The following is a 576,716-nucleotide window of genomic DNA, read 5'->3' as shown; positions in this document are numbered from 1 at the left end:
GGCTGTAGAGTGCAGGCTCAGTAGTTGTGGTGCACGGGCTTAGCTGCTTCACAGCATGTGGGATCTTCCTGGATGAGGGATGGAACCCGTGTCCCCTGATTGGCAGGTGGATTCTTAACCACTGTGCCATCAGGGAAGTCCCTGGTTCTAGTCTTATTTTGCCAAGAAAATACATTTGGAGAACAGTAAAGCTAGGAGTACAATCCTTAACCACACGTATTTCCCAAGGTCAAGGGTACCTTGGGTGCTCTCTTGGCACTCAGGTAACTGAGCCTTTACTAGGGATATTTCTGTGTACTGCTTGCCCTGATCATTGGATGAGCATCTTGTCCAACTCTCTCATTTTATAGATGGATAATAAGGCATACATCACAATATGGCTGTGGTTTCCACCCTCTGCACTTGGCATCATTGAGAGTTAGCTATCTGGAAGCTGAAAACATATTTTAAAAACTTTTTATTTTGAAATAATTTTGGATTTACAGAAGAGTTGCAAAGTTAATACTGAAATCCTCTGCACCCAGCTTCCCTTAGTGTCAACATAACCATGGTACATTTATCAAAACTAAGAGGTACAGGGGACTTCCCTTGTGGCACAGTGGTTAAGAATCTGCCTGCCAATGCAGGGGACACAGGTTTGAGCCCTGGTCTGCAAAGATCCCACAAGCTGTGGAGCAGCTAAGCCCACGAGCCACAACTACTGAGCCCACGTGCCACAACTACTGAGCCCGCATGCCACAACTACTGAAGCCCGTGCACCTAGAGCCTGTGCTCTGCAACGAGAAGCCACCGCAATGAGAAGCCTGTGCACCGCAATGAAGAGTAGCCCCTGCTCGCAGCAACTAGAGAAAGCCCACACGCAGCAATGAAGACCCAACGCAGACAAAAATAAAACAAACAAACAAACAAACCTAAGAGGTACAATACTAACTAAACTACACACTGTATTAAGATTTCCATGGCTTTTCCCGCTAGTGTCCTTTTTTGGTTCCGGGATGCAAGCCAAGATCCCACATTGCAGTTAGTTGCCATGTTTCCTTTGTTGCCTTAAACAGTTTTTCTGTCTTTACCTGTCTTTCATGACTTAGACACTTTTGAAGAATAGTGATCAGGTGTTTTGTAAAATGTTCTTCAATTTGAGTTTGTTTAATGTTTCCTCAAGTTTAGATGGAGGTTACAGATTTTGCGGAAGAATAGCACAGAGGTGAAGAGCCCTTCTCATCATGTCATATTAGGGGTGCATGCTGTCACTGAAGATGTTAATCTCCATCACTTGGTTAAGATGATGTCTGTTGGGTTTCTCCACTGCAAATGTAAGCTGTATCTGGTGCTCACTAAGTCTAACTTACAGTCAAGGAGAGGGGACTTAACTCCACCTTCTGAAGGGAGGACTACCAAAGAACTTGTGGACATATGTTAAAACCACCACAGTGATTTATAAATTTGGGGTGGAGATACTTTGAGTAATGCAATATCCTGTTTCTCCTTAAAGTTTCACCCACTCATTTTAGCACTCATCAGTAGATCTTGCCTGCAGCAATGATTACTGTGGTGTTCTAATGGTAATTTCCTGTTTTCCTCATTCCTTTCATGTTTATTTGCAAACAAGGTTGTAAATGGATATCTATTTGTACCCCAGTGTGTTTTGTGACCTGGTGTCTTTTTATCTGGCTTCTCAATTTGGTCAACTTGGATAAGTCCTTCTCTTGAAGATATCTTTTCTTCTAGAAGACAGATTCACAAGTTTCTTTTCCCCTTCCTTTTGTAGTCATCAGATTTTCTACAAGTTTTGGCATTAAAAAAAAAAAGCATACAGCATTGTTGGCTTTCCAACAAAAGGTCAAACGAGTTAATTATATCTCAATTTTTAAGAAGTCAAACATGAGATTTTTGTTACCTTAATCTCCCTTATGAAGATGTTTTTACTCTTTACGTGTGTTGGGGTACCTCATATCATCTCCTTTACTTTCTCATCGACTGTCCAACTAAAAACTAACAATGTAAGCAGACACATTTTGCTGTGTATCAGTTTAAGTACTTTTAGGCAGCTTCCTATAGTTGAATGTTTCAAGGGCTTAGAATATTTTCTCTATGAATGGATGATTTCAATATTAAAAAAGTAGAGAGGATAGTATCATAAACCCTCATCTCCCCATCACCCAGCTTCAACAGTTATAAAGGTATAGTCAACCTTTTTTCATCTATAACCTGCTGCCCTCCCCTCACATTCTCTCCCTGACCTTGCTGCTCCCCATTCTTGTTTATTTTGAAGCTAATCCCAGATATTATTTTATCCGAAAGTCTTTAGTAGGTATTAGAATTTTTTTTTGGTGTCAACTAGAAATGATAATCGTTAACTAATTTACTCATTGACTTATTTATTAAATGGCACTGAGCTATATTCAGGAGAACCTGATTAAAAAACATGAATGCATTCCTACTCTCTTGGAGTCTGTATTCAACTGCACATTGAAGTTATAATCTGAGCCACCTTAGTAAATTTCTTAGTTACCTAACTTCTCTTTGTCTCAGTTTCTTGATATGTAAAAGAGACAGTGATGTTACCTTACTTAGATGATTGTTGTGAAAAGAAAATGGATAATGTATGAAAATTCTAGCATCAAAAATTATTGATTGTAGCTAATTGAAATGGATTGAATAACTGAAAACCCGTGTGTCCGTAATAATACTTAAAGAAGTCAGAAAAAAGGAATCTGTTCCCAGTTGAGATGACTATCAAACCATCATTTTATTTTGAAAGTTAATAAATGAAGGGGAAGGACTAAGCATTTATCCACTTTTAGCATAGAAACTGTATTTGGGGGCAATAGCCCCTGTTGTTGAAGGAAATCTCTAATTTACAGAAGAATTGTTAGCTAGTAAATGTAGAAAGTAACATGTAATTAGAAAATCATTATTTTGCTTGCCCTAAGGAAAGTATTGATTCAGGAAAAGATAAAATCATTAAACCATTAGGTCATGGTGGATAGGTAGGGTGACCATTTGTTCAATTTTGCTGGAGATGGTCTTGGTTTATGACTGTTGTCCAAAAGTAATCATTAATAGTGCAGATAACATTCTGATTACAATGTAAGGATTGAGCTGTCATAACCTTAACCCAATGTCAGTGATTAAGGGTGGGAAATTTAGATATTCATGTGTCTCCTGGTATGATGTAACTGAAATACACAGTACTACTTATGAAGTCCTCTTGATAAAAATGTTCAATTTATATCTGATCAAGTCTTCAGATCTAACTTCTAACTTATAAAAAATACAAGGGTTAGAGGAATCAATCAGACAGATCCAAAAGGTGGAACTGGTCTGGGATCTTCAGCAAGTCAGTGTCATGAAAAAACGGACTGTTCTAGGTTAAAAGGGTCTTAAGTGACAATAGCAACCAGATGCATTGTATGGTTCTGAATTGGATCCTGATTGGATCAGAACAAACCAGTTGAAAAGGACATTTTAGCGACAGTTGGGGAAATTTGAATATGGATTTGGTATTACTGCTAATTATGTTAGAAGTGAAAATGTTATTTTTGATCTGTAGAAAACTATGGGATTTTTAAAAAGAGATAAATACTGATGTATTGAAGGATGGAATGTCATGATGTTTATAATTTACTTTAAAATACTTCAGAATTAAAAACAATAAAGTGAGTTGACAGGAAAAGAAATAAGGTAAAATATGTAAAACACATTATACCCATAATGCTCAATGTTACAATAGGTAGTAACAAGTGCTTGGAATGTTACAAAGGCATCTTGTGTGCTATAGGAGAATATGATAGGGGAAATTACCTAGATGGGGGTGGCTAGCGGTCAGATTTTCTCTCTGAAGAATGCTTCCTGGAGGAAGTAATTGTGTAAGTTGAGACCTGAAAGGAAGTGTGGTAGGTGAGATGGCCCCCAGTGATCCCACCTCCTGGTATTCAGCTCTTGTGCAATCCGCTCCCCTTAAGTGTGGGCTGGATGTACTGACTTGCTTTAATGAATAGAGTATGGGCAGAAGTGATGGAATTTCACTCTAATATTAGGTTACAAAATGTCTGTGGCTTCCATCTTGGGTATTCTCCCTCTGTCTCTCTCTCTTCCTCTCTTTCTTAGATTGCTCATGCTGGGAGAAGCAAACTGCCATGTTGTCATCAGCCCCATGAAGAGACCCATGTGGTATGTCCTCAGTCTAACAACCCACGAGGAAGTGACATATGCCAACAATCATGTGAGTGAACTCAGAAGCAGATTCTATCAATACAACCTTGGGTGAGTCTTACCCCTGAGGCTCAGTGTCCCCATATGTAAAATGGGGACAGTATGCCTGCCCTGCAGGGGATTAAAAATAGTGTATGCAAAGTACCTACCATGGGCTTAAGGTAAGTGTTCAAAAATGGTAGTTATTAAGAAAAAAAAAACTGACTCAGCGTTGGAAACACTTCTCAAGAGTCACTTCTGAAGAGTGACTTCATAACAAAGACTTAGAGCCCTGATGATATTAATCAGTTTTGAGCCAACACTGCCTCTTCAGTTCACTTTGATATACTAAATGTTAGGATCTATAACTCAGTTGCTGCCAATTGGGCAAAGATGGTATTTGATTTTCTGTTCTGTACAGCTATGCCCATCTGTAGTATCTTAAGAGTTATCAAGCTTTGACTACAGGAAGTCTATTTGGTTTCTTAAAAGATTCACTGAATTTCTTTAATTCTTTTTTTACATTGATTTAATCAAATGGTTCACTGAAGACACAGCTCATATTTGCATTATGTTTTTAATAACTATTGAGTGTAAAATACCTGAATTTCAAGGACATGTTTATGTGAGTAAACTATAGTAGTGAAGCAATGAAATGATTTTATATCTATCTATATCTATCTAATTATATTTATCGAATTATATCTATCTCTATCTCTATATCTAATACGTGTGATACGTCTACATATGTATATATGTCTGCCCCACAAGGCATTCTTCTATCCATTCAAACTGACAGTTTGTTGTCATCTTTTATAATGTGCCAGTGACTATCTTTCTGTAAGGTATCCATTTTGAGGTGGGTTTTCTTTGTTTCGTTTTGTTTTCCAGCAGTGGGGATTAGTCTGTCTTGAGCCATCTATATAAGTATTATTTTTGGAATAGTTTGCCAGGACTTGGAGATACATGCTGGTGTTGAAAAAGGGATCTAACCATCACTCTCATTCAAGCTCCAGTTTGTTCAAATGTTACGTATTTAGTGAAATTTTAACCATACTTTCCTTTTTCCAAACGATCATGGTCAGAACTGTGTTCAGCCTTTATCACATTTTATCATACTTCGTTGATTTTGAATATTTAACTGGCATTCAGTATAGCATGGTACTTATTGAAGTACTGTAATTCACATACAATAAAATTCACTCTTTAAAGTGTACCATTCAACAGGTTTTAGTATAGTCACCAAATTGTGCAATCATCACCGCTATCTAATTTTAGAATATTTTTATCATCCAAAAAGAAATCCCATACCCATTAGCAGTCACTCCCCACCCCCATCCTGGAAATCTACTTTCCATCTCTATGGACTTGCCTATTCTGGCTACTTCATTAAATGGAATCATATTGAGGCAGGAGGTAGATGGGCCCCCCCCAGGGTTAGCAATTGGAGTTCGTTCCCTGTGAACAGAAACTCCAAAATATCAACAGCAGGACAATTCAGAGAGGAGGCTGGGCCCTGCCCAGATAAAAGATAAGAGACCACATATTTCTCATTTTTGAAGTCAAGGAGACCTTCTCGACTAGAAAGCTCCTTGGAGGTCAAAAGGGGAATGATATCAAGTATACCCATAGGCCTCTTTGCTGGAATCCATCTTGACTGAGAGATGCACGCACACACATGGGAAGATCCTGAGATATACCAATTACGGACTCTGAACCAGGCAAGTCAAAATGATTGGCCAAAGAAAACCCGGAAGAAATACCCCACATAAGTGATTGTAAACTACCACGAGGGCACAACTCTATCAGCCAAGATTGAGGCAGGACATAGTTGGCCACCCACCCTGCCCAGGGTAAGCAACTGGAGTTCGTTCCCTGTGGACAGAAACTTCAGTTGTTTACCCTGCAGGGGGGCCCACCTATCTCTTGCCTCAATATGATATGTAGCCTTTGGTGTCTGGCTTCTTTCACCTAGCATAACGTTTTCAAAGTTCATCCATGTTGTAGCATGTATCAGTACTTAATTATTTTTTATGGCTGAATAATATCCCTTTGTATAAATATACCATATTTTTAAATCGATTCACCAATTGTTTGGACATTTTAGCTATTATGAATAATGCTGCTATGAATATTTTTGTACAAGTTTTTGTGTACATGTATGTTTTCAGTTTTTCTTGGATCACGGTGTTTAGCAATGGAGATTTGCTGATATACTGTCTCAGGTTTAAGGCCAGGCTCTGCCATTTATTAGCTGTGTAAACTTGGCCAAGTTACTTAACTTCTCTCTGCCTCAGTCTCATCTATAAACTGTGGCTATTCATAGTACTCACCTCTTATAAGGCCTTTTTATGAGGCCTAAAACAGATAATACATGGAAAGTAATTAGGACAGTGCTTGGTATATATGCTTAGGTCTGAGTAAAATATATCTATTATTAGTTTAATATTTCGAGTTCCTTAATGGTAGAATTCATCTTCATCATGACTTTGAAACTCCAGTGCCTAAAGTTTTGTTTTGTTTTGTTTTTTTAATAAAAAGACAAATAAATATTCAGAATTCCTTCTGGGTATCAGGGTATGCTAATTTCAGACAAGTGTATTTTGAAATTGAAGGACAGATGGTTTAAACTGTAAATTGCCTGAGGCTTGCCTCCTGCAACTTACTTAATACAGCAACTTACAACACTTCTTAGCCTGCGACTAATTATTTAATACAATTTGAGGTATTCTTGTAGTTAGTAATATATTATTTAATAACACGGGTATAATCCAGTGGTGCCTTAAGACTCCTGATTCTGAAAAGCTGGGAAATGGCTCATTTCCACAGCAACTCTGTGATTGGTTTACCGGCGACCCAGGTCGATTTTTGATTGGCTCACGCAATGGAAATGGTCTCCACCCGAGCCAATATGTCCAGTATGAGGCCAATATGGCTCCACAACTGACTTTTCTGGAAGCCGGCAGACACGTGGCTACCGCAGGCCGAGGAGTACGTGGGAGGACCCAGTTTCACTTACCGCGAGAGGGCGCCGGCAGTTCCCCCTTGCTGAAGTCTCGTTTACCATAAAGCCTCCGAGCGACCAATCAACTGGCTGTCTCCATACCGCTTTCAAAGTCGGCGGGCCCTTTCACCAATAATAAGGCAGATACCATCCTCAGCTCGAGGATTGATAGACAGTCTGACCAGTCATTTCACAGATCTCTGCTATCTCCGCCTCTCTCGCGCGAGATTGACGATCCGCCCGGCCAATAGGGAACGCTGAGGCGGCGGGTGGAAGAACGCGGCCCTCTGTAATGGCGGAGCGTGGCGGGGACGGGGGGGACGGTGAGCGATTCAACCCGGGGGAGCTCAGGTAAGGGCGCTGCTCTACCTTACATCTTGGCGCTCCGGCGTCCCAGGGGCTCGGCCCGCCGCGCGGAGGGCCGGGGTGGAGGGTGGGCCGAAGACGCGCGGCGGCTGGGGGTCAGGACCGCATGGGATTGGAGAAGGGGGAAGGGAAGGCGGCTTGAATGAGGGAGCCGGGCCGGGACTGGGTCGCGGCCTCCTGCACGTTCTTGGGGCGCTTCCTGCGGTTTTCGCGGGGCCCCGGCGCCCTTCGCGGCCTGCGGCCCTTGGGCCGGACCCGGCGTTCCCGCTTTGGGGCCCCGCCTCAGGCGCGGGCCGCCTCAGCCTTGCTCCCGGCGCGACGCCGGCGGGGGCCCAGTTTTCCTCCCGGAAGCCTTCCACGCCTCAGCCAACTCCCCGGCTCGGTCTTCTCCACGCCCTCCGCCGCCCTTTGGAGTCCCCACGTCTGCCCTGTTCCTTCTTCCCCACGTTGCTTGCTTTTCATTAACTTCGTGCGGCCTTCCTTTCTCGTATCCTTTGGTTTCTTACCCCGTATTTGTGAGTAGTAACAATAGCAGCAGCCGTTTGTTAGGTGCTTCCAGGGGCCAGAGGACCCTTTCCTTAGACTCGTTTCTTGTGATCCTCACACCCATCCTTTGGAGTAGTTGCTGTTCTTATTTTGCAGGCCCCAGTGCAAGAGCCATCTTCAGTTAAGTGACTTGCCCATCTTACAGGTGAGGAAACTGAGCCTCGTAGAGGTTGGGGAAGTAGAACCGGCTCGGTTTGGTGGAATCGTGGCTCCAGGAAGTGGCTTGAACCCAGGCAGCCAGACTCGGTGCACTCTTCCATTCCTCTTCCTTCTGTTTGTCTGCTCACGCCATCGCCCTAAGGATGGCAGTGACCTTTCTTGCCTTGGTTTTTCCCTGCCTCTGGAATTTGTAATTAAGTGTCTTGGAGAGAAAAATCTTTAGTCAGTGGTTTTTAAGGAAAACGAGGTACTAAGCTTTGCGTGTATTTGATACTTTTTTTTTTTTTTTTTAATGTTTCTGGGTGGGAAAAATGTCATGTCAGATGTTCAGCTCCCATTCTGAATTGTGCCACTGTCAGTCTTTGAGAATGAAAAAGCGCAGAATAAGTTATGAGGACTCTAGTATTGTCTAGAGCACCAGATGAAATTGTATAAGGAAAACGGGTATTGTTACTTAAGTTTTCAGGGAAAAAGAAAAAGTCATGTTTTTTAGATTCTGAATGGTCACAAAAATTCTTACTCTGGTAGGAATGAAGTCTTATTTCAGGGATGTATCTCAAATCCTTTAAACCCCACGTGTACACTTCAGTAATGAGTGATCAAAGTGCATTGCCAGGGTCGTTCAGTTTTCGTGATGAAAGGTTCATTCCTGATTCTGACCTTAAGAGAAGGTTACTAGTCTTACAGGTTTATTTGGGAACATTACTTTGCGTTTTAGAGAGTATTTTTCTTCAGTTTTACAATGAGTAGCCTTTTAGACTTTAATAGTAGTCTAGACATTGTTGCAAAACTGATTTGAATAGGACTTTAAATTAGGTGTTCTGTTGGAAATGTTTTATACCTTAGCCTGTTGGGTTGGAAGTTCCTTCCAGAGCATATTGTAGACTTTTATTTTAACATTTGTCATGGTTTAAGAGAAATTAGTTGTTTTTTGGCCTCTGATGGCAGAAATTGGGGCTTAATTTTTGTATTTGTATTCTGAACGCATGTCATGGTGTGTCACTATCATAGTGCCTGAAGAATAAGGTGTTCAGTGTATATATATTGTAAATAAATGAATAGAGGAGATTTAGAGATGGTCCGTGTAGTGGACCCACATTAATTAAGTGTGTGCAGTGTGAGAGTCACTGACCTAGGTGCTGGCAGTAGAGTCTTGAACCAGACTAAAAACCTTTTTCCTCAGGGACCTTCCATGCTAATTAAGATTGATCTAAATTCCAAACTAACCACATCAAATGAGGAAATCAGCCTGCAAATGTGAAGAGACTTACATAGGGTCACCGAGGTATTGGCAGGGTCTGGATTAAAACCTAGGTCTCCTCACTTAGTCTTCCTTTTAATTTGCCTGCCATATATCAGCATTTAAAAAATTTTTGCTCTTCCTGTTATATTAAAGTATTTGCAGACTTGTCTTCACCATTGGGAAGATTGCATATCTGGATTTAGTACTTCTAGGGAAATACATTTGTTCTTGTAAAAAAATTTTTTGGGTTTCTGTTCATGCAAGTAGGCTTCTGTTTTCCTAAAGATTGAAAGTGGTAGGAATGCAAATAACCTACAATAGACAGAATTTATTTGGAGTTCCAAATGCCTTTCTATTCCTTTGTGGTTGAGGGCCATTAAGATTTAGAGTTATATTTGTATAGATCCTTTACCCAAGGCCTATATTTACTTATTAATGCTTTATGACTTATGATAAGGTACTTGGCAGTCTAAATTTCCTCAGCTGTATAATGGGAATAAGAATATGTTGGTGTTACCACTGACTAACTACCATAAACAAGTTCTTTTTCTGTGCCATAGTTTCCTCTGTAAAAATGGTGCCAAACTTATCTTATTGGGTTGTTGTTAGGATTGAAAGACTTAGTACAAATAATGTCCCTATAACCGTACCAGGTATATAGGAAGTACCCAGGGTTCACTATCATTATTAAAACAATAATTGAACACTACCATCCTGGACACTGAGATGCATCACTATAATAAGGAGAAACTATGTACTAGTGGGTAGAGATAATACAAAAGTAAACAAATAAGTGAGATGTTTTTTCATAGCATTTACCATAATTGTAAACTCAAATTGGGTAATGAAATAGAGAGGGGCTGGGAGAGACTAGGGTGAGAAAGGAGTTTAAGGTGAACTTTGAGCTGAGACTGAAGAGTGAGTCAGTTATATAAAGATCTGGGGAAAAGCATGCCAGGCAGAGGGAACAACTGCAGAGGCTTCAGGGTAATCAGGTAGTTAATCAGAAAGACTAGAGTCTGTAGAGAGGTCAGCAAGGGCCAGGTTATGTAGAGCCTGCTAATGATAATTATAGTAATAGTTAACACTACTAATATTAAAACCGTTTAACAGTAATTTTAGTATTTTACTAAATTATTAGTATTTTACTAATACTCTTACTATACTGATGTTACAGCAACAGCAATAATAGCTAATACTTAACGTGCTGGGTGCTGTTCCAAGTTCTTTATTAGCTCATTTAATCCTCAGTGCAGGTCTGGTGAGGTTGTTGTGATGAAGCAGTGTATATAAAGAGGTCAGCACGTGTGCTATACATATCTGACATCAGAAAATGGCAACTTGAGGCTGTCGATAGAGGAAATTATGTGAATTTTGCCACCATTTTCATGGCAGACTTTGAAAGCCATGTAGTCAAATTGGCCACCAAGTGCTTTTCAGGTAGAGCACTATGCTAGGTTTGTGGGGGAATGAAAGTAATGATAGTTAAAATAGTTTACTGTGTACCAGGTACTATCCTAAATGTTTCATGGGGATTATCTCATTGAACAGAGAGGTTTTATTTCTATTCCCCCCCCCACCCCTCGCTCATTTACATGTGAGTATATTCAGGCTCAGAAAAAATGTGAGCAGCCTGATAGCAAAAGGCAGAGCCCTGATTTGACTCTTCATGCTTTTAGAACCTAAAATGCTTAACTTCAAGTTATAACTAGGAAGTGTGAAATTCTAAAGAGAGAAATAGTATAGATTTTTTGAAAAGGAAGAGGCAGATTCAGGAAATCTTAGATTAAGATACATTGTTAACTGAAGGCTGAAATGGAATATCTTTTCTTGGTGGTTAAGTTTTTTCCTGCCCTAAAGGTTAAGACATTGCTTCAATACAGTGACCATCTGTCTTTTGGGAGTGCATATAATTTGAAAAAGACTGATTATTCTTTTTGCACTCACTTTTAAACTCATATTTTCTAACATTGAGTGTAGGATCATTTGCAGATTTGGTGAAATATATTTGGTATGGTAGTTCTGGATGTGTTTACAATCCTAGTGCTCTCCTAGAAGGCAAATTGGTTCTTTATTAGGATTTTTTGTGTCAGAATTGAATTACGATGTGGAAAACTTAGAGAACATTGAAACGGGGGTAGTCTTAAGCATAGGATTGAAAAGTGTAGGAAAGTTGGAAGAGCCTGGTGAGGAGAGAGTATAAGAATGATTACCATCAAATGTACATGAGGAATATAATTGTTAATCTTCTCTTGAGCACTGAAATGTAAATTTCATGTATAGTGGAGAGATTTATCATAGCTACTGGGAAGACTGTGATAGGTGCTCAGTAAATTGACTGGCAAATTATAGTAAAGATTTTTTTAACATTCTATATACCCTATTTGTAAGATACAGTATTACCTAGGTGTTCAATGGTACATTCAGCAAATACTTATTGAGCCTTACTATGGGCAGGCATAACTATGTGCTGGGGGTATAAAGGTGAACAGGACAGACAATTGTTGCTCAAAAGGGGCTTAGATAGAAAGCATGGTATAGCATTTAAGAGCCATTCACCTGTGTTTGAATTCTGACTTTACCACTGAACCAGCTGTGTGGCCTTGGGCAAGTTATCTTACTTTTGTGCACCTTAATCTGTAAAATGAGTTTGATAAAATCTATCTCAGGGTTGCTGTGATGATTAAATAACTTAAAAAGAGCTTATGATTACTGCCTGGCACATAGTAAGCACTTGTTAGAGTTAATAATTTTTTTAAAAAAGCACTTATGAGAGGAGATAGATAATGCCATCTTACGTGATATTGCTTATGTGCTTGAGTGCCATGGAGAAAATAGGGTGTTTAGCTAGAGATTGAAGGGTGGGGTGGGGTGCAGTGTACAGAGGGCTTTCCCTTTAGTTAGAGAATACTAATGATCTCTTAAGCTGCTCCTCTCCCCTGCTATAAAAACCTTGTATTTGGAAGTAATTTCAAACTTCCAAAAAGTTGCAAAAACAAATAGTATGCTTAGTGTTAATATTTTACCTGTTCTGCTTTATTACTTGTCACATACATGCTCTCTGTTTCTCTGAGCCATTTGAGGGTAAGATACACACACACACACACCATGGCCCTTTACCCCTAAATACACACACAGACACACACACACACACAGACACACACACACACACAGACACACACACACACACACACACACGGCTCTTTACCCCTAAATACTTGAGTATTTATTTTCTGAGGGTAGAGATCTTTTCTTACTTAACTACAGCACAGGCATCAATGTAAATTTGCGTTGATAAAATACTTTAATCTGTTGTCTGTATTCCAGTGTTGTCTATTAATCCATTATGTCCTTTATAGCATTTCTTCTCTCTAGTTTAGGATCCTGTCTAGAGTTGGTATTGTGTTGTCATGTCTCTTTGGCCTCTTTAATCTGGAACATTTCCACAGCCTTCCTTTGTCTTTTTTGTATAACATCAACATTTCTGAAGAGTATACTCCCTGCTGCCCCCTTTCTAATAGAACATTCTTCATTTTGTGTTTGTCGAATAGCTCCTTATTAGATTGAGGTTATGCATTCTTGCCTGGAATAGGTGATGTTGTGTCCCTCTCAGTCACATTAGGTCAGTTTCTCTATTGCATAGGTGTTTTGTTCATCCTTCTTTGCAACTGTAAGAAACATGTGGGAAGATACTTTAAGACTATCCAAATAACCTCCCTCATCTAAATTTCCTCCTAGATTTGGTGTCCATTGATCATTCTTACTGATGCACTCTATTGCAGTGTACAATATGACTTTCCAACTCTACTTGCTCTTAAGGGCTTTAAAAATTTGATGTAATTAGAGATTAGTAGCTACATTTTTGTTACGTTGAGAAAGAAAAATTTATTCATGGCTTTCCCACACAGGATGGCTCAACAGCAGGCCTTGAGGTTCCGAGGCCCAGCTCCCCCACCAAATGCAGTGATGCGAGGCCCACCACCTCTCATGCGACCTCCTCCACCTTTTGGTATGATGCGAGGCCCTCCTCCACCACCTCGGCCCCCATTTGGACGTCCTCCTTTTGATCCTAATATGCCACCAATGCCTCCCCCAGGAGGGATTCCTCCACCTATGGGCCCTCCACACCTCCAGGTAAAGAATATAGAGGTAGCTGTTTCTTTGTTGGCATTAGTGTCAATATTATATATGGGTTTTGCCTTTAAAACCTGTGTTCTTGGTTTTATAGGAAAATGGGAACTAAAGAGAACATCCTTATATTAATGTGTTGCTCTAAAAGCACTGGTAACAATAATTAGTATGGAAATTCAGACTGGAAATGTATATGGTGATAGAAAAATGTGTTAAGTTAGGATTGAATAGGGTAGTTCTAACCTGCCTTAGTCTCTGAAAATTGTCTTTAGTAATCCATCTTCTTTATGGGAAATGAAGTTTGAAATCTTATGTATAGAGTAGGGGAAATTTGTTTTCAGTGATACATATTGCAGGTAAACTTAAATATATATGTATGTATATTCCTGAGCAGTTCTCCCCAGAAATGATGCCTAGTATAGAATCTAGAAAGTGACAACAAACACATTTTGTAAGCACAATATTTGGATTTTATTCCTTCCCCAGAAAAAAAATACAGTTATCTTACAATTTTAGAAATAGAATTGTTATGGGATTTCTTTAAATAAAAACTTTTGTGGTGTTTTAACCTGAGGCATATATCCCTCTTTAGTGTAGATAGACCCAGTTATTGTCTGAAATGAGGTTATGAAGGTATCAACTCTCAAAAATATCTACTTTTGAGATTATATTCTTTTTGACTGAGTATGTTTCTATGTTTTCTTAGTTTATTCAGCCTGTACCATTCTGAAACGAAATAAATACAGTAGTATCATCTCCCTTCTGTTAGCTTGGATAATCAAGAATGAACTTACTAAAAATAGAAAGAGATAATGAGCTACTGTTTAAATGATGTTAACTCTGTTTCAATAGGGTTATATTTATGGAAGAAACACCAGGTTTTAATACTTTGCTTAGTAATTTTGTTGCCTTCCTAGTAATGAGCAGCCCCCCTTTCCCCCACCCCCTTAAACAAATTGTTAAATGGTTTTATGTTTTCTTCAGGATTAGAATAGGAAGTAACTTTTTGACCTACTGACTGGTATAACTTGTTACATGTGAATTTATTCTACTTTGTGCCTTTAATAGTTAAAGTCCTTGCAGAATATTATAAAATGTAATGGATTAATGTAACCCTCTAATGGAAGTATATCAGATGTTACAATGGGATACTTTCTAATGTTGTGATGCTTTTCTTGGTCTTGATGGATGATTGTGTGGTTTTACAGTAAATCCAAGTGATTTCCAGCTCCTGGTGCATGAGATATATTTGGGGTAGATATTTTATAGAACATGGGCCTGTGTGCTGATGCTTGAAAGACAGCAAGCTGAATCCAGAAAGACTGGAGTATGGAAAAGAAAACATTTTTAGGAAAATGAAATACAGTTGCACATTATTAGCATAATGTCAATTCTATTATCCAGATTAAGATGCTTTGGATAATTGAATTCTAATGTTACTTGTAGATTATAGAGGAAATCTTTTAATCCCTGTTCAAAATCTGTTTTCAAAATGGCAGACCTCTTTTCTGGTTTGGTGAGTAAGATATAGCAGTTACAGTTAAATTGTTTGGTTCAGGATCTTGGCTTGGGTCAGCAGTCGTTGAAGGAATTATCAGATAGTGTTGAATCAGTAATGAATGGTTCCAGGAGTTGTTTTTTTTTTTAAACTATAATATATACCATTTAAATTCTCATTTAAATTAGCCATTTTCCTGGCTAATTTTTTTTTTTTTTCTTGTAGGAAAAGAGAACAAAGGGTTAGGTATATCTGGTTTTTCCTTTTTAGTTATTGCTATGTTATTTGTAAATAAGAATCAGTTTTTTTCTTTTGAAAGTAATCTAGTACCCAATGTATGAAATAGGCAGTTAGGGTATAAAGAACAAAGCAAAACTCACCCATAATGCTATAACCCAGAGATGACTATTGTTAGTACTTTTTTGTTTTTTTGGTTTTTTTTTTGCGGTACGTGGGCCTCTCACTGCTGTGGCCTCTCCCGTAGCGGAGCACAGGCTCCGGACACGCAGGCTCAGCGGCCATGGCTCACGGGCCCAGCTGCTCCACGGCTGTGGGATCTTCCCGGACCGGGGCACAAACTCGTGTCCCCTGCATCAGCAGGCGGACTCTCAACCACTGCGCCACCAGGGAAGCCCTATTAGTATTTTGATGTACTTCTTTCTAGTCTGTTTAGTAATCATTTTTATTACAGAGAAACTTCTCTTACATAACCTAGATAAATGTATCTGAATTGACTATAAAACTAGTTTCTCTTACAGTGCTTTACTTTTGGGTAGAATTTAGTAATAATTTGAAGGAAAAAAGATAAACACAAGTGACATTACTTCTTGTGAATTAACAGAGACCACCTTTCATGCCTCCACCCATGGGAACCATGCCTCCTCCACCGGGTATGATGTTTCCACCAGGAATGCCTCCTGTGACTGCTCCTGGTACTCCAGCGCTGCCTCCTACTGAGGAGATATGGGTTGAAAATAAAACTCCAGATGGGAAGGTAAATTATAAAATGTATTTAGGTTGTTAGCTTCTTAGTAACAGAAGAGTAAAACAGGAGTTCTGGCAGATTGAGATCAGTGACTATATCTTTGCCAATTAGGAATGAGCCTTGGGTAAGCCAGGGTGGGGCAGGAGTCCTGGAAAGCCTCACTGGATTGGACTTATGCACAGACATAAGGTGGCCTGGAGCACTTACATAGGTTTGCCTATGATTCTGGAAGCCTGTATTTTAAGTATGTGCCTTGGGTCCCCAAAACAGCCCTCAGGTTTAGTGTTTGCTAGGAGAACTCACAAGACTCAGCACGTAGTTGTATTTGCAGCTAAGACTAATTACAGAGAAAAGATACAAAGCAAAACCAGCAAAGAGAAGGAGGTGCATGGGCTGCAGTCTGGAGCAACCACGCACAAGCTTTCCGGAGTCGTTTCAGTGGAATCGTATAGAATGTGTTTAATTCCTGCGACTTGGCATTGTGAACACACAGGTGAAGTGTTGTCTGCTGGGAAAGCTCTCCTGAGCTGAGGAGTCGAGGGTTTTCATTGGGGACTGGTCCTATATCTGGCAACATCTGCCCAGCACATACCACATTCCAGACTCCCAGAAGGAAGGCATGTATTCAGCATAAACTGCATTGTTTGCATAAACAGTTTAAACATAATGAGCCATTCTTATCAGTTAGGGAATGATGGGAACCCTCCTGAAATCTAAGTTTCCAGATGCCAGCCAAGGACCAACATTGTGGGCGGGGCTTTCTAAGGATAGCAGTCTCAGGCCCGCTGTGTTAACTTTGTGCACAAAATATAACCTTGGTTCTCCTTTTTTGGTGTGTGTTAAAAATATAGTGTGCTCATTATAGAAAACTGGGGGGGGAAGGAAAAAAGGAGTGAAAAAGTACCTTTAGTCTCATCATATACAAACAGCCAATTTTGGTGTACTTTCTGTTTTGTAAGGTTTTTTTAAATACTGTTTAAGACAAAATATAGTTGTATTATTGTTTATAAATGATAGTTGACAGATTCGTTGATACTGATGATTTTGCTTTCTCTGCAGGTTTATTATTACAATGCTCGGACACGTGAATCTGCATGGACCAAGCCAGATGGAGTTAAGGTCATTCAGCAGTCAGAACTGACACCTATGCTTGCAGCCCAGGCCCAGGTTCAGGCCCAGGCCCAGGCCCAGGCCCAGGCGCAGGCACAGGCACAGGCACAGGCACAGGCACAAGCTCAAGCTCAAGCTCAAGCTCAAGCTCAAGCGCAGGCCCAGGCACAAGCGCAGGCGCAGGCGCAGGCACAGGCACAGGCTCAGGCTCAGGCTCAGGCCCAGGCCCAGGCCCAGGCCCAGGTGCAGGCGCAAGTGCAAGCACAAGCAGTGGGAGCTTCCACCCCTACGACCAGTAGCCCAGCACCTGCGGTATCCACTTCAACGTCATCATCAACCCCATCCTCTACCACTTCTACCACAACAACTGCCTCTTCAGTTTCGCAGACAGTATCAAGTGAGTACTAGTCAGCATGTGTTTTCATTTAGGGGCTAGAGAAATGGACAAGTGGGAATGCATTCCAAAATGATCCTAGTGTTTTAGGTATTATCCTTGATGTTATTTAAAATATGTTTTTGACATTAAGACTTTTGGCTAAAAAGAACAGAAATTTACATTAGTAGAAGAAATTATTTGCCCAGTTGAAATTCATGAAGCTAAACTGGGGAAGTGTAGAGTTAGCTATTCAACTTGGCCAACAGTAATGCTGGGTGATGTGGGGTTTGCAGAATAAGTGTAAGTCTTGGCCCCTGCCCCTATCTTGCAGAGTTTCCAGTTTTTCTAATTGAGGAGGCAAGAATAATGCATGTGAAACAATTAGAGAATAGCGTGCAAAGTTATGCAGCGAAAATAGAAGATATAAGAATTCAAGAAAACGGAGAGACAAGTGAGTGGACTACATGGGTATTGAGGTTTATCATAAAGGATGTGTGATAGGATTTGAATAGGTTCAAAGTTTCAGAGAGGTGTTTCAGGTAGTGGGAAACGTAGGTCAGGAAATGAGGATAAATGTAGTTTATGAATTGTTAGGTGGGAGGATTTATATTGGTTAATATATTGAATAAGAGACCAGGTTATGAAGAGTTTTAAGAACAAGGCAAATGGATGAGGCAGGCAGGCACTAGGCGGTCTATATGAATGCAGTATTCTGGAAGATTTTTATGGCACTCGTTCTCTGGGTAGTGTTGAAATCAGGGAAACTTGGGAACTTTTCAGTAACCTTGTTTAGAGGTAGATGGGTCCCAGAATGGGATGCAGGCAGATGAAATGTGGAATTGTGTTAGAAGCAGTTCGAAAGGTAAGAGAATTTTCAGGTATGAAGACACAGAGACCCAAAGGTTACATCTTTTTTATAAAGATGAGAGACAATTAATAGATTTCAGGGATGAGGAGAGAAGAATATTAATTTGCTTGAAAGATTGTCATTAATATTTATGCTACTAGTTCTGGATTTTATTTGGTTCTTTTTTTTTTTTGATATAAGTATGCTGCTGCTTTTTCTACAGGCTGAGATTGAGCCCCCAAATATTTACATAATTTTATTTATTGGATTATTTATTATGATACTGGCATGAAGATACATAATTATCCCTACAAGGCGATTATAATTTAGATTATTTTGCTACCTGGATAATGGGAGAGAATTAAAAAAAAAAAAAACTGTCTCTCTTCTCTCCCCCAGTAGCTTCAGGGACTAGGGAATTATTAGTGTATATTACCTTGTAAGAAATATGTACATGAGAGAAATTTAGTCATCCTACTGAATTTAAATTCAAATTTGATTTTATTTTACTGATGTGCGTAGTAACCGAAGAAGTAAGGTACATGTGATATGGAGACAGTTTTTTTAAAGGCCCTGTTTGATATTTTTTAGAGGGCTTGGGAGAAAATGTACTTAATAGAAAGATGTAAATAATGCTTTACCAGGTCTCTTGTAGCTAAGTTGAATTCTGAAAATACAGATTAACAGTGATACTAGCTAGTTGGTTGAAGGTCTTTGCCTTTTTATAGGCAAATGCTTCTAAAACCTGTGGGGCAAGGCAGAAAACAGTCAGTTTTTATGGGGTACTTGTGGTGATGGGAGAAGGAGATTAATTAAAAGCAGTGTGGTTCTATGTGGAGGCTCTGTGTTGCTTCTGTTTTATTCCCTGCCTCTTCGGAAGGAAAAATAGTAGTACTTTGTTTTAAGGGAGGTGGGTAGCCAAAAACTTTTAACTGTTCTCTTTGTATTTCATTTCCATATCGGAGTGGTCTATCAGTAGGCCCATAGGTATCTTGTCCATTACCAACCATTCTATTCAGAATTCCTGTTTTTCATTTTTTGTACTACCCTTCAGTGATAGGGAGGCCTTTATTCTAAGAACAGAATAGCAAAATCTTGTTCTTTTTACAGCTTTTAAACATCAATTTTGATGTTGTCTTTCTGAGTATTCCTGATAGCTGTTTTTATTTCGCTTGATTGAGTGTCAAGAAGTGTTATCAGTCTTAATATTTCTCCATCTCTTAGAGATAGTCACTTGTCTTTTTTAGTTAAGATCTGAGGCTGGATTAGTAGTATATTTTGAGATCAAGTGTTACACTAGTTATTTTAGCAAATGGAGTTAGTAGGAATTTACCTGCTCTAAAGTCCTAGCTACCATTCTCCCAGCTTCCCAGTTAATTCTTTTGTTGCCTTTGTCCCTTTTCTCTCATGACGCATGGCAACTAATCAAATTCAGAAAATCCTGTGTCAGCAAGAGGAATAGGTTGAGTGAATACTTTTTGCCATCTCCATTTCGTGTTCCTTTCCCCCTGAAATTTGATGCCTTTGTAACTCATTTTATTTTCCTGACTCAGTACTTTGTATTGTGAGTTTAGCAAATATTACTAAATACTATTACCATGATTTTTTAAAAAATGTAATTCTGTGAACTGCAGTATAAACCTGTGGGTAAATTGAACTAAAAATTAAGGAATTTATATTTTAACCTCAGTTGAGCATAAACTCATTTTATCCTATGCAAGTTTTGTGAAAAATGCTGATGAAATCCTCCTCCTCAGGGAAGTTGGGAAGAATAACTTGATATATATTCAGCCATTGCAGTAGATTACAAATGCTAAATGGTATATGTATGGGACTGGGCAAATGTTGCATGTAATTTGTATTTTTCATACTGTTATAAAATTATATTAATATGATACTGTACCCTAAGGCTAGGTCTATGCTAGACCACCAATTCATTCCTGGGCCCCTGAAGATACTTGTTTGGCCCTGCTGTCTATTTAGCCAAGGTGAGTCCCTCATTAACAAGTATGAAATTGCTGACATCTTCCCAGCCTAAGTGAGTTTTTCATTGTTAGGAGCTGAAGGAAAGACAGTGAGAAATTTTTTCAGTTGGATTATTGGGTGGTTTGCATTAAACAGTGTGCTTTCCCTTAGAATAAAATTGGCATAAAGATTAGGAAAGCACTGCTTTATTTAATTTGATAAATTTCATTCTTATTCCAGTATAGGTAAAGTTTGGCATTTTTCTTTATATCAAGATAAAGATGAAGTATTAGTTACCAATGAATTATGAAAATGAATTTTGTTTTGGAACTAGATGGGTTGTGAATAAATAACAAAAAATGTTTTGTAATATTTGAGAACTGAAACTTAAAAAAAGGAAATATGAATTTTATATATTTTGGGGGTCACAAAGTGTGATTACTAGGGATAAAATGTTTTATTTTTGATATTTAAAAATAACATATTAGCAGAACCAAATTATCCTGAATTTCACATTTTGCTGGTCTCTCACACTGGAAACCTGAGTTATTTTTTTTTCTTTTTTTACCTTTTTATTTTGAAATAATTATAGAGAAACCCAAGTCGTTTTTGACTCCATTTGTTCATATCCAGTCAGTCATTAGTTATTGCATACCTTTTTCTCTCTGTTCTTCCTTGCTTGGACAACTCCAGATATGTTGAAATTGATTTTCCCACCTCTGTTCTTCCTTTTCTTCCTATGCATCCGCCAGGTTAATTCATCAAATGAACAGTGATTGTTACTCTTCCATACAGAAGCCTTCATTCTACCTCCCCCACATCCCTTTTACATTCATGAAGTCACATAAATAACGTGTGAATGCATTCTTATAAAAAAAATCAAACTCTAACGAAGCATGTGTAGTAAAAAGTAAAAGGTGTACACATACGTTTTGGTGTTCATTCTTTTAGATCATTTCTCTACGTTTACATAAGTTCTTCCCTTTCCCTACCCAGTCAAGTGCTGACTCCTTAGTCGTCTGTTCAAGGCCTCCCACTTTATGCCTCTGGCCTGCCTTTCCAGCTGTAACTCACTGGTTCTGTTGGTATGCCTAGTGTTTTACTAGTTGACTGCTTGTCTTCTGTTTTCTAAACAATACCTTGTTGTCCCCTACTCTTTGCTTTTACTCACTTTTCTCACCACTTGCTTATTTACTCCTTTCACTTTGTCATTTTCCTTGTTGAAATCCTAATCTTTCAAGGCCTATCACCACAGTATAAAATTTTCTGTACTGTCTCACAGTAAGAAATGGTCTTTGGGTCTTGAGTTACACTCCTATACATTTATCCCATTTCACTTTGTGTTTTAGTTATTGTTTATGTTTCATTTAACTATTTTCAAGCTTCTTGGAAGACAGAGACCTTGTTATAAATTCCTTGCAGTGCATGGAATGGGCCCTAAATACTTACATACTGAATGAGTGAATGATGAATGAATATAGTAAAATGGTTTATGAAGGAGTGATACATATTTCTGTTTTATCTTTTATCAGCACCCACAACACAAGATCAGACCCCAAGTTCTGCTGTTTCAGTTGCCACGCCTACAGTTAGTGTTTCAACTCCTGCTCCTACAGCCACACCTGTGCAAACTGTTCCTCAGCCACACCCCCAGGCGTTACCTCCTGCCGTTCCTCATTCAGTACCTCAGCCAGCAGCAGCAATACCTGCTTTTCCACCAGTAATGGTACCTCCATTTCGTGTTCCCCTTCCTGGCATGCCAATTCCACTTCCAGGTAAACCAATAGATAATAATAGTTTTTCCAGCTATGTTTTCATATTGTCAGTTAGTTTGTTCTCATGTGTCTGTTGCATTTGAAATTTGCCTTGAATCTCACTTGTTTGAAACATTTTTGAAAGATTCATGGCTAACTGCAGTATTTTTCTCTTCAGTTTTGGTAAATGTCCTTTTCTGTTGTTGTTTACATGTCTTAAAATTAGAGCCACATTTAAAGCTACACTCATTTTGGATAATGGCCCCAATGAATTAAAAATGATCATCTTTTTGTGTAAATATGTTCTAAATGCAATATTTTAAGGGACTGAGTGTATGAAGTTAAGAAATCACAGGTCACAATAGGTAAAACAAGTTAAGTGATTTCTATATCATGCATTGGTCTAAGCACTTTACATGGAACAATTCGTTTAGTTTTCACAACCGTCTTATGAGGTAGATACACACACAGGTTAAGTTACTTGCCCGTGGTCACATAGCTAATAAGTGATGGTGTTGGGGTTTGAGTCTGGGCACTCCAGATCCAAAAATCATGCTCGTAATAATTACGTTATACTGAGAAGAAAATGTGAGTCACTTAACTTAAAAAAATTCATCTAAAACAGAAAGCATAAGTTTCCCTTGTAACAATTGTGAAGTATAACAGGCACCATTTTAACGTTTAATTATGGTGAGTTCATGTGTTTTTTTTTTTTAGGGGAAATCATTTCAACTAGAGAAGGAATTAAAAGATTGTGGAGTAGAATTTTTCCCACAGGGATTGAACAGTGGTAGTGTTTGGCATTGTAATTTGAGCGTGTTTGCTGTTGTCAAACATATTTACTCCTTAATCCATGGTCCGTTCTCCTAGAATTATAGTTGAAAATGTTGACGCCTTAGAGAGGTCAAGCTCACAAGGCTAGTTTGTAGCAAAGATGAATAGAACCTAGGCCTCTTGTCTTCTAATTTCACACTCCTTTCACTATGGTTGCTGCTTTATTGTACTAGTTTTTGTGTAAGAATAGGGTTGTGATACAGCTATTTCTTATATTTGCACACATTTTAATTATCACACTATTTCCTTGTAACTACTTCGAAAAGAACACTTTCATATATTACACCTTAGCAAGAAAAAAACCAAAAATTTAAGAATTAGTGGGTTTTTTGGAAAACCTTTTTACATGTTGTCGATGTAGTGTTAGATAATTAAATGACCAGTATGTGATGTTTAAGAAACCGAAATCACTTAAAAGTAAGAAGAAAATAAAAAATGTTGTCTCTGATACTAGGGATTACCCTTTTTCAAAATTAAATTTAAGATTAAGCAGCTGATACTTTCCTCTTTGGATATACTCTTTGTAGAAAATTAAATGATGAATGGATAAAAGCTTGATATTCGTCATAACCTCTTGCAATCTTGGTCTGCTTTAGGGTCAGGGACAGTGTTAAGACCAGATCCTGGATTCTGAGCGATCGTAAGGAGCTGAGATTGTTAATTCTGTAGAGAGAAGATTGAGAGGTAGCATAATAACATATATGAGGTATTGGAAAGGCTGTTGTCTAAAAGAACTTTGGTTTTGCTTTAGAGGTTCTTAATAGGACCAGTGGGTGAAAGAGTAGCAAAATTTATTTCTGTAGAAAGTGGAATTTTGTCACAGTAAAATCCCTTCAGTTATAGCTGTCTTTGGATGTCTTGGTCTTCTCTGGTCCTCATCCCACCGTTAAATTTTAGAACAGGTGGTAACCGTTTGTGTTACCAGATGAGGTAGTACCTATGAAGTTTGGCAGTAAAAGGCATTTAATAAATGGGAGCCACTAATAATACTTTGTAGGTCAGTTGGAAGAGAACCTGAGTTAGATAATCTGTAAAATTTTATGCAAGATACCAGAGATTCTTTGGAGAGGGAACTAATGTTTTATAGAAAGTAATATTTGTTTTATATAGTAAGGCATCTTAGAATTCGTTCATTTTCTCATTTCCCCTTTTAATTCAGTCATCTAAGGTACTTTAGTTAAAAAAAAAAAGAATGGAAAAGAAGACTTGTTTTTCTCCTCCCCAAATCTTTGGTTTTATGTATAATGCCATCTATCTCTGTTTTTCCTTTTTTATATCAATTCAACAGTAAGGTAAAGCAGGAGGAATTTGGATGTAATTTATCTTGGAGCCTTATATTCTATTTGAAATAGCAATGTATGGTGCTAATGAGGATGATTAAAGAAGGGATAGTGAAGATGAAGAAAAGGAGTGGAAGAGTTAGGTAAAATATAGGAGTAAGAGGTGGAGTTGGGGATAGTGAATTGGATTAGGATTACAGGATTTCTACTTCTTAGTCTGTAAAATCTTATTTGGAATTTTAAGAAGCTTATGGTCAGTGACATCAGGATTATCCAGAATACTAAATGGAATTTTCTAATTTCCTGGTAGAATATAATTTGAGGGTAGAGTTGTAGGAAAATTGAACAAATGCTCCTTTTTAAAAGAAGGTTAAAAATTTAGATGTTTGGTTATTTTGTGAGTCTTCATGATATGCATATAGTCACCCTTAGAAAACCTTAAGTTGGTCTTTTTAACATGAGAAGAAACAAATATGTCCTTTTATTATGGCCTATAATGTTGATAGTCAAATACAAGAGTTCTGTGTTGGCCCAGCTGATATTTAGCAATGGCAGTTAGGCCTGAATATGAGTATATTTGACTTTCTTTTGTTTAAGTTGTATAGTTGAAATTACTTATTAGGAGATGGTTTTGGAGAACAGTCTTTGAGAGTAAAGTTCAGAGTCTAAGAATTGAATTTCTAGTGCTGACTTAGTAGGCTCAGTGATCCTGCAGATAGCAGTATTTATACTAATTTAAACCTAATATATGCTGTAACTTCCTTAATCAAATGAATTTTTCCATTGCTTTCTTTAAACATTATGGAAAATAAAACTATACATAAACTTTATTCAGCATACTTTTTTGATCCAGTGCATTTTAGTTTCATTGTTAATAGAAAGTTTAGCTTTAATATTTTTATTTAAAATAGTAATTAAGAAATTAAGGCACTTTTCAAATATTGGCAGTATTTTGTGTGTGTGTGCGCGTGAACATAGGTATGTTATTTACAAATGCAGGGGTTTAATTTAATTTTTGTCTCTGAATTAGGAAAAATTTATTTTTATGTACTTTAGTGGGGAAAAGAATTTATTACTTTTAATTTTTATCGGTACCAAAATAGGTTTAGTGTTTTTTTTTAGCCAAAACAAATAAAAAATAAAATTTAACTTCCCAACCCTTTGCCTTCAGCCTTTTCCTTTAAAAGTTTTTAAAAACTCTTAATTTTGATTTTCCTCAATTAATCAGTCTTAGTTTTCCAGCTTTTCGTTTCATTCCCTTTTTATCACCATTGTAATGCATCATGATGAGTCTTCATTCTTCTAAGAACTGTACGTAATTTCCATTCTTTAATACAAGTGCTACTCCTTTAGCTGGCTTAAACGATTGAGGTTTCTAAAGTAATCAGCCCAGGTAGTCATTAATGATACTAAAGGGGCTGTCTTCTTCTTAATTTGTTAGCCTGCCCCCACAGTGTTCCAAGCCCGTGGCATTCCATACAGCAGGCACTACACATGGATATTTTGTCAGTTGAATGCTACCCTCCTCTTCATCTTTGCCCTTTTATTTAAAGTATTATTTGCAGTGGTATATTGGGATCTATCTTATACTTTATTTTCTTCCTTTTCCTCCCACCCCTCTTTGTCCTATCTTACTCTTTTTCTACTTCTGCATGGTTATGCTCCATGCCTCTGCTTTTGCATGTAGTTCCCACTTAGCAGCAGCACAGAGAAAGTGTCTTGTTAGTGTCATGCTGCGTCTGCCTTTCACTGGTGTCTTAAGCAGCATGGGTTTGATGTCCTGTGGGAAAATGTCCCACATGAAAACATGAAAACTTGTTATGCATACGTAATGAAGGGGCTTTCCTTTGTTGAATTTAAACTCTTGAGACTCCTTCAAATATTATCAGCTGGTTTGATAAAAAGGTAATTGATGCTATAATTTAGAATTAGTTCTCATTGGATTTGGCACCACTTCCCACAAAATGTCAAACAAAAAGAAATTCTACTCCATCCTTGGTCTTTTTCATTGGAAATAACATTCTAAATTGTAGTGGTAAATTATTTCCCTGAATCCCAGTGGTAGCCGACATACAATGGCAGCTTTCCAACGTATGCTTGCTTATCCATTTTACAGGTGTAGCAATGATGCAAATAGTCAGCTGCCCGTATGTAAAGACAGTCGCTACCACCAAGACCGGTAATTTTTAAAACCATCTTAGTTTGTTTTGTCTGTAAGTTGGCATGGTAGTGAATGTTGTTGTTTATCCTTTTATTTATTTATTTTGCCCAAGTGAGTGGATTTTTTTATATTTTTCTTTTTAATGAGCAGTATAAATGCAGTTGTCATATTTGGCCAACACTTAATTTTCCCAATTGCCTGTAGTATTAGCTTCGTTGGTTCACAAAAGCAAATAAGGTCAAATCACTTTATATCTTAATTTTTGTAATAAGTGTAAACAACTTCATTCTCATATTCATAACATTTAATTTTATTTTTTGACGTGTGTTTTTAAGTTAAATATAAAAAAATCATTTCCATGTGTAAAGTGATGTGATTATGCTTGCATGCTAGTGAGTATATGTGTGTGAATATTTGTGTGTATAGTATAAATTTGCATTTTAAAGTTACTGAAGTTATCTACCTGAAACTTAAATTCTGGTATAGGATTTGAGTTTTTTTGTTTTTTCAATTTTGATTCACGTTTTTGATTATTTATAATACCAGCTTGTTTAGTTGTCTGGTGAAAAATATAGATCTTGGCTTATCTTTTAAAAAAAAAAAAAAAGAAACATTGCTCTCTTTCCGGAAAAGAATAAATTGTCAAAGAGTTTACAGGGATATCTCACTTAATCACTTAGTATATTAAAGTTGATTTGATAGTAAACTCAGTCATTTACTTTATTTTTACTTATTTATTTTTTCAATCATTTACCTTAAAATAGAATTTTATTCATATCCTTTTTAGGTACCTTAGAACAAGAAAACAATTTTGCCTCAGGAAATATGCTTAGTAAATGTGCTTGTTGCCTTGATTTCATTAGAATTTGAGGAAATTCTTTTTTTTTTTCCAAATAAATTTTATTTATTTATTTTTGGCTGTGCTGGGTCTTTGTTGCTGTGCACAGGCTTTCTCTAGTTGCACGAGCGGGGGCCCCTCTTTCGCTGCAGTGCACGGGCTTCTCACTGTGGCGGGCCCTTCCTTGCGGAGCACAGGCTCCAGGCACACGGGCCTCAGCATTTGTGGCATGCGGTCTCAGTAGTTGCGGCGCATGGGCCCAGCTGCTCCTCGGCATCTGGGGTCCTCCCAGACCAGGGATCGAACCCGTATCCCCTGCATTGGCAGGCGGATTCCTAACCACTGCGCCACCAGGGAAGCCCAGGAAATTCTTTATAAAAATATATTTCTATTAATAAGTAGAGAATGTACCATTATTTTTATAATTTATTATGTTATATTTTATTAAGATTTCACTTATAGGTGTGACCCAAATTTCTGACTGTTCTTAAGGTACTTCTTGGGTTCAATTTCTGAATCTAATTGAATTTAGGCATTAGAAGTAAACCAGGGATATAGATTTAAGTAATTAAATCATAATTTATATGATTTTTTTTGTTTCAACTGGCTCATTCATTATTAATGTTTAGTAGAAAGATTTAGCTCATATTTCAAAGTTTTATATCACAATTTGATACTTGGATCTAATTTTTTTATTCTTTTTCTTCTAGGTGTATTGCCAGGAATGGCCCCTCCTATTGTACCCATGATACACCCCCAGGTTGCTATTGCAGCTTCACCTGCTACCTTAGCTGGAGCAACAGCAGTTTCTGAGTGGACTGAATATAAAACAGCAGATGGGAAGACATATTATTATAATAATAGAACATTAGAATCAACCTGGGAAAAACCCCAAGAGCTAAAGGAAAAAGGTATAGTTTTAATGACTTGGTGGGACATAGTATAAATAGAAATGCTATTTGAAATTCTGAGTTAATTCCTTTTTTAAAACGTTTGAGGGATTTTTTAGTTACATAGTGTTGGATTATTTATTTCCTCTGAATTGTTAAATATGTATTCATTTAAAAAGCCAGTTCTTCTACTTACATGTTTGTCCATCACTTTACCATCTGGAGAAGTTAAATTATATGTACACACTAATATATATTTTTTACTCTGGTCAGGAATTGCATAATTATTCTACTGAATAATTATCGTTATCCTTATTGAGATTGATAGTAATGGTCAGGAAGGAATGTGTTTATTGTATGTGTTCTGAAGAAAAACTTTAGGCTGTTGGAATCTTGGAGGAAGAGGACTCATAATTTTCTATTTCACAAGTCCCTGTTTGTGTTTTTTAGTATGTTATCACTTTCAGCAAAATGAATGATTGCTACAAATGATATATGAATGACCTGAAAGACTTTATGTCCCTCTGAAATCAGTAGTTCTTTTCTACTGACAGTTTCCTGATTGGTATAGCAAGGTATTTGAAGTTGAACATTATATTAGATGCAAATCAATGATACTACAAGGAAGAACATTTTATTTTTGTGGTTAATAACTAGAAATGGAATATCTTAACTGCCTAGTCTCTGAAAGTTCATCAGAAGTTACTTCAGAACCACTGTGTGACGTTATCTCAATTTTTAATAGAAAAATTAGAGGAGAAGATTAAAGAGCCAATTAAAGAACCTTCTGAAGAACCTCTGCCAATGGAAACGGAGGAGGAGGATCCTAAAGAAGAGCCAATAAAGGAAATAAAAGAGGTAAAGGGCCATTACCTGTTTACCTGGGAGCCACCATTGATTGTTGGGTACAGTTTACTTGTAACTGAAAATCCATTTGCTGTAGTTTTATTTTTTACAAATTTATTTTATTTTTGGCTGCATTTGGTCTTCTTTGCTGTGCGCAGGCTTTCTCTAGTTGAGGCGAGTGGCAGCTACTCTTCACTGCGGTGCGCAGGCTTCTCATTGCAGTGGCTTCTATTGTTCCGGAGCACGGGCCCTAGGTGCACAGGCTTCAGTAGTTGCAGCATGCATGGTCAGTAGTTGTGGCTCGCGGGCTCTAGAGCGCAGGCTCAGTAGTTGTGGCACACGGGCTTAGTTGCTCCGCAGCATGTGAGATCTTCCCGGACCAGGGCTCGAACCTGAGTCCCCTGCAGTGGCAGGCGGATTCTTAACCACTGTGCCACCAGGGAAACCCATTTGCTGTAGTTTTAGATAATTGCTGAAAATCTGACCTCTGCAATTTTAGGGTTCTTTGAAATTTCTAATTCAGTTTTTCCTTTGAAAGTTTCATTAAATTACTTCTTATACTAAACCAAGACCCCCTTAGAAAGAAAGGACCTTGGACCAGAGCTGATGTCCCCTCCTGACTTACAGACTGGTACATGTTATAATTAGAAGTACAACTTCATATTGGGGAATGATCGTTGTATTTTATTTGTCCTCTCGTGGCATGGAATAATCTCTGTACAGCACTAAAAGAGCTCTGCTTTTTGGAAGCTTTTTTTATTCAATGAGGGACCAATGGTAGTCTTGTCTTATCAGTAAGGAATTTCGCAGAAAAAAGAAACAACCTTAGATGAAGTGGTCTCCTGTCATCTTCTATACCCTTCTCCTTATTTCTACTCTTAAACAGATGGTTAGTGAGTCTGTAAGATAGGACCTGCTGCTGATGGGGTCTACTGTTGTGCAATTCGGCTCTGTCTAGGGGGCGAGGATTGAGAACTTATTTAGAAATTCTGACTCAGAGTCTCTTCTCTGTATGCTAGCAACACACCTTATGTTGGTTGTACTTTAAGGTATTTGCAATCTTTCTTGTATTTGTGGGATATTCAGGTATAGTTTTGTAATATTAATTTAATGGGAGTAATATCATTTCCCATAGGAGCCCAAAGAAGAGGAGATGACTGAGGAAGAAAAGGCTGCCCAGAAGGCAAAACCAGTGGCTACTACTCCTATTCCTGGTACTCCATGGTATGTACTTGACTTAAGCTGTTTGATTGATTGCCATGCTTGATTATTACATTATTATCCAATCGGAAGAAAAAGTACTTTAAAAAAGCATGTGTCAAATACCTGTTTGCTTATTTATTTATTTATTTTGGCTGCGTTGGGTCTTCTTTGCTGTGCATGGGCTTTCTCTCTAGTTGTGGTGAGCAGGGGCCACTCTTCGCTGCGGTGTGCGGGCCTCTCATTGCGGTGGCTTCTCTTGTTGCTGAGCACAGGCTCTAGGCGTGCGGGCTTCAGTAGTTGTGGCACGTGGGCTCAGCAGTTGTGGCTTGCGGGCTCTAGAGCGCAGGCTGAGTAGTTGTGACGCATGGGCTTAGTGTCTCTGCGGCATGTGGGATCTTCCCGGACCAGGGCTCGAACCCATGTCCCCTGCATTGGCAGGTGGATTCTTAACCACTGCGCCACCAGGGAAATCCTCAAATACCTGTTTTTATCTACTGAATATTTTTTGATTCTTGTTCATTGTATTTTGGGTGCTCAAAATTCAACTGCTGCAGTGTCTTCCTCCCTTCATGGAACTCTCCATTAATATTTATTGTTTAAAATTATAGATTTGAACCACTAAGATCCTGAATCTACTTTTTTATTGTTTAAAATGTTTTAAAATTGCTTTTGTATATATCTCCTCATATGTGATTATGTTTACAGAACTTTGTAAAATTATGTCTTTTTATCTTAGCATTGAATAGTCTATTTTTTTTCTTTTCTTCTTATGTTTGGTTTTCCCTTTTCTTCCTCTCCCCACATGAGGGTTTTCTCTCCTGTTCCTATTCTAACTTATTTAATCCGTGTACAGTCTACACATGGCAATGAGTTGGCTTGTTTCTTAAGTCTTATAATCTACAGATTCCCCTCCAACTTGTTTTCCTTGCTTTTTCCTCCTTGTTTTTATATTGAAAAAAATAAATGTGTGTGTTCTGTAGAGTCCCACAGTCTGGATTTTATTATTGCATTCTCATGGTACTCTTTAATAGAATCCTCCATTCCTGAATTTCCTGCAAGTTAGCAGGCAGTTACAGAGATGTGCCGGATTCATGTGTGATCTTTATCTCATATATTTCCTATTTCAGACCTAGATTCAGCCATTTTCCAAGGAGCCCTGGTTTCTTTTTGTGAGAAGTGGCATTTTTACACCATGTGGGATCTAGGGATAGTTGTTACTACTGAATTAGTCATTATTTTTAGACCTCTTTGGTAGACAGAGGTGGAAGAGACATACGTTTAAAGATACATCTTAAGTTCACACCATTACTTGCAGTTCAAGTCTACTACAAGATTTTTACTGACTCTCATCATCTATCTTAATTCAGTACCTCCTTTTCTTCTGAAAACCATCTTTGAGTGATAGCAACATAATTATTCATTTGCTTTTCTCACAGGCAAGACCAGTACTATCACCAACAGTGTGATTACTGAAGACAGTTTAAGCTTTTTTTTTCCAGTTATTTTTATGTTTAGGGTATATTACTCTAGGGATGTATAGTCAAATCATTGTGTTTTAAAAGCATTTTGGAATAGTTGTTTTTTTTGTTTTGTTTTTTGCGGTACGCGGGCCTCTCACTGCCGTGGCCTCTCCCGTTGCGGAGCACAGGCTCCGGACGCGCAGGCTCAGCGGCCATGGCTCACGGGCCCAGCCGCTCCGTGGCATGCGGAATCCTCCCAGACCGGGGCACGAACCCGCATCCCCTGCATTGGCAGGCGGACTCTCAACCACTGCGCCACCAGGGAAGCCCTGGAATAGTTGCTTTTTATGTAGTTATTCTACCAACTTGGTACACAGGTTCCCTTTCAAAAATAATTGTGCAAAATATTTACCCAGTTCTAGAATCAAAGTTATGAAAACAATTTGTTTAAAAGAATGCATTTTTTGGGCTTCCCTGGTGGCGCAGTGGTTGAGAGTCCGCCTGCCGATGCAGGGGACACGGGTTCGTGCCCCGGTCCGGGAAGATCCCACGTGCCGTGGAGCGGCTGGGCCCGTGAGCTGTGGCCGCTGAGCCTGCGCGTCCAGAGCCTGTGCTCCGCAATGGGAGAGGCCACAACAGTGAGAGACCCGCGTACTGCAAAAAACCCCACAAAAAAACACACTTATTAGAATGACTAAAAGTTTTGAAAACTGGGCATGCCAAATGTTTTAGAGGATGGTGAGCAGCTGAAATTCTCATACACTGCTGATGGGAATTTCAAAATGGTAGGACCACTTTGCAGAGCAGTTGGGCAGTTTCCTAGGAAGAATATATAATAAATAATTCAGCCATTCCACTTCTATTTATTCGAGAGAAACAAAAACATATGTCTGTACTTTTACAGGAATGTTCGTAACAGTTTTATTTGTAATTTATTTGGGCTGTTTCCAATTTGTGGCTATTACAAATAAGCAAGTATCTAGGAGTGGAAAAATAGAAAACTAGAAACACCCCAAATGTGCATCAACAGGTGTATGGATAAACAAATTGTGGCATGCTACTCAGCAATAAAAAGGAACAACTATAGATGCACTCAACAACATAGATGAATATCGAAGTCATTATTGCTAGGTGAAATCTTTTGTGGAAATTATTTTTGTCATGGAATCCAACCAAAAACTAGGGCTTACTGGTCCTAGGGAATACAAAATACTTCTAGTTTTGATCTTTCTTTATAATTAATTTAAAGGCAGGAGTTGGGGGGGATGAGTGTAATGCATTTTCATCCAATTATTCAGTGCAGAATCCTCTTCAAGAATTTCCATTAGAACCATCCTGAGACACTTAAGCGATCTTGTTAGATGTTTAACTTTATTGGGAAAAAACTAAGCCTGAATTTTCAATACCAATTTCTGAAACACTGTTTGATCCATATTAATAGCAATAACTACTTTGAGGTGGAGGTGCTATTCTACTAACTCATGTTGGCTTCAAAATACCTAGGTGTGCTAATACAGCTCCAGTGGTATTAGCGGTAAATGTGAAGTGAGAAGCTGTCAGGACATTTCAGCATTAATAGAAAAACTATGGACAAAGAATTCTTGTGTCGCAAAACTACCCTGTGCTAATAATATGTATGTTAAAGTGATTAGGGGTGAAGTGTACTGATAATCTGCATTTTTTAATGTATCAAGAAAAGTAAGACTGGCAGATGCATTGATGGAAGGATAGATAAGTGATAAAGCATATATGATAAAATGTTAAATGTAAAATCTAGGTGGTCAGTATCTAGTATTCATTGTTCTAGAAACATTCTTTCGATATTTCTGTATGTTTCAATTTTTTCATAATATTGGGGGTAAAAAACTATGGAAACAAAAGAAACCCTAGAAAAGCAGCAGTTGATTGATATAAATGTATATATAAATAAAAATAAAGTCCCTGTGCCACTATAGGTAAATACAAAAATTTAAATACTATAAGTTCAAAGATAAATTTTTCATAAGTTAAAACCCAACACAGATTACAGACAAATAAAACATGGCAAATACAGGCAGCCCTCAATTTGCACTTTGTACGGGACTGTAAAAAATTTATGGCAGGCTAAATCTTTGTGATGCAATCTTAGTAAGCAATGGAAAAAGTTACAGTTCTCAATGACCTTAAAAATTTTTGTCAAAACATTAAAAACTCTCTTAGAACCAGAAACTAAAGCTTACTGATCTAGGAAATATAAAATGCTTCTAATTTTGACCTCTCTTTATTCTTAAAACAACAACAACAAAAAGTCAGATTGATGCTCTGAAATACCAGGAAAAGAATTCTAGTATAGTTAAGGAAAACATGGAACTTCATGTTTTTTACATTTAGCTTCTTATCTCTAAAGAAATAATAATTTGAAGAGCAACATCTAAAGATATCAAAAAAATAAACTAATAAAGTGTGATTATCCAAATGAAGTAGCATACTTGCTTAGCTGAACAATTTGTTTAACTTAGAGTTAGCACTTACCCATCTTATAAGAAATAGAAAATAAATTAGGGAATTAAGGTTACACTGATAGTACATTCCTTCATCGACAGAACTTGGAAGATAATTTGGACAAGTGGTTATCTTTCGTGTATTCAGATGGACTGTAAAAACACTAGGACCATGTAGTTGCATGTTTGGAGAAGGAATGGGGTGCTTCCTAAGGCACAACCTAGAAGCTGTAAATAAAAAGATAAATAAATTTGACCTCATAAAAATATAAAATTTATATGTGATATGGTTTCATATATTAATTTTGTAGACTTGACTCTTGCTAAATGCATTTATTACTGTTTTGTAGATTCTCTGGGATTTTCTACATAAATAATCGTATCACCTGCAGATGGGAGCACATTTATTTCTTATTCTCTGATCTTTAATGCCACTTATTTTTCTCTTCTTATTGCTAGGACTATCATATCAGAGCAATGCTAAATAAAAGAGGTGAACATCCCTGCCTTATTCGCCATGTAGAATGAGAAAATTCAATCTTTTTTAAAATTTTATTTTAATATAAATTTATTTATTTTTGGCTGTGTTGGGTCTTCGTTGCTGCATGTGAGCTTTCTCTAGTTGCGGTGAGCGGGGCTACTCTTCATTGTGGTGCACGTGCTTCTCATTGCAGTGGCTTCTCTTGCTGCAGAGCATGGGCTCTAGGCTCGCGGGCTTCAGTAGTTGTGGTACACGGGCTCAGTAGTTGTGGCTCGCGAGCTCCAGAGCACAGGCTCAGTAGTTGCGGCACACGGGCTTAGTTGCTCTGTGGCATGTGGGATCTTCCCGGACCAGGGTTCAAACCCATGTCTCCTGCATATTGGCAGGCGGATTCTTAACCACTGCACCACCAGGGAATTCCGAAAATTCAGTCTTTTACATCAGATATAATACTAGCTATATGGTTTCTTTTTTAATTTGCTACTGTTTTTATCATAAATCTGCATCTTTCAAAATGAGTTTTTCTCCTTCATTCTTTTAATATGGTGAATTACACTGAGTTTTGAATGTTAAACTAGCTTTGCATTTCTGGAATAAACCTTGTCATGGTAGATTAATCTTTTTAGTATATTGTTGGAATTGATTTGCTAATGTTTGATTAAGTATGTTTGCATCTATACTCCTGTGGGATATGGATCTGTAAGTTTCTTTTGTAATGTTTTTGTTAGGTTTTGGTATTAGGCTTATGCTGGTTTCATAAAAATGAGTTGGGTGGTGATTGGTGATTTCCATTTCTCTGTTTACTGAAAGTTTATAAGATGATAGTACTTTTTCCTTAAGGTTTTATAGAATTAACAAGTAAACCATCTGGGATCAGAGTTTTTTTGGAGGGGAAGGTTTTTGATAACAAATTAAACTTCTTTAATAGTTATAGGACTATTCAGTTATTTTTGTTGTTTCTTCTGTCAGCTTTGGTAAGTTTTTCAAGAAATTTGCTTATTTTATCTAGGTTGAATTTGTTCTAATTATTCTCTTAATATCCTTTATTTTTAAAAATATTTTCTTTATTTTTTCTTTTGGCTGCATTGGGTCTTCCTTGTGGCACATGGGCTTCTCTCTAGTTGTGGCTAGCAGGTTTTCTCTCTGTAGTTGCACCATGCAGGCTCAGTTGCCCCACAGCATGTGGGATCTTAGTTCCCCGACCAGGGATCCATCTTGTGTCCCCTGCATTGGAAGGCAGATTCTTTACCACTGGACTATCAGGGAAGTCCCCTCTTAATATCCTTTAAATGTCTTTGTTCTTAATTATTCTCTTAATATCCTTTAATGTCTATGATCTGTGATGATAACGCCTTTTTCTTTCCACATAGTGGTGATGTGTTCTTTTTTTTGGATCAGTCAAACCAGAGGTTTGCCAATTTTGTGGTCTTTCGTAAAGACCACCAGCTTTGGGGTGGTTGGGCCCCTCCCCCCTTTTCCCGCTCTTATTTCCTTTTTTGTAATTACTTTGGGTTTACTTTATGCTTTTTCTAGCTTCTTATGATGTCCTCTTAGGTCATTAGTATTAGTTCTTTTCTAATATAATCATTTAAAGCTTAACATAGTTTCCTTTTAAGCACTACTTTAGCACCAGTCTACAGATTTTGATATGTTGTATTTTCGTTACCATTCAGTTCTTACTATTATGAAATTTACTTTTTGATTTTGTCTTTGACTCATGTATTATTTAGAAGTCTGTCATTTCATTTCCTTAATTTGGGGTTTTTCTAGATATTTCACTGTTACTGATTTAATTGTGATCAAAGAATGCATTTTCTTTGGTTTTGATACTTTAAAATTCACTGTCTTTTTTTTTTATTGTTCAGCAGATGGCCTTTAGTACTCTTAGTTTTGGGGTTTGGTTTGTCTGTCAGTTGTTGAGAGAGAGTTCTATTAATCTTTTACAATAGTGGGATTGCGTATTCCTCTCTAATTGGTCCGTTCTTCATCTATTTTTAAGCTCTGTAAATAGGCTTATATACATTTTACAGTTGTTATGTGTTCCTGATTGTCTTTTTTTTATCATTATGAAATGACCCTATTTATCTCATAATACCCTTTGTCTTCATCTGTTATTAAAATAGCCATGCCTGCCTTAATGTTGTGTGCATCTTTTTCCATCCATTTACTTTCACCCTTTCTATGATTTTATGTTTAAAGTTTGTCTCTTAAGACAGCTTATAGTAGTGTCTTGTGTTTTTATTCACTGTCAATTCTGATGCAATTCATGAAATAAATGAAAGAGAAATATGAAATCAGAAATAACAGAATATAATAACAGAAATTAAAGCCACATTAGAAATAGTAAAAAGGTGAACAGGCTCTGCTTGGTACATAGTCAAGAACAAGAAGAAACATTTGAGAAGGCTGAGAAAAATAAACAGAAAGAACAACCACATGAATGTAACTTTTGGTTGGATTTAGATCTATTATTTTTTCTGTCTTCTTTATTTTTGTTCCTCTGTTCCCCCTTTACTACTTGCATTTGAATTATTTGAACATTTTCCAACATTCCATTTAATAATTTATCTGTTGGCTTTCTGGTGATATCTCTTTGCATTAACTTTTGTTGTTCTAGGGATTACAGTATACATACCTAACCATTATAGCCTACTTAGAGTTATTATTGTACCACTTCACATAAAATATGGAAACCTTGCTACCATATAGGTTCGTTTTGAGTAATTTTTCATACATATTTTGAAGAACTTAAGAGGAAAAAATATCTTTGATATTTACCATTTCTGTTGTTTTCCCTTCATTACTAAAGATCCAGGGGTTGTTTTTTTTTTTTTTGAAGAATCATTTCCTTTCAGAAAAACTTTCTTATAGGGCAATTCTGATGGAGATGAAATCTCTTAGTTTCCCTTCATTGGGGAATGTCTTCTTTTCCCTTGTTCCTGAAGGATATTTTTGCTGTATATGGAGTTCTAGGTTTGCATTTCCTTTTTCCAGGGCTTTAAGGATGTTGTTTTACTGTATTTTTGCCTCTGATTTCTGGTAATTAATTCACGATCATTGGACTTGTTTCCCTGTTTGTTTTGTGCCATATTTTTCTTAGCTGCTATCAAGGATTTTTCTATTTGATTTTCACCTGTTTGATTATGTGTGTCTAAAAATGATTTTCTGGAAGTTTATCCTGTTTGGGGTTCACTGAGCTTCCTTAGTATTTATGTCTTTTACCAAATTTGGAGATTTTGGGGAGCCATTTTGTCTTCAAATTTTTTCTGCCCCAATAGTTTCTTCTGGGATCCCAAAGACGTGTCTGTTAGGCATTTTGATATAGTCCCATAGGTTTCTGAGACACTCCTCATTCTTTTTTTTCCGCAGTTTCTCTGCTGAGAACTTCTGTCTTCATTCATTTCAAGTTTTTGCTTATCTTTGTTTTTGTTTTTCTAACTGCTGCTGTAAAGTCTTTGATTATTTCAACAATAGAAGCTTTGTTTGATAATTTCAACATCTAGGTCACCTTGATGGCAGCTGTGGATTAACTTTTGATTATCTGGTCATAAAGACCTGGTTTCTCTTAGAGTTTTAGCTGCCTGTGCTACTATCACTGTGCAACTAGGGGCCACCTCAGGGCAGAGGTTTGAGAGAGGAGGGGAAATTTATACCCTTGCTTCTCTAAATTTGGACTCCATATGTCTGTTTATTTTTTTAAAAAAACCTTACAGAGTTCTCACGTACTTGTCTTTTCTACGTTGTTGCTGAGTTTCTAGTTGTAATTAATAGGAACAGTGGGCTGTAGTGGGCTACAGTGCCATACACGATAGGGACTTCTCTTTATTTTTTAATATTTGATATAGTCAGATATTAAAGCCTTCATAAATGATTGCATTTGAGTTTGTAATCTGGTTTGGTAAGAAACATTAAGAAGTATTATGTAATACGTAGGGTGCCATGGTCTGTTCTTTAGCTTCAGAACTGCTTAATAGCATTATTTTTTGCTAGTAAATTCATCTTTTGTGATAGGTTAAAATTGAGTGTGCCAGACTTAAGTTCCTGAGCACTCTAAATTCTGATCACAAATTGCTTTGCTTTTCCTGGTTTTCTCCATAAGTATGTTGAGCTGCTATTTTACCCATAGCCAGTCAGCTCTGTTCTGTTCTAAAAATCATATTTTGCTCTCTATAAGTAACTAATAATATGAGTGTGTCCTTCCCCACCACCACCTCCGCTTTTGGTTGGATGGTAGTAAAAGACCTAACTATAAAATAATGTTCCATAACATAAGAAAATAATGTTTGAATCAATTCATAGGTGTGTTGTTTGGACTGGTGATGAGAGGGTCTTCTTTTATAATCCTACCACCCGTCTTTCTATGTGGGACCGACCTGATGATCTGATTGGAAGGGCGGATGTTGACAAAATTATTCAGGAGCCCCCTCATAAAAAAGGAATGGAAGAAGTGAAGAAACTAAGTAAGTTTTAAATTAGGAGTTACCCTCTAATTTTAATATTCTTTTAATATTTTTATGGAAAATGTGAGGCAATTTAGAAATCCTCTCTGTTTTCAAGGAATATAAGAAAAGGAATATTTGAGAAATGGAAAATAGACTGCTCTTCTAGGTTGAGTTCAATAATTTAAAAAGTAGAGAATTTGGGTAAAATTATGTTTTGTAAAATATTATATATATATTTTTAACTTCTTGTCCTTTTCAGGGTTGTCAGTCCAAGATATGTAGGTACTGCTCATGCTTGCTCCATGCTTATTGAAATGCTCCTCAGTGAGCCTTTTAGCACCTTTTGTGATTAGTAATATATATTTTGAAATAATCAAACTGTACAGAGTATTTTTAAAATAAAGTTTACTAAAGTTTTGTAAAATAAAAATGCAAAGGTCTTTTAAACTTGATGAAATATAGGGAAGGTAAGCCTTATTCCTGAGACTAGGGAGACTCCTGCACCTTATTAAGAGATAATCTTTTAATCTACTTTATGTTCAGATAGCATTTCAGTATATATGATATATAATAAATAGAAATATTTGTACATATTTTTATTGCATGTGTTTTATTGGTAATTTGCCATTGTATTGATATGGTTGTGTTTTTAAAGAACCCCCTTGTGTAGTATAGAAGCATGATAAATGAATCATTTAATAATTCAATTGAAACAAATCCTGGTATGTCATTTAATAATAATTGAGAAATCTTCGTAGATTATGTATACGTGGTACTAACATTTTCTGCTTACTAGTGATTTCCAAATTAGTGAAACTTCATCTACCCGGTGCAGAAGATACAAGGATTTGATTCATTTATTTGATAAATACATGTGTTAATAAAGATTTCAAAATGAATCAAAGATTTAATGTAAAGGGAAGATGAATAGAGGAGGTTTAGAATTATCATGCTTTGTTTAATGTTTTATAAAGAAGTGTTATGAGATAGATATATAAACAGTAATTTTTTAAAAGAAAAGATTGTGTACCATGTGCATATACTATTCATAATATTTGAAATGTTTTTTTTTGCCAGGGCACCCAACCCCGACAATGCTGTCCATCCAAAAGTGGCAGTTCTCTATGAGCGCAAGTGAGTGAACTATAAGTTGCAGCTTTAAAAAAATGCTGCTAACACCAGTGTTCCAGTAGTGGTTAGTGAAAGGATTCATACCTAAATATTTAAATTTTTGCTTACTGATTTTATTTTATTTTATTTTTTGCGGCACGCGGGCCTCTCACTGCTGTGGCCTCTCCCGTTGCGGAGCACAGGCTCCGGACACGCAGACTCAGTGGCCATGGCTTACGGGCCCAGCCGCTCCGTGGCATATGGGATCCTCCCGGACCAGGGCACGAACCCGTATCCCCTGCATCGGCAGGTGGACTCTCAACCACTGCGCCACCAGGGAAGCCCCTGCTTGCTTATTTTTATTCTGATAGTTTAATTAAATTTTCTTATAGTTAAAGAAGAACAAGAATTAATGGAAGAAATGAATGAAGATGAACCTGTTAAAGCCAAAAAACGGAAGTAAGTAATACTTACTGTTTATGTAATTTAGGTAGATTTTTACCTTTTAAAAGCTGTGATTAGGTGCAGTCAGTTCATGATTGGGACAGGTAATGTGTGTGTTAGGAGACAGAAGTCATGATTGCTCTCTTTAGGCCTGTTATTAAAAAGCTTTGCTTCAGGATGTAGAAATGGTGTCCCTTCTGTTGCTAGATGTGCAAAAGATTTGGTTATTTAAATATGTATTATGAAGTCAAATGACATTTTAGGAGTTAGTTGATAAATTATTTTCAGACATTCATTATGCCTGAATTTTATAAAAATGTTACCTCCTTAATGTAGACCCCAACAGACACCATTCCAAAAATCTGATAAATGTAGACCCAGATTTCTCTCTCTTTTTATATACTGGTCACTTCACTAGTCCTTGTGTCCGTGGTCATTACTTGGAGGGAACCCATAAGCTTATTAGAAAGTGCTCTGAGAGAAAGAGAGTGGTATAAGTGGAAGTATTAGCTTGACCAGTGCTTGGTAAAATGAATGTTACTAACTATGGAGGGTGAAAAGGTGGGGTAGAAGGTGTTTGTGTATGGGCCGGGGAGGCATGGGACCATTATTTAGCAGCAAAAAGGAAAGTTTGAAGACATTACTATGGACTGGTTTATCATAGTCCTTATCTGAAAAGGACAGATTGAATGCAGCCAAATTACGGCAAAGAAATCAGTAAGACAACCCCTGTCAAGGGTGGTTCTTTTTTAAAAAATTTTCTTTATTGGCAACAATGTTAAAGAAAGTAAGATATTAAAGAGTCACTCATAATTGACCACAGTAACAACAGCTGTTTGAATTTTTACAGTTGACTTTTTTAGTTCTTGACCAAATGTATAAGTATTTTTATTGGTTGTAATCAACTGAATTTGTGTTCTTTTTTTAAAAAATGTAGAATAAGATGTTTGTTTTCTTAATTATTATAAATGACTGTATTCATTCTGTTTATGTACCATAATTTTGGATGTTCCTACAATGTTAAACTTTTAGGTTGTTTTTAATTGTTTGTTCTTATAGACAACTCTGTAAGGTTTTTAACTGCTTTTATCAGGAGAATGTCAAAGAAGTCCTTTATGTGGATTGCCCGAGCTTCTCTATTTAGGTACAAAGCTAAAAGCCTATTTTTCCTGGCTTAGTTTTCTTTATTTCTTTTATTGAGATAGATAGTGATAGTTTGTATTGTGACATTTTCATTTAGTATAATTCTATAAAGGTTATTTGTTTTCATTAGTTGTATTTCTTGGATGTCTTTTAACTCTTTATTTAAATAGTTCTTAAGTGAATTATTATAAGAGGGTATATTGTTTGGCAAATTGCTTTTACCTGTTTGTTTTGTGCATATCTTAGGTCACAGACTATCTCGCTAAGTTCCTGCAGGTCACGGACTATATCTTCTATTTTTGATTCATTCCCTAAATTGCCAGTTACCTCTCACTATATTTGTGGGCTGGCCTTATTAGTTCCATTCATCTCCTGGGCTACCTTCATTTTCCTATATAGCATGCTTTTGAATTTCCTGATGTTCTGTTTTCCTAATTCTCTTAAGTTTATGCAGGAAATATGAACCAATTTTATTTTTATACTTAGCAGATCGAATTTAAGAAGGAAGATCTGCTTAAACACACCTGAATGTTACTGAATTACTTTTTTTGATTATTCACATGAATGGTCCTTCTTCATAGGGCAGAGGTTTGAGAGTTGACTCAATTTCATGTTTACAATCTCACTTGAGTACCGTACAGCAGCAGGGTTGCCCTTAGCCCTGAGGTGCATTTTTGGAGAAACAAGAAGTAGTTTAGTCATTGATGAACAGTTCTAATTCCACCTAACTACTCCGGGGCCTATGTTGCTCTCTGGGACCTGTCCTTCAACTTAAATCTCAACTTATCACCCAGAAAGTGAGTAAAAAAAATGTCAGGTAGGTAAGGTATATATCTCACATATCCACTTGGCCAGGCTTGCAGATATTTTATTTTCAAAATAAATATTTGAGATTACTAAGACTTATACCAATTTTTATTAGATTAAAAATTGTATGCATTTATAATGTAAAACATTTTGGAAAATATTGTTTTTCCTATATCATTTCAAGAACTAAAAACTATATTCTGTGCTGTTTGATTCTAACACATAGAGTTTTAATGCAATATTAGATAAGTTTTTTGTTTTTGTTTTTAAGTAAGGTAGTTCATTTTGTGTATCAGCTAGTGTCAGGGAGAGACAGCACATTAAAGGTATTTTTCATTCCTAACAATGCAGCCACTGTAACATCATTAGAAGCTCATTGTAACTTTATTATTATTATTTTAGTGAAAGTTGCTTATCCCTTAGAGTTTATTTGAAACCCTCAATATAATTCTTTTTTGCCAAAAATATGCTGCTCAGTAGTGAGTCTTGGATATTCCAGTGATTTTAAGATTTTAATAAGATTCCTTATTAATATTTTGTCAGTTGATGCCTATATTTTCTTTTTTATAGGAGAGACGATAATAAAGACATTGATTCAGAGAAAGAAGCTGCCATGGAAGCTGAAATTAAAGCTGCCCGAGAAAGGGCCATTGTCCCTCTGGAGGCCCGAATGAAGCAGTTCAAGGACATGCTGCTAGAGAGAGGGGTCAGAAAACAATCTTTGGGGGAGATATTTCTGTTTTGTATAAGTAATATAAATATGTCTTGCTAAAAGGTCAAATCTAAGGTTAGTGCTCATGTTGTGGGGGGCGGATAAGGGAAGCCTGTCAAATCACTGTACTCTTTCAAACAGCCTTTTTCCTGGCTAATGATATCATGTTTAACTAGATGCCATTTTACTGTCCTTTTAAGTACAAATAACATTTAACATTTATTGGGTCATTAAATTTTGGTGAGTAATATAAGACGAATATTAACATTACAGAATGGCGGACTACACGGAATAGGTAAGGTGTATGTGATTCTTTTAATATCTACAGAATGGCTTTTGGTTAAAGGAGAACTGGTACTTTATGATATTACTGTTAATGAAGCTTAATTGAGAAGGGATTTCAACCTTTTGATTATATTCACAGATTCATTTGAGTAAGTAAAATTGTTCAACTTTAAATCCCAACATTGTTCACAAGGTTGGAGCAAGCTTGGGAAATCAAAATGCAAATCTTCAAGGCTTTTTCTGATGTACTGATTTTTAAAATGTCACACAGTAGTGGTTATTTTAATGAGTAATTAAGTGTGTGTTATTTCTATATAATATAGAAATGTTCAGAGCCAATTAGTGTGGAAGTGTGCTATTGCTAGCCTCCCACTGCTTGTCATTTATTAGTGATGGAAATGGCAGTATGGCTTTTATTATGTGTCCTTTTTAAGCAGATGTCCTGTAGATTTCAAGCAAAATTATATGACCTTTCTGTTTTTAGAGCCAACTTAATTATGAGGCAATACATTTTTTTATTTTAAAGGTGTCTGCTTTTTCAACATGGGAGAAGGAGTTACACAAGATAGTTTTTGATCCTCGGTACTTATTGCTTAATCCAAAAGAGAGAAAACAGGTAAAAGGAAAATAACAGTATTTAAGTAATGTATATCCCTTGCCAGCACAATTTTTTAAATTAATTAATTAATATAAATTTATTTATTTATTTATGGCTGTTTTGGGTCTTTGTTGCGGTGCACCGGCTTCTCATTGTGGTGGCTTCTCTTGTTGTGGAGCATGTGCTCTAGGCACGCAGGCTCAGTAGTTGTGGCACGTGGGCTCTAGAGCACAGGCTCAGTAGTTGTGGCGCATGGGCCTCGGTGCTCTGTGGCATGTGGGATCTTCCCGGACCAGGGCTCAAACCCGTGTCCCCTGCATTGGCAGGCGGATTCTTAACCACTGCGCCACCAGGGAAGTCCCCAGTATAATTTTTAAATTGTAAGGAATAAAGTACGATCCTTTATTTTTCTAACATAGTACTTTAAGAACAGTTTCATACCTTAGAACATAGTGATCCTTTGTGTGGACATTTCTGCCTCAGAAATACTTGGATTCTTTTGCCATTGTGGACATGGCTTTGCCTCATGCACATTTTGTCCTTATGCTTCATACATACTGATGTTATACCAAGGTTTCAGGGTCATTTCACATGCATTTATTAACAGTTTTTACTGGTCAAATGATGCAAATTTAATGTAGAAAAATAGCAAAATACAGATGAGTAAAAAGGAATAAAACCTACCTCCAATCATTTCCAGCTGATAGGCCCATTGTTGAACACTTGACCCTTCCCAACTGTTATGTGCTAATATACATATACATATATATGTATCTGTATTGTAGATAGACAAGACTCAGCGTGTTTTTATCTCACACATGCCACCCACACAAATTCCACATCTATTAAGTGGCAACTGTTAAAATGTCTTTTCATCGTAAACTTAGAGTAATAATGGACGCTTCAAGGTCTCTACTGAACTAATAAGAATTATAAGAACTAGAGCTAACTTGTTACTGAGCTGCCATTTATTTCCACGATGATTCAGTGACACATACCATCTCATAGTGATTGCTGCTTCCTCTAAAGTGTTGCACACTTCCAACTTAAATAATTCCTGAATTACCTGAACCACCCTGACAGTCATTTCTGTAAAATGGTGAGTATGTCGAACCACTTGCTATAGTGCTGTTGAGCTACACAATTTCATTTGGTAGAAGTAGTGTCCATCTTCCATATTTATAGTTTAATGGTTGTAATAATTCTCTGCACAGTTTGTACCATTATGCATGTAGGTCTAATCATAGACATTTTATGAAGAGATGAAATTTACAGTGTATCAAACATGTATTTTAGACTCATAATAGGAAGACATGACTTTCCATATGTATTTGCATCTGTGTTTCATGCACTGTAGTCTTTTTTATTTTAAACTATTTGTGTGTGATGGTCTCATTTTCACCTCAGTTGATGGCCCTATCAAAACCTATAAATTAGCTTGATTCTTTACTTTTCCCCACTGTGCATTTCAAGTCTTATCAGCAAAATCTACCTCCAAAACCTTTTCTAAATTATTTACCATTTATTTACCTCTTATTTACCATTTCCCTTGCTATACCCTAATTCAAGGTACCATGGTCATCTGTGTGGCCCCTAATTGATCTCCTTGCCTCCTTCCATTCTTGCTCTCCTCTGTAGTCAAGTTCTTTTTCCACACAGCAGCCAGACTAATTTTAAAGTTTGACAAATTAAGGCACTGTTCCCTTGCTTAAAAAATGTGCATTGCATACTATTTCATTTAGGATAAAATTGAAACTCTTTTTCGTGACCTATAAGATTCTACATACACTCATGTCTGCATACTTCTCAAGCCTCTTTTTTTATGTTCATTTATTCTAGCCACGCTGGCCTTGATATGCCTTGGCCAATACAGGCATATTCTGGTACTTATTAGTCCCTTTTCCTGGAATGTTCTTCCCCTAGGTGTTTGCATAGCTGACTAAATCATTACATTCAGATACTTGACCAGGTGCCTTCTGATTAACCTGTCTCTTTGCCTTCTTTACTTTCTTTGTAGCACTCAGAATTCTATCTAAAATTATCTTAACCATCTGTCTTTTCCTACCACAGAGGGCAGGAACTTTGTTTTGTTGATTGCTCTGTATGTGGTGCCTGGAACAGTGCTTTAACCTGAATATCCCTGAAGACTTAACTTTAAAACTTTTATGACTTTTACTCTTCATGGCACTGAGTGTTGCAGTTTCTGAGTTAAATTACAAGTGCATATTGAGAACTAAAATTCTTTTTTAATTTTGAGGGCATTTTATAAGCTGGTGGTATTATTAACTCCTTAATAGAGTTACAGTTAAAAAGAGAAAAAGTATCAAGCATTATTCTGTTTTAAATAAAAACTCAAAGGTTCTCATACTTTTTGAGTAGAAATCTTTTTTTAAAACTGGAGTGTAAGGAATGAGGGAACGTAAAGCCGATTGTATTGGGAGGCATGGCACAAATAATTAGGAGAAACTTGGAAGCATACCAGAATTTCTAATTTTCTATGAGATGTTCATCTCAGAGAGTGAATCCTAACCTTGGTGTGGGATATCCTAGAGGAGAGGATATGAAGTTTTTTCCAGCTTCTGAAAGGAAACTTAATATAAATTCACTTGGCTTTTATTTATAATTTAGTACTTTTACAAGTAAGAACTATATACTGAGATAGGAGAGGGGTTGGAAACAACACTCTTCCCCACTTCTGTTAGCCTGCAGATACTTTCATGAGCTACTACAGTGCTATATTTAGAAGGTTTTGAAAATGACCTACATGCCTAGCAGGGGACTGCTGAGATAATTGTATATATTTCTATACAGCTTTTAAAGACTTGTGGATATATATGAACTTACCTGGAAAGAGGTCTGAAGTGTTTAAGTATTTATTTATTTATTTGTTTGTTTGGTTGCGCTGGGTCTTTGTTGTGGCAGGGAGGCTCCTTAGTTGTGGCATGCGTGTGGGATCTAGTTCCCTGATCAGGGATCGAACCCAAGGTCTTAAGTATTAAAAAAAAAAAAAAACTTCTTCTGTTTTACCTTTTTCCAAGACGTGCATGCACATTTTTAAGGAGCCACAGAGTTCTTTAAGATATGTTTGGAAAAATATTAGAGTGTTTTATCTTCCAGAAGACATTTCTTTCAGAGCCTTCTGACTTTCTTCAGTCTGGACTGGTTGCCCTCAACACCTGATGTACAGCTGTCATTTTTGAGGATGACAGCTCTTGATCATCATCCTGGGGATTTCCTTCATCTCTCTTTTTTTGTGGAGGGGGACGTTTACCTGTCTCCTGCATTGTATGTCGTTTCTTTCTTGGTTTACTCTCTTTTAATGCATTCTATCTCTGTAGTAGCTTCCTGAGAGAATGTGCATGGGAAATAAATTTTTGAGGCCTTATATATTTGAAAACACTTTTATTGTACCCTTATTTGGAATTGTTTGGCTTGCTAAGGAATTTGAAGTTGGAAATCTTGTTCCTTCAGGATTTTGAAGGCATTGCTCTGCATATAGTTTTCACTGTTATTTTTGGAACTTCTGTTTATTACTTGTTCCCTTGTATGTGGACCTTCTTATTTTTTCTGTAACATTTAGGATCTTCTCTTAGTCTTCAGTGTTCTGAAATTTCATGGTGATTGTGTATGGCTGGTGGAAGGGCCCTTTGTGCTAGGCACTTGGTGGCCCTTCCAATGTAGAAACTTTTATCTTTCAGTTCTTAGATTTTCTTGCATTGCTTTTTTGATTTCCTTCCAGCTGCTTTATTTTTCCATTCTGGGCCAGAGCATTTGTGCTCTGGGCTGGTCCTCAGAGTTTCGTATCTTTTCTCTCTTGTTTTCTATCTCTGTCTTTTTAAAAAACTTTCTGGATGATTTTCTCAACTTTATTGTCTAATAACCCTTCAGTTAGATTTTTTATTTTCTTTGTCATGCTTTAGGAGTTCTTTTTTTGTTGAGTTTTCTTGTTTCATGGTTGCAATGTCTTAATTTTATGATATAGTTTAGGATTTTTTTCTTATTTTTCATTTTCCTGTATAGTCTCTCTTTCCCCTAAGTTTTTTCTGTCTTGGTCTCTTTTTTTCATGTTGGAGAGTATTCTTAGATGTTTTTGTGGACCCTAACTGCTGATGATTAAGAACAAGGCACTAAGGTGCTACTTGGGCACTCTTAGCATCTGGTGGGCTCTCATGATTGTTGGCTTTACTGTAGAACAGTGGTTCTCAACCAGGGCATTTTTGCCCTAGGGGACATTTTTGTTTGTCACAACTGAGGGAGTGCTGCTGGCATCTTTTGGCCAGCGATGCTGCTGAACATGATCTGGTCCAAAATGTCAAAAGTGCTGAGGTTGAACCCCCCCGCCCCCCCACAGCCACCCTGCTGTAAGGTGATTTAGGCTAGTTTGTTGCGATCCTGCAGAGCAAGTAATTTTTAGGCTGGTTAGATCCTGGATAAGGACTTTTAGTCTCCTTGCTCTTGCTGCATTGGTTCTGAAAGAACTGTGTCTTGATATGTGGTAAGTAACTGCTTAATTCCCTGTTTTCTCAATCTGGTACGCCTCATTCTTAATTTATGTTCCCCCTGACCAGAGAGAGTGTTTTGCCTTTTAGAACAAGGGTCAGCAAATTTTTAACATAAAGGGTTAGATAATAAATATTTTAGGTTTTGTGGGCCACGTGGTCTCCGTCATGATTGTGTAACTCTACTGTTGTAGTGTGAGAACACCCACAGATTTATGTAAAGGAATGAGCATGACTGTGTTCAAATAAAGCTTTATGGACACTGAAATTTAAATTTCATTTAATTTTCGTGTATCATGAAGTTTTCTCTTACTTTCCCCAACCATATAAAAATATCAAAACTATTCTTGTGCTGTAAAGAAAGAGGCAACAGGCCAGATTTGGCTAGCAGATTGCGATTTGGTAACCCTTACTCTAGAGAATAACCCCTTGCCTTACTGAGTTTCAGGAGTGGCAGTGCCCCAGATACATAAAGTTGGCAACGAGGATCTAGTGGTTAAACTGCTTCTTAAAAAGCTTTATTGTAGCATTACCCTATCCTCACTTCATGGGTATCTGGTGCTATCAATTCTGGAGCTGTTTGAGGATTCTCTAATTTACAAAATTGGTTACTTTGTTTTCTTGACTGCTGGTTTAGGGCCAGCTTTCTTGTGTCTGCCAAATCCTTTATCACCTCTCCATGTGCTTTTCAGCTTCCAGAGTTGCTGTTTCTTTTTTCCACATTTCTCTGTTCTCACTGGTTTGTGACTTCAAAAGTTCATCATCTTGACTATACATTGTTAAGTGGGAAAAAATATATAGAATATGTGTAAAGCAAGATTACATTCTGGGTGAAAATAATTATGTCTTAAAGAGAAGCGGGGGCTTCCCTGGTGGCGCAGTGGTTGGGAATCTGCCTGCCGATGCAGGGGGCGCGGGTTCGTGCCCTGATCCGGGAGGATCCCACATGCTGCGGAGCGGCTGGGCCTGTGGCCCGTGTGGCCACTGAGCCTGCGTGTCCGGAGCCTGTGCTCTGCAGCGGGAGGGGCCACAGTGGTGAGAGGCCCGCATACCGCAAAAAAAAAAAAAAAAAAAGAGAAACAAAGATTCTACATTTTGGTATTTAGATTACCTATATGAAAGACTAACTTGTCAAATTGGTTTATTTTTGTAATAGGTATTTGATCAGTATGTAAAGACCAGGGCAGAGGAAGAACGCAGGGAAAAGAAAAACAAAATAATGCAAGCCAAGGAAGATTTCAAAAAAATGATGGAAGAAGCAAAATTTAATCCAAGGTATATGGTTTATTACTATCAAATATCGAAGTATGTATATATTTTCTCCTAGATCAGTTGAATATATATATGTGTGTGTACATACATGCGCACACACACACACACACATCTTTTGGACTTCTGGACATGAAGAACTTCTTGTTTCATTATTGGTTTCTGCCTTTCTAAGAATCTTCGTTCTTTGGAGGGAATCCCTGGTGCTCTGTGAGGCATTGGTTTTCAAGAAAGGGTACCTTTGTTTTAAAAGCTTCCCTCTGAGAATAAGTTTCCTTCTCTGGAAACTGGTAAATGATTAAAAATCTGTCCCTGTCTTCTTTAAGTTTTACACATAATGAATTGCAGAGTGGGAACATTATTTTGATTGAATTGAAGTGGTGAAGGACCTTTCATTTCAAAAATTTCGAAGTGTCTAGATTATTGTCTTGTCTGACATTTTCATTTAATTGTTAATATATATTGAATATATGTAAAGGGCTAAAGAAAAGGAGACATTTTAAACTTATGTGCTTAGCATTATAATAATAATGGCATCAGTTATTGGATATTTTAGATAGATGTATGAACTTACACATATATGCAGTTAAAGTACATGCATATGTGTATGTATATTATCTCATTCAGTCTTCAAAACAACCAGTGTGATTCAGGTGCTCATATCCTACCTATTTTACAGATAAGGAAAGTAAGATATATGCAAATTAGGTAACTTCCCTGAGTGAATGGGATTTCAGCTGGGTTCCAGTATTACACAGAATAGTCAAGACAGGGAGAATCACTTTCTTGTAGAGATATTAAGTTGCTTTGAGTATACAAGAACATGGAGAATCTCTAAAACTATGGGGTAGAATCATGGAGTCTCTGGGTTAAATGGCACTTTTTATAAAAGTTTATCTTGTTTAAACAGTTACTTTTGTCAGTGGAGACAGGGAAGAGTATTGTTGTTTGGAAAAGTGTATTTGGTACAGTTTTTCAGAAGTGTATATTTGAAAAATGAAGGGAAACTTAATGGTGTTATTAATACAGATTTCATAAAAGCAAGCTGAGTATTTGTGACCATAAAGAATGTAATATTCTTCAGAGGTTAACAGAGTTTCAGACTTTCCAGGGGGTCTTGGGCTTTTTCTTAATCAAAAGGGTAAGTTCATGGGTCAATGCAATTGCGACTGGGTTATAAAAGACGTTTTGGAAGGCAGTTGAGGAAATTGGAACATGAATTGGTATTATATAATATTAGAGATTAGTAATTTTCTTGGATATTGTGGTTATGGAAGAAAAAGTATTTAGCCTCAGGAGATGTATGCTGAAACGTTTATAGATGGAGTCTCATGATGTCTACAGGTTATTTTCAAATGATTCAGCAAAATATATCTATAAAAACCCTTTATGGGTCTGGGAATAATTGAGACTCCAATGAGATTTCTCTTTTGTGGATTTGACAAATTAAGTCTTGCTGTATCACAGTACCCTACTGATATTCTTATGGGGCAGATAGAATTGTTGAAGTGATCTTTACTATGCAGGTTATTTCAGAAAGTAAAACCATCAGGCACATAACTGGAAGTCTTAGCACTTGGGGCATTGTGCTGTATTGCTAAGTTGATGCATTTAGTACAGTTCATAGATATAAAGCACTGGAGTTTATTCCAAGGGAAGGAATGGCTGGGGAGAATTACCTAACTTTAGTGCCTGTTTCTTCTATGTCTTTTTTCTTTTCTAATGGAAATTTCAGGTATACCTCCTATGGTCAACTGCGAGTCACTATACTCTTTCCCATCCCCTACCACCAACCAACTATCCACCTCACTTTTTTCCTGCAAAAGATTCTCTACCTTGTCGTTATAAAATAGCATTTTTGGAATTAAAAGATGAGTCATATGAAAACATCTGTATGGGAATCTAATGCTAAAACTTCATTTTAGTCTCTTCTGGTAAAAAAAATACATACATTTTACATATTTTTTAACCTATTCTAAATAATATAAGTATGTATAAAATAATTGAATTCTCACTTTTATACATTGATTTTACATTTTAAAAAGTTTATTTAATCATAGTAATAATTGCTTTTTTTGTCTTAAAATTATAAAGCAAGGTATACTTAATTTATCATGAAAAGAAAATAGGTTTAATGGACTACATATTATCCCTTTTCTGGGGTATGCATTTTTATTTTACCATATAATTTTATATCCATTGTATGTATATGTATGGTTACATACCCAGTTTTGCAATGTATCCTTTTGTTAAAAATGTTGAATTAATGAAGTTAGATATTTTGAGTAATACCAGTTGCATATAAAAAGATTGTTAGAATCTGGCTTTGGTTGGCAAAGCTTAAAAATAGCAAATGTTAGGGCTTCCCTGGTGGCGCTGTGGTTGAGAGTCCACCTGCTAGTGCAGGGGACACGGGTTCGAGCCCTGGTCCGGGAGGATTCCACATGCTGCGGAGCAGCTGGACCCGTGTGCCACAACTGCTGAGCCTGCGCTCTGGAGCCCGCGGGCCACAACTACTGAGCCCACGTGCCGCAACTACTGAGGCCCGTGTGCCTAGAGCCTGTGCTCCGCAGTAGGAAGCCCGTGCACCGCAACGAAGAGTAGCCCCCCTGCTTGCCACAACTAGAGAAAGCCCGCGCACAGCAGCCAACACAGCCAAAAATAAATAAGTAAAATAAATTTATAAAAAAAAAAATAGCAAATGTTAGCAGTGAGTAGTACGCCTATTCTTCAGTTGATGTTTTAAACTCCAAATTCTAAAGTTAACCAGCCAGTTTTTTCTTGATAATTAAAGTAGTAATTTAATCTTTGTGTTAATACCTAAGCGGAGGTGTTTTATTTTTGAATTGAGATAAGTAGTTTTATAGGGGAAAGTAAGCTTTATTTTTCACCTCTAAAAATGTGCTAAATATGGGAGTGTTTATTATAAGAGTGAATTCTTATTATGTAAGGTGAAATATATTCAAATATATGAAAGCATTATAAATGCCTTTTATTCATGAAGAAATTTTTTAATACTTAGTTTCATTAGCCCTCATAGACCTTAATTTTCCATATCTCTGCTGGAACTCCCTAATTGTTCATCCATTAAGATCATGTCTTTGAACATATTTTTTAATTCTTCCAATATAATTATAATAGTTTTTTTTTTTTTTTTTTTGCGGTACACGGGCCTCTCACTGTTGTGGCCTCTCCCATTGCGGAGCACAGGCTCCGGACGCGCAGGCTCAGCGGCCATGGCTCACGGGCCCAGCCGCTCCGCGGCATGTGGGATCCTCCCGGACCAGGGGCACGAACCTGTGTCCCCTGCATCGGCAGGTGGACTCTCAACCACTGCGCCACCAGGGAAGCCCAATTATAATAGTTTTAAAGGATTTGTCTGTACCTAAAACAACATCTGGGCATCCTGGGATAATTTCTATTGGCTTAAAAATAATTTTTCGTATGGATCCCATGTTTCTTTGTATGTTTAGTGATTTTTAATTGAATATTGGAAATTGTGGATAATAGGTAGAGACTTGAATCTGTTATCTTTCTCTCAAGAGTGTGTATTCTTATTTTAGCAGGCCAGTCACTTTAATTTTAGGTTTGAGTTTCTGCTTTGTTAGTATGGATCTCAGAAAATGGAAGGAGTTTTTGTCAAACTTCCGACTTTGTCTCCCTTGTGGATCTTTTGTGGGCTTTGTTGTCTTAATATTGTTCTTTTTCCAGCACTATTCAGTGTCTGGTATCTCTTTTTTGCTCTTAAGCATGTAGCAGTTTAGTACCGGGAGTGGTCTTTTTGCTGTTTTATAGCTTGGCCTTGGCTATCTACTTATTCATGAGAGATTTTGAAATGGTATTCTTCTGGGGTAGTACCCTCTTTCTATAGCTTATTCCTCTGCCATTTTAGCACCAAAACTCTGATCTCTGCTGCTTCTAGCTCATTGGGACCGTACTCTGCTTGGACTCTACCTCTTTGCATTTTGGGAAATTGTCCTGAGGCACAGTGCCACGGGGCTTCTTACCTCAGTCTTACTCTACCTGTTGTCCACTGCTTGAAATCAGTTGCCTCATATATTTTGTCTGGATTTATAGTTGCTTATGGAAGGAGAGCTAATTCAATAAGAGTTACTCCACCATGGATGGAAGCAAGAATTCAGCCTCATCTTAGGGTGGAAATAGATGGACTCTTTAAGTCTCTTGAAGTACACAGATTCTTTGCTCTCAGATGTCTATCCCCCTAACACTATGCTGATAGTGTACAGATCTCTAACCACATTTTCACTCTTTAGCCCTTTCACTCCTTTCTGTAGGCAGATTTGGGACTCATTGTCTTGTTGGCACATATTCTTACTGGGAAGATGGTATCGTCTGCTATACCTTTCTACAAGTAGAAAAAGCTCTACCAAAGTTAGCACACTTGCCATTTTGTTACAGAGCTACTTTTAGTGAATTTGCAGCCAAGCATGCTAAAGATTCAAGATTTAAAGCAATTGAAAAGATGAAAGATCGAGAAGCCTTGTTTAATGAATTTGTGGCAGCTGCAAGGAAAAAAGAGAAAGAAGATTCGAAGACCAGAGGTGAGAAGGTAAGATGGTTTTAGTTCCAGTGGTGTGATTGATGGGAGTGTGAATGGGAAGGGACTGAACTGGGGCTGCGTTTCTAATCTCATTCATGGGCATACATAACAGGACCCACATTTATTGTTTAGCTTTTTAAGTTAACTTTTACAGTTGTTTATATTATCACTTCACTTCAATAATGCATACATTTTAGTAGTGTCACTAAGCTGCATAGATTTTCTTTAAATTTTATTAATACTAGGATGCCCAATAAACCCAGAAGTGGTTATTAGGCCTATCTATTCACTGGTGCCTACCTGCTAAGATTTCAAGGTTCTTTATAGGTAGTAACATTTAAGTTTTTCAAAAAGCTTCTTTATATTTTTTGCCCTCTAAAAGATAGCATTTTGGTGACTTTCTAATCTTTTAGTTAACATAGCTTACATATGAATTATTGCTTATCAGAATTAAAGGTCAGCTGTTAAAGATTAATGAATTCCAAATGTCATTTGACAGTGGTGTCAGGAGTGGAGAGGAGCTCACCACTGAGGAGGCAGACTGGTAGGGAGGTGGCACCAGTGGTGCGTAAACCATCAAAACATGCAGCCACTGTCCTTAGTGACCCTGTGTGCTTTGTGAATAGAGAAAAAGAACCTCTGAAGCTTTATCATTCTTGACATTTAAAATTGCCTCTTATTCTAGAAAGTTAAAATATTACAGATTCTATTAAGAAATGTTGTTATGGAAGTAACACCAATCTTATTGGGAGGAAGCCTCTTTCATTGAAAATAGCAACAGTATTAGGTGAAATAACTTTTGTCAGAAATAACTGAAATTTCCTGATTATCTGATTTATTATGCTTCAAGGTAGATTTTTCGAGAATTATTTCACTGTTGACTGTCTTTGGTAAATGATTATGCTTCTCAGAGGAAATGTGCAAGGTTGAGCTCTGCATAAACATTTTGACTGTTGAATTAGAATCATGTCAATGAATTGTTTGCTACTTTTGACTTTTAGTAAGAACCTATTTTTTTTAAAGAAAACCAAGTAAATAAATGATTGATACTGTATGATTGCTTTTAAACAAACTGAATGTTTTTCTCTTTGCATTTGTAACTAATGTTCTTTTTCTGAACACTTTTTTTGGTAATTATTTTATGTATTCTGTTTTATAACAAGTGGGTAGACTTTACAGTTTTGTGCTGTGTGGCCTGTCAATCAGTTTGGTTTGACAGCTGTCAGTCACTGCTATGCAAAGTATTATGGGATTCTCTAGTGAGGAAAGAATTGATATCTCTCTGTGTGGTCACTTTAGCCTCCCACAGTTCCGGTACATTACATTTTTTTTAGTCTTTTTCCTTATGAAGTAATGAGAGTTGTGCCCAGGATGTGTTAATTAAAATAAGAAATTAAATAGACATTACATCTAAATGAACTTAATATATTCAGCTTTACTTTCTTTTGATTGTAAAATTTGAATTCTCTAAATTAAAGGTTTATCTTTGTACTATTACATTGAAAAAAAAGGAAATTACCGAAGTAAAACTTTCTCAGCCAGTTTAAAGAATACAAAATCAATTACTAACTAGCTTATGAAAGCAGAAATCTTTATAAAGGTTTAAATGTACTTTTTATACTTACATTTTGAGAAGTATCTGGTTAGTGAAGTTTTATCATTTCATGACTTTCACTGTGTATTTATTCTTATGAAGTATATTGGCAGTACGTTTTTTAAAAATGGCATTTTAGCTGTGTGTAATTGAATAATAAACTGGTATATTGGAGTTTCTTTGTTCTTAAGATTCCTAACTGGTCTTTGTAACATTGAGAGAGTTGAATCAATAGCTGAATTGTAAAAATTTAAAGGTAATTACTTGCTGAGTCAAAAACCTGTGAAGGGCATTGACTTTCGGTGAAATCCTTTTTTCCCTTTAGTAGGCATTTTCAAGCTAAAGGGTGCAATCATCATTTTCATGTAGCTTTTCACTGGTAGTTTTATAAAAAATGCCCCCAAAGCTGTTTTACTGGATTATTTTGTTTACCAAAGTAGCTACCCTCTAGTTTTTGTTTATTTGATTATAATTTATTATTATAACCAATTTTTATTAACTTGTGTTTCAAATAATTTATTTTTTGGAACAACAGATTTGAAGTTGCATATAATGGAGTTAATCCTCTTATGAAGTTGGCATTTTTCTCTCTTCCCTCTCTTTTGAATTAGCTGCTGAGCAATTTTTGTTTCAGTACATTTGGCTGAGGAAACTATTTCTCCCTTTTTAACTAAACAGCTTAGTTGGTAAGGTACTTCCATTTTTGGAGAGAAGAAAATATGGACAGTAGGACCTTGAATTGTTGCTAATGGAAATTGACATTTATGCAGTTGTTAAATAATTCTTCTCATATAAAAAGCAGCTTCAAAAAAAAAAAAGCTTCAGTAAGCCATTTGTAGCCTGTCATGGTAATATCCACAGTGAAAGAAGTTAAATTTTATTTAAAGTTCACTTTGTTTATACATCATATATTTTTTAAACTATATGATAATTATTTATAGGCTTCATGTCTAATGTTTGAAATATTTTTAAGTTAATGTGAATTCTTATGGCTTAGAAAGATTCCTATTTGATGCAGCTTACATGTTTTATTTAACGTAAATTTTGCCTTCTAGTTATCCCATGCACCTGGGAATTTGGTGTTCATTGTGTCAGATACAAAGTTAGACAGATGAACAGAAAAGTTGTGTTACATCGCTACCTCAAGTATAGTTTCTTTATTGCCATCTAGAAATATTGGGCTTATGAGTTATTTCTCATTAATCCTAACAGTCAAGAGCCAAGTTAGGTGAGTGAAGAAATCCACAGCTGAATAGCTCATATTTTAAAAAGTTCTCTAATGCAGAAGCTCTGTTTTTTATAACCTTACAAGTGTTTTCTAGAAAGGACATCTACCTCCCTTTTAATCCTCTATTAGGAGAAATGAGGTTACAGCGAGAAGTGAGAGAGTTGGAATAGGCAGAAGGAATGATTCATTTATTTTGTGCCCACACAGAAATTCTGATTCCATTTCTAATTTCTCATTCCCTTGGTCAGGTAGGAAGGCAGCATGTTTAATTCCTATGGGGAGGAGAGGTTCTTGACCTGGTCAGAATCCTCTGTTGAAATGACTTTAGCTACCTCGGATGTCTTCCCTGGTAGCAGTACATAATAATTTAAATGAGACTGAATTTTAGAAGAGGTCCTCAAAGTGCATAAAGACAAATGCCTTGTTTATTCTTATAAAAATATTATTAAAGTAAAATTTTTCTCTTATTAAAGTAAAATTTTTAACAATTCTAACAAATTTTTCCAGTTTTAAGAATTTGGAAGAGACGTTCTAAGTATTGTATACGTTGACACTAAAAGGTTAATATTATTTAATACCTTTAGTATAATGTTACTAGCTTGGTACTTGATTTGTTAAGAACGTTAATTTCATTGACACATATTCTGGTGAAGTCATACATGTTTAATGGCTAAAGAGCACAGGAAATCTGAATATAGTGTTTTTTTTAGAAATGACTAATTATGACCATAGAAATTCTATAATTTTCTTATATATAAAGGTAAAAACATTGCTCTTTTTTAAAACCAAAATATAAAAGTTTATTTTTTGTTTTTACACATTTGACAGTATAGTTTCAGATTTGTAATGAATAAAACTTGCTCTTTGTGCTCAACTGTTTCTAAATTCCCCTGTTAATTTTAACAAACAGTTTTATTCATCTGCTTTTTAAAATATTCTTGCTATCTTGATGTTAAAGTATTTTTGCCATTAGTTCATAAGCCTGAATCTTATGGCAAATTCATATTCTTCATAAAAACATGACAGTTCTGAGATCAGAAGTTATAAACAACCTAAAAAAGTTATTTCTATATTTGAATAATTTCATTGAAGGATATGATTTATTTTGAATTTGGTAGATTTTAAATGAGAGCCTATATGTGTATTGATTTTTATATTTCTCATAAAAGAGCAATTCTGATATTCTTTTTTACTAAAATTCTGCTCTAACTGCATTAAAAAAGTTATTCTCATCTTTAAGGTAAGTGAACTTTTTTTCTAGTTGTAAACATTTATATATGAGGAATTTCTTACGGCATATTGTTTTCCTCCCACCTCACACCTGTTTTGAAATACAGATAAAATCAGATTTCTTTGAACTATTATCTAATCATCACTTGGACAGTCAGTCTCGATGGAGCAAAGTAAAAGACAAAGTAGAAAGTGATCCACGTTACAAAGCAGTGGATAGTTCATCAATGAGAGAAGACCTTTTCAAACAGTACATTGAAAAAATAGCCAAGGTAACCATTGTGTTTACTCATATAGTAACCATGGAATAGTAAAGTTCTTAATTGCAGTGTAAAGCCATTTGCTACTGTTTTGGGTTTAGAATTTTTCTCGTTGGTATTCCTAATACTCTCTAGTAGTTGACTTTTAAATGAGTATTTAGGTATATTGGTTAAAAACTAGGTTTGAAATTTTGTATTTGGCCAACTAGTTATTCTGTGGAGGCATATTTTGATGGAGTTAGTAAGAAGGTTAATGTAATTTCACTTTTACAGAATTTAGACTCAGAAAAAGAAAAGGAGCTTGAAAGGCAAGCCCGCATTGAGGCAAGCCTCCGAGAAAGAGAAAGAGAGGTGCAGAAGGCTCGTTCAGAACAAACAAAAGAAATAGATCGAGAGAGAGAACAGCACAAACGAGAAGAAGCTATCCAGAATTTCAAGGCTCTTCTGTCTGATATGGTATTACTCTTTTGCTTTTTTCTCTGAAGTACTGGATGTTAGAAATCTATTACATTACCTTATTAGTGGACATTTTAATATTCTTTAAATTGACTCAGAGATATAATTTAGTAAGTTACCTATGAAGTATTTTAAAATTGAGTACTTGGTATTAACACCATTAGAATAGGAAAACCCTAGTTATTTAAAATTTTCAGAGGTTTGATGTTTTGTATAAAAATTCATGGTCTTTTAGTCTCAAAGCTTTTTAAAAAATTATCCTTGATGAAGTCATCTTAAATCATCACACACTTGCATGTCATAGTAATAAAGTGTGCTGAACATGAGTTCATCTTTAGATGATTTGGGTCATCATTGTGATGATCAGTTATTGTACATGTAGATGGTATGGAATGTAGGACTGGAGGTTTACTGACCCCTGGGATTTTTTTGAAAATCCTTCTGTATTATCCAGGGTTGTTGAGGTAGGTAGGGTTTTTTGTCCCTACACCGAATGCCCCCAGACCACTCTGCTGTTCTATTTGTTTTTTCTTCTTCTCTTCGTCACTGTCTCTCCTCCTGTTTCTTTTCTTTCTTTCAAGAAAGCTCTTCTCATCACTCCTGTTGCTTCTTCTGATTTCTTCCCTTGCTTCTGCTGATCTGTTTTCAATGACTTTTTTCTGTTCTCTGGGCAATTACAGTTGTTTCTTGTTTTCTGTCTCTGCCTCTGCTTCCCCCAAATTCATCCTCTTTATTGCAATCACAGAAGTCTTTGTAAAAAGCAAATCTGATGATTTTGTCACTCTCCCTGTTACTTGAAGAAGGTAAAGGTCCTCCCTACTTCTGGAAGTTCCCTACATTTCAAATTCAGTCTCCTTAGCATAATATAAGAAACTGTTCATTCCTTGACTCCCTACCTTCATATTACCTTATCCTCTGGTTTCCTCTCTTGCCCCCTAAGCTGTAGCCTTGCTGAACTTACCTTTAATGAACCATACTTAGTTTAATGAATGCTACCATTACACATGCCAATCCCTCCACCTATAATGTTTTTATTTTTTTATTATTATTATTATTTTTTGCGGTACGCGGGCCTCTCACTGTTGTGGCCTCTCCTGTTGCGGAGCACAGGCTCTGGATGCGCAGGCTCAGCGGCCATGGCTCACGGGCCCAGCTGCTCCGTGGCATGTGGGATCTTCCTGGACCGGGGCACAAACCCGTGTCTCCTGCATCAGCAGGCGGACTCTCAACCACTGCGCCACCAGGGAAGCCCTATAATGCTTTTAAATTTCCCACCACAGTGGCAAACTTTGTCATTCTTGAGGAGCACACTCAAGTATCTCTCTGTAAGGCTGATCCTGACCCATCTGGGCAGATTTGATCTCACTGTTGTCATTTACCAAACTTGTGCTCAGCATATGCCTTTGCAGCACTTATTACATGTTAGTGCAGTTCTTTATCTTCCCTACAAAAAGTAAGCCCTTTGAAGGAAGACATAACTGTGTTATTTATTTAGTATTCCCAGTGCCAAGTTCAGTGTTCACCTGACATGGTTTTAGGTGCTTGATAAATGTTGTTAAGTCCCAGATTGAGCTCAAGAAAAAATTTATCTGGTGAGCTGCTTGTGCTGTGAGATGGTATATTTCCTCTTTTATTTATATCCATTTCTACTACTAACAGAAGTTGGTAAGATGTTCAGTAGGTACCTAGGTACTTAAAGTTCTTAGGGACCATGGTTGATGGGAGATATCTTCTCTTCATCCTTGCCACCTCTAAACCCATACTACATAACTTAGGTGAGCTCTGGGAGGTGAGATTTCTGGCTTAAAGAAGTAGATGTTCAGTGACTGCTTGACTAAGATGGAGTCATCAGAAACTTCTTTTATTATTATTTAAATAAATGAGTCTTTTATTGATGAAATAATGAAAAGGTAAGTCTGTTTGGTGATATATACCATTCTCTATTTTTAGGTACGTTCTTCAGATGTGTCCTGGTCTGATACTCGGAGGACTCTTCGGAAAGATCACCGCTGGGAATCTGGATCCTTGTTGGAAAGAGAGGAGAAAGAGAAGCTTTTTAATGAACACATTGAAGCACTTACCAAAAAGAAGAGGGAGCACTTTAGGCAACTTTTGGATGAAACTTCTGCAGTAAGCAGCTCTTACTTTTCTACTTTAATCTAGGTGAATCTTTGTTAATAATTCCCAAAGTAAAACATTGATATGACTTTTAATGTCATTCTCTTTAGACCCATTACTGGAGTTCATGGGTTTTATGACACTTTCTTCTCTGATTTTTTTGTTTGTTTGCTTAAGTAAAATGTTGATGGTACTTTCACTGTTTAGAAGTTACTTCCTTTTGCAGTTTTTAAGTTCGTATATGCTCCCTTAGTAATTCCATATGTCCTTAGCTGTGTGTGATCATTGATGCTTCCTGATGATAGAGTTAATAGATTCCTTCTTTTGCTCCATTTTCAATTTGGTACCGTGGCCCTCTTGTTTGGCAGTTTGTACCCTCTGTTCAGGTTTTGCTCCTATTATCTGATCTCTCTTTGGTGATGGTTTCTTCAGAAGTTACGATGTTGCCCATGGAGATACAGGGTTTGCAGGTGATTGTCTTAGGTCATCTTGAAAGTATGGCCATGAACATAACTCTTGTGGCAAGCCAACAAAAAGAAATTGCATTAAAGCTGCTTCCCTGTCCCTAACTTAGTCCAGTTATGCTTGGGCATTACAAGAGATTGCAGGTCAGTGTAATGTTATGTACCATATGTGCTGCAGTTTGATCCCCTCGATAAAAGTGAGTTCTATTTATGTTTTTTATTCACTTGTCTTTCAAAGATTACCTTAACATCCACGTGGAAAGAAGTAAAAAAAATCATTAAGGAAGATCCTCGGTGCATTAAGTTCTCCTCCAGTGACAGGGTAAGAAAATTTTGTCTGAGATTTGCTTTCAGTTTATAAATATTAATTGGGTGCTTAATCAGCAGCATTAATATCTTGACTGAAATGAAGTTGATGGTTTTAAGTGAATAACTTTTAAGTGTATGAGAAATAAATCTGAATTTCAAGTTTATATTTTCTTTCTTGTACAGTATATTAACAAGACAGCACAAGAGGAACTTTAAAAATGTAATCCTTGGGGTTAAGCCTGTGTTTTGGGATCTTCTAAGAGACTAATGAAGCTATAGTTTTTATTTACTGTATAGTCAGGTCCCACTAGATAGATATTATTCAGCCTTGCAGTTGGTACCAGGCTATCAAAGTGCTTGACTCTTACAGCCACGCTAGCAGAAAAACATAACATGATCTCTAGTTCTTATATGCTCCAGAGACTTTGGAGTAGGGGAACCTCAGATGTGTGAGGTTTGTAGAAGCTGAGCTCTCTTCTGGTGCACTCTGGCTCCTGTGTAGGAGAAGAACTCACCAAGGGTCTGAAATAGTGAATGATGTCAAGGAAAGTGTAGCTTATTCCAGTCCATTTTGTCCCTCAGCCTTCATATGTTTCTTCTTCCCATCATTCTGTCCTGGTTGGTTTCTCTAGGTCTAGAGTCCAAATAGCCCATGATCTAATATTTTTCCCCCTCCAACTCCATTAGGTGGAATTTTAGATATGTGGACCACAAAATATACGTGGTTGGAAAAGAGTGGTAGATGGATAGCTGAGAGAACCAGTCTCAGTCTCTAACTTTTCTGATTTTTAGAATTGATAATAAGGTCTTTTTTTTTTTTTTAAAGCTCAGAGTTTATACTTTGCTATTCCCTTACCAAGCTCCCTTACTGAGCTAAACGCTCAGTTGAACTTTAAAGTTCTGAGCATTATCTTATAAATTATGCCACATTATTTTTGTGCTTGAAGATATAAATACAGTCTTTAGGAATGCACATTTAACTCTTAATTTCCTTATTTTTAAGAGTGTCTACCCCTTGAGGTTGTTATGAAGGGTAAAGGAGATATCTTATAAAACCCTCAGCACAGTGTAGCACATAGCAAGCCCTGAAGTTTTAGCTACTACTAATATATTATATGGTTTCTCATTCTTGCTTTTTCCCTTAAAAATGTACACTGCAGATTTTCCTTTTTAATGAATGTTACATGGATAAAACATACCTTATTTCTTTTCTCTTTTGAATTATTTTATGTCGTGACTTACAGGTTACTTGTTTAATAAATAATTGATACTAATTTTGGAATTAGTAGAATTTTCCCCCCTAATCTTATTGTCTTTTTGCAGAAAAAACAAAGAGAGTTTGAAGAATACATCAGAGACAAATACATCACAGCCAAAGCTGACTTCAGGACGCTTTTGAAAGAGACCAAATTTATAACATATAGGTGTGTGCAATGAAATGTTTCATATCAGCAGTCATTGTCTTTACTAGTCCTTACTCTGATGGCCAAAGCATACTTTGCATTCACACACATGTTGACATTATTAATTTTTAGGAATAAGAAGAAGGCAACTTTATCAAAGATTGAATACAGCCCATATCTACCCTTACCTTTTTTCTTTCTTTTTTCTCTTTTTTTTCAAAGAAAGGGCCCAGATGTTAATTCTTATTTTGTGTTACCCACCCATCCAGTTTTTAAACATACTTTTGTTTTCACTTCACTGCTTTTTTAGAAGTATTTCCAAATATATAAGAATTGTATTTCATGAAGAGACTTAAAAAAAAAAATCTTTCACTATCAATTATCTTTGCCTCCTCTGAAGACTATTCAGTGTTCATTCTAAAGCTTGAAATCATCTTATTTGAGCTCAGCAAAAACATTTTTTCTCAGAGGAAAGCAGTTTGCTGGATACTTTTAAATTAAAACTTTAAATTATAAAATCAGAGCTTTAAAACAAATTTTCTCTGTAACATACCCAGTAGTTCCCCACCCCCAGCAAGTTGTCATCGGGAGAACAATTTTACATTGCTTAGCAATCAGTGTGCAGGAAACCATTTTTGTTTCATGCTCCAGCTTTTCTTCTTTTAAGAGAAAAATTTGAAATATCTTAATGAAGGGTATGTGCACGGGAGGATAGATAGTGCTGAGGGTGTGGTTTTTAGGTATTTTGTGATTGGATTTTTTGGTCAGGATCCTTAATGTTTTGCATCAGCTTGGGCTTTTAAATTAGATGTGAAGTAAGACTTCTTTCTACATTTTTATAGTTAATTTAGTGAAAGATGTGAAAGTGAAAGCTTGTGAAAGATGCTGGGATTGGCAGCCCCGCAGACTGAAGTCCTCTGTTCATCCACAGAACAGGTACAGCACGGGCAAGATTTACCCACCCACCCTCAGCCCTGATCTGGAGGGACCACCAGTAGGGGTGGGAGGGTAATTCAGCTTCTGAGGCCCTTTCACTCCTTGGAGTCTTTGCTGAGGCGACTTACAAAGGTGACCACTGCAGTGAATTTTTCTTAAAAAAAAAAAAAAAAAAAAAAATGGAAACACAATTAGGAACTAGATGGACATTTCCAGCTCATTTCTGAAAGACCTATGAACAGCAGTCAGTAATGCTTGGACTTCTTTTCTTATTTCAGATCCAAAAAGCTAATCCAGGAATCTGATCAGCACCTGAAAGATGTAGAAAAAATTTTGCAGAATGACAAACGGTATCTAGTACTAGACTGTGTGCCAGAGGAGAGGCGCAAACTGATTGTGGCATATGTGGATGACCTGGATCGCCGGGGTCCACCCCCACCTCCCACAGCATCAGAGCCCACAAGACGATCAACAAAATAATTCTGAATACTCTTCCACAGGGGTGTCTGTTAATTCAAAACGCTTGCATGAGCCAATTTTCAGGTTTTTACATGTATGTGCATTAGTCAAACTATTGCAAAACCATCTGATGAACAGAAGGAGAAGCATCCGTGAACAGTTTCTGAACAGAGAACACTTTGGAAATATTTATGCTTTTCTTTGTGTGGCATGACTGACTTGCATACTCAAATATAGGCTGTCTCTAGTAAATCTAAAATCTTGAAGCTAAAAAATTATCCTTTTATGAGGTGTGGAAGTCAGTGACTTTTGGTGACGTTCTTTCTAGCAGTGTTATAATACATGCAAGACGTAAGAGCATTTGTGGTTTGAACTTGCAAGATGCAGATACCACAGACTCCAAAAAAACCTAAGTTGGGGTTTGTTTTGTTTTGATTTTGTTTTTTAAAGCGGGTAAAAGACAAAACACTGAAAATTGAATTCTTATCTTCCAGAGGCTAAGATTATTATAATGGACATACTTTTACCTTTGTCTCTAAAGAACACTTTAGTTTTATTTGTTCACTTATGTGCTTTGATTATCCCCTTTGAATTATAGGCCAAGTCTTGTTGTTTAGCCTAAGAGAAGATTTATTTAGTAATTTCTTCTCAGGTATGGAACCACGGTCATAACTAACATGTTGACCAGACTAGGACTGCTGGTTAAAAACATTTTATTCACCATTAAGTGATCTTTATCAATATTCTGGATTAGACAACAAATTACCTTTCTTGGGTGTTCCCTGTAAACTGTACTCCTATTTGAATGTTAAATTTTTGTTTCTAAAGTTTAATTTTAAGATGTTTGAATGTTCAGTTTATGTATTTGAACTACAATAAACCAACCCTTTTTATATACATGGATTGTATATGATTATTGTTATATAATTTATAAATACTTCTTTTAAACCTGTTCTTAAAAGCAGCAGCAAATGTAATTTGGCAAAAAGAAAGTTTAAAGTTTGAAAATCCCATCATTTTAAAAGGCTTGAATATAATAAATTGCCTGCATCATAAAAGGGAAGGAGTTTGAAGAACCATTTTGGTGCTCAGTCTCTTAGCAGTATCTTATTGCTTCATAGCAAGAAGATGCTGATTTTTGTCTGTTTTCTTGTTTTTGTCTTTTATATTAACATATTGATGATGAATGCCTTTTTGGACTCCTTTCAATGTGTCATGCACATCATACCGTGAAACTTACCTTTGATTCCCAAGTGCTCTTTCTAGCTTTACCTCCCCAGTTTAAAAAGATCCCTCTATTTCATTCCTTCATAGATTTCTAGTTTGAGTTACCACATAAATAAATGTTTAAGAAAAATATATGTTAACAGGATAAATTGTTTTCCCTGTTACCTCACACCTGCTATGATTGCAACAAAACCTAAAAAAAGCGACAACGGTATTTGTATTTGTTGTATGCGTACGGACCCAGACATGCATCACACACATACAAAAATACAGTCATATCTCTGTGACTTAGTGCTTAGCTTAAATATATGATGAAGCACCACAGAGATGATGTGAGTTCTATATGTAGAAACCTGGAGTGGGTTATCTGACTGAAGTCTAACCTATAAAATTGGTAATTAACAGGATTTTTTTTTAATAAATCCATTGAGTGATTTTGAAGCTTGTCAGAAGTGAAACAAAATGCGTGCCCAAAGGAACACAACTAATATAGAATAGGACTGTCCTACAAAGGTGAAGTTTCTAGAATGCTTTATTTTGTTATTCTGAATTCCACATATATTGTTTGCATACTCACTATGTTCCATTTCTCACCATAGAAAAGTGTGAAGAAAATGGTTTGGTGATACCTATTTTAATTTCCTACTTTTGCTGTAAAGTATTTGGGATTAATGTTTCACGTAAGGTGTAAATCAAACTTTTCTATGCAGATTTCTTAAAGGGAGTGAGGACTTTGTATATTAGGTTCTTTTTTTTTTACTTGAAGTATAGTTGATTTACAGTGTCATGTTAGTTTCAGGTAACAGCAGAGTGGTTCAGTTATACATATGTATATACTTTTTCAGGTTCTTTTCCCTTATTTAACCTTATAAGATATTGAGTATAGTTTCCTGTGCTATACAGTAGGCCCTTGTTGTTTATCTGTTTTATATACAGTAGTGTGTGTATATTAATCCCAAACTCCTAGTTTATCCCCCCTAACCCCCATTAGGTTCTTAATGACAGGGTCATTGTAATTACATTGTGTTTCAATATCTTCATTTTGATCTGGAGCTTATCAGCAAGCTCTTTAAAAATACATGGTTTGTTGGCGTACTGATACCTGTGCAAGTGTTAAGGTCTGACCTCCCTGTAAAGCCCCCTTGTGCAATGATGATTTCAAAAGCAGCATTCAAAACAAAGACAGCTTTAAGTCTCCAAAACTATCTGAAGTAAAACATAATTGTTTTTATTTGTTTACAAGTTAAAATGTCACACAGTGAAAGCTTACATCGTGCATTTACTATAGATAATGAACATAGAAATCTTTAATTCAAATAGTTCATCACAGTTTTAAAGGTAATCCAATTACATAACTATTGTCTCACAAGACAGTATTTTAGGTACTTGGATTAACTGTATGTGCTCTTGTGAGCCTTAAAATGAAATATGTTATGAACCAAGGCAAAAAGCCTTACCTTCTGTGTTAAAAGAGCAAATCATGACCATTTATAAAGAATAAACCAAAAAACCCACAGACTATACATTAAAAAATATTCCATCCACAGCATATTTTTATATTTTCTCCACTGCTTGCCCTAAATGCAGTTTTTTTGTTTTTTTTCAGAGAGAACCCCTCAGTGAAAATATCCCAGAATTCCATTAGAGTAACCAAGAATCATGGATAAATGTCTTTATTATATTTAATAGGGGAAGAAATGTTATCATCATCATTGCTTTATTGGGTATGCTTTACCATGCTGTAAATTGAACAGTTATTGCTTGTTATTCAAATTATACTGGTAATACGTTTTGGAACACAGAATTTAATTTTATTGCTTTTTCTGCATTGCCTTGTTTTCTATTACCCAGATTCTCTGTCTTGTGTCCATTGAATTTTCTCTTTTCCATGCTAACTCTCTTTCTCTCTTCCTCCCTCCCTTTCTTCCTCTCTCTCTTGTCCCCCACTCCCTACCCCCACCCCACCTTGGGTTACTCTTGATAGTCTTTGTAACTTAAAAACCCGGAGGTATTTTAAAAGTTGGGCACAGTTCATGTTCAGTGTTAGGGCTATGTTTAATGCTCATTTAACAAAAAAGATGATCATCTTTATATTTGAGGGTTACATTCACCAATTAATACCTTTATCATTAACCATAATGGTATGGTTAACCATAACATAGCTTATAGTTTATCTTGAGAGAAAGAAGATTTTGGGAGAAACACTGATTTCAGCTTGTAGAAGATTGTCTCCTGCTACTCTTTGGAAGAGGAGTTAATTGGGAAGAGAATTAAGGGTGGTTATTAAGTTCTTTCTCAAAATCAGAATATAGAATATCATGATAGGCTGCTAATATCCCCAGACTTAGAAACTGAAGACTCACAGAGGTGCTTTAAAAAGATCAGTGAAGCAGATTTTAGTATAAGGCAAAGTCTGAATTTACTTAAACTTAGCCAAAATAAGCCATGGTTTGAAATTAGCCCAGAATTGGAATAAGGTGATGTTCCTTATTCTTCAACCTTCAGTCATGGAAATTCTGTGTGGATTTTCATCAAGTAAATGAACATTTCTTAAGCAAATGAAGATAACTCATTAAAATTTATGTGTTAAAAATCTCAAGTAGAAGTAGATTTTGAGCTCTGGTTATGTGCAGTAAGGTTTGATAGGTGAAGTTAGAGTCAGCAGGTTCAGGAAGAAACTAAACGTAAAGAGATTGAACCTTTGACAGATAAGCTCCACTCCAGCCAGTACATGGCTGGTCCTAAGGACTACCCATTAAAACAGCCATTGTGGACAAGTGACAAAACAGCTGGCCTTTCTAATCACTTGTGACAGAAACATCTTCAAACAACACAGTTAGTTCTTTGGATAACCAGGTTATAACATAGTTACTCTAATACGGTGTCCTACTTACCAAATTGCACATTTTGGAAATGCAGACTGTGAAGCATTTTTGTAATTCCTAATGGTAATTTTGTTATGTTATGGCAAAGTCAACAATACTGATTAGCAGCATTACAAATAAATAACAGTAATCGCAATTTGTTTTGCTTTGAAACTATTTATCACCATCTCCTGTCTCTTGATCTTCGTGTTCCCAGGGGATAGGGTCATTGTCCTGTACACAAGGGACTGTGTCTCTCTCATGCCAAAACTGCTCTACATCAGGGAGAATGGGAATCTCTGCCTTCTCAGCCTTCTCTTTGCTGGATGAGGGAGAGCCAGTTTTCTCTCTCTCTGGGATGGATGATGGGGATTCTGGAGATGGAACATTGTCACGAAGGACCTGTGAGTTACCAGCGGGTGTTTCCTGAGACTCTGAAGCAGTTGGATGTTTTTTTGTTATCATCCATTTCCATAACCCTTTTAAGCCTTCCTTGAACTCCTCTGACATCACTAGAAAAATGAGAGGATTTGCTGAAGAGATGGAAAACATTAGGACTTGAGACAGGGCTATAAAACCTTGCGGTGGGGCCGGGCCTCCGGCCTTCAGATGCCACATCCACAGCCACGCTATCCATTCAGGGAGCCACAGAATAGCAGAGGTGATGGCAATGCTCAGCAACATCACTGTGAGTTGCTTTGAGTGCATCTGGCTTCGAAGATTTTGAGTCTTAGTTCCTCGTTTCTGACATTGGCCATAAGCTCTCCAGAAATAAAAGCCAGCAAAGAGTAACGGAAAGCAAAATACCAGGAGAGGGTAGAGCTTACCAAACGTTGACATGAACTCTTCGGCCATAGCGGGTACATCCATGAGGCACATTTCCACACCTGCGTGATGCCTGGTGGTGCTAAAGAACCATTCTGGCAGGGGTAGCAGGCTAGCCACAGCCCAGATGGCTGCCAGCACCAACCAGATGGTGCAGTTGTGGATATTTTCTTGCTTGGCTGGGTCACAAGCATACATGAAGCATACTTTGGCCACTGCAACGATTGTCAGGCTCTTGGCTGCCATGCATGTGTGGATGAACCAGTCAGAGGACTTGCAGACAAACCAGCCTAGATCCCAAACACCTTTGGAGTATGCTGTAGCTCGGACAGGTGCAGAAAACATCAGGAGAGAGAGATCAGCCAGGCTGAGATTCAGAATCAGGGAGTGGATCATGGATGGCTTTCCTTTCCAAGCACTGTGGAGGAGGATGCCAATCACACACAGATTCCCCACGAAGCCCACCAGGCAGACAGCCACCAAGAGAGCTGGGACTATGGTCCTCCAGTCCTTGGAGTCAGAGGGCAGGTACCCACCGGCAAAGTGGAGGTGAGCAAAGGACCCGTTCATGGTGCTGGAGTTGGAGTCTGCCAAGGCAGCTGTCAGCATACGGTACCTTTCCATCCAGCTCCTACTTGCAGACGTTAGCTTCTATTTGTCTTTCTGCCTTGGCTCTTTTGTGTAGGAAGTAAATACGTCATCGTCAGTGTCAACTGACACCTCTGGACCCTCCTCTTGCTTATTTCCTGAGAGCGGACTGTGGAAGAAGTTTGACTCTTCTCTGCTCTTTGCTGCGTGTGCTATTTCTTGCCTGCCCTGAGTGACAAGCAGCAGGAGAGCGTGGTTGCTGCTCATTAGCAAGTCTAATATCAGGTTGTCAGCTCTTTGGAGTAAAAAACTCCCCAATATACCCATCAATGATAAATGCGGAGAACATACATGTAAGTGAGTTATGTTCCTGGGGGGTCACTAGAGCCAGTTAAGGCAATTATTTTCAACTAGCTGTTTCTGAAGCTAGACCTCCGTCTGTAATACAGCAAACACCACATCTGAATAACCAAGTCCTTTACACTTAGGCACGTATTAGAATCACCTGCGTGGCTTGAGCCAGCGGGTCTGGGGAAGGGCCCTAAAATTTGCATTTCTAACAAGTTCCCAGGGGATGATGATGATGCGGGTTGGGGGAACCACATTTTTAAAGGAAGAACCAACACTGCTTTTCCCCTCCCCTCTGCAGGGATGAGCTTCCTCCTCTTTTACCAAACCCTCACCACCACTTCAGCCCCATCAACGGCTGGCTGAGGTCAAACACACAGAGCTAGATAATGAAAAAAAGCTACTGGTGAGAAGTCCTATTAAAAAAATCTAATTATGGATTACTCTAAGTTTAGTCTATTGCGAATTTCTTAGAGGTATTTCGGAGCACTGCATTAGAACGAGTTTACATACTAATAAGACTTAAACAAGTGATGGTGATTAAAGCAACCAAATGATGAATTAGGCTTCTTTTCAGAGAGAATTCCTAAAGGATTTACTGACAAGTGAAATAAAAGGAAAATAATTTCTATGCAGAAGACATTTATGAGATTTTAAAGAAAATGACATTTTAAAGTTGGGAAAAGAAAATCTTCTTGGATAAAATGATTCTAGAACCAGTCTTGAAATTTTATAATGGGCAGTAGAAGGATACTCTGGAGGAGGTCAGAGGAGCTGGAATTGTTCAGGGAAAAGGGTTTGTGGAATTGAAAGGATTTTGTGTCCTACTCCGTGCTGAATCAGAAATGCTTAGTGTCATATAATGGAAAGTGTGCTGAGCTCAGAGTCTGACGACTGAGCTCTGGTTCTAACTCCTTTCACCAGTTTTTCTCTGGAAACTAAGGATTACATTTAAAATCTCCCCAAAGACCCGGAACTCAACAAATAAGTATTGACTCAATAAAAACGTAGTGAATATTAGGAAAGCTGTCCGTGGTGCTGGGTTACCTTTTCTGTTTTCTTTCCCTTTCCCTGTAGGAAGTAGCTGTATCTATGAAACAGTAAACGGGGGTAATGTCTTGTCCCAGCAATTCATGGTAACCCCCAGTTAGTGCTGTGGACAATGAAATATCCTTAAGCCTCAATAGAACCACTTTTGAGGGTGAAGAGGCCCACACCATCTTCTAGGAAGGCAAACGGTGTGGGGGGGGGGGCAGTATGCAGAGAAACACGTTGAGTACTACTTAGAGCACATGAATGTTTTGTGAATTATAGGCTACAGCAGAGCCAGTCTTACCTGATGTATGTGGAAGAGATGAGTTCAGGACCAGAAAACAAATACTACTTTACATTAGGGCTTATAAACTTGGCATGCTCAAGGCTCCTGAAGATACAGAAGACAAAAAGCTAAATGATTCAAGGAGGTTTTAACAGCATGAAAGTTTGATTCTAACTTTTTGTTTTGAAATAATTGCAAACTTATAGGGGAAAAAAAAGCAAGAATAGTACAAAGAATTATCCTATACACTTCATTCTGATTTTCTAATTATTAACAGTTTGTGTGCACACTGTACACACACACACACACTTACTTGCATATATATACACACACAAACATACGTATTGTTTTCTGAACCATTTGAGAACTGGAAATGAATTTTTGAGTTTTCTTCCTGGATTATCATTAGATATAAAAATCAAAATGAGACTATGTGCTTGTAGCAAAAAGGAATTCTCTCCTTTGGCAACCCTCAATTAACCAATTAACCAATTGGCCAACCCTCATTAACCAATCCAAGTTTCTGTTTGTCTTTTGATATATCAGCACTTGTGCGTCTAGGTATTTGACAAACGTAATATGTAGCTTGTATCTGCTCTTTGTTTTAACATCGTTTCCATTTAAAGGATAAGTGTAACTTAGCCAACCTAAAAGAAGAATTACATCATATGAATTTTTGTTATTTACATTATGAATTCAAGTTATTTTGATCTTTCTTGATAGCATATTCATTTAAAATACAGGATTAAATTATATGCGTGGTGGACATTTGTTAGGTTTCCTTACTTTTTTTTAATTTGGGGAGTTGCCTCTTTCTTATTTGATAGAAGGGATCCTGGGGAAAAATGATACAGGTGAGGTGGATGGAGAAGTACAATACAGAAAAAAGACTGAGAGTGTTGGGATGAAAACTGGAAACAGCCCCTTACCCTCACCCCAAAATGCTGGAAAGAACTCAACTATCCACCAGTTGGTGAATGGATAAAGAAACGGATGTATTCATACAATGGACTACTATTTAGCAATATAAAGGAATAAATACTACAACATGGAGGAACCTCACAAATACTATGCCAGTGGAAAGAAGCCAGACACAAAGATGACATATTGTGAGATTCCATTTATATGAAATGCCCAGAAAAGGCAAATCTATAGAGATGGAAAGTAGAATAGTGGTTCCCTGGAGCTAGGGGTGGGAAATGGGAGTGACTGCAAATGGGCACAAAGGATCTTTTTTGGGGTGAGGAAAATGTTCTCAATTGGGATCGTGGGGATGGTTATAGAACTCTGTAAATGTACTGAAAACCTTGAATTGTACACTGAAAACGAATGATTTTTATGGTATGTAAATCATACCTCAATAAAACTGTTGGGTTTTTTTTTTTAAGTTATTTGGGACGGAGAAAAGGTAAAGAACAGATGTTTTTGCTCTTAGAATGCTGAGTAGCCTCCAGTATGAGGGGATATTCCATTCTGAAACGGTGATTAATATATATATATGGAGCCAGGGAGAGATTGTGACCTAAAAGGACCAAGCCAAAGGACAGTACTAGGTGGGAAAGGGCAGTGGGGAGAAGGGAGACCCAGAATGCTGGGATTCAGAACTTGCTGCCCCTGTTGCCTGGCTCCCCCAGCTTGGACATGGGCTTTCATCATAGCCTTCCCCCTCTGCTTCCACACTCCTGCCAAGACACTAGCAGCAGGGCAGCTGTCACATCCAAATACCTCAGCTGGGTTCCAGGCTACTTTTCCTTTCCCTGACAGGGACGCCACCCACAGTGATGATGCCAAGAGGTAACCCTTGGAAACTGAGAAACAGTAACAAAACAATGGAAAATCTGAGCCTTTTTTTTTTTTTTTAAATTTTAAGTTACAAGGGACCTCAGACAACTTAATCCTCAAAAGAACCCAGGCAAAGCAAATGAGTGGCCAAGATTGTTAAGTGGCTTCTGATTAAAAGCAGAACTAGGTGTGAGCTCTTAAACTAGAGTAAACTAGTTTACTTAAACTAGAGTAAAGTAGGTAAAGTTTATCCTATAGCTCAGTTCCAGGGAAGGGGAGATAATGAAAACAATCATTTATTGAGTGAGTCCTCAGTGCCAACTTCTGTGCTAAGCTTTCTATGCCCTGAGTCTTCACGATAGCTCCTGGAGATACTATTACTATCCCCTTCTTACAGATGATGACCCTGGGGCATAAAGAGGTGAATGTAGGTCACACAGCTAGTAGATGAGAGAGTTGGTATAGAGACCCCCATGGGTCTGAACCCCAAGTCGGGGTTCCAGAGCTGGTGTTTGTAAGCTGTGTGCTGTCCTGCCCCACTAAGGACGTTGTGGGATACTCACTGTTCTCTAAGCATTGCGATTATGAAATTGGTCACTTCAACAAGCATGTATTGAGCCCTTTGGCACTGGGAATATAAAGTCCACGTATTTTTCTTTTCTGCTTTTCTGGGGACCTGGCATTGTGAGTCTAGGCCAGGAGCTGGGGACCTGATATACCTTGGTCTAGGCAGTAAGTTGGGAACCTGGAACACCCTGGGTCTAAGAGGAGCTGGGTGCTTCTGACACTTGGGTCCAAGAGAGGATCCCAGCTACATAGGTATATGGGATTCCTGGGTCTAGAGTGGGAGCTGGCTGTCTGGGATCCCTCGGTCCTGTAGGGTGAATGGGTACATTGGGTCCCCCAGTCCTGAATGGGAATTGGAAGCCTGGATGATGCCTGGCTCCAGGAGAGAAGCTGAGGGCCTAGGATCAGAGCTTGGACCTTATGTGAAGCAGGTGTGGGGTGTGGAATTAGAGTCTGGGGTCCCTTGGTCCTAGGAGGGGAGATGTTCCATGAGTCCTGGAAGAGAAATAGGGGCTCTAAATCCATCAGTGGAGAGAGAAGAAGGGGATCCCTGGGTTTCCTCTCGCTCTCGGGCCACCCCACCCCTGGAAGCACCTGTCTCCAATGCCTCAAGCAGGCATGTGCCTGGCTCACCCACCCAGGCTCCTGGGGCACTAACCCAGATCTCGTGTATTTTTCTTTCAGTGAATGTTTGCTGAGCCACTTCCCCTGGGCCAAACACAATGCCAACCCCTGGGAACCCACTGTGGTAGAAGGGTCCCTTTTCTAGAGGAGTTACCATGTAGTTGGAGAGGTGAACAAGCAAGAAGTTGCAATGACTGCGCTACAAGATACCAGCTGATGATGCCTGCACGAGGGGCGCCTGGAGCGAACACACCAGTAAACAGCTGCTTCTCATCAGAGAAGTTATTTAGCATGGCTGGCTTTCGGGTTCTAAGAGTAACCTCCTTCCACCTGTGGATTTTCAGGTTCTGAAGGTTGCAGGCGGAGCTCAGGGAGGAGCAGAGTGGGTCAGGTGGGGCTTCTTGACCAGCGGCACTTTGTTGGCTTGTAGAGCATGCTCAGTTCCGTCTCCGTGGGCAGTAGAGAACGGAGCTCTCAGATGTGCACGCACTTTGCCACCCTGCGCTCCCACTCCCAAGGTCAGTAATACACAGTTGGTGGTTCCTTCCTGGACAACAGTCTTGCTTTGCTGAAGCTTCCTTTCTCCAGTCCTCTGACGGTGCTCCTTTCTGGACCACAGTTCCTTGTTTTTGTGGAGTATCTTTTGCTGTGCGGCCTTCCTGAGTGACCTGTCCCAGTATTTCGTGTCCGGCGTCTTGGAGTGTCGTTCCAGGCTGCGGGTGCAAAGCTGAGTGACGCTCCATCTCTAAGGAAAGTGTTGGGTAAGTCTGGCTGGGTCTGAGTGGCCACTCCTACAAGACAGCCCCTTCCCTCTCCCTCCTGCTTCTGCTGTTGGTTAGGTAGCTCTTAAGTCCACTGTGGGAAGATGATGGAAGTAGATGTATTGTGCTGTTAGTTACAAAGCGGGCAAGTCTGGAAACATAGATCATTATCTTGTCATGTTATTTAACATCAGTAACCATTTATTATGTGTTAGCACACGTTTCCACACTGGATGGCCTGTCTATTTCACATTCCACAGACTGGGAGTCAGGAGATCTGAACCCTTCCTTACAAAATGAGACTGTTAGATCTGCAAGGGACCCTTTTGGATTGTTTGTGTCACAACTTCATTTTCCAGATTGGGAGACAGAGGCTCAGAAAGTGTTAAGTGACCTGTTCTAGGTCACTTGGTTCCTTGGTAGCTGGGCAACTGCTGGGATCCAGGAATCTCAGCTGCTAGGTGGATGCCTTTTGTTCTTCATACTGTCTTGGACTTTTTCCTGCTGGGTTTTTTGCCTTTGCTAATAACTTGTGTTTTGACTTTATGGAGGATAAAATTTGGATGTAGATGTGAAGCCCCTTTGGAAAGCAAGAAGATGGTGAGAACATAAGGTGGTTGCATTGCACCAGCTTCTGTAGAACTTAAACTTTCGTTTCTTGAAAAAAACAAATTTCTTGTCCTATCAAAACACAGCTGTGGTTAATATGATGATGTATTTTCTTTTAAGTTTTTTTTTTGGTTCCAAGAGTTTGTTTGCTTTTTACATTGTTAGAATGCAAATTGTAATTGAAGCTCTGATTTTTGTTGTAATGAGAGGCACCGATTATCCAAAATGACCCTAGAGAGAACCGACTCAGGGTTGATTTCACCACAGTGAAGATGACAGTCTGCTTTTTGTAGAGGCCATAGTCCTAGGAGAACAGCAAGTAAAGGATTAACATATATATATGGGCCCAGAATAGTTAAAATCATGCTTTGGTTGCATGTTTTTTCAGGGTACAGTTTGCTGTGTGTTCTTACTGAACGACGTGTCCCGTCATTTAGAGGAAAATCTAGTTGTTAAAAAAAAACCCCAAAATTTGGGCTTCCCTGGTGGAGCAGTGGTCTAGAGTCTGCCTGCCGATGCAGGGGACACGGGTTTGTGCCCCGGTCCAGGAAGATCCCACATGCCGCGGAGCGGCTGGGCCTGTGAGCCATGGCCGCTGAGCCCGCGCGTCCGGAGCCTGTGCTCCGCAACGGGAGAGGCCACAACAGTGAGAGGCCCGTATTACCGCAAAACAAACCAAAAAACAAAAATTTATTGCTATATCCACCTTGTACAGTGAATTTTTTTCACACTTTTTTTTAAAAAAAGAGCTTTATTGACATATAATTCACATACCATACGCTTCACCTATTGAATGTACAATTCAGTGGTTTTTGGTATTTTACTCTTTTCACATTGTTGCCCATCCTAAGTGGCTAGTGTAGATGTGATGCTGTCTTCAGCACTGCCTAGAGTTGTTTCCATGACTACTGAATCCAGCAGGTGGTGTGGCATCGTTGCACACGTCTCAGACATCCCAGGACTAGATGGGCTGGGGAGGGAATGCGCTGTGTTCAGAGATCTCACGCTAACGCAGTTTCCCGGGGGCCTATTAGAAAGGAGAGTACACCACCATCCCCAAGTCCCCGACTTTGCCCTCCTTTTTAAAATGGGAGAGGCAGCTCTTGTGTCTGTAAGTCTTGCCCTTCATGTTTACTCTTGGGAGGAAAAAAAGTAAAAAAAATTTTTTTAAATAATCCTCAATAATATCATATTCCAAATCCTGGAAAGAAGAAATGTTTGGATGGAAAGGAAGGAGGGGTTGAATTTGATTTCAAATGTTTCAACCTGGGTACGAAACACTGTCAATCAGCTTTTCTGCTCAGTGCATTAAAACAAAACCTTTTAACACTTTTCAGTCCCTCACAAATCCTTGTTGAAAGTTCGGGAAATTCTTCTAAAAGTTTAAAACTTTCCACTGTATGCATTATTTTAGCCCTTATTCAGTAGTTGTAATTGAGAAGTTGAGATATGGAAGTTTGATTTATTCTTGTAACGTCTATAATGTTTACCTTCATAAAAATTTTTAATATTAGGTAAAAGAGGTGATAATGTTAACATTTTGTAGAAGAAACTGAAGCACCCCAGAGGTTTTGACTTTCTGGTAGTTACAAAACTTGTTAGTTACTGAACTGAGAGAGACCCTGGATTCCTGATTCTAGTTCCAGTTCTTCCCACCAGATCAGGCTCCCAACGGGACATCAGTATATTGAAAGATGTTTTCAGGTGTTCTGTTTTAGTTTCTTGTTGCTGCTACTGAAATTACCATGAATTTACCACCTTGAAACAACACATGCAATAGTCCTGGAGATTGAGAGTCCTAAAATAAAGGTCACAGCTGGCCTGCATTCTTTCAGGAGGCTTTAGGGGAGTCTTTTCCAGCTTCTAGAGGTCACCCACAGTTCCTGGCTCCTCACCCTTTCCTTCATCTGCAAAGCCAGCAGCATATCATCTTCATCTTTCTCTCTCTCTTTCTCTAACTTCTGTTTTTGTCGCATATCCTTCTCTGACTCTGGCTTCTGACCCTACCACTTCCTCCTTATATAAAGGACCTTTGTGATTACACTGGGCCCACTGCATAATCCAGGATAATTTCTCCATCTCCAAATCCTTACCTTAATCATATCTGCAAAGTTCCTTTGGTCAGGTAAGGTGAATATTCACAGGTTCCTGGGATTAGGAACAGATGTCTTTTGGGAAGTTATTTTTCTCTGCTCCATGTATTCTAAAAAAGTTTGGTGGTAGTAAATTTGGTATATGCTGTGTTAAATAGGACTTCTTGCACTTTAAAAAATATATAGCCAAATAAAAAATAATAACCAAAGCTTACATTTGTTGAGACGTTACTATTTGTGAAGCACTTTGCTAAATTTTACATGTATTATCTCATTTCATTCTCATGACAATACTAAGGAGTTCTGTTCCCATTTATCAAATGAAGAAACTAGGGTTGGACGAATTGAGAGATTAGGATTTTGACACATATACACTACCCTGTGCAAAATAGGTAGCTAGTGAGAACCTGCTGTATAGCATAGGTTGCTCAGCTGGGTGCTCTGTGATGACCTAGAGGGGTGGGATGGGGGGATGGGAGGGAGGTCCAAGAGGGAGGAGATACATGTATGCATATAGCTGATTCACTTCCTTGTACAGCAGATATTAACACAGCATTGTAAAGCAGATATACTCCAAGAAAACAAACAAACAAACAAAAAAAGTGAAGGAACTTGCTCAAGTTCACATTGCTAAATCAGTGGCACAGCTGGGATTCAAACTCAGATCTATTTCATGCTAGAGCATGAGTCTTGGAGTTTTCTTTTTTTTTTTTAAACATCTTTATTGGAGTATAATTGCTTTACAATGGTATGTTAGTTTCTGCTGTATAACAAAGTGAATCAGCTATACATATAGGTATATCCCCATATTTCCCCCCTCTTGCATCTCCCTCCCACCCTCCCTATCCCACCCCTCTAGGTGGTCACAAAGCACCGAGCTGATCTCCCTGTGCTATGCAGCTGCTTCCCACTAGCTATCTATTTTATATTTAGTTGTGTATATATGTCCATGCCACTCTCTCACTTCATCGCAGCTTACCCTTCCCCCTTCCCATGTCCTCAAGTCCATTCTCTGTGTCTGCATCTTTATTCTTGTCCTGCCCCTAGGTTCTTCAGAACCTTTTTTTTTTTTTTTAGATTCCATATATATGTGTTAGCATACGGTGTTTGTTTGCCTCTTTCTGACTTACTTCACTCTGTATGACAGACTCTAGATCCATCCACCTCACTACATATAACTCAATTTCGTTTCTTTTTATGGCTGAGTAATATTCCATTGTATATATGTACCACATCTTCTTTATCCATTCATCTGTCGATGGACACTTAGGTTGCTTCCATGTCCTGGCTATTGTAAATAGAGCTGCAATGAACACTGTGGTACATGACTCTTTTTGAATTATGGTTTTCTCAGGGTATATGCCCAGTAGTGGGGTTGCCGGGTCGTATGGTAGTTCTATTTTTAGTTTTTTAGGGAACCTCCATACTGTTCTCCATAGTGACTGTATCAACTTACATTCCCACCAACGATGCAAGAGGGTTCCCTTTTCTCCACACCCTCTCCAGCATTTATTGTTTGTAGATTTTTTGATGATGGCCATTCTGACTGGTGTGAAGTGATTCCCCATTGTAGTTATGATTTGCATTTCTCTAATAATTAGTGAAGTTGATCATCCTTTCATGTGTTTGTTGTCAGTCTTCATATATTCTCTGGAGAAATGACAGTTTAGGTCTTCTGCCCATTTTTTGGATTGGGTTTGTTCTTCTGATGTTGAGCTGCATGAGCTGCTTGTATATTTTGGAGATTAATGCTTTGTCAGTTGCTTCGTTTGCAAATATTTTCTCCCATTCTGAAGGTTGTCTTTTCGTCTTGTTTATGTTTTCCTTTGCTCTGCAAAAGCTTTTAAGTTTCATTAAGTCCCATTTGTTTATTTTTGTTTTTATCTCCATTTCTCTAGGAGGTGGGTCTAAAAAGATCTTGCTGTGATTTATGTCATAGAGTGTCGTGCCTATGTTTTCCTCTAAGAGTTTTATAGTGCCTGGCCTTACATTTAGGTCTTTAATCCATTTTTAGTTTGTTTTTGTGTATGGTGTTAGGGAGTGTTCTAATTTCATTCTTTTACATGTAGCTGTTCAGTTTTCCCAGCACTACTTATTGAAGGGGCTGTCTTTTCTCCACTGTATATTCTTGCCTCCTTTATCAAAGATAAGGTGACCATATGTGTGTGGGTTTATCTCTGGGCTTTCTATCCTGTTCCATTGATCTATATTTCTGTTTTTGTGACAGTACCATACTATCTTGCTTACTGTAGCTTTGTAGTATAGTCTGAAGTCAGGGGGTCAGATTCCTCCAGTTCCATTTTTCTTTCTCAAGATTGCTTTAGCTATTCAGGGTCTGTTGTTTTTCCACACAAACTGAAAACTTTTGTTCTAGTTCTGTGAAAAATGCCACTGGTAGTTTGATAGTGATTGCACTGAATCTGTAGAGATAGCTTTGGGTAGTTTAGTAATTTTCACAGTGTTGATTCTTCCAATCCAAGAACATGGTATACCTCTCCATCTATTTGTATCATCCTTAATTTCTTCCATCAGTGTCTTATAGTTTTCTGCATATAGGTCTATTTTCTCCTTAGGTAGGTTTATTCCTAGAAATTTTATTATTTTTGTTGCAATGGTAAATGGGAGTGTTTCCTTAATTTCTCTTTCATATTTTTCATCATTAGTATATAGTAATGCAAGAGATTTCTGTGTATTAATTTTGTATGCTGCTACTTTACCAAATTCATTGATTAGCTCTAGTAGTTTTCTGGTAGCATCTTTACGCTTCCCTATGTATAGTATCATGTCATCTGCAAACAGTGACAGCTTTACTTCTTCTTTTCTGATTTGGATTCCTTTTATTCCTTTTTCATCTCTGATTGCTGTGGCTAAAACTTCCAAAACTATGTTGAATAATAGTGGTGAGAGTGGGCAACCTTGTCTTGTTCCTGATCTTAGTGGAAATAGTTTCAGTTTTTCACCATTGAGAATGATGTTGGCTGTGGGTTTGTTATATATGACCTTTATTATGTTGAGGTAAATTCCCTGTATGCCTACTTTCTGGAGGGTTTTTATCATAAATGGGTGTTGAATTTTGTTGAAAGCTTTCTCTGCATCTATTGAGATGATCATATGATTTTTCTCCTTCTGTTTGTTAATATGGTGTATCACATTGATTGATTTGCGTATATTAAAGAATACTTGCATTCCTGGGGTAAACCCCACTTGATCATGGTGTATGATCTTTTTAATGTGCTGTTGGATTCTGTTTGCTAGTATTTTGTTGAGGATCTTTGCATCTATGTTCATCAGTGATATTGGCATGTAGTTTTCTTTCTTTGTGATATCTTTGTCTGGTTTTGGCATCAGGGTAATTAATGGTGACCTCGTAGAATGAGTTTGGGAGTGTTCTTCCCTCTGCTACATTTTGGAAGAGTTTGAGAAGGATAGGTGTTAGCTCTTCTCTAAATGTTTGATAGAATTCACCTGTGAAGCCATCTGGTCCTGGGCTTTTGTTTGTTGGAAGATTTTTAATCACAGTTTCAATTTCAGTGCTTGTGATTGGTCTGTTCATATTTTCTATTTCTTCCTGATTCAGTCTCAGCAGGTTGTGCATTTCTAAGAATTTTTCCATTTCTTCCAGGTTGTCCATTTTATTGGCATAGAGTCGCTTGTAGTAATCTCTCACGATCCTTTGTATTTCTGCAGTGTCAGTTTTTACTTCTCCCTTTTCATTTCTAATTCTATTGATTTGAGTCTTCTCCCTTTTTTTCTTGATGAGTCTGGCTAATGGTTTATCAATTTTGTTTATCTTTTCAAAGAAACAGCTTTTAGTTTTATTGATCTTTGCTATCGTTTCCTTCATTTCTTTTTTATTTATTTCTGATCTGATCTTTATGATTTCTTTCCTTCTGCTAACTTTGGCGTTTTTTTGGTTCTCTTTCTCTAATTGCTTTAGGTGTAAGGTTAGGTTGTTTATTTGAGATGTTTCTTGTTTCTTAAGGTAGGATGTATTGCTATAAACTTCCCTCTTAGAACTGCTTTTGCTGCATCCCATAGGTTTTGGGTCGTCGTGTTTTCATTGTCATTTGTTTCTAGGTATTTTTTGATTTCCTCTTTGATTTCTTCAGTGATCTCTTGGTTATTAAGTAATGTGTTGTTTAGCCTCCATGTGTGTGTATTTTTTACAGATTTTTTCCTGTAATTGATATCTAGTCTCATAACATTGTGGTCGTAAAAGATACTTAATATGATTTCAATTTTCTTAAATGTACCAAGGCTTGGTTTGTCACCCAAGATATGATCTATCCTGCAGAATGTTCCATGAGAACTTGAGAAGAAAGTGTATTCTGTTGTTTTTGGTTGGAATGTCCTATAAATATCAATTAAATCCATCTTGTTTAATGTGTCATTTAAAGCTTGTGTTTCCTTATTTATTTTCATTTTGGATGATCTGTCCATTGGTGAAAGTGGGGTGTTAAAGTCTCCTACTATGATTGTGTTACTATTTCCCCTTTTATGGCTGTTAGGATTTGCCTTATGTTTATAAATATTTATAAATATAAACATTTACAATTGTTATATCTTCTTCTTGGACTGATCCCTGGATCATTATATAGTGTCCTTCTTTGTCTCTTATAATAGTCTTTATTTTAAAGCCTATTTTGTTTGATATAAGAATTGCTACTCCAGCTTTCTTTTGATTTCCATTTGCATGGAATATCTTTTTCCATTCCCTCACTTTCAGTCTGTATGTGTCCCTAGGCCTGAAGTGGGTTTCTTGTAGACAGCATATATAAGGATCTTGTTTTTGTATCCATTCAGCCAGCCTATGTCTTTTGGTTGGAGCATTTAATCCATTTACATATAAGGTAATTATTGATATGTATACTCCTATTACCATTTTCTTAATTGTTTTGGGTTTGTTTTTGTGGGTCTTTTTCTTCTCTTGTGTTTCCCACCTAGAGAAGTTTCTGTAGCATTTGTTGTAAAGCTGGTTTGGTGGTGCTGACTTCTCTTAGCTTTTGCTTCTCTTTAAAGATTTTAATTTCTCTGTCGAATCTGAATGAGATCCTTGCCGGGTACAGTAATCTTGCTTGTAGCGTTTTCCATTTCATCACTTTAAATAAGTCCTGCACTGCCTTTTGGCTTGCACAATTTCTGCTGCAAGATCAGCTGTTAACCTTATGGGAATTTCCTTGTATGTTATTTGTTGCTTTTCCCTTGTTGCTTTTAATATTTTTTCTTTGTATCTAATTTTTGATAGTTTGATTAATATGTGTTTTGGAGTGTTTCTCCTTGGTTTTATCCTTTATGGTACTCTCTGTTCTTCCTGGATTTGACTATTTCCTTTCCCATATTAGGGAAGTTTTCAACTATAATCTCTCCAAATATTTTCTCAGTTCCTTTCTTTTTCTCTTCTTCTTCTGGGACCTCTATAATTTGAATGTTGCTGCGTTTAATATTGTCCCAGACGTCTCTGAGGCTGTCCTCAATTCTTTTCATTCTTTTTTCTTTATTATGCTCTGCAGTAGTTATTTCCACTATTTTATCTTCCAGGTCGCTTATCCAGTCTTCTGCTTCAGTTATCCTGCTATTGATTCCTTCTAGAGAATTTTTAATTTCATTTATTGTGTTGTTCATCATTGTTTGTTTGCTCTTTAGTTCTTCTAGGTCCTTGTTAAACATTTCTTGTATTTTCTCCATTCTATTTCCAAGATTTTGGATCACCTTTACTATCATTACTCTGAATTCTTTTTCAGGTAGACTGCCTATTTCCTCTTCATTTGTTTGGTCTGGTGGGTTTTTACTTTGCTCCTTCATCTGCTGCATATTTCTGTGTCTTCTCATTTTGCTTAACTTACTGTTTTTGGGGTCTCCTTTTCACAGGCTGCAGGTTCGTAGTTCCTGTTGTTTTTGGTGTCTGCCCCCAGTGGGTAAGGTTGGTTCAGTGGGTTGTGTAGGCTTCCTGGTGGAGGGGACTGGTGCCTGTGTTCTGGTGGATGAGGCTGGATCTTGTGTTTCTGGTGGTAGGAGTGCGTCTGGTGGTGTGTTTTGGTTTGTCTGTGAACTTATTATGATCTTAGGCAGACTCTCTGCTAATGGGTGGGGTTGTGTTCCTGTCTTGCTAGTTGTTTGGCATGGGGTGTCTAGCACTGGAGCTTGCTGGTCGTTGAGTGGAGCTGGGTCTTAGTGCTGAGACAGAGGTCTCTGGGAGAGCTCTCACCGATTGATATTATGTGGGGCTGGGACGTCTCTGGTGGTCCAATGTCCTGAACTCGGCTCTCCCACCTCAGAGGCTCAGGCCTGACACCTGGCCAGAGCACCAAGACCCTGTCAGCCACATGGCTTACATGTAAATGGGTTAAATTCTCCAATCCAAAGGCACAGGGTGGCCAGCCTTCTGTGCTCTGTGCAGTCCTCCAGCTGGACAGTCCTCTGGGCCTGGTCGATATGGAAAGCCTGTTTTGGATCCAGGTCCAGCTGCCTTCTCTAGCATCTAAAAGAAGTAGCCGACACCCTCATCCTCCCTTATCCCTGCTGTAACTCGTCACGATCCTGGAGTGCCCCAGTCTTGGAGTTTTATAATATTAATATTGTAATATGTAAAGCAAGGGGTTTAGGATGCAGAAATTTCCAGATTAATTTACCCAGAGCCATGGTATCTTACCAGGCTAGTGTTCTTCAGAACACTTTACGAAACGTTAAGCTTGTTGGCCTTTATATCAATGCTGTCCTATAGAACTTTGTGTGATGATGGAAATGTTCTGTATCTGCGTTGTCAAGTATGGGAGCCACTAGCCACATGTGGCTGTTCAACACTTGAAATGTGGTTAGGACAACTGAGGGACTGAATTTTAAATTTTATTTGATTTAAATTATTTAAGTAGAAATAATCACATGTTGCTAATGGTTTCCAAATTGGACAGCCCCGCTCTTTATTCTTCTGTATCTGATGTTTAAGTTTAGCCAGGCCCATGTAGTTACTTTACTTTTGAGCATAATATTGTATTTGGTAATTCCTTGGTATCAAATGTCATTTGAAGAATGGTTGTTGATAGCTTCAGGAAATGCTTCTGAAAAGGAGGTGCCTTTGGGTTGGGAGATAATAGTAAGACAGGATTTCAGGTGTCATGGGCAGAGCCAGTGGAGATTTGTAGACCACTGAGTCCTAGTCTTTGATGGAACTTTGTGGGGTGTTGGTTAGTTGACAGTCTCCCCTAAAGATGGATGTCCTAGTGAAAGAACTCTTCAATCATTCAACAAAAGGTATGAAGATAGTCTAGAAATTGTGGGAGAATCAAGGAAGTAGGAAGGGCCTGTCAAATCTTTGAAGAAATTCTGGGGAAACAACATGCACTTTGGTGAAAAGATCATCTGTAATGTTATATAAGACTATATCATTGGAAACGTTGTAAAGAAAGTACCATGTTAATGTTACGGCCAATGATTTTCACACTTACTTTAGCTGTGGAAAACATTTTTTCAGATGAAATCGTAGGTAGAAGTCCAATAACTGTGACGGATGAAAGGGGAGCTGTCCTGTGTGAAGCAAGTGTTGGGTGGAATCGTGGTCCTATTTTCCGAGGCCCCCTCTTTTACTGCTGTAGCCTTTGAGGTACCTCCCTGAAACTCTAGGGGGTATAAGTCACTGACAAAGTCCAGAAAAGGGTTTAAAAGCTAAGAGGCAGGAGTGTTCCTGGGTTTCTGAGGGAAGACTGCATGGAAAGGAGAGACATGATACTTCCCAGATATCTCTATATGCATACTTTCAAATACATTTTGTACACATATATAATTTTGAAAGGATACCATTAGATGCTATTGTAAATTTGCTTTTTCTTCTTCTATTATGTCATAAGTAACTCTCTGTTATCACCTGATCTGCATCTTTAAAATGGTGCTTGAGGGTTCTCTTTTATTCTTGTATGGGACAGGGCATAGGTTGGGGAGAAAGGGGAATCCTTAGGATTTCACATCACTGACCTAAGCCAGGCCCTTCCCAAGATCCTTGGGTATATTCTTTACTCAGAACCAGCCAATTATTTTTTAGAAAGAGCTATTCCTGTGCATAAATGCCAAATGACACTGGAGATCAGTGAATTGGCTTTAAATCTTGCTACCGTCGTTTGCATTGCCTGTGTTATGTGGGCACAGGAATTACATGGATAATTGAATCAGGTTGAGGCTTTGAGTTCTTCATGTCATCTATTTCAAGGTCTTGTCCCACCCAATCTTGAGCATTCCACTGCATGAAGTAATGGATTCAAGTTTACATGGCTAGTGAGTGATAGGCCTAAAATTTGAACCCAGGTAGTCTGGCTTTGGCATTTGAACTCCAACTCATTAACCCATCTCCAAAATAGGCTTTCTTTCCAATAATGGTAACAGTAGATAATGAGTTATCAAAGGGAGGCCCCTGGTGAATAGGACAAATGTAATAAACACTGTCTCTCTTTCTCATATGAAGTCGTTATTCCTCCCATCATATTGACCAGAACCTAGATATCTCCTCCATGGGGTCCCCTCTCAACAGCAGCCCTGCTTTACTGTAAAAATAACTCAGTGGTTTGGTGAACACCCTTCCATATATGTCTTTATCCAAATTTACAAATAAACTATATACATGTGTGTGATTTAAAATGGCATCCTACTAGATTCCATCATACAGGAATACACTCTTTCTTACTGTGTGCTATGTGCAATACCATTGCTTTAGAGACTTTTTTGCCAGAGGTGTGTGTGGAGGTGACCTATGATGAGACAGAGCTCTGTTCAAGGTGCAATTAATAAATATTATAAATTACCCAATAATAACTTGGCTTTAGAATTAATATTCAATCTGTTTCTTGGAATCAGACAAGGTCTTAATTTTCTTGTTTTTCATAAACACAGCTGATTGTCATGAAGCCTCTACTAAGGCCAAAGAGTTTTCATTTTTATTTCATTTTGGCCTACTTAATCATGGCTATTGCTGGATCACTTGTGCTCTGTTTGAGACTTATGCTTCTGGTCACCACCTGCAATTTAATTCTTCCAATTCCCATCTATTTTTAATAATATGTTCATGTAATCATGCAGTTCCACAGCTCTACCAACGCTGCTTGCCTAACCTGAACTACTGATGGGCAGGCAGTGCCCCTTGTGGGCAGCTCAAAACACTAGTTCAGCTGATGGAGAAAAGAATGATTGTGGTGTTTGTTCTAAAGGTAGTTTTTTTGTTTTTTTTTCCCATTTGCAGCAAAATGGATAGACCTAGAGATTATCATACTAACTGAAGTAGGCCAAAGACAAATATATGATATCACTTATATGTGGAATCTAAAAAAAAAAGAGATACAAATGAACTTATTTACAAAACAGAAATAGACCCACAGATATAGAATACAAACATGATTACCAAAGGGGAAAGGAGGAGAGGTATAAATGAGGAGTTTGGGGTTAACATAGACACACTACTGTATATAAAACAGATAACCAACAAGGACCTACTGTATAGCTCAGGGAACTCTATATTTTGTAATAACCTATAAGGGAAAAGAATCTGAAAAAGAATAGATATATATCTGAATCACTTTGCTGACACTAACACAACATTGTAAATCAACTATATACTTCAACAACAACAAAAAAGCTAGTTTCTGGGCATCAGTGACTAACATACAAAATAAAAGTTGAATGAAGGTCAGGGACGTTTGTTGAATGGGATGCGGATGAAAAGTACTTTTAGGATAAGCATGTTTGAGTATAGACGGAGGAAAATGAACACAGAAATAAGAAATGGTTAAAGATGCCCATGAGAGGAGGTGTGCAATCTTCTTCTAAACTGTGGAAGGAGGACCAGCAACGTGGGTACTGCTTGGGAGCTTGTTAGAAATGCAGAATCCCAGGTCCCACTCCAGACCCTCGAATCGGAATCTGCATTTAACAAGGACTGCAGATGATTCACCTGCATGGTTAAGTGTGAGAAACGCTGGTGTACAGCATGGCAGAAGTGCTTGGCCCGTGGACTTAAGACTTAGGTAGAATTGGGTTGGAATGCCAATTCTGCCACTTACTACCGGGGTGAACTTGAGCAGGTAACATTTCTGTGCCTCAGTTTCCTCATCTGTAAACGAGGAATAATACCAGTACATCCCTCACAGGATTATTGTTAGGCAACAGTCACCACCACCATCACCACCATCACCAGCATCATCGCTAATGTTTAATGAGGGCTCACCACACTCCAGGCACTGTCCTAAGCACTTTTTAAGAATTCATGAATGGGATGGGGAAGGCTACATGCCGGGCAAATGGTAAGCCTCATCAAATCTTAAAAAATGATGGGCTGTGATTATTATAATCACTCTAAAGCATGGCCTTTAGCAAGTGGGATGGAATGGAATTCCTCAGCTGAAGAAGTGAAGACTGTAGGTTTGGTGAGTGGACGTGGATCCTGGGACGGCTGGAGCCTTGAAGCGCTGAACTCTGAACACTTGACCCACACTTTTCATCAGTGATGCAAAAAGGATTGTTTAAGGTCAAACCAGTTTTCTGAGAGTTTGCTTAATCTAGGAAGCAGCAGGAAAACTGTTTAAATCAGTGGTTCTCAAACTTTTTCGTCTTAGAGGACCCCTTTACCATTATTGAGGATCCCACAGAGCTTTTTGTTTATGTGATTATATCTATCGAAATTGACCCTATTCGAAACTAAAGCTGAGAACATTTTAAAATATTAATTTAAAAGAAATAATAACCCACTGCATGTTAATATTAAGCAATACTTTTATAAGAAATAACTATACTTTCTAAAACAAAAAAATTTAGTTCCCTGATGGCCTAGTTGTTAGGATTCTAGGCTTTCACTGCCTGGGCCTGGGTTCAACGGGAACTGAGATCCTGCAAGCCGCGTGGTGTGGCCAAAAAGAGAAAAGAAAAAATTAGTGAGAAGAGTGGTATTTTTCCACGTTTTTGCAAATCTCCTTAAAGCCTGGCTTCATAGAATAGAGCTGGATTCTCTTGGTCTGCTTCTGCATTCAGTATGTGGACGTATCACTCATCATGTGGCCTCTAGAAGAGTCCACTGTATACATACAGGAGCAAATGAGAGTGAAAAAGGCACATAATATTTTAGTATTACTAAGAATTGGGTTTGATCTTGTAGACCCCCTGAAAATGTCTCAGGGACTCCCAGGAAACTGGGGATTTAAAAGATGAAAGTACATTCATTGCAAGCAAATATATGTAGTTGAAGTATTTATTTTCTACATTAATTAATTGCTTAATAGGGCAAAGCTCTGCTGGGATCCCACGCTGTACTTGAAATGCATGAAACAGAATTTCTGTAAGAATGATAACTCTCCATTTTTGCTAATTCGGATTGGTCATACACACCTGTGGGTTTTATCATATTTCCATGGGAGTCTTTGATTGGGTGCCCTTAGCAATTACCCCTAGACTTCCAATTCAGCTGCAAAAATTGTAACTTTTTGTATTCTTTGGCTGTTCCTGCTGCTAGTTAGGAATTGGTGATTAACTTACAGGGTATGATCAAAGCATTGCTTTCTTGTCATATTTTATCTTTTAGAGAGAAGAGAATAGTGGTAAAAAGTAGAGTAGGAATCTCTTTAATTGAATGTATGACTTTCCAAATAGAACTGTTGAAGTACATCAAATTGCAGTGGGCTATAAAGTCTCTGCACGCAGACTGGGGATGCCCTGTGAGGCGGTGATTTCCCCTGCTTGGAGGGTTGCATTTGGCAGCAGCTCAGTGACAAAGAGCCTCTTGTTTTGTTTTGACCCCTGTGATGGCTACTGTGAGCACTGAGTTGTGACATTAGTTTAGCATCACAATCTCTGGGATGATTAAGTGCAGTGTAGCTCACGGAAACTTCGGGATGAAATTAATGTGCCTTAATCATGTTCAGGAATATAGTGGGAAATGATTGCATACGCTATTTTTGGAAAAAATTAAAGCTTTGTTATGTAAATGAAGTAATTCTGAATTCTCTTCACAAATAAATCCAAACTGAAATAAGTGATTTGTATTTGATGAATGCACAGGCATTCCTGTGCACCTTTCAAATGGTGCTCTGTGAAAAAACCAAATTCAGTTTGCATTTTTTGAATACGTATCATCTGATGTTGGGAGGAGGTCAGGAATTTTTGTTTTGGTTTTGGTAAAGAATTTTGTTTTTTTAGTGGCTGACCTACCGAATTATGCCAATCAACAGGCTGGAATAATTTGGTAGTTTTGTGCAGCTGCATGGAATCGTCAGCAGAGGGCGAGAGACTAACATACCTTGCCGATGCTAACACCAAGGAGGTGTAGCGTGTATGAATTCAGACGCCTAGATGGTACGGGTGGTGGAGACTTTAGTGAGCTGGAGAGGGGTTCCAGGTCTGAAAACACAGAATTGCACTCAGTTCTCTAATGGTTGTCTTGTGAAAGAAAGCCCTCGTGTTGCCAGGTCTGATTTTTCAGGAGAGAAAACATTTCAGATTTCTCTCTGAAATTTTCTGATTTAAAAAGATTGCTTAATTTATTTTAAAGCATCATTCAGGGCAAAAAAAAAAAAAAAAAAAAAAAAATCTGTAGGATCCCAGGATTATAAATGGCCCAGTCTTGTTTGTCTCTTTTTCTAAAAGGACATTTCCATAGTATTTCTTTAAAAGGGGGGAGAGTGAAGTCTAGACAAGAAAGGTAGAGTGACTTTAATATTTCAGGAGGAAGTTGTGCAGTCTCAACTGGATTAAAATTTCAAGACGACAAGAAGCTTTTGTTTTGGAATCCTGATAGGAATTGACCTGCTTGTTAGACAAGAATTCTCCTTCCAGTAATAAATTACTCTGAGTATCTATAATAAAAATATTTTAAATAAGTATTTATAGTAAGCCTACTGCTGTAGGAATGACCACACACTCCAGGTTTTGTGGGATTGTTGGACTTCTAAATATTCTGCCTTGTTTCCCTATAACTATTTCCACACTTGTGAGGATGGTGTCTTACTTTTAATTTGAAAGACGGAGTACTCTCTGGCTGGTGACCCACAGCCCGCCCTCAAGTTCTACTATGAGAGAGAGCCTCCTAAGAGGTCTGTCTGCATTTTTCTGGTCTTCATCCCTGTTCTTGTAATTTTTCTCCTCAAGGCTACCAGAGTCATCTTTTGAAAACTCCAATTTGATTAAGTTTTTCCTGCTTCCGCATTCTTCCTTTACTTTTTTTTTTAAAACATCTTTATTGGAGTATAATTGCTTTACAATGGTGTGTTAGGTTCTGCTTTATAACAAAGTGAATCAGTTATGCATATACATATATCTCCATATCCCTTCCCTCTTGCGTCTCCCTCCCACCCTCCCTGTCCTACCCCTCTAGGTGGTCACAAAGCACCAAGCTGATCTCCCTGAGCTATGCCGCTGCTTCCCACTAGCTATCTATTTTACATCTGGTAGTGTATATATGTCCATGCCACTCTCTCACTTCATCCCAGCTTACCCTTCCCCCTCCCCGTGTCCTCAAGTCCATTCTCTACGTCTGCATCTTTATTCCTGTCCTGCCCCTAGGTTCTTCAGAACAATTTTTTTTTTTTTTTTTTTTTAGTTTCCATTTATATGTGTTAGCATACGGTATTTGTTTTTCTCTTTCTGACTTACTTCACTCTGTATGACAGATTCTAGGTCCATCCACTTCACTACAAATAACTCAATTTTGTTTCTTTTTATGACTGAGTAATATTCCATTGTATATATGTGCCACATCTTTTTTTTTCTTTTTTTTGTGATGCCATTTATTTTATTTTACTTTCTTAAACATCTTTATTGGGGTATAATTGCTTTACAATGGTGTGTTAGTTTCTGCTGTATAACAAGGTGAATCCATTATACATATACATATGTCCCCATATCTCTTCCCTCTTGCGTCTCCCTCCCTCCCTCCCACCCTCCCTATCCCACCCCTCTAGGTGCTCACAAAGCAACATGCTGATCTCCCTGTGCTATGTGGCTGCTTCCCACTAGCTATCTATTTTACATTTGGTAGTGTATATATGTCCATGCCACTCTCTCACTTTGTCCCAGCTTACCCTTCCCTGTCCCCATATCCTCAAGTCCATTCCCTAGTACATCTGCGTCTTTATTCCCGTATTGCCCCTAGGTTCTTCAGAACCTTTTTTTTTTTTTAGATTCCATACATATGTGTTAGCATATGGTATTTGTTTTTCTCTTTCTGACTTACTTCACACTGTATGACAGACTCTAGGTCCATCCACCTCACTATAAATAACTCAATTTCGTTTCTTTTTATGGCTGAGTAATATTCCATTGTATATATGTGCCACATCTTCTTGATCCATTCATCTGTTGATGGACACTTAGGTTGCTTCCGTGTCTTGGCTATTGTAAATAGTGCTGCAATGAACATTTTGGTACATGACTCTTTTTGAATTATGGTTTTCTTAGGGTATATGCCAGTAGTGGGATTGCTGGGTCATACGGTTGTTCTATTTTTAGTTTTTTAAGGAAACTCCATACTATTCTCCATGGTGGCTGTATCAATTTACATTGCCACCAACAGTGCAAGAGGGTTCCCTTTCCTCCACACCCTCTCCATCATTTATTGTTTGTAGATTTTTTGATGATGGCCATTCTGACTGGTGTGAGATGATATCTCATTGTAGTTTTGATGTGCATTTCTCTAATGATTAATGATGTTGAGCATTCTTTCATGTGTTTGTTGGTGATCTGTATATCTTCTTTGGAGAAAGGTCTATTTAGGTCTTCTGCCCATTGTTGGATTGGGTTGTTTGTTTGTTTTTATATTGAGCTGCATGAGCTGCTTGTAAATTTTGGAGATTAATCCTTTGTCAGTTGCTTCGTTTGCAAATATTTTCTCCCATTCTGAAGGTTGTCTTTTCGTCTTGTTTATGTTTTCCTTTGCTCTGCGAAAGCTTTTAAGTTTCATGAGGTCCCATTTGTTTATTTTTGTTTTTACTTCCATTTCTATAGGAGATGGGTCAAAAAGGATCTTGCTGTGATTTATGTCATAGAATGTTCTGCCTATGTTTTCCTCTAAGCGTTTGATAGTGTCTGGCCTTACATTAGGTCTTTAATCCATTTTGAGTTTATTTTTGTGTATGGTGTTAGGGATTGTTCTAATTTCATTCTTTTACATGTAGCTGTCCAGTTTTCCCAGCACCACTTATTGAAGAGGCTGTCTTTTCTCCACTGTATATTCTTGCCTCCTTTATCAAAGATAAGGTGACCATATGTGCATGGGTTTATCTCTGGACTTTCTATCCTCTTCCCTTGATCTATGTTTCTATTTTTGTGCCAGTACCATACTGTCTTGATTACTCTAGCTTTGTAGTATAGTCTGAGGTCAGGGAGGCTGATTCCTCCAGCTCCGTTTTTCTTTCTCAAGATTGCTTTGGCTATTTTGGGTCTTTTGTGTTTCCAAACAAATTGTGCAATTTTTTGTTCTAGTTCTGTGAAAAATGCCAGTGATAGTTTGATAGGGATTGCATTGAATCTGTAGATTGCTTTGGGTAGTAGAGTCATTTTCACAATGTTGATCCTTCCAATCCAAGAACATGGTATATCTCTCCATCTATTTGTATCCTCCTTAATTTCTTTCATCAGTGTCTTATAATTTTCTGCCTACAGGTCTTTTATCTCCTTAGGTAGGTTTATTCCTAGATATTTTATTCTTTTTGTTGCAATGGTAAATGGGAGTGTTCTCTTAATTTCACTTTCATATTTTTCATCATAAATGTATAGGAATGCAAGAGATTTCTGTACATTAATTTTGTATCCTGCTACTTTACCAGATTCATTGATTAGCTCTAGTAGTTTTCTGGTAGCATCTTTAGGATTCTCTATGTATAGTATCATGTCATCTGCAAACAGTGACAGCTTTACTTCTTCTTTTCCGATTTGGATTCCTTTTATTTCTTTTTCATCTCTGATTGCTGTGGCTAAAACTTCCATAACTAAGTTGAATAATAGTGGTGAGAGTGGGCAACCTTGTCTTGTTCCTGATCTTAGTGGAAATGGTTTCAGTTTTTCACCATTCAGGATGATGTTGGCTGTGGGTTTTTCATATATGGCCTTTACTATATTGAGGAAAGTTCCCTCTATGCCTACTTTCTGGAGGGTTTTTATCATAAATGGGTGTTGAATTTTGTTGAAAGCTTTCTCTGCATCTATTGAGATGACCATATGGTTTTTCTCCTTTTATTTGTTAATATGGTGTAGCACATTGATTGATTTGTGTATATTAAAGAATACTTGCATTCCTGGGGTAAACCCCACTTGATCATGGTGTATGATCCTTTTACTGTGCTGTTGGATTCTGTTTGCTAGTATTTTGTTGAGGATTTTTGCATCTATGTTCATCAGTGATATTGGCATGTAGTTTTCTTTCTTTGTGACATCTTTTTCTGGTTTGGGTATCAGGGTGATGGTGGCCTCGTAGAATGAGTTTGGGAGTGTTCCTCCCTCTGCTATATTTTAGAAGAGTTTGAGAAGGATGGGTGTTATCTCTTCTCTAAATGTTTGATAGAATTAGCCTGTGATACCATCTGGTCCTGGGTTTTTGTTTGTTGGAAGATTTTAAATCACAGTTTCAATTTCAGTGCTTGTGATTGGTCTGTTCATATTTTCTATTTCTTCCTGATTCAGTCTCGGCAGGATGTGCATTTCTAAGAATTTTTCCATTTCTTCCAGGTTGTCTATTTTATTGGCATAGAGTTGCTTGTAGTAATCTCTCATGATCCTTTGTATTTCTGCAGGTTCAGTAGTTACTTCTCCCTTTTCATTTCTAATTCTGTTGATTTGAGTCTTCTCCCTTTTTTCTTGATGAGTCTGGCTAATGGTTTATCAATTTTGTTTATCTTTCCAAAGAAACAGCTTTTAGTTTTATTGATCTTTGCTATCGTTTCCCTCATTTCTTTTTCATTTATTTCTGATCTGATCTTTATGATTTCTTTCCTTCTGCTAACTTTGGCGTTTTTTGGTTCTCTTTCTCTAATTGCTTTAGGTGTAAGGTTAGGTTGTTTATTTGAGGTGTTTCTTGTTTCCTAAGGTAGGATGTATTGCTATAAACTTCCCTCTTAGAACTGCTTTTGCTGCATCCCATAGGTTTTGGGTCGTCGTGTTTTCATTGTCATTTGTTTCTAGGTATTTTTTGATTTCCTCTTTGATTTCTTCAGTGATCTCTTGGTTATTAAGTAGTGTGTTGTTTAGCCTCCATATATGTGTATTTTTTACAGATTTTTTCCTGTAATTGATATCTAGTCTCATAGCATTGTGGTCGGAAAAGATACTTGATACAATTTCAATTTTCTTAAATGTACCAAGGCTTGCTTTGTGACCCAAGATATGATCTATCCTGGAGAATGTTCCATGAGCACTTGAGAGGAAAGTGTATTCTGTTGTTTTTGGTTGGAATGTCCTATAAATATCAATTAAATCCACCTTGTTTAATGTGTCATTTAAAGCTTGTGTTTCCTAATTTATTTTCATTTTGGATGATCTGTCCATTGGTGAAAGTGGGGTGTTAAAGTCCCCTACTACAATTGTGTTACTGTCGATTTCCCATTTTATGGCTGTTAGCATTTGCCTTATGTATTGAAGTGCTCCTATGTTGGGTGCATAAATAGTTACAATTGTTATATGTTCTTCTTGTGATGATCCCTGGATCATTATGTAGTGTCCTCTTTGTCTCTTGTAATAGTCTTTGTTTTAAAGTCTATTTTGTCTGATATGAGAATTGCTACTCCAGCTTTCTTTTGATTTCCATTTGCATGGAATATCTTTTTCCATCCCCTCACTTTCAGTCTGTATGTTTCCCTAGGTCTGAAGTGGGTCTCTCATACACAGCATATATACAGGTCTTGTTTTTGTACCCATGTGGCCAGTCTATTTCTTTTGGTTGCAGCGTTTAATCCATTTATATTTAAGGTAATTATCAATATGTGTGTTCCTATTAGCATTTTCTTAATTGTTTTGGGTTTGTTATTGTAGGTCTTTTCCTTCTCTTGTGTTTCCTGCCTAGGGAAGTTCCTTTAGCATTTGTTGTAAAGCTGGTTTTGTGGTGCTGAATTCTCTTAGCTTTTACTCATCTGTAAAGATTTTAATTTCTCTGTCGAATCTGAATGAGATCCTTGCTGGGTAGAGTAATCTTGGTTGTAGGTTTTTCTCCTTCATCACTTTAAATATGTCCTGTCACTCCCTTCTGGCTTGCAGAGTTTCTGCTGAAAGATCAGCTGTTAACCTCATGGGGATTCCCTTGTGTGTTATTTGTCTCTTTTCCCTTGCTGCTTTTAACATTTTTTCTTTGTATTTAATTTTTGATAGTTTGACTAATATGTGTCTTGGCATGTTTCTCCTTGGATTTATCCTGTATGGTATTCTCTGTGCTTCCTGGACTTGATTAACTATTTCCTTTCCCATGTTAGGGAAGTTTTCAACTATAATCTCTTCAAATATTTTCTCAATCCCTTTCTTTTTCTCTTCTTTTTCTAGGACCCCTATAATTCGAATGTTGGTGCATTTAATATTGTCCCAGAGGTCTCTGAGACTGTCCTCAGTTCTTTTCATTCTTTTTTCTTTATTCTGCTCTGCAGTAGTTATTTCCATTATTTTATCTTCCAGGTCACTTATCCGTTCTTCTGCCATTGATCCCTTCTAGAGAATTTTTAATTTCATTTATTGCTTTTTTCATCACTGTTTGTTTACTCTTTCGTTCTTCTAGGTCCTTGTTAAACGTTTCTTGTATTTTCTCCATTCTATTTCCAAGATTTTGGATCATCTTTACTCTCATTATTCTGAATTCTTTTTCAGGTAGAGTGCCTAGTTCCTCTTCATTTTGTTAGTTCTGGTGGGTTTTTGCCCTGCTCCTTCATCTGTTGTGTGTTTCTCTGTCTTCTCATTTTACTTAACTTACTGTGTTTGGGGTCTCCTTTTTGCAGGCTGCAGGTTTGTAGTTCCCATTGTTTTTGGTGTCTATCCCCAGTGGCTAAGATTGGTTCAGTGGGTTGTGTAGGCTTCCTGGTGGAGGGGACTGGTGCCTGTGTTCTGGTGAATGAGGCTGGATCTTGTCTTTCTGGTGGGCAGGTCCACGTCTGGTGGTGTGTTTTGGGGTGTCTGTGGCCTTATTATGATTTTAGGCAACCTCTGTGCTAATGCATGAGGTTGTGTTCCTGTGTTGCTAGTTGTTTGGCATAGGGTATCCAGCACTGTAGCTTGCTGGTCATTGAATGGAGCTGGGTGTTGGTGTTGAGATGGAGATCTCTGGGAGATTTTCGCCGTTTGATACTATGTGGAGCTGGGAGGTCTCTTGTGGACAGTGTCCTGAACTTGGCTCTCCCACCTCAGAGGCACAGCCCTGAGGCCTGGCTGGAGCACCAAGACCCTGTCATCCACACGGCTTGTGATCAGTGTGGTCAATCTTGTGACATCACTGTTGAGAAATCTTTACTTTTGAACTGAGATTTGCAGTGGATGGGATTTTTGCCTTCCCCAAATTGTTGAAGGTTACAATTTTTGTTTTTGGAAACCCCACCACCTCCTCAGTTCTATTATTATTTTTGCAAGAAAAGTATAAAGAGAGTTGGAGTGGAGGTGAGATTTGTGATTGGGAAAGCCCTGGGCACCCTCCTTCTCTGTCTTCCTCCTCTTTCTCTCTGATTAGTTCCTATCCAGCAGCAGCCACATCTTCTTTATCCATTCATCTGTCGATGGACACTTAGGTTGCTTCTACATCCTGGCTATTGTAAATAGAGCTAAAGTGAACATTGTAGTACGTGACTCTTCTTGAATTATGGTTTTCTCAGGGTATATCCCCAGTAGTGGGATTACTGGGTCGTATGGTAGTTCTATTTTTAGTTTTTTAGGGAACCTCCATACTGTTCTCCGTAGTGGCCGTATCAATTTACATTCCCACCAACCGTGCAAGAAGGTTCCCTTTTTTCCACACCCTCTCCAGCATTTATTGTTTGTAGAGTTTTTGCTGATGGCCATTCTGACTGGTATGAGGTGATACCTCACTGTAGTTTTGATTTGCATTTCCCTAATGATTAGTGATGTTGAGCATCCTTTCATGTGTGTGTTGGCAATCTGTGTATCTTCTTTGGAGAAATGTCTATTTAGGTCTTCTGCCCATTTTTGGATTGGGTTGTTTTTTTTTTTTTTTTTTTTGATATTGAGCTACATGAGCTGCTTGTAAATTTTGGAGATTAATGCTTCATCAGTTCCTTCATTTGCATTCTGAGTGTTGTCTTTTTGTCTTGTTTTTGTTTTCCTTTGCTGTGCAAAAGCTTTTAAGTTTCATTAGGTCCCACTTGTTTATTTTTGTTTTTATTTCCATTTCTCTAGGAGGTCTTCCTTGTACTCTTATAATCCTCCAGGGGCCTCTTAGTGTTCCTTATGTTAAAGATAGACCTCTCCATGCCTGTTTCTCCCAATTTATCTCAACCATCTCCTCCTCTTTGCACTCTAGGCACCCTGGCCTTGCAGTTACCATGTTCCTTCACCTCACAGCTTTGGAACAAATCTATTTTAAACCTCCCAAGAGAGCTTTACTTAAAGTTATAGTTGAAATCACAGGCAACAAGTTCTGTGGAACCGGATGAGAAGCACTGAGTAAAGGTGGTGTAGACATAAGAGTTTCGAGTTATGGTTATTCTTTATCTTTTATTTAGAGACCTAAAGGAAAAGAATAGGGAATATTAACAAACTGGGAACCATAAAATTTGAGTTAAATATGTACTGATTATCTTATCTGTAAAAAGTTGCATTTCTAAGTGTTTACTTAAAAAGGGCAAAGAAACTTCCCAGTAATATTCAGTGATTGGGTTGAATAGTTATCTTCCAAGGATTGTAGACCTGTAACTTTGAAGCTGCTTATAAGTAAAACAGCATTTGTTAACATGTTTGTTGAAGAATATTGTTCACCAAATTTGTAATATTAACCACAGATCATTAGTTTACTGATCTTCTATAATTAATCCAAAAAATATATTTACAAATAAAATCAAACAGAACCCCAAACTCCTATTCACCTCCCTGCTTCCAGTGGTTTAGATCAGCAAGGTCCAATAGCCCTTTGTATGGTGATGGAAATGTTCTCTCTTTGTACTGTCCAATATGAAATGTGGCTGGTGAAACTGAGGAACTGGATAGTTCATTTTATTTAATTTTAGTTAAAATTGCCACATGTGGATATTGGCTACTGCTATGGTCTGAGTGTTTGTGTTCCTCCAAAATTCATATGTTGAAATCTTAACCCCCAAGGTGACGGTGTTAGGAGGTGGAGCATTTGGGAGGTGATTAGGTCATGAGGGCAGAGCCCTCATTCATGGAATTAGCACCCTTCTCAAGGAGACCCCACAGAGCTCCCTAGCCCCATCTGCCATGTGGGGGTCAAATGAGAAGTTTGTGACCAGGAAGAGGGCTCTCACCTGACAATGCTGGCACCCTGATCTTGGACTTCTAGCCTCCAGAACTGTTAGAAGCACATTTCTGTTTTTTATAAGCCACCCAGTCTGTGGGATTTTGTTATAGCAGCCCGAATGGATCAAGACAGCTAACAGATATAGATTACTTGGTGGTTATATATCTGGAAGACTATCCTTCTTCAGAATTTATATTTGCAAATAAAAATACCTGGGTGATTCTAACAGTTGAATTTCAAAGTACCATGTGAACTCTTTGTTTTTTCATAGGATCTATGAAAACGCAGGGTCCCACTGCCTGGGATATTATTTTTTCCCTTTTTTCCCAGTTAACTCCTTCTCATTCTTCAGATCTTGTTCAACAACTGCTTCCTCTGGGAAACCTTCCTGATATTTCTCATGCCTCCTTCTAACAGCACTGGTCCCTGTTCTTCACTAGAGCCAACGTGTGTGTTGGAGAGAATGATGCAGAGGTGAAAGAGAGACTGATCACTCCAGACACACTGAAACAGCCCAAGGAGTGGCAACTGCTTTGGGAAGTCGGGAGGCAGGGGATCCAGATCCCGTGTTGGGGACTGGCCTTAAATAGGAGGAGGGCAGTTAGTTGTCTGCTGTGGAAGAGGGCAGGTGGCAGATGGGTGCAGACACAGGGAGCATTTGCTGTTTGGAAGTGGCCACTCCTGTTTTCTTGATAGCAGCCAGTAAATAGCAGGGGACAGAGTGTGGAAGGTTTGAGAATTAGGACAAATTAAGGCCTGTTACTCTGAAACAGCAGAATTGGTGAGTCTGCCCAGGCCAGGCTTCACAGGTGTGGGCATAGAGGAAGCTGATGGTTGGGCTCTTCAGGGTTGTGCTTTGGCCAAGTCTGCAGGTAAATGAGGACAGATCTGTCGAAATCAGGGAGGGTCGCTCTCCATTCGTGCCCCACTGTGATACATCTGGGAGTCCTTGCTGATGTTGCTAAAAATGTGAAGCTGGTGAATGTGAATTGAATATGGACTTAAAATCTTAGTGACGTGCCCCATGTCCTCCTACACCTGGCTAATTAGCTTCCCGTCCCTCTGTTATTTGGGGACCAGCAGAATTTGTAAGTCAGCCTTTTATCCTGGACTCTTTGCTGACACAGGATGGAGTCGTATGGCGTCACTCTTATCACACGGGAGAATGCCAAAACAGCATCATCTCTGTCACTTCCGTACAGCTCCCTCCCAACTTATAAATACTGATCTCGAAAGAGAAAACAATTCTCCGACAGGGAAGGTGATTGAACCTAACCCTTGCCTCTGGAGTCTGATGATTCAGTGACTACAGAGCCCCACAAATATCTCATCTGGTGTTTGTTTTTATTGGGAGGGAACCAGGCTTATGGCCTGCTGGAGGGTTTGGGGCGGTCATTCCACAGGTGAAATGTCTCTGATGGGGGTGCCCAGGTAAGAGTCCTCTGGTGGGGTGGTTGCTATGATGACCCAGCCCTTCTGGGGCTGCAGCAGGCTAGCCTGGTAAAAAGCAGCTCTGGAGCAGCTGAGGCCCTGGGCTCTGCCAGCTGCTGCTTCCTCAGACTCTTTCTCTTTTTAATTTAACATGGATGTTTCCCCCTTATTTAAAAATCAGTTTTTAGGTGTACAAACACACATGAATGAATTCTAAAGAATCAAGTATGAACAAGCCCTGTTTTCCTTGGACTTCTCTCTGTAACTGCACTCCTTTCCTCCTCTCCCCTGAGATGAATAACTGAAATTAGTTTAGTGCGTATCTTTGCAGACAGTTGGATTTGCCTACTCTCTGACTTAGGATTAGATTTGGCTGTGTATGATAGGGAAACCTCAAATAAGAATAGCTTAAAATAAAACAGAAGTTTCTTTCTCACATGCCAGGGTTGGCATGGTGGCGCCAGGTTGTTCTCAGGGATCCAGGCGCCAGTCTGCCCTCCTCTTTCCATTGTCTCCATCCTCAAGGTCACCTCCTGGTCCATGATGGTGGCAAAGCACTAACCATTCTGTCCACATCCCAGGCCAGACATAGAAGGAAGGAGGTCTTTCACTTCTGAGTACATCTCATTGACCAGAATTTAGTCATAATGCTATGCTTAGATGCAAGAGATCCTGGGAACTGTAGTCTTTTGGCTGAATTAATTGCTACAAACCAATAAAATCATGGTTCTATTATTAAATAGCAAGTAGACTGGGCAACTAGCAATCTCTGTCGTGCAAACGTGTATATAAAATTACATGGCATTATTTTTACATCTTCCCCACATATAATATTTCAACTTGTTTTTTTCCCCAGTATAATATGTTTTAGAGATCTTAGCATGCTAGTACATATCTACTGCATTTCAGTCACCGCTGCATAATATTCCATATTGTGAAAATATTGTAATTTGTTCAGCTACTTCTCCACGGGTAATCATTTAAGTTATTTCCAGCTTTTCACTTACAAACAGTACCGTGATGGATACCCTTGGACAGTGTTTCTTGTGCACACTTGGCTGCTATCTTAGTCTGTTCAGGCTACTGTAATAAAATACCACAGACTGGGTGGCTTATAAACAACAGAAATGTCTCTCACACAGTTCTGGAGTCTGGAAGTCCAAGATCTGGGTGCCAGCATGACCATGTGAGGGCTCTCTTCCAGGTTTGCAGACTGATAACTTCTTGCTGTGTCCTCACAGGCTGGAAGGGGGCTAGGGAGCTCCATGCGTCTATATTATAAGACCACTAATCCAATTCTTGAGGACTCCACCCTCATGACCTAATCACCCCCAAAGGCCCCACCACTTAATACCATCACATTGAATGTTAGAATTCCAACGTGAATTATTTTGGGGGGTACTTAAACCTTCAGACCATAGCAGGTGTCATATTCCAGAAGAGATATTCGAGAAGTGAAACTGGTGGGTTGAAGTTTATGCTCATTCAAAATGTATCAGATATGGCCAAATTTGCCTCTAAACTGGCTCTATGATTTTATACCCTTTCCATCTGTGGATGAGGGTTCTGTCTCTCCTAACTTTGCCTATATTGACGTTCTATTACTGTAAAATTTTGAGCACCTTATATTGGATCCAAAGAGATGCCTGCTGAGACTAATGAGTTTGCCACTAATTTGATTCATAAATTAGTTTTTATCTAAAACTTCAAAAGTCCTGTCTATTAAGTAATTTTACCACCAACTTTGTTTCTCATTTTGAATGGAACTATTTTACGGCCATATGTTGGCCATCAGAGGAACAGGATTTGTGTCAATCAGAGAGAAGACCTTTGTGTACTAGGGGCCTATTACTAAGAGCTGACATTGACTGAGCACTGACTGACTATATGCTTGACACACTTATGTCCAAAGATCTTCCCATTATTGATCTTCTCCTGACACATGAAGAAGGTTAAGTAAATTGTCCAGGATTGTACACACAGAAGGTGGTAGAGTTGGGATTCAGACCGGGCTAAGATCTCTTATTCATTCTGAAATATTGCACATGCCTGTGGTAGATTAATATTTTAAACACATGATCGTTATTGAGTCCCTCCACATGCAAAGCACTCTGATAACGAGCAGTGTGGATGTTGGGAGTAGGGAGAGGGACAGGAGAGTGAATGGAGAAAGCTTAGGAAGATCTTATGTACAGCCCCGTCATCACCTTCAAGGCCCAGCTCCAGGCCAGAGGGAGAGCGTGTAAGACTCCACTAGTTGTTGCTGTAACCCTTCTGTCAGTCATGACCTTGTATTTTGTGATGAACACGATGTGCTATGTGAGTTTCTGGGGTGGGGAGGATGCCTTTGCATAGGAAGAGGTAGGTTGGGCAATCTATGACAAACCCTAGTTGAAGCCACTGTCTTCCAGACCTTTCTTCTCATCTCCGTCCTTCTGCCTTTGTCCCACATGGCACACAGAGTGATCTTTTAGAAATGAAAATCAGATAGTATCACTGTGCTCTAACCACACTGATCTTCTTGCTGGAATATGCCAGAACACTTTCCCACTTGAACATCTTGACACTTGCTTTTTTCTCTGGAATGCTCTTCCTGGAGATCTTCTCTTGGCAGGCTTCTGTTCTCCTGCAGGTGTTGGCTTATTTGTCCTCTCAGGGAAGCGCTCCCTCACTTGCTCTGTGATCCCGGTGGGAGCCACCCAGTCCCTCCCCCGCTGTACTCTAGTCTCTAAGGGCACTCCCTGGGAAGTTCTTGTGCCTCACAAGGAGCCCGGGTGAGACCTCCACCAGGCAGAGCCCTTGTCACACTGCATCCCCGCCTGGAACAGCATCTGGCACGATAGATGGCCATTTTGTGAAGGATGAAAGCTGGGGCTCCGGCAGATCAATGTTTAGTTTACCTGTAAGTTGGTTCCTTTTTGGAATCTGCCTTTTCCTTTACCATGTACAGGGAAATGAATATGTAATAAGCAAATGTTATGTGGCACACATCCTGCTAACTACTTGACTTACAGGATCTAGATCTGTTCCTCTAAAGCTCATGCCCTTCTCACTGCCCAAGAACTCGATGTTGCTAGCAGTTTTTTTTTTGTTTTTTTTCCCCCCGGGACATAACACAGTTGGGTTCTTTAAAGATCCATAAGCAATTAAGTCTGTCAGCTATTTTTACCTTTTAAAGTCAAAGCAAGCAAAGCAGTCACATGTTTTCTCGGTATTGTCAGACTGGGCCGCCCAGCATCTGCCCTGCTCAGCTCCCAGTCTGTCCCATTTCACCACTAAATAAATTTTCCTAGGCTGGCTTGGCGGGAGATCACACATGTGATGTCGTTGTATTTAAAAAGTGGGTAATTCATTTGTTAAATGAATACAGCAATTATTAATTTCAATTTATCCTGTTTATTGGGAACAGCTGTTCATTAACATTTATTTAACTGCTAATTTTAGAGCCGAGCTAATTGCCTCAAACACACAGCGCTGTGGTATCCTGTACGGAGACGTGCTCTCACTGCCCTGCGTGCCAGCATATAAAAATAGCGAGCTCTCCAGGGTGTTGTTTTTCAGGTGGCCAGGTGAGGGCTCTCCTCAATTGGAGTTCAGACCTTATGCCACTGTGCTGATCTCAGGGCCTAAACGCTACCACCTGCTCTAATGCCAGAGAAGCAAATTGTTTGGGGGGTTGGGAGGGGCGGTGGTGAGGTTGGCCATAAAAAGGATGAAATGGGAAGGTCTAAGACCTCACACAGCCTCACTGGTCTATATTTGCTTCTGTGCTTTTGATCAACGTAGAGTTACTAGAAAACTTTCTTTTTTCTGTTCTATCTATCTAGATATATTCTTCTTCATATTCTTTTCCATTATGGTTTATTCCAGGACACTGAATATAGTTCCCCATGCTTTACAGCAAGACCTTGTTGTCCATCTATTCTCTATGTGATAGTTTGCATCTGCTAACCCCAAGCTCCCAGTCCATCCCTCGCCCAGCCCCCTCCCCCTTGGCAACCACAAGTCTGTTCTCTATGTCTGTGAGTCTGTTTCTGCTCGAGAAATCTTTCTTTATGGTAAAAAAGACTATTTCAAGCATGGTGATAAGGGCCATCGACCCTCAGCCTGAAATTCCAGGAGACAGTAGGGAAGGGTGGAGATTGTAGTAAAGTAGAGGGGTCGGCATCTGCTTCCTAGAGGAGCCAGCTGTCAGTTGGGGATGTGGTCTTCAAATGGTTAGTTCTTCTACTTTTTCAAAAGAAACCAGATATATAGATTTTTACATGAAATCTCCCAAATTTTAGAGGTTAGCTCAAATGTTAAAAGAATGCACAGTGTATAATATCAATAAAAGAATACAGCTGTGGCTTGAGGGCTACCCATTTGTAACTTCTGCATTCAGGGTTTCCTGGGATCTGTGGGTAATACTCAGGTGGCTGGTGAATAGACTTGCCTTCTGAGGTTAAATCTAATTTATTTGGTTTTCAGTCATTTCTTTGGTCCACAAAATTCTGTCTCACTGAAAGTATTTTAAGGAAAATTCTTAACCTGTCTGTGCTTCATTTTCCTAGTTTTTAAAATGAAGGTGTTGGGTTTTATTTTCTGTGAAGTCTAAATCTAACTTTTATGATTTGCAACTTTAATGTGATTTAAAACTATGCAAGAAACACGAGCTTTATAGGGGGCATTAAAATATTAAAACAATTTTCACATAGGAGCCATTTTGCTTTGAATCTTTTTCTTCCCACCTCTCCCATCACGTTTATAGGTAAATTCCTTTTGCTATAAACCAGAGGATCTCAATCTTTAGTGTGTGTTGAAGGATTCTTGAGGTCCTTTTTAAAATGCAGATGCCCAGAGATTCTGAGTGTATATGTTTGCCATCTGGTGGTAGGCACCCCCAACAGTTCTGAGGCAGAGGTTCCCTGGAGCACACTTTGAGAATTTGTGCTACATGTTGTGTCTTGGCACTCAGCATCTGTTTCCATCACCCTCTGTGTCCCCATACCCCTCATCACAGGGGCTAGAAGGCTAAGAACCACATTCTCCTGACTCTTTGGCCACTAGGATTCTGGGTGCAGTTTAGATTTTGGTAAGGAGACGCCCTTGCGATCTTGAAGGTAGAAGAGAGGCAAAGACCATCCTTTTCCTTTTTTTTCTTTCCCCTTGAGATTTTGTGCTGCTGATATATGTGAATGTTGGCAGTAGCTGGACTTCTCAGTCACTGTTTACCTAGCTTCACCTTCTGGAGAAGCTGTGGCTTCAGCAGTGGTGGGAGCTGCGGAAACAGCCATAGCCTGACACCTCACTGGCAGCAATAGTCCCTGTCCTCTGGATCACGGCTATGGGGGTTATAATTTTGAAGTCAGAACCCGTTTCAGTCAGCGTAGGCGCGGTGCTGCTGTGGTAACAAACAACCTCGAAATCTTAAGTGTTTTGTTTTTTTTTCCTTACAATCAAGCTTTATTTCTTGTTTCTGCTATGTGCTGGCTGTGGATTGCTGAGGGGCTGTGCCTCGTGTCTCCTCATGCTAGGATCCACACTGATGCAGCAGCTATCAGCTCTATCTTTGCTGGGTACTGGGGCAGAGGGGTGGTAAGGTGTAGGGATATTGTGCTAGCAATTAAATGCTCTGACCCGGAAGCAGTACATGTCACTTACTCTCAAAATCCAATGGTCATAACTAGTCACAAGTCCCACCTAACCACAGAGGGGCTAGGAAGTGTTCCGAGAAGGTGGAAAGCTGGAAAGACTAGGTGAACAGTTCTTATACTCCTACAGGAACATAGAGGCAACCTTTTGAATTCCATTCAGCTAACACTTCCGCCGATTTTGCAAGCATCTAATCCCAGATTTAAATCTCATGCTTCTCAAGATATCTAGAGTGGTTTTTGCTTCCTGCACTAAACTCCGACCAGTAAATAAATATTGCCTTAGACATTCTCCCTCCTTCCCCACCCCGTGTGTATGTATGTATGTGTGATATATATATAGTCAATCACAATCTTGAATTTGTATTTAATACACTATATTAAATTATGTTCTTTGAAAATGTCTATTCGTATGGTGTTCTTACCCGTGGAGGCCCTACCTTAACTTTCTCTATTAGTTAAATGCTATTCTCTGTGTTCTTACAACTGTGGGGTATATGCAATCCGTCAAAACTCTGCATTTCCAGAGACCCTCCTCTCTGTCCCTGACACCTTCAGCAACCTGTGAGGTCAACCTTCCCACATCACTCTACAGAGATGCTTCAGTCTGTGGCCAGCCAGCATAGTATTCTAGTTAGAGGATGGCCTCTGGAGCTAGGCTGACTAGGTTTGAATCCCAGCTCAACCATTTCCTGGTAGTATGACCCAGGGAAATTTCTTAACCTCACATCCCATTTTTTTTCTCATATATAAACTGGAGTTGTTTGGAATATAAAGCTTTTAATATGGTGACTGGTCCAGGTTCAGTAAAACTTAGCCAATTATGCATTGTCCAATGTTTCAAAGATTTGAGACTTACATGGTCTGATAGATGGGTTTGGGGGGGCACACAGACCTAACATAGGTAACGTTTAACTCACACAGGTATACGTTCTTTCAATTCTTTTTTAAAGACTTTTTTGATGTGGACCATTTTTAAAGTCTTTTTTTTTTAAATTTGTCACAATACTGCTCCTGTTTTTTTTTTTTTTCAGTACGCGGAGCACAGGCTCCGGACGCGCAGGCTCAGTGGCCATGGCTCACGGGCCCAGCCGCTCCGCGGCATGTGGGATCTTCCCGGACTGGGGCACGAACCCCTGTCCCCTGCATTGGCAAGCGGACTCTCAACCACTGCGCCACCAGGGAAGCCCCACTGCTCCTGTTTTATGTTTTGGTTTTTTGGCCTTGGGGCATGTGGGATCTTAGCTGCCCGACCAGGGATTGAACCCGCACCCCCTGTATTGGAAGGCAACATCTCAACCACTGGACCACCAGGGAAGTCCCTCTATTTCAATTCTTCTTTCATCTTTCAAGGACAACTTCTTGGTTATTTGCTAGTATGTCTATTACCACCTCTTTTACACTCATTAACAGGAATGATATGAATGAATGTAGTTTGAAAAACCCTGATCCAGTCCATTAGCAGACTTCTGCATTCACTCATTTCGCTACATGGTTTCCATGATTATGTAGCCTCTTAAATGAAGAGCTTATTCATACCTATCCAAAGTAGCCAGACTTTGTGGTTTTCTCTAGCAAAGAGGGCTCAAGAGAGTGAATATTGATCAAGAAGCATCTTTCTGAGGCTGATTCCCAGGTTAATAGGTCTTGCTGAATTTTACTAGTTTGCTCCTAGACACAACCTTACCAACAAATTAAATTAGCCCTTTGCATTTCCCTCCAAGCTCAGCTCTCTTTCTTCTCTCCCCTGTTTCTGTTAATGGTGCCACAATTTTGCTGGATAAGTTTCATATTTCAACTTATCAGGAGTGGCTGCCTGGAAAGAAAGATTCCTGAAATCTAAGAAGAGTGGAATGGACATCAGTTATTATTTTCTGCCTTGGGTACAGAGTGGGCAGAGTTGGCCAACTTGATCAACTACTCAGCTACAACTAAACTGGGCATTTTGTCCCTTTTCTCTGACTTTATTTCCTCCATTACATCTCCCTGGGCTATATTTCTTTCTTTCTTTTTTTTTTTAACATCTTTATTGGAGTATAACTGCTTTACAATGGTGTGTTAGTTTCTGCTGTATAACAAAGTGAATCCACTATACATATACATATACATACATCCCCATATCCCCTCCCTCTTGCATCTCCCTCCCACCCTCCCTATCCCACCCCTCTAAGTGGTCACAAAGCACCAAGCTGATCTCCCTGTGCTATGCGGCTGCCTCCCACTAGCTATCTATTTTACATTTGGTAGTGTATATATGTCCACGCCACTCTCTCACTTCGTCCCAGCTTACCCCTCCCCCTCCCCGTGTCCTCAAGTCCATTCTCTACGTCTGCATCTTTATTCCTGTCCTGCCCCTAGGTTCTTCAGAACCTTTTTTTTTTTTTTTAAGATTCCATATATATGTGTTAGCATACAGTATTTGTTTTTCTCTTTCTGACTTACTTCACTCTGTATGACAGTCTCTATGTCCATCCACCTCGCTACAAATAACTCAGTTCCGTTTCTTTTTATGGCTGAGTAATGTTCCATTGTATACATGTGCCACATCTTCTTTATCCATTCATCTGTCGATGGACACTTAGGTTGCTTCCATGTCCTGGCTATTGTAAATAGAGCTGCAATGAACACTGTGGTACATGACTCTTTTTGAATTATGGTTTTCTCAGGGTCTATGCCCAGTAGTGGGGTTGCCGGGTCGTATGGTAGCTCTATTTTTAGTTTTTTAAGGAACCTCCATACTGTTCTCCATAGTGGCTGTACCAATTCACATTCCCACCAACAGTACAAGAGGGTTCTCCCTGGGCTATATTTCTTCATTTTCCCACCAATCCAATTTGTCCTCTCTCTGAAGATGCAGTGAAAACCCTATTTTCTCTCTTCCATAAAGACTGTGTTTTAGAGCTGTTTTAGGTGTACAAATGTATAATGCCGTGTATCTGTCATTATATCATTCAGAGTATTTTCACTGCGCTAAAAATCCTGTGCTCTGCCTATTCACACACCCCGCCTTCCCCACAGCCACTGTTATTTTTATTGTCTCCATAGTTTTGCTTTCTTTTCAGAGCTTTGCCTTTTTTATGTAGTTAGAATTATATAGTCTGATTTTCAAAGAAGTGACCTTTTCAGATTGGCTTGTTTCATTTAGCAATATGCATTGAAGATTTCTCCACATCTTTTCATGGCCTGGTGACTCATTACTATTAGTGCCAAATAATATTTCATTGTCTGGATAACCCACAGTTTATTTAACCATTCACCTACTGAAGGTTATCTTGGTTGCTTCCAAGTGCTGGCAATTATGAATAAAGCTGCTGTAAATATCCATGTGCAGATTTTGTGTGGATATAAGTTTTCAGCTTCTTTGGGTAAATACCAAGGTGCATGATAACTGGGTCATATGGTAAGAGTATGTTTAGTTTTGTAAGAAACTGTTTTCTTAGGAAGCTGTCTTCCACAGTAGCTGTACCATTTTGCATCCTCTCCAACAATGTATGAGAGTTCCTGTTGCTCCGTATCCTCATCAGCATTTGGTGCTGTCCGTGTTCTGGGTTTTGGCTATTTTGATAGGTATGTGGTGAACCTTATCTTTCTTGACCCAGATAATGTGTCTCAGTCATTTTTGTTTTCTACGCAATGTTGAGTCCATAATAGTTGCTGAATAAATACTTGCTGAATGAATAAAAGACTACACCTTCTGTTGTTGCATTGAACAACCTACATGTTTTTTCTTAACTATTTATGAATTTCTATTGGCTTCAAAACTAGAATGGGTACTATGGAGGGCAGGGATGAACCAGACCTTATTCTCATTTGTGTAATCTTCATTGACCTGTTCATAGAGACTTGAACAATAGTGTTTGATTTGAGAATTTTGTCCTTCAGGTTGTTGCCATTCCATGGCTGGGTCTAGGGGCATATACTTTCCAGCCTGTAAATGACGATGTTCAGAGACCTTTGAATTTCTGAGGGAGGGGTGAGGATAAGGCAAGGTGGATGACTGCCTGACTAAATATCCTCCTCTCCACCTACCCCCATCCACTCTTTACCTTGGTACCAGCTCATATCCTTTGGGTATCAACTTATTGGCCACACTTCCTCAGAGAAGTCCTTGTCTTATCTGGGTAGCTTATCCCTCTGATAGTACTGGCAACTTTTACTACTTTGTGTTTCTTTATACAATCACTAGCTTTTTTTTTTTTTTAAACATTTTATTGGATGTTATAATTGCTTTACAATGGTGTGTTACTTTCTGCTGTATAACAGAGTGAGTCAGCTATACGTATACATATATCCCCATATCCCCTCCCTCTTGCGTCTCCCTCCCACCTTCCCTATTTCACCCCTCTAGGTGGACACAAAGCACCGAGCTGATCTCCCTGTGCTATGCGGCTGCTTCCCACTAGCTATCTATTTTACATTTGGTTGTGTATATACGTCCATGCCACTCTCACTTTGTCCCAGCTTACCCTTCCCCCTCCCCGTGTCCTCAAGTCCATTCTCTACATCTGCATCTTTATACAATCACTAGCTTTTTCGTCCACTAGCCTGGGAACTCCCTGAGGTGCCTGACTACCTTTGTTCTTCATTGTGGCCCCAAACTCTGTATGATTCCTGGAAGATAGCAGACGTTGTGTCGAGATTGTTTGGATGAAGGAATGACTACCCAGTACATTAACTTTTAATTGCATTTTGATTAATTACCATCATTTAGCATTATCACTATCACAACTTGAATTACAACTTTAATATATTAGGATGGGTGAAAGATTTGGCATGGTGGGAGGTGGAGTATGGTTTCTCTAAATAATTACATATTCTAGATTACACTAACCTTACACCCAATACTAAATTTTCTTTTAACTTCACTAAAGTTTACCCGATAATGAACATGCTTTGTTGCTTTTTTTCTTTTCCTTTTTTTTAAAAATTTCTTATTGGAGTATAGTTGATTTACAATGTTGTGTTAGTTTCAGGTGTACAGAAAAGTGAATCAGTTATACATATACATATTCTTTTTTCTTTTTAAAAACTGTGATGGCCCTTCTGAGCCTTTCAAGGCCTCAGATTCATCACGTACATACCATCATATACCCTGGCTGTGAGGAAGGACCAAGCAATACACGGTCAGCTTAAGACTGTCAGAGGAAACTCAAACCACACATATTTAAGAGAACAATTCTCTTCTTCTGCAATATCAGAATGACTTCAGGACCATGGTTTCCAAGGTAGCATTTCACTTTGAAGTTTAGCTCTAAGCCACTGACAAATAGGACTTGAATCCATGGTAAGAACTCTGCCCTTAGAGAAAAAAAAATCCCCATTGTAGACAGCAGAGGGATGCAAAGAATGAATTGCCATGTCAGGCTTCATTTTCTGCATAGTTACACTGGGCTAATCTTTAGACTTCAGCCAAGTGTGCAAGCATACCTGTGTCCTTTTTTTTTTTTTTTTAATTTATTTTTGGCTGCGTTGGGTCTTCGTTTCTGTGCGAGGGCTTTCTCTAGTTGTGGCAAGCGGGGGCCACTCTTCATCGCGGTGAGCGGGCCTCTCACTGTCGCGGCCTCTGTTGTCACGGAGCACGGGCTCCAGACGCGCAGGCTCAGTAGTTGTGGCGCACGGGTCCAGTTGCTCCACGGCATGTGGGATCCACCCAGACTAGGGCTTGAACCCGTATCCCCTGCATTGGCAGGCAGATTCTCAACCACTGCGCCACGAGGGAAGCCCCCTGTGTCCTTTTTAAATGGGAAGGTTGGCGCCTACTCGTGAGCCCCATGAGGACCTCAGATTTCTCTTTTCCACACATGGGACTTGAGGCAAGTCATTAAAATGGAAGAACCCTCACGTGCCGAGCTGAGGAGCCCGCCTGTGGCACGGTGGAATCTGGAAAATGCAAAGGAGGCCCTGGCATCACAGCACCAGTTTAGCGGCAGAGCAGACGATGGTCCCTGGGTGGCCAGGCTAACAGTGATGTCAAGAGTAGTACACAAGTGGCCTTGATGTTCTCAGGTGTCAGAGGCACTGGCCTATCTATATGTTGAGTGTCTATAGTTCTACCCTTTCCCCATGACTCTCATCATGGATACATCTAAAATGAGTCTATTTCTATCATCTGCCTGGATCACCCCCAGTGGCCAGAGCAGTAGTTGCTGAAAATAATGCTAATTGTAGCACTAATAATAATAGCTGCCATTTATTGGCCATCTGCTAGGTTCTGGTAAGTTGCTAAGGGCTTTCCGTGCATTATCTTGTTTATTCTCCACGGCCATCCTATTGTCGTAGGCATTTCTTCTGGGGGAGCGCTGCCGTTGTGCATGTCTTTATGTGATTCTCCCTTGTGTGGGGGAATCCAGGCAGGGCTCTACCTCCATGGATGCCTCCTCATCTTCCCTCTCCCTGCCGCCAGCCGACAGGTCAGCCAGCAGACACTCATGTTGGATTCTTTGAATGTGAGCCTGAGCTCAAAGGTGAGAGGGCAGAGACAGGATGGCAGAATCTGTGCTGCTGTAGCAGCGTTCTAGACGATGCGCTGCCCGGTGGCTCCGGACGCGCAGGCTCAGCGGCCGTGGCTCACGGGCACAGCCGCTCCGCGGCATGTGGGATCCTCCCGGACCGGGGCACGAACCCGTGTCCCCTGCATCGGCAGGCAGACTCTCAACCACTGCGCCACCAGGGAAGCCCTACTTCTGTGGATTCTAATACATTCTTCTTGCTTGCAACCGAGTACCCTGTCATATCTACGGATCGAGTGCTGTTATTCTTCCTATTTTACGGGAGAGGAGACTGAAACTCATGTAAGATAAATAACTTGACCGAGGTTGTGTGTGAGCATGTTGCAGGGCTGGGACTCAATCTCACAGACATCAGATACTAGAATCGTCCCTTCCATTGGCCGATTAAACGGACCCTTACCTCTGCTTGCCTGGTCTGTTAGATGGGGTTGCAGCATCTGAGAAAAACAACAGAATGGCCTATTCTTCAGAAAAGACACATGACTAGGTATTTCCTCCCTTTAGCAAGATAAGAGCCACCTTGATTTTCGTTACCCAGTTGATCTCTTCAATTCCCAACCCCCCCAACCAATTTGTTCACCCCTCTTTTCCCCCTTTTAATGCACCAAAGGATTGCAAACCCATGAGTGATTTAAATTAAACACTATTTTTTTTTGTTTCCTGAAATGTAAAGCTCCAATTAAAAGAAAAATAAACAAACCCACAACTGCATAAAACTTTATCACTTGAGCCCCAAGACAGGAAGCAGCCATAAAACAGTGACAGGCTGGAAACAAATTACATGCATTTATCGGTAAATGGGGCTGTGTATGCTAATGGGCTTCGGCTTGGGAACAGGAGGCCTGGCTGCATCAGGCTGGTTAAAAGCACAATTCATTACCAGGAGCCAGTGAAGGATAAGACTTGCAGTGGTTAGTGCCTGCTGCCAGTCCCACAGAAGCAGCTGCATTTACCTTTGGGATGAATTCTGCAGAGCTGTAGTTGTGAAGGGGCTGGGATTGAGTGGAGACTTCCAGGAAAACACAACCACGCTGGGCCAGCCAAGGCAGGGGAACCTCAGACCAGCACTTGTCAAGCTCCTGGGATGTGTCAATTACTATACTAGGAGCTTTAATTATTTATTTATTTTCGTCATTTAATCCTCAAGGTAACTTCGGGGTACAGGCAGTAGTTACCCCATTTAAAAGGGGAAGAAATTAGGGATTCAGAAAGGTCAATTGCTGAAGGTCACATAGGGAGGAATAAGTAGGACTTGAACCCAATTTTTACTCCAGAGCTCTATCTTATGACCTTGGCAGTTGGTTTATCTCACAGGACCTGTTTCTGAGGTAGAGGATCTCCAACAGTCAAAGGATGGGCTTTGATATTGGGCCGACCTGGTTTCAAGCCTCTTTCTCTAACTACCTGTATGACATCTGACAAATAACCTCTCTGAGCATCCGTTTCTCTGTTTGTTACGTGGAGTTTTAGTTAGTTATCAAGACATAAGATCGCACCAATATATGGCATAGTTAGTGTAGGACATGTTTGACAATCGATGGTCGTTGATATTGCTCTTCCTATTTTTTAACTTATTTTGCCTCTGAGGGCTATACATTCTTTGTATTTATTTCCCCGTGGGCTTCCTTTTCCTAGCTCTAGATTCTTCTGTCATCCCAATGCATGGGCATTGATATAGAGCCCTCATGTTAATGCTGTGAGGCTGGGTGCTGCCAGGAATGCAGTTGAGAATGGAACTGTATCCCATCCTCCTTCTCCTCTTCTTTTTCTGCAACAGGCCATCAGTCTTTTACATTAAAAAAATGTCTGAGCTCTTTCTCTTCCTCATACGTGATCTTGGTGGGGGCAAAGTAAAATAGTGTTGAGATTTCAAGGAGACCAGCATTTAAGACTATGCACTAGAACTGCTTTGCAACGTTTTTCCTTTTCTAGTAAAGTTTGAAAAAATCAAGATACTATCTTGAGTTATTCATAAAGCTGAATTTATTATTTTAAAGGATTAAAAAAAAATCCTGAGACTATGTTCTTCCTACCTTTTTTTTTTCTGGAGGTACGCGGGCCTCTCACTGTTGTGGCCCCTCCCGTTGCGGAGCACAGGCTCCGGACGCGCAGGCTCAGCGGCCATGGCTCACGGCCCCAGCCGCTCTGCGGCATGCGGGACCCTCCCGGACCGGGGCACGAACCCGTGTCCCCCGCCTCGGCAGGCGGACTCCCAACCACTGCGCCATCAAGGAAGCCCTCTTCCTACCTTTTATCTTTCTTTCATATACTATAGTAAAGGTAGGGAACAATCCTTTCTTTTTTTAAGGCAAAAAGGCAAAAAACCAAAACCCCCAAAACGTGTGTCTCCATTTTGTGGGTAGGTGGGTAAATTTCACGAAATTTGAAGGTCTAAAATAGGAGAGGGGGCTCTGCATTTTTTAGGTTATATATCACTTTTTATACAAAATTTTGAGCAGGAAATCTTAGTTTATATATATCTATTTATAAATTATGTCTGTTATTGATTCAACATAGGTTAAATATTAGTAAAGTATAAATGTTTATTTTTTGATTAAAACAATAAATATTTCCATACTTCAGTGGACAAATTTGCATTTTACAGGCCTTTGGTTTGGTTTAGAAAATAAAAAACCTCTGAGCTTTGAACAAAGAGTCTCAGAAAACATCTCTCCAGGGCTACCTACCCTGGCTTCTATGGATGGTCTTTAGATCATTTTCATCCCCATGGGATCCTATGCAAAATGGTGTATTTATAGTAATTTTTCTGGAGCTTTGCTTCATTGCTTGAATCAGATTCTCAAAGATTAAAATCTAAAGACAAACCCACTAATCTAGTCCAGCTGCTCCACAAGACGGAAAAGAGAGCAAATTACCAGGGTGAAGGCAGTAAATTCAGTACTGAGATGGGATTTGCATTTACTGAGTTCCTATTCATTGCTTTTAGGATTGCAGAGATTTCTGTTTCAGTCTCATTTTTGGGAATTAGGTATTCACGAACAAAACTGTATAACACATCCCCTCAATCGTAAGGTAGATTTTTCACATTTTTAAATGCTAACAATACTTTATTAAGGAATAGTTTACATAGAGTAAAATGCACAGATTTTAAACACGCAACTTGATGAGTTTTGACAAACACACACATGTGTGTAGCCATCACCCAGATTAAGATACGGAAGTTTTCCACCACCTCTGAATCTTCCTTTGCTCCCTGTTGCAGTCAACCCTTCCTTACCACTGGAGGCAATCACTATTACAGTTTCTACCACTGGTGGTTATATGGGCTAGTTTTGAATTTCATGTAAATTGAATCATTTGGTGTTCATTCTTTTTTTTGGTGACTGATTTCTTTCATTCAGCCTAATGTTTTTGGCATTCATCCAAGTTGTTGCTTGTAGTAGTCTATTCTAACTGCTGAGAAATATTCAATGATATGGATATACCACAGTTCATCCATTCTCCTGATAATGAATATTTAGGTCATTTCTGTCTTATGTTAGTATAAATAATGATGCTATGGACATTGATGTAGATGCATTTTTGTGGACATATGCACTCACTTCTCTTAGGAATATAGGAGTGAAATTTATGGGTCATATGGTAGAAAAGTGCCAAACTGTTTTTGAAAGTGATTGTACCCTTTTTCATTTCTATCAGAAGTATGTGACTGTTCCAAGTGCTCTGTATCCTTGTCCACACTTAGTATTGTCTTTTAAAATTTAGCCATGCTAGTGGATATGCTCTTATCCTCCCTGCTCTTCATCTTAACATTAAAAAAAAATTTTGTTTCTTAACACTTTTGAAGTTAAGATGTTTTTTGAGTTAATATCAAAAGAAATTTACCAGGCAGAGGAATAAGTAGTGACAGGTCAGAGATTGTCTTTGACTGTTCAAATTCAAACTTAGAGTTCATAGATGGACTCTGTCCACTGATTATTACCTTGCCTGAGAGATTTTTTTGGTAGCACCTTTCAAAGTAAATCTAAAATTAAATGTGGATATCTCGTTGCTGGTTAAAGTATCTTCAAAAAGATCATACTGTCATGCAACATAGAAACAAAATTATTGTAAATATACATTGCCACAGTTGCAACTAAATGCAGTAATGTTTTCTAAATGTCTTAGAATAGTTGATAGAGTTTTCTAAGCTCTAAGAGGCTGGTATGACAATTCATGTGCTTGAACTTCCTATGATTGACTTTAGAAAGAAGCTATTTAACTTCCAGTTGCATATATTTCAGTTAAGGAAAACAGAAATGATGAGTTTAACCAAACAGGAAATGAAGGTGAAGTCTTGTTATACTTTGAGTTGTCTTGAAAGTATTTAAAAAATTATACCTTTACATGATTGCAAATTCAAGAGTTATAAAAGTGAACAGTTAAGTGTCTCCCTCTTACCCTGTTCTCCCTGGAAGCAGCCAGTGTTTGTTTCTTGTGTGAAATTTATATGAAAATAAGCAAATATGATTATCTTCTCTTGCTGCTACCTCATCCTCTTCCTCTTTTTAAAAAACCAAATTAAACAAAAAACTCCCAAAGCGAAACAAACAAAACAAAGAGACGCATACAAAGCATGTTGTTCAATACTCAGCTTTTTTCATTTAACAGTATGCTTTGATTTACTTCAATATTTTTCTCCTACTCCTGAAGTAGTGTCATAAAGGTCAAGATCACAAATGTGAGTTAGGGAAAGCTAAGCATTGCTACAATGCCAACAAGACTGCCCAAGGCCAAAAGCAATTCAGAAGAATCTTTGCATTCTGAAGGCTGTCTCAGATACTGCTTGAGAGGACTCAGGAAGAAAGAGTTATGTTGTTATATGCGTAAGGGTATACAGTTATTAGTAAAGTTAAAAATCGTGTACCTTTAACAGAATTTATTTTTTAATTCCTTGAAATGTTGGTATTTTGTTTGTGGGCACCTCTGTCATTTCGAGGAAGATGAAATTTATAGGAATTTTTCTCTTGGTGCAGTATCTAAATACTGTCTGTCTCTAGTGTAGTGGTCCTGTAGCCCTTTGAAAAACTGGTCGAAGCTGTGAAATTTCATCCCAGAAAAATCCATGTAGATACAGATAAATTTAACTTTAACTTTAGGGGGTTCACAGATTACCTGAAGACATTGGTGGCAAATACCTTTAAGCAAAAGTCAGTTCTGATCTGCCTGGGGAATAGGTACACAAACAAATGTAATTTGTGTTCTGTTGGTTGACGGTCTCTTGGGATTATTAGCATGGAACCTGTCATTTTTATGATTTCAGGAACTGTAGTAAATAAAAAAGATGACTGCAACTTTTTGAGGGGCCCATGTGTAAGCTTCCAAATGATTTCCTTCCACCATTTCCCCGCAGAATAATGTGTTTGAATTTGGCCACTTAGAAATAGTATACATACAATAATGTAGTTGTTAAGAGCGTGGGCTTTATATAAGTCAGATCTTGAGGACGGGGAGCAAGATCCAAACTCTGTTCTGCCACTTACCTAGCACAGGACAGTTGAATCTTTCTTAGCCTCACTTTTTTTAATCTGTAAAGTAGGGTTAACAGTGAATTTTATGGCATGGTGTGAGGATTACATGAGATAATGAATGAAAAGCTATATGTATACAGTAAGTCCCCTACATACGAACCTCCAAGCTGCGAACTTTCAAAGATGTGAACGTGCATCTGGTTCCAGCAAGGAACCAGAACCTGTGCCATCAGCGTCAGGCATGAGTGAAACTGCAGCTCGCCCTCCATCTCCTATTGCTGATGATCCTTCAGCTCTACCATCTCCCACCTCCTCTCCCTCCTCCAGTCAGTAACTCCTCTGGCCTATTCACTTGATACCAGCCCCTGTATGCCATCTGTTGTACTACTGTACTTTTCAAGGTACTGTACTGTAGATTAAAAATGTTTTATTTTTTATGTTTGTTTGCTTTTTATGTATTACTTGTGTGAAAAGTATTATAAACGTATTACAGTATTATATAGCCGATGGTATTAGTTGGGTACCTAGGCTAACTTTGTTGGACTTACAAACAAATTGGACTTATGAACACACTCTCAGAAAGGAACTCGTTCGTATGGAGGGAACTTACTGTAGTGTCTGGCATGAATAAGAATTCAGTTAATAATATCTGTCAATTCTTCCCTGATGTTTGAGATTCTTAATATTTTGGAATTGTATCAGATGGATCTATATCATCTTCATCATTATTTTAAGTTATGTAATCACCTTGAGACTAGTTGAGAAGTTCAAGACCATGGATTGCCAAGTGGCAAAATTGTAGTTAAAACATATGGTTGGAGTACTTTGGGGAACTTGGAGAAATGGGTTTTATAGGGATGCTAGAAATGTTAAATAAAGTTTATGGAACAGAATAATTATTGTAACAGTAACTTCAACATCTTGTATTCATACATATTGGTCTTCTCACTGCTAGGAAGACTTTTATTATCACCACTGTTAAACAAGTAGGTTAAATGGGATCCCATCCACAAAAGCAAGCTGAGAAACTTCTTAAAATTACAACATATTTTTGTCCTTGAATTGGTCGCATGATTCTTGAGAATTAAAAGGAGGCTTACGAATATTTGAAGGAATTTATTGAAGGAATTTATTCATATTCACAGAAGGTTTATTGAAAATACCAGGTTTCCCAAATTTGGGAGATTCTCCCTATCTTTTTTAATTCCAAAGACAAAACTCACCCTGCAGTCAATTATTTACTTATTTTTTTAAACCCAAGCAGGGAGCATCCTAGCCGGCTATCTGAAAACTAAGCAGGCTTTTGCCAAACTCAGGTTGTGTGTGTGTGTGTGTGTGTGTGTGTGTGTATGTATGTATTTCTGTGTACATGTATCCAGTGTGTATGCGTGTATCTGTGTGTGTGTATCTCTCTATGTATGTATCTGTGTATGTTCATGTTTCTGCATCTATATTCTTTCCCAGTCATCTTATGACTGAGAAGAGAAAAGACACTGAGAAATAAAGGCATGAGAAGACTATTCATCACTGGGGTCTGCCTCTCAGTCTGACTAGTAGCTCCCCAGGGAGTCTTAACAAGGTACGGCTGAGTCCAAATTCTTCTCCCCACACCCACAGAATCCCAGGGACACTATAATTTGAGGCTGTTCTATCACCTTCACCCTCAGCCTCTGCAGGACCCCCCCCCCCATTCATCTCTGGGCCCATCAGGGATGTGGGCAAAGGGAGCATTGCATTAATATGGGTGGATTGATAACCTTGGGATCACATTGATCTTCATACATGTTGAATGTTATGTCAATTATTCATCACTCAGAGATATCATTGCAGGGAAAACATCACATTAAGAGGAGCCAGGAAAACTAGAGGTTATAAATTCTAACCCCGGCATAGTTACTGGCAGCTCTGGAATTCAGTGCCATCTCCTTTGTGGTCTCATTGGAATGCAGGAGTCTCAGACCTTCTTTTAGAAATGTTTTCTCTCCTGTCTTGCCTTCCACTGAGCAGAGAATCAACCTATCCAGAAGTGAAAAAAAGCTGCTAAATCTGTAAACACAATGCTCCTAAGTTTCCTTTGAATTCTGACATCACCTCCAGTTGGCTGTCTAAAAAATGCAACTTTCTCTCAGTTGACTCAAGGAAGCATTTTCTGCAGGGCTAGATGATACCAAAAATGAGTGTCTGAGAAGATGGAAAATGCCACAATGTAAATATAACTCAACCCAGCATACAGAGTTGTTGACAGAGAGAGAGTGGGAGTGTAAGAACTCTGCCACCAGGCAATGACTCAACCTTTCTAAACCTGTATTTCCTCATCCTGTGAGTTTAGGGATCCTGCCAATTCCAGTGGGTGGTTGTGAGGATTAAATTAGGTAACCTAAATCACATAATTCTGAGTCCCCCAACCTTATGGAGCTGCTATTACTTTATACCACACTTTGTGGGAGGGCCACCAAGTTGTTCTTCAGAGTCTCTGAAGGTTCCCATGGTGAAGCTTAGGTGTCTTCAGTGCTGTGATGTCTTCTCTTGGACGGCTGGTCCTGCAGACACTACTCTCCCTCCCCAGCCTCCTTTTCACAACTAAATGTGACTCTTATTTCATTCCATCAAAGAAACACCAATACAGGGACCATCTATCTATCCATTCATGTGGTAGCTTCTTGAGCTCCTACTATGTGCTATGCAGCAGCAGTTTTAAACAGGATGAAAGGTCCCCCTCTCTAGGAGCCTATATTCCAGTCTGAATGACCAAAAATGAGTCCACAGCAGGCGCACCAGCCAATTCAGGTGGTAACGGATGCTTTGAAGGTGATAATACCAGGTGATGTGATGCAGAGTGTGAGGTCAGGGAAGGCATTATCAGGAGATGACAATGAAGCCATCACCTGAAGGGTAGAAGGGGGCCAGTTATGTGAAGACCTCAGGAAAGAGTGTTCCAGGCAAAGGGAGCTGCAAGTTCGAGTCTGATATGGGCGGAGATGAGGTCATTTTAGTAGCAGAAAGGAGAACAACATGACAGGAAAGTGTGGTCTGAGATGATCAGAGGGATGGGCAGAGCTTGAGAGGCCATAATAAGGAATCTGGATTGTATTCTTGTACAACTAGATGATTTTCAGCAGATGCATGACACATTTTGATTCGTGGTTCATGTGGGGAGGTCGCTTTAGCTGTCTTGGACAGAATAGGTGGTGGAGGGAAGAATGGGAGTGGGAAGAGCAGGTAGAGGTTCTGCGGTTGTTAAGTCCAAGCTGGTGGTGACTTGGACTAGGGTAGTATCAGTGGAAAGATGTAAATAAATGACAGGGCTCAGGAGCTGTTGTGGAAGCTTTGGAATTCGGTGCTAATTCCTGTGTACTGAGAGAATGTAGCAATGGATTGGATGTGGGCGAGGGTGGAGGGAGGGAAAGAGAGGATGGCTCCTAGGTATTTTGTAAGCTTTGGCTACCCCCAAATGTAGAAAAAAAGGGCAAATGTGGCTCACGAAATGTATCAGTTTTTCCCTGCCCTGGGAATTTTCTCACTGGCTATGCATCTCCATAGGCTCTGGTCTCCTGTCCCCTCTGTCTGTTTTCCATGGCTTTCTCCTCTTCTGTGTGTGCTCTGTTCTGAGGGCTGGATATTTTTAAACAGAGGGTGACATTATTCAGAGCTTTTTTTTTTTTAATTTAATTTTATTTCTTTTTTTAAACAGTAGGTTCTTATTAGTTATCCATGTTAGTGTATACATGTCAATCCCAATCTTCCAATTCATCACACCACCACCACCACCCCACCACTTTCCCCCTTGGTGTCCATACATTTGTTCTCTACATCTGTGTCTCAATTTCTGCCCTGCAAACCGGTTCACCTGTACCATTTTTCTAGGTTCCACATCTATGCGTTAATATATGATATTTGTTTTTCTCTTTATGACTTACTTCATTCTGTATGAGGGTCTCTAGGTCCACCCACGTCTCTACAAATGACTCAGTTTCGTTCCTTTTTATGGCTGAGTAATATTCCATTGTATATATGTACCACATCTTCTTTATCCAGTCATCTGTCGATGGGCATTTAGGTTGCTTCCATGACCTGGCTATTGTAAATAGTGCTGCGATGAACATTGGGGTGCATGTGTCTTTTTGAATTATGGTTTTCTCTGGGTATATGCCCAGTAATGGGATTGCTGGGTCATATGGTAGTTCTATTTTTAGTTTTTTAAGGAACCTCCATACTGTTCTCCATAGTGGTTGTATCAATTTACATTCCCACCAACAGTGCAAGAGGGTTCCCTTTTCTCCACACCTTGTCCAGCATTTGTTGTTTGTAAATTCTCTGATGATGCCCGTTTTAACTGGTGCGAGGTGATACCTCACTGAAGTTTTGATTTGCATTTCTCTAATCATTAGAGATGTTGAGCAGCTTTTCATGTGCTTCTTGGCCATCTGTATGTCTTCTTTGGAAAAATGTCTATTTAGGTCTTCTGCCCATTTTTTGATTGGGTTGTTTGTTTTTTTAATAATGAGATGCATGAGCTGTTTATATATTTTGGAGATTAATCCTTTGTCTGTTGATTCATTTGCAAATATTTTTTCCCATTCTGAGGGTTGTCTTTTCATCTTGTTTGTAGTTTCCTTTGTTTTGGAAAAGCTTTTAAGTTTCATTAGATCCCATTTGTTTATTTTTGTTTTTATTTCCATTACTCTAGGAGGTGGATCAAAAAAGATCATGCTGTGATTTATGTCAAAGAGTGTTCTGCCTATGTTTTCCTCTAACTTTTAGAGTGTCTGGTCTTACATTTAGGCCTCTAATCCATTTTGAGTTTATTTTTGTGTATGGTGTTAGGGAGTGTTCTAATTTCATTCTTTTACATGTAGCTGTCCAGTTTTCCCAGCACCACTTATTGAAGAGACTATCTTTTCTCCATTGTATATCCTTGCCTCCTTTGTCATAGATTAGTTGACCATAGGTGCATGGGTTTACCTCTGGGCTTTCTATCCTGTTCCATTGATCTATATTTCTGTTTTTGTGCCAGTACCATATTGTCTTGATCACTGTAGCTTTGTAGTATAGTCTGAAGTCAGGGAGTCTGATTCCTCCAGCTCTGTGTTTTCCCCTCAAGACTGCTTTGGCTATTCGGGGTCTTTTGTGTCTCCATACTAATTTTAAGATTTTTTCTTCTAGTTCTGTAAAAAAATGCCATTGGTAATTTGATAGGGATTGCATTGAATCTGTAGATTGCTTTGAATCTGTAGCTTGCTTTGGGTAGTAGAGTCATTTTCACGATATTGATTCTTCCAATCCAAGAACATGGTATATCTCTCCATCTGTTGGTATCATCCTTAATTTCTTTCATCAGTGTCTTATAGTTTTCTGCATACAGGTCTTTGGTCTCCGTAGGTAGGTTTATTCCTAGGTGTTTTATTCTTTTTGTTGCAATGGTAAATGGGAGTGTTTCCTTAATTTCTCTTTCAGATTTTTCATCATTAGTGTATAGGAATGCAAGAGATTTCTGTGCATTAATTTTGTATCCTTCTATTTTACCAAATTCATTGATTACCTGTAGTAGTTTTCTGGTGGCATCTTTAGGATTCTCTATGTATAGTATCACGTCATCTGCAAACAGTGATAGTTTTAATTCCTCTTTTCCAATTTGTATTCATTTTATTTCTTTTTCTTCTCTGATTTCTGTGGCTAGGACTTCCAAAACTATGTTGAATAATAGTGGTGAGAGTGGACATCCCTGTCTTTTCCTTATCTTAGAGGAAATGCTTTCAGTTTTTCACCATTGAGAACGATGTTTGCTGTGGGTTTGTCATATATGGCCTTTATTATGTTGAGGTAGGTTCCCTCTTTGCCCACTTTCTGGACAGTTTTTATCATAAATGTGTGTTGAATTTTCTCAAAAGCTTTTTTTGCATCTATCGAGATGATCATATGGTTTTTCTTCTTCAATTCGTTAATATGATTTATCACATTGATTGATTTACGTATATTGAAGAATCCTTGCATCCCTGGGATAAATCCCACTTGATCATGGTGTATGATCCTTTTAATGTGTTGTTGGATTCTGTTTGCTAGTATTTTGTTGAGGATTTTTGCATCTATATTCATCAGTGATATTGGTCTGTAATCTTTTTTTTTTTTTTTGTAGTATCTTTGTCTGGTTTTGATATCAGGGTGATGGTGGCCTCATAGAATGAGTTTGGGAGTGTTCCTGCCTCTGCAATTTTTTGGAAGAGTTTGAGAAGAATGGGTGTTAGCTCTTTTCTAAACATTTGATAGAATTCACCTGTGAAGCCATCTGGTCCTGGACTTTTGTTTGTTGGAAGATTTTTAATCACAGTTTCAATTTCATTACTTGTGATTGTTCTGTTCATATTTTCTATTTCTTCCTGATTCAGTCGTAGAATTTCTAAGAATTTGTCCATTTCCTCCAGGTTGTCCATTTTATTGGCATAGAGTTGCTTGTAGTAGTCTCTTAGGATGGTTTGTATTTCTGCGGTGTCTGTTGTAACTTCTTATTTTTCATTTCTAATTTTATTGATTTGAGTCCTCTCCCTCTTGATGCATCTGGCTAATGTTTTATCAATTTTGTTTATCTTCTCAGAGAACCAACTTTTAGTTTTATTGATTTTTGCTATTGCCTTCTTTGTTTCTATTTTATTTATTTCTGCTCTGATCTTTATGATTTCTTTCCTTCTACTAACTTTGGCTTTTGTTGGTTCTTCTTTCTCTAATTCTTTTAGGTGTAAGGTTAGGTCATTTATTTGAGATGTTTGTTGTTTCTTGAGGTAGGATTGTATTGCTATAAACTTCCCTCTTAGAACTGCTTTTGCTGCATCTCATAGGTTTTGGATCGTCGTGTTTTCAGTGTCATTTGTCATTAGGTATGTTTTGATTTCCTCTTTGATTTCTTCAGTGATCTCTTGGTTATTTAGTAAGGTATTGTTTAGCCTCCATGTGTCTGTGTTTTTTTATGTTTTTTTCCCTGTAATTGATTTCTAATCTCATAGTGTTGTGGTCAGAAAAGATGCTTGATATGATTTCAGTTTTCTTAAGTTTACTGAGGCTTGATTTGTGACACAAGATGTGATCTATCTTGGAGAATGTTCCATGTGCACTTGAGAAGTGCACATGGAACTTGAGAAACCAGTAATCTGCTGGTTTTGGATGGAATGTCCTATAAATATCAATTAAATCTATCTGGTCTATTGTGTCATTTAAAGCTTGTGTTTCCTTATTAATTTTCTGTCTGGATGATATGTCCATTGGTGTAAGTGAGGTATTAAAGTCCACCACTATTATTGTGTTACTGTTGATTTCCTCTTTTATAGCTGGTAGCAGTTGCCTTATGTTTTGAGGTGCTCCTATGTTGGGTGTATATATATTTATAATTGTATATCTTCTTCTTGGATTGGTCCCTTGATCATTATGTGGTGTCCTTCCTGTCTCTTGTAACATTCTTTATTTTACAGTCTATTTGATCTGATATGAGTATTGCTATATTCCAGCTTTCTTTTGATTTCCATTTGCATGGAAAATCTATTTCCATCCCCTCACTTTCAGTCTATATGTGTCCCTAGTTCTGAAGTTTGTCTCTTTTAGACAGCATATATATGGATTTTGTTTTTGTATCCATTCAGCAAGCCTGTGTCTTGGTTGGAGCATTTAATCCATTCACATTTAAGGTAATTACTGATATGTATGTTCCTATGACCATTTTCTTAATTGTTTTGGGTTTGTTATTGTAGGTCCTTTTCTTCTCTTGTGTTTCCCACTTAGAGAAGTTCCTTTAGCATCTGTTGTAGAGCTGGTTTGGTGGTGCTGAATTTTCTTAGCTTTTGCTTGTCTGTAAAGATTTGATTTCTCCATTGAATCTGAATTAGATCCTTGCTGGGTAGAGTAATCTTGGTTGTAGGTTCTTCCCTTTCATCACTTTAAATATGTCATGCCACTCCCTTCTGGCTTGTAGAGTTTATGCTGAGAAATCAGCTGTTAACCTTATGGGAGTTCCCTTGTATGTTATTTGTCATTTTTCCCTCGCTGCTTTCAATAATTTTTCTTTGTCTTTAAGTTTTGCAAATTTGATTATTATGTGTCTCGGCGTGTTTCTTCTTGGGTTTATCCTGTATGGGACTCTCTGCACTTCCTGGACTTGGGTGGCTCTTTCCTTACCCATGTTAGGGACGTTTTTGACTATAATCTCTTCAAATATTTTCTCGGGTCCTTTCTCTCTCTCTTCTCCTTCTGGGACCCCTATAATGCGAATGTTATTTAATGTCCCTGAGGTCTCTTAGGCTGTCTTCATTTCTTTTCATTCCTTTTTCTTTATTCTCTTCTGCAGCAGTGAATTCCACCATTCTGTATTCCAGGTCACTTATCCGTTCTTCTACCTCAGTTATTCTGCTATTGATTCCTTCTAGTGTATTGTTCATTTCAGTTATTGTACTGTTCATCTCTGTTTATTTGTTCTTTAATTCTTCTAGGTCTGTATTAAACATTTCTTGCATCTTCTCGATCTTTGCCTCCATTCTTTTTCCAAGGTCCTGGATCATCTTCACTATCATTATTCTGAATTCTTTTTCTGGAAGTTTGCCTATCTCCACTTCATTTAGTTGTTTTTCTGGGGTTTTACCTTGTTCCTTCATCTGGTACATAGCCTTCTGCCTTTTCATCTTGTCTATCTTTCTGTGAATATGGTTTTTGTTCCACAGGCTGCAGGACTGTAGTTCTTCTTACTTCTGCTGTGTGCCCTCTGGTGGATGAGGCTATCCAAGAGGCCTGTGCAAGTTTCCTGATGGGAGGGACTGGTGATGTGTAGAACTGGCTGTTGCTCTGGTGGGCAGAGCTCATTAAAACTTTAATCCACTTGTCTGCTGTTGGGTGGGGCTGTGTTCCCTCCCTGTTGGTTCTTTGGTCTGAGGCAACCCAACACTGGAGCCTACCTGGGCTCTTTGGTGGGGCTAATGGCGGACTCTGGCAGGGCTCACACCAAGGAGTACTTCCCAGAACTTCTGCTGCCTGTGTCCTTGTCCTCACGGTGAGCCACAGCCACCCCTCACCTCTGCAGCAGACCCTCCAACACTGGCAGGTAGGTCTGGTTCAGTCTCTTATGGGGTCATCGCTCTTTCCCCTGGGTCCCAATACACACACTACTTTGTGTGTGCCCTCCAAGAGTGGAGTCTTTGTTTCCCCCAGGCCTGTCAAAATTCTGCAATCAAATCCCACTAGCCTTCAAAGTCTGATTCTCTAGGAATTCCTCCTCCCGTTGCCGGACCCCCAGGTTGGGAAGCCTGTCATGGGGCTCAGAACCTTCACTCCAGTGGGTGGACTTTTGTGGTATAAGTGTTCTCCAGTCTGTGAGTCACCCACCCAGCAGTTATGGGATTTGATTTTATTGTGATTGCGCCCCTCCTACCATCTCATTGTGGCTTCTCCTTTGTCTTTGGATGTGGGGTATCATTTTGGTGAGTTCCAGTGTCTTCTTGTCGATGACTGTTCAGTAGTTAGTTGTGATTCCTTTGCTCTCGCAAGAGGGAGTGAGATCACATCCTTCTACTCTGCCATCTTGAACCAATCCTCTATTCAGAGCTTTTTATTGCTAGCCTGCTGAGTGTCCAGACCTGTGCTAGTCATTGCATGGAATATGGACAGACTTCTGGAAGACAGTATTATGCTAATGCCTCTTGTATCACTTCTATGAAGAGCATCCCCTCCCCTTTGCCCCTAGGACTTTTTTGAGGGACTTGTCTTCCACTGATCATGTGATGGCTCTGCATCATGTGCCATTCAGGAGCTCTCAGCTCTGCCACCCTTTGGTTGTGTGACCCGGAGCAAGCTGCTTAACTTCTGTAAGGTCTACTTTCCATATCCGTGAAATGGAAAACCCACTTTCTAGGGCACTTAGGAAGATTTCGGGAAACATTGTAGGGGACCTGGCAGATACTGCTCAGAACAATAGGAAATAGCTGCTTGTTGCTGCTTTTGTTCTTCCTCTTGTTTGTATTGAATTGAACAAAGAAATCCTGCCTCAGTTAAAATGAAACACACAATGGTGGGTCCTGCTATTTCGCTGCCTTCAGCTCATCATGGAATCAGAGGGATGGGGAGGACTTTAGGGAACATTTCTGCCAATCCCTTGATGTAAATGGATGGAAACATTTGAAAAGAATACCCTTAAAGGGATTTCTTGTCACTGCACATTTCTGAGGGTGTTTTGAGGAATAGTAACCATGCAATGATTTGCTCAAAGAAGACTTCTTGGTCCAATAACCAAGAAATATTGCATATTGCATCTCGTTCTTGTAGATGTACAGACTGTTTGCCCAATGAAGGCTCTGATGAGTCCCATAATAAAGAAATCTGCCAGTCTCTTTTTATTATAGCAATTTCCACTGACCTTGACTAGAGGATCTTTTGTCTATAAGGTTTATTAGTATCCTGTAGAATGTGTATTCTTTGGAACATCCTTGGGAAATCCTACCTTAGCTAAAGGAGCCCACATTTGAAACTGAGGCTTGGTTTCTTGAGACAATTCTGTTACTGGACTAAACTTGGGTCTGCTCACCCACCGTGCAGCAAAGCCAATCTACTGAGAGCTGGTTGTGGAAGGAAAGTGCAGCATTTACTTGGGGGTGCCAAGAAAGGATAACAAACGGGCAGCTTGTGCTCAGAAGACCTCAGCTCCCCAAAGGCTTTCATGGGAGGATTTTTAAAGGCAACATTTGAGGTGAGGGTTGCAGCTCCTGGACTCTCCTCTGAGGGCTGGTGGTGAAGTAACAGGGTGGTGTTTTGGGAATCTTAATCATCAACCTTCTGGTTCCAACCAGTCTGGGGTCTATGTGCTTGTGGTCAGCAGATTGTTACCATCTTTCACCTGGGTTGGGGGTCCTCCCAAGTTCTGCAGAACAACTCAAAGATAGGTATCAGATTGTTATATATATCCCTTGGAGAGGAACTAGGACTCTTTTTTTTTTGCGGTACACGGACCTCTCACTGCTGTGGCCTCTCCCGTTGCAGAGCATAGGCTCCAGACGCGCAGGCTCAGCAGCCATGGCTCAAGGGCCCAGCCTCTCTGCAGCATGTGGGATCTTCTCCGACCAGGGCACAAACCTGTGTCCTGCATCGGCAGGCGGACTCTCAACCACTGTGCCACCAGGGAAGCCCTAGGACTCTTTTATCACTGTACTATTGTTCACGCTATCTTGCTTAAGACCATCACTTCTGATTTCCATCACTTCTCTAATTAGTAACTGCTTGAGTCTGCTCTTTGGAACTCAGGAAAGGCTTAGGAGACTAAAGTCTTTTTTCCTGCAAGCAAGAGGTGTCTTGTCACTGGGGCGGCCTCACAGGGTGCTGCTTGATTTCAATCCCCTCCCTTTCCTTAGATACTCCTCAATCCTGAGGGAAACAGGGGTGGGACAAGACAGGGAATAAAATTTTAGATAGAGAGGTTAATCATAAACTCGGCAGGGTAACTCAGTTTTAGGGGGACTCAGTTTCAATACCCAGAAGCAGAGATCACAGCAACCGTGAGGCCTCTTCTGACGTGAGCTGAGAGACAGCTTAGTCAGGATCCTTACTCCTCAGCCCACTGCCCCTTCCCCACAATCTCTGCATCCCCCTCTCCCCACAGCAGCACCTGGAGTCCCTCAACTTACCTGAGACATGAAGATTCTCATCAAGCTCTAAACAGCAAGGGCTTTTTAGGAAAGAAAAAAAAAAAAACCCATGGGACCCCAGGGATTTTTACAGAGGAGGAGGAACCATCTGCCCATGTAGGTTGATTGGTGAATGTCAGTCAAGAGGACCTAAATGAAGTGGGCTTCATCCTGTATTTTCCTGTACTCCCCACACCTGGGCCTGGAGAATTTGGTCATCTGAATCAGCCAGAGAGTGTGTGGCTGGGTGGTGAGAAAAAGTTTGGATGGAGCTGAAAACTAAGGTAAAAAGCTATGAAAATGGAATAATGAAAATTTCTCCTTTAAAAATAAAGGAGGGAATTCCCTGGCGGTCCGGTGGTTAGGACTTGGCGCTTTCACTGCTGGGGCCCTGGGTTCGATCGCTGGTTGGGGAACTAAGATCCTGCAAGCTGCGTGGCCAAAAAAAAAAAAAAAAAAAAAAAAAAAAACAGAAAAGAAACTCAGAATACTTTGAGAGATAAATAGGCTCTTTAGGTAGAAAACAAATCTGACAGGTTGGGTGTCACTTTCTCATGGTCCAGGAAATCTCCCTTTGGAGGCTGTTGTCTGTCATATGGTGGCAGAAGGAAAGAGATTGATAATCCAGGAAAAGGATTCTTGTTCATTCTGATTACCTCTAAGAGAGACCTTGTCGAGGGGGGATGTTTTTTCTTTTCCAGATTTCAGGCTTGAACTCTTGTGTATCTTACTGTTGTAAAACTAGTAACTCTCTTCTCACTTCAGGGATGTATTCTGAGTCAATGGGTAAAGCAGGAGAGGGGGTCACCCAAGTGCCCTTGCGGTTAGTGGCCCATAAAAGAAGGTAGAGGAACTGGATATCTTGAGAAGCACCATGTATTTTGTGCTTTGTAAAGTCTTAGAGCATCTGTCAAATATTTGAGCTTGGGGCTCAACAATTTAAATCCAAAGTCTACTCATTTTGCCAGAAACCACATTTCACAATTCACAGACCTCTGTTATAGTATTTTCCTTATGGCATTGTAGTTTTGGGCTATGCTTTTATGAGCTGTACTAGTCTCATAGGCACTCCTAGTGGGATTGACTGGGAGATCCACAGGTAGTTGATCAAAGCAGCAGGAGAGGAGAACAGGGAGAATCCAGGGCTCTGAAAGCTCGGAGGAGAGACCACCAGGGGCTGCAAACTGGGACTGCTTCATCCGGGAGGAGAGACTTGATCTGAACAATTAGTTTTAATGACTTTCAACAATTAAAATAATTAGTACATGCACATGGTAAAAATTTAAATAGTACAAACAGATACTCAGTGAAAAATAAATTTCTCTCCTTTCTTGGACCCCAGTACCCCAGTTTTCTTTCCCAGAGGTAGCTAGTTTTTTATATGCCCTTCCAGAGGTATTCTATGTTAACACGAGTGTATATGTGAAGGATTTCTTCTTCCTTTTCTTTTTGAAACACAAATTTTACTATACTACATTTACTATTCTTCATCTATTTTTTTCCCCACTTAATGTTTGACTGCTGGTTACATTGCCATAGAGGAAGAGTTACCCCACTCAATTTAACATCCACAGAACAGTCACTGCATGCAAGTATCATAAATGATTGTCCAGTTACCTCTTTATGGACATTTGGGTTGTTTCCAGTTTCCAGCTACTGAAAACAGTGCTGCTATAAGTATCCTCAAGCATTTATTTCTTTATGTACCCATATGAGTATATCTTTATGAAATGTAATCATAAAAGTAAAATTTATGGGTCATAGAGAATATAGATTTTAGGTTTTGACAGAATCAAGTAATCTACTAGGGTTACATTTCCTTCCCTGTCTACCATTGTGATCCCTGTTTGCACTGGGATTTGCAGAATGGATGAAATAATGAGGGATTGGAACACAATTTTTAGGAGAGAACAATTTGACTGAAGACTTAGATTTAGGAAAGAACATGCCACGTTTGGGGACTACAAAGAGACCAGCCACATTAATAACTATGAATTATTGACTTCTTATCACGTTCTAAGTTCTTCATGTATACGATCTCACTTAATCCTCACAACAGCTGCAGGATTTAGGTTCCATTATTACTGTCATGACAGATGAGGGTCATGAGTCTCAGGTGAAGTGATCTGCTCCAGGTCACATGACCTGTAAAGTGGCATGGGCAAGGGAAAAACCGACAGATTAGGGGATTGCTGTTGAGAGGAGCTTCAGGGCTCTATAAGTGAATTGTGTGAGATGGATTAAAACATTCCATGGTTGGTAAATCCTTTTAACCACAGGGAAAACTTGCTTCTGTTCCAGGCTTGGAGAATACAAGTCTGCTGTGGATTTCAGAGTGATTTTTTAAAAATAAATTTATTTATTTATTATTTTTGGCTTTGTTGCATCTTCGTTGCTGCACGTGGGCTTTCTCTAGTTGCGGAGAGTGGGGGCTACCCTTCATCGTGGTGCGTGGGCTTCTCATTGTGGTGGCTTCTCTTGTTGTGGCGCACGGGCTCTAGGTGCGCAGGCTTCAATAGTTGTGGCAGGCGAGCTTCAGTAGTTGTGGCTTACGGGCTCTAGAGTGCAGGCTCAGTAGTTGTGGTGCACAGGCTTAGTTGCTCCGTGGCATGTGAGAGCTTCCCAGACCAGGGCTTGAACCTGTGTCCCCTGCATTGGCAGGTGGACTCCTAACCGCTGTGCCACCAGGGAAGCCACAGAGTGATTTTGAAAAATATTTTATTTCTGCCAAGTAGCTGTTGATAACAGTTTCGTAAACAGATGTCTGGACAATCTAGTGGAATGGTGGAGGTTGAAATGAAAGGTCTGAATTTGTACTTTTTTTTAAATTTAAAAAATGTTTAACCAATATATTTGGATTATTTTCATTTCAGCCTTTCAGTACAGAAATTGAGATTTTTATTGTTTTTTTCATACTGTTTAAAGTCTAGTGTGAATTTTACACTTAACAGCACATCTCAAGTGCTCAATAGCCAAGCACGGCTAGAGCAGTTCTAAAAGATTTATTGTCTTTACCTTTTTACGTTTAGATCTATGTTCTACCTGAAATGGAATTTTGAGTGTAGTGTGAGGTAGTAATCTAGCTTAATGTTTTTTCCATATGAGTATCCAATTGACCCAGAACCAATTTATTGAAAAGATAGTCCTATTCCTATGAAACTCTTGTCTTTCTTTTTTTTTTACATCTTTATTGGAGTATAATTGCTTTACAATGGTGTGTTAGTTTCTGCTTTATAACAAAGTGAATCAGTTATACACATACATATGTTCCCATATCTCTTCCCTCTTGCGTCTCACTCCCTCCCACCCTCCCTATCCCACCCCTCCAGGCGGTCACAAAGCACCGAGCCGATATCCCTGTGCCATGCGGCTGCTTCCCACTAGCTATCTACCTTACGTTTGTTAGTGTATATATGTCTATGCCTTTCTCTCGCCCTGTCACAGCTCACCCTTCCCCCTCCCCATATCCTCAAGTCCGTTCTCCAGTAGGTCTGTGTCTTTATTCCTGTCTTACCCCTAGGTTCTTCATGACATTTTTTTTTCTTAAATTCCATATATATGTGTTAGCATACGGTATTTGTCTTTCTCTTTCTGACTTACTTCACTCTGTATGACAGACTCTAGGTCTATCCACCTCATTACATATAGCTCAATTTCATTTCTTTTTATGGCTGAGTAATATTCCATTGTATATATGTGCCACATCTTCTTGATCCATTCATCTGTCAATGGACACTTATGTTGTTTCCATCTCCGGGCTATTGTAAATAGAGCTGCAATGAACATTTTGGTATATGACTCTTTTTGAATTTTGGTTTTCTTAGGGTATATGCCCAGTAGTGGGATTGCTGGGTCATATGGTAGTTCTATTTGTAGTTTTTTAAGGAACCTCCATACTGTTCTCCATAGTGGCTGAACCAATTCACATTCCCACCAGCAGTGCAAGAGTGTTCCCTTTTCTCCACACTCTCTCCAGCATTTATTGTTTCTAGATTTTTTGATGATGGCCATTCTGGCTGGTGTGAGATGATATCTCATTGTAGTTTTGATTTGCATTTCTCTAATGATTAATGATGTTGAACATTCTTTCATGTGTTTGTTGGCAGTCTGTATATCTTCTTTGGAGAAATGTCTATTTAGGTCTTCTGCCCATTTTTGGATTGGGTTGTTTGTTTATTTGTTATTGAGCTGCATGAGCTGCTTGTAAATTTTGGAAATTAATCCTTTGTCTGTTGCTTCATTTGCAAATATTTTCTCCCATTCTGAGGGATGTCTTTTGGTCTTGTTTATGGTTTCCTTTGCTGTGCAAAAGATTTGAAGTTTCATTAGGTCCCATTTGTTTATTATTATCATTTTTAAATTATTATTATTATTTTTTTGTGGTATGTGGGCCTCTCACTGCTGTGGCCTCTCCCATTGCGGAGCACAGGCTCCAGACGCACAGGCCCAGCGGCCATGGCTCACGGGCCCAGCCATTCCGCGGCATGTGGGATCCTCCCGGACCAGAGCATGAACCCGCGTCCCCTGCATCGGCAGGTGGACTCTCAACCACTGCGCCACCAGGGAAGCCCCCATTTGTTTATTTTTGTTTTTATTTCCATTTCTCTAGGAGGTGGGTCAAAAGGATCTTGCTGTGATTTATGTCATAGTGTGTTCTGCCTATGTTTTCCTTTAAGAGTTTGTTAGTTTCTGGCCTTATATTTAGGTCTTTAATCCATTTTGAGCTTATTTTTGTGTATGGGGTTAGGGAGAGATCTAATCTCATACTTTTACATGTACCTGTCCAGTTTTCCCAGCACCACTTATTGAAGAGGCTGTCCTTTCTCCACTGTACATTCCTGCCTCCTGTATCAAAGACCATATGTGCGTGGGTTTATCTCTGGGCTTTCTCTCCTCTTCCATTGATCTATCTTTCTGTTTTTGTGCCAGTACCATACTGTCTTGATTACTGTAGCTTTGTAGTATAGTCTGAAGTCAGGGAGCCTGATTCCTCCAGCTTCGTTTTTCGTTCTCAAGATTGCTTTGGCTATTCGAGGTCTTTTGTGTTTCCATAGAAATTGTGAAATTTTTTGTTCCAGTTCTGTGAAAAATGCCAGTGGTAGTTTGATAGGGATTGCATTGAATCTGTAGATTGCTTTGGGTAGTAGAGTCATTTTCACAGTGTTGATTCTTCCAATCCAAGTACATGGTATATCTCTCCATTTATTTGTATCATCTTTAATTTCTTTCATCAGTGTCTTATAATTTTCTGCATACAGATCTTTAGTTTCCTTAGGTAGGTTTATTCCCAGATATTTTATTCTTTTTGTTGCAATGGTAAATGGGAGTGTTTTCTTGATTTCACTCTCAGATTTTTCATTATTAGTGTATAGGAATGCAAGAGATTTCTGTGCATTTTTGTATCCTGCTACTTTATCAAATTCATTGATTAGCTCTAGTAGTTTTCTGGTAGCATCTTTAGGATTCTCTATGTATAGTATCATGTCGTCTCCAAACAGTGACAGCTTTACTTCTTCTTTTCTGATTTGGATTCCTTTTATTTCCTTTTCTTCTCTGATTGCTGTGGCTAGAACTTCCAAACTATGTTGAATAAGAGTGGTGAGAGTGGGCAACCTTGTCTTTTCCTGATCTTAGTGGAAATGCTTTCAGTTTTTTACCATTGAGGATGATGTTGGCTGTGGGTTTGTCATATATGGCCTTTATTATGTTGAGGAAATTTCCCTCTATGCCTACACTCTGGAGGGTTTTTATCATAAATGGGTGTTGAATTTTGTCGAAAGCTTTCTCTGCATCTATCGAGATGATCATATGGTTTTTCTCCTTCAATTTGTTAATATGGTTTATCACATTGATTGATTTGTGAATATTAAAGAATACTTGCATTCCTGGAATAAACCCCACTTGATCATGGTGTATGATCATTTTAATGTGTTGTTGGATTCTGTTTGCTAGTATTTTGTTGAGGATTTTTGCATCTATGTTCATCAGTGATATTGGCCTGTAGTTTTCTTTCTTTGTGACATCCTTATCTGGTTTTGGTATCAAGGTGATGGTGGCCTCGTAGAATGAGTTTGGGAGTGTTCCTCCCTCTGCTATATTTTGGAAGAGTTTGAGAAGGATAGGTGTTAGATCTTCTCTAAATGTTTGATAGAATTCGTCTGTGAAGCCGTCTGGTCCTGGGTTTTTGTTTGTTGGAAGATTTTTAATCACAGTTTCAATTTCAGTGCTTGTGATTGGTCTGTTCATATTTTCTATTTCTTCCTGATTCAGTCTTGGCAGGTTGTACATTTCTAAGAATTTGTCCATTTCTTCCAGGTTGTCCATTTTATTGGCATAGAGTTGCTTGTAGTAATCTCTCATGATCTTTTGTATTTCTGCAGTGTCAGTTGTTACTTCTCCTTTTTCATTTCTAATTCTATTGATTTGAGTCTTCTCCCTTTTTTTCTTGATGGGTCTGGCTAATGGTTTATCAATTTTGTTTATCTTCTCAAAGAACCAGCTTTTACTTTTATTGGTCTTTGCTATCGTTTCCTTCATTTCTTTATCATTTATTTCTGATCTGATTTTTATCATTTCTTTCCTTCTGCTAACTTTGGGATTTTTTTGTTCTTCTTTCTCTAATTGCTTTAGGTGCAAGCTTAGGTTGTTTATTCGAGATGTTTCCTGTTTCTTAAGGTAGGATTGTATTGCTGTAAACTTCCCTCTTAGAACTGCTTTTGCTGCATCCCATAGATTTTGGGTCATCGTGTCTCCATTGTCATTTGTTTCTAGGTATTTTTTTATTTCCTCTTTGATTTCTTCAGTGATCACTCGTTACTAAGTAGTGTATTGTTTAGCCTCCATATGTTTGTATTTTGTACAGTTTTTTTCTTGTAATTGGTATCTAGTCTCATAGTGTTGTGGTTGGAAAAGATATTTGATACAATTTAAATTTTCTTAAGTTTACCAAGGCTTGATTTGTGACCCAAGATATGATCTATCCTTAAGAATGTTCCATGAGAACTTGAGAAAAATGTGTATTCTGTTGCTTTTGGATGGAATGTCGTATAAATATCAATTAAGTCCATCTTGTTTAATGTATCATTTAAAGCTTGTGTTTCCTTATTTATTTTCATTTTGGATGATGTGTCTATTGGTGAAAGTGGGCTGTTAAAGTCCCCTACTATGAATGTGTTACTGTCGATTTCCCCTTTGATTGCTATTAGTATTTGCCTTATGTATTGAGGTGCTCCTATGTTGGGTGCATAAATATTTACAATTGTTATATCTTCTTCTTGGATTGATCCCTTGATCATTATGTAGTGTCATTGTTTGTCTCTTCTAACATTCTTTATTTTAAAGTCTGTTTTGTCTGATATGAGAATTGCTACTCCAGCTTTCTTTTGGTTTCCATTTGCATGAAATATCTTTTTCCATCCCCTTACTTTCAGTCTGTATGTGTCTCTAGGTCTGAAGTGGGTCTCTTCTAGACAGCAAATATATGGGTCTTGTTTTTGTATCCATTCAGCTAATCTGTGTCTTTTGGTGAGAGCATTTAGTCCATTTACATTTAAGGTAATTATTGACATGTATGTTTCTATTCCCATTTTCTTAATTGTTTTGGGTTCATTATTGTAGGTCTTTTCCTTCTCTTGCGTGTCTTGTCTAGAGAAGTTACTTTAGCAGTTGTTGTAAAGATGGTTTGGTGGTGCTGAACTCTCCTAGTGAAACTTTTGTCTTAAATCAAGTATCCACATATCTGCGAATCTGTTTCTGGATTCTATTCTATGCCATCTGTTTATTTGTCTGTGCTTGTACCAGTAATACAGTATCTTAATTGCTATAATTTTTGTAATAAGTCCTGATATCTGGTAGGGAAATTGTTCCTACCAGTTCTTAAGAGAGTCTTGTCTATTATTGGCTCTTTGCCATTCCATATAAATTACTTGTCAAGTTCCCCCAAAATACCTGTTAGAATTTTGATTGAGATTACACTGAATCTATATATCAGTTTGAGGAGAGCACTTAAAAAATATCATCTGTTCATCTGATGCTATCATCTTAGTAGGATCTGGACCTGTCCTTGCCTTCCAGACTCTGCTACCTTCCACATTCTGGGGTATAAGCAGCCAACTGAGAAAGACACTCAACATTTAGATCTTTGATGAGAACACAGTGGAAGGCCCCTCCATCTTCTCAAGGGCAGAAAGTCCCTGACAAGGTTCTAGAATCCTAGGATGCAGAAAAAATTGGAGTCTCAGAGGAACCACACCAAATATCCTTGGGTAAGGACCTTGTGCCCCGTGTGTGAGTTTTCAGGGGTCACTCATTCTTGGGCTCACTTTAACCCAAGGTAGATCAATAGAAATTACCTGCCTAGAGATCAGATAAGATGCTTTCTACTCCTCACTCTTCTCTACCTTCTCTGTCACTGGTCTTGCTATTTGCTCTGTGGCCTCAGACCAAGTTTCATGCAGAAGCCAATTACAAACGTAGAGAATCATGCAGACTGGCTGATCAGGCAGGAGAGGAAAAGAACAGAAGAAAGGAGCTTCTTAAAGTTGTCTCTGGCATCTGAAGAGGATTGATAAGATGAAGATGAAGGCAAAATAGAGATAGCAGTAAGATAAGCAGGATGGAAAAGAGGTCCTGTAAGGAACCAAGCTTACCTTTCATGCTGAATGTTGTTTGGCCTTCTTGAATTCCCTTTGTCCATCAGGTCAGGCTTCTGGAAATCCACAATCCTGGCAATTCTGAACTGAACTTCACCAGATCTGTCCCACTAGTAGAGAACCCATCTCTTCAGCAGGAGACTTGTGAATTACTAGGTTGAGGGTAGCTGGAGTGTTGGTGAGGACCAGAGTCCAAGGGACTAGAAGAAGGGCTAGGAGGAGGAGTAGAGGCAAAGACAAAGGAGTAATGGGAAAGGGGACAATATGAACAGGGTGGCAAGTGGATGGTCCAGAAAGACCAAGGGAAGAGCTGGGCACAGAAATCCTTAAGGTAGGGTGGTAGGAAGGGATGGCACTAGTCAGAGGAGGGAAACAGGTAGGGCCCAAAGCTGAAAGAGGTGGATGGTGCTGGGGAGTAGGCTGAGGGCTAAAAGACGGAGGAGACAGGGGAGGAAGGCGACTTCGACAATGAGAGCAAAAGAAGGAACAGGAAGAGGAGGTGGAGGCTGGGACTGAGATGGGGAAATTGCAGGTAGCTTTCTTGTCATTTTTTCAACTGGCATTCTGTGCTTACTCATCTTGTGAAATTCGGTAACTGGCAGAAGCTCAAACCTGCTCCAGCAGTTATATCACACTACTGCATGTATCACCCTATTCATAATGGAAATGCCCTCTATGAAGGGTACATACCACTTCCTTTGGGGCTGGTGAGTAGGCTCCACCAACCATGGAAATGGTCCCAGTTTCTAGGTTGAAGAATGGTCAGGGGAAGTAGCAAAGAGAGTAAATGGAGTCTAATAGTCGTCCCTATTCTTTGGGATAACATGTAGTTTTGCCCCTTGGCAAGCAAAGATTGATCAAAGGGTTAGGATGGAGTTGGAGGTTGGGACCTAGGAGAACAGGTCTGAAACAGGAATGGCCATAATGTGGAGAAATCATTACCCCCATCTCTTTAACTTACTACATTTTCCAAAGCCTTTTCACATAATTTATATCACTCCATAAACAGAAGGTAATCAGAGAAGAGAGATTATGTCCATTTTACCAATAAGGATACTGAAGGTCACAGAGGGAACTATATAGGCAGGCAGTGGATGACAGAGCAGACCACCTAGACTAGAACTTGGGCCAAAAGTCAGGGAGTAGGAGGTATGTAGGAGGGAGCGTGAAATGGCCCATGACAGCATGACCCCACCCCATGTTTCTGGACAGAATCTTACACGGGGGCTTCAGAGCAGAAATTTATAGTATAGCCTTCCTCTTGGTGCCTATGATCCCTTGGTATTTTGCCTGACTCTTAATTAGAACCAGAAACACAGGGTCAAGCTGATAGGATGGCTGCCCACTCCTTAGTGTCTAATGACTGGATTTGGACTTTCTTGCTCACTACCCTAGATGCCCAACTCCATGTCAGATGATTTAGGAGGCTACTGCACCCTCTCCCTTTCTTTTGTCTGATGTAGCAATTTTTTTTGCTTATCATTCCTGGTTTCTTTTTTTTAAGTTGTAGTATAGTTGACTTACAATGCTCTCTTAGTTTCAGATGCACAAGATAGTGATTTGAAATTTTTATAGTTTATACCTCATATAAGGTTATTATAAAATACTGGTTGTGTTCCTTGTACTTTACATTACATCCTTGTAACTTTTTAAAAATACCTAATTGTTTGTACCTCTTAATCCCCTTCCTGTATCTTGCTCCTCTCCTCACCCTTCTCCCCACTGGTAACCACTAGTTTGTTCTCTGTTTCTGTGAGTCTGTTTTGTTAAATTCGTTTGTTTTATTTTTTAGATGCCACATATAAGTGAAAACATACAGTATTTGTCTTTCTCTGACTTATTTCACTAAGCATAATACACTCTAGGTCCATCCATGTTGTTGCAAATGGCAAAATTTAATTCTTTTTTATGACTGAGTGATATTCCATTGTGTGTATATGTGTGTGTGTGTGTGTGTGTGTGTGTATCACATTATCTTTATCTATTCATCTGTCCATGGGCACTTAGGTGGCTTCCATATCTTGGCAATTGTAAATAATGCTGCTATGAGTATTGGGGTGCATATATCTTTTCGAATCAGTGTTTTTGTTTTCTTTGGATAAGTCCCCAGGAGTAGAATTGCTGGATCTTATGATAGTTCTATTTTTAATTTTTTTAGGACTCTCCATACTGTTTTCCATAGTGAGTGCACCAATTTACATTCACATCAACAGTGCACAACAATTCCCTTTTTCTGCACATCCTCACCAACACTTGTTATTTGTAGACTTTTATGCAATGGCCATTCTGACAGATATCTGCGGTGATATCTCATTGTGGATTTTGTGGTTCCCTGATTAGTGAGGTTGAGCATCTTTTCATATGTCTGTTGGCCATATGTATATCTTCTTTAGAAAAATGCCTATTCAGTTTCTCTGCCCCTTTAAAAATCAGATTGTTTGGTTTTCCGAAGTTGAGTTGTAGGATTTCTTTACATAGTTTGGATAATAACCTCTTATAAGACATATTATTTGCAGATATCTTCTCTCATTCAGTAGGTTGTCTTTTCATTTTGTTGATGGTTCCCTTCTCTGTGCAAAAGTTTTTAAGTTGATTAGGTCCCCTTTGTTTATTTTTGCTTCTGTTTCCCTTGCCTAAGGAGACTGATCCAAAGAAATGCTGCTGAGACCACTTTCAAAGAACATGCTGCCTACTTTTTCTTATAGGAGTTTTATGGTTTCTGGTCTTATATTTAGATTTAATCCACTTTGAGTTTATTTTTGTATATGGTGTGAAAAAATGTTGCAATTTCATTCTTTTACATGTAAGGTGTCCAGATTTCCCAACACCACTTATTGAAGAGATTGTCCTTTCCCCATTGTATATTCTTGCCTCCTTTGTCATCGATTAATTGGCCATATGTGCATGGATTAATTTCTGGGCCCTCCTGTTCTGTTTTGTGTGTCTGTTTTTGTGCTAGTACCATACTATTTTGATTACTGTAGCTTTGTAATATAGGCTGAAGTCAGGGAGTGTGATACCTCCAGTTTAGTTCTTTTTTTTTTCCTTAAATTTATTTTATTGAAGTATAGTTGATTTACAATGCTGTGTTAATTTCTGCTGTACAGCAAAGTGATTCAGTTATACATATATATTCATTCTTTTTCATATTCTTTTCCATTATAGTTTATCACAGGATGTTGAATATAGTTCCCTGTGCTATAAGTAGGACCTTGTTGTTTATCCATTCTATATATAGTAGTTTGCATGTGCTAATCCCAAACTCCCAATCCATCCCTCCCCCACCTCCCTCCCCCTTGGCAACCACAACTCTATGTCTGTGAGTCTGTTTCTGTTTTGTAGATAAGTTTATTTGTGTTGTATTTTAGATTCCACATATAAGTGATATCATACGGTATTTGTCTTTCTCTTTCTGAGTTACTTCACTTAGTTTGATAATCTCTAGGTCCATCCATGTTGCTGCAGATGGCATTATTTCACTCTTTTTTATGTCTGAGTAGTATTCCTTTGTATATATGTACCACATCTTTATCCATTCATCTGTTGATGGACATTTAGGTTGTTTCCATGTCTTGACTATTGTGAATAGTGCTGCTATTAACAGAGGGGTGCATGTATCTTTTTGAATTATAGTTTTGTCTGGATATATGCCCAGGAGTGGGATTGCTGAATTATATGGTAACTCTATTTTTAGTTTTTTGAGGAACCTACATACTGTTCTCTATAGTGGCTGTACCAAATTACATTCCCGCCAACCATGTAGGAGGGTTCCCTTTTCTCCACACCCTCTCCAGCATTTGTTATTTGTAGATTTTTAAATTATGGCCATTCTGACTGGTGTGAGGTGGTACCTCATTGTAGTTTTGATTTGAATTTCTTTTCTCTCAAAACTGTTTTGGCTATTTGGTCTTTTGCGGTTCCATACAAATTTTAGTATTATTCTAGTTCTGTGAAAAATGTCATGGGTATTTGGATATGGATTGTATTAAATCTAGATTTCTTTGGGTACTATGGACATTTTAACAATTTTAATTCTTCTAATCCACGAGCATGCAATATCTTTCCATTTATTTTTATCATCTTCAGTTTCCTTAATCAGTGTCTCAGTTTTCAGAGTACAGATCTTTCACTTCCTTGATTAAAATTACTCCTAGGTATTTTACTCTTTCTGATACAATTGTAAATGAGATTGTTTTCTTGATTTCTCTGATAGTTCATTTATTCATGTATGGAAATGAAACAGATTTCTTTACATTAATTTTGTATCTTGCAAATTTACTGAATTCATTGATGAACTCTAGTAGTTTTTTTGATGGCTTCTTGAGGATTGTCTGTGTATGGTATCATGTCACCTGCAAACAGTGACAGTTTTACTTCTTCCTTTCAAATTTGCATTCCTTTTTCTTATCTGATTGCTGTGCCTGGGACTTCCAATGCTAGGTTGAATGAAAGTGGTGAGAATGGGCATTCTTATCTTGTTCCTGATCTTAGTATGATGTTTGCTGTGCTCACATCATATATAGCCTTTACTCTGTTGAGGTATGTTCCCTTTATATGCACCTTTTTGAGAGTTTTTATCATGTTTGAATGTTGAATTTTATTAAATTCTTTTTCTGCATCTATTGAGATGATTGTGTGATTTTTATCTTTTGTTTTGTTAATGTGGTGTATCACATTGTTTGACTTACAAATATCAACCCATCCTCACATCCCTGAAATAAATCCCACTTGTTCATGGTGTATGATCCTCTTTATGGTTTTTTTTTTAATTAAATTAAATTAAATTAATTTATCTTTGGCTCTGTTGGGCATTCGTTGCTGTGTGTGGGCTTTCTCTAGTTGTGGAGAGCGGGGGCCACTCTTCACTGCAGTGAACAGGCCTCTCACTGCAGTGGCCTCTCTTGCTGCAGAGCACAGGCTGTAGGCATGTGGGCTTCCATAGTTGCGGCACATGGGCTCAGTAGTTGTGGCTCACGGGCTCCAGAGCACAGGCTCAGCAGCTGTGGTGCATGGGCTCAGCTGCTTCATGGCACGTGGGATCTTCCCAGACCAGGGCCCCAACCCGTGTCCCCTGCATTGGCAGGCAGACTCTCAACCACTGCGCCACCAGGGAAGCCTCCTTCTTTATGTTTTGTTGAATGTGATTTGCTAATCTTTTGTTGAGTACTTTTGCATCTATGTTCATCACGGATATTGGCCTATGACTTTCTTTTTGTTGTTGTTGTTGTGTCTTTGGTTTTGGAATCACAATAATACTGGACTCGTAGAATGAGTTTGGAAATATTCCCTTTTCTTTAACTTTTTGAAAAGATATTAACTCTTCTTTAAATGTTTAGTAGAATTTTCCTGTGAAGTTGTCCAGTCCTGGGCTTTTTTTTTGTTGTTGGGAGTTCTTTGATTACTGATTACTAGTAGTTGGTCTGTTCAGATTCTCTATTTCTTCCTAATTTAGTCTTGGAATATTGTATATTTCTAGGAATTTATCTATTTCTTGTAGGTTTCCCAATTTGTTGATGTATAACTGTTTATAGTATTCTCTTATGATTGTGTTTCTGTGATATCAGTTGTAATTTCTCCTCTTTCATTTCTAATTTTGTTTATTTGGCCCTCTCTCTCTTTTTCTTAATGAGTCTAGCTAAAGTCTTATCAATTTTGTTTATCTTTTCAAAAAAACCAGCTCCTAGTTTCATGGGTCTTTTCTACTTTTTAGTCTCTACTTGTTTCCACTCTGATATTTATCATTTCCTTCCTTCTGCTGACTCTGGGATTTGTTCTTCTGTTTCTAATTCCTTTATATGGTAGGTTAGGTTGTTTGAGATTTTTCTTGTTCTTTTAAGGTAGGCCTGTATCACTATAAATTTCCTTCTTAGAACTGCTTTTGCTGCATCCCATAGATTTTGGAAAGTTGTGTTTTTATTTTCATTTGTTTTGAAGTATTTTCTGATTTGTCCTTTGATTTCTTCATTTACCCATTTGTTTTTGAGTAGCATGTTGTTTAGTCTTCACATTTGTGTTTTTCCCATTTTTGTCCTGTAATTGATTTCTAGTTTCAAACCACTGTGGTCAGAAAAAAATGCTTGATATAATTTCTATCCTCTTAAATTTGTTGAGACTTGTTTTGTGGCCTAGCAAGTGATCTAGCTTGGAGAATATTTCATGTGAACTTGAAAAGAATGTGTGTTCTGCTGTTTTTGGATGGAATGTTCTGTAGATATCTATTAAGTGCAACTGGTCTATTGTGCCATTTAAGACTACTGCTTCTGTATTGACTTTTTGTCTGGATGATATAAGTGGGGTGTTATAGTCCCCTACTATTATTGCATTATTTTCAATTTCTCCCTTTTATGTCTGTTAATATTTGCCTTATATATTTAGGCGCTCCTATATTGGGTGCATAAAAATTAATGAGTATTATATCCTCTTCTAGTATTGATCCCTTTATCATTATATAGTGCCCTTTTTGTCTTTTGTTAGACTTGTTTTAAAGTCTATTTTGTCTACTATGAGACAAAGAAAACTACCCCTGCTTTCTTGTCATTTCTGTTTGCATGAACTATCTTTTTCTATCCCCTCACCTTCAGCCTGTATGTCTTTAGCTCTGAAATGAGTTTCTTGTAAGCAGCATATAAATGGGTCTGCTTGTTTTTTCATCCAATCAGCTACCCTATGTCTTCTGATTGGAGCATTTAGTCCATTGACATTTAAAGTGATTATTGATCATTATGTATTGATACTAATTGCCATTTTGTTACTTGTTTTTCAGTTATTTTGTAACTCTTCTCTGTTCTTTTCCTCTTCTTTTAGTTTCTTCCTTTGTGGTTTGATGATTTTCTTTAGTAGTATGCTTGTACTCCTTTCCTACTAGGTTTTGTGTATCTATTATATGTTCTTAATTTGTGATTACCATGGGGTTCATATATGTTCGCCTATAACTATATCCTCTTGTTTTAAACTGGTGGTCATTTAAGTTCAAACACATAAATGTCTACATTTTTTTACTCCCTTCTCCCACATTTTGGGTTTTTGATGTCATATTTTACATCTTCATGTTTATCCCTTCACTTGTTTATTGTAGTTATAGTTAATTTTACAATTTTTTTGTCCTTTAATCTTTGTACTAGCTTATATAAGTGGTTGATCCACTGCCTTTATTATATATTTGCCTTTCCTAGTGTGATTTTTCCTTTCCTACAGATTCTTACTTCTTGATGTAGCCTTTTCCACTTAAGAGAAGACCCTTTAACATGTCTTTTAGGGTAGGTTTAGTGTTAATGAACTCTTAGTTTTTGCTTGTATGAGAAGATCTTTATTTTTCCTTCTATTCTAAATGATAATCTTGCTGGGAAAGTATCCTCAGTTGTAGGTTTTTCCCTTTCAATACTTTCAATATACCATGGCACTCCCTTCTGGACTATAAAGTTTCTGCATAAAAATCAGCTGATAACCTTATGGGGGTCTCTTGTATACGGCTCTTTGTTTTTCTCTTGCTGCCTTTTGAATCCTCTTTCTTTCTTTAACTTTTGACATTTTGATTATGATATGTCTTGGTGTGGGTCTCTTTGGGTTCATCTTGTTTGGGACTTTTGTGCTTCCTGGACCTGGATATCTGTTTCCTTCTCCAGGTTTGGGAAGTTTTCAGCCATAATTTTATCAAATACATTTTCTGCCCCTTTCTCTCTCTCTCCTCATTCTAATGAAACCCCTCTAATGCAAATATTAGTATGCTTGATGTTGTCCCAGAGATCCCTTAAAGTATCCTCATTAAAACATTTTTTTTCTTTTTGTTGTTCTAACTGGATGATTTTCACTCTTCTAGGTCATTATGCATTCTTCTTTATCACCTAATTTACACAGTCTAGTGTATTTTTCATTTCAGTTATTATATTTTTCAGCTCTGATTGGTTTTTTAAAATGTTTTCTAGTTTTTTGTTGGTCTTTTCACTCTGTTTCTCTATTTTCTTTAGCTTAGTGACCGTTTTTATTATTATTGCTTTGAACTCTTTATGAAGTAAATTATTTATCTCCATTTTATTAGCATTTTTTTCCTGGGGTTTTGTTTTATTATTTCGTTTGAAACATATTCTTCTGTCTTCTCATTTTGTTTGACTTTTTCTGTTTGTCTCTATGAAATTAGGCAAAACAGTTACCTAGCCGGGTCAGTCTTGAGGGTGTGCCCTTGTGTGGGAGCATCCCTGTGCAGTCTGTGTGTGCCCAGTGGCTGTGGTGGGAGAGCTGGATTTGAAGTGAGCACAGGCTGTGTCTTCTCCTGGGGTGTGCTGGCAGCTTCTGCTTTTGTGAGAGGTAGGGCTAGAGTTGGAGGGGTTAGAGCCAAAGCCAGGTGCAAGCCTGGGCTTCTCCCGTGCTCAGTAGTGATTGCTGCCTTATTGGGGGGAGGGGCTGAAGCAGGAGACCTGAGGGAGCTGGGCTTTTCCCTGGGGTGATGGCAGTCTCTTCCTTAGTGAGGAGAAGTGCCAGAGCAGGAGGGGCTGGAGCACAAGCCCAGTGTGGGCTGGGGTGGGGGTGCACTGGGGCAGTCCTGGTAAGCCGATGAGAGCACCAGGCAGTTTTTAATCTGCTGCCTCTGTGCTGGGACTGGGAGCAAGCAAGTCTGTGTGTATCGTCTTCAAGAGCAAAGTTCTGGTTTCTTACAGCCCTCCAGTAAGCCCCACTGATTTTCAAACCAGCCAAGGGGGCTCATCCTTCCAGTGCCAGAGCCCCAGGGCTGGAGGACTTACTTTGGGGCTCAACTCCCTTGCTCCTTAGGGAAGATCCTTAAGCCTGTGCTAACCCCCTCCCCTTCTGAGTCACCCACTAGGGACTTGATCCCCTCTCCTCCCCTCCTACCAGACTCCATGTGGTTCTTTCTTTATAGCCTTGGTGGTCAAGAGCTGTTCTGCTAGTCTTCTTGTCATTCTCAGCAAGAATTGCTCTATATGTAGTTGCGGTTTTGATGTGTTCATGGGGGAACAGGAGCTCAGGGTCTTCCCACTCTGTTCCTACTCTTGATCCTGCCTCCTGAGTTTAGATTTGAATCATGCTTCTGCCTGGTGTGCCCTTGGTAAACACTTAATTTCTAAGCCTTAATTTTATTTTATTTTTATTTAAAGTGGGGATAATACTCTCTACAGCATAGGGTTGTGGTAACACTTAGCCTGATGGGATCTGACAGAAAACTAATGTTTATTGAGCCCTTATTTTTATTAGTGAAATCTGGTCAACTATAACTCTTAGATGAGTAGCGTGTGGTGTGCTTGCAGAGAGCTAATTTTACTAAACTACTTGAAAATATTAATTGCTTTAGTGTACATTTATTTCACAAGCAGCATACAGGTAAATCCAATAAAAATTATCTTAGATTGCAGCAAATTCTAGAATAGTGAAGTTGGAATGGATTTTTATTTTTTAATTGCACTAGAGCCACCATTCCATAAATCTTTTCCATACCTGAAGGCACCCAGTTTTCTTGTGTTCATTGCTCATTGCTTGGATGTCAGGCGATCTGCCTGGAGCTGGTTATTGGGACCTAAATTCAGAATCTGCCTACCAATAAGGTCCAGAAAGATGGATGACTTCAATCACCTGAAACTGTTATTAGAAAACACATGCACTAAGCTATCACGAGAATGAGAGAGATGGAGAGAGAGGTAAGCCCTGGAGAGCAGGCGGACATGGCTTAAATGGTGGTGGTGGGGTTGTGATGGATTGGTTAGCATCTATAAACAAATATCTGAGGCCAGGGCTCTTCTGGCTGTTGGAAATCCAGTCCAGATGTTCAATGACTGACTGAATCGTTGTTCAACTTGAGTCCATGCCATTTGTATATTTGATGGATTTTCAGAGACATCTTACAGCAATTCCCTGCCACTGCTTGGAGAAATAGTGTCCTAAGATCCAATTTTATTTCTTGTTTAGTTTTGTGAGATGCTTCCTGCAAAAATAGCTTTTATGTTATATATAAATTTATACATATATATGTATATATAAATGAATTTCTGCACTGTATACCTGCAACTAACACAGTATTGTAAACCAGCTATACTTCAGTTACAAGAAAAAGCTTTTATATGGCCCAAAGCACTTGGCTACTGTTGGTTTCTACTAACTGATACCAGCCAGTCTCGCTGAGCAGGAGGCCTTTGAATTTGGGTTTCAGAAAGGAATGTGTATGTGAAGAGACTTCCTGGTTTGCCAAGAAGGAAGAATGGCTGAGCCTAACTGTTCTGATGACCAAAAAAAAAAAAAAAATTAGTCATGTTGCTGAGGCTCACCTTTTTGTTCTGTTACTCTCCATGGATGGTTAATGGTATGGGCTTTGGAGTAAGATATATTCAGGTTCACGCCCTGCCTTCATGTCTTCCCAACTGCTATCTTAGACAAGTTACAGGATCTCTCTGAACTTTTCCCCCATCTGTAAAGGGGGGATAACAACAGCATTTCCTAGGGTTGTGAGGGTACTAAAATATGTAGCAGGCCTGGCACAGAGTTAGTTTTTGATAAATGGTATTTATTATAATTATTGGTCTTCTCTGCTTCAGCTTCTTCCTTGTCTTAGCTGGTAGTTTTGAGGGGCTGGTCTGTTTTCCTTGTCGTATATAATTTCCTTCCTTGTATGTATTGCTTTCTGAGATGATCTTGTTTATTGATTTATTTGTTTAGTTGTTGGCTGTCTCTCTCCTCCCACTCTGACATGAACTCCATATAGCTACCTGCACGCACCTGCTCACACCTGTTCACTCAGTGAGAGCACCTAGTAGGCTCTCTCTACATATTTGTTGACTAACGCTCCTCTCTTTCAACCATTTTTATTTTCTTCTCCATGATTCCTACATAAAGAACCATTTTATTTTAGAATTAATGGTCTAGCCAAGGATGAGAATGAAAAGATGATTGTTGCTTTGACTTGCTTTGATGGAGTCTCAGGTTAGGAGAAGTTCTTAGAAAACTAGGATAAAGACCAGTATGGCTTTTTTTTTTTCTCTTCAGAGACTGGTGTGAATATATTCATTAGGACTCTAGTTTCAAGGCCCATAAAATCACATGAGCTAGCTTCAGCAGAAAAGGAATGTTCATCACAAGGACTCAGGAATGTTTTTTAATCTAATGACATGAGTGGCATCAAGCCTCAGGAATGGGCTGGAACCTAGGCCTCCTTCACAAACATCTGTCTCTGCCTTTTTTTTCCCCCCCCACTGTCTGCAGATCTATGTTTGTTTCTCTGAAATCCAGTGTTTCCCAAACTGTCTGTGCCAAAACACTGCAAAAATTATTTATGCCAAAATGAAATACACCCTAATTTTTATTCTTAGATACCATAGTCATAAAATTACTTCTGTCAAAGTTCTATAAGGGTTTCTAAATGCTTATTTTCAATTTCTGTACTTAATTCCTCATGGGCTGTTAACAAAGAGCTTGTAGGTAAGCATGGCTCTAGTGCACATAGCAACTGTAAAGCAGCTCCCCTCAGCTCTCAAGTTTACACCCCTCTATAGGAAACCAGACCAAAGTGCCCTGTGATCTGAGCTCCCCAACCCACCCCGGTGTGGGTCAGGCTTTGCTTTAAGGGTCTTGTACAATACTCTGGTCTGTGCAGCTATGGCCACTAGGTGGCAGCACAGGGTAAAAACATGGCAGCCAGGGGTGTGGCCATGTGGGTGGGAACAGAGTTAAGGGGGGAGCCCAGCAATACCCCAGAATGTGTCCACAAGGGAGGTCTCCAGCACTTTTGACTTCTATTTCTCTTGAAAACATGTCACAAGGAGTTTTGGGTTTCCTGGTTTCCAGGGACTCTGGAAGGTGACTCTGAATGTGTGACAGCACAGAGGAGAAAAGTCATAAGCTTGTGTCATGATTGTCCTCACCAGAGTCGTTTGGGGGAGTTACCATCATGTTTATACTTTCTGCCAGCCTATTTCTATTCCTATACCCCAAGATTTTTTGAGCATACAACTTTCCAGATGGCACTAACTCTTAAAGCCATTGGGTGCTTTCCACACAAATGTTTTGTGGGTTAACTTTCTATTTCATGGGAAGGGTTTTACAGGTCCACTTGGGGTTTAGTCAAGCAAATGTCGAGATATTTCCCAGATGGTGACGACTTCAAAAACCATTACCATGTAGGGGAGAGGCATAGAGTACATCCTAAATGAATTTGTCAGTGCTCTTCCTTACTTTACCTAAGAAAAGGGCATGGAGTATAAACTTACATGAGTGTAGGCCTTGGTTATAATGGGTGGTCCTCTTTCCCATCTTATTCTCTTGAAACAGGCTTGCTTAGCAGGCAGATACCTGTAAGAACTGGGACTGGTACACTCAAAGAAAGACTTTGGTTGAAGAGCCTTAGGCCAATTTAAGTCCAGTATTTAAAGTGCCAAAAGTTACTGTGATATGGGAATTACACAGATGAGAAGTGAAGCACAACAGATGAGTATTTAAGGGTGTGGACTTTGGAGTGAAGCAGCTGTGTTTGAATCCTGTCTCTCTGTGTCTTTAGTCAAGATACTTAATTTCTCAGCATCAGTTTCCTCATCTTTGAAGGGGAATAATAGCTTCTTTGAAGGGGCATAAAAGCATACTGCTACAGAAGTACCAGAGTATTGTACAAGCATAATAGCTTCTTCCAAGGGTTGTTGGTCACTCACTTGACAGCCATTTCGCTGAGAGTGGCCAGACACTGGGTTAACACTGGTAAAGTAGTGAACAAGAGAAATAATCTCTACCTCTCATGGGACATAAGAGGAGAGTGTTTGCTTGCAAACCATCTAACACAATGCCTGGCATATAGTCAGTATTCAAATGATCAGTATGAATAATAATGATGACGGTTTTATTTATATATTTTTATTTTATTTTTTAATTGAAGTATAGTTGACTTACAATGTTGTGTTAACTATTGCTGTATAGCACAGTGACTCAGTTATACATATATATATTCTTTTTCATATTCTTTTCCATTATAGTTTATCACAGGATATTGAATATAGTTCCCTGTGCTGTACAGTAGGACCTTGTTGTTTATCCATTCTATATATGCCAGTTTGCATCTGCTAATCCCAAACTCCCAATCCATCCCTCCCCCACCTCCCCTCCTCCTTGGCAACTACCAGTCTATTCTCTATGTCCATGATTCTCTTTCTGTTTCATAGCTAGGTTTCATATGACATATATGTCATATGTGTCATATTTTAGATTCCACATATAAATGATATCATGTGGCATTTGTCATTCTCTTTCTGACTTACTTCACTTAGTATGATAATCTCTAGTTGCATCCATGTTGCTGCAAATGGCATTATTTCATTCTCTTTTATGGCTGAGTAGTATTCCATTTCACATATGTACCACATCTTTATCCATTCCTCTGTAGATGGGCATTTAGGTTGTTTCCATGTTTTGGCTATTGTGAATAGTGCTGCTATGAACATTGGGGTGCATGTATCTTTTTAAATTATAGTTTTGTCCAAGTATATTCCCAGAAGTGAGATTGCTAGGTCATATGGTAGCTCTATTTTTAGTTTTCTGAGGAACGTCCATACTGTTTTCCATAGTGGCTGCACCAATTTACGTTCCCACCAACAGTGTAGGAGGGTTCCCTTTTCTCCACACCCTCTCCAGCATTTGTTATTTGTAGACTTTTTAATGATGGCCATTTTGACCACTGTGAGGTGATACTTCATTGTAGTTTTGATTTGCACTTCTCTAATAATTAGTGTTGTTGAGCATATTTTCATGTGCCTACTGGCCATTTGTATGTCTAGAATCTTTCAACTTAAGAATGTTGAAATGAGTAGGGAAGAAAAGGTCTTCACTAGGAGGTCTTCATTAGGAGTACAGAATTCATCAGTTAGTTTGGCCATTTGGTATTTATGGAATATCTTTGGGCACTCAGTGTTTGGTGATGAGGACATTGACGCAAAATGGGCACTTTTCAATAGAGAGATAGATAAGCAAATTTATAATTCCATATTGTGAGGTTAAGTACTGTGATAGGAGTTGGGGTAGACAGAATTCTGGGACAGCTCTCATGATTCTGAACTCCTTGGTGTACAACCCTCCCCTTCCCCCTGATATAATCCTCTCATTTTGACTGTAGGTGGAACCTGTGAATATGATGGGATAGCACTCCTGAGACTGGGTTACTCATCAGCTGACTTTGAGTTAATCCAAAGAGAAATTATCCTGGGTGGGCCTGACCTAATCAGGCGAGCCCTTAAAAGGGACTGGGTCTTCCTGAGGTCAGAAGAGATTCACAGTGTGAGAGACGCCCTCCTGCTGACCTGGAAGATACAGCTTCCATGAGTTCCACAGTTGCAAGAAAATGAGTTCTGCCAGCACCCATGTAATTAATAGGCGAGGACCCCAACCCCAGCTCTGGCACCTTGGAGGCCCTGAGCAGAAAGCCCAGCTAACCCATGCCCAGACTCCTGACCTAGAGAAACTGTGAGATAATACATTTGTGTTTTTTAAAGGCACTAAGTTGGTGGTAATTTGTGTTGTGGAATAGACAACTAATACAGAGGTATCACTTATAGCCAAGTACCCACGTCACCTGGGAACCAGTTAGAGATCCAGATTCTCAGGCCCCACCCCAGACCCGCTGAATCGAACCTCTGAGGATGGGCCCAGCAGTGTGTGTGTTAACGAGCCCTCAGAGTGACCTTGATGCACATTCATGTTTGAGAACCACTGCTCTACACAGTTCATAGATAGCTGTAGAATTACTAGGAATCCTTTTTAAACGAATAGATGGTATCTCTGTTGATTTGAGAAGAAGAAATGCATCTGAGCAAGTTTTCAGGGAGGTGGTAGTGCTATTCCCACCATGTGGGTTAAGAATTTGGGAAGGATAGGATATTCCTAGCAATAGCTAATTAAATTTTAAAGAAAAAAAGTATCCAGGTTCTTGGCTCATTTGCAATCTGAATTCAAAAGCCCCTCTTTCTATGAATGTAAAACAAATCAAGTTAATCATGCAATTGTTTTTTCTGCTGTAGATTAAGGACATTACATTCATCAGTGACACTTTACATTTTCAGGACTATTAATTTTATCACTTCCTGGGTTAGAGGAGAAACTTGCTCTTTCGAAGCCTTTGCTGACCTCATTCATGCAAACAGCACTTGTTGAACCTTCTAAGAGAAAATGTACTTGGTAAAGAAACAAGAAATGTAGGATGATTCCCAGTTTTTTTTCTGCAGGCAGTTTAAAGTATATGGGTTTGAAATGGAATAAAGGCTCATAAATGAGAAGTTAGAAATGGAGACCACACATCTAAAAATTTATAGCTCTTTTGGCCAATTTCTTTCTCTCTCACAAGCATACACTAAGAGAACATTTACAAAGCTCATTAATATTACTTGGGATCAGCCCCTAGAATTCATGACTTAACGTGGGGATAAAGAGGTTTCATTTCACATACTGACTTTGATTGATTGAGAGAGACTGCTTAGGTCCTGTTTTGAGGGGGAAAACATGTCTGTCTTAATCGACCTGGGCTGCTGTAACAAAATACCATAGACCAGGTGGCTTAAATAATAGGAATTTATTTCTCATCGTTCTGGGGACTGGAAGTCTTAGATCAAGGTACCAGCAGGGTCAGTATCTGGTGAAAACCCTCTCCTAAGTTTGCAGATGGCTGTCTTCTCACTGCATTGTCACATGTCCTTTCCTCAGTGTGTGCAGGTGGAGAGAAAGGGAGGAAGCAATCTCTGTGATGTTTCTTCTTATAAAGATGCTAATCCCATGATGAGGACCCCACACTCATGACCTCAACTAACCCTCATTGCCTCCCAAAGGCTCCATCTCCGAATACCATTAACTGGGAGGTTAGGGCTTCAACATATGAATTTGGAGGTGGGGGATGCAATTCAGTTCACAGCCACGTGTGAGGCCCTAACTGGGTTTAGTGAGAGAAAAAGCTGTGTTCCATTGGTGATGTCTGTGATGGGCACAGAAATGAGGGAGGTTACATCACAGCTGTTAGGTAATTGTCATTCCTATCCAGATTTCATTCATTTATTCAGATGGAGTAATTCCATTTATAAGACGGAAAACCAGCTCAAACTGTTTTAAGCAAAAAAGGAATTTATTACCTTATGTAACTGAATAGCCTGGGCTAAGAACTTTGGCCCATTTTGATCTTGGGCTCCAATGATACAAGACTGGGTTTCTTTCTTCTGGCACTGTTGACAGTGATCATGATGATAAAGGTGATAGCAGCTAACACACACAGCACTTCAGTGTGCCAGGCATTTTTGTAAGCACTTTATACTTACTAATTCATTTAATGCTCATAATGAGTCTAGGAGGTAGGTGGTATTATTATTTCCATTTACAGATGAGACAAGTGAGGCATAGAGAGATGAAGTAACTTGTTTAGGACTGAGCGAATAACAGAGCCAGGATTTGAGTCTATGTGCTATTTCTAGAACCCATGCATTAAATCAGGGGTTGGCAAACTCTGGCCTACAGGCCAAATTCCACCTCCACCCATTTTTGTAAATAAAGCTTTATTGGAACACAGCCACCGTCATTTATTTATGTATTATAAATAGATGTTTTCACGCTACAATGACAGAGCTGAGTAGTTACAACACAGACTGTACAGCTTGTGAAGCCTAAAATATTTCTGTCTGGCCCTTTATAGGGAGAGTTGACTGACTCCTGCTCTAAACCCCGCCTCTGCTCTATTGGATTTTACCATTCTCAGGCTTCATATGGTGGCAAGACGGTTGCAGCTTTTCCTGTTCCTGAAATCCCTTTCTGTTCATATTCATCAAGAAAGAACATGTTCAATTCTCTCATTGCTCAAACGAAGCCCTAGAATTGAGCCTTGCTGGCCCTGACTGGCCTGACTTAGGTCATCTATTATGAACAGTGGCCAGGGCTCATTGGCTTGGCTCAGGTCCCATGCTCCATCCTTGGAGCTAGGAGTGAGGTCAGCTTCATTCAAGGTATGTGGCCAGTTGTTGGGAGAGTGTGGTCTACCCTAAGAGATATCTAGGGATTTTGTTGTAAGAAAGAGGGCAGAATTCTGGGTAGTGAAAACAAATGTTGGCCCCATTAATAATGGTCTGTTCAGTACATTTTCCTATTTAATGAGGTAAATGAAAATATTGGATGGAAATATTCCAGTAATGTACCAAGATATTTTGGGAAGGTAATGTCTCCACCCCCTAGTTTCTTGATCATATGCTTAATCCCCACAAGAAGCTGGACACTAACAGTGGCTATTCTTTCTTGGGACGGTTAAGAAAACGATCATTGAAGATAGAAGGATGAGGAAGAATTCTGAAAGGAAAGGAGAGAATTTGAATTTACACCCAACTCCCAGGTTGAGCACTGGTTCTCTTTCAGCTATAGCTGCTGTAGCCTCTGTAACTTTCCTTTTCTCTGTTGTGAATTTCACGCTTCTTGCCTTGTCCAGCAGCAAACACAGAATTAGCTTGATATTTTCTTGATGACTCACAGTCATCATTATAAACATGCTGTCCTGTGTTGTGATTCACTGGTGCCCTCCAGGGCTCTCGACAAGTAGTCGGGGCTGTTTTCCCCAACATAAAACAGTCTCATACTGTTCGAGTGTTTGAGTCCCTCTCTAGCATTTAAAAAAAAATCTTTTATAATGTGAAATATAACACAGAGAAAATTGAATAGCTCAAATGGAAAACTTAGTGAACAATTATAAATGGAAAGCCTTTGAAACGGTCAATTTGTTTTGTGTCCGCTTCTCAGAATTCTTTTGAATGCCTCCTCCTAGTGACACCTTCTTCTTTTGCCCAAAGATAATCATTGTCCTTAATTATATAATAACCGCTTGTTTTGCTTTATGGTCTTACCACCTAAATATTCATCCTAAACATTATAGTTCCGTTTTGCCTGTTTGTGAATGTTTTTAATTGCTCTGAATTTTATGTAATTGTAATCACGAAGCACATATTTTTTGTTTGGTTTCTTTTACTCAACCTCATATTTGTAAAATACATCCATGTTGTTGTCCAAAGTTGCAGTTCCTTCATTTTATATCGAATTCCATTTTGTGAGAGGAACATACTGTTTCGTTCTATTGGTGGTCGTTTGTGTTCTTGTCTAATTTTAGCATTTACAAATAGTGTTGCTGTGAATTTGCCTCTTGGTGTACATGTGTATAAATTTTCTGGGTATATCCTTAGAAGTGGAATGTGTTGCTGGGTCATAGGGACTGAATATCTTCAATGTTATTAGAGAGTGCCACATTGTTTTACTTTCTTTTTTTAAAAAATTAATTAATTAATTTTTTATCTTTGGCTGCATTGGGTCTTCGCTGCTGGGTGCGGGCTTTCTCTAGTTGCAGTGAGCGGGGGCTTCTCTTCATTGCAGTGTGCTGGCTTCTCATTGCGGTGGCTTCTCTTGTTGCAGAGTATGGGCTCTAGGCGTGCAGGCCTCAGTAGTTGCAGCGTGCGGGCTTCAGTAGTTGTGGCTCGTGGGCTCTAGAGCGCAGGCTCAGTAGTTGTGGCGCATGGGCTTAGTTGCTCCGCGGCATGTGAGATCTTTCCAGCCCAGGGCTCGAACCTGTGTCCCCTGCCTTGGCAGGTGGATTCTTAACCACTGTGCCACCAGGGAAGTCCCCACATTGATTTTCAAAGTGATGGATTTATAACCTCACCAGCAGTGTATGAGTGTTCCAGTTGTGCCAAAGCTTTGCCAACACTTGTTAGTGTCAGCCCTTCTATTTGCATTCATTCTGTGGCTGTACAGTACTATTTACATTTCTCTGATTCCTAAGTAGAGCACGTTTCTTATGTTCATTGATTTTCTGGATATCTTATGTGAATTGCCTTCAAGTCCATTACCCACTTTTTTACTGGATTTCTGTTTGTTTGTTTGTTTGTTTTTTAATATAGATTTATAGGAGCTGCATTTTTCAATGAGGGAACTCTACTCCCTTATCTCCATGATATCCTTTGCCCCCGGTTCTTTTTGTGACTCCGATGCTTCCTTCTCTATTGCTTTGGGTGGCCACGCCCTCTGTCTATTCCTTAACATACTGCTCCACATGGCCTACTCCTCAGCTAACACAGTCTCACTGTACTTTCTCCCTGTGTCATCCTCTCTAGAAAGGCCAGGACACACTAGTGACTAACTCTCCATCTTATCAATGACATCTTGGTCATAGATCTTTTTATCTTGATACCTGCTGGGATTCTCCCTTCACCTGGCTGCCCCACTAGCTCCTCACTCACTCTGTCCCAAATTAGACTCATCTTTCTCTTCTCCTCCCGCTAAACCCTACTCTCCCATTCCTTTAGTCTCCAACTCTGTTCATGCCATTGCTTATCGTCTTAGCTATCCACCTGGGCATCTTTATGAACTTCTCTCTTTGCTCTCATCAAGTCATTCTCTAAGTTATATTGATCTTACCTCCTCCGTTTTTTCCTCCATCCCCAGTTCAGGCTCTCATCATCACTTTTCTGGACCACTTCAACCGTTTCCTGTTTTCAATCTTGTCTACTTCAAATATGTCATTTACACAGTTACCAGAGGGATCTTTGGAAATGTGATTCCAACTATGTCAATTCTCTCCTTAAAAATCTTCCAGTGGGCTTCCCTGGTGGCACAGTGGTTGAGGGTCCGCCTGCCGATGCAGGGGACGCGGGTTCGTGTCCCAGTCTGGGAGGATTCCACATGCCGCGGAGCGGCTGGGCCCGTGAGCCATGGCCGCTGGGCCTGCGCATCCAGAGCCTGTGCTCCGTGATGGGAGAGGCCGCAACAGTGAGAGGCCCACGTACCGCAAAAAAATAAAAATAAAAATAAAATCTTCCAGTGATACTCCATTGGCTGCTGAGGGACGTCTAAGCTCTCTAAATGGCCCTCTGCAATCTGGGCCCTGTTCACTCATAAGCACTCCAGCCAGTCCTAGCCAAGAGTCTTTCCTTTCAGCAAAATCAACCTGCTGGTAGTACTCAGAGACAGATGGGGCTTCTCAACCATGTGCCTTTGCTCATGTTCATGGTCACCTGGCTGCCCTGTCCTCCTTTAGGATTGAACTTCATTTCATCTCCTCCAGAAGATCAGATTCTTTAACTCTGTACACCCCTAATAACTTACACACATCTCTGCCATTACCTTAGCCATGTTATATTAAAGTCACCTGTTGGAATTTCATTTCCTATTGGACTATATTCCTTGAGGACAGGAACTGTGCCGTGATTATCTACGTAGCTTACTCTGCAGCACATGATCAGGTATGAATTATTGTTTGGTGAAGAGATCTGTAGGAAGGCAAATAAGTGATAACATTTAATCTTGTAGGTAGGTAATATGTAATGTGATGAATAAAGGCAGTGGGTCCACCTCTGTGAACCTGTGCCAATGTGGACACCAGTGAGCCTGGGTGTGAGGCAGTCCTCTGAGCACACCACTGAGGAAATTGTCTTTGGTACCACAAGCACAAATGCTGAATGCTCCGGAGTAGGAATTAAAATATCTTATGAAGACTTTCGATCTAGGTTTGAGTCCACCCATTGCTTTTAGACACATGGAAACATGAAAAACAACCATGAAGTAAGGCTGATCTCAGAGATTCAAAAGACCTGGTTTCAGTGTTGGTCTTGGAGTTACTCTGTGTAACCTTGGGCGGTTTGCACAACTTCTCTGGTTGTGAAAGTGCTTCAGTAAATTGAAATGTCTCCACAAACGATAATGTTCAATTATTTCTCATCACCAGGACAGTTATTCCACCCAAAGTGAACAATATCACGAGCAGGTGAAAAAGGAAGTTCTTACAATGTAAAATTTATTAGCCACTAAGCCAGTGGGGTTTTCATTTGTAAATGGATCTCCAGTCCTGGTATAAAATACCATAAAACAAATTTATAGCCTTTGTCTCCAGGTTGTGTCATTAATCAGCTGGGAAACATCCTCCATTCCTAAAGGAAGGATCACAAATTCGTAGATGATGCTGTGAGAGGGGGGTCTGTTAGTGGGGCGTTGCGGCTGTGTGTGTGTGATGTTATGTTAAGAAGAATCCATCGTGTGTTTAGTGCTGGAGGAGAGAGAAGAGCTGTAATCACCGCTCTTGCAGGAGCCTCCCCAATGTCCCTCTTGGGACATCATCTGACACCAGTGGAGTTACTTAACTGTTCCTGTGCTGGTCAAAGTGAAGAGCTGCTTTGAACCACATTCCATTCCTGAAGTGGTATTCTTTCTGTAATTTGGAAAGTCAGCTTTTGAACTGAGAGTTCTTGTTCCATGATAGACACTTTATAAGCTTCTATGATGTTTGTCACATCTTCATTGAATATACCCATCTTTGAGTTTCAGGTGATTCTGTCGAGAACCATTTCAAATATAACTAATTAACCTTTACAAAAAGAGTATGAAAACTAAGAGCGGTATCCTTCATCTTGTCAGAGAGGAAATGAGGGGCTGAAAGTTGGAGCCTGCCATTAAATAAATACAACTCAGAATTAAGAAAACAACCCTGGTGTCCTAGCCCCGGGCTTCTTCCTGTTAGAGTCCCATCAGAGGCTAAGGAATCGGGCTGCAGAGGACTGCACAGCAGTGTTGTGTCGTGGCTAGGATGTAACATGACCCGTTCCACCTTCCCCCGCTGAGAAATAGGTGCTGTTTAACTTGCAATTGTTTGCTGTTCTCTTTGATCAATTCAGGCTGACTGTTCATAAGGCACCTGCACTTGGAGTTGGAAATCATTGGCCTAGATGAAATATGACTTTCAATTATGCCACAGTCAGAGAAGCTGAAATAAGAAAGCCCAACGCTGTGGGTGGGGGGAGTCAAGTTGTTTTTTTATTAGAGTGACCTGGGCATGTAGGATGAAATCCAGCATTCACACCTCACACATCCCCGCCAACCCGACCATCCTCCCCCTCCTCATTTATTGTTGTGCTTCTCAGTTGCCCACAAAACCTCCACTTCTATATTGTGGACACCCAGGCAAATGAAAATGCCAATATTCTCCCATCCCTGTCTTGCCGCATGAGGCATGGGCTCGGCTCTGAGCAATTTCTTTGGGGAACTGGCTTGCCTTCCCCTAAGAACACCCAGGGGAAGCTTTGCCTCACCTCTTGCTTCCAAGCAGGAGGGTTGAAAATAATAGCTGTCACTTCCCTTAGCCTTGTTATGGGGAATATTTAGTGTTCGAGCCGGGATGTGGGGGTAATATCTCGGATGTGATAATGTCGCTTCCTGCATCGGTGAGCATGGTATTGATTGTAAGCTGTCAACCTTTTTGCATACTGTGCGAGGTCCCAGAAGACTAACTACTGCTGGGAGGTAATGCATCAGGCAGGCACACGTGTGCTCTATTAACTAACGCTGCTCTCTGAGCTCGGTCGCTTGTTCTAAACACATCTTGGCTCACTGGCTCTCCATTTTTTCTATTTCATTCCTTGACTCCTCTGAGCAGTCCTGTGATGCCCTGCACCAAGCTCCCCTTAACTCAAACTCCCAGTGGGACACTGCTCAGCTTGTAAGCTTCCTGAGGGCAGAGTCTATACCTGTCTTCCTCACTCATTTATTTGTTCATTCATTCATTCATTCATCCAACATTTATTGAGCACCTACTATGAGCCAGACTCTTCTCTATGCTTTGGGGATACCAGAGGGCGAAATCAAGAATACCTTGGTCCTCATGGACGTTAGGGTGGTCAGGAAAGACTTCTCCAAGGAGTTGACACTTGAGCTGAGTTTCTCAATATATCCCCTGTGCCAGGACCATTCATATTTGTTACATTATGGAAACCTAAAATTCCTCAGTTGAGCGGCTCATAGCCTAGCTATTGGAGAACCCCTGATGTGTGAACTTCACTAAGACCATGAAATTTTATGTCTCATATCATGCATTACTGTCCCCTGACCTTATGTCCCTTTACTTTTCTCGGTTTGCATCCCTGCTTTTTTTACTAGTCAGTCATACCAGACTATTATAAGTTCCTTAATTACACCATGTGCTCCTTGCCTTTACATATACCATATTGATGCCTGGAGCACTATTTTCCTCTCTCATCCCCTGGATAACTAATTTCCTGCTTATCTCTCAGGTTTTACAGTAGTCATCAGCTGTCTGGGGAACTCGTGGTCCGGGTGAGGTACTGTTACTTTGTCTTCTCCTGGCACAGGAGATACCCATGAGGGCATGCATAAGACCGGTTTTCAGCACTAGGAGAACAAGAGCAAGAAACGTGCATCGACTCCTTATTGCTGGCTAGGAATCTTCACGGCAATTTTATGAGACAGGTGCCATTTTTATCCTTATTTCATCAGTAAGGAAACTTGAGACACAGAGGGTAATTTGTTAAGGGTCATTTAGCTTATAAGTGGTGGAGCTTCGATTTCAACCCAGGCAAGCATCCTGGGTTCTTACCCTCGATATTCTACTGCTATCATCGCCTGGGAGTTTGCCTGCATCTCCCATGACACTATAAGCCCTGTGAAGACAGGGACTGTCACTACTGCTTCCCCAGACCACCCTGGCACAGGGCTTGGCAGGTAGTACATGATGAATCTTTAAATGTTTATTGAGGAATGAATGAATGAATGCATGAATATCACCCAGCTGAGTGACTGTTTTATAGAGTGCCCAGATACTGCTTTTTCTTCTGCCAGCGAGGCAGCCTCCTTCCCTCACTGCTACTCCAGCCTTCGTGGGGTTCTCTTTGACCTCCACAAGAATTTACTGTTTTGGCTGGGAGGATGTGTATCACTAGCCAACCACAGCAAGAATCCCAGTGCATGTGGCTGGTCCCACATCGCTGTGTTCTCAGGGTTTCCACACAAGGATGAGTTCAGGAGAAACGCTCTCTCTGCTCAAACCAAATGCAGCTACCAAATGATTGGGGTTGCAACTGGAAGTTGAGACAGGTGAGTAGGAGGGGCTCTGGTGGGAAACTGTCCATCCAAGAGACCAAGCTTGACTCTTCAGGAAATTGGGGGTAGGGAGTGGATTGAGAATCTGGAAACAGTCACTAAACCCCTGTTTCTGGCCCTACAGTGATCATTGTTTTGACAGCGTCCGAGGTAGGAATCAGCAGAGACAGCCGATCACCTTGGTTCTGCCTCCAGCAGTTAAACCAATGGGGTGTGGAAGATCTAAATTGGGGGATGGTTAAACAGTAAGAGCAAGGTCAGGGTCAGTGGCTGGAGACCTCTGTGAGCCACTTGACTTCACTCTCTGCTTTGGTGACAGACCAAATTTGTTTTCCTGGTCAGCTGTCAGGCAATGTTTGGTCACAGAGAGATGGTTTGTGAATATCCTCACTAGTGGAGAAAAATAAGACAAGGTAGCTATGCATTACCTGGAAAGAAGTACAGGATCTGCATCAGGACAGATCTAGATAAAATGTCTGGCTGTGTCACAGTGACTGTGTCACTTAACCCTTATGACTCTGTTTATCAACTATAAAATTGGAATAATGTATTTACCTGTCAGGTGATTGTAATGATTTTAAAAAGTGCCTAGCACAACACTTGCTGCATAATAAGTGCTCATAATTATTGGTTTCCTTTTATTCTTTCTATCTATTTTACATTTAAATACAGTACTTGTATGGGGAGGTTTTAACACATATTTATTATTGGATGAATGAAAGAAAGAAGGGGTAGGCCCGTTCTGGCAAATTGAAAATGTGTTTTTAATAGAATTCGAGAAACACTGACTTCACGCTTCCATGCCAAACCCATGCTTGCTTCGGTAACTCACGTGTGTTGTTCTCTCTCTTGGAAACGCGTATCATTCCTTGTGGAGGAAACTGCTTTAGCACTCAGCTCAGATGTCACTTATTCACTTATGTCACACTTATTATATGAGAAACTTTTTCTTACCAGTCCTCATTAATTAACCATTTCCTTCTCTGTACCATTTCTGCACTTTGTACGTTGTATGGTAAGTATGTCCACCACACACATGGCTGTCATCTCCTGGAGGGCGGGGGCCAGCGGCTTACACATCTCAGGAACCCCAGCCCCGCACCTAGGGCCTGGCTGCTTGGCTGCCTGACACATACCAGGCACTCAAATGTTTAACGTTGATGAACTTACTGGCCATTACTGGAACTCGTTTTCTAATCGGTAACTTCCATCTATATATAATGTGAGATGGGGAGAGAGGATAAGAACTTTGACCAAAATGTCTGGCTCTGGCCCTTGTGAACTGTATAAAGTTAGTCAAGTTGTATCGTCTCTCTGCGTCCTTATCTGTAAAAGGGAACAATAATAATATCTGCCTCTAGAGTTTTGGAGGTAAATGAGTTAATACGTGGGGAATTTGTTGACCCAAGCCTGGCCCATAGAAAGCACTCAAAAAATGTTAGCTACTATCATGTATTAGAAGCAGTATTTTAAGAACTCTGGCTTTAGAGTCTGAAACCTTGAGTTGGAGACCTGGTTCTACCACTTACTGGCTATGTGCTCTTGGCTATGTTGAAAACTTGAGTCTCTTTTCCCATCTGCAAAATGGGAATAACACTGGCATGTATCTCATGGGGTTAAGGGAAGGAGATATGAGAAATCACCCATATGTCCTCCGTGAATATTGTTGCTGTTGTTATCTGGTGATGCTTTAAGCTTATCGAAGCGGTTATAAGTAAATGAGTTTCTTGTGTCCCTCACAGTCATTTCATGAGTGAGGGCGGATGGCTTTCTGACCCCTTTTCAGGCGATGTGACTGATGTAGGCACTGAGCGGCTTGCCTAAGCTCCTCACTCAGCGGCAAAGCCAGGAACAGGACCCACATTTCCTGTCCCCTAGTTCCATGTTCTTCCCATTGACCAGGCAAGTCATTCCCATGGTAAGTGGCTCCTGAGACTTGACCTAGAAGTACAGGGGGAAGAGGCAAGTTAAGGTATGACAGAGGCCCAGAGTGTGAACGTTTCCCAGGGGTGAACGGGGGTTGGCTGTGTCTTGGGGGGTAGTGTTTAAAACACACCAGCCTCATCTGCACATGGCCATGATGGAAGAGGACAAATTAGGAATGGTTCCTTCGTTCAGACTGTGGATAAGAGTGTCCCACAAAACTTTGTTACTAGGCCTACTAGGGCCTTCTTGAGCCCTGGAGGCAGCCAGCAGAGGAGCTGAAAAAAGAATGGGGCCCAGGGTGGGGGGGTAGGAGGGAAGCTTTGGGTAGTTACTCTGCAGGTTTGAAGGAAGAGAAATGGTCTCCCACGTTGTCAGCGATGAAGCATTCGAGGGTCTAACTTTTATTATAATGGACCCTGGAGGTTCAAAAGAAATACCTTGGAGACAGCTGACTTACTTCATCGGGTCACTGAGCTAAAAGAATCGTAGCTTCATCTTTGTTCCACCTGACAATTGTTCCGCCTTCCACATGCTGGTTGCCTAATGCATGTTGATACGGTTGAGTTAATTACAAGGTCACTGAGAGGTTGAGAGATGCTCCCCCACCCTCAAGAGTAAAGGCAGGAGCCAGAGATTAAAGAGTTAAGAAGCATGTTGGTTCCTGTTGCCCCTTCACCTCTGGACATCCCACTGCCGCATGCTGCCTTGTATTTCCTTCTCTGTTTCTTCCAGCTCACCTTCGTCCTCTGGAGGTGAAAGCATGGATGTCTGCCAATGTTGAGCTTTTGAACTGCTTGTTAAAATGTCAGGAATGGACTGTTGCATTAGGATGATTTTAATCAAAGCCCGGGAAGCTGCAGCTCCCATTTCCCAGAAGTCAACAGACATCCTCCAGTATAACCTGAGGGCTGGTACCAAGCAGCAGGCCTTGTGGGGTAAATTTAAGGTAGGGCAGGATTCTGAGAGCACAACAAACTGTCGAAAAGGTGGCAAGTCAGCTTTCACATAGCTTTGAGTGTCAGCTGGAAAAGGGACTGACTTCTAGGCGCCACCAACCAAGAAAATCACCAGCCCTGGGGTGGAAGGAGATGGCAAGTGTAAATACCTAGTTCTGTACCTGGCGCAGAGCAGGTCATTGGCTGAAGCATGGTGGTGGGGACTGTTGCCAAGGCCTGACCTCTAGGGCCTTCTCCTCCTGCTTGCATTTAGGAGTCTTCGATGTTTGCTCTGGTGCATCCTTTGTTCAGGGGGAAGGGGAGGATGGCGGCCCTCTGCTCTTAGCTCTGACGTCTTTTGCAAGTTCCTCCCACGCTGTAGATCTCAGACCGTACACCTATGTGGTGAGAGTATTGGATTAGTGTAGGGGCTTTGAGATGGAGGCCACAGGTAGGCTATAGGGGGGCCTGTGAACCCCTTAAAAGCATGACCAAAATTGTTCATGTATGTGCTCTGGGGAACACTCTTGACTCCAGTCTGTGAAGAACCATTGTCCATGGCAAGTCTCTGATGGCTCCAAAGGCTTAAATGTTCTGTGGCATCAGAGCTCAGTGTCCCGAAGTTTGGTAAGCATGCGCCCTGGGGTTCACAAAATGCCTGTAGGTGGTGAATGGGTACATGTTTGTTACATGAATGGTTATGTGATCATTTTAATATTAGAACAAAACATTAAAACTGACATTTCATGAATATTCTTTGTGTGGAGGAGGCTAAGTCTTGCTTTTAGAAAAGGTGACTTAAATAAATGTGAAATGAGTAACAGTACAGAGGTGGGTCAATGCTTAAGTCTGAGGAACAATGATCTGTCCTGTCAACTGGTACAGACAGAAGGGCTGAGTGTTGGGGAAGCAGAGAAAAGGCTGTGAGGAAGTTGATGGTCAACTCAGGACAGGAACTGGCTGGTCCTTCTATCTATCTTGATACCACAGTTATGTGTGAGTTGGACAAGTTTCTGATGCTCTCTTGGTCTCCTCTGAGAACATTGTCCCCCTCAGGCCAGGCATCCTGCCCCAAGAGTTTCCACTGGGGCTTTCATCGCAGGAAAGATAAATACGGAGAAGAAAGGCACGCTTTCATCCACATGCTTCCTCAATTTTGAGATGTACTTGTTCATATTTTAATGCTTCTGAAATTGAGCCGCATCTTACGAAATTGTTCATTTAAGTAGTTATTTCCTTGCCAAAAAGCTGTTATTAAATGGATAGTAGCTTAGAATTGAAAGACGGTCTTTCACCATTTTTCCCTCTTCCAAAACAAATTACACTTGAACGTTGGGACTTCTAATAAATATACAAAGCGAATGAAAATTTCTCTTTAAAAGGAAAATTCTCATGTCAAGCCATTTCACTAAATGCAAGTCTGGGGAAATGAGTCACGGTGACAGGAATGGAGACACTGAGCCCAGGCCCGGCTTTGAGTACCTCCCACCTCCTCCCTGAGCCTCCGTTTCAAATTTCTCTGTCTTTTGAATTCATTTAGTCTCCTTCCCAGAGGTGCGTCACAGGAGACCTTCTGGAAGTTATATGTCTGAATCCTCAACGGGTGGGAAGGAGGAACCAGCCTCCCCAGTTTCAAGCAGACTCTACTCTGATGTCAAAGCTTCTTGATCGACTCTCCCATATTCCATTTTTGTAGGAGGAGAACCCTCTGGTCTGTTTTTCTAGATGGTGAGCTTAGGGTGGATTAGAAGCACTTGACTAGCCTTTGCAGAGCAGCATTTTGTATTGGCCATTTTTGTTCTAGCTACAGTGGAGATTGATGGATTGTTACTTTTGGTTACAAAACCCAGGAAGAGGGGAGGGGGCTGCTTTGGAGACACTTCCTCGGGGAGCCAGGGGTGCTGCCGTGGCCTCCAACTTACTGTTGCATTGAGAATGCCAGATAATGAACAACCAGGACTCGGCCTTTAGAAGGAAGTCAATGGAATAAATAAGCTGGAAAAGGTTGAAGGGAAAAAGCCAAGGGACATGTAAGTAGAGGACTATATGGAGCCATTTAAAACAAAAAAAAGCAAGAGTAACGAAGCAGCAGATGGAATCTGGCCCCACACGGCCTTGCCAAGTTAACTCAGAAGCGAAGTGTTCTCTTTATGTCCCCTGAAGCATTCACGGTGTTTCCTAGCCAAATTCTCGGGCTGTTTCTATGGCGCTTACAAGAAAAGAATATAGCAGTGTTGGTGCGGCCCTTTTCCCTTCCCATTCTGCATCCTCTTTGCAGCCTTGTGAAATAAATCTCTGGTTCAAATGAAATTGTGAAAAAGAAAATGGAAAATGGAAAAAAAAAAAAAGTGCCGTAGGGGCAGGAGATGCTGACTGGTTCCGATTTTTCACAAAACAAGGAGAATTTCTCTAAGAGTAGAGTAAACGGTGTTTATTTTTCGTTGAATTTTTTTTCAATCATCAAATGGAGTTGCTTAATTAAAAAAAAAAGTATCTCTTTCTTTTCTCTTTAAATACTACAGACAACCTCATTTTATCTCAGCAGACACCTAGAAACAAAACACTGGACCCACCAGAGAAAACGGGGCAATAAAAGCATCAGAAATTCAAGTCAGCTATGGAAGAATTACTGTTAGCTGGCAGCTCTCAATTCTAAACAGAAGTGTCCCAGAACCTGTTGGGTTTGACAAAATTTCTTAGAACTGGGGATTTGGGAAGGTTGGACTCCATGGACTTCTATTCCATTTGTTTCCTGCAGAGGGAAATTAGAGTCGATGCATCAAATGAACACCCAAAGAAACATTTAAAAACGTGTTTGACTAGTACTCAGTATGTGAGATTATTAAGTAATAACTTGTCCTCCTAGTTAACCTTGTCCTGGAATATATATAGGTTATTTGTAGCCGCCACTGCTATAATATTTTCTGAAGGATGCCAAGCTGTATGCAAGATCTTTTTGCTAAAGTCCAGACTGTCGACACTGATCTCGTCTTTTCTCCGCTTGCCCCCCACGCACACTTTGCGCGGTTTTAGGATAGCTCGGGGTTTGCTGTTTTCCCTCGAGGCCTCAAGGGTGACATCGCGCTTGGTGTTTCGGTCAAACATCCTGAAGAAGTTGTTGTAGGAGCCCGTCATGATGACACTGCAAGGCAGAGAGGAAAAAGGGAGTGACTGAGCGCTACGGACAAAGGCTTTCTAGAGCAAACAGCACCACACGAGAAACAAACAAGAGACCCGAAACTGCAACAGGCTTTGTAGTGTGACTGTTGAGTTTCTTTGGAATCACTAAGAGCAACAAACTCTTTGGCTGGGTGAAGGATCGTGATAACCCTCTATTTACCAATAGATTCCTTTTGGTTCTTGGGCTCCATAAATGAGTCCAGTGGTTTTAATGATCCCAGCCCACCTCCCTCACATCAGGATTCTGAGGCTGGAGTGAAGTTATGAGAGTAGGAACACTGAGAACAACCGTCCTTGTATTGTGTACATTTAAAGCACAGTTACAGTAGGAGGGATTCTGTGTTGCCCGACCGCTAAGGCTTTCTTGCATCAGCACTGCAGGAGGGATGCTGGCAGTACAGCACACATACCAGCATGTTTCCTCCCCCTGCTAAGAACTAGATCTAAATTCAGCCTTTTCCAGAAAATTAGATGCCATCATGGTCTCACTCGGGAAGGGAGTAAACAAAAGTTCAATTCTGAAAGGATGTAGGATAAGGAAGTAAGCCTTTGAGGGGACGGACAGATGGTTGCTACCTTTCTACAAGAGTTATCCATTCTCAGGCATATCTACAATTGATTAAGAGAGCAGTGAATGCCAGAGCCTTCCGGAAGCAATGGACTGACTCTTTAATGGTGACAGTTTGGACAAGATGACAGGCTGAGGGAAAGATACCAAGTAACGTCCCACTGTGGCTGCCCCCTGGGGAGGTGGGCATGGCCTTGTTTGTGGGTGAGGCTCTGACTGGATGGTTAGGGTGGGAGAACGCAGAGCGACCTATTATTACCTCATCAGGCAGGGTGCTGAGTGCTTTACCCCAGACTTCATTTACTCTTCCTTCATCCCATGTAAGGGATTTACACAGGAGGAAAAGTGAGTGACTTGTACAGTGTCAGACATCTAATAAGTAGCCAAGTCAGTTCTCCAGCCCACATCTGCCTGACTCTGGGGCACAAGCATTCAGCCACTTGGCCTCACTGCTTCCCATGCACTGACCTTTGCTTCCCTCACCATGACCTGACTTGTTTTTGTTTTTTTTTTTTTTACAGTACGCGGGCCTCTCACTGTTGTGGCCTCTCCCGTTGCAGAACACAGGCTCCGGACGCGCAGGCTCGGCGGCCATGGCTCACGGGCCCAGCCGCTCCGCGGCATGTGGGATCTTCCCGGACCGGGGCACGAACCCGTGTCCCCTGCATCGGCAGGCGGACTCTCAACCACTGCGCCACCAGGGAAGCCCGACCCGACTTGTTTTTAAACAGTAAGAGAAAGTCTTTTCTGGGAAAATAATCTCAACCTTATCTGGACCAAGAATAACGTTTTCTCAGTTATGTAAAGAAATTGTAATGTGGTGGAAAGCATGTTGATTTTAGGATTCAGACTCTTCCTGTTGTCTCTACTGCTTACTAGGTCATGAGCTTGGGCAGATTACTTTATCTGGCTGAGCCTCCGTTTCCTCAGCTGGAAAATGGGGATGGTGAAAACAATCTTGATAGATTGTGGTCGGGGTTAAAAAACATGACGTGTGTGAAAGTACCTAGTAAGTGCAGTTTTTGAATCTTGGTTAAGATAGGAGGGAAACTGGAACAATAACAACCACAAATATTAAAAAAAAAAAAAACCCTATTCTTAATAAACAATGAATAAATGACAGTTGTAAATGAAAATAAAATAATAGGGCTGGGCTAGCTTCTTTTCCCCTCGAGGGCCTTTGTTAATATGTCACAGTTGCTCTGCCCTCTGCCCTCTACCAACTGGGCACGTCCTCTGCCACGTGGTGATTCCTTCCAGGCCTAAGTGGAAGGCTGATTTTGGATCACTGACAAAAAAAAGCCCAACAAGGGTCACAGCCTGCGCTCACTAAGAGCTCGACTCTCCGAGCGCTTTGCCGTGATAGAATTTCCCCGCTTCCGAGCACTACTGTTGGTACCGCCTTCATCGAGGAACAGCCCCTGGTAGCCTGTGCTCGCTTCTCCTGGAAATCAGAGGGTCATCTGTAATATTTGTCAAACCAGAAAGAAACTATGGGGAGGTAATAGGAAGTACTGTTGAAATCAAAGGCCTTAAAACAGTCATAAATCACTTTCAGGACATGTGATAAACGAGGCCAAGTAGAATTCGGTTAATGAACCACCAGGGCCTTTGGCCAGGTCTATCCTGGCAGCTTCGAGGAATCATTTTCCATCTAGAAAGCACAGTCTGCCGTCATCCGAACTATTCATGCTGGAAATGTGCTGGTGGAGCTTCGTCTTAGCCATGTCGACCCAGCTCTGGGAGTGTCTTGTGTGTACGAGGTAGGATTTTCTTGAGGTTAAGTGGTCACCTGAGCCAGTCCTGAAAGAGGAGTCAAGGGTGTCACTCAGCCCTCCCTCCTTTCCAGGCCTGCCTCAAGGGTCATCCAGTGGTCCACACGGTGCGTCTCTGCCAGGCCTCGATTTTGAGCTCCCTTTGGCTGCATCCCGCTTAGGATACACAGCCCAGGGCCTTCGCGAGGAGAGGGACCACCTTTGGAAAGTTCCCAGCCACACAGGCCTTTCTTACCTGTCTGACCCATTCCACACACATTCAAATTTATCAAAAATGCAGTCATTTTCGTAGAGGGAGCACAGCTTGCTGCGGAGGTAGTCGTGAACCTGGTTGGGGCAGGGAGGACACATTAAGAGGGTGTTATTATTTTTAAAAATGATTTCTCTGTGTGAAGCTCCCCTTTGGAGGTGAGCTGTTAATTTTCAGTGTAAATGTGGCTTGAATCGGATGGGCTCAGATCTGAACCCAGGTGTGGCCCTCTTCGGCCTTGGCACATTAAGATGAGTTGGTGAGCTGCTTACACGGCCAGTGTGGATTAAACAAACTTGCTTACATAGATGGTGGCATAGAGCAGGGCCCAGGGACAGCCCCATTTTCTAAGCTGATTTAGAGGATACCGTTCTTTCAGCCTTTTATTCGACAAATATTTATTGAATGCCTGCTATGTGGTTGGGAGAGACCCGTGAACAGAATACCCCTGGGGTGCTTTCCTCCCGGTGTTGGGGAAGAGACTGTATAACCAAGTAAGTATATAAGATAGTTTAGATGGTGATCAAAATATAGAGAAAAAAACATGGCAAAAGGGAGTGGGAGTATTATTTTATACAGGTGAGTAGTCAAGGGTTCACCTGAGATGGTGGCAGAAGGTGCAGAGTGTGGAGGTCTCAGCGTGTGCTCGCCAGTTCCCGTAGGCCCCTTACTCTGAGGGATGTGAACAGGCTTCACAGAAAGGATGCTGAGCCTGCTGTGTCGTGAAAGAGTGTAAGCCTGCAGGGCCAAAGGCAGGGAGGCTAGGTGTAACCTGGGTGATAGATGACGGCTTGGACCCGAGCGGGCGGTGGTGGGAGGTGGTCGGATTCTCGACATGTTTGGAAGGAGAGCTGATGGGAGTTGGGGATGGATCCACTGTGAAGTGTGGAGAGGAAAAACAGGAGTCAAAGAGGGCTCCTGCATCTTTCTCTTGAGCAAGCCATGTTCACTTTTGGGATCTATAATTTGGAGATGTCTATGCCAAGGGAGCTCGTCCAGTAGACTCTGATGTGATGTGCATGGCGCAGCCCTGGAGTATACAGCAGTTTTCTCCTGTGTCTATTTTTCAGTGAAATAAGAAGCAAGGTTATCAGCTGAGAGTGAGGAAGGGGAGGAGGTAGTTGGGAAACAGTGCAGGGTTTCTGGAAGGCACCGAGGGCCGCTTGAAGTTGTTGGATGTGAATTTTAAGTGCATCTGGTCAGCATGGTTGGGTGTTTTTCTCCAGCTGCGTTCAGCAACTCAGGTGAAGATGGCAAATAGGCTGAGAATTAGGGCTTGGAGGGTAGTAATCTGGGTGCAGTTTTGAATTCTTCCTGAGCTCTGTCATAGGGACTGGTAATTATAACAGGCATGCATAATACGCCAGCCTGTTATTATTAGCCAGGCGCTTTATCCATAGAATCTTATTTCATCTCTAACATCATCTTAGGACGTAGGTGTTGTCATTCTCTTCGCTTTAACAGAGGATGAAGTACCGGGTATGACACAATTTGTCCGAGATCACACGGGAAAGGAAATGACAGAATGGGAAGTGAACCCGGGATCTGGGTTCTGGAGCACACACGCACTCTTGCCTTCTCTAGCAATCTACCTCCCACTGGCTCTGCCCCATTGGCCTTAACGTGGGGTCTCAGTCCTAGACAGGAGCTGGGAACTGAGGTGAGGCCAAGAGGGAGCTAAAAGTGGGTGAAGGCAGAGGGACGTTATGAAAAGCACTGTTTGACTTTGTTTAGATGGACAGGGATGGTTCACTCTCCCTTTTCCTGCAGCCTAGGCCCCTCTCCTCCCTTGACCCCAGAGTTCTGTTGGATGCTGAGCTCAGAGGCTCAGCTGTGTGCTTAGCACTGGGCAGAGGAATGAGGTCAGAGTCATTCCTTGTTCCATTAGATGTTCTGGATATTTGAAAAGCTCTCTGAGTTATTTGGACAGTGTAAGGATTTCTAAGTCTGCAAATTAATTTCTTCCACCTTTACTCTCTTGTTCCCAAACAGTTCTGGGCCTTGTCAGGGTATCTGCTTCAGTGCTATCGTGACAAGAGAATCCATCTGCAGCTGGGCTTTTGGCTTTGTTAGGTAATGGGATGTAAGGGCGAGGCTTGTGTCTTGAGCTTGGGAACTCTGCTATAAATTAAGTCATCGTCCTTCCCTTCCTCCACCTTTTGTGCATATTGGAGGTGGCTCAGATCTGATCTGGAAGGCAATTTTGTTTGTAGGGCCATTTCTGCTTGTTGAAGATCTCTAGTTATCATTAAGAATCCTTGAGCAAAGCAGAAGAGAGTCCTGGGACAAAGAGAGCTGATTCCAGGTCTTGACAAACTTTTTCTATAAAGGCCCAGAGAGTAAATAATTATACTTTGTGGGCCATTATAGCAACCACCCAACTCTACCCTTGCTATGCAAAAGCAGCTATAATATATAAACAAATGAGTGGGAGTTGTGTTCCAATAAAACTTTATTTACAAAGATAGGTGGCAGACAGGATTCGCCTCTGAGTCATGGTTTGCCTAACCCTGGTCTTGACTATAATTCCCCCTCTCCCAAATCAGCACAGACTATTTCCTTGGAAGAAAGTGATGGTGGAGGTAAGGGCATAAATTGGGGGTCGAACTTTTCTTCTGATGGTTGGAGGACCCTGACCTCGAGAATCTGTCTCTTTTCTTTTCTAGAAAGCAAGCCTGATTCTTGCCTCTTCTTGATTTTATCATTGACTTGCTTCCAAGTTCTGTGTAATAGAGGAAGAAGAGGAAGAGGAGTGGGGCTTCTGAAGGGGAAGGATGTCAAGATGGAATTAGTGCAGTGGGCAATGGGAGCCAAATTTATTATCCTCGTACTCCAGATCTCCTACTTTTTGGAGGAAAAAGACAGGCAAAATCGATCCTATTTTCAATCTTATCTCCCCCTACTTCTTCCTCTTATCTGTTATGGAGCACTTTTTTTTTTCATTATTTTCCTGAAACTTTTTATTTATTTGATGCACCATCTTTTTTTTGTAAGTTTAGCTGATTTAAAATGTTTGTTGTGTTAACTTCAGGTGTATAGCACAGTGATTCCATTATACACACATATATATATAATTGTTTTTTCAGATTCTTTTCACATATAGGTTATTACATGATACTGAGTAGAGTTCCCTGTGCTATATATACGGTAGGTCCGTGCTGGTTATCTATCTTATATATAGTACTGTGTGTATATGTCAATCCCAAACTCCCAATCCATCCCTCCCCCACTCCCTCTCCCCCTTCGCAACCACAGGTCTGTTCTCTGGAGTCTGTTTCTGTTTTGTAGATAAGTTCATTTGTGTCATATTTTAGATTCCCCATATAAGCGATATCATATGATATTTGTCTTTTTCTTTCTAACTTACTTAGTATGATAATCCCTAGGTCCATCCATGTTGCTGCAAATGGCATTATTTCATTCTTTTTTAGGCTTATTGATATTCCATTATATATATGTATCACATCTTCTTTATCCATTCATCATCGACAGATGATGGACATTTAGGTCACTTCCATGTCTTGGCTATTGTAAATAGTGCTGCAGTGAACATTGGGGTGCATGTATCCTTTCATATTACGGTTTTCTCTGGATATATTCCCGAGAGTGGGATTGACAGATCATATGGTAACTCTATTTTTAGTTTTTTAAGGAACCTTCAGACTGTTCTCCATAGTGACTGTACCTGTTTACATTCCTACCAACAGGATGGAGCAGTTCTGGGAAGTTCCTGACTACCTCCAACTGAGGGCCTCTACAGGAAAAGATGATCTATTACACTATGAAGGTATGTTGCGTATATATTCTGTTGTAAAAAAAGAAAAATCTTAGGCAGAGAAGATAGACTTTTTTCCATCAGAGGAGAGAAAAAGGTAAGATACCGACATGAGAAACAAACATCTAGAGAGCAGAGTAAGGGAAAACTTAAGACTCGTGGTCCTTTGATGCTTCTCTCTTCATGTTGCAAAAAGTGTTTCTATGCTATGTTCCTATGAGCTTGGGGATGGCCTCCTTGACACTAAGCCGAGTCTCCCAACACAGTGGTTCTCAAATCATGTACTTGTGGGAGCCTGCTATTGTGTAGTTGATAGACCACTGTGAGGCCTAGCACGATTAAACTCTGTTGGTTTGTTCTTCTGTTTCAGGGGTTGACAAACTTTTCCTGGAAAGGATCACACAGTAAATATTTTAGGCTTTGGGAGCCATATGGTTTCTGTCACGACGACCCAACTCTGCCGTTGTGGCATGAAAACAGCCATAGATAATAGGTAAATGATCAGGTGTGGCTGTATTTGGCTCCACAGGTCAGTCTGTCAACCCCTGTTCTATAGGAAAATGTGAACAGAGCTCATCATACTTAAGTCTACAGCTTCTTATTCCCAGAAACATGCTTGAGATCAGTTGATGGATGTATGAAGATACAAAAGAGTATCACCTGTCTCCCTGCCCAGGGAAGGCAGTAGTAATTGATGATGGAATTCCTTCCCACTGGACCAGTCCTTACAATTTTTTTCAACAGTGTTCCAGATACTTACTCAGTTTGCTTACCATCTTTGATATACTATATTACCATCTGATACGGTATATAAACTTAACTAAATTGCTTCGGAATATGTCATCTAAAATAATTTTTGTAGTACTTAATTTCAATAATGGGCTATGAGAGCTCTTCCTCAGGGTTCTACAAAGAAGATGTCTACATCTACTAGTAGGTAAACACGATGTGAGAAGCATGATCTTAAAATGCTGATGACTTCATGTCACAGCTAGCTAGCTTTGTTCTAAAAGTCTTTCCCTAAAATAAAAGTAGTAATTGATCTCCCCACTGTGTAGCCTAATCTACATTTCTCTAAGCACGGCTCTGCAGCAGGCCACACCCCTGTCAGGTTCTAGTTCCCACTGCCATCACTTTCGTACTAAGGGACGTGACACCAGATGGCTTGACTGCACAGCTGAAGGGGGCACTCCTGTCTGCTCTAGCCCTGTGCTGAAGATGAGGGCTGTGAGCGGGAGGCTGAGGGCAGCATGTGGGGGACAATGAGAACGCAAACATACAGGGGTAACCAAACTACCTCGACCGCATCTGTGGTCTTCAATTCTGGCCCCCAAACCTTTTTACAGCTTCACGGTCAGCCATCAAAGTCCTCGGTTTCCTCAACTTCCTCTCTCAACGTTTCCTGCTTCTCCTGAGGCCACTCACGTGACGGCTGGACTTCTGCCCTCGTGTGCCAAGGTGAGTGGGCTCTGTGTTGCTCAGGACAATCATCATTCCTGTCTCGGGTCCTCAGCTCCTTCTAAGTCATGCCATCCTGCCATCCAACATGACTTCCTGCCACCCATCCTTCTTACAGTCATCAACAGTTCTCAGCCCCTCTACTCCATTCCTGGAAGCCACTCTAGCGCCTCAGTCTCTCTTCCATCGCCATCCCTGCCATCATTCTTAGTGATTCGAATACTCTGGACTCTCGGTTACTTGGCCTCATCATTTTCAGTGCGTTTTGTCCTTTGCTTTCTGGGTCATATTATGAGCCTTGTCAGTACTATAACTGTATGTGTTTAGTAAGTATCACTCTTGCTACTTCCTATCATTTTAGTTCATGCCCTTTAGTATCTTGATTCTATCAATTCTTCATTCCCCTTATAACCAACCTTAGATTCAGCCATCCATCATTCCAATCAATCAATCACTCCCTTAATAGATACCTTCAACGAACTTGCTTTTCTCCCTCCTTCCATTGTACTCCCTTGGCAAAACCCCCATCACTGGTTAAATCTAACTTTCTGCTCTTCCTTACCTGTACCAAGCAGGTGAATGTGGCTGGAAAAAACACACAATCACACAGATTAGTCTCACTTTAAATCAATAATATAAACCTCAAGTGGATCCCTGAGCAACCCTACCATACTGCCCTAGTCAATTCACTCTCTTCCTTCTCACTCAGCTAATGACCTTGCTTCTAATTTTACTGGAAAATTTTACTGGAAAATAGAAGCAATAAGAAGAAACCATCTGTATGTTCCCATCACAAAAGTGACAAACCTACTGCATCTGTAGCTATTTACTCTTTCCTTTGACGGATGAGTTGCCCACCTCATCTAAGTCCAATTCTGCAGTGGAATCTATTCCCTTGAGAAGTTGACTCCTTCAATTAATTATCTCCCTCTCTACGGGCTTACTCCTATCAGCATAAAACAAGCTGTGATGACTTCCTCAATCCTGCATTCCATTCCAGCTACTACCCCATTTCTCTATTCCTCTTCAGAACAAAATCTCTTTCAAAATTTCACTACAGGGCTTCCCTGGTGGTGCAGTGGTTAAGAATCTGCCTGTCAATGCAGGGGACACAGGTTCGAGCCCTGGTCCGGGAAGACCCCACATACCACAGAGCAACTAAGCCCGTGCGCCACAACTACTGAGCCTGCACTCTAAAGCCTGCATGCTGCAACTACTGAGCCCGCGTGCCACAACTACTAAAGCCCGCGTGCCTAGAGCCCGTGCTCCGCAACAAGAGAAGCAACTGCAACTAGAGAAAGCAACGAAGACCCAAAGCAGCCAAAGATAAATTAATTCAAAAAAATTTCACTACGTTTCCCATCCTCTAGTTACAGTCTCTCTTGAACCCACTCCAATCAGACATTCATTCCTACCACTTCGCCTACAACTCTTTCATTAAGGTGCCTGATCATCTCCATGTTACTAAATCCAATTGGCCATTTCTCAGTCCTTCCTTGATTCAGCAACAGCATACAGCAGTTGGTGACGTCTTCCTCCTCGATTCACTTGGCTTCCAGGACTCCTCTCAGTTTCCGTCCTACCTCACTGGCACTTTCTCCAGTCTCTCTTGCCAAATCCATTTCCTCTTCCCAGCCTGTAAACACTGGGACCTCAGGGCATGGTTCTTGACCTTTCCTCTAGGCTAGATCTATCCAGACTTACACTGAGCTGTCTACCTGCTATTTCTGGATGTTTAACTGGCTCAACATGTCTTTTATCCTTCTGCTTTGTAAGCCTTTGCAGGCAGGGGCTGATTTGGAACCCTTGAAGAAGTGCCCAATCTACGTATTAGTGGGTGGTGGTCTGTACCTGGTAAGTCTCGATGGGGCGGTTTTCCATGTTGAGATCCCACACTTTGACCGTCAGATAGTCTCTGGTCATGATATACCTCCCACTGTGGCTGAACTTCACATCCGAAATCGAAGAGATGATTTCAGAGAAAAACGACCTGTTGCTTGGATCTTCCGGCTCTTCAAAAACTGCAGAACAAAAGCAAAACAAAAGAAATTTAGTACATTCTTATCAGCTGATGCTAACGTGTTTGGGCCAGCTCGAAAGCCAGCAGTCTAACCTGGAGTAGGGCTGGAATCTGTAGAATATAAGTTGCTAACAGAACTGTCAGCTCCCTGGCAGCAGAACAAGCTGTCACTGGTTTCCATATTTTGTTTCTCATGGAAGGACTCCCATGGGACTTGTCACATCCACAGCTCTGGCACTGACGGTTCACAAGCTCCAGGTCTATGTATCTGACTCTTTCACTTTTCCCCATGGTTCCTGGGTGTCACTGCATATACTATAACCTGTAGTCATCTTACACACTTAAAAATTTTGTTTATGCCATGTTTTGAGATATAATTCACATACCATAAAATTTACTCATCTAAATTGTATAGTTTGGTGGGGTTTTTTTTTTTTTTTAGTATAATCATGCAACCATAAACAAAGTCTAAATTTAGGACATTTTCATTACCTCATCCCCTGTAAAAAACCCAAAACAACTCCATTCCCATTAGCAGTTACTCCCCATTACCTACTCCTGCAGCCCTAGGCAACCACTAATCTATTTTCTTGTTTTATGAAATTGCCTATTCTAGCAATGTCACACAAATGGAATCATTCTCCCTCCCTCTCTCTCTCTCTCTATATATATATATATATTCTTTTTTGGTGATTGGCTTCCTTCCCTTAGTGTAACGTTCTCAAGGTTCATCCATGTTGTGGCATGATTCATTCCTTTTTATGGCTGAATAATACTCCATTGTATGGTATATTACATTTTGTTTATCCATTCATCAGTTGATGGGCACTTGGGTTGTTTCTACTTTTTGGCTATTATGAATAATGCTGCTATGGATAAACACAAGATTTGTGTGGACCTATGTATACGTATCTCTTGGATCATGGTGCTTAATAGTGGGACTTTGCTGCCAGACTGCCTTGGGCTTAAGGTCAGACTACCCTTGACTAGTTGTGTGGCCTTGGGCAAGTTACTTAACTTTTCTGTGCCTCAGTTGCATAGGTAAACTCTGGCTACAACGTCTTTTGTATATATTTTCCATTTGCGCTGGTATCTAGCTGCTTATTATTTCATTCAACAGATTCAGCTGATTTCCACTCACAGGAGTAAAAAGCACTTACAGGAAAAAAAGACACTGAAGATTATTGTAAGCTGCCTTAATTCATCTTTCTAACCTTGTTTTTGAACTCCTCTCGTTCAAACTGGATGCGCAAAATACATCTTGATGTTTCCCATCTTTATGCCCTGCCTGATCGTTCCTCCGTCATTGTGTCATATTTTGCTTCATTCACATGTCTCATCTTTTACCTGTTATTTTAGCCCCAAATGATCACACTTGGTCTGGCCTGTTCACTTAGCATTTGCTCAGGTATTCTCCCAATGAAAGCATCATTTCTCACATTAGCATTTAATAATCCGTGGCTTATCTCAACTAGGAATGTGAGCTTCTTGAAGGCAGGGTGTCTTTTCTCATCTTTGTACTGAGACTCTTGCACATAAATATTGAATAAATAGTTGCTTGATCAGAACCAAAGCCAGATAAATTAATGAAATCTTTGCCTTCTGGGTGCTTAGCATGTATGATGTTGAGCTATACATATTTGCCTACATTTAATTATTTTTGGCCTACAATAATGGCAATTGAGTATGGTTCCACTTAATAAGCGTTTCTATCACAATTTTAGGCTGAACCAAACATCAGTCTTCAGGTTACTGAGTAACTCATCCCCCAAGGCTTCCTCTTTCCTGCCCGTTCAACACACTCACAGAGTCATTATGAAATTCTATGTAGAAAATCTATAGGCGGAGACAAGATGGTGGAGAAGAAGGATGTGAGCTCATCCCTTCTTAAAAAAACAAAAAGATCACAACTAACTGCAGAACAACCATCAACCAAAAAATGAGGGAACCTATCAAAAAAGATATCCTTCACCTGAAGACAAAGAAGAAGCCACAACAAGACAGTAGGAGGAGCACAGCCACAGTAAGATCAAGCTCCATACCTGCTGGGTGGGGGACCCACAAACTGGAAAATAATTTTACTACAAAATTCTGCCACAGGAGTGAAAGTTCTGAGCCCCACATCAACCTCCCCAGCCTGGGGGTCTGGCAACAGAAGGAGGAGCCCCAAAGAATCTGGCTTTGAGGGTCAGCAGGGTTTGACCACAGGAATTCCACAGGGCCGGGGGAAACAGAAACTCCCCTCTTGGAGGGCACAGAAACCCCACTCTTGTGTGCACCAGGACCCGGGGGAAAAAGCAGTGGCTTCATAAAAGCCTAAGCCAGACTTACCTGCTAGTATTGGAGGGTCTCCTGCAGAGGTGGGGGGCAGCTGTGGCTCACTGCAGGGACAAAGACACTGGCGGTGGTAGTTCTGGGGAGTACTTATTGGTGTGAGCCCTCCCAGAGGCCACCATTTTCTCACCAAGACCTGGCACCACCCAACAGCCTGTAGGCTCCAGTGCTGGGATGCCTCATGCCAAACAACCAACATGGCAGGAATACAGCCACGCCCATCAGCATACAGGCAGCTTAAAGTCTTCCTGAGCACACAGCTGCTTGCTAAACACACCCCCTGACATGTCTCTGTCTACCAGCGGGACCTGCACCAGGACACCTGCACAAGCCTCTTAGACAGCCTCATCCACCAGGGGGCAGACAGCAGAAGCAATAAGAACCACAGCCCTGCAGCCTGCGGAAAAGAAACTGCAATCACAGAAAGTTAGACAAAATGAGACAGCAGAGGATTATGTTCCAGATGAAGGACCAAGATAAAAACCTACAAGAACAACTAAAAGTGGAGATGGACAACCTACCTGGAAAAGAGTAATGATACTGAAGATGATCCAAGATCTCAGAAAAAGAATGGAGGCACATATTGAAAAGATACAAGAAATGTTTAACAAAGGCCTAGGATAACTAAAGAACAAGCAAACAGAGATGAACAATACAATAACTAAAATAAAAAATACAATAGAAGAAATAAACAGCAGAATAAGTGAGGCAGAAGAACGGATAAGTGAGCTGGAAGACAGAATGGTGGAAATCACTGGCACAGAACAGAATAAAGAAAAAAGAATGAAAAGAAATAGAGACAGTCTGAGAGACCTCTGGGACATTAAACACCCCAACATTCACATTATAGGGGTCCCAGAAGGAGAAGAGAGAGAGAAACGACCTGCAAAAGTATTTGAAGAGATAATAGCTGAAAACTTCCCTAACATGGGGAAGGAAACAATCACGCAAGTCCAGGAAGTGCAGAGAATCCCAGGCAGGATAAACCCAAGGAAGAACAAGCCGCGACACATGGTAATCAAACTGACAAAAATTAAAGGCAAAGAAAAAGTATTGAAAGCAACAAATAACATACAAGGGAACTCCCATAAGGTTATCAGCTGACTTCTCAGCAGAAACTCTTCAGGCCACAAGGGAGTGGCACGATATATTTAAAGTGATGAAAGGGAAGAACCTACAACCAAGATTACTCTACCCGGCAAGGCTCTCATTCAGATTCGACAGAGAAATCAAAAGCTTTACAGACAAGCAAACGCTAAGAGAATTCAGCACCACCAGACTAGCTTTGCAACAAATGCTAACGGAACTTCTCTAGGTAGAAAAGAAAAGGCCACAAGTAGAAACAAGAAAATTACAAATGGAAAAGCTCACTGGTAAAGGTAGGAAGTCATCCACATACAAAGGTGATATCAAAGCCAGCAAGCGTAAGAAGAGGAGAGTACAAAGGCAGGATATTGGAAATGCGTTTGAAATGAAAAGAGCAGCATCTTAAAACAATCTTGTTTAAATATAGACTGCTGTATCAAAACCTCATGGTAACTACAAACCAAAAAGCTACAATAGATACACACACAAAAAAGAAAAAAGGAATCCAAGCACAGCACCAAAGTTAGTCATCAAATCACAAGAGAAGATTCTCACAGTAGTGGCCTCCTCGGCCACATTGTGCACTATGTCGGGTGGCTTCCTGAAGGTGCAGTGACTCCTATGTCGAGCTGAGCCAGTACCAGGACCAGCACTGCTGGGGTGACAGTGAAGAACAGGAAAAATTAACTACTGAAGGAAAGCTGTACACCACATGTTGGAAATCTTTCCTCTTATACACAACTGAAGAACAAATCTATGAACTCTTCAGCAAAAGTGGTGACAGAAAATCGTCATGGCTCTGGATAAAATGAAGAAAACAGCATGTGGGTTCTGCTTTGTGGAACACTGTTCAAGAGCAGATACAGAAAATGCCACGTGGTACGTAAATGGAATGCGTCTGGATGACCGGATCATTCGCACAGACTGGGACACAGGCTTTAAGGAGGGCAGGCAGTATGGCCGTGGGCGTTCTGGAGGCCACGTACGAGATGAGTATCGTCAGGACTATGATGCTGGGAGAGGAGGCTATGGAAAACTGGCCCAAAACCTGTGAGTGGTGAGAACCCTGTCATGAAAAACACACTCCTTTGGCCTATTGAATTTGATGTGCGTTACCCAAGGTCTGCACACCTGCCCATTTTTACCTAGTTTTAATCAATGTCTCTACTGAGCTGGAAGCCTCTTCATGGTTTTCCACTTAAAAATTATTAAAGGACAGAATCCAAAAGAATGCCTTTAATTCTATGGTCTTAGCATCTTAGTCATGTGTCAGATTACCAGAATGATTTCTGTTACCAGGTCAAAAATTGTGTTCCTTAGCAACAGACTTCATGAATAATGTTGAGAAGCCAAAACCACACTTCTTTTAGGAAGATTTCAAAAGAAGTTTTTAAGTGTTTACCATGTTTGCATCTAAGTAGGTTCATGGTCTACCTTGGGGCCTGGAATTACTATTTTTAAAATTTTAAGTTTGCATGAGATAGAGTTTAATAAGTGGAGTTTTGCTATGTAATGTAGCTTTACTCTAAATTAGGAATAGATGTTTGATAACTGATTGTTTTTCTATGTTGAATTTTAATCTCTAAAGGCAAACTTAAAGAGCAAAGGGAACTTCCTAAATAGTTGGTAAGCATTAGACAGTCGCAGGGGACACCACCTCTTATGTGCTTTATATATCAGGAAATTAGGTCAGGACTAGAAGGGTATTTACTAAACACAGTTTTCAAAATACGTGTTTTAGCTAATGCTAAAAAGACCAAGGGTCTGTATTACAGGGAACCTCAACTACTCTAAGGGCAAGGGGGACGCTGTCAGTAGGAAATGGGGAGGAAATATCAGGAGATGTGAGTTAAACCATTGCCTTGACATGATGAAGGTTGCTGTGAGAGCCAGCAGACCTATTTTTTTTCATTTTCAAACTGATCTTGGGGATTGAGTGGGATTTTTTGTTTGTTTTGTTTTAAAAAAAAGAGCTTAAAGATCAAGAGAATGCTTAACAAAAACAGAATCAGAAATGCTTACCTCGGGAAATGTTTTGGCTAATTCTCATACTGAAGTCTGTCTGTTTTTTTCCCTAATTGTGCTAAGTTTTAGAGCCTGGGTAGTGAGCTGGTGGTCTCTACAGAGAAGGGAGTCTAGAGGATTTATCTTGCATTTGTAAGGCAAGAGAGAATTTCTCTAATATTATGTGAATTATTGCTTATTTTAAACTGGTAGTCTAGTATAATTTTCCCTGATGTAAGTGATATTTTTTCCTCTAGCAACAAAGTATCCTCCAATTTCTAGTAGTTTGTGAAGTTGGGGCTGAAGTATCTCAATGTGAACATCTTTCATGTTACAGTAAGTGTATGTTTTCTCAAATTTAAACTAGCTATTTGAACTTTAAAAGGTATCTCTAAATTAGCTGTAACTATTTAGGAAAACATTTGCAAATATCTAATTTAATGAGGACATACAATTCATTAATAATAAAATCTTTTTACACTGTAGTTTGAATTAATGTATTTTATATTTTGCAGTAAAACGTAACTCAGATTTCTACAGGTCTTAAAACCACAGACAGCGGTTCCTATTTGAATTGTCTTCTGTAACAGATTTCAGTAAAATTGGACCAACTTATAAAAAAGAAAAATCACAAGAGAAAAGAACAAAAGAGGAAGGGGAGAAAAAAAGACCTACATAAACAAATCCCAAACGGCCGAATGGATACAAAAACGAGACCCATATATATGCTGTCTACAAGAGACCCAATTCAGACCTAGGGACACATACAGACTGAAAGTGAGGGGATAGAAAAAGATATTCCATGCAAATGGAAATCAAAAGAAAGCTGGAGTAGCAATACTCATATCAGACAAAATAGACTTTAAAATAAAGATTGTTACAAGAGACAAAGAAGGACACTACATAATGATCAAGGGATCAATCCAAGAAGAAGATATAACAATTATAAATATATATGCACCCACCATAGGATCACCAAGCTCATTCTATGAGGCCACCATCACCCTGATACCAAAACCAGACAAAGATACCACAAGAAAGTGCTGTTTACAATAATCAAGACATGGAAGCAGCCTAAATGTCCATCATCTGTCGACGATGATAAAGAAGATGTGGTACATATATATAATGGAGTATCAATAAGCCTAAAAAAGAATGAAATAATGCCATTTGCAGCAACATGGATGGACCTAGAGATTATCATGCTAAGTGGAGTCAGTCAGAGAAAGCAAATATCATAGGATGTCGCTTATATGTGGAATCTAAAATATGATACAAATGAACTTATTTACAAAACAGATACAGACTCACAGACATAGAAAACAAACGTACGGTTACCAAAGGGGAAAGGTAGGGGAAGGATAAATTGAGAGTTTGGGATCAACATATATACTCTACTATATTTAAAATAGATAACCAACAAGGACCTACTGTGTAACACAGGGAACTCTGCTCAATATTATGTAATAACCTAAATGGGAAAAGAATTTGAAAAAGAATAGACACATGTACACGTATAACAATCATTTTGCTGTACACGTGAAACGAGCACAACATTGTTAATCAACTATACCTCAATATAAAATAAACAATTTTTAAAAACCCACATTCTTTGTAGAAAATCTAATATAGTCTAATATAATGAGTTGTCTTTCAAACCTTGCTGAATTAAACCATAAGTCAAACCAAAATACTAATTTTCACAGAACCATGTAAAAGAACAACAAAAAAACTGATCAATCAGAATTGAACGTGAGAAGTAAAAAACCTATTGAAACAGAAAAACATTAAGTCCATATAGTCCCTGACCCCTCGTCTCAGTCTGTGCCCATTTCCCTTGGCCATTGATGGAGCACTAATGAAGGCCCCTGGACTCTGATTGGTATCCTGAGAGTTGAGAACTAGATTTTCACCTTAGTTTCTATTCAACGTAATCTCATTAGGACTGGGGACTTAGAAACTCCACGCATGCCCCATACAAACAGCCCCATAGAGAGAGGAATGGGGGCCCTGAGGCTTGGTCACCCCCTACCCAGTGCATCTACAAGGCAAGCTTGAGGCAGTAAGTGGGAAGGGCTCTGGAAACTACACACCAGGAGGCAGTCAATTCCTGCCTCTGTCATTTACGAGCTGTCCACATTTTTTTTTTTGCGGTACGCGGGCCTCTCACCGCTGTGGCCTCTCCCGCTCCGGGTAGAATCTACACAGCATCATGGCACTATAAAGCCGGAAGGCTCTTGCTTTTTCCTGGTTATTGCACTAAGTATTTTTTATTGGGCATTAATTAGATGAAAGTTAGTGGAAGGGCTCTTAATGCTCTCAGTCCTACTCTAGCCTGTCTACACAGCCCAAGTCCTTAAAAGAATGAATCCATTTCAAACACTTAAGAGCACAGGCTCCGGACGCGCAGGCTCAGCGGCCATGGCTCACGGGCCCAGCAGCTCCGCGGCATATGGGATCCTCCTGGACCGGGGCACGAACCCGTGCCCCCTGCATCGGCAGTCAGACTCTCAACCACTGCGCCACCAGGGAGCCCCCCAGCTGTCCACATTTTATTTACTACTCTGAGATTCCATTTTCCCAGCTGCAGAGTGGACATGCATGTTGCTTGGCACATAGCAGGTCCTCAATAAATGTCAGTCGCTATTTTTTATCATGAAAAGCATGCATTGGTTCCGTATTAGCCAATCATATTTCATTTACTAAGATTCTTGGTGGGGAGGGATAAGTTAGGAGTTTGGGATTAGCAGATACAAACTATATAAAAGATAAATGACAAGGTCCTACTGTATAGCACAGGGAACTATATTCAATATCCTGGAATAAACTATCATGGAAAAGAATATGAAAAAGAATACATATGTAGAACTGAATCACTTTGCTGTACACCTGAAACTAACAAAACATTGTAAGTTAACTATACTTCAATTAAAAGACTCGAGAATTTGGGACTGAGGACTACAGAACCTGGGGATATTTAAATGAAGTAAAGAATATTTACAAGGTTATACCTAGGACTCTGTTCTCCAAATGTTTGGCATACCAGCAGGCCAGTGTAGCAACATTGTAAAGCCTTAAAGTGACAGCCCCAGAAAATGGAGGTGAAATGAAAGAAAAATTTTAATCAAGCCATGTATCGCTAATTATTTATGTAGAATGTAGAGGCCAGGATATAGATAACATACCCACCAGCACAGCACTTTGTAGTTCATTACATGTTTATGCTTATCCAATTCTTAATATCAACTCCATGAATTCCTTTCATTCATTCAGCAACAATATTTAATGGTGTCAATAACTACTGTTTATGGGAAGCTTATTATGTTCTAGGCCCTATGCTTTGCATGTTTTATCTCATTCAATCCTTACAACAAACCTATGAAGTGGGAACCATGATTTCTTATTTTATAGATGTGGAAAACTAAGGCACAGAGAGGCTTTGCAACCTGTCCACGGACAACACAACAAGATCAAGTAGCTCAACCGAGGAAGAGCTGAATTTTGAACTTGGGTCTAACTTCAAAGTCTCTGTTCTTAATCATGATGGAATGCTGCCTTGTACCATCTACGAGACCTTATTTTAGGAGCTGTAAGAAAATAGCAGGGTAGAATCTATATAGCATCATGGAACTATAAAGCCGGAAGGCTCTTGCTTTTTCCTGGTTATTGCACTAAGTATTTTTTATTGTGCATTAATTAGATGAAAGTTAGTGGAAGGGCTCTTAATGCTCTCAGTCCTACTCTAGCCTGTCTACACAGCCCAAGTCCTTAAGAGAATGAATCCATTTCAAACACTTAAGAGCACAGCTTCTGTACCAAGGGCTCATGAGTTCAAGCCTTACCCCATCATTAGCAAGTGTAGTTTGGAGCCCCCAGGACTTTGAATGACCCTGTCAACACATCACAAGAAGCCCAGGCCATCAGGTCGTCTCTCACCCCTGGATTCTAATCCCTGTGGCCTGTCTGCAATGAGTCAGCCTTTCCTCCCTCTGTCCCTGTCCCCCAGTTTATGTGCACTGACATTTAATATGTATTATTTGTCTTTCCTAATAGAATGCAAGCTCTATGAGGGTGGGGGTTTTTGTCTGTTTTGTTCTGCTGTATCCCCTGGAACATAGGAGGTGCTCAGTAAATATGTTAAATGAATGAATACTGATAATCCACTTAAATTTTTAAATGAAAATAGTACCTACCTACTAGGTTCCTTTCATGATCTGTTTATCTAAGCGATACTCTATTCACCTCAAATTTGTTTAAGTCCTTGAAAAGTTTGAAAATAATACAAGCCGTCTGTAATTCAAGGTTTTCACCAATTCAGGCTGAGCAATCATTTATCAGCTATTTAAGTGTCTTTTATGTGCATGCACACACATGCACTACCCGTAGTACATCACCTAGAACATGAAAAGTATTTGTCGAGTGATACATGCCAGGTCCCGTGCTATATGCCAAGGACACAAGGAACAACAGAGACCCCGTCCTACCACCATGGAACTCACAGGCTACAGGAAGAGACAAACATTAAACAATTACACAATTTTCACTGCAGATGTGAAAAGGTGAGATTTTACTGCTTTCCCAGTGGGGAACAAGGGTGCTGGGGAACCAGCTAGTGGAATGCAAATGGAACATCACTGGGTTCCGTGTAATTTACTGAATAGGTGGTACGATAGTATCCAGTGCTTGAGTGACACATCTTGAGACAAATCAGAACTGGTATTTCTCCTAAAGACCCTTGCCTTGGCATTAGAAATCCTGCTGATCTGCAGTTTTCTACCAGTTTCTAGAAAATAAGGACATCAAGAGAAGAAATGAAGAGAACCATGGTAGAGAGAGGAAGCAGCCTTGAAGAAAATCCTAATAGCACAGACCTACTCATTGGGGATGTGTCAGATTCACCAACAGGGAGCTCGTGTCTTGTGTCTTGGAGACCCCAGTAACAACATTAACAGTGATGATCATGACACCTGCTACCCTTTCTTGGTCCTCCTGCTTTGCATAAATTATCCCATTTGATGCTCAAATTTATGAGGAAGGTACTCTCACTGTCCTTATTTATAGATGAGACAGACCAGGAGAGGTTGAGTACCTTGCCCAGGATCACGCAGGTAGTGAATAGTAGAGGTGGGCTTTCTACTGACCATCTGCCTGTTACCCTGCCTCCACAACCTGCCTTTCCTCGCGTTGTCAGTATCATTTCTGTTAAAACAATCAAGTCAAAGTGAGCTCCCTCATCTTTTAGATATACCCGTGCATTCCCACGTCTGTGCCTCTGTTCCTGCTTACCTCTTCCTGTGCCCATCAAGGGATACTGGAAAGAACATCAGACTGGGAGTCAGGGATGCTGGGTTGGAGTCTAGGCTAAACACAAATGAGCCAGCTCTTAATAACACCTACTATCTGTTGAGCACTTGCGCCGTGTGCTTTACATGTATTAACTCATTTGATATTCACAGATACTCTTTTCCTTTTCCACAAATCAGTACAATCAGTCAACCCAGGCACAGAGGTTCTATAGCTATTAGGACGCACAGCCAGGATTTGAACTCAGTCTGCTTCTAGCCTATGCTCTTAACCTCTGCCCTACTGCCTCTCATTTGAATGACTGGGCAACCATCAACTCTCTGGCCCTGCTTCCTTGTCTATAATATGAAGGAGGTAGGATTGCCAACCAGGTCCCTCCCAGTTCTGAGATAATAAGAGGTCTACGAATCCCACTGGTCTTGTATTTCAACTACAAGTTTTTAAAAAAAAAATTGTCAGTTTTTTATTAATGATATACTCTACCAGGGAAACTAGACACGACTAACTTCTTTTCACAGAGAGTAAAACAGCAAGTAAACATGGATAATGGACACATCTCACACACATGTTAAAATAAGTGTTTCATAATTTCAACAAATAAAATGCCCAAGTAAGAATTTTCACAGGTAATTAGAAAATATATTAAAAAGAACCAAATGGAAATAATAATGAAATAAGGGCAATTAGAACACAATACATGCATTTAGCAACTAAAGAGAGAATGAGTGAACTAGAATACGTGGAGAATGTATCTCCTTCAAAAGAACAGACTAAAGAATAGAAAGTATAAAAAGATATCAGGGACACAGGGAATATATTGATAAAGGTTAATTATACATGTAATTGGAGCTACCAAATGCAACAAAAAGAGAAAAGAATAGAAAGTATATTTCAGAAAAAAGGGATAATTTTCAAAACTAATGAGTTATTTGGACACTATTTTAAAAGCACTACAATCTCCAAGCAGAAACACACACACAAACACACACGGTACATCATAGTACAACTGCTAAAAAGCAATGTCAGCTTCCTCTACTAATGCTCATTACTCTAGGCTATCCTTCCCACAGTGACTTTAGCAGAACACTCAGGAATACGTCAGGGATTCCAGATTCTGAGGTCAACTGAGCTTTGGAAAGTCCTCCTCAATTTTGGGGGTTGATAATGCAATTAGCCTATTAAAAGTGCTGAGAAGTCCTGCAGGTAAACAACAACAAAAATTCTTTATCTAGGAATCCAGCTTTCTCAACCTTTGCAGTACTGAATTCGGGGCCAGAAAGTTTGGGACATTGTAGGATGTTTAGCAACATCCCTGGCCTCAGCTCACTAAGCCCCATGACCCAACGGGGACAACCAAAAATGGCTCCAGGTATTGCCAACTGTCCCCCAGCGGGGCATGGTTGCCCCTGGTTGGGAACCACTGCCTTAATCCTGATTTCAGATCTTATTGGATCACACCACAGCCCTCTTCCCCATTCCATTTTATTTTTTTTTAGAAAATCACTTGCAGCCAGCGTCTCTCTAGAATGGAGTTCCCCAGAATACATTTTGGGTTACAGTGCTACGGACACTTCCTTTCAAATCCTATAGGCTATATTAGGTGTCCTGTACAGACAATGTTTTGTGTTCTAACATGTACAGACATGAATACCTCTGCACGGAGCTGAAAGTATCTTGTGTTTGATGTTATCCTTCACGGTGCCTGGCACAGGGCTATTCACCCGAGACAGTTCAGATGATTGGCTACATGAATGAGGTCTCAGAAACTCATGGGCAAGAGTTGAAATCACAAATAAGAGAGAGGAAGAGTTAAGAAGAAAACTGCTGACTTTAGAGAAGCTAAAGCTAAAACTACATTTATTACAAGTGGGGCAAAAGTAGAAAGGAAGCATGCAGTGTGCTGGGTGTGGAGTCTGGGACAGCAGAAGAAAGAAAGTAGGGAAATCACAGGTAAAGGCTGACCGTGGGTGGGCTGCTTCCTCTGGACCTCACACTGGACACTGCACAGGAACTCATGCCCAAGATGGAGGGTCAGGAGGGGGACCCAAGGCCTCCATCCCATTCAGTACGGGGGCTAAGCACACAGGTGGTTCCAGGTTCAGCAGGCCTGGGGAGAAATCCCGCTCTGCTGCCTATAATTTAGGAAGCCTTGGACAGGTGGCTTGACTCCTTCTTCCAAGCTTCATTTTCCTTATCTGTCAAATGGACATAAGAGGCGTCTCTACCTTCTAGGGCGGTTGTGGGACAGATGAGATCTCTCACGTCAAGCACTTAGCATAGGGCGTGTACCCAGCATAACAGGGGAGGCAGCAACGATGCAGAAGTGGGTGCTGCGTAAGGCAAGCTTGCTGTACAGTGAGTCCAAAAGCCTGATGTGTTTTTCCACTGGGGTCAGATCTTAAGAGCTACCAGTTGTGAAATTGATTTCTAGGTCTTCTATCTGGGCCGTTACACAGACACACAGTAGTTGGTCTCTGGACCATCAGTTGTAATACACCTTCCTCGGTACACGCGTCTCTCATTTGGTGCTGAACGATGTCACCGCCACCCTGGCTCTGATGACTCAGGCAGATGAGAGGGAGAGTAAAGGAAACCAGGGAGGGGGACGAAAAAGGAACAGACTCAGAATCACGCACAGGGTTTTAAATCGCCGACTTCTGCTGACATTTTTTCTATGCAGAAGCACAGCTGGCATGCGTTTCAGTTTGGAGACATGGTTGACAATTTCCCCATAATGGGGACACAACTGGCAATTTTCCTTCAGAGATATACGCAGGCAACAGTTTTGCCCCTGGAGAGGAAAGGCTCGCCGATTGAGATGCAGCCAGTAATTTCTACTCTACAGAAGACACATTCAGTAATTCTGTCCAGTGAGAGAAACAGCCAACAGTTTTCCCACGGAGGGTAAGAATGCCCATGGACCAATAATGCTGGCCTTTATCCAGCTGAGGACAGTGAGAGAAGTTTAAGATTTAATTAGTGGCTATTGTACTACCATGGGCCTAATGACATAGTCTCCAGACATGGGCTGGAGACTGGAACTTAGATCAGATGAAGACTCAGAGGATTCGGAACTGGGAAACAACGAAGCTTGGCTCTACCTTTGCAATTTGCTTTTCATACAGCTCTTCATTAATTCTACAAATAACTGTTCAACAGTGAACACCGTAGCAACACAATGCATAGCATGATGAAGCAGCAGCAATTCATCTAGAAGAGGTTACACTGGTCCCTGGCTTTTGTATAACTGTTTTCTCAATATTTCTGCATGTATTATAATTCATAAATATCATCTCTTTTATTTTTATTTTATTTTATTATATATTTTTGGCTGCATTGGGTCTTCGTTGCTGCGTGCGGGCTTTCTCTAGTTGTGGCGAGGGGGGGCTACTCTTTGTGGCGGTCCGCGAGCTTCTCATTGCAGTGGCTTCTCTTGTTGCAGAGCATGGGCTCTAGGCGCACGGGCTTCAGTAGTTGTGGCACGTGGCTCAGTAGTTGTGGCTCTCAGGCTCTAGAGCACAGGCTCAATAGTTGTGGCGCACGGGCCTCGTTGCTCCACGGCATGTGGGATCTTCCCGGACCAGGGCTCAGACCCGTGTCCCCTGCATTGACAGGCAGATTCTTAACCACTGTGCCACCAGGGAAGCCCGATATCATCTCTCTTAATAAGTAATCATTCAAAGTGAAGATAGAATGAGTCAAAAAAAATTTTTTTTTTCCAGACAGAAAAAAATGGACCAAAAAGTCACAGGGGACAGAAATGATGAGACAGTCTGGTGTGGTGTGATCTGGGCTGGTCTGATTGGGGAAGGCTTAATAACAAGCTGAACCTTGAATGACCTGTAAGCTCTAGATAGATCAGAGGATGGCAAACTTCTCCTGTAGAGAGCCAGAGAGCAAATATTTTAGGCTTTGAGGGCCCTTTGGTCCCTGTTGCAACTACTCAGTTCTGCCTTTGTAGCATGAAAGCAGCAGAGACAATACGTAAACCGATGAGCATTTGTTCCAATAAAGCTCTACTTGTAGACACTGAAATGTCAATGTCATCTAATTTTTATGTGTCATGAAACAGTATTCTTTTTTCGATTTTTGTTCAACCATTTAAAAGTGTAAAAACCTTATTCTTTGCTGGAGTTGTGTCAAAACAGGTGGTGGGCCGGAGGCGGCCTGCAGACCACCGTTTACTGACTCCTGATGACTGTGTTCGGCTGGGGGCGGTCTCAGGGGTGCTTCCTATGCTAGACAGGGCAATCAGCATGCGTAAATGCCTGAGGTGATAAATATATTCTGGGGGGACACTGGGACCCTGGGACTAGCAGCACAGAGAGCGCATGTGGGAAGCTGGAGGATGAGATCATCGCTTAGGAAGATTTACTGACATTTACTAAGGCGTGTCCTTCCGGCTGGTACAGGACACGTTAATGGACTTTGGAGTCAGACATATTTGGCTGGAACCCGTGCCCCACCACTTACAGGCTGGATTGTGTTTGTCAAGTTTTCGTTCCTCTCTAAGATTCAGCTTCATTACCTTGAAAATGCAGACATCTGTTCCCATTTTTGCATGGTTGTAAGAATCCACCTAGCACGGTGTCCAGCACACGATCAGAAGTTAACAAATATTATTAGTGTCACACACTCTTCAACCAACGTGTATTGACTGCCCGGTAGGTGTGAGGCACTCTGACAGGTATTGGGGTTACAAGAGTGAGCTAGACAGAAAAGGTCCTGTGTTCTTCAGCACTTCCTTCAACAAGGAGTGGGCCCACTTACTTCCTTATCATGGCTGGAGGCTTTGTCTTCTTCCTTAAAGGAAGAAAAGTTGCTCATTTCCACCTCCTACCCCCCAAGATGTCCACACCTTAATCCCCAGAACCTATGACTATGGTACATGGAAGAAGGGAATTGAGGTTGCTGACTACTTGACCTTAAAATGGGTCGATCGACTTCCCTGGTGGCGCAGTGGTTGAGAGTCCGCCTGCCGATGTAAGAGACACGGGTTCGTGCCCCGGTCCGGGAAGATCCCACATGCCGCGGAGCGGCTGGGCCCGTGAGCCATGGCCGCTGAGCCTGCGCGCCTGGAGCCTCTGCTCCGCAACGGGAGAGGCCACAACAGTGAGAGGCCCGCGTACCGCAAAACAAACAAACAAACAAAATGGGTCGATTATGCTGGACTACCTGGCAGTACCCAGTGTAATGACCAGGGTCTTTCTAAGTGAAGAAGGAGGCAGGAGAGTCAGTGTCAGAGGGATGCAGTGTGAGAGGGACTCGATGGCGATCGCTGGCTTGGAGGATGGAGGAAGGGCCAGGAGCCAAGGGAGGCTGCCTCTAGAATCTGGAAAAGGCAAGAAGCAGACCCTCCCGCACAGCCTCCACAGAACAGCCCAGCCCTGCAGACCCAGTGAGGCCCACTGTGGGCTTCTGAACTGTAAGATGATAACCTTCTACTGTTTTAAGTCACTAAGTTTACCAAGCGTGTGATCATTTGTTATAGTAATAATAGGAAATTAATACTCCTCTTTCCCCAGACCGTGAATAAAGGGAGGGAACAGGGCTTATGAGCTCCCCCCGCATCTCTGGGAAGCTGCTCTTATTTCTCTGGGCTGCAGTGGCCGCTGGCTCCCTGAAGAGGTCCCTGAAAAGCCTGCTCCCTTTCAGCAGCTTCTCCTCTCCAGCTGGCCTAGCAGGCAGACCAGAGAGGGCCGGGACAGGTTTGCTGCTTCCCAGGGAGCTCGTGAACCATCACAGTTCAGCCATCCTCTCCTCCCAGCATTCCTGCTGCCACCACTGCGGCGGCTGCAGCCACAGGCTGACACAGTCCAGAGAAACTAGAACACAGCAGCTGCAAAGCAGAGCAAGCCAAGCGGCTCACAGACCATCGGGATTTAGCAGCAGAACATGAGGCTGCGTGTGATCCTGCTGTGCGCTGGGTAACTCTTCCCAAAGCAATGCCACGTCCCTGCTTGGACACCTACAGTGACTCCCCATCGCCAACAGCCACCAGTGCCACCCACTTGGCCTGGCATTCCAGGCCCTTCGTATCAGGCCCTGGACCAGCACCCCAACGTTTCTGCCCACTTCTCTCCTGCTCAGATTCTCCACTGCAACCTGGCTGGCCGACTCATCATTTGCACCAAGGTCAGAGAACTCCTTACTCCAGGGGCCAATCAGGTAGTAAGATAGATGAAGCATGCATGGGTACACAACAGGGAGTGGTAGGGACTGTGGCAAACTAGTGTCCACACCCTGTTTCCACTCAGCTCCAGCTGTCTGCTGCCACACAGGAATGTGGGTCCAGCATCGCCACATCATCTCGAAGTCTACATTTTTCTGAGGAACCCTGATGTTTCAATGTTAGTAAGTAATTAAACATTTTAAGTATGTGCTCAAACACAAGCCACCCGGAAGCCATACGGGCTGTAGTGTGTGACCTCTGTTTTACATGCTGCAATAATGATGCCCGACGTTTATGGAGCATTTAGCATGTGCCAGGGCTTGATCCATGCTCGTTCCCCTCCCGTCTTAGTTTGTGCTGCTATTACAGAACACCATAGACTGGGTAGCTTATGAACAACAGAAATTTCTCATAGTTCTACAGGCTAGAAATCTGAGAGCACGATGCCAGCACGGTCCGATTTTGGTGAAGGCCCCACTCTGGGATGCAGGGGATCATTTTCTTATTGTGTCCACATGTTGTATTCATGAGGGTCCTTTCCACCTTCATGATCTAATCATCTCCCAAAGGCCCTACCTCCTAGTACCATGACATTGGGGGTTAGTATATCAACATAAATTTGCGGGGGAGATACAATCAGCCCAGAATACCATTCTATCCCTGCTCCCCTGTTTCTCTGACTCCTGTTCAACCATCAGGGCTCACTGTCTCTTCCAGGAAGACTTCCTTGACCACCTCAGCCCACTGCATCCTTTCCTTCCCCTTACTGGTTAATTTGGTCACTCTCCATACTTCTCCCTGTTATTAAAAAAAATAATAATATATATATATGCAATATATATAAAACATATATATGTTCAGAATTTACAAGTAATCCTAGTTCAGGGAATGGGATCCACAGAAAGGTGGCACTAGTGATAACAACAGCACGTGCTCCCTGACGGAATGATGTTCATTTCGCAGCTTGGAGAGACTGGGACCTGTGCTCCCTGGGTGAGGACAGTGTCCTAAGGGCTCCTTAGCTCTGGGTTAGACCTTTCTCATGAAGGAGCTAGAATCTGTGATCTAAAGAGAGGGGAGGCAAGAACCTGTCTGGCTCAGGGCTCGTCTGTCACTCTAAAGGCTGAACTTGGGCTCGCATCCACAGGTAAGTTTATTCATGGGGGGCCTGACTGTCCTTCCTTTGTGAGGATTAATCATTTATTAGCCCAGTGGGGGCAGGTGTCTTTTTGAGAACTGTCATTCTGGAAAGATACTGATTGAAGGAGGGCTCTGAGCATCTTCTCGCCAGCTGGCAGCAGGAAAGGACGGCTCCAGTCCAGACAAGATGAGTTGGCAGTGGGCGTCTCGACAGGAGCCTAATGAAGAAATCTGGTAGCAGTGAGGCCCAGCATTACAAGCCCTCATATTTGGTCTTTCACTCCGTGATATCCCTCTCTCTGTCGGGGGGTGGGCGACAAAGGTGTCCATGGGGTTGTATACCTCCTACTGTGGAATTACGTGTTCCTATAGCCAGTGGGCTCCAGGAACATGAGGCAGTGTCCCCAGGTCCCTGGGTGCGCTCCGTACATCACAGGTTAGACGTCTTAACTCCCTGCTTTCTCCTTCTCTCTCTCTCTCCCTCTCATAATTTGTTTCCAACAGGAAACTGTGTGCAGCTGCTCCAGGAGAAGCTCGAACTCCCTTGGGAGTCCCTGCCCAGGTGGCAGAGACCGTGTGTGGCATTATTAGGGGTGATTGCTTGGAAGCTGGTTGTCATGGCACCGCGAGGCCAGGGTTGCACTCCCAAGATGCCCCCATTTTCTAGGCTGTCTACATAATCACTGCAATGAGAGGCATAAACACGGAAAGGGAGAGGGGAGCAGCTCCCTGCTGGCAGTCATCTCCGTGCAAAGCCGGGAGAGGAGGGTCCGTCTGGGCATGGGCCAAGCACTGCACGGAGGGATGCTGGTGTGGGCTGGTCACTGCCTGTCTCCTCACGGCTCCTGTGCATGCCTCTGTGCTCCCAGCACCGGCTTTCTACAGGCAAACATTGCTCCTAACTTAGGGACAGTCAGCGCTGTGCCTGAATGCTCCTGGAACTTGCATCCACGGAGGGGCCAGAGCTACCGTGTTGGAGTAGGTGGAATCATTGCCTCCCATCCACCGGGCCCTGCGCGAGACTCTTTACGTATGTGATAGTCCGTTCCACTCTCACAAGCTGCCTGCTTTACAGATGCAGAAAGTGTACTGGGAGACACATATCACATTTTACCGATGTTAGATCTTTTCTAAACGTCTCATTCATTCATTCATTCAATATGCTTTAGTAGCCGTGATACATCAGAGAGTCATCTGGCTTTGTCACAGGCCAGGAAGAGGCAGAGCTAGGATGTAAACCTAGCTCTGGTCCTATAGCCCACTACTGTCCCCCCATGCTGCATCATTTCTCCTCCAGTCCCATGTTTAGCAAGGGTGACCCCTTCAACCTGGTGCTCACAGGCAGAGCGAGCCCCCATCTCCGAGGGCATGGTCCCAGTAAAATGAATTAAATTGGCCTAGGGCTTAAACCCCTGATTTGGACTTCATTAGGTGTGTGTTCTCACCAACCACAGAGAATTAACCAGAGCAGAGATGTCTCTTATGGACCTAACATCAGGCACCAGGGGCGACGTGCAGAACAATCTTCAAATCTGTTGATCACCTTATCACCTGCTAGGCCCTCCCACTGGCTCCAGACATACCATCATCACTTCGAGGCCTCTGGGACCTGAAGGCTCTGGACTCGGATGCAGAGAGAAGACACGTGTTGCAATCACTGGAGAAAATAAAGGCTTTATCCCTCAGCAAGCACTTTTGCTGAACGACTTGGTCATGGGAAAGAAGGGACCGTCTGTGCCCTGTTCTCATTTTGAATTTGGCTGAAGAGTAAGAGATCTTTCCATCTCCACTGTTGCTCACACCCTGCGCTTCGGGTCACCCGCAGCAGGTGATCAGGAAACAAGGGAACCATAGCGTGTTGATTTCCTGAAGGCCAGACTCCACGAGTGAAATGCCCATGCTGTTCTCTGCTCTCCCGGGACCTGGCCTATCCAGCTACCTCCCACTTGGGCCCAGTGAGGCAAAGATGGGAAGCCTTTCTAGACATTGTCCATCAACAGCTTCAACCACGGGCTTTACATCTGCGTTTGAATCTCGGTTCCACCCTCGATTCAATCCTTGACTTCATGTAAATTCCTTGCTTTTTTGAGTCTCCGCTTTCTCATCTGTAACTCTGTGCTCCTGGATTGTTGTGATAAGAATAAAACATTCATAAATAAATACGGGCTGCTTACTGTGGGCCAGGCATTAACTTGCTGAATCCTCACAGCCATCCAGTTATGCAGGCTCTGTTACTGTCCCCATTTTATAGAGGGACACACTGAGGCTTAGAGAGAGAGGTTAAGTTCAAGTCCAAGAAGTTAAGTTCACACTGGGTTTGTCTGACCCTAGAACCAACACCACTGGCCACAACAGCAGGCAGGGTATCCCCTGCTTTTCAAATGTTTGCCTTTTGCCACTTTGCTTTTACCAAAGACCTACACTAGGATCTGTTTTCGCTAACCTAACTAAAAGAAATCCGAAGAGAATTTTCACTTTGAAGAAAAAAGCTAAGACCCGATGCCTTCACTTACACAGTTTAAGAATCACAGCACTAGCGTATTGTGAGACACATACCACATTTTATCTGATGTTAGACCTTCTATGAACATGTCTCACTCATTCGTTCATTCAGTATGATTTAGTAGCCATGATACATCAGGCACTAACCCCAGAATGCTTCTACTACTTAATAACCTTCCTAGTGGGCTAGCGACCGTGGGTTGTAGTAATACACATTTGTAGTTTTGTGCTGTTACAATGATATGAACACAGAAGATTCTCAGTAAACAGGGACTGAAAAATGCTACTTTGGGGAATACCTAGCATACACCGAGGATGACGTTTGCCATCACAGTTCATTTCAACAGCTAACACAATGTCCAGCACAAACACTCTTTGGTCAGCATTTTTCTCTCTTTGATGTTGGGAATCTAAATTTCGCATTCAATTTAAAATGAACTTTCTATTAGATACCTTCCACAATTTCACATCCTCTTGTCCCACCATGGTAAGTACACTGAAGCAGTCAGTGCACTTATAAGGCTGTCACCCCATTGTGTTTAGCACAGTACCTTGCACACACTTATCGACAGACTGCCTGCTTTGTTTGATCTCACCATCTTTTTCCTAAGCTCGATGATCCCATGTATCTCAGATGTAACCCTTCGATGACAATTTCACTACATTATAGGGATTTTCAAATGACACCAAAATTTTAAGATTAAGTCGACCCGGGGATTAGGGATGACCATCTAGGAGATAAATCCTATTTAAATCCTTATGTTCAGGTTAAAGATATAAGAGAAGATAAAAGCAAGTATCATTTTAAGCCCCCTGGGGGTGAGCATTCTCCCGCCCTCTGCTGCCGGCGGGCTGTGCTCGATTATGCTGGCAGGCCAGCAGGTGCTTCGAGTAATTCAGCAGATAAAGGGACCTGCACGCATGGGGCTGGAAGCTGCTTGAGTGGACAGCAGATTTCACAGCTGAGTTATTGAGGCCACCTACCGAGCTGTCAAAATAGAATTATGTGACCTGCAAGGGGGGCTCAAGTTAGCTGATATACTTAAACATGTGTCAATTACACACGCACCTTCCCTTCTTTATCCTCCAGTGCTGGGCAAGTACTGAAGGTGGCCGAATTCATTACATGAAACAATAAATAAACCCATGATAAACCATGATCTTTATCAGTGTATTAGATTTATCTTTTCTGGGCCTTGATTTCCTCAAGCTGTAGAAAGGAAAAAAGACTCTGAACTCAAAGAGTTTTTTTTTTTTTTTTGCGGTCCGTGGGCCTCTCACTGTTGTGGCCTCTCCGGTTGTGGAGCACAGGCTCTGGACGCACAGGCTCAGCGGCCATGGCTCACGGGCCCAGCCGCTCCGCGGCATGTGGGATCTTCCCGGACCGGGGCACGAACCAGTGTCCCCTGCATCGGCAGGCGGACTCTCAACCACTGCGCCACCAGGGAAGCCCTCAAAGAGTTTTATGAAGATCAATTAAGATAATGGGCGAGAAGGGGTTCTGTAAGTGGTAAAGTGTGCAACAGTAAAAGGTACCCATTTAATCATTTTATGCTTTGTTTTTTTATGTGAATCTTCCAGTCCATGGAATTTGTGAGTTTCCTCCCCAGACTGTCCCTCCCCTAGTCTTTGCCAACTCATTCAATGCCCTTCATCGAAACATGTGCTCAGGCCAAAAAGCTAGGCATCGCCCTGGATTCTTCCCTTAACCTCACCTTCCACATCTAGTTTTTTTAAAAGGTCCTGGACCTATAGATTATCATCCTAAGTGAAGTTAGTCAGACAGAGAAAGACAAATATCATATGATATTGCTTATATGCGGAATCTAAAAAAAAAATGATACAAACGAACTTATTTACAAAACAGAAATAGACTCACAGACTTAGAGAATGAACTTACGGTTACGGGGCGAAGGGTTGGGGGGGAGGGGTAGATTGGGAGTTTGGGATCGACATGTACACACTGCTATATTTAAAATGGATAACCAACAAGGACCTACTGTGGAGCACAGGGAACTCTGCTCAGTACTCTGTAATAACCTAAATGGGAAAAGAATTTGAAAAAGAATAGATACATGTACCTGTATAACTGAATCACACTGCTGTACACCTGAAACTAACACAACGCTGTGAATCAATGATACTCCAACATAAAATAAAAATTTTTTTAAAAGTCCTGTTAACCTTACACTCAAAATGTAGCCCAAATCGGCCCAATCTGAGTCCAAGCCACTATCACCCCCCTTGCCTGGACCATTCTGATGGCTTTCTAACTCTTCTCCCAGTAACCACTCTTCCTCCTGATACTTCATTCTTTACATAGCCACAGAGTGATATATTTACAAGTATAACCACATTACTCCTTTCCTCAAACCCTACCAGATTTTCCTTCTTAAATAAAATAAAAGCCAAATTCCTTGCCTTTGCCTACAGGGCTACCGTGTTGCCTAACTCCCAAGTGCTTTGCATAGAATCCAGTGAGAACGAGGCCCCTGGGCTGTTGGCAGTGACTACCCTGAGTGTACAGTCCTCGTGTGATCTGAGCCACCAGCCTCCTCCTCCCATTTCCCCTCTTGCTGCCCCTTCTCACGACGCTATAGGTGGCCAAACTGGTCTTCCTTCTGCCCCCTGACTTGCCAAGCACGGCGCAGATTCACAGCCTCTGCATTGCTGCTGCTGCTTCTCCAGAAACACTTTTCGCCAAATCTTGCCTTATCGTATTTACCTATGTGTTTTGCTGTCTCTCTTAATCTACCTGGATAGAGTGCCATGGGGGAAGGAGGTACCATTTTCTTAGTGCCTGGAACAGCACCTGGAACATAGTAGCAACAAGAAATATTTGTTGAATAAATGAACAGTAGGTGGATTACCATCATTTCACAGACCCCACTTCCCTTTGTCTACGAATTCCAAAGCGTTCCAAAGCTAGAAATGAGGGAACACAGATGGGGTAAGCCACTCTTTGGTGGGAGTCTCTTCATTTGTGTAAAGAGAAGCATTGAGTGGGTACAAGTTCATCAAACTGCGTGACTCTAGTTGTTCTACAAGCATTTATTTAGCACCTTCACGATGCTAAGTGCAGAAGGGAAAAATAAACAGCCTTAGCCCTCCTGGAGGAAAACCATTTAGTGGGACAGAAGCAGAAACAGGTCATTTCAACCTATCATATCAGGTGCTCTGATGGAGGGTACTTAGCCTACGTGGTGAAACTTGAAGAGTATGATAGGCAGAATAATGCCTTCTCAAGGAGGTCCATGTTCTAATCTCCAGAACTCATGAATATGTTCCCTTTCTCGGCAAAGGGGAATTAAGATTGGAGGTGGAATTAAAGTTGCTCATCAGCTGACCTTAAAGTAAGGGGATTAGCCTGGATCACCTGTGTGGGCCCACTGTAATCACGATGGTCCTCATATGTGGACGAGGGAGGCAGAAGAGGAGAGTCAGGGCGATAGGGCAGGAGAAGGGTTTGTCCCACTGTTGCTGGCTTTCAGATGGAGAAAGGGGCCATAAGCCATGGAATGCGATGGCCTCAAGAAGCTGGAGAAAGCAAAGAAACAGACTGTCCCCTTGAGCCTCCAGAAGGGAACACAGCCCTCCTTACACCTGGATTTTAGTCAGTGAGACCCATGTCAGTCTTCTGACCCACGGAACTATAAGATGACAAGTTTATGTTGTTTTAGTCACTAAGTTGGTGGTCATTTGTTACAGCAGCCATAGGAAACTCAATACAAAAAGGAAGAGGTGAACTTGGATGTCCCCTCTGGTGGGAAGAGACAGGCTATTGTAAGACCCATCCTGCCCTGGCCAGAGCCCTCCCAGGGCTCTGTCAGGTCAATGTCCCTCCCTGGGGAAAATTTCTCCTGGGTATCCCCTGGACTGGCGTTCTCCTGAAACTCAAATTGAGAATGCTCATCCGGTGTCTGTGACTGCTTTGCCAGTGATGGCTTGTCATGGACGGTGATGACAGGTAAGTGGCCTTGAGATGTCCCAAGCCCAGAGCAACCAGAGCCACCTATAACCTCATGGCCAACCTTTCCTGTTCTGTGTGTCTCTGGGGCTGCAGCCACATGCCTGAACCAGTTTCAGCCTCTGCTGCCTTCTTATCTAAGACCTCCTGCGGGGGAGAGGGCGGGACCTGGGACAGTGGCAAGTGCTAATGAATGACACTTGCTTCCAAAATTAATAAGCTTTCTTGTTCTTAGGAAAATCCACTCAACTGGAGTCTCCAGGATGACTAATTGACAGAACTGGTTAAATTAATCAAAAATGGAAATGAGGAAGGGGGAAGGGATTCTATTTATACTATATGGTTTGGGCCTTGCCTGTTCTGCGGCTAATTGCTGCTAAGCTTGAATGGGGTAGACGCTGGACTGGGGCAGTGGGTGGGTTTCCGTGAATTCTGCTGCTTGTAGCAGGGCTCTGGCTTTTCTCCAGGAGCAGGGGCGTGGGTGTCTGTGTGTGTTTGTAATCCTGTCATCAGGATTTTTAATAAAATTAAAAGCATTTTTAATAAAGGACCTTGTCTTTTTAACCTAACCAAGCCCCCCCTGAAATAAACACTGTTAATTACACCCCCAATCAATACTGAATCCCGTTTGGAAGCTGTCCCAAACCTCAGAGGTTTTAAGATGCATTGCAGCTGCAGCCTCAGCTGATGCCTTTGGACATATTCTATCAGAGATCTGGGGAATGGGCTGTAGGTTTATTAAGGGATCTAGTGGCCTATAGAATCAGGACTTGGCAATTAAGTTTGTAGATGAAGGTGATGAATGAGAGAGTGGATTTCATGTTCTGTGCAAGGACAGAGTTAGTGCTGCCACTGGAAGCTGTTGGGCTGAGGAATCCAGCTCATGGGGATTATATAAAATGGAGTCCCGCGAAATTATCCTTGCGGATGTTAGAAAAAGATCACACTCTTTCTTCTGCTGTCAAATACCCAGGAGAAGAATTCATTCTTCTCATTCTTCTCCCAGAAGCAGACAGACCCGGGTTCAAATCTTGGCTCTTTCACTGTGATCTGTGGCAAGTTTCTTCACCTCTCTGTGCCTCATCTGTAAACTGGGGTTACTAAAACCAATCTTCTTCGGTTGCTATGAAACTTAATTGAGACCTAGAAGAGCTCAAAACTAATATCCATCCCCCTCCGCTATACGTACCTTTAAAGGAAAATGGAATTTCCGATTTAGATGATTAGGTTAGGCATCAAACTTTGCCCCGTTTGCACTGGAAACCAAGCTGTTTTTCTAATGACACTATTCACTAAAACGCCTCAGACTTTAAAGCCTAAAGTGCTTATACCTTTTCCCCACAACATGGAAAGGTCAGAGCATCTTCACACCAGGCCTGTGACGGCAGATTTAAGTGCACTGCAGGGTTGTGGCTGACTACCCCTGGACAGCCAGCCTGCCTTGGTTTCATCTGAAGGAGGGAATTTCTGTGGCCACATTTGGACCTGCAGATTTGCCAGTGTGGAAGGGCACCAGTCTCACCGGTAGAGCCAGTGCAAGAGGACGGGTGCTGCCAGGCTCCCCTTAACCCCTGCTGAGAGGACCCATGGCTCCTCACCCTCCTGCAAGTCCCCAGCACAAGCCACACTCTCTCAATAGGATGGGACCTCTGGGGCAGGTGAGGAGTGAGGCAGGTCTGGCCAAACTATGACGGAATTAAGATGCAACTGAGGAACCTGCTCTGTGTCATCAGACACTGAGCATGGAGTTCGCATTTGTGATTGACTTCATCCAGCAAATATGCTTTGGGAACCTGTGTGCCAGGCAGTCTGCTAATTGCTTTTACTTTAACTAATTAATGGCCAAAGATTTCCATGAGACTAAATCGCATGATCGCCTCTCTACTCTCATCTTCCTTGACCTCGCAGAGGCATCTGACATAACTGATCCCAGTGTCTTTCTAAATCACTCCCTTCTCTCGGCTTACAAGCTCCCTCAACGCCACCCCTTGGTTTTCCTCTTACCTCCCTGGCAGCTCATCCTCAGTCTCGTGTAAAAGGCTGCCCCTTGTTCCCCCAGCCCCACTGGCAAATGCTGACGTGCCCTTGGCCTCCATCATGGACTCTCCACTCCTCTGCATCTACATCTTCTCTCCTAAGTGACTTCACCTTGTCCCATGGCTTTAAAGACCGCGAGATGCTCATGACTCCTAAATTTCTATCTCCAGCCCAGATCTGTCCCGACTTCCAGACTCAGGTATCCATTTGTTACCAGGCTTCTCTAACTGTGCGTATCATAGGCATCTCAATCCGGACACATCCAAAAGAGACGTGTGTTTGGTCTTTCCACACCAAACCTGTTCCTTCCTGAGTCTTTTCATCAGTATGTGTTACCACTATACCCTCGGCAGCTCAAAACCAAAGCCTAAGTTTTCTCAGAATCCTCCCTCTCTGTCACCTCTCCACTTTCAGCCTCTCAGCAAGTCCTCTTAGCCTTATCGCCTCAGTAGATTCTGTGTCTGTCCACTTATCACGCCATCACTACCCACCCCAGCCCCGGTCAGAGCCACTATCATTTCCTCCCAGACCGTGGCAAGGGCCTCCTAACTGGTCCCAGAGCTTCTTGGCCTGCCAACCCTTATAGCAAATTAAGACCATGAACAGAGTATTCACTTGCCTGCTTAGAACCGTCTACTAGCTTCCATCACACTTAGAATGAAATCCAGGCTCTCTGCCCTGGTCTGCAAGGCTCTCCATGATCTGGCCCTAGCCTGCCTCTTCGGCGTCACCCTCCACCCTGTTTCCCAGCTCACCGAGCTCCATCCACTGGTCTTTTTTCTCTTCTTTGAACACACACGCTTGTCCCTATGTCAAGGTCTTCCTACTTTGATATTATCTCTCTGTTTGGCTCCTTTTGACAATGTGGGTCTCAGTTCAAAGGCTTTCCCTTACCACCCTGGCTACTCGTTAACCCTTTTAATTTTCTTATAGCTTTTATCAGTGTCAGAAATTATCTCACTCATTTGTGTACTAGTATATATTTTCTTTCCTCCCTTCACGCTAGGATGTAAGCTCCCTGAAGGCAGGAATGAGTGGATGTTGAATAAATCTTAGTTGAGCAAGTGATTTCTGGAGTCCTCGTTAAGAGGCACAAGTCTGGATCAAACCCCAGGTGTCACTTGTTCTTTGGTGGCCATGGAGTATCATTCCTCCTCTTAGCTAGTTTCGTCATCTGTAAAATGTGACAGATACTAGGATGCCCCCCATAGCGTTGTCAGGACCATGGCTTACTTTCTGGATATAGTAAACGTCACAGAAGTTCCCTGTGCTTATGGCTGCTGACATGTCTACATCACGACTGCTTTTCCCCCGTTGCTGCTCTTAGACACGTTTGGAAGGGAAGTAAGAGAGCATCATCTTCACGACCATAACAAACACGGAGCTCTTCTCAGTGCCTGGGCCAGGCACTGTTCTAAGGCTTCATGGTGTCTTCTCATTTAATCCTGCCATGCCCCCTAATAAGGTAAGTGCCGCTACTAGTCATATCTCATAGGTGAGCAAATTCAGACACAGAGAGGTTAAGTAACCCGGTTAAGATCACCCAGTTAGGCCGCGGACAGAGACTGATAGCGGACACCATGTTGATTTTCCTTCCCTATCTTGGCCCTTCTCTGAAGTCACTCCCTACTGTCAGTTTAGTTTGACAGAAGGGAAGAAACAAAGCAGACATGTTCTGGGCTGTGCTTACAGGGAACGCTATAGACTGAATGACTGTGTCCCCTGAAATTCGTATGCTGAAACCTAATCCCCAGTGTGATGGTATTTGGAGAAGGGGGTTTGGGGAGGTGATTAGGTCATGAGAGTGGAGCTCTCATGAATGGGATTAGTGACCTTACGAAAAAGAGACTCCAAGGCTCCCTCACATCCTGCTGCCATGCAAGGACACAGCGAGGGAAGATGGCCATCTATGGACCAAGAAGCTGGTCTTCACCACACACTGGATCTGCTGGTGTCTTATCTTGGGCTTCGCAGCTTCCAGAAATAAGTGTTTGTTGTTTAAGCCATCCAGTCTGTGGTATTTGATTATAGCAGCCCGAATGGGCTAAGACAGGAAATATCATCCTGGGCTCCCCACCCCCTTGGCCCGCCCCAGTACCTAAGACAGGTGCTGTCAACGGTGTGTGTAGCGGGAATCTCCTCCTTCTACCCTTGCAGTACCCAGCGGGCTCTCCTGTTATCCACCAAGCTTCTCCCAATTATGGAAGTAAAACTACAACCTTGAGGAGAATCTGGAAAATAGGAAAGCTGCCCGAATTTTGCTGCCCTGACATCATCCCTTTCATGAAGAGCCCCAGTCTTTGTCTACACGTATTCTTCTTCACACTGCTGAATTCAGGGTGGGCTTGTAATCTTGCGTCTGCTTTCACATTTATCATAGGCATTTCCCCACCTGCTCCATCTTTAACTGTTCACAGGGAGTTGGCAGGTTACATCTCTATGGACCTTCACAGGAACCTCTTTCTCTAGTCCCACTTCCATTTGAGGGTTCCAACGACTACTTTTCTTTTTCTTAAAATTTTTTTAAAAACATTATTTATTTATTTTAATTGGAGTATAATTGATTTACAAGATTGTGTTAGTTTCAGGTGTATAGCAAAGTGATTCAGTGATATAAATATGTATATACATATATATATACTTTCAGATTCTTTTCCATTATAGGTTGTTATAAGATATCATATATAGTTCCCTGTGCTATACAGTAGGTCCTTGTTGTTTATCTACTTCCTATATAGTGGTATGTATCTGGTAATCCCATACTCCTAACCTGCTGCTTTTCTTTCATGCTGTAAAAACAAACTACTTATTCAAGACCCCCTCCCCTTATGAGTGGTTTTTGAATAGGAAACAGGCTTCTTAGCACCTCATCGCCTCTAAAATCAGTTTAAGTCCTCTTTGTTCAGAGAGCAAGTATGTTTCGGCACCATGGGGAAGTATCCAGGCACCGTCACCATAAAACACATGGAGATCACGGGGGAGGTGCAGAGGCTCCACATACAGGTTTTTATTGCCCCTGTCCTCTGTCCCCCACCACGTTCAATAAGAGTCCCACACACTGTGTGCTCACGACAGGTCAGGGGCTGTACTAAGAGCTGGTCCGTGACCACTTTTCATCCTTACCACCTGGAGGAAAGGATCAGCATTGGCGTCTTGCCCAGGCTGCCTGCAACGAGCGGGCCTGGGACCCACACCTGGAGCTGTCAGCTCCAGGGACTGTGCTCTGGATGACTTTCAGGTCTTCTCTTAGAGGCTGAATTGTGTTCCCCCTCCCCAAATTCTTATGTTGAAGTACTAATCCTCAGTGCCTCGGAATGTAACCATATTTGGAGGTAGGGTCTTTAAAGAGGTAATTAAATTAAAAAATGAGGTCATGAGGATGGAGCCTAATCCAATATGATGAGTGTCTTTATAAGAAGGGCAGTTCTGAACACAGACAGGTGCAGAGAGAAGATGACGTGAAGACACAGGGAGGGGATGGTCACCAGCAAGCGAAGGAGAGAGGCCTGGAAGAGATCCTTTCTTCACAGCCTTCGGATGAAACGAACCCTATTGATACCTTGGTCTAGGACTTCTAGCCTCCAGAACAGGGAGACAGTAAGATTTTGTTTTTCTAAGCCCCCCAGTTCATGGTATTTTGTTATAGCAACTCTAGTAAATGAAAACACCTTCTTTCATCTGTCTTCTCCCACCTGCCTGCTTTTCTACCGCAGCTGTTCAGTGAAGCCCCATTTGTAGCTGGGTTGGCAATGCAGGGGTTGGTAAAATAAAGTCCCTGTCCTGATGGAGATTACATTCTAGTCAGGGAGACAGAGGAAGAAAACCAAACATCTATAGCTGAGTACTAAGAAACACATAAAGAAATAAAATAGGGTGATGCAGTAGAAATAGGGTGCAGATGGGGGGAAAAGAGAAGTCCTCTCTGAGGAGGTGATATTTTCCCAGAGACCTACAAAATGAGAGCAGTCTAAACAAGGGAGGGCCTGGTGGGAGAGCATTCCAGGTAGGGGAAGAGCCTGTGCAAAGGGCCTGAGGCACAAAGGGCTTGGTGTATTGAAGGCACAGGAAGCAGACCAGTGTGGCCAGATTACAGGGAACTGAGAAGGGGAAGGTAGACAGGGACCAGATTCCTGTGGGTCTTGGAAAGGAGTTTAGATCTAATTTCTCTCTCATTCCCTTGGTTGTCATTCATCACACCTGGCCAGTTTCTTCACTCAACTCCCAGTACTCAGGTACTCACGCATTAAAAGGGAACAGCAAGATTCAGGCCAGCCGCTGCTGCTGCCATCAACACCCTATTGTTTCAGCCATTAGAATCTCAAACTGCAGATACAACCCTTGTCATTACCGCCAGAAGCGATAGGAAAAAAACTGAGAGATGAGGAAGAGAATCATCCTTTCCAACCCCTGCTGAGTATGCAGAGCGAGGGACGTAGGGAAATTAACATATGCAGCTCTGATAACACGGAACTCCTCGGCATTTTGATTAAACATTGATGGTTGTTAAAGACCCTCCTTCTCGGAGTTCATCTCCGAAAGCCAATGTTGCTTTTCATTTTGAACTCTGGTGAACTGTCTCCATTCCGTTCGCACACCCGGGCTGAACCGTGGTCGACGGAAGGCTGGTGTTGGAGGAGGATGGAGAAAATCAATATGAAATGTCAGGTGCGGGGTCAGATTGAACTTGTTTTCCCAGCTGGCGGGAGCTCGGGCCGCTGCCGCTGCAGTAGCCAAACAAAGGGGGATGCACACTGACGAAGGTCGGCACTTTGGACGAGTCAGGAAAATGAATTTCGTTCGCTTCTTAATTAGATTAGGAGGCTGGCGGCTGGCAATTCAGAGCACTGCTGGTGTCGGGATGGGGCGTGGGGAGGCAGGGGTCTGCAGGTGGCCAGCTAGCTCCCAGCCTCCCTAGGGACTGTCCCCTGGGCTCTACTTCTCAAGGGCTGTGTGGGACCAAGGCTGCAAGGAGAAGCAGCCCCCAGGGGGTTCCTGGGTGCGAGGGCTTGATGACCCTTCCCAATATTTTCCCCAGGGAACGTCTTAGTCTTTAGGTAGCAGCTCGGTGGACACTGCCTTGCGGTATAAGGTCCTTGTCACATCCCCTCACGACACCACAAGACTCTTTTTCGTACCACTTATTACAGTCACAATGTCATTATCTATCTGTGATTCTCTGATGAATGCGTCTTTCCTCCTTAGACAGTGTGACAGTTCATCTTATGCATCAATTTGACTGGACCATGGGGTGCCCAGATAGTTCATCAGACATTATCCTGGGGGTTTAGAGGGTATTTTTGAATGAATTTAACATTTAAATTAACAGACTGAGTAAAGCAGATTGTCCTCCCTAATGTAGGTGGGCCTCATCCAATCAGTTGAAGGCCCGAATAGAACAAAAGGCTGACTCTCCTCCCAACAAGAGGAAATTCTCCTGTGTGACTCCTTCGAGCTGGGACATCAATTTTTTTCCTGCCTTCGCGCTTGAACTGGACCATCAGATCTTCCTGGGTCAAGAGTCTGCTGGCCTTTGGACTAAAACTACCTCATCGGCTCTCCTGCAGATCCTGGGACTTGTCAGCCTCCGTGATTGCATGACCTTAATTGTTATGAATACTTATAACAAATCTTTCACATTTATATATACATACACAGGTGTATGTGTGTGTGTGTGTGTGTATATATGCATATGTGTATATATATGATATATATATATATCTCCTATTGGTGCTGTTCTTCTGGAGACCCTCACTAGTATAGACCTTGAGCTCTAAGAGGGAAGAAAGCAGATCTGGTTTTGCTCACCATTGTGTCCCCAGAGTCTGGTACAGTACCTGACATATAGTATGTGCTCAACAAGTACTAATTAAATAAATGACTAATGGGGCTTGTGGACATGGAGTAAAGGTTGGAGGTTCAGGCCTCTTAGAGCTGCAGGTCTGGAAGCGGGGGGTACTCAGGAGGTGTAACTGTGGTAACTGCTGCTGCCGTTCACTGTCTCCTGTGTGCCTGGCAGAGGGTTAGGCTCTTATACACTTGAGGACAGTTACTCCTTGGGAACAGCCAGCCCTATGAGACGGTCTTTATTATATTATTTCTATGTTCAGAGGAGGAACTTGAGATTCAGAGGGATTCAAAACTTCATTGGGGGCCACACAGCTGCTGAGCGACAGAGCTGCGTTCTGATTCCAAAGCTTCTTCTCTAAACAATTCTAGTTCCGGAAATGCCTAAGGTCTTATCCTTTTTCCATCTTGAGTTCAGAGTTCACCAAGCCTCCCAGGCAGCTTCCTCCTCACTATCCAGCCCTCCTGTGGGTCTGTCCGACCCCAGAGCCCAGGCTGGTGTCTGCCGCTTTGGGCTGTGAACACACCGGGCTTCTCGTGCCATCTCTGGCATCCACTTTGGGTTGATGGCCCCTCAAGCCCGGTCAGACAGCTAATGTCACCTCCCACACAGCATGTCCCAGACTGGTCCTCAACCGTTCACTCTCCTTCAGTATGGCTTCTTATTAGTCCGCAATCCACGTGCCATTTCTGTCAACGCTCAGGCATAAATTTATTTATTGAATCAATATTTACTGAGCACCTGTTTGTGTGTCAGTCCTTTGTGATACAAGGTGAGCAAAACAGATTCAGTTCTTGTCCTCAGAGAGTTTACAGTCTAGAGGGGAAGGATATTGAACAAGTAATATCCATGTGTGACGAACACCAATCTCTAATATCGCTTTACATCCCCACAGTTATTTCGAAAGAAAAATGTTTCTTTTTCCCTTTCCTTTCTTTCAATTTCCATAGCTACCATCCGTTTTTTTATTATTTTGTATTGGGGTATAGTTGATTTACCATGTTGTGTTAGTTTCAGGCGGTCAGCAAAGTGAGTCTGTTACACATATATATATATATCTCCACTCTTTTTAAGATTCTTTTCCCACATAGGCCATTACAGAGTATTGAGTAGAGTTCCCTGTGCTACCATTCTTACCTAGGTTATGAATTTCCATTGTATTGAGACTAAAGCAGAACCTTTTAATTCTCCTATGTTTCTTCCCACCACCACTGTGGTAATCTTCCATAAAACATAAATTCTATAGCTCTGTTCTCCAGCCAAATGATCTCCAATTGCTCTCCACATATTGGAGCTGTGCTTCTCAAACTGAGGCACATGTACGCATCCTTGGAGGTCAGCAAGGAGGACGATATAGGGGTGCACCATGTGGTATAGGAAGCCGTAGATAAATGCTGCATCTTTTGGAAATGTCAATTTTGCTTGAAATTTGGGGATGGGTAGAAATGTAATATTTCAATTAAATGGAAAGTAGTCATTTTATGGGCATAAAATACAAAATCCATGTGAAATTTTAAGATGACAAAATAAGACTTCAAAGAAAATCCACCATGGTCAGCACCTCCCCTGGAGCCTCAGGCCTCTGGCAGGCATGTGCAGTTTTGCCTTTGCTGAGAGGCCGGGCCACCCAGAGCACATCAGAGAGGCTGGATTGCCTTTTGGTGCCCTTCCTGCAGAGCAGCCAGGCTCACAGCCTGGGTCTGGGAGTGCTGTACTTGGTGGCAAAGTTTAAGAAGGACTGGCTACCATAGGAGCCAGACTCCGAGTATAGAGCAGGTACTCAATGAATGAATGAATGAATGAATGAATGAATGGATGCAGGCATAACTTCTGATTCTGACCTTCAACGACTGACTTGATATAAACCATCATCCCTATTTGACCTCTTTTCCTCCATATTCCCCTTTTAACCCAAGCCCAACACTTCTTGCTCTTTAAAGGTTTCATGTCATCTCCTAACTTCAGGCTTTTGCCCATTCTTGTGTGTACGACCCCAAACACCCTTCTCTCTAAGGTCCTACCTAACCAATTCCTACTTTTGCTTCAACACTACCACTCAGCCTCTGCCTCCCCTGTAGGGTCTACCTCCAATGTCCCTCTCTCCCCACTTCCCCAAATATCCCAACTCCTAATCGTCTCTACCACTCATTTGGGTGTCCTGGGTACGTCTTGCCTCCCCAGCCAAACGTGAAATTCCTTGAGTGTTAGGAGATGTCTTACCCTTTCCACTGTACCCCTCAGAGTGCTTAATAGTAATGGATACATCATAGATACTAGAAGATCATGCTGAAGGATTGCCAGTGAATTTCAGTCTAGATCTGTGATTCTCAGCTGGGAGCAATTTTCACCCCAGGATACATCATAACGTCTGGAGACATTTTTGGTTGTCATAACTGGCCTTTGCTGCCTGCATCTAGTGTGTAGAGGCTGGGGATGCGGCTACACATCCTACGATGCATAGGACAGCTGCCTCCCCCAAAGAAAGGATCGGGTGCCCCCAATTCAATAGTGCATCGTTAAGAAATCCTTGCGTACGTTATCGAATCTTCCTAACCTCTTTTCTTGACTCTTTGTTCTCCCAGACAGAATCCAACCTCCATCCTTCTGCCTTCAGTCTAAGCAACTTCTCCAGAAAATAATTCCAATCAGTCCCCTGGTTACTCTAGGGGCTGTTCACTGACTTTGAGAGAAAATTCAAGTCCATTATCATGGCCATTATGACCAGTCTCCTACCTTCCCCCTGAACTTCAACTCTTCCCTCTCCAAGTCATTCGCTATATGCCAGCCATATCAGTCACCCTGCAGTTCCAAAAGTGTTATGACCTTTCATGCCTCAGCACCTTTGCATGTGCTGATCCTTCTGCCTTGAACATTTCCCCCTTTTTGGCTTATAAGTAAGTACTGCTCAAAGATCAATACCAGCACAGACACCAGCAAACATCGATAAAGCATCTGTCATGGGCCAGGTACTATTTCAGGTGCTAGGGAAACAGCAGTGAACAAAACAAAGTAAGTCCACACCCTCAAGGAGCCAACAGTATAGATCGGTACTCTTCACGAGAACCTTCTGCAATGAAGGAAATCTTAAATCACCACTGTCCAATATGGTAGCTACTAGCTACACAATGGCGATTGAGTACTGGAAATGTGGATCATCTGAATTGAAATCTCCTGGAAGCGTAAAACACACTTAGTATGAAACAACTCATTAACAATTCTTAATAGTTATCTCATCTAATCCCCATGACACACCCATGAGGTGGATGTTATTATCTTACCCATTTTACATATGAGAAAACTGAGGCTCAGAAAGGTAAAGGAAAGTTGGACAAAGTCAGGCGGCTAATAAGGGGTGAAGACTGCCTTTGACCTGGGTCTGGATGACTCTGGAATCCACACAGTCTACATCCCACTACACTAGACATACCAGCTCTCCTGTGCAATACTCCTCACGGCGAATGAGCAAACAGATATGATCAAAATGACCCAGATATTCACACCTCTCCTAGCCGTACACCTACACAGAGAGTCATCACATCGCTCAGGTCCCATAGGAATTAAAATCGAAAGCTGAGGCTGTGGGAGAGAAAGGTCTTCACTCCCAGCTGTCCAGGCTGTAATGGCAGAGCGGCACCCGGCAGAAGGTGCTGGCCAGACAAACAGCTCTCATGGCTCCTCTAGGCACCTTTACTCTGGGGAGTTCTGTCTTCTAGAAAACCTTCCTGCTAGCTCCAGGCCCCTTCTGACTACCACAGCTGACTCTTGCTTCACCCGCTTACATCGGTCTTAGCCTTTGGTCCCCAAGCACTCAGCCCCCACTAGTTCGGAGCTGCTTTGCTCAGTCAACGCCCTGAAAACTCCAGCGTCATCCCAGGGCCTGTCAGCCTGGTGGACTTTATCCCATCCCTTCTCTCTGAAGCCCTTCCCTGGTGCCCACGAAAATCACTGGGCCTTCTAGGGTGCTGGTTCCCAAAGCCTCACTCTCTCCAAGAAGCCACTAACCCTTTCCCCCAGCTGCTATTTTTTTTTAAAGTTGAGGTATAATTGACATATAACATTATATTAGTTTTAGGTGAATAGCATAATGATTTGATACATGTATATATTGCAAGATAATCACCACAATGAGTTCAGTTAACATCCATCGCCATGCATATTTACAATTTTTTTTTTATGATGAGAACTTTTAAGACCTATTCTCTTAAGAACTTTCAAATACACAATACAGTGCTAACTTAGTGTCCCCAGCTGCTATTCTTGATTCCTGTATATTCTCAGCCTTCCACACTGTCCGGCAAGTCCAGTTAACTCTACTGCCAAGATCTGTCCAGAACCCGTCCACTCCTCTCCATTTTCACACCCTGCCCTTGTCCAGGTCACCCGCATCTCCTGCCTGGATATCGCGACCATCCCCTAACTGGTCCCCCCCACTTCTACTCTGCAGGTTCATTCTCCCCAAAGCAGCAAGAGGAATCTTAAAACATAATTCAGATCATGTCACAATGTTACATGACAGGGCTTATGTCTTGTTCATCTCTGTATTCCACAGCCGGAAGCCAATGTTTGTGGGATTGGACGTGAGGTTTCCTCTTTATCAAAATACCAAACATGGAACTGACTCCCGGGTCAGGCCAACACGTGTAGTTTCTTTACTCCCAGTGTGTCTGAGGTGGGAAAGGAGATCAAATCCCTCCAGGCCCTCCCCCTTCTCCTCCCACATGTCAGGGGCCAGTGGCGCATCCCTGCCACGAGCCCTGGGCTGTTGGCTACTCACATTTGGTGTGCCTGTCACACAGGGCCGACGCCCGCATGTCACACAGCCGGATTGTCCCTTTGCTGCTGCTGTACACGAAGGTGTTGCAGTGATGGGGGTGGAACTCGGCCGCTGTGATCACCTCTGTGAGCTCCTCCATGTTGGCTGGCTTGATGTCGACGATATCTGGCACAGACGAGTCAAGGAGGGGACCAGGAGAACGGGGAGCCTTGGGGGTGACGGTAGCATCACCGCCTTATTTTACCGTACCGTGTTAGCAACGAGCACACACGGGGGATCCTCATCATAACTCTGTGAGCAAATAGGCAGGTATTAGTGGTGCCGGGCAGATGAGGCCCAGGGTTACCCAGTGGCCATAGGTAGCACTAGAACTCAGGTCTCCCTGGCTCCTTATCAGGATTTCATCCCTCATAACATGTGGATGCCCCATCCCATCAAAGTTACCTGCTCATGCAATCATGCTAAAATGTATCAAGTGGCAAAGGTTTTCATTTCTCATTTTACAACAGCGGTTAAGAAACCAGCCCCATGCCAACTAAATAATCCAATATATTCCAACTAAATAATCCAACATATTCCAACTAAATAATCCAACATATCTGAATCTTTATCTGAACTCCTGGGCGGATACATGATATCTAGGACAGACTGCAAATCCTCTTCCATGAAATCCCTTCGATGTTTTAAAATAATATGTTTTTAAATAATATGTCGATAATAATAATAATAGCCGCTACCATTTATTGAGCACTGACTGTAGGTCAGTCACTGTGCAAAAGCATATCATGTACTTTATTTCATTTAATCCTTGTAACAGCTCTATAGTCAGCACTTTCTTACCCCTGTTATTTCAAGGGGGGAAACGGAGGCTCAGCGTGTGTAAGTAACTTGCCCCAAGTCACATGGCTAAAGAGTGGCAGTACTAGGATTTTATCCCAGGTGCAGGATTTGTACCCTTTAGTAATTACGCAAAATTTCTCTTATTGAAGATATACAGGACCTCAAGTCTCTGTAAGCCGTGATTCACTTTAGAGCTTATGTGGGAGTTTAAGCGTTCAAACGAAGCCATCGATTGTACAGCATGACAGTTTGAGCCTCCAATGGAATATACCGTTAGTTTTATCATCGGGTTTTTTCCTCCTCAGTATTTTCCTTTCTGATCAAGAATTATTATACCTCTATTTTTAAAGACCACATCCTTGTGTACTGAAATGAAACATTTGGCCTTTCATCTATGACGGTGACCCAGTGGAAACAAACGTCTTCAGTGGGAGTGAGTTTGGGCTGATCCCTTCCCACCTCTACTGAGAGCTCGGGAGACCTGGGTCCAGGTACGGTGGTACCTGGCTGGGGCTGAGGTGCTGTCCAAGGACCCAGCAACTTCCTGCAAAGGACAGGCCTTGTGATGTGGATGTTGTGAACCAAAATGATTCTCACTTTTGAGTCACATTTGTGATTTCGCCCCACCTGTATGTCACTAGGTAGCATTTTTTAACTTAACATTTTTTCTCCACATCAACTTAAATCGACTCACTTTTTTCTTTACTTAGCCTTGTCTAAGCAGTAATCCAATATTCATAAAATCATGGGTTTAATGAGCTAGTTACATTTTAAATAATATTCCGTACCTAAGATAAATGCTTTTAACCATTAAAATGAACGTATTTATGTCTGTGCCAGGAGCTTATATATCACATTTTGGAAAACACTGCATTGAATCAACAAGCAGTAACTTGACACAGATAATGCTATTAGACTGGGTTAGATAAAAGTCTCCTATGCTTTTCATGAAGTTGGGAACATAATCTCCTCCTTAGACTTTAGATGAGGTACGAGTAATTCTACTGCTATTTTTAGTCACGTTAGCGCTAACAAAGTAGTCATCTATTATCAAACATCACCCGTGCTCCGGCATGTCATCTGGTGCAATAATGGCTTTATATCTGGTTGTGCCTCTTTCCCTTTCAATTACCTCTTATAAATCCTGTTGGGTTTTTTTCCTAAAATTAGCTTGAGACAACTAACATTTCATCTTACTACAATTTCCCTCACAAATCCAGATGCAAATATTTCTTGGGTCTCCAGAGCATGTGGGTTCCTTTGATTCACAAAATACTACCTTTCAACTCAACTGCTACCAGAGTTATAAATATTATTGCAGTTAGCATCACTTGCTGGGGAGCAGGGGCCAGTGCCCCCCAGAAGGAGGCCCCAAGCTGCAGCTCTGATGTTCTCCCCAGTCCCCTGACCCATGCCCTGGGCTTTGTGGCCACGATACAGGGTGGGGTTAAGCAGAGGTTAGTGTTCAGCTGTTGTCAGATTTTATCACCCTCCAGAAAGAGCCTCCATGCCCTACTGTGCCAGTGAGCATGTTTCTCTTTTCTCAAAATAGGGCAAGAAAATCTGGTGTCAGCTTTCTCAACCTCTACCAGTATAGCTCTAAAAACAAGCTTAACTGGAAGGGATCTTGGCTGTGTGGTAGCGGGAGGTGCCACATCTACGGTTATTTTTTTCTCACCTAAAAATAAAGCCCACAAGTTAGAATGTGTGAAAATGAAGGGCTTAAACATACATGTGAAACCGGGAACATCCTCCACCATCAAGAACTGCATCAGAACTGAGTCTGCTTAGGGCTGCTGCCTCTGGACCCTTCCTCCTTCCTTCCCTCCCATCCATCCTGGACCTCTAAGCCTGCCCACCATACCTCATCCCCAAGCATCTTCCTTTTGACTAGAGGGCTTCTCTGGGTCTGACTCTATGGGGTTCAGGGGAGAAACCATGACTCCAATCCTCTTTTTAGTAACTGTAGTGATAAGGACAACTAGGAAGGTAATAATAAGCAGTAGTTAATGTTTATCACGTGCCGTGCATTGTCTCATTTGACCTTCATCTCACCCTTATGATGTTAATATTATTAATAGGCCTATGTTCTTGACTGATGTTAAGTTACTCAAGGTCATATGACCATAGAGGGTGGAGCTGGGATTTGAACCCGAGTTTGTCCAACTCTAGAGCCTGGGTTCTTGACCACACTCCACTCTCCTCCCCTGATGAATGGCCGTCACAGAGCCAGCCTTTCCGAGTGATGTAATTCTGGCTCTCTGGAAACTCCCCTGGCTAATCCAACAGGGATTCTGCTTTGAACCTGTGCTCTCTCAATTCACCGACCACTCTGGGGGCTACATTTTTCAGAACCAGAATTTGGACACAGCACCGGACCTAGGATTTTTGTGTTCCCTGATGTGATGAATGTTTTTTTTTTTTTTGGAACCGTAAGTTGAGACAGAAACGTGAGAAGGGATTTCTTGAATTGTTAACTGCAGAGGATTTTCTGAGTTCTAAAAACATTTGGGAGAAGGAGTCTAGTTTCCAAAAATGCAATGGCTTATGGCGATGACAAGAGAGCATATTTCACATCTGCGTCACCTAGAAACCCAGCCTTTTCCCTTAAACTGTTCTAAAGGGAGATACACACCTCCAGCATACGTGGTTGTGCCCTTCATGTTGGGAGCGAAGGAGAAAGGAGGGGAGCAGTGCGGGGCTCTCTGTATTATCTTGGAAATGGAATGATGCATGTTGACAGTCAATTTTCTCTCTCCTATCTTTTAGAGCTCTCTATCCAAATTATTTCCCTGTTGTCCCAAAGAACTAAACGGCAAAAGCAAAACAGAGCACTGGATTCACGGCTAATATACAAGGCAGAAAGCCAACAGATTGCTATTAAATTAACCCTGGGGCTTGACAGATCTGTTCATCCTGACCCCAACCGCTTACGGCATTCCTTATTAATGCGGAGCCCCGGCAAATTACCTCTGCTAACAAAAGGGGTTAATCTGCCTCTCTGCTGGGACTCTGGAAGCCTTGCTGAAGACGGGAGGGGGCACAGCCAGTTTGGCAGCTGAGCTCCATGCTTGGAAGGCCGAAGGCGGGAAGGTGAGGGCACTGCTGTGCCAGGCAATGACCTAAGGCATCATTTAAAATAATAATTGAAGACACTGGGAGGTCACCCCTTAAGGGATGAGCTTCAAACAAATAAGAAGCCAGAGCCATAAATTACATCAGCAGTGGGGTGAGGGAATGAAGGGGATTATGGCAGGATGCTAAAGGGTAGCATAGGGACCATTCACAAGTCATTTCCTTAAACCCAAATTTGGAAAAGCTTTTTATAAAAAAATGTCTGTTGCGATATTATAAAAGAAAAAAATGGACAACAGCCTAAATACACAGAAATAGGGAAACGATTAAGTAAATTCTGATCGATCTCATTTAACTGTGTATGCAATGAGATGCCAAGTCTGTTAAAAAATTTGTAATGAAAAATTCCATCTTTAGTGTGATCATAATGTCATTTAGAACTTACACTCTGAAACTGATGACCTAGAAGGCAAAAGTACCAAATGTTAGTGATAATTCCAATGGGCTGGGTCTATGAATAGTTTTCTTTTCAATGATGAGTTTTCGTTTCCACATTTTCTTCTGATGAAGTTGTAGTATTTTAAGATGGAAAAAGACAAGATATTTTCTCTGCTTATTATATACGTGTATAATTTTAGGTGAGGTAAGTTAGATACAAAATATATACAGTCTGATCATAGCCATGTGAAAAAAATGAGAGAGAGAACAGAATGGAAGGAAACATAGTTATATCTTACAGGGGATTAGATTCTAAGGCTGGCATTAAGTTATCCTTCGGTAACCCTAGCTTGGGTCCATTCATTCATTTGTTCCTTCATGTATTTCATAAACATTCACAAAGAATCTGCCAGGGTTTTTCTAGGTACAGGGGATACAGCAGTGACCACAGCAGACCAAAAATCCCCCTGATCTGTGGCGCCTATATTCTAGTAGGGGACATGGTCACTAAACAAGATAAATAAATAGAATATACAGTATATTAGGTAGTAATAACTGCTAAAGAGACAAATAAAGCAGAGATGAGAAAGAAAGTGTGTATGTGTGAGTGGGTGGGATGTGTATGTGCACGTGTGTGTGTGTGTGTGTGTGTTTGTGTGTGTGTGTGTGGCCCTAGACTGAACAGGAGAAGGCTTCCTGGATAAATCAAGAATTACAAAAATGTTCCCTTTTCTTTTATTTCCTTATTAACTTATTTTTCTGAGCCCTTACTGTTGAGTTAGCTAGCATTAAGTTAAAATTGCGATGAAAATTCGTTGTATATACACAAAATTAGGTGGTAAGATTGTAGGTCATTTTATAGTCTCTATAATGAATACATATTATTAAACCAAGAAAACAAACAGTTAAAAAAAAGTAGTTTCCTTGGCTTAGAACCATCTCCGAGAGAGTTGAGAGACCAGGAACCTCATCTCTGGGTAAAACTGAAGATAATACTGTGATAAATACTGTCATTGTAACAAAATGGGGTCAAAAGATTGGGATTCCGTTTTGATTCCAACTCTGTTTTGCTCGGAGAACATGAAAGTCATTTTCTCTCTCTGGGTTTCAGTTTCTTTGCCTTTGGATGGGTATCGTTCTGTTAACTCTGTCCGTCTCTGAGAAATTTTGATGATCAAATAAGATAATGGAGAAAAGGCTATTCATTAAAGGGCTTTACAGTGGACTGAATAATCCCAACTTTCAAAGGAAACATGCATTTTTTCAAAGGTAGCTTTTATATGCATTAGGTTTGTGGGCTTTTGAAGGTGTCCTCATATGCTTCTGTCTTTATCACTGCTAATTTTGCTGATACTGACAAGGTGTTTTTTTCCCCCCTTTCTTTTTATCTAAGCCAACCAATGACAGCAGAGTCCAGCAGGAAGCCTGTCTGCAGGCCGAGCTGGAGAGTGGAATCTAAGTTTACCTGGGTAAGATACCCATGTGCAAAAGCAGTTGAAGCTTTTCAGATAGCACTTAAAGTCTGCCAATACTGAAGGTGGAGAATAGCCTTATCATGGCCTTGCAAACTGAGCATATTGGAGTTGGATTCCGTTTTAGGGCACATGAGTTTCTTTGAAGTCTTTCTTTCCTTTCCAAAGTCTCAATTTAATCTTTGGATATAAAGTAGTGATTACAAAGCATCCAGATCTTGTCAGCTGAATGGACATGTCGCTTGATGATAACACACTGGAAATCTCCAAAGAGGACTCCAAGGATATTCCTCTCTTAGGAGCTTAAAAAAAGCCAGTGTGCAAATATTCATGGAGGGTTTTGCCAATCGCTAGACTCAATATGAGAGGACTGACAAAGAGACACACGGTGCCCTATTAGGTACTGATTTTACGTATGTGTTGAGCTCAAAAGACACTGGGATAAGATGTCCTTTATGACTGGGGGTGGGGTGGGGTATGTGAAGGTCCCATAACCACAGACTCTTTCCTATTCACGTGACACAGAGCTTGACATTTCTCCATTAGAAAATACTCAATACTTCATTCAAAGGTCAACCCAAGTGTTCCTTTCTGTATGAAGTGTTCCTTTCTGTATGAAGTGTTCTAGCCCTTCTTTCATGATTCTTTCTAACTGTGTATCCACGGCACCTTGAACGCACCTCTATGAATACACTTAACGTGTATTATTATTTGCGTAATTTAAGATAGTGTGATAGAGTACATTTGACTGGAGTATAGAGTGAGACAGATCTAGATTTTAATCCCCAATCCTGTGACCAGTTACCTAATCTCAAATGCCTTTGAACTTGTTAATTTATCAACAAACAGAGGAAGAAAACTACAGGAGATGATGTAATATACCTGCTACTTAATAGAGGCTCCCCAAAACTGTTAGTCTCATCTTCCTTAGTATGGTTACATGTCTGTCTCCCTCTGTCCACATACTCACTTTGGTAGCTTTGTGATATGTTAACTTGGTTAGGCTAAACATTTCTAAAATGCTTCTGGTTGTGGTAGGCTAACAAGGTTTATTCTCTCAGGTGAGTTGAAGGACAAAAGAGAGAAAGCAGCCACTTTGCACATATGCACAAGTTTTCCCAGTTATTCAGTCAAACAGTAATCCAGGTGTTGCTGTGGGGGATTGTGCAGACGTGGTTAAAGGCCCTAACCAGTTGCTTTAATTTAATCATAAGGGAGATTATCCCGGGTGGGCCTGAACTGATCAGTTGGAAGGCATTTAAACAAAGGCTTAGGTCTTCCTTGAGGAAGAGACTCCAAATGGTTGCTGAGACTACAGTTTCTCTCCCTTCTCTCTCAATCTTCCTTCTTGATGGCCATGTGTGGACGTGGCCTGTGATGCTCATGCCTGTGGTGTTCTGGCTTGCTTATGATTTTTCTGTGCCTGACTGCTGGCCTTACAGACTTTGGATTTGCTTGGCCAGTCACACAATTACAAGGCTAATTCATGGTAATATGTCAATCTGTCTCTCTCTTTCTCTCTCTCACTCTCTCTCACACACACACACACACACCCTCTCCTACTGGTTTTGCTTCTCTGGTTGAACTCACCTTCCCTCCAGATTACATGGACCATGACATGAGGGATGGAGTTTTATTCATCTTGGCATCTCCAGTGCACATAGTAAGTGCTCAATAAATGTTTATCTACAGGGAACTCTACTCAGTACTCTGTAATGACCTATATGGGAATCTAAAAAAGAGTGGATATATGTATAACTGATTCACTTTGCTGTACAGCAGAAACTAACACAACATTGTAAATCAACTGTACTCCAATAAAAAATTAATTTAAAAAATTAAATAAAAAATGTTTCTGGGTTTTACTTTACTTCATTCTTATGACTTAGCAGCCTTCTTTAGGGAAGGTTTTTTTTTTTTTTTTTTAAGATGCAGCAAACTCACAGTAGGTCAATAGGCCAAGATGCCAGGCCTGTATAGTGTGGCTCATTTAGCCTGTGGTTTTCTTAGGAGAGAATGGGATCCAAGCAACAAGGTAAGAAGAACAGGGGGCTGGGGATATGCCCCAAATAATAAAAGCTACTATTTATAGAGCCTTCTCTTTGTGCAGGCACTTGGCTAAATACCTTACATGACAAACTCATTTAAACCCCACAACAACCTCCTAAGATAGGTGGTATTATTATCCCCATTAACCGATGAGGAAATTGAGGGCCAGAGAAATGTTAAGCAACTTGTCAAGGTCACACAGGTTTTAGGAGATGGAGCTGGGTTCAAATCCAGTGAATCTGACTCCAGAGTCTGCCTTCCCAACTACTCAGTGATACCGCCCCAAGGACATTCAAGAAGTCCGAACGAAGTCTGCAGAGTTGCATTCTTGCCCTTTCCCCTGATAACATGAGGCTCAGAGGGCTTGCTCTGTGGGAGGAGAAATCCCCAGACCCCAAAAGCCCTAGGTCTGGTGTCAGATACAGCAACCACACAAGCAAGGCAACCCACCAAAGGCTGCATTTAATATGGCAAAGAGGGGGCTGCTCTGACACACACAGGCCAATGTGCTGGACGTGTCACCGGAAGGAATGTTCTCCTATGACACTAAATGCCAGACTAAGATTGATATGTACAGTTGATATGTACAGTTGTGGATGAAAGCCACAGCAGCAACAAGGGAGAGAAATCTGTACGAGCCCCACAGCGTCCCTCAAAGCTTGCCCGGCAGAATCCTACTGGATTAAAAGGAAGACTGCTGTCCCTAGTACTAAGGAGTGACAGAGCTAGAAGCCAGGAGTTCTGGTTATGGTTCCCTGATAGGGAATCAAATCCAAAAGGGCCTCAGCTCAGTTGACAAGCGAAGCTGATGCAGAGGGCTGATAAAGACCAAGTCAGAGATCAAGTACCCCTGGAATCCAGTTGTTTTCTCCCAGAGAAACCCTCTGTCTCATGCCTAGAGACTGGATTTATGCAAGGTGTGTCTTGTGCTATCTTTCTAGCTTGCTCACACCATGCTTTACTTCACCCTCGGGCCTTCTTGAGTTCCTCCAACATACCATGCTCCCTCCTGCCACAGGACCTTTGTACATGGTGGACTGATCTTTTCTCACTTCTTTGCCGAGTTAGCTCATACTCTTCCTCCTACGAATCTCAACTTAACAATCAGTCCTCAGGAAAGCCTTCTTTTATTCCCTAGTCTACATCAGGTTTTTAAAAATGCATTCACAAAACCATATTCCCTTTCTTCACAGGACTCATTTCCGTTTGTAATAATACACTCATAGTGTGATTATTTGGTGAATGTCATTCTGAAAGCAGAAAATTTGTTTCTTTTCACTCTTATATCCCCATGGCTTATCGCAGTGCCTGGCACAAACTAGGTGATCAGTATATAGTTATTGAGGACTGTATATTTACTTTTTACTTGATGTGGTAGGTCCCATATTGGACTAGGTAGGAGCCCAGGTCAACTCATTCTTAGTTCTGAGAACAGAGTTCAAAGGATCCTAGGTATACCATAGTTTTCATAATTAAGAAACATCCTTTTATAGCAATTTTCTTTTATTGAAAAGTTGGGGCTGCCTCTTGCCCTAGAAAATCACTAAACTAGAAATGATTTATTATTGTCCTGATGTAGTTAACCGATTAAGGCCAAAGTTTGACCACTTTTAGCCAGAACCTGTTACACAAAACAGGGACAGACTGGCTACAGATGGAAGGAAGAGGATTCAAGACCAGGTGCCATAAGGCTAGGAATGCTTCCCTCTGATATGGTGCTAAATACAAGGGCTGGACCTCAGAGACCCTGCGGATATCTGGTAACTAGGGTATAATGAGTAACATCTTGCAAAGAACATCAAACTGCAGAACCAAAGGAGGTGTCTAGACTTGAGAATATGACGCAGATAATGAATTCAGCAGAACAGAATCCACCCTTCTAACACTCAACTTTTCTAGTTTCCTTTTGTGGTGGTCCCTGTTTACTGATCATTTACTTAGCAAGGTACTGCCCTAAGCATATATGTATGTGTATATATATGTATATACATATGCACATATATACACACACGTGTGTGTGTGTGTGTGTGTGTGTGTATAAACACCTTTTTAAAAAATTCTAACAATTCTCTTTTTCAGAGCTCCTCTCTACAGATCATGAAGTAGAAGCTTGGCTAAGTTAAAAGACATGTTAAAGCTTACACAGCCAGCAAGTAGTAGAGCTGGCTGAGAATTTTAAGCTTGTTGGACTCCAAAGAATCTGTTCTCAACCATAATGCCAATGTCACACCAAATGCTAGTCACTAGAAGTTATGACTTTTTTAAAAACCATATTGCAAGACCACTTGCCTTAATATTTACTAATACTTTTCTTTACATATATGCACTTTGAAATTTAAATGGATTTTTCAGTATCTGTAATATCATAGGATTGATACGATAGTTGTATTTTATGATATTCATTATCACAAATACATAATTATGAAAACAAAAAACGTCCATGTAGTATTTAGAAGAACCTCGCCTCCCACCTCAGGGATGTTCATACCATACTTTGGGAACCCCACATTTTTCTATACTGAACCATGTTTCTTCTGCCTCCTTAGTGGATAAGAGGCATTATAGAAATGGTGCTAAACAACATATGATTTATTGATGGTTGGTGGCCTGTCTGGTGGTTGGTGTTTTTCCGAGACTATTTTGAAAGATGGCCGCTTCCTACCCCAGAGGTGGCTGCACTTCAGAGACGATAAGCAAAAGGGTCCCAGTCTGTACAGTCTGCTCAGTGCTTAGGGCGGTCTGGTGGAAAGTAACTGTATAGATATCAGTTATCATCATTCTCATGATGACAATGATTATTTTACATACGGCTGCTTTAAGGGTGAATGGCACGGTCTCATTTGTATGCCAGCATCTGTCAGGCTGTCACACATCTGCAGAATATAACCTCAACTGTGCTATTAATATGTCCCTTTTGCATTCTCCTCAAGGCATCTGTCTCCTAAAATGCCTAACGAAACTTCCCTCCCTCTTGAAGGCCTGGAGGCAAAATTTGGAAAGCATGTCACCTAGACTGGGGACAGCAGAAGCTCAGCTGAGCCTGAGCAGATTTCTGGCTCTTGGAATAGACATCAAGGGAGAAAGGGAACCACCACCCACACTCGTTCTGTTAGCAGCTGCACTTGCAGGCAAAATCTGTAGGCAGATTCTCCTAGGCTCAGACAGTATGTCGCGTCTGCTCTGTGATCAACAAAAGATGTCAGTCACGGTCTTAATGGTCAGTTCTCAGTCTCCATAATCACCACGACTGGCTTACAGCTGCATTCTCTGAAAAGCCTTGGGGAACTCTGAAAAGCCTTGAGCACTCTTCTGTGGTGAAGGTCAGGTGTCTGTGTACCTAAACCAGGTCTTTTTACTCATTTGCAACAGCTGTACTACATTTCCCAGCCTGCCTTGCAGTTAGATGTGATCATGTGACTGCGCTCTAGCCAATGGAATGCACACTACTTTAGAACCTGGCTCACAGGAGTCTCCCATGTGTGGTCCTACACAATCTTCCTCTTTTGCTGTACAGATGCAGATAAGCATGGTGACACTGGGGAGCCACAAGATGGAAAGAACCTGAATCTCTGAATCACTCATTGGAGGAGGCTGCCTGCTGATGGAGATCATCAATATTGGACTTTACAAGAGAAATAATCTTCTATATGTTTGAGCCATTATGGAGTCTATTTTATATCAGAACATTCAGAGCTGTACTGTAACTAATATACACTTAAGGTGAAATTGCCAGCTTCCATTTCATGATTAATTATCCACTGGATATAGCTCCACTTTGGTGACCTACCAGTATTTCAAACTTGACATGTCCCATCAAAATGGTACTTTCTGTATGTCAGAATATTCTAGGTACTGGGATACAGGGATGGATCATATAAAGTTACTTCTGTCATAAAATTCACATTCAAATATGGGGAAACCCAAAATACACAAATAAGAAAACGAATTTCAAATAGTGATACATGTTATGAAGTTAACGGGGATAGAGGGTTATTGGGGGTTACTTGGGAGTTAGTGGGAGGAAGTGCCTCTGAGGAGGTGACAGGAGACTGAAGTCTATACAGTGACACATAGTTAGCCATGTGGACTCTGGGGGCAGAGTATTCCAGAAAAAGGGAACAGCACATGCAGAGAATGGAAGTAAGAACAAGGTTTATCCAGGAACAGAAAAGAGGATAGTTGGCCGAAGCAGAGTGAATCAGGGCAGACTGGTATGATAGGGTATCAAAGAGGGATGCAGGGCCACTATCATGTGAAATCTTGCAGTCCAGAGTTAAGAACTTGGATCTTATTCTAAGTTCAATAGGAAGCTACCAGCATGTTTTAATCTGGGGAGGAATGATATCTGAATTACATGTTGAAAGGTCTACTCTGTTATGTGGAACACGTATTGTGTAGGAGAGCAAGAGAGAATGGAGACTAGACAGTAGATTATTGCAGTCACATAGGTAAGACAACAGTGGCCAGTACTAGTGTGTGTCGGTAGAATGGAGATGGAGAAAGATGCGTTGATTTGAGATATATTTTAGACGAAGCAAAGGCAGGGCTCACAGATATTGGGCTGGGGGGTGGGGAGGCTGGTGAGTGGGAAAAAAGATCAATATTGACTCTTAGGTCAGTTGCTTAGCTACCTGGATGGTGAAACCATTAACTGAGGTTGGGAATTCAAGTGAAGAGTCAGGTTTGTGGTGGGATGGACCACAGGATAGGCGCTGAATAAATGACCGATTTTTAATATTAAATAGAGGGTCAATACAGTAGGGTGAGAATACTGGGTCAGATACTCATTCAGCAATTGTCTCGACTTCTCTAAATTTTAGCTAAACAGAAGATAATAATACAACCCCATAATGTCAATATGGGGTTGTTGTATCAAATATACTCTTGGCAGGTAGAGACTGAAGAAGTGTGATGGGGACATGAGCATTGCTAATAAAGTTTGGTTTTCTGATCTGGATGCTACTTGCACAGGAGTGCTCTGTCTGTGAAAATTCATCAAGCTGGACAATAATGATACATGCATCTTTCAAAATGAGATCCTATGCATTCTATTCCCAGTTCAGTGCTTGGAATTCAATAAATGGCAGCCATTATTATTTTCATTATTACGACACAATGAAAACCATCTCCTGTGTACCTGTTGTCCATAATGTCCATATAGGCCATTTGTGAATCCATTAACAAGAGGAAGGAACCCTACAGTGAACTCTAAGGTCTGGTCTTATAGTTGATAAAGTCAAATCTAGTTTGTAATTCATGACCCATAAGTGCCTCTGCATGAAGGGATTGACTCAGAGTTCTAATCCAGAGGTAGCCCTGGTCCACTACTTGTAATTCAGTACTTCCCTAACTTTGTTTAGATGAATGAGTATCACAGATGCCAAGGTAATTTAAAAGGGAACAGTTCTTCACAAGTTCTAGGTTTTCAATTGTGATTGCCCTTTCTATTCCACTTTCCCCCAAGCTTGCTCATACCTGAATACTCTTGATTCAAGCCAACTGGTTATTGGCCCCAAAGAAAGGATACTAAAACTTTGATTGGTTATTTCAAAGTTCCATAGGTTAATCCTCAGGTCATCAGCTGACATGTAGGTTTCATAGTCACTGTTGACTGATATGGAGTTGATGTGATATGTGTGTGCGTTGGCAAATACTCTTCGCGGGGTGGCCTCCACCATCAGGTCCATGGGTCTCAGGACAGGCACCTGGAATGCAAGGGAAACAAATCACTTCAGAACCCAGAGCTCTTTACTAGGAAAAGAGTGTGCATGTTTATGTCCTTTATTATCATATACAAAATCATGACTACGTCAAAGGAGCTCTGAGCTGGAAAAGGAGATTGATAAATTACATGTTGTTCCTATTCCCTTTGGTTCCTTTTAGTTTTATTCCTTCCTCAAAAATGTCACCATCCTTTAGCCCTGATGGGCAATTTCATCCTTTATAGATTCTAAGATGTTTTTCAAGTGGCGCACAAAGTGGCCTCATCTCAGGGGAACTTAGAATCCACTGTGGGGTCATTAGCTTCCAGAGCTGTTGTTCCAGATTGTTTTGTTTTTTAACCATGAAATCTTTTTCTTTTTTCTTTTTTTTTTTTTTTGCGTTACGCGGGCCTCTCACTGTTGTGGCCTCTCCCGTTGCGGAGCACAGGCTCAGCGGCCGTGGCTCACGGGCCCAGCCGCCCCGCGGCATGTGGGATCCTCCCGGACCGTGGCACGAACCCATGTCCCCTGCATTGGTAGGCGGACTCTCAACCACTGCACCACCAGGGAAGCCCCATGAAATCTATTTTTGAAAGGAAGTTGTAGGAAAATTTTAGAAACGTCTAGTTCAACTGAGATTAAAATTTATCCTTCATGGCTTTGGAGGTCTAGACCCCATCCTGGCTTTATCCTCAATCCTTAAGGGAATTTTGGGAAAGCATATAACCACCCAAATTTCTAGTACCCCAAATTCAGCCATTAATATATAGGGCACCCATTGACATCCTTGGTTTAACCTGTTGTCTTGGAGTACCAACAAGGCAGTGTCCACTTGCACATCAAAACTGTCCTCATTTGGACAATAAATTATATAGTCATCTTACTGGTAATATGAAGGATAATCAGTAAATATTTGTTAAGTGAGTGAGTAAGAATACGTGAGTAAATGTTACCTTCCCCATGGGTCAGAGAATCAGGCAGTTAAATATAGTTTTGCACACAAGAAGCTCTTCCTGGCAAATGGGAACAAAGACCCACCTCTGTTCTGACACCCTCTTTGAATTCAAGGGCACTTCTGCCTACACCTGGCTGAACTGGCTCCTGAGAAAGTAGTGGGAAAACTAACGCCTCAGAGGAGACAGACTAAAACACAATGCAACAAACACAAAACACGGGCCTGCCCCTTTCACAGAAATGAGAACATAAAAGCACCAAAAGCTGTTTTCTTTTCAGGGAAGTCATCTCTTGCAACTGAGCCCTGATTTGATAGCAGGTGGTCGATCAAGACTTCAAATTCTGGATTTCTGTCAACCCAGTGGGTGAGGGGAAGAAGGCGGAAACAAAGGTTAAATTTTGTGGAGTGCAGTCACCTCAACAATATAACCTTTTAGAAAACAGAATTCTCCCAGCTCAGTCTTGAAGGATTTTGAGGTAGTCTTTAAGTTAAATGAACAATTCAGAGGAATGACAGAATTCTGTGCAAATGTGGCAGTGGATATCCTGGAAACCAGAGCAGCTTGAGATGCGGATGTAGGAAGAGCCAGGGGTCCTCTGAAAAGCAGCAGTGGGATGGGAGGGAAAGTCTTTGAGAGCCCTCCACCCTGTTCTGGATAATGGTTCTATAGTATAAGCCCAGGAATGGCAAGAACTAGGAGCCCTGGGTTCTGACCACAGATTCGCCCCTCATTGACAGGCTGTGTGACCTCGGGCAATTATCCTGCCCCTTCTGGGCTCTGGTTATATTATCTGAAATACTCACTGTGCCCTACTTATCAAGAAGGTTTGGATCTGTTGAGATGATTTGCCCTTCAGTTCAACCTCCCACTCACCCTTTCAGCAACATTTGCTTGAGCTCTGTACAAGGTCCTGGGGGGTTCAACTGGTGAGCAAAACCAGACACAGGTCCTGCCTTCATATGGCTGGTCCAGTTGGTAGAGGTAGGTACAAAATCATCTCATAATAAAATGTAGTAAGTACATTTTATTTGTAGTAAGTACAAAAGGAGAGGAATAGCATTAAGAAGGATTTCACCTCGTCAGGAAGGTCTGGAGAAGTTTTGCCAAATGAGGGTGTGTCTGAGTTAAGGCTTTGTAATGGATAAGAAAAGTACCTTTGCCCTTAGGAACTCTCCTGCAAATATTTATTGGGCATTGACTCTGCGTCAAACATTCTTCATACACCATCTCAGTAACTGTTTCAACAACTCTGTGAAATAGATACTAGTAGTACAAAGTACTATTACAAAGAGAAAACTCACGCTCAGAGAAGCTAAGTCACTGGCCCAGAGTTGCCCAGCTATAGGAGGCATAGCCAGAATTTGATCCCAGAGTCTATCTGACTGCAAATCTAGGCTTTTTCCACTGTATCACACCACACTCAAAGAGCATGCATGGTAAGATGTGATAAATGCTCTGTAAGGGATACGAGTACAGTGCCCATAGAATTTGTGGAATCAATAGGATTATTGGTAGTAATAATGGTAATGGTAGTCATAGAATTCTGTGGCTAAGCTGCCTCGAGAAATCTCAGTTTGGTGCTGTAGGTGTTCACGTGTGCTTTCAGAGACACACGCCTGCTCTCGCGGTTTGTCATAAAGGAACTCCCCACCTGGAGCTTTTGAGCTCTGCCCAGCCCCGCAAGGTAGTAGAGCTCAAGGCAGGCTCCCCAGGGCTGTGGAAGAAATGGAATCTGTGAGGACTTCCTGTGGCTTCTCCTCAACTCTTCCCTGGGGCTCCTTCATTACCATGCACTGTCCGCAGAGGCTTCCCGTGGCTCTGGTGGCAGGGAAGGGAGCATGACAGCCAGGATACAGAGGCATTACCAAGCGGTAACTGCCAGCCCAGAGTTTCAGTTTAATGTGATGGGCCTGCGTGCTAATTCAGGCTGACATACTGCATGATGTGGCACTTTATGGGGAAGCTCCGGGTAGGTATCTGAGGAGGGAGTGCTAATGGTTTGCCCAGATAAGGCAGGGGATGAACGTCACTCATGATATTCCAACACCATTCCCATGCCCAGGTCAAGGCTATCCACTGCCCAGTGACACCCCTCACAAGAAGGAAGAGGGAGGAAAGGCAGTTCAAGCTGGACAGGATGACCAGTGAAGAAACCCTGATGGGACTGTGTTTTCTACTACTCTTCTTGGGGCCAGGCAGGGAGAAGAGTGGGACACAGTTCCTTGAGTTCGGCTTTCCCCGTAAGATCATGGAGGGCTTCCTGTAGTAGCAGTCACTGCGTTACAGCACCCCTGCCCTTCAGCCCTCTCTGTAGCCGACCTCACAAGGAAGACTCCTTGTTTGCCATTTTACAGGAAAGGTGAAGTATCCTGTCCGACGTCACACAGAGAGGAAGATGAGGGGCTCAACTTGGACAATTTGGTTCCTGCGTGAGCACACGTAGCCACGGTTACAAATGAAACCCTTAGGCTGAAATATGAGAATGTCATCTCTGCAAGTCAAAAATTGTCAAAGCTCAGTAATTTCACGTGGTTCAGCCTAACAGTTTGAAAGGCTTGTGCCATATGCATGTGACACTGAATCACGGAACACTGAATCTTGGAAGGGCCATGAAAGCCTCTTTCAAGGCTGTCGTGTGTGTAAGTGTGTGTTTTGCCGGGGGGCAGAGTGGGAGGCCATGGTGTCTAGGCCTTACCCTCTTCATCATTCCTGGTAATACGTTTGGATTCTCAATCAATATCTTGCTTAAATAACTATTTCTGTGGTTAAGGAAATTTTGAGACTAAGTGGCCCAGATAGTTCCTAAGTTCTGCAGAGGAGGAAATCAGGAGCCCAAGAGGGGACATGCCACGTCTATGGTCACCCAGTTGGGGTTGTCAACACAGCCTGGGTTTCTGCCACTCATCCCAGAGCTTCCCTTCCTCTGCCCCCCAACAGCAGGTGCCTGAGTCATTCTCCACAGAACCAGACAAACTCCAGGATCAAACCAGGACCTTTAAATGGTACTTCAAACCCTCTTTTCTGAGATATCTTGGCAGTGGCCGTGGGCCTAGACTCATCCCTGAGACAAGGCTGGTGCTGCATTGTGCTTGCGAATGAGAATGGGGGTCAGCCCTCGGCCCTCGCAGGGTACAGGTGGCTCTGGACTGTGATGCTGGAATTCATGGCCTTCCCTCAGGTGCCTCATACTCCTCCCTGACCTTGATTCAGTTTCTGCTCATCACCCGGCGCCTGATTCTGAAGGACGAGCACCCTGGCCTGGTTGGCAAGACGATATGCATCGTGTTAGAGTATCAGCCGGATAATGTCCCAGGGCCCAAGAGAGCAGCCTCAGAGTCTAACCTGCCACGGGGCTTACGGAGACGTGTCTCAGCTGGGGTGTTAGTGGATGAGAGGAGCCCAGAGCACCCCGTGGCTCCCTCCCTCACATCACTCAGGGCTCTGTTCAGTGATCACCCTCCGAGAGAGGCCCTCCACGCCCCCCCCCCCACCTCGCATAGCACAACCTCCACTCGCCATCCTCCGACCCAGCTGACCGCTCATAATGTTAAGTAATTCATCAGTGAACCCTCATCAGTATCCTATCATTTAGCTTGGTGGATAATATGATCTCTGCTGCACAGATGAGGAAACAGAGGCCAGAAAGGTTAAGTAATCTGTATAAAGTCACACAGCTCATACTCATGCCTGGCACTCCCGACTCTGGAGTCTAAGTCCCTGGCTGCTCTGTCCTCTGGGCTTCGAGGATCACCCTCAGGTGTGTGGGAGAGATAAGTACGCACGTGGGTGTCTCAGTGCAGGTGCACTGCCCAGGACAGTGTCAGCCAAACGGGCCCCGTGTCTGCTTGGGGAGCTCAAGGGGGACCTCAAAAAGAACAGGACTAGTAAGCGAGCAGGAGGTGAAGGGTTTGTGGGAATCCACCAGGCAGAAGTTGGGGGCGGGGAGGGGAGGAAGCTGTGCTCCGGTCAGAGGGACTGGCGTGTGCAGAGCTCGGAGGAGACGGAGCAAAGCGCATGCGTGCAAGTGTGTGATTCTGTGCGTTTCTGGGCATGGGGGGCAGTCAGCGATTTCTGTTATTCACTCAAAACATGGAATCAATCCCTCCTCTATATCAGACATGAAGAAAACCTGAGCTGGGTGAGGGCGTGCAGGATGGACGTCATGCTATGTGAGGTGGGGTGAGGATGGAAGGCCTCCCTCAGGGGATGACGCTTAAGCAGAGAGCTGAATGGAGGGAGAGCGCCAGCCATGTGGCTTTCTGGGAAGAGCATTCCAGGCAGAGGAAACAGCAAGTGCAAAGGCCCTGAGGTTGGAATGTGCTTAGAGGGTAGGAAGAACAGTGAGGATCCTTTGTGGCTGGAGAGGAGTGAGCAGGGAAGGAAAGTGGTAGGAGATATAGGATAAGTAGTCAGGGCTGGATCACAGGGGTAACTGTGGGGATGAAGAAGGCTCAGGGAGGTGCAGGGAGCTGCCCAATACAGATCCCCCTCCGTGTTAAGAAATCCCCTTCTCCTTGCTCTCTTTCCCTTCCCTCTCCCCTCCTTCTGTCTCTCCCCACCTCTCTTTCAGTTTTCCTCCCTTCAAGACTTTCTCATTCTCTTTCCTGCCTCTCCTCTTGGGAAATATAAGATCATCTGTCACCTCTCAGAACCCATTTACTAACAAAATGAATGTCGCTGTCATTTGGCTTGTTTGGTGACCACAGGGGTGATGCGTCACAGTCTTCCACGGCACCTGAGCAGGTGTTGGCGGGTCACGAAGCCCCCTTCAGAGACATACGATGAAAGAGGAGCAGAATCCCGGAAGCCCCTGAGGACCCCACTTTAAACGACACCTGTGAAAATGCACAGCAGGGAGAGAGGCTAGAGGTGAGGGCTCTTTACAGAGGAAAAACAACAGCTGTGCTCACCGTGGCAACATCCAGTGCCCCTGTAAGTTGACGGATTCAAGGCAAGAGTCTGAGAGAGAAGAGACGGCCGGACAGGAGCTCAAGAAAAGAAAGAAGATGGAGCCATGGAGAAGAAAGGAGAGAGGTGTCCATCAGTACAAGGATGTGAATGGATTTCAGCTATTTTGCAACTCTGGGTCAAATCTGATTGAGTTCAGCAGACAAACATGTGAATACCCTTGGAATATTAAGTACAATCAACATAATCAACATGAAATTTGAAGAAACTGCTATCAATTTTTTTTTTTTTTTTTTTTTTTTTTGCGGTACGCTGGCCTCTCACTGTTGTGGCCTCTCTCGTTGCGGAGCACAGGCTCCGGATGCGCAGGCTCAGTGGCCATGGCTCATGGGCCCAGCCGCTCCGCGGCATGTGGGATCTTCCTGGACCGGGGCACGAACCCGTGTCCCCTGCATCGGCAGGCGGACTCTCAACCACTGCGCCACCAGGGAAGCCCAGAAACTGCTATCAATTTAAATTCATGCTTGCTCCCTATCTTCTTGTCAGTATTCAACAGATGCTCCCCACTGCTTTCCCAATAACTGAGATTACTCTATATTGAGACTGACAGGACATATTCAGGCCTGGTGTTACGGGGGTTCCATGTCATCAGTTAGGAAGTTCACGTAGGAATGTTATGACCACACACTGGCCCCAGATAAAACCTTCCATAAACATTCATTAAGCATTTACTACGTGCTGGGCAGTTACCACACAGAGTATCCTTATAAAGCTTAGTGGGGCCAGAGAATACACAACCCCCTACCCACCCCTTCTTGTTCACAACCAGCCCTTTTGGGAAGCTGAAACCATGTTTGTTTGATCTAGAAAAGAAACAGGTAGGAGCTGTCCACCTTTCCCTTGGTGCAGGGAAACCCTGACCCTGGTGCTCTGGGACCACAGGTTCAAGGCCTGGTGGGGAATCTGGGGTGATAATACCATTCCATCCAGAGGCCCTAAATGGTCTCTAGACCATTTCCAATGGAGGAAAGGGTAGAAAGTTCCAGATTTCAGCCTCACTTCAAGTTTGCCACCTTGCCTCTCCTGGGCTTCCTTCAAAAAATATCCTCTGTGACTCTCCAACGATAATCACTGTAGGTTTGGGATAAAGCCAATAGCTAAAGAGCATCCAGACTTCATTGCCAAGGAAGAGGGAGTGAGTCATCTTGAAGATGAGAGAGCCAGTGGGGTCCTGCTATAAATATCCCTGTTCCAAAGCAACCCAGCTTAGCGGTGCAGAGCAGCTGTCTTCAAACAGGAGAATGTTATGACTTCCCAAGAGCTATCTGGAACAGTTTTAAAGGAAACCACTTCCCCATCTCTAACTTAATATAATTTCCTTCTTAAAATCAAATCATGTCGGGACATACCCACAGCCTAGGTTCTCCTTCTCACATTTGGAAAAGAAACAAACCTTCCCCATCCTGAATCTTACTGTGGGGCGCTATCCAAGGTATAAACACTTCAGGGAGGGACAAGCAGACGACACCTTTAATCAAAGCCCCACAAATGCCCCGCCCTCAGCTCCTTATAATATGAATTTCTAATCAAATTTTACTTCTTATGTTTAATCATAATTTGTCAGAATTGCATGTTTTATGTTGTTTTGGTCAACTGTGTTCTATTAATAATTTTAGAGACAATTAAATCCACAAGAGAATTTTAAACTCTTACAGTCATAGGGAGGGAAAAAAACTACCTATTTTTCATTGTAGAAATGATAAGAAGCATTTAACATTTATTTGGGGGAAGCGCAGTGAAAAATACGTAATTAAAGAAGAAAAAGGAACAACAGAAAGTTCTGACTTTTAAAGAACCTGTTCATTATTCTTTTAATGGACATTGATGGGTATCCAGTTACAATGGTATTTAAATTCCATGGGACGCATTAAAAAGGTGATATAACAGTTTTATTTTAAACTGCCTATGTTTAAAATACTCCTGAAATCACATCCTCTGTAAGTATTTAACATTCTGATGGAAGTGATTATTTGCCTACTTAAAAATGCTCAAGAAGCTATGTGGCTTTTCGAAATTCTTCTAGCGGGTACACAAGCACAAAATGTGAAGTTGCATGGTGTTAAAGAGTTTTTAGAGTCACACAGACCTGGGCTTGAATCTTGGCTGGTCTATTTACCAACCATGTGGCCCTGGGCTTGTTGCTTCATCTTTCTCCATTTCAAGGCTCCCTTCCACAATGTTAGAGGTATAGCAGCTCTCTGTACCTCTGTTGAGAAAACTTAGCACAGGGCCTGATACATACCATCTACCAAAGAGACATTTCCGGAGAGCTTACTTTTGCCAAATTGTGCTAAGCTGTATGTATACTGTGTGTATACCATGTTATTGAATCTTCACATTGACCTTAAGAGGTGGATACTAATATTGTTCCCACTTTACAGGTTTGGATCCTGAGGCAAATGAAGTGGTGAAACTTGCTCGAGGTCATACAGGTACTTGGAGGTGGAGCTACCTTTGAACTTGACCATCTGGCTCGAGCCCCTATGGTAGTTATCACTAGAATCATTCACATTAACTTTCAGTTGTTGAAAAAATGGTCCGTTCTGAGAGACTGCCTAGGGAAGATTTTCCGAATTTTTCTATAGGCTGTGGGGGTTTAGGAATCCCTTCCATCCACCCTAGGGATTTCAGTCATGATTATAGAACTTAGCAATGCTCAGGAGAAGTGGCCAGCGGAATGACTGGTCATTGGGTAGCAATTAACTTTGTTGGGAAAAAAGGTGGAAGGCTTTTCTGGTTGGGAGTTTTCCTAATAGCTTCTGTCCACATTGTCATGAAAACCTTGTACAATATGGTCGTTCATCCAATTATCAAACCAACCTGGGGGGCACAGTCTGGCATTCTGTATACCCATTATCAGAGGGTAATTCAGGGTAACAAACCAAATCGAGTATGTACAAAGACTGTCAAATAAAATAAACCACTCACAAATTAAATTACTTCCCATTTTCAGTGGGAAGAATGCCAGTCATTTTTCATTTAAAAAATATGCATCTTAATTCCATTTTTTAAGAACATGAAAAGAAGCCTTTAAAGGCCTCTTCTGCTGTCCGTATTGAGGTTCATCTTCCCTAGGCCCATCTCTCCTGGTCCTGGGGCATGTTCTCTCGGAGAATTAATGGGGCATTAAGCCTCACCCTGGTCAGAGCACTTGTTTCCTCCATGGATCAACGGTGGATGGAGCTCAGAAAGCAGGAGTGAGAGGTTGGCTCCAGTTTACAGAGACATATCAGAGCTGTTGTTTCCAGAATGAAACTGCCACTCAACACCACCCCGCCAAACCCCCAGTGAATCCCATCCAAATAATATAATTTTTAGATTTCCTGGATCACACCCTTCAACAGCCTCAATATGTCCCTGAGTTCTTCTTTTACTGGCTTTGTCAAATAGATTGAAATAAGCCTGAGAGGAAAAACCCCTTTGGACCAAATCAGGCTTTGTGCTTCAGGGTCTTGAATATCTTAGGATTATATTCTTTGACACACATTAAGTGTCAGTCACTGCTCTGGGCGGTCCGTGTACAGGGTGAACAGAGCAGATTAGTTGCAGCACTTAACGTCTAATAGGGAAGAAAGACATTAATGACTTGAGGTAGACACATTGTTACACACTGTCGCTGATGCTGTAAAGAGATGTGTATTGTTTCAAGAGAGGAAAAAATATTCTTTCATGAAATGAAACAGGGGCTCTAATTTAGATTGGGGAGTTAGGTACATTGCTTTTTGAAGAAGTGACGGCTCCCTCAACTCCAAAAGCAGAGCCAGAAGCATTGCTTTTCACTGGGGGCCATCTGGCAATGTCTGGAGATATTTTTGATTGTCACAATGGGGCCTATACTACTGAGTAGAGGCCAAGGATGATGCTAAAAGCCCTACGATGTACAGGACAGCCTCTAGCCGCAAAGAATTATCCGGCCCAGAGATGTGGGGATATATGTCTATGTATAACTGATTCACTTTGTTATCAAGCAGAAGAAGCTAACACACCATTGTAAAGCAATTATACTCCAATAAAGATGTTAAAAAAAAAAAAAAAGAATTATCCGGCCCCAAATGTCAACGGTTCTGAGACTGAAAAATCCAGTTCTTAAGGAAACCTTTCTGGAATAGTCTAAATCAAAGGTGGATAAAGGAAACCCAGTATTAACTTCCACAAGAGGCAGCAAAAAGTTTCAGTCCATAAAGATCTTCTGGTTTAAAAAGTCTTTATATATTCATAAAATATAGGAAAGATCGATCATCCATCTATCTATCTATCTATCTATCTATCTCTCAGAGACGTATCCCTTATTGCCAGCTACAAGAATAACACACAACCCAAAAAAAATACCTGGGGAATTAATACATATTTTTTTAAACCCAATGCATCAAAGATGGTTTTCATGGCAGACTAACAATTTCATGCTCTCAGTGTCTTTGACTCCTTTTGGCCTCTCTACAGAAAAGAGAGGAAAAATATCTTTCCCTCAGAAGATGAACTCACTCTCTAATTACCAGCCCATGCAGCAGCCTGTAATTCTGCCAGTTTTATCTTGTTTTTTTCTCCCAGACACTTCCATTTTCTGCCAACATTGCTATTTCTCAAAGTGTGTTTCCCTGCATTCTGAAAGGCATGTTCACTGCCTTTCCTGTTATTTCCCTTGATGTTTCACATTGTGTAATTCTACAGGAAAAAAGGAGACATCTTAAAATATCACAGTAGAGGAAAATTTCAATTAACGTTTATAGGTGGGGAAGGGGATGGGATGGGAAGAGGCAGTGGTTTAAGACTGGTTAGGATTAATCACAAAAATTGTTTTAGTTTTATTTTTTAACTGTTCTTGATGTAAGTTTTTCTGAAATCTGCCCACACACTTTCTCCTATTAACAATGAGGATAAATATCACTGAATCTTTGATGATCAAGGATCAACAAGACCTCAGGAGTATCACACTCTATTCTGTCATTCACTACTGCGGCTTATACAGATCTAAGAAGGTAAGTATAAATTTGATATAAACTTAAAGAATCTTAGAGTTGGAAGTTATTACACTAAGAAGTCATCAGTGTCTTTACACTAAAGAAGTCATTACACTAAAAAGGTGTGGGTGTACACAGAGATGCATCTCTAAGACCTTTGAAACACGGCCTCACATAGGTAGGAACAAAGCTATATACAGAACTAAACTGTGTCAGTTCTGCCTACTATGGTGGTAGTGGTTACTAGTGACATTCTGATTTAGGAGCAAAGTGACTTTTCAGGATTGCATCGTCTGGTTCCCATCTCTGGGTGCACATTAGAATCAAATGAGGCTTCTTATTGAAAACTGATGCCTGGGCCCCACCACTGGGTGGTGGTGTTGGGGAGTGTTGTTAAGTCAGAATGCCTGGGAGGTGAAACCCAAGTACTAGTGCTTGGAAAGCCTGTGGATGACGGATATGTAGAGCAAAGGCTGAGAGTCAGTGAATTGGAGGGGGTAAATGGAGGACCTTCCGTACAACAGACTCTTAACCACGGTTGGAGTATGAGATTATACGAGTTTAAAATTATTTTTAGAGTTCTATACTGATTGAGGTTTTTATGTTAATATTTTTCTAAAAACCTCTGACTTTAATAAATGGATTAAAAGGTAACAATTGATGGAAGGTAAAAATGACAGGAAAGGGTTACTATTTGTAATATATAAAAAAGTTCCCCCCAACTGATAAAAAGACAACTCAGTAAAAATATGGGCAAAAGGAAATGGACAGAACATTTAGAAAAAGCTAGAAGGAAATCACCAAGAAATATATAGAAATACGCCCAACCTTATTAGTAGCCAAGGAGGTACAAAATTTTTAAATCTTTAATCTTATAGAAGATTAATCTTATTAATCTTTCATCTTATACAAATTTTAGTATATGCAACTACTGTTCTAAGCCTTTTCTAACTATTAATTCATTTAATACACAAAACAATTTTATGAGGTAGGTATTCATACCATACCTCTTTTTACAAATAAGTGTAACTAAAATACAAGGCAGTAATGTGTCTCAGCTTAAAGTCACACAGCTAGTGCTTGCTGGAGCTCAGATAGGCACTTGGGTGTTCTGGCCAAGAGAGCCCTTATCCTTAAGCACTATCCTACCCTCCCTTCTCAGTAGTATCTCTACTGGGATGTGCAAAAATTACAATGACTGATCACATTCTATCCTGGAGATAGTATGAGGAAATGGGTACTTGCTGGTGGGAGTATGAATGCAACAAGATTTTCAGAAGGTGATCTGGAAGTAGCTATTAAAATACATAATGTGCACATCTTTCGACTTAGCAAAACCTACCTTAATGGAAACTATCCTATAAAAACTAAACATTGGTTTATGATGATATATGTTTGAGATCATTTATTGCAGCACTGTTAGTTACAATGACATTGTAACAAAATCTGGAAATAAGGTGACTGTCTATGAATAGGGGACTGGTTTAATAAGTCATAGTATACCCACACTTTAGAATATCGGCAGCTACTTCAAAGAAGATGAATGACCAGGAGGGATGTTTATATTACTGAGCAGAGTAGTGTGTATAGTATGATCTTGAGTTTGTAGAAACAAAGCAAAATCAAATCCATCCATTAAGGTTAATACATGTTTGTGTAGACATAGAGAAAGGTACGGAAGGACACACACCAAACTAGTAACATGAGTTACCTTAACATGTGGGGTCACGATATAGCACTACCTGACTTGTTGCTATAACCCTGTATTAGTTTTGTAATGTAAAAGAAAAAAGAAGGGAAATCCTTGCCTCTCATGTCCAGCCAGGGCGGGATTCTCAGGATTCTTCAGCCTGCACTGGACTCTTCCTGGGAAAGCATAAGTAGCTCTAAATCAGCAATGGCTTCCTCATTCCTTTGAATTTAGATCTGCTTTCCTTAACTGTCCACCTGTTAGTTCCCTGGCTTGACAGAGAGCCAGTCTACCCCTTCTTCTATGCAAAAGCCCTCCAGATTTTTGAGGACAGACCTCAACCCATCCCACTCTCCATTCAATTAGACCAAGACTTAGCCTCCAATCTTTACTCCTCACCAGTGGTCAGGGCTGGGTCACCTCTACTGATGCTTTGCCTTACTGAACACAATCTACCAGAGTTCGGAACACAGAAGGACGTGTATTCTTCTATACGGTACAAGACGTGTGCTTTCTACTCAGACAGCTTAAAACGGATTTACTTTTATCATAGTCCATATTGCAGCGTCAACTAAAATTTCCAGGTCTTCTTTCAAATAAGTTAATGTCAAGTCAAACCTTTTCTACTAACTGCTTTGAACGTGAATGTGATTTCCTCAGTTCTCTTCCCTAGGGTTTATCCTTTTCTCTTAAAAGTGAAATGCAGGAATAGGAAAGAGTATGTACGTGAATGTAGGAATCTAATGAATTGTGGATTCTGGATAATGGCATTTTCCTGCATAATGAAGATGATGGGTCAGCAGACGGGTGAATGCGCTAGGTATGTGGAGAAGACAATGACAGTGTTCTGAAGTTTGGCTGGAGGGTGGGAGGTACCTTAAATCCTCCGTTCCCCAGTGGCGGGGCTGAATTTGAAATGTAATGATCCTGGCAAATAAAGTTGTCACGTGAAGTGGGCGGGGGAAGACATAACTCTCCAGGAGAAGGTTTGCTAGTTCCAAGGAGAGAAAGCAGCAACGGGCCAAGAACAGAGGTGCAGGAATGGGACAAAGAAGAGAAAAGAGTGTTTGAGAAAAGCAGCTGCACACAGGACTATAAAGAAAAAAGGATGGCAAGCCTCCAGGGATGGGAACGGGGAAAGAGAGAAAAAAGCAGGCTGGGGGCAGAGGGAAGTTCTATTCTAGTCTGGACACTTTAAAGGCCAAGAAACAGAAACCTTCTCAAACTTACTTAAAACAAAAACAAAAACAACTTAAAAAACAAAAGGATTATTGTAGGAGAGAAAAATCTTGCAGCTTACCAGGACCAAAAATGGAGGATGTGAAATGGAATAGGGGCCTGGGGGGGGGAACTTTACTTTGTCTTTCTGGCTCTGTGTCTGTCTCTCTTAGGGGCCACCTGGCTTCTTAAACTGCTTCTCTCTTCATGTCAGGCCCTCTCTTCTCTCTTTGCCAATAAAAGTTAACTCTGTCTGTTTACCAGTCTGAACATGGCCTTCAGTGAGTCACTCTAGTGCTGACTCCATCCCACTTTCAAACTAAACATGCAGCACTATCAGAAAGGAGAGAAGGGGACAAGCAGAAAGGGAAACACAGTAGGGAGAAAGAAAGACATAGTCAGACCCTTCTAGGGAAGTCTCATCCCTGCCCTTGAACATGCTGCATTCACAATCACCTCCACAACTTTTCCTACAATGCTCCCCTTTTTCACCCCATTTCCATCTATCCCCCTTCCCTAAGCCTTCCTTGATCCCGATCGCTCCAGAACGCGCCCCATTCCTCATACTGTGTATGCACACAATCCAGTGGAGAATAATCTGATATTTTTAAGAGTTCTAAATTCTAGCTTCCTTCTTCAAATTGGCACTGTTTTGACAGCCTTCTTGGAATCATTTCCTAACTTGAGTTCCTAGTGCTAATAATTTAGACTTCTAACAGTCTCTTGTTCAAAGAGAGTAAAGCACAATTGGTCACTATTCCCTGGATAGAAATTTTATTTTGTTTGGAATGCTGTTATAATTGCCTTTCAATCTTCTTCAAGCAATGAATCCACTGCTTTAACTCTCTTATACACTCTCTCCCCGTGTGCCTGTCAATCTTACGCGGCAATCACGTTTTTTTCAGACTAGCTCATTAAACTGTATTAGACTAAGAGTGTATCCTGAACTGAATAAGATTTGGTAATTACTTCTTCTGGAACAACATACTATTTTGGATGACTTACTCCTGGTCGAGTTTTAACTGACACTTTTATGTTATTATTCACTAAGACCCTGGGGTCTTTTTTACACATTCACTGTGTCTTTCCACATTCTACACACGAATGGTTGAATTTGCTCTCCACATGCACTAGCTCTGTGCTTTGTCCTCTTAGAACTCTACACCCTTTCTGTCCCCCTCAAGTTTTCAAGTTTGTCATCCATTTCCTTACTCACTCCTGACCTCTTCTTTGCCCCCTAGTTTTGTGAAATGGGAGCCTTTATAATGATGGGGTGGAGAAGGAAGGGTGATGGGGTGGACCTTATAGACTTTAAGGTTGACTCATAGGATTATAAGCTCCATTAATTTTTTTTCTTCCTGAAGGAAGAAATATGAATTATTTTCTCAAACAGGCAAAGCAGAGGACCTCTTTAAAAACCATAAGGTTCTGAGGCTCACAGTGAAAAGGAAGGGAAAACTAATCATACAGAGGGAAAACAGGACAAATCTGCATTTCATTTAAAATCACTGTAGTTGAACTTCAAATTACTCTACCTCATTCCCACCTACCTCACATTCTATTAAGGACTTATTTTGCCCTTCATCTAGGAATAATTATATACTGAACTGCATCACGTATGCATTAGTATGTGGATTCAAGTACATATGCTTAGCATAAGCCAGAAAAAAAAAAAAGGAAGGAAACACATTTGAATAATGTTGACCGTTGCAACTGCATTCCATTCAATGGTTGGAGGCACCCAAGTAAGTATGACATGTGGGCAGTGGATCTGCTCTTTCCTCAGGCAGATCTGTACAGATATCATCTCCCAGCATCTTGATGTGCTGAATGAGCTACTAAGGTTTAAAGAAGTCTATTTTTTCATAAACGGCCTTCCACATTTGGGGTATAGCTTTATATTGTACATTATTCTTTATATTATGCATATTTATGTGTAAATATTATTTTGTACAGAGTTTATAAAAAAAACTATGTACACTATATCATATGGGTAATTTAAGGGATTCTTCAAGGATATTTTTATGAGATGACTTTGGAATCTAGCCTGTGCAAAATTGCCCACTTTACTGACCCTTTTTCAGGATCAGCAGAGGCAGGATTCAACATAATCTGAATTCACAGACCATACTTTTTCTATCACACCAGGGAATCTAAAATCTTGATACTTTTAAGACTCTTCATTAGATTATCCTGGGGATCTTCTATCTTCCTTTGTCAAGGTCTAACTTACAGTAAGATATTCTAACACTTGGAAGAGTTAATGTAACTATTTCCAAGCAATATTTGTTGAGCACTTACTAGATGCAAGGCGCTACTGGTATACTACGGCTATGGAATCATCTTTTTCCAAAAGCAGCTCACAAATTGACAAGACAAAACGAAGAGTCTAATCACACAAGAAACTCATCACATAATTTGTAGGCAGGGGTCAATAACAGGGCCTTGTAAGTAATGATAAGGACTTTGGAATTCATTCTAGGTGATAGGGGAAAATATCTGAGGCTCTTAATAGGGTAATGAATGACCTGATCTATAATTTACAAACATCATACGAAGTGCAATGTGGTTATCAGATTGTGAAATGTGAGGGGGAAGAGAGTGAGTGAATGTAGGAAGAATAATTGGAAGGTTCTTTTACATGGTAGTGATGGATATAGGTAAGAAACAAGCTAGCTGAACTTGGGAAGGAATTGAAAGAGAAAATAAAACAATTATAGAGATATAAACTGCTTTGAAGGAAGAACAGTAAAACACAGAGAAAAATCTGAAAAATACAGTTATCAACACGGTTTATAAGCATGAGGAAATGACACAAAACAAAGTGGAAAAGTACTAAGACATAAAAATCAGTGGAAAGCAGATTATATTTTCAGAAAAGAAAGAGGATCCAATGTATGTATTATTGTTTGTCATGAAGAGACCAAAAGAAGTGAACAGGAAAAAATACTTAAAATACGTTTTTTAAAAATACCTGTAACAAAGAGTTAAATCCAAGACTGCAAGGATTGAAAGGGTACAGTATACCAACAAAAAGTGATGAGAGTTAATACCAAGGCATACTCTGGTGAAGTTATTTCACTTCAAGTATAAAGAAGATTTATGGGTTATACAGAGCTTTAAAAATGAGTCAAATTTATAAGAGGTAAAAATAAGGCTGGTTTCAGACTTCTCTCCACAGTAAACCCCACGTCAGAAACAGAACCAAACAGTGTCCACAAAGTTATAAAGATTTTATATTCTTTCGGGCTGTGATTTAGCATAGAAGCAAAATTCTTAAGCAGGCAAAAACTCAGGGAACACCATATTTATGAGCTTCTACTAGAATGTAAGCTCCGTAGTGGTAGGGTCTGCTTCCATAGTGTTTTCCATTTTCTCACCAGCACCCAACACACAGAGCATTACACATAGTAGACACTCCACAAATGTTTGTTGATTGAATTTAAAAACTTTTTTATGGAACGAAAATTGGACACTTTCTCATTCAGAGAGTCCCAGACTGTTTTTTTCATCAGAACCACCTGAGAGCTGTTAAAGAGAAAAAGAAAATACGGATTGCCCAGGTTCACACTTTGAGATTCAAACTCAGTTGGGCTTGGGTATCTTGATTTTTAAAAAGCTCCCAAATAACCGCAGGGAAATTAGCCTAGTGCTTGTCAAACCTCAGTTCTTTTAGCATCCTCTTCAAGTTTTTTTTACCTTATCTATTTACCCAGACTATTATTTACTTAATATTTTCTTTAAATGAATCTGCTTTTTATAAACTCCATTAGTTTTGAGAGGGATCTTTACACCACAGCAATACATGAAAAACTAGTTTTCAATGAACTGCCAAAAAACCAGAAGAATGTTATAAAAATAAATACAACGAAAAAATGTTCTTCAATTCTAGACAGATACGGTCACTTGAAAGGACTCAGAGCTTAAGGCCAGCTCTCAGTTTAAAAAAATTAAGACTTATAAGTGTTATTAGACGGGTTAACACAATATTAACTCAAAGTAAGAGTTTGGGCTTCATGTAATCAGAACAATTTTAAAAAGAAATAAAAAGAGAAAAACTTCAGTTATGTGATTCAAAGACAGTTACTTAAAGCTGTCTTGTACCAAGAGAAACATATAGCCCAGACTTTGGGGGAACACAGTAATCTTTGAAGGTGACCATCATAGTATCTGGACATTAGGTGATTAATAATATGTTGATTTCAATTATTTATAGGTAACCTACTTTGCGTAAAGCGCAAGTCTGGGTCTTGGGAATAAGACAACAAATAAGATAGGCTCTGTCCTTAGGTTGTTCAATGCTATTTCACATGCCTTTTCACAGAGTTATTTGCATAAACAAAGAGTAGTTCCCCCTTTACCCGTGGTTTTGCTTTCCATAGTTTCAATTAACTGTAGGCAACTACAGTCAAAAATATTAAATGGAAAATTCCAGAAACAAACAATTCTTAAGTTTTAAGTTGCACGTTGTTCTGAGTAGCGTGATGAAATCTAGCAGACGTGACTCACCCCTCTGTCCATACCCTGCCCGTGAGTCACGTAGTAGTCCTCTCGGTTATCAAATTGACAGTCGAGGTATCGCAGTGCTTGTATTCAAGTAAGCCTTATTTTACTTAGTAATAGGCCCAAAGCATAAGAGGAGTGATGCTGGCAATTCAGATATCCTCTTACTGTGCCTAATTTATAAGTTAAACTTTACCACAGGTACGTATGCATAGGAAAAAACATAGTATCAATATATTTAGGGCTCTGTACTATCTGCAGTTTTGGCCATCCACTGGGAGCTCTTGAAATACACCCCCTGCAAATAAGGGGGGCCCACTGTAGAGAGCTGGGACCCCTGAATGGTCACTGACTGCGTCTCTCTCACCCACGTATGGCTGCAGTTTCCAAACCCCAAAAAGTGTGGGATTGTGTCTTTTACATTCGCTTCCTATAATCGTAATAGTACCTAATGCTTCCAGAGGGCTGCTATATGCTCTCACCTAATCCTCACAACCACCGTACAAAGCAGGGATGGTAAGTGGTGGTAAACCTCATTTCTCAGATGAGAACATAGAGGCACAGCTCTGACAGGAAGCCCTATCCAGCCTGGAGAGAATAAATCTACCTACCTGACTAGCTGAGATCCTTACTATAGTAAGGCTTTTCTTCTGTAGTATTACCTGCTACAGCTATTTAAATCCCATTTCCTTATCCTGGTGTGATCAGAAAAGGAGCACGTGACTCTAATGGTTAAAGGGGAAAATGCAGAGAATCAAGGCAGGTGCAGATGGGCACTGTTGGACCGAGAATTAATTTAAATGATAAGCAAAACAAAGGGAGAGAATAAGGGGAAGATTTCACTGGAGGTTAAGAGAAAAATAATGGGCCCTTTTTCTAAACACAAAAGGAGAATGTAAGTGGTAAAGAAGGAATCCAGGCTGCTGGAGCCTGGCAGGGGGCAATTTATTGATTGACAAGTAAGAATGTGACAAAAAGAAAGACATAAAGGAGGAAAATTATTTGCTGCAATTCTCACAATGGGAGATGTCCAAGGAGGCAAGAGATGTAAATTTCCCAGGGGAAGAAGATTATGTAGTAAGATGCTTGTCTTCAAGTCCTCAAAAGGCAAAGCACTGATTATTGTTTGTTTGTTTGTTTGTTTTAAAGCATTGGGTTTGATGCTGAACAAGGATCAAATGATACAAGTGGCCCTTGATACTGGCAGGTGTCTGAAGCTGTTCGGAGTACATGAAAGTTAGGACTAAATTTTCCTAAATCTCATAATGATTGAGTCAGAGAAGATCTAGATTTGCTTAGGGAGTGGGCTCAATGGATTTCTGTGGACCCTCCCAGAGAGGGGAGGAGAGTCTAGAATTGGAGGCAAAAGAATAGCTTCTCAACTAGGATACTGCTGGAGTGGGGGCATGCCTTGAAAGACACAGAAAGGGTAAGCAGAGTTCATCCAAACATTACAGATGAAAGTTACATTATCCCTCCTGACAGGGGAAACCACTAGTAGAAACTGAGATAATTAAGGACAGCTAGGGAAAATGGAAACCATACTATGGTACAGCATGCAAACAAATGAAGGTGGAGGACAAAGCTCCCTTCCTATATAAGCAGTATACGCAGCTGTTCAGTTTGGAGTGTTCATTTAACTTCTTGTTAATTTCCAAGTCTTGGAAGGAGTCTGACTCAAGACTCTCCCCAACCATTTATTTTTCCTTCATGAGAACTCTTTCATTTAAAGTGACATTCTATTCTAGATATATTTATAGGCATGCAATTTCTTTTGTCTTGAATTATAGAAAAGGAGACAAACCAGCTCTTGCGTTATGACACCAAATACAGAGAGGCATTTTCATTTTTTAAGGTTGCAGATTTAGGCGAGCTAAGTTTACAGACTGTTTGGAATTTCAATCTCTCAACATATACGACACTTGCAAATGCTTCTGATCATACTTTTTTTTTTCTTCCCCAGAAGGGACCAATGCCAATAAAGCTCATCTGCCTGAGTTACGGCTTTTTCCCTCCGATAATCAGTAAAAATTATGCAAAGGCACAGTGCTGTTATCAAACAGAAATAGAGAGCAATGTAATTCTACCTGATCATTTGGCCTGGCACATTGTTTTTCCAGAATCTATCTCACCACAGATGCTGGCAGAATGCTTTTTATATAAAAAAAAAAAACCAAACCAATTAAGGGGAAAATTTCTGGAAAGTCAATTTTGATATCCAGTGTTGTATTTGAATGTGCAAATGTTAGACAGGTTGGTAACGAGCTTGTGCTGGAAGAGAAAAATAGAATTTTTTTTAATGATCAAGACAAAGGAGAAAATATCAAGAGAACTTCTTTTGGTTGTTTTTATTTAAGGAAAAGTGACCTGCTTGGAATGTTTCTCTTTATTGCTAATGGAAAATAAAGACAGAGAGTCTAACGTCTGACAGTGGATCCTTTGACCTAGGCAGAAAATACTGCATTTCTGATGACTGACGGTTAGAGGCTGAGGCAGAGAAACTAAAGGAAGATTCGCAACCAGAGTCCTGGGTCAACTTTTTTTTTTTTTTTTTGGCGGTACGTGGGCCTCTCACTGTTGTGGCCTCTCCCGTTGCGGAGCACAGGCTCCGGACGCGCAGGCCCAGCGGCCATGGCCCAGCCACTCCGCGGCATCTGGGATTCTCCCGGACCGGGGCACGAACCCGTGTCCCCTGCATCGGCAGGTGGACTCTCAACCACTGCGCCACCAGGGAAGTCCCCTGGGTCAACTTTGAACAACTTTACAGGCAGTTCTTGATGCTACCACCCCTTAGGCCACTCACCTGAGACGTGGCTACAGCTTCTTCCCTACAAAGGAGTTACTACTAAAGCACATAAAGTTTCTTAGCTCAGGGAGAACTTGAAAGTTCACTGGTCCTTCAAAAACAGGTATGGCACTGTGGGAACACACTTACTTCAACTTATCCAGAGAGATTCAAATTGATGATTTATTTTCCAGTATCTCCTAATCTTTGCTTACAGAGTTTCATTAAGAATCTTTAATGGGGGGCTTCCCTAGTGGCACAGTGGTTGAGAATCTGCCTGCCAATGCAGGGGACACGGGTTCGAGCCCTGGTCTGGGAGGATCCCACATGCCACGGAGCAACTAGGCCCGTGCGCCACAGCTACTGAGCCTGCGTGCCTGGAGCCTGTGCTCCGCAACAAGAGAGGCCGCGACAGTGAGAGGCCCGCGCACTGCAATGAAGAGTGGCCCCCGCTCGCCACAACTGGAGAAAGCCCTCGCACGGAAATGAAGACCCAAACAACCAAAAATAAATAAATTAATTAATTAAAAAAAAAGAAAAAAAGAATCTTTAATGGGAATTTCTTTTAGGCCAGAGATGTGTCATTCACTAAAGAGTCTTAAACATTAGGGTTGATATGTCTTAGGCAAATAAACTCTAACCATAGGATCAAGTTAGAAGTCTCTTCCCTCTTACCTATCCTCACAGAACTGTATGCTTCTATCCAAAAGCAGCAGCTCGGGTCTACCAGTTGTCTCTCTGTTCTGAGCCTTCTTGATTTCCAAACTGGAGCTAGTTACCTATTATGGAATGGTCACTACTAAAAGCTGTACACTGTGTTAATATTGTTTTTCTGATAACAAGTCCTATGATATAGGTACTTGATTGATGATAAAACTGATACTTGGAGAGCTTAAGTAAAAACCCCAAAGCCATACAAAGACAGAGCTGGGATTTGAATCCAGAGCTGTTCCTTTAAAGTCTGTTAACCGCTACACTAGACTCTTTCCCAGAATGGTTCCCACTGTGGGCTTTCCTCCCCTACCAGAGGTTAAGTGGAAAGAAGTTGGCCTCACGTTTCTCCTGGCAATGAGGATATTTTGCTCACACCTTCAGGACAAACAGGCAATTATTTTGTTTTACTGTATCCATATGACTTGTTCCTTCAGCTCCCATATCTCTTTGTGTACTGTCTTGACTCATTTTGGGTTTGTTCACATAAAATATACTGCATTTCTCTTCTAGGTCCCAGGGAATTTTAACTGTCAGCCAACACATTTCAGGTTATGTTGTAATTTTGAAGATATGCTTCTCTTTAAAATACGCAAAGGGTGGAAAAGAAGAAAGGCTCCTCCATTATTGGCAGCAGGAATATCTGGGCTGGACAAATACCTGGCCCCCTTTTCACACAACTGCCACTGACCAAAGTCCCTTTCAAAAGCCCTGGGAACCGGATTTAACTCTGTCTATCCTGGAGAATGAAGCAGCTCCCCCACAGTTTTGCTCACTCTGTCTAGAGTAGCCCAGATGAAACACAAAAGAGTGTTTCTTGAGGTCTGTGGTAGAAGTCAGTAGTTTGAGTTTACTCTGTGCTGGGGCTTCTCCACCTGGAATCTTCCAGGCTCTCATGTTTTGCTAGCTACTTGGTATTTTATGGACATGAAATGCAGTGAGGATTTGGGCACTGCCCAATCGATTTCAACTTTTAAATCTATATTGAACATCTTCTGACTTCCTGTCCTTCATTCATTTTTCAGTTTTATGCTCTTTTTTTCTCCCCCCAAGAAATACACTGATATCCTGGATGATAAGAGAGCAGGTTAGCCACTGTTGGCCCCTAACTCTCAGAGATTTCTGCCCAGTGAATGCGAGAAAGGAAAATGGCAACAATAGCAATGATGATTATGGTGATTACACAATCGGGAAATCTAGGAACACACAGAGAACAAGCACAGTACCAAACTCGCTCCCCTTTAGAGTCTGGGAAACCTTTGGTGGCTGCTATTGCTAGATTAGCAATAGAAGCCTTAGGAAATGCCAGGGAAACAACTCGCCCCTTCCTAGAGCCAGTGGGCATTTGTCTCTGTCGTTCCTCTGGGCATGGGGCCCTGTTCTCTGTGCATGGATAGCAGAGCAAATCCTGTTAAGGTGCCAAGCGAGAGCTCTTTGATATGGTTCTGCACTGCTACACAACCTCAGTCCTTGCTTTCTCTCTCTCTGGCCCAATTCTTGCATGGAAAATTGAGGTAATGATTTATATGCCGTTAGTAGTTCTGACAGGTACACTCGATCTTGGCTTCCTCCAGCCCCAGGACTAATCGGAAGCTTATCTTTTCCTTTGTGTAACAGAGAGCTGTCAGGTTCTATGACCCTCCAAACAATTCAATCACTCATGGGAGGATTCACCTTGGAGGGAGGACACCTTGATACTGGAGGAGCTCCATGGAGGCCATGCCCTGACATGTATCAAAACAGTGGCAGTCAAGGCTAGAGGGCAACATGGCCACACTGCCCAAATGCCACTGGCTTCTGGAATGTAAGCTTGTCGTGCCCACCAGGCGTTTTCTATGCTGTGCTGGCAGCTTTTCTGCCTTGGTGCATATCCTGTCTTGGGTGCAGAACATTGAGCTGTTGAGCAAAGAAGAGCTGTTTCAAACAATGACCAGAGCAGAGAAGAAAGGGTTTGCATTGCTCTTGGGAGAAAGAGCAAACTCCCTAGCAAGGTCTGTGATGGCCGTAACCTGGCTGCCTTGTCACCTGCATCTTGCTGGTACTACACATCCCTTGGGATCAGCATTCCAGCCACTTTGGCCTTCGTTCCATCGCCTGTTCTCTGGTGCAACTTCCCAACCTCAGGGTCTTTGTCCACGGCATTGCCTCTGCCTGGAAGGTGCCTCCCTCTCCTCTCCTTACCTACCTCCTGCTTCAGCTCTATTATTAACTGCTCAAGAAATTATTCTCTGTGCTTCCTGAATGGAGCAATTCCTCCATCATCTGCTCTCCTAGGCACCTCTGAAGCCCCCATCCCAGGGTCAGTTTTACATCAGGGGCATTTGATTCATGCCCTTCCCACCAAAAGAGACTGAGGGCATGAGGTCATGGGCAGGGACCGTGCCATTCATGTTCACTGCTGTAATTCTAGGGCCTATCACCATGCCTGGCTTACAGTAGGTACTCAATAAATACCTATGGAATTAGTGAAAAAATGAAAAAGCAAGAGACCTAGGCGGCACCTATGTTCTTCATGGATTTGGCCATCAAGTAGGGAAAGGCACATTTAATCAGGACTGGTGTGACAGCCATCTGAGAGTTCATGTGCAGAGATGACTTGATTATGGGAGGGAATGATGGTGACCAAGTGTGGCTTTGTTTTGTCACTTCTGTCTCAGGATCTAACCTGACAACTCCTGAACGCCTGCTTTCTTGTCTGCATTGATAGTCTCATATATCCCCTCCTTAGGATGCTTTTCCCAGTTGCTCTTTGAATTTGGAAAGCAAATTATTATTTTTTTTAAATCAAGCTTTCAGAAGTTTCTAAACATCTGCGTGTTTGGAATTGAAAGGGCAGGATAACTGGATGAAGTTTTCACCTTGTGGCTGGATGTTCTGGCATTAAACAGACAATGTCCTCATTTAACTCAAAGTTGCAGAATTCTCAACTCCTGAATATAATTAGAGGAAGTGGGATCTCAGGGCAGAATAGAAAATGTTGAGAAGGGGTTGAGGCAGTGTTTAAATACATAACAGGACTGACCGTGATGTCAGGCATGGGGACACGAGGTTGGTGCTGTTACTATTTTCAAATAAAAGCTTGTAGCCAGCTAATTCCTCACTGAATTATAAGACCCATGTGAGGACAGGGACCACACATGACTCTATATGTGGAAGCTTTTTTTAATAGATGCATATTAGATAGATGATAGCTTACACAGAAGGAAACATTTATGAACAGTGATGGTTTTTAGATTGGCTAAAGGGTCATTTCTGTTTCAAGAAGTCTCTGACAATAGGATAAAGCCCACATTGGCCCACATGGGTGAGAACCATTGCTATTGGGAGTCCAGATAACATGGTGGTTAAGAGTGGGGGTCTTCAGTCAGACAGTCAGGGGTGAACTCTGGTTCTGCTACTTGCTAGCGAACAACCTTGCACTAGTTGCTTCCTCCATATGGAGCTCAGTTTCCTTATCTGGGAAATGACGATAATAGTTTTCAGCTGATAGGGTTAAGGTGAAGATTAAATGAGGAAGCATGCAAAGTGCCTGGAATAGTGTCAGGCACTAGAAAGTTCTCGGTTAATGTTAATGAACTTGTATGTCAAGAGGGAGGCTCTGTTAAGGCTCTTTCTCCATCATGGGATTCTGAGACTGGACGGCAGGAAAATGGGGGTGGAAACGCTGCCAGGCTAACCCCTGTTCCCTGACCCAATTCCTTCAGTCAGCATCTCCCAAAGTGAGGTCTATCGCTGTATTACTCAAAATAATGGATCCCTGAACTGTTTGCTAATGGTCCGTGACAAGATAAGGAGCTCAAGCCAGAATCAGTGCACTGCTTCATCCATCGAGAAAGTCTTGCTATGGAAAATAAAAGTGTCAGCTGAGGGCTTCCCTAGTGGCGCAGTGGTTGAGAGTCCGCCTGCCGATGCAGGGGACACGGGTTCGCGCCCCGGTCCGGGAAGATCCCACATCCCGTGAGCCATGGTCGCTGAGCCTGCGCGTCCGGAGCCTGTGCTCCGCAACAGGAGAGGCCGCAGCAGTGAGAGGCCCGCGTACCGCAAAAAAAAAAAAAAAAATGTCAGCTGAACTATACAGTGGATTAGTGATGTGAACGATTCATATTCTGGTACAAGCTCTTTATCTTGTTGTGGACCGACACTGGGCCAAGGACAACGTTTTGAGTAAAATGTTAAAAAGAACAGTAATCCCATAAATTGGGAAAAGTGTTTTTCACGGTCAGTTAGGCTTGGTGGAAAATAATGCATGCACTATATTTTTCTTAGACTTTGATATTGTATATTAGTATATTACAGGTCTTGAGAAACCCCAAAGTAAATAAATTTGTTTAAATGTATTTAAGCTAGGATTTACCATATTTTCTTGAGCAAGAAACGTTTGTGAGCATGTATGTGTGTGTGTTTTTACAACCGCTTTTAACAATTTTTCTGGTAAAGAACACGAGCTCAACTGATCATCTGATGAAAACAACGAATTCCAAGAGTGTGATCCACTCTCCTCCATTCAACTACGTACAAATCTAGGACCTTTCTGGTAGAAATTCATTTCCTACTGGCTCAATCATTCTAAGGAAACCAGAGAATTAAATCTTTTTCCAGTTGATAACAATCTCCTTTAACATAAAACTACCCTTATAAAATATTTTCGTCCAACCAGTTTCTTATACTTATGCACCAAAGAAAAGAAAGTATCTTCCTATATACACTAACCTCTAGGGAAATACTTAAAACTTTTCCTCTGGTAAGGACGGGTATTTAAAATCAGTGCACCAGTGGAAGTCTGGTTAGCAATGTACTAAGATCAAAGTGATCTTGTTTTCTATTGAACTTGACTCCAAATCCATTTTGTGTTAATGATTTTCTAGAAAACTCTTATGTATAATGAGCAGAGGCCTTAGAATTCCTCTTGTGATTTCAAATGAGTTCTTTGCATAACTTGGTAGCAAAAGGGACCTAGGCTCATATTTTTGATCTCTATTTAAATAAGTCCAATTGAAAAACAAATACTATAAATCAGCTCTAGGCTATGTTAACATTCTAAGGTTTCCTGAACAAGGAGCTTCTTGGTACTTTGTGCCGCGTGCACGCCTGCACACGCATACACATGCATGTGTAGTTTCAGGGGCTGGACCTCACACCTCTTACTCAAGCAAAAGTGAGCTCACATTGGAGAGCCAGGACCTGGTCTGGGGACAATGTCTTTCCCATGACACTCATAATTCAGATAATTCCATCTGAAAGATTCAGAAAATAGAGATACGTTTCTTCCTCGAATCATCCAATTATGCCCTGGATTTTCCATTTACTTTAAAAGTATACAGAGAGCCCTTTAAAGGAAAAGACGGAGAAAATCATTCTAATAACTTCTGAGAAAAATCCGTCTGGGTCAGTGTGAATTAGGTTTGACCCAATGACAAGATCCTTGCTTGCAAAGCCTGGAAAAGGTTGGCAACCTGCCCCGGCCTGACCAACCGACCCACATCTCCAAAATTCAGACCATTTAATGACCAAAGTTCGGAAGAGAGAATGGGTCATAGTCTAGAATACTGTGCCTCCTGACCAGGGATTCTCAAGATAAACTGCACCAGAGACCATGGAAACATCGAGATTTTCTTCTCTAACATGATCCTTTTCTTCTTCTGGTACTAGTGGACTTCTCAGCTTCCCACTGTCATTGAGTGTACCTGTGGGGAGTGTCATTTACTAGTTCCTGTCACATTCGAGAAGCCATGGCTGCCTTCCAAAGGAGTTGGGAGCAAGAGACAAAGAGAACTTGATCTTGAGCCAGGTATAGGATTCTGCTTATATTTACATTTATCTTGGATCTAATTACTACATGGTAAATGCAGCGCAACGAAGGTAGCTTTGAGATGAAAGAAAATATCTTCTTGTCAGTGAAAATGTTCTGAATCCAAGGCAGCTTTGGAGGGCCAGGGCAAACACACATTCAAAATAAAGCAGGGGCTTCCCTGGTGGCGCAGTGGTTGAGAATCTGCCTGCCAATGCAGGGGACACGGGTTCGAGCCCTGGTCTGGGAAGATCCCACATGCCGCGGAGCAACTAGGCCCGTGAGCCACAACTACTGAGCCTGCGCGTCTGGAGCCTGTGCTCCACAACAAGAGAGGCTGCGATAGTGAGAGGCCCGCGCACCGCAATGAAGAGTGGCCCCCAGCTTGCCGCAACTAGAGAAAGCCCTCGCACAGAAACGAAGACCCAACACAACCAAAAATAAATAAATAAATAAGTAAATAAGCAAGTTAAAAAATAAATAAATAAATAAAGCAGAATGGATTGCTGGATTCACTATCATCAAAACATAATGCTGCTTTGAACTTTTTCCATATATTCATCAGACTTTCCTGAAACTCCTGGTTGTCCAGGTGAAAGACAAGATGGGAAGGAAGAGGAGAAAGGTAATAACATATAGCGAGCATCTGGCAATCGTAAGGCATCACACCAGTACTGTCAACACGTTACTCTATTTTATTAGCATGACCTCTGTGGGAAGAATGTAGGATGAGTTCCATTTTTCAGATGATGGCTGAGATGTGGTCAGAGCCCTAGCCCTTTAAAAATGTGACTCAGCCCCTTAGTAGCTGCAGCCCTTGGGTAAGTAACTTCAGCTTTCTGAATCAAATGTCCACATCTGTCAAATGTCTCAAACCCAGCTGATCTTCAGAACTACCTGGGATGCGGCTGAGAACTATGGGTAGATCTCTTGGCCCTGTGCCTGGACATTCTGAATCAGTCAGCTGGGGATGATTTAAGACATTTCTAGACTCTGATGATCATCCAGATTTGGTAAACCATGATCTAATTCCACGCATCCTTTCTGCTCCACTTCCCCCCCCCCGCCCCCGCAAACAAAACGGAAACCCCACCTGGGCCCAAGGTTCCGGCAGCATCTACCATCTCCTTCATGGTTTCTTCTCTAGTCCCTGCTTACTCATATTTTAGTTTATACCAAATATTCAGATGAATATATCAGGCATTCTATTTAGTCCAAGAGGTAGGATAGTAGTATGGATTTTAGAATCATAAAGACATGAATTCAGGGACTTCCTGGGTGGTCCAGTGGTTAAGTCGCCATGCTTCCACTGCAGTGGGCACGGGTTCGATCCCTGATCAGGCAACTAAGATCTCACGTGCCGTGCGGCATGGCCAAAAAATAGAAGAAAAAAAAAAAATAAAGCCATGAATTCAAGTCCAAGTACTACCACTTACTAGCGTCTGACCTCAGGCGGGCTGTTTAACCTCTCTGGCTTTGGTTCTCGCATCTCTGAAATGAGGTTTATTTTATTACCTTCATTATAGGTTTATCTTGAAGAATAAATGAGCCAACATATGGAGCATCCCTGGAACAGAGCAATTGCTAATCCACGTCCACTGCTCTTATTATTATTTCAGTTAGTTCCTTTGCGTCACATTGAACCCAACTAATGTCTCACTGAATATTAGCCTAAGAACAGGGACATCCACAAGTGTCACCCCTAAAAGGCAAAACATGTCAACACACTGAGGCTTGGTGGTGAGGGTAGTGCCCGGGGTTCCTGTGGAGTGCTTTCTGATCCCATACATGAAACCCCATGACACAGACTGATAGAATCAGATAATGATGGCCATCAATAACGATAACAGAAATTATTATTTATTTTCACAAACACAGAGTCCGTGCGTCCTGCTGAGTTACACACATCACATGCCAGCATTCACTTGTGCGGTAGTCAATCAATGGGGGATTGCAATATCCCCTCGCTGAGACAGGAGGGGGAAGGGATGGAGTGGAGGTTGAGAAATTACCCACACCAGAGTGACACATTCACAAAGTTAATCTAATCCAGGGGCCGTCCGGGTGCCACTGCGAGCATGTGAATATGGAGTAGCCTTGATTGATTTTGCATTGCAGTAGCTAAACACTTCATTTTTATTTGCAACAAATATAAGGAAAGGAAAGTTGAAGCTGTAAAAGCATTGGCTATGAAGCCCCTAGAGCATCAATACATCATAAAATGAAGTCTAGAAAAATTAAAAATGGGTACGGGAAGACTGTATCTGTGTCCTAAGAGGCCTCCGTTGTCGAGCAGAAGCCCAAAATGAAAACCTAAGGCAGTGATGGCCGAGCCTGACTCGACCAGTAATTTACCCTGTTACTGGCCTGGGATTACCCATCCTCCTGGAGTGAGCCTTATCACACGGTCACCACGGAGGCAGCAAAAAACACAAAGGCTGTGTCTAGACCGAACACATTTCATTCTCGGTTCTGCCTCTCAGAGCCTCAGTTTCCTCTTTTCTTAATGGGGATAATCACATCCAGATCACCAGAAATAGGGAAAAGCAATTCATGTCCTACTGGCCCCCCAAGATCCTTGGGAGCGTTAAATAAGACCCCCCCCCCCCCCCCCCCCGGCATGAAAGGCCATCTATCCCTCAAGATGCATGTTGAAAATTCCTTCCTGGTCCTATAGCTCTCTCTTTCTGTTCTCCCTCTGACGTGCTATGACAATCTTCTGTGCTTTTCTCAGGACACTTACCCGATCCGGTGTTTCTCAAAGTTTGGCCCAGGGATCACCTGTGTCAGAATCACCCGGGGATTTTCTAAGGGGGATCTGGTCAGTGATGTTATTGGGTACAACTCAGACCTTCTAAACCAGAATCCCTAGTGATGAGGCCAGTGCCTGTGTTCTAAAATGCATCCCAGGAGACTGTGAGGGCACTGTGGTTTGAGAACCACTGCTTGAATTAATTTCATGTTGCAGCGACTTGCAACATTCCCCTCCCGGCCCCTGGAGGACACAGAGCATGTTTCACTCATCTTGGTAAGACCCGCTCTGTAGTATGTACTTCGCACGTTGCCTGGTGCATAGAAGGCACTCAATAAGTAGGATAAAAAATACATTGAAAAGTTCTACGTGTCAGATGCTATTATCCTCATTGTCTAGATCAAGGACCATGCAATAAATAGTCCTGGATGATGGTGAAGGGCAGGAGCTGTGGGGTCAGATAGACCTGGGTTCCGTTCTTGGCTTTGCCACTTACTATCTGTGAGGTCTTAAGCCAGTGCTTACCTCCCCGATCCTCTGTTTACACACCTATAAAATGGGCATGATGCATAAGCCATAGGACTGTGATGAAGAACCAACTATAAAATATACAGAAAACTGCTCAGTGTGGAGTCTGTCCCTAGGAAGGGCTGAATCAATGTAGTTGCTTTTATTGGTAAACTTAAACCAGTGGTCTGTTTAATCAGTTCTCTAGAAAACAGATCAGGCAGTTAAACTAGTTGTTTCACAAAAACGATCATTTTGGGGAAAAAAGTGTGTTTAGCCAAGCTGTCTAATCCCATGACCTGCTGGCAATAATCCTCAAGAAGTTCCCTTCAGAATTTGGAGCTGGTGAACGCTCATGTCGATTTGCCATGGTGTCTCAGACTGTGGCTAGGAGGGTGTCTAAACTGCCATCAGTGGGATGTGTAAACATCAGGGTCATTCTAGGTGGAAAAACCACAGGAAAGTCACAAGAATGTGTGTGTCCTGAGCTGAGAGAAAGACAGAAGCAGTCACCAGCAGAAGGCATGTGTGTAAAAACATGATATAATTGAATCTTTTCTCTAAAATACAGTGCATCCATTGTGTGCTCAACCTGTGGCAGAAAAGCCTTTGCAGCCCTCACCCTCGCCCTCCACTCCGCCCAAAATCTAGCTCCTACACTAAGAAAGCTTTGCCGAAGAATTCCGAGAGACACTGATAATGAAATTCCCCTGCTCTGCAATCATGAATGAGTATTTTCTTAGGATGTAGCTGTAGGGAATCATGAAGAAAAGCGTCAGATTTGGGGTCAGATGGATCAGGTTTGAATCCCAGCCCCACCACTTTCTAGCCATGAGATCTTGGAGCAAACAACCACATGTCTACTCTGAAACTCAGTTTCCACTTCTATGTAATCTATTCATTTGACAAACATACCCTGAATACCTACCATGTGCCGGAGCTACAGGAGAGGAGACGCGTGGTTCCTGCTTTCACGGAGCTTACATTTCAGGGGAGGGGGAGGGGAGGCCGACAGTGGACTAATGATACATCTGGCCAGGAGGAAAGTTAAGAATAAAGTGGCAGGGTAAGGACACCGAGAGTGAACGGGAAGATGTGAGTGTGCTACTTCCCCTACAGGATTCTAGGAGAGCTTCTCTGAGAAGGTGGCACGTAAGCAGAGACTTAAATGAAAGGAGGGAGGGAGGCTGGCTTTGCATGATCCAGAGAGGATAACAGAACCCGAGAGAGTTACTGTTAGGACAGAATGATATAAGGGTATACAATCCAGCACCTGGCATATAGGAAGCACTCACAAATGTGGCTATTATTATTATTAATATTAATATTAGCTGTAAGGAATATCCATTAGAAAACCTGAGTTCATTACATCCCCTTCATTTTGGGGAGTTATGGTGTCACAGGTTGGGAGCTCACACCTTCCAGACAGACTCTGTGTAACTCTTTTGTAACTGGTTCAAAAGCACATTTCCACCTGGCCTAGGTTCCCAGGGCGCTGGCAGCCAATCCTAACGAGGGAAATAGTAACTCCAGGCTCATTCTGCACAGATAAGTACGCTAGGTATGATTTCTCACCACCCATCTCCCCTCCCGGGCTGATTAAGTTACACGAACCATGAGTTTCCGTTGCCAAGAAAGGGCTCTGAGGTCTTCTTAGCTGTGGGTATTGGGAGGTTGGAAAGAAGGGCATGGAGAATCTTGCTGAGTGGAAGTACATAAGACCTCAAGGTGAGGTCAGAGGTCAGAGGTCTGGAAACTCCGTGTGTGAATGTGTTGGTGAGAGAGAAAAAGGGAGGGAGGGGGAGGGAGGGAGAGAGAGACACATGCATACACCCTGACCTAGAATAATAATGGCACTAATTATTAAGAAAAGCATTTAAAATGCCCAATGTATGTGTCCAAGTTGAAGAGCCACAGCTCTTGATTTTCAATCCCAGCTCTGGAAAAAGCAGTTGACAAACACTGGGCAAGTCATTTTCCCTCTCTGAGGCAGCATCAGGTTGAAGGGCTCAGGGTCCCATAGATCAAGGTTTGATGCTTAGCACGATCTTGGGCATCTCACTGAAACTCTGTGAAGCGCATCTGTTCAATGGGTATTTAACAGTGAACTGTACCTCATGAAGTAGCCAATGCAGATACAGTGTGCAGCATGGTGCATGGCATATAGTAAATGCACAGTAAATACTAGATCCCAGCATCTTCACCTGCCTTCCTACTTGGCTGGTCTGAAGATGAATCAGGGAATTAAGTAAGTAAACACTTTGTGATAAAAATGGTATTTTACAGGGCTTCCCTGGTGGCGCAGTGGTTGAGAGTCCGCCTGCCGATGCAGGGGATGCGGGTTTGTGCCCCGGTCCGGGAAGATCCCACATGCCGCGGAGCGGCTAGGCCCGTGAGCCATAGCTGCTGAACCTGCGCGTCCGGAGCCTGTGCTCCGCAACGGGAGAGGCCACAACAGTGAGAGGCCCGTGTACCGCAAAAAAAAAAAAAAAAGATATTTTACAGCTTATAAGGTGTTATTGTTAAACTATCATCACGATTATTGCTTTGAATGTTATAATATTAAGCAGGAGATGTAGTGTCCATAGAAGTGCTTCTCAAAGTCTCTCTGGGTAATGAGTGATTGGATTTGAAAGGCTATCTTGCATGAAAAAAGGAAAAAAAACAACCACATTCGTACTTTGAAAAGCTGAACCTCCCAGCACTGAAACAGAACAGGTTCATTACTCAGTGAGGATTAATTAGCTGTTGGGTATTATTAAACATTCTCACTTTCAAGATCCACGTAGAACTGGAACCTATGAAGTGTACGAGAGGTACAGGGAAGTACCTGTACCTAGTACCTAGGTACTAGTACAGGGAAGTACCTAGTACAGGGAAGGAAACTAGGTACTAGTACAGGGAAGTACCTAGTACAGGGAAGGAAAAAAAAAGCCACAATTGCTGGCGATGCAAATGTCAAGAGCAGAGCATGTTAGTAAATTATGGTCTGATTAATATCACATCAGCTCATTCTCTGTTTGGAGTCATTGTTCTGAAACTGGTTTTCAGGGTTGCCTGGTTCTTCTTCTACCACCGGGATCAAAAAGAAAGCAGGCTGGCCTTTTCAGTGTTTGCACTGAAAGAACCCTGGAGTGTGGATGTTTACACTGAAATGAGGATACTTGAAAGCCTAGGAAGGTAGACGAGATGAAATCAGATACGAGTTTTACAATATGATAGCAAATGTGTCTCATGAGCTGGTACAATAACTTGAAATGACTGAAAAGTAACAGAGGCTCATAAAAACCAGAGCGTGGAGGAGCCTTAGAGATGATAAGAGTCCAGGGATAACAGATCCCTTTGTCTCAACCACCAGGGGCTCAGGATAAAAATGCAGATCCCTCTGGACCACCCAACTTGCTGAAGAGAATGACTGAGGCTGCATCCTGGGAATCTGCATTTGTAACTGGCACCCATGGTTGCAGAACCACTGACTTTGTCCGGTCCTCTGCTCAGTTGCTTTGAAACTAAGCACGGAGAGAAGAAATGAGATTCACTGGCCCAGGGTCACAGATGGTTAATAAGGACGCAAGAACCAGAACTGGGGTTTTCTAAGTCCCAGCCACTCCTCAGGGCCTCCTTCCATGTTTGACATGTACAAGTCCACTTCATAACATCACTGTGTCACTTTGGGGACAACCTCTGTTCTAATGGAGCTTACATAGAGTCCTTCTCTCTTCTTCATCATGGGAATGACATCCTCCCGGGGGCTAAATACAAGTATACAAAATCCCACTGGATGCATGGACAACTGGAATTCATAGTGGGGACTAGAGATGGCATCTGAGAAATTCCATCCACATAGCAAACAAGAGCAAGGTAACATCTGGGCAGAAGTTCACGTTATAAACTCCCCAGTGGTGCCTAAGCCATCTGTTTTCTCCATACGATTGCAAAGTCCGGAGGGGTGAGAGACTATCTTGTTCCTTTTGTATCACCAGTACTGTGCTTGCCACTTGGTAGACATCAGTGAATAGCTTGAGGAGTGAATACAAGAGTATAAAAAGTGTATGAAGAGAAAAATGGGAATTTTCTCAAACACATAGGCCTACTATCGCTAGGGGGGAATAACAGTCATGAAAATGATGATGATGAGAGTAAGACTAGAAACCATCAGCAGGAACTAATATCACTGAGTGCTTTCTCTGAGTGAGACACTACACAGGCTAAGCTCTCTATCACACACAATACTGTACTGAATTCTCACAACAATCCCAGGAAGTAGCGACCATCCCTCATCCCTGTTGGGCAGATGTGACATGGGAGGCACAAGGACTTTAAGTAATGTGTCCAAGGCCACCATCCAGAAAGGAATGGAGCCAGAATTCTAACCCAGGACAGAGTGACTCAATGTTCATACCCTTCACTGTTCTGTCCTCCAGTCTCAAAACCTCTGAGCATTTAGAGCATCGACCCAGTCTGATAAGGTAAACTTGTACGGTTGTTCTCCAGGTTGAAGGCATAGGCGGACGAGAGGAAACAGAGCAGCCAATGCTCGTTGGCCCAGAAGAAGCTCAGTAGAAGACCAGGTACCCACTACTACTGGGTACACACACGAGAGCCTACCATTATGGGCCGCAAAGAGTCTGTGCCCAAAAAGCATCTGCTGAATAAACAGATGAACAAATGAATGAATGAATGAACAAACCACCAAGCCAGCTAATCAGGCACACGATGATCATTCAATTCCCACATTTGCCTCTAAACACAGGACGACAACCTCTTTTCCCCACAGGTATTGATACTGCAGTGTCTCTTCGCAGTTTTTGGTTTTCAGTAGAGCTGCTGGCATCTGAAAGCACATATTTTACCCAGTTCTGGAAGTGGCTAGGGGCCAGGGCTGGTCCCAACATGTGCCTGGCTTTACCGTTCACAATGAACACTCCAAAACTAAACTCATCACCCAGTCCCAGATCATTTTCATCTCTATCTAGAGAGCCTTCCTTTAAAAGTCCGCTTCTGGAAATCCATTTCTAACACCATTTCCCTAACAGACATATCCCAATCTCCCAGAACCGAATATAATTTCTCCCTCCTTCGATCAAACTGCAACTCTCTGACTCTCACTGCATTTATCTTACTCTAGTTACTGTCATAAACATTTGCATATTAGTCCTACCCATCCTCTTTCCTTACCAGACTGTGCTTTTCTGGACAGCAGGAAGGAAGCTACCAAGACTAATAGTAGAGATCACTTCTTGAGTACCAGCCATGGAATAAGGGCTTTTCATCCTCACTGCATTTTAGCCTCAGAAACCCACACACAGTAAGGTACTAGGTTCACTGTTTTGCAGATGGAGAAACTAAAAATAACTTGCACGACAGAAGTTCAAAAAAGGGAGTGAGTTTGTGATAGTCTGGTAAGTGGCAGAATTTGAACCCAGGCCTGTTTGATTCAGAAGTTCATGTTCCGAATCACAAGACTCCAACTTCCTATCTGGGGAGTTCCATGCCTGTACCTTGAAGGTGCTCAAGACATGTTAGGTGATGCAAACAGACAGAGGCTAAGAACATAGTAATGCATGGCAGTGACCCTGCAGGTAAGTCCTCAGGGGCAAAAGGAAACGTGGATTTATAGTCATCAGAGGTTGGTGCCTGTCCTGTTCCTTCACCTACCACCAGAGACTCACGTAGGCGGGGCCTCTGCTTGACCTCCCTCCCTCACACCTGAGAGGGGCAACCTATAGCAGCAGTCAGCACGCAGCCAAACTTCCCCTCCACTTCCCCTGACCTTGGTTGCCAAGGAAACTGAAAGAAGGTGGAAAACCAGCCATTGGGCTCACCCGCAAGGTGGTGATGGTGGCAGGATCCCGCAGCCGGCCCTCCTCATCTTTCAGGTTGTAGCCTTCCGGCCTCTTATCACGCTCGCTGACTTTCCACAGCTTCACAGTTTTATCTGCGGAGGGCAACCAGAGGAAATCAAAATGACGGTGAGAGGAAACTGGTAAAGGAGTCTTTTTTTTTTTTTTTTTGCGGGACCCAGTTGGGGGCGGTTGCAGGGAGAGGTGATGGTCACGATGGAAGGGACTGCTAGGGAAACTGGCTCATGTCAAGGGCTTCAGTGCATAAATCTCAAGGCCTCTGAAGGCAGAGCTCATGTTTCAAAATGAAAACATTTATTGTGCTGAGACAAACGGTTTCCCTGACAATGGGCTGTTAAATCTATAGCTTACATTTAAATTGTATCGTTCAATAATATATCCTGAACACTGAATAAGAGTAGTCGCAACATACGTAGAATTAACGATGTAACCATGTTAGCGCTTTCCATGGAGAATTTACTTAATATTCACAATAACCCTGAGATGTAGGTCCAATTATTATCCTCATTTCAGCATCCCACCTCACTAAACGCTGTCCCTAGCATGACCTGAAAGGCCCTCCGTGACCTGCACCCCTACGTCCTCACACTTTATGATCTCACTGTCTACCCCACTCCCTGCCACTTCCTGTGCTCCTGCCACCCGGTTTCCTTACAGCTCCTTGTATAGGTTAATCCCACTCCAGCCTCAGGGCTTTTGCACTAGCTGCTCCTCCTGCCAGGAAAGCCCTTTACCCTCTTTTTCACAAGATTTGTTCCTTCACTTTGCTCTCCTCTGTTTATGTCCCAACCTCAGAGGGGGTCTTTCCTAACCAACCTACAGAAAGATGTTTTCCTCACCGTTCTGTATCCCCTCTTCCTGCTTTATTTTTATTCAGAGTACGTTTCACTCTCTGGCAATTTAATTATCTCGTCTCCCCCACAGTAATTTAAATATCATTGGAGGCAGGGATTCGGTCTGTCTTGTTCCTCACTGTATCTCCAGCACCTACAACAGTGCCTGGGGCATAGTGGATGTTCAAGAAATAGGAGTTGGATGAACGAATGCATCTCATTTACACAGTGCATCTTGTTAGCGGTACTCGGGGAAGTAAAATGAGAAGGAGATTCATCCAAATGCTTTCCCCTTGCAGTCTCTTTTCTGAGTCCCCAGCTGGAAATGACCTTTCTCAGTTCTGTACTGTCCCAGGACTCTGTACCACTTGGTGACCCCTGTCATTCTCTACAGCAATACAACAGAGGTGAGGACTCCAATGCCTACAAGAGGTAGGCAGTGCCCGGGGAATGAGTGAAAGGGGGCGGGGCATCGGGGGAGCTGGAGATGGCATGCCCCACCTGCAGTCTTTTGATTCCATCTTTTAAAAATTGAAGTAGAGTTGATTTACAATGTTGTGTTAGTTTCATGTGTACAGCACAGTGATTCAGGTATATGTACATACATATATATACACACACACACACACACACACACACACACACATATATATATATATACACACACAGATATATATATCTATGTATACTTTTTTCAGATTCTCTTCCCTTATAGATTATTACAAAATATTGAGCAGAGTTCCCTGTGCTATACAGTAGGTCCTTGTTGGTTATCTATTTTATATATAGTAGTGTGTATAGGTTAATCCATTTTTTAAGGAAACATGTTTGGGCCAAACAGATCATGTCTGTGGTTGCAGGCCTTTGTAGGCCTTTCTTATCAGATCCTGCGTTCATTATTTGTGCTAACTTCTCTTCTGGATGGCAGACACTCGACGGCTCCTCTGCGTCTTGCTCTGTGTCTACACAGGGTGGCTTTGGAAGCAGACAACCTTGGGTCCCATCCCGACTCCAACGCCAGCCACCACGTGGCCGAGGGTTGGGATTCACGTGCAGTAGGCGCCTAACTAGTCTTTGGGTGACAGACAAAGGGGAGTAGCAGATAAAGCAGGAGAAAAGGTACAGAGTGGCCAATTAAGTTTGAATTTCAGAAATATGAGTAATTTTTTAGTATAAGTATGTCCTCAATACTCCAATCTTACAAATAGAGATAGTTAACTTCTCTACACCTCAGTTTCTTTATATGTAAATTGGGGAAAACAGTGTCGTCCTCATGGGGCTCTTTGAGGATTAAATGAAAGAATGCATGTAGTGTTTAGCCCAGTGTTGCACTTCTAATAATGGTTCACAAATAGCAGCTGTTGTTAGAATTAGCAAACTGGGCAACTGTTCTGCAATAATAAGATGTTGCTCTGACAGCGTGAGCTTCATCCCATGATGATGTCAGCACATCTTACTTCCTGTCTGTAAGGCTGTCAGGGGAGGAAAGCCACCCCTGTATCCTGCCTATATTAGGATTCCCTTGCTCCTCTGCCCCTCATCTCCCTCCTCCATCTCTCCTTGGCAAATGCCTTGTCCTCAGCGGTCTGAAATGCACATTATGAAGTGGGCTTCCTGCAACAATTTGGCTGCTCTAACAGAGAAGGGCCCCTGTTTCCTAATATGTGGGCATCACTTGGGCTGGTCATGTCTGCTGGCACACCTGTAAAGTCTACTAAGTGTAAGATTTGTGCATTCAGCCCGGCTTGTACTGGGACAGAAGGCGAAGAAGTCTTTCCCAGATGTTGGGTTGAATTTAGAATTTTCTATCTATACTCTTCTGGTCCTACCCTCTCTGAATATAGGCTGCATAATGACCTGCTTTTTAGGTTGAGAAGATGAAACATGGGCCATATGTATTCAGTCATTTGATTAACTACTAATCAGAGATCAGAGTAGATTAGCTACTGTGGCTTAGAAGAACCCAAATCAGTGAATTTTAATACTGATTATTTTCTATTGCTGGGCTTTGGAATGTAGCCCATCCCAACTGCAAGGCAATTCTTCTTTTATGTTTTTCATATTAGGAATGATAAATTGCTATACAGAGAAAGAGAGAAATTGGAGGTAAAACATAAAGAATAAAAATCCCTAAAATCCCTGCAGTCTGGGACAACCATTGTTAACATTTTACATAGTTCCTTGTAGTATTTTTTTCTATGCCTTTTTTTGAAGAGGGGTACAAACCTATAATAATATCTCATATATAGATTTTACATTTCTTATTTTATTTTCTTCTTTTTATTACACAACTGGTACATAAAATTGTAGAAAATGAAAATGAACACAAAAAAATTAAAAACTCCTTCAATTCCAGTAGACAAAGACAACTACTATGAAAAATTTATGTATATCCTTGTATTATATTTGTGTGTGGAATTATATAACTTTTTAAATAGCTTTTAATAGATGTATCATGCTATACATAGTTTATAATACGCTTTCTTCCTATTTACCTATCTATACCAACATCTATTTCTACAAATACATAATGTATTTGTATTTTATGTATTTAAAATACATAAAAGAATTAGTTAATAATTAAAGGGAGAATTAGTTAATAATTAAAGGTCTAATAATGGGAGATTTATTAATAAACTATAGAAAAAAACATACAAGGGAATACCATGCAGTCATTGAAAATGTTATGGTATTTTAGGAGAAATATTTCATAATTAGGAAGGTATTCCTGTTATTATGTGTTATATTATTATACAAAAAAATCTGGTTGCAAAACAGTTATAGAATATGTCATATTTTTGTTAAGAAACAAACAGATTTATCCATGCCTCTTTGTTTTTCTCTTTTTTTTTTTTTTGGGTTCACGGGCCTCTCACTGTTGTGGCCTCTCCCGTCGCGGAGCACAGGCTCCGGACGTGCGGGCTCAGCGGCCATGGCTCACAGGCCCAGCCGCTCTGCGGCATGTGGGATGTGGGATCTTCTCAGACCGGGGCACGAACCCGTGTCCCCTGCATCGGCAGGCGGACTCTCAACCACTGCGCCACCAGGGAAGCCCTGCTTTTCTTTTTAAAAGACATTAATAGTGGTTCTCTCTGGATAGGAACACTTTCCTTTGTTTCTCTGCATTTTCTAATTTTTTTACAATGAACACTTATTACTCTCATAGCATGAAAAACAAATTAAGTATACCTTGTCCTCTCATCATAGGAATTAAGATAGAAGTAGACATTCTAGGTAAAGCAATGTGCCTTCATCTGGCAAATAATTTTAAGGTCTATCTTTACAACTGAAGGTTGCTTTTATTTTGCATTAAAATTTCTAAAGCTGGGAATGTATTCTAGCAGAAGATAAAAACTGTACCCAGCTATAATGAGATAAGCACAATTTTTTTTAAAAAAAAGATAATTGATGGTGAATTCAATTCAATTCCCCATGGTTGGGGTGCCTGGAGTTATTCTTGACTTTATTATCACACAATTTTTCTTGATTCAGTAGCTTGAAGCTTTCTGGATAAAAAAGTCTGAGGAACATGTGGCTGTTACTATGAGTAATGGCTTTTTCTTTCTTCTGGCTGGCTCTCTGAGTAGTTTATCATTACTTGTGGCAGCTTTTAAACACAATCTTATCATCTATCTTCATTTTCTCTTTTGTACAGTAATTCCAATTGTCTTCCATTAATTTTTGCATGTTAACCTATTTGGCTTAAGGGGGATTCTCAACCTCAATATTAGTATAAAAAAGAAAATCACATATGAGCATGGGAATTTTTCTTCTAAGAATCATTTTGAGATGCTGTTGGCATATGAAATAGCATCCCAAATGGGAAGATAATATCCTTGTTAATCAAAAAACTATTTAAAAACTCAATTAACAGAACATTATGCTATATAATTAATCTTCATTGCATTTCACTGATTTCTTTCCCATCCCCCCCACAAAGTAGTTAATATGTCTTTTATGTCTTTGAAGTTTATTGTAATAATCAATAGGCTACGTTTCATAATATAAAGTAAGCTAGCTATAGAAGATAATCAGATGCTTTTTCTCTGCCTAAAGTAATTAAGTCAAAATCATCAGAAGTTTCTTCCATTCTAAGTTGTGTTGAATCTGCTGAGCCTTTGAGGGAAACTTAAACAAAACTAAAAGGGAAGAGACTGAAACAAATCATGTGGCTTGACTTTTGGGAAATCAAGATCAAAAAATGTAAACAAAACAATAAATGAGAAAAAATTAAATTACTTGGAATCTGGAGAAACAGATGAGTGGAGATCTGGTCATGTTGAGATAAGCTATGCTTGAATAACCCTAAACTGGCTATTTCAGAACTGTAACTTTATAGATTTATACACTGGCTTTTTCATTTGAGGGATTTTTTTGGTTCATATGCATTAAAAACATTCCCCTCCTGTTTTTCATAAGATTAAAATAAAACTCATTGTGAAAACTTAGAAAATAAAAACTTATTGTTTTTATTTTCTAAGTTTTCACAATGAGTTTTATTTTAATCTTATGAAAAACAGGAGGGAAATTTAAGGAATAAATTGACAAGTCACCCATAAGGCACAGTCAAAATTAATCATGATAAACCTTTCAGTGTGTTTCCTTTCAGTCTTTAAAAATGTTAATATATGTTTGATCGTAGTATATACACAGTCTGCATTTTTTTTAACTTACATATGAGCATTACCCTTTCTTAATAAATGTTGGAGATAGGCAGAAAGCAAAGCCCTTGTTTCTTGATTTATATTTAAATGTGTACTCCTCAAAGACACACACACACAGGATGATGAATCACTCTCCAGCTTATTTGCTTGGGAGATGGTGTTTAATTTGTATATACTAATCCTCTAATTGTTATGCTATTCAATTAGCACCCTTTCGTATATGATTTGATTCTGAATTGTTTTGAGTGTAGATGGCCTCTTTCCCAGCAAGGGTATTAAGAAGTTTTAGGGTTGGTAATTCCACTGTGTAAAGGTTTCCAGATTAATACGGAATCGGCTTCCGTGTTCAACCCCGAACATTCTCTCTCTCTGACCTATTTATATCAACTCTCCCTAAACCAACAAATGATATAAGAAGAGTATGAAGGGAGAAGGGAGAAAGAGAAGAAACCATTACTTGATCAGCGTTTTGATGGGGTCCCCTCTCTTCTTGACCTATGTTTCTACTAGAGAGCTTGATTATGTCAGACAAGGACATCTGCTTTCCAAACCCCCAAATATATTCAGGGACTAATAACTTCTACTGAGTACGCCAAACACACAGGGACGGCATGTTTAGTTTCCCGAAACGTGTTCCCAGAATAACATTCAGTAAATCTTTAGACAGGAAGTCACATTCCCAAAACACCTGGAAATAATCTGCATTAGTCAAAAACTACAGATAACAAGTCTCACATAATTCGACCATAAATTTGTTATTTTTAAAAAAGAATAAGTACTATTTACTGAGGGCCTATTCTCTGCCAGCCATTCTGCTAGGCATCTTGCAGATATGGTTTCTAAGTTTTTCAACAGCCTGCAAGGTAAAAAGGAAAATGGAGGCTAAAAGTGATTGAAATACATGGTTTGCTGACCGTATCTCTGAAACTACCAAACAAGACACGTCACCTCCACATACCATTAGTAGACAGAAGGAAGTAGGCTGCATTCTGCTGAGGGAGCCATCTTATTTTATTGATTTTTTCTTCTATTTCTAAACTCTTCAGGTAATCGAACTCGGGTTCATGGCTCTGGAATGTGCTGTAAACATTGTATTCACCCCTACGATGAACCTGATTTTTACTCTGTAGGAAGGGAAAAAAAAGTCACATGAAAGATTAAATCACATAAGCCAACTGCAAATTCACCAGTTCCTTCCTTTTTCTGAGTAGAGTCATGAGGGGTGAGACGGGCAGGCCGTGTCCAAGTGGGCTGAGGGCAGGACTACGACGGCCATGGGTTCCTCTTTAGTTCAGGGCCCTCAGGCTGTGGTAAATACTGGACCCTTCAATATTTACAACTTTTTACTTATAAAGTATATACATAAACTGCTGCATGTCTTGGACACCCTTAGGAGTGAGTCATCCCATGCTGATGTCCATACAGACTTGTATCAATCTTTTAACAAAACACAAAGCTGTAGCATCTGCACCTTTCACCGGCCTTTTAAAATCTCATCAGATCTTCACAGAATCTCTGAGAGGTGCACAGAGCAGGGAAATGAACAAAAGAGGCTCACAGAAATTAAAATGACTTCTCAAAGGTCACACAGCTTATAAGCAGTGGATCTCTCCCTCTCCTTTTTCCAACATGAATAACAAAACAGACATGAGTGCAGAGATGACATGTGAATCATTAGGAGAACCATGAGACTTTACACTGGCTTTCCCCCAGCGCTGATTATGCAAAGTGCACACAGCAGGAACTAAATAAATGGTGAGAGAACAAAACATAAAGGAAGGGTGTGCAGAAAGGGAGGAGACAAAGAAGAAAGGTGGATAGGAGGAAAAGATGGTGTGAAAGAGAGAAAGGGAAGAAGGGAAAAGGAGGAGGAGAGGTTTGCATTTTAGGACCTAGTGAGCAAGGGCCTCAAGATTCAGGCTTCGGAAAACTGTGTTCAAAAATTCAAATCCAGGTCTTGCTAGGCATTTGTCACAAATGCTTGACTCTTAATAAAAGGCTCAATTAAAAAAAATTTATCTCTGGGTAGATGCTGAACATTCAAACCCAAGTCTCAATTTACTGATGGGTGATGGTACTGATACCCAGATGTTAAATGTGCTTGTGAGGGCACTGAGGTTCCTTGAACAAATTTTCCAGGACAGCACGTCTTGAGGATTCACGCACAGGAGACACACACGGGAATCAAAAGGAGGCCTGACCTAGATGTTGTCACATGGCTGTGTTTCTCAAGCTCAGTGTTCATTCAACCCCAAGTCTCACCGCAAAGCCCAACATTTAACTGCAGGCTATTATCCTCAACGTTTATTCCTTATTGAACAATACCACCCTCCTTTGGAAAATGTGTCCCCCTTCTTTCTACTAATGAATCAGGTTCCCCAAATATTTCAGTAAATTAAAATAGGTGAAAGCTATAAATACCTAATGGGAAACATGGAGCGGAATATTACTGGCAACACTCTGCCTTGGGTAATTTATGCTAAACAGTTCCTCTGGTTTCTCTTTATCATCACTATGAACCTAATTGGATTTTTTTTAAAAATTGAAGAAGAAGGTTTGAAAATCAATTTTAAAAGGACTTTAAAGGCTGACATCCTCGCTCCTACCCTGTTTACTGCAGAGAGAGCTAGTCCACCTGAAAAATAAATTTTTACGAGTGTTGATTTGCTACCATCCAAATCAGACTGTCAAGTGTGTGTAGGATGTGCCAGACCAATTAGCACTAGGCAGCTCCGGAAAAGCAGGAAAAATTCCAGGTCACGAAGAGCTATTAGTTCCTACTTGCCAACAACATTTTCGTGTTTCCAGGGCCAATGGAATAGGCTGGGTGCCTGATTTAACGCTGAACACTTGAATTCATACAGAACCCCGAGGGATTACGATGCCCTTATAGAAATTAATTGCAAATAATGTGCAATTACCAAATATATCACCTCTAAATGAGGCTTTCCTTTTTTGAGGGGAGGTGGAACACAAATGACTTTGAGGCACAAAGCAGGCTTTAAATTGCTAGGGAAGTCTCTTGTGAAACCTCCCTCCTGCACGGGGCCCTCCTGCTACGCTGTGCCGGGTGAACCTCCGAGGCAGGCAGTAGCAGATGGGCGAGTTATTTGAACACAGACTGGCCTGCTGGAAGCTTCAGGACCACGCCGGCGGAGGCCAAGGAAATCAAATTGGGCCATAATTTCATTCTGACAGAACAGAAGCAGACACCAAAAAACTCAATTTATATGAAAAAGAGAAACAATTCCTAGTGGAACCCAAGTCTCAGGAAGAAATGGGCTTTTCGAGATTCACTGGGAGTTAGAACTGCCGCTCAGAATGCATAGAGCATTCAGCTGCAGGGAACTTCCTGTCACCTATAGTAAAGTGTGGGCTACGTGCATTGCTCAGATGGCATTTTCTGGGATTTCACTCCCTTTGGTAGGGGGAGCTACCATTTTCTTCTTTTTTTTTTTATGGTTAGCAATAAAGTATTTTTAATTAAGGTATGTACGTTGTCTTTTTAGACATAATGCCACTGCATACTTAACAGACCACAGTATAGTGTAAATATAACTTTTATATGCACTGGGAAATCAAAAAATTGGTGTGACTTGCTTTATTGTGATATTCCCTTTATTGCGGTGGCCTGGAACTGAGCCCACGATCTCTCTGAAGTGTGCCTGTAAATTGTATGTATTCTCTTCTGACCCAAGTTATCCTTTTCATATCTGTTGGGGAAGGGTTATATTTTTTATCTTAGGTATTCTGTTAGGAGTCCCTGAATTTCAACAGCTGGAGGAGGATAAACCCCACTGAAAAAGGAGGCGTTACACTCAACGAGCACCCGTGGAATTTTGCAGGACAGATGAGAAGTGAGGTCGTTTTGAATGTGCAATACCCAGGTTTGGAAAGATGAGACCTTGCCCAGAAAAGGCTCTATTTTCCGGTGCTTTTGTGAGCCTGAGTGTGTAACTACTGATGTTAATGACTTTTTGGCAGTTTTAGTTTGCAAGCCAAGCAGCAAGGTTAAGGGCAACACATGAGGATTAAGGAACGGTGGGAAGCCTTCTTTAAAAGAAGAAAATGGCTATTTTGCATTCACTGCCACTTACCTCCTGCTCTCGTTGAAATATTACAACCCGACCCCCCTTGTCCCCTGTCGCTAGTAATTCTCCCGTGTGGTTGAATTCTACCGTAGAGATAATGTCAGCTGAAAAAAAGAAGACAAAGGCAATTTAAGTAACTGCACACTTACTTTGAAACGATAGATAATAGACATACTTTTCTGTGCATTTAAGGGCTTAGGGCTTTGTCTCTGCAGTGGAATTTACAAGGATTCTGTGTTCTGTATTTTAAGTGCCACTAGAAGTGGCACTTGGGAAAGTAAATTTCCCAGATGCCCACCCCGCACTGTGGTCTCTAGGAACAACTGGAGAGAACAAAAGGAAAAAGCACATTCAGACCCTTTTGTTTTGGGCAAGAGAAAATGAATTTCTTTACAGGCGCAGGGAAATGGCAATTTTCTTTGATAATTTCTACCAACCACAGGCTCTTTTCCCACCCGTGTCCTTCTGCATTCCCCTTTCTTCTACACCCAGAAACTTCCCCAAATGAGTTTCAGTTGTGGAATCCAAATGAGGGCTGAAGACTGAGGAAGAAGGGGTGAGATGCTTGAAGCTCAGACACCGAAAACAAAGGGGCGGATCACAGAGGAATCGTCGGGAAATATCCAGGAGCTGGAAATTCAAGGAGGGACCCCACAAATGCTCCCCCTTTTCTGGTGAGCCGAACACACCCTTCTGGAAGAGCAGGGCCTTACTGCAACCCCAGGAGAATGGTGCTGAGAAAACAGGGTCACGAGGTCAGAGGGAAGAGAGAAATTTGTACTCTGTATTTCTTATTTTTTAAGTGTATTTTTTTTATTGGAGTATAATTGCTTTACAATGTTGTGTTAATTTCTGCTGTATAATGGCATGAATCAGCTCTATGTATATCTATATCCCCTCCCTCTTGTACTCTCTATTTCTAAACAGAGAAAATACACAGGCATCAGGAACTCAGCTCACAGATAATTGCTGAAGGAATGCCAGCCTACCAAGTCTTTCTTCAATGCTGGTAAGATACCCCCCGAGGAACACGGACAGGTAAATTACCTATGATTGGATTTATTAGGGCTATTTTTAGAAAAATGTCAGAGGTTAATTCCTCTGCAATTATTCCCCTGCAGGGCTCCAACAATTGCTACAGAGAGTGCAAATGAGTTTAAAAAAAAAAAAAAAAGAAGGAAGCAGGGGAATTATGACTGTGGCCTTTGACAGAAGTACATTCTGAAGATTATGTCCATGTAAGGAAAGCAAAGGGGAAACAGTGAGGTGGAAAACTAAGGCAATTACCCCTGAATAATTCAAATCTCAAATCTTACTTTAATATCATCATTTCAGGATTTTCTTTGTATGCCTGATCGATTCAGGTAAGTAGTGTAAAATTCTCCACTTTGCTTCTAACTGTCCTTTTCCATCCATGAAAAAGCTTCAAATGGTCATTCTTTGTGCAGAAGGAAAAAGAATAAGGCATAAACCATAGGCACCTGCAAGCCAGGCACATTTAAAAGAATAATTCATGATTTCTGTTTTGGCATCTTAGATAACTGACCCCAGTGGAAGCAGATTCAAATCCTACAGGGCCACGCACGAGGGGACGTGGAGTGAAGTAGTAAGCTTGCGTTTCCTCTTAAAAGACAAGTGGCTACTCAGTTTACGCCAACTGTGACTATGAAATATTACCTGTGTTGCCAGACCTTCTGATTTTTTTTAAAAAAAGGAAGCTGGAAATCCAGAGTTTTATGCAAAATCGCTTCAGTTTTACCTATTGGCAACCAATTATTTTGTTCAGTGCCATGACATTAAGAAAAATATAATCTTGTCTATCAGCTGAAAATGGTTTGTGGGTCACCAGCTTCTGACCTCTGGTCTCTAGCGTCTGCCTTCAGAAAATGCCACCCCATTCCTTAACTGACAATCTCAACTGGACATCCCATCCATTCGCTCAAGAAGACCCCACAAATGAATACTACCCGAAGGAAACACAAAAGAAGCTGCGTGGCTACTCAGTTCCTGAAGGAAGTTTAGAAGGCCCATTTCTAGAACAAGGGCTCAAATAGGAAGGAGCAGGCAAGCCCAGCAAAGCTGGGAAGCCAGCCACCCGGAGTGATTATCGGCCACTTTCCTTTTTTAGAGTGTGCGTGTCTTAGCAGAGCACTCTCGTGTACAGAGAAGACAAGAAGGCTGTTTAATGTTTGCAGACGCCTCAGAACGCCCTGGTTGAAAAGCACTCGAGTGCTAGGATACACTTCTAACATTAGTCCCTGCTTCTGCCTTTTCAGTGAGTGGCTAGCCATGGGGTTATTCACGAAGCTTCCTGGCTTTGGGGGGAGAACCTAAAGCAGACATGGCTATTTCTTGTCACTTCCAGGCTTCTGTCAGGTACTAAAACATGAGTCGAGAAAGAGAAGTAAGGAGCGATGAGAGGGTGGTGAGGAGACCAGGCCTGGGGGTTAACAGTGCCATACTCATGTCTTTAGGGCTAAGATTCTACTGAAGGGCAGCTGAAGCTCTTCCTCTCAGCAGCTGTGTGAACACAGATGCTGGAGCTCTAGGTGGGTTCCAGGGCTAGTGCACTGACAACAAAGAGATGGCTCTTCCCTTTTGGTGACATTGAGTATTGGAAGGAAGAGGTAAGTAGCTCTTTCCAAGGTCAGCCTCTGGCTCGGTTTCCAAGAAAATGCCATTCCAAGGGAAACAAAATTCAGTCTCCCAGGGATGACATTCATACTATCTTTTTGCCCGGACTCTGAAAATGTCTTCACTCTCTAAGATGCACACAGGTCAAATCAAGGTAGGATTCAAGCTCAAGTCCAAGCCACATGATCCAAGGTGGTATTATTAGAACTTTGCACTATGGGATAACAGGCATGGTCCCAGCTATAAAAATACCTCCTTCGTTTTCCAAGCGTTATCACTGTTTGTGCTATGTCTCCCTCGAGAACCTTGTCAGAGAAAGGTTGACTGGTATGGCAGGATTCTGAAATTCCTTAGTCTGTTGCCAAGTCCTTGCCTTTATTTTAACCCTGCCAGGCAGGTGGTCTGTATATTGGGTTGCTTATATATGGCTACTGTGTGCTTCCCTTCAGAACATACGCATTGCAGCTCAAGTTAATACCTGTTTTGAACTTTTATGTTTCCTGACTCATTCATCATGGCTAAGCCAATAGGTGTAACCAGAGTATTTTACTGCCCTATCCATCTCTGCATAGCTTCATCTATGACTGTTTAATAATTGATGCAAAATTCATGAATCACCCCACATTCCAGTTTCAAGATACAGAAACTTCTGATACAATACTCCTGGGCTTGCAACATGCTCTTGGTAGAGCAGTTTAAATTAGAAAACATACAATGCTCAAAACAACATGACTTTTGTTGGGTATAGAAAGAGGTTATGGCGATAATAATAAACTAGCAAACTTAGACACGATAACGTCACCTGAAATCATGGTCAGCAGAAATCAATTCATCAAGTTCAATTAAGGTTCAGTTCATCAAGTTCAATTAGAGGACATTTGCCTTTAAATGATAAGTGTGTATGACAACTCATTTTCTTAAACGCCCAGCTGAATCATGCTATCATGCAAAAAGCTATAAACTTGAGCATTTTCTCTCTGTTCTATAAAGAGGTGAATGAAGTGCATGTTTTTGACTAAAAACAAAAAGCAGAAGCCAAAAACAGTTATAGAGGTCAAATGTAGTTAACATGACTTTTTAAGGAAATCCTGGGAGGTATGACGTTTGCCCTGCTCCACATCTATTTGTGCTGATTTAATTTCCACAAGACGGTGGCCTGGTAACCCCATTTCTAGTTCAAAAGGCACTGATAAGATCAAGTTTTTCATTTTAAAAATCAATCTCAGCATCCTTCAAAGGTTCCAGACTAGTAAGTTCATACATAAAGTTTCCATTTAACTGAATAATAGAAATTGACTTGGCAATTATATGTATGTGATTGTGAGGCTAGAGAAAAGGAAGGACCCCCTTGTTCATGCCCTAATCCCCCCCCCCCCCCCCCAGTATACCATGCTAGGCTGGAGTCTATGCAATGCCAGAGCACTGGGCTGAGTACTAGTATTGGGTGATTTTTGATAAAACAATGGCTTAGTGTAGACTTAGGACCTAAAGCCAAATCTTCTGATGGGACAAGATCTCACCGACCAGGTCACTAGCATTGGCCTCTCAGCATCGATCACAGGGATTGAAATGAGACGGTAATGCAGTTTAGCCTTCAGAGCCCATTAAATGTTGTATCTTTCATCTTGGAAACATCTGGGAGATAATACTATAAAGTCATATATGTACTTTATCAGCTGACTAGTTCTGCAATATTTGGCCTTCTTCCTGATGAGGAGGTCAGTTCTAGCAGAATCTGCTGTTTCTTCAGCTAGGATAAGGATATCAGCAAGAATGGAAAGTAGGTTTCCTAGCAGATAACAATGGTGAAATGATGGTAGCTGCCAGAAAGTTTGTGTTGAGAAGAATTCGGGAGGCCACTTCCAGGTCAAAGTGCTGTGATTAATTGGCAGCGGCTCCTGCAGTGGGGGGAGGTGACATGTGGAGCCTTTGTCACTGCTGTATAGGAGTTTCCGGCTAGATTGGCCTTGACTTTGTGGATCATTAAACAAACGGGATTCTTAGGCTCCCTGGAGGGAATTAAAACTACTCCTTCCATCTACATAACACTGTGGACTCCTTGCATTCTGCTTCACAGTCCAAAGTTGGCATTCATTTTCTCGGATAAGGTTTTCCCTGGTATGTTTGGATGACTGAAATAGTACACTGGAGTCTATATTCCACCAAAATAGGGGGGAAAAGGAAGTCTGGTTTTGGCCAGACAAGATATACCCAAGTACTGCTACTGGGATTGTGCCAAAATGGTCATGTTGAAAAGATATTAATATATTATAAAATTTAAAAAAAAGAATCAGGTAATAAAATTGTATGTGTCAGATGACCTCAATTTTGTTAAAGTATTTACATTTTAATATATTTTTTTAAAACTGGTAAAGTAATATATACTTACTAAAACTTCCATTAATACCAAGATGATGATTAGAATATAAACTGAAATATCCCGCAAAGATAATAATTAACTCCTATAAATACACACACAAATAATCATAGGAAAAAGTCCGTCAGGGAGAGCACAGGATGATATTGTTTTGGGGTAGGACATGGAGGACTGAATTAATTTTTTTATAGCCTGCTAATTTCTCAGCATTTTCTAAATTTTTTACCTTGACTATAAATACTTGAACAATTTTTAACTTTTAAGCAATTTTAATTGACTTTCAAACTGCATACAAGATTTTTACATTTACCTCAGCGACTTTTTATTTTTTTAATTTTATTTAATTTTTTTTAACATCTTTATTGGAGTATAATTGCTTTACGATGGTATGTTAGTTTCTGCTTTATAAGAAAGTGAATCAGCTATACATATACATATATCCCCATATCTCCTCCCTCTTGCATCTCTCTCCCACCCTCCCTATCCCACCCCTCTAGGTGGTCACAAAGCACCGAGCTGATCTCCCTGTGCTATGCGGCTGCTTCCCACTAGCTATCTATTTTACATTTGGTAGTATATATAAGTCCATGTCACTCTCTCACTTTGTCCCACCTTAACCTTCTCCCTCCCCATGTCCTCAACTCCATTCTCTATGTCTGCATGTTTATTCCAGTCCTGCCCCTAGGCTCTTCAGAACCAATTTATTTTACTTTTTTTCTTATTTCATATATACGTGTTATCATACGGTATTTGTTTATCTCTTTCTGACTAAATTCACTCTATATGACAGATTCTAGGTCTATCCACGTCACTATAAATAACAATTTTGTTTCTCTTTATGGCTGAGTAATATTCCATTGAATATATGTGCCACATCTTCTTTATCCATTCATCTGTTGATGGACACTTAGGTTGCTTCCATGTCCTGGCTATTGTAAATGGAGCTGCAATGAACATTGTGGTACATGACTCTTTTTGAATTATGGTTTTCTCAGGGTCTATGCCCAGTAGTGGGATTGCTGGGTCATATGGTAGTTCTATTTTTAGTTTTATATGGAACCTCCATACTGTTCTCCATAGTGGCTGTATCAATTTACATTCCCACCAACAGTGCAAGAGGGTTTCCTTTTCTCCACACCCTCTCCAGCATTTATTGTTTGCAGTTGTTTTGATGATGGCCATTCTGACTGCTGTGAGGTGACATCTCATTGTAGTTTTGATTTGTATTTCTCTAGTGATTAGTGATGTTGAGCATTCTTTCATGTGTTTGCTGGCAGTCTGTATATCTTCTTTGGAGAAATGTCTCTTTAGGTCTTCTGCCCATTTTTGGATTGGGTTGTTTGTTTTTTTGTTATTGAGCTTCATGAGCTGCTTGTAAATTTTGGAGATTAATCCTTTGCCAGTTGCTTCATTTGCAAGTATTTTCTCCCATTTTGAGGGTGGTCTTTTTGTCTTGTTTATGGTTTCCCTTGCTGTGCAAAAGCTTTTAAGTTTCATTAGGTGTCATTTGTTAATTTTTGTTTTTATTTCCATTTCTCTAGGAGGTGGGTCAAAAGGATCTTGCTGTGATTTATGTCATAGAGTGTTCTGCCTATGTTTTCCTCTAAGAGTTTTATAGTGTCTGGCCTTACATTTAGGTCTTTAATCCATTTTGAGTTTCTTTTTGTGTATGGTGTTAGCGAGTGTTCTAATTTCATTATTTTATATGTAGCTGTCCAGTTTTCCCAGTACCAGAGGCTGTCTTTTCTCCATTGTATATTCTTCCCTCCTTTATCAAAAATAAGGTGACCATATGTGCATGGGTTTATCTCTGGGCTTTCTATCCTGTTCCATTAATCTATATTTCTGTTTTTGTGCCAGTACCATACTGTCTTGATTACTGTAGCTTTGCAGTATAGTCTGAAGTCTGGGAGCCTGATTCCTCCAGCTGCACTTTTCTTTCTCAAGATTGCTTTGGCTATTCGGGGTCGTTTGTGTTTCTATACAAATTGTAAAATTTTTTGTTCTAGTTCTGTGAAAAATGCCAGTAGTAGTTTGATAGGGATTGCACTGAATCTGTAGATTGCTTTGGGTACTAGAGTCATTTTCACAATGTTGATTCTTCCAATCCAAGAACATGGTACATCTCTCCATCTGTTTGTATCATCTTTCATTTCTTTCATCAGTGTCTTAAAGTTTTCTGCATACAGGTCTTTTGTCTCCTTAGGTAGGTTTATTCCTAGGTATTTTATTCTTTTTGTTGAAATGGTAAATGGTAGTGTTTCCTTAATTTCTCTTTCAGATTTTCCATCATTAGTGTATAGGAATGCAAGAGATTTCTGTGCATTAATTTTGTATCTTGCTACTTTACCAAATTCATTCATTAGCTCTAGTAGTTTTCTGGTAGAGTCTTTAGGATTCTCTATGTATAACATCATGTCATCTGCAAACAGGGACAGCTTTACTTCTTCTTTTCTGATTTGGATTCCTTTTATTTCTTTCTCTTCTCTGATTGCTGTGGCTAAAACTTCCAAAACTATGTTGAATAACAGTAGTGAGAGTGAGCTACCTTGTCATGTTCCAGATCTTAGTGGAAACGGTTTCAGGTTTTCACCATCGAGAATGACCTTGGCTGTGAGTTTGTCATATATGGCCTTTATTACGTTGAGGAAAGTTCCCTCTATGCCTATGTTCTGCAGGGTTTTTATCATAAATGGGTGTTGAATTTTGTTGAAAGCTTTTTCCTCATCTATTGAGATGATCATACGGTTTTTCTCCTTCAATCTGTTAAAATGGTGCATCACATCGATTGATTTGAGTATATTAAAGAATCCTTGCATTCCTGGGATAAACCCCACGATCATGGTGTATGATCCTTTTAATGTGCTGTTGGATTCTGTTTGCTAGTAATTTGTTGTGGATTTTTGCATCTATGTTCATCAGTGATATTGGCCTGTAGTTTTCTTTCTTTGTGACATCTTTGTCTGGTTTTGGGACCAGTGATGGTGGTGTCGTAGAATGAGTTTGGGAGTGTTCCTCCCTCTGCTAGCTTTTGGAAGAGTTTGACAACAATACGTGTTAAGCTATTCTCTAAATGTTTGATAGAATTCGCCTGTGAAGCCATCTGGTCCTGGGCTTTTGTTTGTTGGAAGGTTTTTAATCACAGTCTCAATTTCAGTGCTCGTGATTGGTCTGTTTATAGTTTCTATTTCTTCCTGGTTCAGTCTCTAAAAATTTGTCCATTTCTTCTATTTGTCCATTATATTGGCATATAGCTGCTTGTAATAATGTCTCATGATCCTTTGTATTTCTGCAGTGTCAGTTGTTACTACTACTTTTTCATTTCTAATTCTACTGATTTGAGTCTTCTCCCTTTTTTCTTGATGAGTCTGGCTAATGGTTTATCAATTTTTTTATCTTCTCAAAGAATCAGCTTTTTTATTGATCTTTGCTATCATTTCCTTCATTTCTTTTTCATTTATTTCTGATCTGACCTTGATGCTTTCTTTCCTTCTGCTACCTTTGGGTTTTTTTTTTGTTCTTCTTTCTCTAATTGCTTTAGGTGTAAGGTGAGGTTGTTTATTTAAGATGTTTCTTGTTTCTTGAGGTAGGATTGTATTGCTATAAACTTCCCTCTTAGAACTGCTTTTGCTGCATCCCATAGGTTTTGGATCGTCATGTTTTCATTGTCATTTGTTTCCAGGTATTTTCTGATTTCCTCTTTGATTTCTTCAGTGATCTCTTGGTTATTAAGTAGTGTATTGTTTAGCCTCCGTGTGTTTGTATTTTTTACAGATTATATTCTGTAATTGATATCTAGTCTCATAGCATTGTAGTTGGGAAAGATACTTGATATGATTTCAATTTTCTTAAATATATGAAGGCTTGATATGTAACCCAAGATATGATCTATCCTGGATAATGTTCCATGAGCACTTGAGAGGAAAGTGTATTCTGTTGTTTTTGGATGGAATGTCCTGTAAATAGCAATTAAGTCCATCTTGTTTAATGTATCATTTAAAGCTTGTGTTTCCTTATTTAGTTTCATTTTGGATGATCTGTCCATTGCTGAAAGTGGGGTGTTAAAGTCCCCTACTATGATTGTGTTACTGTCAATTTCCCTTTTTATGGCTTTTAGCGTTTGCCTTATGTATTGAGGTGCTCCTATGTTGGGTGCATAAAGGTTTACAATTGTTATATCTTCTTCTTGGATTGATCCCTTGATCATTATGTAGCGTCCTTCTTTGTCTCTTGTAATAGTCTTTATTTTAAAGTCTATTTTTGTCTGATATGAGAATTGCTACTCCAGCTTTCTTTTGCTTTCCATTTGCATACAATATCTTTTTCCATCCCCTCACTTTCAGTCTGTATGTGTCCCTAGGTCTGAAGTGGGTCTCTTGTAGACAGCATATATATGGGTCTTGTTTTTGGATCCATTCAGCCAGCCTATGTCTTTTGGTTGGAGCATTTAATCCACTTACATTTAATGTAATTATCGCTATGTATGTTCCTATTACCATTTTCTTAATTGTTTTGGGTTTCTTATTGTAGGTCCTTTCCTTCTCTTGTGTTTCTTGTCTAGGGAATTTCCTTTAGCATTTGTTGTAAAGCTGTTTTGGTGGTGCTGAATTCTCTTAACTTTTGCTTGTCTGTAAAGGTTTTAATTTCTCCGATGAATCTGAATGAGATACTTGCTGGGTAGAGTAATCTTGGTTGTGGGTATTCCTGTTTCATCACTTTAAATATACCCTGCCACTCCCTTCTGGCTTGCAGAGTTTCCACTGAAAGATCAGCTGTTAACCTTATGGGGATTCCCTTGTATGTTATTTGTTGTTTTTCCCTTGCTGCTTTAAATATTTTTTTCTTTGCGTTTAATTTTTGCTAGTTTGATTAATATGTGTCTTGGCGCATTTTTCCTTGGATTTATCCTGTATGGGACTCTGTGCTTCCTGGACTTGATTAACTATTTCCTTTCCCATATTAGGGAAGTTTTCAACTATAATCTCTTCAAATATTTTCTCAGTCCCTTTCTTTTTCTCTTCTTCCTCTGGTACCCCTATAATCCAAATGTTTTTGTGTTTAATGTTGTCCCAGAGGTCTCTGAGGCTGTCCTCAATTCTTTTCATTCTTTTTTCTATGTTCTGCTCTGCAGTAGTTACTTCCACTATTTTATCTTCCAGGTCACTTATCCATTTTTCTGCCTCAGTTATTCTGCTATTGATCCCTTCTAGAGAATTTTTAATTTCATTTATTGTGTTGTTCATCATTGTTTGTTTGCTCTTTAGTTCTTCTAGGTCCTTGTTAAACGCTCCTTGTATTTTCTCTCTTCTATTTCCACGATTTTGGATCATCTTTACTATCATTACTCTGAATTCTCTTTCAGGTAGATTGCCTATTTCCCCTTCATCTGTTTGGTCTGCTGGGTTTTTACCTTGCTCCTTCATCTGCTGTGTGTTTCTCTGTCTTCTCATTTTCCTTAACTTACTGTGTTTGGGGTCTCCTTTTTGCAGTCTGCAGGTTCATGGTTCCCATTGATTTTGGTGTCTGTCCCCAGTGACTAAGGTTGGTTCAGTGGGTTGTTTAGGCTTCCTGGTGGAGGGGACTGGTGCCTGTGTTCTGGTGGATGAAGCTGGATCTTGTCTTTCTGGTCGGCAGAACCGAGTCCAGTTGTGTGTTTTGGGGTGTCTGTGACCTTATTATGATTTTAGGTAGCCTGTCTGCTGATGGGTGGGGTCGTGTTCCTGTGTTGCTAGAGTGTCCAGCACTGTAGTTTGCTGGTCGTGAGTGGAGGTGGGTCTTAGTATTGAGATGGAGATCTCTCAGAGAGCTTTAACCATTTGATATTATGTGGAGCCAGGAGGTCTCTGGTGGACCAATGTCCTGAATTTGGCTCTCCCACCTGAGAGGCACAGGCCTGACACCCAGCCGGAGCACCAAGACCCTGTCAGCTACACAGTTCAGAAGAAAAAGGAGAAAAAAAGAATGAAAGAAAGAATAAAATAAAATAGTTATTAAGATAAAAAATAAAAGATAATGATTTAAAATTAAAAAATAATAAAAAAAGAAAAAAATAGAAAGAAGAGAGCAACCAAACCAAAAAAAAAAAAAAAAAATCCACCAATGAAAGCAAGCATTAAAAACCATACTAAAAAGAAACAAAAAACAACAACAAAAACCCGGACACACAGAACCCTAGGACAGACAGTAAAAGCAAAGCTATAGAGACAAAATCACACAAAGAAAAGCATACACACACACACTCACAAAAAGAGAAAAAGGAAAAAGTATATATATATTGTTGTTCCCCTAGTCTGCCACCTCTATTTTGGGATGATTCATTGTCTACTCAGGTATTCCACAGATGCAGGGCACATCACGTTTACTGTGGAGATTTAATCCGGTGCTCCTGAGGCTGCTGGGAGATATTTCCCTTTCTCTTCTTTGTTCGCACAGCTCCCAGGGCTCAGGTTTGGATTTGGTCCCGCCTCTGCGTGTAGGTTGCCTGAGGGCGTCTGTTCTTCGCTCAGACAGGACGGGGTTAGAGGAGCAACTGATTAGGGGGCTCTGGCTCACTCAGGCCGGGGGGGGGGGGAGGGGCTCGGAGTGCGGGGCGAGCCTGCAGCAGCAGAGGCTGGCGTGACATTGCACCAGCCTGAGGCGCGCCGTGCGTTCTCCCAGGGAAGTTGTCCCTGGATTACGGGACCCTGGCAGTGGCGGGCTGCACAGGTTCCCGGGAGGGGAGGTGTGGATAGTGACCTGTGCTCGCACACAGGCTTCTTGGTGGCGGCAGCAGCAGCCTTAGCGTCTCATGCCCGTCTCTGGGGTCCATGCTTTTAGCCGCGGCTCGCGCCCATCTCTGGAGCTCCTTTAAGCAGAGCTCTTAATCCCCTCTCCTCTCGCACTCCAAAACAACGGTCTCTTGCCTCTTCGGCAGGCCCAGACTTTTTCCCGGACTCCCTCCCGGCTAGCTGTGGCACACTAGCACCTTCAGGCGGTGTTGACGCAGCCAACCCCAGTCCTCTCCCTGGGATCTGAACTCTGAAGCCCAAGCCTCAGCTCCCAGCCCCCGCCCGCCCCGGCGGGTGAGCAGACAAGCCTCTCGGGCTGCTGAGTGCTGGTCGGCACTGATCCTCTGTGCGGGAATCTCTCTGCTTTGCCCTCTGCACCCCTGTTGCTGCGCTCTCCTCCGTGGCTCCAAAGCTTCCCCCCCTGCCACGCCCCGTCTCTACCAGTGAAGGGGCTTCCTAGTGTATGGAAACTTTTCCTCCTTCACAGCTCCCTCCCACTGGTGCAGGTCCTGTCCCTATTCTTTCATCTCTGTTTTTTCTTTTTTTCTTTTGCCCTACCCAGGTATGTGGGCAGTTTCTTGCCTTTTGGGAAGTCTGAGGTCTTCTGCCAGCGTTCAGTAGGTGTTCTGTAGGAGTTGTTCCACATGTAGATGTATTTCTGATGCATTTGTGGGGAGAAAGGTGATCTCCACGTTTTACTCTTCCGCCATCTTGAAGGTCTCCTCAGTGACTTTTCAGACTTTTAAAAAATTCATTTTTTAATTCCCCAAAAGTGGGAATTACTTTTTGTAATTCTCTTTTTGTGGCATATAGTTTTATGGGTTTGGATAAATGCATGTATTGAATACAAGTATCCACTACCATCTTAATGAGATAGAACAGTTTAATCACCCCCCCACCAAAGTTCCTTCATATTGCCCCTCTGTAGTGAAATATTTTTCAAAAAGGAATAAAATTATGGGAATCAAATGAGCTGATAGGTATATAAGAGCGTCCAAAGGAAGCTGTGCAAATACAGAGGCTTAATACTACTAGTCTCTATACATATGGCTCAACTCAACTTATAGCCAATGATCACTTTCTCATTAGGTAAAGATTTTATATTTTTAATTTTACTGTTTCGAAATTATCACCATTTACAATTCTGTTTTTAGAGTGCTGGGAAGCTCAATTCATCAATATATCTTTGTTTACCTGTATCACAAACTGGGTTTATGCCTGAGGTTTTCTGCCCTTTGATTCAAAGACCCCTTTGCCTTTCATTGGGATGATGTCTGAGTCCTTGGTTCAGTAGCATTCATTTATTGACACTACTTCTCACATTCCTTCAGCTCGGTCCTAGTGACTGAAGCAGTAAATATAAAGTTCTGAGAAGCGATAACACATGGATCTAATCTTGCTTACCAATTTTGATCTATTGGCAGAATCTGCCTATTGAGAAAGACTGTGAGGTCATAGCTGGGCTTGGTGCGAAGGTGTTGTGATCAAATAGTCATGTCTGTCATGGGCATTGGCTTGGAAAGAGGCTGTACAGATGCCACGTGCTTGCTCTACTGGCGTACTGTATACAATATACACATTCTGTTGGATCCAGAATTGATTCCTTTGTCACCTGACTGGTGTCTAGTATTTAGATACTGAATCTTTTCCCTTTACTTTGAATACAATTAATTCTGTGCCTACTAGTTTAAACTTCAACCTGGTGCTGGTAATCCTCTTGTATGAAAGAATGCAGGTAGAAGGGTCCAGTGGCCCCAGTTCCCAGGATTTTATCACAACGGCTGCTTCCTATGTAACCACAAGCACAGTGCTGGAAAATAGGCACCGTTTAAATGTCAGCATTCCTACGTAGACCAAGCTCATTAAGAGCAGGTAATGTGCTGTGGCCGCTCTTGGTTGGCTGCTCCTCCAGTGTCTTTCTTCCTTGCCTGCCTCCCACTGTAGAGGCTGAAAAATCCAGATACTTGCTTCCCAGCCTCCCCTGTGGCTAGGGATGCCCATGTGACCCAAATTTGTCCAATGAGCCATACAGGAAACTCTGCTGGGGGGCAGAGAGGCAGAGATTCTGGGAAAGTTCTTCCCTGAATAAAAGGAAGGAAGCAAGTGATGGGAAGCCTTCTGGCTGCACTGACATACTCCTTGTATAATACTATCTTTGTATGTGGTTATATGTAGCCATATGTGGAGCTGTGGCAGCCATCATGTGACCATGAGGTGACAAGTGTAAGGTCAAGCCAAGAGGCTGAGTATGACAGATGGAAGAAAGGGACAATGTCCTTGGTGACATCAGTGAACTGCAAAAACCTACCTGAGGGACAGACTATGTCTGGACTTGTTAAACAAAAGATACCCAGTAGTTTAAGCCGCTGCTAGATAGATTTCCTGTTATTTACATCTGAATGCATACTAATAGACATGTCTTCCCATCTTTGTTTTCCTCATAGCATTTTGCACAGGGCCAGATTATTAATTCACATTGAATTGGAAAAAATGATCTCTTGTCCTGCAACCTCCATGCACAAAGTCTCACACTCACATTTTCATTTCACTCTATCACACAACCAATTTTTCTTCGTACTTGGTTAGCTCCCAGTATTGAGGTGTTTATTTTCCCCTCTTCCCCTGAGTGGCAATGGTGCATTAATTTTTGACCATTCAAATAGGAGAGCAGGGACTTCCCTGGTGGTGCAGTGGTTAAGAATCGCCTGCCAATGCAGGGGACACAGGTTCGGTCCCTGGTCCAGGAAGATCCCACATGCCGTGGAGCAACTAAGCCTGTGTGCCACAGCTACTGAAGCCCGTGCACCTACAGCCCGCGTTCCGCAACAAGAGACACCACTGCAATGAGAAGCCTGCGCACCGCAACAAAGAGTAGCCCCCACTTGCCGCAACTAGAGAAAGCCCGCACGCAGCAGTGAAGATCCAACACAGCCAATAGATAAATAAATAAATAAATTTATTAAAACATTATATATATGAAAGCAGCTTACTGGGATAGGATGCCTCCCCCCCTATAATTTATCATGGTGTCCATCATAAAATTATGACTTCAAAGGGACTTAGCCATGCCCTCCTTAGAAGCCAAGTTTCTCCCTGCTAATGTGTAGTAAGCCCACCATGCTTGCTGGGCTGTGAAAATCCAGATGGTAAGAAGCAGGTGAGTAATGAATGCCATGCTGTTCCCATTAAAATGCACACAGCTTCCCCATACTGACCAAATCCCCAGCACTAACCAGGTTTGAGACAGCCCAGGACATGGGGGTTGATGGAGACTGCCTTTCATTCAAAACAAGTTCCTGCAACATAGAAGCTGAGAAGAGAGAATCTTCCTGTAGTGGAACAAAACTTGCCTAAAGCGCAAAGGAATTTTAAAAATTATGAGTTCTCTAAGTACAGAAAAAGCCAGTGGGAAATTGGTAGTAGTACAGACTTGCCTTCAAGCCTGTGTGGTTTACAGAGGAATCTGCTGTCAAGGTGTCTCCCATCTGTCACCCACTCTTTCAGAAAGCAGAGGAGTAATTAACTGCTCAGGTGATACAAACTCTGTCAATCATTCAGATCTATTATCTACACGATATGGGACCATATAGCACTGAACTCAAAGTCAGTGGGACCCCGGGTCCAAGAGGAGAAAGTACATCACATCTGTGGGGTGCTCTTGGGCAGGGCTTGGAGTCTCTTGGCATGTCTTTGGTCAAAAATCTTGTGCCAAATGCTCTGAACTCAGAAAGACATGGCACCTGACTTGTGGGAGTTAAAGATCCCCATGTTTGTGGGTTAGCTCTAATATCACTTCTTTTTTTTTTTTTTTTTCCCGGTACGCGGGCCTCACACTGTTGCAGCCTCTCGTGTTGCGGAGCACAGGCTCCAGACGCGCAGGCTCAGCGGCCATGGCTCACGGGCCCAGCCACTCCGCGGCATGTGGGATCTTCCCGGACCGGGGCACGAACCCGTGTCCCCTGCATCGGCAGGCGGACTCTCAACCACTGCGCCACCCACCGGGGAAGCCCTAATATCACTTCTTAAGGGAAGCCTTCCATGACTTCTCCCCAAACCCAGACGGCTCCCTTTGTGATGCAGCCTCAAGGCTTCCCATACTTCTCCTCCATCACAGTTATCACCGCTTACCATTAGCACTTATCACGATGGTAACAGAACCATTTTAAATGCCTTTCTCAGTCTCTAAAATGTAAAGTCCACAAGGAACTTGTTCACCACTGAACCTCCAGTGCCTAGCTTAGTGTCTTAACGTAGATGCTTCTTAATTTTTTTCTTTAATTGATCACCAAATGAGAGCCCAAAAGAGCCAATGCCAAAGTGGACCAACACATAGAGAATGAATAACCCTAAGCAAAGTATCAATGAACAAAATACTTATGCTGAATGAATGTAAGAAACATTTTTTAAGGGGTATGAGGCAAGGGGAAGCTCTTATTTGGAACAGTGAGTATTTTATGACTTTAGAACCAGAGAGATTGATCAGTAAAGAACAGATTTTATGCTTAAAAGGCTTTGTAGCATTGGCAGTTCCCTGTGAATCGCAGGAAGAGAAGAGAGCAGGTGGGTTGGTGAAGAGAGAGTACTGGGGTAGGGTGCTAGTTGAGAGAGGGCATGAAGGTAGCAACGAGACAACCCAAAGAGGATTTTGAGTAATTAGATCTGAGATGCAAGGAATCTATTTAATGAACACCTATTATGTGTATATCACTGGGCTGGGTGCCAGGGATATGCTAATAAAACATATCTGATCTTTGCCTTCAAGAAGCTTTCAATCTAGAGGACTGGGGGACAGTGGTAGACTGGGATACAGCAAAATAATGTTGGAGAAGAGGTTGTTCAAAGACCCTATAAGGAAGTCTTTGAGCCACAGAATAAGAATCCTAGTTTTGACCCAGAGGGCAACAGAAAGTCACTACTGGAACTTAAGATAACTTACATCTCATCCACAGCCCTGCACTGAAAGAAAAAAAAAATCTCTTGTATTTCTCCAAAGGACACAATGAACACTAAATGCAATATGTCCCTTTGTTAAATTCTAGGTGAGCCTAAAGAAAAGAATAAAGAATGTATTCAGATTTTTCCTCCTAAAACATGAGGTTTCTATGTCAGACAAAATAAAGATGCTGTTGACAGTTCATAAGGTATTATGCTTTGATGGTTTTTCAATGGTCTTAGCAAAGAAAGTGGAAAGTATTAGAACGAAATGTGCTATTTATAATTCTATGAATCGGTATTTCTCTTTTCATCTCTGTCTCTTTCCTCTTTGTTCCTGTTCCCCACCCTCCCTCCCCCGCTTCCTCCCTCTGTCTCTGGCTAGGAGTTGTGGTGTTTTGAAGATTAGAATAATATGTTTCTCTCTTATGGATAATGTCCCTATTTTAAAGCACTGAATACAGTATTTTACACATAATAGGTAAACAATAAAAGACAGAATGAATAAACGTGTTGATTTTTATTAAGAGCATGACCCAACCTTGAATAAATATTCATCAGGCAAAAGCATTATAGTACATCCTTACTGCTTTTTTTATCCGCTGAAAATTGGATATTTAGAAAATCCATTATATTTGATTTCATGTTCATGTAGCAGTTTAGATACCAATGAATAATACAAAAAGTAGAAAAGTCTGGAAAGACTAAACATTGATCAAATCATTCATCATTCTATTTATTCACTTGGCAAATATTCACTGAGCACACCTACTCTGTGTCAAATGTTATTCTAGGTATTGGATATACATCAATGAATAAAAGAGATAAAATATCTGTCCTTATGAAACTTATGTTCCACTTGTGGAGAAAAGATACTAATCAGTGAACATAATAAATTACATCATGTGTTACGTACTATGGGAAACAAATACAGCTAAGGGGAATCAAAAGTGCTGGAGGTGAGAGGGAGGCTAAGATTTTAAATAGGGTGGCTTTAACAGGCCTCAATGAGTAGACTTGAAGGAGGGGAAGGAGCTCACCATGTAGGCATCTTAGGAAGAGTGCTCTAGACAGAGGCAAGAGATGGTGAGACGACCCCAAGAGAGCAACATGCATGTGTCAGGGGTCCAGTGTGGCTGGAGCAGTGCCAATAGGGAAAAACGAAGTAACAGACTTGAGAGGTTCAGATAATGTAAAGTCTTGCAGACCATAGCAAGCATTTGGCTTTTGCTGAAAGTGAGATGGGCACAACACTGTGAATGTACTTAATACCACTGAACTGTACACTGAAAACTACGGTTGACCCTTGAACCACATGGATTTGAACTGTGCAGGTCCACTTACACATGGATTTTTTTTCAGGAGCAAATACTACAGTACTACACGGTCCACGGTTGGTTGAATCCACAGATATGGAGGGATCACGGATACGGAGGGATGACTATAAATTATACCTGGATTTTCGACTGCACAGAGGGTCAACTTCCCTAATCCCCTCGCTGTCCGAGTAGTTAACTGTAGTTAAAATGGTAAATTTTGTGTTATGTACATTTTAACACAATAAAAAAATATGAGAAAAAATGAGATAGAAGGTTGTTGTTGGGTACAGAATAGAGAAGCGATACAGTACATCATCAATCTGACTGTAGCGCTGAGAATAGACTGCAGAGGGCTGAGGAGTCAGGGAGTGTAATGAGATAATCCAGGTGAGATGTTGGTGGCTCAGCCCAAGGCACTGGCAGTGAACCTGGAGAGAAGGGGTCATGTTGTGGATTCATATTGAGAGTTGACCTTCCAGGATGTGCTGACGGATGGGTTACGGGGTATGAAGGAGAGGAATCAAGGATGATTCCAAGGTTTCTGCCCTCAGCAACTGGCAGGATGGATTGCCATCACTGAGATTAGAAGTTTGTGGGTGAAGCAGGCATTTGGGGGGAAGATTAGAGATTCACTTTCAGGCATGTGAAGTATGAGAGGTTTATACGTGAAGATATTGAGTAGATAACTGGAAATAAGGGTTTAGAGTTCAGAACAGGGGTCTGAGTCAGTGATATAAATTTGGGAGTTATTAGCATTTCAGTAATAACTAATAACTAATAAAATATCTCCTGAATGAGATCTCCAGGAGTGAGAGTATTAAAAGAAGCGAGAAGGACAAAGGGCTGAACCTCGGGGCACTGCAACAGCTAAAAAATTGGGAGAAGGGGAAGAATCGGGAAAAGGGATAAAGAAGGAGCAGCCGGTGAGATAGGAGGTTTAGCTTCAAGAAAGTTTAGCGTCCTGGATGCCAAGTGAATTACGAAGGAATGTCAATCACGTCAAACATGGCTGATGGGCAAGGTAAAAGGTTTGGCTGACCTTTGGACTTGAATCATGGAGGTCACTTTTGACCTTGACAAGTACAGTTTCTGTGGTACAGTTGGGGGTGAAAAAACTGGAGTGAGTTTCAGAGCTAATGGGAGGAGAGGAATGAAAGACAGTGACCACGGACAACTCTTTCAAGGTGTTTTGCTGCAAAAGGTAGCAAAGGAATCATGTGGAAGATGTAAAGGAAGTTGGGTCAAGAAAGTGTTCTTGTCACACCATCAAAAACAACAGCATGTGTATATGCCAGTGAGGTTTCAACAGCCAGGGGAAAATGAATGCTGAAGAGATGAAGAGGGTGGAATTGCCGAATGAATAAATAAATGAACCTATGAAGAAACAAACCAGTAACCAGGACTGGTCCACTGCTAACAGAGGAAATAAAACCTGTACAGGTTCAGTTGATACCTATAGCCAAAACATGGATAGGAAGAAAAATGCTATTGGAACTCTATCTTCATATAAGGTTTAACAAGATTCTCAAAACGTTTAGTATTGTAAGAGTTTCTCCCATAAATCAACATCTCAAAGATCCATGTGGTCACTATGAAAGAAAAGCAACTTCTTGGTTTTCTGTTTGGTTCTTCCTCCCTTCCCTCTTCTCCTTCCAATCTCTACCCTTTCCCTCTTTTTCCTTCCCTTCCTCTCCCTCTTTCCATCCTTCCCTCCTTCCTCTCCTTTTATCTTTCTTTTTTTTTTTTTTTTTTGCGGTACGCGGGCCTCTCACTGTTGTGGCCTCTCCCGTTGCAGAGCACAGGCTCTGGATGCACAAGCTCAGCGGCCATGGCTCACGGGCGCAGTCGCTGTGCGGCATGTGGGATCTTCCCGGACCAGGGCACGAACCCGTGTCCCCTGCATCGGCAGGCGGACTCTCAACCACTGCGCCACCAGGGAAGCCCTCCCTTTATCTTTTGTAAAGAAGAAAGTGGCGAACAGAAAAGACTCTATTCCTTTTGATACACAACTCAATGCCCATTAGGTCCTATTTGCCCCAGGCAGAAGGCTCGTCACCTGTCTTTACTTTAAAATGATGCGTCTACTGCAAGATCACTTCTACCCGGGTAGCCTGACCTCCTTATGGCCTTTCTTGGATAACTTTATCCAATACTCCTAATGTCTTATAGAAAGAAACAAGCCTGTCAGAGGGGGAAGAAAAAACACCCACACTCTCATCCTGTCCTGTGGAAGATTTATAGACACTTTGTAAATGACCAGGCCCAGGTGATGGTGCCAGGAACTTTCCAAGTGATTTGTAGATCTCCCTTCCAGGAAGTCAGTATTTAATGGAAAACTCTTCTAGCTTCACATTCCTGCATTACAGTGACTACAGGGACTGGAATGCAACTGTCATGCAGAAGCCTCACTGAAATTAACTAGCTATTGACCTGGCCTCAAGATATTTCAGTCTCAGAAAAACACCAGTATTGCACAGTTTAGAAAAGCACAGTTTTCCTTTGAAACTACCATGTATGGAGTTGGCCAGCCGTATGCCAGGCGTAGCACAAAATCCTTAACATATATTCTCTTCCTAAATCGATACTATCATCCTCATTTATTAAACACCTACTTTGGCTAGGATTTGTGCTTTATATTATGTCACTTAATTGTCACTCAAACTCTATGATTTCAGTATCTTCCTCCATTTTTCAGATGGGGAAACAGTAGCTCAGAGAAGTTAAATAACTTTCCTAAATTTGGAAGGCCGATGGTTAGTGGAGACGGGATTGGAATCCAACTCTAGTTCCAAGTTCTTAACCTACCTCTTGGGTTCTGCTTCTTCTTCCTCTGCCTTCTGTTATTTTTTTGTCCCCATTCCCATTTGTCTATGATTCCTTTTTTTTTTTCCTGATCCTTTCTTAAACTTTCACATATAGTTACAGGCTATATTTCTTAGCATGGGGACTGGCTCTTTTGGCATCAACCTAACTTTTCCATTCTATCATTTGTTCTCCTTGTCACACCTGACACTTCGGTAAAGTTTAACTCTTCAGGCTCCCTAAGCAAATATGGTCTTTGCTGACCAACTGTCATGCCATTTCATTTTCCTGAGACACTCCTTCCATCACTTGTGCCTGCAGACATCTTACTTTCCTAGACAGTATGCCCCTTGAGGGCAGGATCTTATTCACTATTTTAGTCTGGAGGCCTTGTCCATGGACTGGCACTTAGAAGTTTTGTACAGAATTGCTGTTAAGTGCCTGAAGGAGAAATGAATATATGAATCCTTTAAGCCCAGTTCAAATGCCACCCACGCCCTGAAGCCTTCTGTGAGCTCCTTTGATTGGAAAAACACCCCTTCCTCCTCACAGCCCCTGCAACTCTTTATACTTTTCACATGCTACCTATGATATTCTCACTTATGTGTGTACTTGCTCTATTTTCCTTACTGAAATGATTTCATTAAGGGCAGGGTTCCTATTGTACTCATCTTTGACTCTACCAATAAATCCACTTAGAACTTATTCTCTTTTCCCTCCCTTCCAAGACCCAGTTGAAAATTAGTCTGTTTAGAAACCAAGGAAGGATAGCTTCCATTTAAAACTTTACTAACCTAGTTAGCATCTTCTTATGGGACAGGACTCATTTTATACTGGATTACGGTACATATGTGATAGACTGTTTGAATATACTGTGTGTGTGTGTGTGTGTGTGTGTGTGTGTGTGTGTGTGTGTGTTTCCTTCTTGACTAGATTATAAGTTTCCTGAAGACAGAATTATATTTACTTCCTTAATAGAGAACATCTTTATCAGTATCTAAGGTCTCATTCTGTGCATAGCAAACATGACATAAATGGTCTGCACTTGGAGGTGTAGGATTCTCATGGGGACAACTGATTGTTGGCCCACGTAATGCATATGACAGTTCTCCCCCAAACTTAAAAGTTACACATGCTCCATTTTTGTCTACAGCTTATGATTATTTTTTAATTGTTCATTACTATAGGCACAGAGCCTGAGACATCTCTAAAATAAAACCAGTACTTGAGAAGTCAAGTACCAAGGCCATTTCCAGAAGCACTCCCTCCAAGCATAGCAGATGGGAGAGGAATGGAAGTAGGATCGTATTTCCACATCTCTAAGACTCTAATTTTGGGGCCATTTCGAGTACCGATTCCAACAACCGAAGTTATTACCTTTGGAGGGTATGGAAAAGCTTAGGGCATGAAAAAGCTAATAACTATTAACTGCAGTAGCAACATTCCTTTCCAGCACACACCATAGCAGGTTCTTAGCCTTGGTTCTGAAGCATTGATTATTTCCTTCAAAGTCTACGGGAAGATATTAAATGTCAATACTTTATCAGGCAATAGAAGGAATCATTAAACAGTAAATGTGCAGTACAGACAACACTGGTCACAATCTCAAATATACTGCTTGTTTCTTCAACTGAAATTAAATCAACAGTAAAATGCACCAGCGACCATTTTGAGGAAGCCTTGGGATAATACGCCTTTTGCTAATTTATCACTAAGGAAACGTTGTGACTGGCCTTTTCCTATCTCTCACACCTCACCTTCAATCATCTCCCTAGCCCCCTAGCCTCACTACATTCTAGCCCCATCAGTTTGCTCTCAGGATCTCATACATGCCATGCTTTTCCCCACTCTGGTGTCTGTAAACATGCTGTTCTCTTTTTCCCCCTAAACTACAGTTCCTCCCCCACTTTTCCTTGGCTAACAGCTTTTTATTTTTTAAATTTCAGCTTAAACAGCACTTCCTGAGAGAGGCCTTTTCTGACAGCCTACATTGCCCTTTGCAGGACCTTATTCTTTCCCTTTAAAGCATCCATCAGAACTCACCATTATATATTTGGGTGTTTATTGTTAATATCTGTCTCCTCTATAAAACTATAAAATTCACCAGGGCAAGGATCATGGCCAATTTTTTTTCACTTTGGTATTCCTGGTCCATAGTCCAATGTTTGACATGTAGTTGATGCACAGTCAATGTTCAATGAATATTGAACATTGTTAATAGTTTTCTATTTTATATGTTTTCTAGAATATATGTTAATTGTTATTGCCTGATCACTTGGGTTCATATCCTCTTTTTGATATTGTTCTCTCTCTCTCTCTCTCTCTCTCTCACACACACACACACACACACACACACACACACACACACACACACACTTTTGGTTTCAGTCAAACTAGGTATAGCAGGCCTATTTGAAAATTTAAAGACCAGTTAAATCTGCCTCATTCTTCTTAAAATCTATGTTTGCCTCATCCTCCTCCTTCCCCTTAGCTGATCACATACATGAAAACGCATGCACTGTAAAATGTATACCACCCTTCTGATTCTTAAATTCTAGCCCTTGTCTAAACCAGTCTCCACCCTTTCCATTTTGAGGCAGAAAGGCAATAGAGCACCAGAGACAGGGTGGGAAGATCTTTTTATGCCAAGGAGTCTGATGCAGTGAACTATTGCAGTCAAACATGCAGTTTGAATCGGATTGCCCGGTTGCCGAGAAGGGATTTCTGGATTAGACAGTTCATCAGTGGCTGAGCCAGCTTCTAGGGCCTTTGCTCTGCACGCCTGGAGTTAGCAAAGCGACACAGTGAAGGCAGCTTGAGTGACAGGTGCCAGTGAGTCACCTAGAACAGCAGCTGGAATAGCAGCTATCCAGAGGCATCAACCACACCCTTAGGCTCAGGATCCCCAAAGTGTGTGCAGATGAAAATGAGGTCTGCCGTCGATTGAACACTCTTTGCTGGGCACCTTCTATCTGCCTCATCAAGGGCATTGTTTTGAGAAATAATTCTAGAAGGTGGTCAAGAGCAGTCTCTCAATGCCAGTTTAAATTCTAGCTTCACTGCTTACTAGCTGGCTAATCTTAGGTATATTTCTCAACCTCTTTCTCCCCATCACCTAATCTGTAAAATGGGAATGATATTATACTGAAGGTTAAATGAGTAAATTTATGCAAAGCAATTGCAAAGCTGCCTAACACATAAAGCACTAAATAAGCAGTAGAATAATACTTTACCTAAAAGTAATAACAGTGAATGCTGTTGGTGGGAATGTAAACTGGTACAGCCACTGTGGAAAACAGTATGGAGGGTCCTTAAAAATTAAAAATAGAGCTACCATATGATCCTTCAATCCCACTCCTGGGCACATATCCAGAGAAAAACATGGTCTGAAAGGGTACATGCACCCCAGTGTTCACTGTAACACTGTTTACAACAACCAAGACATGGAAGCAACCTAAATGTCCACTGACAGATGAATGGATAAAGAAGATGTGGTATATATATATATATATAATGGAATATTACTCGGCCATAAAAAAGAATGAAATAATTCCATTTGCAGCAACATGGATGGACCTAGAGATTATCATACTAAGTGAAGCAAGTCCAAAAAAGAAAAGACAAATACCACATGAAATCACCTTTATGAGGAATCTAAATTTTTAAAAAAATGATACAAATGAACTAATTTACAAAACAGAAACAGACTCACAGACTTAGAGAACGAACTTATAGTTACCAGGGGGGAAGGGTGGCAGGGGGAGGGATAAATTGGGAATTTGAGATTGACATGTACACACTGCTATATTTAAATTAGATAACCAACAAGGACCTATCATATAGCACAGGGAACTGCTCAATATTCTGTAGTAACTTAAATGGGAAAAGAATTTGAAAAAGAATAGATACATGTATATGTATAACTGAATCACTTTGCTGTACACCTGAAACTAACACAACATTGTTAATCAACTATACTCCTATATATATATATATATATATATAGTGAATGGTTAACAACCTCACTTTAAATGTCAGAGAGATACTATTCAGCTCTGCCATTTATAACTTTGGACAAGTTATCTAATTCTCTGAACCTCAGTTTTCTTATCTTTCAAAGAAGAATATGGACTTCCCTGGTGGTCCAGTGGTTAAGACTCCGTGCTTCCAATGCAGGGGGCGTGGGTTCGATCCCTGGTCAGGGAACTAAGATCCCACATGCCACGTGGTGCAGCCAAAAACAAAAAACAAAAAACCAAAACCAAAACAAACAAAATAAAATAAAATGAAATAAGAATAACATTGGTAGGGCTTCCCTGGTGGCACAGCGGTTGAGAGTCCGCCTGCCGATGCAGGGGACACGGGTTCGTGCCCCGGTCCGGGAGGATCCCACATGCCGCGGAGCGGCTGGGCCCGTGAGCCATGGCCGCTAAGCCTGCACGTCCGGAGCCTGTGCTCCGCAACGGGAGAGGCCACGACAGTGAGAGGCCCGTGTACCGCAAAAAAAAAAAAAAAAAAAAAAAAAGAATAACATTGGTACCACTTTGGAGGTGAGTTACGAGGATTAAACAAGATAAGGAAGGTAAGGAGCTTATTAGCATGATGCCTGGCACAACGGAGATACTCAATAAATATGATAATTTGTTGTGATTTCTCCAAATGGCTCTCTCCTTTGGATCCCAGAGAAGTCAGGGCAAGGCTCCACAACTCCACATCAAAGGACAGATAGCCCAGACAACACCAGTTACGCTGGATACACCGGCACAGCAGAGTTGGTTTTTTTGGCACTGCAAATTTAACCCACACAGTGTTCCAATGTTTTGAGTTAGCTATCAACTTTTAAAACTTAAAATATGAACTGCATGTTTTAAAAAATCCAGATTTGCAGCTTCTTTAGGAAACTAAAAAGATTGGCACCATTAGGCTGGTATCCTCACACTCCTGGCTTGACTAGGAAGTGGCTCCCCCTTTAGAAGGGCACAAGGTCTTGAATTTGCCTTGTCTCCCACCACTCCCTAGTGTCCCCCTAACCTAGAGGCCAAATGTCAGCTCTCGCTTATCCTCCTGAGGTTTACCTCTGCCTCTCTGCTCTCACCTTTGACTTACGTGGCCTCTGTAGGCATGTGATTAGCAGCTGCTGGCCTGGACGCTTCGCTGGTATCCTCTCAAACCGGATACCTCTACAAGGCTGCACCTGAGGCAGCAACCTCCCTAACCACACAGCCTCAGTCCATTTGTCTGCGTGGCAAACACAAGTGAGTCGATTCCACAGCTGAAGGCTGGCTTCTCCACTGAGCTGAGCATATCCTTGAAGAAAGGCCTCCCACCCAAAAGCTGACCCCATAAATTCACGATTTACTCGCCCTGAATCTTCTCTAGTCCCGTTTCAACTGAGCGTAGAGGATATGGGACAAAAGATAGGAGTGCCATACAGCAATGCTTTAGAGACTATTTCTCTAACTTATATCTACGGGTTATCAGTCCTGTAAGACGCTGCTCCTCGGGTAAAAGAAAAATCAAACACTTTCCGGAAACAGCTCAGACATTATCTGCCGTCTTGGGGACTCATCTGGGCAAATTAAAGACTCAGAAATCCTGGAAGAAAGAAGTTCATCCATGATTTATTCACTTAACAGATACTTACGGAGCATTTCCTGTGTGCCAGGTACCGTTCTAGGTGTTGGGGACTCAGCGTTGATAAACAAGAAGACTGAATTCGGGCAACTTATTCTTGTGTGGAGTAAAGGAAGATGCTTTACTCTGTTTCCAAATTGATCTGACTGCATAATGCTTTTGGGAAATACTGCTTTAGGCGTTATGCGTAGCCCCTTGTAGGGTCTACCTCCAGAGGCCCGTCATGACCAGGGAATGGTGGAGATTTTCACCTGTATTAGTGCATTACTAAATAAGACCACTCCAGAAGCCTTCTAAGTCAGATCAACACATAATTTATCTCTTGAAACGTCAATGACCCTACTAGGGCAGCCTGGGACCTCAGATTTGGCCAAGGTTTTTTTTGAGAATATCACACAAAGGGTTAACTTGACTCTCACCTCCAAAGTGGAGTGTTTTTCTCTGCATCTAATGTGACCCAGTTGGAAATGTATTTGTTTTTCACTGTTTAATCTTCTGCATCACCCACTGTTGATTAGATTTAATTAATTTATGTTTCTAATGAATTTAGAAACTCACAGTGCTGTAGCAGGAAAATTCTGAGACAGCATCTGGCCACCAAATAGATTGATTACCTTGTCTGCAAAAGTCTTCCAAACATCTGGGGCCTGATTCTGTGAAACATCCGGAAGCTCTTTCGGAGGTAAGTAACACCCAGGGCAGGGAGAGAGAGAGAGGGTGCTGGAAATAGGCAGGGTTCACTGTGATTTGTAAAACTGGATCCTGGCACTCCCCCAACATGAAATCACATTTTGCTGCTGGCTGGCACAGTTTCGATGGTACCAAATAGATGCATCCGAATCTGTTTTGTTCAACTTAATCAGAATCCACCAGGCCTGAGCCCAGGCTGCCACCCATGAACCTCTTTGGCAATTCCTTCCGTGTGGAAGCTCCCACTAATCATTAAGATGGAACATTTAGAGAAAACATTTATAGAGGAGCACTTTGCTCTCATTCATTCAGCGAGCATTACTGGGGGCCCACTGTGTGCTTGGCACGGAGCCGCGCGCACCTCTTCATTAGCTGCTCTTAGCAACCACCCTACAATGTAGGCCAGCACGGCTCTCTAGTTCTCACAAACATGGCCAAGTACTGTACAAAAATAGTAATTATTAACATCAAATATTAATAAAGGATATAGACACATACACACGCTGCAGACTCCGTGTGAAGCCTCATTTAACCCTCACACTATAACCACGAGGTGGAGGTCGCTATTATCACCCCCATTTTACAGATGAGAGTACTAAGGCACCGCGATCTTAGGTGACCTGCCCGGAGGAACCCAGCTAGCCTTTGGCAGAGCCTTCCATCGTAGGCAGTCTAACTTGAGAGCCTCTGCTCTTAACCACTCTGATTAACTACCTCTGGAAAACCTCATGGAAGCCCTCCTCTGCATTAGGCACCATCCTGCAGATCTGCTACATCATACTCTATACTAATCATTCACAGCTTATACAGTGGGTATTGTTTTCCCCAGACAAGGGAGCTGAAGCACAGAAACAGTAACTTATTAAGAGCACAAGGAAGATATGTAACAGGGCTAGGGCTTCACTCAGGGCTGCAGGGCTACCGAGGCTTCTTCTGCATACTGAGTTACCTGCTGATGAATGAGAGAAAAAGGGCTGGTGTGAACTCAACAGCTCTCTCAAAGCCATGCCAGGAAACGTGTCGGACAAGTCAGGACAGAGGGGTGGCCTGGCGGCTTTGCATAGCCCAAACCACCCCGGAAAAAGAGGAGACAAAGAATGTACAAACAACAAGAAAAGAGCTTCATCTAAAAGAGGCAGGTGAAAAGATGCTAAAAATCTCATTGCCTGACTGGTTTTTCTGGTTCAAGTTCCAAGAGAAATGACTGAAACCAGGTGGGTTGCTTACAATAAAAACAACAGTGAAAAACCCAGCCACACTGAAGATCTGAGATTTTCTGAACAATGGATGCAGACTGCTGCACAGCGAGGTTGCCACAATTATTATATACTGATGTTTAAAAAAGAAACCCAGTTTGACATGGTTCCTCTGATATAATATTTACTAAGTCTGGCTACTTCTCGAATTTGAAAACCTTCTCATTTCTTTCCATTCTTCTCTTGCCCAAGCCTCTACTTCAACAAGGCCATACCACCTGTCTTCTTTGGGCCTTTGTACATGCTCCCTTTCTGCCTGGAACCATTTCTGTCTCAATCTCCTCCTTGGTCTGGCTAACCCCTATTTGGTCCTCAAGCCTCAGGTTGAACATCTCTTCCTCCAGGAAGCCTCCCTTGAGAGAGCGCATGCTGGTCACTATTGTATCTTCAATGTATGGGTCTGGTACATAACACGTGCCCAATGTATATTTAACTGAATGGATGGATAGAGGTATTCTGAACCTTGTGACATTCTCTTGGCTGGTCTCCTGGTTTGAAATCTCTCACCTCCATACTTTATGCTACATCCTAGAAGTCATTAAACTTCCCTCTAAACTTTCATCATGGCATTTGCCTTTTTATCACTTTCCTTCGAACACTCATATGCAAGTCAGAATAGTGAAAATCGTGGGTGATGGGGATGATTCAAGTGAGAGGGACATGGAGTCCTAAAAATATCCTATACTTCAATCTGAGGGACAGTGCCATGGGTATATAAATAGGTAAAAAGTCATCGATATAAGCATGAGAAAATAGTACACTTTACTAGAAGTAATTAATACATCAGTATAAACAAACAGGTGCTTTTAAAGCTCACTTGTACTGATAGGATCAAATCTGGCCCGACTCATCCCAGAGTTCAAGGTTCTTCACTCATTGGCCCACCTGTCAACTTACTTGTTCAAACTCACTCTTCTAAATCCCATGCCCTGATCTTCTCATAGGTCCTCTCACTCTTCTGTTATCCCCACCACTTCTATGCTCATCATGCGATCTTACCCTCCTGTTCATTTCTCTTCCTTTCTCTTTTACCTTTTGGAAGCTCCTCCCATTCTTGAAGGACCAGGAGGAATCCACCCTCCACAATGTCATTAACCTCTCTTTTCCCTGAACCCTTGACTATGTTGCCTTCAGGCCAACACTTCCTGAAGATTGTAAGCTCAATGAAGGCAGAAACTTTCTTCTTATTTTCAGTTTTGATATTTAGTGTGGTGCCTGGCACAGTGGTAGATTCGAAATATATATTTGTCATAAATACGACGAGGGCTTCCCTATGTAAATTCCTCGGCAGCTGTGAGTTTGTATAGAGATGGAAAAGACAGGCTGTCTATGTCCTCCAGGATGAAAACCTAGTGCTGTTCTTAAAACCATGGACTTAGTATTCATATATGGTTCCAGTTCCACATTTTATAACTCACTGGTTCTGTGATGCAGTGTAATCAACTGTCATCACCAAAACTCAGTCTCTTCATCTGTGAAGTGGGGACTTTCTCATAGGGCTGTCATGAGGATTACACAGGAACATAATTATTTTATTAGTGAACATCTACTGCCTTAGCCATTTTGCCACATGAAACACAATTCTATCCAAGTAAAAGTCCATGCTCTTAATATTATTATGCAAATGATTCAGCACAGTGACTGACTCATAGGAAACATTTAACCCATGGTAGATATTATTATCAGAGCTATTAAATATAGATGTACAGATTCAGTGAGAAAAACCTATGAATTGGTAAAAACATAGAAAGCAAGAAAAGTTGGCTCACTGTGAGATATATACACGTGCCCAGATGTGAATTTAATCCATAAGAAATTCCTTAGGGAAATTCCATCATGTCCTATTAACACAGTCCCCAAAGCAAGAGCTGGCCTCTGATCTTTACTTACTTAGTATCTTTGAAAAAAATTCTGAAACCACAGCCATCTTAAAATGGTATGCAAAGGCAAGTGTATCTGGGAGTTATATGCAAAAGCATACTGCTTTAGTGCTAGCTCATATAATTTTTGAATCACCGTAATTCCTGGCGCTTGTCCACAAACTTTTGACCTTAGGAGAGCTCTTTGATTGTTCACTGGGATTTTGACAGTGAGGAAAGGAGAACAGTGAAGAACAAGTTCTCAGTGTGTTCTTACATACTCATTTAAAAGACAACATTTCAAGACTTCTAATTCATATACACTTCTATTCATGCAATCAATAATTCATGACAATTCCTCTGCAGCATTTTAGTGACAACAGAAAGGGCAAGATATTTCTTCTCTTCCCTCTGCCTTCCTTTCTTCACTTAGTCATGCCTAGAGCCTGGAGAGTACAGAATTTCAAGAAAACTGTTTCCATGGTGATTCTTCCTTTGAGTACCCGACTGCACTTCGCTCTTTCTGGAGTGAATTAATGCTTTTTATTGCTTTCATGCTAAATATGCTGAAGATTAGATTTGATTTCCTCTGCAGTGATACAGTTTTATCAGGAAAATGGAAAGTAAAAACACAGCATGAAGAAACTCTATCTTTCTGCCACTAGACTGTCAGAAAGAAGATAAAAAAACATTTCAGAAGAAGAAATAACCAGCCATAGGGAAATGGATGCGGGCATCTGGAAGCAAGGATATGCATGCGTGTATCTAAATGTTAGAAAGCCTGTCTTGGGATGAAATGATCTTAATTCCTCTGAGTGCTGAAGGTGGTATAAGTTGACCATAAAACACTGAGTTATAAGAAATTACCTGATTTTTCACGTACTGTGCTCTTTTCAGCACAGAAAATATCATATAGGACAAGGAAATCTTGAAACCCATAATACCATCCCTACTCCATATTTTATTAGGGAGAGTCTTGCTTTCTACTAAAGCTAAATAACTGGTCTTCTTTACGTTTCAAAATAATCAGTGACTCTCCTAAGACGCCCACGGCACTCTGAATTTCCTGACAGAGAAGTGATATTTACCAGTTGCTACACAAATATTTACCATCTTCCTCAAAGGACCCTACAAGGGCAGGGCCTGTGAATTTACCGTTCACTGTTGTACCCTTGAACCCAGCACAGCACCCGGAGAACATGCAGATTATAACAAGAAAACTCTGACAGAGTAACTTTGAGGTTCTGAGGTCTCCCTTGGGAAACATCACGGGCTGATATGTTGGATGGAGAGGGAATCATGCAAGTAAAAATTAAAAACAGCTACTGGTTTTCACAGTCTCTCCTGTCTGGACTCCTGCTCCATTCCTATCTTGAAGCAATCGAGGATGAAAGGGAAGAATCCGTGTGGGAGTGGAGAGGCAAAGAGCGGGACCATCCAGCGAAGCCTCTTTCTCCGCCATTACACACCCACCCTGCAGAGCCTGGAGTCAAGTCATCACTAGGCACCACATAACCAGAAGAAAACTCAGATTTTAGCCAATTTGAGCCAAGGACTAAATATTGAGCCTCTAAGCCAAACCAGGTACTGTCCCGGGGCTTCTGGGAACAAAGAGTTGAGCGCGAGAATTTTTGCCCTCGGAAGTTTAGAGTCCAGAAGGGCTTTTTCTGAGATCGCGCAGAAGGGGGCGTGGCTGAGTACAAACATAGACGCCCCTGAATACCGACAAAAGCACCAGCTGCTAACATGGACTGAGCAATGTATTAGGCACTCTTTTAGGCACCATACATGCATGAAGTCACTTGCCACACAAATCTATGGGTTGGTGCTGTTGTTTTCATTTAACATAGAAAGAAACGGAGGCTTGCAAAGCCAGGTAGTAGTGGGGTTAGGATTCGAACCAGTGCTGCCTGGTGCTTGAGTCAATATCTGAAGAACTATGGAGGTTCATATCTCAGGCTCATGGGATCTCCCCGGAGAGACCTACCCTAAGAGCATGTTCCAGAGTCTTCTTTGCTGTGTAAATTGCCCAGAATCCATTGTGTTCATAAATGCCCCTGGGCAACCACTGCGATACATAGAGGGCCATATAAAATTCCAGATTCCAAAAGGGAAACCAGGTCTGTGCCTAAGCAGATATTGGAACAGAGGCACTTACACGTCCCTCTGACTGTGACATATGCAACGGCAGGCCTACCTCAGGTTCATAAAGAAGTTTCAGTAAGGGACTAACTGTCCAGTTACTGAGTGTGAGCTTCATCCTACAGAACCAGCACACTCCAATTTTGCAGCAGCTCTACAAAGGGGGCCTTTGGGAACTCATTTCTAAACAACCTTGCAGGATATTCAAAATTGATGAGTTGTATCCTGAATTCCATTCCATGGGAAACAGTGGAAAGAACAAGTTCTCATTGTCTTAGCTCATAGACATTTCCCTTCATTTCAAAGAGTGTGGATGCCTTCAACCATGTTAAATATACGCATTAAAAAAACAGGACAGGAAGGAAGTGTATTAAGGCTTAGAGGGCAGGATTATGTGGTTTTAAATTGTACTTTTGCTTTATTGAGGTAATTCTATTCTTTGTTTTCTGCAATGTGCATGTATAATTTTAAATATCATGACTCACTTCTTAAAATGCAACGACTCCCCAGCAAAAAGAAAGCAAAGACAAGGAAGACAGAGACATCAATTTAGTGAGCATTACCTAGTAGAGCTCAGAATTAGGAAAGGAAAAAAAAAGGTTTAATTGCCAGTACTACCCATCCCACTGTGTGATTCCTACAAATGAAATCTTTTAAAATTTTATTAATAACTTAAAGCTTGTTAAGCAGTGAAAACCTAAAGTAAGTGTATGTTTGTTTTTTCTCCAGGAGGAGGGAACGGGCCTCAGAGGTCATGTTCCTTATACACCCAGGATCACAGAGTTAACCCCTCTCTGTGGGTGTGTTGGACTCCAGATCTTGTCGGTTAACACTTTGCTCTCCTGCCTCTTCCATCTGGACACAATAGTGCTCCAACATTTGGGCAGATGATACTTTAATCATTAGAAAGAGCAGTCTGACTAGCCATGGGAAGTCTGGCCAGGAAATGCAGACAGATATTCTCTGCATTTTCAGAAGACACTGGTGAGGGCTTCGAGGCGCTCAGTGGAAAGGCGGAGGGGGAAAGCTCCAGGCACCTCCAAGGTGTGAATTTGGAGAGAAAAACACAGATTAGATGGGTCTTCCTAACGGAGCTACATGTGGCATGCCAGCTGGCTCCTTTTCCAATCTCCTCTTTATTAGCGAATCCAACAATCATATTTTGCTAATCCTCTCATAAATAAAATATTATCCCTATCACAAAGCCATCCCTGATGGCAGGCTGCACTCCAAGTAAGCTAGAATGGATGAAGACGAAAAAGGGACATTTTCAGGTATATACAATGATCACAATTCCTGGCATTTTAAATGTCCACAGAATCTTTGTCTTCGGTGCATCCCCAGGAATAGTCTACTGCTGGGACTTTTTAGGGTCTTACGGTATCTATTTAAGGGCTGTCTGTTTATAGTACTGAACCAAAAATTAAAATTATTTTGCCGAGACTTTATACCATACTATATCTGCCGTTAGATAATTAGCATCTTGTGTAGCAGAGAGAAGGCCAGCTTGCATTTCTATATATTCTTCTCTCCGTCTTCATTTTCCCTGGCTTCCCGTAGAGTATCACTGAGTGACTAAGAGCTTGGGCTTTAAAGTCCAAAGGATCTGCGGTCCAAGGTCACTCTCAATCCCAATTTCCTCTTCTATAAAACAGTGAAGAAAATCTTCTCTCTTTCATAGCCTAGTTATGACAATGCAGGGAGATAATGCAAATAAAGGAGCTAGCGCCAGGCCTGGCATCTGATAAGTCTTTAATAAAGATTAGAGAGATAGGGGAAAAAAATGTGACATGACTGACAGGAACTGGGGGGCAGAGAGGGTATGTTCATTGAAATTTTTTTGTCCTTCCTCTATGAGAAGTTTATCATCTCACAATGGGTTCAAACTGGTTTCTCTTATCTATATTATTGGCTATAGCTTTTCTCTTTGACCCCAAAGTTATAACCATAAATACCTCCCATTGACTTGATGATTAAGATAAGGGCCAAGGACTCTTTCCTCATTTACGGTTTAAAAACAACCTTTTGTGGAGATTTTTGATGGATTGCAGGGATATTTATGACTCGGGCCTCCTGGCAAAGTCCCGGATGCTGACTCATGTTACCCTGGGAGGGAAGAAGGTAGCTGAAATCATCATTCATTATTCTGTTGCTCAGTTATGGGGAAAGGACAGAGGCAAGCCACTCAGCATTGGGCTGAGTATGAGAATCAGAACTGCAATCACACCTTCTTGACTATAAGAGAAAAAAGAATTTCTTTTTTTTTTTTTTTGGGGGGAGGGTACGCGGCCCTCTCACTGTTGTGGCCTCTCCCGTTGCGGAGCACAGGCTCCGAACGCACAGGCTCAGCGGCCATGGCTCATGGGCCCAGCCGCTCCAGGGCATGTGGGATCTTCCCGGACCGGGGCACAAACCCGTGTCCCCTGCATCGGCAGGCAGACTCTCAACCACTGCGCCACCAGGGAAGCCCGAAAAAAGAATTTCTCACAAACATACACTCATAAAGAAGTTTGCAAAGCCCTCCTTAATACAAATGCTACAGCACAGCTAAATGATAATATTATGTCTCAGGCTTTCAGATCCAAACTCACAGCAACTCCCATTCCTCCACAGAGCAAGTGAAAACCAAGTGACAGTTGATGGAAAGGGGGGACAGACAGAAATAGAAAGGAGGCTTGATTTGGAATTTCCACAGTGACTGTGGCCTGGAAATTAGGAAGAAAGGGCAAACTTGCAGAAATATATGGGGAAATGGAAAAGGTTTCATAAACCAATGAAGGTAAAATTTATGATTGTTACCATGAACAATAACAGTGTTAATAAGACCATCACTATCACAGGGTAATCACCAGCAAAGACAACGTCAATGAAATTTACGCAATGTATGAAGTTAGGAATATGCAGACCAATAAAGGAGAAAATACTAATAGCTAACACTTCGTTGAGTGCTTTGTGTCAGGGAGGGGGCGAACAGTCTAAATCCTTTTTTTTTTTTGTGATACGCGGGCCTCTTACTGTTGTGGCCTCTCCCGTTGCGGAGCACAGGCTCCAGACGCGCAGGCTCAGCGGCCATGGCTCACGGGCCCAGCCGCTCCGCAGCATGTGGGATCCTCCCGGACCGGGGCACGAACCCGTGTCCCCTGCATTAGCAGGCGGACTCTCAACCACTGCGTCACCAGGGAAGCCCTAAATGCATGTTTTTCATTTAATCCTCAAACAGTTCTATGAGGTTGGTTCTACTTCCACACACGTTTATCGCTGGGAAACTCAAGGTTTAGGGCTCAAGACCACACAGTTAGCTAAGAAGACCGATTCTAAAGCCCATTTTCTGCTCTTGCTGCTTCAGCAAAGAAGAGTTGTGTTGAAAACAATGCTATCCATTGCCTATAAATGATTGACAAACACACATTGCAAAAATATTTCGAAGCACTCAACATTACTCTTGGCTCCAGGTACAGGGTACGGGAGAAAATCTGGGCCGCATTTGGACTTCCAGGCCACTGTGAACTCTTGGCATCACTTCCTTTACAAATGTACATCCATGGGGGTGCCGCCTGGCAATGCAGAGACTCTTACATTCAACTATAAAATATTCAAGTAGCACATTCACTGCAAGTTTTATGGGACAGGATAAAATTTATTGTATTTCCGAAGCACAGGGCTGGATGGTAAAAAAAAAAAAAAAAAAAAAATCAAATCAAATAATGGCATTTATGGTATTGCTAAGGGTTACCTGAGATCAATGTCAACAGAAATATTTTTGCAAGATATGAAATTGGAGGAGGGGGGGACTCCTGTCTCATTTCAATGCAGCAGATGCTCCCAACAGAGATACCCTTGCCCCACGTTTTAAATAAGTGAATATGATCTCTAGATCCTATCCATCCACATTTGGTTTTCAGCAAGAAACATATGGCCTCATAAGTATACTTACTTAAAGCTTGCGACTAGAGAGATAAGAGGACAGGAGACTGAGTTTCTGAGTGAAGGCTGTTCTTTCCAAGCTTGGGCTGGAGCTTTAGACCAAACCTCCCCCAGGCGAGCCTAGAGTTGGCATCTAGTTTGAGAAGGGCATGGGTAGATACAGGGCAGGGAAAGTAAAACACGCAGGCACACACATGTCATTTTTCTTACAGTCGTCAATCACGGCCGTGATCACTACCATGGGGCTAAATTCTGCAGACCAGGACCCTACCTCCAGGTCTTTGCAACGTAGTGGTTGGATAGTATCTACCTTCTATATTCAATTTTAGCTTGAATCATGACAAGAGTAATAGTCATAGTAGTGGTGGTGTTAGTGGTAGTAGTCATAGCAGTAACAACAACTAACCTTCATGAGCCTTTCCAGGCATTGCTTGAAGTGCTTTATACATATTACCTCATAGGGTTGTTGTGTAGGTAAAATGAGTTAGATACTATTATATATACCCTTTTCACAGATGGAGAAATGCGTTAAGGGTCCTCTCTGTGACATCTCATTCAGTCCTCATGACTACCTACGTAGGTACTTTATTATTCCCACTTTACAGAAGAGGCAACTGAGGCACAGAGTGGCTACTTGCTCACTGGCCCACAGTTAATAGGTAAAAGAGCCGGTTTGGTTTGCTTGATGCCAAAGCTCGTGTCCTTCACCGCCACATTACACATTTGGTACCAGTTTTCTCTCTGGAAATGCTGTAGCGGTATTCCCAGCCCCCAGCCCTCCCCGCATGCCTTCTTCCTCCAACTCTGCCTGTCTTAGTGAGACCGAGAGGCAACGGTTTCTTCAACCGTCAAACAGGATAAAACCAATGCCCACCTCAAAGGGCTGCTGTGACAACTGAAATCCTACAATGTATGGAAAGGGTTTGCAGGGTGCCTCCCATATAAAGACCTGATACTCCTTACTGGAATTAGATCATAGCTCTCAGCACTCCCCTCTTCCTGTCAATAGCGCTTCCTTCTCAGGCCCAGAAAGAAGCTGAGGATGAATTTCCCAGGAGAAGAAGTAAGAGGGCCAAGGGTTAACGCTCAGGAGATGAACTGAGCCAGATGAGAGGAAAAGCAGAGGGAGAATTGCTTTGGATCTCCTTGCTGGGAACCCCAGTCTTTTTTATTATTTGTATAAATCATTTGACTGTGAAGGCATCACGGGCCAAGCCTCCAAGTATGCCGATGATAATGAACTGGGTAGCGCAATAAATAATGGGGGAGACCAGGCTGCCAAATGAAGAAGGATTTATACCATTTAAGTCCTAGGCTATGAGTTGTCAAATCCAGTTTAATACTGATAAGTGTGGGATAATAACTCAGAGCAAACATTGCCCCTACCTCATAGCCCCCAACTGCAGCCCTTCTAACCCCTTCCCTCACCCCACGCAAACAGAAAGAAAGCCCTAAGGGGATTTGCAGAATGAAAAGGGATGGTATATACTGACCAGAAATGAGCCCAAGTTATTACATAATAATCCCAGATGCGTCAGTTTGGGCTTAGTGCAAATACGGAGAGCTAATAGAATGCTTCAAGGTTCGATTAGCTGCCAAAGGGATTCAAAATCAGGGCAGGTTTTCCATTATTAAATTGAATGGGGGAAAAAGAGTCTCATGGTTGGGTATACTGAAAAAAATGACAGGATTAGGGAAATAAAATCATGGGCATTGCTAGGTGGCTAAGGAGTGGCCTGAGGGTGGAGTCAACTTTGAGGGACACTAATGGCAAAGCAAGAGATAATTTGGTTGTCAGCATGGCCCGTTCTCAGCAGCTGAGGCCGTCCTTATATCCACATTCAGAGACACGGCCTAGAGGGTACAAGAAGCTAGATCCTACCTGATAACACTGGTGTTTCAGGAACTGAAACAATCAGTCATTGCTTGATTTGATGATGATGAATTATATAGCTCATTCAACAAATATTTATTGAACACCAAACATGAAATATGTGCCAGGCATTGTTCTGGAGCTGAGGACACGTAAATACAATCTAAATACTGTTAGATGGGTGACAACCTAACAGTTGAGCATTTACACTGTGCTACATTCTTAGTATGCACAAGCTCCCTCAATCCCCACAAAAATCTAATAATACAGTTACTGTTATGGACGAATGTCCAAGTTCACATGTTGAAGTCCCAGCCCACAACGTGATGGCGTTTGGAGATGAAGCCTTTGGGAGGTAACGACTTTGATGAACTCATGAGGGTGAGGCCCCCATGATGGGATTAGTGTCCTTCTGAGAAGAAACACCAGAGAGCTTGCTTTCTCTCTTTCTCTCTGCCATGTGGGGATACTGTGAGAAGGTGGCTGTCTGCAAGCCAGGAAGATAGTCCTCACTGGGGAAGCAAATCAGTTGGCCCCTTGATCTTGGCCTTCTGGCCTCCACAACTGTGAGAAATAAATTCCTGTTGTTTAAGCCACCCAGTCTACGGTATTTGTTATGGCCGCCTGAGCAGACTAATGCAGTTACTATTATCACCATCATTTTATAAATGAGTAAGGTAAGGTTCACAGAAATGAAGTAACTTGCCCAAGATCACATAGGAAGGAATGAGGCTGACATCCAAACTCCACCCATCTAAAGCCCAGCTGCTTTTACACTGTTTCCAAATGAGGAAGTCAATCCTAACAGCCATTGTGAGAAGTGAGGATGTCTCTGCCTGCTCTCCCCCACCCCCTGGCATCATCCCCTTTCCTACATATACACACAGGTACGTCTCACAAGTGGCATAAGAACTTAAGTGAATGAGAATGTTCTGGTGTAATCTGGTAACTACTATTGATACCATCGTGAGAGTATGAAATCAGGATCACAGTTTTGTGTTTTCATCCCTGCTCAATCCCTACCTCGTGGGACACGTCTCTAGGTCAATTTGGCATCTCTAATTACATCTTTTCAAAACCAATAACTATCCGCAACGGGAGAGGCCACAGCAGTGAGAGGCCCGCGTACCGCAAAAAATAAAAATAAAAAAAAAACCAATAACAAACTTTTATTCTTTAGTGCGGTACTTTCCAATATAGGTAATGTGAGCCACGTGTAATTTCAAATTTTCTAGTAGCAACAAGAAAAACAATTTTAAAAAGAAACAGGGAAAATTAATTTACTAATGTATTTCAGTTAACCCAATTCGTTAAAAATATTATAGGGCTTCCCTGGTGGCGCAGTGGTTGCGAGTCCGCCTGCCGATGCAGGGGACACGGGTTCATGCCCCGGTCTGGGAAGATCCCACATGCCGCGGAGCGGCTGGGCCCGTGAGCCATGGCCGCTGAGCCTGCGCATCCGGAGCCTGTGCTCTGCAACGGGAGAGGCCACAACAGTGAGAGGCCCGCGTACCACAAAAAAAAAATAAATAAAAATATTATAATTTCAACATGTAATAAACAAAAAAATTATAAGTGAGTTTTCTTTTTTCATACTAAGTCTTCAAAACCTGGTTCGTATTTTATACTTACAACGCATCTCAGTTTGGACTAGCCACGTTTCAAGTGCTCCATAGCTAGTGGGGCCACCATGTTGACAGTGAGCTGTAGCTGCATCTTGAATTTTCATTGACTTGTCCTAACTAGATTACAGGAACTGTGCTTTCTGGTGGCATTTATGGAATATCTGCTACATGCCAAGAGTGTACTGAGCATTTTCCTACATATCACCCTTAATCCTCCCAGTGGCTCTCCAAGAGAATGTTGTTGGCCTCACACTACAGGTAAAGAAACTGAGGAAAGTCTTTGAAGAGTCCAGGTTTGTAGAGAATATTTAATGTTATCTCTTCAACACCTAGCATGTTGCCTTGCCTAGAACATGATTTCACAAATACCTATGAAATGAATGGCAGGTTACCCAGCAAGCCTACGGAAGAGCGGGGATTTGAATCAGGTATGCCTGCCTGATTTTGAAGCTTGTATTCTTTCATTGATGCCATCTTAATTCTAGTGTGTCTTCACAGCCCCTAGCATAATACTCAGTGATTGCCCAGTACTCATTAAATATACAAGCTTTTCATTCCAGTCAAATAATTTACAGATGGGAAACTCTTCACCCAGATGTCATATTTACTGGCGTCTTCCTCTCCTTTGACTGTATTTGGTTTAACAAACAGTTGTTAAGTACCTACTCAGACCAGGGGACTATGCTCAACCTTCGAGGCAATAAGATCATCAACACATGGTCCCCAGTCTCCTGCTACAAGAGGATTTAATTCAGTGAAGTGCTATTAAAAACCTTAGATTCACAGATGAGCTAGAAGTGGCTATAAATGTCATCTTACAGTCTCTACTACATAATTTGGCAGTAAATTATATACTGTCTAGATTCCACATGGGGAATGCTTATGTTCCTAACAACAGGTAACTCACACATCTTTGACTCCCCAAAGTATTTTGCAGAGCGCTAAGCAAATGACAGGTGAACATCTCTTAATTAACTGGCCTCAGCTCTGTCGCTGCTTCTGTGTGTACCAAGTAACTGAGAGCCAGATTCCTTACCGGCAAAGAGCAGCTTGATCAGACATTGTTAAAGTTCTAATTATAGACCACACTTCTCAGAGAATATAGAGGTAGGAGGACTCTCCATTCTGACTTATACTAGGAAGCCTTAAAACTAATTCTGTTCAGGTTTTTTAAGCATTAAACTAATTAGTAAATTAATTAATTCAAATATTTATTAACTATTATACATCAGCTACCAACACTAGAACTATGAACGAGATAGTCCCTGCCCTTGCGGATATCACTGTCTGGTGAAGGACACATACCTATGAAGAGGTAATTGTAATACAGAGTGATGAGAATAAAGGTAAGTACAGAGTGCTACAGTAACATATAGGGGGAGCATCTAACTTGAACTTGGAGAACTCAGGGGAAGCTTCCTGGAGAAAGCATCCAAAGTCTAGTGTTAGAGGACAAAAGAAAGCCTGACCAAAGGGCAAAGGATGGCAAGTAAAGTATACCAGGCAGAGGGGACATCTCATAAGAAGACCCATACAGCACAGCACATTTGGGGACCAGAAGAAACTTTAATATGATAGGAGCATAATGTGCGAATGCTGGGCAAAAGAAAGAGCCATGTCCAGATGATACTGGAGAAGTAAGCTTCAGATTCAGGAGGAAAGTCTTCATGGACAATAGGAAGAGAAGATATCCAGAGTTTTAAGGGGAGAAGTGAGAATTATGCTTTAAGAACATTTTATTATAGCCCTCGCTGTGTTTCATTACAGTGTTTCTCACAGTCTGTGGTCATTGTTTTTCCACCTACCTCCACCACTATCCTGAGAGCCTTTAGACAGAGTTCCTACTTATTTCTCTCTGTATCTCCAGGGCCCAAATGCAGTATCTGCTGGATAATTGATGCTGAATACTTATTTTCATGGATGACGTCTGTGGGACTCCTCGGTAGGTTTGTATTACCAAAGGGGTCCTTAACTTAGATTCCTTGGACTTCATGAAATTACATGCAAAAATGTGGGTGCATATGTGTGTAATTTTTCAGGAGTGAGGGATCATCATTTTCATGAGATTCTCAAAGCTCTCTCTAGCTAGGGAAGACCTCTCAGAGGTGAAACATCAAAGGACAGTTTGCACAAAAGGTAGAAAAATGAATTGGCAGATGTAGATTTCCAAGTGAAGATGGAGAGGTGGTCAAAGAGAACAGTTCTGTGGTAGGAAGACGATGTTTGCAAGAAAAGGAACAGAACCTTGAAGACAGTGCAGCAATTTCCCTCATGTCTTCTAAGTTGGCAATTCATAGCTACCTAGTCCTTAAAGAAAAGTGTTTTGGGTAGAGCTATAAGGAATTGTGAAATCATCACTGAAAGAGGCCAATGTAAATGTAGGGCCCTTACAGTCACAGAACCCAAGGAAGAAAAGGTTATTGGTTATTAACACTGAAAGAAAAAGATCTTATAGGAGCCAGTTCCTTTCCCTTCTCTTTCACGAATTTGGGTCAGCAAACTTAATATTTTTAAATAATAGAGATTACACATACACACAGACAACACACACACACACACACACAAATAGAAAAAAAGTTCTGATGGATATCCATTAAAATATTTATGACAGTTCTGTCTTGATGGTGGAAAATTGATGATTTTTACTCATATTGTCCAATTTAAAAAAAACAATGAGCACATTTAGCTTTTATAGGCACTACACATGGAAAAATAATTCCATTTTGAAGAAATGATAGGCTAGGAATGCAAAATTTACTGCTCTAAAAGACTGGAAACCATAGGAGAGCACAGTACATCTCAAATTACGTTTCATCAGCCATGAAGCTCATAATCACCTGAAGAATACAGTAATATGCAGATTCCTGGGCCTGGCCCCAGTTCTACTGAATCAGACTCTTTAGGAATGGGGCCTAGGAATCCGCAGTTTACAAAACTCCTCAGGTAAGTCTTATGCTCACCACAGGGGTTTTAAAAAACACCTGGTTGATAAAAAAGAGGCACTCAGCAAGGAAGGTTCAAAACTAGCAGGTGATCTTTCTTCTCCCTGTATGTATGTGCCCCAGACACTAAGAGGGCATAGGACAGAGATGAGCATAATACACCCTCTTAACTTTCATTTAGTTATTTAGTGTGTTTTTTTCACCTTTCAAAACGTTTTCATATACATTTAAAAAAATGTGCTTATAATCTGAAGTTGGAGATGGTGGTGTCAGGGGAAGAGAGCCCATGTAAATTACGAGCTGACAGTCTATTATATCCATACAAATCCCCGGATCTGGGGAGGGGAGGGTGAAACCAGGCATGATATCCCAGAAGACAGCACACTTCCTTTTAGACGGCCATGTATGTTTCACTCTGTTGCCTGTCTCCAGGCCAGCTTTGAGTCAATAGCTAGGGGTCATAACAAGGCCAGGGACTGCCTCTCTCAGGAAGCTGCGAGCCATCCTCGGGGCTCTGAGGATCGTCTTAGATCAGGAAGAGCTGCGTAGCCATGCATCAGGTTTTCTAGAGCTGGCAATGCTGCCTTTGCTGGAAAGTTGGCTTCCAATACTGAGAGACCACGATTTTAGGTCCCCTAATTTTCAATGTATTCTATCATGTCGTATTTCATCCATCCTCGTATGTCATCCTAAATTCTTTTGAAACAGAGTGGAGTAAAAATATTCTTGTTCCACAGTCCTGTCTGACCGATCGATAGCAACCTAGTTTCCCAATATAAACATGTGGACCGAATGCTATTTCTATGTTTCTAGGTAAGAAGCTGTACTTTTTGTGCCAGCGAGACTTCGTCTGGGTTTGAACCTCACTGGTGATTCTTTATAGAGGTAATGGGATTTCCTTAATCGAGCCCATTAGCCTATCTTCTTGTAATTATCTCGGGGGCCAATCTGTCTATATAATGGGCTCTGGAGGAATCAAACCTTCACGTTCTTACAAAGGAAAATGTTGTGCCCATGTCAGAAGAAAACCATTTTGAAGAATTACTGGTTAACCATCTAGCTCAACAACAGCCAGTGGGGCGGGGGGGTGGAGGGAGGTCCTTTGCTGTGATACAGCAGGAAATTGCTAGATTTGGGATTTTATTGCCCCAAAGGGCATTTCTTTTGTTTTGTGGGTGTTTTAATAAATCTTAAGGACGCATGACGCTAGTGGCACGAGGGACTCCACACCATCTGGTGAGGCTGGGCAGGCTGCTGCCTGTCTGCTTCCTATGGGAGGAAACCAGAATCTTAAGGCTGGAGAGATTGCCAACACTCTGGATGGCTTTGGGTGTAACTAATGACAAGCTCTGCTGCCTTGCTGGATGGGGCTGGCCAACTCTCCTGGATCCCTCTACCAGGACCATGGATGCCCTGACGTTGTGGATGTGTACTATAAATTTTCAGCCAGTGCTACTTGAGGATACTCACACTATACAACAATATTCCAATTTCTTCATTCCCTTCTTTGCATATTTTAATATGCAGTATAGAGAGGGTAGATTATAGTGAAGAGAAAATCATGAAAAGCTACGAATGAAATCATGATTAAAACATAATAATAAATAATAGTCATTGTTATGGATTGTGTCCCCCTAAAATTCAGATGCTGAAGTCTTGACCTCCAATATCTCAGAATGTAACTTTAGTTGGAAATAGGGTCATTGCAGATGTAATTAGTTCAGATGAGTCATGGGCCTTAATCCAAGATGACTGATATCCTTTTAAAAAGGAGGAATTGGGACACAGAGACATGCACACACACAGAACATCACATGAACACAATGGCAGAGATGAGGGGCATTCATCTACAAATCAAAGGGCACCAAAGACTGCCAGTGAACCACCAGAATCTAGGAAAGGGGCTTGGAACTGTTTCTCCATCACAGCCTCCGAAGGAACCAACCCTACTGACATCTTGATCTCAGACTTCTAGCCTCTAGAACTGGGAGACAACACATTTCTCTTGTTTAAGACACTCATTTCATGGTACTTTGTTAGAGCAGCCCTAGGAAACTAATACAGTAATACATGAACCAGGTTCTATGCTCAGCATTTTGTTTATGTTACCTTTTAATCCTCTTTCACAACAGTCTTAGGCTCTGAAGATTGGCATGAATTATTAATTGGAAGGAAATGAATAGCTGGGCGGGTAGGGAAAGAATTATTTTTCTTCTACTTTTTTTTTTTTTTTTTACCACCAACAGTCTGTTCGAATAGGGTTTTCAGTGTATGCGGGACTGAAAGGACTTGGGAAATGATGTAGGATTTACAGTCCGTACACATGTGACTTTGCTGAAAATCTGTAAACTATCGTAAGAGGTTACTAGAAAGCATCACGTTTAGGACTCTCTCCAATTGTGATACGTGTGAGATGCCCTTTTCAAGAGAAAGAAAATGTGTGGTAGCTCCTCTATGCCTAATGAGAGGTAATTGGTATGAACTTTAGCCCAGTGTCTCTGATGGCATTTTTATTGGACTCAATGCCTCCTCTCCCACGTCTGTTCCAATTCAAATCTCTTAGGCATTAAGCATCTATAGTGCTTTTAAAATTTTTCCTTTTCTGATTCTGTTTAAGACTTATTTCAGTTCTTCTCCCTGTCAAATTGATTTTCCCCAAGCTTCCCTCCAATAGGCCCTTTGCAGCAGGGAGAAAAGAGGCACCAAACTATAAAGCCGAAAGGAACAGGAGCTATATGCTGAGTCGTAAGCTAAAATGCACCCTAAATATGGTCACAAATCATCAAGCAAATATCACTGCTAATCAATATGCCTCCAGATGGAGGGGTCTGTAGCCAGGATTACCACGATTAAAACCAGGACCGATGACGTGCAGAAGTGGGCCTCACTGATCTTATCGATTCTCCCCCACTGAGAGGGAATCACAGGGTAGCAGGCAGAAATCAATTCAACTGCATTAAGCTAAGTCAAGTGTAGATTTATTCATACCACGCTTGGAAATGTCTTTATAAAAACGGGAAAAAAATGTTAATTCTATGTGCAGTTATACATACTCATTTATAAATAAATATGTATTTATATAAATAGATACGTGCTCCTTTTTATGATATTTAAAAATATGAAATGAAATAGTACAGAACCTAAGGCTGTTTCTACGTTTTCTTCCACCTCCAATTCTGATTCTTTCTTTCAAATAAAAGAAGTTATTTGTGTGGAGATGTCGTCAACTTGGCTACTTGAGCTGCACCCCAGATTTCAGGATGGAATGGTAGAGCAGACGCAGATACACTGTAGCCAAAGAGGCAATGGAAGCCATTTGCTCTTGAGGAAATCATCATTTCTGGCTCTGCAGATGAAAGGAACCTGGCCCTTAGGCTTCAATGCACCATAGGGAACACAGAATTCATGCTCCGCCCTCCTCCAGTGAGAACTCACAGGCTGGGACTAAAAAGAGCTTTCAGAATGAACAATGGGTGGAAAACGCTGCCCTTCCAGCAGTGAGAAATGTGAAATTCCACTCCCACCCTCACATGTGTCACCAGGGAATCACCCTGTGTGCTCCATCAGTCCTGGGACACTAGGCAGGCAATCATTTGTCCTCAGGGGCTCAGCCTTAACCTAAAAAATCATCAGGAGAACCAAAGAGGGGGTCCTCCTCATTCCTCATCTCTAAGAAACAAAGAACAACACATTTTACTGTGAGAGTTTGTTGGGGGTCCTACCAGAGAACAGCTTAGAGCTCGTTTTTTCCTTAGGCGGGCTGCCTTTCGACCTCTGAGCCTGCCGTGCCTGCGAAGACATTGATCCTCTGCCTCTGTGGCCATTCACAGCCACTGAGGCCTTTGAAATGCATCACTGGGCCTCTGGTGGGTGGCCGGTAAACCAGCACAAGTACCTTCACCAAACACACATGGTCAGCACCACAGAGATCAGGCGGTTAAGAGACCAGGGGTCAAGTTTATATTCAGTTCAGAATATAAACTGCCAATTCCCAAGTCAGTAGGAAAATAAATCATTGCCCAAAAGCCCCTCAGCTTTTTTTTTTTAATTTGTAAATAAAGTTCTATTAGAACACAGTCATGCACATTTGTTCACCTATTGTTTATGGCAACTTTTGCATGACAATGGCAGAGTTGTGTAGTTGTGACAGAGAACGTGAAATTAATAAAGACAGAAATATTACATTGCTATCTGTCTCTTCACAGAAAAAGTTTGCTAACCACTATTCCCATAAATCATTTCCATTCTCCACTATTTTTGTGTGTATGTTTCTTTCAAAAGATTTAAATTTACATAAAATTCACTTTTTGTTGTGCAGTCCTTTGAGTTTTGACAAATACATAGTCATGTAACCACTCCCACAATCAAGATACAGAAGACTTCCATTAACCCCCAATGGGTTTTTTTTTGTGCTGCCCCTTTGTAGGCAACCCTTCCCCCATCCCTAAATCTGGCAACCACTGATTTCTTCTTTGTCCTGGCCATTCTAATACATGTGTGGTGATGTCTCACTGTGGCTTTAATTTGCATTTCCGTAAAGCATAATGATTTTAGAATCTTATCATGTGCTTATTTGCCATCTATATATCCTCTACAGTGAAAATTCTGTTCAAATCTTTTGCCGATGTTTTTATTGTGTTTTTATCCTCACTACTGAGTTTTTTAAAAAATATTTATTTATTTATTTTTTGGCTGTGTTGGGTCTTAGTTGCGGCACACAGGATCTTTCATTGTGGCTCGCAGGCTCTTCATTGTGGCGCGTGGGCTTCTCTCTAGTTGTGGCACATAGGCTCTGTAGTTGTGGCACGCAGGGTCCAGAGCACATGGGCTCTGTAGTTGCAGCACTCAGGCTCTCTAGTTGTGGCATGCCGGCTTAGTTGCCTTGTGGCATGTGGGATCCTAGTTCCCTGACCAGGGATCAAACCTGCGTCCCCTGCATTGCAAGGCGCATTCTTAACCACTGGACCACCAGGGGAGTGCCCCTTACTACTGAGTTTTGAGGGCTCTTTACATTTTCTGCATACAAGTTCTTTGTTGTGTATGTGTTTTGCCAATATATCCTCCAAAGCCTGTGGATTGTCTTTCCATTCTCCTATTGCTATCTTTTGTGAAGCAAAAGATTTTAATTGTGATGGAGTCCAACTTATCATTTTTCTCTTCCAATGACTGTACTTCTGGTGTCACATCTACGAAGTCCTTGCATAACCCAAGTTTACAAAGATTTTCTCCTATGTTTTCTTCTAAGAGTTCTGTAGTTTCCCATTTAGATTTGGGATCCATTTTAAGTCAGTTTTTGTACAAAGTGCGAGGCACAGATTTCTTTTGCAAATGGATGTCCAGTTTTTCAGAACCATTTGTTGAAAACACTATCCTTTCTTTTCTGAATTGCCTTTATCCCTTGGTCAAAATTGGTAGACTTCATTTATGTGGATTAGTTTCTGGACTCTCTGCTCTGTTCCCCCGAGTGTCTATTCTTTCACCAATATCAAATTGTCTTGGTTACTGTAGCTTCATCATAGTAAATCTTGAGGTCAGGTAGTATGAGTCTGTCATCTTTTATTTTTTAATTTTTTCTTTCACATCCCTTTTATTTTTTTTATTTTTATAATATCTCTATTGGTGTATAATTGCTTTACAATGGTGTTAGTTTCTGCTTTATAACAAAGTGAATCAGCTATACATATACATATATCCCCATATCTCCCTCTTGCATCTCCCTCCTACCCTCCCTAACCCACCCCTCTAGGTGGTCACAAAGCACCGAGCTGATCTCCCTGTGCTATGCGGCTGCTTCCCACTAGCTATCTATTTTACATTTAGTAGTATATATAAGTCCATACCACTCTCTCACTTCGTCCCAGCTTACTCTTAGCCCTTCAGTTTTTCAAAAAGTGGGGCACTGTGGCAATAGGAGACATCTGGGTCTTCACAGCAGTGTCAGTGGTGCTTCCTTATTGGACCCCAAGTCTAAAATGCACCTTGCATGGGGAGAGGGGAAGGGGCAGGGAATGATGGGCAGCAGATAATGCTGGATCAGAGTCAGCAGGCCTGGGTCCTTATCCTAGTCCAACCACCTGGTAACCATCTGCACTTGAACATGTGACATAACTTCACCGAAACCACAGCTTCATCCACTCTAAAATGAGATGCTGAATTTCAACGAATATTCCAAGGTTTTGAGTTTTCTGCATAAAAATGGGATGATGAAGACCTGATTCACAGTGCTGTACTATGGAAGACCTAAAATATATATATATATATATATATATATAATAGCATTTTGTAATCTGTTAGGTGATGTATAAATGCTAGTTACTGCCATATGGACAGGAGGAAATTCTTTAAGGACTGGATACCAAGAGCAATTTGGCACAATTACTGGGGTCCTATAATTTGGTAAATCACTAAATATCTCTCAACGTTGACTTCCCCACCTAAACTGCTTGCCTTCCGCATGAGGAGAAACTGAGATCAGGGAAGTATAAATGTGTTGAGAACCATAAACTGTCCCACAAACGTAAGCAATTATTATTTCGAGAACTCACTTTGACTTTTGGCATTAGGACGTACACACTGTTAGTTCTTGGAGCCATGACAGATTTTAATTGGCCTGGCTGTGAAAACCTTATAGAGCTATTATGTGCTACACCTGTGATGGCTGTGCAGCGTGTTAATCACCACCATTAAGCTGGGACGCAGAGAGTGGCTTTCCACCACTGCCCATAATCCTCACTTTCAGAGGGAAATTAACAGCTGCCTTACGGTCTCTCATATTATCTCACTTTCTTGGAGAAAGATCCCAATCAGATTCACCTCAACTCAGCAACATCTATCACTGGTGCCTAGGATGACACAACATCTGTGAAGAAATATTAACTTTGACTTTGAAATGGCTGGGAGGCAAAAAAAAAAAAAAGTCACATGGGGTGCTCGCTGGATAAAACAGCCCCTGGGTGACAGCCAGAATCAGGGGGGAAGAAAGTTGATCTCTTTTAAGTGATGTATTCGAGAGAAAAAAGGAACAGGGGGATGAGCAGATCAATTTAGCTCTCAAGCATTATTGTCTTGTCTGCAAAACGGAAAGGAGACTAAGGCTTCCAGGCCAGACATTGCAAAACCTTTGGGAATTTTATTCCTCCCCCTCGCCTCCTGATGTGCCCGTCTCTTCTGAGAAGTACGAGAAATACATCTTGTTGTTTGGATTTCTTTTCGCTCTTGGACAAAGCCGCTGGGGTTGATAATTCGTTTTTTAAAAAGGTGGCAAATACAGATACTTGCTATACATTGGCCATCATGTTCTGAGTTTGCATGCATTTATCTCATTAGCTCCTGTGAAATAAAGGTGCTACCCAGACATTTTAACTTCCATTTTGCAGATATGGAAACTGAGGCTCGGCGAGGCCAACCTAACAAGTTGGCACGTCAGAGCCTGAACTCAAATTCAGGTCTCTTGACTTCCAGGCTTTTCCATAACATCATGCTGTCTGTCATCTGTGGAAGAATCATTACTCAAGGGCTGGGAACAGGGCCCAACTCGCCTCTTGACCCCAGTACCTAGGACTGTGCTTGTCACCTTCTAGGTCCTTCTTGTGGAATTTAATTTTGAGAGAAGAGGAGCTTCCCAAATTGTATACTATCAAGTAGAATGAGCCTTGCAACTGAAAGGCCCAGCATCCGTTACTAATCATCTCCTCTGACTTGGCTGAGTCAAAGAAAATGACTCTTGTCCCCTAGAGGTGGGCAGTTTGGCTGTGAGACCATCTTGGGGACATGGGTATGTCCAGGAGCAAGTGGATCACTTCAAATGGGAAGGTCCCAGTAGGGAAGCAATTGGTTTGGGTCTACTCTGTTCTGCTTTGGAAGAGGCCAAAGTGAACCATTAAACCCACAACTCCCAATCTGCATTAAAGTGCCCCGTGGTATTTCAGCAAACTCACGGGTGTGCTGCAGGATGTTTTAAGTTTTGAGGGGAAAACGGCAATCTTCAACATCTATTTGATTTGTGAGAACTAGCACAAGGGAACTCACATGTCAACATCAGTGTATGGTTTATTTTCTTTAATAACATCTTTGCAAAGCTGGATTTTTGGCTGTTAACGTGACAAGAAACAAGTACTGCATCGAAAACCAGGTAAAACAGACAATGAAGGTGGCAGTGGCCAACCTGATTCCAAAGTTTGAGAAGCTGTGTTGAGTCCAGCCAGGGCACATATGTCATTGTAAGTAACTGTAGTTAAGAATGCAATAAAATATGATTTCTTTCCATTTATGCGTGCGTGTACACAGTTTATTTAACCATTCACCCACCGAAGGACATCTGAGTTGTTCAGTGTGGGGGCAACTATGAGGAAGGCCGCTCTAAATACCGTGTACAGGTTTGTGTGCAGGTTTTTGTATGAACATCGATTTTTATTTTTCTAAGATAAATGTCAAGGAGTGCAGTTCCTGGGTCATGTTTAGTTTATTGAGAAATTGCCCAATTGTTTAGCAAAGTGAGTGTACCATTCTACATTCCCACCAATAATATATGAGAGATCAAGTTTCTCTGCATCCTCACCAGCATTTGGTGTTGTCACTATTTTTTATTTTAGCCACTGTGATAGATATGTAGTGGTATCTTGCTGTGTAGTTTTAATTAGCATTTCCCTAATGGATAATGACCATTATGTATATGGTCATTATATATGTCCTCTTTGGTGAAATGTCTCCATGTTTTCTTGCCCATTTTCTAACTGGATTATTATTTTTTTATGCTGAGATTCGAGGGTTCTTTATATATTCTAGAGACTAGTTTTTGTCTGCTGTGTAGTTAGCAAACATTTTCTCACAGTCTTTAGCTTGACTTTTTATCCTTTTTAATAGGGGCTTTTGCAGAGCAAGTGGTTTTTAACTGTGATGAAGTTCAATTTATTGAATTCTCCTTTATGGATCACGTTTTGCATCAAATGGAAGAACTTTTTCCCTGACCTAAATCCTAAAGATTTTCTGTTGTGTTTTTTTCCTAAAAAGTTTATAGCTTTAAGTTTATAAAGTACACGGCATTTAAGTCTTTGATCCATTTAGAGTTCATTTTTGTATACATGGTGAGACTTAGATTGAGGTTCATGTTTTGTCTATAGATGCCCAGTTGCTCCAGCACCATGTGATGAAAAGGCTTTCTTTCCTCCATTAAACTGCAAGTCAAAAATCAGTTGGGCATATTTGTGTGGGTCTGTTTCTGGAGTCTTTATTTTGTTCCACTGATCTATGAGTCTATCCCTCTGTTAATACCATATGGTCTTGATTACTATAGCTATATAATAAGTCTTGAAATTAAATAGATTGATTCCTCCTATTTTATTATTCTTTTAAAAATCATTTTACCTATTCTAGTTTCTTTGACTTTTCATATAAATTTTAGAATAATCTTGTCTGTATCTACAAAAAATCTTGGTGGGACTTTATTAGGAATTGCATTTAGTCTGTATATCAATTTAGAGAAAATTAACATCTTTACTATGTTAGGTAGTCAAGGCCTGTGCTTTTAAACACCAAAAAACAATCTTGTTTATTTTGGGACTAGTGTCATAAACTCAATTGCCCAAAAGGGGCTCCAAGTACCATGTTTAATAACATGTAGCCCTCTTTGAAATGTAATTCTGTATCCAGATTGGACACAGAATTACATTTCTTTACTGTAAGAAAACAGTAACTCAATCAGATGTTAAATGACAAGAAACTCTCACCCTCAGCATTAGAAGTAATAGGGAGTGGTGGGGACTGTGGCTTGCTGGAGAAAGCATGCCCTCTAGAAACAGGGTAGCTGCTACTCAATTTCTCTAGTTGTTGCAACCATGGACACAGCATTATTATGTCTTATAAAATTCCAAGAGAAGAGAGAAATCAAATTTTAAAAAAATCTAAAATGTAGGCATCTGCTTTAAATTAACATAAAACAAACCAGGATCCAGATGGACTGGCTCCAGATACCAGCAGCCTCTCTGTGGTTTCTGGGTTGGAGGAGCCAACAAGAGAAGCTTCCCAGCCTCAAGGAGCTTACTCTCCAGTGGGGGTAACAGACAAACAGACACCCCAAGGCAGCACCGCAGGCCCCCTACCAGTGGGAGCTGGGGCGCATGTGGGAGAACCCTTAACTCTGTTTGGGAGGTCAGAGATGGCTTCCCAGGGAAGTAAATTTACGTAGCAGCTCAAAGTAGCTAATTCAATATGTGCTGTTTAACCCATAGCATCTCAAGCAAACATTGAGGATCAAAGCGCAGGGCAAAGCTTTATTTCTGGGCATCAAAGAATGTAATATAGAAGAGGTCATATAGTTCAATGTTTCTCCAAAGGTCATGTCACTTGTTAGGAGGAATTGCAAAGCAAAAGCTTTCCAGAGGTGAACAGTTTCTCCACCTTCTTAGAGTAATTCTGAGCTTCTTAAAATCACTACAAGGGGTATAACCTGACACCAGCCTGCCTCTATAGCGTGCCCTTCTGTCTCCCCATTCCTGCCTTCTTTCTGTTTTTCCAACATATCAGGACTCAAGTTCTTTGCATTTTGTCATCCATCCATCCATCCATCCATCCATCCAAGAAGTATTGGTTGAGGACCACTATTCCAGGTATTGGTAATACAACAGTGAATAAAGCTGACTCAGTTCCCACCCTCATGGGGTTTACATTCTAAGAGGAGATACAGACAGACATACATAACATATGGCCGGTGTGAGGAGTTCTATGAAGAAAAATTTTAGACGGGGTTAAGGCACAGGAAATAATAATGATTGCTATTTTCAGTAAGGGGTTGGGGAGGCTTCTGGTTAATATTTGAACAGAATTTGAATGAAGTGATGGAGCAAACCACAAAAGCACAGGGGGAAGAGTTTCCCAGCAAGAGGAAACCACAAGTACAAAGAGCCTGAGTGGGGAACATATTTGGCCCATTTGTGGAAGAGCACGGAGGGCAGTGTGCGTGCAGCAGGAGAGTGGTGGAAACCGGGATTGGAGAGGAGGCCAGATAATGTGAGATTCTGTGGGCCTGGCTCACACTGGGATGTTACCCTCAGTGTAAGGAGAAGCCATTGAAGGATTTGAGCGGGTCAGTGACATGATCTGACTTACAGAGAGCAGACAGTGGGTGGGGACGTGCAGGCACAGGAAACTGTTAGGAGGTTATCACGATAGTCCTGGTGGGAGATCGCGGCGGCTTGGACTAGTGTGGTAGCCATGAGGGCAGGCAGGGGCTGGCCGAGATGAGACGCTCTGGACATGGAGGCAGCAGGCGTGCAAGCGGAAGGAGTCGAGGTTGACGTTAAGGGTGTCGCCCTGAGCAGCTGGCACATGTACTGGCATCGAGAACATTCTGTGCCTACAACTTCACAAGGCTGGCTCCTCACGATTTCCACTTCAGGCCAACGTCCCCTCTTTGGAGCGTCTTTCCTGACCACCCCTCATCCGGTTAGGAGGTCTCAGTTTAATTTTTTTTCTCGGGACTTAACAGATACCTGAAATTCTCTTATTCGTTATACTTGACTAATTGATCATCTGGATTTCCCCACTGGAAATGCAAGCCCCCAAGAGAATAAGGACCATGTCTACTTAGTTTATGGCTATATCCTCAGAACCTAATTCAGTGCCTGGATCATAGGACATGGTCAATCAATATTTGTTGAATGAGGCTTGGATGGTGTGAGACAGGTTAAACAAGGCTGCAGGTTCCTTAGGATGGTTCTTTTCAGAACCTTTAATAAAGCAATTAGTTAATGGACTAAATAATATTGATTATCTGGTCCAAGCTCTGTGCCACAGTCTGAGGAAACAGAAGTGAGCACAAAAGGCACAGTGCACACCCCCATGGAGTTTACAGCACCCTGGTGGAGGTGCAGTAAATCATCTCGCACACACACACGCTTCCACTGTGCTAAGAATTCAGAAGGGAAGGTACCCAGAGCTATGACAGCATGGGATCTGGGGAACCAACCTTGTGAGGTAACCACAGGGAGAGTGGCTCTGAGCTGAGATCCACAGGAGAAATCAGCGTGGGCCTCAGGGATCTCTGAGCAGGGTGTACGCTGCGACTATAGGTCCCAATTTCATGGAACTTCTTGTGAGAGGAAACACATTTTGGCAAAAGCTGAACTAGTCCAGCCTTCTCAGGCGCTGGGGCTCAGCTGGGTTAGGACCTCGGACGAACGTGAGCAGTTGGTTCATGACAAAACTAGGGTTCTGCGTGTATCATGACACATCTGCAAAATGGCAACGTTACCTACTTAAACAGAACTGCTGTAAGAATGAAAGGTATTGATGTTTTAAAGCACTTAGCGCAGTGCCTAAGAAGCACTAAACACCTGGTAATAATTACCATTAGATTTCAAATTCTTGAGGGGATTAATCATGTTCATACTCTTCCCACACATATACGCCAAACAACACAGTACTGTACACACAGTAGGGGCTCAATAAATACACGCTGAATGAATGAATGTTGGGTTGCAACAACAACACGCTATTTTGCATCTGGCCAACCATGCTCGCTGGGGATGATGGGCACAGTAAATAAACAGAAATAAATCAGGCAAAACCCTTTTGTGTTGTTCAGCTGTCGCAGGGTTGGTAGCTGCTGTTAATGATTCTTGCCAGCCAAGGACACTGGGCAGTTTAAATGGAAGGAAATCAGTCTGCTCATTGGTTTTAAAGTAAGGATAAGTTATACGGTGGGAGGGCCCAGAAGATTCAGTGATTTTATGCATCAGTAACTTGCAATAGGAAGGTGCAGCCAGAGTCCAGAAATAGTTGCTACTAAAATGGCATTTCCTTTGCACTGAAATCCACACGCTAGATCGGTGCATGTGATTTCTCAGCTGCTATCAGAATCCAGGAAGTAGTTTTGAATGAACACTAATCAGCTCGGCCCTCCGGGGGCCCCTGGTACCTGAGAACCTCTGAGTACTTTGTGAACAACAATTAAGCCTCCCTGTCTCCCAAAGTAGGAGCCCCTGGATGTTTGCTTATACCAAGAAGAGCAGAAGCAGAAAGGCTATAAACATGAGCAAGGTGGGTGTCAAAAGGGATCATTCTCAGGCCCCTCACAAGTCTAGACTTGAAAAGGGCCCAAATTATCTCCTGGTTCCCTAAGACATTTTACCTAATAAGGTTCCACCACAAGTCCCCCCTGCCCCGCCAAGTGTCACGTGAGGGATGAGGGATGAATGAATGGTTGAAAATTAGAACAGCCATTTTGGAGGGCAATGTGACAGTAACTGTTATGATAAAATCCTTCAACTCAGCAGTTCCACTTCAGTGCATTTTTACTAGAGAAATCCTGGTACATGTGCTAAAGAGGCATAAGCAAGCACCCTCATTGCTGTGTTATCTGTGAAAATCTGAGATCAATCTCAAGGTGTACCTAGCAAGAGGAGAATGATTCAATAAAGAGTGGAATAGTATGCAGCAGTTAAAAGAATAAGCCAGTACATAATATAATAGCACATATAATATGCCCGTCATAAAATAGATTATTAAATGACAAAAGCAAACTACAGAATCCTATGTGCTGTATGACACATGTGGTGGTTTTAAAATGTGTCCAGAAATTATTTGATTCTCTTCTCTTAGCAAGTGGAACCTGATTAGCCTTCCCTTGCATGTGGGCCAGCCATAGTGACTCATTTCCAACGAACAGAATATGGCAGAAATGACAATGTGTCACTTCCAAGACTAGCTCAGGAAAAGGCATTGTGGCTTCCTCCTTGATCTCTTTTGCTCTCTCACTCTCTTATCACTTGCTTAAGAGGAAGCCAGATGCCATCTTGTAAGAACACTCAAGGAGCCCTTGAATGGAATAGACCAGGTGGTAGCCTTCTGCCAACAGCCAGTGAGGGACTGAGGCCTCCAGCCAACAGCCATGAGTGAGCCGTCAGGAAAGCAGTTCCTCCAGCCACAGTCCAGTCTTCAGATAACTGCAGCCCTGGCTTACCTCCTGATTACAACTTCATGAGAGGCCATAAGCCAAAACCCCCCAGTATAGTCATCCATAGGTTCCTCACTCTTAGAATAATAAAGGTTTCAGCTATGAAAAGTATGTTATTTCAAACCACTAAGTTTTGTGACAGCAATCAATAACTACCATGCCATTTATATAAACACAAATTTAAAAAAATTTAATATACACACATGGAGACAAATGTGTAGAGAAAGGTCTGGAAGGAGATACACCAAAGTGATACAAGAGGTTACCCTTGAAGAGTGGGACTGGGAGAGTGGAGGTGAAATTAGCTTCACCTGTTGTCTCTATTTTTGTCGTACAAGACTCTACACATGTATTACTGGCATAATTTTTAAAAATAGTAAAAGGAAGGAAATGTAATTTAAAATTCCCCTACTTTGGAATTTCATGGGAAGTCAGGTAAGGCTGAAGCTTACCTTTGATCATCTCTAAGAAAGAAGGTTGCTTAGCAAACTTGTTTAATAATAAGCAAGGTGACTAGTGGAGCTCTCCAACCTACTTAAGAAACCCATGTCAGTTACTCTTACAAATCACCCCAGCCTAGGTCATAAACAATAAGTGATTCTTTTTATCCATGCTCTTATCTATTGGTAAAGCAGGTCAAAGAGACCCTTATTCGAACAACACTGATTGGCAATATTTTTGCTCCCAGGGAGTAGCCAAATTCTTTTGAAGGTGACAAAGATACCTCCTTTGAAAAAACTATGTTATATATCAATGCACACTGTTCTTATCAAGTAGTTTAAGATCAAAGAGGTTATGTCATCAGGCTAAGGTTATGGATAAGGTATTTTTAAAGTAACTTTGTGTTGGATTTCTTTCAGGCTTGTGCTAATTTGTTTTTCAACTTTGAGCGTGGGGGGCTCTGTATCGTTTAAGGAAAGTTCCGTGGCAAGGACCCTGATATCTGTCTGTGGCTAGACTGGCTGCAGGCACCAAAGCTTCATGCATTTTCAGTGGAATTGGGTCCAGAGCTTACTGCAAAATGCCTTCTGGGTGACTGACCAGAAATTCAATCACAGCACATTCATTTCAAAAATCCCTTTCATGTATCATTTAGAAGCAGCCTGCGTATTTAAATTTGCATATCTCTGACCCTGGATTTTGGAACTACAGAAGAATGAATTTCTGTTTAGTTTTCAGGATGATGGAAGGGAATAAACCAGAGAGGCATTTCCTTCCCTTGACTACTGGGTAGATTTAGTACTTCTGAAAGATTCTGAACCAGCAGTTCTGTAACGTAAGCCGCTGTCTCACAGAGTTTGGGAATAAGAATAGCTAACATTTATAGAGCGTTTTACACTCTACAAAGTGCGTTAGCATTCATTGCCTCATTTAACGGGCAGAGAGGCTCTTAATTATGCTTTCTGATGAGGGGACAATGATTCTTTCAATCCCAGCATCTGCAGAGATTACTCTGGTTTTCTTTTCATACGGACACACTAAAGAAATAATGATCCGGGGCTCTAGACTCCCCAGGCTGGGAAAGAGTAAACTGTAGCAGGTGTGAGATTGGTTAATTTCCCCATGCTGCAGCATGTTTCTAGCTTCTTTCAATGAACTCAAATGTATATGTGACTCTTCGCTACAGGAAGACAGGAAGGTGAGACGGTAACTGCAGGGGCTTCAGAGCCTCGATGCCTGGGCTGGAATCCAGGCTCTGTCATTTTCTAGCTTCACAGTTTTCGGCAAATTATCTGTTAAATATTTCAAATCACTGAACTTCTCAGTTTTCTCATCTGAAAAATGGGGCTGGTAATAATCGCACAAACCTCATAGGGTTTTTATGAGAAATAAACGGCTGAATTTGTGCAGAATGCTAGAAAAGTGGCTGGGGCATCACCAACGCTTGGTAAACATTGCTACTTGTTACTTTAAGTACAATAAGCTGCATCTTAGTTGGGGTGGATCACAAGACACATCCATCATTCATTCATTCGAGGAATTATTGAGCAGCTGTCTGCTGGGCGAAGTGCCCAGCTCTGATGATGTATCAGGTGGGTCCCTCTCCTCAGGAGGTCTGCATTCTGGTGGAGTCAGACCCAAACAAAATGAAAAGCGAAGTGGTAGGAGGGTTATGAATGGGGAGCTGAGTTACAGGATGAGTGAGAACAGGTATTCTTTGATTTTAGGATGTGAAATCCAGTCTTTCAAAACATGGGAGGGAGGACAGTCCCAGTGGAGGGAATAGGTGAGTGAGAGCCATGAAGGAGGAAGGAGTTTGGCAGGTTCAGGGAGGTGATGGACCACGGCAGAGAGGTGAACTGGGTGTGTTCTGGCCATGGCCAAGTACTACGGTTTTGTCCTGTGTGATGCAGAGAGGTAATATGATTTTATAGAGATTATTTAAATATATGGCATTTAGTACAAATTTAAAGCATATAAAATTGTACTATAGGTAAATATCTATTACACGCACACATACACATATATTGTATTTAGAGATAGTACTGGCTGTCATGTGGGGTGAGGATTGGGGAGTGGGGTGACTAGAGTAGGAACATAATAACTGAAGGGACACTTGCCAGCAGAAAAGTGCCAGTGGTGTTCATAGGTAAGATGTGGAGAAGCACAGAAGGGAGCACTGTCTGAGGTGACCTTGAAGAGGACATTGCTTTTAGACATGCGGGGGTGTCTGGAAAACACACATGGCGTCACAAATTGTTGTATGTCTTGCAAAGAGGTCATACAGATCTTCCCTCGCAGTGTCCCAAATTTACCGTGCGGATCTTGGAAATCTGCAAACAGGTGTGATCTGGGGGAGGGAATGTTGGTGTATCTCTTGTATCCCAAATTACAGTGGCACTTAGACTACCCTGTGGAACCCAACGGCAAGGATGTTCCTGACATAACCATGACTTGATCTGCACCCAAGTGGAACTCATTGCCTTGCCCTTGCCCTGGCTTTTGAAGGCCAAGGAAACCTATAGATCCTGACTTGCACCTTCCACCAGGCACTGAGGTTAAAGGGAACCCTTCCTTGCCCTGAACTGAAGCTGAATAAACACAGGCAGACCGATATCCAAATGAAAACGACCCGGGAAGGCCACGGAGCTTCCAGTGATCACTCCCTAGACCTGCCCAGAGGCCTCGTATGGCGACACCATTCTTGGATGCATTTCGTCCACATCATAGTTTTGTTTATGCCATATTTCCGCCTGGTGGGCCAGCCCCCCCTCTCAGTTTGCACATCCGTGACATCAGCGTTCCCTGGAGTTGCTCATACAAGCATTCTCTTTGGATCAGAGGTTTACGATGGTCATATGACGGAAGTTCCAAACGACTGCCCCAAAGGTGCAACCTGCAGCGGCAAAAGAACGTGCCAACCAGCCTCGGATTCAAGTCTTGGCTCTGCCGTTAACCAGCTTTGGGATTCTGGGCAAGAACCCGTATCCTTTGAATTTCACTTTCCTCTGGGTTGAAAGTTGCCAACATCTACCTCAAAGATTTGTCACGAGGATCAACTATAAAGCACGACAAGGTATTTTATCAAATTCGTAAAATACAAGTACAGTACTATCCTCAATACTGTCAAATAACATCAAAGGCTTACACAGTATTGAACAATGTTTAACTATTTTCATTTGCTGTATTTAATTAGCCAACTAATGAGGTCGGCACTAAGGTGGCTCTTTGAGAGGCAAAAAATCTTGTCTGATTTTTGCTCCCCGGCAAAGCACCAGAACTTCATAGGCGCACGATACACAAGTGCTGAATGGAAGAAGGAAGAATGAACAAAACCACTCTAGGGAAGGGTGACCATCCCTTTGTGGGGAGACAGAGAATATCATTCCCATTTCACCAGTACGGATTCCGGCCACAGAAAGGTTTAGTGGTGCCACAAACTAAAATTTCAGGGTTAAATTTCCGGTGGAACAGGGCCTAATCCTCCCCCTCCAGCATCCTAAACTGGTCTACTTCCGGTCCCTGCTTTCTCTTACTGGGAATGTTTTCTCCAATGGAGTTAAAGCCCCCTGCTTTGTTATTGCAGTCTTTCGGTTCTCTTCCTTAAGCCATCTGCTCCTTTATGTCAAAACTTATTGATTTTATTTGAAAACTTTTAATTAGAAGCTTCCAGGCAGTGGTGGAGTTAAGTTTAGAAGCTTCCAGCTTGTCTCATCCTCAGCAGCTGCAGTAAGGCAATAAGGCCTATGATTTAAATTCATTATTATCTCCATGTTGATGTCATTTTCTTTTCCCTTGCTATTTCATTGTTCCAGGAAGTTACACAAGGCTTAAGAGCCACCAGACTAATACTGCTTCTTAGAAACGACCTTTCAGGGATTTTTCCCTATGTGATCAGATGCTGGCAAAGCTATGATAATAAGTAATGGACTTCTCTGTTCTACCTCGCCTTTTACCCAAAGATTACTGAAAGCTTTACAGACGTTAATTAAGCCAATCTCATTACACTCCAGGAGGAAGGAATTACCCACTGCAGAAAACTAAAACTGAGTTTAAAGTCACCTTAGCAACATAGAGTCAGCCAATAAGCAACAGAATTACATCTGTTCTATTCTATCAAAGACCTGTCTATACCTTTATGCCTGCGGGCTTGGAAAATTCCTATTCATCCTACAAGACTCTGCTCGGTTATCACCTACTCCAGGAAGCTTCCCTTACTTCACCTGCCAGGTCCAGTTAGGTGCCTCCCACCTCCTTTCTAATCTATTGTATGTGTCTTCATACAACCCTTATTAAAAGTTTTGCAGTTTGTATTTTTTCTTATCTCTCTTCCCAGACTTCAGTTTACTGAGGATATGCACTCATTTTTCTCACCCAGGACATGCAGTAAATGCAAAATTAATTATTTTGGTGTCCCCCCAGTGTATCCCATAGTCTAGCACATAGCAGATGTTCGATTCGTTGTTTGTTTAACAGGGTTGGATTCCTGTTTTGGTTTTTAATAGACTTTGGGGTTTTTTTTGAGCAGTTTTGTAAGTTTTAGGGTCACAGAAAAATTGAGCAGAAGGTACAGAGATGGCCTGGACAAATGCACAATGACATGTCTCCACCACTGTAGTATCATAGTAGTTTCATTGCCCCCCAAATGTTCTGTGCTCCGCACAGAAATCACCAAAGCACACTTTCTATAGCATGGTCAGAAAACTCTTAACTTATAATTTAGTACCAAATTGATAAAACAAAACAAAATAAAACAGGGCAATGCAACCTGTTCTAATTTCTCTGTAAAGTACACAGACCGGCGAACTGAAGAACTTACGGCTCATACGGGTCTAGATCATAGTGAATGAAACAACTTCTCTTCTGTTTGCCTTACAAGTGTTCCAAGGTCCACGGTGCTACACATAGAGCCTGGACCAGCAGCTCTCATCCTATTTTGTACAGCAACACACATGAATGAAATGTCCGTGTGGGATGCTCTGATTAATGACCCATTTCTCCTTTCTTTCTTTTCTCTTTCACTTGAGAGGGAGGGCACAGGGGCAGAATTGAGAGGGAGGGAGAGTATCATAATTATCCTGAATCCACTCTAATTTATATAAAAAAGCAAAACATTTGTCAGCTCCAGTGCTTTAGCTGTTAGCAGTTAATGATTGTGAGAAGTCTAACGATTACTGTGACGTACCAGCAGTGTGTTACGATAGCACACTTGTGCCTGGCTGGCGTGCAATGTGACTCTGAAGACAGTGAGAGCAGCCAGTGTTCTTAAATAACTAAGGGGTAACAGGAAAGGTATGTTTTTTTTGAAGCGGACAAACCTTTTCTATATTACCTATAGAAAAAAATTAAATGAGATCATTGCATACAAAGCATTTAGCCCAGCATGGGACACACAGCAAACACCCAAGGAATTCAACTATTCTGTAATAACAACAACACTAATAATTACTATTTATTGAGTGCTTATTAAGTGCCAGGAACTACGCCAAGTGCTGCGTATGTACCCTCTTAACATTCCCAACGACTGTATGAGGTACGGTTCTAATCATATTTTGCAGATGGAATATATGGAATTTATGTAATTTCTCACTGGGTCTCATAGCTACTCATAGTAAGTGGAAAACTGGGTCTAGTAACCTCCAGAGCCCAATAAGCTATCCTGCCTCTTTTGAAGCAAACAAGTGGCATTTATTAAGTGCTCGTGTGCCCCACAATGTGTTAGGCAGTTGCGCTATAGATGAAATGAAAGCTCTGCCCTCCAGCAACTGCTGGTCTAGCTGGAAAGGACAGGCAAGATACCCAAGTAGAAGATGAGAGGCTATTATAAAACAGTACATGGTAAACTGCCATTTAAGTTTTTAATCTAAATATGCTCTGGGTTTAAAGAAAGAAGGGGCTGGAGGGGTCAGGAGAGACTTCAGAACTTGAGCTGCATCTGGACCTATCCATATGGTCTACATACTCGGCTGTGATTTTGTGTGTGCGGAATGCACTGGAACTACCGGGGGTGGGGCTTTCTAAACTTTGCTTCTCACCCTTAGCACACATACTTGAAGCATTACTATTGAGGTCTGCCCTTGGTATTGATAGAAATAATTAGAGGGTAGTATTGTGAGTCTTGACTCTGCAGTCAGATTGTCTATGTTCAAATTTGGACCATGCCCAGTCTTTGTTTTTGGCCACGCTGAGCAGCATGCAGGATCTTAGTTCCCCAACCAAGGATCGAACCCGTGACCCCTGCACTGGAAGTGTGCAGTCTTAACCACTGGACTGCCAGGGAAGTCCCATCCAGTCTCTCTCTGAACCTCAGTTTTCCCATCCATAAAATGAGAAATAATGATTACAGTAATGAGAAACGGTATGGAAAGCCCTTAGCACATTGCCTGGGGTGTAGTGAATGTTCAGGGCATGATAGTCTGGCCTGATGCGGGAGAAAACGGTGGGAATCACTGATCTAAGATATCTGTCAGACAGCAAACTTCTCTGAGCTCTCTGCAGGATCTGTGGCAGGGAAGGGGCGGAGGAGGAGAATACAAGCACTACATTTTCCATTTATCTTGGGACTTAAACCTTCTAGTCTAAAGCCATCTTAGACTGATGGCTCTTTTTAAACAGCTCTGACTCCAAATGGCCACTTAAACATATGGAATGGTATGATTTCATACGACATGCTCTTGGGACTGGTAGAATTCCCTGAATGGATAACATGTTAAAGAGAAAAAGTTAATGATGTTGGCTAAAACACAAGAATGGTTTACTGCAGGATACTGAATAATCTTTCATATGAGAGATTTTAAAAAGAGACAATAAGACTGAACAATATGGGCTCAAGGGTATGACTATTCCTAAATTCACTCACACATCTCCTGGATGCTTCATTCTCCCCACCTGTTAAGTGAGGACAATAATAGTACTGACAGCTCTATATAAAGAGTTGTGAGGATTAAATAAGGCCATGAATATAAAGCACTTAGCCTCGTGCCAGGCACATAGTTAGGACTCAAGAAACACTTAGCACTCTTGTTATTCTAGGGGCTAGGTTAAGATTTGGGGCTACAGAGATGAATAAAATACCTAAGAGTTCTCATAGCAGTTTTTAGTACTTGTTTCTTAGATGTCTGCAAACTCTTTTTAGACAGAGTTCTGGTCTAATCCATTCTATCCATCTCTATCTGTCCAGAGTCAGGCACAGAACTGAAGCACAGTGTTGCTTAATAGTTGTGACTTGAATGAATGAATGGGTGCATGAGATCCAATCCTTGTGCTTAAGAAACTCAGAGGTGGGAAGAGAGACACGTGGACAAGAAATTACAATGCAGCGGAGTTGTGGTCAAGGGGCTCTGGGTTCACAGAAGGCTCGGGTGACTACCTCATTGTCCTGGAGGCAAACCAGATTAAGTTCAGGTCTGCCCGGCCTCAGGCTGGCAGGTACTAAGCCACAGGTGTAGAATACACCAGCAACTGACTGTAGTCACTTAGAGCCTTCTAGCTGAGCCTCTGTCATTTGGTTAATGTTCCCACACATCAGTGCAGAGACCTGTGACCCTTCCGACCCCAGGAACAGTTCTCTGAGCCTGTTGTGTTGGATTTCTGCCCAGAGCACTTGGCTGTAACAAAGTGCAGGGGAGAAATCAATACAGCCTGAACAGAACGCACACTTAAAACATCAGCCTTCAACTCTGCAATCACCCCCTTGTCACTAACATCCAAAGTGCTTTTGCAGCACGATCTGCTCAGTCTAGTAAGCAAACACAAGGGAGGAAATGGAAATGGCTCCAGGGCACGGGAGGGAAATGTGCTGTTATAAACGGGGATACACACCATGACAGCTTCCCAGGGTGGAGGAGTGAAAAGAACGCAGCCTGTTTGAATGCCCTCTGTGGATCCTTAGGAATTTTCACAACCTCTTGGAGCCTCAGGTATCTCATTTGGAAAGCATAAGCACTAAGAGTGGTGAGACTGTTTTGGCAATTCAGTGAGCACCAATGCCTGTAAAGCGCCCAGCACACAGCCTGGCTCTTGAATGCTGTTCAATAAATGGTAGCTTATTAACCAGCTTTTCTGCTGCTCCTAGGGAAGTGAGCAAGGCCAAAGGCAGTGAGCATGATTTACTAACCACCCAAGTGGTAAACGCTCTAACAATGTAGGTTTCCGTAGTTCTGTGCAAAGAATATCTTACTATACACCTACATATGTGACAGACTCCATTAAGGGCTGGGGACCCAAAGGTGAATAAGACAAGGGCCCTTCCCTACAAGGACATAAATCATTTTAACATAACTCTTAGGAGAGACTTCGTAGAAGAGAGAATGTACAAGGTGACAGAAGGCACAGAGAGAGGCAACTAGTTCAACACGGAGAGGATGGAAGGTGACTTGCGTATAAAGGATAAACAAAGTCAGCCTTATGAGGAAAGGCAGACCGGGCCTCCCAGGTTAATGGAAGAGCATTGAAGACAGACAGGCCTGGAATACCATGGGGTGTGTGGGATGCAGGGATCTGAGGCTGTGGGCTGGAGCGGGGGACGGAAGCCTTGCGGGCCCCCTTTTGACGGAATGTTCCCTGGAAAGATGTGAGTCTTTAAGGAGGAATGGATTTGCATTGGGACACGTTGCTGGCTCCAGGGAGGAAAAGGAAGAGCTACTATATCATGAGCGTTTAGGGTGTACTTCTTCATTCTCTCCCAATTCAGGCAAATAAGCAAGTTCATAGCCTCTTGTGGGTATCCCAGGTTGGTCATTATACAACCAAGTATGTCTTCTGCACACGTAATCATTCCCTAATGGATAAACTGTTTCACGCAGACTCCTCTTGGCTCTCATGCTCCCTGTTCCCTCAGAGTCCCTGGTTCCTTGATCACATATTTGTCCACTTCAGCTGCATCTGCAGGATTGAGTTCATTACCCTCCATTAGGCACTTCCACTTAGTTGAAAGTCACCTCAATGTGGAGGTGACAGGTTCTAGCCCTTTTGGTTAAGATAACTAAAGTCCCTCTAATCTCGAGAGCTGATCAATTGAACCAGCTGAAAGATGTCTATATTGTTAAGCAGGAGACAACAGGCCCAAAATGGAGTTGCTTATGCTAAACCCATGTCACCAAACTAGAGACTTAATACCTAACCAAACTGTAGTTTCAACCTCCTTCAGTAATGTAATCTTAACCAGTTAGTCTGGAATTTCTTAGTCACAGCAGTAGTGAGGTGATCTCTTTGACAGACCCCCTTCAATCCCCCAAAGAAAGATGAGGTAATCTGCTTTCCTTGTTCCCCTTCTGCCTATCACAACCAACCCTTTCGTACAGACCCTCAGCACTTCTTTCTATCTGCTAGACGGGATGCTGCACGATTCATGAATCATTAAATAAAGACAATAAGCTCTTTAAAGTTTACTCAGTTGAATTTTGTTTTTTTAACAGATTTGGTGGCAGTAACAGGATCCAAAGGAAACTTCTGACACCTTTGGGAGCGAAGAGAAACATGGCGCCTTTGAACCCTTTGAGTTCTCTTTCTCGTTGTTTCTGAAAGTCATAAGTTCCAAGTTCTGTTCTCTTTGCATCGAGCTCCCAATCTAATTGGCTTTTCAGTCCAGGGCAGGGTAGCTGGAGTCAGCAGATGGTTCCAGCTGGAACCCAAGCCCCTAGCCCTTGGTTCAGTCCACAATTCCCTATTTGATTGGAAATCCCAGCCCTTGGTTCTGTCCCCAGATTCCATGTCGAAAACTGCTGCAGTTTCCCATTTGTTTGGAATCATTCTGAAGCCTCCATTCTTTGGGGTTTGCTGGTTCAATTCTCTCCTCAGACCCCATTTCCACATTGGGAATTGCTGGCGGTGCACACTAGGCCTTCTACCAGCCAGTCCACAGTAATGTCTCTTTGTTACTTTGTTTGTTAAGTTTGTTAAGGTGCACGTTTGTTTGTGTTGTTTTGTGGAGATAAAGGCTATTGCTGATGGGGATTGAAACCAAAAAGGCACAAAAATTGGTGCGTGTGGATCGAATACTTAAAAGCTGTTAGAGCATTCACTACCTAACTCTAAGACTCCTGTGTTAGGATAAGTTGGTCACGGAATGGGTTAGATTGACACTAGGTCACCTGTCAACATCAAAACAATTTCTGTACAATGGGATATACTGTAAAACACCCCACAATTCCTAGCCCAGCGGCGTATCCCTTTTAGGTGTTTGCTTGGCTATGAGAGACCCAAAGTCTTAGCTAAAAAAAAATAAAATAATAATAATAATGAGATCCACTTAAATCCTGAAGAATTAAGTGTGCCACCTTCCAGCACACCTGCTTATTTCAAATCTCAGAACAATAGTCCCGGGAACTATAGTTATCTATAAAACTGGCAAAATCTTACTAAAAACGACCTAAAATTACAATGGCCATTATGGGGAATGTTCCAATTAGACAAGATCATTTACTTAAGAAGTATACTTGAAAGCAAGTGTTCCCAAATTAACCAAACAGCATGGGATGCCTATTTTAATTGGTATGCAGAAGCTTCCAATAAGCCTTCAAGATTCCAAAATAGCTTCATTGAAAGATTTACTGCAAAAAGCTAATGAAAAATTAAAGACACAAGAGGTACCTAATACAAAAGACAAGAAGACTGACGTGACTCCTACAGCTCCCCTGCATACTCCTTTACCTGACTGCTCGCGCTCTACTCATTCTCTATCTCGACTGCCTTTCCATTTTGAAGAGACTATTAAACAGTTACCTTTTAAGGTAAAACCACCCCAGGTTGCAGGCAATCCTTCTCGGTATCTTTCACTCCTTGGTCAAAGACCGAACTAAGGGCCATAGTTAAACAATCTCCTAAACCCAGGGAGGATTCCCAAAAGATTCGGAATCATTTAGAGTCATTATAGGGGCCTACGGCCAGATCTTTGTCAGCTTGGGCACCTGCTGGAAGGACCTGGTGAAGCTAAAACATGGATGAAGGAAACAAAATGGCAAAACCCCAAGGGTGATACTTAAGATCCTCAATCTTCAACACAGTCCCCTCATGGACCAAAGAAAAGCTCGAAAACTAGCAACTGATCTTATAAGAGCCAGTCCTAGTTTTCACTGCCCATGCTAGTCGGTCTATTGTTTAAGAGAAGGATGAATCTGACTTTAAAGTCCATCTGGAAGCTCTCTTCCTAGGGCATGCTGGGTTTCATATACTAGATAAGGTCACCCAACCTGTTCTAGCTGCCCTATTTGTAAATGGATTATCTTCTGAGATTAGGGGATTGACAAAAGGACACAAAGTAGGACGGAAGTTACCAGTTTGACTGAACTTGTGACCAGAGCTGAGCACATTGATAAGACTTTGGAGTAAGACTGTAAACAAAATCCACCAAGCTATTGTTCTCACAGCTACAAGAGCTACAGGGCTAGGCATCTAAAACAACACTTAGAACTCCATTACATCCTCCTAGGGGTCCATCACCAAAAAGCTGACCTAAGGGTCAAGTCTCATTTCGAATCAACTGGGGCACTGGCCAAAGACTGTCCTCGAAATTTTATGTGAATTCTTCTGCATTACCTCAAATACCTGCATATATGCGCCCAAAGGAGGGCCCCGGCTCCTCTCAGAACTGCTGGTGAAACGGAGCAGGACCCTGTGAGGCTCCTGGGCATGGAAGTCTGTCAAAGGGTTGCTAACCAGGGAAGGGAGGGGATGCAGAGACACGGGAGGAGCAGTCCAGAAACAACAGTGCAGCTATCTTTAAGCTCTTCACAGAACTAAAACCGCCAACAGATGGAAGAGGTTAGCATTCTTCATTCCAGAGATCACAGTTTATAACCGGAGAAGCTCATCAGGAGACCACCTGAGACCAGATTAAAGGAGCGCAGGCCCTGCGCACACCCTGATCCTTATCAGCAACCCTGCCCTTGAAGCTTTGCTCTAAAACTCCTCGCCAAATCCTCCCAGGTTGGGACACACAGTTTTGAGCAGAATAAGCCCGCTGTGTCCCCCTTTGCCTGGCAAAGCAATAAAACCGTTCTTTTCTGCTTCACCCCAAATTCTGTCTCTGAGATTCGATTTGGCACCAGTGTACAGAGGCCGAGTTTTCGGCATCAATGGGACTCCAAGAAATCTTCTGGTAAATTGCTACATTATTTCATTAAACAGCTAAGGGAAACTAAAATGAATGGAAAACCTTGTCAAATTTTGATCTGTACTGGAGTTACACCCTCTACTTTAAACTCCACTTGGAGCCTGCAGACGGGGTCCTGGAAAAACTGGCAGAAGCCAGCTCAGGGTGAAAATTCTTACCAGAGTCAGGTCTCCTGGATCTCTGTGTGCAGTATCCAACAAAGAGAGAGAGAAAACAAAATCTTTTGCACTCTTTGGGGATGCCTCTCAAGTCCAGGAGGTTATTCAAACCGCCAGAAATATTTACTGTTTTGTACCCGCTGAAGACTGACAAATATTTAAGAGGGTTTTTAAGCAGCTCTGTAGTCAGAAACTGGCCAAATCAGAAGCTGATATTCAGAGCCGGATGGAAATTTATTTTTAGGCATCCTCCCCCAAGCTTAAATAAAACTATGTACCCAGAGGGAAAGAAAGAAACCAACAAACTTCTAAAGCCCTTGTAAAAGATTTATGGATGGATCAACCTATGATGTCATTTAAGTTGCAACCCAATTCCTTCAGGAATTAAAAGCAATTGTCCTTACCTTACAAATCTTTTGCCAAACCAGAAATGCTCCTATATAGGTCATCTCTTTAAAATGCCAACTTCAGGGAGGTAATTCTCATCAGAAACAAACAAACAAAAAGGGGAGGTGGAAAGGTCTTTTAAAACTCAAGTGAACGAAAAATATTTTAAATGTCTTTTCCACTAATATTAGTAAAAAGCTTTACCAATCTCAGCAAGTAATCTTATTTCATCTACAGAAAACAACTCAGATACTTCTTGTATAACTAATGAGTTTTGAATTACTGCACCTGATTCATGACAATAATTTTAAAACAGAAGCTATAAGGTCTTTGTTTGCATCTGTCTATATATTTACGTGTGTCTATATATATGTTATAGATGTGAGATATTTTCTACCTGTGGATACTATTACCAAAATTAATTTGTAAAAGAGCTCTATTTAATTGGCTTGAAGAGAAATAAGCACTTATGTGAATTAAGGATTCCTAAAACTCTCAGAAACATAATAGAAACTAACTCCAACGCCTTTCAGATTCATGTGATATGAGATAATCTGTGGTAAAGAAAAACTGGTTTAGGTTTTTTGGATTAATTAAAATAGGTATGTCTTCAGAATTATGAGCATTAAAAATAATGCAGATGTACAACTTTATTCTACTTGGGTTTACTGGTCATGTAAGTACATATCATCTGTTATGAAATCTGTGAGCAAGAAAAATAGCTTGGGATGATGGCTGGATTTGTCTAATATCTCATGAAATTTTTGTGAGTACTCTAAATGTAATTACTGAGAATAAGTGAATTAAATAGATGTAAACAGGATAAAAGTTTGTAGGTGCACTTTTTAAATAGTTTCCTCGGATCTTTTTAGTAACCTGAAACATTAAACTTTTGCTAGGTTAAATTAAATGATGGGTAGTCATTAAAGATTTCAGTCATCTCCATATAAGAGAGTACGCTGAAACATCAATTACTGAACACAATTTTATCTACTTTTTGCCTCCTTTTACAGAGAAACTAAAGATATCTGGTTCTCTTAGTAAATATGTTTTGTGCCACACTGAAAAATTTACTATAGTTGCCGCCATGGTTAAATGGATTAGTAAGTACTGTTTCACAGTGACCTATGATCCTATTTGACCAAGTGTTTTAAAATCTTTTGGTATTTTTGACAAATTTCCCCAAATCAAATTCTAAATAGTCTTTTTTTTTTTTTTTTTTTTTTCCGCGGTACACGGGCTTCTCACTGTTGTGGCCTCTCCCGTTGCAGAGCACAGGCTCCGGACGCGCAGGCTCAGCGGCCATGGCTCACGGGCCCAGCCGCTCCGCGGCATGTGGGATCTTCCTGGACCGGGGCGCGAACCCGTGTCCCCTGCATCGGCAGGCGGACTCTCAACCACTGCGCCACCAGGGAAGCCCCTAAATAGTCTTTTTGACTTAGAACTAATTTTGGGATTTTCCAGAGGGTTCCCTAAAAACTGCAAAAGATTTGTTTTCTCTCTATAAAAAGGGAGATGTTAAACCAGTTAGGCTTATTTGATATATTAAATGACATGGGAAGCGCTGTCAAATAAGAAGTAATATTAAGCCTTCTCTATGATGTATTTGTATAGGTATATGTAATAAGTGTTCCAGAAATTGTGGGAAATTCCTGGAAATCTATGTCCTAGTATAATGTTATCAATCACAGTTTTAGTTATTATCTGAAAATATGTGTGTCACAGAAATATCCCAATTTCCTCATCAACTACATTGTAATGAACTCTCATCAGATCTTTGACCATGGCCATTTTTAAAGCCTTTTGTCATTTGCAGAGTTACTGTTTTACTCTGTTGCTTTTGCAAAAGTGTTCTGCAATAGTGTTCAACTTTCAAGGAGGTTCATGGAAAGGACTTTGACAAATACAGATTTCTGATAAGTTTAAGATCGTAAAACTGCAATGGGTAAGAACTTCCAGAGCTAATGGAAAAACTGAGTTCAAATAAAGCAAGTATTAATTACATGGCACTGAATGTGCTGAGGAGGATTATAATTTTTTTAGTGTCTTTTTGTTTGAAATATTAAAACATTCCATAATGTTTTGTTTTCTTCCAGATTTAGGGACACATTTTCTCTTAAGCTATCTGTGTTGTGCAGCAATTTGGTAAAGTACACCTTTGTAAACAACGATGAAACATTTACTTTTTCTCCTTATCTGATTCCTCCAGAATTCAAAAATGCTTGAGTATTCTATCATGACAATGTAGTTATTTGCTTAAGTTCAAATAGAATCTGTTCTCCTTGTAACAGAACACAACTGGAAGCGCTGGTGTATTACCAAGACTTTGGTATGTTGTATTTGAGAGAGACATGCATAGACTCAGCTGTGGCCAAAGGTTAAGGGTCAATCACTCTTCTTGCTGCACTTACATAAATAATCCAGCAGGTTTAACGCAAACATATTAGTTTTACTGTGATTATCTTTTAAAGAAAACGGAGGCAATTATAGAGAGGAAGATTATGTCTGTACCTTTGTAGATATTAGATTCTAGTCTTGTTGACTGTCTTCAAGGCATTGCTATATATGCCTGTAAACTGGACTGGATCCTGACCCTTCTAGTTTTCTCAAATATCTATCCTTGACTCGCCAAACTAGTGTTTCCAATTTTCTCCCACCCTTCTGATTTGGAATCACTAAGAACAAAGACTGCCCTTGAATCTCTTTGAAAGGGACTATAATCGATTCTCCTCACTGCCTAGATGGCAGCCAAACTTCAGGGACTTGAACTGTGGGGACACATCTCACAGCTGAAGAAGGCTCCACCTGACACTATGCAAATGCTGGAGATCCCCAAATCTAACTGACAAGGGAAACAAGTCGCCAACACTGAGGTAGACTGCTTCCTCCTAAGATGCACGATCAAGACTTCGTACTTTAGCGAAACGTTTTTTCCTCCCTTTCTCTCCATTACTCTGGCCTTGGCCTGGAAAGATAATGCCATCATGCATATCTCCTAGGCCACCGACAAGGGGGGTAACCTTTCAGACTGGTAGATTTGTCATCAGAAAGTCTGATCAGTCCATTAACAGTGAGTGCCACCTTAGCGGGAATGGCTTGTGCCCTGACAGGATTTACCTTTGTCTGTGCTGGTTATCACTCCCCTTGGGCTTAGGAATGCCTAGATGGCTGGCACATAACCAGGTGATGCGTCTTAGGTTATCTAACTGTGCCCGTAGATCTTCACCAAAAAAACGGAAACACTTCCCTGGTCAACTTCCCTGAATTTGCATCACTGAGTTAGAAGGAAGCTACCAGGAAGCTTTCATGATTCAGGGTTTGCTTCCTTTGACAGGTCTCTACTTCCCTGGTTAGGAGTAAATGGTCACGTGATCAGGAACCTCTCCTTAACTCTTAAAGGTGCTGCAGAATCTGCTGCTAAAGCGATAATTGCCCAATGAAAATCCCTAGACGCTCCAGCCAAACTTGATCTGGATAATAGGATAGCCCTTGATTATCTTTTAGCCGAGCAAGGGGGTGTCTGTGCTGCCGCCAACACCACCTGCTGCACCCGGATTAACACTTAAAAAAAAAAATTTTTTTTAAGATGTTTTCATGTGGACCATTTTTAAAGTCTTCATTGAATTTGTTACAATATTGCTTCTGTTTTATGTTTTGGTTTTTTGGCCCCAAGGCATGTGGGATCTTAGCTCCCGGGCCAGGGATCGAACCTGCACCCCCTGCATTGGAAGGCGAAGTCTTAAGCACTGGTGCCAGGGAAGTGCCCTGGATTAACACTTCAGAGGAAGCTGAAACTCAGTTCAACTTGGCTTGAAAAGGTAACGCCTCCAATGAGATCTTTCTCTGACTTACTTGATTTGGATTGGTTTGGGTCTTGGGGACCATGGCTGTGAAGTATACACTTCGAACATTGGGAATTATCCTACTTAATAATAGTCATAGTCATCTCCCTGGCAGGCTGTATTCTGTCAAAAGCTTTAAATGCATCTTTGTAGCTGCTAACCACCAAGAAAATGATCTCCTTAAGACCAGAATGCCAGGAAAGGAATGAAGAAAATGATCTCCTAAAGAACTGTGAGCCTAAAAGTCATGACCTGTGAATACCATAGAGATTCAGCCAAAAAGTACCATGACCTGTGAATATCACACTGAGGATCAGTAAAAGCTGTGAGAACTACAGAGGGGTAGCTGAGAAGGGCACTAATGCCTTAATTTTTGATCACGTCTCTCAGTTAAGCTGAGAGTCTGATGGAAAGGAGCTAAGTGTTTAAAAAGAGCCAACAGGCCCCCAGTGGAGTCACTTATGTTAAGCCCTTGTCACCAAACTAAGACTTAATACCTAACCTAACTGCAGTTTCCACCTCTCCCAGGAATATAATCTTTACTGGTCAGTCTGGAAAGTTCCTGGTCAGCACCAGTGAGGTAATCTGCCTGATAGACCCTTTCTGTCCCCCAAAGAGAGAAGACATAATCTACTATTTCCTACTCCTGCCCCCTCTGCCTATAACAGCCTTCCATTTGGTATAGCTCTTTGGAATTCTTTTCTACCTGCCCGATTCTTGAGTCATTAAATAAAGCCAATAAAACCTTTAAAATGTACTCAGTTGGATTTCGTTTTTGTAACAGATTAGATCATCTCCATCCCTCTAAAGAAAGAGAGAAAAACCCACAAACAAACATTTATATGTCTGCGTGTTTTGTACTCTGCCTTAGTTAAACCATCCTAGTAGATTATCATAGTTATTAGTAAAGTATTAATAAACACTTTAGCCACATATTTCATTGTAACACAATTAAGAATTCCATTCTTCTCAGAGGTAAGACGAGCTAATAAAGTCATCTTATTGAACTTTTGGTAGAGAATGCAGAGTTGGAAATAGAGGTTTCAGAAGGAGTAAGTAGATTTTATCAAAAGTGTGTCATATACACTATTCTAGAGCAAATTTATATCCTTCTAAAGTTCCAAATAGGTAAGAATTTTTTATATGTTGTAGAAAATTTAACATTAATTTTAAAAAGGCCACTCAGACTCACAGTTGTAAATAATTATCACAGTTCACCCGCTAATGTCCACATTGATAAATTAAAAGATGATTTTTGTATGACATCTGAAAGCTTTTACATTCCTTAGCAGGAGTGAGCACAGGAAACCCATGTCTAGGCATTGTGTTTGTTCCTACATCGTACTGGGATAATTTTTAGAATTACTACCATTCTGGTAAGAAAAACTTCATAAGAGGTTTAACAGCATAAGAGAAATAAGGTAAATTTACTCTCTATTCTTTATTCCCCTGACTTTTAAGGTCAGACCTGTATTCAAAGGGCAGTACCCACAAAGAACACACACATTATAAATAAATCACATTAGGATTTTGTTTTTAACCTGTACATTAAAACACTAGTGCTTTGGAAATCTAATGGAGGCAGAAGCAGTAAAGGGTAGTCTTATGGGAATAACATCACAGATTTTCTGTAGGATACACAGATTTTGACTGGTTAGAAAGTCAAGGAGGCATGCTTTTGTTCTGAAGATATAAACCCTCTTCTAAATTGAGCTGTTATTGGAAATTAGAAATTTTTTGTTGCTGTTGTATTGCTTTGTGTTTTCATGATTATTCTGTTTGCATCTCCCTTGTTAAATCTTTATTTGGGGAAGAGTGCCATTACTGGAAATGAGTTTACAGAAATATTCTCAAAAACAGAAGGAAATGGTTCTCACCTAAATATTAAGAAACAATCTCTATACTGGTGTACTAACAGAATTATGATTCAGGGATAATAATTCTATGAAATGTAGTTAAACACACAATATATTTTTTTTCTTGTAAATTTCCATTGTTCCTTTTTTAAAGTACACTTATAATTCAAGTTCTTTGTAACAAGGGAAATTTAAAAAGATTAAATGATAAGAAAATTAAAAACAAAAACAAAGAGCAGTACCCAGAGCATGGAGGGAACAGCATATACTTTCCACAGTGGGAAGTGACCCCAGCCCTTTATGTTGGCATCTGACTTATTATTGATGACATCTGTACTGCTCTAAATTGCAAAAAATATTTAGATTGAGCCCAACTTGAAAACAAGACCATACATTCTTTCTTGACATCCACTAGGCTAGCTTCTATGCTTTCATCCAGATCCTTCCAGCACTGCACACATTATTTTTAGAACTTGGTTTCCTCGTCAGATTTACAGAGAAGATAGTTAATTCAGATTTTGCATCTCAGGAAGTGCTTGGAATAACCTTGATAAAAGAAACTCATTAGTTCTCCCAAATAGACATCAGAAAGGCTTTAATTAAGTCACCTAATTAAGTCACCCTGACACACACCATTTCTTATGTTATAACTTACAAGTCCAGCACAGAGTCACCTTGGGAAAGTGTTTAGACCATCTGTTTGGGACAGATCTTTTCAGATTCTCCACTTGTCATAAACTGGTGATTAAAGAATTATTTTAAGATGGTGGTATCTAAACATGTTCTTTTTAAAGAAAATGATTATTATTAAGTCACTAATAATGAGGAAAAAAAGAGTGAACCAATGGAGTGTCCTGAAGAGCCCTCATTCTACTTTCTGAAATGTGTGCCTCGCTTATTGCTAACTCTATCAGCTCACGAAAAGTTGCTCTACCACATATTCAGTTAGCTTTGATGTATTTTGCTGATGATAAAGAAATAATCAAGTTCCATTCCAAAAGAGAAAATTCACTCCAATACTTTTAAATAAGATGCCTGGGAAAAAAACGTAAGAGAAAAGTTCTCTAAATTAACATGTCGTCAGAGGAAAGGCCATTTTTCAGAGATATCGCTCTGTGTAAAAGACCACCCCAGGTAGGAAGAACTGTGAATGAACCTGGGAAAGAGGCAAGCCGGTGTTCTGGGACTTCAGGCAGCCAGAAAGGGCCAAGCTAACATCTGACCAAAACTGAGGTGGAAAACACCTAATTCCTTCTAATAAGAGTAGCAACTATTACTATAGCTAATATTGTGTTAAGTTCTTTATCTGAATGACTTCATTGATCCTCATAAGTACTTCCTGAGATGAGTTCTGTTATTTCCAGTTTTGAATGACAAAGCTGAGGCTCACAGAGGTTCAAGCCCCAAAGTCTGTCTGTCTGTCTGTCTGTCTCTCTCTCTCTCTCTCACTCACACACACACACACACACACACACACACACACACACACTCACACAGGGTAAGTTGTAGAGTAACTCCCACCTGGCGAAAGTTCCCATCCCTCTCCCCAGCTCCATCACACGTATGAAGAGCTTAGCAGAAACAGTAACAGGACAGAACATCTCAGGTAGAATTCTTGAGTTCCTCCTTGCATGTGTCAAGACTTCACTAAAGGGTTAGGTTGATGAGGCAACCACAAAACAGACATAGGTGAGAGTGTATGCAAGAGTCTCACATCCTCAAAACTGGGTTCACATGCCCCACCCCCATTCTTACCTGCTTAAGGAATCTAAAGAACGCACAGACTCTTTAGTCATCTAAGCTGTAAGCACATTTCATTTACTTCACATTTCGCCTGGGGCCAGCGGTTCATGGCATCATGCTCGCGAGACTGTCTCCAACCTTAGCTAAGAGAATGACGACTGCCCACTGCCCTGCTCTGCAGCTCATTCTTACGTGGGATGTGAAGGAAGAGTGAATCTTCCTACCGGATCGGATGACTCTGCTACTGAGGCCAATAGAGGGCCAGAGCCTTTGAAATGGCAGAAGTTTCAACTATTACCTCCCAATGACATTTTAATTACCTGAAGAGCTCTGGGGAAAAATATCTCACTAGGGATTCACAATGAACATTTCCATTTTAAAGGCTCTGAAAAGTCCAGCAGTTGAAAATAGATTCTAAATTTGCCGGAGCCAATGCTTCCCAAACATTTTTGTGGCTGCAACAGAGCGTCATTCCTTCCTTATTATCTCCACTGTCACTCCCTAGGTCAAACCGACCTCATCTCTCACCCAGGTCCACGGTCATGGCCTCCAAATGTGGTCCCTTCACACCACTCCTGCTAACTTTCCAACCTTCTTCCTCTCAACAGTGATTTCCTTAAGATATGAACAGCATCTCTTTCCTTCTCTGCTCAGAATCCTTGTTGGCTTTCCAAGGATTGTTGGCATTAAGGTAAGATCCAAACTCCTTCCCATGGCCTCTAAGGCCTGACATCATCTGGTGCTGAGACTAGCCCTCTGACGTCAGCTTTCATCATCTCTTCCTCAGTACCTCCCAGCCCCATCGGCCTCCTCCCAGCTCCTAAACGAGCCAAGCCCTTCCCGTGTCTGGCTGGACGTCTGCTCTTGCCTCAGCCTGAAATATGGTTTCTGAGACATTATACCCCTCCCCCCCATCCTTCAGGTCTCAGTTTAGCATTATGTATACTAGCCAAAAAAAAAGAAGAAGAAGAAGAAGCAACCTAGATGTAAAAGTATGGAGAATAATTTAAAAATTATCCTAGGTATAAGATAGAATACTGAAAAACTTATTGTAATTTAGAAAAATTCTTAATGACATATGAAATCGTTCACAATATACTGTTAAGTAAAAAACTGTACAAAATACAGTTTTGTACAGTGTATATGCTATATATGTATTTACATTTATATACAAATATATAAATATATATATTTGTATAGAAACATACTTAATATATTAAACACAGAAACATACTTAAATATATTGGAAAGGTGCATACCAAAATATTAAGAGAAGTTACTAGGTGGTGTGGTAACAGGGAATTTAATTTTCCTCCTTGTATGTTTCCCTGTAGTTCCAAATTAAAATGTACCATTATAGAGAAAAATGTCAAGGGCAATGGGTCAGAGTAGAGGGGGCAAGTAAACCAGCTGTGTGGAGTGGAGGGTATCAACACAGAGGAGGTGTCATTTGAGCTGGGACTTGAGGACGCATGGGACCTGGTGTCAGGAAGAGGTGTCAGCACAAGCAGGAGTCAGGAAAGTAGAGTGTGTTTGGGGCACAAGAAACAGCTCAGCAAGGCAGAAGCAGTTGTACAGGGAATTTGTAGCTTTCTACCAAATTTAGCCTACAGAGAGCAATCTGTTTACCTTCACACAGAAAAGCAAAGCCCCATATGGACAGCGGCATTCTTTATTAATCAAAACCAGAGTTTACTTATGCATGATGGGCCATCCATGCTCCACAGGGCTCTCTTCTCAGTGTTTTGAAAGCCACAGACGGCTTTCCCATTGTGTAAAGGACAATACAAATAAATAGAAATCGTACTGAGGTTTCACTCTGGCTGGATTATTCTGAGATAACATCAGATGGGGGAGGACATTCAAAAATATCCTTCTATCTTAGGCCTAAAGCTCCCAGTGCCAGAATTCTAGAGGCAGGCCTAATCCTGTGGTCTGGCCATCGTCAATGGCCAAGATGACTGAAAGAGCAATAAAACACCTCTTTGATGTTCATTCATCGCTCAGCACCAATATAGAAATTTCAAAGGCCACGATAAGTGGCTTGACAACCTGGAGACAGATGATAACTTCTGGGCTTCTGATCACTAAACACAATAAGGACATTGCAAACAGGTGCTATTAATTTTTTTTAAAAGACCTATCTTGTGCTGTAAATCATTGTCAGTTCAATTACATGAGAACCTGTTGACCTCAAGCATACTTAGATTTACCTAAAATTCAGTGAAATATAAATTTTGGGCAAGGTCCATGTGGTTTAAATAGAGGGGATTGCCCTGTAGATGATTTATAGCAGAGGTTACGAACTTAAATGTCAACAGAGCAGTGGCACATGATGAGTTGTCTTCCAAAATCAGTACTTCCCTTCTTCCACAGGAATCAACTTTTAGCTGGGCACGTGATTATGAAGAAACAGCATTTTCCAGCGTCCCTTGCTGTGGCAGACAAGCTAGAAGCTCACTAAGCTATCTTTTCACTTCTCTTGGGCACACAGCTAACAATATTTCCCACTCTCCCTTGCACTTAAGAGAGGCCATGTGACTGGGTTTTAGCCAATGGATTGTGGGTGGAGATGATATATCCCATATGCTGGCCCATAAAAATCTCCCAAAATTCTATCTCTGTTGCCACTTGATAGGAGAAGAGAAAGAAATCCAGGGACCTACCTATAGGAAGTCAGGATGTGTACACACTTTGAGTCAGAAACCCTACTTCAAGGAAGCTATCATATAGAAGCACTTGCACATGTCCATGACAAATGACAAAGAGTCGTCAATACGGACATTTGCTGTAGCAATGCTTACCGTAGAAAATTAGAAACAACTAGAAATACATCCATAGGAAAGGAGTTAAATAAATTCTGGAACATCCATACTATAAAATACAATGCAATCTTTAAAAAAGATAAGATGGCTCTATATGTACTGACATGGAAAGAACTCTAAGACCTATTGCTGAACACAGAAAGCAAGTTGCAGGATAATTCAGTCCCTAACCCAGCAAACATTTATTGATGGTTTATGTCAGGCTCTGTTCTAGACATGATAAAAACTGTGAACAACACAGACAAAACTCTTATGGAACTTAAATGCACACAGAATGTATATTTTAAAATCCTAAAACTATACATTAATTAGCAATATATATATTTATTTCTGAACACAGAAAAAAGATCCATAATGATACCCACAAGATTGTTCATGGCAATGACCTCTGGACAGGGGAGTGGATGTTGAAGCGGGGAAGAGTAACTTTTTGGTCTATATTCTTCTAAGTTGTTTGAATTATTATCATAGGAATGCATTTGTGCATTTGAATTCCTTTCAATGGAATGCTTTTCAATAATGGAACCAAAAAACTACTCTGTAAAGTCCTCCTTGGAACCCCTCAAGGGCGTCTATGGAGAAGAGTGAGACATTTTTCCTCCTTCTTTGACAAGCACCTTCATCTGCTTTACTTATTTATACCCACAAGTGAGATTTCTTTTGATCAAAGACTTCTGTGGCAACCAAGTTTAAGAACAGCCAACCTTGCTGTTGGCTGTTAAAATTAAAATACACAAAGGGGTAAGGATGAAAAAACCTCATTTGGGCCTAATACTAGACTGATCCCAGATCATTTAAGGGTTTGACTGTCCAATTCTTTTATTGCTAAGGCTCCTCTGCCTGTAAAGGACAAGATTTGAGCTTTTCAGATGTCAAATGGTACTCAATAAGCATCACAAATGAGTTCAGATGTGAAAAGCACACTTTCAAATAGAAGAGTTTTTGTTTTATTTTAAAATTGTATTAGCACCTAAAAGACCCCTGTGATAGTGAAGATAAAGTTAATCCAGTAATGCATTTACCATAGTAAACCTCCAGAACAGAAACACATTACCTCCCTCTGATGGAATTTTAAATCAGCATAAGGGATTAAACAGTATTATCCAGCTGATGAAGAGCGACTTGGAAAACATAGTGGATTATGGGACGTGACCATGATGTGCTCTATCGTTCGTGTTCCAGGGACTCTTTTTGGACCTTCCATGATTAATGTGTCTGATATAATTCTGGGAAGGTGGTATTTTTTCTCCCTGAACTTCTCATTTCATCTTTTCAAAAGGGCTGCACACAGCAGAACCAGGCTTCATGTTCTTCTTTCAGACTGTGGTTTACATGATCCGGATTTGAATTAAAGCAGTGGAGAGGTCTCCCGTTTCTGCATTTCCTCATTAGTGTCTGGTTGACTAGGGAAACAGAGTACATTCTCCCTTATATTAGCACATCCACCGAAATCATGAATTACGGCCTACCTACTAAAATAAATGTTGTCTCAAAGAACAGAGTAAGTGAACTGAATGACACACAGAACCCCAAGGTATTCAAAGTCTGTTCGTTCTTTCTTTTATACCCTTTCAGCTTGCTCTACATTTGGGTGGTGTCTTCTAAGTTTTGTTTTGTATATACAAAATAAAGCAACTAAACAGCTATTTTAGGGAAAAGTGTCTCCCCATTGATCCAGGTTTGCCTGAAATATCTTTTTTTTATTTTATATTGGAGTATAGTTGATTAACAACGTTGTGATAGTTTCGGGTGTACAGTAGCTTCAGTTATACGTATACATGTATCTATTCTTTTTCAAATTCTTGTCCCATTTAGGTTGCTACATAATATTGAGCAGAGTTCCCTGTGCGCAACAGTAGGTCCTTGTTGGTTATCCATTTTAAATACAGTAGTGTGTACATGTCAGTCCCACCACAGAGGCCAATTTTAATTGCTGTGAGTTTTGTTTTGTTTTGTTCTTGGCTATGCCACACAACTTGCAGGATCTTCGTTCCCTGACCGCATGGAGTCCTAACAATTGGACCACCAGGGAATTCCCCAAGTTTTTGTTTTAATGTGAATTATCCAGATAATCTGTTTCTCTAGCTCTCAGTGACAGGGTATCCTCAAAGATCATCTCTTCCTCCAAATACTTTATCCTTCCACATTCCCCCTTCCCCAACCCCAAGACAATCCTGTAGTAACTGTACTACTGGGTAATGTCAGACACAAAAAGAAATAAAATATCTTAGTACTTATAGGCAAAACATAAGAGAAAAATGTACATTTTGTAGGCTTGGTGAATTCTGTGGACTCCTAAGCAAAGGACTAATCCAAGCAAGATGCAATCTGTTTTTTGTCATGCTCTGAGATCTTTGGATACTCTAACTTGGTGAATGACTCAACTGCATGGTGTTTTAGTTTTCCTAAAAACAGACAGAATAGGATGGTAATACCTATCCCATGGGTTGTTATAAGAGTTAAGTAAGATGACATTTGTAAACTGTTTCACACACGGTACCTGGCACATGGAAAGCATTTACTAAATGGTAGCTATTATTGATGTTATTGTTATCCCTACCAGCAGTACATTTCTATCTTAAACTAAATAATGAAAATACAGTGAGATCTAGGACCAAATAGTAAAGAGCTTCTTGGATCCAGATTTTAGTAAAAATCAGGTGAAAACACCCTAGTGATGGCAAATATAAAAAATGAATGCATTAACGTTACTACCAACCTTATAGATATACAAAGGATTATAAGAACAACTGTAAATCAAAAACTGGATAACCTAGATGACCTGGACAGATTTCTAGATAACACACAAATTACCAAAACTGACTCAAGAAGAAACAGAAAATCTGAATAGACCCATACAAAGAGACTGAATCAGTAACGAAACAAAGAAAAGCCCAGGACCAGATGTAATCACTGTGAATTCTACCAAACATTTAAAGAAGAATTAATACCAATCCTTCTCAAACTCTTCCAAAAACACTGAAGAGGAAGGTACACTTCTTTACTTATTCTATGAGGCCTGCATTACTGTGATACCAAAGCCAGACAAAGACATTACAAGAAAACTATAGACCAATATTCCTTATGAATATTGATGCAAAAATCCTCAACAATACATTAGGAAAAGAAACTCAGCAGCCTATTACAAAGATGATACACCCTGACCAAGTGGAATTTATTCTAGGATTTCAAGGGTGGTTCGGGGCCTGAAAATCAATCAATACACTACACCACATTAATAGAATGAAGGAAAAAACACATGATCATCTCAGTTAATACAGACAAAAGCTTCTGACAAAATCTAACACCATTTCAAGATAAAAATACTCAATAAACTTGGAATAGAAGATATAAAACTTCCTGAACTCAATAAAGGTCATTTATGAAAAACCCTTAACTAATATCATACTCGCTGGTGAAAGACTGAAAGCTTTTCCCCTAAGATCAGGAACAAGACAAAAATATCTGCTTTATCACTTTTGACATGGTACTGAAAGTTGTAGCCAGAGCAATTAGGTAAGAAGAAGAAATAAAAGGCATCCAATTTGGAAAGTAAATTGGAAGTAAAACTATCTCCATCCATAGATGACACGATCTTATAACTAAAAAACCCTAAGGAATTCAGAAAAAAACCTGTTATAGCTAATAAATGAATTCAGCAAAGTTGCAGGATACAAAATCAATACACAAAAATCAGTTTTTTTCCCCTCTACATTAGCAACAAGCAATCCAAAAAGGAAATTAAGAAAATAATTCCATTTACAACAGCATAAAAATAGTAAAATATTTAGGAATAAATTTAACCAAGGAGATATAAGACTGCACACTGAAAACTACAAAACATTGCTGAGAGAAATTAAAGACCAAAATAAATGGGAAGATATTCAATGTTCATAAACAGAAACACAATATTGTTAAGACGATAACACTACCAAATGTGGTAGACATACCCAAAGCCATACACAAATTCAATGTAATTGCTATCAAAATTCTAATGGCATTTTTTTGGGTAGAAATTTAAAAATTGATTTAAGATTCATATGGACTGTTCAAGTTTTATTAAAAGCCCACAGCTAACATCACACTCAATGGTGAAAGTTTGAAAACTTTTCGTCTAAGACCAGGAACAAGACAAGAATGCCCACTCACCACTTCTATCAACATAGTACTGGGAGTCCTAGCTAGAGCAATTAGGAAAGAAAAAGAAAATGTAGCCAGATCAGAAAGGAAGAAGCCAAACTATCTCTATCCACAGATAATATGATCTTCTACCTAAAAGGGGCTGACAAAAAGCCCTTTACAGTTAATAAATGAATTCAGCAAAGTTGCAAGATGCAAAATCAACACACAGAAATCAATTGTATTTCTATACACTAGCAAGGAACAATCCAAAAAAGAAATTAAGAAAACAATCCCTTTTACAATAGTATTAAAAAACATACTTAGGAAAAGACCTAACCATGGAGATTACAGATTGAATGCTATCCTCATCAAAATCCCAGTGGCATTTTTTACAGAAATAGAAAAAACAATCCAAAAATTCATATGGAACCACAAAAGACCCAGAAGAGCCAAAGCTCTCTTAAGAAAGAAGAACAAAGCTGGAGGCATCACAGTACCAAAATATTATACAAAGCTATAGTAAACAGGATGATACTGGCATAGTGACAGACACATAGACCAATGGAACAGAACAAGAGCCCAGAGTTAAACCCACACACGTATAAAGATACCAAGAACACACAATGGAGAAAAGATAGTCTCTTCAACAACGGTGTTGGGGAAACTGTATATCCATATAAATATATGACTCAGCAATTCCACTGCTAGGTGTATATACCTGAAGGAATAGAAAGTAGGGAATCAGCTACCTGTTCACCAACTTTCACATAGAATTTTTCGCAATAGCCAAGAGGTAGAAACAACCTAAGTGTCTATAAACAGATGAGTGGAAAAACAAAACGTAGTATATACATTTGATGGAATATTATTCAGCCATAAACAGGAATGAAGTTCTGATACATGCTACAACATGGATAAACCTTGGAAACATTACGCTAAGTGAAAGAAGTCAGACACAATTGACAATTATATGATTCCACTTATATGAAATATCTAGAATAGGCAAATTCATAGAGACAGAAAAAAGATTAGAGGTTACCAGGGACAAGGGGGAGGAAGAAATGAGAAATCATTACTTACTGGGTACAAAGTTTCTGTTTGGGGTGATGAAAATTTTTGGAAAATAGTGGAGATGGAAGCACAACACTCTGCTTGTAATTAATGTCACTTAAAATGGTTAAAATGGTAAATTTTATGTCACATGTATTTTATCCCAATAAAAAAGGCAATTTCGCTGTTGAAATTAGTAATAGCACCATACTATTACATACACAATACCGTTCACAAATTTTATATGCATATTTAGAAAAGAAAAAGTACTCTTTGCATGTTGGAATTTCGATATATTTTTGGCTAATATAGCTAGAACAAATAAAATCTAATTGATTAAACTGCCTTTATTAGTTCTGCCTAATATATAAATAAAAGTATATAAACATAAAAAAAATGAATGCACTGCTATGACGGATTGAACTTTTCAGCACTGAGGCTATTCATAAAAAATAGAATGATCACTCAGCAGGGGGAATCCTAGAAGCAATTATACAAATGGCAGAATGTTGGACAAAATGAGGGTCCAAACTGCCTTCCACTTTTAAGAGTCTAAGCTTCTATGAGAATTGTACACAACCAGCACCTTCCTAAGGTTAAACCATTTCTTTCTTCCTTAAGCTGTAGCAACCCTTTGCATTCCATCCAGCACTACTAGTAACAATTTCCTATCCTGGTCTGGCGATGAATTCACTGAAAATATTATTTGCTATCCATCTCCTGCCCAAAATGTCCAGAGAACTTATCAAGGTTTCATAAAGTACATCACCTTCAAATAGTTTTAAAATTCCAGAATGCACTTTAATGGGCCAGATGCCTCTATGAAATTGTAATGTAGAAAATAAAAGTTCTCCTAACCCTAACTGTCTGCACCAGAATCTTCCCAAAGAGAGAATGTGACATGATTAGGAGGGTCATGATGAAGATGCGAATGTCATGTCCACACATGACGCCAACCTCAAATATGCAGCCTACTCAGAGGCAATTTGAGTACAACTTGTCATGGCTACTGTCAGTGTGGTCACTTCTTAGTTTTCTTCCTTTAGGGATTGTGTTTTATTCATTCTTGATCTTACTGACGGCATTCAGTCAAGACCTCTCAAGTTAAATTTTCCCTTCTCCTAGACTTTCTCTATCCTGAGTTTTCTATAACAAAGAGGAGTGAAGGGAGAAGGTGGGTGAGTGGCTGAAACGCCTAAAGCAGGGGCAAATGGCCCAGTCATCAAGATAGAGAGCTGGGCCCCAGAAGGCGTGTTTGAGTAACAATTTGGAAAACTCCGAATCTAATCAAACACATCTGTGCCTTATATTCTCGACCTGCTGTCTCGCCTGAAATGAAGATGCTTAAATCCCCATTAGCGGGGCAGGGCCACCCATCTATGGGAAAACAGAGCTGGACTCCAACCTGCTTTGTGGGTCCTTTGAATAGCTGTCAGCTGATCAGACAGCATTGAACGCGGGGGATCCAGCGTGGGGCAGGAGGAACACAGCTGGCTGACACAGCAAGCACTTACGAACAACAACAAAAATGCCATTTGATTCGTGGGCTGAGCCAAGCTGTCTGGGAAATCTCTAAAAGAAAGTAGTTGGAAATGACATTTCCAGCTCTGATTTTCCTAGTCAAGTCAGCACGGTTAAGCCAGGGACTCAAAAATCGCACTCCATCTAGATGGTGTCAACACAGTGACATTTGAACCTCTTTTGCTTTGGTCTTTTGAGAGTGATTTTAGCTCTTTTGGAGATAACACTGGAAACTGAATGGGGTGGGTGCTGGAAATGGGACTGTGCCCACAGCTCGTTTCCAGAAAATGGATTACTCCACCTGCTGTGGACTCTTAGATTTCCTGTCATGAGATCTGAACCCTGGGCCTGATGTACAGTGAGGCATGCGATTGGCATTTGCAGAAACCCTGACATCCCACACTGCAGTTCATGATGGGTGTCAGACAAAGGAGCATATTCAATGACTGCCAGCCCGACGATAAGGCCAGCTATTATCGAGGTACAGTTTCCCCAGGTCTAAAGACTCATAGTGGTGGCACTGAAGCATGCCAGGGAGAAGATAAAATTTAATTACTAATTTCCTTGGAGGCCAACAGTCTATTACAACTACGTTCCTTGCTGTTTTCTGCAACGACCTTACAGCTCATAAACATTACACACGCACACTTGGTCATAGTCTCATCCCCAGCTTCAATTTATGGCTCAGGTTGTCCTACATAATTAGCTAGACTGAAATGAAGAGTTTCAGATGCCACTGCTGGAAAGTCACGGCTCTGCATGAGGCAGGTGTGGGCCTCCCTCCCTCTGCTCAGTCCAATGTCTTGAACAGACAGCATAATTTCCTGCGTTACTGATACACATTATGGACAAAGCCGAGTATGAAGGTGAAGTGTGCCTCTGAGTTCTAGGGGATGCATTTTAATTTCTTTTAGAATTGGAGAGACTGGACACTAAATTAAGTGGCTTTCTTGTATTTCATAGAGTGGCTCAATCTCATTGTTTTTAGAAACACAAAATCCCAAAGAATGATATAATAAGGGGGTAGAATTTTTTTCTCCTACAGTAAAACACTTGTTCCTTTAATACGGAACTACCATTTATTTTGGACCTATTATGTGCTGAACACTTACTTGGTAGAGCTCTGGGGGAAACAAACAAAGGTCGTAATTATCTCTGGGATCAGTGCCTAGCATAAAATCTGGGAAAGAGTACATGTTTAAAAAATATCTGTTGCATGAATAAATCAATGATTTGATTGTGGGATATTCTGAATGGTTGAAAACATGCACAAAATTTATATAGTCAGAAAAATAACAATAAAACCAACTAAAAGTGATCATCTCTACCTTTCTAAAATTGAGAACAAATGTTTGCTCACTGCCTACTGCCAGACCTTAGGGTGCCGGGGATACAAAGGATGCTGCCCTGGTTCAGACTTTAAAGGCTGACTGTCCAATAGCAAAAGTGATTCCCTCAACTTGCCAGAGTAATACCCCAACCTCTAAGTATGACATTTTCTACCTTTATCTTTGGCATATGCCTCTCCCTGTCCTAGGCTACAGCCAAACTAGATCGCTCCTCATTTCCTCCAAGCACCCCATGCTTTGCTCTAGTGCCTGGTCAGAACAGAATCTCAAATGCCTGTTGAATGTATGAAATAAAAAGAGAATTAATCACTATGCCTTTTGTTGTCGGCGTTCTCTCTGGTTAGACGTTCTTCCCTAGTTGCTGATCCCTTAAAACTCTCTAACTGTTCTCTAGAGCCTACATCAAATACCATCTAGAACACAGTAGTGTACTGTTGTTGCCCATTTCATTCATTCATTCACTCGATCACGTATATCTCATCTCATTTAAAATGGTTAAGGCATCGCATATGTTGATTGAATTGCATGGAAGGATAGGAATATCTATGGCTTTGTGAGGATATAGTCTTTGGTGCCCAAACAAGCCACCTTCCTTCCAATTCTCATCCACATCCCAGATGATGATGATGATGAGAGCTGTTAACACAACTGGACAGAACTCTATTGGCTCTGGCCTGTGCGAAGCTCCTTATATATAATTACCTCACACGTGCAACAACACCATGATGTTTACGTATTATTATCCCCATGTTACAGGTGAGGAAACTAAAACAGACACACTAAGTAAACTTGTCCCCAAGTTGCACAGCTAATGATGGAGGTATCAGTATGCCAACCCAGGTCTAAGTCTAAGACTTTGCTCTTAACCACTGTATTATTCTACCTCTCCATCCTCAACTCATTGTGAACAGATGTGAAAGTATGTCTATGAGCTACATGCTTCAAAAAGAACCCTTGGGCATTACAGTTACCTGTCTGATATCCAACTACCCAAATGTGTACAGTCACTCGACCACCTGGATACTTAGCCTGCATGAACACAGATATCTGGATATGTGGAAAATGGATGATCAAGCAAGCATTGCAGATTTTATCTGAGTGCCTGGCTCCATAGACAAGGCCGTTTCCCTGAAAACAGAACATAGAGATCTGAAACGAAGAACAAGGCAAAACTTTTAGACAAGAAGTATATAGCGCTTAATCATTACCCGTGGAAAAATAAACTTTTCTTTCAAGTTATCGCATTTCAGAGTCAGTGTTGCCCTAACGATACTTTATGAAAAGAGTTCATTGGAACCAGATCCAACTGAGGTTCAAATCGAGTGAGAAGGAAGATGCTGTGAATGAAGTGAATTTTGGACCAATCCAGATTCTTCCCCATCCACTGCCACAACAGAACCTGAACTCTCTTGTGGATGTTGAAGTTCTTAACACAGTTGCTTCAAATCAAAATAAAGATACCATTCTGAACCCCTTTACATTTAGACTATCTCAGTTTCAGTATTAATCTAGGACGCTCAGGATGCAGAAGTTTCCCCTAAAGCAGCTACCTCTGTGGTATACCCATGATCTCTCCCCGACTTGTAAAGTTACCAAGTCCAAACAGATGGCTCGCGGTAATTAATACTTCAGCCTGACTTATCAGTGACTGCCTGACTCCTCCAATTCTCAGCAAAGTTTTGGTTTGCTCCCTCTTTCTCTTGACTTTCACTCATTGCACAAAACACACGGTAACAAAAGGCATGATATCCTCCAAACCTAACACCACAATAGTTGTTTTCTTTCTTGCCCATTTTTTTTTATAGAGTTGGTTTGTAGTTTTCCAATCTGTTCTTCGTGTGTGGTGACCACGTTTGTTTCTGAACTCCTCTTAGTTATTTCACTACATCAAATGCGTGACTTAACCAAGGAGATATGGTGTGTGTGTGTGTGTGTGTGTGTGTGTCTGTGTGTCTGTGTGCATGTGAGGGGTGAGGGAGAGAGGGAGAGGGTAAGGCAGGATGAAAGAAAGAGATCTAGAGAGACAGAAGAGGGGGAAGTGTGGATAGGAGCATGGATATAGGATGATTTTTTAATATAGAAAAAATTCCTCAAAACTGCTGTCACATATTCTGACTCAAATTGACCATTTAGGAAATTTCCCCCAAATTTGCAAAATTATGTAGGTATAGTAAATATTATTAAGATATTGAAAAACTGGAAACAGCCAAGTATCTATGAATAGAAGCTAGGTTAAATAAATCAAAGTGCATTTATAAAGTAGATGATTATACATAAAAAAGTCAAGTGATAGAAGAAGACAGTGACATATTTGTGATCTATTTCTACGACAGATGCACACATGGCCAGAGTCTTATCCCCAGGTTTAATTTATGACTCAGGTTTCACTGAATAATCAACTAGGCTGAAATGAAGATTTTCAGATGCTACTGCTGGAAATGTTATGGGCTCTGTATAAGGTGTCGTGTATAGGCCCTCGTTTTGTTAAAATTGTATATGGGTGGAATAAAGAGACAAACATCTGCACCAAAATGTACACAGGACATATCTCTGGGTGCTTTATGGACCCCTTGTCTCTGAACTATCATTTTCTCTTCAATTATTGATTAAATAGCATAAATCATTTTAAATTCTTCCATTTATGCTTTCTTGCATTTTTTCCTATTTTTCCGCAGTCCACATAATTTTTCTAGTTAGTTAAAACCATGCTATTTAAAAAATAATTAACGTCAAATCCTATAAATAGTTTAAAAAACCACTCATCTAACACAAAAGAAACTTCTTGAAGGCGGGTGCCTTTCTCTGCAACTGTCACCAGACACAGAAGTGCAGATAACACACGTGCAAGTGCTCATGATGATTTTCCATGAACAGGAGACAAAGTCTCTCAGGACCAAGGACGTTAATCACTAAGCGTCAATTCCATCCCAGGGCTCTGCAGTAATTTTGTCGTTATCTGGTTGGAGGATAGGAGGAGCAAGAAGTTAGGCTTCTGCCTTTGTGAACCACATGAGTAACATCACACGGGGAGGATATCAGGGAGAAATAAGATGGGAGTATGTACGTGCATCTGCCTGTGCCCTTTGGTGTGTGTGTTTAGCAGATAATTCCTGGATCTACAGAACTTGGCCCACAAAGGAGGATGAAGTTCTACAATGCTGAAGGTTGATGAGGATACTTCAAAACCTCCCATGTCGAGAACAACAGGCTGGTTAAAATTTATCCTTTCTCTCTTTAAATGGAAATAAGGAAATGGTATGTTCCAGTCTAATTTTTCCCCAAAGTTGCATCCAACTTCTAGTTTTGTCTGTATTATGGAGCTATGTGCAAAGAAGGTTTTCTCAATGAAGACTGATCTATCTTTCCATCTACCTACTTACCAATCTGGAATTCCATATGGAATCTCAGTAACTAAAACTAAGAGTATGAGAAGTGTAGTCTTGGTCTCCTAATAGAATGAATTTTGATGTATCTGTATAAGAAATGTAGTCATTACTTTTGTGTCAAGGATTTTTCCATATCACCCTGAAAAACTGCTATAAATGAAAATTCTTCCAGACCTATTTTAATCAAGCAAGAAACATATTAGCACCAGTAACACTGGTGGAAAGGTGATTCAAGACACCACTCTTTGGGAGTATTGGACATTTTCTCCACTACAGTCTTATTTATCTTCACATCTTAGTAAGTATCATAGCTTCTTGTAAAGGTAGATGAGAATTAACAACAATTCAGATTTGGAATTCTAAATACACACAATGTAACTATATGTTGGTCTTAAATTTACTATTAAAAGTGCTAGATCAGATTGACAAACATATCAAAACAATTTATTTTCTCCTAGATCTCAGCTCTTAAGAAGAATGACTGCCAAATAGATATTAAAACATTGCTTATGTTTATATTGAGGTAAATATCACCACCTCACAAAAGAAGGTTACATTACCTTAATTTTACGGAATGCCAGGGTCCTGATGAGTTCAGCCTTAGACATACTAACAAGTCACAATCATGAAATTTAAGGACTGGACACACGTGAGTTAGAAACCAATTCAGAAACAAGCAAAAGGGGATGGAGAATCAACTTGTGGAAGCCAGGACTGCAAAGAGAGAAGCAAAGAGAAACCAAAAAACCCCCAAGAGTGTATACTTTTGAGAAGAACCTCCTCTTCAGGGCCATTTCTGAGCTGTAGGATGACTCCAGAACAGCCTCACTGCACCTTTTCTCTCTACTTCTCTGTGGCACACGCTTCAGTAAACACTACCTCAAATGCATTATTGTGGTTCACCAGGTTGTCAAGTTAAGTGCGCCCTGAGATAGTCAGCCAGGTACCAGTTATGAAGTTGGCACCTTCCTGTTTATCCCATATCCTGATAAGGAAGACGTTGCCATTTCCTGAAACTCCTGGCTGCCACACCACTCAGGACACCCGGGGAGCTACTGATAACCACCGTAACTACCACCAAAGTGCTGTTCTTGGGGGCCAGGTTACTTACAGGCAATTGAAGATGTTTATACTGCCCTCTGCTTTCACTGAGCTCTTAGTTTCTAACTCTTTACTGTTTTGTTTTGGTGTTTTACAACCTGTTTTATTCCTTCACCCATTCTCAGTATCATTCAGAGAGGGATGATTTTGGTTTGATTCTCCCTCTCTCCCTGCAGTCCCTCAAACAGGCAGAGAAAAAAAAAAAAATGAAGACACATTTGAGTATAATGTAACCTATCAAGTTCCTTCTCATTACAGAACAGTCTTCAGGGAAAGAGAAAAGACTCCTGAAAGCAGTAAAAGGATAGGACCTCTACAATTCCCTTTAATTCAACCTTCTCAGGAAACTTTTCTTTATGACCAAGCTAATGATGACACGTGTTATTTACTTTATGCTTATTCTAATCCCAGCCCAATGTGTAACGCTTTGCAGGGTTTATCTTGTTCACTCCTTGCAACTCTATGAGGTAGTGATTCTAACAAATCCCCCTTTTGCAGATGAAGAGGGATTTGTCCAAGGTCACTGGGCTCTTTAGTAGCAGATCTACGATTGAAATTTAGGTCAAAAATCAAACCAATAAAAACAGTGCTTATAACCACTCAGTTATTTTCCTTCCCATGGCCTGTGTTGGGGGTCACAAACTCAGATGCCAGGCAGGTAATTTCCATGAGTGGAGCAGACTGGGAGGGCACCGTGGCAGCCTGGAGTTCTCAGGCATTATGTATGGGAGGGTAACCGCTGCCCGACTCATGCTAGCTGTGGCCATGAAGGATCTATGCGCTCACTGTGGCCACAGGATCAGAGTCTTCAAGGGAAGACGGAAATACGGATATTTAAACAAATCATCCGATTTTTAAATGTTGGCAACTTATTAAAAAATATTTAAACAGTGGGCCAACTCCATACTGGCCAAACAAAAGCCATCTTTAGGTGAAATTCAGCTCACGGATCACCAGTTTCCAACCCCTAGATTTCAAACCTTGACTGGTGTGATAATACCATCCTGCTTCAGAAACACAACACATCTCTGACCCAACCATAAAATCTCTTTCTTCCTCTAGCCACTGTGGTAAGGAGTAGAGGGGCCAACTCTCTTTCCCATCTCTGCTCCAGGAGGCAGCGTTAGAACTGGTGGAAACCCTCTTTTCCAACTGGTGATGGGAATTTGTCCTTCTCTCCCCTCCAGGCTGTTGTGTCAGCAACTCTGGAGTTGCCTCCGGCTTTCTCATGTGGTTCAGCTACATGCTGGCTTCCCCTGGGTCTAGCTAGATTTTGTGTCTTGGAGGGAAAAAAAAATTCCCCTGAAACTCTAAAAAATACAGTTCAGCTTCAACTTCAACACTCACTAACCACTTTTTCTCTTTAGCTCACCCTGGTTAAAAAAAAAAAATCATCGTTCTCCAAAGTAGGAAGGTGGAGTTTGGGCAACCTAATCTACCATCTTAGCATTAGGTAATTTGGAAAAGCCCTTTAAAACCTGCGGTGCTGGGCTTCCCTGGTGGCTCAGCGGTTGAGAGTCTGCCTGCCGATGCGGGGGACGCGGGTTCGTGCCCCGGTCCGGGAGGATCCCACATGCCGCAGAGCGGCTGGGCCCATGGGCCATGGCCGCTGGGCCTGCGCGTCCAGAGCCTGTGCTCCGCAACGGGAGAGGCCACAGCAGTGAGAGGCCCGCGTACCACAAAAAAAAAAAAAAAAAAAATCTGCGGTGCAGGGTATTCTTGAAATACAGTCCTTTGCTTTACAATGAGATCCCCTGCAATGACAGAAGCAAATCTCTCTGCTCTGGGGTTTAGACTCACACAAACTACTGCATTCATTCATTCTCCTGAGTTTCTCCCCGGGACCTTAGCATCAAGAAATCAAACTTGCTTACTGTTGTATCCCCAGAACCTGGCACAAACATTAATAAGTGTTTGCTGAATAAATGAATAAAATGAAAGAAGGGCTCAGATCAGTTGGGACCAAGATAACATCTATGCTGTGATTTATTCATTCAAATATGTTGCAATGAGCTCAGGTCCCCAAGGAGCGGGGTCGAGGAACAAAAGGTGGCCGCTCTTCAGATCACTAGGAAACTTTTGTTTTGCTGTGTAGGGTGGAATCTGAGGGCAACAGCTGATTTTCTCAGGACAAAGGAAGGAAAAAGAGGATTTCACAGGGGATGTGCGGTTGAAGAGGAGGGAGAAAATACCTGAAACTTGGGGGGCAAGTGGGTAAGACATGGGAGAGAGCAAAGAGATAGTGGGCTGTGTGATGTAACCTTCCCCTCAGTCTCTCCATAAAACATTCAGTAAAAACAGTCACTAGCATCAATGATTTTGGAGTCAAGTAATAGTCTGTATTAACAGTGTAACTTGCACACGTGGTCAATGAGGAAAAGAAATACGAATACAACAAAGTCCCTTCTTTGGAGGAGCAAAGAGTCTAGGGTGAAACAGCCAGAGAAAGAAAATCTTCCACTACTATATGAGAAACTGCTCAAAGATACAAAACACTATCGATTTATGCAAAGACATTTATTGCAGTTACTGTGTGCCAGGCATGTGCTGGGGCCCGGAGATATGGTGGCAAAGGAGACAGTCAAGGTGCCCTGTGCTTAAGGAAAAAGAAGCAATAAATCTAAGGAACGGGATAGTATCAGCAATGCGGGCTTGAAGGGAATAATATGGAGGTGATGTATTGTAAGGATGGATGGGATTCAACATTAATTAGGTGGTCAGGATTGGCCTCTCTGAAGGGTGACAATTGAGCCGAGACAAGAAGGATGGGAAGAGGTCAGTCACTATATGCAGATCTGTGGGTTAAGCTTTCCAAGAAGAGGGAAGAGCTGCATACAAATGGACCAAGCTGGTACTAGGCAAGTGACGGGGAGGGGGGTGTAGAAGGTGCTCAGAGAGGCAGGTGGGGGCCAGATTAGCAAGACACAGGGCATTACTAGGTCTGCAAGGGTAACGGATGGACTTGCAGAGACTCAGAGACTTGAGTGAAAGACGCAAAGGTAAAGTGTAATCACAACACAGGGGCCTTGGCATGTACCGTCTCTGGGGGGATGTTCTCAAACACTGGCCCTCCAGGGGACAGGAAATAATGTAGTCTAGTTAACTGCCCTTTGGGACTGCTCTGTGTATGCATGTAAAACTAGGGATTATCCAGCCCTAAGATGCGAATGAAAAGGGCACAGTGGGTCATTAGTTTTCCAGAAGACTCTTCTCACTCGAGGTAGAAGTGAGAATGCCAATTACCCTCATTTCTGTGGAAGGGAACCGGGAGAGGAGAGACACCCAGAGAATTGTGCTTCCAATTGGCTTGCAAATCATAACAACCACCCCAAAATTAAAAGAACAGGAAAAAAAAAAAAGCCCCTTTGCTCTCGGGACCTTAAGTGATTAGAAAGAGCGGTTATTTGGCTGATTTTCACACTTCATTAGCATATGCATAATTTAACAAGGGAACATGCTGGGGGCTGGCACTGGTGAGGGCAGCTCTCCATACCCATGGACTAGAATCTGGGGCAGCAGCATTGGGAGTGCTTAATTACGCCAGCAAGGCAACAGAGAGCAGCGTGGAAAAGGGGGATGAGCTGACGATGTGCCGTAAGCGTGGAAAGACACCCGATGTCTATTTTCACCCACGTGTACACCTGCACTGAGCCCTGCCCGAATATTCCTCCCAAGAACAAAGTCACCGGTGGCAATCCGTACTCTTCCCACGTCTTTCGCTGCCAACGCCCTCGATCAGGCAGCCATGTTTTCTTCTCCAAACATGTGGCAATGCCAAAAAGAATAAAGTACTTTATTAGGACCGTTCATATCACATTGCACTTGGCACTGAAGACAAGAAGGATGTAGAGTGGTGCTTCAGGGCTAAATAAAATGGACACTAGAAGAAGGGTCAGGCCTTCCAATTTTAATCCTGAATTTCCTGATTAGATCCACAAGCAGAGCAGCAAAGGACAAAATTCATTACCAATGCTTTAAATTAGTTAACTTTTAGATTTTCTTTTCCTCCGCTCATAAAAGTATCCTCTAACCCCAAAGGAAGATGAAAAAGAAGAGACGGCGGCCTGCAATGACAGAACTCACGTCTGCTTGCTCACCTGTCTTTCTAGACTTGTTTCTCTGCCCATGCTCTTTGGAGGGACAAATATATAACTCAAAAATTGATGAGTGGAATCGGATGGGTGTTTTTGAAAAGAAGTGGCAGGGAATTTTACAATCTTCACACCATATCTCACCTTATCACCAGATTCAATGTCATGTCACTTTAAAATTGTGTCAATATCATATTGATACATCTTGGTCCATTGGTCTATTCCGAGATGATTTACAGGTGTTTTTTTTGCTTCTGGTACCTCCTCAGCATCAATTCTCCTTTCCTCTCTTAAGAAAATCCTAATTTTTCTTTTCCTCAGTCTAAGCTGCTGTGTGTGTGTGTGTGTGTGTCTGTGTGTGTCTGTGTGTGTATCTTTAAGGCCTGAGCTAATTGGCACAGTCTATCCCCCTCGCGATAGTGATTGCATTGGGCATAAAAAGAAAATCCAACTTGGACCAATGAGGGTTAGGTCCAGACCTTTTGTTGCTACACTGAGAAGATCCCAACATATTACTCTCACTCCCTTCACGCCAACCCCTCATAGCTCTCCAAACATGTCAAACATTTTCATACCTCTGTGCTTTTTCAGATGCTATTCCACTTCTTGACTGAATAAGGAAATCTATCAGTTCTTCCATATGTTATTTTGGCTTGAATCCCCCCAAACCTTATGCTATCATATTTAACTTAATAAGCCTCTACTGACAACTATTATACCAGACCACTGGCTGTTTCCACAACAACCATTCTTCCATTCTTCTGTCAACAGTCAATCCCCTGACTTTTTTCTTTCTCATCCTCAAGTAAAATTTAGGCAGTGCTGATTCCTCCCTCAACATCAGTTAGGCCCTATTTGGCTTAAGTCCATCAGGTAGTCTATCTCACTGAGTAGAGGGAATAGATATAGAGATGAGCACAAAATCCAAACAGACCTAATGAGATGTGAGGAGATATTTCCTAAGGGTTTAAGGAGATGGGAAGCCTCGCACTATGGCAGCCAAATTTCCACCACAAGTAGAGAGCCTGGAACAATTGCTGGGTCTACACAGAAAGCGGAGCAGAGAGATTATCAACAGAGGCACATAGCTGAGCTCTGGATCAAGCCTTACCTGAAGCTAGTGTTTTTGGAGCTTCTAATTTGCGTGTGCCAAAATCTACATTAAGCAAAATTTCAGTAGGATTTTTTTCAGCCCTTCAACCAAAAGATTTCTGCCCAACAGACGAACAAAAAAATGTCAAACAGCTCAAGAGCCAACCTGTGGGAAATTAAACTACATTCTAAGTCAACTCCAAATTGTTCATGCATTCATCCACTCAAGAAATATTTGAACACTTATTCTACGCCAAGTACTGTTCTAGGACGTTAGAGATTATAGCAATGAACAAAACAAACACATTTTTTTTTGGAGCACAGATTTTAGTGGGGAGAGATATATAACAAATAATAACAATGAGAAAATGATAAAGTATATAGCATATTAGAAGATTGCTATTAGGAAACAATAGAATAGGTTAAGGGAGAGCAGAAAAGCCAAAGGTGGAAGGGGATTTCAATGTCAAATAGGTAGTCAATATAGGCTTCACTGAAAGGACAATACTTGAACAAAGACGTGAAGGAAGTGAGGAAATTGGCTATGCAGGTATCTGGGAGAAGAGCAGTCCAGGCAGAAGAAACAGCAAGTGCTAGGGCCCTGAGGACTGGTGAGTCCAAGCAGCGGCAAGAAGGCTGTTGAACAGGGAGAAAGCAACAGGAGTGAAGTCAGAGAGGAAACTGAAGGGCCACCACAAGGATCCTTTTTCACTGAGTAAGATGGAGAGTCACTGGAAGATTTTGAACAGAGGAGTGACATGATCAGACCTAAATTCTTACAAGAATCAGTCTGGCTACTGCATGGAGAATAGATTTGGGGCTCAGAGGCAAGGGTGGAAGCAAGGGACTGTTGCAACAACGCCTGCTAGATAGTGGCTTGGATCAGTAAGGTAGCAGTGGAAGGGGTAAAAAGACACTGGATCGTGGATAGGATTGAAAAATAGAGGCAACAGGATTCCCTGATGCACTACATGTGGAATGTGAGTCAAGGATAACGCCAAGGTTTCTGGCCTGAGGAACCAGAAGGATGAAGTTGCCATCGACAAAGAAAGCTGCGGGCAGAAAAGGTTTGTTCCGGAGACGATCCGCAGTCCACAGCTTGAAAATGTTAAGTCTGAGATGTTTTACTGAACATCCAAGTAGAGATCTGAAGAAGCTAGACATATAAGTCTGGAGTTCAGGAGAGATGAATGGACTAAAGACCTGAACTTGGGAGTTCTCAGCATATAAATAGTGTTTCAAGTCACAAAGTGGGATGAAGGGAGTAACTGTAGATGAGAAGAAGAGAGGATCCAAGGACTTAATTCATTTAATCAACTCATTTAATCCCCACAATAACCTTATAAACTCATTTATTATTACTATCCTCATTTTATAGTTGAAGAAATCAAAACTTAGAGGAGTTAAGATCACACGGCAACTTGGCCAAGAACATACATACTCAACTGTATAAACACGTTAAGTCGCTGAGCTGGGACTGAAACCCAGGCAGTCTGGCTCCAGAGCCTGTGCTCCTAACTACTTCTCAATCTAGCCACCTGTTCCCAAACGAAATTGTTTAATTGACTGACAGATATTTAGGATTAGTGATAAAGAGAGTGTACAGGACCAAACAGTGGCCAACTGAACTAAAAGAATTCAGTTTCCTGCCTCCAGAGCTAGACTGGGCTGCAAACACAATGCCAAGACAAAGGTAAGAGCTGAAGTTACTGTATCCAAACACAGGAAGACCAGTTTGCTCAGTGGTCCCCATACTTAGTCTGCATGAATCAACTGCACTTGGGGATCCTGCTAAAAGTTGCAGGTTTCTCGATGACTGTCCTAGACACTGATTTAGTAGATACTACGGAGTGTGGGAATTCCATTTTGACATGTGTCTCAGGAAATTCTCAACACCTTTTTGAGAAACACAACCAGAGGAAATCTACTTTGGCTTACCTCTATCCAGCAGCTCTCCACCCAAAAAGGCAAATAAAATTGGACTTCAATTCAACTTAGCTTCACAGATGGGATTGGAACAGAAGGGAGATATTTGTACATAGCTAATAACTACAGCTTAGCTTGGAAAAATAGTTTGATATTCTTCATAAAGATTGTTAGTCTTCTTTTGTTAACTGGTAATCAACTTCTTACTTATCTTTTGTTAACTGGTAATCAACTTCTTACTTAATCTGAAATTGATCTTCTTTATTTATTCATATTAGTAAATAAAATTGGCACTTGAACTTTGCACAGCAAATGGTGGGTTTTTACTAAATACTCATTGAGAAGACAAGATATGTGAGAAATGTATGCCTTGCATTTGTCATTGGAGACCCAAGCTCACTTGGATACCTTCACCCAATGACAGTTGCAATCAAAGTGTAATGGCATTTAACTTAAGCTAAAAAGTAACCGTCCTTTATTAAAAAAATCTGCCAAGGCAGAGCTATAAGCAAAGTGGGTTGGTGTCAACGCCCACTTCCTTTTTAGTTGTGATTAAATAAACAAATACAGAGCTTCTCAGAAATGCACATAACTCCAATAATTCAGCAGCTGAGTAAGCCCAGAAAAACATGAGGATAATAGCTAATATTTGCTCCCTATTTGGTTAGACTCTAAAGGTAATTGCACAAATGATTTCCTCCAATACCAAATGCCATTGCCAAATGTTTGCACATCGGATTGCTTTCTGTTTCTACTTCGGATTTTGAAAACAGTCCTTACAAATTGTCTCTATTTTAGGGATGTGAATAATCACCATACTAATATGGTGTAGTTTAATTTAATTTCAGAATTTTTTCAGAGCCACTGACTCATCCAATTTATTGGTTTCATTGGGAGGCTACCAAATGGATTTGAACTAATTTCTAAAGCAGGAAAACCAAGACAACGGTGATTTCTGCCTCTACCTCTCCTCCACATTTTTATACAAATGAAAACATGGTGGCAAGAAGGAATAATTTCTCATTCCTATCCAACCAACTGTCCATTAACAATTCAATCTTTTAACCATGTTGTATTAAACGTTTACATAGCAATATAGCGAGGTGATGAAGATCACGGCCTCTTAGTTGCATGGTCATGAGCATTTCAGTTTCTTCATCTATAAACGGGGCTAGGGAATGTATGTAATTCACAAGAACTGTTAGGAAGATTAAATGGGATGACACATAAAATTACTAGCATAGGGCTTCCCTGGTGGCGCGGTGGTTGAGAGTCCCCCTGCCGATGCAGGGGACGCGGGTTCGAGCCCCGGTCCGGGAAGATCCCACATGCCGCGGAACGGCTGGGCCCGTTGAGCCATGGCCGCTGAGCCTGCACGTCCGGAGCCTGTGCTCCGCAACGGGAGAGGCCACAGCAGTGAGAGGCCCGCGTACCGCAAAAAAAAAAAAAAATTACTAGCATAGTTTCTGGCACACAATAAATGCTCTCCATTGTTAGTGATTATCGTTTTTATCTATGCACATGCTCGTCTGGGTATAAACATACACACAGGCAAGCCCTACTTTCTGCCACTATGCATTTCACTATTGCACGCAGCTGCCCAGTTACTGCCTAATAAGCATCTCTGCTTCACCTCTTCCACCGTAGCCTTTCATTCAGTGGTTTTTGCTGCTGACTCAAATAGTGGGACACCAACGGATGATAACAACCACATAAGAAGGGCATTGCAAAAAAAAAAAAAAAATTGTTAGGATGGTAAAAAAAAAAAAAAAATAATGGCATTGCAATGATCTACCATCTGAAGAGGATTTCAGAATGGCAGTGGCATCATCTTCTTATGAAACTGAGGAATGAAAAAAATAAAAAGGGCATCTTCATGATGGGTCCACAGGTACTGGTGAAGTGGGTGCATGCAAGCGATCTGCTCCCATGCTTCCAAGTCTATATACATAACTGTCCCAAAGCCGAGTCATTATAAAAGAGTCATCATAAAGGATGGAGTGAGCAGAACTTGAAATTACCCATCTGCTTTCACCATGGGCAATGCAATTTTTACTGAGGAATAGGTTTAGGTGATTAGGAGATAAAAAGCCACTTCCCTGGCACCCGTCTGCTCTGGTAGCTGCAAATGGCAGACCATTATTTTTCTTTCCATTTACATGCATGGAGTGTCCCCTATGTGCCATACACAGTGCCAAGGGCCTTGGGGGAAACGGCAAAATGAGATCCCTGAAGTCAAGGTAATGATAACCTGTGGAAGACACTATTTCTCCAACAAATGCCTAGCAGAAGACCTAGCCCATAACTGATGCTTAATAAAGGTTTGCTGAATGAATAAGTAAATGTATAATTTGGGCAGTCCCATATATATGCACAGGGTAAAAAAATAAAACTAATTAAGCAAAATTTAGGAAGCCTCTGCTGGCAGCTACCATTGCCAACAGGCATTCTTTGTCTACACCTGGCCAGAAAGCCCAAGCTTTCACTCAGACCATTGGATCTTAGTGAGTTCATACACCTTGTGCTTACTGCCATTACTCAAGGTCCACTCTGGGCTTTTGTAGCAGAGATAGTGGCTTGGTATGGAAGCACTGGCAATAGGAAGAATCAATCTGACTCCACCAGTCCATGTTCCCATCCTATAGGAACTCCACCTTTCGAGGTGGAAGCTGGAAAGCAGCTCAACTCTTCTGAAAACTTTGGGAGTTAATGCATTGTTAGCTCTTGGCATCCCTGCTGTATTCTGACAGCACGGGGATGATCCACCATGATCCATGCAATGACAAGCTCTGTCTGGGACTTCCCTGGCAGTCCAGTGGTTAAGACTCCACACTTCCACTGCAGGGAGCATGGGTTCGATCCCTAGTCGGGGAACAAAGATCCTACATGCTGCACAGTGTGGCCAAAAAGGAAAATAAAGGTGTATTAAAAACAAACAAACAAACAAGCACTGTCCCATTGCAATCAAGAATAAAGGCTTCTGACATACACATCCCACTGGGTATTATTCATAACGTGAATACAATCATGCTTTACAGGCTTTCAGGACACTCAGGAACTTGATGCACCATCTGTGTCATCACGCAAAGCAAATAATTGCTTTTTAAAAAATCCATGCCACTATTGCTAATTTTTTCATTTCCACAAGCTACCCCACTAACCACCTCTGGGTATTTACACAGTTTATTTAATTATGCAGCGGTTTTGTGCGTACTGAACATTAAACAGGGGGTCCATGCATACTGAACTCTCCATCCTGATTTTTCAAAGCAGCTCTCTTGCTGTTTCTTTTCTCTGTTTTTAGCAGGAGGACAATAACACCCGTCTTTCTGGCCTCTGAAGGGACTGATGTTCATAAGAGCTGTAAAGCTGAAAGATGCTGCCTCCATGCTGAGTATGATATAACAAGATATATTTGTAACCGGGTGCTGAAAGAGACCTATCTGCTGGGCATCTCCTGCAACCAGCCGTTCCTGTCGTCAAACGGTATTTATTGAACACGCAGTAACTGTCTTGTGAGCTCCAAATTAATGGGGGGACTCCCGAGAACCTAATTTTAACACATTATCCCCCTCTTTGTTACCCGTATTTGTTTGTTTCAAAGCCTGACACTTTAATTGGCACTGAGGACTCCAACGCACAACTGCAATTTTCCTTGTGAAAGCTTAGAAAGCTGCTGCCTGAAGACGCCTGGTTTAGCTCCTGGAGTTCACAGGCTGGCAGGGAGCTGTGCAGCCACAAGTGCCAGAAAATGCCATGAATATGGAAGAAAACTGGAGCTTGTTTGGGGGCAGGCTGGGAAACTGACACAAAAGCCATTAATCTTCTTTCAGAGTCACCCTTCGTAACCACTCCATCCTCGACAGGCATTTGTCTTATTTTTAGTCTCCTTCTCAGGAGCTTTCCGTTTTATCCCCCAGTTCTTCAGGGGCTTTGCTGAGCCTGGTTTTGATCCTCTAATTGGCTTTTACCCTCCAATCCTTTTTGATTCCCCCAGAACGCAAATTGGCCAGTTCCTTGCCTATGTTATTCCAAGTTTTTACACTCTGTTCCCTCACTTTGCTTGTTTTTCATCTTCCAGGGAGACTTAACCTCCCCTTTTCCCAACATATCGCTGGAGAGATTTGTCAAGCCTCTCAAATCCTGGCTTCCCCTACCTTCCCTGATGAAGCATTCCCCAGGGGTAATATACCTCTCTGACCCACAACTTCCACAGTCCTTGGTTTGGACCTTCCCTATAACACATTCTGTGCGGATTCACATCTATGAACTCTTTATTGATGAAGATATGCCAGAGGATCAGTGTTCACACTCCATACAGCACTCCACAGAGCACTGAGCTGAGAGCAGCTGCTTAGAAAATATGCTTGGACAAATGGATGCTTTAAGTTAGTTCAGTCCTGAAAAAACAAAGTTCTACTGATGTTAAAATCAACACCTAACATAACTAATCATGTGTCGGTCCTAAGAACAAAAACCAAAAAGTAACAACAGTCAGGAACTAACATTTACTGAGCACTTACCAATGTGCCAGGCATATGGCTAGGCGCTTTGCTTGGGTTTCCTCTTTGAACCCTCTCAATAAGTTTATGACGAAGGCATTAATGTTATAGATGGGGTAATGCAGCTTTGAGAGTTCACTTTCTCTGGGGCAGAAGCTAACATCTGGCAGATCTGGGATTCGGGTTCATGTCTGTCTGACCCCAGAGTGTGCTCTCTTTGCAACTTTATTGCATTGTCTTCTTTTTCCTTGTGGGCCCATTTAGAAAGATCTATTAGGGTGAAAACTAGAGTCACTTTGTCTGAGACTTCATAAAACCTTATACAGATAAGGATAGGTGATGGACACCCTGAAGACTGAGAGGTGACTTTACAATTTCTGTAGGGAATGTCTGCTGATTTCCATTCCATGGCAGACAGAACAAAGCCAAGGCTAAACAAAGTTTACCTACTCCACAGTTCTTAGGTAGAATAATGATTTTTTCACTCAACAAAGAGGGGGCCAATCAAATCTTGTTACCTGGCAATGACCATATTTTTCCGGGTCTTTGTCTTAGAGGTGAATTGCACCAGGCTAATTTAAATAGGAACACAGTGAAAATTTCAACTCAGAGAGAGAGAGTTTGAGAGAATGAGAGATTTGGGGTGGTGTTGGTGGGGAGCTCTATTTACTTTTGGTTAAATGCCAGTACCGCATGAGTCCAAGGTCAATAAAAGAAGTGTGAAACCAATTAGGGTTTCTCACCTTCTGGCTGCTTAAGGCTATGCATATTGCATACCCAAAATATATGATTTTACAAGAGAGTATTTCTGGGCTGCAGAATGGCACGGTGCCAAACTAGCCTGGGACAACACATGTCTACTTTTCTGTCTTGGGTTAAAAGTGCTGTAACCCAAAAGAACAGAGGGGAACAAAAGAGATTCAGCAAGAATGGGAAAGAAGCGTGAATCACAGAGAGAGAAGATTACCATCAAAAGCTTAAAAAAAAAAATCTGCCAAAGCTCTCTAGCTCTCTGTTAATGACTATGACTGTAATTTCTGCATATTTTAACAGATGTTCTGTTTATAAAACTGCAAACTGATTTAAGGGTTACGAATAAAGCCAGGAGGCCCTAGAGATGTTTCTTTGTATGATTAACTGACCACAGGCCATTTGTTTTACAACAAAGACGCTCAATGACCCATAGTCCACGATTTATACCAGCCCATGTATACTAATGGCTGATGTCTCCATGGTACTTCTCATTAGCAGCTGAAGGGGAATTGGAGGAAAACCGATTATGGGAATAGCTCCCCATTGCTCAACATGCTAGTTCATTAGTGAGCGTGGAATCGATCTGAAAGAAAACTAAGATAATCATAAGCTGAAATTTGAATTATAAATTATAACAATTAAGGAATCCAGTTCAAGGATGAAAGAAAGAATATGGCTTTTCATAACCCTAGCTGTACGCACCTTGGTAAACTGGGAATGAGAGGAAGTTTTGTATCTTCTAAATAAAAGACAGAGAGACCTTCAAGATGGGGGAGGAGTAAGACGTGGATCACCTTCCCCCCCACAAATACATCAAAAATACATCTACATGTGGAACGCCTACAGAACACCTACTGAACGCTGGCAGAAGACCTCAGACCTCCCAAAAGGCAAGAAACTCCCCACGTACCTGGGTAGGCAAAAGAAAAAAGAAAAAACAGACACAAAAGAATAGGGATGGGACCTGCACCTCTGATAGGGAGCTGTGAAGGAGGAAAAGTTTCCACACACTAGGAAGCCTCTTCACTGGAGGAGATGGGGCGTGGCGGGGCGGGGTAAGCTTCAGAGCCACGGAGGAGAGCACAGCAACAGGGGTGCGGAGGGCAAAGCGGAGAGATTCCCGCACGGAGGATCGGTGCCGACCAGCACTCACCAGCCCGAGAGGCTTGTCTGCTCACCCGCCAGGGCGGGGGTTGGGAGCCGAGGCTCGGGCTTCGGTCGGAGCGCCGAGAGAGGACTGGGGTTGGCGACATGAACACAGCCTGCAGGGGGTTAGTGCACCACGGCTAGCCAGGAGGGAGTCCGGGAAAAAGTCTGGACCTGCCGAAGAGGCAAGAGACTTTTTCTTCCCTCTTTGTTTCCTGGTGCGCGAGGAGAGGGGATTAAGAGCGCTGCTTAAACGAGCTCCAGAGACGGGCGCGAGCCGCGGCTAAAAGCGCGGACCCCAGAGACGGGCATGAGACGCTAAGGCTGCTGCTGCCACTAACAAGAAGCCTGTGTGCGAGCACAGGTCACTGTCCGCACCTACCCTCCCGGGAGCCTGTGCAGCCCGCCACTGCCAGCGTCCCGTAATCCAGGGACAACTTCCCCGGGAGAACGCACGGCGTGCCTCAGGCTGGTGCAACGTCATGCCGTCCTCGGCCGCCGCAGGCTCGCCCAGCACTCCGAGCCCCTCCCTCCCCGCGGCCTGAGTGAGCCAGAGCCCCAGAAGCAGCGGCTCCTTTAACCCCGCCCTGTCTGAGCGAAGAACAGACGCCCTCCGGCGACCTACATGCAGAGGCGGGGCCAAATCCAAAGGTGAACCCCAGGAGCTGTGCGAACAAAGAAGAGAAAGGGAAATCTCTCCCAGCAGCCTCAGAAGCAGCGGATTAAATCCCCACAATCAACTTGATGTACCCTGCATCTGTGGAATACCTGAATAGACAACAAATCATTCCAAAAGGGAGGTGGTGGACGTTGTGAGCAACTGTAGATTTAGGGTTTGATTTCTGCATCTGTTTCTGGTTTTATGTTTACTTTACTTTAATATTTAGAGCTTATTATCTTTGGTAGATTTATTGATTTGATTGCTCTCTTCCTATTTTTTTAATATATTTTTCCTTCCTCTTTTTGTGAGTGTGTATGTGTATGCTTTTTTCTGTGATTTTGTCTGTACAGCTTTGCTTTTACCATTTGTCCTAGGGTTCTGTCTGTCCATTTTTTTTTTTTTAGTATAGTTTTTAGCTCTTGTTATCATTGGTGGATTTGTTTTTTGGTTTGGTTGCTCTCTTCTTTCTTTCTTTCTTTTCTTTTCTTACTTTTTACATTTTTTATTTTTAAAAATATTTTTTGGGCTTCCCTGGTGGCGCAGTGGTTAAGAATATGCCTGCCAATGCCGGGGACATGGGTTCAAGCCCTGGTCCAGGAAGATCCCACATGCCATGGGGCAACTAAGCTCGTGCGCCACAACTACTGAGCCTGTGCTCTAAAACCCGCGAGCCACAACGACTGAAGCCTGTGCACCTACAGCCTGTGCTCCACAACAAGAGAAGCCACTGCAGTGAGAAGACTGCACACCACAACAAAGAGTGGCCCCTGCTCACTGCAGCTAGAGAAAGCCGGCATGCATCAACGAAGACCCAACACAGCCAAAAATAAAATAAATTCATTAAAAACAAAATACATATATATTTTAATTTTAATTATTTTATTTTATTGTTTTCTTTCTCCCCCCCACCCCGCCCCATCTTTCTTTCTTTTTTTTCTCCCTTTTCTTCTGAGCCGTGTGGCTGACAGGGTCTTGCTGCTGCAGCCGGGGGTCAGGCATGAGACTCTGAGGTGGAAGAGCCGAGTTCAGGACATGGGGCCACCGGAGACCTCCCGGCCCCACATAATATCAAATGGCGAAAGCTCTCCCAGAGATCTCCATCTCAATGCTGAGACCGAGCTCCAGTCAACGACCATCACGCTACAGTGCAGGAAACCCCATGCCAAACAACTAGCAAGACAGGAACACAACTCCAGCATGAGCACAGAGGCTGCCTAAAATCATGATAAGTTCAAAAACAGCCCAAAACACAGCACCAGATGTGGTCCTGCCCACCAGAAAGACAAGATCCAGCCCCACTCACCAGAACACAGGCAACAGGCCCATCCACCAGGAAGCCTACACAAGCCACTGAACCAACCATACCCACTAGGGGCAGACACCAAAAACAACAGGAACTACGAACCTGCAGCCTGCGAAAAGGAGACCCCAAACACAGTAAATTAAGCAAAGTGAGAAAACAGAGAAATACAGAGCAGATGAAGGAGCAAGGTAAAAACCCACCAGACCTAACAAATGAGAGGAAACAGGAAGTCTACCTGAAAAAGAATTCAGAGTAATGAAAAGTAAAGATGATCCAAAATCCTGGACATAGAATGGAGAAAATAAAAGAAACGTTTAACAAGGACACAGAAGAACTAAAGAGAAAACAAACAATGATGAACAACACAATAAATGAAACTTAAAATTCTGTAGAAGGAATCAATAGCAGGATAACTGAGGAAGAAGAACGGATAAGTGACTTGGAAGATAAAACAGTGGAAATAACTAGCACACAGCAGAATAAAGAAAGAAGAATGAAAAGAATTGAGGACAGTCTCAGAGACACCAACATTAAACATACCAACATTCAAATTATACAGGTGCCAGAAGAAGAAGAGGAAAAAAAAGGGACTGAGAAAATATTTGAAGAGATGATAGTTGAAAACTTCCCTAATATGGGAAAGGAAATAGTCAATCAAGTCCAGGAACTGCAGAGAGTCCCATACAGGATAAATGCAAGGAGAAACATGCCAAGACACATATTAATCAAACTATCAAAAATTAAATACAAAGAAAAAATATTAAAAGCAGCAAGGGAAAAACAACAAATAACATACAAGGGAATCCCCATAAGGTTAACAGCTGACCTTTCAGCAGAAACTCTACAAGCCACAAGGGAGTGGCAGGACATATTTAAAGTGATGAAAGGGAAAAACATACAACCAACATTAGCCAGGAAGGATCTCATTCAGATTCAATGGAGAAATTAAAACATTTAGAGACAAGCAAAAGTTAAGAGAATACAGCACCACCAAACCAGCTTTACAACAAATGCTAAAGGAACTTCTCTAGGCAGCAAACACAAGAGAAGTATAAGACCTACGATAACAAACCCCCCAAAATTAAGAAAATGGTAATAGCAACATACATATCGATAACTACCTTGTATGTAAATGGTTTCAATGCTCCAACCAAAAGACATAGACTGGCTGAATGGATCTAAAAACAAGATCCATATATATGCTGTCTACAAGAGACCCACCTCAGACCTAGGGACACATACAGACTGAAAGTGAGGGGATGGAAAAAGATATTCCATGCAAATGGAAATCAAAAGAAAGCTGCAGTAGCAATTCTCATATCAGACAAAATACACTTTAAAATAAAGACAAGAGACAAAGAAGGACACTACATAATGATCAAGGAATCAATCCAAGAAGAAGATGTAACAATTGTAAATATTTATGCACCCAACATAGGAGAACCTCAATACATAAGGCAAATGCTAACAGCCATAAAAGGGGAAATCAACAGTAACACAATCGTAGTAGGGGAATTTAACACCCCACTTTCACCAACGGACAGATCATCCAAAATGAAAATAAATAAGGAAACACAAGCTTTAAATGATACCTTAAACAAGATGGACTTAATTGATATTTACAGGACATTCCATCCAAAAACAACAGAATAGACTTTCTTCTCAAGTGCTCATGGAACATTCTCGAGGATAGGCCATATCTTGGGTCACAAATCAAGCCCTGGTAAATTTAAGAAAATTGAAATCGTATCAAGTATCATTTCCGAAGACATGCTATGAGACTAGATATCAATTACAGGAAATAATCTGTAAAACATACAAACACATGGAGGCTAAACAATACACTACTAAATAGCCAAGAGATCACTGAAGAAATCAAAGAGGAAATCAAAAAATACCTAGAAAGAAATGACAATGAAAACACGATTACCCAAAACCTATGGGATACAGCAAAAGCGTTCTAAGAGGGAAGTTTATAGCAATACAATCCTACCTCAAGAAACAAGAAACATCTCAAATAAACAACCTAACCTTACACCTAAAGCAATTAGAGAAAGAAGAACAAAAAAACCCTGAAGTTAGCAGAAGAAGAGAAATTGTAATGATAAATCAGCAATAAATGAATAAAAAATGAAGGAAACAATAGCAAAGATCAATAAAACTAAAAGCTGGTTCTTTAAGAAGATAAACAAAATTGATAAACCATTAGCCAGACTCACCAAGAAAAAATGGGAGAAGACTCAGATCAACAGAATTAGAAATGAAAAAGGAGAAGTAACAACTGACACTGTAAAAATACAAAGGATCATGAGAGATTACTACAAGCAGCTATATGCCAATAAAATGGAAAAAATGGACAAATTCTTAGAAAAGCACAACCTTTGAAGACTGAACCAGGAAGAAATAGAAAATATAAACAGACCAATCACAAGCACTGAAATTGAAACTGTGATTAAAAATCTTCCAACAAACAAAAGCCCAGGACCAGATGGCTTCACAGGCGAATTCTATCAAACATATAGAGAAAAGCTAACATCTATCCTTTTCAAACTCTTCCAAAATATAGCAGAGGGTGGAACACTCCCAAACTCATTCTAGGAGGCCACCATCGTGCTGATACCCAAACCAGACAAAGAAACCACAAAAAAAGCAAACTACAGGCCAGATCTCTGAGGAACATACATGCAAAAATCCTCACCAAAATACTAGCAAACAGAATCCAACAGCACATTAAAAGGATCATTCACCATGATCAAGTGGGATCAATCCCAGGAATGCAAAGTTTCTTCAATATACGCAAATCAATGAATGTGATACACCATATTAACCAACTGAAGTAGAAAAACCATAGGATAATCTCAAAAGATACAGAAAAAGCTTTTGACAAAATTCAACATTCATTTATGATAAAACCCCTCCAGAAAGTAGGCATAGAGGGAACTTATCTCAACATAATAAAGGCCATATATGACAAACCCACAGCCAACATTGTTCTCAGTGGTGAAAAACTGAAACCGTTCCCACTAAGATCAGGAACAAGACAAGGTTGCCCACTCTCACCACTATTATTCAACATAGTTTTGGGAGTTTTAGCCACAGCAATCAGAGATGAAAAAGAAATAAAAGGAATCCAATTTGGAAAAGGAGAAGTAAAACTCTCAGTGTTTGCAGATGACATGAAACTATACATAGAGAATCCTAAAGATGCTACCAGAAAACTACTAGAGCTAATCATTGAATTTGGTAAAGTAGCAGGATACAAAATTAATGCAAAGACATCTCTTGCATTCCCCTACACTAATGATGAAAAATCTGAAAGAGAAATTAAGACTCCCATTTACCACTGCCACATAAAGAATAAAATACCTAGGAATAGACCTACCTAAGGAGACAAAAGACCTGTATGCAGAAAACTGTAAGACACTGATGAAAGAACTCAAAGACAATATATACAGATGGAGAGATATACCATGTTCTTGGACTGGAATAATCAACATTGTGAAAATGGCTATACTACCCAAAGCAATCTACAAATTCAATGCAATCCCTATCAAACTATCAATGGCATTTTTCACAGAACTAGAACAAAAACTTGCACAATTTTTATGGAAACACAAAAGACCATGAATAACCAAAGCAATCTTGAGAAAGGAAAATGGAGTTGGAGGAATCAGGCTCCCTGACTTCAGACTATACTACAAAGCTACAGTAATGAAAACAGTATGGTACTGGTACAAAAACAGAAATACAGATCAATGGAACAGGATAGAAAACCCAGACATAAACCCATGTACATATGGTCACCTTATCTTTGATAAAGGAAGCAAGAACATGCAATGAAGAAAAGACAGCCTCTTCAAAGAGTGGTGCTGGGAAAACTGGACAGCTATGTGTAAAAGAATGAAATTAGAACACTCCTTAACACCATACACAAAAATAAGCTCAAAATGGATTAAAGACTTAAATGTAAGGCAGACACTATAAAACTCTCAGAAGAAAACATAGACAGAACACTCTGACATAAATCACAGCAAGACCCTTTTTGAGACACCGCCTAGAGAAATGGAAATAAAAATAAACAACTGGGACCTAATGAAACTTAAAAGCTTTTGCACAGCAAAGGAAACCATAAACAAGATGAAAAGACAACCCTCAGAATAGGAGAAAATATTTGCAAACGAAGCAACTGACAAAGCTTTAATCTCCAAAATATACAAGCAGCTCATGCAGCTCAGTGTCAGAAAAACAAACAAGCCAATCCACAAATGGGCAGAAGACCTAAATAGACATTTCTCCAAAGAAGATATACAGATTGCCAACAAACACATGAAAGGATGCTCAACATTGTTAATCATTAGAGAAATGCAAATCAAAACTACAATGAGATATCATCTCACACCGGTCAGAATGGCCAACATCAAAAAATCTAGAAACAATAAATGCTGGAGAGGGTGTGGAGAAAAGGGAACCCTCTTGTACTGTTGGTGGGAATGTAAATTGATACAGCCACTATGGAGAACAGTATGGAGGTTCCTTATAAAACTAAATCTAGAACTACCATATGACTCAGCAATCCCACTACTGGGCATATACCCTGAGAAAACCATAATTCAAAAAGAGTCATGTACCACAATGTTCATTGCAGCTCTATTTACAATAGCCAGGACATGGAAGCAACCTAAGTGTCCATTGACAGATGAATGGATAAAGAAGATGTAGCACATATATATAATGGAATATTACTCAGCCATAAAAAGAAACGAAATTGAGTTATTTGTAGTGAGGTGGATAGACCTAGAGTCTGTCATACAGAGTGAAGCAAGTCAGAAAGATAAAAACAAATACCGTATGCTAACACATATATATGGAATTTAAGAAAAAAAAATTTTCATGAAGAACTTAGGAGTAACATGGGAATAAAGACACAGACCTACTAAAGAATGGACTTGAGGATGTGGGGAGTGGGAAGGGTAAGCTGTGACAAAGTGAGAGAGTGGCATGGATATATATACACTACCAAACGTAAAACAGATAGCTAGTGGGAAGCAGCCGCATAGCACAGGGAGATCAGCTCGGTGGTTTGTGACCACCTAGAGGGGTAAGACAGGGAGGGTGGGAGGGAGGGAGACGCAAGAGGGAAGAGATATGGGAACATATGTATAACTGATTCACTTTGTTATAAAGCAGAAAGTAACACACTATCGTAAAGCAATTATACTCCAATAAAGATGTTATTTTAAAAAATAAACAAAAAATAAATAAATGGGCAGAAGACCTAAATAGATTTCTCCAAAGAAGATATATAGATTGCCAACAAACACCTGAAAGGATGCTCAACATCACTAATCATTAGAGAAATGCAAATCAAAACTACAGTGAGGTATCACCTCACACCAGTCAGAATGGCAATCATCAAAAAATCTACAAACAGGGCTTCCCTGGTGGCACAGTGGTTGACAGTCCGCCTGCCAATGCAGGGGACATGGGTTCGTGCCCTGGTCCGGGAAGATCCCACATGCCGCGGAGTGGCTAGGTCCGTGAGCCATGGCCGCTGAGCCTGCGCGTCCGGAGCCTGTGCTCTGCAATGGGAGAGGCCACAACAGTGAGAGGCCCGCGTACTGCAAAAAAAAAAAAAAAAATTCTACAAACAATAAATGCTGGAGAGGATGTGGAGAAAAGGGAACCCTCTTGCACTGTTGGTGGAAATGTAAATTGATACAGCCAATATGGAGAACAGTATGGAGGTTCCTTAAAACACTAAAAATAGAAGTACCGTATGAGCCAGCAAGCCCACTACTGGGCATATACCCTGAGAAAAACCATAATTCGAAAAGAGTCATGCACCACAATGTTCACTGCAGCACTATTTACAATAGCCAGGACATGGAAGCAACCTAAGTGTCCTTCAACAGATGAATGGATAAAGATGAGGCACCTATATACAAGGGAATATTACTCAGCCATAAAAAGAAACGATATTGAGTTATTTGTAGTGAGTTGGATGGACCTAGAGACTGTCATACAGAGGGAAGTAAGTCAGAAAGAGAAAAACAAATACCGTATGCTAACACATATATATGGAATCTTAAAAAAAAAAAAAAAGGCTCTGAAGAACCTAGGGGCAGGACAGGAATAAAGACTCAGATGTAGAGAATGGACTTGAGGACAATGGGGAGTGGGAATGGTAAACTGGGACGAAGTGAGAGAGTGGCATGGACATATATACACTACCAAATGTAAAGTAGATAGCTAGTGGGAAGCAGCCACATTTCACAGGGAGATGAGCTAGGTACTTTGAGTCCACCCTGAGGGGTGGGATAGGGAGGGTGGAGGGAGAGGCAAGAGGGAGGAGATATGGGGATATATGTATATGTATAGCTGATTCACTCTGTTATACAGCAGAAACTAAGACACCATTGTAAAGCAATTATACTCCAATAGAGATGTTAAAGAAAAAAAGATGTTAAAAAAATAAATAAATAGATAAATAAATAAAAAACAAATTACATGAAAATTTCAACAACAATAAACATAATAATGGTGCTGACTTGTATTGATAATTTAACTATGCATCAGTATTCCACAGGGTGATTTACATAAAGCATCTCGCTTCACCCTCCCAACTATATATTGTCAGGATCCTCATGAACTAAAACCAGAAAAACATGAAGGTTTGGGGCATCCCCGGCTACTGGCTACTCTTTTCCTTTCTTAAGATTCCTCTCCTTCTCTGACTGTGTTCTCTTCAATGCTCTCTCCACCAAATGAATTTCTTTACCCCTATTCACCGCTGCCTCATTACTTCACAGCCCCAATTTGACCTCATGGTTTCATTTCCTCTTAAACTCTCAAAGCTAAATGTATTGGTGGTATTTTCTAGTCTAAATTCCCAAGAGAAGGGATCTGATAGGCCTCAACTGACTTTTATTTTATTTTATTTTATTATTTTTCTGGTACTAGGCCACGTCAGAGGTCACAGCCAGCCTACTGCTTGGCTGCCTTGCTGTCAGTTTTTCTCTTCCCGTCCAATCAGCTGTGGTTGGACACGATGCAGATGACACAGTGCACAAAAATAGGGTCCCTCTATTAACTCTTCGAGTAGAGACTGGAGCAGGGCACATTCCCTTAGACAGGGAAGTCACCATCAACAAGTCAAGTTCAGCCCTGGGGATGGTGGAGAAAGGCATGGGCTGTGGAGTCAGGCCGTCTGCCTCTGCTTCTTATTAGGATCTCAGGCAGTTACGTTCTAAGCCTGAGATTCATTCACTCATCTATAAAATGGGAACATTATAATGACCTATTTCATAAGGTTGTTATGAGAATGAAAGGGATGTACAGGTGCTTAGCACAGTGCTTGGTACTCAATCCACATTTTATCGATGCTAACTACCATCAAAATACTACTAATATATTTTATGAATAATAAAGTATAATTGCAATAATAACTTCTCCACAGATGAGCCCAAATTTGAAGATTAGTTAGTGCTCCAAGGGGCCCCACTTAACCACACTGGAGTGAGAGAGGAGCAGCTGTATGTGTCTGTCATTCAAATCAACTGGGTACTTTTGTTTTTATTGTGAACAGACAAAAGCTGGTCCTCAACTCATTCTAAACTACGAGATTCTTTGTCTAACAGAGGCCAGTGCTTGGGGGATGCTCCCAGACCTTCCTGAATGACCCTCACAAATGTCCAGTGGTTCTTGGGCCTTAAGGAGTAACATCTGGCTCAAGGAACTCACCACAAAGTTCACATCCCCAGCTTCAGAGTTCCACCTCCCCAAACTGCTCTCTCTGGAATGCACCAGATTCTTCCATTTGAAATGTCTTGGTCAGTACCCAATATCTGGCATAGCTACCCCCAAATTTGTTGGATAATTAAATTCTACCCAAGAACTCAACAGGGGTTGGCAACTGAATACCTGAGGGCACTGCCTGGCTCTGGAAGTTTCATTGGAGTGCAAATTATCACTGTCTGTGTGTATTGATGAGCACAAAAGAATTAGTAAGTGCTCCTGGAATATCATCTCTCTCGGTCCATTTGCTGCCAAAGTTCACATTAAGTACCAAATCCGAGGGAGGATAATGAGTTATGTGAAAATGAACTTGTGTTTGGAATTTCAACATCCCCAGGTGATGCAAACAGGCACATTTGAACTTGCTTGGAAAAATCCCAAGCTTTGGGACCTGAACATATGGTCCGAGTTATTTAGCCAGATGAGACATGGGATTTCCTACAAGTAGGGTTTTGTTGGCAGGTTGGTAAACAACTGTCCCTCAGTTTGGACGCTCTAAGTCATGGCAGGGGTGGGACAAGGATGTATCAAGGTGTTTCTGCAAAGGACACACTCAAAAAAAGAGACCAAACCTTCATGTTATGCCCCAAGGCTCAGAGCCATCATGAGTCACGCAAGTGATTTGAACCCAAAGGACTTGTGGGGATTTGGAAGGAGTCCAATACGGCTATTAGAATTAAGCCTCAGATAAATTTACTCCCGTCCTCACTATCAACATTAATAAGATGCTCAGGGAGCTAAAACCAGAACCATAAGGAATGTTCATGCCATGGAAGGGAAGGATATGCAGAGAAAGTAGGAATGAACTGAGCTTATGGGTTGCTCCCTTTGTATGATCCAAAGGTTTACTCCATAGAACACATGCCCGACACTGTCAATTCCTCTAAATGCTTTACACCTGTGATTACTTAGCTTGAATTAGAGCATTTTTAAAGTACTTATTAGGAGACCAAATCCCCAGGCACTTTGTGATGCAAAATTTTCCTACATTATGTATTTGTCAGTGTCGTGTACAACCCACCATTAGAATGACAGAAGCCCAAGCAAACGCCTTGTGTGGGACGATGTTCCAAGACAGTGCTGGCTATTATCAGCCACATTTGTTAACTTTAGTACAACTGAGACACTTTTAAAGATAAAGGTCATTAATATTTCAACACATCATTAAATTTAAATTCAGAACTGAGAATGGTTATAAGTGAGAACCCAACCAGTTTTAATTAGGCATTAAATAAAAATTCTCTACGTGAAGAGAAATATTCACTGGATAGTGGGAGAAGAAAACCACAATAGAATAAATGTTTGAAAAGTGTTGTATTCTAGGTAAGTCATGTGGCTTAAGTCATCATTAACAGATCTAGCAAATTAAGTTCCTCAAAACCCTGTGATATACGCAGCTCCTGAAAAATATAAGGAAGGTTTAACCCAGCCAGCCTGGGGTCACTGTAAGGAATATGAATGTCAGTGCCTGGCACCCCTGTGTTTAAGCCTGCCACTTATAAACTATGTGATTTTTGGTTCGATACATATTTGTCAAGTGAATGAATGAATCTTCCTTAGAATGAATGAATGTTGCTTAGAAAGACAAGATCAGGTTCTGTTTGGAAGCAACAAGAAGTTCCTAAGAAAGACTGAGCAGAGATTGGGGACTTTCTGAAATTGATTATGTACTGGACACTAATCTCTTCAAGCTAGAACAAAAAGGGACCAACAGAATAATTGCAAAGTGTGTGCTAACGGCCTTGACAATGAGCAAAAGCAGCTCGCTTAAGGAAAAGCATAACGTTCAGTGGTGCATGCTCCAGGCTGGGCTCTAGAGAAGAAATGAGGCTGAGGAGGAAGGAAGCAACCTAGTGGGGGCTTTGCATCTAGAAGTGAAAAGGGTTCTAACTTTAATTTGAAGAGGGTGCAACTTCTCAAGCTGTAGCTTGAGGAGTTGCTTTGGCCTTCAGAATAAAGCTACTGCGGTCCCGAGATGGTAACATAAACAACAGCAATTCTCTTCCCTTAAGCTGTGGGGGTCAGATTTTATGCACTGGGAAGAGATTAACTTTACTGCAAGGAGAAGGATTTAATTGCAGAGAGTGATTAGCCAAATGATTAGATCAATAATATGCAGGTCAAACTGTGCTCAGAAAGACCCATGGCTCTTATTACATGAAAGGTTAAAGACTGGGAAACCATGTGGGGACCCTGAGTTACTTGCACGAAGTCATTTGCAGACCTTCCTACAGACTGCAGATGTACTCTTGTCTTTACCCAGCAAAGACGGCATGCTGACTCAAGGAACATTTGCCCCGCACCCTTGGAACTGGAGAAAGCCAGTAGAACAGCGGGGATCCTTGAATGCTGTTTTTTAAAGAGGGAAAAGAATCTTGCCTCGTCCAGCTCTTCATTCTCTAATTGTAGCAAAAATCAATGGTTTTGAAAATGGAAAGCAGATAGATCTTTCCCATTTATCTACGAAGACACTTGGGCAGAAGATGGAGAGGTGACATCGTCTAATACCCTTCAGTTTTTGCATTAGCCAAAGCCCTCCTTTTCAATCTGGTCTGTATTGGTATTAACCTTTAGAAGGAATTCATGGACAGCAATGGAACATGGTAAGTCAGATAGGCCCTGAGTACAAACTATGCCTCAGGAGAAACACGGATTGGTTTGAAAGTGGTATTTTATTTACCGGATACCTTACTGTCTCACAAAGCATCCCAACGAATTGAGATTATGTATAATTGGAGCATGTCTCAGGCAAAAACTGTATTTACCAGCTCATCCAAGCTGGGAGCCCAGAATACGTGGCTCCATCTGAGACCTAGACCGGATAGGCAGAGGCCACAAATCCATCTAATTATCAGCTCAACTAGCTCAACACGTCTGAGTTCCTAGTTCTTGACATTTATCTCTTAGAATCCAAATCACATGGTGGCAAAGACCTAGAAAACTGTCTGACCCCAACATGGGCGCTGAAGCAGTTAAAGAGGTAACATCGAGATAAAGGCCACATCTTTCAGAATTCTCTGGGAGAACTGCAGGTACCATTTCACTCATCTTAACAACAGATGTGTGAAATGAGGTGGATGATGATATGAACTGAGTGTGTCATCGAACATAGGCGAAAGCAGGGAGGTTAAGGGTGTGTGTGTACGCCTGGGCTGCACGTGCACACACACTCACACCTACACCCATACTCACCTTTATCCAAGGTCACTTAGAGTCAGGAACAAGGATCATAATTGTTCCAAGCTCCAATTTCTCTCACCCAGTTGTTTTAAGAAACTGTGCGGTTCCTGCCTACGAAGGAAACATTTTCTCTTCCCTGACACTTTGGTGCTTCGTTTCCACCTTGCCCACTTGGAGCTGCCATTCATTTTAGGCTCCCTTGGAATAAAACTTATGAGTCCAGGAAATGCGCACAAGCTTTAAGCACACCACTCCTGCTCTCCTGGTGATAACTGCTCTAGAATCCTATGTTTGCAACGCAGAAAAGAGAAAGAAGGGTTACCTGACTCTTTCCACTCCTTCATTTTTTGCCCTGTGCTATCCTAAATGCAGATGAAACGCTAAGTCCCTGCAAAGACTTAGATGTCAGCCGTCATCACATTCAGCCAGGAGCTGCCTCACGATGGAGAGTGGAGCGACAGAGGGGCACCGGTATAATGGAAGAGGAGCCCTGGGGTAAGAGCTGGCACATCTGAATGTTAGCTCCAGCTTAATTAGTAGTCACTGACTGGAAGAGTGGGGATAAGGGAGTGGGAGTAATCGTCTCCCTTCGTTATCCTTGGCTGACAAATGGAAAAAGAATTGCAAGACAGAAGGACGTTTGCAAACTGCTGAGTGTCATGTAATGCAACAGATTGCAGCCGCCTGGGGAAGGGCAAAAGTGCACTTGACACTGGAGTGGGCCACACAGGAGGTGAGTTTTAGCCTTGGCTGTACTTCTCATTGTCCCACGACCTTAAAGCCTTCCCTTCTGGGTCTCCATTTCCTCATCAGGAATATAGGGTATTGGTCTTATGTCCTAGACTCTAGGTGCTCAACAATCTTGATACTCTACGTGTGGACCCTGGGCCAGTAGCCTCTGCAACACCTTGGGGCCTGGGAGAAATACAGAACCTCTGTCCCCACCCAGATCCACTGAGTCAGACTTGCATCTAACATGACCCCCATGTGATCTGTTTGTATTAAAGCTTGAAAATTACTGGTCCTTGAGATCCCTTCGAGCTTGATCATTCCACATTTCTATTCCAAATGGTCCAGTGCCTTGCCCTTTCACAGCACACCCATTTCATGAGACACTGCAGAACTTGCTATCCATGGCCAAGGAGGCAGGCACGGCAGTATTTTGCTGTTTCTAAGTACACTTTTGCGTAATCAAATGAGTCCAGTCAATTCCCTCGGTTCCTCCTCTCTCTCTCTGATCACAATTCTCACCAACACTTAAGAAGATCATATTTCATGTGAAAAGATACTATACCAAATTTGCTAAGACATATATTGTACCAGGCACAGTATTAAGTGTTTTCATATAGTATCTCATTGAAGACGTAAAGTAGGCTCTGGGCAGTAGGTTCTATTTTTATCCTCATTTTACAGATGAGAAATGTCAATCTTGGAGACGTTGACTTGCAAAAGATCACATAGCTGGAACTTGGTGAAACTGGAATTTGAACCCAGATCTCACAACAGAGTGCATGTGTTTAATCACCATGGGACCTGCCCTCCCAGCCACTTGGTGACAACTTCTGCAGCACCTTTCCCTAGGTATCCCTATTCAACCTTTGTGTCCTACACATCATTCTTGTTACTCTTCTTTCAATCATACAGTATTTTATTATTTTTTAATTTATTTATTTATTTTATATTTATTTTTGTCTGTGTTGGGTCTTCATTTCTGTGCGAGGGCTTTCTCCAGTTGCGGCGAGCGGGGGCCACTCATCATCAAGGTGCGTGGGCCTCTCACTGTCGCGGCCTCTCCCGTTGTGGAGCACAGGCTCCAGACGCGCAGGCTCAGTAGTTGTGGCTCACGGGCCTAGCTGCTCCGCGGCATGTGGGATATTCCCGGACTGGAGCATGAACCCATGTCCCCTGCATTGGCAGGCGGATTCTTAACCACTGAGCCACCAGGGAAGCCCAATCATACAGTATTTTAGAGCTCTGTTGTCCGATGTGGTAATCAGTAGCGACGTGAAGCTATTCAAGTTTAAATTAAATTAAAATTCAGCTCCTCACTGCACTAGCAACATTTCAAGCAAGCAACAGTCAATTGTGCCTAGTGGCTGCCATATTGGACAGCACAGAATTAGAGTATTTCCATCATTAGAGCAAGTTTTATTGGACAGTGCTGTCTTAGAGAATCAAGTTGCTCATCATTACTCCATCATTGGCCTTGCCCCTTATTCACTACTTCTGAGTCCTGAAAGCTCTACTCTTAAATGCACACTCTTAGAAAAGTCATCTCCACACGCCTCCACGACACAGCAAGAGGCTGCCGGGGGGAGAACTGAGAGACCCTGTTTATCCAACAAGATGCGAGTCCTAAGACTTGACCCTGATTTCAAGTTCAGAGGCCACATCCACAGACGGAGAGTCAGGCTTCGGTGTGCATTGCCAGCCTTGCAGCCTTGGCCATTATGATTCATTGTGACAACTACTCATTTCTGTCAGGGGAAAAAAAAGTCCAATCAGGCAGAGTTTTATTTCCTCCCTAAAATAAAATAGAACTGACTGGCCAAGGTATCTCCAGGGATATCTGCTATGGGGCTTTAAATTACCCCATAACACTTCTAGTCAATCCCACTTCCATGTTGGAGTTTGCAATCAACATTTATCTCTATCGGACAGACCATCTGTAGGTGCTAATACCACTTTTATTATTACCTTGTAAATGTAAAATCCTTGAGGCAGAAACGCCAGCTGCTAACACAGGAGCATGTATGAGCACCCACTTTTCCAATGATGAATGTCCCTGGGTCCCTGAGTTGCAGCAAAAAGTATATCAAAAATTTGCCTGGAATTTGTATATGGATCCGATGTCAAGGGGCTGTGGGGACAGTTCTTTCCAGGGATCCCACTGACAATGACCTTCCCCTTCTCTGTCAGGTATAAAGCCTTCTGCTGGGCTGCCAGCCTTTCTACTTTGGAAATTGAGGCAAACAATGGGAACAGAAGGAAATCCTTACCAAATGCTCATAACCAGACACAGCATAACGGTCTCCCTGAAAGGTGTTCATGAACACTAATAGCTATTATCTATTGAGAGTCCCACGTTCATTTCTCTAATTTAGCAAATGTTGACCAAGTACCTATCTCGTGCCAGACGTGCTATAATTTGCTGGGTCCCTAACGGAAAAATTCGGTCTCACAGACCTCTCAACCTCGCAAGGGAACTGGACAATTACTCTAGTAAGTACCTAAATAAATGACTAATGATGAATTTTAATAACGGCTGAAAAGGAAAGAATATAAGGTAGTCTGGTAGAAATTAACACAGAAGGCTTTGTTTAGACACAGTGGTCAGAGAAGACCCTCTCTGGGGAGGTGGCCTATCCCTATTGGCTACAACCTGAAGGATGAGGCAGCTAGCCAGTGTGGGCTGAGCTCAGTGTATGAGGATGGGAGATGAGGCCATATTGCAGGAGGTGGCCGTACCGCAGGGCCCCCCTTAATAAGCAGTTTACGTTTTCCACTAAGAGCAAGGGGAAGTGACTGGAAGATTTGAAGCAGCCCGATGACACATGCTTCATGTTTTTAAACCATCACTCTGGTTGAGGGGGGAAGAAAGGAAGGAGGTCAAGGGTGGGGCAGAGAGTGGAGGCAGGGAGGCTGGGTGGGGCTGTTTTCTTAGTCCAGGTGGGAGATGAAGGCAGCTTGGACTCCCACTGTAGTGTGGGGATAAAGGGAGGCACTGGCAAGATATTTGGGGGGGTGTACAGAAAGGACTTGCCACACAACCTGCTGTATGGGCGTAGGGTGAGGAAAACAAGTCAGGAATCAGAGATGACTCCAAAGTTGCAGGCTTGGGCAGCTGGTGAGTAGTGGTGCCTTTTGCCAGGACTAGGGTGGGGTGCTTTGCATTCATTATTTGCAAGCCTGATGATTCACCTTGCAGAAGTTTGTATTAACATCTCCCTTTACAAATGGGGAAACTCAGAGAGATGGAGAAACTTGTCCAAAGTCACACAGCTTGTGAACGTTGAAGCCGGTATTTGCACCTTCGGCAAAGTTCCTGGGTGCTCTTCGCTTGGCCTTGACTGTCACACTGCCCCAATTTCTCAGTTGCTGGCTTCAAATTTCTATGGCTTCTCTCTCTGTATTGGTCCATATTAAGTATTTTCCTGGGCTCATCTCTCTGCTCTAAACATTCCCTGCCTCGAAAACCTTGTCCCCTACCTCCACCTCCATGTGGCTCCCCGTTCCCTTTCTCTCAAATCGTAGACGTGGTTTTCATTCTCCTGCCATTTGCTCCCTTAATGTACATCAAACGTTATAAAAATGACTTGTCTAATCATCTGATTTCCCTGCTAGTCTTTAAGCTCTATGAATGCAGGACATACCTGCAATGTCCATCATTGCCTTGCTAAGGCCTGGCACCATGCCTGAAACTACATAGTAATAGTTCAGTGAATATTTGCTAAATGAATTCCTAGGCACTGGTGAAGTTGAGAGGCGGCTTGTCCATTTTAACCCCAGGGTTCAGGAGCCCAGATCAGTGTTCTCTTCAGCATGCTGCAAGAAGCTGGGAGTTAGGAGATCTGGGTTAACTTGAGGTTTTTATTACTAACTAGTTAGCTCTGTGATGTATGCAAGGTCTCATTACCTCTCTTTCAGCATTCATTATTTACAAAACTGATGATTAACTTTGCAAAAGGGTTTTTCCTTTTAGCTCAAAACAAAAGGAAATTAAAGCCTGGCTCTCTGATCTCAAGGGGTTAGCACAAAATCCAAACAGATGTGCAAGGGCTTTTAAAGGCATAAAACTATACACGTGGATGGTGTCCCATTTGTTAGAGCATCAAAATATTGGGTTGGCCAAAAAGTCCGTTCGTTTCTTTTCCATAAGATCTTATAGAAAACCCCGAACGACATTTTGGGCTAACCCAATAACATGATTCCGCTTTGGGATGGCCCAGAGGTTAAGATTCTGGAGTCCAGCAGACCTGAGGAGACTTGGTTCTAATACTTAGCTGTTATGGCTGGGTAAGTCATCTTCTCTGAACTAATGAGAACAGCATTAACTTCACAGGGCTCTTCTGAGGATTAAATAAACTCTAGCATATTACAGGATTGCACACACATGTGTATGTATGTATAGTATATAGTACCACACACATACCCAGAACCCATATACCAATTCATATTCCACACCAAGAATTGGGGGTTTGGGCTTCCCTGGTGGCGCAGTGGTTGAGAGTCCGCCTGCCGATGCAGGGGACACGGGTTCGTGCCCCGGTCCGGGAAGATCCCACATGCCGCGGAGCGGCTGGGCCCGTGAGCCATGGTCGCTGAGCCTGCGCGTCTGGAGCCTGTGCTCCGCAGCGGGAGAGGCCACAGCAGTGAGAGGCCCGCGTACCGCAAAAAAAAAAAAAAAAAAAGAATTGGGTTTTTATTATTCACAAATATTTTTGAAAATATCACTAAGGATGAATAATATGTCACTCCCAATCTCAGAAGCAGCTTCTTTAAGCACAGTTTCCTATAACTTTGTACAAAGTAGTATGTCACTCCGAGAACAAGATGCTTTCTTTGTAGAAGTCAAGTGGCAGCCACACTTAGAGGCAAGAATACATGTGTAGCTCTGTTCAGCAAAGACAAATCCAACTGAACTCTAGCAGCTGCCTGAGTCCTCAGTGAGCTGAAATGAGTCATAGGGGAAGATAATTCTTTTCAACTTCTTAGCATCAGTAAAGCAGTGCCTTCTTTTTTTTTTTTTTCGGTACACGGGCCTCTCACTGCCGCGGCCTCTCCCGTTGCGGAGCACAGGCTCAGCGGCCATGGCTCACGGGCCCACCTGCTCCGCGGCATGTGGGATCCTCCCGGACCCAGGCATGAACCCGCGTCCTCTGCATCGGCAGGCGGACTTCCAACCACTGCGCCACCAGGGAAGCCCAGCAGTGCCTTCTTAAAGCACTTCTTAGAGCCTTCTTAAATCAAAACCTCCCATTTTCCACTGCTTTGCTCTGCTGCTACTCTGGTTGTTAGAAAATCTGCTGCCTGAATGTGTTTGGCTTCCCAGCAGTGGACTAATCGAAAGATAAGGGGAGTTGTTTAAGCAGCAAGAAGAATAAATGATGGGACAAAGGGCGCCTTGACAGATGGCAAGAAAAGCAGAATCTAGGAGTAAGCGGGGACAGAATGGAGAGAGTGAGAGGGAAGAGTACTGGCAAGATGGCAAGAATTCAGATGGAACAGGAGTGGAAAGCTTAGGGAAGGAAGCCATCAGGATCAGAAGGCAGCAGTTGGTGCCGGTTAAAGCCCTGTTGGGGCTCATGAAGCAGTGAAAGAAGCAGGGCTCCAGAACTTGCTAAGTGTGGACTCTCTGAACCTCAGTCTCTTCCTCTACAAAACGGACCTCCCATTATCACGAGGATGAATGGACTATTGTACACAGAGCACTTAACCACAGAGTCTAGTAGTAAGTACACACTCAATAGATGCTTTCAAATAGAGTATAGGCAACAGAATGGGGGTAAAACAACTCCCTTGTGAAATAAATACCAAAGGAAAGGGAGAGAGCTAAAAAGAACTCCACATTTCTCAGTCCCTTTTTCCATTTTTTCAACAATGTTAGTTTTTTGATTTACCAATTTTTAAAAATACTGCTTGCTTCCTTTGTAGCTCCTCCACATGGAATCCAAGGATGATTCATCCTTAAGGTAGAAAGGGGATACAGAAGCCAACTGTACTACTTCTCCCCCAGGACCAGAATCTTCTCCACAGCAGTCCCAACCCATGTGCCAGCTGCCTCTGCCTGCACCAATCTGCTGGGGAGCAGGGGATGGGCTGCGCCTCCAAAAAGGTGCCTTTCCTCCCTTGAGAACTTGGTTATAAAAGCTCCTCTTTTGGGCAAGTCAAAACACACCTCACTGTTAGTAGCAACGACTGATCCTGATTAGGCCTTCTGGAGCTGAGTTCCCAAATTCTTTTTCCAATCCACATTCATTTGACACCACCCCTCCCCTGCATGCTGTCACTGCAGGGTTCTTGAGGGCACAGAAGCTGTCAAGTTCATTGTTATGTCTAGCATCTCACACACTAATGAGCACACAGTAGGTCCTCAATAAGCATCTGAATGAATGAATAATATTCACAGCATCAAAGGATTTAAAGAGCATGTACTAGGGGTAGAAAATTTAAATGTTTTCGGGAGCCCAGGCAGCTAAAATAAATGAGGACGGACTGACTTGTGGCTAATTGAGGAGTGAATGTTCTGACCAAAGGCACTTGAATTCAAATTGTTTTAGAAGAGTCCATTATCTCAAACCATTTAGTGCTGGGTTGTAGCTCCTACCACCATTTGTGGTGGAGTCTGTGACTCCATTTTGCATACCCCCCCTCCCCCAATTAGAAATTTGAGTCTCCTCAATTACTTCCTTTATAAATGCTAACTCACCCGCCAGCATCCCCAAGGGTGGGGCAGGTGAGACCTTCAAAACTTAATTATTTGAAAATTCATTACCTTCCCCTGAAAGCTGTTTCCTTGCAATTTTTACCCAATTGTCCCTTTGAGGCTGGAGAAACAAATTGAATTCTTTTTCTGTTTGATTTCCCTGCAAATATTTGAAGATATTTACCACCCCCCTCCAAGCCCACTAAATCTTCTCCAGATTAAAGTTCTTTCAGCTGTTCCTATGTCAAGATTATGAAAGTCCCACCATCCTGTTCACTGCCGTGTGTCAACATCCCTCTCCAAAGTGTGGTATCACACATGCATGTACAGTGTTATTAATAATAGTGAAAAAGTTTGGAAAAGATCCAAATTACAACAAAAGGAAATGGGTAAAATTTGGTTCACCTCTTATAATGCACAGTTTATGTACCTATTAAAAATCATTCTAAAGAGCCTGGGAAAAGGCTCATATTAGAATATTAAGTGAAGAAGTCACATGACAAAACACTGCTTTCCATATTGGTCCTAATTTTATTTCGACTATTTTATTTAAAACCGATTTGAATAAGATTGTAAGCTGGAATAAAAATGACTCTTGTCCAGAAATCACTTTCATAATCAGCAATAGAAACCCAGGTTACTTCTTTTTTAAACGTGTTTTTCAGAAATTAATCAAAGATTTCAGATTGAAGAGTCCAAGGGGGTCCCCTGCCTTGATCCAGGTCAATGTTTAAAAATCAGAGGCCTAGGGCTTCCCTGGTGGCACAGTGGTTGAGAGTCCGCCTGCTGATGCAGGGGACTCGGGTTCATGCCCCGGTCTGGGAAGATCCCACATGCCGCGGAGCGGCTGGGCCCGTGAGCCATGGCCGCTGAGCCTGCGCGTCCCGAGCCTGTGCTCCGCAACGGGAGAGGCCACAACAGTGAGAGGCCCGCGTACAGCAAAAAAAAAAAAATCAGAGGCCTATATGGGGGCAGCGTTTCTGACAATTATGTGCTTAGTCCCTCCCTCTCCTCCCCTCAGACTGGAATACAGTCAGTTGAAGGGTGGGGACTTGGAAAAAGCAGATTTGGAAAAAGACTCTCAGGTGATGTTGATGCATACCACTGGTTAAGAAGTAAATAGACGCTAGATTTCTGTTAATGCCGCCAAGCGCATATCCCTTTTCTCGGCAGGCACAGCATTCTTTTGACTCACTCTGAGTTAACTAAGACCCTGGAGGCTTGTTCTGATGAGCTGCTCTTAAAGGCTACTCCCCTCCCTGCATGCATGCAGGTGGCTTTGTAAGATTTCAGGGAAGATATTGGCATTGATCCCCATACAATTCACTTTATTATTAGATTTGGTCCATCAGTCTAGACTGTCAAGATCTTGCTGTTCTGGCTCCTCCTCCCAGCTGTGAGTCATCCTAAAATCTCAATCAGAATGACATCTAAGGTATTTATCCTGCCAGAAAGTCTTCTTTCCCAAGGTAAACATTCCCAGTGTCATTGACCAGGAAGCCTAAGACGTTTTTTTTCTTCACCATCTGACCTGGACATCCTCTGACACAAGTGCCCATGGTGTAGCCTGGTCACCACTGAAGACAGAGGCTATCGTTCCCCTTTTATCCGGATAATGAAATATGATTTGAAGAGGTCCTTTTTTGTTGCTTGAAAGTCTCTAACTAGGGTTTCTAATTACTCAAGTAATTTTTGCTTATTGTAAAGTGTGTTTTAAATACTATCTGGAAACATGTAAATCAAAATCTCCCTCCGGGGCTTCCCTGGTGGCGCAGTGGTTGAGAGTCCGCCTGCCGATGCAGGGGACACAGGTTCATGCCCCGGTCCGGGAAGATCCCACATGTCGCGGAGCGGCTGGGCCCGTGAGCCATGGCCGCTGAGCCTGCGCGTCTGGAGCCTGTGCTCCGCAACGGGAGAGGCCACAGCTGTGAGAGGCCCGCGTACCGCAAAAAAAAAAAAACAAAAAAAACCTCTCCCTCCATCCCCAAGCTCACTTCTAGGAGGCGATCATCATTAACAACCTGGTGTATACAGAAGGTTCTGCGTGCACCTCTCTACGGGGTTTGGTTTTATCTCTTTGACCAAGAGACGAAGTGTTTCTGCCAGCAATTTGCTCATAATAACTTATTTTGGTATCAGTTTCAAAGGATTAATTCAGTTCATGGTTTCTGCTTCCAAAAGCATCTAAAGCAGCCCCGTTCATAAACATGAGAGGCAGAGCCAGCTATGTCTTTGCTGGTCCTTCTGCAACTGGACTGGTGGGTTTCTGTGAGGCCTGCACGTGGAGTAGAAGAGAGTGGTTCCCAAACGCTGGGCTTCATTAGGACCATCTAGAGAGCTGTTTCAGATATGCTCCCCAGTGATCACACAGCAGGGCTGGGGTGCAAGTCAGGAGAAACTGTCTAGGCTGTGCTAATGCCCGCCAGGGTCTGGGCCCAGTGTATTCAGACATTAGGCCAACATGCCTGACGCCATGGGCTTGGTGCTCTGGTGCCATCTGTCCTCCCCCGACGCCCCTCCAGCTGATTCCTCACCTTCCAGTCACACCACCTCCCAGCTGAAAAATGTCCATAGCTACCCACTGTTGAAATCCAGCAGCTCTCTAGAGCCTTTGCAGCTCCTCTCACCCGGCCCTCACCTAACTTCCAAGAACTTTCCTTCACATAGGTTAAAACTCAACCAGACTTTTTATTCCATTCATCGTCTGCTCCCTCTGGGTCTTCACTCACTGTTCTCTTTCTCTGTAAAGGCTGCCTCTTTCTTCCTTGCACTCCCTACATCTGCCTATTTATTCCTGCATCCTTCAAGGTTCACGTCAAACGCTGCCTCATCTATAAACCTCTCCTGAGCCCTGCCTACCTCCTGTCTCCTCCTAACATACTAGAAGTGGTCCTCTCTTCCTCTGAAACCTCTACTCCATTTTTAAAATACTTTATGGTACTTGCCTCTTTCAATCTTGTAATTTGTTGAATATATCTTATATCTCCAACTAGATTATAAGTCAATACATGAATGTATGTTGAGTGAATAAGTGAATCCACAAATAAGCACACAGAAGACAAAAGGGGGAAACAGTGTGGACGAAGAAGAATCGACACGATCCTACCTGTACCCCATTGCCTCCAAGAAAATATTAAAAACAGATAAATCCACCAGCAACCAGGGTATCACAGGCACAGCTTGGTTTGGTAGATTCCTATAAGCATATTTGAAGGACTCGGGTCATTTCCTTTGCTAGTAACTCAGATTTATTATTACTTAAGTCTTTCCCCATAACTCTGGAGTTAGAAGCCAATTACCTGAAGGACAGGTGAGACACTAGAACATGAAAGGGCCCCCAGACTGAGCGACAGGCACTGTATATATGCCCCTTCGGGTGGCTCTGCCATCACCAGATCTGACCAGTGTACATACTGCCTACAACTCCACAAAACTTCTCCTTGATCTTCGGTTGGTCCTGCCCGGTTTGGCCCCCACTTCTTTCCTGGTCCCATCTGATGCCATCTTTGCACTTGTTCATGCTTCTCAGTTCCACTCCCTTTCTCCAAAATGATGTGTACCTTTCCACCTCATGCTTTATGGTGCTCCCTCTAGCTGGCATGGCTGCCCCACCACCCGAGCCTTAGCATAAAGGTCACTTTCGTGGGGGAGGCCCGCCCCGATCCCCTAAGACTAGGTTAGGTTATTCCAGCATAGTTTATGATGACTCTGTTAGAAAGAAGCCTTCAGACTCGGAGCTTAGATACTCCTTCTGTGATTATTTGACCAAGGTTTTTCTTCCCCGCTAGATTTTAAACTCCACAAGGGCAGGGAATAAAGCTGTCTTGTTAGCTGCTCTATCCTAGCACCCAGGACCATGTCTGGTAATATGATGTTCAAGAAATTTTCTGAATGAATTGAATTCCAAGGACATCCATCTCTGCTAAAAAAAAATTAGGTGCAGAAAAATCATGGAGGTATTTGTACCACCTCTAATTCAGTCTCTGCTCCCTCCACTTGGTTGATGGACTATTTTCTACTCACCTTCATTCCACATAGAGAGACACCTGCGATTTATACACCATTACGTTTTGACTGACAATATCTTAGAGCAGCATCACCAGAATCAGCCCAATTGTTTCAAGGGAACTCACATAGTTTGAGCACCTACTACGTACGGATATGGTCCTCATGCCTCTTAGGTTATTTAATTTTCTCAGTGACCGAATGAAGTTGTTTCATTATTTCTACTTCACAAATGAGAGGAATCTGAGACTCAGAGAGACTAATCGACTTGGCCAAGATCACAGCATAAGAAATGGCAGGAGTTTTATATTGTTTAATAGGTAGTCGATGGAAAGGATGCTGGCCTGGAAATCAGGAGATAGGAGTTTTGGTCCATTTCATATCACGCATTCCTTGGGTGACCTTGAGCTAACATGTAATCTCTGAGTTCTGACTTCCTTGTAAATAGGGGATAATATCTGAAGATGGATTGAGCCCAGGCTTTCACGAGTTTCTGAACAGGGATAAAGCACAACATGCTGCAACGAGTGATTATCCCGCCTCATTCCCCCTACCCTCAAGAACCAACAGATGGCCTTCTCTTCATTTGAAAATCAAACACTCCTACCGAGGTCAGTTATGCCTACAAATCAATGTAGGCTTTCTTCTCCTGCACAAAATCTCCAGCTGGAAAAATCAGCTCTAATTCTTTCACTTGCTCAGGCCTTGCTCTGAATAATATATTTTAAAAATGAACTATTTTGGGGCCAAGAAATCTGTAAATCTGAGCTGATTCATCACTTTCACCATCAGGCTCTCACTCTTCTGCTGCTTCTGCTTTGTCAGATAAAGACATTTTATTTCTACCAACAATTTCGCAGTGGGCTATGCGGAGAGTTCTCCTTTTATCACAGTAAAATTCTTTGCAAAAGATTAAAAACTTAAGGATGGGCAGAGTCTCAAAAAATAAATCTAAAGTAAATAAAACACTGGGGAGTGGGATGGATGGATGCAGATAGAGACACAATCGCAGAAACGAAATGGATTGCAACACGGCACCTAACTTTGAACGTGGAGATTCCAAAAGTGTCAAGGGGCAACTGTCTCAACTAATAGAATAGGAAGACAAAAAAAGATAATTCCAGAAAATGTACTAGTTAAATACCAGCTCTAGTTAACTTTGGAATGCTTGTAACTCTCTCCCATAAGATTTACCTTTCAATGTTTTTCTCGGATAAATTATATTAAAATGAGTTTAGTTTGAGGAAATAAGGGACATATCCTTAAAACATGCTAGGCAGAATGCAACAGCCAGTCTAAGAATAAAAAAAAAAAAACTGCCATGAACGCTCATGTGTGGATGACTGAGGCCTGAATGTTTTCTGAGGGGCACAAAAACTCCTTCAGAAAAGCTCTGATGTTCAGTAGTAGCTTTTTTTTTTTTTTTTTTTTTTTTTTTTGCGGTACGCGGGCCTCTGAGTGTTGTGGCCTCTCCCGTTGCGGAGCACAGGCTCCGGACGCGCAGGCTCAGCGGCCGTGGCTCACGGGCTCAGCGGCCGTGGCTCACGGGCCCAGCCGCTCCGCGGCATGTGGGATCTTCCCGGACCGGGGCACGAACCCGCGTCCCCTGCATCGGCATGGGGACTCTCAACCACTGCGCCACCAGGGAAGCCCTCAGCAGGAGTTTTAAATGCTCTACACGAAAGTGATGTAGTCACAGAAGTATAGCACTGCAATATTAGATGAGAAAGGCCATGCTGCGTGGGGACCTTTCCTCCCCATCACTCTTCCTCTAGGCTATACCTCTTCTGAGCTCCGGGCCATATTCCCAAACCTGCCCCTACACTGGTGTCACCGTGTGGATGTCAGGCTGTTCAAAATCATGGAGTCCCAAATTTTCTCCCACCTCATCTTCTCTCTAAATCTGCTTCTGCCCCCTCTTCCCTCATTTAATTTCCTAGGGCTCCATCTACACCACTGCCACCCTAGACCTGGATCTCTTTCTCAGCAACAACACCCTGACATAAATAGAAGCCCTACCGATTCTATCTCTAAAATACTGCCCTGATAAGTCTCTTCCTCTACACTGTCTTAATTCTGGCCCACACCATCTCTCACCTACATTTGTACACTAGCCTCCTAATAGGCCTCCTTATTCCTGTCATTCCACTGCCTCGACAGTGGCATATTCTAGCCACATCCTGCCCGCCCACCATGTCACACACCACACCATCTCTCCACACACCAAAAAAACCAAACCAAAACAAAACAAAAAAATCCACAGACAAAAACACACACACCCGGACTCTGCAACACCAAAAAAAAAAAAAAAAAAAAAACCCACAGACAACACATACACACACGTATGCACAGATCCAATAGAACACATCATTAAGTCACACCAACCTCCCTGCCATTCCCCATTCCATACCCCTCTCTCCCATTTCCAGATCTCTGTCTGGGCTATCTTTCCTCCTAAGATGTTCTTCCTTCACCATCATACCACTCCTTAATGTCCCTTGAAGTTCTTGCTTATCCTTCCCGATCAAGTTCAGAGCCACCCTCCTCTAGGAAATCAGCTGAACTTGTTCCCTCCCCCTTCTAGGCTGTCAGATTCCAATATACCAACAAGTTTTCTTAGCCTTGTCTCCCTACCAGGCATTGGAGTCCTTTAAAATGTAGCAGAATTTAACAGCACAGCATGAGATAAAGCAGACCTGGGGTAAAATCCCAGCCATCTCTTGTTAGGTTAGGAAAGTAAGTTCTCTGAACCCCAGTTTTCTCCCTCCAAAAATAGAGATATTCCTATCACTTAACATAGGGTTGGAATCAGAAGTAGATGAAAAAGTGCTTATTACCTAGCACCCAGGTGAGACAATGAAATGACAACCATTATTATTAAAACTATTTAGATTCCCTGTACCCTGTGTTCAACAAACGTTTAATTGCATGAATAGATTTAACTTTCAGCTCCTTCAATTTTATAATAAGCATATTCAAGCATACTTTCACACCAGAGCTCCCCAAGAGTTATGCAAGGTAAGCAAGTGAGGTATTAATCTTCCCATTTTACCAATGGGAAAATGCAGACTGAGAACATAAGTAACTCGGCTCAGTAAATTAGTGGCTCAGGTTAGACTAGAACTCAGCCTTCAAATGTTATATTACATGTAAAACATTGACTCACATTTTAGAAAATGAATCCATCTAAAAATAGCATGGCTGTCCAATCATTTGCACTATGCTGGGTACTTTTTAAAATATGCTTATTTTACAAGAAAAGAAATTTGTAAAATAACAAATCAGTAAGATGCCAGAAAAAGGACTGGCTTTCCAATTTAGAGCAGAGTCTTGCAAATGAGAATGCAGATTTGAAAGAGCTCTTTTGGAAAGCTAAATCCAATTACATCATTGCCTTGCTCTTAAACCCTCCACTAACTTCACACTGCCCTCAGAATAAAAATCACCCTCCATGTCATGGCCTCGAACCTTCTACATGGTCTGGATCTGCCTACCACTCCTGTCACTCTCTTTCCTTTATTCATCATGTTCAAGTCCCATTTGTCTCTGTTCCTCATACTCTCCAACCTCATTACTGCCTCAGGGCTTTTGCATTTGCTGTTTTCCCTCTGAGAGTCCTCACTCCCTAGATTTTCCCCATCTTGGCACCTTTTTGTTATTTAGGTCTTAGTGTCAAGAACTTCCCTCTCTATTCTATTTAATTGTGGCTCCCTACTGCCCATACTCTCTATTATATCATTAACTTGCTCTCATTTCTTCATATCATTTATCATCCTATAAATTCTTATTTGCTTTTTGGATCTTTTCTCCCATGAGAATATAATGTCCACGAGAACAGAGAAAGACCTTGCTGATCTTGCTGAGTACTCTACCTCTAGCACCTAGAACAGTGCCTGGTATATAGTAGGTATTCAGTAAATATGTGCTAAATGGATGAATGAATAAGCTTCTTTTATCACCAATAAAACACCAAAATAAATCCTTCTATGCATTAGCAATCTAGACTGATAGAACATCCTTGAACCTAAAAGCAGTACAGTCCCCAAAATTAGAACTCGTGGGAAGAAGTGAGCTAACACCAAATATCATTCTTACGTCTTTGAGAACAAAGGACTCTTGTTTTTATTTATATCCAAGGAAAGCTGAGTTTTTTTGGCATAGAGGACTGTTTAGAGACACTCCCTCCATTTGAACCAAAAGGTCACACATGTTTCTTCTCTGGCTTGGAGCTCAGCCCCCTGTAGCTCTGGTTTCAATCTGGAGATTTTATCTGACAGCCTGCATGTCACTGCTTTTGGTGAACTTGTTTTGTTGCCAGAGAGTTAACTTAGAGGGAATACCACATAAAGAGCAAAATGTGCATCAAGAGGGGAAGAAGGGATCTTTAAAGTAGTTTAATTTCCAGGATTAACTTTAAAATGATCTGGTAAGTTCATTTGCAATGTCATAATGCCCAATCTACTTTTAAGGTAAAAATCCTGGAAACTGATTCAATTAGCCATGACAAGTACACACTCTTCTCAAGCAGAAGGATGAGATGGTTCTTTCTCCCTCTCCTCCTGAATTTTTCTCCCAACAACATGAAACAGTAACAGGACCTGTAATCTAGCAGAGTGACTCTGTAAACCCCAACAAAACAGAAGTCCCTATTGTTTCGTTTCAGGTTAATTTTAGAAAGCAAAGTTGGAAAAGACTCAAATCACACTTATGCTGTACTGGTCCTTGCTAACAAGTAAGCAAGTACCATCTGAAAGGTTAGGGCTGGGAATCCATTTCTTTCCTAGGTCTTCAGTGATTGATGTACACGTATAGTGAATCCAGACACAAAGTCCAAGCTCTCTCCCAACGAATTTGATTTTCCTCTTCCTCATTTTTAAACAGCTGAGCCACAAATTCTTCTTTATCAGATGCCACAGGAAGTTACAGAAAGCAGGATTTTAATTGAATGTATGTAATTATGTCAAATCTGATAACAGCATAATTTACTGAAGATCAAAAAGCTTACTGAATGTGAGGTTATTTCTAGCACAAAAGCTTAGAACATAGAGTCAGTCTCATCCTCCCCCGACCCCCTGCCTTAAAAATCAGATAGAGGTTCATCACATGGAAAACTTATAGGGAAGGTATTCAAATTGGTGCCCCAAACTCAAATTGCCTCAGTTTATGTTCCTCGCAACTACCTCTTTGGTTTTATGGCCAGCGAGGGCAGGTATTGCTTGCATAGCAGCCCTGTTCTACTCTTCCTAATTTATGAGTCAGCTCTTCGACTCCCCAGGGCCCATTCTTCAATAGCTACAGGATTAGCATCTATAGATTTCCATTTGGTCTTTATCATCACAGAGGAGGGTTAGCCATACACTGAATAGTTGAGTTTGGGAGAAAGCATTGGGTGAGAGGGGGAGGAAGAGTATACGCTAAAAAAGTAGATTTATGGAACTCAACTGTGATAGACTGGTAATTATTGAAATGGGCTTTAACAGACATAGAAAGAAAGCTGTATAAAGGCACTTCACAGTAATTAATTGAGCCTCTCCTAGTTCTAAATTGAGAAAAATACAAAAATCAATAATTTCAAATGTGTCATACTTATTGACACTAATGAAACCTCCTGAATAAGCATTTAATGCAACTCCACTGCTACTTTAAATTTACATTACTCACTGAGTGCACATTACAAGGTCAGGGCAGCTCCCCTGGGCTTCACAGAGCTGATGCTATCAAATAGACAGGACTTTGTTCGTGCTGTATATGGAACAACCCTTCAGAGAGTTGCTGAGCTGTCCGTGGTGCTGAAAAAGCAGCTCTTTCCCCTTCGGTTCAGCAGGAGACACACATTCAGAAATGACATGGTAGCTCATAGTGCAGCGACTCACACCTCCACATTTACTTGAAAACACACACACACGCACACACACATACACACAGTACTTGGATTTCCTAGAAAGCTCTGATTACGCTATCTCACTAAAATCTCTCATTTTTACTCTTCGTACTTTTTAGATATTAACCACAATGAGACGTATTAAGTTGAATTTGCTGGCATTATTCTCTGTTAAATAAGTGTTCTATATCTCCAAATGGACTGTAAGCTCAAGAGTCATGGAAATACTCATGGACTTGTTAAAATATCTGGATTCAAATTTAGGCTCCACCACTTACTAGCTAGGTAACTTGATTGAGTCAAGTTGTTCTCGGTGCCTCAGTTTCCTTATGTGTAAAAAGAGGTAATCACTAACGTTTTGGGAGGGTCCAGTACAATGCTACATTTTACAGTGCTTTGAAAACTGTAATGAGCATTAAAAGTGTAAGCATTTACCATGCCGGTTTTTTGTTGGTATCACATACAGCAAATATTCTTGACACAGCATTCACAGTTAAAGTTTTTGTTGTCTTTCTAATTCCAAACAGGCCTATGGAATTCAGAATAATTAAGATAATTATTTTTAAATCTCATGCCTGAGGAATATTAGGAGTTTATAAATTTAAGAAGAGACTGACCTAGAAGGCAGACAAAGTTGGACACTGAAATTCAGACTCCAGTAAAACATTCAAAAATTAAGATCCAAATGCTCAGTCCTCTCCAGGCTTATCGTCATCGCCATCTTTCCAGTACTTGTCATTCACTGAAACAATGCCCCAGTCAGCATGCTATGTACACATAGATTATCTAATTTAATCTGAACACTCGCCTTTTGTAAATAAAGTAACTAATGTAGGAGAGATGAAATAACCTGCCCAAAGCAACAAAGAGTAGTATAGCCAAAGTTTGAAACCAGATTATTCTGAATCCAAAGCTTATTCTCTTAACCATCATGCCCACAGCCCTCTATAACTGAATGGGTTCTTTGGACTGGGGTTAACCTAGAAGTTGGCCAGAATTCCTTAGGTCCCTTACACTGGAGGAGAACTGTTGAGATCACATTATCTAGCACATTAGAGGTGATAATGAAAACAAGTCTTTACTGCAATCTTTGCCTTATGAGTTCTAACCCAAGGTAAATTCCCCAGATCACATGATGCAACAATTCAAGAGAATAGGCTCCTGGAATCACTGACTTACAAATGACCAATTCAGTACCTTCACTCAGAAGTTATTTCCCTGCATCATAAAGGGATTCAGATAAGATGTATTTGGTGTGGGTTTTGTTTTTCTATTAGAACTCAAAAGTCAGCAACTTTAACAATTACATTATTTTAAAATTGCATTTACTGTGGAATTCCACCTCCATCTAAACCCTTTCCATTCTTAAAGACCTAGTTGATATTCTCCTTCCTCTATGAATATGCACAGGTGGCTTCAATTCTAGTAATTTAATCTTTCTCTGAATTCCTATCACCTCTAACTATACCACGCATTTCTCAACAAACCCTCTATTGTCCTGGGACATATCTCCATTTTCTCACATAGCTATTTAACATATAATAAGGTATAATTAATAGGGTATAATTATTAACTCATTTATACCTTATTTCTTTAACATTACTGGAGACTGATTCATCATAGGTGCTCAATAACTATTTGAACTCAAGTTGGCAGTTTCTACACTTCCCTGAAATTGGTTGTTGAATTCCTGCTTTCTCCCCATCCTCTTATGGATCCTCATTAGATCCACGAAATGAGGGCTATTTTTTGTCATACTCACTATTGTATCCTTTGTGTCAAGCACATAATAGGGGATTATGTAATAGTTGGAACAAATGAAGAAATGAATAAATGAGCCAGCTGAACTGACAGGGATTATACCCTACACTGAACGCCCATACCCTCACCGTTACCCCTACGGCTACTGGTAGAAAATTTCAAATCTAGTTCAAGTGGATTCACTGTGTTCCTAAATGAATTTATACTATTTGACATGAGAATCACTTTCAAAGTACCATAGGAGATTCATGTTTGGGGATTCTGTTTTTAGGTATTAAAAAAAGGCAGCATGGGTCATAAAAACTTACATAGAAATAAAAGGGAAAAGGGCACTCAGAATACATTATTTTCTAAAGGTTTCCTATCAAGAAAATATTGAGGAATTGTATGTCAGCACAGAGCTGAGAAGGAATTTATATGAACCCTTTTCAAGAGCTCACAAGCTGCTTTAACTTGATACATTTATTTCTTCAATAATACTTACTGTAGTAGATGCCGGAGATAGAGAAGTGAACAAAACCAATATGGTCCCACCCTCATAAAACCTACATTCTAACCTAATGAGAAAATAAAGGAAATTTCTCCCTTTCATTTATACAAGAAGTATCGATAAAGAATCAATTCCAGGCACAGCACTGGGTTTTCATTTTCCTAGCCTCGCTGCATCTCTGATATTACTGTGTATAGAACAGATGACACTGTAGTTAATCTGATTTAATAAATCCTTTAATTCTTTTGGTAAATACTAGAGAAGCAAGGGGATCACAGGGAAAGAGGGTCCAGAAATAGATTTTAATTCCTTTTTCCATCTTCTTCCTATACTCTTAACCAGAAATACTAAGACAGTTCCTTTAGAGGGAGCAAGCTCTGCCTTGCCTAGGGGGAAAATAGCTGGGAGTTTCCATGGATATATTTGGGGAGGGGGAGAGGGAGAGGGAGAGGGAGAGAGAGAGAAAAAAACAGTCAAAGATGCTTTCTTTCATGGTGGGTGTCTTGGTCCCTGCAATAGTCACAGGGGGTTAAGAAGCAACCTCTCCTTCATGGACATGCACACCTCCATGGATTCTACGGTCCATGATGAATAATACATTCTTTAGTTCAAAGGTTTTTTTTTCCCCCTTTTATTTGTTGTGATGGAATTTTCTATTATACCCTCAAGTTAAATATCACTTTTTTTCTAAAACAAGATATTCTCTTGCAATTTTACATACAGTGTTTCAGTTATTACTACAGATCCACACATCATCATAAAGGAAAAACTTATGTATCAAGGACCAAATCAATGACCAAATCCACAAACCAGAATCAGGGGCTGGTATATTCCTTTAAAAGTGCTCATTATTTATAGTTTAATTGCATTAAGTGCCTAAGAATGTACCTCTTTCTTTGTAATGAGTTTTTATGGTCTTAGTCTTCAGAAGCTCAGATTCCATCTGTGACAGCAGACTATTGTAGAATTTGGCTATTAATAGCTGCTGATACATACTTACTCAGAGCTAAGAGGCCCAGGGCTGTAGAGACGGCCAGATGGAGATAATACCACAGAGTGACTGTATAGACAAAAAGATGATCTATTTTTTTTCCAACACAAAACAGACAACACTAAAAACATGACAATCCTGCTTTGTTGCAGGCCAAACTCTCCGAGGAAAAAAAATGTTTCCTTTGGAATTCTCAGTTCTGGTTCAAATTACATGGGATTTGTCACCGTTTCTATTGTTCAAGTAACTCCTCACACAGGTTACAAAGACAAAAACATTCAGATGACTTAACAACCCTGACTTAGTAAAATGAAATACTGCTACAGAAAATCAGAAATAAAACAATTTGGTAATTAATTAAGGAAAATAATTAACTTTGATACTGGACAGTCTTCTGAATCAGAAATATTTTCTCTAACACAGAGAAAAAGGGACAACAAATAGACTGAATAACACATTAGACATTTCTTTATAGAAAGAAAAGACTGAAAGAAAATAAGACTGTTTAATGTGATTTAACATGATTATGGTCTTAGTTTATCTTTATTCTAATGAGAGTAAGAAAAATACACTGCAGAAAGAAGAGTGACACAGCTACTATGCTTAATGTCATGTCATGATTCTTTGGGACCAAAGTTTTGTAAACACCAATCCTTTTTTTACTTTAAAAAAAATTTTAATAATCTGTCAGGTGATAAAGGGGGAAACTATTTTTTAATATGTGATTCATAACAAAACGGAATGGCTAAATTATTCTGGTGGGGGTACCTTTGTAAGTTGCACAAAATATGAGTTCTGTGTTTTTTAAGTATAGAAATATGAATGGGAATGCCTGTACGCAATGGGAAACATCATCATTAAAAAATGGGCAAGGGATTAGCATATCTTCTTATTTGATCTGCAACATGAGTAGAATCACATTGTTCTTATGAAGCCAAGCACAGCTAAAGGCAAGCAGTACAGACTCAGCTAAGACTTCGGGGCTTAGCGATGGGAACTCTCTCTGCTCGCATACTTTAAGGAAACTCCAGGCAAACTGGGGAATGGTGTGTTAAGTACCTGAAACCTATTTCATAGAGACATCATGTAAAGAGTTCTGAAAACAAAGCAAAGCAAACTGACCTATACAAAAGAAGCAAGGGTGACAGGTTCAAAAAGATGGATAAGGAATCCAGGATGTCTCAAACTATCCAGAGAATCCAGGTTCTATCCCATGAGCCCCCATTTATTCATGTAACTGTGTTTACATTATAGAGAAGCACTCTCTTTTCTTTTTAAAATAAAAAAATACTCCTAATTTATGACTATTTTTATTATGGGCAAATTTGTTAACAGTTTAGGCTTTAGAGTCATACTGCAGTGAGCTCACAATCTTTGTCTACGTCTTACTAGTTGTATAAAAGTGGGCAAGTTCTTAAGCCTCTATTTTCTCAGCAATAAAATAGGTACGGTAGGATCGTGAGTGTTATATAAGATATTCTATGCAAAACATATAGTTCTGTGCCTGGTACACAGTGAACACTCAACAGATTTCTTCTTTTTCTTTATTATTTCTTTATATTTCATTTTTATTACTACTACATGCACAGTGCTTCTAAAAGTTAGAAAGATTTGGGTTTGAATCCTGGCTGGGAGAATCTGATCAATATTCCTCAGTTTATTCATCTGTAAAATGGAGCTAACTGTAATTAATCTCCCATACCTTATAGGAATGTGACAACTAAATTGGATAATTTATGTCACATGCTTAACACACTATCTGACACAGGCTAACTCCTGCATGGAAATTAGCTATTATGGGTCCCTCATCATAATCATATCCACAATCAATAAAGTTGACGTGACCCTTAAATGCAATAATGTATATAAAGCACAAGTGCAGTGCCTGAATCTTAACAAACATTAGTTCACTCTTCTTCCAGTTTGGTTAGCCAGGCTGCATGTATCACATATCATAATTAACCAGTGGTCTCTTCTGTATACCAGCTTTATTATTTATTGTTTCCAAGGTCATTAGGTGACTTGTTACCATACTATCATTTCATAAAACAATTGAGGTGTACGCATCACAAACTCTCTCCCAACTAGAGAAGGGAGATACATTCATCCTTGTTGTCATACTTTTGTTAATAGCAGAGAGCCAACTACTTAAAACATTTCCAGTTACTTCCAGCAGATACTTCACAGGCTGCTTTTGCTTTTGTTACTTCGTTTCTAGCATTATTTCTGAAATGGCCACATAAGCTCATCACTTCCAAATGCTTTCAACACCAACAGATCGAGCTCATCATCAAAAAGAACCCTTTACACATGTGTGTGGCAGGCAGAGCTTCGACTGAGCACATTCCACAAAGAGATTTTTTTTTTAACCTACATGCCTAAGTAGCAGGGAGATTTTTCTGTGCTACTTCCCCTCTCATGTCATGTTTACTAACTAGCTAATAATTTCACTGTCATCTTTAGCCTTTCACACTAGTCACAGCAAGAGCACATGCAAGGATCTGAGTAAGCCAAGTTCTTAGGCTGCCTTGAAACAAAACCTGTCTGTATCATCACACCAAATTCCCCCTGCCTGTTTGGACACTGGCAATGGAAATATGCCGTTTTCTTCCCAGGCTTTGCCTTCCATGTGACAAGGCAGTGTCTAACTTCAGGGCATCCAGTGGTGATGAAACCTTGACACCTTACTTACTGTGGGGAAGACCTGTTGAAACAGCTTCTCCATTCGCTGAGGCATTTTCACATTAAGCTCTGGTGAATGGGAAGTAATGAGATGGATCACAAAGTGCTCTGTCAGGCAGCTGTGCGTCTGTCTCTGTCTCTCTGTCTGTCTCTCCCTCTCCTTCCCTCTCTCTCTCTTCCCATCCTCCCAACAGCACCACAGCTGACAACTTCAAACATTTATTATTATTGATCCCCTTGTCTCCTAACAATCGATAGTTGACATCCAAAGAACCGAATAATATTCAGTGTGCAGAACTGTGCTTATTTTCACAGAATACTGTAGGGAAATTAGGGGAAATTAGAGATGACTCATTATATGAATCCGTTTATCTCTTTAAAATTAAGAAATGATTACCCTTTCTATCCACATCCTAGGGTTTTAGCTTATGTGGTTCCAAAATAGACCAGGTGAGATGCTCATATAACTTCTCCGGTGACATTTATCTATTGTCTAATGATCTCCATGGTAAAATATACTTTTATGATATCTAGAGTTTTAAAAAAGGATACTTGTTATACATGGTAAATTACTTGCCTTCTAATAAGTGGAGCAGCTAACACTTACCGAGGCTGTGCAATGCATAGGGTAAGGTCTTAGATGTTTTACAAACATAATGCATTTCATTCATGTAATAACTCTATGGAGGTAAGTCCCATTATTATTATTCATGTTTTATACAGATGATGACACTGGCATTTTGACAGAATGGTGACTTGATTAAGGTTACGACTGTTTAGCCGCAGAGCTAAATTTAGAATTATTCTAACTGAATCAAGAGCTGAAAGTCTTCACCCCTGCTTTACATGCCTTTCTTGCTGAACTGAGTGATTTCAAAGCGCTTTTGTTTTGGTTTAGCTATAAATATCGCACTCGTGTCAACTCACCTAACATCCTTGTTATCAGGTTTCTTTCTCAAGGCTCAGAGCTGTAAGTAATACTGACTGCATTCTCCACATGAAAAGTCATAAATCTTTATGATTTTTCAGAAAGGTCAAACTGCTTTGTGTTCCAAAACTGGATTTCAGAAATCAGAATAAAAGATGATCTCAAAACATTTTAAGGACCTATTGACCCATTTGTAGTTACACTCTAGCAGAAGAAATGTTCATGATGAACAATAATATGATTTACTATTATATGATTTTTTCATATATTATATTTGGAAAGTGTATTCCAGCCCTCGCAGTCTACAGAGGAAGAAACAGGCCCAGAAATGTGGCCAGCTGGCAGAGCCTGGCCCAGACTCCAGTTTCACCTTCCACTATGCCACGTTTCCTCTCTCTCTTAGGTTGCATAGCACAGATAACCAGTAAAAATTCATCATTTGTGGTGAAGGGTGACAGAATGTCCCCTCCTCTTAATGTCATTAACCAGAAACTGCTTTATTGTAAGGAAAACAGATGCTGCTAATTCTGCAAAGATACCCCGTATATTATCGTTATTACAGCCTAACGATCGGGGTTAGAGTCTCAGCTCCAACAGTTGTAAGCTGTGTCACCTTTGGTTAAGTTACAAAAACTTCCTAAGCCTGGGTAAGAAGGTGATAGTCATACCACCAACCTCACTGGGTTGTCTGTGATCTATAAATGCAAGAATTCATATTTAATACTCAACAATATGTCTAACACATAATAAACACTCAATAACTATTATTTTCATTATCATTATTATTTTCCAAATTTTGACAGAAAATTCACTATTTGGTCTACAAGTAATTCTGTTCACTACTGCCTGCCCATTCAACTACCAACAAGCCCACGGAAGTTGATATACCAGTTGCTAAATTCTCAAATGGATGAAAAAATGCTCTCTCCCTACCCTTATCACACACATATCCCCCACCCACTTGGAGTATGAACTCCTGTGAAACCTCTTACAATGCGTACTGTGGCCCACCATAAACTTCTTAAGGCTCTTCACTGGGGGATGTCTCTGGCTAATAGGATAAGAAAATCCCATCAAACAGTATGGAGGTTCCTCAAAAAACTCAGGGTTGCCATACGATCCAGCAATCCTACTCCTGGGCATATAGCCAGAGAACACACTAATTCAAAAAGCTACATGTACCCCTGTGTTCATAGCAGCACTATTCACAACAGCCAAGACATGAAAACAACCTAAATGCCCATCGACAGGTGAACAGATAAAGAAGATGTGAGAGATATATATATATATATACACACACACACACACATATACATATATGTATATGTATGTGTATACACACACACAATGGAATATTACTCAGCCATAAAAAAGAATGAAATAATGTCATTTGCAGCAACATGAATGGACCTAGAGATTATCATACTAAGTGAAGTAAATCAGAAAAGGAAAGACAAATACCATATGATATCACTTATATGTGGAAGCTAAAATATGACAAGAAACAGACTCACAGACATAAAGACAGACTCACAGACATAGAGAACAGACTTGTGGTTGCCAAGTGTGGGGGGCTGGAGGGGTAGGTAATGGATGGACTGGAAGTCTGGGATTAACAGATGCAAACTATTACTATATAGAATGGATAACAACAAGGTCCTACTGTACAGCACAGGGAACTGTGTTCAATATTCTATGATAAACAATAATGGAAAAGAATATGAAAAAGAATGTGTGTATGTATATATATATATACTGAATCACTTTGCTATACAGCAGAAATTAACACAACATTGTAAATCAACTATACTTCAATAAAATAAATTTTTAAAAAACATAAAAAAAAGAAAGTCCCGGGACTTCCCTGGTGGCACAGTGGATAAGACTCCATGCTCCCAATGCAAGGGGCCTGGGTTTGATCCCTGGTCAGGGAACTAGATCCCACATGCATGTTGCAACTAAGAGCTTGCATGTCAAAACTAAGGAGCCTGCTTGCCGCAACTAAGAAGCCCGCCTGCCGCAACTAAGGAGCCCACCTGCCACAACTAAGGAACCCGCCTTCCACAACTAAGACCCAGTGCAACCAAATAAATAAATAAATATTAAAAAAAAGAAAGTCCCATCTATAACCATATGGTAGCAATGCACTGGCAAGCCTCCTACACAAGGGTATTTTGTCAAGATTATAGTATTGGAAACCATGGCAAGAACTGTGTTTATTTTCTGATCTCCTTTGTTTAAGGAGCTGAGTCAGAATGAGATGAGCCAGTTTCAAACTGCAGCTCAATGGACTCCACTCATATTTTGTATAGTTGAGTTGATTCTGTTTAGCTCCTGGAGGAGAGCTGTTTGCCTGCTCTCCTGAGATGAATCCTTAGTAACTGCTGCTCTCCCTACTTCTGGACTCTTACTCTTCAGGGGGAAGGTGTCTTGGAGGTTCTGTGGCTTCGCTTAATGAGGGGCAGCCAGCTATCTGTCATTTGCAGAACACAAACATTTGTGCAATTCTGAAAACTGTTCCTTGTAGAAACAAGTCATTGCCAAAGGTCACAGAGCTAGCTGCAGACACAGACGTAGTCTTAGGACATATTGATTAGCCTTGTGGTCAGATCTTGATTGTATAATTGGTACAGTACTACCTTGGCGAGATCAGTTGACTTTTGGACCATCTGCAGCCACTAAACTTGCCTTCTGCATAAAACACAGTAAGAGACTATGATTCTCTAAAGCTCACAGGCCTCAGGACATAGAGTTCCCGTCCATGTATCCATCCATCCATCCAGTATGTACTGAAGACTTGATGTTAGGTGCTATGATAACGAATGGCAGTATAAATAATAACTGTAGTGTCCTGGAGGAGTTTATAATTTAGAAGCAAAAATAATCCACATGACAAATTTGTTAGGGAGTCATATGGGGGATGGGAGAAGAAAATCATGGGACCATGAAGTGGCACAGTGAAGCACTAGGACAGCATGACCAAGAGACAATGTGAGCCACATATGTGGTTTCAAATTTTCTAGTAAGTACATTAAAAAGCAAAAAAAGAAAATATTACCTTTCATTAACTTTACAATTTAATAATTTTATAGTTTATTTAACCCAATAGATCCAAAATATCATTCTTTACATGTAATCAATATTAAAATGTTATTAATGAGCTATTTATTTATTTTTTGTACTAAGTCTTTGAAGTCTGGTGTGTACCTGACACAGCACATCTCAAATGAAATAAGCACATTTCAAGTACACAGTAGCCACAAGTGTGGCGACCTTATTGGATAGCACACCTCTAGGAAGTGCAAAAGAGGGAACAATTGCCTCCAGAATAGAGGAATCACAGAAGTTGATTCATGAGGAATCTGGGTATCTGAGATGAATTCTCGGATAAGTTTCCTCCCTAGCCCTGTGTCCCACCCTGCAGTAAAAGAATGTCTTTCTCATTATTTTATGAGCCCCTGGTGAGAAGGTCTTCTGTTTGTTTCCCTAAAAGGGAGCCTAGAATATAGCCATCCTGGTGTTAAAGTCTTTACCTGCCGAGTAAATATATGAAAGAAAAATAAAAACAGCTGCCTCCCACTTGCCAGACTCCGTGTTGGTATTTTGCATACATTCTCTCTAACGTTTACAATGAATGTGCAAAGGAGACACACATATCTCCATTCTATAGGAGAGGAAGCTAAAGCACAGAGTAGGTAAATGATTTCCCAAGATCACAGAGCGAGGAAGAAGGGAGGGAGAGAGGAATGTGCAGACAGAACAGGAGGGAGAAGACACAGACAGAGGAATGAGGGTAGACTACAGCTTAGAGTTAAGGTAGGAGTGGGAACAGGACCCAGGATATGTGAAGTGTCTGCCCTCTGCCCCATCTGTGTGTGTGTGTGTGTGTGTGTGTGTGTGTGTTATGTGAACGTATTTATGACGAACATATACTAGCTTATTTAACAAATCTTAAACAATTCCTTATATACTATCCTTTGGACCTCCATTCTATCTCTCCTGATAAGGTTTCCCTGAAATAAAAAACAAAAACAAATAGCTAGTGTCCAAAGGAAAAGGGCATCTTGGGAAGTGAAAATTAAAGAAATTTTAGTAGGAAGGGGCATCAGAGGCTTAGCACAATCTTCCCCACTCCACCCTCTTAACATTTCTGAAACGTGGATAGCCATCCTCCCTGTGAAAGGACCATCTCCCAAGCCCATCTCTTCCACTCATTGACAGGCTTAACACCAGAAGATTGCTCCACACATTGATCTCCAGTCTCCCTCCATAAAACTTCTAATTAGTTAGGAGCTGGCTCTAATTGTGCCCCACACAACACTCTTCTTCAGAAAGATGTCACTTGCTTCATCTGTTTGATGCTGATGTGGGCGGCAGAAAAGCAAACATTATTTATGCAGCACTTGAATTTAAAAAAGCATAGATTCAAACTGAGTCTTAAAAAGTAGATGCAGTTTCTAAAAATCTAAAAATCATGTATTTGTGTCAGTTGGGAGGTATGTATAAGAACTAGAGCTTGCCCCTATAAAACTTAATATCAATGCAAATCAAAACTACAATGAGGTATCACCTCATACCAGTCAGAATGGCCATCACCAAAAAAATCTACAAACAATAAATGCTGGAGAGGGTGTGGAGAAAAGGGAACCCTCCTACACTGTTGGTGGGAATGTAAATTGGTACAACCGTTATGGAGGACAGCATGGAGGCTCTTGAGAAAACTAAATATAGAACTACCATATGACCCAGCAATCCCACTGCTGGGCACACATCCGGAGAAATCCATGGTTTGAAAGGACACACACACCCCAATGTTCATTGCAGCACTGTTTACAATAGCCAAGACATGGAAGCAACCTAAATGTCCATCGACAGAGGAGTGGATAAAGAAGATGTGGTACGTATATATGATGGAATATTACTCAGCCATAAAAAAGAATGAAATAATGCCATTTGCAGCAACATGGATGGACCTAGAGATTGTCATACTGAGTGAAGTAAGTCAGACACAGAAAGACAAATATCATATGATATCACTTATATGTGGAATCTAAAAAAATGGTACAAATGAACTTATTTACAAAACAGAAATCGAGTCACAGATACAGAAAACAAACTTATGGTTACCATGGGGGAAAGGGCGGGAAGGATAAATTGGGAGATTGGGATTGACATATACACATTACTGCATATAAAATAGGTAACTAATAAGGACCTACTGATAGCACAGGGAAGTCAACACTCTGTAAAGACCTATATGGGAAAATAATCTATAAAAGAGTGGATATACATATATGTATAACTGGTTCACCTGAAACTAACACAACACTGCAAGTCAACTGTACTCCAATAAAAATTGTTAAAAAAACTTAATATCTCCTCTTTTTTACTGTAGCTTAGGAAAAGACTTTTAAATTTGCTGACCACGTGAAATAGTCATCAGCAACTTGGAGAACTAGAGTTCTATTAAAAAGAAGGCTGCAAACCGGAATGATAAAACATGATAAAGTTCTAACTTGCTGACTTCCTGGCTGTGTCTGGATGGCCACTAGCCCCCCAGCCTGGGGCTGGAGAGCAGGAGACAGAGACTAAAATGCAAAGAGTGTTAACCATTTCGGCAACTTTATTCTTTCCAAATGTTTATTTTTGCTTCCTTAGGGTATCGGGAAGAGCGTGTTCTAACAATTCTCAGTTTCTGGCTGAGTTGTTGCCAGGAAGTCAAGTTTATCTTTAGCACCATCTCTGGGCAAATAGCACACACAGAGGAAAATGATATTTGGGGCCAAACGTTGAAAACTCAAGTCTCATGTAGCCTGAGTTGAAAGAGCGAAGAGCAAGAGCAAAACCCAGCTAATAGTGTTGGTTCTGTTTTTTCTCTACAAGCATTTCTACTTAGAGGAGAGGCAGTAGTAGAAAGAGGATGGGCTTCAAGGACCAACAGCTTTGGATTCAACTCAGCCTTGATCCACTGAGGCCCGAACGAAGACCCTTTGATAAATTTAATTCAACAAACATTTAGTTGAAGGACTCTGTGCCAGACACTTGGATCTCACAGAACTTAAAGTCCAAGTAAATTAGCTACATCTCTGAATCTCTTTTTACATCTAAAAGAAGAAAATACATTACTGTTTGCAGGGTTCTTTTGACGATTACACGAGATAACACATGTAAAATTACACAGCCCAGTGCTTAGGTGAAGTTGAAGTTGTTTCTTGACAAATCTTCGTTTCTTTTCATTGTCTTTAGAATAACCAAATCAATCTCTCCAATGAGTCAACTTGTGGTTTCAAAGTACAGTTCTAGGACATAATTAAAAATAAAACCAACAGAGAGTTTCATAAAACCTAGCCACTTCCCAAACACCCCACGTTTTTTGGGAGGTCCCTCAACCATGACAGCCAAACTTCAAAGATCAGTCTCAGATTCAACCACTTCAAACAGTCCTACTTTGACTCCAATTTGGTTTTATGCAAAGCAAAAATAAACTGCCTTTCTTTTCAACTACCAGTATGTACGTTCTAAGTAGCATAAAAATCAGAGCTATAAATGATGCTGAAATATTAGAACTGCTTATTCAAAATTATCTATTTATTGCCTATAATACATGAGACATGGTGAGGAAATCAGAGTCATAAAAGAACTAGATGTGTCCCTGACCTGATGAAGCTTACCCTCTAGTGGGAGAGATATAATGCCTACCCTCAAGGAGGCTACAACCAGGAAAAGAAACACGGCACACATGCATTAAATAATAGTGGCCAATATGCTATTTTAAGCATTAAATTATGAATTAGAATCTCTAATATTGGGGTTCAGAAGAGTTGACATAGTCAACGAGACTTTTGGGGAAAAAAGTGGGATTTGAGCTGATATTTTTGACGATTAGGGAGACTATTCAAGGTCTTCTATTCTCCCTGTACATAAAAATCAAATGCACCAAAACTCAAAGCAGAAGCTAGATGCAGTAATACCCCTGTCTGAATGCATGTAGTCCTCTCTTCACTCCTGAATTATTCACTAGTACAAGTTCTACCCGAGTTCCATCTCATCCAAAAGGCAGCATTTACTACTCCCGAGTAAAAGATAACTGGTTTAGGTATCACTGCAGCATTTTTAAAAGAGCTATTCTGTCCAACTGGCTCTGTTTCCCGCTCTCACCACCCACCCCCCCAAAAAAAGGAAAAGAGAAGCCCAGGTTAAACGCACTGTTCATATTTTCCAATTGTGAGAACCACTCCCCCACCATTCCTGCTCCCAAGGTTTCCTGTGGGCAAGAGGTAATCACAACCCAGACAGCTGGTGCTCCCCCTGCTACTGGCCAGAAATGGAATGAGATCAGGCTAGTAAAGAAGGGGTTTGAGGTTAGAAAGCTTTGAAAATTCTAAATCCTATTTGGATTGGACAAACTTCAAGGTGAGCCCTCTGAGACAACAGGGCTTCATCCACATTCCCTAGCCATGTCATTCCGAAGCCTGAACAACCATACTCTATTTCTGGCATGGAATACAATATCCTCCCCTTGAAGCACTGCACATTCGTGCCTCAGTTCTGCATACTTGTTCACAGCAATTTTCTTCAATCTTCCTGATTAGAAATGCTTGATCAGCCATTGAGGGATGAACTTCATGGGAACCTATGATCTCTCTCAAATTATACAGCCCATTGTATGTTTATGGCCTTCTTAGCATTTTTCCCCCCTGTGGAGAGGAACCTTAGCTTTCATCAAATTTTCAAAGGGCTTCATGTGGCCACCTGACCCCACTCCCCCCAGAAAGTTTAAGAAGCTCTATTTTAAATATACTAGGGTCAAATTTCTATTTACATCATTTCCAAAAGACTACACTCCAACCATAAGTCAAAGCAAAGAAAAAAATGACACACCTGAAAAAAGAGTCCGTGTTTCTTATCTGCTAATAACAAGCAAGTACTAACTATTAGAAACTTTGGCTCCTAGACTCTCAATTAGTAAATTAGGTTAAAATAATTTTTAAATGCAGATTCTTTCTGTCCTAATGCTTGAAAATTATCCAGGTGTCAGACTGTGAATGACGACCCAGTAGGGTCTTGATTCCATCATTCTTATTAGCTATTTAATGACACTTGGTAGTGTACCGAACAGTATACCTGGAGAAGTACATAAACCCAGTTACTTTGGGGCTTGCAGTCAAGCTGCTTTATCATAAGACAGATTATGAAACTGTCTCCCTGCCCTCAGCAGCACTGGAATACAGGAGATTAGGTTTTAAACAGTCTCAAAGGAAATGTGGTCCCAATGAACTCAGACTCTATTTTATACGTTCCTAAAAGGGGCGCTTCGTAATGGACTGTAGGATCAGATAAGTCACTGGTGTTCTGTCACAAGAGAGAAAAAAGCGCAAGTTAGAAGATATACTCTCATTGTCCATTTTGCCCACGAGTAACCATGTGACTCAATCTCTCAAAGCCTCGGCATTCTTCTATGATTTGGAGGGGTCTGCTCGCTTCATCTAGTTTACAGAATTATCATGACCATGAGATAATGATTTCAAAATATGTATTAAAATATTCCAAAATGCCAGACAAATAAAAGGTTGTCTTCTTCCCTGGCCTCCTTGGATCCTTGCTCCTCCTTCATACACACTAACAAGCTGTTGGCAGGACCCCCAAGATGTCACCATGCACCTACGAGCATTCGTTTCAGAAACAGCCAACCACATATCTGGAAATCCAGAAGCCACAGTCAGGGTGGAAGACCTGCCTGCCTAGCTCCACTCTGTGCAACTTAATTTTTGGAGAAGAAAATTGAGATGCCATTCACAAAGCACCCTGGACACTGAAAAACGCAATTCCATTACAAAGAAGAGCTCAAAAGCAATTCCACTATGAAAAGAGCCCAACAAAAACAACTGGGTTTAGCACTTACACTTCTTTCTTTTCATCACTTGCATCTATGAATCATTATACTCTTCACAGAACTTTCACATACCTTATTCCATCTTTCTCTCTTTAATAACACTGTGAGGTGTGCAGAACAAACTTTCTTCCACCTTTCACTTGACTGAATTTTTACGTTTCATCTATGTAGTGATCTGAGGTTAGGGAAATCTTTATAATGAACAAATCTCTTCCCCTAAAATCCTTTAGATTTCAGAGCACTTAGAACAAAACTGCAGCTCCTTACTATGACTTACAAAGTCCCAGGAGACCTGGCCTCGGCCCACCTTTACAGACTCATCTCATGCCACTCTCTGGTCCCCTCACCAACCTTCAGCCATCATCATTTTCTTTTCATTCTGTCAAGAGCCTCAGGGCTCTTGCACATGCTATTTCCTCTAATTGATCTACTCTTTCTCCAAATTTTTGTAGGGCTGACTCAGTTTCACCCTTTATTTTCCATCTATGTCACCTCAGCTGAGGTTATCTAAAGCTGTCCCACCATGGTTATCCAGTATCTCAGTCTCCCATTGTTTTTCTTTTTCTTTTCTCTTTTCTTTTTTCTTTTCTTTTCTTTTTTCTTTTCTTTCTTTCTTTCTTTCTCTTTCTTTCTTCTGAAGTAAAGTTGATTTACAGAATTAGTTCCACGTATACAACAGAGATTCAATATTTTTATAGATTATACTCCATTTAAAATTATTACAAAATAATGTCTATATTTCTCTGTGGTGTACAACATATCCTTGTTGCTTATTTATTTTATACATAGTAGTTTGTACTTCTTAATCCCAGACCACTATCTTGCTCCTCCCCGCTTTCTTCTCCCCACTGGTAACCATTAGTCTGTTCTCCATATCTATAAGTCTGTTTCTGTTTTGTTATATACATTTGATTTTTTAGGTTCCACATGTAAGTGATAACAGAGCATTTGTCTCTCTCTGTCTGACTTATTTCACTAAGCATAATACTCTCTGGTCTATCCACATCGTTGCAAATGACAGAATTTCATTCTTTTCTATGGTTGAGTAATATTCCATCGTGTGTGTATACATACACACACACACACACACACACACACACACACACACACGTCTGTATACCCCCCCACCCCCACCCCACACACCCCACATCTTCTTTATCCATTCATCTGTTGATGGACATTCATCTATTGCTTACTGTGGTACATGTATCTTTTTGAATCATTATTTTCATTCTCTTCAGAAACTCCAGGAGTGGGATTTGCTGGGTCGCACAGTAGTTCTATTTTTAGTTTTTTTGAGAAACCTCAATACTGTTTTCCACAGTGGCAATCCCTATCAAAATACTCAAAACATTTTTCACAGAGTTAGAGCAAATAATCCTAAAATTCACATGGACCCACAAAAGACCCTGAATTCCCAAAGCAATATTGAGGGGGAAAAAAAAAAAGCAAATCTGGAGGTATCATGGTTCCTGAATTCAGACAGTACTACAAAGCTACAGTAACCAAAAAAGCATGGTACTGGCACAAAAACAGATACATAGTTCAATGCAACAGAATATAGAGCCCAGAAATAAACACAGGTACCTACGGTCAATTAATCTATGACAAAGGAAGCAAGAATATACAATGGAGAAAAGAGAGTCTCTTTAATAAGTAGTGCTGGGAAAACTGGACAATCACATGTAAACCAATGAGATTAGAACATTTTCTCACACTATATACAAAAATAAACTCAAAATGGATTAAAGACCTAAATGTAAGACCTGAAACCATAAAAATCTTAGGAGAGAACATAGGCAGAACACTCTCTGACATAAATCATAGCAATATTTCTTTGGATCTGTCTCTTAAGGCAAAAGAAATAAAAGCAAAAGTCTCTCATTTGTTTTCATCACAGCATAATTTATGATTACCTCATTTACTAGATTTTGTTTTGTATTTGCCTTTCTCCTCCATGACCTTCTAACCTCCAGGAAGGATAGGCAACTTGTAGGGTCAGCTCACAATTAGAACTCCAGTGTGTAAACCAGGACCAATGCTCGTATAGTAGGTGTTCCACTACCATATAGTGGGCATTCACTAACAATTAATTGAGTGAAAGAAGCAGGCAATTTGAGTATGTGCACTAAAGTCAGTTTCCCATGTGCAGGTATTAAGGCAGAAATGTTGACTAACGTGTTTGAAAAAGATTTCACCAGCAAGTGTAAAGCTAAAAAGATTTTCTGACTAGGAGTTTGAAAGCTCTAGACCTGAGCTGTCCCATACAGTCAGTCACTAGCCACACGTGGCTACTGCACACATGAAATGAGGCTAGTGTGAATGGCGCGTGCCCTAAGTATAAAATACACACCAGGCTTTGAAGACAAGAAAAAGAATATAAAATATCTAATTCATAATGTTTATCCTGATTACATGTTGAAATGACAATTTTTCAATATATTGGTGAAATGTATTATTAAAATTAATTTCACCTGTTTTCTTTATTGTTTAAATGTGGCTATAGAAAATTAACGTTACACACATGGTTTGTATTACATTTCTATTGGATGATGCTGGTCTAGAGCATTTTAGAGCTAAGCTGATTGTTATGTTTATGGTTTTTAAAAAATTATCTATGATGGTACATATTAGGGGTGGAAAGTATGTAGATGTTTCAAAGTCACTACCTAAACTTCTTAACATTAGCCTACACTTTTTAAATCTTATGCAGATACTAGGAAATTGTCCAGGCATCACATACTATAATATGTCTGACTCATAGGCAGAAAAAGATTTTCACAAAATTGTACAGTCAGTATTTGCCCTATTGTTAGACTTCAAATTCTTTAACTCGACTTCCAGATTCCCTACCATGATCTCTCCACCTGTACAACTGAAATAGCTTCCTAAATGATCTTACATTTCCAACCGATTTCTTTTCAAACAATAGTCAGTATTTTATGGTGACCCTAGGCTAAAGTCCAAATCCTGAATCCGGTCTTCAATTCCTGACATAATGCTGGCCCTACCTACTTCTCTTTCTCCCTCCTTAGACTCCACACTCCAGCCACTCTCAACTCTATAAAGTTCTGCCCTTCCTTTGGCTTTTGGACATTTGTTCCTTCTGCTAGAGCCCACACCCATCACCCTCCTTTTACCTCATCAACTCCTATCCTGTCCTTAGTGTAGGGTTAGAGAAGACCACCGTGTCTGGTGTGTAGGATTCAAGGGAAGGGCATTCTCCTGGCCTCCAGCACCTCTTTCTTGCCGCTGCCACTACCATCACACCACCACCACAGGGTTTATGACGTGGCAGGCACGTGCTAGATACTCTTCATGATCACCCCACTGAGTCTTCACCATAAATCTGTGAGCTGACAGCAGCAGTAGAAGCTTACATTCATCTAGCGCGGTGTGCCGAGACTTGTTCTAAGCATTTCACAGGTATTGCCCCAGACCTCAGGACAACTCTCTGAGGTAGGTACTATTATTATTCTACTTACTGATGAGGAACTAAAGTCCAGATAGATCTAGTAAACCACCTAGCTCTGTAGCTGGGGGTTTGAGCTCCTGTAGTTTGACCTCACAGTCTATATTGATTCATGGCAGGTTTTATCACCATTTTAGAGATGAGGAAACAGAAGATCAGAAGGTCAAGTAAACTGTCCAAAGTGGCCATGTCAGGATTTGAAGGACCAGTTAGATGCCCTGCTGTTTCTCCCAATCACTCTATACATCCTCCTTCATTATACTGTATTACGACTGCCTACTAGCTTACTGGATTCCCTCACTAGACTATAAGCTCCTTATTCTTTAAATTTTAAAAACAGTTTTAGACTTACAGAAAAATTAAACACATAGACAGAGAATTCCCATATACCTCTTGCAGAGTTTTCCCTATTATGAATGTCTTCTGTTAGTGTAGGACATTTGTTATAATTAATGAGCCAGTATTAATATATTGCTATTAACTAAAGTCCATAGTTTAATTCGTATTTCCTCAGTTTTTACCTAATGTCCTTTTTCTGCTCTAGGATCCCTTCTAGGATGCTATGTTACACTTGTCACGTTTCCTTAGGCTCCTCTTCTTGCGGCAGTTTCTCAGACTTTCCTTGCCATTTGTCTGATGTTTTTCTCCTGATCAAAGATCACAGAGAAAGTGACAAAGTGTCATAGTCATCACATCCTATCAAGGATGCCTACTATCAACATGAATTATGACTGTTCATGTGGACCTTGATCACTAGCTGAAGTAATGTCTGTCAGGTTTCTCCTCTGTAAAGTTATGCTTCCTGTCCCTGCCCCCCTGTCTTCCTCATCTTTACTCTGTAGAAAGAAGTCTTTATGTGCAGCCCACACTTAAGGAATGGGGAATTATGCCTACTTGCTATGTTCCGTGAGGCTGAGTCTTCTATATAATTTATTTGGCATTCCACAAGGGAGACTTTTCTCTTCTCTCCCATTTATTAATTTATTCAATTCTTCATATCAGTATGGATTCACGGATATTTATTTTATACTTTGGGATATAATTCAATACGACTATGTTTTTTTAATTCCAATTATTCCACTTGAGCCACTGGGAACTCCTTCAGTCAGCTCCTGTGTCACTCGGACACACTCTCATCAATGTTGGTTTTTTTTTTCTTTTTCTTTTTTGAGCACTTCCTTACATTTTGGGACTATAAGAGACTCTGACGTCATCTCATATATTTTCTTCTCCAGTCCCCAAACCAGATATTTCTCCCAGGATTCCAGGGTCATTTTATTGGAGAGTGGTTTTAGAAATCAAGAGCTGGGTGCTAGTTGGGCCTGTTGCTACTGGGGTGTCATTTCTTTTAGGTGCTCTCAGCTGACACAGAAATAAATATATGTAGGTATACAACTCCGTGTATCTACACATAAATACTTCCCTATGCAATCATGTGTATCTATATAAACTTAAACAGGAGTTCCCTCTGATGTCTCCAACTCTAATCCATTACCACGTGGATCACTCTAACCTTCTGCCCTTGCTTATCTGTAAATTCCCACGCCAACACCGGGCAACGACTGTAAGCTTCTTAAAGGCAGCATTCTTCCTTATTCACCGCTGTACCCCAAGTACAGTGCTTGCCACATATAATACACATGTTGGATTTACCAAACAATTCCAACTCTGGAAGGGACTACAGATGAATTTACAAATATCACCAAATATGGATTTCAAAGACTAAACTCACAACAATTTATTAGGGCAACAGTAAAAGAGGGTGCATTAACCGAGGTCTGATTTAAGTGTGTTTATTCAACTTCGTGAAGGGAAAATGACAGTAATACATCTAAGCTACGCAAAAAGGATTCAGGCTTCCCTGAAAAGGATTCGAGTGGCATAAAATGGTTTGTTTCTCCACAGCAATTTACATGTATTAAAACAGATAATGGGCATAATCATTGTCAAAATACAGCTTCCACCCTGTATAATGTCTTAATATATGCTCGAGGTCCCTGACAAACAGGAACAAAGCCACGGCGGATTAGACCCTAAGTGGTGGAGGACTCTAACGGCACAGCAGAAAAACCAATCTCACACTTCTGGGAAGGAAAATAAGACCTGAGAACAGCCTTTGAAGGAGAAGGGGAAAGTACAAAGGGAAAGATGCTCAAGCCATACATCAGCTGGATGGGGAACCGGGCACTAATGTGCCACTCTGCTGCATTAATGATGCTAATTTATGTCTGGGTGTGTGTGAATGACACAGAGGAGACTTGAAGAGGTCTATGTTATACCATGGAGAAGCTCATCTTGAATGTCTTGGAAGGGTACGTGCTTTATATGGGGACTGCCTCACATGGGCATATATTACGTAGATTGTGTACCAGTTTCATATGACCAAATCACTCGTCTCTGTCAACCTAGCCTGGATCGTTCCCATTCTGCCCTTTACACTGCAGCCAGATTTCAAAAAACAAATTTGGTCACTGCTCCCCATCTTCCCTACGTTTAAATATTTTAACATGTCCTTTGACTCCTAGGATAAAAAGCAATAAAGTCCTCATAGGCCCTCAAGGTTCTGCAAGATCCGGCTTCTGTCTAATGCTTACCTTGTGGGACCTCAAGCCACACGGGTCACCTTTCACTTCTCTGGACACACACTCTCCTTACTGCTACTACTATACATATATTTTTGCATCTCCTCTGCAACACAGCTAACTCTTACTACCGCTTCAGGATCTAGCCCTATCCCCTCTTCACCAGGGGCGTGTCCCCTGACCAGGTCACTCTCATAGCACCACAAATTCTTCCTCTGCAGAGCCTGTCACAGTCACAACTGTATATGTATCTTTGTTATTCTTTGGTTAATGTATTTCCCCAGATGGCCTTGTTACTCCATATTCCTGGTATCTAACCCCACGCCTGGCACACAATAAGTGTCCCCTAAATATCTATTAAATAAATGAATGAAAAGTGACCACACCACCCACCTACACTATTGCCAAGGCATCCCTGAATGTCAACGCTCCTCACTGACTTCTGAAGAATACGACAGTTCACACTAGAAATTTGATCAGTTACCCTTGTGATGAGTATAAGAAATATCACTGGTAGGTTCCAGTAGTTTCCAAAGGTATAGGAAGTCCCTTTTATCGTACGGGTCATTAATGCATTGAAATGGATATTATGTGGAAGTGAACATAAAGGGGACGTAAAAAACAATCCTACGCAGATGAGGTCAGCTATGGTACCAGTTGTTTACCAGTCCTAATTCTTAAGATCATTGTCATCAATTTTGCTTTTTTTCACAAAATCCCAAATGATACTATTAGCTTTCAAGCTCTCATCATTGCGCCTAAATTTTATTCAACAAATATTTACTGAGCATATTTATTATATGTCAGGCACTGTTTTAGACCCTGGGATAAATGCTGAGCAAGAGACACAAGGTTCTCACCTTCCAGGGGAGGAGATAGTCAACACAGACTGATAGTCCTTTCAGATTAGTGAATTTCAGGTGAGTGTGGGATTAGTTCTGATGAGGAAAGAAGTCATGTGCTATGGGAGTGCGATCATTCCCATTGTCTCAACATGATCTCAAGTAATCTAATGTCTCACTGGGATAACCTGTATCATTATTGCTCTGTGGTATCAAGTGGATCACAGTGTTTCCACTTGATGAAGGATGAAAGGATTTTATGTTTTAATGTCATGGTCTCGCATAGGGATTTATTATTATTTTTAAAATGTATTTATTTATTTTTGGCTGTTTTGTGCTTTGCTGCTACACGCGGGCTTTCTCTAGTTGTGGTGAGTGGGGGGTACTCTTCGTTGTGGTGCACGGGCTTCTCATTGCAGTGGCTTCTCTTGTTGTGGAGCATGGGCTGTAGGTACACGGGCTTCACTAGTTGTGGCACGCAGGCTCAGCAGTTGTGGCTCGCGGGCTCTAGAGCGCAGGCTCAGTAGTTTTGGCGCACGGGCTTAGTTGCTCTGTGGCATGCGGGATCTTCCCAGACCAGGGCTCGAACCCATGTCCCTTGCGTTGGCAGGTGGATTCCTAATCACTGTGCCACCAGGGAAGTCCCTCCCATAAGGATTTAAATGTATTTGCTTCCTCGGGTTAAATAAAAGATTAGGGAAGACATCAGGTATATCTTTTCTAAGGAGTCATTATAATTCCTCAAAATCTCTAGTGCCAGTTTTGGTGTACCCTGAAGGATCAAAGTGCCTTGTTCTCAAAGATGCATATCTCAAAAGAGCATCTGTTTCATGCCAAAGGAGTCTTCGTTGGGTTTTAGTGATAAGCACTGAAAGGAGTAGTTAATGTCGCAGAAAATTTTAAAGACATCTATGGAAAGACTGTAAACCTTGCAAAGATTGAGTCAAGACTCTTGAAAACCATTATACAACTTAAGGCCTAAGATGGTGTTTGGAGCATAACTGGCCCTCAATAATTACGTGTTACATGTTTGCTGAATGAATGGTCATACTTTGAGAAAATCAACTAGTTGAAGTTTGGGACCAGAGTGGAGCAAAAAGAGAAAAAATAGTACTGAAGGGGCTTGATTTGCAAGAGGAAAGGCCACAGAGGAAGGGCACCAGAACAGTTATCCTCTTCGTCCCCTTTTGATGAAGGTGGTAGACTTAAGAGGTGTCGGTCAGGAAGCTGGGAGAATCCCAGGAACAGACAGTGGCAGCCCCGAGGTCCCACAGCTCAAGTCTAATGCTCCAGCCGACCGTCTCCAATGGAAAAGAACAATCAGCAGATGGATAAATTCTTCCATTTACACCCCTGAACAAATAAACTAATTGCGTCTTTGTTTTCAACCTAACAAATCATAGCTTGATTACAAGTCATTAGTGACCATTAATACATGAAACTGTTTGCATTGCACTAGTATATCTGAATTACACAGTCTTGCCTTTCACATTAGCTCAATCAAGCTTCCAAAGGGAAAACCCCCTTATCAGGGCCTCAAGTGGGACTTAAACAAACTAACAATTAGCCTCTGGAATTGAACTATGATGCAGAAGAATTCATTATTTTAGTTCACTGCCGATCTCCCTACACTAGATTACAACCAGCCACTCCCTTTGGAGTGGAGATGTGCTCTCTGTGCCCGAAGAGTTTGCAACTGCCTCTCTCTGAACATTCTCAATTACTCCCAATGGAGGCTAACGCATTGGCCAGCAACACGGACCTGCTTGTGTGACACTAGCAGACAGCCCAAAGTTCACAACACAATGGCTGATTAGAGTGCAGACGAATGCAAGGAGCATGTTGGGGAAACTGTCAAAAACATCAAGGTGACAGGAAGAGAGTCTATTTGGCAAAAAAGTGGAGGCGAGGCAGAGGAAAAAATATACACACACACACACACACGTGTATATACACATGTATATATATTTATGTCAACCAGGTACTCCAGAATTTTTTAGAGTCCATTTGGGGCTTTGAATTATCCATATGAGAAGCCACGATCTTGAAAAGAACTGGATAGTTGCCAAGCTTCCATTTCATTTTGTGCCGAACAATCAGAGTGGGCATGGAGTGATTAACAGAGATTAATGATCTCAAATGTTTGAGGATTTTTTTTTTTTTTTTTTAGCAGAGGGAGGAACACTCCCAAACACATTCTCTCTCTATTTTTAAAATTTATTTATTATTTGTTTACTTACTTATTTACTTATTTATTTATTTATTTATGGCTGCGTGGGGCCTTCATTGCTGCGCGTGGGCTTTCTCTAGTTGCAGAAAGCGGGGGCTACTCTTCATTGCGGTACGTGGGCTCCTCATTGCTGTGGCTTCTCTCGTTGCAGAGCACAGGCTCTAGGCACATGGGCTTCAGTAGTTGCAGCACGTGGGCTTCAGTAGTTGTGGCTCGCGGGCTCTAGAGCTCAGGCTCAGTAGTTGTGGCGCACGGGCTTCGTTGCTCCGCAGCGTGTGGGATCTTCCCGGACCGGGGCTCGAGCCCATGTCCCCTGCATTAGCAGGTGGATTCTTAACCACTGCACCACCAGGGAAGTCCTGTTTGAGGACTTTCTAATATAACAATTGTCTTTTGGGAGCAAATCCATGGTCCATCTCATCTAACGTTCTGTTGCTTCAAAACATGTCCCCCAGGGAAAGCCACTTTTGACTACTGATGTGCTGAGGCCATGGAATTAGAGGGGTTGCTAACAAGGCCAGAAACAGCAGCCCATACATGGCTGAAAGCAGTTTTCCTTTTTATTCTAGGTTAGCTGCCGAGAACAGGACTCATGCCTCAGCTCAACACGTACAGTGACAGCCCAGAGTTCCACACGGTTTAAAAAGCTCTTTCAAATGAATTGCCCCACTCATCTCTCCATCAGCCCTGTGAAAAAGTTAGATTATGAACAGCATAGTAATGATAGAAAATGTGGGCTCTAGAGTCAACTTCTGTTTTTAAATCCTGGCTTTTCCACTTACTAGCAGGGTGACCTTGAGCAAGTCATGTAGCCTTTTGGAACTTCACTTTTCCCATCTGTAAAACAGAGATAAGGGTGCCTACCTCATACAGAGATTGTAAAACTCTGATAGGTAATTAATGCATGGAAAATGTTTAATATACTTAAACATGGCACCTAATAAGTGCTCAGGAAATGTGAACTGCTACTGTTTACCTTTTTCTCCGCCCCCACCCCAATCCCCACCACCTGTCAGGACCACCATCTTTGCAACTACCGATATCACCATCTATCTTCCCCCGCAGTAAGATAAGGAAACTACATGTCCAAGATGGGTTTTTTTTCTGAAGTCAAGCAACTACTAACTAAGTCAGGTAGGACTAACCCGTTATCTTCTGACCATACCATCCGCCCTACCTGGAGCACTTCGTCCCTCTTCCCTTCACCTTACTCCTCCTCAACCATCAGGTGTCAGCTTAGCCATCTCCTTCTTCATGAGCCCTCCTCTGAGCCCTCCCCCATCATCTTACAGTCCCTTGTCCTTCCCCCATCACAGAACTTCTCAGACTACATAATAACTGCCTGTTGTCCTGTCTGTGTCCCCCACTAGGGCATGAGTTCCTTAACAGAAGAGTCCAGGTATGTATACTATACTCTCACATCCCCGGTACAAAGCACAGCACATAGTAAGTGCTCAATAAATACTTAGTAAATAAAAGAATGAATGGCAGACTCCTTTCATACCAATCTGCTGCTACATATTAAAGTATTATTTCTCCTTGGAGCACAATTTGGGCAATCAGAGATTGCAACACATGACTTCATGCCTTATACTGCTATTACATAATCTTCACCTCTCGTTGAAAACTCAAGGCAATCTTAACCAAATTCTAATGGAGTCCATTTCTGAAGAAAGTACCTTAACTTCTGAAAATAATGCCTCGAATGGCACTGATGTTAATACACACACACACACTCATTCATTTCATACCTCATGCTTATTCACAAACTATGCATGTGCTTACAGTCACCAACCCCTGAGCATTTTGAAAAGGGCACCATCTTTTTTTTTTTTTTTTTTTTGGCCATGCCCCACGGCATGTGGGATCTTAGTTCCCTGACCAGGAATCAAACCCGGGCTCCCTGCACTGGAAGCGCAGAGTCTTAACCACTGGACCACCAGGGAAGTCCAAGGGCACCGTCTTTTAACTTTGAAGGTATTTTTCAGAGATATTTGGACTTGGTGAGACACGATGAAAATAAAACTCAGCCCTCCAATCAATACCATATTAGAATGCATTGAAAATGTGACTTGGATGACAGGAATGAAAGAAAAGTACATTGAAATGATAACAGACATAAACCCATTATTAAAATAAGTCAGACAGAAAAATGTAAATTTTTCTGTAGCAAGGAAAGAGCTGAACTCCACATCACAAGCACCGCAAGGTATTATTTAAAAACAAACCCTGCTCTCCTATTATCTTATTTTAAAAAGCACATCAAGAAATATAACCTGTATGGAGTCTACAGAAAAGTATAAAGCTAAAGTTGCGTAATTCCTTTGGGACACCAATGCCTGACACAGCCTTATCCACAGACTGATGGAGAACATGTATAAACGAACATACGTACATATAAATACACACATCTGCTCTTTCTTTTCTTCTCCCACTAAGTCATTAACCATCTTTTCATTTCATTTCCCTATACTAAATATTTATTTGGAAACTCTTCTTTCCCCATTCCTTCTCTCAAAAGGAGCTCTCCTCTTCTGAATCTCTTTGCTCCGCCCCAGAGTTCTTACCTGCCTCTGTTACAAATTCCACCTCAAGGGAAAATCTCTGATGATTCTTTTTTCTTAAATAAAAATATATTGTTCTTTTGCGCTAAATTTTATTTTCCAGGGCCCCCAAAATACAGCCAAATGTGGAGGCTCTCAAGCTAAAGAGTCTCCCTGTACTGTTTCAAGAAATAAATAAAAACAAGCCAGCAGATGTCTTCACGCTACCTCCTCCAAATCAGGTGGGACTGTTTAGGGATTACACTGAAAGGGATTCCAGTATAGAAGCCCATATTGTCTGTCTTCGCCTGCTGACCCCAACCCTTTTATCTGTTAGAACAGTTAATAAATCTGTCTGGTTCACTAGCCTATTCTACAAACCTCTTAAGCATCTATAAAGTAGGGTCTATTCTTATCTAGCCTAATCCTTCTCTCCTGGTAGTTTCTTGGCTAATTATTATTTGTCTTTGCTGTGAACCAACGCACGTCATCAAAACATGTTCTTAGTTCTTAGAAGAGTAAGTTCAGCGATGCTTCCGATTTACACTTTTTTTTTCCAAATGCGAATGAGTGGATTTGGGACCCACAGAACAACTTTTAAGCAATGGGAACTAGTCAACCCTTCCATGTTGCTATTTTATTAACAAGAGTAGGTATAAATAATCATACTAATACCTTTGTTTCCACAGGTGCTTTCCTCTGGATAATTCATGCTTCATTACCGTGCCACTATTCTCTGTCTTGTGTTCTCCCTTGGGTTCTGCGACAAACACGGGGCTCAGATCCAGACTCCAGAAGGTAGTGAAGCTTCCACGTTTGTTAACGTACACAGGTGCGTTACACACGCCCCACACTCCTCGCTAGCATCTTTGTGTGAGGTTGCCCCCGACCTGTCAAAGTCCAGGCTAATGAGGTGACACCACCCACACTACAAAACCTCTCTGTGCTTCAGCCTTCTCGACAGCAACTGGGCTGGGTTTCGAAGAGCAGTGGTTATCAAAGCGTTGCTCTAGACCAGCAGTAGCAGCATCACCTGGGAAACCATTAGAAAGCAAACGTTCAGGCCCCACCCCAGACCTAGTAAATTAGAAACTCTGGGGGGAGCCCAGCAATTTGTGTTTAACAAACACTTCAGGTGATTCTAATAGCATCAGAGTGGAAAACAACAGGCATCGGGCATCTAGGGAGTTTGGGGGAGGCCTGCGGTTAGGAAAGCTATCTTTATTGGAAGAGGGATCGCGTGCATAGGACCAAGCTTTGAGGTAAGGCTTCATAGTGTAGTGCTAGGAGCAATGGGTAAAAAAAGAGAGACTGCTCTGATACACAGAACCACTTTTAAGCAATTGGAACTACTCAGAAACAGGAGCAAGTCATTTGACTTCTAATCATTGGTTAGAAGAGACTCCTTTTCTCTCAAAGTGCTCACAGGTATAAGATTATACACTGGCAGAATCTACGAATAAGGCAATATAAAAAGTACTAAAAATAAAGCAAGGTTCTTGCAAAAACAACGAAGTTAAGCCATAATAGGAAGCTTAATAGGAAGCTTCAACATAACACTAATATAGAAAGAGTGGTTTATAGTTAATCTATTATTATTGATTTTTTAATATCTCAAAGCTATTACCTTTAAAAACTATCCTACTGATGGTGCCTAGAGTAGATAATGGATTTTTGTTTCCTAATGCTTTATTTCTTATTCAGAAAAGACCAGCAGTTGGCTTAGATTCTCATAAGATTCCATTTATTATTATATGAGATTATATTTATTATTTAAAAGGAACCAATCACCACCAGCCAGAACTGATACTACATCAAAGATTAAGGTTGAGGTATTAACTTACTTCTCCTCTGTTTTGTAACCAAAACCACCATCTTTTGACAGTCATGATTTTGCTTCAGGAGAGTTAGATAACTGAATGAATATTAATGAAAAGACAACCTAACATTATTTAGCCATTATTACACACCATGTACCTGGCACTGTCCTGAGCACGTCATATACCCTGTAGTATTTCATATTCACAGCAACCTTAGGAAGTTAAGCTTGTTATCCTCATTCTAAAGAGGAGGCACCTGGGCTGACAGAGGTTCAATTACTTGCCCAAGGTCACAGAACTAGCAAGTGATGGAGTCAGGAAACAAAGCCAGTGGTTTCCAGAGTCAGGGTCCTTAATCCTTTGAGTATATCTTTTTAGTATAATCCTGAACTCTAGGGATTTGGTGGGCAGAAAGAATGTTTGGCCCAGCACAAATAACACTTAGGACCATTTAAGGCTTCTAGAAATACTAAAGACAACCAACAATCAAACAACCATTTAATGAATGTTCAATCTGTGCCAGGTACTGAATTAACCATCGTACAACTACTATCTCACTTAATCCTTACCACACCATGGAAGGCGGTTACCACTGTCATGATTTTACATATGGGTAACTATAGTTAGAGGATTTAAGTAATGAGCCCATCTTCTTAATAAAGAATACACTGCTCACATAATTAAATGTAAAGGAAGCAAAATATGTACTGGTAAAAAACAGGTAAAAGCAGGTAAGCAGGTAAAAAACACTCAGTAAATGTAACTTCCCGTCCCTTATATTAAGTTTCCAGGGATAAGGATGGTGTCAGTGATGATTAATTCACTGTCTTTCTCACCTATCTTCTTACTTGTTCCATACGGCAGATATTTGTGAGTTAGATATCTGGGTGCTGTACGCAGTCTTGAAATAGAACTAAGTTCACTGATTTCTCTACATCTTTATGATCACCAAACACTACCTCTTTGAGGCTTGCACCACTGGCTAGGAGAGTGGCCCCCAAACCTGCCCATTTGGCAAGAGTAACAATGAACAACCTTAGGAATAAGACATATCCCACACCCAAGCCCAACAATCAAAGGGTAACATGCCACGTTGCTCTACCCAAAGAACCTTGTGCTAAGCATGTAGGTGGCCAACATCTCACAGAGAGAGCCAGCAAAAATGAATACCTTTTCCCAAAACTGCAAGATTTCATCTAGTTGAGAGTTCAATGAAAGTTGATTTATTTAGTATTCTAATATCATGGGAAGAGCTCTGTTTTCAGAATCAGAATCTCTGGACCTCAGTCATGTCTCCACCACAAACCAGCTATGTGATCATGGGCAAGCCGCTTAACTCCACCGGATCTGTTTTCTCACTGAGAAAATGAGACAAAATAAAACTTGTTCTCCAAATTTTTTGTGCATAGTAGATAAGAGCTGTGAAAATACTTTGCAGAAATATAAAACCCTGTCAGAAGTATGAGATGGGATTATTATTTTATGTAACTCCTTCCTCGCCTAAAATTTGGCGGCCAGTGTATCAACCTGGTTAGCTAAGAAGTTGGTTTACTGACAGACTAATTTGAAAGGTAAGAGGAAGAGGACTGTTTAAAACTGATAATTAGCAGCTGTAGCAAGAACACCCAAGGAACTACTTGCTCAGTTGTTTTGACGGTTAAGAGGGATTCATTTCCAATGACCTTACTTCTCTATAACCTTTGCAAATCCCTAGATCAGTGAATGTTCCTATGAAATAAGCTGAGAAGCCTTTCCATGCAAGCAAAAAGGATTATCAGCAAACCATTATGTCACTAAACGTGACAGAGACACTCTCCGAGGCTCAACAAATGGGGGCTCATTATGTTTTGCCAAAGACACCTTTAGATTCCTATTCAGGTTTCAAGGTGCCAAGTTATCCACCCTCACATGTCTACATCAGAGCAGAAATTAGCCTATATGTAGATTGCTTGGGACAGCAGTGACAGGAGACAGGAAGAAGGGCATTTTTATGCTGGGAGAAAAAAAGAAACTCCATCTGGAGTTAAATCTGGAGAGATGAATAAAAGATAGTATTTTAGTACTATTGATTGTTTTTACATCTCACTGAGAGGATTCAACCAAAAGGTTCAAGAGCAAAGAGATAAACATCGAGTAAACATTGGGACTGACATATATACGCTAATATGTATAAAATAGATAACTAATAAGAACCTGCTGTATAAAAAATCAAGTAAACAATTTCTCTGGTGCCCTTTCATTTATCTTGGACTACGGTTCCTCCTTAAGTGATCTGATAGATTAACATGGCCTTGTGATGTGACACCATCATCCCGCTTTTCCTATTATACCTCTTTTTTTAAAATATTTTGCGGCCAACACGAACAGGTAAAAGTCTAAATTCTCCCTGTGCCTGTATCTGGAAAGGTAAATTCATTTTTTTTTCAAGTCACTGGTTGTAAAGCTATAAAGCTGATTGCTTGATTAGTCACTCAAACTCTGGCGTTGGATCATCTTACCAAAGCTTACCTTCAGTAGACCCAAAACAGAGGTTACAGAGGATGCTTAGATCATGGTCAATGACTGGGAAGGAAACCAAGGTTTCTCAGACATAAGACATGCCAAACTTTTCAAAGCCAAGATCATCTCATTTTCCTGCTTCTGCTTCTCTGATAAAACATACCTACGCTCTGTTACTAACAGCCACCCTGCAATACACGACACGTTGAACCAGCTGTCCCCCCGAGTGCAGGCCTCTCCAGTGGGTCTGGTCGTCACTAAACCACCGATTAAACACTTTAAGACTGGCTTTGGCAAAACATACCAGAAATTCCTTCAGGGTAATTAAAACCACCTTCTGTGTCAATAAGTCCAGACTGTGAGATCCTTCATGTGCAGAGGGGCTGGTGCTGGCCCACGGGCTCTAGGACGTTTATTCTTAAGATGCCTTTTCCATCACTGCAATTGATTTTAACTGACTCATCCAGACCCTTCCCCCGCCCCATTATGGAGTGATTGGTTGAACTCAGAGGTGTCCTCTTACCCTTATTGTTTAAGCCAAGAGACGGGACCAAAGGGGCTCTGAACCTAAGGGCCAAGCTCATTGCCAAAGCCCTTTCACCCAGACCTACAGGTACGAGAACTTGAATGGAATTCTTGTTACAGAATGTGACAATTACTAGTGTCCACTTTTCACTGCTTTTCCAGGGTTCCAACTGATTTTCACTTGAAGAATTATTAATGTGACTTCAAAGTAAAGAGAAGAACTCAGGTGACTATTTACCACATTGATATCCAGTGGCCTGTTCTTCACACACAATAGACACTCTATGAATTATTTTTCACCCCAATAACAGCTTTATAATTTTTAGTATGTAAACAATGCATAATACTTATTGAAAACTGTCATACATTAGAAAATATAAAGATAAATAGTAAAAATTACTAAAAGTTCCATCAGCCTGAGATAACCATCATTTATATTTTGATAATCATTCTGTTCGTTGAATTCTCACAATTCACACATACAGGAGGAATCATACTATATAGATCATGGATGTGGTGAACTTTAATATTTTGAATTGTCTTTTTTTTGCTTACTTCTCCCCTCACCCCCCCATAACCAATGTTAATAACCCTTTATATACTTTTTTCATTTGGATGCTATCATATACCAACTCATATGGCATGACTAAGGTTTCAATTGCTTAATCAATACTTGCTGAATGGTTAAAGAGTAAAAAAAAAAACACGTAAACAAATGAACGAATAAATAATGGGTCATGCTCTTAATTAGCTGGTATGATTTCCAAGTGATTGCAAAAAGCACATCTTTTGACAGCACCCTTGTACCTTTAAACCCTAGTGGGCATAGGAGAACCTGGCTTCAATATGTGAAGAGGGAGCTCCAAGTTCAAACTCCCACGTAAAGAATATGTAACTGGCTGTTGTCCTAACTGCGGAGACATAATCAATTTACTCTCAAACTCAAATCCAGTTTAAAAACCATTTACTAAGCACCTGTACACCAAGCACTACACTGTCCTCTGTAGGATAAACTAAAGGGGTAAAGATGTGATGACTGCGTTCTGAGAATTTCTTTCCAGTTGGGGAGACAACATTCGGTCTGCCTCTTTCTGGCAGGCTGTCTGACCTTGGACCTCAGGTTTCTCATTCATGAAATGGGAATGAGACCTATACATCACAGGACTGTTGTTATGATTAAATAATTCAAGGAATTCAAGGAAAATGTCATGGGAAAATCTGGATTGGAGGCAGGTCACATAGGTACCAGGGAAGGGGAAAGGGTACTTATAGGAGCAGGGAAGCAGGAATGGCCTGGGGTAGTGAGGACCCTGCACAAGCCAGCCTGCCTGGTTTGAAGATCTGTTGGGAGAGACTCAGGTAAACAAAGGGACAGGCAGTAAACAGTAAGGCTTATAAGCACAGGAGAAAATCGTGAACAGACTAATCTTCTTAAAGGGTCAAACAAAAGGCGGAAAATGTGTTTTGCCTCTTCAGCATGTGCCAACGTCTAGATTAAGGCCATCCATATATGAGTGACTCAAAGGCAACCTGCTTGTCAAGTAACTGGAAAAAGAAAAGACCTGGCCTGCACAATGGGCTCAAATCCAAGTTTCTTAGACTTATAGGAAAAATTCTGATCGGAAAATTTCCATCTCAAATTGTGCTGAGAAATCTTAGGGACTGAGTAAGCATGTTGGCAGCAGAAGCACAATATGGTAATCAGACTCCTTTTGCAGTTTTCACCACAGTGCACAGTTCTTCAGGTCCTGGGGAGACCTTAGCAGGTTTTTGATCTCTGATGCTGTGAGGGGTCAGAGAACCCATAAGGAAATACACCTTGTTCACAAATGGAACTGCACCCAAATCTTTCCTCCTACGTCCTATGAAGTAACCAGAGAGTTCTGACTTCCAAAGCATAGTATGTTCATTTCACCCAGGCTAATCCTACAGACCTGGAGTGGGATATTAGATATTAATCATCGCGAGAGACATCAATTGGAGGCACTGAGCTGTCCCAGTCTCTCCTGTTAAGCTCAGGGTCCCAGGGCAGCTCTTCTCCCCTCTGTCATATCTTTTCCTTTTAAACTAGAACCACTGATGAATTCCTGGAAGCCTATCCCCATGCATCTGTGCTGCCCTCATCAATACTCTTTCACTCCATCCCACCTGCCCTGGCCTCCCAGACAGCAGAGAAAGGAGATGAGAGGTAGATTTTAACATTACCATCTCAAATCATCGTTGAAACTTAATGTTTATAGAAGCTGTTTTAATACTTTTAGAACTCTGAGGAAGCAACTGGATCACCTACTAACCACACAAATCTTTATCCATTGAACCGTCCATCCATCCATCCATCCATCCACCCAGCCAGCCAGCCAGCCAGCCAGCCATGCATCCTTTAAATTTTATCTACTGAACACTTAGGTCACAAACTGTGTATCATTTTTTAATACTTCATAAAAGTTTAAACAAAAAGAAGTCAAAGAATGTGGTCTTCTTCCTGCAATACCTCCAGATAGTTCAGAGGGAGAAAAGTGCCCCAAGTATTCAAGCCAAATGAACTGAGACTTCAGACGGACTCCCAACTATAATCCCCAAAGACTGATGAACTACAGACAGCCAACATACAGCTGACTCTGGAACAACATGGGTTTGAACTACACGGGTCCACTTAAACACGGATATTTTTTAAAATAGTAAATACTTGAGTACCACACAGTCCATGGTTTGTTGAAACCATGGATGCAGAAGAACTGGGAGTGTAGAGGCCTGACTATAAATTATACCTAATTAACCTCTGCGTTGTTCGACGGTTGTTGGACTAAAAATCACTCATTAACAATGTAATCCCAGTGGTAGTTTATAAGGTTTTTACTTTTCATTTCCATCAAATCATGCTCTCAAGTTTTGGAGGGAAATTAGAGATGTCTGGAAATCTTGAGCCAACGATAGAGTCTAGTTTTCTCAGATTTATCTAGGTTCAAACTGCATTCAACCACATATAGTAATAACAAGAAAAGGTTAACATAGCTTTCAGAAACGTCAGATTTGAGCCCCACAAGAGGCCAGCTCATTAAACAACCATACTGGTTGTCATATTGGGTCAATCATTCTTTGAAGTTACCTACTCACCAGTTTGAAGAAAATTAACATTTCTGGGTCACCAGGTTCCATATACTTATCTACAACTGATGCCTGGGAACCAGGAAAGTCATTTTATTTAACGTAGGTGGGCAACTAAATCCCAGAGAGCAAGCTACTTACCCATGTATTTAATAGCGGAGGCTGAGCACTGAGCTTGTTTTCCCACTAGGAAGGGTAAGAGGACCCGGGGCTTTGGGGACGGACAAGGGCAACGGGATCAAATGAAAGCTCATTAATTATATCTTCATGACTTTTTTTTTCTGATTTTCACCCCACGTACATTCTCTAGGATGAACTTAAACACACTGAAAACGAGTGACAACGTGAAGTAGAGGCAAAACACGGACCAAACAAAAGTAGGAAAGAGCCATAGCAATTACAAAGGCACTCACTGGTACCACTTTTTAGAACGCAATTTATTGATCTTCTCTAGAAACTTAATCGTTCGTACCATTTAACCCGGTAATCTTGACTTTAGACACCTGTTCTAAGAAAATAACCTGAGAGATGATTTAGATGCCTGCAATCATTTATCACACAAATACTACATCAAAATCCTGGAAATAATCCAAACTTCCAGCATTGAGTGATTGGTAAAATTATGGTTTAACTATAGGATGTTACAGAAGAATGCTCATAGTATTGTGTTTGGGACCGAAACAAACATAGGTATGATAATATTTTTCATATAATTCCTTATTCATCCATCTCTCTCTCTCTCTCTCTCTCTCTCTCTCTCTCACACACACACACACACACACACACACACACACAGAGCAGCCTGGAAGAAAATACATCAAGAAATGTTTGTAATGATTATGTTCAGAGCTAAATTCGACTTTCTGTTTTACACTTTTCTTTACAGTCCCAATTTTCATCAGTGAGCATATATTTTGTTCTCTCACAGCCTCTATTCTTTTCCTATGTAGCATTTACCAAGATTTATATTCATGTTCTTATGTTTGTGTTTAATGTGTATCTTTCCAGTAGAATGCAAGCTCTATGACAGTAGAATATGTGTCTGTTTTGTTTTTTTTTTTAATTGCATATCTGGGGGTTTTTTTTAGCGTGATGCCTAGTATATAACAAACATTTTTAAAGTAACCACTGAGTGAGCAGCTGTGGGGACACTACCTGGAAGATGTGTGGTGGTATATGAGGGTTCTAATGGGCATCAAACAGTCAGCTATGTCTCTAGTCTCCAGCTCATTTGCTCAATAATACACCATTTTCCTTGCTTACTTTTGCCTCCTAAGATCACACAAGACTCCACTCTCCATAAGGAATGCCTGTGCTGCTCAGCTCCACCTGTCAGAATCCCACGAAGACCCAACCTTCCCCACTGAGCCATTCCTGTTCAGGTAAGCATCCCTCTAGCACTTACCAAAATCACTCACTTGGAAGATCAACATTTTTTGAACATTATTGGGTACCAAACACTTTTTTTGAATAGGGGTCAGCAAACGATGGTCCATGGGCCACCACCTGATTTTGCAAATAGAGTTTTGCTAGAATACAGCCACGCCCACACGCTACAATGGCAGAGTTGAGTAGGTGGGACATAGACTGTATGGTCAGGAAAGATGAAAATATTTACTATCTGGCCCTTTACAGGACAATTTACAGACCCTGTTCTAGAGCATCTACGTACTTGTGAAAAGCAGAGATGACACCAGATTTTTATCCCATCAGGTTATTCTTAGGGCAATATGGAATCCAAAGTATATCTCCAAGAGCTTTGTAAAAAAGAAATTATTGTAATATACCTAAATCCGGGTTTTTTTGAATTTTATTTTATTTATTTTTTATATAGCAGGTTCTTATTAGTCATCCATTTTATACATATTAGTGTATATATGTCAATCCCAATCTTCCAGTTCATCCCACCCTCACCCCCCACACCCCGCCACTTTCCCCCCTTGGTGTCCACACATTTGTTCTCTACATCTGTGTCTCTCTTTCTGCCCTGCAAAGCGGTTCATCTGTACCATTTTTCTAGGTTCCACATACATGCGTTAATATACAAGATTTGTTTTTCTCTTTCTGACTTACTTCACCCTGTATGACAGTCTCTAGATTCATCCACGTCCTAAATCCATTCTTAAGAACATACATTTCTGTGTCAGACGTACATGCATTCAAGTCCCGAGTCTGCTGACTGATGCTGGGCAGATGACACAACTTCTCTAAGCCTCAGTTTTGTCATACATTCCCTCATTTCCTTAATAAACGTGTAATAAGCGCTATTTACCAGATATTGGACTAGGAGATGGATAATAGACAACGGTGACTAAGACCTAAAAAGTCTCACCTAATTCAGCCTTAATTGTAAATACAGCTGAGGATTGCTATGAGGATTTTATGATGTACACACACACGTGGATGCACGTACCTATTATCATATATATACACACCAATGCAGTACACAATACATATACACGTAATATATAGTACATCATATATAGCAGGGGTCCCCAACCCCCAGACCGGTACCGGTCCTCAGCCCGTTAGGAGCCGGGAGGCACCAGCAGGAGGCAGGCGAGCGCGAGAGCGAGCGCAGCTACATCTGCCGCTCCCCATTGCTCACGTTACCACCTGACCCATCCCCCCACCCCCGTGGAAAAACTGTCTTCCACGGAACCGGTCACTGGTGCCAAAAAGGTTGGCGACCACTGATATATAGTGTATATAGAGTCCTTAACTCAATTCCTGGTACACTCAGTATACGATGGCTCTTCCTCCGTATCATAATTACAACAGAATCTCTTTTAACAGACCTCCAGGAAGTTGACTCATTGGATGAAAATATGCCTTCAATTCCCTCTGTAAAATGGGTCTCTAGCCTGCTCTACATTCACAGCTAATTTATTAAGGTCATCTCTGGTCCACCGGCTCACTTCTGTTTCTTTTGGTTGAGCTGCTCATCTACTGAGAGTCAGTTGTGTCCGCTCCCAAATCTCTTGATGCCCGTATACTTGTCATTTAATTAAATATCATGGAAGGTGATGAAAAGAATGGTGTGAAAAGGCAGAGAATGATTGTTTGATATGAAAACTAAGTTTAATGCTTTCAAAAAACGATCAAGAATTGTCAATTAAATGTGGGAGAGAGAAAAGATGGGGGACGATCATAAAAATCTAGAAGGATCAGTAGTGAAGATTGGTTCTACTTAACCAATCTACACTCTCACTCAACCTCAAGAAAACCAATCTCAGACATGGTCTTTGTCATTTTGGGTGTGGTTTGCGCAAGAAAAATGTAAGTCCCGATCAGCAGTTCCATACTCAGAGACTAAGCTTTGATTCTTCAACAGGTTCTTCATCAAAATTAGGCAATGCTGTTTAACATAGGTGTATCAGGAGCTATACTCAACATTTAGTAATAACCTAGAAGGGAAAAGAAGCTGAAAAACAATATATACATATCTCTGAATCACTTTTCTGTACACCTGAAACTAACACAACATTGTAAATCAACTATACTTCAATTAAAAAAAATAAAATAGGGGTATCATTGTTATGATTCTCTGCCTTAACTATTCCAACTTATCATCCACTACTGGTCCCAACTGCATGGAGTGAGAGGGATTCTTCTGTATTTATTAAATGCTCACGTGTAAACAATAACATGTTAGCCAGGGGCATGTTGCCTCGGCCGCTGCCATATTTTATAGGTAAAAAAATAATCAGAGAGATGGCGTGGCTGGTCCAAGGCCTCGGAACTAGTACTGCTGGAGGGGGGTGTCTTGAGCCAGGCAGGCTCTGATTCCACCATCTCAGCCCCCCAGGGATAACAGAGAGGCAAACGCAGCACAGACTCACACAGTCTGGCTTATATGATTGAGTACGTTTTGAGAAGGTCAGAGCATCATCTGCCCAAATGGATGGAAAGATGCCTGAGAGCAAGAACTTCTATTTCACCACACTCCCCAGCACCACCACCACAGCAAGCTGGCAAGAAATCCAAAAATCAATTTTGCTGGAGTTGGTGAATTTTATTTCCTAATTTATAATAGTAGAAGGAACTGGGGCTTCCTGATTTCTAAAAGAAAAAGGTTCGTGTGGGATTTACAGCCCCCTCCGTGGAGCACACAACAGCAGGGGAGACAGTCTATTGTGCCTGTCAGATCATGTCACTGAAGGCTCAGCCTCACCAACTGGCACTCGCTCTTCCCTGTCGGTGCGGCAAGTTGAGCAGTGCCCTGCTCACCAGATGGTTATTTGTTCCACCAGCCACCTTTGCTGCATCCCTGATTCACTCCAGCCCAGGACAGTCTCCAGAATTCATGCTGCAAGGCAGCTCTTGCCAGCAACTTTGCCAAATGGCTCCTCTCAAAGTCATGGGCCGCCCAGACAGACTGGCTCCTCCGTCTGCAGCAGCTTCAGGCAGAGACGCTTCCCTTTCTGGCTCCACCTCTTGGCTGCTCCAGAGCCTTCTTGCCAGAAAGATGATCTGACCCATCAGTACATACAGCCAGACCTGGAGTTCTGGGGCCATTTAAAGCCTACATCTGTGTCCCACAAGTTCACCCCCGACTACAACGTCAGAACACACAAAACAAACCTAGATGATCACAAATACAGACACAGTGCATCACAGAAACTTAGAGCCAGGAAAATCTATAGAGAGCTTGCCTCCCCTCCCCCATCTTCAACCTCATTTTAGTAGATTAGGAAATCAATGCCCAGAGAGTAAAAGTGACTAATTATGGTGGCAGGACTGGGAATAACACCCAGGTCTTCTCATGTGCATTCCAAACAACTGATTGCAATAAAGACTGCATTGCCTTCCAATTTTCCCTCTGTTCATCTTCAAATTCTTGATAAAAATTAGACCCTGTGTATTGGTATTGACTCAAAGGAGAATTTCTTTAGAATGAAGAATCTTTCCTCTGCATCAACATCATGACTTCTTTTTTTTTTTTAAGCAGGCGTGTCTATATACTACATGGACAGACCTGGAAGTGACTTCTGTTCTGCCACCCACAGCTGGGTGACCTTGAACAAGTAATCTCATTCTGCTTCAACTTTTCACTTAAAGGGGTATAAGGACAGTATCAACGAGAAAGATACTTTAAAGCCCAAAGTTGGTTCATGGCACATAGCAAGCCCTCCACAACTGCTAGTAATCAACATTATTCTGTATTAACACTCAAATCCACAGTGGTTTTAGAATACACAGTACTGTGCACATATACATAGGCATGCCAGGTATTTCTTACATTAGGAAGTTCAAGTTCATGAAGTTAAATGACTTATCCAAGGTTACTTAGAGAATAAATGAAGGACCAGAGATTCCGTCTTGCCATTTTGCTAATAAATGAGAACTGGTATCTCGGCTTTAAAGGAGAATGTTTGAACAAAAACATATGTATATGCATAATCAGTGCAGCATCTTATGTAATATAAAAAGCCGGAAACAATTTCCCATCCAGCCACAAGGGAACTGCTAAATAAGCTGCAGTACAGTCATACCACGGGGCATTATGCAGCCATTAAAAAGAACAAGGCAGACGTAGGTGTCCTGACACAGATATGTCATTGAATGGGCAAGAAAACAAAGCGCAAGTAAATCAAGCAGTATGCATTCAGTTATGCAAACAGTCCCTCCCTTAATGTGTATCTGTACATGTATATTTAAATGTATGGAAATGTATTAGAAAGGTGTCTATAAGGAAGCCCAACAACTACTGACAATGGTAACTCTGGGCAAAGAAGTGGGATTGGTGTGGGGATGGAAGTGATTCACGCTTTGCTTTATCTACTTCCATAATGCTTGAAGCTCTGCAAGTAAGAAGGCATTTATGCATTATTTGCCTTATAAATAGACATAAAGGCAGAGAGAACCATGAATGACAACAGTACAGCAGCTGTGAATCAACAGACCTCCTAATCTGGGTGTCCCTGGCCCCAACTTACCTCTGCAAAGTTACATGAGCGATGCTACTCTCAAGTTTCTTGTTCAGCTCTCCTCTTTGGTAAAACACTTCCTGGTGATATTTTGTACTTAGGGATCCAGGTTTTGCCTTTCAGACCACCTGGGAGTGCTCAGCCTCTCGCTGCAATATCTCCCATTAGGGCCATTTACAGCTTTTCCACACTCAGCACCCTTGTGCGTCTGTTGAGGGTCACAGAGCTGAGCCCCCTGCATTAAGTGGAGGAGATGGCCTGCCATTCTGCGACTACTTCGGGTTCATTACTTAATGGATTCAAGCAGTGAAATCAGCCACGCATGATGGAGGAGGCTGTCAGTCGCCCAGCGTCAAGCCCAGTACGCCTAGAATACATCGTCTCATAGGTAAGGTACTCTTTGGCACACTCCTTCTGGTAGACCTCATCTTTCTCACGTTAAAATCCTGCCTGTAGAGGCCCCTGCAGACCCTTAGACTCCATGCATCTTCTTGCCCCTTCATTTCTTTTCATTGCTGGAATCAATCAGGTCTCTTTCCTCGAAAACAGAACTGACAGTCTGACTTACCCCTCTACATGGCCATCCTTTTCCATTACCCACAATGATCCTTTCTCCAAAAAAACCATTAATACTAATTAGTTGTCCATGGATTTCACAAATACATATCCTATTATGACCACTTCCCACTATTCCCATAGTGAACTTGGAGCATAAGATACCAAGGATTCCTGGATTTACGACAAAACTCCTAGTGGTCTTGTAGGAAGAATCTGTGCTTCCAATGGGATAATTATGTCAGAACTGGTTTGTCAGGTCAGAGCTGATTTTCAGCCTCACTCTAGCATTCTACTGGAAAAGCAACAGAAGGAAATTTGGTGGTAAGAATGAAGTTTGGAGATGAAAGCAAATATCATTTTAATGGGAGATGGGTAGAGCACTACTGGAGAGTTGCTCTGGCCAAAATGAGTTCTCAGACACCACCCTTGAGGCAAAAGGACATCAGCCGTCATCCAGCTGCCTCTGGCCCATTCCTTTTGCTCTGCTCCAGACAACTATGTGAGTTGCCATCAACTCTGGAGAATGGGTGCCTGGATGGCCCAGTGGGAAGTTCATTGTGAGTGTCCCAGGCTGGGGGTGAGGGACATGGAGAAGGCTATAAAAACCCAGCTAATTTTTATACTTTGACTGTTCAATTCCGTAAATATTTTCCTTCTTTTCTTATTATAGATAGAGTAGAATAAATCTACAGGATTAAGTCAGCTAAAGATTCCGGCCCCAACTGGGGGAATTCAGCTCCCTCCCTGTGGGAAAAAGAGGAAAGCCTAGACTTGTGCACTATCTTACTGGGATGAGATGAACCGGGCGAACTGAGTAGCACTGAACGGGCACCATGGGGATGTATGCGGAGCATTGAACACAACCTGAATTTTTTTCCCTCTAAAATCCAGACAAGCAGCAGCAGGGGTGGGCAAAGAACACTTGCCTAGAATCCAGGCAGTCATTGGTTCCAATCTGGGTCTGCCACTTCCAAGTATGTGACCTTATACAAGTTTCTTTGCTTCTCCAAACCTTGCAATTTCTTATTCTGAAAATGCATCTAACGCAACCGTTCCCTCAGAGCTGTTGAAGGAGATTAAAGGAGTCAACACATGAGAAACACCTAGGAAAATGCCCGGGATACAGACAGTACTCAAGAAACCTTAGTTCTCCTCCCTCATCTAAGCATCTAAATTGGGCCCTTAGTTTCTTCGTAAATGCAAATGCTAGAATCTAGGAATGTCAGTCTGCAGCTGTGCTCTTTTCATTGAGCCTACCAATATTTTGACAGGACTGGCCTAATATTATTCACCCCAGGTCCATTGGTACGTTTCTGACCAGCCCTCATAAAGGGCTTGGGATGGCCCCTCGGGACCTGGATGCTAATAATGAATACTTGCTAGTGATTTTCAATGCACTCTGGTTATTATGCTTAGTAGTGGAACATTTCCTATCCCCGGAAAGGTCATTTATAATAGTATAAGGCTGCTTCTTCCCACCTTCCATTTCAGATTTTTCTGAGACTAGCAGAGAACTCAAACAGTCATCCATATGCATTGGAAATCCTATTCTGATCTTGCATTTGCATAAAAATACCAAAGCAACTTAAGGAACTACAGGGCAGCTCTCCATCATGACACTACCGCCTTTTATTTTTCTGATGCCTTTCCAGCACCTTCATATCAAAAGTCATTTTCATGTACCTTCCTAGTTTTACTCATCATAGCTTCCCTCTTTCTTGAGCAAGTGCGGGATGGATGGGGGGAGGGGAGGAAGCAGGGAATTTCACTTTCTTTTATTCTCATGCCCCTAAGAAGCTGTAACGTTTCACAGATCACACAGATCTCAAGTTTGGAGACCCTATGAACTCAACTCACCCAAGACTGGCCTCTTCTTATTCTATCACATTGCTCAAAAATGGTCATACAGCATTACTGGTATAATTTAAGTGTGCGGTTAATTATGCTTACACCAAGGTATTCTGTCCTGGTACAATTTCTTTATATGGAGCCAAGATCAGTTTCCTTGTAATTTTTCACTCACTGGCTCAAATTCTGCCCTGCAGTGCTCTTCTCCCAGGCATCTCATCTATTCACATGCTTTTAAGTACCTTTAATATACCCGTGACACCCCAAATTTTAATCTAGTCCAGATCTTTCTTCTGAGCTTCAGTCCCAGATATCAACTGCTTACTTGAGAGTCTCACCGTGAGGCCAGATGACTCCAGTTTCAGTGGAAAGCCCCACTATGCATCCATTCTCATGGCAAAATCCTGGGAGGTCATCCTTGACACCATCTCCATCTACTTCTCCATCTCCACCCAGTTTGTCACACCAACTCAGCCCTATCCATTCTTCTCCTACAGTGTATCTCGAATCCATCAAATTCTCTCCACCTCTATCGCTGCCACCATCCTAGGGGACAGCCGTGGCCTAACTATCCCCCTACTTTCACCCCTATTCACTTCCTACCCAGCCCTCTGACCCCACCCTACATAGCAACCAGCCTGAGTTTTGAAAAAACAAACCTGATCATATTTCTCCCCGATCAAAATCCTTTAATGGCTTTCGATCCATCTTTGGATAAGGTCCAAACTCCTTAAGGCCAACAACGCCCAACATGATCCGGTCCCTAAATACTCTCCAGTTTCTTTTCTGTAACATTTTATTACAAACATTTTCAAACAAATAGTCAAGTTGAAAAAAAATTACAGTGAATATACATTGACCGACCACCTGGATTCTACCATTAACATTTTATACTTGCTTTATCATCTATCTATCCATTTATCCATCCTTCTCTCCTAGTATTAATTTTTCTTGGTTTTGGTCCATTCCAAAGTAAACTGTAGGCTCCAGTCTCATTTTTGTCACTCTTCTTGTTGTTCCCTACACTCAACCCTAGGCATCTTCTCATTCTTTGAATCTGTCAGACTATTTTATATCTCTGTGCTTTGGACCTATTGCCCCTTCTACCTGAAATGTCTTCAGTTCTTGTTAATTCCTGACTCATCCTTTGGTTTTCAGCTTCAACTCTGTCTGAGAGGCAGTCACTGAACCCCCAGTCTAAATTAGATTCGCCTTTCTGCCTTACACATAATCTCAAGGCGTCTTGTGCTTTTCCTGAATATCGCTTGTCACAGTTGGTAGCTAGGTATTTTTTTTTGCAAAATCATTAGTTCAATGTCTACTTTCTCCACCAGCCCAAAAACTCCATGAGAACAGACACAATGTCTGTACCGGAGCATGCAGGATCACCCCCACAGAAAGTTAGTTAATAGTTGTTGAAGGAATTAAAGGCAGAAGGAATCAACAGTTACATAATAATAATATCATATTAATATAATAACAATACATGGACCCAGTGAAGTTGTTCTTCTTTTAATATGTACAAGCAGTATGGGTTTTTTAAGGCCTCTAAGAGAAGATGGAACTTACTCACTACCAGAATATAACCAGCAAGTACATTAAGGCAGATTGCCAAGTGGCAAGATCTGTGGCTAGTGGCTGAGTCAAGAAAGAGACTGTGGCGGGTCTCAGGGACTTCTCTCCCATTTCCACTAGCCCTCCCCTCAAGATCATCCCAAATCAACAACAATCCGAGGAAAACCAGGGTGCTTGCCATGCAAATGCAGTTTAAGTAATACTAACAACGGCTATAATGTATTGAGGGCATTGATCGAGGACTGGCTTTGTATCAGGCACTGTGTTGAGTGCTTTTCCTGCATTAGATATTCTTTTTGCCTGTGGCATAGGTTCTAATGTTAATCCCATTTTAAAGCTAAGGAAACTGAGAACAGAATAGTTATTTTTAAACAATAAGTTCTCTGACTTCCTCTTCTAACCAGATTGCCATTCCTGTAAAGTCCACCTACGTAGAATATTTATTCTGACTGTGCCCCATATGAGGGTAGAAAGATTAATCTAGAAAACTCTCAGACTGCTCTAATGGAGAGGGGGTTTTAGTTGGTTCTAACAAGTCTAAAAATATAGAAAGCCAGCCCTACCGATGCTTTTCCTCAGGTATTAAACCCAAACACACACTTTGATCCCTGCAAAGAATGTTTCCTCAGATGGGAACACCGTTTACACACAAAGATAAACCATTGTGATCTTCCCCATAACAGGAACTAATAGTTAAAGAAAAATGAAGCAGTGCAGAATTTCCTAGTAGAAGAGCATGTCAGCCAGTCTTGAGTTTGAAGACAAGCTTTTCCCCCGACTGTGTGACCTTGACAAATTAGTATCATCCCTGGGCCTCAGTTGCTCAGTTTCCTTATTTGCAAATGGAAATAACAAGATCCTCTTAGCAGGGGATGGACATATTAAAATGCTACTTACAGAAACCTCAGTACAGGGCTTGGAAAAGAGAAGATGCTCAAAGATAGTAACTTTAAGAAAGGGAGGAAAAGATAGGAAAACGTAGGGGAGGGTGGTAACTTAATACTCAGAATAAAAGAAAAGTTATAAGAAATGTTTTTAATAAATGCACATCATGCGTTCTTTTCCCAACTGAGAGAGAGAGAGGGAGGAGCTTGGGAAAAAGTGTCCTTTAGCATCTGCATTGCTCTTACCCGGATGAACTTGCCTGCAGATACCACTTACAATGCAAATTGAGCTTGGAGTCCTTCACACTAACTACACAGCAAAAACCTTTCAGCTTTAAATAGAATACTGCAGTGTGGAATGATCCGAGCAGAGGGAAGAAAAATTCAGAGATACATGCGAAGGAGATTTGGCAAAAAAAACCCTGCCATATCTGGGCAAGGGAGGAAAATGCAGAAATATCAAAGGAGGCAAAAAGAAAAGCAAAGTCTATAGAAGGACCTAGAAATTAATTCTCCAGAAGGTGAGTTTAAGTTAATAAAGGGAAGAGAACTTTGTGGCAAGCCCCCAATGAAGACGATTTTAACAAAGAATATTTTGATCTAGTGGGGTTCCTTCAAGGTGTACTAGCACTTTGAAGGTAATTCATCATCATCAGAAGGACACTTCCCCCTCTGGCCAGGTCAATGTTTCCTAAAATGCAATTAGGGATTGCATGTAAAAAGGCAATCTACATTGTCTAAGTTCCAATTTTTTTTTTTTTCCTTCCCAGACCTTCACTAAGATCAGGTAAAGAAACCTGGAAGCATACTGTGAAATAAAGGTTTGTTTAAATTTTCAATGTGGTGGCAGTTGGGGGGTGGGGGGAGGAATCCAAGAGGCTGATTTGGAAAAATTTTGGAAAGTTCTTTGCTATAAACTCATGCCTCATTTCAGACTATATGAACCCAGATATTTTATTCAGAACCAGAGGTTACAAAAATGTCATCAAATAGGAACAAAGATTAGGTAGTATCTAGGGCCCTGAAAGCGATAAGGAATGCCGTGTTTAACTCACTTCTTCATTCTACAGATGACGGTGCTACGCACATGGCCTCAATTTCCCCATCTTCCCAGCTCAGTAAGTTTCCTCTGCCTGCACTTGGAGGCATAATGCAATACAGAAGAAAACATGAAGGCAGCCCTCTATCTTTGTTGTCTCAAGTAGAAAAAAAAAAACAAGGTGCGCCCCCAAGGACAATAGACCCGAAAGCCAACTTCTCTTTTGGATGATATGCTCTGACCCAGAGCTGATCGTGTTCTACCTGGTGAGTCAGTGACAAAGCACTAAGAATGGGGAAGAACATCTTACCACCACGTTGTCACCAGGCAAGTAAAAAGAATCAGCAAGTATGGTGCTTGGTATGGGGCAGGGACAGGCTGCTGAACACCTTAAAAGCCACTTCTAAGCTCCTGAAGGCCAGAGCTCATAAAGCTCGGCTTGATCTGTCTAGCGCCATGGACGCATTAGGTGTGATGCTCTCTAATAATGATGATGAACGAAGCATGTATTTTCAATAGCGCTGGGCATTCTTTCTATCTAAAACTTCCAGGGATGTTTAGAGAAGATGCCACCTTTACCCCCAAATTGTGTGTCTTTTTATCTTTCACAACTTGAACTCTTACTACCACCACGCCCATCACATTTCTCTAATGGTCTTGATTTGATTAAATATTACAGAAATTTTAGCACCCAAGAATAAGAAGAAGAATCTTAAATTAACACGCCTTGCTACATTTTCCTAAAGCACTTTCACACATATTTTCTCATGTGGCTATCACAATGTGACAATGCAACACTTTATAGGAGTGGTGAAGGATAAAGGCTGACAGGTACAAAATGAAAGCAAAAATGCAAAAGTTTTGGTATTTAGAAACAAACAAAAAAAAAGCCTCCTCTCTCTATTCCCACACAAAAGGCAAATGAGATTCCACCTGCTGACTTTTCTTTCCTGCCTGCACCTCACTCAGGCTAATGTCAGAACAATCTGGGGGGTGGCGGGGGGGGGGGGGGGGGGGGGGGGGGGAGAGAGAGAGAGAGAGAGAGAAACACGACAATTTCACCTCTTGGCAAAGCTCAGCTTACTGAACCCTCTTGCTTTCTGCTGGCTGTTGATTCAGCAGAAACTACTGCTGCAGAATTCATAATGGTGATTTTTAAAGGCCCCACTGATCGCATTGCTCGCCCCACGTGTCACACTCATTCGCTCGCCGCCCCAGCACTGTTTCCCCAGCTACCTTTTTATATCTTGCTAATGCACTTCCAAGGGGAGAGGGGTTCGCCCTTTTTCAACGAGCCTTATGGGCTTTTGATTGTCTAAGCAGGTAACCCGGCCGGAGAGATGAACGGGCAGGAAATGAAACCATGCCCACCCTTGCAGCCACTGAGAGACACATCATTCCGCTCAGAGAGGGGTGGACCCACGGTCCTCTCGGGCCCCCTTCCTTCTTATTTCTCCCCTCAACCCGACCCTGCATACATATTGGGGGAAGGGGTCATCTGTCTTTGGGGGGTCATTTTTCCAGCCGGGAGCCCCACCCTGAAAAACCTCATCCCCGAGGGCCATTTTAACTCCCGTGGGCGCCGGGTCCACCTGCTGCTGAACGCCCGGCTCGCCTCGCGGAGCCCGGATGGATGTGGGGCGCACCGGCAGCTGCCCCTGCGAGCCGAGCCCCCGCCCCAGCCCCGGGGCCCGCAGGAGTCTCCGCCGCTACTCGCCCGGCTGCCCGCGGAGCTCAGCGATCCGCAACTTGCGCCCTTCCCCAGCGGCGGAATGCGGCGGGGCTGGCGTTACCTTCGGTCGCATAGCTGTGGTCGCGCAGGAAACTGTTGTTGATTTTGCGGGTATCAATGTCCTCCTCCATTGACAGCAGGCTTACTTGCGTGGGAACCAGAAGCCGGCAGACAAGTATCCATGATCCCTCCCCGCAGCCAGTCTCACAGGAGAGGGGGGCAGGGGAGCCAGTGGGACTGCACCATGGTCCGAGCCTGAGGAGGAGACGGGGAGGCGGAGAGAGAAAAAAAATAAAAACCCGGCAATGGAGCTGTCACCTCCTCCGCCCGGGATCTCCGAGGCTGCGGCGGCTCCTCCCGCGGTGCGCTCACTCCAGCTCCAATTCCCGGCGAGGATGCTGCGCCTGCCTCCGCTGCCTCCGGGTGCCAAGATGCGCCGTGCCCCGAGGGGTCTGGTCCCGCCCGCCGCCCCGGAGGCGCTCACAAGCGGGGCTGGGGAGATGCCCAACAGGTTCCCTTCGTTGGCAGCCGCTCCGAAATGCAAAAAAGATCCCTCCTCCCCCTGGGAGAGCGGGCAGCCGCGACAAAATGGTGCCTTTCTGGACCCGAGCTGCAGTGGCGAGATGGCAGGGTCAGGATTCAGGCGGGCCCGGCCCGGATGAGGGTGCTGGTCCCACGGGAGGGCGGCTCGAGCTGGCGGGGGCTCGGCAGCCGGCGGGGAGCCGGGCAGGGCGCTGCAGCCGGCGCCAGCGCACTCACCCTCACACCCACACGCGCGCACTCGCAGCTGCCGCTGCTGCTGCAGGAGGAGGCTGGAGGCGGCTGGTGCATTAAAGGCGAGGCTCCTCCCAACCGCGTCAGCAGCCCCAGGACTCTTCCCCAGCAGCGGTGGTGGCCGAGGCCGAGGCTGCGGCTGCTCTCTGCTGCAGTGGGGCGCACGCAGCCGCGAACCCGCACCTGGGCAGCGAGCAGCTAGCTTGCAGGTTGACGTGAAAAGCGTAGACGCGCTCTTCCAACCTCCCTCCCCCTAGCGCCACGCAGCTCAGGGCGGCGTTTACTCCAGCACCCAGAGTCCCTAGCTCGCTGCCTTTCTCCGGACACCTGTGCTCCAGGACCGCAAAGAGAAGTAGGTTCCCTTGGGTAGGCAGGAAGTCTACATCCCGGTCCCTTTTGCTCACCCTTCCATAATGCATGTGGTCTCTGGATGAAGTTCAAGGGCGAGGCCTGGGGATCGAAGCCTCACACAGAGAGGAGAGAATGCTCATAGCCTAGCTTAAGCCCTCTCTGCGCTAGGAATAGATCGGGGAGCTGGGGCCAGAACTTTTCTGCGGATCACACCTGACTTTTCCCTTTCGAACAGAGTCAAAAACCTCTTCTACCTGTAGGCGTCTGCGTCTACACTGGCAGAGGGAGGAAGAGGGCTGAGTTATGAATCTTGTCAACATAGTCAGTCTGAAAAAGTCCACGTTCCCTAGCCCTTTGCACTTAGTTTTGGACAAACAGCTCCAGGCCCCCCTGCGGGTTTTGCTTGTGAAGACACAGCACTGCAGGAACCGCTGACATTTGCTCTCCACGTGAAAGGTACAGTGGAGCCCTGCACCTTGGAGCCCTGTGCCAGCAGAGCGCCACTGCTTCCCTGAGGGAATGTCAAAGATCCAGTGAACACCAGAAAGAGGCCTATCTTCCTACTTCAACTAGGAGGAAAATACAGAATCCCACCGCAACCCCAATTTTTCCCGAATCGCAGATCGCAAGTTCCATATTTGAAAGAAAATGAGATCGTTATTGTTATGAAACAACTACAATCATTTCTGAAGCAACCCGAATCACTAGAAAGACAGTTTGGAAAAGAAATGTCCCCGATTTCCCCTTGCAGAAGGCATTCATTTCAGTGGGTGTCACTGCAGGGAGAGACATCCGGAGAGACATCAGCGAATGTTTTGCTCAGTTAAGCTTCACCAGTTTAGCTGGATGAGCCCAGAGGGACCTTTGAGTTAATTATATACATACAATGCTTCGGCTAACACAATTTAGAAAGTATTTGAAGTCAAAAAAAATGGGAAAACAAGTCCTTAACTGAGGTTGGGAATTGCCATTAGATTTCCATGAAGAACAGATGCTTCTGCCAGGTGGAAAATGGCATTGTCCTCATCTCCAGAAAGCAACCGCATATCTCTGGGAGAAGAGAGGCGAAATATTCTTTGATATAATTTGGGGCGGGGAAATTCATCTTACAGTAGATTCCATTTTATTCTCATCTGTTGGTTAAGTCTCTCCTACTTGTTTGACTATTTGTGCCAAATTCACATATGAAATTCCAGGAACAGATGAAGACTGGTGCAAATTGATTTAATCCACTTCAGCTCCAGTTGCCATGGCTGGTTCTTCACATGATGAGCTGTATCCATCACCAAGGCTCCAGAGGTCAGTTCGTCTGTAGTTACATAGTCCAGCTTCTCTTGCAGGTAGGCATAAGGGGGGGGGGGGGAAGGGGAGGAAAGCTAAGTTCATCTTAAAGCGGTGAGAAGACATCTTGCTTCGAGTTGAAATGACCTTACGTTGCCACTGGAGACCTTGGAGTACTATTTGGGATATTCTCACCCATGTCTTTCTAGAATGCGGGCTAGACTGGAACAGAGTTGCAAGATGAATCAGGAAGGCCCAGTCCCGTTAGCCAGGCTGTGCTTGAGGAATTTTCCACTGTAAGCAATGGGAGAAATGTCCCCTCCAGAGATCAAGCCTCTGGGTTTACTAAATTTTCCCTTTCCTGTTTCCTACCAAATTCTTCCTGCATGTATTTTATTCAACAGTATAGGCAATATTTTCCTAAGACTTAAGTTGTGAGAAGGCAAATTAGATGGCTCTCCATTAAGTAGATTAAGTAGATTCCAAGGTTTCTATTTTGCGAACCACTCTTTTCTGCTATGGGCAGGAGGGAACCATCCCCTCCAACCAAAACCAAGAAAAATACAGCTGTTGGCTTTGTTCCTTAACACAACGATGTGCAGTAAAGGAGGTCAGGGAGTGAAGGAAGCCCTGTGCAATCCTGTAGTTGTAAGAGGACTACACAGACCATTTCTAAGAAGACTCTCTGACCTTCTTTCTGTTCCTCCAATGTGTCAAGTTCTTTCCAAAAGCTTTTGGCATTTGCACATGCCATTCATTCCCCGTGCCCCTTCCTCGTGTTCCTGGCATTCTTCAGCATCACAGCTGAACGGTCCCTACTTCTCTGAGGCATTCCCTGGCCTCCCCATAGTCCCTGCTCCTGGTATTTTGTCTTAACATCTTTTTTGTTTCCTTCTTCATGGAACATTTGCCTTTTGTAATATTTGTTTACTTATAATTGCCAACCATTCCACTATATCTCTGCTATTAAGAGTCTGGCACTTAGTAGATGCTCAATTATATTTACTGACTGGAGATAAATATTTCGTAGATGAATGAGTAAATTACTGAATTTGTTCAGTGATATTTAGCTTTTAAAGCTCTACCTTTATTTAAATTCTTGCCCCCCAAAACCCAACAACAAAGTGTGTTGTAAGCCAGTAAATTTCCAGTTTGTAACTCCTATTCCTGTTGAAATAACTGTCCTACCCATTCCTGCATACATATGCACCAAAAATATTTACTGAGCACTTAATATATGACAAGAGTTATTGTAGGTGCTGGGATACAGTTAAAACAAAACAGAGTCCCTTTCTTCACAGAACTGAAATTCTATCATCTGATTTTAGTAATATGAGCTTTCTTAGGGATACAACAAATACATTATAAATCAACAGACCAGAGCATAATGTTAAGTGTCAAGACTCTGATATCAAGCAAAGCTGATTTTCTGCCACTTATTATTATGTCCTTGAGCAAGTTATGAGATGTCTTAAGCCATGTTTTTTTTTTTTAATCTATAAATTAGGGAGAAAAAAAGTTAATGGAGTTATTATGAGGATTAAATGAGATAATATTGGAAAGAATATACTGCAATCACTTGTTGAGTATTTGCTATCATCACCACCAGTACTATGGAACAAATATTTAAGTACCTACCATGTCAGCCACTGGGATAGGACTAAAGATTCAGCAACATCAGTGCGGAAGATGTACAGTCATCTCTGCCATCATGGAACTTAGTATCTAATTTACAATTTATAGAAAGGGGGCCACAGGCTACAAAAGGGGCAGCAGAGGATGCTCTGAAAGGCTGGCCTAATTCAGGCCTGTGCTTTACACAGAAAAGGGCAATTACAAACACACAGCCTTCTTAAGTTACACAATCTAGCACGACAGCACGGGAACACATTCGTTTTTTCATCACTTTTATTATGTTTCCCCAATGCTCTCACATACCCCTAGCCCAGTTAAGTTAGCCCTGCCTACATTGGAAACTACTTGCAGGTCATGCTGTCCAATTAGCACATTAAATATCTACAATTTTATTAAAACCTTTGACCTAAGCCAGTCTAGAGATTCTTAATATAGGCTTTAGGTGTCAGACAGTACTGATTTTTTGTCCCAGCTCAGGCATTTATGAATTTCATGACCTTTGGCAAGTAATTTAACATCTCTAGCCTCTGTATTTGCAACATTGGAAGAAAATAACAGGAACTACTTCATAGGGTTGTTGAATGGCTTCAGAGACGTTGTAAAGAAAGTGCTTAATACAGGCTTGGCCCACAGCCAGACCTGACAAAAATGTCGCTTTGGCCTCCTGGTAGTGGCTCATGAGGTCTCCACTGGCAGAGAATTGGAGAGATGCACTACAAGTCAGTCATGTGAACACAAGTGACCTAGAAACCTGAGTTTACCACCTAGCGATCTGTCTTAACGAGCACTAGACACTGGATATAAGAGATTTTACCATCCTGCAGAAAGCCCTTTATAAGCCACGAAGTCCTGTGCAAGTGGAAGGAACTAGGATTATCCCTTCTTGATTTTTCACATTATGTAAGTGCAGACCTAATCATGTCTGTCTATCATGGAATTCTATGGAAACCCTCTCTAGGATCATTCAGCCCCAAATGCACAACTGTCTCTCTGAGGTGGTTTGCGTTGACTGCCCAGAGGATGACCTCTTGAGTTTCTAGCAAGGTTTGCAATTCTTTATTGTGCGTGTTACAACGTGTAATAAATACCACATGAGTGAGCCTTTAACGTGGCATTTAACCTAGGAGAAGAAAACGAAACATCTTGCCTTCCAAATGTTGTATTAATTCTAGATTCTGGATACATAGTGGATTTCACTGAGTACAACATTCCCTCAATTATCCAAGTCCAGCAATTTATGAAAAGAAACAGTGGTATGCTGGAGCTGGTATGTGCTGGCTGTTGAGAGCTGATTCTGTCGATTACACACATCATTTTTCCAGCTCTGCTTTGAGTGACATCATGTTGGTAGCTTAAAATCTGCAATCTGCCGTGGTGGGTTATTTATAATCATAGAAGTAAAAAAACCTATATAAATCAGGGCTTTGGTTTTTGGGGGGGGGGTTGGGCTGGGGGGTGGGAGAGCTGATTGTTAAACATTTACCACTACAACAGTAGAAATACATTAATTGCTGATATAACTTTCTACTTTTATGTGTTACCTGTGCAAAGTTCCTTTCAATTCCTCGATACTAAGTCTCCCAAGCTGTGTCAAATTCCAGAACATTCCACCATCTGATCAAACTTTGGCCATAATTTAAATAACTCTAAAAAATCCTACCTTTACCGTAAACATTCCCACAGCCTTCAGAGGAAACCTGATACCTTTGTTTGATCCCCTTCAGGCTGGTTATGAGATTGCCACAGTGGATCTGTGAGTGATGGCCCCTGCAAGGCTCCTAGATCTGACGACGTAAGGAAAGTTAGGTGCATGCGCACTCCCAATGAATAGTTCTTTTCTACTGCTTAAGCTCGACTGTCACCTTACTTTTGCCCTTGATTTGCCTAAATGCAAAACAAAAACATCCATTGTGCTTAGTTTCATCAGTAGCTCTTCTCTTCCACTTCTCAGGCTAGGATACTGAAGCAATGACAGAAAAAATACAAAAGTCGAAGAGTCGAGATCTGAGAGCTTTTCCTCATTCAGTGGTTTAAATTTAAATTAAATTCAGAGAGTTAAATTTAGACAATCTTACTCAAGACAGTTTGTATTTGCATTATATTTGTTAGGTACAAAGTGAGCATTTATGAAACCAGTTTAGCAAAGCTCAAGGGCTATTGTCTAGTACCTCATGACATGTCTTAAAGTAAAATTTCAGTATAATTTAAACAAAAAATATATATTGGGGAATGTCTTCAAATTTCTTTAAAAGGCACCAAGCAATAACACTTTACAGAATTTATCCTAAGAAAATAATCATGGATATGGGCAAAAATTTAGCCATAAGGATATTTTCACAGAGCACTGTCTATAATTATTAAAAATTGGTAACAAGCCAATAGAATTGTCTAGGCAAATTATGGTGTGTACATATAGTGGGAAATTATTGAGCCACTGATATAATATTAATAGCTACTGCTTATCGAGCATCTATTATGTACTAGGCACTATGCAAAAGGTTTCACTAGCATTATCTCATTTAATTCTAACAACAGCCTCTATGAGGCAAATCATCTCTATTTTACTAAGGCTAGTAGAGAGAAATAATATATCCAAAGTCAAACAAATAGGAGCCTGGCTGTGTGTGTGTGTGTGTGTGTGTGTGTGCGTGTGTGTGTGTGTGTGTGTGTGTGTGTGTGTGTGTGTGTCTGTTGGGTGGGTCAGGGTCACAGCAGAAACTTAGAGGTCTTTTTCCAAACCACCCACCACTAGAGTCTGATCTGTACTTCTTAGAAATGAATAGCCTCTCAGTTGAAAATCATTCCTATTGTGTTGGTGAGGAGGTGGCGAAATTGGAACCCTCACACTGCTTGTGGGATTGTATAATGGTGCAACCACAAATAGTTTGGCAGTTCCTCAAAATGTTAAACAGAATTGCCATATGACCCAACAATTCCACCTCTAGGTATATACCCAAGAGAACTGAAAACGCATATTCACACAAAAACTTGTAGATGAATATTCTAAGCAGCATTATTCATAATATCCCCAAAGTGGAAACAACCCAAATATTTATCAACTGATAAATGGATGAATAAAATGTGATATCTATATAAAGGATTATTATTCAGCTATAATTAGTGATAATTACTGATACATGTTACAACATGGATGGACCTTGAAAACATTATACTAAGCAAAAGAAGCCAGCCACAAAAGACCACGTATTGTATGACTCCGTTTACGGGAAATGTTCAGAATGGGCAAATCCATAGAGACAAAGTAGATTAGTTGCCAGGGGCTGAGGTGGGGGAATAAGAGTGACTACTTACGGGTTTGGGATTTCCTTTTGGAATAATGAAAATATTCTAAAATTACTTAAGGGCAATAGCTGCACAACTCTGAATATACTAAAACCCACTGAACTGAATACTTTAGAAAAATGTTTCAAAAGGTACAAACTTCCAGTTATAAGATAAACAAGTACTAGAGAGGTAAAGTACAATACGATAAACATAATTAACACTGTGGTATGTTATATACGAAAGTTGTTAAAAAGAGTTAATCATAAGAGTTCTCATTGCAAGGAAAAATTTTTTCCTGTTTTTTTTAATTTTGTATCTATATGAGATGATGGATGTTCACTAAACTTATGGTGATAATCATTTCATGATGTACAATAAATCATGCTGGACACCTGAAACTTATACAATGCTGTATGTCAATAATACTGGAAGAGAAAAAAAAGTGTTTCAATAAAGCTGTTATTAAAGATTAAAAAATCTCTGCTGTCATAAACCATTATTACCTCTAGGAGTATGATATAGACCTCAGGTTAATATTAGTGCAAAAAACTTAAATGCATGTAATGACAGGTACAGATATTCATGTCATGTTCTTTTAAAAAGTCGAAAAACAATGTATACTGACTGGTCCCCTTTTATGGTCAAAAAAATGTGTGTATCTCAAAAGGAATATATGAAAATACTTAACAGTGGTTATGTGTGGTTTTCTTTGTGGTTCATATTCTTGTCAAAGAAAATTTAGATCTTTTTTTTTTTTTTGGGCTGCACAGCCCAGCATGTGGGATTTTAGCTCCCCAGCCAGGGATTGAACCCATGCCCCTTGCAGTGGAAGTGTGGCGTCTTAAACACTGGACCACCAGGGAAGTCCCCACATATCATTTTTGTAGTAAGAAATTTTTTTAAAGGTTTTTTTGAATGTTATGAAATACCTTTTAGATGAAACTTTGTATTGAAAAGGTCAAAATCATTTTGTGCACACCTGAAAACTGAGAAACACTGATGTAAATGTGTATGCTATCAACTGCACAGAACAGCTCTACCCAAAAGTAATACAATGCAAGACACATTTTTGCTTGTAAGTTTTTCAAGTTGCCACATTAACAAGTGAAAAGAAACAGATAACATTAATTTTAATGATGTCTAAATTTTTTGAAACTAAAATGAAAATATTTTATTTAATCCAATATGTCAAAAATTGATTTCAACATATAGAGAATATAGAATAATTAACTATATATGTACACTTTTGTTTTTAATGCCAAGTTTTTGAAATCTGGTGTGCATTTTACACTTGACAGCGCCTCTCAGAAAAGGCACATTTTTTAGGGCTCAATAACTGCACATGCCTAGGGGCTAAAGCATAAGTATAGGGGAACTATTCCAAAAGTGTTATTCCACTCACAAAATGAGTTTTATCCTATTCTTCCAAAGGAAAATTTTCATCTATCAAGGACTTGAATTAGACTGTAATACTAAAACCAAACCAAGCAACTTTAATCTGATGACCCTCACAACTATTTAAAGTAATACAAACTGAATATGAAAAAATATATAGACATACCCACACGTGTACATATATATTATATGTAATAGTAAATTTGAACCCAATCTGCATTTCCCCCTAAAACTAGTAAGCTGAATTAATAAAATGATACAAGATCAAGATTCTAAAAGTGCTAAGATGATACTACATAACAATACATACCAGATAGCAAGAAAGATGTAATTCAGTCACTGTATAGTTACCGCCCTAATAAGCCAACTGTTTAGTTCAACACCTATGGCTTCAATGCCAGCCAGTAGAAGAAGCCAAATAACCAGATGTCACTACTAAAAAAGGAATTTTCACAGCTGGGTATCTGGACGCTATTACAGCCACTAAAGGTGGAGAAATTTAAAGGTACAGTTATAGGAATCCGGCTGAAAACTATTACAGTCTTTTAGATTGGATCAGAGAGTAGAAATGTGTGGTCACATGATCAGTGACGTGATTTCTGAAGACTTATTGAATTAGATGCACCACCCCCTTTAACACTTGCATGCAAAACAGTTTTGTGTGTATAGTTGAGCGCTCCCTCCTTCCTAAACACACTTTCTTCACTGATTCCCAGGTACCACCCTCTCTTGATTCTCCTGTTACCTCAATGTACACTCCTTCTCAAGCTCATCTGCTGCTTCTCCTCACTGCTTGACTTGACCTCTACAAGCACGCTAGAGTTCAAAGTTCTCAGATTTCTCTATCTGCAGTCCCATCCGAGGTGACCTCGTCCAATCTCATGGCTTGCCACTCACTTGATGATAAAACCATACGACCTAGCAATCCCACTACTGGGCATATACCCTGAGAAAACCATAATTCAAAAAGAGTCATGTACCACAATGTTCAGCTCTATTTACAATAGCCAGGACATGGAAGCAACCTAAGTGTCCATCGACAGATGAATGGATAAAGAAGATGTGGCACATATATACATTGGAATATTACTCAGCCATAAAGAGAAATGAAATTGAGTCATTTGTAGTGAGGTGGATGGACCTAGAGTGTGTCAGACAGAGTGAAGTAAGTCAGAAAGAGAAAAACAAATACCATATGCTAACACATATATATAGAATCTAAAGAAAAAAATGGTTATGAAGAACCCAGGGGCAAGACAGGAATAAAGACGCAGATGTAGAGAATGGACTTGAGGACACGGGGAGGGGGAAGGGTAAGCTGGGACGAAGTGAGAGAGTGGCATGGGCATATATACACTACCAAATGCAAAATAGATAGCTAGTGGGAAGCAGCTGCTTTGCGACCACCTAGAGGGGTGGGATAGGGAGGGTAGGAGGGAGACGCAAGAAGTAGGAGATACGGGGATATATATATACACGTATAGCTGATTCACTTTGTTATGAAGCAGAAACTAACACACAGTGTAAAACAATTATACTCCAGTAAAGATGTTAAAAAAAAAAACCTCCTAAATGAATACTGAGCACAAAACTCTCCACTGACCCCCAGGCTAATAACACCAACAGCTGATCCGATATTTCCCTGATATCCACCAGGCAGCTCAATCCCTAATGGCGCCCCCCAACTCCTCCTGTTCCTTGACTCCTCTCTCATTCCCTACATCCTTCCAGTCCATCAGCAAATCCTGCCAGCTCTAACTTCAAAATGCATCCAGAATCCAACCACTCCTCACCACTTCCACGGCTACTACCACGCTCCAGCTACCAACGCATCTCATCATGATAGTTTCAATAGACTCTAAGGAGTGTGTGATCCCTCCTTTGCCCCCCTACAGAATAGTTTCTGTGCAGCAGGCAGAATGGGCTTTTTAAATGCAAATCACGTCATGTCACTTTTTTGCTCCAAGCCCTTCATTGGCTTCCTACACATTCAGAGTAAAACTCTTTTAAAATGCTGGCAAGGTTTGGCCCTTGCTATAGCTCTATTTTTTTTTTTTTTTTTCACTTCTCACCTGCAGCATCACCAACGCTTGTCTCAACCTCCTTCCCTCCACCCCACACATAGACACAGTGGCATACTTATTGTCTGCCAAATACACCAGGAAGAAAACTCCCACCCCGGAACCTCTGCATCTGCTGTTCCCACTGGCCTGAGGCCTTCCTCAGTCAGAAGCATAGCTCAGAGCTTCACCTCATTCAGCTGTCGCTCCGTAATCAACATTTCTGAGATGTCTTTCTTGACCACTCTATATAAGGTAAAACAGCTCCCCTCCCTACCAGCAACCCCAGCCCCCGTGTTGCGACCTGACAGTATATTTTTTGGCTTTAATTATTACACGAGGACATAACATTCAGGGAGACAGGGGTGTTTCTGTTCTCTGTACTATATCTGGCCCTAGTAGAGTGCCTGGCACATACTGGTTACTACTTTTTTTTAAGAGGGTAAATAGAAAGTTATTAGACAATTAAGTTGACTTAACTCCCAGTACTTTAAGGGCAATATCAAGGGGAGAAATGACTACTCTCTTTTAAAAGTCACAGGGATATGGGGAAAAGGGAACCCTCATGTATTGTTGGTGGGAATGTAAATTGCTGCAACCACTATGGAAAACAGTGTGGAGATTCATCAAAAAAATTAAAAATAGGACTACCATATGATCTAGCAATTTCACTCCTGGATATTTACCCAAGGAAAACTAAAACACTAATTAGAAAAGATATATGCACCTCTGCGTTCATTGAAGCATTATTTACAATAGCCAAGATATGGAAACCACCCCAAGCGCCCATCAACAGATGAATAAAGATGTGGTGTATATGTGTGTGTGTGTGTGTGTGTGTGTATAAAATGGAATATTAGCCATAAAAACAATGAAATCTTGCCATCTGCAACAACATGGATAGACCCAGAGGATATTGTGTTTAGTGAAATAAGTCAGACAAAGAAAGACAAATACTGTATGATTTCACTCCTACGTGGAATCTAAAAAAACAAAACAAATAAACAAACAAAACAGAAACTGAGTTATAGATACAGAGAACAAACAGGTAGTTACCAGAGGAGAGGGGGCTAGAGGGAGGAAAGGAATAGGTGAGGGAGATTAAAGAGGTACAAACTTCAGCTGCAAAATAAAGGAGTCGTGGGTATGAAATGTACACTGTGGAGAATATAGTCAATAACTAAGTAATATCTTTGTATAGTGACAGATCATAACTAGACTTACGGTGGTGATCATTTTGAAACATATAGAAAAAAATCACTATGCTGTGTAGCAGGAAGTAACATAGTGTTGTAGGTCAATTATACTTCAAAAACCAGAAACCAAGCGTACTGGGCTTCCCTGGTGGCACAGTTCTTAAGAATCCACCTGCCAGTGCAGGGGACACGGGTCGAGCCCTGGTCCGGGAAGATCCCACATGCCGTGGAGCAACTAGACCTGTGCGCCACAACTACTGAGCCTGCTCTCTAGAGCCCGCGAGCCACAACTACTGAGCCCGTGTGCCACAATTACTGAAGCCCACGCGCCTAGAGCCTGTGCTCCATAACAAAAGAAGCCACCGCAGTGAGAAGCCCGCGCACCGCAATGAAGAGTAGCCCCTGCTTGCCGCGACTAGAGAAAGCCCGCGCGCAGCAACGAAGACCCAATGCAGCCAAAATAAAATAAAAATAAAAAATAAATTAAGAAAAAAAAGAAACCAAACATACAGACAAACTTATTGAAAAATATCAGATTTGTGGTTACCAGAGGCAAGAGGTAGGGGGAGAGGGAATCGGATGAAGGTAGTCAAAAAGTATAAATTCCCATTTATAACATAAATAGGTACTAGAGATGTAATGTATAACCTGATCAATATAATTAACCCTGCTGTACATTATATATAAAAGTTGTTAAGAGTAAATCCTTAGAGTTCTCATCACACGCAAAACATTTTTTTTCTTTCTTTAATTTTGTATCTGTACGAGATGGTGTACGTGCACTAAACTTATTGGGAAAATCATTCCGTGATGTATGTAAGTCAAATCATTGTGCTGTACACCTTAAACTTATACAGTGCTGTGTGTCAATTATATCTCAATAAAACTGGAAGGAAAAAAAAAAGTCCCAGGGGCCAACCCTGGGTAAAACTGAAATAAGCAAGCTCCTTGATCCTCATCTTCCTCATCTCCATTTTTCCGCTCTGAGGTGGGCCAGGCAGAGCTGCAGAAGGGTCTGCATCATTCCCCGCTGACCCAAGGCTGCAGAGGTCTGGGAAGACAGCCTTTATGCTCACTGAGAATCAGCGTTAATCATCTTCTTCCTACACCATCACATTCTGCCTCTTTCTCCTTCTTTGGAAGGAAATTTCTAAGTATTGGCACCTTTGGAAGCTACAGGACATACCACACAGTAAACTTAGCTCAGCACGTGGGGAAAACATTTTCATAAATACAAAGTGTTGCGCAAACAAGGATAACACCCTGGCCGTCGCTATACTAGAGGGAGAAATTCTAGAAGCTGAATTCAAGAGCTCGATGGACCTTGAACTTATAAGCAAGTCTGAGTATATTTTTAAACTCCATAAATATTTATGGAATAAATACAGAGTGAAAATAATTATATTAAATATCCCTCAAATAGAGACCTCTGTAGTTTCCATCTGGCATCTGCGGCAGTACAAGGATGAACAAAGTATAACAAAAGTTTATGCATTTACATCTGAAAAGTAGCATAAGGCCTTGGAGCAGTGACTTTAACGTGTTGGGGGTCACAGATCCTTTTGAGAATTTAATAAAGGTTTTGAATTCTCTCCCCAGAAGAAAACATAGTTTAGAGCACTTCTTGCTCCCAAATGCTGACTCATCACATCTATTTCATGGACAGAAAAAGAAGGGGGAAAAAAAAAAAAAGACCTAGGACCAAAGAGAGGCCCCAAGTTGAATTCAAGTTGAAAATTACACTGTCACTACCTCCCACCTATATTTTTATAGGGAGACTAATAATAGCTAATACGTACATAGCTCTTAATAGTGCTGAGGTAAGGCCAGATGTGAGACTTCTATATAAGATGGGTCCCTAAAGTATAAGAGGAGAATGGTTGAAGGCAGGACTTCTGAGAACCAGACAGCTTGAGTTCAAATCTTGGCTCCGATGTTTCCTAGCAGTATGATGTTGAGCAACTTACTTAATCCCCCTGTGCTTCAATTTCATTTGCAAAATACCAATAATAGTAACTTCTTCAAAGGGTTGTTGTAAACATTAAATGAGATGATATATATAAAATATTATAAAACAGTCCACGGCACATAATACACACATAAACAATGTTAGCTGTTGTTATGAGGCACTGCAGACTGTCATTATTATGTGCTCTGATGTCCACATAGACAACAGGTTTATTCACTTTCCCAATTCTCATTCTTGAATTGTTTTGGCAGATGTGCTTCTTGTCCCCGTACCTCCTGTTTTTTTTTTTTTTAAGCTAACCCAAAGACATGGTTCCATTACAAGTAAGTGTGAAACTGTTCATGTCAGTGGGCTAATGGTGGAGGCACAGATTCATTCAACATCAATCATGCATTACCTGCCCGCTATGTGCTTAGCACTAGCCTAATTAGGTACTGCGAAGCAACTCACACCTCTGTTGCAAAGATAAATGCTAAAACTTATGTGTCCATAAGAGACTGATCAAGTGTAGATTAACCACTATGTAAGAATTTAGAGGTATTCAGCAGAGCGAGAACAGCTTCAAAATGTAAAATGGACAAATGACACACTTGATTAAGGGGTAGCTACATAATTTGTGGGGCTCAATCCAAAATGAAAACATGGGGCCCTTTGTTCTTAGTATTGGGAATTTTAAGACTGACAGCAGAGCTTTAATGCAAGCACAGGCATAGGAGTAACGTATACTGGACATGTCGCTGCACCATGGAGCTGGCCCTGCCTCGAAGGCTGGGAGGACTCATGGACGCTTCCTAGACTATTGGCCATGTCACGCATGTATCTATCTCTGTGTTCTTTCTTCTACTTTTTCCTCCTAGCCAAAAAGATTTTGCTTATTTGTTCAACCTAGGAAAATCCTAAGTATCCTTCAAATTCCAGCTCAAGTCTTAGCTTAGAGGGAAAATGATAGAATGAAAAGAGCCCTGGACTTGAAGTTAGAAGAGCTAAGGCCAAGTCTGCCTTTCCCCGACTCTGGAGCTCTGGGCAAGTCTCTTCACTTTTCTGGTACTTGGTTGGGGAAACTGATTTTAAAAGTCTCTAATAGGATGATAAGAGGATCAAAAGGCATCACAAATAGATAAAACCCTTGAAATAACGATTTATCACATCGATAAAGAATTTCATAGTTTTTGATAAAGCCTTTCCTTAGTGTCTACAAGCTACAACCAGCATTTGCATTGAGTGTCTAATATATTATCAAAACACACACACACACACACACACGAGCACGCTCATGCTACTGCACATATGTATCCTGTCCATCACTGCCCCCTCTTTGACATATATGAATTTGAGGTTTTATTCTTTCATTTCAACTCTTAAGGCCATCAAGCTTTCAGTTCCCTCCCAGTCTATCCTCCTCACTAAGTGAGCACGACCTTTATAACTCATAGATCTGGTCCTTTCTTTCTTGCTTGAAATCCTTGCATGGTTCCTCATTACCTGGAAAAGAGTTTTCTAAACCCAATGACACAGAACCATTAGTGTTTTTTGAGGTGCTAATCAGTGTTCCAGGAAAAGAGGTATGGAATTTGAGGAAAAAAAAAAAAAGATAGATCCCCCTGTTGGAGATTTGTAATGCCAATTAAAAAGCTCTGAGAAGTCCTGCAATAAAGTTAATTTTGTTTAAACCAGAATTTTCCGTATTAATTTGATGATATTAACATTCTATAGAAAATTTATATTCTGCAGAAAAATTTTAGCAAATGCTGGCCTAGGGGCGACAGACTCTTCAGTTTGGTTTACAGAGCTCCCAGAATCCCTAGATTTCTAGCTCAATGTCTGCCATCTCCTCCACAAATCCTATGCTCCAGGAACAGTGGGCCGTCTCCAGTTTCTTGAAGACCTTTGAGCTCTGTGCCTGTCTTGCTCTGCCAAGAACGTTTCCTGTCACCCCTACTTCTGTTTATGCCCTAGTGATTTGTTACTCATCATTTCAGGCCCAGTTCAATAGCCCTGCAGTACCTCCTCTGATATGCTTGGTCTCCCACTACCGATGGCTAACTGCTTCTATGTAACTTTGTACATAGAAGTAATTGCTGCTCTTTGCTAGACATCTCTGTGACAGGAATTTAGTTCTTAGTGTAATATAGGCAACCCTACAAGATGACTGAAATAATGCCTACTTCATAGATCAAGAAACACACTGATGAAGAAACTCACTCCTTTTTCTGTGTTTTCTATCTTTTGAGTGGTGCCCACTGTCCATCTAGCTGCCCAAACAAGAAAACCATTTTTAATCAGACATTTTTAATACCTTTTCCTCTACCCTACATTTAGTCAGATGCCAAGTTCTATAAATTCCAGCTTCCTGACAGCCATAAAATCTGTCCCCATCTATCCATTTGCACTGCCACTAGTTTAATTTGGGCCATATCATCTCTCAGCAATGTTCCTGCAGTAGCTTCTTAGCCAATCTTCCATGTGCCATGCTGACATGAATATGACCATCCTAAAGTACAGATATGGTCATGCCAATGCCCTGCTTAAAGTCCTTGAGTGGGTCCCCGTGACTCTCAGGGGAAAAAAAATCCAAGACCCTCAGCACAGCTTAAAGGACCCTTTAAGGACTGGCTACTGCCTACTTCTCCACCTTCATTTCATCCAATCAGGACCTCACAGTCTACACCGGAAGCGTCAATGAGCTTCTCAAGGTTTCCCACCTTGCCAAGCGTTCCTTTGCCTCTGGACCTTTGTACATACCTTTTCTTCTGCTTAAAATTCTCTTCCTTCTCATCCTCATCTTGATAATCCATGGCCAAGGTGAGTGCTCTTCAGCTGTGATCCCTGGGCATCCTTTTCTCTTTTCCTGTGAGATCTTTGGGACCAGGGTCTGTGGACCTACTCACTGTTGTATCTATACCTAACACAGTGCCTACCACAGAATAATGACATGGAGTAATCATTTGTTTAATGCCTGAATGAATCAAAGAATGAATAAAGGGATGAATGAAACCAAAACTGAAAGGGCAGCTTGGAGTATCACAAGAGAAGGAATTCAGGGCTTTATCACACACATCCGCTTGCCTTTGTCCTCTAGGTCAAAATACATTGTCTTTCAAATTTCCCGAAAGCACCACACTCACTCCAACTGCACGGCCTTTGCATTTGCCTGGAATGCTCTTTCCTCTTCCACCCAGAGTCAATGCCTCCATATCCTTCACATTTCAGATTAGTCATTCTTTCAGCAGGGAAGGATTCTTGCCAATGCAAAGTCAGCCCCTCTACTATGTTACCCTCCTAGCATCGGGCATCTTTCCTGCATCATTCGCACCAAAATGTAGCTCTATATTTATGTCTATGACTGTTCATTTAGTAACAGTTTCCTCCAGTAGACAGTAAACTACAAAGGACAGAATTATATCTGTTTTTTTTTTTTCACCACTGGATTCTCAGTGCCTAAAGTACACTGCCTGACACACAAAATAAAAGTTTGTTAAATAGATAAGTGAATTAAAAACTCTGTCTCATCAGCAGTTTGTTGGTTCATTTCAGCACTGTGTATACAGCAGGGCTCAATAAGAGTTGTTTAAGTGAAAGATTAGAACTATTTCTCTTTCCCAAGTTTGTAAACAGTTAACTAGTATGCTTGAAATAATTTCATTCCTACAAATTTAGCAACATTTGCATATTCCCACACCACCTTGTAATATATTAATGCTTCCCTTGAAATGAATGTGAATGTTGTCAAAAGACCCCCATCTCCCCGGCTCTTGGACTTGACCGTATTAGGCAACAAAGGAGCTGCGAAGTCTATCCCCACCACAGGAAAGGACTAGAGTTCTAATTCACAGATTGCATAACGTGCCCATAATTGGGAGACATCAAAACCTGTCATGTCATAGATTAGCCAGTGGTTCTTCAATAAGTAATTATTAAAATGGCAAAACAAACAGTCTGGAGGAGTCATTACTGTTTGTCTATTCATTGGAGCTAAATGATATTGACTAGATGGTGGCATGCCTCAGTTTTGAAATACTCTGAAGGCTGAGTAAATAGGATAAGCTTAGACAAAAGCATAGGGACTGAGAGAAACATTAGAGGGTTAACCCGAAGGCTAGCAGAGTTATACAATCTTCATGGAGTCTATAAAGAAGGGCCTTTTCCCCCCCCATATTTTAAAGAAGTTGGTAAGCAATGAAATCATAAAGGCTGTTTACCTCAAAATCAAGTCTGGTGCAACTTGATGGGCCAGGCATTGTCCTCATTTCTTTATGTACACATTCTCTCTCTTGCTCATGACTACCCCATGAAGGAGATATTATTATTTTTTTAATTAATTAATTAATTTCTTTTTGGTTAGGTTGGGTCTTTGTTGCTGCACACAGGCTTTCTCTAGTTGTGACGAGCGGGGGATACTCTTTGTTGTGGTGCGCGGGCTTCTCATGGCGGTGGCTTCCCTTGTTGCAGAGCACGGGCTCTAGGCACGCGGGCTTCAGTAGTTGTGGCGCAGGCTCAGTAGTTGTGGCTCGCAGGCTCTAGAGCGCAGGCTCAGTAGTTGTGGTGCACGGGCTTAGTTGCTCTATGGCATGTGGGATCTTCCCAGACCAGGGATCGAACCTGTGTCTCCTGCATTGGCAGGCGGATTCTTAATCACTGTGCCACCAGGGAAGTCCCAAAGGAGATATTACTAATAGCACTTATCAGTGAGGCAACCAAGGCTCAGCAATGTTAATTATTCTAGAGCAAGTAGAATGGGGCATACCTGGGGTTCAAACCCAGCTTGACTTGACTCTTAATCAACATCCCCATCATAGTTCCGCTTAACATTTTCCTTGGAAATTTCTGCTCGAGTAAGTACATACTAAATGTCAAAAAAATGAAGAGCTATAATCCCCCTAATTCTTTGAAAAGAACACCTAAACAGTCATCAGAATCATTCCCTCTCAAAATATCTGTTCAGTTTGAAGTGTCTTGTGAGAACTTTATGAAACTATAAAGAAATCTTTGGACATTTTGTTGTTTAAAAAAATTGTTGGTCCATTTCTGTGTTTTTTGATGATTTACTTCTCTATTACTCAGAATATTGTACACCTACACATCAATAAGACTGAATATTTGAAGATTTAAAGGCATAACAGGGAGCTGACAGTACCTGAAAGCAGGGAAACTCAGAATGATTGCGGAAAAGTGAAGGCTCAAACTGTCAAAGAAGATGGTTTTCCTACTTTAAAACAAGGATATAGAAGTAGACCAGCTAAGAGAGGGTGGCTTCATCTCTGAAGAAGGTGATGGTCTTCTTTGATTTAGGACAGGCAGAAAAGGAAAAATTATGGGTAATAGTGAACTTACCATTTATCATCTCTTTTCCCCAAGATCTCTTTCAAATGATAATAAAGGAGCAAAGCGGATACAACCTCACAATAATGAAGAGAATATAAAGAGGGTCATTAAGTGGACTGTGGATTTCATGCGTTTCTGGGAGAAGAAAAGCAGATGGAAAGATAACGACAGATGAAGGAGAGAGTTGGCACAACCAAAAAGGGTACCCATCTGCATTGCAGAAACCTGGAGAGGCTTAGGACTTAGAAACACCCAAATGCTGTGGGATAAAGGCTCAAAACTGAGGGGTTGGGGGTGCTAAAATAATACCCATAGAGAGAAAAATAGATTCATCTGCCCTTTAGCCCCACTGCTTAACTCCTCTCCCTATTCTGCCCTAGGAGCATGCAATAGAAGGTTCTTCCTTTTGCAAAAATAATTTAGTTAGTCTGGAGTGGATACAAAGGCAAGTGTTGGGTCTTCCAAGTAAAGTGCTCTGCATTCTGGTATACAGAGAGTCCAAAATACAAGATCATCTCCCTGCCTGTTCAGTCTACTACGGAAGCAGCCAGCTGATCAATCCTATTCATGTTCATTCAACTGTTCTGTTGACTCATTCTTACAAATGAATGGGTGATAGTAGATCATCTAGACGATTCAGTAAAATGTACAATGCAAAAAAAATCAAGATAAATATTAAAAACTAAATTATAGATTTAATTAAATATTAAAACATATTTGGAGAAACAGATACACTTTTAGGAATAGAAATAAATAAATCCTAATTAGCACACGCAGAAATTATTTTTTTAAGAAGAGAATAAATCTACAAATGAAGAACAAGAAGCCATAGAAAAGGAAAAAAATAGAGAATAAGAAAAAACTCACAGAATTAAAAAATTTGGTAATTTGTTTTTAAATCATTAGAAGGTTAAAAGATATAGTCAAGGAACTGAACCAATGGAACAGAATGGAGAGCCCAGAAATAAAGCCATGCATGTATGATCAACTAATGTTTGAAAAAGGTGCCAAGAATACACAATGAGGAAAGGATAGTCTCTTCAATACATGGTATTGAGAAAACTAGATATCCACATGCAAAAGAATGAAACTGGACCCTTATCTTACACCATATACAAAAATCAACTACATGTAAGACCAGAATTAGTAAAACTCCTGGAAGAAAGCATCCGGGGCTTCCCTGGTGGCGCAGTGGTTGAGAGTCCGCCTGCCGATGCAGGGGACACGGGTTCGTGCCCCAGTCCGGGAAGATCCCACATGCTGCGGAGCGGCTAGGCCCGTGAGCCATGGCCGCTGGGCCTGCGCGTCCAGAGCCTGTGCTCCGCAACGGGAGAGGCCAAAAAAGTGAGGGGCCCGTGTACCCAAAAAAAAAAAAAAAAAAAAAAAAAAGCATCCGGGAAAGCTCCTTAATATTGATCTTGACAATGATGTTTGTCTAAGTAGGGCACAAAAGCACAGGCAACAAAAGCAAAAATAAACAAGTGGGACTACATCAAACTAAAAGTTTCTGCACAGCAAAGGAGGCAATCAAAATGAAAAGGCAACCTATGGAATGGGAGGTAGAATTTGCAAATGTTATATCTGACAAGGGGCTAGTATCCAAAATATATAAGAAATTCATACAACTCAGTAGCAAAATAACAATCTGATTAAAACAAGATCAAAGGACCTGGAAAAAGAACAGATACATGTATATGTATAACTGAAAACAAAACAAAACAAAAACAAACAAACAAAAAAGTACACCATACATTCCCCTTTGGAAACATCACGTGCTGGGATTCTATTTACTGAATCTGAGCACTCTGAGTATGACGATGGAGATTCAACTTTGCCAAATGATGAATAGTTATCTCCAGTCTGAAACTGCATATATTTCCTGCTCAACAAATGCCCAGCCTGATGGTAGCAGAACTCAAACTAACCATATTGCTAATTCATCTGATTTCACACAGACATAGACTTGTCGTAGAAACATGACAAATAAAGACCTTTCAAAATCTGAAAAAGAATCAAAGGACCTGAATAAACATTTTTCCAGAGAAGACATGCAAATGGCCAGTAGGTACATGAAAAGACACACAACATCACTAATGGTCAGGGTAATGCAAATCAAAACCACAGGATGTCCCCTCACCTGTTAGAACGGCTATTAGCAAAAAGTCAAAAGATAACAACAGTTGTTGAGGATGTCATAAAAGGGAACCCTTGTACATTGTTCATGGAAATGTAAATTATTATAGCCATTATGGAAAGTTTCTCCAAAAATTAAAAATGGGTTTTATCTATGTTAAAAATTTTAAAAAAAATTAATTAAAAATTAAAAATGGGTTTTATCTATTTTAAGGACCTCATCATGTGCATGTTTCACAGGCATCTCAAAATCACAAGGCTCAGAAATTGCCTTCCTTGCTCCCAAAGCCTCCACTTCTTTCCATTCCTCCCCACTCCCTTGCATCTTTTCAAGTCTTTATTGAGAATCAACTCTGTGTCAAAATATATACTTTCTGGGTCCCTATAAGAGTCAAATGGCAAAATATCACTATCTTCACATTTTTAATTTTCTCACCCCCAAATCCAATCAGCAGCTACATTTTTGAAATTTATTGCAAAATGTCTCTCCAATTCTGCCTAGTTCAGGCTTTATTACTGCTCATTTAATATTAGTAATAATAGCAATAACACAACAGCAGCAACAACTACTACTACAAGTACCCAAGTACTTATAACACAGATGGTGCTTCCTGTGGAGTAGGCTTTGTTCTATGCATTTTATATAAATGAACACATTTATTTTTCACAAAATCCTAAGATATACTATGCTATACTGCCTCTTTACAGTGTTCTTACTGGTTGCCTTTTCTCTATCCTCTTTCCAATCCATTGTACCCATTTTATTGACAGACTGACTTTCCCCACATGAAGCTCTGATCAAGCTAAAGGCCATCTATGGTTTTCTCAGTGCTTTCAGAACAGTCACATTCCTTAACAAGATCCACGTGGTCTGGTTTCACTCTACACTTCCCACTTCTTTTTTGCACATAATATTTCCTACAATGGAATCAGTACATTGGTAATGATCCTAATGTATTTAGCAATTCTCAAGTTGTGTTCTGGGCACCTCTAGGGATCTCTGAAACCCCTTTAGGGGATACACAGATCAAAACTACTTTCATAACACTAAGATGTTATTTGCCTTTTGACTCTCATTCTCTGACAAGTGTACAGTGGAGTTTTCCATCCAGTTTTGCAGGATGTGTGAATTCACAACAGACAATGCAAAAGCATATATGAGAATTTAGCTGTCTTCTATTGAGCCAGACATTAGAGTTACAAAAAATATACAGCAATGCTACCCTTAATAATTTTTTTGAAAATATAGTCATTTTCCACAAAAGTATATTATTGATGTTAACATGTAATGAATTTATTTTTAAAAAGAAATTGATGACTATTTCTAAAGTCTCTGTTTTAACATGTAATAAAGTAAACATAAATAGATATTACATACTAAATTAAAGTTCTTTGGAGTCGTTGATAATTTTTAAGGTTGTAAAGCAGTCCTCAAATAGTCTGAGAACCACTGTTCTAATGGTTAAGAATATATGCTTTAAAATCAGATTGACCTGGAGTTTAAATCCTGGAAATACTAACAACTTTCTGACCTCAGGAAAGGTAAAGTTGCATCAGAATTCTCAGTTTCCTCAAAAGGAAAATGGGGAAAATAATTATCAACTTTATAGGATAATAGAAAGAAAGTGCTTGAGCCAGAGTTGGCACATTGCACACCCACAATAAATCGTAGATTCTGCCATTATCACGATCAATATAACAATTATTTTTATTGTCATTTTCCAAATATGATCTGGCTTTCCTGTCTCTGAGTTATTAGTGATATTCTTGTCTATTCTTGAACTGTTCTCTTAGAGACTGGGTTTACCCCCCACCCCCAAAAGCCAACTGCAGTAGGATAACATTTTGTAGAATTAAGAGGTAACTCTCACTCTTCCTCAGACTTACCATTCAGGCAGAAGAGGTAGCCATATCTGTACATACAACTTAGGAAGAAGGCAAAACCAGAAAGAACAAAGTGGTTTATTCTTTATCAGTTTCTAATTAGATTTTTATAACTTATAGCAGGGATATTAATCTTAGAGTCTGGTGCTTGAGAGGGGAATAAAAAGGATTTTTGAAGATCAAAAGCTTGGCTTTAAATACTGAGCACTAATGCCTAGAAGACTGAAAACTTGGCATTTATTCTATAAGGAAGAAAAAAGGGAAGAATGCAGATTGATTGCATAAAAGCATTATTTTGAAAGGAGACCAAAGTCCAACCAAGTGGTAGGAAGCAGGAAGACGAGAGGGACAAGTCCACCAATTGGATGTCCCCCAAGTCTTGGATAAGGCGCATCAAGCCCAGTCCTGGGAAAGGCAGGTATGATAGAAATCACAGATGGGTTGTGAGAAATCTGACAGGCAGCAGTGGGAACTTGGGCCTCAGTTCTAAAGCATAGACCGGAGAGGCTGTAAGCTGCTTGGGGATGGAGAAACTTCACGTCTAACCAACATGGTGCCTGAGTGAGCGATGTAACAACTGTTCATGTCGACTGGCTGAGTACATCTGCTCAGAATCTTGCAACCTCAGCATAGGGTGAAAGAGAATGCTAGTTCCTACAGCTCCCTGAGAGAAAAGCAGAAACATTAAGAACACACTGGTGGACCCAAGGTGCTGGGAGTGAAAATGAATGCATGGACATTGAACTGGAGATCACTGCAAGACCACATTCAGCAGCAGCAAATATTAACATTAACATCAGGAACCAGATTTTTAAAAAATCACACCCGAGCCAAGACTGTGAGAAAATAGAAATTAAACATATTTGATAAAGAACATGTATCTACCCTATCTAAAACAACACCTACAACTCAATAATATAAAGGCAACCTGATAAAAATGGGGACAAAACAGTTGAAGATGTTTCACCAAAGAAAATATACAAAAGGCAAGTAAGCACATGAAAATACAATCAACATTACTAGTCATTGGGGAAATGCAAATTAAAACCACAATATAAGTATTGCCTACCTAATAGAATTGCTAAGACTAACTATACCAGGTGTTGGGGAGGATGTGGAGCAACTGGAACTCTCATACACAGCCGGTGGGAATGCAAAATGGTACTTTGGAAAATACTTGGTAGTTTCCTATAAAGTTAAATACACACCATTCAATCTACTCCTAGATGTTTATTTGGGAGAAATAAAATCATAGGTCCATACAATATTTGTATTTTAATGTCCATAAAATTTAATATCCATAAAAAAAACAGCTTAAAACTGTTATGAACATTAAAATACATAGCCCAAAACCGGAACAACACAAATACCCACCCAATGGTGAATACTGTAGTCATCTACACCGAGTAACACTATTCAGCAGTTAAAAGGACCTAACTACTGACAAATGCAACATAGATATGTCTCAAAATCAATGTAGTAGTAAGTGAAGGAATCCAGAAACAAAATGCTATATGCTGTATGATTCCATTTGTGTGACATTCTAGAAAAGGCACAACCATAGTGACAAGAAGTGTTATACCTGATGGGGATAAGTAAGTTACATCTGGAGCCAGACAAGATGAGCTATACCTGGAAGTGGATGCTACAGGGATAGAGGCCAGTACAGAAGACCAAAAATGGTGAGATACTCTTCAGCTGATTCCTGTGAGGACAGAGGATGGAAGAGGGATGCTATTCTGATAGGGAAGGGGGAGGGGAAAGAAGCGCTGTGTCTGTGTGACATTGAATGTTTACATTCTAAATTATCAGTATAAATCTGAAAGTCATTGGATTACTATGAATTGGCAAAACTACATCATCTTCTGCCATTCGCTAAAGCGGAAGTTGAAATCGAGAAATAAAGCTGCAGTTTTTGTACCAGTGAGTTGGTGGACTATTGTGACTATATACAGTAAGCCATCTACATGCCCTTTCCTGAAGGTCCAGCTCAAGCAGGACTTTTTCTGCTGCATCCTGGTCAAAATGAGTATTTCCTTTATTGGTGTTGTCAAAGGTTGGCTTACATTCCTATCACAGAAATTTTCAAGTAGCCGATAGTCAAAGAATGTTTGTGGAGTTAACGTCATCACAGAGGGGCCAAATTGACAACAGCACCTATGTGTCATCTGGTCCTCATGAAGTTGGAGAAGGTGCTGAGGGCAAGGTGGGTGTGAACATTCTCTCACTGGCTGTATAGTGGGAAGCACTAGCCCTGATCTAAATGCTGGTTTGTCAAAGCCCATCTCTCAGTTCCTTCCTTCTCCCAGGTCACTTTCATCATCTTATTACTTAGCAATTGTGAGTTGTTTCCCACTGTTTCATACATGTTTCTCCTGACTCTCCAACCTAATTGTGAGGTTCTTGGGGGAATATTTCACTCCCATAGTAGGTAGCACTTGGGTAGCACTTTGCTGATTAGAGGTTGGCAACATTGGATTCCCTAGGAGGACAAACCACATTTTTTCTTCCTTATAAATAATGACCATAAAGGAAATCTGTAGAGCAAAACAGCAGCAGGTACTACTTTATGAACACGTTCAAAGTCAAGTGCTTGATATACCGCTCCTACATTTTGTCCTCTAAAATCAATCAACATGGTTCCTAAAACCATTGTACCCAGAGTGACACAAGGTACCTCAGGGCATCACAGCAAAGTCACGGGGTGCCACGGCAGATTTTAGAGGGAAACACATCTGCCAGATACCAGGAAAACTATTAGCTTGAGGTAGATCACAGTTTCAACATTAACTTGTGCTACATGTCACATATTTGCAAAGCTTGGTTTTCAGCGGTTGCTGTGATTAAAACCAAGTATGGTGAGGAAATCAACGTGGAAGAGCAAATGCTGATTTCAAGGCTCAAGAAACTGGGCGGCGATCAACGGATGCACACATCCAATTAGCAAGAACTTGTGGTTATTGAAAAGGTTAAACAAAAATGTTTTTCTCTATATATATCTATTCTTTCAAAATTCTATTAAATTATTTGGATGTAAATACATATTAAGTTGTTCCGACCTAATTACTTAATAAAGGAATTGTTAGATATTTCTTTTGGCATAGGGGCTCTGGGAAACAAGTACTGAGACAATCAGAGCTCTGTGAACTGAGAGAGTTTAGAGACCTCTGCCCTGTAAGGTGCATATTATCATTCCCATGTACTAGAGAAGAGGCTGATAACCTAGAAGATGGAGGAATTTGTCCAAGGACACACACTAGTAAGCGCCAGACCTAGGATTCAATCCCAGGTTCCCCTCAATGTAAAACTCAAGCTCCTAACCTCCTAAGTTTACTTTAGGAGCCTTGAGATCAGCTCCTGGAGACAGTCACCAAAGAAAAAGCAGATGGCCCATGAAGAACAGTGGGAGAGTAGTTCCCTTGGGGGTAAGAGAGCGCGGTGGGAGGTCACGGAAAGAAGCAGGGTCAGTGACCCCAGCTGTTTCTAACCACCAACTATTCCCACAATAGAAATTTACACTGAGAGATTAAGTGACTTACTCGAGGTCCCATGAGGACCTCAGCCATCCTCCTAGACTATGATGCCCTTCCCCCATTAAAACCAGAGGAAAGAGGGAGTAACTTAGTATTAGCTTGTACAGTTCTTGAATTCAGTTCATTAGCTTCTGAAACGTTCCTGGATTTCTATTCTAACCTCAATATACTTCAAGGAATGACAATGTGACCCTTTTCTTATCCTGATAATCTGGGAGCATTTTGCTCACAATTATGCATGTATTGCTATCCTCTTAAGAGGTCAGTAAAACCTTTCATTTTAAAATTTGATTTATTTGCATCCATAATCTTCCTGTTAGTTAGACAATCTGCATAATACCCTGGCATGAAATATTTTAACCACGCTTTCCAAAATATAGAAGGAAGCCTCCTTAATAATGGAAGGCATTAACTCTCTTAAACAGGGACCCATTTGCAGATTAAATTTGCCAAAAGGTCGGCTTGCAGCTGCCACTGTGCGCAAACCCCACGTGTCCTCTGTGTCACATACTGTGACATATCTTGAGAAGAGTCAGGGTCTTTTCCAGTCTGCTGATTCTCTGTTTCAATTAGAATAGATTTAAGAGTCCCCAAGCTCTGGTTTCTAGGTGGCCTTGCACAGTATTATTAATAATTCAATCATACCTGTGCTGATAACAGATTACATTTCTACCATCCCACCGAAAAAAGCCCAAACAGATTAAGGACTACCTCATGGCTAATTTCTTTAGCAGTTTCCTATCTGATTGACATCCATTTATCTAATTGCAGCTAGAAGATTTAATTTTCATTCTGTTGGCTTAAAATTAATGGAAAAAAAACCTGTTTACTTTTTAAATATTTGACTCATTCTTTCTCATCTCCCAAATAATGTTGAGCTAGTCCGTTCCGTGGGCTGAATCTTCTATTTTATCAGTTTTCATTCTCTGAATTCATTGCAGCTGAGTCTAGCTATTTACAGTTTGAAGTCTAATATGAAATTTAATCTTTCATCTCAAATAATCTTTCATTTTTATGGGAGCCCAACAATGAGGAGGGCATCCAAGTGTTCATTTGGAAATGCTTTTTTTAATTAAATTTTTTTCTTCTTTTCTTCTTTCTTTTAATTGTATCTATATGAGAAGATGGATGTTAGCTGAACCTATTGTGGTAATCATATCCCAATCCATGTAAATCAAACCATCATGCTGTATGTCTTAAACTTATGTAGTGATGTATATCAATTATATCTCAATAAAACTGGAAACAAATCCACAAAATTTTAGAGATAGAAAAAAAATTTTAGAAGCTCTCTAGACCTGGGTTCGAAACCTAGTTTGATCATTTACGAACCATGAAGTAACCCAGGACAGGTATACTCAACCCAGATTTGAGACAGAGTGGGACAAGTGAGGTGCCTGGTGTACAAAATTGAAGGACGTGTTTACTGGCAGGGTTGTGGCATGAACCCTGAACTTTTGTGTTGTAGGTTTGTAGCTTGCTTCACTCTAGTGCTGGTTCTGATCTCTGAACATCAATTGCCTTATCTGTAAAAGTGTGCCGATAACAGCAACCTTCCCCACGGTGGCGTAGGGAAAACAAAATAATTCATATAAAGCCCTCAGCACACTGCCTGGCACACGGTAAGCACTGAATGTTGTGTATGCCCCGCCACCCCCGCCCCAGTTCATACATTGAAACCCTAACTCCCAATGTGATGATAATTGGAGATGGGGACTTTGGAGGTAAAAGGGGTTAGGTGAGGTCATGAGAGGTGGGCTCCTATGGTGAGATTAGTGCCATTATAAGAAGAGAAAGAGATTGGAGCACACTCTACCTCCACCATGTGAGAACACAATGAGAAGGTGGCTGTCTGCAAGCCAGGAAGAGGGCTCTCTCCAGCACGCAGCATCATGCCAGCACCTTGATCTTAAGACTTTCAGCCTCCAGAACTGTGAGAAATAAATTTGTTTAAGCCACCCAGTCTATGGTATTTTATTATGGCAACACAAGCTAATTAAAACAGTTACGTTGTATCATGCAATTTGACTGTGTTATCTCCAGCCTTTCAGTGGTTTCTAATGCTCTTTTTAGAATAAAGTATAAAATCACTAACTTGTCTCCAAAGCCAAGCATGGTCTGGTCCCTGCACACCTTTCCTGCAATACCTTCTAATACTCTTTCTGAAAATCTCTGCTGTCTAAACGCACTGGTCTTCCTTTGGGTTCTTGAATGTACCGTGCTTAATATCCCTCTGCCTGCCACAGGACCTTTGCATAGGCCGTTCCCTGTCAAAAATGCTTTACCACCCCTCTCACATAGTTAACTCTGCTTCATCCTTCATATTACACTTCAATCATCATTTCCTTAGGGTCTAGATCAGCTCTGTCAGATACTTTCTTGGCTTTTAAAATAAATCATAGCTGGCACTTATTTGATTATTATTTGATTTGATTATTTGATTACTCTTTCTCTCTTCCACTAAGTGTTAAACTCCAAGAAGGCAGCAATCTTTATGCCTTGTTCGGCAATTTATCCTCATCACAGTAGCATAATCCCAGGGTATACCATAAACAACTGCTTAATGAATGATATAAAAATATTATCGCCACCCTCCATCTTTGACAGGGCTATCCTCAGCCAGGCACAGACCATGCACTACCTCACGTGGGAGACCACTGCCTTTTGTATTAACAGTTCTTATTGCTTGTTTTTCCTCAGAGTGAGAACAAAGGACTCTTCTCTCTACACGCCCACACTTCCGTCCTATTTTCTTCCTCCTACAGCCACCTTCTTTGAATATTTCTTAGTTCATAAGTGTTTGTTGAACACCTAGAATGGGTAGCACATCAAGCTTGGCTGGGTAGACACAGTGAATAAAGGTACACTCTCTGCATAGTGGGGGTTGAATCACAGGCACAGAGTTCCAATTTAAGACAAGGTATATTAAGTGTCCTAAGAGAGGTACAAGGTAGCCTAAGGAGAGGGATCTTCTCATTTGAGCAATCAATGGCCACTTCCTGAAGAAGGTGACTTTTTGCACTAACACCTGAAGAATAAGTAGGAGCTATATACATGAAGCAGAGTAGAGGGAAGAAAACCAATATTCTTAGGGATTGACAGTGAGGACAGACGAAGGGTGCTGAGGCATTCTGCACATTCAAAACAGGTGACACAGTCTACAACCTCTTTTGTTTTTTCAACTATTCACTTGTTCATTCATTCATTCATTCACAATAAACATCCAAGTACTACTTTGGTATGGAAACATAATAGAAAAAAGACAAATCCCATGCTCTTTGGGGGATTATACACTGGTATGTTTAAATCCTATCTGTTCCAAGAAACGCTCATGTAATATGTAGGGAATGTTGCTAAAAATGTCCTGCACCCAGCCTTGTAGTAGATACCTGCCTAATGCTTCAGTTCAGGCCATTCTTGAAATGCAGTGGGCCTGAGGAGACTGCTCAGGGGGGTAAGACGTTTTAGGGGTAAGATGTTTTAGAAACAAGACTGAGTCTATATTTGACTGGAAGTGTCTATTTAGTGTGAGTTCAGAAGCACAGAGAGAGCCAAGTGCTTAAAACAAAAATGGTGCTAGGGCTTCCCTGGTGGCGCAGTGGTTTAGAGTCCACCTGCCGATGCAGGGGACACGGGTTCGTGCCCTGGTCTGGGAAGATCCCACATGCCGCGGAGCGGCTGGGCCCGTGAGCCATGGCCGCTGGGCCTGCGCATCCGGAGCCTGGGCTCCGCAATGGGAGAGGCCACAACAGTGAGAGGCCCGCATACCGCAAAACAAAACAAAACAAAACAAAACAAAACAAAACACGGTGGTAAATAAATGCTTGTTCTTGTTGTCATTACTCAGGAGGATGGAGAAGGCAGAGGGAAAGAAGGATTGGTGCTTTGGAAAAGGTATTCTTCACATGCTACTGGTCTGGAGGAGGGGGCCTTCTGCTCAAGAAAGAGAGGGGAAAATCCTTGGGGCTTACTGTCTCCCATTTGAGTGAGCGGTCATTTTAGCACAAACTTTCAAACTAGCCGTACGCCTAAGGCAGAAACACTCGAGGAAGTTCTCTGCTTAGTTAGACTGGAAAGAAGTGGAAGCCAGTATGTATTTCCAGGAAGACTGAAATTCTCTTTGCATCCTAGGCCTATTTTCTGATTTCTGGTTTTCAAGGATTTTTCCAAATTTGTCACATTAAAACAATTCCTTCATCCTCCCAATCTCTTATTTACCTTTACCCAAAGATCCCAGAGGGCATGGTCCTTGAATTATATGATTATCTCTATTTTGAAAAGATGAAACTGAATTGAGGCATGGAGAATTCGAGGGACTTGGCCATACTCTCCAATAAATACCATAAATATATTTCAGTTACCTCTCAGTAATTCAAGTTCAAGGACTAAAAGCTAAACTCTTAAATCCTTTAATGAATTCAACTGCAACAAGAGATACTTTAAAGTAACGAGACTATGCCCCATTTACCTCCCGTGTTCTACTGAAATGGAACTAGCTCAGAGCTTTCCACTCTCTATGAACGCGGTCTCTGGTAGGATTTTCAGTTGGGGTTCACCCAACTCCAAATCTATGGGTTGTGAAGAATCAGCAGAGAAAATGACATATGGTGGAGAGTAGGTGGCTTTGAGAGGCAATATTAACTATGTATGTGTGAAATCACAAAAGTATAAATATTTAATTTCCAATGTTTGAAAGAGAAAAGAGGGTTTCTTTGAAAGTGGACTTTGATGCATACATACATTAATTATAACTCATGACATTCCTCACACAAATCATTATTTCAGAAAATGATGCAATCCTTTCAAACCAATATTGACATTTGGAATGTTACAATACTTTTAAAGATCGATTGCAGTGTATTTTCTCTTTCCCCTAAAGGGGACCTCCTGTCACGAGCAAGATGAAATCCAAGAGGAGCCACGTGGTTTGTATTCGTCAAGCTTGTGTAACTTGGGCACAGAGGAGACCATGCACAGGGTCCTTTGGGAAGCAGCGGTTAGGGTGGTGGTGCTTTATTCAAGTGTCCCAGTGGACTGCATCCTGGTACCTCATTATAACCTATATAAAGGTCACCTCCAAAGGTTAATGATTTGTAAGTTTTCCTGGCACCATTTCTCATATCTGGTGATCTCCATCTTTAGGAGGTGTTCACCATTATCTCTAAATTTGAGCTCAGGGCGCAGCCCGCTAAATAAAGATCTTCAAATCTGGGAACCAATTAGACATCCAAATGGGGTAAGATGCCGTTGTCGCAAAAAAGAAAAGAAAGTGTTGTTGGCCAGGTTGGCCCTGAGTTAAGGATGAAACATCAGTGGATAAGGACACTGGCAAAGAATAAAGGTCATATGCCGGTGAGTAAATATTATAGGATTGGGGGCTTCCCTGGTGGCGCAGTGGTTGAGAGTCCGCCTGCCGATGGAGGGGACACGGGTTCGTGCCCCGGTCCGGGAAGATCCCACATGCCGCGGAGCGGCTGGGCCCGTGAGCCATGGCTACTGAGCCTGCGCATCCGGAGCCTGTGCTCCGCAATGGGAGAACCCACAGCAGTGAGAGGCCCGCGTACCGCAAAATAAATAAATAAATAAAAATTATAGGATTGGGTTTTATGAACAAAGGCATCTTCTTTGGCTACATGATGATGCCAAAAGCAGATCTGGTAGCTGAAATGAGAGCTCTAAAGAGGCATAGTACGAGTCGGCACATCTTGTGTGCTATGATTTGGGACCTAGGTGCTCAAAGTCCCTCATTAGCTCAAAAGCATCTTTCTACATAGTCCACTACTCAAGGCATTAGAATCAACAGTGGCTTCCACAAAGGCCATTTTCACCTGGATGTCCCAGTTAAAATGGACACATTCCAGAGCTAAACTCCAAGCTGTCATTTTCTCTTCCCTCTTTTCCTTTCCTCCATATCTACTTTATCAGCAAGTCCTGTGGCTGTACTTTCTACATAGCTCTCAAGTATGTCCTTATGTATCTTCACTGCCACCACTTTGGTCGAAGCCAAGAGAAAGCAACAGCCTTTTCACTGGTCTTCCTGCTCCCACTTTTGCCCCTGGCCTAGGCTGCCAAGGAGCTAGAGAAACACATTTAAAAAATATGAATCAGACCATACCATTCTACTTAAAGTTCTCCAATATCTTCCCCTTGTGCTCAGAATAAAATCCAGATTGCTGACCCTGGCATTCAACTGAAAACATTCTTCCCACAGCCCTTTACATGCCTAGCTATCTCTCATTCATTTTCCTCCTCGCTCTCCCCCATCATCAGTACAAAGAAGTTATCCTACACACACACACACACACACACACGCACACACGCACGCGTGCACACGCACGCGTGCACACACACACACACTATAGCTACCCCTTCCTCTATCACTATTTCTTCATAATAATTTCCACTATGTGACATTTCAGTACCCTAGACATTAAGGCAACATCATGAAAATGCTGTTCCTTTACCCAGAGTTCAGTCGTCACACCCAGGTGCAGACTTAGTGAAGGAATCTGCTTTGATCGTTATCCTTCCTTAGTGACCTACTCATTGGTTAACTGCCGTTTGTTTCCTGACAGTATACCATTTTGTTTGGTCCGTACATTATGCTATATTCCGAGCCACTACAGAAAAAAATCAGCTGCTGTTTGTTCCCTCCCCTCTGCCTCAATTCTTGTGCTTGTCTCCTCCTCGTGAATATTTTAAAAGTGTTAACAAATACACAAGACATCTCCATCTCCACACTGTTACTGCCTCTTTCTCTTCTCATCCCTTTTTGCAATGAAACTCTTTTAAGGGACACCTCCCCACTCTGAATGCCTCTCGCCCCTCTAGGGATGGTAGAGAAGACCTGCTTTTAAAACTGGACTTGCCAGACACAGGACTTTCACTTTGGGGCAAGCTATGTTTCCCACTGAGAGCTCCTTGAGGACAGTGCACTGGAATAACATCTCTAAAGGAAATCAACAATTTTATTCACTTTGAAGTGGTTCATACAACATCTGGCCCATAGTTGGTACTCAAATATCTGCTACAAACACCACAATATCCACAACCAAAAGATGCAAATGGTTAATATTTTTAAAAGGTATTTGAGTTATTTAAATTCTTTTCAACTCAGAAGAATGAAAAAGGAAATTCTAAACAGATGTTCCCTATTTTTTTGACCACTCAGAGAACGTTCTGTCTCTCTGAGGGTATAGTATAGTCTCATCATATATGTAGCTAATCAAATGATTACACTTGGCAGAGAATGACAGAAATAAAACAAGTCATTTCCCTTTGTTCTTTCTCTGTCCTGGTTGCTGTTGTACCCCCAGAGCCAAACCCAGTATCTGGCACGTGAATGGCACCTAAGACATATGCATAAATGAATGAATGCATACAGCTAGTATGTGACAGAGCCAGTATTCTAAGACAGATTTTTCTGATGGCAAGCCCATGTGCCACAGCTAAATTGACTTCCTTCATTCGCCTGAGTAACTGTGATGTTGTTTTCTGTTGCCATTCTTTGGTCCTTGCTGTATGCTCTCCTGGATGGTCATGATCTGTGTTTGTGTTTCTTCTCATCTAGTGCCTGTAGGTGCCTCAGGGCAGGGTCATGCCTGTGCAACATTCTTCAGAGCCAAAAAAAGAAAAACAAATTATCCTGCAGACTGGTGTCTATCAGTTATTCTGTGTGAAGTTAAAAAATGCATTTTACGGACAATGATCCTTATTTATAGAGAGGCTCAAAATTATTCCCAAGGACACACAATTCATGGCAGAGCTGGTTTCAGAACCTAGGCCACTTGGTCCCTTCACATTCTTTTATGAGCAAGGAGGATTAGAAATAAATAACTAATCAGTCTCCTGGTTCCCAGTCCATATTCTAATACCACAGTGACTGCCAACTTCAACCATTTCAATCCTTTAGCCCAATCTTACTTCATACCCTCGATGTGGCAAGGTCAGAGGACAAGGAAAATAAACAGGCTAATGAAAGTAGAACTGTTAAGTTCTTCTTTTCTCACCTTTCACCAAGCCCTGTCATTATAGTTGCTATCCGAGGATGCAAAGTATTTATTTCATAGTAAAGTGTCAAGCGATGTGACATCTCCCTTCATCAAAATAAAGCTTATTCATCTCAGACACATACGGGTCCATGTTATTTTGCAGCCGATCTGTGCTTTCCATAGGTGCTATCTCATACTCTGCGCGCAAGAATGCACCCCTTGCCACCCAGCGCCTTGCCTTTTCTTAAAAACATATAATCTGGTCCACCTGCATTTTTTTATCTGGGCTCTAGCAAAGAAACCATATGAAAATGACAGAACTGCCAGAAAGAATGATGACTTCTTTGTTTAGGAAGCATGTGAATTCATGGAGGTAGCAAGGCAGAGGTACAGAGAAACAGGAGGAAGAATTTCAGGAGGAGAATATCGCCCTTGGGCTTCCCACCTCTTCTGCGTGCTGCTGAGAACGGCTTTACCTGCCTTTCGGGATTAATATGTTTGCTCCATAACAAACTACTTTAAGTCTCCTTCTGTAGTACATGGCAGGATTTTTTCCCTTTTAACAGGAGCTGGTAATAGTAGAAGGAAGGAAGAAGGTGATGATGATGATAGCACCCACCTTTTATTGAGAGGTGGCAACACAGTAGCGCTAGGCTAGGCCTTTGGGTATATTATTTTTTAAAATTTATTTTATTGAAGTATAGTTGATTTACAATGTTGTGTTAATTTCTGCTGTACAGCAAAGTGATTCAGTTATACACATATACATATATATGTAAATTCTTTTTCATACTCCTTTCCTTTATGGTTTATTACAGGATATTGAACATATTTCCCTGTGCAATATTGGGTATGTTATTTTATTCAGTCCTCGAAACTCCTCCACACATCACTCCCATTTAAACCCCTTAAGGACTTCTCATCACCTTTAGATAAAGTCCACATGTCTTAACATAGTGTGCGAGACCCTAAGACTCCATCAACTTTTGCCTCTCTCAACCCCATCTTGTACCACTCTGCACCTCACTTGAATGGTCTGGTCTCATCTGTACCCAAACACTTCTGCGTCTTCCTATGTTTAGTGCTCTCTCTTGCCTATGGGCCTTTAAATATGTTCCCTTGCAACCACACTTCTACTTTTCACCTGGCTAACTCAAATTTTCTCTCACATCTTAAATATCCTTTTCCTTGGGGGAGTCTGTCTCTTGTTCCAACTAAACTAGGTTGGGTTCTTTGTTGCTTGTTCCATGATTCATTCTACTTCCTCTTTTATAACTCCATATGGGTAGTGACCTGTTATGTAGGTACCTTTCCTGCCAGATTTAACCTTTGTGAAGGCTGGCAGCCACAATGCCTTCTTTTTTTTTCAAATTTTTAAAATATTTATTTATTTTTGGCTGTGTTGGGCCTTCGTTGCTGCACACGGGCTTTCTCTAGTTGCAGCGAGTGGGAGCTACCCTTCGTTGTGGTGTGCGGGCTTCTCATTGCGGTGGCTTCTCTTGTTGCAGAGCACGGGCTCTAGGTGCACGGGCTTCAGTAGTTGTGGCACGTGGGCTCAGCAGTTGTGGCTTGTGGGCTCTAGAGCGCAGGCTCAGTAGTTGTGGCGCATGGGCTTAGTTGCTCTGCAGCATGTGGGATCTTCCCGGACCAGAGCTTGAACCCGTGTCCACCACATTGGCAGGCGGATTCTTAACCACTGTGCCACTAGGGAAGCCCACCATGCCTTCTTATTCATAGTTGTTCCCCGATCATCTAGCTGAATGCCTGTCACATGAGTAGACCCTGAATACATGAATGGAAATCGATTCATACATGCAAAATCTATATATTAGCATTTCCATTTCATAGATGAGGAAACAGGTTAAGAGGGGTTAAATAACTTGCCAAAAGATACACAGCTACCAAATGGTGAAGCCAAGGCTTGAGCCCAAGACTGATTCTCAAAACCACGTTCACCGTCATTCTGTAGCATTGCCTTCTCAAAATTTCCTCCTGCTGTAACAGCAAAAATAATGACAATTGCTATAAAATATTTATCTTAGAGAAAAAATTGAGTAGGAAAAGCTGCTGGGATTTAGGGAGATGGTCTTTCTCTCATCTGATTTCAGAGCTACATGAGAGAATCTGGGTGATTTTGAATCTTTTTGCACCCCAGGTACGATGGTGTGCTTTCTCCAAACATTGCTTCTGTCAATCAACTAGGTGGTGGTGGATAACAGGCAACCTATGACTATAACTTCTAGTCCTTCCTACGGATCTACTTGAAAAAAAGGAAGTACGTTTCTCACACTCTGGGAGAGGTTGCCCAGGCAACAGAGACAGAGCCAGAGCAACAGACCGCCCAGCTGAGACATGCGGCAACATGTACACCTTCTCCCACCACAATGCCCACTTCTGTGGGGCAGCAGCCAACTGTGTACACACTTTTAAGGGGGTGTCACTGAAAGATTCACTTGTCTCAACGGGACACAGTTTGTAAAGACATCCCCATGGACAGCCAACCAATACCTCCAGATTCTTGCTATGTGGTAGGGTGAAAAGCCCAAAGTTTCATCTGTAGATTCTGCAAGAAGAGCAACTCGGAGGATGAAAAAAGCTGAGAAGTTCCAGTTTGTGGCTGGTAATAAGAAAAAAAATGGCCATTGAGCTGAACATTGGTTTTCAAAATTGGTAGGCCAGTTTGTGTACGATGGCAGTCCCTGGCACAGCTCGGCCACTTAATGCCTATGTAAACTTCGATAAGTTCTTTGCTATCGTAATCATGAATCTGCTCATCTATAAATTGGATTTATAAATATAGTTACTAAAGGTTTTTTGTGAGGAGTAAGAAAATGCATGCAAAATGCTTAGCCTAATGTGTGGCACTTAATCAGCACTTAATACAGGAAAGTTATAGTAATTATTAGCGTTGATTTGACTTCCTGAAAAGGTTGCTGGATGGACAGATGAGCAGTCTCTTCCTTCGAGCCTATGTGCTAGCTTAAGTTTAGCGCAAAAGCGAGCGGGCTTCACGTCTGCTTCTGTAATAACCAGCGGCATGGGCTGTAAACCCCTCGTAGCACAGGCAGCCTTCCCCGTGCATAGAAAGCCTCTGCCAGGCCCACTGCAGTGTGTGAGGCACGTGGAGGGTGCTCAAGAAGAGTTTGTTGGAGCTGTCAACAACAGCACGTGCAGGTGGTTCAAAGCACCATAGGTATCTGGATCTTGAAAAGAAACTGTACCCTCCTAGGAGTCATTAAAAGAGTTCTGCAGGGAGGGCAGGAACAACCCGCCACCTGACTGCTTTGTTCAGAAGTACTTTCCAACTGAGTTACGCCAGAAGAGATGCTGCTCTTTGCTAGATCACTGCATGCTTGCCAGTCCCTCCTAGGAAATAGCTTTGCACGATCGCTTGCTGGTGTGTGTGTGTGTGTGTGTGTGTATGAAGAGAAGAGGCTGGCCACAGGGGAGAGAGCAGGACGAACCTTCTACCAATCTACTCGCAGCCTTCAGCACACCATTGTGTCTGATTATGCTGTGCATGTGAGCGTATGTGGGAGTGTGTGTGTGTGTCTGTCCTGGGGGAGTGACTACAGCAGCGGTACTCATCTACTTCTGTAAAACAAGTCCAAATCTCATGTAGTTCTATTAGAAAATTATTCTTCAGGCATAACTGAGAGTCTCTGAAAGCATTTTATCCTTTGAACACCAAAACCTCTTTGGAGAGAATTAAAAGGGAAACTCTGTAAATGAGCACTTCTCTAAATGAAACAGTTTCTGGCTGAGCAGACCAAATGAGCCTTTTCTAGAGTGTGGAGTACAACGCAATGGCTCTGCTCTTTGTTCTTGAGTAAAAAAATTCAAGAGAGGAAAACCATTCTAGAATGAACAACCTCCAAATGCTAATCCTACAAGACGAATATTGTGACTCATTACTATTTGTAAGTCATCTAGTTTCTGCTATTTTGAAAAACAAACCACATGAAGTACTAATTAATAAAAGATATCATGTCTTATTAACGTTCATACAGTAATTACCAAAATCACAAATCCATCTGCTAAGTAGTCAGCAAACAAGACAAACGACCACGCTCAGTTAAACAGATTATCAAATGCCTCTGGGAGTAAAATCTAATAGCCCCAGCTAAGCCATGAATCAAGCAGCTACTCCTTTTGCCATGAGGACAGGCCACAGCAACCCTGTGTCCCCTGTGAGGCAACCCAGAGCAGTGGAGGCGTCTGGCAATGCAGCCTCTCTGGAGAGAATGAACTCTTATGCAAGTGTCAGCGTTACTCATGTAGCTTTCTCTTACAGCCTTTGTACTGACACTTCAGATGCGGTTTCTCTAAAAGACATAAGAGGAAAGACCCAAAAGATGTCACCTAAAGTTAAATGCAATCCCGTTAGCTTCTGCATGTAAAATGCCTATCAGAGAGGCTTCACCGCTCCCGACACAGAGGAGAAATTTCATCTTCCTGCAAACTTCTATGTCTTTTCATCTCTATTTTTTTCCCCGACATTCATTACCTGTACGCATTTCACATCCCCTCTCCTAGACAGGCATCTAAAGAACGGAAACCACATTTTACTAGTTTTTCAAGTACAACAACTACCACTAATAATAGTTGTGATTAATATGTCACTTTGGTGAGTGCTTTATTTATCTTTTACTTACTTCATTTTTGTTGTTTAATAGTCACAATAGCTGCCTGAGGGAGGTAGGTCTTCACTTTACACACATGAGGCAACTGAGGCTCAGAGAGGCTGAGTGACAGAGCTGGGATTCATTTGTAGGTCTGAAGGATTCCAAAGCCTGTGCTCTGAAACACTATGCTAAACTGTACCTATCCTATCCTATACAGTGCCTAGGTCAGGGTCAAGTGCACAGTAGACACGGATCTATGTCAGTGGTATAAATGAATACCTTCATATCAACTCATTCTTGCATCCCCTTGGTAGTTAAGGTTAAATCTTTGCAGTTTTCACTTTCTTGTGTATTTTTCCCAGGTGTGCATGATGTTAAGGGTTATTATTAATATTGGATATCCAAAAAAGTCAATAAAAGCTCCCCTTACCTGTTTTACATCAGAAAATAAACACCTCTCCAGGACTCTACCTCCCAGTTCAGTGTCTGTCAGGATGATATTCAAAATGGGGCACATCTGATGGCTTTTCATTTGTATTGGTGTTACTCCATGTTGGACTGCAGGCAGCCCAGTGTTCTCGGCAGCCCCACCCAGCTCTCTTCATCATCCTGGGCTCTACAATCATCATGTCACCAGCTCAGGACCTGGTGGCCACTGACTTCACAAAAGTCATTGTTTCCCATTGGTGGGGGTAGGGGGCTTTGTTTTTCTTATTTTTGGACCTGGGTTAGGGATTCTCAGATTTTATCTTGATGACAAAAATCAACAGAGCACAATAAGAATCACAGCTGAAAAACTGGGAGTGGGATATGGGCTGGGAAACATGGGGAATGGGTGTCCAGAGTCCCTGGGACGCTTCCTGGAATCCTGGGTTTCCTTCAGGGCTCCCCAGGTGCCTTGGATACCTCCTAGACCTCAAACCAGTATCAGTATTTCTACCATGCAGCCCATATTCTTGGAGGAAGCACACCCCACTCATCCTTAGAGTAGAACTCAGATCGGTTTAAGCCAATCAGCACACCCCACTGGTTTCGCCACAGTGATTAGGTCAAGACAGAAGATGGTTCAAGCCAGTGAGAAACACAGAGATGTTTGCTGGAGCTACTGGAAAAATACTTCCGGGCTCAGAGGGCTCCCAGGAAAGAAATTCTCTCTCTCTTTGCTTGACATTTATGTAAAACAAGAAAGATCCAGCAGGTAGGGGAAATCATTCTGGAACTAGGAATTCAACCTTAGGACTAAGTAAGATACCACAGAAGACCAAGAAGAAAAACGGAAAGAAATCATTTCTGATGACATAGCTGAGCTTACTTAGTCAAGCCTTGCTCCAAAGCTTGGACTATTTCCACATTTTTCAGCTACGTGAGTCTGAATTCTCTCTCTCTCTCTCTTTTTGATTAAGCCTGTTTTGAGCCAGTTTGTTTCTGACTTGAAATGAAAAGATTTGTATTACATGTGGGTAACAACTTTGACTGTTTCATGCTCACCATAATCACTTTTTTTTTTCCAGAAGAGCAAGTGAGAGAGTGCTCTGAAGGACCATGGAGGACCACAGCTCATCACAAACTGTAAGCAGGCAGATTTTACCTGTCAAAGCCTGAGTAGAATTGGCTTGCATGATTTAGGGCTATGATCCCATAGCGTGCCCTCAGGTGTGTTTGACACTAGTGAACTGCCTTCCAGTCAAGACTTTCCATGGTAGTCATAAAGCCTAATTATGAAGACATGATGAGATCACTGCACAACTGGACCAAGAAGTAGTGGCAATGGCTACCCTAGCAAGTAGATCAGCTCATCCCAGCACACTACCGCAAAGACCCTTCTTGGGTTTCATATATACTAAATGTTTTCAAATGAATTAGTAAATATTAATTACTTAGAGTATGATGTTCTCTGAGACTTCCATGCCGCCTTTGCTTACAATTGCCCTTGAAAATATAACGTCAGTACAAGCAAGGGAAGTACGGGTTTTAATGCAAAACAGTCTATAGCAAAGTGGATTCCATCTCTTAGATTTCTCGCTGAGAAGGATGGGTCCCTGTCAAATGTGGGAGAATTTGGATACAAGGGTACAAAAGGAAAAGACAACAGAGGAGACTAGAACAGCAAGAATTGAATCTCCAAAGGAGGTTTATCAAAAGAGTGAGATAATAGGGTATGGTAACCTCTTGCTATTGGGGTCTGCTTCATGGGTGAGCAACTTGTACACTCATACAGGGCCCTTTACTCAGAACGATCCCTTGATTATCATAATAATCTGTCGCCATCTTGAAATTCTTAATACTTTTTGAACAAGGGACGCTGAATTTTTATTTTGACCTTAGTTCACAAATTGGGTGGACCGTCCTGTTGGTTATAGATCTTCAGTTCCCTCTACTAAAATCACACAAGGGCAAAAAGAAGAGAAATTTTGCCAAAGACCTGCCTGTGATTTTCTATATGTCTCCCATCTTTTTTTGGTTATCTGTTCCTCTGTCTTTTTGTTGGACAAATAATTTAGTGTGGCATTATAATTCTTATGTGGATTTACTGTATTTTGGGGGTTATTTTCTTAGTGGGATTGCAATATGCATTTTAATTTATCACAGCCTTCATTATGTTAATACTAATTTCACTCTGGAAGATACAGTAACTTTTCTCCAATATAATTCCATTCCCTCTTACGTTCTTTGTGCTATATCATATTTATTAAATCTATATGTGTTATAAACTCAACAATACAGTGTTAATATTGTTGTTTCATTCAATCTTATGTCTTTTAAGGAAGTTGGGGAAAGATGAGAAAAAGTACATTATGGACTCTTTTATGCTAACCCACATATTTATTATTTGCAGTGTTCTTTATTTTCCCTGTGGATTTGAGTTACTTTCTAGTGTCTTTTCCTGAAGGACTTCCTTTCCTCAATATATCTCATAAGACATCTGCTAGCAACAAATTTACTCAGTCAATTGCGTATCTGGGAATGTCTTTATTTTGCCTTCATTTTGGAAGAAGAGTTTTATCAACTATAGCATACTTGTTTGACAGCATTGTTCTTGGTGCACTCTGAATATGTCATTCTACTGCCTGCTGGCCTCCATGGCTTTAGATGAGAAGCCAGCTGTTAATTGTATCAATGCTTGCCTGGATATGCTGAGTCGCTTTCCTCTTGCCGCTTTCAGCCGATTTTCTCTTGGGTTTAGGCATACAGCAACGACTATGATGTGGCAAGGTGTGGATCTATTTGTATTTATCATTTTGGGGTTTCTTTGAACTTCATAGATGTGTAGAGTAAGGCTTTTTAAAGATCAAATTGGGGAAGTTTTTAGCCATTATCTTTTCAAATAATTTTTCTGTTCCCTTCTCTTTTCTCCCTATGGGACTCCCAGTCCATGGATGTCGCTACGCTTGATCTTTCAAGGTACAGGTTTCTGAGGCTCTGTACATTTTACTTCAATCTTGTTTTCTCTAGTCTTCAGGCTGGGTAATTTCTATTGAATTACAGTTCACTGATTCTTCTGTTCTCTCAAGCCTGCTGTTGAGTCCCTTTGGTGAATTTTTTTTTTACAGTTATTGTACACTTCAGGTATAGAATTTCCACTTGACACTTTAAAAATAATTTCTATATCCTTATGAAGAATACCTATTTGTTCATCTATTGTTGCCACACTTTAATTCTTTAAATATGGTTTCCTTTGGTTCTTTAAACATATTTGCAGTAGTTGCTTTGAAGCCTTTGTCTGCTAATATCTGGTTAACCCTGTGAGACAATTTCTATTAACTGATTTTTTTTCCTGAGTACAGGCCACACTTTGTTTGTTGGTATGTCTCTTATTTTATTTTCTTAAAGGCAGAACATTCTGGATAATATGTGACAGATATCCTGAATTCTGGTATTTTTTTTCCCTCAGAGGTTATTGTTGATGGTTTTGTTTGTTTAGTACCTTGCCTGGGCTAAATCTGTGAAACATGTTTCCTCTGTGGTCACTGATGCCTCTGCTATGTTGCTGCTGTTATTGTTGGTTTAAATGTACATCCTTCATTTTATTTTTAAACCCGGCTTGCCAGAAGTTGCTCCTGTGTCTCTATAACTTAGTGGTCAGCTAATGATTGCACATCAGCTGTGCTCAAGCACCTCAAACCAGTAAGGTTTTCAGCCTTTGCTGTTGTATCTGTTGGTGGGTCGGGGAACACACTTAAAGTTCAGGTTGTTTTCAAGCCTCTAGGTTTTCATTTCTGCTGGGCTCTGTCTGTGCTCGTGCATTCAGACCTACCATTAACCAGAAGTGTGTGAAGGGCTTGTGCTATCCTCAGTCTCCACTGCACACATCCACAGCCAGGGATATGCTGCTCCTGCACACAAGTGCAACCTCAGGCAGCTGGAGCCCGTGGTCCTCCCCCCTGACCCACCCCCAAGATAATCATTTCTAATGACAGCTTTACTGAGTGTGCACATTGCCCACCTTTCCAAATTGGGTGAGTCTCCTCCACATTGGCAGAGAAGCCACTGGTCATCATGGATTTCCCTACCTTGGCAGAACCTACGGGCTGGGGCGAGGCTGATGAGAGAAGCCCTAGGCCAGAACTTCATGGATTTCCACTCCTCCCATATGAAGTTCAGTGGTTTTTAAAGCATGAACACTTCTCAGATTGTTGTATGTCTTTGGTGGATTTCCAAAGCGCTAAATGGTTGTTTTTGTTAAATTCTGCAGCATTATGGGTGCATTTTAGGGAGAGGATTTGCCCAATTTCCTCATAGAACCACAGCTAAAAGTACAACTCTCCCTTGGGTTTTGACTTTGTCAGTTTGTGTCCCGAGTCCACAAATTATGTAGATCATTCTGCTTATTACAGATCTTATTTCTCTCTATTCTTCTTTTGTGGATCCCCTTTCACACACTGAAGCCAATGGCTCAAGAGCAATAAAATCTTTCTTACACATGTAAGATAATTTCAGCAACAAGTTACATACTGCTATTGCTATCAACCCCACAAACTGATTTGCAACAAGTTGAAACATTCAGTGAACTCTCCAAACACCACTTGATCTATTCTTAGTCCCATGGCCTTTCCTTTAGGCAAAGAATGCCAAATATCTGATACTGCCTTGTTGACTGTCAGTCAGTGCTCCACAACTGCAGCAGACACCACTAATCAATTGAGATTTTCTTTCCCACTAAGCCCCACAATCTCCTCCAGCAGAACTCCAGGCAGAATTCCTCAAGCACTCACAGGGTTCAGGAGACGAGGTTGCTTCGCTGTACCTTTAAGTCCCCTAAGCTGAAGTTTGTAATTCTTCTACTACCTGCTCTGCTTCGACCCACAAGTCAAGGCTTTGGGTTTAGTGTTCTTTTTAATTTGGGCCTTAGGCTTAGCTTGTTTCGTGCAGTTTTCCTCTAAACTTCTGTACTTACTTCCTTGGTGATTTCTTATATTTTCATGATTTTAAGTCCCATCCACTTATTGGCCCTTCTCAAATTTATATTTTTAGACTACATCTCTCTCCCAAACGCCAACTACCTACAAATCGTCTCCAAGTGACCATGTCCAAAACTGAATTCCTGATTTCCCACCTGGAATCTCCTCCATCCCACGAGGCTTTCTCCGTCTTGATCGATATTCAATGTATTCTCATCATCCGTGGTTCTTCCCATTCTCTCTCACACCATCAGGAAATCCTGTTGGCTCTGCCTTCAGAATAAATCAGAACCCTCCGCCTCCGCCTCCTTGCCACTGGCGCTGCTACCACCCTGGGCTGAGACACACATCTCTCATAGGATTATGGCAACTGACTTTCCTACTTATAACTTTGCTTTTTTTTATATCCTGTACTCAACATCGTATCCAGAGTGATCCCTGGTATTCTATATTCAACACAGTAGCCAGAAGTATCCTCTTCAAAAGTAAGGCTGATTGTGTCACTCTTCTGCTCAAAACATTCCAATGGCTTCCTATTTCACTTAGGATAAAGGGCTTTTCAATGACTTACAAAACCTTACACAGGATGTCCTGTCACCCCCTTGAATTCACTGATCTCATCTTTTACTATATAGCCTCTTACTTCTTTCCAGGCATGCTGGCCTCCTTGATGCTTCTTGCAAACACTATACTGGCTTTTTGAATACTTTGCATTGGCAATTTCCTCTTCCCAAAATGCTTGTACCTTAGATGTCCGTGTGACTAATTCTCTCACCTGCAAGTTTTTGCTCAAATGCCACCTTCTCAATGAAGCTCACCCTGATCACTCTATTTCACACTGCACATCTTTCCTTCCCATCTGCCTCTCCCTCACTCTTCCTCCTTGTCCTTCTTCCACATCCCTCTCACCTTTTTCTATATTCTTTTCTTTCCACAGAATATCATCTTCTACTGTATGATAGAATTAACTTATTATCTTTATGGTTTATTATCTGTCTCTCCCCCTCTCTAGAATGTAACTCAAAAAGGGCAGGAATTTTTGTTTTGTTCACTGATATATTATCTCATAGTTTCTAGATAAGTGGCTGGTACATAATAGGTATTCAAAAAGCATGTGCTGAATGAATGAATCAGTGGTGGATCTATGGTTCTGATATAGGTAGGTGTTTTTGAAGACAAGGACAGAATGTGAGAACAGTTCCCAAAAAAACTTCAGAGGTAAAACAGTTCAAAGAAATGTCAAGAGAAACTTCATGAAAAAGAGGAGTCATTAGTTAAAAAAAAATTAAATGGGATATTATATCTTCATCTTGGCAAGTCCTGGGATACATTAGCATTTTAAAGGTTCTGAGAAATCCTGCAGGCAAAAAATGGGCTTAACTTTATTTCTCTCTGGCTTCTTTCAGGATGACTTTCTTTACCTTTGATTTTCTATACTGTGAAAATGATATGCCTAGGTGTAGGGTTTTTGTCATTTATCCTCCTTGTTATTCTTTTGGCTTCCTGGATCTGTGGTTTGGTGTCTGACATTAATTGGGGGAAATTCTTAGTCATTATTGTTTCAAATATTTCTTCTGTTGTTTTGTCTCTTTCTTCTTCTTTTGGTGTTGCCATTATGCATATGTTATACTTTTTGTAGTTGTCCCACGGTCCTTGAATATTCTCTTCTGTTTTTTTCAGTCTTTGTTTTCTTCACTTTTCAGTTTTCAAAGATTCTGTTAATATGTCCTTTAGCACAGAGATCTTTCCTCAGCTGTATCCAGTCTTCTAAGAAGCCCATTAAAAACATTCTTTATATCTGTTAATAGTGTTTTTTTATGTTTAATAGTGCATTTCTCTTTGGTTCTTTCTTAAGATTTCCATCTCACTGCTTACAATGCCCATCTGTTCTTTTTTTTTTAACATCTTTATTGGAGTATAATTGCTTTACAATGGTGTGTTAGTTTCTGCTTTAGAACAAAATGAATCAGCTATACATATACATACATCCCCATATCCCCTCCCTCTTGTGTCTCCCTCCCACCCTCCCTATCCCTGCCCATCTGTTCTTGTATGCTGTCTACTTTATCCATTATCACTCTTAGCATATTAATCATAGTTGTACTAAATTCCCAGTCTGATCATTTCAACATCTCTGCCATATCTGGTTCTGATGCTTGCTCTGTCTCTTCAAATTGTGCTTTTTGCCTTTTATTACATCTTGCAATTTTATCTTGGTAGCTGGGCATAATGTACTGGGTAAAAGGAACTGCTAGAAATAGGCCTTTAGTAGTGTAATGGAAAGATGACCTATGATTAGGTATCTGTCTTTTAATCAGCCTACACCTCTGGACTGTGAACTTCCTATGTGTCTCCCAGTTGTTTTCTTTCCCCTTCAGTAGGACAGGATGGCTACAGCTGACTGGAATTGGGTATTTCCCTTCCTCTAGGTCAGTTAGGTTCTGGTAAAACCCCAGTACGTTAGGCTGTGGTTAACTAGTTCCTTGTGAAGGCAGGCCTTGTTAAAAAGAATAGAGTGCTCTGACATATTTCAAAACGGTTCCTTTTCCCATTCTCCTGCTGGAAGTACAGGGGATTTCTTTCTGAAATTTACTGTGAGAACTTACTTGACCTCCTTGAGGTAAATTTCACAAAACTGTGGGTCTCCTTGTGACAGGATTCCCTTGGAGTTTTTAACTCTAAGAGTTATCCATCCTGAGCCTCCAGTAATTCATCAATTAAAGTTCAGATGTTCCTACCCTGCAACTGGTTCTCAAAGCAGTTTCCGGGAAGCCAGGATTCCCTGTATTCATCTGTCTCTCCAATCTTAGGGGCAGCAGTTTGCCCTGTGCCCTCCCCTCTCTTATAGATCTAAGAAGAGTTGCTGATTTTTCAGTCTGTTCAGTTCTGCACTTATTGTTATGGTGGAGTGGCAACTTCCAAGCTCCTTACTGTGAAACTGGAAACTGGAAGCCTTAACTTTTTTGGACACAATCTCAAACTTCAAGAAAAGGTTTCTATATGACCATGTATAAGTAAAATGAGTAGCAATTGTGAGTGTGGGCTCTAGAGATAGATACCTGGGTTTGTAGTTTGGCTTTGCCATTTATAAGAATTATTTGTGTCTCTAAGCCTTAGTTCTTTTATCTGTAAAATGGAGATGGTAGCTACAGCACAGTCTTGGGTGAGGATGAAATAAGATCATATAGTAGCATCTAGTATAATAAGCACTCTCACAATTTTTTAAACTAAACAACCATTTGAATGCCTGTGATCTGCCAGGTATTATCCTAGATGCTGGAGATACAAAAGCAGAATTAGGCCCCTGGTCTCATGGAGCTGATGTTCTAGAGGTAAGAGACTAGAAACATGTAAACTATCAAATGAACATTTTCTAATAGTGATAGAGTATGGAGAAAGTAAATCAGGGTAATGTGATAAAGAGGAATGCAGGGCTGCTTTAGACTGGATACTCCAGAAGCCTTTTCAGAAGAGGGGACACCAGCACTGAGAGCTGAACAGTGAGGACCCAGCCAAGCCACCATCTTTCATCAACACAGCATCACAGTAGAGGGAATAACAAGGATAGAGGTGTAAAAGCAGAAGTGAGTTTGGCTTGGTCAGAATTAGATGAAAAGTCCACGTGGCTGGTCATGGGAAATATAGGAGAGATATAGTGCCTCTACTGCTTTAAATTGGACCAACACCTCTGGGCCTTTATTTGGGGGAGGACCTCTCAATTTATAATCTTTTTGGGGGGAGGAGGGGAAGAAAAGTCATTCTAGCAGGATTCTAACAATGACCCAGTGGTCTGGAGAGGACATGCAATTATCACTCCTGGGATTCAGGGGGAATTGACCAGCCAATTTTGAATAGGTCTCCAGGTAGGAGTGGTGACCATTGCTCTCCACTACCCATAAAACAGGGCAGTGGGATTAAGTTGGCTATGAGTAATCAACTCAGAGGATAAAGGAAAAGAAATTAAAGACTCAGAAGAAAAGGTACATCCCTGGGTCTTTATGGTACTGTGTTTTCCCCTGACCCCTAATGCTCTCATTCTTGTTAAAGCTCTCATCTTGTCAAACTCACTTCTCTCATTTGACACATGAGTCTAAGAATTCTCTTCTGTGTATTCTTTTTCCACCTCCTTTTTGGAGGATGGAGACACATCTCCTGGGTCTAACAAAACATCCAGGAAAATGCTCAGCAAACACCACGTGCTAATACTTTTAACTTGTAAAAACTCAATTACTCACCACACCACAATGAAGTCCTTTTCCAGACATAAGACCCTCTGTACATGCCCAGTGAGTATAAACAGTCACTGGTGTTCATCTGACCTTGTCAAACTAGCCCGAGAATTCTGTCCCTTCTATTTGCCAAGGATAATTATTTTTAGTGCTTTTCTCCATAATAGTTGAAAGGAGGAAGAAGTGATATCTCTGTAACTCAAACCAGATCCTTGTGCAATAGTAACACGGGCAAGTGACAATGTGATGACATTGTTTTATGTGGGCATGCTTTTGTCCCACACCTTCATGTTTCTGAATGCAGAACCAACCTGTTTATTTTTCTTCTGCTCCGCAACGGGAAAGCGAAGTAAGAGGATGGCTGATCTTACAGCTTCAGGCAAAATTTCTTAACAAGAATGCCTGCTTATAACAGGCCTCTTTGGAAATGTTCAGAAATACTTTCAATCATCTCTCCTTTCTAAGTAAGCAGCATTTTCTTGACTGATCTCAGCCCAGTCAAGGGTACCTTATGGTACCAATTCAGCCTTAGAGGGATTTACCCAGATGTCATTTTCCTTCTTTCTCAAGTTCTTGGCTTTTGAGGCATCTCATTATTCTTAGCAGCTCTAGCAGGGGGTAGGCTTAGGGGAGAAAGTTCAGGCCACTTCTAGCTCCTCATTAGCAGGTTCGGGAAAAGCCTGGGTGGCTGGTAGAAAGGATTGAAATTGTCCAAAGTGAGGTTTGAGAATTCTCTATAGGTTTTCGTTCTTCCCATCTTAGCTTGTTTTATCGTGAGTAATTGAAAGTTGACTACAAATGAGAAACAGGTCTTAATTATCTTAATGACTAATAAAGAAGTTTCTTCCTCAAATCATCAGTGTAGACTATCATCTAGAAGAGAACTTGTGCGTGTGTGTGCACACCTGTGTGTATGCGCTTGTACATGGGTGTGCGCACATGTGTGTGAGTTTTGTTTGTTTTCCATGTGGGTGTGAATGGATTAATCTAAACTCTTTTCTTCAACCTCCAGCAGGTCATTAGCAACAATCCAGTCTATTTCCTGCCATTTTCCCCAAGGCATCAGGAGAGTTCCAAACTCTTTGGATATGCCTTTGTATGTCTGTCTTCGGACTTTCCTTCATATGTCTGTACTCTGTTGTTTAGACTGCCCCAACCCACTCATTCAGGAACTAGTCACACTATGTTACTCCACTTCTGTTTTTCTTATATTATTTCACAGTCATCTCAGGATTCTCGAATTCAAATCCTTTTGTGTTTCAGAACTTATCAAGTGATGAGCGTGCCCCTCCATGTTCTACCCTGGTATTAAGGGATCAGGTGAATTACCTAAGACATCGAATCTTTGGACAATAGATCCTAGGAAGAGACTGAAGAGTCTAGAGGTCCAGGTGGCTACATCCTTTACTCTCAGCTGAGATCTTCTTCATGAGCACCACATCATGATCATGATAAAGGTCACAGAGCAGTGAGAAAAGGAAAACTAACCACCCAGTACACGCCAAGATATACCTCCTGCTGAAGTGCATCAAGAGAACCACCTGAGGAGGGGGGCCAGGTAGAGAAGGCTAAATTAGTCAGAGATATTACAGCTGTGGAGGTATGACAAAGGCCTTGAGTATCCAGAAGGACAGCCTAGGATGGTGTTTCTTTACCTGTAACAGCATTAAGCATGTTAAAATGTCCATGTGGGAATTATATTGTATGCTGTTTTAATTAAAGCTAATTGTATCCTACCTTGGAATTGTAACTAATTCTGTTTGTTCTTTGAAAAATTCTGATTTAAGAAGAATATCCTTCAGCATCTTAGATTTCAAGTAAAAGGGATTGGAAAATAATCTCATGTGTTTCCAGTTGGATGAATTGTTTGCTTCTCAAGTTATTTCCTAAGATTTTTTTTTTCAATTAACATATTAGATCCTTGAGGAGTTCTCTGGATAAATGCCCAAGTTGCTCTTTGGTTAAGTAGAATAGCACAAAGACTCTGTTCTGGGAACCCAATCCTCTGATTAGTGAGCAGGTCAAACCTTACCTTAATTATTTCTGCTAAAAAATCAAAAGGCTTTCTATGATTATTTAAGGGGTTTTTTTTTCTTTTCATTCTCTATCAGATAAGCATTTTGGCTATGGTGCCTGATTCTTGGGGAAAAATGAAAGAAAAAAAACCCTGTTATCAACAATACTAGTGATGGTATTAGTGATTGCTTTGTTTTGTTCTGAAATGTCTACTTCAGGCAGATTTCCAAGCGTCCAAATACAAATGAAACACATGTAAACCAGGAGCATGTGGCTTATTGTGACAAACAGAACCTATGAGGAATTAGAAGAGGTAATCTTTCACAAGTGAGGGAAACAAAAGGGGGTACGTGTGTGGGGGGGTGACCAGGGGGGTGATTTAGGGCCTCAAAGAATGTTTGTACCTACAACTTTTCTAGGTTTCGCTGTAGCTCAAATTTTAAAACCAAATATTTGAAACTTGGATCTTATTTCATCAAAGCTGAAAGAGAAGTTGGAGAAGAGAACAAACATTTGTTTTAAGAGTCAGAGTTGTTGTTAAGGTGAACCAGATTGCTAATTGGTAATGTCCGTAAACAGGCAGGGCTGGTCTGAATACAGAATGCTGGAAAAGGCAGGACTTGCCTTTGGTGTAGATGGGAAGTCATCACTTCCCTACTGCAACGCATTTCTACTCCACCAGTTACCATTGATTCATTTATGCTTTTATTCTTTTTTTTTTTTTTTTTTTTTTTGCAGTACGCGGGCCTCTCACTGTTGTGGCCTCTCCCATTGCGGAGCACAGGCTCCGGACACGCAGGCTCAGAGGCCATGGCTCACGGGCCCAGCCACTCCGTGGCATGTGGGATCTTCCCGGACCGGGGCACGAACCCATGTCTCCTGCATCGGCAGGCAGACTCTCAACCACTGCGCCACCAGGGAAGCCCTATGCTTTTATTCCACTGTTATGTACTGAACTTCTACCAGATGCCAGGCACTGAAGATACATCAGGAAACCAGACAGACTTACACCCAGTTCTTGTGCTACTTACAGTCTAATGAAGGACGCGGACAATTACACCAGACATAACTATGCCTTATGATCCACACTAACATGGCAAGGGCCTCCAAGCTTTGGGAGCACTTAGTGGTCAACCGAACAATATTTGGGGATGGGGTTGAACTGTCAGGAAATAACTTCTCTGAGGAAGTGGCATTTCAGCTGAGGTTTGAAAGTGTGAGCCAGGTAACTAAGGATTGAAAGCGAAGGGGGAGGGAGAAGAGGGGAAAAAATGTTCTAATGTTATGTGGGAGGAACTAAAAGAAGTTTGGTATGTATTAGGTGTGAAGTTTGGAAGAAGGTGGTAGAAAACCTGGCTGGAGGTGTGAGCAAATCTTAGAGCCATGAGGATTTGAGCCCTGACTTCTGAGGTCTGCACAGGCTTAGAATCAGATAGACTTGGGCTGGATTCACGGTTCTGATCGTTCCCAGCAACTTGGACAAGTTACTTCCCTTCTAAGCCTCATTTTCCTTATCCATATAATAGGGATATACATACTTCATGGGATTGCTTGGAAAATTAAGTGATGGAACATGTCTCTACCTGACAGATCGGAGTAGTCAATAAAATGGGAGCTATAGCTGTTCGTTTTATGATGCTCAGATACAGTGGCATTCCTACAAGGAATACTATCTCAGAGAAAGTAAGCGCTATTGTCATCAATTTAGGCATCAGCAAGGCTGAACGCATGGACATTTTGGAGCGGGGTGACTTCCTGATATGGCTCAGTTACTAATTCTTTATAAGAGGTTTGGTCTTGAGTTCCAAGAGAGCAACGATTTCCCAATATAAGGAGTGAAGTCACTTGATAGAATATTGTTGTAGGCATTGTGTCCATCTACTATCACACTCATTGCCCTGGTCATTCATGCTGCTTAGTAAGATCCTCAAATTACCATCACATCCCCTGCTGAGTGGACACAGGAAGTAAATGTAATAAACTAATGACCACATGCAAGCGTTCCTAGTACACGAAGTAGTTACCTTTCGTTATCACCTTAAGACTCCTGGTAAGTAGGGAAAAAATAAGACAACCCAGACAGTTATTATTATGAATGATTTCTAAAAGAAAGATGGGTCTATTGAGATTCTTATAGCCCTTTCCATTGCTTTTCACATCACTAGTCTCAAACAAACAAAACCTCTCTCAATAGACTGATAGATAGTAGGAAGGCACTCACAGAGCAAAAAAGCTCTGTTGAGCCCAAAGGGAAAGGCTATTGTCTCATTTCTTTTAGGCATTGTGCGCTTGGTGTTTCTATAGGAGCACTGTAAACCACTGGTACTGAGAATTTACTCCACGCCAGGTAACTGGGACCATGGAGATAAAGGACATACTTCTTGCTCTTCTAAAGGTCATTGGTTGGCCAAGGGAGACGGATGGCCAGTAAGTTAATGCTGTTTTCAGTGTTTTCCAACGGCAAGCGCCTGCACCAGGGGCTTGTTTTATTAGAGTTGATCCTCTAAACAACCCTTTGAACCAGGCAATATTGACTTCAATTTGCGGGGAAGAAAATCGAGATTTAAGAACGCTTCCTAGTAACTTGCCCAAGGATAGCTAGGTAATACATGGCAGAGCTGGAATTGAGCTGAGGCCATCTTACCTCAGGAGTCCTGCTTTTTGGGGACTTCCCTGGTGGCACAGGGGTTAAGACTCTGTGCTCCCAAAGCAGGGGGCACCGGTTTGAGCCCTGGTCAGGGAACTAGAGCCACATGCATGCCACAACTAAGGAGCCCACATGCTGCAACTAAGGAGCCCTTAAGCCACAACTAAGGAGCCTGCCCAGCACAACCAAATAAACAAATATTAAAAAAAATAATAATAAGAGTCCTGCTTTTGAATGCTAGGCTACATCCCTCCCCCATTCCTTAAGGCATCTAAGTAGGTTGCTATGACGTGTGGTGTTGAATGTATTAAGCACTGTGGAAGCAATACTGACAGAAAGCAGGGAGAGAGGAAGAGAGAGATGGAGCCAGAGTAACTTCCCAAGGGAGGTGGCCTCTGCTCAGAGTTTTGAGGGCTGAGCAGGAGTTGGCCAGGTGAACAGCGTGAAGAAAGGAGATACCCTCTGAGTGAGACTGCACAGCATCTCCATCTTCAGGAAGAGGATGATTTCAAGGAAATGCTCAGAAGAGCTCTTGATTATCTGCATCTATAAAGGCAACACGTGGGAGAGATGCTCTAAAATTCATGTCTCTTTGGCTTCTGTATAATGTTTTTATTTATTTATATCCTGCCTCATTCCACAAAGGTTTTGAGGTAAGATTTATTACATGGTTTTTATGCAGTGACCTTCCTAATTAAGTTTTTCTTGGCACTGTCACGTTCGTCTTTGTATTCCCTGAGCCATACGCACAGCGACTTGAATAAAAGGTGAATTGAATTTACATACTTTGAGTACACTATAAGTAGTTAGCAAGGGCAACTGGCCCCAGGAGCTTGGTGGGTGGCCAGGAAAGCTGGGTCAAAACTTAAAATTGCTTAGATTGAACACTGTATTTCACTGAATCTAAGATGCCACTGATGAGAAGGCATGCTGTTACTTGATGTGTTACTAAGAAACAGAAACACTGCAAATTAAACTGTGACACAGTGTCGAGTCACTATCTATTGCAAGATGCAATCTGATTTCAGATACGGTTAAGTATGAAGAAAATGCGTGTCTTTAAAGAGATGATCTATGGTGATGATACTCCCCCTACCCACCTCAAATAGTTAGAAATTCTAAAAATTAATGAAACTTTTATGCCTTTCTGGGTGGCAATTTCTCTAACAATCCAAAGTGTTCTGGAAACACTTTGACTCAGCAATTGTACCTCTAGGAATTGAACCTAAGGAAATAAATATAACAGTATATAAGGATGTCATCAAAGAATTACTTATAGTCACAAAAATAAAGAAGAAATAACCTAAAGTCTTCATTTTATATATATATATATATGTATATATACATATATATGTGATATTAGAGGTATATAATAGATTAAAAAATAGAAAAATATTTACTTAAATGGTAAAACATTTTATAATACATTAAGTTTTAAAAATCAGGTAATAAGATATTTGTTATAAAACAAAATTACTATGCTATGAAAAAATTACATTTACACTTCATATTTACATAGAAATAAAGTCTTGAATGACACATCAAAATGTTTACAGGGGTTGTCTGGATGAAGAGAGTTTAGCTGATCTTTTCCTTTTCTCTATGTTCTAATATCTCAAAAACTGGAAAACCAAACACTAGTCAGCCATAGACTTTTAAGTAGATACATGGATGTGGATAATGGAACATTAACCACCTTGACTTAGAAACTTTATTTTCTATCGAGTAGACTCCTGAATCTTTCTCATTTCCTAAACGAGCCTGGCTGGGCTGATTCCAACTGAAGCCCTGGTTAAGAGGTGTGGGAAAGGCTGTTCGGTTTCCCAATCAGCAATACAACTTCCTCACCTGGGGTTTTCCCTCAAAAGCTGATACCTAAATTGAGAAAATAGCTACTGCAGACCACAACTATGCAAAGAGTCTGGGAACTCCAACTCTGCGATGTCATTTTAGTCTGAGGGCAAGTGTGGGACCCTGAGCTCAAACAAGGCAAGTATCCGGTCCTACACATGGGAGGGAGGGTGGTAATCAGAAGTCAAGGTTAGCCCTCGGTTTGGCCAAAACGCAAAATCCTCTGGATCTGTCTCTAAGCACCACACCTGCTACAAACTCACAGTTTTTTGCAAGTCACCTATAATTCTTCATAGATGAGGTCATTTCTTGATGGATAAAGCCTTGATGAACTAGACCCCACTTTCAGGATTAGACTGTATATCTGTAGTGACCTGGTCTTCCCAGAGTTCACAGGAGACACTTTTTTTAAACGGCCAATCATAAAATTTCTGCTTGAAAAGGCAACGCCTGTAACTATGCATTCTACTTGTACATTTTCTCCCCATCCTCATGAGTTGCCTTTTGATATATTGTTTCAATATAGCTTTATATTTCTTTATAGCTTGCTTTAAAGATAAGCTGTTCTTTACACTTTCAAACATATATATCTAACTCTTCCTTAGTTCATATAAAATTTCATTATGCAATCAATTTTTATTTACTTGTTTATAGACTTGGGTTTGTCATTTCACTTGGCAGCTCTGCAAGTTTTACTCCATTTGTAATCTATCAATCATCTATCTTTCTTCTCTATACTGTTGGACAAAATAATAAAACAAGATTTCAAGTAACATGGAAGCGTAGGTCAAGGGGAGAGAGGATAGTGTTGGAGTAACGTTTGGGTATTCTAGTAGGCATTTACTATTTGTCTTTCTTACACAGTTTTATTCTTCTTCTGGATAAGAGCACCCTCACTTCTTCGGAGAAACTTAAACTTTCCACCCCACATTGTTTTAATAGTCTTGCCAATTTCAGTACCTTGTCCTCCTGGCTGCAGATCTAGGCCTGGCTAATCAGAGCACCCCATCTACCTGGCCAGGATAATGGACTCAGGTATGGATGGGAACCTTATCCAAGCCCAACAATCAGAGAACTTCTCTGGAATTATGTATCGCTACTGAGAAAGGAGAATTTTTCTCTTTATTTTCACTTTGGGTTTTAAGCCATGGGAACGCAGGTCTGGAGCTAAATCCTACTTGTTCTGGCCATGTGGGAGAAGCCCATTAGGAGGAGGGAAAACAAGGCCACTTCCCAAGGAGAACCAGAGCTAAAAGGAAGCATAGCGATGGACAGGCACATTTAATGATGAGTCCTTAGAGACAGGATGCCACCTCTACCCCATTAATTTCCCAATACAACCCCTTTCCTGTTTTTTAGGATAAGCTTATTGGGAGTTGCGTTTCTATACTTTGAAACTTGCCCAAGTTCTTGACTAATACTTGGTCTTTCCACTACTTTCCAAATCACACGAGGTACACAATATATGTCTTTATGCACATAGAATTGGCTGTGATCAGCTGAGTTCTCTAACATAAGAGCATACCAATAGGTATAGTTTTATTAAAATATCATTAGAGCACAGTCACTCTAATGATTTCAGTGTCATATTTCCATAAGCTGTAACCTTGCCATAGAATTATATCTTGTATATTGGTTCCTTTGCTTTTGTGTTTAGACTTGAGTCCTGAACTGGTGCATTTATCCACTCCTGATACAATTAAACCCTCAATTTTATTTTGCCAGAGACCCAGCACAGTCAAAAGCTATGGGTTTCCTAGAGTTGTGTCTTCTTGGTTTTTAAGTTTATCAAAGAACACTTAGAAAGAAAAATGATTAGGAGGCTACAGAGATGCAGTAAGAATTTTCAGAAATCCAGGCTGACTTTCGAAGGCAGCTGGAAAACAGGACACATCCTCCCACCCTCCTCTCCCAAACAAATGCCATATGTCTGTACACAGTGCATTCTGGCTCACTGCTATGTGGCTGACCTTTGATACTGAAAATATGCCAGAACACTTGGGACCTAGTTTTCCCTTCAGCTCATTGTTACAGTCATATTTAATGTGGTTGAGGAGAAAATGAAAATTGTGATAAGCAAGGCTGTAATTCTTTAAAGTAGTCCATCAGGGAAAGAGATCTCTGGATGTTTCATGATGTTTATCCTGGTTCATAGAAGAAGGAGACTTTGGGGGGCTTTGGAAAATAATGCTTCTGTTACCTGGGATGTGTTCAGAACCACTTCAGTATTTTGTATCATTTGTTTAACATCTAAGAAGTGGCCATTTTCTAAGTACCACGAATTCAATTCCAAATCAGTATATAGGATGTAGAACTATTAATAGTGGGGTTTGCTATTCCATGTGTGACGTGACGAAATGATGTATCTTCTTACTACATCTATAGAGTAAATGGAATTTTCCCTAAACCAGAAGGAAAGGAATACAAGCATACTACTATAGAAATCATCAAACCACAAGGGAAGAAACTAAAAGAAGGAGAAAAGAACAGAGAAAAACCATAAAAACAACCAGAAAACAAGTAACCTTGGTAGCAGGTGGGGTTGGAGATGGAGGGGCTAGGGCTGGATCCCCAGGCTAGGCCAGGTATGAGACAGGGCTTCCCCCTCTGCTCAGTGGCCATCAATGTCCTCTTGGGGGGCGGTGGGTAGCAGATCCCAAGCTGATGGAGCAGAGGCTTCAAGGGCTGGGTCTGAGCTGGCTCTGTTCCCTTTAAGTGTGTGCTCTCTCCTCTGCCAACACCAGCACCCTTGCCCCAGAGGGGTGCAGTGCTGGAGCAAGACAGACCTCTGTAGGCTCTCAGCTCATGACAGGGATGGGCTGCAGTGGGCCAGCTATGGACAGAGGTCCGGGCTGCCTCTGATGCTAGGACCATCTATGGCAGCTCCCACTGCATCTGAGTCTCCTTTGTCCCTCATGGCCAATTACTTCCCACAGCCTCTGCTGCCCCTGCCCTGTTGTGAAGCCACGCAACAGGGAAGGTAGGGCATACATGGTCTCTCAGCATGTACTGGGTTGTGGGCTGTGGTGGTCCAGCTGCTCTTAGAGAGTGGGACCCCCTCTGATGTGTTGCCTGTTTAATAGCCAATAATGGCCACCCTGCTGCGCTCAGATGCACCCCCAGGTCTGAGTCATTTCTGCAGCCCATGGCTGAGCTCTCTCCTGCGTTGTGACTGCCCTAGCTCTGGTGCAGAGCTGCAAAGTGACATAAACGGGGCTGGAGAATTTGCTCAGCTCAGGCTGGGGCACATACTGGGGTAGTCCCAGGAAACCGGGCGGCCACTGGAGCAGTCCTCAATTCGCCCTCTCTGCCCTGCCTCTGGAGTAAGCCAGCACTTGCACAATCCTCACAAGTGGAGTCCAGGCTTCCCACAGCTCTCCTGTTAGTCCCAGTGGTCCTCCAACTAGCCAAGGGAGCTCACTTTCCCTCTTTGGACCCCAGGACTGGGGCGCCCAGTATGTGGCTCAAACTGCTCACTCCCCAGAGTGGGTGTCCACTCATGTAATCTCCCTTTTCCTCTGAGTCGCCTCCCAGGGGCACAGGTCCTGACCTGATTGCTTCTCTTCCCTTCCTACCTGATTCTGTGTGGACCTTTCTTACAGCCTTGGGTACCCAGGAGTCTGTCTGCCAGTTTCCAGTTAGCTTTCAATGAGAATTATTCCACATGTGGATGTATTTTTGATGTGTTTGTGGGGGGACGTGAGGTCCACATCCTCCCACTCTGCTATCTTGATCAATCCTTCCCAGATGGTTTATTTCTTTACCATCAGAAATAAGTCTATCTTGAGCCAATCCCCCGCCTAAGTGGTTTCTTTCTTTACCATCAGAAATAATTCAAGGTGAAGGACAGTGGCAGTTAAAGATGTCTGCAGTTTCACTCAAATTATAATAAATGATGCTATGATATACTTTCTTTCTCTCTCTCTCGTTCCACTTGTACAATTACCTCTTTAGGATAAATGCCTATAAATAAAATGTCTGCATAGAATGAAAATATATATTTTATTCATATTACCAAATTATCCTCCAGAAAGGATATACCAACTTATACTTTCACCAATAATGCATGAGTTCTAATTTCTCCCACCTGCTTTGCCCTGCTGATTACAAACATTGAGATAAAAAAGTTTAAACTTTATAATTACGAATATTTATAAATATGTTCTCTTTTATGGAATTCTAAACCACAGTTCTTCTTTATTCTCAGGTAACAAATATGAATCCATACTTTTCTCTAGTGTTTTTGTAATTTGATATTTTAATATTTAAACCTTTGACCATTCAGATTTTGTGTGTGTGTCTGTGTGTGTGGTGTGAAGTTGCAATGCAGAAATTCCAATAGAGTTGAGTTTCATTTCTTTGTTTGGATTTTTAATTCACTCTAAAAATTTGTATTTTGGGGAATGTGAATGCGGAAATACGGTGTGCTTCCTGTTCCCCTTCCCAAGGAATCAGGCTTATTTAATAAAAGACCTATACTAATTCACAGAAAAAATGCATTGTCAAAGATCAATCAGGGACATAATATTGAGCACACAGTAATAAACAGTATTTTTAGCTTCAATATTCATAGATAATTGAATTTCTCAGTATTCTTGCTATAACTAAACCCCTTTCTCTCCCACTCAAAATAGTCCAGGAAATTGTGACATATATAAACATATAGGGTTATAAAGAATCCTAAACATTCTACCAGAAAACTACTAGAGCTAATCAATGAATCTGGTAAAGTAGCAGGATACAAAATTAATGCACAGAAATCTCTTACATTCCTATACACTAATAATGAAAAATCTGAAAGAGAAATAAAGGAAACCCTCCCATTCACCATTGCAACAAAAAGAATAAAATACCTAGGAATAAACCTACCTAAGGAGACAAAAGATCTGTATGCAGAAAACTATAAGACACTGATGAAAGAAATGAAAGATGATACAAACAGATGGAGAGATATACCATGTTCTTGGATTGGAAGAATCAACATTGTGAAAATGACTCTACTACCTAAAGCAATCTACAGATTCAATGCAATCCCTATCAAACTACCAATGGCATTTTTCACAGAACTAGAACAAAAAATTTCACAATTTGTATGGAAACACAAAAGACCCTGAATAGGCAAAGCAATCTTAAGAAAGAAAAATAGAGCTGGAGCAATCAGGCTCCCTGACTTCAGACTACACTACAAAGCTACAGTAATCAAGACAGTATGGTACTGGCACAAAAACAGAAATATAGATCAATGGAACAGGCGGGAAAGCCCAGAGATAAACCCACACACATATGGTCACCTTATCTTTGATAAAGGAGGCAAAAATATACAGTGGAGAAAAGACAGCCTCTTCAATAAGTGGTGCTGGGAAAACTGGACAGCTACATGTAAAAGAATGAAATTAGAACACTCCCTAAAACTATACACAAAAATAAACTCAAAATGGATTAAAGACCTAAATGTAAGGCCAGATACTATAAAACTCTCAGAGGAAAACATAGGAAGAACACACTATGACATAAATCACAGCAAGATCCTTTTGACCCACCTCCTAGAGGAATGGAAATAAAAACAAAAATAAACAAATGGGACCTAATGAAACTTCAAAGCTTTTGCACAGCAAAGGAAACCATAAACAAGACCAAAAGACAACTGTCAGGATGGGAGAAAATATTTGCAAATGAAGGAACTGACAAAGGATTAATCTCCAGAATTTACAAGCAGCTCAATATCAAAAAAGCAAACAACCCAATCCAAAAATGGGCAGAAGACCTAAATAGACATTTCTCCAAAGAAGATATACAGATTGCCAACAAACACATGAAAGAATGCTCAACATCACTAACCATAGAGGAATGCAAATCAAAACTACAATGAGGTATCACCTCACACCAGTTAGAATGGCCATCACCAAGAAATCTACAAACAATAAATGCTGGAGAGGGTGTGGAGAAAAGGGAACACTCTTGTACTGTTGGTGGGAATGTAAATTGATACAGCCACTATGGAGAACAGTATGGAGGTTCCTTTAAAAACTAAATATAGAACTACCATACAACCCAGCAAGCCCACTGCTGGGCATATACCCTGAGAAAACCATAATTCAAAAAGAGTCATGTACCACAATGTTCATTGCAGCACTATTTACAATCGCCAGGACATGGAAGCAACCTAAATGTCTATCGACAGATGAATGGATAAAGAAGACGTGGCACATATATACAATGGAATATTACTCAGCCATAAAAAGAAATGAAATTGAGTTATTTGTAGTGAGGTGGATGGACCTAGTCTGTCATACAGAGTGAAGTAAGTCAGAAAGAGAAAAACAAATACCGTATGTTAACACATATATATGGAATCTTAAAAAAAAAAGGTTCTGAAGAATCTAGGGGCAGGACAGGAATAAAGACGCAAATGTAGAGAATGGACTTGAGGACATGGGGAGGGGGAGGGGGAAGGGTAAGCTGGGATGAAGTGAGAGAGTGGCATGGACATATATACACTACCAAATGTAAAATAGATAGCTAGTGGGAAGCGGCTGCATAGTACAGGGAGATCAGCTTGGTGCTTTGTGACCACCTAGAGGGGTGGGAGAGGGAGGGTGGGAGGGAGATGCAAGAGGGAGGAGATATGGGGATATATGTATATGTATAGCTGATTCACTTTATTATAAAGCAGAAACACACCATTGTAAAGCAATTATACTCCAATAAAGTTGTTAAAAAATAAAATTATAGGGTTAATCTTTAATTCATTCTAATTTGCTCTCTTTAAATTGCAATATTGGCCAACTTGGGTCTCTTTAATTATCACTAGTTCAAATTACTTCTAAATCATGCCCCAAACTCTTTATAATAGGCTTGGGGTTCAGACCCCTGGTTCAGAGAGGCATTGTAAATTTTTGATGGAAAAAAGCTAAAGCCAGGGGGATGTATATTTTTCCCCAGAGAACATCCTTAGGCACCCACATGAGAGGTCCCAAATCAAGCTTATCAAAACAGTATTTTTGGATAAAATGAAGACAACATCTCTGGGCCTCTCTTTCTCTGGACCCTCACATGGATTCACTATTGAAGAAGACTTGCTCTCAAAATACATAATTCTTCACACTAGCCTTTTACTGTTAACTTTGCATTGGGTTGGTGGGTGATTCCATCTATTCTTTTGGCTTCGTCAGCATGTGTTCAAGGAGAGGCAGCCCCAATGCCTCACCTCAGGTGGATGGCACTTCATGTCAGTGACTTGCTATTTAGCTGCCGAGTTCAGCCTCCTCTTCCTTATGTCTTTAAATGAGTAAATGAATACAAATTGAAGTTTTAATCTCAGACTCTAACATCAATGGTACTCTCACTACAAGTAGTTTCCTAATGGTCTTATTACTAATGGTTCCTAAGTGCAACACATTGAGACATTTAAATTGTTGAATCGCTACTACATATAATCTTTGAGAAGAGGTATCCAGGTAACCATGGCAATGGTGTCTCCAGGCAGGATGGAAGTGGGAGTGGGGTGGGAAACTATTTCATTAATTGAAGGGAAGGGATTGAAAAGAGGTTTCAAGCTGTAGATCAGAGCAAAGAAAGAGAGAGAACGAGAGAGAGAGCGGAAGAAAGGGAGAGAGAGAGAAAAGGTAGATGTCACAATCTTATTTTCTTTTCATTATTAAATTATGCAACCCAGAGAAACTCTGAACTATTTGAAAGGTTTAAAGAAATCGTAAGATTAAATAAAGCAGCATTCTTAGCCTTTCCACACTATTACAGCAATTGACCTGTACTAGATTTTAGTTGGGTTTTTATATAGTTTGATTGAAACTCAATGCATCTCCTGAGAAAGCAGAACCGTGTCCTGTGATTTAAGGCAAAAAAAAAAAAAAGAAGAACATTCACATAAGCAAGAAGGCTGTGTAGACAGTAAAAGAGCTCGATTTACTCCAAGTTGATAGCCTGAAGAAGCTGATTTTATCAGTAAAAGTTATTTTCAACCTTACTTCCCTCCCCTTCTCCCACCCTTGGTAGTCAACATTAAAAAAATTATTTAAAGGGTAAAGCAATATTGGGAAGAACAGGGGACATCTGGATGAGAAGGAGCAAAAAACCTAAATGTCTGATATAGTTTCTCAGAGAAGCCTAATATTTTGCTTTCATTTAAAAGGTGCTGCAAATTGGTGGTTAGATGAGCTTCTGTCATTTAACCACATGTGCCCTTGTGTAACTTGCTGCTTCAACTCTCTGACAGAAATGTTGTAACGGGCAACTTAGGATTTGTAAAAACCCAATTACCCAGATAGACAGCCTGACTTCTAATATACGTCGGCCGTGGTTTGTAAAATTTCTTTTCAAATTAGGCCAACATACGGCACCTTAGTGACCCATGTTGAATCTCTCCAACTCCTGATGAATACCCACTTTCATGTTCCCTGGATGCTGTATCATCTGATTAATTCAGCAGGAGAAATAGCCAGAAAACATTAGATGCAACTATTACCAACAGGGAAATGGGAACTTAGCTATATTCTTAGGATCCATTTCTCAGATGGTCAATTTAGTTTTCATCAATCACTAGGAAGGGCCATGCAGGAAATTTTATTTACAGAATTGTGGAAAGCAACCTAAGACTGGGTGGTTAATTATTAACCAAACGGATTTCATTTCAAAATAAACATTTCTTTTCTGCCAAACAGATTTCTATCTTGGAAAGCAGCTAATTCCCCAGAATCAGCCCAGAATTCATGGCCTGTATTATAATAGCTGTTGAGGTACATCTAAGTCCAATGTATTGATTACCTTGCTCCCCACTGCAACCCAGAGGCTTTCAGTTCTAAGGAGCTGAAGGTGTGCTGCTGGAGCAGCTGCTGCTGCTGTTTTTTAAGGGCTGTGTTTCCAGGATGTGCCCACTAGGAGAGCCAATGGGAAATAAAGGTAGCAATTTATTTTCCTGAAAGTTTACAGGACAGTAGCGCAGGTATTTTCAGCCTTGTCATCACAGATAACATGGTATTATATGATGCAAACATGAGTCTAATTTTTGAAGGCAGAAAATTATCATGCAAGGCAACCTAATTTGAAAAAGAATAGTGCTGACAGTATGGAGGAAGAACCACTGTCTCCAACAATGAGCTGAGGGCTAGGCATGGCGGTAACACATACCAGTGTCAGGTCTTTTGAATAACAAGGCATTACTATGGACCCCTGCCACATGCCCAGTGGGCCATCAGCTGTTGGCAACGCATAGCATCCAAGACAAATGTTGGGATTGTGCAGTGAATTCTGGGGTTGACCAGAAGGCTGAGTCGGATTTCTTACATTTGGGTTGTTGATTCTAATCCATTGTTTCTTTTTGGAACCAATCCAGTCATTAGTTGTGTGGATTCTATAAAGTAATTCATCTAACCCTCTTTATCCTCCTGTTCCATTTCCTAAACTGCAGCCACTTGAGCAACAGCCTTACACAAAAGGGTATACGATTAGCTAGTAGCTAGTATACCACAACTCCCCCAGTGCAAACTTAAGCATTCAGCTTGTAGGTGGTACCAGATGCAGAGACAAGTCTCTTCTTTATTCGTTTATATACAGTGGCTCTACTGTATATAAAATAGATAATCAGTAAGGACCTACTGTATACCACAGGGAACTCTACTCCATATTCTGTAATAACCTATATGGGAAAAGAATCTGAAAAATAATAGATATATGTATATGTATAACAATAACTTTGCTGTACACCTCAAACTAACACAACATTCTGAATCAACTATACTCCAATTTAGAATAATTTTTTTTTTTTTTTATAGTGGCTCTGAATTATTTTGCTTGGAGTCTGTTAGAATACAAGCAAGAACTCACATGCTAAGTGACACTTGAATTCATGGCAATCAGTTCCTCCCTTCTGAGTTCTGGGGTGTAAATTAGTGTATCCCATTGAAAGATGTCCCTTCAAAAGACAGTGTAATAAATGGTGTTATTTTTATAAGCCCCAAGTCTGTTGCTTAGTTCCATCATCTCAGATGACTGTGAGTCTACTGGCGTGAGCTAGAAGTGTACGTGGTATTTTTTTTTTTTTTTTTTTTTTGCGGTACCCGGGCCTCTCACTGTTGTGGCCTCTCCCGTTGCGGAGCACAGGCTCCAAACGCGCAGGCTCAGCGGCCATGGCCCACGGGCCTAGCCGCTCCGCGGCACACGGGATCTTCCCAGACCGGGGCACGAACCCGTGTCCCCTGCATCGTTAGGCGGACTCTCAACCACTGCGCCACCAGGGAAGCCCGTGGTGAGTATTTTTATTACCTGAAATCACACTAGGACTGCTAGGCCAAGAAATTGCAATTTGTCACTGAATGTGGATGTATGGAGAATTGTATGTAGAATTTGTAAAACCTTTTCTGTGTCTGATTTGCATTGCAAAAAGAGAAGTTAACCAGAGGTCATAAGGAAATGACATAAGTAAAACATGGCTTCACTACTGTAAATGCTCAATTCATGCCAGAGGAGGCCAGACCATTACAGAAGGATTGCTTCCATCTAAACAATTCCCGTCTCTGGCACTTCCCCTCTGAAGCATCTGCCAATAGGTTGGGGATTGGGTGAGTGGGTGGGGGAGGTCTATTTAGGCACCTTTGGCAAACCCTCAGCAGAGGGAGCCTGAGAGGCTTTCTCTAGAAATCCAAAGCATGGTTTGTGATCCTGCATCTTGTTCTGTGTTGAATATCCTCTCAACTGAAGGAGAGACAGAAACCTGCATTTCAACTCAGTTTGAGCCCCAAAGAACAACTCAGAGCTCTCTGCATGGTCAGTGACCAAACAAAGCTCATTGCTTGAGGATGAGAAAAATACTCCATGATATAATACAAAAAAGCCTCGGTAAGTTTAGAGACAACATTTAAGGCCTCTCAGAATCCGAACTTCCACTCTAGTGGACAAGTTTTATTTCCACCCAGCATTTACTCCATTTTCTTGTGACCATGACACCCAGTTCTGCTCTGGGGTATAGCTCTTCTCTATTCGCTGCCCATGTGCTCTGTGACTTCTTTGTGACTTCCACAGGCAAAGCATGTGCCTAAGGCTAAACCAGTCTGTGCATTCTACCCTCCGGTGGCTGGGTCAAGGATGGCAGGGGCCAGCATGTGACTCAAATCTCATCAATCAGGGTGAATGACATTGATTTCTGTGGGTTTTCTGGAACTGCTGGAAAAGTGGACTCCCTCAGTTGCTGAGCTTAGAGCTTTGAGCATGAGATGACTGAGCCTTGGAGCTGCAGCCAGAGAATGAAGCCGATAGACAGAAGCCCAGGAGAAAGACACTAGATGCCTAGCACACAGTATGAAGTCTTTGTTCCTTACGCCCAAGACCAGCCCTCCTGACTGTTCAATGACGTAATAGTCTCTTGGTGCTTAAGTCAGCTCGGATCAGACTTTCTGTAAGAGGTCAATGGCTATGCACACCTTTCCTGTCTTATCTCCCACCACGGCACTTTCTCATATCACCATCTACCATATCCTTCTTTGGAGCCACCATAAGTGCACTCAGCCTATCCACATATACTATGCATTCTCATGAGGCCACACCTCTGGCCAGATTCCACTAATCACCTTTTATGGTCCCACCCAAATTCACCTTCCTGATGAGGTCTTTATTTATACTTTTCTCCCACTACCTTCAAAAGAAACATCTGAAACTTCCTGAACTGTATTCTCATAACCATTTTCTCTTACTCTGTAAAACTTTAACACGTTATTAGAATATTTTTTGAGACTGTTCATCTCTCCCATAAAGCTGTGAGTTCCTTAAGATCAGGGACCGACCTTTATTGATCACTCAGAGGCAGGAAGCGTTATTAGGCTCAGAGGCTGTCTTCAGATCCAGACTGCTTACATTATCACTGGCTCTATTACTTCCTAGGGTGTATGACTTAAGTACATTACCTACCCTCTCTGTGCCTCAGTTTCTCCATCTGTAAAATTAGGGATGCTATTAATACCTATATCATAGGTTGCAGTGAGGATTAAATGAGTTAATTGATGTGAAGTGCCTAGTAAAACTATCTGGAACATGATAAAATTTCAATAAACATTAGCTATTATTATTAAATGTTGGTGTCTAATAGTACCTGGCCTAAAATAGGTACTCAAAAATATAAATGTAACTATGAGAAGAAGGCTTACACTAAGTAGAAAAGAAAGGGCAAGAAGAAGTAACTTAATCCTTATAACTTTATCTTCTTAAATTCATATATCCCTGTGAGAAATCATGAGACATTAAAGAAAATTTGGCAGTTTTGAAATTTGCTCATATTCATTCATTTAGTGCAAAAATATCTATTGAGAGCCAATTATGCTAGGTTCTGGCAATCAAAATTGACTAAGATAACATCCTTGCCTTCAAGGAGCTCCTGGCTTAGTAGATGAACTCTGAAAGGTAAATAAATAATTATAATTGAGTGAATGTGTGATAAGAGAAGTGTATATACAGACTATGGGCATAGGAGTGATGCTTCTTGACACGGCTGCACATAAGAAGCATCCAAAGAGTTTGCTAAAAACACAACATCTCAGGCCTTGTCCCTGAAACTCTGGAAACACCAGGTCTGGGGTCATGTATCTGCATTTGTGGCAGATCTCCAGGGGTGATTCCTGGAAAAGAAGAAAGGATGGTAATATTTGCCTGGATAGGTCAAGGAAGGCTGCACGGTAGAGGTGATGCACGTGCTGGGCTTTTACAGACGATTAGGAGTTTGCTAGCCTTTGACACAAGCAGGACAACTGTGCTTCAAGAATAGCTCTCCTGGTGCCACTCTCAAAGACAGACCACAGACCCTGACCATTGTTCCACTGATCCCGAAGTATGTTACCATTATTATTTTTTAACTTTGGGCCTAGTGGTCTACGTTGCCTACATAGTGAAATACCTGGAAATCTCTTGAAAAATAGAGATATTTGTGGCCCATCCCCAGAAGTTCAGATTCAACTGGTCTGTAATAAGGCCAAACATCAGTACTTTTCAAAAGCTCCCAGGTGATGATAAATGTGCAGTTAGAGAACCGCCGTTTAGGCAGCCCACAGTATCCTCAGGAGGACTGCAAGTACCGGGTCCAGCATCAGGGATGTGTATATTCCTGTGGGAGGACAGGCCTGTGCCTCACAGATGCCAAGAGGGGCCAGGCTTCTTGCTTAAAGGTATGTCAAAAGAAGGTGACCCATTTATGATACATTTCAAAGATTTACATTGAACAAATGAACGCTTTTAGTGCAAAACCTAGATGTGACATGTGTCGGCTTAACAGATATATAGCAGATATTGAATTCCCAGCCCTCAAATATTTAGGCAGCATGGATACAACATCAAGGGATGTGACCGCTGTCATCTTTCAGCCCTGGCCCTGCTGTTCTGTAAGAGTAATACAACCTCATGTAGAGATAAGGTCGAGCACCTAAAATTGAGATTTCTCATGACCGTGAGGCCCAGGTGAACGGCCCTTCTAGCTGAGGTCTCCACTCACCAGAATGGCAATCCTTCAAATGTCCTTATTTGCTGTACTTCTGGAGATAAAGCCCTGATTAAATACCACACAGTTTTGAGAGTGGGACTTAAGTGTCCATTGTTTTAAAACCCCTGGTGACTTAATACAGCTGCTTCACCCCAGTGTTGGAGAATCCCTGAAATTTACATCTTTAGCACTTTTCTTTTTAATTCAAAAGTTCTATAGATAAAACTGCCTAGCTGAATAAACTGAAAATGTGATTATCCTGATCTTCATTATCCTTCCATGGAAGTAAGAGAATAACTCTCCCTTTACTACCTTCTGATTTTATTTTTTATTCTTCTTTCGCATGGCTACATTTTCTATAATGATCATTTATTATAAACAAACAACAAACAACCATAAAGTGTTTCTGGTGACTTTTTTCCTCCAGCCGTTTACTCATTCATTTGACTGGTAACATCATCCTGATGGGGCATTTCTTCTCCACCACTGTCTATGATTTTAGTGAGACTGTCAGTCAAGCTGCTTTGCTTGTGATCCAAGCTAAGATAATTAGATTTTCTCTCCTAAGACTTTGGACCTTTAGCTGAGCAATGCAAGGGCAGGAAACAATAAGGTTGGGGCCGATTCATTCTGAATAGCTTCCAGACGAGACAGTCAGATACCTAGACAGCCTGAGCTGCCCTGATTCCTGCCCTTTCTCAGCTAGTCTTTCGATTTGCTGAACTGCCCAATAGGCAATTGCCAACAATGTCCTATTTTGCTAAAGCAGCCAGAGTTGGTTTCTGTGGCTTGCAGCTAAAAAGCTCTATAAGGTACAATGTTACAAGCAGTCTGTGTTGTCTAGACTGGTGGTAGATTATGACCAGGGTAGGGGAGAGGGTGAGAGAGTGAGAGTAGGTGACAAACCTTAGCTGTTAGGTGTGTGAGTCACAGTCTTTAGAAATGGCCAACCTGGCTGGTTATCCACTTCAGACACGATGTTAGCAAATGAATAGGAACCAGCAGATAAAAAGTGAGAGGGTAGAGGCCTATGATCACAGTCAGTTTAGGGGTACAGCCACAAGGATTAAAAAACTCATATTTGGGCTTCCCTGGTGGCGCAGTGGTTGAGAGTCCGCCTGCCGATGCAGGGGACGCGGGTTCGTGCCCCGGTCCGGGAGGATCCCACATGCCGCGGAGCGGCTGGGCCCGTGAGCCATGGCCGCTGAGCCTGCGCGTCCGGAGCCTGTGCTCCGCAACGGGAAAGGCCACAGCAGTGAGAAGCCCGCGTACAGAAAAAAAAAAAACAAAAAAAAAACCCCACCTCATATTTAACAGATGAAATCTATAAAAAATAAACACTACTTGGAAGCCCTGGCTTCACAAAAGCCAAATGACTGATACCAAGTTACATACCTTCCTGCTAATCAAAACAGATCGCTGAGTTATAATTTACAAAATATAATAAGAAATGCTCATAGATCCACATCTGAATAAAACTACTGATAACAAATAAATCTGCCATGTGGCTTCTGATAGTGTTTACATCCTTCACCTTCTTGATCTATAGCTGTTGCATTAAAAATGCATACACTTACATAGACGTATTTATATTTGCAATTTATAAATAGGTCTGAAATATGATACTCCAAGTCATTTGCAGAACTGTTACTAAGGCATTCTGGGTATGGTTCTTTCCAGGGAACAGTGGAAGCAGGGGGCTGCAACCATGGAGCTCAGTTGAGTTTCCACCTATTACCATGGAACAAGCATTTTCCTTTGAACTGAGGGGGAACTTCACATCATTTAGATGCGGAAAGGAAAAAATGAAGTCAGACTGTTAATTGAGTTGGTCAAATACTTGCCATTTAAACCATCAAGTGTTATAAAATGATGTAAAAATGAATTTGATGAATTGCCGGAAGGAAATGAACTCCACCTAGTGGAAGAGTAGATCTGGTACAATGGTCACCCTTTACGGAGTGCTGAGACTGGGTTAAACACTGCACTGAGCCCTTCAGTAAATGCTGTCTTTATTAATTTTATAATAATCCTATGAGGTAGTTATTATTCCCATTTAATGCTTAAAATAGGCTTAAATGACAAGTTACTGAGGGTGTGTCCAATGACAAACTCCTAGGTCAGAATGCATACATCTAAAAACAAATGTGGATCTTTTAACAACTTTCAAAGCTAGAAAAAAGATAGAGATGTGTTACAAAAGAACTGCAGAATCTCTGCTAAACAGCTTCTAGTTTGGTCAGCTGCTAAGGAAGAATTGAGTTCTCCAGTATTTCTAATTTGGGGTATGAGAGCTCCACTAATTGGTATCTCTGAGGCTGACTGGTGGTGTGTGTGCGTGCAATTTTCCCTATAAATACATGTTACATCAGCATGTCCTGAAGATGAAAAGATAACATAGTTTGGTTTTACCTAGAGAAATGTGTTTTCAACTCAAGGTGCTAAATGGGGACAATTTCTCTCCCTTCTCTGAATACCTCACTCCTTCTGGAAGGTATTTTCTTGGTATCAATTCTCCAGGACCCCCAAGTGTTTAAGGACACTTTAGTAAAACTTCTGCCCTGCTAATGTGGAAAAATCGAGACTGATAAGATGCATGGACCAGTTTTTAAGATGGTAGATCCATTGGACCTTTGGAAAACTTATGAAAGTCCAGATCTGCAGAGAAGCACAATTGCCAAGTGCCTACGTGTGTATACGAGTTAAGGGTGCGGTGGCGACGGAATTACTGAGTATTTCCTTCACTCAGCTCTGACCCAACGAGACCTATCATCTGATCAGTAAAATAAACCAAGTACATTGCCACAGTGTAGTGGTTCCCAAACTTCACTGACCCTCAGAATAAAAACAGCCAGAATTTCTTCAATTGCTTACTGTATACCAGGAACCATGACAAATATCTTATCCTCCCAACAGTCCCGCCAAATAGGTATCATTTCTCTGTTTTGTTGATGAGGTAACAGAGCCAGTCAGGTTGGATCCTTTGACTGCTAACACATCTAGTGAGAGGAAAAAGCATAATCCAAACCTAAGCAGTCTTCACCCAGAGCTCACACTCTTACCCATCATGTTAAAATATAATAATACTAAGGTTGGAGCCTAGAGATAGGAAGAATTAAAAGCCCCCAGGTGATTCTTATGCATCTAGCTCAATCCTGGCTCAAGAATCCACTGGCAAAGTGTCTTTAATGTGCATATAAATTGTCTAGGAATCTTGTTACACAGCAGAGGGTGATTCAGTAGGTCTGGGTTTGGGCCTGAGTGTCCGCATTCCAAAGAAGTGCCAGGTGATGCGCGGGTCCTCGGACCACATTTTGAGTAGCAAGTCAGCAGAGCACAGCACTCCGTGATAGAATGCTTTAAATTGTTCTCTAATAATGTCATGAGTTCTGTCCTCAGATAAATTGCAAGCATCTTAAGTATCTCATAAAATATCTCCATCCCCTTGCAGTGCTAGACTTGTAGAAATAAAGTTATTCAATGAATGCTTAAGCAATTCTCGACAGAAATATTCTTTTTGAAAACTCAATGCAAGATGAATTGGAACAAAGGAGCTTCCTTTCAGAACGCATGTGCCCTGATTTACTTCTACATAGAAGAGGTTATGGAATCCATCCCTGAATCTGGTTTCTTGACAGGTTATAATCGACAGTAGTCATCTTTCTAGGGAATTCTGGAAAAATGGGTTCAAAATAGATATCAAGAAAGTCAAGGCATTAGAACTCAGAACAAAGGCAAATGACATGTGTTCTTTGGGATTTATAAAAAGATTTAATTAACTCAAATAAAACCAATTATATGGCATTGAAGTTCCACATATTTGTTGTCCAAACTTTTTCCATTAGTTATTACAATGTCCTTGCAAAATGTCATCTCCTATGCGCGCTAATCACATGAATGGAAACCCTCTGCCTGAATTCTTGACGTGCACTCTTCATTTTCCTATCTGATCCACAGCTATGTGGAACTGTCATCACAGAAAATTAATTGCCCTGGTCACTCCCCAAAGAGCTTGCTCATGATTTTATCAACGTTTATTTGACCAAAGATTAGTCTTTTGATCTTGGAAAGAAAATATGTCCAACTAGGTCAGCCAGCTTTTAAAATAACCCAGGATATGGTCATCATGCTTACTTTTTTAAATAACTACTTCAAACTCAGAGAGCTCTCCATTCCTCTCATTAACTCCCCCCATGCCAAATGCCAAACACACACACACACACACACACACACACACACACACACACACACACCAGTTTACAGACACGAGAGTTAACCTACTTCCAGAAGACAATATAGACATGTATGTATATATCCTAGAGTTTCTAATACATTTTGGGACTCAAAAACACTTCTTACTGGGAAGATGTGAATAGTCAAGGCTTTCTTCAAGTGGAACACAATACCTAACATCTCATTGTCTAAATATGTGCCTTGCTGTTTAGAGAAATGACCTTCAAAATTGATAGGACTTAAGCTGCCCCAGATAAGTCTTATTGAGAAAGGCAGCTTTGTAGATTCTGTGCCCAGCAATTCTGATTCACGAGATGAGGAGTCAGGCTCAGGAATCTGCATTTCCGTAAGCATCCCAGGGGTCCTTTCTCTAGAAGCTCAGAGTTTAGAATGGGAGCCAGTCATGTAAACAAATCATTGCAATGCAGCATGATAAATACAATGACAGGAGTGTGCCGTGCACTGCGCTAGAAGCGAGGAGAGGCAGAGTAAGGACAGTACTTAGTGCAGAGTTGGGAAGGATATTAGGGATGGCTTCCTCAAAGAGTTTAAGTCGAGTCTAGAGACAGAAGTAAAAGTTCAGCAGCTGCTGGTTGATGGTATATAAGCAAACAAACACGTCTCTGTTGAAGATAAAGTTGGGGGCAATGAGAGAAGGTAGAGGCAGCTGGCACATGACATGATGTAGGTTATATGCTGCTCAACCTTGGGGGCATCAATCTCATTATAGTCATCACAATTTTGTGTACTTATTGCAATGATTTTCTGACATATGGCAATAAAGTATCCTGAAGAAATAGTGCCTCCTTCTAACTTGTGCAAAGACTAGTGGGCTAGTGGTGGGGCTAGAGGAGGGGAAATCCAAGGACCGTATTCCTTGCTGACTAGTTTTCAGTCTCACAGATGTACCCAGCTCTCAATAAGGAACCCAAGGAATCCTGGGTGAAGACTGCAGTTACACCACACTGTGTTGACTGCTGGGGCAAAGGGTCAAATAATTGGAGAAGTTGAAGTTGAGCTGAGGATGATCACCAGACATCTTCTATATTGTTTTTCTTTCTCCAAATGTTGGTGCCAAGACATTAATCAAACAGCCAGTATTAAGAGTGCCTCAGATATGACACCAAGCTGCAGCCACAGATCTCCAGAGGGTCTCACCCTTTCAGACTCCAGACATCGTCGATGGAGAGCACACTCTTCATTTCCCACGAGAACCCTCCATTTTCACCGTCTCTCACCCTTACTGGGTCTTTGCCAGCCCTTCACTCTGTTGAACTGAGTCTTCATGTTCATTCCAAAGACTTTAATCCCAGAGAGATGTTTTTATTTCAGTCTTGAAGGGAACATCACCTAGTTGATCTGCCTACATGGGTACTTCCCATGTGTGACACATCTCCCATCTAAGGGGAGATAAGGAATCTACAGGTGCAGCATTAGCCAGCTTAATTCTGTAACCATCCTTATGACTTCATTAGCATGACTATTTAAAATAACATTTATTCGTCGTTTGCCATGTGCCCATCAATTGTCTTAAATCTTGATATACATGATTATCTTTTAATCTTCCCAAGAATTCTTTGATGTAGCTATGATTAAACTCCATTTAGAAGACAACACTGTGGTTCAGAGAGGTTAAGTAACTTATCCTGAATCACACAGCTAACAAAAAGCAGAGCCAGGTTACCAACTCAGCATTGCCTGACTCCAAAGGCCACAGTGTTAATCAGCATGCTCCTTTGTTTTAAAGAAGAAGCTGTATCATCACTATCACGTTAGTAGCTAACCTTTTGTGAGCTAGTTCTTTCAATGTACTAGCTTATTGAAACCTTAAAACAACCTTCTGCAGTGGGTTCTATATTCCCCATTTCAGAGATCAGAAAACCAGAGCACAGGGAAATTAAACCATATGATCAAGATCATCCAGTTCATAAGTGGTTGGAAGTGGGATCAAATCATTCAAAACAGCTGATGACATATTGTTTAAAACTGCCCCAAATTTTGTATTTTATTCTTACACAGACGTCTTAATCCAATTATATCCAACATTTTAAAGGTGCTCTATCGAACATCTAGAAAAATATACTGAGTTATCTAGGTTTGTGTTTCAGTTCAGAGGGAAACTGCCGTAGGAATCTAGAAATTCTAAGGGTCAGATCTTTGCTTTCAAATATAATCACTGGAAACTAAATAACTTTTGCAGTACATGGTCAAAACCTGCCTACCTAACGTATCTTACTGGCATTAATTTCTTCACTCAATTGTTCAGTGATTGACGTGTGGTTACTGAGTGCCTGTAGCTTCTGGGACTGGGGAATCAAAGTGGACGGTGACACGATCCCTGACTTCGAGAAGCTTACAGTTTGGTGGAGGAGACTCAAAAGGAAACCAGTGATTACAGTGCTGATTTATACTAGTACTACAGGGTGTCAGGTGTTATGATAGATGGGGAACTCCATGAGGACAGGATCTCTGTTTCATCCTGCTCTATCTCCACCCAGCCCCTAGCCCAGTGCCTGGCGGAGAGTGATTGCACAGATATTTATGAATGCATGTGTGAGTGAATGGATGTAGTATGGTGGGGCTGAGGTCACGGGGTGTGGTGCAGCAGCTAAGTCAGCCAAGGAGGGGGCAGAGGGACAAGGGAAAGGTCCTTGAAGGTGGGTATTAAAACCTGAAAAATTTGCAGACGTGAGCCAGGCAAAGGAGGGGGTTGGGGAGAGTGGAAATGGAGGAACAGAAACACGGATGAGAGCACTGTGAGCTGTGATGCTGATGACAGGACCATGAGAGGCTTTTTAGGTTTGGCTGGGGACACACAGAAATGCAAACCAGCTGACATACGGGAAGAACAAGAAGCCTAGAAGCAGAGGGGGAGGCAAGAGTGAGAGACAGAGCTCAGGAGCCAGATCACTGTTCTCAAGCTAAGGACTGTCAACCTGACTCCAAAAGCCATGGGGAGTCACTGATAAGTTTTAAGCAGGGCAATGTCATGATCAGTTTTAGGTGATTGCAAAAGTTGTGACCCTCTTCCCTGACCCTCCACAGGGATGGCTTTGTTAGATAATGCTGCAGACCGTGGTGTCAAGATTTATGAGTAGTGGCTATCCTACCTCCAACTCAATTCTAGCGTGACTGTGTATAAATCCCATCCTTCGTTCTTCCTTAGTTTCCCTCCGCCCTATTGAGAGTAGCTAGGATAGTCCCAGGCCCTTTTACTGCTCCATCTGTCAGATCTATTAGCCCATCCACACCTATAGAAACTACTGAGAGAAAAGACAAGCACATGCTATAGTGAATGAAAATCACCCAGAATCTCAACAGAGCAGAAGAGAGAGGAGAAGTGATTAGAATGAAAAGCCACCAGACCTCAATGGAAATGGACCAGGTAGTAGGGACAAATCTAAACAAATCAGACTCAGAGCTCAGTTCAACATCTTTCCAGCAGGGCATCAGCCCTAAATCCCAGGTGACAGTTTTTCACACATTTGAGGAAGGTAAGCTGTAACTTTCTTAAGCTAGTAATCGACGGTTTTCTTTCTAGCATGTTGAAGCTGCAAGCCCTTTCTCATTCTGTGTGGTGCCCCTACACCTTCCCCCAGCCTCCATGCTTTTTTCTGCTATTTTCTGCCTTATTTGCTATTTTCTCATTGTAAAAGCAATTTAGGCTCATTGTAAAAATTCCCACAATACATAAAAAATAACTTTAAGTAAAAATTATTCTTCATTCCACCAACCAGGCGTAACATTTTTGATTAATTCTTGCCCCAGCTTTTGCCCTCAAATGTACATAAATTTCGTTATTATTGTTGTCTTTTAAAGGAATATTAGTTGGATAATTTGCTTTTTTCTACTTAGTATTCTGTGAATATGTTTTTACCTCGTGATTTCTAAAGCCTGCAGAGTATCCCATTATGTGGCTATACCATCATTTTATCAACCTCCTTTTCATAGACTTTAGGATTATTCATAATAACAAAAAAGTTGATGGAGAAGGAAGGCTGTGATGAACACCCATGTAGCTAAATTTTCTTACGTTTCTGTGATTATGTACTTAAAATAAAATTCAAGAAGTGTAATTGTGGAACCAAACGTAAAACTTGCTACACATGCTACACATTGCCCAATTGCCGCCTAGAAGGGTAGCATCAACGTGCAGTCGCACCAAAAGTGTCAATTTTACACCATCTTTACCAGCTTTAGGTATTATCATTGGTTCTAAACTTTGCCTACCTGACAGGAGAAAATCAGCATGACCTCATGTAATTCTTTGATTAGTGGTAAGCTTGAACACCTTTTCACATGATTATTAGGTATTTATTCTTTTTTATGAATTGTCTTTTCACGTCCTTTGCGCCTGTTTCTGTTTGATGATGCTTTTTCTATATTAAGAATATTAACCCGCTAAAAACTCATTCTATAGATAGAAAATTATATTTGGGTACAGCCACCTACAGAGATCTTCCACCCTACCCTCTGACTAATATCCACAGTAGACGTTGAAACCTTAGCAATCCATAGTGAAGAAGACCTGAGTCCCCCAGGGAGGAGCTCTTTGCAAAAGAAAGGAATCACAAACCAAAAGGGATTTCCTAGGGTGGCCCAGTTAGAAAACTGATCTGGTCTGTGACCCACTTTAGCTTTGACAATTTCTCGTCATCACTTGTGTGTGTTCCTAGAGAACTGAATGAATTGTGGAGGCGCTCTCTAAGGTGTTTTAGAAAGAGAAGTCTGGCGAAGTTTATTCAGCTAGTCTGGGATCCGTGTGTTTACACAGCCAGCTGTGAGCTTCAAGGAGAAAGGAAAGGCTCAGTCACCTCAACCTCCACCCTTACTCCCATTCCAGGTCTTTTTTTGTTTTAATTTTATTTTTTTTATCTTTAAATTTTATTTATTTTTTTATACAGCAGGTTCTTATTAGTTATCTATTTTATACATATTAGTGTATACATGTCAATCCCAATCGCCCAGTTCATCCCACCACCACCCCCAGGTCTTTTTTTAACCTGGTCTATGAATCTGCATAGGCCGGGGGACCCTTCTTTACACTCGTGTGTTCTGAATTTTAGAAGCACTAGAGGTGTGAATAACACTATGCTTGCTTTATATTTTGGGTCAGTCCAGGGTCCTGCTATGCCAACCCTTGTCCAAAATCCTCACTCTGCTTCCAATACCTCCCTTTGCTTTTTAAGCTAGGAAAGAAGGATCTAGCAGAGAGAGAGAGAGAAAAAGGGAACCGGGTGGGGGGCAGGGAGGGAGAGGGAGAGGGAGAGGGAGAGGGAGAGGGAGAGAGAGAGAGAGAGAGAGAGAGAAAGGGAAGGGGGGTGGAGAGGGAGAGTGTGTGTATTGAACATAGATAAGGAGTTTGAGGGATAAAAAACCTTAAAGCTAAAAATCTTAGAAACCAGTACCAACTGGAGGCCCAACCAGAAGTACCATTTCAGAATTATAAGCATAACCTGACTTGATTCTGATCGCACTCATTTCACAGATAGTAAGGAACTTGCCGAAGCTACACCACTAAATAGCGGCAGAGCTGGGATTGGAACTTAGGCCTCTATGACTCCAAACCCTTTTTTTTTTTTTTTTTGAGGCTACAATGCCTCGTAAATCACCTGCTGACTCTGGTTTTACAGGTGAGTGAACCAAGGCCTACGGGACTAAGCCACTGGCCTGAGGCACTCAGACTTCCTGGGCAGAGCTAAGTGGAGAACGCAGGCCTCTGACCAGCAGACCACAGCTGGTCCCCTTCACGGTGCTGACTCATCTTTGAGAAGATGATGTCATTTAATGAGAAAACATTAAATGTGTACAAATTGCATCGGGGCAGTTATTCCAGAACATGTTGTATAAAGTGAGCTAAACCCCATGCTCTTTGCAGAGCTCCCTACTGAGGGGTGCTGCCGATGAGTCTTTCTAAAACCCTCTGTGGTGGTTATAACCCACTGTTGGTTACCTTCAAATAAAAGTCAGTGCAAGCAATTGTTGTGTGAGAGTCGCTGTCTTCACTGAGGTTTTGTGGGGTAAACCCTTGGGCTGATATCACAGAGACTTTCATGTGAAAATGCCTCCCAGACACTCTTCTCAGAGCTCCTCCTCTTGGGCCACAGGAAGTGGGTACCCTTGGGGTGGGGAACGAGGTGTTCCTTCTCTCCTCTGCCAGGTTAGTGCTCTGCCCACACTTAGATTTTCTTATCCTTTATGCAGAGCAGTCAACTGAGCAAATTTGGTTAATTGGAGCCCCATCTGTTCTCCCCAAGTTGTCTAAAAGCCATTGTTTTGCACAAATTTGGCAGTCTCCATTTTTCTCCATCTTTTCCCATAGATAACATTAGTATCCTAATTTTTCCATAATGTAATTATCTCCACTATAAGGAGTCTGAAGGTCAGTGAGGGGATTTGCCCAAAGCCACACCACTAAAACATCACACAGCCTGAGTTCAAACCCATTTATGTGAGTCCCCAAATCCCAGCTCTGATGACCCTAGCTCCCTAACTCCTCGTACCGAAAGCTTACCATCTTTGCTGGCTTCCGAGATATTGCATAAAGGTTTGTCCTCCAAAAAAAGAAGAGCGAAAAACAGCTTGACCTTTCAGATCTCATTCAGAAGGTTTCATAGAGATGGAGATTTCACTATGAAGGATAATTTCCTTTCCTTGAGGCTGCATCTCCTCTGATGAGACCTGATCTCCAAATGCAGCCTCTAAACTAGGTGGACACGGGACTCAAAGACGGTTTTGTTTTGACCATACCTCAGTGAAGCAGCTCCTAAGTGTACTTCCAAAACATGCATTCTAGGAGACACTCCTAAACATGGGGTTCCATGATTTGGGGGAACTGAGATAAAAATTAAGTCGTTGTTTCCCATTTGTGTTCTATTGTGTGAGCTGTTAATAGATGTGGTAGTGAAAAAAAAAGTTTGAGATCTAATAATTTGGGCAAACTGAATATTCTGATTCCCTTTTGGAGATTCCTGGTAAATGTTAGTACATGAAAGCTTCTGAAAAGTCCTGTTAAAATTTGTTTAATTTTGTTTGACTTGATGCTTCTCTGATTGATTGGATCTTAGGGCCTTTTTTTCATCTTGCAGCTAACAGCCCACAAAGGCCCACTCTGGACAGGCCTCCGGTTTGAACTTTGGTTTGAAATTGTACTTTGAAGGGAGTTAATGGAGGGGCCCCTTTTGGGAATCTAGGCCTGATCCTGCTGTCAACTAGTTGGGTGACTGTAAGCGAGTCACTCCTCTCTGGGCCTCAGATTCACCATCTGTAAACTAAAAGTTTTGTACCAGATTGTCTGTAACTTCCCTTCCAGTTCTAGCATATCATCACCTAAACTTATGGAACTGGTGGGGCCACAAACCAAAATGTGATAAACTGTGTATTTATATCTCCTTAACCTCATTCAAACACCTAGAGACAAAATGATAATAATCCTTTTCAAGCTACAGAAATCTTAAACATATAAATAGTAATTTGCCTCCATCTGCTAGTAGATCCCAGAAAGTAACGTATTCTCTGGAATTACACAATCATTTACTTTCCTAGAGCTCTGAGGTTTTCTTTGATCAGCCAGTTTCCAGGACGATGAGAAAGTCCCTAGAATCTCCAGAGTGGTTCTAGAGAAGCTCTGTGTGACCTCCGTGACTTATATTCTCCACCTCTAGAAGGAAAATAACGATAGTTTGCCCTTCATTCCTTTAAGATATTTTGTGAGGACTGTCAGTCATAGTAAAACAAAACAAAACCAAAAACCCGTGTCCTCTAGATGCCTGCCACCCCCCCAAGTCTTGTCTTCAGAGGTGTTCCTGATCTCACTCCCTGCCCTTCAGTTCCCAGCCATTCCTAGGTGAGGGTTACATAAATACTCCCTTTGATAGTATTAATGCTAGTATGGTACACATGAAAATACGATACCTTAACAAAGGAGGCAATTTGCTCTGTTTCAAGGATACTTATCTTAGTAATAATCATTCTTCTTAAAATACAGAGCAAGACAGTGTGATGAGTAATAGCTAGACGTTGACATCAGACCAACCTGGGTTTGAACCCACCACTGTCATATACCAGCTGTGCATCCCTAGGCAAGCTGCTGGTCTCTGATCCTCAGATTCTCCGTCTATAAAGTAGGAATAATTTGACTCACTGCAAAGCTGGTGCAACAACGCAACATAATAATTTCTGTAAAGCTCTCTGTACAGTACCTGGGCATGTGTATGTTCAGTTACATCATTTTAAAGCATTATCTATTTATTTCAACCATAAAAGAAAAGGAGATCCAGAAGAAAACTGTCACCATACCAAGACCAGGAATCCTGCACAGCCATCAGAAAGGATAACTGTAATTAGCGCTCATACCGAATGTTCATCAGGCCTCCTGCAATGTTAATGCTGGCCAGAGGCCCTCTTTAATTAATGCTGTCATTGTTCATTATTGAACACTGCCACCTGGTGGATGGGCAGGCCACACGCAGGCAAGGAAATCACGGAGATTATGTCAGGTCACCTGGTCACGAAAGGAAGATGCTATTCCATCCACCTGGTCCACACTGGTTTCAGCTTCTGGATTTAGAGCCCTGGCCATGGAGCAATCTGGGGATTCCTGCTTATGTAGACTGTCCTTCATCTTCACGCAGTTGTCAAACTGACACAAAGACGTGAGAACCGCGCTCTTTCGCGGAGGCTGGTGTTGGTCACGTGACCTGAGCCACAGCGCAGCCTCTTCTGACAACATGAACTAAAGTAACCGCCCCCCCATCACTCTAACCCATCATACCCTTTTGTTTTCTACGTAACTTATATCGCTTTCCAAAGATATTTAGTTCTGTTTCCCGCTTCTCTCTCTCCCTCACAACTTTGGAATAGAAGGGAGCCCCTTGGGTACAAGGCTGTGTGGGCTGTATTCCTTCATGCATCCCTCACACCAAGCACAGGACCTGGCACATAGTAGGTGCTCAAAAACTGTGTTGCCTATAGAATAAAAACCAGCAATAATAAAGCTAACAGTTGCAACATTACTGTTTCAGGGATACGTCTTTATTTGCCAGGCAAATAAAGACGTATCCCCGAAACAGTAATGTTGCAACTGTTAGCTTTATTATTGCTAAGCTCTGTACGTAGATCACCTCATCTAATCTTTATAATTACCTTGCTGGGGGAGGGGGGTAATGTCATCACTCACGTGGAAGCAGAAATTTCTAGGGCCTAGGAGTGATTTTCCCCAGTTCAATAATCATAGCATCTCTTTGCCCAGCATTAGAATGCCATATCTTATTTAATCCTCTCTCTTTTGTAAACGATACTATCATTTAACTCATTTTATAGATTTGAAAGCTGAGTCTTATAGAAATGAAGTCAGTTTCCCAAAGTTACTCAGCTCACATTAAAAACCCAGATCATGTCTAATTCTGAAGGTCCTGCTCTTTTCACTACAACACACTGCCTTCTATTAGATATATGGGTGAACCGCGCTTTTAATGCTGTCCTGGAAAGCCAGACCTGAGATTTGATTAAGCATTGGAAATAAGTCTTGCTCCCAAGCTAAATCTCAAGCTGGCTGTTCCCGTAGCCAGGTCTTTATTGGTCCGTAGATATCCCCTGCATCTTCACTTCAAAGATAATGACTATCTAAGATTTACTGAGATTTTATGTGTCAGGCAGGGTTCGAATGATCTAATTCTTACAACATCCCTGTAAAATAGGGTTATATTGATATTACTCCCATTTTACAAATGAGGGAACTGAGGCACAGAGAGGTTAAGTAACTTCCCTATTATTACCCAGGTTGTAAGCCAGAACCCTGCCTTGAACCCGGGATACACTCCTCACCACCAGCAGTCTCTCTAGGGGGCCCATCCTGGTGCATTCACTCTGTTGCAGAGAACCTCAGGGCACCTCCCACAGCATAGCACTTCCTGGAATGTTTCAGCTTAGAAACTGTGCTCAAGTCCTAATAGATAGGGGAGTGGGGTGCCAGGGGAATGGGGGGGGTGGGGAAATTCACCAGGGCACCCTGCGACTCCCCTTCCCTTCCTGTTTGTAGACCTGGCCTACAGTTACTCTCCAGTTAGTTTCCATCTGTAGGAGCAGCAATTCCCTAGGGGTACACAGACCAAAAAGAGAGACCAACTCAGCCAAAATCCAAAAATATCTTCACTGTGGCAAGCAAACAAGTGAAGGAGAGAAGGAAAATTTCCCCTGCAAGCCCTGGATATTTCTCAAAGACGGCCCACTCAGCTTATGTAAGCGGCCTTCACCACTAAGGAATGCAACCAAGGCCTGAATCTAGGACAACCCCGTCAATTACGTGCTAATGAAAAGGTATTTAGGGGCCACCCAGATGCACTTTGGGAAATCTGATGCTGTGCTTACTGAATTGTCTATCCTGGATCACCAGACCTGGACAAAGAGGCTCAGGTAACACCCCAAGGATAATGGCAAGTCTGACCATGGGTGTCAAGTCAGGCACATTGAACCTTTCCTCCAAAGCAACAGGCAATTAGAAGGTTCAGGGAAATTCTAGGCCTCTTCGTGTTCATTCATTCATCTTTTTATATATTCATACATTTTCAATAAACGTCTGTTAAGTACCACCTCTGTGTCAAGTCAATGCCTGTGTAACTGAGCAGGACCCTATGAGGCCTTCCCAGAACAGAACCCCACCAACCCACCCATGTCCTCTGCCTGTCTTTTGTCTGTAGAAAATCTGTAGTCAAAGAATAAATTTAATCAGACAAGCGAGAAAATGCAGACACAAAGGAAAGCAGTCAAACAGGACAAAATAATAATAGTTTCGTAATTAAAGTCAAGAACCTTTAGTTCCTCCTCAAGGGCTATAGAGGATATCCTGAGCCATGTCCTTTGAGCTGTTCTACAGATACTGAAACTCCCACCGGGTAGAAGTTAACTGTATGCTGCCCACAAGCACATAGACCCCAGACGGGTTGGAACCAGAAGGTTGATGATGTTGAATCCCAAGTACCTCACCACCAACCAATCAGAAGAATGTCCACGAGCTGATCACACACCCCGCAACACCCCTCCCTCATCCTATTTTTAAAAACCTTTCCCTGAAAGCCTTCGGGGAGTTCGGGCCCTTTAAGCACTAGCTGTCTGGACTCCTTGCTTGGTGCCCTGCAATAAACGCTGCACTTTTCTTTACCGCAACCTGGTGTCAGTAGATTGGCTTTACTGTGCATACACAAGCAGAACCAAGCTTTGTTTGGTAACACCTGGTGCTGGGAACATCAAAGGGAGTTAGATACAGTGGTGAGTCTAGACCATCAACAAAACTATTATTAGTTCAAGCCCTGGTTTGTAGCACTTGCCACTTTCATGTGTAAACATGCCCAAATTAGAACACTCCCTAACAGCATACACAAAAATAAACTCAAAATGGATTAAAGACCTAAATGTAAGACTGGATATTATAAAACTCTTAAAGTATAGGCAGAACACTCTGACATAAATCACGACAATATCTTTTTGGATCCACCTCCTAGAGTAATGAAAATAAAAACAACAATAAACAAATGGGACCTAATGAAACTTAAAAGCTTTTGCACAGCAAAGGAAACCATAAACAGAATGAAAAGACAACCCACAGAATGGGAGAAAATATTTGCAAACAATATTTGCAACCAACAAGGGATTAATCTCCAAAATAAACAAACCTCTCACACAGCTCAGTATCAAAAACAACAACAACAACCCAATCCAAAAATGGGCAGAAGATCTAAATAGACATTTCTCCAAAGAAGACATACAGATGGCCAACACAGCACATGAAAAAATGCTCAACATCACTAATTATCAGAGAAATGCAAATCAAAACCACAATGAGGTATCACCTCATACCAGTCAGAATGGCCACCACCAAAATGTCTACAAACAATGTTAGAGAGGGTGTGGAGAAAAGGGAACCCTCTTGCACTGCTGGTGGGAATGTAAATTGGTGCAGCCACTATGGAGAACAGTATGGAGGTTCCTTAAAAAACTAAAAATAGAGCTACCCTATGATCCTGTGATCCCACTCATGGGCATATATCTGGAGAAAACCATAATTCAAAAAGACACATGCACCCCAATGTTCATTGCAGACTATTTACAATAGCCAGAATATGGATGCAACCTAAATGTCCATCGACAGAGGAATGGATAAAGAAGATGTGGTACATATACACAGTGGAATATTACTCAGCCATAAAAAAGAATGAAATAATGCCGTTTACAGCAACATGGATGGATCTTAGTATTGTCATACTAAGTGAAGTGAGTCAGAGAAAGACAAATATCATATGATATCATTTATATGTGGAATATAAAAAATGATACAAATGAACTTATTTACAAAACAGAAATAGACTCAGAGACATAGAAAAACTTATGGTTACCAACGAGGAAAGGTGGGGGGATAAATTAGGAGTTTGGGCTTGACATGTGCACACTACTATATATAAAACAGATAACCAACAAGGACCTACTGTATAGTACAGGGAACTCTACTCAATATTCTGTAATAACCTATCTGGGAAAGAAAATCTGAAAAAGAATAGATAGATGTATATGTATAACTGAATCACTGCTGTACACCTGAAACTAACACGATATTGTAAATCAGCTATATTCCAATATAAAATAAAAATTTAAAAAAATATTGCTTTAACAGACTCACAGATACAGAGAACAAAGCAGTGATTACCGGGGGGAGGGTGTAATTTAGGGGTGGGGGAATGGGAGGTACAAACGATTGGATGTAAGACAGGCTCAAGACAGGCTGACCGAGGCTTGCGTCTGTCCACTCACTGCAGTGTCGCTAGTGAGCACTTACTGAGCAGGAACTGGGCTGCACCCTCCTCGCCCCCTGTTGTTGTCACTCTTCCTGCTTCCGCGGTGGCTTGTTTGATGCCCTGCTAGCTTTACACACTGATAACTGATGGCGTTTCATGTTGAAGAGTCTTAGAGGTTGTAAGGGAAACCGTGACCCTGCTCAGCTCGACCACCTGTCCCAGTGGATGGGCCTGTGGAGCCTGAGCGGGTTGGCCATCCTTTCCAAAGTGCAGATGACTTCTAAAGAATGAGGCAGGGGACATTTAAAGCCATGGGTTCTGAAGAGGCTCAATTACTGAAAAGTCCCGAGGTTCTGAATCAAAGTGAGTTATCTTTAATCAACACTCGCAAACTACGAACTGTGCTGGTCGAGGCCAAAGGTCAATGTTACTACACTGCTCTTGGAGGGAGGGGTGCGCCGGCCAGGTCATCCCAGTGTGAAGAAGCCCCTCACATGCGTAAAGTTCTTAGATTCACAAAGACAGGCTTTGGTACTGAAACTGAAGACCTTGTGTACTCAAGAATCTTTACAGCTTCTATTGGACATATTTTCTTTTCAGGAATGAAGGAAAATTCTCCCATTTTTGAGCCATTCTTTTATGTCAGTTCTACAAAATTGCATGTAACTTTATAAATATTTTTAAAAGATATAGTTTTATGAATATTTAATATTCTGCAAATGTGATTTTGAATGGTCAATGTCAAGTATTCTGTTTTGGGGGTTTTTATGTTTTATTATACTTTGTTAAAAAGGAAAAATTGTACCTTTTAAGAATGTTTTTATGAGTCAATTTTATGTACTGAAGATAACAATTAAAAAACAAAAAGATAGGCTCAAGGATGTATCATACAACATGGGGGAACATAGCCAATATTTTGTAGTAACTGTAAATGGAAAGTAACCTTTTAAAAATTGTATTAAAAAATAAAAGAAGTGTACAGGTGGTTTGGGGAAAAACTAGCAAAGATTGCAAAACCCTTTATGAGCAGTACAAGGTGCTGTGGGAGCATTTGGAAGGCAGAACCAGCCAAGAATTGGGGTTGGGGGATGCTTTCTGAGGCAAAGTCATCTAATCTGAGACCTGAAGGAAGGTAAGTATTAGCTATGTGAAGGGTGCAAAGTGGGTTCCAGATGGAGGATGCAACTTGTGCAAAGGTCTTGAGTGAAACCAGATCACAGAACCCTTTAGAAATATACAGTATTTCACTATGGCTGGAATCAAGTACTTGTTCACAGTAAGAAAATGACATGAAATAGGTTGGGGGAAAGAAAGAATACAGAGCCAGCCCATACAACCCATATGAAAAGAGCTTGTTCTAAGGTTAGTGGGAACTCATTGACAGCTTATATAGACAAGGACACCTTGATTAGATTTCTCGTTAGAAAGATCATTCTTCCCACAGTACGAGAAAGAGATAGGATGGGGGCAAGACTAGAAGATTCTGCCACAACCTAAGAGAGAGATGAAGGTTGCCTGCATGCTGGTCATGGCAACAGGGATGGAGAAGAACAGATAGATAGAATCAAGAGTTTTAGAGCTTGTACCTGCTGGATAAAGTGAGTGTGTGTGTGTGTGTGTGTGTGTGTGTGTGTGTGTGTGTGTGTGTGCGCGCGCGCGCACCTCATGGTGGTAGAGGTGGTGTTAAGGAAAATGAAGTCAAGACTGACACTGAGGTTTCTGACAAAAGCAACCCAGAAGATGGCTGGAAGTAGGAGACAATGAAGGAAGAACAGGTCATTGGATTGAAGGGTGATGAGTTCAGTTTTAGGTAGGTTGCATGTGTGGGATGTCCAAGTGGCAATATCCAGGAAGCCTGAGGCCTGAAGCCCAGGACACAGATCTGGGCTGAAAAATAAATTTGGATGAGATCATCCAGCGACAAGTCAGAATACCTAGAACCGACAGGCCATTTACTCTGCCAGCACCCCCTTTACATACACCCACTCTTAATCATTACAACCACTCTGTTATGTATTATCCCCATTTTGTGGATGCAAAAACTGAGGCCTGGAGAGGCTGTCCAATAAGAGGCAGAGCCCAGATTTGAAACGGGTCCATCTGACACCAGAGCCTACACCTGGAACTGTTATATTGGGCTGCTTCTGTGTCAAAACATACAGACTACGAAGAGAAGAGGAGAAGGACAGATTCTGGGGAAATGAACATTTAAGTCACAGGAGGAGGAATTTACAAAGGTGACTGTTAGGCAGGGTGTGGAGTTGGGGAACTTGAGGCCTATCACTGTCAAGGTCAACTTCTTAAAAACTTTCTCACCACAAACAAGGTGACTGACGTTGCCCCCTTAAAACTTATGGTCACACTGCATTTACTAACATTCTCTTCTGACCATAAAAGTAATGCTGCATCTTTGTAGAAGGCTTAGAAAATACAAAGAAAAGTTATAGCCCCTATTCGACTACCTAGAAATAATGGCCGTAACTGTTTGGCACATACTCCTACAGACATTTTCTATACATATAAAAACAAATGGCTCTTTTATTTTTTTATATATTTTTTTGTGGTACACGGGCCTCTCACTGTTGTGGCCTCTCCCGTTGCAGAGCACAGGCTCCAGATGCACAGGTTCAGCGGCCACGGCTCACGGGCCCAGCCGCTCCGCGGCATGTGGGATCTTCCCGGACCTGGGCACGAACCCGCGTCCCCTGCATCGGCAGGCGGACTCTCAACCACTGCGCCACCAGGGAAGCCCACAGATGGCTATTTCTTGAAAACAGTTTTTAACATTTTATTTTGAAGGCATATTTTATTGTTTCTAATGTGCACATTTAAAAATTGTATATGTATTGCTTCTAAAGATGCACATCTTAAAATCAGAATTTATTTTATAATCAGTGGAGTTTTATAGGTAAACGGAAGCTTTTTGTTCTAGTTGTAAGTGAAAGAATGCTGCATCTTGTAATCCACGGCATCTTAGATTGGGAGTAGAGTAGATAATACATCCACATCTTTCAAAATTCAAAATATACCGTAAGGTGCCCAGAGAAAGATCTCTCTCACTTCTGCCTACTCCACTCCTCTTTCTTGGAGGGAGATGATATTTTCTAGCTGCTTGTCTACCCTCCCAGATGTATTTTATGCACATCCAAGAAAACACTACATATGTCCCCCTCTCTTGAAGTACATGGTAACATATTATCCACACCACGGCATCCTGAATTGTTTTAAACTTAACAATATACGTTGGAAGTTTTTCTTTTCCCAATTGCAAATTTTCAATTGAAAGGACTCCCATAATTCATTAAGAAGTCCCCTACTAATGTGCAAAGTTATTTCTAATCTTTTGCTAAAATAAACAACGCCATGATGATTAATCTTGTGTATTTTGCACACATAAAAGTAAACCTATCAGGTAGACGCCTAGAAATAAAACTGCTGAGTCAAAAGGTAAGTTCAGTTATTTTTACAGATATTGCCAAATTGACCTCCGTAAATGTTGCAAGAGATGCAGTAATGGTCAAGACAGACATAATATTTGCTCTTGTGTGGGTTTTATTACTTAGTGGGAAAGACCAACAAGTGAATAGATAATAATAATGCAAAGTGATAAGGGCTGTGCTGATGGAAGTGATGATGCTTGGGAACGTATAAGAGGGACTTCCGTTTCAAGACTGGGAGGACCAGGGGAGACTTCCTAGAGGCAATAATATCTCAGTGATTTAAGTGACCACACTCTCTTATGTCTGACGTTTCCACAATCCCGTTCCCTTTGCACAGAATACACTATCCTCCGTCTTCTGCTGGCTGTCTCCTGCACACTTTTCACATGCCCACTTATATGTCACTTCTACAGGGAGGCTTTTCTGAATCTTCACACCGGGTTCTACTTCTCATCAATATGCTTCCACAGTAATCAGTATTTATATTAACACTAAATAAGAGGAGAGCATGCCTTTTTCATTATTGTATCCCTGGTACTTGGCCCAGTTTCTAACACACAGTAATGTCAATCATTACCTGTTGAATGAAGGACTGGATGATCGGTCCGTAGAAAACGCCACACTCCCTACTGAGGCTGGGACCCCAAGGAAGCAGGCATTGTAACTGCGCGTATAACCAGTGATGGGCTCTGCATTCTGAGAAAAGAATTCTCTAAGGCTGAATGTGTACGTTTGAATTCAGAATGACTTGGGCACTTCCCAGTTCACTGAGGCAAATAGTGATACTCTACCAAGAAGTGGAAAGGAAATAAAGGTTGTCTTTGGTATCCACCTACCTGCCTTCCTACAAGTTCAACTCCACATTTCCTGAGTAGCTACTACATGTGAGGGATCATCTACTGGGGACTCAAGAGGAAAATGCTAATGCAATCTCCATTCTAGTGAGTAAGATTGTGAGCTCCAAGAGACAGGAGAGAGAAAGCACACCCAAGATGACAGATCTAAGGCCAGACTAGGGGAGACGTCCAGATCACGAGCATAACACGGGATGGGCAGGGGACCAGGAGGGCAAGATTTCCTCCTCTGGACTTTTGAGATGCAGCAAGAATACTTTGTTACTGTCGGATGGATAGAACTGTCCTACACCCATAAAGTCAGCAATATCAATTGTGAAACATATGTCGTGTTTCAATTTGTTCTGACATATACACAATATTGATACTATGTATAAAATAGATAACTAATGTGAACCTACTGTATAACACAGGGAACTCTACTCAGTGCTCTGTGGGGACCTAAATGGGAAGGAAATCCAAAAGAGAGGGGATATATGTATATGTATAGCTGATTCACTTTGCTGTACCATAGAAACTAAAACACTGTAAAGCAACTCTACTCCAATAAATTTGTTTTAAATCTCAACACTTTCATCACAATAAAAAATGAAAACTTTCTATGATGATTTTGGTAAGTGTTGGGCAGGAGTCATCGAAAGCCTGGGAGTCGATAAACAACCCCTCCTACCTTTAGCTCTTTTTCAGGACCAAGGATAGGAGGATGCGTGTGCCGGTGTGCTCCTAAGAAGTCCTCGCAGTGAACAGAGTTAAGCTAGGTCCATGACAGATTCACAAACAAAAATGCTACCATAGGGGCTTCCCTGGTGGCGCAGTGGTTGAGAGTCCGCCTGCCGATGCAGAGGACGCGGGTTCGTGCCCCGGTCCGGGAAGATCCCACATGCCATGGAGCGGCTGGGCCCGTGAGCCATGGCCGCTGAGCCTGCGTGTCCGGAGCCTGTGCTCCGCAACAGGAGAGGCCACGGCGGTGAGAGGCCCGCGTACCGCAAATAAAAAAAAATAAAATAAAAATGCTACCAAATCATCGAAGAGGGAGAAATCAACTCTAACTGGTAGACTGGGGAAGCCTTTGCAAAGGAGAGTCTGAGCATGACCTTAAATGATGGGGAGAATTTGGGCTGTGGGAAGACATAGTTGCAGGGATTAGTTTAAGCACAGAGTATGGAAGTATAGGGTATGTTCAGGGAGCTCTAAGTCATGTGGTATGGCTAGGACAGAGTTTGCATGGAAGAGTACATAGGGATACCAAAGTGAAAATGCAGATTCAGGAAATGGACAACTTGAGTGCTATACTGAGAAGATGGGATTGATGCCTATTGGCTCTAGGCGGCTACTGAAGACCTCCCAAGTGGAAGCATTGTTCGCTCACAGAGAGCTCTGGTGGCTCTCTAAAAGGTTGATTTCATTGAGAGTGTAAAGATGAATTAGGAGGCTCTAGCAGCACAGAGGGCCTGGACTCCAGCAGTAGGAGAGGTTATGAAAAAGAAGAGACTGCTGGTAAGACATGAGGACATTGAAAGGCAAGTCCAAGTTGACCCTGACATTTCCAGTTTGAGGCCAAGTTGATGGTGTCATTAATAGCGAGGAAATTCAGGAGAGATCCACTCTCCATCCCACCTGTCTCCTCCCCCTCACTCTACTTCCCCACAAGCCCTCATTCTCTTAGACCCTCCTGGACTCCCCCACCCCCCGCAACCTGCTCCCCATCCAGGTCTGCCCTTTTCTGGCAGAAACAACTTTTCCCATTCTTTCAGCAGCCTGGCTTTATGACTTTAGGAAAAATAACCTCTTTGAACTTCCACGTTGCCTTTTAAAGTTGGAAGTCTGAAACCCAGCATTGCATCCACCTCTAAAGTTTTTTTTGCCAATTTACGTCTTCCACCAGGACCAAACATTCTCGGTGGTTAAGATTTCAGGGCATCCTCATCTTCCCATTAGGTATTGGTATTTCAACAAGGCACAGGGCCTCAATAAGAAACTGAGGAGTAAGAGCCAGATTTCAAGCAGCAGCCGGAGGCAGGTCTGGAAAGGAAGGGGTAACTTGTTTTTAGGGGAGCTCTTCTGATTCACGAATCCTGTCATGTAGCTACTCCCTATTCTGGTTCCTGGGGAAGACACTTGTGTCGACCGGCTGTAGCCGCAGATGACTCCGCATAAACGAGGGTATCAAACACGACTTAAGGCAGCCGGTCCTCCAGATGAGCCCTGGGGCATAAGACTGAGCAAGCAGGGGCACTGGCACGCAGGTGGCCTTGCACCTCGGCCTTACATGTTCGGACAGCTCCATTTGCAGTACCCTTTTGAATTAAAATGAGGCTCTCGATGTGTAGAACCTGGACCAGCAGCATCACCTAGAAACTCATTAGAAATGCAAATTCTCAGACTCTTCCCAACCAACTAAATCAGAAACTCTGGGGTGGACCCAGCTATCCTTGATTTGACAAGCCTGCAGGAGATACTGGTGCCTGCTAACGTTGGAGAATCAATGAACTGAAAGATGGAGAGAAAAAAGAAAAAGGCATTACTACACCTCGTTTCATTAGTTTGAGCTGAAGGCAGACCCGGTAATATAACGTGGTAAAAATTTTAGAATGGATGGAATTTAATTTTTGTGAATTAAGTAGACGCTTTTGTGAAACCTAGCAACATCTCAATGGATAAAGAAAGAAATTACCCAGGAGCCTTAAGTTTAAAAAATTCAGGTAATTAAGGTAAGTGCTGAGTTTTTATTTGCATCGTCTAAATGTGTGGGTTCCAAGACCTACTCTTTTTCTTTCTTAAAGCTCTATAACCTTTGATTTAAATGCAATCTAAACGTAAACCCCAAATGCAAATCAAATAATTGTGTTGCACTCTAGGGAAACGGGGAGGGAGGTAGATTTTCTCCCTTCCTCCCCCCTCTCTCCCTTCTCTTCCCCCCTCCTCCTTCCCTGGCCCACAGGGCTCCAGGCAAGGCCCATTACTGCAGAAAATAGCTTTAATTCCCCTTTCACATTGCATACTCGATTCAAAGGCCTCGGGGAAATTCTATCATATTCCTGGGGCAGACATTTTAATTAACACAAAACGAAAATTTGTTTTTGTTGTATTGTGTTTTTCCCTAAAGACAGGGAGAAGGGAGGGGATCTTTACCTGGGAGAGGCCCTTTCAGGATCTGGATGGAGGTGGGTGCAATGAAAATGCAAGTGTTCCAATCATCTTTGCACTTTGCATCTTTGACTCCAAGCCACCTGTCTAGGAACGTGCTCTCGGTAAACACCCTTCATTGAGCCCAACAATCTGGGCAGCCTGTTAAATTGCCAGCCCAGGAAGCGGGAGTGACTCAATCTTCATGCCTGTCACCGTGTTTTGCTTACGCAGATGCGCCAGACTATGCCGGCTGGCTTCATTTCCCCAAGGTTTTTTTTTTCCCTGAAAAGAAAAGCCCACCTGGATTTGCATGCCTATACGCAGCCTTCTAGAAAAAAACAGAAACCTGACTGTGGCAGCCATTCAGTCTCCTCGGAACTTTGTGTGAGTCAAGACTTCTTGTCACAGAAATGTCAGCCAGATGGGCTGTAGGCAACTTTTAGCACAGTGGTTTCTGAACTATTTTTTCTTCTAGGCTTGAAACTCTTTCTTCAAAATAAATGTTACCCAGAAATAGACAGAAAGAGAGTTCATTCCACTCGCTCCTTCGGTCTTCCCCATTTCTTCCCCCATCACCCACTGACCCTGAGAGATACAGCAAAGCCTAGTTCGAAGGTTCCTGACACTGTGCTGAAAAAGAACGAAACCAAGAAGTCAAAGGCCTTTTCACTGGTAATGGGGCTTGAAAGAATCAGAGCCTAGATTAAACATTAATCTCTGGTTCTGAGCCCTTTCCTATGCAATCCATCGGGCCCACGAAATGACTCATTTGGGGTTGCCGTAGTTTCTAGGCATTCACCCATTCCTTCTTTGACCAAATGTTTACTGAATACCTGCTGTGTTCCCAGCAAGAGCTAGTGCTGTGGACTCAATGGTACACCGAAGAAGACATGGCCCGTGTCCTCACCAAGTCTACTGTAGGATAAATATGTGAATTAAATGGCCACACGAATAAATGTAAAATTACAGCTGTTATTTATGTCATGAAGGAGACGCAGAAGGAGCTACAAGAACTGATGACAGGGCTTGTCCCAGGTGAATTTCAATCCCCCTCTCCTTGTTCTTTAGGGAAAACCACAGTTAAAAAAATTATGACTGGAGGATTTTTCCTCCTCAGAGAGGCCAGGAAGGTTTCCCTGCGATGTAAAAACACAACTGAGATCTAAATGTTTAGTGGTTAGCAAGGGAAAGAAGAGAGGAAAGAGCATTCCCGGCAGAGGGAACAGCATGTAGCAAGAATGTGACCAATTTACAGACAAGAGGGCCTGAAGCACAGAGTCTGGGGTGAGGTGGGCTGCCTAAGACCACTAGGACCGTGGCAGGTGTATTAAGAAGACTGTCTTATCCTGAGAACAATGGAAGGCGATGAAAATTTTAAAGTTGGGGAGGGAGCAACTTATGTTGTCAGACCATTGTTTTAAAATGATTTCTCTGCTTCTAGGATGGGGCATAGACTGGAGAAGTGCCCGAGAGCAAATGGAAAGTACAGTTCGGATGGCAGAGACAATGGCGGGTCGATCCGGAATGATGGCGATCAGGATGGAGAAGCGGATGAATTGAGGAGCAAGGTGTGTGTTAACGTGGACAGGATTCCGGAGTGGAGGGATGTAGAGGATGAGAACAAGGGAGATGGTTAGGATGATGTCCAGTTTAGGATCAGTGAACAGTGACAGTAAACATCGCCTGAGACCAGGCTTGGCTCCTCCCACATTTTCCAACACAGTAGTTCTCAACCCTGGATGTACATTACAATCACCTAAAAGTTAAAAAAAATACTAGTACTCAAGCCCTATCACCAGAGACTCTGGTTTACTTGGTTGGGGTGAGGTCTGGGCATTGGTACTTTTCCCCAAGCTCCTAGGCTGATTCTAATATGCCACCATGGTTGACAACCACTGCTCTAAGCAATCTCCCAGGGGACCTATGTGGCTCCTTCTCTATCTGATCATATGTCATCATCAACAGAGAATGCCATGATCTTCAGCTGCAAACTGATTTGCCTCCTAGAAACATATAGAAATCCTGGCAAATAAGACAGAACAGATTAGGAAGTGGTCAACCATACCTGGTCAAGGGAAGGGGGAGCAATACAGTAGACTAGAAAGGACCCTAAACTCACAGAGAAGTCACAAGCTCTGCCACTAACAAGCAACTTTCTCATATCTGTCAAATGAAGGCATTGGACTAGACCAGTGGTTCTCAAACTTGAACTCACATCAGCAGCATCTGGGGGCCTGGTTCAAACACAGATTACTGGGCCCCACACTCAGAGCATGTGACTGAATAGGCCTGGGGTGGCACCTGGAAATCTGAATTACTAAAATCCTCCCAGGTGATACGGATGCTGCTCGAGGTGCCAGGCTGAGGTGTGATTAACAGAGAGAATCCCAGAGGGATCCATTATTTGTTTTGGACAGAGATCCTGTTTTTATTTAAACTTCGATATTTTATTCATCGTAAGTTTTTGCAATGATTTTGATTTTAAAAACTATTATGTTAAAATATTATTTATTTGATTACTGGGTTTTTTGATGTCCCTTGACATTTCATACCTAAGGTGAATTCACTTGATTCTAATCTCACCTGGCCAAGGGCCAAAGGCAGAGAACCACTGAGCTCTGTGACTTCAAGGGCCCTTCAAGCTCCAACATTTCACTAAACAGAGAGGCGGGAGAGGTGGTGGCAAAGAGAAGGTGTTCTGGAGCCAAGCTGCAGGTGTTCATGCCTGTGTTCCTGTGCTCTGCCATTTATAAGCTGTGTAACCTTGGGGAAATTGCTAAACCTCTCTGGGCCTCTGTTTTCCTTAGCTGCAAAGTCAAAGATAATAATACTGGTCACATAGATTTATAGTAACTGATTGAGATAACACACATAAAGCACAGAGTATGGGCTGAATACTGTAAGCAGTCAGTATCATCAGCAAATGCCTCTTGGTTTAATCATCTCTGAAGGTTCCCTTCTGATTAGGTTTACCCTGACTTCTTTGAGACCTGAGAAGAAAATTCCCCCCCCTACCCCGCAAGGCTTCATATAATTTATCAAGTCATATAACTTGTTCATGATTTTCTAATTTGTCCCTTGTGGATTTGCATTTCCTTTATTTCAAAGACATGGTCTGTAAGCTTAGCAAAATGAAATGCAGCATCTTAAATGAAAGTCTTTAGAAAAAGCAAGACAAACCTTTTGGATTGATATTCATTATTTAGTGAACATCAATGAAAAAATAAATGGTACTTCTGAGAGTCCAAGAATCCTCCCATTCATGCTGTGGGACACAAATATGTGTCTAAAGGGGAGACTGACAGTCACTGCCTCCCAATAAGGAAGTCACAGCTTCTGTAAATGCAGTAAATACTTGTGAAATTTTGTAATAAATTAGGGCTCCCAATTTACAGATTTGGGGGCAGAGATCTAGTTTCTTTAGAGAGCCCAGGGAAGTGAAGGGAGAGGTTTTCCAAGGAGGAAATGCAGGCTCCCCCATGACTATCCAGATACCTTCATGCTGGGGTCTCTTTCCAGCCTCACACCTGCCATGGCTGACCATTTGTCCTCACCAAACAGGACTTTCTGCTGTTTGTCGACATACTGTGTAAACTCACTGCCTTCCTGCACTCATGAGCCTATTTATTCACCTGGAATGGGCTTCCCTGCTTCTCCATATCAAAATCGTATCCATCCTTAAAGAAGTCGTGGTATATATATACACTGGAATACTACGTAGCCATAAAAAAGAACTAAATTTTGCCATTCGCAGCAGTATGGGTGGATTTTGAGGGCATTATGCTAAGTGAAAACAGTCAGACAGAGAAAGACAAATACTGTATGATTTCACTTACATGTGGGATCTAAAAAATACAACAAACTAGTGAATACAACAAAAAAGAAGCAGACTCACAGATACAGAGAGCAAACTCGTGATTACCACTGGGGAGAGGAAAGGGGAGAGGGGCAACACAGGGGTAAGGGATTAAAAGGTACAAACTACTGGGTATAAGATAGGCTCAAGGATGTACTATACAACATGGGGAATACAACCAATATTTTGTAATAACAGTAAATGGAAAGTAACCTTTAAAAACTGTGTAAAAATAAAAAAATTTAAAGAAATCATATCCATCCTTTGAGATCTAGTTCAAGTGTCACCTAAGGCCCCACGTCACATCCCTGTGATTGTTACTGTCAGCCTGTTCGAGCACCTTTGAAGTCTCAGGGTTTTCCATTCTGTCATACCATCCTTGGTAAGTTGTTTATCCTCCATGGCGTGGTGGTGCGGGGTGGGGGTGGGGGTCAGGGAATCAACTCCAGTCTCTGTTCAGTTGGTTATCAAAGAGGCTTTGGTTGACAGTCAAACTTTAACCAAAAACCAAAATAACAGAACCCTAGGTGCTACTCAAAGAATTGAACTTGATTTTTTTTTGCCACTCGATTCTCATTGAAAGCAAGGTAAGTGATATTCATGAGTCAGAACATAAGGGGAGAGAGGCCTTCAAGATGGCATAAGAGTAAGACGTGGAGATCACCTTCCTCCTCACAAATACACCAGAAATACATCTACATGTGGAACAGCTCCTACAGAACACCTACTGAACACTGGCAGAAGACCTCAGACCTCCCAAAAGGCAAGAAACTCCCCACGTACCTAGGTAGGGCAAAAGAAATAAGAAAAAACAGAGACAAAAGAATATGGATGGGACCTGCACCTCTGGGAGGTGAAGGAGGAAAAGTTTCCACACACTAGGAAGGCCCTTCACTGGCAGAGACAGGGGTGGGCAGCGGGGAAGCTTTGGAGCCATGGAGGAGAGCGCAGCAACAGGGGTGCAGAGGGCAAAGCAGAGAGATTCCCACATAGAGGATCGGTGCCGACCAGCACTCACCAGCCCGAGAGGCTTGTCTGCTCACCTGCCGGGACAGGTGGGGGCCAGGAGATGAGGCTCAGGCTTCAGAGCTCAGATCCCAGGGAGAGGACCGGGGTTGGCTGTGTGAAAGGGGGCTGGTGCACCACAGCTAACCGAGAGGGAGTCCAGGAAAAAGTCTGGACCTGCCTAAGAGGCAAGAGACCATTGTTTCGGGGTGTGCCAGGAGAGGGGATTCAGAGTACCGCCTAAACGAGCTCCAGAGATGGGTGTAAACCACGGCTACCAGCGCGGGCACCAGAGACGGACATGAAACGGTAAGGCTGCTGCTGCAGCCACGAAGAAGCCTGTGTGCGAGCACAGGTCACTATCCACACCTCCCCTCCTGGGAGCCTGTGCAGCCCGCTACTGCCATGGTCCTGAGATCCAGGGATAACTTCCCTGGGAGAACAAAAGGTGTGCCTAAGGCTGTTGCAATGTTACGCTGGCCTCTGCTGCTGCAGGCTCGCCCCACACTCCGTACCCCTCCTTCCCCCCGGCCTGAGTGAGCCAGAGCCCCCTAATCAGCTGCTACTTTAACCTCGTCCTGTCTGAGCAAAAAACAGACGCCCTCACACGACCTACATGCAGAGGCGGGGCCAAATCCAAAGGTGAACCCCAGGAGCTGTGCGAACAAAGAAGAGAAAGGGAAATCTCTCCCAGCAGCCTCAGGAGCAGCGGATTAAATCTCCACAATCAACTTGATGTACCCTGCATCTGTGGAATACCTGAATAGACAACAAACCATCCCAAAATTGAGGCAGTGGACTTTGGGAGCAATGATATATATATTTTTTTCTTTTTTCTCTTTTTGTGAGTGTGCATGTGTACTCTTCTTTGTGTGATTTTGTACGTATAGCTTGGCTTTTACCATTTGTCCTAAGGTTCTGCCTGTCCATTTTTTTTGTTTGTTTGTTTTTTAGTATAGTTTTTAGTGCTTGTTATCATCGGTGGATTTATTTTTTTGTTTAGCTGCTCTCTTCTTTCTTTTTTTTAAAATTACTTTCCACTTTTTATTTTTAATAATTATTTATTTTAATAACTTTATTTTATTTTATTTATTTTTCCTTCTTTCTTTTTTTTCATCCCTTTTCTTCTGAGCCATGTGGCTGACAGGGTCTTGGTGCTCTGGCTGGGTGTCAGGCCTGAGACTATGAGGTGGGAGAGCCGAGTTCAGGATATTAGTCCACCAGAGACCTCCCGGCTCCACGTAATATCAAAGAGGGAAAGCTTCCCCAGAGATCTCCATCTCAATGCTAAGACCCAGATGCACTCAACGACCAGCAAGATACACTGCTGGACACCCTATGCCAAACAAGTAGCAAGACAGGAACACAACACAACCCTTTAGCAGAGAGGTTGCCTAAAATCATAATAAGGTCACAGACACCCCAAAACACACCAACAGATGCAGTCCTGCCCACCAGAAAGACAAGATGCAGCCTCATCCACCAGAACACAGGCACCAGTCTCCTCCACCAGGAAGTCTACACAACCCACTGAACCAAACTTAGCCACTGGGGGCAGACACCGAAAACAACGGGAACTACAAACCTGCAGCCTGCAAAAAGGAGACCCCAAACACAGTAAGTTAAGCAAAATGAGAAGACAGAGAAACACACAGCAGATAAAGGAGCAAGGTAAAAACCCACCAGACCAAATGAATGACTAGGAAATAGGCAGCCTACCTGAAAAAGAATTCAGAGTAATGATAGTAAAGATGATCCGAAATCTTGGAGATAGAATGGAGAAAATACAAGAAACATTTAACAAGGACCTAGAAGAGCTAAAGAGCAAACAGACAATGATGAACAACACAATAAATGAAATTAAAAATTCTCTAGAAGGAATCAATAGCAGAATAACTGAGACAGAAGAACAGATAAGTGACCTGGAAGATAAAATAGTGGAAATAACTAGTGCAGAGCAGAATAAAGAAAAAAGAATGAAAAGAATTGAGGACAGTCTCAGAGACTTCTGGGACAACATTAAACGCACCAACATTAGAATTACAGGGGTCCCTGAAGAAGTGAAAAAGAAAGGCACTGAGAAAATATTTGAAGAGACTATAGTTGAAAACTTCCCTAATATGGGAAAGGAAATAGTCAATCAAGGTCAGGAAGCACAGAGTCCCATACAGGATAAATCCAAGGAAAAATGCGCCAAGACACATTAATCAAACTAGCAAAAATTAAACACAAAGAAAAAAATGTTAAAAGCAGCAAGGGAAAAACAACAAATAACATACAAGGGATCCCCATAAGGTTAACAGCTTATCTTTCAGCAGAAACTCTGCAAGCCAGAAAGGAGTGGCAGGACATATTTAAAGTGATGAAAGGGGAAAATCTACAAACGAGATTACTCTATCCAGTAAGTATCTCATTCAGATTCAACGGAGAAATTAAAACCTTTACAGACAAGCAAAAGTTAAGAGAATTCAGCACCACCAAAACAGCTTTACAACAAATGCCAAAGGAACTTCTCTACACAGGAAACACAAGAGAAGGAAAAGACCTACAATAACAAACCCAAAACAATTAAGAAAATGGCAATAGGAACATACATAGCGATAATTACATTAAATGTAAATGGATTAAATGCTTCCACCAAAAGACATAGACTGGCTGAATGGATCCAAAAACAAGACCCATATATATGCTGCCTACAAGAGTCCCCTTCAGACCTAGGGACAAATACAGACTGAAAGTGAGGGGGTGGAAAAAGATATTCCTTGTAAATGGAAAGCAAAAGAAAGCTGGAGTAGCAATTCTCATATCAGACAAAATAGACTTTAAAATAAAGACTATTACAAGAGACAAAGAAGGACACTACATAATGATCAAGGGATCAATCCAAGAAGAAGATATAACGATTGTAAATATTTATGCACCCAACATAGGAGCACCTCAATACATAGGCAAATGCTAACAGCCATAAAAGGAGAAATCGACAGTAACAGAATCATAGTAGGGGACTTTAACACCCCACTTTCAGCAATGGACAGATCATCCAAAATGAAAATAAATAAGGAAACACAAGCTTTAAATGATACATTAAACAAGATGAACTTAATTGTTATTTACAGGACATTCCATCCAAAAAGAACAGAATACACTTTCTTCTCAAGTGCTCATGGAACATTCTCCAGGATAGATCATATCCTGGGTCACAAATGAAGCCTTGGAAAATTTAAGAAAATTGAAATCGCATCAAGTTTCTTTTCAAACCACAACGCTATGAGACTAGATATCAATTACAGGAAAAAAAATCTGTAAAACATACAAACACATGGAGGCTAAACAATACACTACTAAATAACCAAGAGATCACTGAAGAAATCAAAGAGGAAATCAAAAAATACCTAGAAACAAATGACAATGAAAACACAATGACCCAAAACCTATGGGATGCAGCAAAAGCAGCTCTAAGAGGGAAGTTTAGAGCAATAAAATCCTACCTCAGGGAAACAAGAAACATCTCAAATAAACAATCTAACCTTACACCTAAAGCAATTAGAGAAAGAAGAAGAGAAAACCCCCAAAGTTAACGGAAGGAAAGAAATCATAAAGAAGTAAATGAAAAACAAATGAAGGAAACAACAGCAAAGATCAATAAAACTAAAAGCTTGTTCTTTGAGATGATAAACAAAACTGATAAACCATTAGCCAGACTCATCAAGAAAAAATGGGAGAAGACTCAAATCAATAGAATTAGAAATGAAAAAGGAGAAGTAACAACTGACACTCCAGAAATATAAAGAATCATGAGAGATTACTACAAGCATATATGCCAATGAAATAGACAACCTGGAAGAAATGAACAAATTCTTAGAAAAGCACAACCTTCCAAGATAGAACCAGGAAGAAATAGAAAATATAAACAGACCAATCACGAGCACTGAAATTGAGACTGTGATTTAAAATATTCCAATAAACAGAAGCCCAGGACCAGATATGGCTCCAATGGCAAATTTTACCAAACATTTAGATAAGAGCTAACACCTGTCCTTCTCAAACTCTTCCAAAATATAGCAGAGGGAGGAACACTCCCAAACTCAATCTAGGAGGCCACCATCACCCTGACATCAAAACCAGAAAAAGATGTCACAAAGAAAACTACAGGCCAATATCACTAACGAACATAGATGCAAAAATCCTCAACAAAATACTAGCAAACAGAATCCAATGACACATTAAAAGGATCATACACCATGATCAAGTGGGGTTTATCCCAGGAATGCAAGGATTCTTCAATATACACTAATCAATCAATTTGATAATCCATATTAAAAAATTGAAGGTGAAAAATCATGTGATCATCTCAATACATGCAGAAAAAGCTTTCAACAAAATTCAACACCCATTTATGATAAAACCCCCCAGAAAGTAGGCATAGAGGGAACATACCACAACATAATAAAGGCTGTATATGACAAGCCCGCAGCAAACATTGTTCTCAACGATGAAAAACTGAAACCATTTCCACTAAGATCAGGAACAAGACAAGGTTGCCCGCTTTCATCACTATTATTCAACATAGTTTTGGAAGTTTTAGCCACAGCAATCAGAGAAGAAAAAGAAATAAAAGGACTCCAAATCAGAACAGAAGAAGTAAAGCTGTCACTGTTTGAAGATGACAGGATAGTATACATAGAGAATCCGAAAGACCCTACCAGAAAACTTCCAGAGCTAATCAATGAATTTGGTAAAGTAGCAGGATACAAAATTAATGCACAGAAATCTCTTGCATTCCTATACACTAAAGATGAAAAATTTGAAAGAGAAATTAAGGAAACACTCCCATTTACCACTGCAACAAAATGAATAAAATACCTAGAAATAAACTTAGCTAAGGAGACAAAAGACCTGTAAGCAGAAAACTATAAGACACTAATGAAAAAAATGAAAGATGATACAAACAGATGGAGAGATATATCATGTTCTTGGACTGGAAGAATCAACATTGTGAAAATGACTATATTACCCAAAGCAATCTACAGATTCAATGCAATCCCTATGAAACTACCACTGGCATTCTTCACAGAACTAAAAGAAAACATTTCACAATTTGTATGGAAACGCAAAAGGCCCCAAAGAGCCAAAGCAATCTTGAGAAAGAAAACCGGAGCTGGAAGAATCAGGTTCCCTGACTTCAGACTATACTATAAAGCTACAGTAATCGGGACAGTATGGTACTGGCACAAAAACAGAAATATAGATCAATGGAACAGGATAGAAAACCCAGAGATAAACCCACGCACATATGGTCACCTTATCTTTGATAAAGGAGGCAAGAATATACAATCGAGAACAGACAGCCTCTTCAATAAGTGGTGCTGGGAAAACTGGACAGCTACATGTAAAAGAATGAAATTAGAACACTTCCTAGCACCATACACAAAAATAAACTCAAAATGGATTAAAGACCTAAATGTAAGGCCAGAAACTATCAAACTCTTAGAGAAAAACATAGGCAGAACACTCTGACATAAATCACAGCAAGATCCTTTTAGACCCACCTCCTAGAGAAATGGAAATAAAAACAAAAATAAACAAATGGGACCTAATGAAACTTAAAAGCTTTTGCACAGCAAAGGAAACCATAAACAAGATGGAAAGACAACCCTCAGAATGGGAGAAAATATTTGCAAACGAAGCAACCGACAAAGGATTAATCTCCAAAATTTACAAGCAGCTCATGCAGCTCAATAACAAGAAAACAAACAACCCAATCCAAAAATGGGCAGAAGACTTAAATAGACATTTCTCCAAAGAAGATATACAGATTGCCAACAAACACATGAAAAGATGCTCACCATCACTAATCATTAGAGAAATGTAAATCAAAACAACAATGAGGGGCTTCCCTGGTGGCACAGTGGTTGAGAGTCCACCTGCCGATGCAGGGGACACGGGTTCCTGCCCCGGTCCGGGAAGATCCCACATGCCGTGGAGCGGCTGGGCCCGTGAGCCATGGCCGCTGGGCCTGCGCGTCCGGAGCCTGTGCTCCGCAACGCGAGAGGCCACTACAGTGAGAGGCCTGCGTACTGCAAAAAAAAAAAAAAAAAAAAAACCGAAAAAAAAACTACGGTGAGGTATCACCTCACACCAGTTAGAATGGCCATCATGAAAAAATCTACAAACAATAAATGCTGGAGAGGGTGTGGAGAAAAGGGAACCCTCTTGCACTGTTAGTGGGGATGTAAATTGATACAGCCACTAGGGAGAACAGTATGGAGGTTCCTCAAAAAACTAAAAATAGAACTACCATACAACCCAGCAATCCCACTACTGGGCATATAGCCTGAGAAAACCATAATTCAAAAAGAGTCATGTACCACAATGTTCATTGCAGCTCTATTTACAATAGCCAGGACATGGAAGCAACCTAAGTGTCCATCAACAGATGAATGGATAAAGAAGATGTGGTACAAATAGACAATGTAATATTACTCAGCCATAAAACGAAATGAAATTGAGTTATTTGTAGTGAGGTGAATGGACCTAGAGTCTGTCAAACAGAGTGAAGTAAGTCAGAAAGAGAAAAACAAGTACTGTATGATAACACATATATATGGAATCTAGGGGAAAAAAAAAAAGGTTCTGAAGAACCTAGGGGCAAGACAGGAATAAAGACACAGGCGTAGAAAATGGTCTTGAGGACACAGGGAGGGAAAAGTGTAAGCTGGGACGAAGTGAGAGAGTGGCATGGACATATATACACTACCAAATGTAAAATAGATAGCTAGTGGGAAGCAGCCACATAGCACAGGGAGATCAGCTCAGCGATTTGTGACCACCTAGAGGGGTGGGATACGAAGGGTGGGAGGGAGACGCAAGAGGGAGGAGATATGGGGATATACGTATATGTGTCGCTGATTCACTTTGTTATAAAGTAGAAAGTAACACACCATTGTAAAGCAATTATACTCCAATAAAGATGTTAAAAATATAAAATAAAGGGGCAATACCAAGAAAAAAAAAAGAACATAAGGGGATGCATCCTTAGATCATGTTGTTTTTGCCTCATTATTGTTCTATGCTTCTATATACAATCTCCCTGAACTAAGAAATATTATAAGAATGATCCTATAAAACCCAATGCTATATTACTGTCAGAAAGCTTTTATAGAAAACTTGCAGTGTGCTTTTATTACCCACTGGAGAAATTGTCCCCATGCCTGAAGACCAGGAAAAAATGTACTTCTAAGCAACTGGTGAGTTTTAATCTTGTTGAATGAAGATTAAACAAGAATGAATGAATCCTGACCTGTTTTCTGTTTTGCCCTGGTTAGAAGAAAACTCCAAGTAAACACTTTATAGAATGTTTTGATGTGCATTTTTTATATTGATACTATTCCTGACTTCACATTATTTTTCTAACTTTAGTTTTGAGTTTTACCTGTTTATTTTATTTTAAACTCTTTTGCTTCTCTATTCCTTTAAGACACTTCAAATCCTTTTATAAAAGAGGTAAGAGATACTTAGAAAATTAATATTTCCTTGAGATAGATAATATATCTTATATGTTTTGAATTTCTAATACTTAACTTAGAACTTGACATGTTTATATATGTTTTTAAAGGGAAAGAGGAAGGATGACAAGGGGGAAGGAAAAATTAAAGTTAGTGGTAGAAGTTTCTATATCCTACTCAGACATCTAGATGAACAGTGGGAAAAAACACTAAAGAAATATTTTAGGACATGTAAGGTGCACCAAATATTTTAGAATGCCTGAAAACCTGAAGGTACCACTCTACATGGTTCCAACAGATTTTAATATTGTACAGATAATTTTTTTAGGTTATATTCAGATATTTGGCATATGTAGACACAACCACCGATTTAACCACTATCCCAAGTACGAAATTATTTTTAAAGCAATTATTCCCTAAATTTCTGAAGCTTGTTTATGTACTTTTTTGGTTCAAGTTATTGTACCTGAAGATAATTAATGCATTTTAAAATACGCATTATAACCATCCTAATACAGAAATGTTGTGAGTAGAAAATGAGTTGAGAAAGCGTTTTATAAAGTAAAAAGTCTTAATCAAAAGTAATGTGATATGTATTTCTTCATAAGCACACACTTTGCAGGGGTATCCTTTATCTGTCAGAAAGAAATTTCAGTTTCGTGGCCTGAAATGAAAAGGCTATAAATGCAGTGTACGTACAAAAGCGTACATATACCAACACAAACCCAGTGAGACATTAACACAAACAGCAGTCATTACTGAGAACAGGGACTATTTGGAGTCATCCTAGGTGTGTCTCTTTCTCTCCAACTCACGCCACAACCAGTTGGTCAGAACATCTGATGACCACCAACCAACTCCACAGCTCGTACCATCCTCCATATTGCAATAGCCTCCCAGCCAAACTCCTGCCTATCTCCCTCGTCCCATTAAAATATTCTCCACACAGGACCAGAGTTCCCCTTTACAAACACAAGTCAGACCATGCCACGCCTCTGCTCAGCACCCTTCAGTGGCTCCCATCTCACTCGGAGAAAAAGCCAAAGTCCTTGCAACGCTCCTTCTCTGTGTAACCCCTCAGGATGCTTTTCCTACTACTGCCCCTTCCCCAGTCCATTCCAGCCACTTGGCCTCTTTATTATGCTTTAAATAGGATAGCCATGCTCACGGCCTTTGGTTATCTTCATCCTTGTGCCTCAAATGCTCTTACCTGAATTTCTGCATGGCTCATTTTCTCTCCTGCTTTATGTTTTTGTCCATATGTCAGTAAGGTCTTTAACCACCACCCTATGTGAAATTGTAAATGCCCTCCTGTTCCTACCCAGGAACTTTCTGTCTTCTTCTCTCGCTCAGCTTTTGTCCATAACATTTATCACCTTCTAACAGACACATGCAATATATATATATGTGTGTGTGTGTGTGTGTGTGTGTTTAATATATATATATATACTCTATATAGTATATAAAATTTATTATCTTGTAACAGACACATGCACACAATATGTATATATATAATATATAATACTATAGAGTTAACAAATTGTTCATGTATGTATATGAGTTCATATGAATATATACATGTGCATGTATATATATATATGTGTTGTTTATTTGTTAATTATCTGTCTCCTGCAATGAGAAGACTTCCACGAGAGCAGGGATTTTTGTTTGGCTCACTGATGTTGCCCCTGCACAGGACAGTCTCCTTCCTCCCATCAATTTTATAGGCTTTGATGGTATTAATCTTCTTATATCATTGCCCTGTTCTAAAATTGTCATTGGTTTTCTGTGACTCTAGAAGGAAACTCACATTGCTCAGTAAGATGGCATGACCTCCTACGAACATTTCAATTTGCATTCTTACTACTCTTTTTTTTTGTTTTGCTTCATCCAAACTGATCTCACTTGCTTTACATTATATATGCTACACAATTTCTCACCTCTATGTTTACAGTTAAGCTGTATTCCCTGCCAGGAATGTCCTTTCCTTACTTCTCTGAAGGTCTAAATTTTACTTACATTTCAACATGAGTGGCCTAGATCAAATGCCACTTCCTCCATGGAGTCTTCTCTGATTCCTTCAGCAGGATCCGGCTCGCTTTTTTCTAAGTCTTACTGTTGGCTGACTCTCCTACATAACACATCACAGTATCACAGAGAATACAGCATAGGGTTAAGGGTTTTGAATCTAAGAGTGTGGCCTTGAGCATGTTCCGTAATTCTCTAAGTCTTGGTTCTCTGATCAAAAAAGGAGGTTACTTACAATATGACTATGAGGTTAAACAAGATAATAGAAATAAGTCTGATCTCAATAATTGAGACTATTACCACTATCATCACCAACATCATCATTTCTCCCTTGAAACGTTATTTTCCTGCTAAACTGTAAGCTTTTTGAAATTAGAATAAATGTCTAATTCATCTCTACACGCCTAGGTACTCAGTACATATTTATTGAGTAAACTTGAGAGTCAAGACCATGAGTTCGTCCTGTAAGTTAAAGATACTTGCTAAAAAGATGAGAGCATTTTGGGGGGCAATCACCTTCTAGCAAGGAAATCCATTCCTATCTGACTTTGTTTTAGTTCTCAGATATTGTTAGCATAGAATTTGCAAAGTGCTAGCTTTAGGTTTTCTTACTATGTTTCCCAGTGTACAAGAAGAATTCATTAGTTAAGAAAATATCAACCTAACTCATTCTAAGCCCAAGGAAACGTAAGGTCAAGGAAGAAAGTTAAAGAACAAATATAAAGTTCAATAAGATGTGGTCCCTGTCACAGATAACCTCATATACAGATGCCCTGGAGAGTCAATATACATAATAAGTGACAGAACAGAAGCAAGCCCAGTGTGTTAACGGGAATGTCAGAGCATATTCAGTCGTTACATGTTGTTTGGGGAATATTTCCCAGAGGAGATGATATATGAGCTAAATTATTAGAGATGAGTGAAAATTAGTCAAAAGAAGAAAAGTAGAATAAGCATTCTAACTAGGCAAAAAACATGGCATAAACAAGGGTAAGAAAACCTGAAATAGCATGATATATGTTGGATTTTATAAGAATTTTGGTGTGATTACAGCTTCTATTCCAGAGCAAAGAATAGGAAAATACAAAGTTGGAGAGAGTGAGTTGTAGGCTAAGTCATGGAATACCCTAAGCGTCATGCTCCCAGTCTTTATTTTGCAGGGAAAGAGGAGACCTGAAGGATTTTAAATGGGGTAGGGATATGATCAGATTTATGTTTTAGATAGATTTTTCTGGCTATAGGTAGAGGCTAAACCTGAGGAACACCAGAACCGAAGCAAAATACAAACAAATAACAACAATAAAAAAAATAGGTCTGGAGGCTATTGGAAAGCTCCAAGCTATAAAAAATGGAATGCTAATCAGGGAAGTAGGGCAATAGATGGAGGGATGAAATCAAGAACTGTAGGCAAGAAAATCAATAAGAATTGGTAATTGGCACATGAACTGGATGGGAAGAAGGAGGAACTTAGGTTTCTATTTGGATGACTGTGCAGAAGGTGATGCCAATCACCGAGAAAGGATATTGATGAGAAGGAGCAGCAGAGGGGCTGGGCCCATGGGGACAAGATGATGAGTTGGGTTTTAGTCACCCTGGAAAAGAGTCACCAACAGGGAAGGAATATGAGCTGGAGATAACGTTTCAGTATCATCAGGATACAGGGTGGTTAAACCATGGGGGTGCAGAAGCTCACTCAAGGATAGAGTTTATGTAGAGACCAGAATCCTGGTGAACACAGCATGTAAAGCAAAGGAGGAGGAGCCCACAGGGGAAGCATATTAGGAACACACAGAGAAAGAGAAGAGGAGAATCAAATGAAAATAATTTGTTGAAGCTAAAGGAATAGAGAATTTCAGGAAGGAGGGATTGATCAAGTGTCCAACACAGCTGCAACGCAAAATAAGATATGGACTGAAGGGTTTCTTTGATTTGGCAAAGACATTTTAAATTAGATTTGGAGCATGGAGAAAAACAAGAAAAGGTTAAGCCTGATGCTTGGAAAAGATGATGCAATGTTAACAGGTGACAGTGAGCGAGGAGAAGCATCTAGCATTTCCATTGATTATCTATCCTATCAAGGGGAACAATCTTCAAGCTGGAAAGGTAGCACCAATGTCTTTAAGAGGGAATTAAAGCCCAAGATAGTTAGAATATAGTCAAGACAGGATAGTGTTGCTTTTCATCTGAGGAAGTCTTCCGGGTCTGAAAGAATTATAATCTAGGACACACACATACACATACACACACACACACACACACACACACACAAACATGCCGTGCGGTTGTTATTTCAGAACTTCTGTTGGAAAACTTTCAGCATCATAAATAAGAAGGTCAAAGATGCTGAGAACTGCAGGCTAACAAAAAGAAAAAGGAGCTCAGAAAAATTGTGTTCAAATATATAAAGTACTATCATATAGAACAAGAAAGAGTACATTGATTTTGTGTGACTCCAAAAAGCAGAACTCCAAGTGTAGAAGTTGTAGACGTGAAAATTTCAGCTAATTAAATAGGACTTTCCATCATTCAGTCATGACATGAGCCACTTTGAAAAGCAGTGTTTTCCTGCCTTAGAAGTGTTTGAGCTGAGGTTGATGGCCATCTGTCAGGACGGATAGTTGGACTCAATTTGGAAGTCCCAATACCTGCTGTTCATGCCCTCTACCACCTTTAAGAGACATCATTTATTGAAAACAGCACTTTTCCTATTGAGCTTAGAAAAGAAAATAAATTATTTTTTTATCCCTGAATTATATTATCCCTAAGGTCCTTTCCAAATAGAAAATCCCACGTATCTACATGCTAGTAACTACAGTAAACGTGGTTCCTATGGTAAATGTTGAAATGATGATAAAAAAGAAATAGTTTAGTTAACTAAATTATTTGGGGCCAGCAGTATGGGAACTGTTGCTGTTTAGGTTACTTTTCTCATGTGATCCCTTGCAAGGGAACCAAAGTCCTAGGTTGAATTTGGCAGCATTCAGTGCTGACTTTAGACTATCAGATTAATAAATATTTAGTGACGTCCTTCCATTGCCAGACACAAAGCTAGGTACAGCTACTGTGGAGAAAATGTGTCTACTGGGCACACTTAGAACAGAAGGTGATGATGTTATAAAAAGACTTCTTGCCATCTCCCTCTTGGCCAGTTAAAATGAATTAGAATGATCAAAGCCATTAGCATTGAGTTCTTGCTTTGTATAGTTCAACCTACAAATCAAATCCTGCTCTCTATTTATTACTGCAAGACCATAATTCACAAAGAAAGGTTCAGAGAGGTTGGTATTTATGACTACCTGAAGTGTTTCATTTGCAAGAATTATAAATGGAAAATCTGGCACATAGTTAGAAATGTAGATCTTCTGATACAAAAATTTGCCCCACTGATTTTTACGTATTTCTTAAACTGTGCACTGCTGCTTTAATATTGTTTTGGAACAGATTGACCATAAATATTTAAATAACTGCTGTTCAACAATCAAAGCTATTCACAACAGTAGCTGTTTGAAAATACAAATGAGATCTGCTGAGGTCAAGAAAACAAAGTTAAATAGAAAAGATTCAATGTAAACTATCTCTTGGTACTGTTTGGCAGCCAAAATAAGAGAAAGTTCATGAGGTAATGCTTGTAATAGATTAGGTGCTCAATAAATATTTTTGGAATGAGATGTATGCATAAAAGTATCTACCACTAACAAGGGGATGGGAGAGATGGAAGATTTTTAGCTTTCACAATGACTGAAATGATACAACTATAAAACCATGGAGAAGTGAGAACAAATGCTGGCTAAATATTTTTACTTTGCTTTTTAATCTGTCCATTAGTTTGAAAGGATACATGCTAAAATCACAGAGTGCTTTGAATCCAGGGTCTACCACCAAAATACAGCAAAGTGACCCTTGCTTTAACAACTAGTCAAAGAAGTATTCTCATTATGTGACCTGAATACCTAGTCTTTCCATTGTCGCATGTAAAAGATGCTAATCACTTACTTAATCATTGTTTTAAATATGTCCTAGAGAATCCTTCCTCAATCTCCTAAGTTAAGTTCAATTATCCTGTATGACAGCTATGGGAGTGCTCTGCTCAGATCTTCCTTCAGGGAATATGTGCTGTGAGGAGTGTAGTTAGGTGAATCTTCCAGCTGCCACCCTTTCAGTATTCACCACAGCATCAACACCAAGGTTATGTTCTCCCTGGGATGCACCAAACCAATGACTGAGCAATGCATGGGTACTAGATCTGTCCATTCCTGACAGTCTTTGCTCTGGGGCTCCCATTAATCTGCCCAAGGCTTTCTCAGAGCTGCATAACTATAAAAGAATTCCTTTCTCATTTTATATATATATCTTTAAATCGACTTACTAGACCAAATATTTGATCTATTAAAAAAAGAGTAACAATGAATTGTGTTTTATCATATGTACATATATATATGTACACATATATCCTATGTAGAAATAGTAGCATAAAGATCAGAAAGGGAAAGGAATACTGCTGTATGTATTATACATAAGTGGTATAATACTCAGACTATGATAAATTAGATTCATATTAAAAATTCTAAAGCAACCACAAAAAATAAAACAAAAAGGTATAGCTAATAAATCAATAGAGGAGATAATATATTAAAAATAATCAATTAATACAAATGAAGACAGAAAAAGAGGAAACCCACAGGCTATGAGTTAATGTTTGCAAATCTTGTATCTTATCAGTGACTTGTAACTAGAATAAAGAACTCAAAACTCAGTTGTGAGAAAGCAAACAACCCAATGAAAAATAGGCAAAAAATTTTAACAGACACTTCACCAAAGAAGAAATATAGATGAAAAATAAGAACATGAAAAGATGCCCAGCTTCATTAGTTATTAGGGAAATGCAAATTAAATGAACAATAGATACCACTACAAACCTATTAGAATGGCTAAAATTAAAAAGACTGACTTTACCAAATGTTGGAGAGAATGTGGAGGAAATGGAACTCTCATGAATTGCTGGTGGGAATGTAAAATGTGCAACCACTTCAGAGAACAATTTGGCAGTTTCTTAAAATATCTTCCTGTTATTTTATCCAGCCATCGCATTCCTAGGTATTTACCCCAGAGAAAAGAAGAAATATCTCCATATAAAGAATTGCCCATAAATATTCACAGTTGCTTTGTCATAGTCCCAAACTTGAAACAATCCAAATTCCATCAGCAGGTGGATAGATAAATAAGATATGGTATATTCATCCAATGGAACACTTCTCAGCAGTAAAAAGATGGAACTGTTGGGCTTTCCTGGTGGCGCAGTGGTTAAGAGTCTGCCTGCCGATGCAGGGGACATGGGTTCGTGCCCTGGTCCAGGAAGATCCCACATGCCATGGAGCGGCTAGGCCCGTGAGCCATGGCCGCTGACCCTGTGCGTCTGGAGCCTGTGCTCCGCAACAGGAGAGACCACAACAGTGAGATGCCTGCGTACCGCAAAAAAACAAAAAAAAACCAAAACCAAAACAAAAACAAAAAAGATGGAACTGTTGATACACACAGTAACACTGATGATTCTTAAAATAATGATGCTGAGTGAAAGAAGCCAGGAAAAAAATACATACTGTATGATTCTATATACATAAAATTCTAAAAAATGAAAACTAATCTATGGTGGCAGAAAGCAAGTCAGGGAAAGGGAAGGATTATAAAGGGGCACAAAAAACTTTGGGGGTGATAGATATTTTCATTCTTCTAATTGATGATAGATTCATGGGTATGTATATAGGTCAAAACTTATCTGATTGTACATTTACAATTTACTGTATGTCAATTATACCTCAATAAGGCTGTTGACATAGGCAAATATTTGAATAAATATTTCTGAAAAAATGAACAAATGGCCAATAAGCACACTTTCACCATTTCACCAGTAAGTATGACATTTGGTATAAGATTTTTGTGATACCCTTCATCAGGTTAAAATGTTCCCTTCTACAGTAGTCGCTAAGAGATTTTATTATATTTACAATAAAGATTTTTAAAATTCAGTCTGAGAACCTTTGCTTTTAGGAAATTTTAGTCCATTTACAATTACTGTAACTAATTGACCACATGATTATTTGTATTTTACTTATCCCACTTGTTCTATATTTTTCATTCTCTCCTTTTTTTGCCTTCTTTTGGATTGTGTATTTTTTAAATTTAAAACTTTCTCCTCTCTCAGCTGTTTACTTATACATTATTCTATCCTTTCAAAATAGTGGTTACACTACAGATTATGGTATACACCTATTGAGTATTAGAATATCATTTATGTTAATAGTTTTACTACTTTCCCCTCAAAGCTAAGGCCTTAAACATTTTGATTACCTTGCTCTATTCATCTCTCCCTTCTGCCTTTTGTTATTTTTACCTGTATTTTATTGAATTTTTATTTTATTTTATTGGGGTAAAATCGCTTTACAATGTTGTGCTAGTTTCTGCTGTACAGTGAAGATGAATCACCTATATCTATACCTATATCCCCTCCCTCTTGGACCTCCCTCCCACCGCCCCCCACATCCCACCCATCTAGGTCATCACAGAGTACCGAGCTAAGCTCCCTGTACTATACAGCAGGTTCCCACTAGCTACCTATTTTACACATGGTAGTGTATTTATATCAAATCTAATCTCCCAGTTCGTCCCACCCTCACCTCCCCTCCATGTCCACATGTCCGTTCTATACGTCTATGTCTCTATTCCTATCCTATAAATAGGTTCTTGTCTACCATTTTTCTAGATTCCACATATATATGTTAATATATGATATTTGTTTTTCTCTTTCTGTCTTACTTCATTCTGTATGACAGACTCTACATAATATTATAATATTATTTTAAATTTTTTCATCAATAGTCAATACTTCTTATGGTTCTTCATTCATTTCTGAATTTTAAAATGTATGTCTTCTTGGTTCTCATCTGGCTACATCCTGCACTGCCCATCATGTCCCTGAGGAGCAACCTCTCACGTCTCCCCCAGACACAAGTACACTCCACCCTGAAGAAGACTGTCCACTCCATGGCTGTTCTTGGAGCCCCATGCTCATGGGGACAGAAAAGAAAAGGCGTGGAATATGAGCCCACTGCCATAAGAGAAGGTGGCTTGATGAAAAGGCTCTGCAGTTTGGGCTGCCACCTTAAAGCCTTTGGAGATTTGAGTTTCACTTCAGTTCCCAAGATGGTCTCTATAACAACCTGATAGTGACTCCTGGTTGGGGCTTGCCAACCAGGAAATAGCAGAGGTGGTTTGTAGAGCAGTGTCAGGTGGCTACAGCTGTGTCACAGTGGGAGGAGGCCATAGCCTGGCAATTGGTACCATTAGTGGTCTTGCCCAGCACTGCACAGACTTTTGTGCGACCTGGGTTGATACCCATGTATTTTTTATTTAAAAA

General features: G+C 41.1%; 3 protein-coding genes and 1 pseudogene across 14 annotated transcripts; 2 read left to right on the top strand and 2 right to left on the bottom strand.

Moving 5' to 3' along the window:
* Nucleotides 1-7,425: 7,425 nt before the first annotated feature.
* On the top strand, nucleotides 7,426-65,877 carry TCERG1 (transcription elongation regulator 1). Of its 11 annotated transcripts, none has more exons than XR_003427753.1 (25): nucleotides 7,427-7,549; nucleotides 13,421-13,646; nucleotides 15,983-16,135; nucleotides 17,186-17,633; nucleotides 17,944-18,063; nucleotides 21,957-22,199; nucleotides 26,409-26,471; nucleotides 28,002-28,202; nucleotides 28,927-29,039; nucleotides 30,163-30,251; nucleotides 38,951-39,111; nucleotides 40,171-40,227; nucleotides 40,596-40,662; nucleotides 41,741-41,791; nucleotides 43,168-43,303; nucleotides 44,121-44,210; nucleotides 49,848-49,966; nucleotides 54,380-54,530; nucleotides 58,681-58,845; nucleotides 59,107-59,289; nucleotides 61,240-61,419; nucleotides 62,110-62,193; nucleotides 63,504-63,604; nucleotides 64,426-64,519; nucleotides 64,798-64,914. XR_003427753.1 is itself a non-coding variant. In XM_027081700.1 (25 exons), exons 1-25 carry the CDS (start codon nucleotides 7,491-7,493, stop codon nucleotides 64,997-64,999), a joined length of 3,432 nt encoding a protein of 1,143 aa, XP_026937501.1. In that variant the 5' UTR covers nucleotides 7,428-7,490; the 3' UTR covers nucleotides 65,000-65,877. The 11 variants fall into 11 exon arrangements, 10 of the variants coding, with proteins under 10 accessions (XP_026937509.1, XP_026937507.1, XP_026937501.1 ...); XM_027081700.1 differs by lacking the exon at nucleotides 64,426-64,519 and having other exon boundaries at nucleotides 7,428-7,549; nucleotides 17,186-17,317; nucleotides 17,348-17,633; nucleotides 64,798-65,877; XM_027081699.1 differs by lacking the exon at nucleotides 64,426-64,519 and having other exon boundaries at nucleotides 7,428-7,549; nucleotides 64,798-65,877.
* A 3,366-nt stretch (nucleotides 65,878-69,243) lies between these two features.
* GPR151 (G protein-coupled receptor 151) lies at nucleotides 69,244-70,503 on the bottom strand. Its single transcript, XM_027081396.1, has one exon. The coding sequence runs from the start codon at nucleotides 70,501-70,503 to the stop codon at nucleotides 69,244-69,246; it is 1,260 nt and encodes a 419-aa protein (XP_026937197.1).
* Nucleotides 70,504-168,472: 97,969 nt separating this feature from the next.
* Nucleotides 168,473-462,363, bottom strand: PPP2R2B (protein phosphatase 2 regulatory subunit Bbeta). 2 transcript variants are annotated; one of them, XM_027081697.1, is made up of 10 exons: nucleotides 462,070-462,363; nucleotides 461,482-461,675; nucleotides 276,118-276,215; nucleotides 272,979-273,144; nucleotides 266,485-266,597; nucleotides 229,649-229,826; nucleotides 216,248-216,412; nucleotides 178,914-179,083; nucleotides 171,815-171,906; nucleotides 168,473-169,198 (listed from the first exon to the last, which is right to left on the bottom strand). In XM_027081697.1, exons 1-10 carry the CDS (start codon nucleotides 462,249-462,251, stop codon nucleotides 168,919-168,921), a joined length of 1,638 nt encoding a protein of 545 aa, XP_026937498.1. In that variant the 5' UTR covers nucleotides 462,252-462,363; the 3' UTR covers nucleotides 168,473-168,918. The 2 variants fall into 2 exon arrangements, with proteins under 2 accessions (XP_026937498.1, XP_026937497.1); XM_027081696.1 differs by lacking the exon at nucleotides 462,070-462,363 and adding an exon at nucleotides 461,793-462,047.
* On the top strand, nucleotides 181,925-183,565 carry LOC113606753 (nuclear cap-binding protein subunit 2 pseudogene; annotated as a pseudogene).
* Nucleotides 462,364-576,716: the final 114,353 nt, after the last annotated feature.

The sequence above is a fragment of the Aethalodelphis obliquidens genome, unplaced genomic scaffold (assembly GCF_003676395.1).
Source record: "Aethalodelphis obliquidens isolate GAN/ISIS:26980383/991018 unplaced genomic scaffold, ASM367639v1 scaffold45, whole genome shotgun sequence".
In the NCBI taxonomy this organism is placed as follows: Eukaryota; Metazoa; Chordata; class Mammalia; order Artiodactyla; family Delphinidae; genus Aethalodelphis; species Aethalodelphis obliquidens.
This window is presented reverse-complemented; position numbering and strand designations above follow the sequence as displayed.

Excerpts from the sequence above, each read along its gene's own strand:
- TCERG1 (XM_027081699.1), top strand. The coding sequence starts at position 7,491 with ATGGCGGAGCGTGGCGGGGACGGGGGGGACGGTGAGCGATTCAACCCG. Across the intron at positions 59,290-61,239 it reads AGGCTCTTCTGTCTGATATG|GTACGTTCTTCAGATGTGTC; the intron begins GTATTACTCTTT and ends CTCTATTTTTAG. Across the intron at positions 62,194-63,503 it reads AGTTCTCCTCCAGTGACAGG|AAAAAACAAAGAGAGTTTGA; the intron begins GTAAGAAAATTT and ends GTCTTTTTGCAG.
- GPR151 (XM_027081396.1), bottom strand. The coding sequence starts at position 70,503 with ATGCTGACAGCTGCCTTGGCAGACTCCAACTCCAGCACCATGAACGGG.
- PPP2R2B (XM_027081697.1), bottom strand. The coding sequence starts at position 462,251 with ATGCACCAGCCGCCTCCAGCCTCCTCCTGCAGCAGCAGCGGCAGCTGC. Across the intron at positions 266,598-272,978 it reads CTTCCTTCTGTCTACTAATG|ATAAAACTGTGAAGCTGTGG; the intron begins GTATGTGGAGGT and ends TGCCCTCCGCAG. Across the intron at positions 171,907-178,913 it reads GCCCCATCGAGACTTACCAG|GTTCACGACTACCTCCGCAG; the intron begins GTACAGACCACC and ends TGCCCCAACCAG.